Source organism: Typopeltis vanoorti, chromosome 13 (assembly GCF_054136105.1).
Source record: "Typopeltis vanoorti isolate ZY-2024b chromosome 13, IOZ_Tvanoo_1.0, whole genome shotgun sequence".
NCBI classification, from domain to species: domain Eukaryota; kingdom Metazoa; phylum Arthropoda; class Arachnida; order Uropygi; family Thelyphonidae; genus Typopeltis; species Typopeltis vanoorti.
In genome coordinates, this window is record NC_143561.1 from 58602526 (window position 1) to 59179241 (window position 576716).

The 576716-nt window shown below is 36.1% G+C and overlaps 3 protein-coding genes across 3 annotated transcripts; 2 read left to right on the top strand and 1 right to left on the bottom strand.

Moving 5' to 3' along the window:
- The first annotated feature begins 18833 nt into the window (after window positions 1-18833).
- On the top strand, window positions 18834-172971 carry LOC150100198 (glutamate receptor ionotropic, delta-2-like). Its single transcript, XM_090402608.1, has 5 exons — window positions 18834-18995; window positions 163777-163935; window positions 167056-167203; window positions 169883-170121; window positions 172690-172971. The coding sequence occupies exons 1-5, from the start codon at window positions 18834-18836 to the stop codon at window positions 172969-172971; spliced, it is 990 nt and encodes a 329-aa protein (XP_090258734.1).
- A 5740-nt stretch (window positions 172972-178711) lies between these two features.
- LOC150100199 (uncharacterized) lies at window positions 178712-184850 on the bottom strand. Its single transcript, XM_090403201.1, has 2 exons — window positions 184830-184850; window positions 178712-179540 (listed from the first exon to the last, which is right to left on the bottom strand). The coding sequence occupies exon 2, from the start codon at window positions 179502-179504 to the stop codon at window positions 178734-178736; it is 771 nt and encodes a 256-aa protein (XP_090259327.1). The 5' UTR covers window positions 179505-179540; window positions 184830-184850; the 3' UTR covers window positions 178712-178733.
- A 35277-nt stretch (window positions 184851-220127) lies between these two features.
- Window positions 220128-480732, top strand: LOC150100200 (uncharacterized). The gene is made up of 10 exons (XM_090403094.1): window positions 220128-220220; window positions 249924-250076; window positions 287248-287330; window positions 305987-306098; window positions 345155-345274; window positions 399788-399899; window positions 428946-429061; window positions 440307-440450; window positions 457518-457643; window positions 479972-480732. Exons 1-10 carry the CDS (start codon window positions 220199-220201, stop codon window positions 480730-480732), a joined length of 1749 nt encoding a protein of 582 aa, XP_090259220.1. The 5' UTR covers window positions 220128-220198.
- The last annotated feature ends 95984 nt before the right edge of the window (window positions 480733-576716 follow it).

Sequence of the window (576716 nt, forward strand, 5' to 3'; positions counted from 1 at the left end):
TATGGCAATCCTCCCCCCCCATTTTACTATTTCGATTAATATCTCATGTAAGAGTGTTATGTTATCTTCATGAAGCCTCATGTTTGAGGCTAAAATGGGTTCTAAAGTGAGTCTGATGACGTGGTTAATATATCGGTTAGATTATCGGTTAGAGAGAGTCGACCGAATCTTCCTTGTTGAAAATGTAAAATACTGGTTCTCCAAACCTATCGATTGAGGAGAGGAACCTTTCCATTGCAGATTGTTTCCTCCCTTGATTATACTCGGAACTGAAGAAAAGTTTCTTTCTTTTATTGTAATACAGGAGGTGGAAGGGTTTCGTAAGTTATCGTACTTTTCTTCGGTGGGCTATGTAACTGTGGCGGAAGGAGACAGTTCTTCAAAGTTGGTAGATACTGTGTTGGCTGGTTGCCTTTTTGATTTTGTATTTTCTTCCTCTGCGTGATCTATTTGTCGTTTAATTGTTACAGTTGTTATTACTTCCATTTCCTCTACAATCCCCTTCTCTTGGGCAGATGATGTTGATGTTGCCGGTTCTTCAACTTCTGTGTCAGTTTTTGTGGAGGGAAGTCTCGGATTCTGTTTTTTGCTTTTAGTTCTTGGTTTTTCTAAGCGACGTCTTTGTAAATTGTGCCCGTTTCTCTCCCCCCCCACCTCAGAATCATCTCCCGCTGTTAGTAGCGATGGAAATTCAGGAGCCCTGATGTGCCGTCTGACGTGTCCGTTTTATTTGAATTAGCCTATGGGGGAGTTGAGAGTACTTCAATAGTACCCCCCCCCCCCAGCCGTTCTGCTGTTGTTCGATACGGACACTTGCTGGTCTTGTTGCTGGCATTTTCTTCAAGGGCTATTGCGGTGCTCTAGAGTGAGTTCAGATTCGTTACAATTGCGACATTTGGCTCTTATACACTCCGCTCCTAGATGGTCATAGAAGGCACACCTAAAACACTGCCTCATGGCACCCGGATAACTAACAATAACCCTTGCAGAACCAATTAGCACGAAATTTGAAACAGGGCTCTTCATTTCCATAGGAAACCTAATCTCTTCAGATTTCCACTCCGGTTCATCATTGTCAGTACCTATCTTCATGTCATTAACAGTTCCCTATTTCGAGAAGATCTTATGAATAACGTCGCCACTGTTTTTCAATGTGTTCTAAAAGAAATCTGTCTATTTTAATTGTTCTAAGTAGGCTTCCAATCATGACTGGAGTTATTTTGGCCCCAGCGCATGCATATAAAACCTGGTAGCAACTTGTCTCTCGTTTCTATATTATATAATATAATAATATAAAAATAATATAAATAAATATATGCACTGTAATTAAAGACCGATAGTATATAATATAATATAATATAATATAATATAATATAATATAATATAATATAATATAATATAATATAATATAATATAATATAATATAATATAATATAATAGTAATACGCTACATGTAATGTAATGTAATTTTGACAGTTGACATCAATGGCTTTCGGGGTGAAGCAAGATGCTTTTCATATTCCCGCTATCTGTTACGGTTACAGTGAGAAAAAAATTTTATGAGCAGTTTGCTCGCCCTGATTGCGCATGGAGATTATGTATCGCTGCAGGAAGTTAAAATGGCTTTGGGTCTTTTATGTTTAATATATCCGTTGCCTTGTAGGCTTGCTGAACTAGATCGGTGGGGTGTATGGACGTTTTTAGGAAAAACTTTGTTGCTAAAGTTTTTCCTAAAAAAGAGAGGATATAAGGAATATTTGTACATCGATGAAGTTGATTGTTTCTGACGAACCATGGGGCGTTTAGAATCTTTCGCAAGCCCTTGTTTTGTACACGTTGCAGTTTGAGAATGTTAGTGCTGGAGGTATGGCTCCAGGCTGGAGAAGCGTAAGTGACTATTGGACGAATCGTCAGCTGGTATAAAAGCAACTTGATTCTGATGTTTAGCTGTTCCTGTTGATTAGGGGGTAGATCTGGGCGATGGCTTTAGATGCTTTTGCACACGTAGTCTTGATGTGCTGGTTAAAAGTTAATTTTTTGTCGAGCACGACACCAAGGTGTTTTGTTTCTGTCTGTCAGGGAATTTTAGTATTATATAGTAAGACGTCTCCTGCAGGAAATATCGATCTATTCGTGAAGAGAATGGCTGAACTCTTTTAGGGATTTACTTGTAATCTCCATTTGGAGAACCATTTCTCTAACTTTACAAGGTTTTCTTGAAGCTTTTTAGTAATGAGGTGTAGCCGAAGAGATCTGGCTAATAATTCTGTATCGTCCGCATATAGGCCATGATAGATGATAATGGGTTGTGCGTGCGGAATGTCTGACATGTATATAGAGAACAGCAATGGAGCCAGTAGGGATCGCTGTGGCACTCCATCCAAGATATGGCTCTGGGATGAGGTAGTACCATTGATCTTGAGTTGCATGCTTCTATTCTGTAGATATGATCTAACTAGGTGTACCATTTTCAGTGAGATACCCGCTGAGATAAGTTTATGTAGCAATCCGAAGTGCTATATTTTGTCAAATGCTTTAGATAGATCAAGAAAATCGGCTCCAGTGTATTGGCGCCAGTTGTAGATTTGTTGGGTAGTACTATGGTTTTGCTGAAAACCAAATTGTTCATTAGGAAGGATGTTTAGTTAATACTTGAAGTCGTGAAGGGGATGACCTTGTCTGCTAATTCACACAGGTTGGATATGAGACTGATTTGACGATAAGTTTGAGACAGGTGTGGATCCTTGTCTGGCTTATATATAGGGATTACATCAGTCAGTTTCTAAGGGATAGGCAAAGAGTGAAACCTTAAGATGCATTTATGATTATGGTCAGGTGCACTCAGCTTTTCGGGACAGCAGCTTGATCACTTTGTGATTCCATCTGAACTAGGAACTTTTTGTTCGTTAAATTTTTTATAATATTATATTTCAGCAAGTGATGTGGGTGCAATATGGTCAGCACCGGTATCAGGGAGTTTTAATGAGTGTCCGACGTGTGTGTGAATTTTATACAAGTGATCGAAGTCTAAGTTTTCATATGAAGGTTTGCACTGTTCTTCTAAATTTTTTGCTATGGCTTCTGCCTTTTCTACGTCTGTGTGAACAAGGGCCTGGTCAGAAAGTATAGGGGGAAGGGATCTGCCTTTGTTTCTGATATTTCTTAGTAGTCCCCAGATAGAGTGATCAGTAGGTGAGATAGAAGCTAACTTTTCTTCCCATAATTGATCTCTGTAATCTTTGAGTGCATCTCTCACTGAACCATTTAGTCTGTTAACAACTGTTCTGTCTTGTGGTGTGCATGTTGTGAAATCATTTTCTAGCTCTGTTTTTTCCTCTGACTAAGTTCATAATGTCTTCGAGCAGACGACCAGGCTTTGGGGAGAGATTTGTAGGAGGTGGTTGCCATTATAGCGGAGTTAATTTGTTTGGTGAGGCTTGTGACTGCGGTTTCAACATCTTCTTTTGCACTTATATGAGGAACAGGTCCAATGTAATCCCGGAGTACTTTTGACAATTTTTCCCACGATGTAAATGAGTGAGAGAGAGGAGACAGGTATTCTTGTTTTCCCAGCTGTAGCAGAATTGGGTTATGATCAGATGACAACTCGTTCAACGATTTTAGACTGTACTGAAGTTTAATATTTTGCAGGATAGCTATATCCAGGATGTCAGCAGTGCCAAACGTACTGAGATGAGTTGGTTCGGTGGGTCCTGCCACAACAGCATAGCTTGATCCTATGTAGTTGATAAGGATGCAGCCATTCTTGTTGGTGGTTCTACAATTCCAGGCAGGGTTCTTGGAGTTTAAGTCTCCGGCAATAATGATGGGCTCTCTAATGCCTAAGATGGCATTTAGATCAGAATGTAGTAGAGTTTTTAAGGGTGGGTTGTAAGCTGAGTAGATTTTCAGTTTGCCAGCCGAGCTAGTGAATACTTCCAAGCCTGTGCCCTCAAGGTTAGTGGTTGGAGGGTTGTTTATAGAATGGTGTTTAATATAATTTTTAATTAAAATGGCTGTGCCGCAGCCTCTGTAATTTAGCCTGTCGGTTCTATATTGGAGATAACCCCTTATTTTATGGCCGTCCGAGGGGCTTATGTGTCTCGCTCATTAGAATAATATCTGGCTGATATCTATGAGTAGAGTATGAATATCTTTCTCCTGTCAGAGCTCCTCGGAGCTCTAAAATTTTGTTTCTGAGGCCATCATTTGCATTCCATGCAACGATCTGAAGAGAGATTGGAATTAATTTGTTTCTATTGATCTATAAGTGCTGTGAGGATGGCTTGTGTTTCGTGTAGGAATCTTTTAGTGGAGGTTGCTGAAGGGTTTCAGAGGTTGAAGTCTGGTAGCATGTTTGCTAGTGAGGCAGTAATAATAGCTGTCAGATTTGTAGGTGCTGTTGACTGGTTCAGTTCTGGTGTTGACTTGTTTGAACAGGCCACATCTGAATAGCTTCTTGTTTGCCTTTGGTATTCTCTGTTTTTGAAGGTCGCTGATTGTGGCCGCTGAACCTCCGGCTGTGGTTCATGGGCCTCTGGTATTCGTGTATTAGAGGAAGAAGACTGTTTAGTTGTCTCCATCTGTCTGTTCTTATGGTGTTGAATACATCCCTTATAGTTGGCTGGATGAGGGCCACCGCAGTTGGCACATTTTGCCGGGATGGTTTTCGGCTTTGTACAGATATCGCAAAGGAGACATTGCTTGGGTGGCTCTCCCCACATTTTTGACATTTATACCCAGAAAATGTAGAATCTTATACATTTTCTGGACGTGGCCAAATTTTTGACATCTGTGGAACTGACCTGTTGAAGCCCTTTTCCTTAAGGGTTCTGGGCTGATTTTAAGTCCACAGATTGACGTCAGGTCATAAATTTGTTTGTATGCTTGATATATCTCAACTAATACTAGTGGCATCGGAGTCTTGTCTTTTTTTGGTCATTCTGCTGACCTTAATGGGTGGCAGGTCCTGATGGCGTAGATCAGCAGCCACTTCGTCTGCTGATCTACGTTCTAAACTTGTCCTTATAGTGATCCATAGCACCACCTTCAGATTTTTCTCTGAGTCGAACGAGAAGGTGTGATACTGAAAGCCTCTGGCATTCATTTCTCCTGCCAGTTTTCGGTAATCCATGACTTGTGGGCTGTATCTTGATACCGTCCGTGACATTTTTTGGCGGTGATGTAAGAGATCTTTAGATTGGACATGGTGTCCCTAATAGACATCCATCTTTGTTTTTCGCGGAATATGATCAAAGGTACCTTCTCTCTAGCGGAGGCAGAGGGGTCCGAAACTGGGCCATCTTCTTCCATTCCATCCTCTTTTGGTGTTTCAGAGGCCGTGGATTTTCGCGCTCGGACCTCTGTGAAGTCTGAGGGGGCCGAGATCAAGTCCAGCTTCTCTTCTGTTGGAACATTGACGTCACCCTCTTCGTCATCCCCCGACATCGAGTAAAAATTGATTTCAAATATTTTTAGAATCTTTTTAAGTATATTTATATCTAGCCGTCTGTTTAGTGACTCTACCAAGGCGTCAGCGTCAACTTCGCACATCTTAAGCTTAAACAGTGCTTTTACACTGAGGTGTAAAAGCACTATTTAAGCTTAAGTCCGCGTAAAAGTCCCGTAGACCCAATCAATGGAGAATCCTGAAGTCGCAAAGGAGACTGCTAGCAAAACCGAGCGTTGGCAAACTTGTCCTTATAGGAGGACAAGTTTGCCAACACTCGGTTTTGCTAGCAGTCTCCTTTGCGACTCAACTTGTCCTTATAGTCCTTATATAAGGACTGTATAAGGACTGGCTTAAAGGGGCGAAGTAATAATGCTTTTCATCTTCCCCGTTATCTGTAGAGGACAGTGTGGGGATAAGGTGTTATTGAGCAATTAAAGCTCTGATCATGGCAGGAGGGTAACAGCAATAGCAGAGCCTCAGTTAGAACTTCATTGGATACAGCATTGCCATCCATTACCCTCCAAGGGTATTAATCACCGCATCTCACGGTCGATTTTAGATCACTGTCCAACTAAACTTGTCACTTTTAACTTTTAACCTTTGTGGCTGGATGGATCTCAATCCCTTGGATTATAATCCCTTCATCTCTATGAAAAATGGCTTAAATTAATGAGAGTTTGTCGAGTACCGGGCTCACCCATTTTAGGGCAATGTGGGAGTCTGTACCGATGAGCAGAGCCACTTTCGGACGCTTGTGTTTGCACCTATCGTTTTCATCGTAGTTAGATGACTCTCGAATGAGTTGATTGGGATGATTAGCTGCTTGGGTGAAATATGTAATGGCAGTATCACGGAGAAACATGTGAATATCAGGAATGGCAGCGCCTCGGTGGAGGAGAGTATTCCTGACAAAACACGCAGCATTGAATATCATACAGAGACATTTGTTCTGGATCACCTGTAGCTTTTTGATGTTGCCAGGGGAGGTGTGACCCCAGTCGGTGATCCATAGGTCAATGTGGGTCTAATGATTGCTTTATAGATTCGTAGTTTGTTTTCAGTGCTGACACAGCTTCTTCGGTTGAGAAGAGAGTAAAGTTGCATAATTGCGGAGTTTGCCTTGCTGCAGGCATAATCGATGTGAGATCTAAAGTTGAGACGGTTATCTAGTTGAATACCTAAATATTTGGTGCTGGATTTTCATGGAATAGTTGTGTTGAAAAGTTTGACTTCTCCGTAGTGGGATGCCTTCCGTCTTGTGAAGAGAATGGCAGTACTTTTGTCGGCATTCACAGTTATTTTCCATTTGCTGAGCCATTTTTCTAGGTTTGTTGCTGCGGTTTGTAAGCGCTGCGTAGCTAAGTTCGGCCTGACAGATCTACTCAAAATTGCCATGTCATCCGCATAGCAAGCTGTGGTAGTTGATGTCGTGTTAGGGACGTCAGCAACGAAGATGTTTAAAAGCAGCGGAGACAGCAACGAGCCTTGAGGAACACCTGCAGTGATTCTATTCAAAGAGGATTTGAGTTCTCTCAACTTGACCTGAAATTTCCGTTTTTTTAGAAAGGAGTCGATAAGTTTGATAAGGTAGAGCGGAACGTTGGCCATAAATAATTTATAGATGAGGCCTTTGTGCCAAACCTTATCAAAGCCTTTTGCTACATCCAGAAAAACAGCTCCTGTATGTTATCGTCAATTGAATCCAGTAGTGATGAATTCGACCAGTCTGTGAACTTGTTGTGTAGTACTGTGCCCGGTTCGAAACCCAAACTGCTCTTTCGGTATTGTATCGTTTTTGTTCGCCACATCTTGAAGTCGATTGAGGATGATTTTTTCTGCAATTTTTTCCAAGCATGAAAGGAGACTGATGGGTCTGTAACTTTGCGGTAACTGAGGCGCTTTTCCCGGCTTATGAATGACGATTATATCTGCATGTTTCCATCGGGTTGGAAAATAGTTTAGTCTGAGTATTGCATTTATAATTGCTACGAAATGCATGATAGCTTTGTGCGGAAGGGTCTTGATTGTTTTGTTGTTAATTTCATCTAGCCCAGGGGCTTTTTTGTTGTTAAGCTTCCTAATGATTGAGTAGACCTCTTTAGGCGAGGTGGGACAGATATTTTCACGGTTGTTAGGCTGCCGGAGCACAGTATGGACTCGACGGTGAATTTTCTCTATGAAGACCAAATCCTCATGTGCATACTTAGGACTGCACTGAAGTTGAAGAGCTTCAGCGAGGGCTTCGGCATTTTTCATCGTCCCTATAAACTATACCTCTTTCTCCGTGAATGGACTGGATATTGGAACGGTCTGTACGGAGAGTTTTTGCCAATTTCCATAACGAGTTATCTTCAGTTTTCAGGGAACAAAGTTTTCTTTCCCATTGTTGATTTTTGTGATCTTTTAGTGCATAGCGAAGTAAGTTTGATGGTCTGTTCAGCTCTTGGCGACAGCATGTTATGAAAGTGACGTCGGATTTTATTTTTGTTTCTGATTAGAGCAAGGATTTCTTCTGGAAGTAGGTTTTCTTGAGCTGGAGTGTAAATAGAAGAGACTGCAGTTAAGCTAGTTTGAATTTTGCTTTCCATGTTGTTGACTGCGGCATCAATTTCTTCACAGGAGGAGATATTTGGCACTGAATCCATGATAGTTTTGATTGTAGCCTTGAATTTTGTGAAATTAGTAAATGACTGACTGGTAATAAGTTCCGGATCCTCTCCCAGTTTTAGAAGTACTGGGTTGTTGTCCAAACTGAGGTCGTTAACTACTTGCAGCTGGAATTGATGAGATGTGCTATTGAATATGGCTATATCTAATACATCGGGCCTGCCATGTGTTCAATGGTGTGTTGGTTGAATCGGACCTGCGATGATAATATTTCTCAGCTTAGCAAAATTGTGAAGGATTTTTCCGTTGTAATTGGCACACCTGCTATTCCATAAGGGATGTTTTGAGTTTAGATCTCCTGCTACTATTGTTGCTTCTGTAGTGTCAAGCAACTGAGAAAGATCAGAGGATAGCATTATAACTCCTGGAGGGTTATAAACGGAATATATTTTTAAGATGCTTGCATTAATGGTGTAAATTTATATGCCAGTTTTTTCCAGATTAGTTGTAGGAATCTTTTTTATCTCATTGTAATGGGTGTTTTTCTTGATAAAGATTGCAGTACCTCCACCTCTGGCATTAGCTCTATCATTTCTAATTAAAGAGTAATTTCTCAGCTTGGGATTATCATAGGGGCGCAGATGGGTCTCGTTAACTAACAGGATATGAAATTTGTAGTGAGTAGCAAATTCTTGGAGTTCTAGAATGCTGTTGCTGAGTCCATTAGCATTCCAGAATGCAACCCGCATGGAATTTATTGTGATGGCCAGATTATCCATTAATCAATGAGAATATGACTTGAGTATTTTTAAGAAATCTGTTTGTGTCAGCCTGGTTTGGATTTGATTTGCTAAAAGCTGATAGCATTTCTCCCAAAGTGGCAGCAGGCATCGCAGCAGAGTTTTGGCTGCTTGGTATGGTTTCTGCCGATTTGTTGCGTGAGGAAACTACAGAGGCATACGATTTATCAGGTGTAATAGCCCGCACTTTAATTTCCGATTCAGGTTGTGTGACTCGCTTCTGAGTGGACGGGGATACTGCCTCCCTAGTCCTTGTCAGGTTAGATGGGTGGAGAGAACAGCCCTTGTAGTTAGCTGGATGTGGGCCGCCACAGTTGGGACACTTAGCAGGAGTGGTTCTTGGCTTGGCACATGTATGCGAGGGATGATTATTTCTGCACTTTACACATTTGTATTCCGCCCTACAAAGCTTCTGCGCATGACCATACTTTTGACAGCGGTGGCATTGTCCGGCAGATGTCTTCCTTCAGTCCTGATAACCAAGTTACAGACAGTCTTAAGGTCATAAATCTCTCATTGGTCTTTACTGATCTCCACCAAGACCAGAGGCATGGGCCGCTTATCCGCTCTGTACATGCGTAATATTTTTATTGGTGTTAGTCCGTGCGATTTGAGATCAGTGGCTATTTCTTCAGCTGGTATGGTTTCTATCAAACCTCTGATGACCACCTTGAGGTTTTTTCTGACCTTAAGGTTTACTGACTACTTGAAAGTCGTCATTATCCTCTAGTGTGTGAATATCAGCTAATGTGGTATTTTCTTTGATCGAATCTTCTGAGGTGTTAGGAAGAGGGTTATGGGATTGGTAGTCCTCTGATTCAACCGCTTCTATTTGGTGGATTGCTACCTTTCTTGGCCTTTTCCTTTGCAGCAGGCCTCCTACATGTTTGAAGACTGCCAATAGCTGCTTGAAGTCGAGCTCATCATATGGAGAGTCCATAATTTGGCCTAAGAGAAAATAGCGGAGATATATAGCGGAGATAGTAGGTCTCGAACTGCGTTAGTTCCAGTGCAATGCGAGCTTCCCGAAAAACCTAATATATATATGCTCCGAGTATATATAATACTTTAAATTGTTTCCACGAGCATAATCATTAATTGCATTAATGAAGAATGCAGATAATAGTTGTTAATCACATTATCCTTTACTGGCGAGGATTTAACAAAAGAGGATTAATTTCTTTGCGTGTTTTTCCTTAAGATTCTGTTCAACAGATTTAATGGAAGCCGTTCGAATTTCTGCTGTTAATTAAGCCACAACAAAGACAACACATCGTGTAATAGTTAAAACGTTGCAGCTTATCTTGAATACAATATGCGCATGCGTGAGGGAAACTCACCAAGAAACACTTCCATTTTGTAGAGCCATATGAAATAAAGGATATTAAAACGGAGGATATTATGAATCCAGCCTTATTTTATTTCCAAATATAAAAAGAAAATGTTAAACATTTCTAAAATTTATCCTAAAGCTTATGTTAATAAACCTTCGGCATCTTTGTCTACATTAAAAGACGTTTGCCTTTTAATGTAGACGTTTTCATGGAGACAAATGTAAATGTAAGCTCTGTCCAGGAACCTGTATTTATGCTTTCTATTTGTGCTCTGTTGAAATTTTAACTTTGTAAATATTTATCTATAAAATATAGTTGAATCTATAATATTCTCTCTACTTATGTTATATTTATTAAATCAAATAAAATCTAGCTTAATATTTTAGTATCTATAAATCAAGGAACTTATTAAAATGTATATTATTAATATATAATATACATCCATCCTTTTTTTTTTTATTTTGTTTTCATTTTCACATTCATTTTTTCTATCGTGTTTTTATTATTATAAATATTATTTCCTATTATTAGTTTTTTATTGTTATATTATTAATTTATTATTATTATGAATCATATATTATTATTTTATTATATAATATTGCATTTTTTCTTTTCTCTTCTTTTTTTATTATCTTCTTGTATTATTATTAGTCTCTTATTTTTATTTTATTTTTTGGCTTATTAGGGTACAAAGCCCACATATTTCACCATAATACGGCCTTTCATGTCAAAGTATTTCTAGGAATCTAAACAAACTCCGTAATTGCCTGCTAAAAACGAAATTCGGAAAATGTTGAAGAACAGAGGCAATTTCATACGTCTTATGAAACGAAACTGCCAATATGTTGCAATACATCTTGTATTTTCAGTGTTTAGAAATTCTTTCTTTTCTTCCTGATAATTGATCTAAAACATTTGCCTGAAATTGTGAAACACACACACACACACACACACACACTGCTTTTTCTTTCACAACTATGACTTTGTAAACATGTAAAATTTTAAAGCAAACGAATCATTCTTATTGGCCATTACAAACACATGGCTGTTCTTTTATGTTTCTTAGAATATCTCTCGATAGTCTTAGGAATGCAGAGGTTAAAAACGCTCTGCTGAGTTTTATACACTAGTAATTAGCAAGAACTGTTGGCTCTATTGAATTAATAGGAAACGTTGTTTGTTTCCTATCAATTCCTATTTCGATATCCTCCTCACACAGTTTGACATTTTCGCATTAAAGAACAACATGTATATGCGTGTGTGTAAAAATACATGTCCATAATCGTAATTACAGTAAAGTCATTAAGTTTGAGGAAACGCGCATTACGATAAAGCACTGCCATCCGCATAAAAAAAAAAAAAAAAATGAGACTCCTCGTAATAGGCTGTAGTAACATCAGCCTTTGATGCATTACCTTTACGTATGCCTATTCCCCCCAAGAGAAGATGATGGTTATTACTTGGTCATATCGGAAAGCCGCCACCCAATGAGGTGTCTCTCATACTAATAGTAATATGTAGGCATTCTATTTGAATTTTTAGGAAACTTCTAGCTATGAAGTTACTTTTCGGAAAGGACCGAAATCCTGATGATATTTGTGCTTTGTATCATTCTATTAGTACAAGATCTATCTCATAATTTTCAACAGTTGTGTGCATTGATTCCTCTTGATGGAATCCCAAATAAGACAACTTAAATGTTGTCTTATTTGGGAAAAGATTTCATAACTCGATTTTTATACTTATTTGCCTATCGGACATGAAAAAAGAGTCTTTATGGAATTGTCTACACAGTTGTTATATTACGGTGAAAATTTTAATGGCAAACATACCAAAGGAAAATCCTGAAGTAAACCAATTAGAAGTATTAAACCAATTAAATATGCCAATGATTTTTAATAAGCAAAGCCCTTCTTCATATGTCATCATGAATACTGTATACTGCTGGTCCCCATTCATTAAATAACTATAAATAGTTCCAATGGTATCCATCTGTTTAATCTCCAGCTAATGTAATGAGATGCACATTGCTTCGGATTTGTTTATCTTACTACGTTTATTATTTAAATATTTGCTTAACAAATCAGCGGAATTGTGCGAGAAATATGACGAACTCATTTCTTCTCCCAAGATGCAAATTACAACTGATTAAAGGTTTAATAGGCTGCGTTTTTTTTTTAAAACCCATCAAGATAAAGAATAATATTTCTTAAGGAGTCCTAAATGTTATCTTAATATGCCTGCATCGGTACGTGATAAATGCTCATTAAGAGAATTATTTGATTTAAAAAATTACACATAGCTAATGAGTTCAAATTTATTATATGGATCAAGTGATAAAGTGAAAAAAAAAAAGAATTGCCATTCGACTTAAAAATGGTATTCGAGCCGTATTACATATTTGATCCAAGTAACTATGAATAACGCTTGGCAGCTACATAGGATATGCAATGTTCCTATTCATTTTTCATAGAACTGTAGTTAGATTTTTATTTAGAGCTATATTGAAACTCCAGCGAGGAAGACCACAGCAAAATTTGAATAAAAGTCTATTGATATACATGCACATTGGGTTCTCCCCCCCCCAAGGAAATCAAACACGATGCGTGCATTATCACATGAAAAAAACAACCATATGCGAGAAATGTAAGAGAGAATTGTACGTAAAATATTTCAATGTTTACCATATTCAGCAATATTTAAATATAATTTGTTTTGTTTTCATAAGGTATTTTCCTGGCTTCCTATGTACACGGTGCTTTGTATTTTCGTAAATCGAATTCTTTTGAATAAAACTGCATTTCATTTGTCATTAGATCTTAATTGGAAAATTTACAAACAATTCTGATTTTAGGTATATATGGGTTTACATCCGTCGCATAGTGAAATGATGCAGAAACAGTAACTAAAATAAACACAACAATAATCTATTCTAGTAAGCAATATTTTAATCGAACGAATTCCTTGAAATGGGGGCAGAGAATTGCAGCAGGACGACAACTGCTTTGCTCTTGAGTTAGAAAGGGAACAAAAATATTTCGTATTTTGATTTCTTTTACTTCTTTTACATCAGTGACTGACAAAAATCGTGATATGAATGTTGGCATATAACCATAATACGGAGAAGCTAATGCATACATCAACCTTTGAGGATAGGATTTCCATTGTAATTTCTCTCAACTCTCTTTTTTTAACCTTCTCCCCCCCCACCCTCTCAACGTCATAGTAACTTCACGCTTAATATATTTTTCAGTCAAAAATCGTTTTAAAAAAGTACAAAGAATTATAAAGGCTGGTTTTTTTTATTGCTAATAAAAAAAACGTATTCTGAAATTTATTAGGGATATTGATATAGGCGAATAAAAATAATAAATAAATAACACAAAAACAGTATTAATATCTATTATCAGTATTACCAATATATCTCATATACTGAATCTTAAATTGTGATATAACACAATAATCTAAAGTGAAAAAAAGCTAGATACTTTCACATATTTTTAATACTAAGAATAATATTCATTGGACTTCTAGAAATAGCTACGCATGCGCAATGAGAATTAATCCAAGTACTTGCTGACTACATCCTAGCTTTCATTAGTTCAAACACGTGAATACATAAACACGCAGAACGTTCTGAACAATTAGAAATATTTTAAAAAAATACAGTCTCTTCTATAACTACACAGTGATTGTCACGAACAACTTATTCCGGTGCTCTGCCTTATAAACTTTAGTCAAATATTCTTGAACCGGTAAAGTTTGCATACTTTATAATATAATAGGCGACTAGTAACAAAGCTATAGCTCTTTCTTCACGCGGTCTAGAGCGGAAAAAATCAATTAAAACAAATATATATATATATATATATATATATAAAATAACTCCCGTCTAAACGCAATTTACCCTATTAAGCACTCATTAAGTTCTTTACGTATTTAATTAAGCACAAGGAACAAATCTTTTTATAGTTCTTATAAGGACTGGCTTAACGGGACGAAGCAGGAATGCTTTTCATCTTCCCCGTTATCTGTAGAGGACAGTGTAGGGATAAGGTGTTATTGAGCTATTAAAGCTCTGATCACGGCAGGAGGATAACAGCAATAGCCGAGCCTCAGTTAGAACTTCATTAGCTACAGCATTGCCATCCATTACCCTCCAAGGTTATTAATCACCACATCTCCATACAAATCTTCTTAACGCATAACGTTACTGGCTTGATGGGTGAAGCCAAAATGCTTTTCTTGTTTCCCTTTATCTGTGTAAGTGATACACCGAATGAGGTATTATTGAGCTACCTGCTACCTGTATCAATTCTACTACGTACCGCACATAATTAGCCTCAGGCCCCAAGAGGGCCTGAGGCTAATTATGTGCGGTACGTAGTAGAATTGATTTTGGTCTTCTGTATTTGCAGTGTATTGCTTCACTGTAGTTGTTGGCTTGTTTGATCAGTGGATTTGAGTGCAGGTTTGCCTTGGAAAAGAAACTAACAGGAGTGAAGACATCCAGAGTAATTGCACAACTCTACCCCCTGATCAACCGCAAAAGCAAATTAGATCTAAGAAACAAACTATCTCTGTACAAAACTGTAATTCGCCCAGTTATCACCTACGCCTCTCCAGCATGGAGTCATACCTCAGAAACCAACATACAAAAACTACAAAGAATCCAGAATAAGTGCCTAAGAATGATCCTGGATGCTCCATGGTACATAAGAAAAATCTTTTACACAATATACATAACATCACTAGCCAGAAGGGTGAAGCAAAATGCTTTTTATTCCCCGTTGTCTGATAGGGAGGACGAATTGAAGGAAAGATTTATGAGCTGTAAGCTCGCCCTGGGGGGGGGGGGGGCACGGAGATTAATCGTTGTTGCTAATATTTAGGATGGCTTTTGGCCTCTTGTATTTGAAGAGGTCAGTTTCATCATAGTTTGCTGCCTGTTTAACTAGATCGTTGGGCTGTGTAGAGATCTTTGAGAAGAATTTTTCCGCTGTAGATTGTAAGAAGGAGAAGATGTAAGGGATGAGAAATCTTTATGAACCCAGTACACCAAGTCATTAAGTCCTTTATAAATAATAAAAAGGTGTCTATATACGTTATTATACATTTTCGATTTAGTTTAATCAAATAGCAAAATCTCTCAAAAATATTTGTTTTTAATTAAAATATTTTCTGTTATATAAATAAAATATATGAAGAATACTCAAATATTATGATATACACTATCCAAACAAGTCTTATTTTAACTTCGGGTGAAAGAAGATCTCATACGAAGGCTGTTGGATTTTCATCCCAGAAACTCAGGCTTTTATCCTGCAGAAAAAGAACAATGGCTAGAAGAACGCACATTTAGACATAATACGCGGACTTCATAGCTTGGGCCGCAATTTCAAATAACTCTACGTCATCGTGATTTTGAGAAGCCATTTTGGAAAAATGCCTCCACTTGCTCATGTATGGTATTTAAGCATTCCGAAGGTTCAAAGTTGGACCTTCGGAGGTCCAAAGAAATGAAAGTTCACAAGTCATGTTGAATTCAAGATAGGCTTAAAATATTAAACTGACAGGAATCGATGCTTCTTGAGGAGACTAGCTAGGAGAATTTTCTGAGAATAACAAATAAAGGTTTGATATTTTTTGCCCTTTTTCATATAAATAAATAGCAATCTTAGTTTCTTAGGGTAAACGTCAACGCTCGGTTTTCCACAACGCGGTGGGAAAAAAAAAACTTATTCATTTAATTGAGAGCTTTATTAATATTCTTTACCATCTCAAGAGAAATCTGATTTAATATTTTTCTTTAAAATCTAATTATTTAACAAAACTTTTAGTTACTTAAAATGTCGTAAATCCTCATTGATTTTAACCAGAACAAATGCAGCGTGATTATTTTTATTTTATAAGTTCATATCAGCGATTAATTTCATATAAATAAATGTCACAGTTTAGTTTTTTTTTTCTTCTTTCATTCCGTAATGTTAGTAAGTTTCTTCATTAGTTGAGACATGATTGGACTAAGAGAGAGAAAGAGAAAAAAAACAAAGAAGAGAACAGAACTGTAAAGCTAGTAAGGATTTTGTATGGATTTTAAGATTAGTCTGACAAAGAAATTTTTCAGCGTACGAGGTAAAGGCCACTGGATTAGAAGCGCGTGAAAAAGTGGCAAAAAAGAGGAGATGCTACAGGAGTTCACATTTTAAGTTCAGGATTGCTCATTTGCGATAATATATTCACACGTTATGGCGAGATTAGAATTAGTCAAGTCCTAATACGCTGCTTAACAATTTTGGCTCTTCGGAAGAAAGTAATTAATCATCCCTTTCTTACTGACTGTAAGCTCCTTCGGAGAAAGATAATCTCTTCTGTTTCTTTCCTTAATCTTAAGATATTTAGCTGGTGAGGAATGAAACTAAAAATGTGAAAACATACTACAATCGGTTAGCATGTCATCTCTTTTTTTTTGACACGAATCACCATTTCTTACGTGTTTTTCTTGAAATACATATAAGAGTTTGTTTTATTTTTTTTTTATATTATACCATAGTTCCCCCCCCCCCTTCCTTATCCGCGGTCAACCCCGGTACGAAAATATTAAATGGAAAATTCCAGAAATAAGCAATTTATAATTACATTGGAAAAGTGGCTGCAAACATTATTTCAAAGCCAAATGTTTGTAGAAACTATGATAGTTTCGTAAGTTGACCTGAGAGCTTACGAGAATACAATCTTAGGGATTCCCCCAGTTGAATTGCAGAGAGTCCTTATATCCTTATAAGGACTGGCTTAAAGGGGCGAAGCAAGAATGCTTTTCATCTTCCCCGTTATCTGTAGAGGACAGTGTAGGGATAAAGTGTTATTGAGCTATTAAAGCTCTGATCATGGCAGGAGGGTAACAGCAAAACTTCATTGGCTACAGCATTGCCATCCATTACCCTCCGAGGGAATCCTTCTCCGAATTGCAGAGAAACCTCTGAACTACCTTAAGTAGTACAAGTTAAGGCAACTCGGGGATGCCGAAGTTTGCATTTTCGTAAGCTCTTAGGTCATCTTACGAAACTCTCATAGTTTCTACAAACATTTGGCTTTGAAATAATGTTGGATCCAATATCCACTTTGCCGATGTAGTTTTACATCGCCGAAATGAAGCCGTATGGCTCTTTCTTTTAGCAATAGACAATTCATAAGTTTTTACAGTGAGCGCCGTTCTGAGAAACGCGATGAAATCTCGCCCCCGTACAGACCGGGACGCGAATCACCCCTTTGTCCAGTGTATTCACGCTGTACCGTATACCCTACCCACCCGTTAGTCACTTAGTAGCCGTCCGAAAATATTCCATCGAAAATTCCAGAAATAAACAATTCATATGTTTTAAATTGCGCGCCGTTCTGAGTGATTCTCGGTTATCAGATCGACTGTCGCGGTATCGCAGTGCTTGTGTTCAAGTAACCCTTATTTTCGTTAATAATGGTCCCAAAGCGCAGGAGTAGCTATGCTGGCAATGCAGATATTCCAGAGAGATGCCGTAAAGTGCTACCCTTTTAAGTAAAAGTTCTCGACTTCATAAAATAATAAATCCTAATCCTGTGGCCTCCTCTCTTTGAGAGGGTTGCGGCTAATTACTATGGAGATATGACGCAAGGTAGTTTCTCTGCTTTCCTTGCCATAAAGACTGTAGCCGTGTATGTGTTCTGGGGGACGAAACACCAAGAGTTTTTGGGTGAAAGAAAAAAAAAACCACCTCCTTATGAAATCGGCTAACTCACCTTTCGTCGAAAGACCAGATAAAGGTTTCTCACGTCACTGACGGGAAATCGAACCCAGGTCTTTCCGATCAAATGATTCGTCTATACTGACTGAGCTACGGAGGCTCGAAAATAATAAAGAAAACGTAAACCGAGTTGCAAGATTCCACTCACATTCAGATAACTTTTATTACAGTATGTTGTTCAGTATAATTGTATAAATGTATAACGGTGTAATTGTTATATTTTATTATTAGTTATTGTTGTTAATCTCTTACTGTGCCTAACTTAGAAATTGAACTTTATCATAGATACGTAAGTATAGGAAAAAACTTTGTATGTATAGGGTTCGGTACTATCGTCTGTTTCAGGTATCCGCTGGGAGTCTTCACAATTGTACACAATTGTACACACAACTGTGTACACAATTTCTCCTTCTACAATCCCACTGATGAATTTTTTGAAATAATTTTTATTAATCGATGTATTCATTTTATAAAAGTAAATCAGAATTCTTCTGAATGGTCAACTTGAATCTTATTTTAAAATATAAACATCAATTTAATAAATTTATATAAACTAAAGAATTCGACATGTGAAAGCGATTTGTATTCGAATTACTTTTATGTAAGAACCCCTTATGCTTTCAGAATAATCGAATGTGACGTGATAAGATAAATTATGGGATTATTTTTTTGTGGTACAAAAAATCAAACATGCTACTAGCGAATGTGCTCAATGCAAATCTCATTCATGGTAAAAAAAAAAAAACATAAACAGAAAATAATGAAGTATTTATAATTAATCAAGTTCAAGCAAATGCGACCTATTTTGCCAAAACAAACTTGCTTTTTTCTCGAAAATATAGCTAACAATAACAGTAACACGATGAATTTCGACACAGGAATGGACAACTATGTTGGTGAAGGAACAGGCAAAATAGCTGGATCTCTTCAACATTCAGGAAATTATTTACCTAGTAGAGTTGCATTTGGGTATCTCTGCGATACCAAATATGCCACTTATGGCCGAGATATACCAAATATTTCGGCAATAATAAACAAATAAAATAATGTTGAGAAACAGAGTTGAACCAAGATCAGCGCACGAGGCTGATAAAAGACTATATTGTCTGCCAAAATACATAAATCGAATATGCAGTAAAGACTTCTAATTCAACAGATGCACCTACTTAGGAGTGTATCCATGCTTCTACACATCACCATGAGAAGCTTACAAGCCGCGTACCACGGTATATTAGATACTCCCAACTTAAGTCATTAAGCATGTGATACTTCGGAGAGAATGTACTAGCTAACAATGTACTGATGAAGAAAGTTATGAGTCAAACAGTTTAAATGGTATGATGAACTACATTTTACAAACAACAAATAGCTTTAGTATAAAAACTTAATATCAGATTAGCTCTTTGTTGTTAATCGCCAGTTTTTTTTCAAAAATTGCATGCATACCTCAGTATACTTAAGTGTGTTTGGTTATAATAGGTTAGTCGAATACACACTAACCAACCTAGATGATTCACCTGATTTTTATGCTGCATCATTCCGATTTGAACGATGGATATGAGGATTGTTTTCTCCGGGTACTCCGATTTCAACACACAACTAACCTGTAGTACATAGGCCTATCTTTGGCTTATATACTTTAAACAGATATTTTTGCTTACGAATAGTCAACTGTAGCCATAATTGCACTGACTTAATAAATTTCAATAGCAATATTTTAATAACTTTCGTTGTATTCCAAATCCATATTGATTACTATTAGCTCGAACCCTGTTTTGCTAAATTATGCCAACAAAAATGATCCAATTGAGCCGTGTGCTACATCCTAAGTGATAAATTTTATTAAGTTTAGTCTGATTGCAACAAAAATTGAAGTGATTCAACAAATGTTGGTAAAAAATATTAAAATACCCAATTTCGATAAAATGTGTACATCCAGAGTGCAAGCCTAACATGCGTATGTATACACAGGGGAAAATGAATTTAATAGTTACTTATGCATAAAAAAAAGTAAATAACATTCGACTAATATCCTGGAGATATCTTCTCCTTTCGTCCAAGAAATCTGGCTCAGTAGACTAATCATCGAACTCAACCGAGGACATCGAACTTAAAGAGTACCGTTATAAGCACTGTGAAAACAAGGGAAAAGGACTGTTTGCTATCAGTACTTTCCGTTAAGTAAATAAATAAGTAATTTTATTGACTTACTTTGTTGATATAAGTACTTGCAAAATGTCTTCAACTGTCTACTGAATTGTTTTTATTTAAATATTATATCAATCGGTCTTCTTATGTTTGACAACAATTTGTAAATTTTTCTAACAGTCTGTTATATCAAGCGAGGCCAAAATGTTAATATGGTATTCCATCATCAAGCCGAAAAAAATTTCTGGCACTTTAGCAGATGCTCATAAACGAATCAGATTTCACCATATCATACTTGCAGAACAGATGAGTTATACAGAGAAAGTTGTTTTTTTTTTGAAGGGGAAATTCTAAAAATATCAGTGTTTACAATAGATTATTTTGAATAACAAGCCTTCGAAGCATTGCCATTAATTAAGTATAATTATTCCCCACACATACTATTTGTTGAGTTCAACAAAATTATAATGATCAGTTTCCTATTACTCGTAATATCAAAAATTTGTTCTAATTACGCTACAGAATAGAATAGCAACGAGGGGATTTATTCTATTCTTCACTTTCTTTTAGATTTTTGGACGATATTTTGTATACAGTGAACAGAGTAAGGAAAGAATGATGAACGGAATCTGGCTTAATTTCCAAATAATCGAATAATTAAAAAACGTGCCTTAGATTTCCCTGTTCATCTAATATTCCAGCATCACGGATCCCAAACTTCTACAACGAAATCAGAAACGCTTCGTTACTTCTGAGTAATTACAAAACACGTTCGGTTCGCGATCATCGTTGCAACACCTTTCCTTCCACTCGCGTAAGAGGGTAAAGAGATTTTATCAAAATAGTCTGTAATTAACAGAATTACAAATTACTTCCTTTCTCTACTGCTATGAGGAGGGGTAATCAGCATGTTGTACACCAGACGACATTAATATAATCCACTGCAGTCCTTATAAGGACTGGCTTAAAGGGGCGAAGCAAGAATGCTTTTCATCTTCCCCGTTATCTGTAGAGAACAGTGTAGGGATACGGTGTTATTGAGCTATTAAAGCTCTGATCATGGCAGGAGGGTAACAGCAATAGCCGAGCCTCAGTTAGAACTTCATTGGCTACAGCATTGCCATCCATTACCCTCCAAGGGTATTGGATTTTGGATTGAATGAATCAATCACCGCATCTCACGGTCGATTGATTCCTTCCAGAAACCCTCCTTAATAATCCACTGCAAGTCAAGCTAAAAGCATTTTCAAGGAAAGAAGCGTAGGGAAATGTTTAGTGTATTTAGAGATTTCACTCTAGTACAGTTTTAATCATTGAAAATAATTCAAAATATCAATAAAATAAAATTGGTTTTCTTTTACATTTATTTAATATATGAATTAAACCATTTTATTTATAAAATCGCACGTTGTAATAATATAACTTCGTACAGTTATTTAAATAATACAAATAAAATAAAAACAATATAATGCAGTTCCTTAAAATAAATAATAATGATCTTCCTTCAAAAATAAAATCTAAAATGTAATATAATTTAATTCATTATAAAAAACCCTCCTTTTAATAATAATATAATATAATACAATAATATATTACAATAATAACGTTATAATAATATATAATAATATAAAATAATAATATATTACAATGCTTTTATTGCATTAATAATTACTTTTCTATTTTAAAGGTTTGAGAATAAAATCTTTAAAGAGACAAGAGATATTTACATTTGAAACAGAAGTTTCATATGTTAGTTGATATCATCATGCGAAAATTTTCAACGAATTATTCTAGTATTGCACCTCTATGTATTCACATGTTTTAAAAGTGAATAGATGCTGAAAACCTTAATGTCACTAACTATAACTTTCTACATTAAGCAAATCTATAGGTAACTCATGAGATTAACTGGGATTATTTTTATAAATAGACTTTGCAAATACTTTTTGTTCGTTTGGTCTTATGCGTTAGAGAAATGAAGACTAAAAAAAAGAAAGATAAAAATAATACAAGTAATTGAAATTAAAGTTTTAAAGACTAGCAAAAAAGAGATGAGAAAAATGCAAGCTAAAAAATTAAAGGAATCAAGGCTGCTGAAATAATATAAAAAATTTAATGGATAAACATTTTAAATTATAAACCAGTTTTCCAATTGTTTTTCGATAAACCACGCTGTTTGGTGGCAGAGCTTATGAGGCGAATGTCTGTGTGTTATTCTGTGTGTTATGAGACATTATGTCACGTTGTTTAAGTTAGTGAATGCTTAGGTGGATGTGCGGAGTGACCAGAAAGGATTGTCTGAGAAATGACTATGTAAGGGGAATGGTGAAAGTTACGAACTTAGGAGCGAAGATACAGGAGGCAAGGTTGACATGGTTTGGTCATGTGACGAGGAGGGAGGACGAGTATGTTGAAAGAAAGATCGTGCAGATGGATGTGCAAAGTAGGAGGAAGCGCGGGAGGCCAAAAAAGAGATGGAGCTGGTGGAGAAAGACTTGAGGATGAAAAACTTGGATGTGGTTACAGCCTAAGATAGGAGGATGTGGAAGGGACTCATTTAAAACAGCAACCGTCCTTAAGTGGGATAAGCTGCAGAAGAAGAAGTGTGTTGGTATTATGAACTGAATTTTGTACTCCAAAAATTAGGAACCAGGCCAGAATACTATTTTGTATATATACGAGAGTACGGTAACCGAAACGCATGAATTAATGTAAACAGAATTTACTAATGAAGCAATTATTTTTACATCATTTTAATAGTTCTGACTTTGTATCTCAGGTCTCAGGAACCCTCAATGTGACATTTTCTTTGTTTCCTCAACTAAGAGAAATAAAGAATATTAATGATGCCAATTTAATTAAACAAAATAGATTCTCAGTAATTAACTATTTGCTAGACAAAATCAAATTATTGATCTGTTGTAGAAATAATTGCAATTGATAAAAAAACAACACCATTATCTTTCGAATAAAGCGTTGATTACCAATTGCTTTATTGCTGGAGGGTGGGAAAATAATAGAGAAGTATTTTTTTTAATTTGCTGTTGCAATTGGAAGTTACCAATTAGATTAACACTTCTATACGAACAGAACTTGATTTTATTTTGGATCTTCATCAAACGACTCAAAGAAGTTAATTTCATCACTATATTAATTTGATATTCGTTCAACCTGCTTGATGACACTCTTTAAGATTTCCTAGTTACGCCTGAAGCTCCTCAGCAGGGAAACGGACTGGAAATATATTTCTAAGTTTATTTCTTTTCTATGAGACTACACAGAAGCCATCAACATTACAAGCTGTTTGTAAAAATAACTCTTATTTCTCAGATTTGTTAGAAACGGATTAGTTCTGCAACCTACAACTCTATAAACAAATAAAAAAATAGAATTAAATAATGATCGACGAACATTTTCCTGCTGGGAAATAAATACTTTCTCGAAGTAGATCTGCTACTTAAATAACTTCCTTCTGCTGGGAAAAGAATTCTCATATGCGTCAATAAAAATATTTTTTTTATTGTTGTTCTTGAGACTGTTTGTCCTCCATATACGTCGTCTGCGTAATTGAGAAAGTAAGCGTGGATTTTGTATTTATTTCATCCTTTTACTGGCTACAAATGAATAACATTATGAACTACTAAGTAGGCAAATTTACCTTTATTATAATGGAGATAATTAAGTCAAAATGATTATAATCGAATATAATAACCACAGTGGAAAATCTCTCTTTCCATAGCATAACTGTTGTAAGAGTAATTAATCTGCTTAAAAAGATCCAGATTTCCGAAGATATTCGTTCAAGTGTTAAGAAGTGTTGAAATATGATTAGTAAAGCAAATCGAATAGCATTTAGAAGTTCATAGTCAATAATGAGAACATTTAATTTAATTTACTCTGTTGAGTACATTTTCCCCTGGCGGGCATTTACAGAAACTTCAATAATAAACGGTTTATTACAGCGCAGTCTCCAACAAAAATTCTGCATAACTGAACATCGAGCCTTGAGGTAGATTTAAAAATGAGTCTTCTTAAACTAGGGAATTGTCTCATAAAATGGTTGAATGACTAATCAAATTTTGTTAACATTCCAGTTGACCAATGAGAAGATATAAATGAGAAAAAAAAATGGAATGTTCCATTGTTATCTGAAATGTCATAACATTGACATTTAAGAAATTTAACATTTAGGATGATTTAAGAAAATTATCAAGTAAATATAAATTATACCTATAATATATTATTTAAAGTATAATTATATTCGTATATTTTTAATATTAAAAAATAAGAAAAATAAAAGTAAAATGAAACGTTAAAGTAAAATAATGTGCCGTTTTAATTTTCATATATATGAAATATCTTCGCCCCTTTAAGCCAGTCCTTATAAGGACTATAAGGACGAATAATGAGGATGAAGGGTTTGTTTCATTCAATCCAATACCCTTGGAGGGTAATGGATGGCAATGCTGTAGCTAATGAAGTTCTGACTGAGGCTCGCTATTGCTGTTACCCTCCTGCCATGATCAGAGCTTTAATAGCTTAATAACACTTTATCGAACCACAGTCCTCTACAGATAACGGGGAAGATGAAAAGCATTCTTGCTTCGCCCCTTTAAGCCAGTCCTTATAAGGACTAAGGACAAATAATGAGGAGAGAAAAAATTCCTTTTTATGACTTCAAGGGTAACAAATGGCAATGCTGTAGCCAATGAAGTTTTAACTGAGGCTCGGCTCTTGCCGTTACCCAGCCATGACTAGAGCTTTTTAGCTGAATAACATCTCATCCACACAGATTTTCTTCATTCAGATGACGGGATAAAGAGTCAAGGACTCAGTCCAACGCCCAGTTCTTTTAAGAACTTTAAGCACGAATAATGAGAGGCGGTATCTTCGAAAGGAGAGGAGAATAGTCCTTTTTAGGACTTCCAGGGTAACAAATGGCAATGCTGTAACCAATGAAGTTTTAACTGAGGCTCGGCTATTGCCGTTACCCAGCCATGACCAGAGCTTTTTAGCTCAATAACACCTCATCCACACAGATTTTCTTCATTCAGATGACGGGATAAAGAGTCAAGGACTCAGTCCATCTCACAGTTCTTTTAAGAACTTTAAGATGAATAATGAAGAGGGGAAGGTCGATTTATTCGAATAAATCCACCGTGAGATGCGTGATTAATACCCTTGGTGGGTAATGGATGGCAATGCTGTAGCCAATGATGTTCTAACTGAGACTCGGCTATTACTGTTACCCTCCTGCCGTGATCAGAGCTTTAATAGCTCAATAACACCTTATCCCTACTGTCCACTACAGATAACGGGGAAGATGAAAAGCATTCTTGCTTCGCCCCTTTAAGCCAGCCCTTATGAGGATAAGGATGAATAATGAAGGCAATGGGAGTCGGTGGAAGAATCGATTGTGAGATGCGGTGATTAATACCCTTGGAGGGTAATGTATGGCAATGCTGTAGCCAATGAAGTTCTAAGTGAGGCTAGGCAGTTGCTGTTACCCCCACGCAGAGATTCGAGAGTTTGAGTTCGCTCTCTTAAGGTTTTTGCCTTGAGGGAGTAATTTGAGTCTCCGGGGAAAGTGTTTTCCGGCACGGCCCGGTGAGGGGATTTATCAGTGAATGCTTTTCTTCGGAATATGATCAGTTCTGCTCATATTGGTGGTGGTGGGGGAGCCCGTCACTGAGTGGAACCAACGCTGAGATATGGACGGTCTTTCGGTACTATGGAGTGGTCTAGGGATCGTCCGAATTTTTAGAGTTCACCTTTACTTAAACATCGGTGATTAATACCCTTGGAGGGTAATGAATGGCAATGCTGTAGCCAATGAAGTTCTAACTGAGGCTCGGCTATTGCTGTTACCCTTCTGCCATGATCAGAGCTTTAATAGCTCAATAACACTTTATACCTACACTGTCCTGTACAGATAACGGGGAAGATGAAAAGCATTCTTGCTTTGTCCCTTTAAGGCAGTCCTTATAAAGAATAAGGATGAATATATGAAGGTTGGCGAAGTGATCTCCATCCTGCGAGGGTAATGGATGGCAATTCTGTAGCCAATGAAGTTTAAACTGAGGCTCGGCTATTGCTGCTACCCCTCCTGCCATGATCAGAGCTTTATATTTATATATTTATATATAATGTATATATATAGCTCAATAACACCTTATCCCTACACTGTTCTCTACAGATAACGGGGAATATGAAAAGCATTCTTGCTTCGCCCCTTTAAGCCAGTCCTTTTAAGGATGAATATATGGACTAACAGCTCAGCCCTACCCAATGATCAACCGTAAGAGCAAACTGAAATTACAAAATAAATTAATACTTTACCAGATGGTCATACGTCCAGTTATTACCTACGCCTCACCAACATGGAGTCACACGTCACGATCAAACATTTTAAAACTACAAAGAATCCAAAATAAATGCCTAAAGATGATTTTAGATGCCCCGTAGTTCATCAGAAATTCACAGATTCATCGAGAAACCGGCATTCTATACATTTCCTCCCTTCTTTGTGATCTCGCAGAAAAATTCTTCGTCAGGTCAAGTTCGCATTCAAACCCGCTGATCGTACAAGCTGTCAATTACAATGAAACAGACTACTACAAATACAAAAGACCGAAGACTCTTCTACTCCCAACTGTTCTTAGCTAACACAACGGCCCCCCATTGGGCGCTCTTAATTGCTCACAAAACTCCCTTTCCCAAACAACTTCCAGCACAGACAAAGGGGAATATAAAAAGCACATGTGCTTCACCCATCCTGACAGTAGCGTTATGCGTTATGAATATATGAATATATAAGAATACTGTATATGAATATGAATATATAAGAATATATGAATAAAAGCATCTAAAAAGTTAATATTCGTATTGTGCTTACTTATATTCTGATAACGTTCTTTATGGAGGTTTTTGGTGCGATATCCAGAAATGTAAAGACAGTATGCTAAGGTTGGGGTGGATTTGGAATTTATATAGTGTTGTAAGGTTAGAATTTCTAGTCAGTGAGAGATCATTCATGGATATAGGAGGAGAGAGAGAGAGAGTGGGTGAAAATGTGGGAAACAGCTGGATTAGTGGGGGAATCTGAACAATGGAAACTATCCGCCATAGTACGTAGTGAACTGTGAAAGAGGAAACTCGCGATCTATTTACAAAGATTTGACGAGAAGACTGTAGTTTGATGAGTCGAGCTCTGTGTCAGACCCGAAATGATGTTAAAGCCAGATGAACGGGTTATAGACAATTTAAATAAGCTTGCAAGTAAGTAAAAGTTGTCTAGGGACTTTTTTTTATTAGGGATTTTTTTTTTTTTTGTAAAAGACACATATGTTTATGATTACCTTGGGTCTTGTTCTTTTGTAAACTCCCACTCCGAATGGGGTTTTAATGAAGTTTAATACTTAATGGGTTTGCTAAAATTTTCCTGCTCATTTCAACTGAGTTTAAATGCAATTTCGAATATTGAAGTATTGGAAATGATATGGAATTATATGTCACAACATTAAGAGAACCCCTAAGGTGTTTAGCATGCATTTATTATAATAGTAAATTATTTCTTTTTTCCAAAATATGACGTCGATCATTATCGGAGTACGTTTATTGAGCCTAAGACACATTTGAATAGACTAGAAAACGAAGTCTCTTTCTATCGAAAAGACAAATAATGAGAATAAACACAATCAGAGTTAATTTACTCTGCAATATTATAAACAATTAGTTGTCATGGAAACGGTGATAGGTGCCAAAAGTTTTCCATTTACACAGAATACACAGTATACTTAGAATATGCAAAGATACTTTTTTTTTTTGTTAAAATGATTCCCAAGTATAATAATAACGTGTAAGGCAATTGCTGTTGGTTAGCAACATGCAGATATAATTCTATTTTCATAGCGCAGCTATCTGAAATAAAATTCTCATAGGCTAACATTCCTCTTCTGCCTCACTAGAATGCTGTATTAGACAACCAAAAACAAATTATCCAACAAAAATGAGGCAAAAAAGATACGAAACATGCGGCTAATAGACGCAGCTAGAGTCGATTAAATCTCCCTTCAAATAAGTATTTCAGTCATTAAATTTTCTGCATCACGTTAAAATATGGTTTAAAAGAGTTGAGATTTATTCTGGGAAAATCAAACACAATGTCTATGGTGCTGAAATTTAGAAATCGAAAAGCATTTGTTTTCATTTTATTCTGAAGTGTTTCAGGTTTTCAAAATTTGTTCGGTTAACAGGTCAAAAAACTGAAAACTGAGGAAAAAAATTCCGTTACGGTGTAATATTTTCTTTATTTATTCAAAATCTAATAATATAATATATAAAAGCAAATACAATTTTGGATGGGTTTTAATTTTATTTATTTAATTTATGCAACATTATTCAGATAATATTTACCAGTTATTATTTTAAAATTCAGTTTGTATTTATAGAAAATGTAAATTTATTATATTAAACTTAGATTATAAACTTAAAAAAAGATACCAATAAATTCAGCAAACAGATATTTTAGGAAAGTTTTAACTGTTTAGAAAAAGATGGATCAAAAAAACAATGCAAGCTTTGTGAGTAATAATATCACATGAATTTTTTTTCGATATCAATTTTAACAATGGAAATCTAATTAATACACATCTATCGCATGCTAACTCATTTTTGTCATTATTAAACTGCTTGAAGTATAATATTAATATTAATAAAATTAGATTATTATAATATACAATTAAATATATATAACAATAATTAATATATAACAATTAATTATTGTTATATATTAATGATATATAACAATAATTAATATATAACAATTAATTATTGTTATATATTAATGATATATTAATAAATTAAATTTTTAAAATAATAAATAAACATGATATATAAATTAAAAAGGTGTTTTAGATGAATAAAAAGTAAAATTTCTAAGTTTACTTCAATATTTTCCAATTATTCAAATATAACATTTTGAAAAATATAAAAATTTATAATCTTTAATTGTATATTTTTAAAAAAGTTGTTGAAAATGATATGAGAAAATAATCGATAACTCCTTTTATAGTAAATAGCTTTGAGGGCGGCTATCTCTCATGATTACTCTTCAATTTGCTAAAGCTAACTTGTACCACAAAAACTACGGCATCAGCTTTTCATTGGAGTTTATTAACAGAAGACTGTTATAATTGTCATATGTTTTTGCCAACTCAACATTTTTAACTCGCTTTGGTAAGGTATTAAAAGTTGCTTATAAATTTTTATAGCTTGAAATTTGCATGCTATTTGGTAGTGCATATTATTTTAAAAACAAGATTTTTCGAAAAAAAGATTACATGCTTCCAAACAAAATATATTTCAATATAAAAAAAGAATTTTTTACTTGCATTCGGCGACAGGTGGTTTAATGATATTCTTAAATAGACTCCGATCATAATTTACCAGATTATAGGTTTTTAGGTAATTATTTTGTCCTTTAACAGCCTCAATTTGATTGTAATTCCAAATAACGGCAGTTAGATTAGACACTGAGATAATTAGCGTAGTGTCAAATAACCCGAGCGATACCACTATTCTGTTTCAAATGAAAACATAGTTTCTTTGTTTGTATCAGGAATGTTTTCAATACATATGATACGGCAACTGTGGAGAAAATAACAAAAGAAAATGGAGATACAATTGCTATAATTTAGTTATTCTAAGCTCAACTTTTTTTTTCCTATACTGAAGTCAATTTCAAGTACTCTGCCTTCTTAAAAACATGCCATCTATGCTTAAAATAAATAAGATGAGCTGCTTGTAAAAGTTATTATAAGATAAATGATTAATGTAAATCAACTAGGGTAATATGAAATTCTCACTTAAGAAATTAGAATCTCGCGAGCAAAAATTCATATGCTTTTCTAGTAGACTTAGTCCTTTTTTTATTTTAGAAATATCGTGTGATTAAAATCCGAGTGTTATCTGCTGAAATCAGTATTCTTTCCGTATTCATGATGAAAATTGTAAAAATTAGAAACTAAAGCCGAGATGATTTACATTCGTTTCTGTAATCAAAATTCCCACATTGTTCTGTGGTATGGTTATTTTTAAATATAAATTCTTACAGTTCCTATTTTGCATGTTCTAGTTCCTTTTAAGCCTGCAGTTCTTTATTAAAATTTTTATTTCAATAATCACGCTTGATGTCCGTTTTATATCTTAGTCTGGCAGTGGATTGTTGTTTGGAATACCCGCATCAATACAGGAAAAACTCCAAAGTTAAACAGTATAATAATTCGGGAATTTTGATCCCACTTAGATAATATATATGTATATAGTTTTGGGATTGTGTTTAACTTTCTTAACCAGCTGTATCTCTTCTGGCCTGCTCCTTATCATTTTTCATAACTGACATCATCCTTATGCACACGCATTCCTTTCATATTATCTTTTCTTAAGAATCTCTTACTGAATAAGATTGCACATCCATTTCACCTCCATCGTATTTATTCTTCGAAATATAGGAACACGTTCCGATATTGCATTATTTAAGTTTTTTAAAATGCTTTCCATGCCCTGTGGATATCCTTCCTATTCGAACTGGTTGTCCGGAATTATTCCGGACAACCAGTTCGAATTCAGTAAAAACCATAGCACCGAACAACGAATACACCGGCTGGTCGAATATATTACAAAAGGTTTCAACTGGGACCTCCACACAGCTGTGGTCTTTATAGATGCTGCGAAGGCTTTTGATAAAGTGTGGCATCAGAGTCTTCTCTACAAATTCAATATACCAATTAATCTATTAAAACTAATTGACACTTACTTCGTGCAGGTCAAAATAAATGAAACCAATATGTACTTATCCTTATAAGGACTGGCTTAAAGGGGGCGAAGCAAGAATGCTTTTCATCTTCCCGTTATCTGTAGAGGACAGTGTAGGGATAAGGTGTTATTGAGCTATTAAAGCTCTGATCATGGCAGGAGGGTAACATCAATAGCCGAGCCTCAGTTAGAACTTCATTGACTATGAAGTCCTAACTAAGCGGTGATTAATATTAATTAATCACCGCCTTATCTAAAGGTAAAGCCGTCTCTAAAAATTCGGACGATCCCTAGGCCACTCAATCGTGGGCGAAAGACTGTCCATCTCAGCGTTGGCTCCACTCAGTGATGGCCTTCCACCTACCACCACCACCACCACCACCACCGAGCAGAACCGCTCAAATTCCGAAGAAAAGCATTCACCGACAAAGCCCCTCAGCGGGCCGTGCCGGAGAACACTTTCCGCGGAGACTCAAATTGCTCCCTTAAGGCAAAAACCTTAAGAGAGCGTACTCATATTAGCAATAGCCGAGCCTCAGTTAAACTTCATTGGCTACGGGCATTGCCTTCCTTACCAGCCAAGGGTATTAATCACCGCATCTCACGGTCGATCCTTACCTCCAATATAAATTTAGCTATGTTAATTAAACCTCTTAAATAACTCGATTTCTTTTATTTTTAATGTAAATATAATTTTATTTTATTTTATGTTATATGAAATATAATATAATATTGAGGAAAGATTTCACCTTTGAATTGAATCATCAGAATTCCATTGTTAATGTGTGTATAAGTAATATAAATACATCTGTAAATAATATACATTTTCCTCACATTTATTTAAACACTGCGAAAATACACATTTTCAAATACTATCGTTTATTATATTTTATAAAACTACAGATTTGATTTTGTTTACTGTAAAGTTTATTGACAGGTTACTGGATATTTCAGTGCACATTTTACCTTTTGGGATGATGAAACAATCGATAGAATTAAAATCCTCTCTAGGACTAGCTGGATTTTACACGGACTTTTTTCCCTTCTGTGGGTAAATTAATTTGTCTTACGCAACAGCCATAGTTTCTCCCCACCCCCCTTTTTTGTTGGAGTGATTTTTAGTGTTGAAAAACACCAGGTGACTGTTTGAAAGATTTTTTTTTGGTATCGAAAAAAAAAAAGAAATCCGCCTACAGCGTTTGTTATTCTTCCTAAAAACAAACGAAAGAACGAAATGAAGTCGAATAAAATAAAAAAAAAAATTAATTAAACTAATGAAAGAATAAAATAATATTTTTACTAGACTGGGTGAGTGTTTTCAAACTGTGCAAACTAATACGATTACTTTATTGAAATATTTGATTTGGAAATTATGCTGGGAATTATCACTTCGATGATACAGTATTCCACTGAGACCCATTATAAATAAGTGACAACCAATACCACAGATGGAGATTAATCAAGTGTAATGTGTTCAGTGGCCTTGCAAGATCATCTTACAGGTAGAGCTATGAATTATTATCCGAGACCAACTCGATGTATAATATATGTAATAGAAGTTTCTGTGAAAATAAGCAGGTCATTTGCTCACCTCATCATTTTCGTTGGAGAACTCTCAGATTATGTGCAGAAGCTAACCTTGTCCAAAAAATGACGTTTCTCCTTCATATTTGAATAGAATATGAAGATAAAGAAATACTGGTATCAATCAGATAATTAAAAAGTTAAATATCTGCATACCATATGTACCATTCTACCTCCAGTTAAACTTTTATAACAAATATTAAATAAATTAATTAAGATGTGTATGGAAAAATCTTAAATTTTGATGTAAATTTTTATTGGTTTCGTAATTTTTCAAGTTTTGTTAATGAAACAAAGCATCTGATTTGAAAATTGCAATTCAAACAGCGTCTAACATTTCCAACTTAAATTTTAAATATTTTTATTTTATTTTATTTTTATTGTTTTCTACGACAGATGTAATCCGACCTTTTTTTTGATCAGAATTTAAATTTAAATTTAAATTCTGATCAAATTTAAAAGGATTACATTTTTAATAAAGAAAATTCAAATTATTCCTTGACATCGGCTGACACCGGTTAGTGTAGTCACTCTCCAACCAATTAACTGCAGGTTCGAATCCCACCGTAGGCAGAGAAAGAAATTTGTGGTTGCTCTTAAGTAGAAAATAAATTTCAATCTCTGGTGTTAGATCAATATTATGGCTTGAAAACGTTCTATGTTGTTTAATGTCGAGAGAGTAGAGATGGATTTCTGTTAGTCTACCTACAATATATGAGGGTGGTCTGAAAAGTTATCGGCCTCAACCATAGATGGCAACACTATCGGCAAGAGATTTTTTTTCTACGTTGGTACATCTGTCATAAGCATCCACGTGAAATTGCATTGCAAGTCATTCTATCAAGTAGTTTGTTTTATACAGCTGTCTGAAGCAAAAGTGTTATCTGTATCTCTTGAAAATTGAGTATCGTGCGGTTATAAAATTCTGTAAAAGAGGTTCAATGACAAAAGAAATTCATCCGAAGTTCATAAAGGTTTATGGGCACTCTTCTCTTTCGTTTTCTACAATTAAGAAATGGGCTGCCGAGTTTAAACGTGGCCGTACCAGCTTTGAAGGTGATCCACGCGAAGGACGTCCAAAAAGTGTAACAACACCAGAAATCATCGATCAAGTGCACGATATGATATTGGATGACTGGCTAGTCAAAGTACGAGAAATTGCTGAGACTACAGGCATTTCAAAAGAAGGTGTAGGATATATTTTGCATGAAGAATTGCAAATGCAAAGCTTTGCGCAAGATGGGTGCTGCGCTTCTCACAGCAGATCAAAAACGCACTCGCATGAAAATCTGTGAACAGTGATTGGAGCGTTTTAACAAGAATAAAACTGATTTTGTGTGTCAATTTATTACTATGGATGAGACTTGGGTTCACCATTACACACCAGAATCCAAACACCAGTCAAAACAGTGGACAGAAGCCGGTTGTTCAGCCCCAAAGAAGATAAAGTCGGTTCCATCAGCAGGAAAGGTCATGACACCAGTGTTTTGGGATGCTAAAGGCATTCTGTTTATTAATTATCTTGAAAACAATAACTGGGGAATATTATTCCGAACTTTTAACAGAGTAGGCGAAAAATTCGTGATAAAAGACCAGGTTTGCAAAAGAAAAAAAAATCATCGTTCATCAGGACAATGCACCTGCCCACAAAGGTGTTTTGGAAATGGGAAAATTAAGGGATCTGCACTATGAATTGTTGGAACATCCACGCTATTCCACAGATTTATCTCCCTCTTACTTCTATCTCTTTCCAAAACTAAAACTCTCCCCGCTGGTCAGCGTTTTTTCTTCGAATCAAAAGGTGATTGCAGCTGTAGAGGGGTATTTTGCTGATCTTACTGAGAACAAGAACGGGATAATGGCGCTGGAATAAATGTATTAGTCTTAAGGGAGATTACGTTGAAAAATAAAATAATTTTTAAATTATAAATTCGTTTTTCCATTGTTAGACAGAAAACCTTTCAGACCACCCTCGTACTATATATATGTTAAAGATACCAAGAAATTATATACTTGGTTTTATATATATATGTAGAAAGTTTTTTACCTTGGTATAATATATGTTAAAGATACCAAGCTATTTTAAACCTGGTTTTACTCCATTTCCCAAGTAAGCAAACAGACAAAGAAGTCAAGTTTGCGCCTGCAAGTGATGCAAGTCTAGCTGACCCTGCACGTAGTGCAAGACCAAGGCAACTCGTGGTAAAATGGAATAAGGTTTGATCACTATTCTTAATATTTACCCTTAATGTAAAGCCTATCTCCTTGAGGAGATGTATGATGCTATGCATTAAAGGCAAGGGGCCACTACCCAGACCGGTTTCGACCTTTATTGAGGTGCCTGGCTCCCACTGATGAGACCTCAATAAAGGTCGAAACCGGTCTGGGTAGTGGCCCCTTGCCTTTAATGCATAGCATAATACATCTCCTCAAGGAGATAGGCTTTCCATTAAGGGTAAATATTAAGAATAGTGATCAAACCTTATTCCATTTTACCACGAGTTGCCTTGGTCTTGCACTACGTGCAGGGTCAGCTAGACTTGCATCACTTGCAGGCGCAAACTTGACTTCTTTGTCTGTTTGCTTACTTGGGAAATGGAGTAAAACCAGGTTTAAAATAGCTTGGTATCTTTAACATATATATATATATATATATATACAGTATATATGTTATATATATATATATATATATATATATATATACAGTATATATGTTATATATATATATATATATATATATATATAAACTTCTACATGTTTCGCTTTGTGTTAACAGCTTCGACAGGAAAATAAACGCGCTTATTTTCCTGATAATTAAGCGTGAAGCGTTCATTGTTACTCAAGGTCTGATAGTTATTGGCGTGATTTGATTACATAAAGTAATCATTACGTGTGAGACACTTCCAAATCTTATAAATTATGAGCAAGTGTTTAAGGTATCATGCAAATATATCATCCCTAGGATTCCTAAAATATCCTTGAAAGAAAATTGTTTTCAAGATAATGCACGAAGCAGAGAGTTTATTCACTTCATGATGTTCTAAGAAAATATGTGCTGTGAGGTAACATCTTTCCTTTTATATTCCATGTCGCCCAGGTGTTATTTTGTACCGATTTCAAAACTTCTTCCAGTTTGTCCGATGTAAACTATGCCTCAGGTTCATAGAAGCTTGTATGTTATTATTATTATTATTATTATTATTATTATTATTATTATTATTATTATTATTATTATTATTATTATTATTATTATTATTATTATTATTATATACACTTACATTATTATTATTATTATTATTATTATTATTATTATTATTATTATTATTATTATTATTATTATTATTATTATTATTAAAGAGAGACCTCCAGGGAGTCAGGGACTCATCGAGGGAGGCCACATACTACACGCACCAGCTATCATATTTATTCTTCAATTCGTTCAAACTGCTTGCACACACACACATCCAATGGCAATCCATTTCAATCACGCCCGGCATTCATTCTCACCTTTCAAGGATGTTCCTCCTGTCTTTCCCTCACCCTCCATAAAATGAAAAATTTCATCAACTGAATCCTGTGTGATCCTTTCAGAAGTTTGTACGTGCCAATCATATCACCCCTCTTTCCTCTGTTTGTTAGTGTCTGAAGTTTTACAATTTCTCAATCTGTCTTCATAATCAGGATTCCATAATTTTGATATCATATTTAACACTCTCCTTTCTACTCTCTCCAAAATATCAGAATCGCAACGGAAAACCAGGAGACCAGGCCTGCGCACAGTAGTCCAAGTGAATTCTTATTAAGGCCTTTTAAAGAGGCAAAATGACATCCTTATCTTTACATGTTAACGTTCATTTCAGCATTACAATTATCTTTTGAGTTGGATTTGCAATCTTTGCTACATGACCCCCTGAACTTCGACTTGCTATCTGCTAACACTCCAAGGTCCCTAGCCTGATCAGTTTCTTCTAGCATAATCCCGCCAATATAATACTACATTGGATATCTAATCACGCCAAAATACAGGGTGGCTATAAAATAACTTTCCCTCTTTGGAGGGGCATCTTTAGCTGAAACCAATAAACGGAATGAGACCAAATTTTATATTGAGACTTTTGAAAGCATGAGAAGATGAATTCCGCGAAAAAAAAGATTTAGTAACAAAAGTCGCCGATAGGGAAAATTTTGGCTCTGGCGGAGCCAAAACAAATATTTGCAGTAAAAGCAGGTAAAAAGGATTATGCAAATTTTACTGTGCGTACATGACAGCGCCTTTTACTCCAGCATTTCAGTAATGAGAGGGTTATCACTCAGTTCTTTCCGACGGCATGGCCGCCTCGATCCCCGAACATCACTCCATGTGACTTTTGGCTGTGGGGGTATTTGAAATCCGTTGTGTATGTTGGTGGCGTTTTCAACTTGCATGTCTTGAAAGAGAACATAAAACAGGCTGTTATGAACATCCAATCCGACTCCTTATGCTCAGCTGTAGAGCATGTCGCACACCGGATGCAATTTGTTCTACACAAGAAAGATCAGCACATTGAAAATCGTGCATGTGGTCCAGGGAGCCCTGATTCTGATGAATAAAACATTATTTCCTGTGAGTTTAATCACTGCATTAATTTCTGTGTCTCTCGCAAATTGTTGTTTTAGTTTAATTATTATTTTCTTATTATCATTGTAACGCACCACATATCCAGCTGGAATGAGTGACACGGCTGTCGCTTACACCGTCGAAATGTAATTCCATTTTATCTGCCTTTAATGTAATTATCCGCTTGTTTTCGACTCCGCCAGCGCCAAAATTTCCCCTATCGGCGACTTTTGGTACTAATTTTTGTTTCCGCGGAAATCATCTCCCCATGCCTTCAAAAGTCTCAATATAAAATACGGTCTCATTCCGTTTATTGGTTTTAGCTGCAGATGCCTCCGAAGAGGGAAAGTTATTTTATGGCACCCTGTGCATGATTTACATTTATTGACATCCATTTTCCCATGCCCATAATTCTAGCCTATTCAAATCATTTTGCAAGTATTTTATATCAGCAGCATTCCTGATTACCCTACCACCTATCTTTGCATCATCATCATCAGCAAATATGTTGCCTGTCAAATCCTTCCCAATATCATTAATCTACATATTGAATACCAGTGGACCAAAGACTGATCTTTGTGGTACACCACTAGTTAACTTAAATCTTGCAGACTCACATCCCCCAGTCTACCACTTTTTGATATCTGTCAGTCATCCACGCTGTATTTTATAATCCAAACCCATATTCTCCAATTTATTCAACAGTCTTTTATGCTATATTCTGTCAAAAGCCTTAGCAAAATCGAAAAGTATGATGGTGTATCCATTTCCCTTGACTAGTTCAATGGTAACATTGTCATAGAATGTGAGCAAGTTGCTAAAATATGACCTTCCCTTAGTAAACCCATGTTGTTCATTACAAAGTAGAGATTTACTGTCAACCCATTTCTGAATACGGGCTCTAACCAATTTTTCCAAAATCTTCACTACCACTCCTGAGATACTAATTGGTCGATAGTTGGATACATCTGTCTTTGTACCACCCTTATGCAATGTAATTACCATACATTCTTTCCATTCCTGCGAAATCTTCCTTGTTCTCAGACTCAAATTATATAGCTTGGTCAATGGAATAGTCAGTTCAGCTGAACACTCTTTTAGCACACGTGCTGATATCCCATCAGTCCCTATTGATGAATTGCTATTCGATTTGTGCAACAGCTCTAATACCTCTTCTTCACACACTTGAGTTTATTCATTCAGTAAAGAGGTAACAGTGAGCTCAATGTTGCGTTCACAGGTTGATAGCTTGTAACAAAATGGACACCAATTAGTTGAACAACCACTTCTGCATCTATCACCCTCACAGCATCTGCATTCTGAAGTTATTCTTTCATATTCATTCTTTCTTTTACTTACAGTGTATCGATAGAATTCTTGTGGGTTGTCCTTAGCTAGCAGAGCCAGTTTCTTTTCATACTCAGCTTTCCATCATGTGCTGCTTGAGGAAGATGTCCCGCAACAGCTCAATAAAAGCATTTTCATTCTTCTCAAGATTCTACTGCTACCCAATCAATATTTGGATAATTAAAGTCTCCCATTATGATTACTCTTTCTTTTGTATTTGGTGATGCATTTCTTCATCACTAGCAACCGATCCACCAGGTCTATAACAACATCCCCACTATGTAATTGATCTTATTGGATTCCACCTCACACCAAATGGCTTCAAACTCATTGCCACATGAAATATTGTTACTAGTACTAAAATCATAGGTCTCAACACTAACTGGCTTCAAGTCATCCCAAATCATTAGCAGCACGCCCCCACCCTTTCCTATCCTGTCTGTCCTTCTTAAAAATACTGTATCCTTTGCACTCGATACCAGTTAGTATATCTGATTCTGATAGCCAGATCTCACTAAAGCCTACAATCTGAGGTCCCAACATATTGACCAAGGTAACAAACTCTACCCCTTTGTTTCTGATACTCCTAGCATTCGTGTACAGACATAATAAACTACCTGCATGTTGTTTTGTATACTCTTGTCTGCAGTCTACATGACACAGTTGGATAACTTGCAGATCTCTATTCTTCTCTAGTGCCTTAACATGTAGACATCTTTGCATACGTTTGATGTGTCCGAACCGGACGAACACAAGGTAGAAATCGTTCACTCGTCGTAATCACTTCCATGATAATACCCATTCCCGTCATTAGCAGAATTATATAACATTGTCTCTCTTACACTCATATTCTCACCATTCCTCCATTATAATTTAGTTTCCTTGCTTCTTTCCTTTCATACCAGTTATTACTTTTTCAAGACTTCTGATACCAAATGCATTCAGGTGTAGGCCGTCCTTTTTTATCCAAATCCAATCTTCCTTCACACTCACTCCACACATCCAAAAACTCGCATTTATTCCTTCTGTACAGCCAAGCATTGAATCGTTTGCCATCATAGCCCTTCTTCGTAATTCGTTTTTATCATATCGAGGTAATATACTTACTACTTTTACTTTCTCACTCTCAATTGCATTTTCAAAACGAACGTGTTCTGGCGAATGCAGAAAATTCTGTCAGTAGGTTTAAAAGCAGTTCTAATATGGATTTGTTTTAGAATCCTCACTATATATTTTGAAACTCCACTATTGTAGAGTATGGAAATGGCGTCTTTATCTATTTTTAAATTATCTATTTCGAGTTGGTTTCTCAGAAAAGAGTAATTTGTAACTTTTTAAAGTATCAATTTGAAGAAATTGGTAGAATAGAAGATTCCATTCATTTTTTCACTTATACACTATTGGTTGGTTGCTTATAGTACCTTAGTATACTGTATGGAAAACGTTCGTCATTCGTTTCAATCTTTAATTATTTTAGCACAGTTCTTTAAGATTGTAATAATTCCAAATTTTGATGATGAAAAAGGAGTTGGTGAGGAGCTATCTTTCCTTATGAAATTCTCTTCGGAAACCAACAAAATTCTTTTACGTAAAGCTTTTAGAATATGTTTCCAAATAATAAAATCTCATCCACGCATCACCACCAGCATGCGTGTTGTTTTGAAATAACTTTTGACAGGACTTCTTAGAATTCCACCCCCATATATTCTGAAAATAAAATATTCCTTTCCAAGTGAAATAAAATGATTAAAGGCAAGGGTTGGAAAATATAAATGTGGTGTCAGGAATGAAAAATTCTTCAACGATACTGACGGATTCTTTGATAGGAACGTTTATGAATGATGATATCAAGTCTAGACTGGCTAAAAGACCAAACGGGTTGATTTGGATGTGTCCTAATTTTCCTCTACAAAATAAACAAATAAACTGATTTTTTAAGATTTTAAGAAAGAATGTAAGGATTACATTGCATATATGCAATGTAATCTCGTATATAATTATATAATAATATACGAGATTTTTTATAATATGTAAAAGATGAATTTCATTTTTTGGTGTAAGAATATTGCTCTATTTATTAATGCTTTAAAACATTTAAATGGATTGTATTTTTGGTTTCGAGAGTAAAATTTACAATTCATTTAAAGAGTAAACAAATTATATAAAATTAATAAAACTAAAACTCCTTCGCCTACTCAAAGTGTGAATGTGCTATAAGTTTACTAAACATTTTGTGGTTTGCAGCGAAAAAAAAATTCCTTGTCTGCTTTTAGAATGATTATAATCTTTTTTTTAACTAAAATTATTTTTTTACTAAAAATAATTATTACGCAGACTTTTAAGCGCTTCCTTTCCATTACAGTGATCTTGTTTCATGGAAAGACGAGCTTGCAATATGGAGGACGCGATAATTAGTGCAATGTTAAAAAACAACTAAACAGTATGAAATGTTGAACATAACAATCCATAAATTGGGGAAAGTAGGCAAGTTATCAAGCAGGAACTGACATCTTTTAATTTAAGTATATTTTTGATAATTAATGATATTTTTTTTTATTTTACTTGCATTTATTAGAATAAACTGATCGATAATCGGTGATTATGTATTTCGTCTGAGTTATGGCTTATGAATAGCGTTGTCTAGTCTCTCTCCCCCCCCCCCGCTACTGTCTTCTGTTTTCGTCATATAATTGATCACGACATAATTACATAGCTCTGTTATTCAACACGAACCACTGGAATAGCTATTAACGTTGAGTCGCTTATTCAAACTGTTCCCAAATACGATAATATCATCAATCATAAACCCGAATACTGCTAACACATTTATAATTTCTTATTGTCCGTGTATGTTCCAATTATTGCTTTCTTAAGTACGCAAAGAATATTTTAAAAAATATATATCGAAAAGGAGTGGCTAACATAAATTTACTATTTGAAGTATTAGCCACATAAAGTCAAAGAGAAATTTCAACATCCAAGACACGAAGTCGAACAATACATGATGACTTGTGTTACTAAGAGATAAAAACGTATTACTTGTACGCTGTAATTAATCCAGGATCGCGGCTTTGTGCACTACAAGGCAAACATGCAATAAAACCACGCAATAAAATAGCAGATTTTTGTTGAACTGGCAACAGTCGTCCAGTTGAGCAGGAAATGAAAACATGTTAGTTCGTGACGCTCTGGTAGGAAGAGTTCGTCGAATTTACTTAACGATTGTGGGATGGGCTATACACAGTAGCACCTCCAACTGCAGCAAATTCAAAGCTACATAAGTTTGGCTTCTTTATATCCGATTTAACATTAATTACGACAAATTGTCAAATATTATCAGTAATGTTTAGTAACGCGAGTTACAAAATATTTCAGTTTTTTTCCAGTGGAAGGGGATATTCAGATTCCGTTGTTGTTTTATATTTTATTGTAATTATTTTTAGAATAAATTCAGTAAAAACCAAATAAGTGTTCTAGGTAGTAACGATGTAAATAAACTGTCTGAAAAAAAATGGAGAAGGTTTTTATTTTGCTGCGATCTCATGTCTGAAGCTCTGTTAAGCTGCGGTGATTGCAAGGATGACGAGACGTATATGTCCATTTGAATGATCAGGGTTTGTATTCCATGAAGTCGATCCCATACGGAGGTGGAATTTCCCCCTCCCTCCCTCCCGGAAATTGCGGCTTCTCATTTTTCAGAACAGAGAATCATCCTTTGATGGAATGAAAGATGAAGATGAACGATGAATAAGTTCAAAGATAGACTGAGAATAGATGATGATTTTTTGCTGCTCCTATTTCACATTTTGAGGTACGATCATCACGTGAACGCAGATGTAAGAAAAATCATAAGGTCTTCGAAATCCATAACAGAAACAGAAGAATGTTACCATTTTATCGATTTAACAGTGTGTGTGTGTGGCATTGAGTAGATTGCATCAGGGCCATCCGATGAAGCGTTGACAAAAACTTATTAAAGCGAAGCTTTGGAATGACGAGTGGAAAAGAATGTATTGAATGTTCTGTTTGTAAGAAAGATTAAGGAAACCTTTGAAGCATTTAGTTCTATCTCAGGAGATAAACATCAGGAAATAAAAATGAAATCGCTAGCGAAGATGACAGCAACAACGAAATAAAAGTCATCTTTTCGTACTCCTTGCAGTGGATCACAAGTGATTGAAAAGACACAAACGCAGCTCTGATTACAATTGTCCAGAATATAGAAATAGTCAACTCCGGATTCAAAAAATAAACATCACGGCAGACGGTGTAGAAAATACACTTGCTTTCACTTTGTCTACAGAAGGAAGATCAATGCGACTCTTACAGAAACAGATATATTTATTCCAATATGTTTTATATTTCAACTGAATAGTTATGTTATATAAGAAGAAAAAATGGACGGTAATAGAGTAAAAGAGAATAAGTATTTTTGATTTCATTAAGTACTTCTGCTTTCTCTGATCACTTTCTTTCAGATATGCTTTGATCTCAAATAAATATTGATGTATCCTAAATGAGTTTCATCGTTGGATGTGAGCCTGTCACTCTACTTGGTCTGAAGTGGCTTGAAAAAAAATTCCATGTTTGTAGAGTACTGTCTGAATTATCTGGTCAGTCTACTGGTACCAACGTATAATAGGTTTACAACTTTTCTTGGGTAGAATTTTCATAAAAAAAGTAACGAATAATAATAAAAAAAAACAAATAAAGAGTAAAGCATTTTTTTTACATAAAGAATGATTCACATATGTACGTGTATTTACAATACGCAAGCAGTTCATTAAGGACCATCATGAGGGTGACTGTAAGTAAAGTACCGTAGCAAATCGCTGATTTGCAACCCCAATTTTAAGTTGAATGTTATCAGTCTATCACTTAATTCGAACAAAACCCATCAATACGACGCAATCTACACATTTTGAAATGTTAAACTCAAATTATCAGACTTTAAAAAGTAGTGCACACACACACACAGACCACTGAATTTGAAACTTTTATTTTACGTATAAGCATGCGCTCTCCCCCACCCCCACCCCAATACCGATCCTCTTTAATTCCCTACGCATAGTGCGGTGAGATATAGGTCGGGAACAGCCTTCATTAAATGCTTCGATCAATTTTGCTGCATGCAACAATTTGTCCGTACAAAACTTTTCAGATTGCCTTAGGATCACTGTTACGTCTCTTAGACAAGCAATGTGGGATATTTTTTCACTGTTTAAACACCTTTTATCTCATCTTTTGAGAAACCAGTCAGCATTGCTGTTTTCAAAATCATGGGCACCCACAATAAGAGCCGTTTATCGAACTCCTAAATGTTCCTTTGTTTTTCTGATCAATACTTGACGATTGCTGTATTTTCCATATACGCTGTTTAAGTGAAGTTTACGTTCATCTGCATAACGGTTTCTAATTCAATGATTGGTATGGTATGGTATGTGTATATATATTCCTTTTTAAGACAAAGCCCGCCCACGACGGTAATTAGTATCTGGCACACTAGTTTTAGCACAAACGGTGAAATAAGAATTATGTATTTTGAAACCCCTGCTCTAGACCCTCCATTTGAGCTACTCTGGTTCCAGGTTTCGTTGCCACTCTATGTTATATTCATTTTTGCTGTCTTTATCAAAAGTGGGGGGGGGGGGTCATCTTGTGGGCTTTAATATCGTCAAAACTGAGACGGACTTCCCTACTACGATTGTACTGTTCAAATAGGTAGCGATGTGTCTGCGTTAGCAATAGTCTAACACAAATAGCACATCTGCCCACTAGGATACTGAATAACACGCATGCCAAAGTAAATAACTTTTTATTACGTAAATATTTCATCTCATGTATCATAAGACATCATCAGTACAACTAACGAACAACAATAGGAATTAAATACGAAAGAAGCAGTGCGCATGCTTAAATTGGAATCCCTCTACGTGTATAGTACAGTCGCGTGTTCATAAATTAAAACTGTTAAAATTAATAATTAATTAATTATTTAATTAATATGTTTATTATTAATTAAATTAAATTTAAAAATAGCAGATAATTATTTAATATATTTGAGGATAACAATTTCCCGCACTTTTGGAATAGCGAGACAGTCGTTCCTATTAAACTTAGGTCTATGAAGTAAGACTTCACTGAAGATCATTCTGTATGGAAATTCTTAAGAGCAATCCGCACCAAAAAGCAACTCATACCCCCTATCCAAACCAAGAAAGGGACAGTTCACAAAGATGAAGAGAAAGCCGAAGCACTAGTAGATAACCTAGAATCTCAGTGCAACCCATCGTATACTAATTTAAATATCAACCTTATGTACAAGATTCATCGTCATGTTAGGTCAACCTTAAGACAGAGCATTGTCAACTCAGAACATATCACTCCTACAAATCCAACAGAAATGATAAATATCATCTCCCATCTAAACAATAGAAAAGCTCCAGGAACAGATGGCATAACTAACAGAATAGTAAAACTACTTCCAAGAAAGGCCATAGTCCATCTCGTCAACATTACAAATGCTATCTTTAGATTCCAGCATTTCCCTTCTACATGGAAAACAGCCACAATCATACCACTGAAGAAGCCAGGAAAAATGCTCACCTTCCTGAAAGCTACAGACCCATAAGCCTATTATCCAGCCTCGGAAAGGTAACAGAGAAAGTGATCCTCTCAAGATTCCAAGCAGAAACAGATAAGTTAGGAATTTTGCCTAACGAACAATTCGGCTTCCGTAGGGCCCATAGTACAGCCCAACAAGTGCACCGGCTGGTAGAAATCATTACTAAAGGTTTCAACTGGAAATTCAATACAGCTGCCATCTTCATAGACGCAGAGAAGGCGTTTAATAAAGTATGGCATCAAGGTCTTCTCTACAAACTGATAAAATTTAATTTCCCAGTGAGACTAATAAAGGTAATACATTCTTATCTGAATGACAGATACATGCAGGTCAGGGTAGGCGAAACGGTTTCGACCAGACGCAAGATCTCGGCAGGCGTACCTCAAGGATCTCTTCTGGCACCTCTACTGTTTTCAATCTATGTAGCAGACATCCCTCTGAACCCAAGAACAACATTCACTGCATTATATGCTGATGATACTGCACTGATGTCAAGTTCACTGAGCCCAAAACTGGCAACTAAAAGACTACAAAATAGCATACACACTTTAGAAAAGTGGATAGCAGACTGGAGGATCCAAGTTAACCCCCAGAAAAGCTCAGCCATACTGTTTACTAGAAAGAAAATCCATACCATGGAGGATATTTATTTATTGGGAGTAAAGATTCCATGGCAGACTGAAGTTAAATATCTTGGAGTGATTCTTGATAGTAAACTCCTATTCAGCAAACATATTAGTTACATTTCCTCAAAGACATCCAAAGTCTTAGCACAGCTCTACCCTATGATCAACAGACAAAGTAAACTGGACATGCAAACAAAATTAACAATTTACAAGATGGTAATTAGACCGGTTATCACTTACGCATCCCCAGCTTGGAGCCACACAGCAAATTCTAACATTCTAAAACTTCAGAGATTACAGAATAAGTGCCTGAGGATGATTCTGGATGCCCCCTGGTTCATAAGAAACACCCAGACCCATAGAGAAGTTAATATCCCTTATATCTCTTCCTTTCTCATAAATCTAGCTGAGAAGTTCTTTACCAAGACAAGTAACCATCCAAACCCGTTAATCAAGGAAGCCTCGGAATATAATGAAGATGAAATCTACAAATTTAAAAGACCAAAGTCTATTTTAAATTCAGCTGAACGCAACTAACTTCACTGCCCTCAATGGGCGAGCATATAACTCACAAACACTCCATTCAAAGTTCTTCCATTACAAGACAAAGGGGAATATGAAAAGCAATTTTGCTTCACCCATCTAGCCAGAAATGTTAATGTTAATGTGTTAATGTAAGACTTCAGCACTTGATATAATCGTTCATGTTTGTATGTGGATCTATGTAGTAACTTGGCGTTCTCTTGTGTTTGCATCCCGTATTTCATAATTGTGGCACGTCTATTGAAGATACTCACTGTTTTTCTTCTACCTTGCATATGGATCAGTTGTTTCAGTCCACACACACACCATTCTCCGTACACTCAAACGCTAATGCATGTGGCCATTCTTGCAGAAGGCAACGGTTTTTGAGATATCTTACCAATTAGTCTGATATTTATTTTCATTCCTCTTTTGAAATCGCAGTTCATGACCTTTCACCATCATCATCACCACACACACACACACCAGAAACAAATGTTACCCTAGAGACACTACACTCCGTTTATAATTGGCGCATGCGTGTTAATGGCGAATTCCATTTAGCACTGGGGCTGTCTCTAATATTTTGGCTTCTAAGTGTACATTAAACAGAATCAATGTAATCAGCGAGTGATGTTTCGCAATTATAAAATAAACGAAACCTTCTTTAGAGTTATTAAAAAACTTAACATTTTGTTTTGAACACAGACAAGTCTCTCACATGCATATGATACCGCAGAAGTGAAGATTAGTAATAGTGATAAATTAATTTTTTTTCTTCATTAACCCATCTTTTGGATTACTTGATTCGGGTACTCTTTAATGGTTAATCCGGATGCTATCGATGCAATCTAATGTCCTAAGAAAAGCTTATGTCATTAGTTACAATTTCGAAGGAACAAGTTAAGTTGATAGTCTGAATCGAGAAGTAACAATTAATAAAAGTTTGAATCTCATAAATAAAAAATACCTTGAAAAAATACATTGAAATTTGTGTATTTTTACATTTTTAATTTTATACAAAATTTTATTACATTTAATTTTATATATTTTATATATAAAATATATAAATATAAATATATTATTAATACAGTAAATATAATGTTTTAAAATTTCGCGAAGGTAAGTGGAAACTAAAAAAAAAAAAACTTGTAACAGGGGTGGATACATCAAGAATAATCACTTTCCTCACAAGATTATTCTAAAATAACAGAAATTCTGATTTTGCAATTTTATAACCAATAACAGACATCGTTCTCTCTCTCCTTCCATCCCTTTTCCAAATGAAGCCCAAATGAACCATTGTTTCATAACTGTTTTTTATGCGAAATTGTATTGGATTTACTAGACATGGTAACACTAACGAAAAAAAGTAAATAAATTGAATATTATCTAAAAAGATTGAGAAATTTCGAAAATTCTTGTATCATGTATGTATGTTATAAGGAATCAACACTAAACAGAACTTGCTAAACTCCATTAAGATAAAGAAACGACAGTAAACATAAAGGAGCGTCACGCAGGAAATGACTTCACTCAGAATCTAATTGTTCCTAGCGGAGTGTGCGCAAAGAAAAGTGATCGCGAGAAAGACGTAAAGGAACCTTAATTACGTTTGTGCAGGGGGGGAGGGGGGCACGTAGTGAGACATATGTAAAGCTATTACAGGTTGTAGCCAAAATGTATATAAATATATTATTAATACAGTAAAGAAATAAAATATATAAATATATAAATATAAATATACATTATTAATACAGTAAATATTATTTTATTAATACAGTAAAGAAATAAAATATAAAATATATACGGAAACTTTGAAAATTTACGGACTCATAAAAAATCATAAAAGTGAATAGATCTCAAGCACACATATGCATATGTATGTATGAAAGCTTTCAAACCTTTAAATTAAATAAATCTTTTATATTTAAAAGTGAAAGGTATATAAATATTGATTAAAATATGTTTAAATATTTTATTAAAGTGATCATAATAATTAAAATATTTTATATAAAATATCAAATTATATTTATAGTTGACATATTAATATTTTATAATAATAAAATATCGTTAGTACATTTTATTATAATACAAGGTACAATGAACGACGGAGTTATGGCTACTTTCTCAGAGATAACTCCGTATATGTGTTTGAGGCTATATAATGAATGTAATAATTAATAATGATTGCAGAATTCGGAATCATAATAACACAATAGTGTTAAATCTTTTAGTATTATAGTGTTAAGTCTTAAGTCAATTCATTACTTTTCCACAGATTGCATTATTAATGAAGTTGTTATAGTGAAAACGAGAATAAAACTAGAGAAACAATGACTTGCTTCTGAGGATGAGAATGCAGTTGAAATGCTATAGTCTGAGTGTGCGCTCAGTCGGACAAATCCGTCAATAATGTTAGGTGCAGTCTCCGGTTGTGAAGCAACTCGACCGAAATGAAGAGGGGGGGGGAGCACTGAACGCACGTTGAACTCTGCCCAAGAGAAAAGGAGAGATTGTAATGATTAATTGCCCAGCTCTTCATTTCTCGACTGTGTTGTTGCAAGAGTTATCTTACATGAAAAACATTATAATGACCGCCTCATCCTTTTCTTAATAACATTTACTATGAATATTTTTTTCGTCTTCAGTCGAATAATGACCGTCATTAGTGTGGTACTTGAAGAAACATATTCATTGGTTGTATTTCGGAAGACTTTATCGGTGATTAGATATTTGTTTTGGCTAAACAAATATTTATTCCCATCAGTAACTATTCAAACACAGAGATGTTTGATATAAATTAGGCTATAACAACAATTGTCTAATAATCTTTATATTTTAAAGTGTTAAGTGATAAACTAACATTAAATTTTTATGGAAAATTACAATAATTTAAAAAAGAATTAAATTTTTGCATAATATATTAATATACCTTTATTAGTATTTAATACATATTAAATAATAAATATTAAATGTGCTAGTGAAATGGTATCTCTAGGTGGAGATTGGAAGTCAACCCCCTGAAAAGCTCAGCGGTTCTTTTCTCAAAAAGGCCAATGTCTCCTGCAGGAGATGTGTTACTATTCAATACTAAAATTCCCTGGCAGACAGAAACAAATTACCTGGGTGTAATTCTCGACAAAAAGCTATCTTTCAACCAACATATCAAGTCTGCATGTGCAAAAGCATCTAAAGCCATAGCTCAGATTTACCCGCTAATTAATAGAAATAGCAAGCTCAGCAACAGAATCAAATTGCAACTTTACCAGATGACGATTCGTCCCATAATCACCTATGCCTCTCCAGCCTGGAGCCACACCTCTAACGCTAACATTATCAAGATTCAGCGTGTGCAGAACAAGTGCTTGAGAATGATTCTGAACGCCCCGTGGTATGTTAGAAACAGCCAGCTCCATAGAGACACAAATATTCCATATATTCTCTCTTATCTACAATCCTTAGCTTCCAAGTTTTTTCTAAAGACGTCCACACACCCCAATGATTTGATTCAACAAGCTGCAGCATATGAGCCAACGGACATATTCAAATATAGAAGACCAAAAACTATATTAGCCTCCTATAACGATGCATAATCTCCATGCCCATTCAGGGCGAGCAAACTGCTCGTAAATTTTACCCTCACTGTAACCACGACAGATAGCGGGGAATATGAAAAGCATCTTGCTTCACCCTTAAAGACATAAATGTCAATTGTCAATTGTCAATTGTGAAATGGTAGCTGAGTTGATCAATCGATCGTGAAATGCGGTGATTGATTCATTAATGCCCTTGGGGGTGATGGATAGCAACGCAAAGCTGTACCAATGAAGTTTAACTGAGGTTCGGCTGTTGCTGCTACCCCTTTGGGCGAGGAGTTTTTGAGTCCGCTCTCTTAAGGTTTTTACCTTAAGGGAGCACTTTGAGTCTCCGGGGAAAGTGTTCTCCGGCACGGCCCGCTGAGGGGCTTTGTCGGTGAATTATTTTCCTCGGAATTTGAGCGGTTCTGCTCGGTAATCGAGTTTCACTGAGTAGAACCAACGCTGAGATTTGGACGGTCTTTCGCCCACGAATGAGTGGCCTAGAGATCGTCCATATTTTTGAGATAGAACCTTTACTTACATAGTCGATTGGTTCATTAATGCCCTTGGGGGTGATGGATAGCAACGCAAAGCTGTACCAATGAAGTTTAACTGAGGTTCGGCTGTTGCTCTTACCCACTTGGGCGATGAGTTTTTGAGTTCGCTCTCTTAGGGTTTTTGCCTTAAGGGAGCACTTTGAGTATCCGGGGAAGGTGTTCTCCGGCACGGCCCGCTGAGGGGCTTTGTCGGTGAATTAAATTATTTTCCTCGGAATTTGAGCGGTTCTGCTCAGTGGTCGGGGAGCCCGTCACTGAGTGGAACCAACGCTGAGATTAGGACGGTCTTTCGCCCACCATGGAGTGGCCTAGAGATCGTCCGTATTTTTGAGATTTCACCTTTACTTACATAGTCGGTGATTGATTTTATTTTATATGAGATGCCCATACATATACATATATAGAGTAACGGATGGCAATGCTGAACCAATGAAGTTTAACTGAGGTCGGCTGTTGCTATTATCCTGGGTTAATGAGTTCGCTCTCTTAGGTTTTGCCCTAAGGGAGCACTTTGAGTCTCCGGGGAAAGTGTTCTCCGGCACGGCCCGCTGATGGGTACTTGCCGGTGAATTATTTTCCTCGGAATATGAGCGGTTCTGCTCAGTGGTCGGGGAGCCCGTCACTGAGTGGAACCAACGCTGAGATTAGGACGGTCTTTCGCCCACTATGGAGTGGCCTAGAGATCGTCCGTATTTTTGAGATTTCACCTTTACTTACATAGTCGGTGATTGATTCATTCAATCCAATACCCTTGGAGGGTAAGGGATGGCAATTCTGTAGCCAATGAAGTTCTAACTGAGGCTCGGCTATTGCTGTTACCCTCCTGCCATGATCAGAGCCTTAATTGCTCAATAACATTTTATCCCTACACTGTCCTCTACAGATAACGGGGAAGATGAAAAGCATTCTTGCTTCGCCCCTTTAAGCCAGTCCTTATAAGGACTAAGTGAAATGATGAGTCTTTTTTAGGACTTCCAGGGTAACAAATGGCAATGCTGTAGGCAATGAAGTTTTAACTGAGGCTCAGCTATTGCCGTTACCCAGCCATGACTAGAGCTTTTAGCTCAATAACACCCTATCCACACAGATTTTCTTCATTCAGATGACGGGATAAAGAGTCAAGGACTCAGTCCATCTCCCAGTTCTTTTAAGAACTTTTATGTGTAAGTGTGATGATTTATAGAATTCGCATAGAGGTAATTATGCGTTATGAAAATAATTTTTTTTACAAAAGCAGAAATACAAAAGGAAGAAATAAAAGTTTCTCTCAGAAAGAAAGAAAATAGGATTCTGGTATGGATGAATATAATCGAACTTCTAGGATGACACTTTCGGAAATGGGTTACAGTTTAATGATCAAGCTAAACATACAATAATAATAAATGCTACTTTTTTTCTATTTCAGCTACTGATCACAAATAAATGTATACACTGCTTGGAAAGAAGTTAACGGACTCCATAGTGTGAGGAACAAACAACCATGGCGCCCAATTTAATAACATGTAAGGCATCCTTTCGCTGCGATGACTGCAGCAATCCTACGAGGTATACTTTCCACAAGCTTACGGTAGCAATCAATGGGAATTTTGGACCATTCTTCTTGTAGGTACGTACTGTAAGGTCCTGGATGTTGTGGGGGGCAGCAGACGTCTCTTGACCTCACCCAATGCTCCAGTTCGTCCAACAGATGTTCAATAGTGTTCAGCTGAGGGCTCTGTGAAGGTCAGTGTATATACTCTGGTGTATATATATATATATATATATATATTTCTTGGAATATATATATTCCAAGGAGGAAATAATGTGTGATTTATGTTGTTTTGCTATCATGTTAACGGGTTGCTGGCAAGGCAAATAAAGAAAAAGGTAAACTTCAATAAATTGAAGGTAAGTGGATCTGTATTCTGAAAAAGAGTACATTTAAAGTAACCAAACGGAGAAACTTAATAGTGAAATGTGTTGCTTAAAAAAATTTAAGAAATCAATTTAATTTTAATATCAGTATTTAAAATTACATTATTTGAAACATTTCAAAAATTATTACTTTATTTTTTAATTTGACATTTTTATTATATTAATAGTACTAATATAGTTTCGTTTATATTACATAAATGTTATATTTATGAAGCTAAACGTATAGTGTTATTTATATTTATATAAATATGTAATTCATAGCGTCTCAGTAGTACACTTTTAATATTCGGAATGAAAATTAAATTCCATTGCATTTAATATTCCTAAGATTGAATAAATAAATAAACACTTGACCCTCATTCCGTGTTTTAATTTTATGCGATTTCTGTTTAAATTTTCCTCGATCAAGATTTTTTTGTATGAAAGACAATCTTCAGATATTGGGAGAGCGTTTCATGCTAAACATATCGTGGTTCTTTTTATATGCAAAGTAGATAGCTGTAATTCCTTTCAATTTTAAGTCATGACTGATTTCTTCTACACAAATGCTTCTTAACGAATCTTACTTACTGGCTACACACCGTGTATAATTTCCCAAGTAATGAGGTCTGATACGGAAAAACATCTGCGCCAAATTAAGATGTTTTCTTTATTCTCTGAGATTAAATGAACTCACACACACACACACACAAAACCAGAAAACACCGTTGGAATTACCCATGAGAAAGATATTGAAATTAGTTATATTTATTTAGGCTTTATACTGGACAAACGAGATAAATATTATGATCATAGATTTCAAAATTTTTGGTTCAGCGATCGTTAATTTAAAACTACACAGTAGAAGAACGGAAGTCACTCCATTCTAGATTCCATTAAAATGTTTAAAATTGATTAATGAGAGAATAGCGGGATTCAGACTCTCACTGTTAGATTTTTAACTAAACATTTTTCACATAAAAAAAGAAAACAAATTCATTGATAATATTCGATGAGTTGCTGTGGAAACATTCATAAAATGATATAATTTAAATACAGATAGTCGTCCAGCCACATTTTTTGTAAAAGTTGTTCGTTGCAGAACTCTAAGAGACATACTGAAGAAAATTTCAAACTGCAAAGACGGTACATAAAACCAGGAAATATTATTCGATAGGCTTGATGAACTTCATCGGTTTGCTAAGCCTTACGTATATTATCGCTACAAAGGCTTCTAATGTATCATCTACAGTTATAGATTAGATAAATATTAGCACGTAGTGCAAGAGAGGTTTTTTTGTGTGTGTGTGTGTGTGTGTGTGTGTGTGTGTGTGTGTGTGTGTGTGTGTGTGTGTGTGTGTGTGTGTGTGTGTGTGTAATTATTTCTTTGTTTACTTTTTATACACTTGTTAAGCTAATTTTTATGCGACTCTCACCCACGGAAGAAGGTAATAACCCATCCCAAACTAACTACACTTTTATATGTATATAAAGAGGAAAACTCAAAACTGACATTTTCGAAATCAAAATACCAATAAAAGTGACGAATAAATTACTATTTACTATTAAAAAAACTGCGGTGAATATTTTAGAAAAAAGTACCCACAGCTTGCTGATTACTGAAAACTGCAACACATTTTTAATAATAGAAATGATTCCACATTCTGTTACAGTGACTTATCAGTTTATCGCAGTTTAGTGCCAAACAATTTCCATTTATTTATATCTCTGTCACTGTCATACACGACGGACTGCAAAACCTTTGGCAAATCAATGTTGTGCGTGTGGGCAGAAGCAATGAGAAATCTCATTTGTTGATGTTCTTTATGAACAGGTGGAGGTTGATAATAATCTTTGTGGAAGGCTGTCTCACAGAAATTGATGAATGGGAGTAGAAGGTTCGTTAACTGAGTAATTCATCTTGTTGTTTACAAGGATAGATTTGAACGGAGTTAGTAGCTGGAAGGATGAAATGTAACGTCTTGAGTGAAAAATGATGTCAGGTTTTGCTATAGAAGTGTGTGTGATTTGGCAGAAAAGGCTAGAAGTGCCAGTCCAAGAAGAGAAATCTGGTCTTGACTGTTAAGTTGAGCATTATCAGAGGTAAGGGACAGTTTGGAATGTAGTTGATGTGTGGCAGTAATTTAGGGTTCTGTCAAAAACAAGAGATAGGGTTTGGATGTCTGTTGGTAATGGTACATATTACTGAAGTTGATGTTTATGCCAATGTTGGTGAAATTAAAGACATTTTTGAGGGTGTCTTGTTTCATGTTAGTGTTTAAGAGGTGAAGAGCAAGAAGAGAGTAGAAAAACATGCAGCGGGTGGAGAGAGAATCATAGACATGTTACCCATACAGCGAACATCCATTCTCAGTGCCATAACGTGGCGTCGACAGCGTTCCCGCATACTAGGATTCGGCCTACCATTCAGGCACATCTGGCAGCGAGACTGTCCTAAACTTCTCCCATCTTCCCTCGAAGACGAGAACGCTCTAGATCTCCATAGTATCTTTGGAATGCAATCTTGAATGATTTTACTCGCATTGTATGCTAGAATGGCGGGGAGAAAACCCCAAATCCTTGCTCTGAGAACGAAACATAATAGCAGGTCCCCTAGTAAGCAAAGTGGGTCATCTATCACTTAGTAAGTCCGGTTGCAATTTCCTCCAAATTAGGACGTAGTTGACTTGACGGAAGAGACTGCATATTGCGCATCACCGACTCATGACCTACGGTGCTTGACAAAATTAACCTGATCTTGTACCGTACTGATTCATTTTTAGCATTAATATAGCCTGATTAACCTTAATATCTTCAAAGTTAACAATCATAATAGAGGTGAACACATATTGATAGCTAGAGGGAAAAAAATCTGCAATCCACTACCTGGTCTCTGAAGAGAACCAACCAGTTCGAAATAGCTGCCAGGCCAGTGAAACCTTTATCAAATGCACTAATAAAAGGCGAATATATGGACGCTTGGGTAGCGCCCATGTCTTTTAAGTAGCTCAAGCTAAGGCAATTCTGGATGCCGAGGATTGTATTCTCGTAAGCTCTTAGGTGTTTAGAGGAATTTCCTCCAAAATATTGTCGAGAGATTACAGAAGTTCCTGAATGGAACATCACACGAGGTAGATTGGGAATTCATGTCTATGTACAGTCAGTCAACTCGTGCATCTGACTTAAACCCATTACATTTCTTACGTTGGGATTTATGTAAAGTCTGACTTTACTAGAATTGTAAGGCATAAGCACAAAAGTAGTTGATACATTACATTGAGAATAAAACAAATGAGGCCATTGTTAGAATCAGAAACGCACAGGAACACGTGCACTGCGAACTATGAATGGAGTGACATCAGAGTTGTGTATTCGTTTACTCTGTGCTCGCTTAACTCGGTTAACGGAGTCACATAGTCCCGTAGTTTATAGTTTATAGGACATTTTTAGCTTCAACGGGGTTCCCAGAACATGTTCCGGAAGTTTGTTCAATACGTCATCGAAGACCACGTAATGGTATAGCTCGAATCGCAATTTCTTTACCAAAAAGGCGTTCCTTATGGTTAATGGACTTGCGGAGAAAAAGCGTCTGTTCAAATACGATCTATAATGAGAACTAGTGATTTCCTTCCCGTCTGGATCAGCTTTTGTTTTCCTTGCCGTCCTCTGGAAGAAACCGAATCTATAAATCAATAGTAATAAGTGCATAACAGGAATGCACAGAAATGTATGCTGTGCAGAAAAGAAAATCCGAATATAGCTCTTTGTTTGGCAAAAAAATGATGAAGCATTGATCTTAATGGAATGCTATGTTGATAATGTCAAGGGTGGTATGATTAGTGACCGGATGTTAATTATTGAGGTTCCGTAGGGATAACAGTCATCTGAACAAAGTTACTTAGTTAAAAAATGACTCCATTTTAAGAGTTCCTATTAAATATTAATAAAATAAAGATAAACACACATTGTATACACTATACATTATTTAATTTTAAAAATTCGAAACTCATTTCATGTTAACAATCAAAAGTGAGTAGAATTTCATTAATATTTCACGCCTAACATCCCATTAATAATAAATAAATAAAAAATAATGAAACATTGAACACTGAGAACAATTCCATGTTCTGTTTCAGATGCAGAGCAGTTGTGAAATAAACATCCTAACAGCCAATGATTTCCTTTAAAAAAAGGATGAGTTTTGTTTCATTTCATCCGAAACATTATCTTTCAAAATTAAATTCAGACAACTCTTACCCTTATTTAAGATTGCATCATAAAATATAAATTAAAAATATATATAAATTTCTTGTTTACTGTGGGATATTATTAAAATAATAATTTTAAATTACTAATTTCAAATTTATTTAATTAATTTTACAATACACCTTTTTGTGATTTCTATAAAATAAATACTAAATAATAGTTTTTTTTTTAAATAATAGCTGGGATCTGGGATTCCTTGGGCTTGGAGGGTAATGGATGGCAATGCTTAGCTAATAAAGTTTTAACTGAGGCTCGGCTATATTGCTGTTACCCTCCGGTCATGATCAGAGCTTTAATAGCTCATTAACACCTTATACCTACACTGTCCTCTACAGATAACGGGGAAGATGAAAAGCATTCTTGCTTCGCCCCTTTAAGCCAGTCCTTATAAGGACTATAAATAATATCTGAATAATGGCTCTTCTTATTTTGTCTATGATATCGGCCTTATTGATCATATAAAAATGTATTAGTGGGCGGTAAACGCTAACGCTTTGTAGCATCAAATCTCGAATGCAAATATTTAATTCCCAGCTTCATCAAACGATAAATAAATTCATTATGAATAATAATAAAATTTTATAATTCCCCCCCCCCCCCACAATATTTGGTCGATAAAATAAGACTAAATATATTATTAGAAACTTTGAAAAACCAGTGGTTTCTTAAAACCCAAAGAAGGTTGAGTCAACATAGTCTCATTTAAAAAACATCGTGCTTCCCAGTAAGAGTGTTTGGCATCGAATGACTTTTCACCAAACGCCAGACATGTAATGAAATTTTAAGTGGAATTCCGTGTAATTTCACTAGTTCATTATTACGCAGCCGAGCACCCAGATTATTCAGCATCTTGGGAGACTTTTCATGGAAGAAGTGATAGAAATGCATTACAAGGAAGGCAGTCAATGTTTACCATAGCAGACGTTCTTATCTGCTGCAGTCCTTGACTTGCTTAAATACCTTTAGCGCTGTAGATGATCGTGTGTGCGCGTGTGTGTGTCTCTGTGGTGTCGTCAAGAAGTATTTGGGGGTTTCCTTTTTTTTTTGCGACTCACAGAGGATAGAAAAGATCGAGTGGAGGCTCTTTTGACAAGTTACAAATCATCTGGAATTCACTCTGTCGACCAAGCGTGTTGTTGAGATAAGAAAAAAAAGTTAGCGTTTCTGTTTGAAGTTTTAGATTAAGGGTTATAACGGTGAAGTATACTAGCGGTCATAGAAAATGTCACTTGACTAAAGATGAGCTTTACGTCATCCGGCACTGCTAATTCATCATGATGTTGGCCAACTTCCCAAATTCCTTCTTCCAATGGTGGGAGTCAACTTTTTGCTGGTATTACAAATGATTGCATTTTTAACGGTTAACTGATTACTGAATCAATTCACTTTCTTTTTCTTCTTGTTTTTCATGAAAAAAGGACCATATTTGATTTTTACCATGCAAAAAAAAAAGAAAAAAAGACAGCAGTGAATTAATTGTATAATTATATTTCCCATATATCAGAAGAACACAAACTATGACCAGAAGGACCAATCTGGCTTGTTTGAACTCATCCTTATAAAATGCTTAATGTCATTTTAAAAGATATATCTTGAATAACGAAAAAAAAATTAGAGAAAGAAAGAATTATAGGTTCGTATATATTATAAGAGCCTCCGTGGCTTAGTCGGTATAAACTTTTGGTTCTGAAAGACCTGGGTTCGATTCCCGCCCAAGACGTGAAAGAACCTTTATCTGGTCTCTTTCGACTAAAGGTGAGTTAGCCAGTCTCATACGGAGGTAGGGATTTTTTTCACTCGGAGCATGGGACCATGTGGAATTAAAGGCCACCCTCCGGAAACCCAAGCTTTTTCGTTCTCATGACAAACAGAATACATGCAAATGACAGATAGCATAAAGGCAAATAAGATTAACTGGCTTACATGAAGCGAAATTTCTTGGCTCTGATCCAGTAAAGCTATTAAATTTAATGTTAAGACAAAGGTGTAAACAAAATTCACATTTGACGTCCGTAGACGTCGTATCGTCATTCTCGTACCTCACCGGGTTTTAGGAGTGAAGTCTTCTGCTAGAAGAAGTGGTAGGATGTCCTTCCCACGCAGAGTTAGTAGAACAATCACAAACGTCTATGCCCATGTCGGGATTCGAACCGGCAGCCTCTTGTCTGGTGAGAGGATACGTTGGCCAACCAGGCCTACAAAAAAGTAACTTGTAAAGCCGGACGAGAGAAAGATGAGATAAGATATGGCTATATTCGATGTAATACGGCATCTACTGTTGTAATTCTCAATGTAATTATTTAAAAGCCGCAGTAGTATACTGAATAAAATGAGAGATAACAGCAGCTATCAAAACAAAATTTCATCGCTTATTAAGTTTTTTTTTCATTAAAACATATGTCTGCATTCGGTTTTTTTTTTTGTTAGGAAAACTACTAATATATTTACTTTGAATACATGCGTATTATTTTTTTTAGGGCATCCAGTGTTTTTTATGTGTTTCATTATTTTCTAGTTTTCATTTTCACCTATACGTACACAAAAGACTTCAATTAATGCTGCTAAATTATATTAATTTAAAATATAATAATCGAAATTTAGAAAAAATAAATATTTCATTATACACCTACTGAGCTACGAACAAAATCTTCTCGTAATGAAACACTCTTTCACCTCAACAAAATGAATTTATTTAAATAAGATAATTTGTTTAACCTGAATTTCATTTAAATCATTGGCTTACTGGGAATAACGAAGTTTGCGAATTTGTGATGAATAAGGCAAAAAGATTCCATCGATCGATTTCAACGCAATTAGTTTATTATGCAAATAGAAAACACATTCTGGATACTTAATTCTTTACTGATTTTCGATTCTTTCTTTGTAGAATTTTTTTATCCGATATAAAGCCTTGAATAATTGAATTTAACAGAGAAAGTCTTGTATTGCTTTGTAATTAAAAGAGGAAAATAGTTGTTCGTTCTCCGCGAACGACTCATCTTGGAATTATTAATCGCGAGTAACGGACAACCGTTTACGTAGAAATATTTAAAGAAAACAAAAACGGTTTTTTTCCCCCTTTTTCTTCTGCCTGCCTGATTTTCCCTTTCAGTCGTTTCCGACCGTAGGTGACTTTGCGGGCATTGCCCACAAAGTATTCCTGGTGAGAATTTTACAGGGTAGTTCATCATTGCTTCTCCCCCCCCCCCAATTTTATCGGACTCAAGACCGGCATATGGCTGGGACGTATTCATGACTGTAATCCATGTGTGTTCACGGGGTCGGTTTGTCTGTTCTGGGGAGAACGAAAAACCAAGTTTCCGGGTGGGAAAAAAAAACCCTTATCTCAGTATGAGATAAGGGGTTTTTTTCATTTTTTTTTTCTTTTTTAATTTTTTTTTTTTCATTTCTCACCTATCTCTCGTCCGGCTTTACAAGTTACTTTTTTTTTTGGCCTGGTTGGCCAACGTATCCTCTCACCAGACAAGAGGCTGCCGGTTCGAATCCCGACATGGGCATAGATGTTTGTGATTGTTCTACTAACTCTGCGTGAAAAAGGCATCCTACCAGCAGAAGACTTCACTCCTAAAACCCGGTGAGGTACGAGAATGACCATACGACGTCTACGGACGTCAAATTTTGTTTTCACCTTTGTCTTAACATTAAATTCAATAGCTTTACATTTTTTGATGGCGAGAGCCTGTGTAACTCAGTGGATGTGGCGTTTGCATACCACGGCGCTTGGCCGCACGAAGGAAGACTTGGTTTCGAGTCTAGTCAGCGACTAGAGGAAATTTTTCTAAGCCTTTTTTCGACCGGTTCCCGAGTTAGTCGATCTCTGGCATGGGCAAGCGGGTTTTTCCTCCCGGAAACTCGGGTTTTTTGTCCGTAAACTCAAGAAAATTGACCGTAGAACCCACATTATTTCAGACATTAAATATATTGTGTTAGGGTTAGGGACCACGAGATGGCGGCACATTTGAGCGGTCTCTCTTCACTGTGTATCGCTTAATTAGTGATAGCCTTGGGCCATCTATCTCTGATTGGTACCAGTGGAGATTGAACTGTCCACTCAGTCTCAAAAAGTTAGATAGGGCTAAATGGCCTCGCCTACTCCCCGTATACGGGAATAAAAAGGGGTTAGCTGATTTTTTTTTCTCAGTATGAGACCGTCTAACTCACCTTTAGTCGAAAGAGACCAGATAAAGGTTCCTCAAATCACTGACGGGAATCGAACCTAGGTCTTTCCGACCAAAGGGCTTCGTCTATACCGACTGAGCTACGGAGGCTCTCTTTTTCTACTTAAAAGCAGAAAAAAGGAATTTTAATTGTCGAAAGGCTCCGAAATTCTACAATCAAATAAGTTTAATACTCTGGTATAACCAGAATTTGTTAGGCTTCCATAACAAACATTTTCACCATTGCTGGGTGAAGATTTATCTACGAGTAGACCCCCCCTCCTATCTCAATAGGAGGGGGGGTCTACTCGTAGATAAATCCCACAAACACTTCAGAGGCCTCTCTCAGCATCTAGTTTCACAGAAAAAGTTATAAAGTAACTACTGAGACATATAACTTTAATCGCTATTGTATCACTCGAATAACCATACACGTTTCCATAGAAACGTGTATGGTATTCCATTCTCGTATAAGCACGTAGCAATTCAGAGTTTAAAAACAGACGAAGTCAGTTAGAATACGCCGTTAAAAGGCTGTGTTCATCGCTTTATAGAAAAAAAAACACTTCGTAATGTTCAAATTTTTCATTTTTGAGACAACATTTTGAAAAAATTACAAACTTAGTTGGTAAACAGACAATCATTAATTATTTTTCCGGAGCTTGAATTTTTCGATCATTCGCTAAACCGCTAAGTCGTTAACATTGTTGTCGTAAGGACCTTTATGGGGATAGGATACAAGCAAGGCTGTACCGCCAGTTAATTAACAGTGGTCTACACGTAAAAATAAGCTGTTGTTTACATGGCACAGAGAACCACAACGAGTTCTTTACGAAACACAAAAACCAGGGTTATGTGTTTACGTTTCGCATAACAATGCGAAACGTATTTCGGAGCAACCAATCCTTAGAGCGTCGCTATGGACTAGACTACACTGACATCTATAGCGTGTTGTCCTTATTTTAATTTAAGAATAACGAATATATGAGCAAAAGAAGTTCCCTAAAACTATTATTCTCTTTCACAAACATGTATCCCCAATACAATGCAAACTCAGGTTCATTCATTCATTTTCCCCCTCATCTTTATTCCATATTTGCAGAAAAACGTAAAGATGAATCCCTTTAAATCCATATTATCTCAACAATGTTACTAATCACGTTTTTTTTTTTTTTTGCATCAACAATGCATTTGTCAGATTTGAAACTGCTCTACTATTGGTGTTTCGCAAGCTGTATATGACATCACAAACCACGTGATTATGTAAGTTGTCATTGGTGTTTACAAAATAAGGCTGATTTATTCAGTATTATGTAATAAAAATATAAGCTTGAACCTTGAAAAAATTATAAATGGGGTGAGCATGTGTCAACGCCAGTGCACTGTCGAAAATTATTACATGGCAAACGAATACCTTCTAAGCGTAGCAGCTGAAAGAAACAAAGAAGAAGAAAAACTACCTACTACCCGACAATTTCCGGTGTGCATTTAGAGTGCTTCTTAGTCAGGACAGCATCATTTCCGTGCTGAACTCGCAAGTGTCGCTCGGGTTTCTTCCTTCCTTCCGCGCTGTTTACATCAAAGCTGCTGATGAAGTCGGGATGATTATGACACACGTGTCTTTGTTATTACTCATCACCGGAAATTTACAAATTTCCGTCAACTGGATGTGCGGCCACATACCCCCCCCCCCAGTGGCCTCTCAGATCACCGACAAAAGCAGTTCAGTGAGATGTTTCGGACGTATTTATATCTGATCACTTAAAAAGTGCTCGGATAGACTCAAGGATAGCAAGTTAAGGTCATTTCTGGCAGTTAGGTCAAATGTTTTTAGTATTAGCATTAAATGCTATACAAGGAAGCCAACCATATACAGCATCGACGTTAGAGTTGGTTGGCATAGCGACGGAAGCCAATATCTGTTAATTACATCTTCTGTTTTGTGGCATGAAAAACCAGATTTTTTTTTTTTTTTTTTGCGGTAGAAAAACCCTGTCACTTCTGTTGAAATCGACTAACATCTTCAGTTTTATATATACAGGGTGTTCGGGATAAATTTGACATATTTATAATTAATTATATTTTTCCGTAAGTTACATGTATTAACACACACTTCTCTTCATTTAAAAGTTTGGACCCTTCTTCATTCATATACAAGATGTCAGAAAGGATGGATAGCTGGAACCCACCTGAATCATGGAAGAGAATAACTTGTATCATGATGATTCGTGCCCGCCATCAAAATAAGGATATTACGACTGCTGCCCAATGCTCCCTGAATACAGTAAAAACAATCAGGCATGAACTAGAGACTTGCAATGGTGACTACGAGGATGTAGCAAGAAGAAAGATCCCTAGCAGACGATCTGATTGCATTCGTACAGCAGAATTCCTCGCAAATCTGCAGGAACAGGTGTTGAAGAACCCTGGCATTGGAATTCGGGCTTTGTTCGTGGAGTTGCTAACTGTAGTCAAGCCCTGGATAACAAGGGTACCCAATGGTAGGCCGTATGTATGGCAGCAGGATTCGGCCCCTTGCCACACCTCTGGGAAAAGTCAAAAATGGTTGTCTGAAAATTTCTACGACTTCACCAGTCCAAATGTTTGGCCTCCAAACTCCCCAGACCTTAACCCCATGGATTATTTTGTATGGGGCGCAGTTGAAAAAGACACCAATCGCACTTCCAGTAATACAAAAGCCCAGTTAATGGATAAAATTAAAACAGTTTTTGCGGCCCTTCCCAGGGAGACTGTAGCATCAGCTTGTTCGAGGTTCCGAAGCAGAATTGAAGCTGTGATCGATGCTAATGGTGGTTATTTTGAGTAAATCTTGTTGATAGTATTGTAATTAACTCTGCCTGTAATGTTTTTTTGTCAATTCATTAAATTTAATAGATACAAAGAAGATTTTCTTTTTCCTTACGAAACTGTCAAATTTATCCCGAACACCCTGTATATATATATATTCAATTATAATTCAATATATTCAATTATAAGTCCACAACAAGCAAGGTATTAGAAACTTTATTTTTTTTTAAACTTTGAATAAGTTGGTTAGTCTTATGTCTAATGAACATCTTTTCTGTAAATTGCTGTATTCTTCTGACCGGTTTGCCTGTTTTGAGGGTTGAAAAATCCCAAGATTCTGGGAGGAAAATCCTCAACTTCCTCGCTAACTCACCTTCAGTTGAAAAGTCCTTACATCTTAGACGTGATTTACAGAGCATGATTTTTTTTTTAATTTCTTTCTCTTATTATATATTCTTAATAAAAAAAAACTTCCCTTTATAGAACTGCACGTTTTAATGGACATCTCTACCATTAGACTTTCCTTCAAAAGATTTACGGCAATAAATAATATAAACGCATTGCAAAAACACAACTAAACAAAGACTCAATTTGACACTGCCATTCCTTCAATTCCGAAAAGCACCGTGAAAAGATAGATTTTAATAGATTTGGTGCGCTCATTGATCTTCTTGGGGTTAAAAAAAAAAAAAAAGCACGCAAAAGTAATTCCCAGCAGAACTTTCAAAGATTAATGCTACACTCAGACTTACAGCTACCTAACACGTATTTATTTGCTCCGCTTGTGAAATTAGTGCCACCGAAACTGCGGTTTCTTTTATTGATTGCACCCAGATTCTTTCGTGTCTTGGAAAGTGTTTTCCAGAATTAGCTAAAATAAATGCCAGCCTATCTTAAAATCTTCAGGACAACAACAATTGAAAAGACCTTAAAAACGAAATAAAGAATTTATTGCGTTAAATATTCGTAGCATTATCATATTAATAGCAAAGAAATTAACTTTTTTCATTAAAGAAATATTTTCAACGCCTAAAGTGGAAAATATTCTCTATAAAAGTCAACATAACTAATTTTAGCGGCATAAAGTAAGATGCGAACATAAATGCCAGCTTCAATGATGAGGACTTCGACCTCGATGCAATCAGTGCAGCTCCCTGTAGACGATGCACATCTCGGTATGAACGACAAACAACTCAATAAACATATTTCATTAATAAGAGCCAAGAGGTAGCTGCTATCATTGACCGGGTAAAGATTTCTGGGGTTTTCGTATATAAATTTCTGTTTAAACCTATTTGTTCTTCAATAAACACTCAAAAATTTAAGATTTTATTTCATTATTTTAAGTGAGTAAGCTGTACAAGATATACACCAACTAAAAATTATGAAAATTTTAATAGAAATGAATTTCGATCCAAATTAAAGTAAATGATATAATGAGATTATTATTGCATGACTTTCATGGACCGTTTAGATGAGATGATATATTTATGGAATGTTACTGATCTGGAGGTGATATCTGATATTTCTGTATCGTTTACGGTAGGGCTGTCCAAAGCACTGCCCGCGACCCGCCTGTGGGTTTTGATTTTCACGAGCGAAAAAATAAAATAATCTGAATCAAATGCGTATTAGATATTTTAATTCTATCACTAATCGATAATCTCGATGTGAGTAATTTTAATTGGTGTTTTTACATCATTATATACTCACGTGTTTTTCAAATATTAGATGTGTCAAAGAAGCGTTCTTACACTTTTTGTTCCAACTCGCATGCTCCGGGCATTCACGAGGAACGTGAGCGCGCGATTAGTGTTGTTCTTTTGTTCAGCTATCGAGGTTGTGTCGCTGCTGCTCACCAAATTACTAGGTAACCATAGTGATGCGGCCCTCGGATGAATATTTTTTTTTTTGTAATGCGGCCCACGGACTGTCTAAGGTTGGACAGCCCTGGTTTACGGAATACGTGACATTAAGTAGTGCCGAACCGAATATTCGCTACCTATTGTCATAAACATTTTTTTTTTTAATGATTAATCTAAATCAGCTTGCGGGTTGGACAAGTCGGATAGCGGAAAAGCTAAAAACTCAGACAACAAGGGAAAAAAATCCAAGAAATCAAATAACAAAAGCACAGCATTAACTGCAGACTGCTCACTTGTGATATAGGGGAGTAAGCTTGTCTCACGCGGAGGGGACGGATTTCCCTTCCGTGAACTTGGATTTTTCATCCCTCAAAGTAGGAAAACCGGCTAAAACACACACACACACACACACACACACACACACACACACACACACACACACACACACACACACACACACACACACACACACACACACACACACACACACACACACACACACACTTAACTGGCATAATGCACTGCCTCATAGCCATGCCATAGTTGTCCTTGATATGGCTCAAACTAAATCAACTTAATTCGCTTCTAACCCCCCACCACCACCCCGAAGCAATAACGCACAGCCTTTCTTGAAAAGCAATTAAGAAATTCCTAAGTATACTGCAAGTCATATTATAAGTGTTTGACAGTTTTAAAGGGCAATCTAAAAATACTGAAATAAATAAATAAAGTCAGCCTTCTGCTTCCAAGAAAACTAACGGCTTGTTGATTGTTATATTATAATAGTGTTTCGCAAAAAAAATTTCTTTAGGGGTCCCTCGTATCCTATCAACAAAGGCCATTATGGGTACCAGGCACTTTTAATTTTGATTGCTTTTTTTTTATTTTATCTTTTTGTCGCAGATAAGCGCAGGTCTATTCTATAATTGATTTTCAATAACTGAAAAATATATCGAAGGTTTTAAAGAAACCTGTCTCTCGCTTTGTATCGAATGTCGTCCGTCAGGACCACGTCTGGTTAACAACAAGACTGCGTGCCAACCGAGTGACTGAACTCTTTGAATCAAAAGTTTCAATTCAAATAACGAACCACGCGGTCAGGACTCCCCGCTAAATTTCAGACTCATTCGTATCTTAAATTCTAATAACCTTCAGCAATGGTTCGCCACCCGTGTATTCATCATTGTAACATGTTGAATAAACACTCAAAGATTTAAGATTTTATTTCACTATTTTAAGTGAATAAGCTATACAAGATATACACCAACTAAAAATTATGAAACTCTTAATAGAAATAAATTTCGATCCAAATTAAAAGTAAGTGTCTTGAAATGGAACTCCATTTATGGCTAAAAAAATAACAAATATAGAACTAGATTTCACCAGGCTAACTTCTTCGCAGCAGAAATTTTTCATTCGCGTCTCATTAAAGGTTTTCATGATCGAAATTTTAAATTTCATGATTTGTTTCTACTGTATATATATTGGACTCGTACAACTAAAAATGTATTTAATAAATTAAAAAATATATATTTCGTATGTTTGTAATTTATTACAACGCAAATGCTAATAAATAAAATATAATCGTGTTTGAAATATAACTTTCCCAAATTGCCTTCACCTCAGAGGGGTACCGGTGTTACTAAAATTTTAAAAGGGGTTCGCGTGTACTGAAAGTTTGGGAACACTGCATTATAACTTTAAGATAAAGTTTCAGAATTTCGCAGTGTTAAAATTTCATATACTATAAATTAGAATATTTGTTTGTTTTTCTATCCAGTATATGCGTTTGCACTGGTAGGTACTACTGTATTTATCAATCCCTTCATTTTGTCAATGGAAAACAAGAAGAGGCTATGGTTGCACCCAAAATCTTGATTCTCTAATCATCGCTTCTCCACATGGCATCAATGCTTTGAAGTGATTCACCCTTTTAGGTGAATTTCGTATTTTAAAATATACGGTTGGGTCTTAGGATATGAGAAGGTTTGATAAATATGGGTGATGTAGGCTATATCCGAAGCCAAATAACGCTGTCATCAATTAACACACTGACAGGATGAAAACATCTCGAGTCGTGGTTAGTAGCTATTGTGTTCTTAGTTGTTTGCAGCGCCATCTTTTGCGTTTTATTGGTGAGTAATACAATAAATTATATAACTAAAACAGTTATTCGTTTCGGTTTATTCTGAAGACAGTTAAAAAAATATCCTTAAGTCGTTTATTTATTTTTGCTAATATGACTAAATAGTTTCTAGTGTATTATACGCAGAAGACACTTATTAAATACAGAAGAATGTCGAATGAAGCAAAACATGATCAGATGATATCGCAGAACAACTCATTTAGTATCGTCACTTGAAAAGAGAATAAAATAAATCGAATATTTTCAGAGAGAGCGTGTGTCTTATTAAATGCAGTTGCTTCTCGAAATACATTTATTTGTTGTCGTTCAACTGATACATGTTAAAGCGATGCTGAAAACCTAGAAGCATTAGATTTCTCTAACACACATCTTCACTGTAAGCATTGCAAGTGATTTTAACCTCTCGTTCTGGTAACATTTCATTCTTTCATAACCATAACCAGCTTTCCCTGAGACAGCAAGCGCAAATATATACCAAACATGATACATCAGCTGAGCTTCAATAACATACTATATTTCACTCAAAAAAGAAGCCTTCTTTTACTATTTTGAAATTTAAATGGTGTATTTTTATTATATTAAAAATTAAATTTTTAAATTTAAAAAAGATGGAATTGTTTTCTTTATTTTATAGAAGATTATAATACTAAAATAATTTTATATTAATTATTTCAAATATTGAGATATAAAGAAATAAAATACTTTAGTAAGGTAAAATATCGTACGTGATTCTGTTAAATTTATGATTTTTGTTTATTTTTTTAAAATTTCAGCTTGCAATGCACATAGTTTGTTAATAATGCTATAAAGGAAACAAATTCTAAAAGCAATGTTTTATGCAGATGTTTAGTTTGTCTTTTATATTCTTCGGTAGACAGGATATCATTGCTGTTCAGGTTACACATCCTTTTTCAAATAATCTCTCTTATTTGCTTTTCATTTACAAGACTTTATGAGCTTTTCTGCCAGTTTGTTATTTTGATGCTGACAAATTTTGCGATAAAAAAAAAATAAAATAAACTGATAATGTGAGAGTTACGAAAAGTTTTGTCCATTTAAGAAATTGCCTAAAACGTTTTATTTTAAATAAACAAACAGAAAATAAAGTTCAATTAATATGTTCGCATGCAAAAATCGAAAATGCATTGAAAGGGAAATATCCTACCAGAGCGTCAGTAGCACACGTTTTCTCTGCACTACTTTAACCGTTTCTTATCCTCTCTGGTGAAGGTTTTCGTATGATTTTATCCGATGTTGTGGCTCGCACATAGTCCTTTCCGAATAAAAGCATTGTCTAAAAACATTGACTGAATCAACTGCATCCTCTGCTATCCTCACTTTGTGGAAGATCAAGACTCGGTTATCATGTGTTCCATATCTCACCGACAGACACTAGCTAATGCACTCGCACTGTCATGCAACTCCTAAGCAATGTCGAAAAGTGCGCCACCTATCGATCATCAGTTCTAGTATATGGAAGAAAGCGTTTTCCCCCCAAGAATTTTGTTTGTTTCGTTTTAGTACAGCTAGCACTAATTTGAAAGTTTAGTTTTCATTATTAATTTGATTTTTTTTTCAAAAATTTTATTTGTTTCAGTACAGCTAGTGCTAATTTGAAAGTTTAGTTTTCATCATTAATTTGATTTTTTTTCAAGAATTTTGTTTGTTTCGTTTCAGTACAGCTAGCGCTAATTTGAAAGTTTAGTTTTCATCATTAATTTGATTTTTTTTCAAGAATTTTGTTTGTTTCGTTTCAGTACAGCTAGCGCTAATTTGAAAGTTTAGTTTTCATTATTAATTTGATTTATCTGTTTATTTTATTGTAATTTTGGTCTTTCAGCTTCATTAGTTAAAGAAATGCGAAACTAAAATGTATAAAATGTATCGTACTGGATTCAAATTTCAAAACATACGATAACTGATAACTTCTGTGGCTTTATGGATATCAGTCCCGTGGGCTCTGATCCCTTCATCGCTATGAATAATTCCCCGTTTAATGGAAGAGATTTTTGAGCACTTGGCTCGCCCTAATTAGGGCTGTGTTGAGAGATTTCAATCTGTGATCAGGGCCGCCATCCTTTGGACGTTTATGTTTCCATCTGTCTTTTTCATCGTAATCTGATGACTCACGAATGAGTAGGTTGGGATGGAGTGATGCGTGAGCAAAGTACTTGGTTGCTATCTGGAGGAGAAATGTAGGTATGTCTTGCAGGTTTCTATCTTGGTGGAGAATAATGTTCCTTACAAACCATGGGGCATCAAAGATCATTCGGAGGCATTTGATTTGGATTAATTGTAATCGTTTGATGTTGCTAGGAGAGGTGTGGCTCCACGCTGGCGAACCATATGTCAGAATAGGTCTGATGATTGCTATGTATATTCTTAATTTGTTTTCTGGACTGACTTTGCTTCTACGGTTGAGTAGAGGGTAGAGCTGAGCTATTGCAGAGTTTGCTTTGTTGCAAGCATGAGAGATGTGAGAGTTGAAGCTTAGATGATTATCTAGTTTGATTCCAAGGTATTTTACTTCTTTTTGCCATGGGATAACAGTATTGAACATCGTGATTGCTCCATGATGATCTGCTTTCTTCCTTGTAAATAGAATAGCCGTGCTTTTATCTGCATTAACATCAATTCTCCATAACCGAAACCATTTTTCAAGATTATTTGCCTGCATTTTGTAATCTTTGTGTGGCTAGGTATGGTCTGAGCGATCTGGTCAGTATCGCCATGTCATCTGCATAAAATGCCATGGTGGTTGATGTTGTGCTTGGTACATCTGAGATAAAAATGTTAAAGAGTAACGGCGATAATAGGGAGCCTTGAGGGACACCTGCTGTGATACTTCTTGTAGTCGATCTGAGCCCACGGAGTTTCACTTGAAATTTTCGGTCTTTTAGGTAAGAGTCTATGATTTGGATGAGGTTTAGTGAGTATTTTGCAGTAATTAGTTTGTGGAAGAGGCCTTTGTGCCACACTTTATCGAAGGCCTTTGCCACATCTAGGAAGATTGCACCTGTATGCTGTCTCCAGTTAAATCCAATAGTTATCTATTCTATAAGTCTGTGGACCTGTTGGGTTGTGCAGTGGCCTTTGTGAAATCCGAATTGTTCTTTTGGGATTAGGTCGATCTTGTCCGTTTCATTTTGTAGGCGGTTCAGAATTATCTTTTCTGCGATATTTCCCAGATTTGATAGGAGGCTGATAGGTCTGTAGTTCTGGGGGAATTGAGGTGCTTTTCCTGGTTTGTGGATAAGGATTACATCTGCCTGTTTCCAGCGAGTGGGGAAGTAGTTGAGTCTTAGCATCACGTTGATGATCGCCACTAGATGCATAACTGTTTTATGGGGGAGTGCTTTTATAATTTTGTTTGAAATCTGATCAGGACCTGGTGCTTTTCTGTTATTGAGGTTCTTGATGATTTGGTATATTTCATTTGGCTTGGTATAGTTTGAGTTATCACGGGTGGTGGAACGATGAAGTGCATAGCGTACTTGCTTGTGGATTTTTTCAATAAAGCGTAAGTCCGCATGAGTGTAGTTTGGTTGAAATTGCAGCTCCAGAGAGTCTGCAAAAGCTTCTGCTTTTTCATCATCTCGGTAGACTATACCTTTTACTCCGTGTATTGGTTTTATGTTGGGGTAATCGCTGCGGAGGGCCTTAGTCATTTTCCATAGTGAGTTATCTTCAGTTTTTAAGGAGCTTAGTTTCCTCTCCCATTGCTGATTCGTATGGTCTTTAATTGCATATCGGACTAGGTTTGTTGCTCTGTTAAACTCTTGTTTATCCTGAAGTGACAGTGTTGTATGGTACCGACGTCTAATTCTGTTTTTGTTGCGGATAAGCTTTAGAATCTCTTCTAGGAGCAGGTTAGTTTGGGCTGGAACGGCAACGGTGGAGGCTGTTGCAAGGCCAGTTTGGATTGTGCTTTCTAGTTTATTGATCGCTATGTCTACTTCTATTGGTGAGGAGACAGTTGGGATAGGGCCTGTGATATTGCTGAGAGTTGAGTTGAGCTTCTTGAGATTTATGTAGGATTGTTCAGGGATGGTTTCTGCTTCTCCGCCTAGGCTAAGCAGAACTGGATTGTGGTTGGAGCTAAGATCATTAATAACCTGCAACTGGAATTGATGTGGGGTGTTCCTGAAAATGGCGATATCCAGCACGTCAGGTTTGCCCAGTGGTCCGTAGTGTGTTGGTTCAACAAGACCTGCTATGGTGATATTTCTTCTCATAGCAAATTTCTGTAGGCTCTTCCCATTATTATTGGTGTTTCTGCTGTTCTACGCAGGGTGTTTTGCGTTTAGATCTCCCGCCACTATTGTTGCTTCGTTTGTGTCAAGGAGCAGGGAGAGGTCTGAGGCTAGAAGTGATTTGCCTGGAGGGTTGTAGACTGAATATAATTTTAGCCTGCCTGTGTTTTTTGTATGTATTTCAATTCCAGTTTCTTCCAGGTTTGTGGTTGCTAATTTCTTTATCTCATTATAGCTAATGTTTTTTTTTAACAAATATAGCAGTTCCGCCCTCCTCTGGCGTTGAGTCTATCTGATCTTAGCAGTGTGTAGTGCCTTATTTTGGGATTGTCACAAGGCCGAAGATGCGTCTTGTTGACTAAAATGATGTCTATCTTATATCTCAGCAAATTCTTTTAGTTCTAGGAGGTTGCTGTTTAGCCAGTTAGCATTCCAATAAGCAATTTGTAATGAATTAGTTAAGTTGACCGTGTTATCCATTAATCACAGAGAAGATGACTTGTGTGTTTTTGAGAAATTTGTTGGTGTCAGCTTGATTAGGATTTGTTTTCATAAAGGCTGTTAACATTCTCTCCCAAAGTAGCAGCTAGGGTTGTTGCGGTGGTTTGGTTGCAAGATGCCGGTTTGCTATTATCGGTACACAATAAATAACGGAAAAAACTCACGTAGAAAGATTATTTATTAGTATAATTTTCGCCTGTGTGTCACAGGCATCCTCAGTACATTAAGCTCAAAATTAAACACTAACTGACAATTCCAAAAAGCGCCACCTAAGTAGCTGGTGTAAGATAACTAAAAAGGTCAATAACTTTCCTAAAAATAAAAAAATAAAAAAAAATAAAAAAAAATTAATACAATAAAAAGTTAGGAAAGATTAGTTGATTTATAAAGTACTATCTCCCATAAAGGGGACAGACGTAAGCCGTCGGATCTGTTTAAGTTAGGAGAATGAAGTAGAGTTTCACATGTTTCTTTATAAAGGCGTTCCATGAGAAACTGACTTTTGTGAATGCATATGCATCCGCAGATGCATATGACTTTTCAGGAGTAACGACCCGCATTTGGATTTCTGGTGTAATTCGCTTCTGATTGGGCAGGGGTAGTGCCTCTCTAGCCTTCTGCAGGTTGAATGGGTGGAGTGAGCATCCCTTATAATTTGCTGGGTGTGAGCTGCCACAGTTCGCACACTTAGCAGGTGAGGTTCGTGGTTTGACGCAGGTGTGTGATGGATGGTTGTTACCGCACTTCACACACTTGTATTCAGCTTTGCATAGCTTTTGCGCATGTCCATACTTTTGACAGCGATGGCATTGACCAGCTGAAGCCTTTCTTCTGAGAGGCTCAGTCTTTGATGACCAAACTGCAAACTATTTTAAGGTCGTAAATTTCTCTATGATCTTTACTGATTTCGACCAAGACCAGAGGCATAGGGCGCTTGTCAGCTCGATACACTCGTGAAATTTTGATCAGCTCCAGGCGCTGTGATCTAAGGTCAGTAGCTATTTCTTCCACTGGAATGGTCTCAGCCAGCCCTCTAATTACTACTTTTAAGTTTTTTTCGCTTTTGAGCTGAAATGTATGATAAGGAACTTTCAGTTCATCCATAAGTCTGGTGAGCTGGTGGTAGTCCGAAATTCATTCTGGTTGAATCCGGATTCCTTCTTCTGTACACTTGGCTGATGTAAATTTGATGTTTGCATTCTTCATCGTTGCTGTTATTGAAGACCATTTTTCTTTTGTTCTTAAAATTACAGGTGGAATCCTCTCTTTGGGTTGTGCCCTGGAGTCAGTCTCTATTCTTTCATCAGGTTGTGCTGTTAAGTTCATTAGAGTTGTTTATATCAACAATCTGTAGAGTTATCTGAGTCCACTAGGAGCTGGTCGTTAACAGGTGACATAATCTCTCTGGTGTTATCTTGAGAAGTGCTTGGGAGAGGGTCAGGGGATCGACAGTCCTCTGTTTCGACTTCTTCAATTTGGTGGATTGCCACCTTTCCTGGCCATTTCTTTTGTAGTAGGCCTCCTATATGCTTAAAGATAGCCAATAGCTGTTTGAAATCAAGCTCGTCGTATGGAGAGTCCATAGTTTGGCTTGAGAGAAATTATCAGTTTCGCGGGTAATCATGTAGACTGAGAGTATACTAGCAAATCCCGTAGACAGCTTAGAATAAGCGTCTACCAGCAAAAAGTTAGTCTGTTATAGGTGACTATCCTAAAAACGAGGAAAAAGGAGTTTCAGGGGCTTACTTGGACACAGTGCGGCAACAACCTACCTCCCTAAAAAACCATTCAACCACCACTGGTCCTCATTGCGGGTGGGGCCTGCCGGCCATTAGACCTCTGCATATTTCTTACAGAGGGGGAAATAGTAGGTCACGAACTGTGTTAGTTCCAGTGCAATGCAAGCTTCCCGAAAAACCTTATATAAAAATCAACTAGGCAGAGACTAAAGGAATACGTCCGATCACAATGACAGCAGAACAACTCGTCCAGAATGATTAATGATCAAATTTTTCACTCACTAAAACATACAAAGTTTGTTTTCTTGATCATAAATTAGTAAATAATAATATTTGGTTAACCGATCAAGTGTTGATCAATTTTATTAATTAACTGAACCAACTAGTTTCACCCCACTTATCTGTTGGCTTCTTCAGGGCACTTACATATAGGACAGCGTGTACAAGAACAGCTAGCTGTTCTTGTACACGCGATACGTGTTTCACTCACGTTCGATACTATTTTATTTGTAATTATTCTAGTCAGTTTTTATTCTTGTCATTTTTGCAGTTACGCATAATTGTGAGAGTGTTTAAACCTATATGTAAGTACCCTGAAAAAGCCAACAGATAAGTGTGGCGAAACTAGTTGGTTCAGTTAATTAATAAAATTGATCAACACTTGATCGGTTAACCAAACATACAACGCAAGACGCAAGAGTTTGTTTCGCCATAATTTGTTTTCTTTTATAATAAAATATTTATGGTGTATAAACATGCATAATTAATAATAAATTAATTCAGCTAAATTAAAATAGTATAGTAATATATTTAGTATATTATTATATTATATAATTACTATAATATATAAGAAATATAAAATATAACGCTCATAATTTTATATAATGAAGGTTTTTTATACGATAATGAAATCAAAGAATCGTTCTACTGCTACTACTATATATTTTCGAATTAAGAAATAGTTGTATTCCTGATGAACGCCATGGAGCGTAAAAATAAAATAAAATAAAATAAATAAATAAATAAATAGTAGATAAATTTTATCACCCGGTTCGAGGCTACCTCCCTGCGTATAGAAGGCCTGCAGTGGTTTAAAAACGTTTTGATAGAGAAAGGGTTTCCTGATCATGTAAAAATTGAATAGAAAATATAAAAAATCTTAAAAATTAATTTAAGAAATTCTTAGCCAAACCACGGTTCTAATTTCATGAATGTGAGTCACATAAGAAATACGTTTTATTTTTATAGTAATATATTATATATTATATTATATTATGATTATATTAAACTTATTTTACTTAGAAGGAAAAAACCAGAGGGTGTGAACAGGACCGATCCTACCATACAAGCGAACCAAGCATCGCTTGGGGTGGCAAAATATTGGGGGAATGGCACAGATTGATCTGCTAATATTTGGAAAATTCCGTTGTGTTGGCAGCTGAGGAAAATCAGCAAAGATATTCAGCTGGTAAGGGGGTGAAGACATTCGGATATGTCGTTTGGAGACATCGGTCTATAAAGGTAAAAGAAAACTAAATAATTTCTAACTAAATAGTTAAAAGGTAAAACGAAACGCTGCTTTTAATAGCTTCCAGATGTAGAGAACAATATAGGGAAGTGATACAAAGTGTGATGTTCGTGGAAATGTTTTCCAAGAATGTTTCCAAGCGTTTCATACAAAAGCGAAACATTTTTAGGAAATTAGTCTCATTCGGCCTGTCGTTCTCACAGCATCAGTAGTGAGAGTTCGTCCCTAGTTATTTGTGGTTGCATAATTCGTGTGTTAATTTCGAGATGAATCAAATCATCTGATAATTAAATTTTGTGATTTTACGTTAACGGAAAATTAACTTTTTAACAACGTTAACTAGTTGTTAAAAAGTTAATTTTCCAAAGCGGTCTGTTTTCAACGATGTCATCAAGGCTGTATTTGATAAGTACAGTTAATTATGTCATGGTGTGGAATTGTTCTGGTTGTATTCCGACCCTATTAGTAATGTTTTTCTGAACTACATAAGGCTCAGCGACCTCAAGTAATTTAAACTGATGGCATATAATTTATAATTGATTTATGTTTGCTTTTTAATAAATAAATTGCACAACTCATTAAAAATAAACTTAGAGGAATGCAATTAACGGAGATTAAAGTATTTGATCGTTACGATGACGATGATTGATATTTACAATTTTATTTTAAATATTACTGCCGTAAAAATATCTAATAATATTACGATAATATTCAGCTATACATTATATTTTCATTTAATTATCATAAAAAATTAAAATACTATTTCTACTTTACAGTTAAACAAAAGATGCTTTTGTGAAAATTATCGATTGCCCAATATCGCAAGAGAAAAGCTCAGATTCAATTAGAATTGAAAAAGCAATCGGGGCCTTTACAAAAATTCTTAAAAGAAGATCCAGCTTCGAGAGAATCCGTAATAAGTGAAAATGTGGTCTTCGAAGACAAGAAAAATGAGCCTTCTTTGCATATGTCTAGGGGAGAGGCGGATCAATTCTGTTCTTGGAGATGATGGAATCGTTGATAATATGTCGGATCCTGCAACCTGGCCATCGGTTATCACAGATTCATTTAGATTACAGGCAGTTTTAAACGGACCAACAAAGCCAAGAGCAGATATTAATCACCCTAAAGATAAAAATAACCGACGATTTACAGTTGCAAACGTCAAAAGGATGCTGAGGAATGGAGAGGAGATTAATAGAATATGGCTTGTTTATTCACCCATTAAAAACGCAGTATTTTGCTTTTTTTTTTTTTTTGTAAACTCTCTAGTTCGAAAAAAATTCAATTACTGAGGATGGTCATAATAACTGGAGAAATCTGAGTCAAACCCTTAAAGAATATGAAACCTTATCAATTCACACTGAATCACATAAAAAATGGATATAACTCAAGAAAAGGGTTTTTAGTAATAAAACATTTGATTCCTATTTGCAAACCAATTTGAATGCTGAAAGTCGTCATTGGCAAGGAGTGTTAGAAAGACTATTCGCTATAGTCGAATTTCTTGGCCATCCATATCTCCCATTTAGGGGGCTCATCGGACAGATTGCATGAACGCAACAATGGTAATTATCTACAATTAGTAGAGCTGCTGGCAAAATTTGATTCGGTCATGGCAGAGCATCTGCAAAGAATAAAATCAAATGAACTCCATAATCACTATTTAGGGAAAAGTGTTCAAAACGAACTAATACAGCTAATGTCTCTGGCAGTGCGAAATAAGATATTAGAAGATTTGAAGCAGGCAAAATATTATTCGATAATTGTTGACTGCACACCAGACGTAATCAATATTGAACAGAGGTCAATAATAATACGTTTTGTCAACATCAATCATGTGACAGAGATTTGTGAGCACTTCCTAAATTTCATTCCCGTAAAGAAAACAACTTCATCAGAACTTCTCGATGCAATTTTTATGGAACTTGAAAAGTCAGGTATTCTCATAAGTAATATGCGCGGTCAAGGTTACGACAATGCGTCATAAATGAAAAGCAGACATTCGGGTGTTCAAAAAAGGATACTTGGTGCAAATAATCGGGCTTTTATTTGTTCCTTGCTATGCTCACTCCTTGAATCTTGTCGTCAATGATGCTGCTAAATCATCTCATATTACTGTTTCATTTTTTAGATTAATACAAGGTATCTGTGATTTTATGAGTGGATCTACAAGACGCTGGTCTATTTTAATTGAAAATGTCGCTAACTTAACTTTAAAGCCATTGAGTGAAACTAGAATAGAGGCGATCAAACCTTTCAGGTTTCATTCCGGTGAAATTTATGATTCCCTTGATGAAATAAGTCAAGATTCATCCTTTGATCCCATTTCTCGACATGAAGCAGAAACATTGAAAATCAAATGAAAGATTTTTTGCTGTATCATTGTCTGGTATACTATTTTAAAGACCATTAACATAGCCAGTAAGTATTCACAAGAAACGAAAATATTCATTTCTCAAGTTGTTGATATATTAAAATCAACTAGAAATCCTAAAGCAATGTCCGTCGGACATTGCATTTGATGAATGTCTAGGACGCCAAAGAAATTGCCGTTGATCTAGAGGTCCATCCATTTTTCTCCGTAAAGAATCGTATTCGTGCCCGACGAAATTGATTTGAAGATGCAATTTAAAGTAGATTTTTATTTCTGTGTGTATGACGTAGTAATCATTTCCGTAGAAGAAAGAGTTATGCAATTACATAACCACAGTCATTTATTCAGTTTTCTATATGATGTAAATAAATTAAAAAACCTTTCTAAAGTTGAACTTTTAAAAAAAAAAAAAAAAAAAAAATGTTTGGATCTACAAGAAGCACTAACAAACTCAAATGACATCAATGAGACTGACTTGAATGGCTCGGAAATGTTAGAGGAAATAACAGCACTGGCCCTTTAATAAAATCAGATCGGACACCATTAGATATGTTGCAATTCATTTTGCCAAATGATTTTTCCTAATATGGCAGTTGTATTGAGAATCATGTTAATTCTCCCAATAACTGTAGCGTCGTATGAAAGAAGTTTCTCTAAATTAAAACTTATTAAAAATTATTTGAGATCAACTATGTCTCAAGAGGGACCGACAGGACTGGCAACTATCTCTATAGAACACGATGCTCTTTAAAAAATCAAATTTGAAGATCTACGACTTTGCATATGCAAAAGCCCGAAAACAGAAATTGTTGTAAATATATATGTGAATTTAAATTGAATTCCACGTAACTATATTCAATTTTTATTATTAGTGATATTTTAATCTTATTATTATGTATATTAATTTTTGATATCAAACCTTTAGATTATTAAATACATGAAAATTCAGAACAATCAAAATGTTAGGTTTTTCATTAGGGAAAGCATGAAAAACGCGTAGTAAAAATGTATATAAATTTAATATTAAATCTCTGGAACCTTTAAAAGGCGCTCCAAAGGCTCCGCGCTTGGGGAGCAAAAATACCTACGGCCGGGCCTGGGTGTGAACGTCTTTAGAATGTTTTTTTTTTGTTTAATTTTATCTTGGAAAAGGACTAGAATTTATCAATTATTATTATTTTTTAATTATTATTGTGCGATTTTAATTATCCGAACTTTTGTTTTTAAATAGAATGCAAAATAATGTTAGATGTTTGTTAACTTATCGTACTTTGAAACGCCTTTTTTTAAAAAGAAAATGAATTAATCTTCTATAATTTGAACAAAAACACTGCATCTATACATGAGAAAAACATAATAAGGTATGAAGTGACAGAAAACTCTTTTCAAACTCTTGTACGAACTTGAGTGCAGAAGTGTCAGTGGAGTTAAAAATTTTAATTTTACGTCTCGATGAACATCAAGAAAAAAGAGTGCACTAAGAAATTTCGTTGGCGAATTACTGCTGATAAAAGCTTCCTTAATTTAACCTGTCTACAAGGTGATTTAATTATCTCTTGAAGGTGTTATTCGCAACTAACTCAAGTTATTAACTACATCAACTGCACGAGAATGAATTCCACTAGTATGAATACATTCATTGGTAATAAACTGTACGACATCACCTCTTCTTCCATTTAGTGTAACAGTGACTTGGACATTAATTTTAATTCAGAGGCATTATTAATACTAAATTAAAATTACTCGTAAATAATTTAAAATTTAATTAACTAATTTTAAAGAGAGAATAAAGAATTTGTTAACTTCTTCTCTGCAGTGATTGTTATCCATGCACAATCTTTGCCTCTACTGTTATTATTATTATTAACTTTAATCAGCATTTTGTGAACTCAGTCCAAAAACTGGTCCCAACAAACGACCAGGTACAAACGTAATCAGACCAAAAGACATCAAAAGATCCTCAACTAACCTGTGTCTTTTTATATTAAAACTGTTAAACAAAGTCCTCGAAATGAGGTACATACCTGCAACACTAATGACTACATTAATCATCCCCATATATAAACACGGGAAAAAAAAAAACATTATAAGTAACTATAGGCCCATCGCCACATTGTTGGTAAACAACCAAATTATGGAGGGCATTCTGTATCGCAAACTCTCCACATACATAGAAAAATTCCACATAATCCCAAAAACTCAATATAGTTTTCAAAAGAATAAAGGAACAACGTTCCTGAAAGATTTCATAAACCTAATAAACGGGTCGTTAGATAAACACAGAATAGTATTAGTTGTTTTTAACCTAACAAAAGCGTTTGACACACACTAACACACAAAACCTTGTTGAATAAACTGACACATATCGGAATCGGAGGACGTCCACTCCACAGCAGCAAAGAGCTAACAGTAACCTGTGGAGTAACACAAGGGGCTGTTCTTTTAAGACACAGCCGTAAGTGCCCATTCACAATGACGTAAACACAGCTTACACAAAGATAACACGACATCAATCTGATCCGCGAAATATAAACCCCGAAAAAGCAATGCTAATGATATTTTTTAAAAAATCCAGAACCAACTCATAGAAACTAAATATTTCACCATCCGTGAGCACTGATTTTAAAACCACGACCATTACACAGGTGAAAACAATTTTTATCTTGGACTTCTCTTCGATGATGACCTAGCAATACAAATTATTTACAGAACAAACTCAGGATAATACCAGACAAACTCTACCAATTAAAAGATATTGTTCCCACATACGTAAAAATTCTAATCTATAAGGCATTATGTGAAAATATTTTAAAATATGAAATCATGTCATAGACATTTTGCGCAGACTTTAAACTTAACAGATTACAATTGTTGCAAAATAAATGGTAAAATTTATATTCCGAGAACAAAGAGAAAATCCCAAACTTATATGCACAGCAACGAAAGAACACAAAATATTAAAGGTATGCCATTTATGCCACTACACAGTCATGCTAAAACACTACTTCAGTCCAACCTACAGAATAACCAGAAAACATATCAGCAGGGGCGGCTCGTGCATAGGCACTGCGGAACTGCAGCACCTCCTATTTTTCTCGATATATAAATATATTTATTAATTTATTTATATTTGCTTGTACTATTTAATTTTATCATCAACAATCCCATACAATTCTCTTATTTTGTATGAAAAATAATAAAAGTCCATCTTGTAGCACTTGGGAGGGCGAAGGACGCTAGCAGCACCGTGTTTACCACAGTGCCATATTGCTACGCGCGCAAGCATATGCACGTCATAGCGAGATGCGCGTTATTAGCGTAATGCGGCACTGTCCGTCGCGCAGTTCCACTGTTGTTTATATGCAGTCTGCGCCAGTAGTAGAGTGTTCGTAGTGCTTATCGTGTTTACTCCGTCTCTTTAAATATTTGGACATTACAATTAAAGACATAACATTTGTTATAGTTTTTATTTTAGAACATTATTGGGGTTATTATAATGGATTTTATTTGTAAATAATTTTGAATTGTATTAAACTGTATAATTTTATCGATAATAAACAATATTTTTCGTGTTTAATTTATTATATTTTTATCATTATTCTGATATTTTATCCAAACACGTATACACTATACTTACAGTGTGTATGTATATTTCGAAAGTTGCAGCACCCCTACGATTTCAAGCCACGAGCTGCATAACAAGACCAAAGTCAGCAAGCTACATAACATATAATAATCACTACGGAAAAGCCATCCAGAGTTTCTACATACCTGACATTTTCAACAAACTGCCATTCAACGAAAGAAACCTGAGGTCCGACAAAGAGCTGAAACGACAGCTACAATATAGCGATATGAAAAATTTGAGGGGAATTACTCAAAAAAAATCAAACGAGTTCCTCTCAAGCACCAATACAAAGACACATGCCTGTCCACCCTTTCCTTTTCCTTCAAAAAAAAAGGTTAAAATGCGCACATGAAGTTATTGTTGTCCTTGGGCATGTATACATACATATAAAGAGTTAAATCGACGCCTGGCTCGCATTGGATACCGAAAGAAAACCCACAAAACCGCCGCCATCTAATATCTTCCTGAGATAAGATCAGAACAAGCTTCGAGGAAGACAGTACCCGAACAAACATGCCACCTGACGAACAAGCAAACAAACGAAACGTTTAGGGCAGCAGTAACAATTACACACAGAATTTTTGTAATGGTAAAAAACGTAATAATAATGTTTTAATTTTATATATATGAATATGCTGTATAATAATAAACTATGATATTGTTATTGAAAAATTTATTATTATTATTATTATTATTATTATTATTATTATTATTATTATTATTATTATTATATTGTTGAAAGATGTAAAATAAGTAATAACCCCTCACTCTATCTGCAAAATCACATTCTAGTATTACACTCAATGGAGTTATTCGTATTGTATATATTCACAGAACTCCCTCAGGTTTCACCACAAATAAACACATTTGACTCACTATATTTTAAATATTTATATTAAATTCAATATAAACTTTAATATACATTTAAACGGAAATGAAAACTTTAATCTACTTAAATATTTTCTATGTTATTAATAATAAGGAATAACGACCTTTTAAACATTTTGATATAAAATAATGAACTTACGTTCCATTTGGTAACGTTCAAATACGAGGTGAATGTCCTTTTTAGGACTTCCAGGGTAACAAATGGCAATGTTGTAGCCAATGAAGTTTTAACTGAGGCTCGGCTATTGCCGTTACCCAGCCATGACAACAGCTTTTTAGCTCAATAACACCCCATTCACACAGATTTTCATCATTCAGATGACGGGATAAAGAGTCAAGGACTCAGTCCATCGCCCAGTTCTTTTAAGAACTTTAAGAACGTTCAAATACGAGAAAAGGTATATTTTAGAAAAGTCCTTTTTAGGACTTCCAGGGTAACAAATGGCAATGTTGTAGCCAATGAAGTTTTAACTGAGGCTCGGCTATTGCCGTTACGCAGCCATGACTAGAGCCTTTTAGCTCAACAACACTCCATCCACACAGATTTTCTTCAATCAGATGACAGGATAAAGAGTCAAGGACTCAGTCCATCGCCCAGTTCTTTTAAGAACGTTCAAATACGTTTTTGGAGGAATGCAAATGGCGGCTCGTGTATTAGTGACGCGTTTTGATTAGTGTGATAGTTTTGAATGATATTTATAGAGGTAAGCGTTCTTCATTTTCTGAAATTTCATATGCTATTGCTTTGCGCATTTAGCTAATCGCTCGATATTGCTGACAATCCTTTTCATCTGCAATATCCTCTACAAAATTTCTGCTGGTAGGTCTCAAGACCTGCGGGATTTCTAATTGCGATCATAAGCAATTCCCCAATCTCCACCTACTAGATATAACAACGAATAAAACAGACATGGATAATATTACTGATCTTCTAGAGCATCTAAACAAAGAGCAAGCACTAAAACTGTTTAAATTATTGCTTAAAAAATTTGATACGGAATGGCCAGGTTTCCTAAACCTGTACACACAACCAGAAGAATCTGAAGATATAAAGGACGAAGTAGAAGAGTTCAACGACACGACCATCTCCCTACCCGAGAACCACAGTCAGACAGTTTTCACAGAAGAACAAACGAATAAAAGACGCAGAATCGAGGATGATCATATGGAAAACGAAACACCCTCACAAACAGTGCCGGAAAAAAGGGAAAAGGTCCCCCCCGGTAATTCTCCGTGAAAAGGAAAAATGGACCACAGTTGCAAGAAACCTGAGAGAACATCAAATTGGATACTCCTGGGCCAGAAACACCGACGAAGGAGTAAAAATTCAACCAACAACAGTCACAGACTACAGAGGGATAACAAAAATGATGGATAACAACAAACTGCAGTACCACACCTTCGCACTAAGCAGCGAAAGAAATCTAAAGGTTGTACTGCGAGGTGTCACCGAAGGCATTACCTCTGAGGAGATCGCGTCAGACCTTACCCTGCAGGGCCCTAACACCAATCAAAGTCAGCCGGATGTACAGATCCGATAAACAACCGATGCCATTAGTATTGGTTGATATCCAGAACACACAAAGACGAATTTGTGGACTTAAGATAACAACAGAACCACTCAGGAAAAGGGCATCAGCAGGGCAATGCCATCGTTGCCAAAAGTTTGGCCATGCCCAAAGACTGTGTAAAGCCAAGTTCAGATGCCGGAAGTGTGGCGAGAAACATCAAACCATTACATGCATAAAACCAAGAACCACACCAGCCAAATGTGCCAACTGTGGAGGTCCCCACCCAGCAAACTACAAAGGATGCAACCACCACCCCAGAAATCACGGAACTACAAGACCCGTCCAACCTCCCCAATCTGGACCACTCAAAGCATCTTTGCTGCACACTCATCAAATCAACAAAACCCTATCCATAAAAGTCAGGAAAGGGCTCAACCTCCCACCAAGACCTATGCAGAAGCAGCCCGCCCAAAGGACACTATACAACGCAATCAAATAGGCTCCAACATCACAGCAATACTGACTGCCTCGCTAGCCACTATGCTGCAGGAATTCAGCAGAAAAAACCCAACTCCATCCTCCACAAAGAGATTCCTGCAAGGAACCCATTCCATACTCACAGCACTCAATAATGAATAAAACAAAAGTAAAACCCAACTTGCTTCTAATTGCAGCGTGGAATGCCAATGGCCTCACCAACAAGACACTAGAACTACAGGAATTCGCACAAAGACACAACCCGGACATAATGCTGATCAACGAGACCCACCTAAGACCTGCCAACAACCCAAAAGTGAGAGGATACACAATATACCGAAGGGATAGACTCAGCACCAGAGGGGGAGGCACTGCCATCTACATCAAACCGTACCTCCACCACAATGCCATATCCAACCTATAGACTACCAACATGGAGACTACTGGAATACAAGTCCACACAAACAATGCTGGAAGCCTCAAGATATTTGCTGCCTACAACTCACCAAGCAACCCTCTACTGACAACAGACCTGGATGCAGTCCTTGGCACCACAGACCCTACCATCATAGCAGGAGACTTGAACGCCAAACACACAACATGGTTCAGAACCACCAACAACAGAAGTGGGCGCATACTACACAACTATTCAACACTTAACTCAGTTGTGGTAGTAGGACCCACTGAGCACACTCATTAAGCCCTCATGGCAAATCAGATGTACTTGACATAGCTATCCTTAGAAATATCAGTTATCAATACAAACTAGAGACGATCAATGAACTATCATCTGACCACAACCCAATCCTGATCAAAACTTGGCAAGCAAGACCAACTGGCCCATCAGCACACCTTCATATCATATGATAGGCTAGCTAAAATCCTACCAGAATACATTGGTCCTGTACCCATCATCCATAAAAGAGAAGAAATAGACGAAGCGGTAAGCAATCTAACAAGCCAAATTAAAAAAGCACTAGAAGCAGTCACCAAAACCACAACCAACCACCCAACTAGTCGGCTCCCAGAAAACATCAGAACAAAAAACAAAGCCAGGAAAAGATACCACAACACAAGAGCCCCACACGACAAGAAAATACTGAACAAGTTGAACAACCAAGTCAGAAAAGCACTTCAAATCCACAGGAATCAAGATTAGGACAATAAACTATCATCACTCAACCCAGAAGATCACACAATATGGAACTTTCTGAAGATTCTGCGCACCAAACCCAACCCCCTACCGCCCATGCAAACTGCTCATGGAACGGTGCACACTGATAAAGAAAAAGCAGGAACAATAGCAGAAAAACCTAGAAAAACAATGCAGCCCATCATATGACAATATAAACATCACCCACATATATAAAGTCCACCAGCAGGTCAAGCGTACCTTAAGACAGTCCGAAGACAAACCAGCCAGCATCACCCGCACTACTCCAGTTGAAATAACCAACGTCATAAAACATCTAAACAAAAAAAAAGCTCCAGGTCCAGATGGAATTACTAACAGAATCATCAAATTACTTCCTAGAAAGGCTATTATACACCTTGTTAACATAACCATTGCAATACTGAGGATACAACACTTTCCCACTGCATGGAAAACAGCCGACATCATAGCAATAAAAAAGCCAGGAAACAATCCAGAACTCCCGCAAAGCTACCGTCCGATAAGCCTGCTTTCCAACCCAGGAAAGATTGCTGAAAAAATCATCCTCTCAAGACTATAAGAAAAATCAGACCAATTAGGACTAATTCCAAACGAACAATTTGGCTTCCGCCGTATGCACAGCACAGTGCAACAAATACAACGACTAGTGGAGCATATTACTCAAGGATACAACTGGAATCTTCACACAGCTGCAGTTTTTCTGGATATTGCCAAGGCCTTTGATAAGGCATCAAGGATTACTCTACAAACTCATTCAGGCCAACATTCCAACAAACCTTACCCGTCTAATAAAATCATACCTCACTGACAGATCCATGCAGATAAAAATAAATGGCGCCATCTCAACTAGGCTCCAAATCCTGGCAGGAGTACCACAGGGATCTCTATTGGCTCCTTTACTTTTCACAATCTACGTGGCTGACATTCCTCAGAACCTGAGGACTACCATCACAGCCCTATATGCTGACGACACAGCCATAATGACAAGATCTCTCCGCCCACACCTGGCGATCAGTCGTCTCCAGGACACCATCACAAAGCTAGAGAAATGGTTCTCCGACTGGAGGATACAAGTAAACTCCGTTAAAAGCTCAGCTATAGTATTCACCAGACGCAAAGCCTTCATCCAAGATGACATTCAACTCCTCGGAAAAAAGATATCATGGCAGACAGAAACCAAATACCTTGGCGTACAGCTAGACAAAAAGCTGAATTTCAACAGCCACATCAAGCTCATAGGCACAAAGACATCCAGAACCATAGCCCAACTCTATCCCCTGATCAACCGCAACAGCAAATTGGATACACGCAACAAGTTGCTACTATGTCAGATGGTAATACGACCAGTAATCACATATGCATCCCCGGCATGGAGTCACACATCCAAATCTAACATCCGGAAGCTACAGAGGATACAAAACAAATGTCTGCGGATGATCTTGGACGCCCCATGGTTCGTCAGAAACACGCAGATCCACAGAGAAACTGGAACCCCTGACATCCGTTCTCTCCTTCATGACCATGCGGAAAAGTTCTTCAGCAAGGCACATTCTCATCCCAACCCACTAATCAGACAAGCGTCCAGTTATAGTGAACACGACTATCACAAACATAAAAGACCTAAGGCAATCCTGCTTTCAGCAGAACAGAGCTAACTCCATAGTTCACAAAGTGCGAGCATAAGACTCACAACCTCCCCCCATCAAGCTTCTCGACACAGATTAAGGGGAAAATAAAAAGCATTTTATGCTTCACCCAGCAAGTCAGTAACGTTGTTGTTGTTGTTGACGTGCAAATAACATTCAAACAATAAAGTAAACTTGCTTGGATTTTTTATGTCATGTTTTTGTAAATTGTGAGTTCCTTTCTACTGTTAATGTAGAAAGACTATTAGTTAACATTAACATGTTAAAATTTTGTATTTTTACAAATCTTTACTTTTTATAAATTTTTTTCAGGATCATTCGTTCAATGGTTTGATTGAAGAGAAAGTTAATTCTGTTCTCTGGCCAATATATACAGGGTGTTCGGGATAAATTTGACATATTTATAATTAATTATATTTTTCCGTAAGTTACATGTATTAACACACACTTCTCTTCATTTAAAAGTTTGGACCCTTCTTCATTCATATACAAGATGTCAGAAAGGATGGATAGCTGGAACCCACCTGAATCATGGAAGAGAATAACTTGTATCATGATGATTCGTGCCCGCCATCAAAATAAGGATATTACGACTGCTGCCCAATGCTCCCTGAATACAGTAAAAACAATCAGGCATGAACTAGAGACTTGCAATGGTGACTACGAGGATGTAGCAAGAAGAAAGATCCCTAGCAGACGATCTGATTGCGTTCGTACAGCAGAATTCCTCGCAAATCTGCAGGAACAGGTGTTGAAGAACCCTGGCATTGGAATTCGGGCTTTGTTCGTGGAGTTGCTAACTGTAGTCAAGCCCTGGATAACAAGGGTAGCCAATGGTAGGCCGTATGTATGGCAGCAGGATTCGGCCCCTTGCCACACCTCTGGGAAAAGTCAAAAATGGTTGTCTGAAAATTTCTACGACTTCACCAGTCCAAATGTTTGGCCTCCAAACTCCCCAGACCTTAACCCCATGGATTATTTTGTATGGGGCGCAGTTGAAAAAGACACCAATCGCACTTCCAGTAATACAAAAGCCCAGTTAATGGATAAAATTAAAACAGTTTTTGCGGCCCTTCCCAGGGAGACTGTAGCATCAGCTTGTTCGAGGTTCCGAAGCAGAATTGAAGCTGTGATCGATGCTAATGGTGGTTATTTTGAGTAAATCTTGTTGATAGTATTGTAATTAACTCTGCCTGTAATGTTTTTTTGTCAATTCATTAAATTTAATAGCTACAAAGAAGATTTTCTTTTTCCTTACGAAACTGTCAAATTTATCCCGAACACCCTGTATATATATATATGCAAATGCGTGATTTATTTTTATACATACTTTATATATATTTCCTCCATTTTACATTATTACGTTTTTTATTATTATCAGATTAATATTAAGCATGTCCCTTCTTTTTTTAAGTTTATCTTAATACGGTATTTTAATAGACGAACATCATCAATGTGTATCTTATCCGACAAACGGCTTCGCAACAGTGCGATTAACTCGTCTATTTTTACGATACCCTCCGTAAAATCCTTGCTCATTTTTAAATTTAATAACTTGTGGTGTATCGTGGTATTAAAAAAGTAGTTTATATATTTATTTGTTTTAATTTTTTTTTTCAGGATCATTCGTTCAATGGTTTGATTGAAGAGAAAGTTAATTCTGTGCTCTGGCCAACAGAATTTTTGTATATCTACAGTTAGATTTATTTCACATTATGGGAAATAGCACAGCATAGAAATTCAGTTTTGAACTGAAGAAATTTAAAAAGAATGGTTTAGATTAGAACACTGTGACTTCCGCAGCAGAAACTCTTACGTGAAACCAAATCAAATTACTAAAATGGCATCTTTGAAACTAGACACTCCAAAACAACGGTGAATAGAACTAGAATAAAACTTGCGGGCGAATCATGCTATAACTGAAATGTTTTCATGTAAACTGAAACTGGGGAATGTTTTCATGGAACTCTGAAACCTATTCACGCTTTATATCCTAAAATGAGGGTAGCACTCTTGAATCTTAATAGACAAAAGGATTTGTATTTCCGATAAAAGGTTTTTTATCCTAAATACAATGAAAATTGTTAAACTTTGAAAAGATGCAAGGAATTTATATGAATACCCTTTATTTTTATATTATTAAATATATACATGATATTTATGTAAGTTTATCTCGACTCTCCTGTTTTAGTTTGACATTTGACATTAATGGCTTTAGGGGTGAAGCAAGATGCTTTTCATATTCCCAGCTATCTGTTACGGTTACAGTGAGGGAAAAATTTTGTGAGCAGTTTGCTCGTCCTGAATGGGAATGGAGATTATGCATCGCTACAGGAAGTTAAAATGGCTTTTGGTCTTTTATGTTTAATATATCCGTTGCCTCGTAGGCTACAGCTTGCTGAACTAGATAGCTGGCGTGTATGGACGTTTTTAGGAAAAACTTTGTTGCTAAAGCCTTTAGGAAAGAGAGGATGTAAGGAATATTTGTACATCGATGAAGTTGATTGTTTCTGACGAACCATGGGGCGTTTAGAATCTTTCGCAAGTACTTGTTTTGTACACGTTGCAGTTTGAGAATGTTAGTGCTGGAGGTATGGCTCCAGGCTGGGGAAGCGTAAGTGACTATTGGACGAATCGTCAGCTGGTATAAAAGCAATTTGCTTCTGATGTTTAGCATGCTGTGCCTGTTGATTAAGGGGGGGTAGATCTGGGCGATGGCTTGAGATGCTTTTGCACACGTAGTCTTGATGTGCTGGTTAAAAGTTAATTTTTTGTCAAGCACGACACCAAGGTATTTTGTTTCTGTCTGGCAGGGAATTTTAGTATTGAATAGTAAGACGTCTTCTACAGGAGATATCGATCTTTTCGTGAAGAGAATGGCTAAGCTCTTTTGGGGATTTACTTGTAGTCTCCATTTGGAGAACCATTTTTCTAACTTTAGAAGGTTTTCTTGAAGCTTTTTAGCAATGGGTGTGGCCGAAGAGATCTGGCTAATAATGCTGTATCATCCGCATATAGGCCATGATGGATGACATTGGGTTGTGCGGAATGTCTGACACGTATATAGAGAACAGCAATGGAGCCAGTAGGGATCCCTGCGGTACTCCGGCTAAGATTTGCCGCGGGGATGAGGTAGTACCATTGATCTTGAGTTGCATGCTTCTATTCTGTAGATATGATCTAACTAGGTGTACCATTTTCAATGAGATACCGGCTGAGATAGGTTTATGTAGCAATCCGAAGTGCCATATTTTGTCAAATGCTTTGAATAGATCAAGAAAAACAGCTCCAGTGTATTGGCGCCAGTTGTAGCTGGTGGTAATATATTCAACTATTCTGAGGATTTGCTGGGCAGTACTATGGTATTACCGAAAACCAAATTGTCCTTTAGGAAGGATGTCTCGTTCATTGACTGAAGCTTGAAGTCGAGAGAGGATGACCTTCTCTGCAACCTTACCCCAGGTTGGAGATGAGACTGATTGGACGATAATTTTGAGGCAGGTGTGGGTCCTTGCCTGGCTTATGTATAGGGATCATCAGCCAATTTCCAAGCGATCGAAAAATAGCGAAACCTCAAGATTGCATTTATGATTATGGTCAGGTACACTACAGCTTTTCGGGGCTTGATCACTTTATTTGTGATGACATCCTGAACAGGAGCTTTTTTTTTCTTTAAATTCTTTATGATACCATATATTTCAGCAGATGATGTGGGTGCAATATGGTCAGCGACGGTATCGGAGGGGGGGGGTTAATGAGTGTCTGTCCTGTCTGTGAATTTTATGCAAGTGATTGTTATCTAAGTCTTCATATGAAGGTTTACACTGCTCTTCTATATTTTTTGCTATGGCCTCTGCCTTTTCTATGTCTGTGTGAACAAGGCCCTGTTCAGAAAGTATGGGATGCGTGGTACATATGAGTTTCGAAGATCTCGTCATTTTATGCTAGTGTTATCCTAAAATTCAGTTTTGCGAAAGTACCGGCCAAACTGCAACTACATGGTAAGCGTTTTTTTTTTTTTCTTTTTTTTTTTTTCAAGTTTCTGACACTTCACATTGAAAGACATGGACAAACAGATGATATGACATTTGAGGAAGTATATCGTGAATTCATCAGAATGGGGGATCTGCTTGATAACAAATAACCAGGAAAGGTGAAACTTTACGATACGTTTTCCCCCGCAAGCGTCGCAGGCGATGACGCCGATAAAATGCAGGAACAGTTGGACTCAGTGATCTCCACTTCCTCAGATTTCGAAGACGTCCGCGCACGCAAGAAGCGCAAAACAACCGTAGAACCACCCACAGATAAAGAAATGGAACAAGGTGGTTCAGTTTCGGACTCCGCTGTTTCTTCCAAAGAAAAGGTGCCTCCGATCATACTAAGAGAAAAACATCGATGGTCAGCTCTAAGATCTACTATGTCCAGTTTATAAATTGATTACACAAAGACCAAAAATGTGGATGAACTGATACATGCTCAAACTGATAGGCCGTTTCTTTTACTATTAATTTTTGTTTGATAAATATTAATATTCCACCCCTTCTTTTTGTGTGGCGGCATGATCTATGTTGTTGGAAGCCTGGAATTTGGAAAGCAGTCGCTTCATCATTAGTTATGGATACTTCTGTTAGAATCAATATATCAGTAATATCAGTGTAATTCCTCAGATAAGCCTGTAACAATAACCAATGTTTTCGGCTGCTTCTGATGTTAATATGCAAGATTGAAAGACCTCGCGCTTGTACTGTGTGTTCTTTTCCAATCTGATGGTTCACATTCATTTTTGTTGTGTTGAGATCTTCTTATTGAACTAAGTTAGAGTCTTTTGTTTCTCTTGCAACCTATCTATATCTTCCGAGATTTCTCTTTGTATAGATTTTGAAGTCTGTGACTTTCTCAAGAATATTTTGCCGTCTTTGATGTAGGGATAGGTTGTTATTGAGCTATTAAAGCTCTGATCATCGTGGCAGGAGGGTAACAGCAATAGCCAAGCCTCAGTTAGAACTTCATTTGCTACAGCATTGCCATATTTAAAGGTAAAGCCGTCTCTAAAAATTCGGACGATCCCTAGGCCACTCAATCGTGGGCAAAAGACCGTCCATCTCAGCGTTGGCCTTTCACCCACACGCCACCACCCAGCAGAACCTCTCAAATTCCGAAGAAAAGCATTCACCGACAAAGCCCCTCAGCGGGCCGTGCTGGAGAACACTTTCCCCGGAGACTCAAATTGCTCCCTTAAGAGAGCGAACTCATAACTCTCGAATCTCAGCGCCCCAGGGGGGGTAACAGCAACAGCCGAACTTCAGTTAAACTTCATTGGCTACAGCATTGCCATCCATTACCCTCCAAGGGTATATTTTTCTCCTTCATCCTACTGTTTTCATCCTTATAAGGACTGGCTTAAATGGGCGAATCAAGAATGCTTTTCATCTTCCCCGTTATCTGTAGAGGACAGTGTAGGGATAAGGTGTTATTGAGCTATTAAAGCTCTGATCATGGCAGGAGGGTAACAGCAATAGCGGAGCCTCAGTTAGAACTTCATTGGCTACAGCATTGCCATCCGTTACCCTCCAAGGGTATTGGATTGAATGAATCAATCACCGACTATGTAAGTAAAGGTGAAATCTCAAAAATACGGACGATCTCTAGGCCACTCCATAGTGGGCGAAAGACCGTCCTAATCTCAGCGTTGGTTCCACTCAGTGACGGGCTCCCCGACCACTGAGCAGAACCGCTCATATTCCGAGGAAAATAATTCACCGGCAAGTACCCCTCAGCGGGCCGTGCCGGAGAACACTTTCCCCGGAGACTCAAAGTGCTCCCTTAGGGCAAAACCTAAGAGAGCGAACTCATTTACCCAGGATAACAGCAACAGCCGAACCTCAGTTAAACTTCATTGGTTCAGCATTGCCATCCGTTACCCTATATAGGCATCTCATATTGAATCAATCACCGACTATGTAAGTAAAGGTGAAATCTCAAAAATACGGACGATCTCTAGGCCACTCCATAGTGGGCGAAAGACCGTCCTAATCTCAGCGTTGGTTCCACTTAGTGACGGGCTCCCCGACCACTGAGCAGAACCGCTCAAATTCCGAGGAAAATAATTCACCGACAAAGCCCCTCAGCGGGCCGTGCCGGAGAACACGTTCCCCGGAGACTTAAAGTGCTCTCTTAAGGCAAAACCTTAAGAGAGCGAACTCAAAAACTCATCGCCCAAGGGGGTAACAGTAACAGCCAAATCTCAGTTAAACTTCATTGGTACAGCATTGCATTGTTGCCATCCGTTACCCCCAAGGGCATTAATGAACCGACTATGTAAGTAAAGGTGAAATCTCAAAAATACCGACGATCTCTAGGCCACTCCATAGTGGGCGAAAGACCGTCCTAATCTCAGCGTTGGTTCCACTCAGTGACGGGCTCCCTGACCACTGAGCAGAACTGCTCAAATTCCGAGGAAAATAATTCACCGACAAAGCCCCTCAGCGGGCCGTGCCGGAGAACACGTTTCCCGGAGACTCAAAGTGCTCCCTTAAGGCAAAAACCTTGAGAGAGCGAACTCAAAAACTCGTCGCCCAAGGGGGTAACAGCAACAGCCGAACCTCAGTTAAACTTCATTGGTACAGCATTGCATTGTTGCCATCCGTTACCCCCAAGGGCATTAATGAACCGTATGTGTAAGTAAAGGTGATATCTCAAAAATATCGGACGATCTCTAGGCCACTCATTCGTGGGCGAAAGACCGTCCAAATCTCAGCGTTGGTTCTACTCAGTGAAACTCGAGTACCGAGCAGAACCGCTCATTCCGAAGAAAATAATTCACCGGCAAGTACCCCTCAGCGGGCCGTGCCGGAGAACACTTTCCCCGGTAACTCAATTGCTCCCTTAGGGCAAAACCTAAGAGAGCGAACTCATTAACCCAGGATAACAGCAACAGCCGAACCTCAGTTAAACTTCATTGGTTCAGCATTGCCATCCGTTACCCTATATATGGGCATCTCATATAAAATCGACCATGTAAGTAAAAGTTCAATCTCAAAAATATGGACGATCTCTAGGCCACTCATTCGTGGGCGAAAGACCGTCCAAATCTCAGCGTTGGTCCTACTCAGTGAAACTCGATTACCGAGCAGAACCGCTCAAATTCCGAGGAAAATAATTCACCAACAAAGCCCCTCAGCGGGCCGTACAGGAGAACACGTTTCCCGGAGACTCAAAGTGCTCCCTTAAGGCAAAAACCTTGAGAGAGCGAACTCAAAAACTCGTCGCCCAAGGGGGTAACAGCAACAGCCGAACCTCAGTTAAACTTCATTGGTACAGCTTTGCGTTGCTATCCATCACCCCGAAGGGCATTAATGAACCAATCGACTATGTAAGTAAAGGTTCAATCTCAAAAATATGGACGATCTCTAGGCCACTCATTCGTGGGCGAAAGACCGTCCAAATCTCAGCGTTGGTTCTACTCAGTGAAACTCGATTTCTCAGCGTTGGTTCTACTCAGTGAAACTCGATTACCGAGCAGAACCGCTCAAATTCCGAGGAAAATAATTCACCGACAAAGCCCCTCAGCGGGCCGTGCCGGAGAACACCTTCCCCGGAGACTCAAAGTGCTCCCTTAAGGCAAAAACCTTAAGAGAGCGAACTCAAAAACTCATCGCCCAAGTGGGTAAGAGCAACAGCCGAACCTCAGTTAAACTTCATTGGTACAGCTTTGCGTTGCTATCCATCACCCCCAAGGGCATTAATGAACCAATCGACTATGTAAGTAAAGGTTCAATCTCAAAAATATGGACGATCTCTAGGCCACTCATTCGTGGGCGAAAGACCGTCCAAATCTCAGCGTTGGTTCTACTCAGTGAAACTCGATTGCCGAGCAGAACCGCTCAAATTCCGAGGAAAATAATTCACCGACAAATCCCCTCAGCGGGCCGTGCCGGAGAACACCTTCCCCGGAGACTCAAAGTGCTCCCTTAAGGCAAAAACCTTCAGAGAGCGAACTCAAAAACTCATCGCCCAAGGGGGTAGCAGCAACAGCCGAACCTCAGCTAAACTTCATTGGGACAGCTTTGCGTTGCTATCCGTTACCCCCAAGGGCATTAATGAACCAATCGACTATGTAAGTAAAGGTTCAATCTCAAAAATATCGGACGATCTCTAGGCCACTCATTCGTGGGCGAAAGACCGTCCAAATCTCAGCGTTGGTTCTACTCAGTGAAACTCGATTACCGAGCAGAACCGCTCAAATTCCGAGGAAAATAATTCACCGACAAAGCCCCTCAGCGGGCCGTGCCGGAGAACACCTTCCCCGGAGACTCAAAGTGCTCCCTTAAGGCAAAAACCTTAAGAGAGCGAACTCAAAAAACTCATCGACCAAGGGGGTAGCAGCAACAGCCGAACCTCAGCTAAACTTCATTGGGACAGCTTTGCGTTGCTATCCGTTACCCCCAAGGGCATTAATGAACCAATTGACTATGTAAGTAAAGGTTCAATCTCAAAAATATCGGACGATCTCTAGGCCACTCATTCGTGGGCGAAAGACCGTCCAAATCTCAGCGTTGGTTCTACTCAGTGAAACTCGATTACCGAGCAGAACCGCTCAAATTCCGAGGAAAATAATTCACCGACAAAGCCTTTCAGCGGGCCGTGCGGGAGAACACCTTCCCCGGAGACTCAAAGTGCTCCCTTAAGGCAAAAACCTTAAGAGAGCGAACTCAAAAACTCGTCGCCCAAGTGGGTAAGAGCAACAGCCGAACCTCAGTTAAACTTCATTGGTACAGCTTTGCGTTGCTATCCATCACCCCCAAGGGCATTAATGAACCAATCGACTATGTAAGTAAAGGTTCAATCTCAAAAATATCGGACGATCTCTAGGCCACTCATTCGTGGGCGAAAGACCGTCCAAATCTCAGCGTTGGTTCTACTCAGTGAAACTCGATTACCGAGCAGAACCGCTCAAATTCCGAGGAAAATAATTCACCGACAAAGCCCCTCAGCAGGCCGTGCTGGAGAACACCTTCCCCGGAGACTCAAAGTGCTTCCTTAAGGCAAAAACCTTAAGAGAGCGAACTCAAAAACTCATCGCCCAAGTGGGTAAGAGCAACAGCCGAACCTCAGTTAAACTTCATTGGTACAGCTTTGCGTTGCTATCCATCACCCCCAAGGGCATTAATGAACCAATCGACTATGTAAGTAAAGGTTCAATCTCAAAAATATCGGACGATCTCTAGGCCACTCATTCGTGGGCGAAAGACCGTCCAAATCTCAGCGTTGGTTCTACTCAGTGAAACTCGATTACCGAGCAGAACCGCTCAAATTCCGAGGAAAATAATTCACCGACAAAGCCCCTCAGCGGGCCGTGCCGGAGAACACCTTCCCCGGAGACTCAAAGTGCTCCCTTAAGGCAAAAACCTTAAGAGAGCGAACTCAAAAACTCATCGCCCAAAGGGGTAGCAGCAACAGCCGAACCTCAGCTAAACTTCATTGGGACAGCTTTGCGTTGCTATCCGTTACCCCCAAGGGCATTAATGAACCAATCGACTATGTAAGTAAAGGTTCAATCTCAAAAATATCGGACGATCTCTAGGCCACTCATTCGTGGGCGAAAGACCGTCCAAATCTCAGCGTTGGTTCTACTCAGTGAAACTCGATTACCGAGCAGAACCGCTCAAATTCCGAGGAAAATAATTCACCGACAAAGCCCCTCAGCGGGCCGTGCCGGAGAACACCTTCCCCGGAGACTCAAAGTGCTCCCTTAAGGCAAAAACCCCAAGAGAGCGAACTCAAAAACTCGTCGCCCAAGGGGATAAGAGCAACAGCCGAACCTCAGTTAAACTTCATTGGTACAGCTTTGCGTTGCTATCCATCACCCCCAAGGGCATTAATGAACCAATCGACTATGTAAGTAAAGGTGAAATCTCAAAAATACGGACGATCTCTAGGCCACTCCATAGTGGGCGAAAGACCGTCCTAATCTCAGCGTTGGTTCCACTCAGTGACGGGCTCCCCGACCACTGAGCAGAACCGCTCAAATTCCGAGGAAAATAATTCACCGACAAAGCCCCTCAGCGGGCCGTGCCGGAGAACACCTTCCCCGGAGACTCAAAGTGCTCCCTTAAGGCAAAAACCTTAAGAGAGCGAACTCAAAAACTCATCGCCCAAGGGGGTAGCAGCAACAGCCGAACCTCAGCTAAACTTCATTGGGACAGCTTTGCGTTGCTATCCGTTACCCCCAAGGGCATTAATGAACCAATCGACTATGTAAGTAAAGGTTCAATCTCAAAAATATCGGACGATCTCTAGGCCACTCATTCGTGGGCGAAAGACCGTCCAAATCTCAGCGTTGGTTCTACTCAGTGAAACTCGATTACCGAGCAGAACCGCTCAAATTCCGAGGAAAATAATTCACCGACAAAGCCCCTCAGCGGGCCGTGCCAGAGAACACCTTCCCCGGAGACTCAAAGTGCTCCCTTAAGGCAAAAACCCCAAGAGAGCGAACTCAAAAACTCGTCACCCAAGGGGATAAGAGCAACAGCCGAACCTCAGTTAAACTTCATTGGTACAGCTTTGCGTTGCTATCCATCACCCCCAAGGGCATTAATGAACCAATCGACTATGTAAGTAAAGGTGAAATCTCAAAACTACGGACGATCTCTAGGCCACTCCATAGTGGGCGAAAGACCGTCCTAATCTCAGCGTTGGTTCCACTCAGTGACGGGCTCCCCGACCACTGAGCAGAACCGCTCAAATTCCGAGGAAAATAATTCACCGACAAAGCCCCTCAGCGGGCCGTGCCGGAGAACACCTTCCCCGGAGACTCAAAGTGCTCCCTTAAGGCAAAAACCTTAAGAGAGCGAACTCAAAAACTCATCGCCCAAGGGGGTAAGAACAACAGCCGAACCTCAGTTAAACTTCATTGGTACAGCTTTGCGTTGCTATCCATCACCCCCAAGGGCATTAATGAACCAATCGACTATGTAAGTAAAGGTTCTATCTCAAAAATATGGACGATCTCTAGGCCACTCATTCGTGGGCGAAAGACCGTCCAAATCTCAGCGTTGGTTCTACTCAGTGAAACTCGATTACCGAGCAGAACCGCTCAAATTCCGAGGAAAATAATTCACCGACAAAGCCCCTCAGCGGGCCGTGCCGGAGAACACCTTCCCCGGAGACTCAAAGTGCTCCCTTAAGGTAAAAACCTTAAGAGAGCGGACTCAAAAACTCCTCGCCCAAAGGGGTAGCAGCAACAGCCGAACCTCAGTTAAACTTCATTGGTACAGCTTTGCGTTGCTATCCATCACCCCCAAGGGCATTAATGAACCAATCGACTATGTAAGTAAAGGTTCAATCTCAAAAATATCGGACGATCTCTAGGCCACTCATTCGTGGGCGAAAGACCGTCCAAATCTCAGCGTTGGTTCTACTCAGTGAAACTCGATTACCGAGCAGAACCGCTCAAATTCCGAGGAAAATAATTCACCGACAAAGCCCCTCAGCGGGCCGTGCCGGAGAACACCTTCCCCGGAGACTCAAAGTGCTCCCTTAAGGCAAAAACCCTAAGAGAGCGAACTCAAAAACTCATCGCCCAAGTGGGCAAGAGCAACAGCCCAACCTCAGTTAAACTTCATTGGTACAGCTTTGCGTTGCTATCCATCACCCCCAAGGGCATTAATGAACCAATCGACTATGTAAGTAAAGGTTCGATCTCAAAAATATCGGACAATCTCTAGGCCACTCATTCGTGGGCGAAAGACCGTCCAAATCTCAGCGTTGGTTCTACTCAGTGAAACTCGATTACCGAGCAGAACCGCTCAAATTCCGAGGAAAATAATTCACCGACAAAGCCCCTCAGCGGGCCGTGCCGGAGAACACCTTCCCCGGAGACTCAAAGTGCTCCCTTAAGGCAAAAACCTTAAGAGAGCGAACTCAAAAACTCGTCGCCCAAGGGGATAAGAGCAACAGCCGAACCTCAGTTAAACTTCATTGGTACAGCTTTGCGTTGCTATCCATCACCCCCAAGGGCATTAATGAACCAATCGACTATGTAAGTAAAGGTTCGATCTCAAAAATATCGGACGATCTCTAGGCCACTCATTCGTGGGCGAAAGACCGTCCAAATCTCAGCGTTGGTTCTACTCAGTGAAACTCGATTACCGAGCAGAACCGCTCAAATTCCGAGGAAAATAATTCACCGACAAAGCCCCTCAACGGGCCGTGCCGGAGAACACCTTCCCCGGAGACTCAAAGTGCTCCCTTAAGGCAAAAACCCCAAGAGAGCGAACTCAAAAACTCGTCGCCCAAGGGGATAAGAGCAACAGCCGAACCTCAGTTAAACTTCATTGGTACAGCTTTGCGTTGCTATCCATCACCCCCAAGGGCATTAATGAACCAATCGACTATGTAAGTAAAGGTTCGATCTCAAAAATATCGGACGATCTCTAGGCCACTCATTCGTGGGCGAAAGACCGTCCAAATCTCAGCGTTGGTTCTACTCAGTGAAACTCGATTACCGAGCAGAACCGCTCAAATTCCGAGGAAAATAATTCACCGACAAAGCCCCTCAGCGGGCCGTGCCGGAGAACACCTTCCCCGGAGACTCAAAGTGCTCCCTTAAGGCAAAAACCTTAAGAGAGCGAACTCCAAAACTCATCGCCCAAGTGGGTAAGAGCAACAGCCGAACCTCAGTTAAACTTCATTGGTACAGCTTTGCGTTGCTATCCATCACCCCCAAGGGCATTAATGAACCAATCGACTATGTAAGTAAAGGTTCTATCTCAAAAATATGGACGATCTCTAGGCCACTCATTCGTGGGCGAAAGACCGTCCAAATCTCAGCGTTGGTTCTACTCAGTGAAACTCGATTACCGAGCAGAACCGCTCAAATTCCGAGGAAAATAATTCACCGACAAAGCCCCTCAGCGGGCCGTGCCGGAGAACACCTTCCCCGGAGACTCAAAGTGCTCCCTTAAGGTAAAAACCTTAAGAGAGCGGACTCAAAAACTCCTTGCCCAAAGGGGTAGCAGCAACAGCCGAACCTCAGTTAAACTTCATTGGTACAGCTTTGCGTTGCTATCCATCACCCCCAAGGGCATTAATGAACCAATCGACTATGTAAGTAAAGGTTCAATCTCAAAAATATCGGACGATCTCTAGGCCACTCATTCGTGGGCGAAAGACCGTCCAAATCTCAGCGTTGGTTCTACTCAGTGAAACTCGATTACCGAGCAGAACCGCTCAAATTCCGAGGAAAATAATTCACCGACAAAGCCCCTCAGCGGGCCGTGCCGGAGAACACCTTCCCCGGAGACTCAAAGTGCTCCGTTAAGGCAAAAACCCTAAGAGAGCGAACTCAAAAACTCATCGCCCAAGTGGGCAAGAGCAACAGCCGAACCTCAGTTAAACTTCATTGGTACAGCTTTGCGTTGCTATCCATCACCCCCAAGGGCATTAATGAACCAATCGACTATGTAAGTAAAGGTTCGATCTCAAAAATATCGGACGATCTCTAGGCCACTCATTCGTGGGCGAAAGACCGTCCAAATCTCAGCGTTGGTTCTACTCAGTGAAACTCGATTACCGAGCAGAACCGCTCAAATTCCGAGGAAAATAATTCACCGACAAAGCCCCTCAGCGGGCCGTGCCGGAGAACACCTTCCCCGGAGACTCAAAGTGCTCCCTTAAGGCAAAAACCCCAAGAGAGCGAACTCAAAAACTCGTCGCCCAAGGGGATAAGAGCAACAGCCGAACCTCAGTTAAACTTCATTGGTACAGCTTTGCGTTGCTATCCATCACCCCCAAGGGCATTAATGAACCAATCGACTATGTAAGTAAAGGTTCGATCTCAAAAATATCGGACGATCTCTAGGCCACTCATTCGTGGGCGAAAGACCGTCCAAATCTCAGCGTTGGTTCTACTCAGTGAAACTCGATTACCGAGCAGAACCGCTCAAATTCCGAGGAAAATAATTCACCGACAAAGCCCCTCAGCGGGCCGTGCCGGAGAACACCTTCCCCGGAGACTCAAAGTGCTCCCTTAAGGCAAAAACCCCAAGAGAGCGAACTCAAAAACTCGTCGCCCAAGGGGATAAGAGCAACAGCCGAACCTCAGTTAAACTTCATTGGTACAGCTTTGCGTTGCTATCCATCACCCCCAAGGGCATTAATGAACCAATCGACTATGTAAGTAAAGGTTCGATCTCAAAAATATCGGACGATCTCTAGGCCACTCATTCGTGGGCGAAAGACCGTCCAAATCTCAGCGTTGGTTCTACTCAGTGAAACTCGATTACCGAGCAGAACCGCTCAAATTCCGAGGAAAATAATTCACCGACAAAGCCCCTCAGCGGGCCGTGCCGGAGAACACCTTCCCCGGAGACTCAAAGTGCTCCCTTAAGGCAAAAACCTTAAGAGAGCGAACTCAAAAACTCATCGCCCAAGTGGGTAAGAGCAACAGCCGAACCTCAGTTAAACTTCATTGGTACAGCTTTGCGTTGCTATCCATCACCCCCAAGGGCATTAATGAACCAATCGACTATGTAAGTAAAGGTTCTATCTCAAAAATATGGACGATCTCTAGGCCACTCATTCGTGGGCGAAAGACCGTCCAAATCTCAGCGTTGGTTCTACTCAGTGAAACTCGATTACCGAGCAGAACCGCTCAAATTCCGAGGAAAATAATTCACCAACAAAGCCCCTCAGCGGGCCGTGCCGGAGAACACCTTCCCCGGAGACTCAAAGTGCTCCCTTAAGGTAAAAACCTTAAGAGAGCGGACTCAAAAACTCCTCGCCCAAAGGGGTAGCAGCAACAGCCGAACCTCAGTTAAACTTCATTGGTACAGCTTTGCGTTGCTATCCATCACCCCCAAGGGCATTAATGAACCAATCGACTATGTAAGTAAAGGTTCAATCTCAAAAATATCGGACGATCTCTAGGCCACTCATTCGTGGGCGAAAGACCGTCCAAATCTCAGCGTTGGTTCTACTCAGTGAAACTCGATTACCGAGCAGAACCGCTCAAATTCCGAGGAAAATAATTCACCGACAAAGCCCCTCAGCGGGCCGTGCTGGAGAACACCTTCCCCGGAGACTCAAAGTGCTCCCTTAAGGCAAAAACCCTAAGAGAGCGAACTCAAAAACTCATCGCCCAAGTGGGCAAGAGCCACAGCCCAACCTCAGTTAAACTTCATTGGTACAGCCTTGCGTTGCTATCCATCACCCCCAAGGGCATTAATGAACCAATCGACTATGTAAGTAAAGGTTCGATCTCAAAAATATCGGACGATCTCTAGGCCACTCATTCGTGGGCGAAAGACCGTCCAAATCTCAGCGTTGGTTCTACTCAGTGAAACTCGATTACCGAGCAGAACGGCTCAAATTCCGAGGAAAATAATTCACCGACAAAGCCCCTCAGCGGGCCGTGCCGGAGAACACCTTCCCCGGAGACTCAAAGTGCTCCCTTAAGGCAAAAACCCCAAGAGAGCGAACTCAAAAACTCGTCGCCCAAGGGGATAAGAGCAACAGCCGAACCTCAGTTAAACTTCATTGGTACAGCTTTGCGTTGCTATCCATCACCCCCAAGGGCATTAATGAACCAATCGACTATGTAAGTAAAGGTTCGATCTCAAAAATATCGGACGATCTCTAGGCCACTCATTCGTGGGCGAAAGACCGTCCAAATCTCAGCGTTGGTTCTACTCAGTGAAACTCGATTACCGAGCAGAACCGCTCAAATTCCGAGGAAAATAATTCACCGACAAAGCCCCTCAGCGGGCCGTGCCGGAGAACACCTTCCCCGGAGACTCAAAGTGCTCCCTTAAGGCAAAAACCCCAAGAGAGCGAACTCAAAAACTCATCGCCCAAGGGGATAAGAGCAACAGCCGAACCTCAGTTAAACTTCATTGGTACAGCTTTGCGTTGCTATCCATCACCCCCAAGGGCATTAATGAACCAATCGACTATGTAAGTAAAGGTTCGATCTCAAAAATATCGGACGATCTCTAGGCCACTCATTCGTGGGCGAAAGACCGTCCAAATCTCAGCGTTGGTTCTACTCAGTGAAACTCGATTACCGAGCAGAACCGCTCAAATTCCGAGGAAAATAATTCACCGACAAAGCCCCTCAGCGGGCCGTGCCGGAGAACACCTTCCCCGGAGACTCAAAGTGCTCCCTTAAGGCAAAAACCTTAAGAGAGCGAACTCAAAAACTCATCGCCCAAGTGGGTAAGAGCAACAGCCGAACCTCAGTTAAACTTCATTGGTACAGCTTTGCGTTGCTATCCATCACCCCCAAGGGCATTAATGAACCAATCGACTATGTAAGTAAAGGTTCAATCTCAAAAATATCGGACGATCTCTAGGCCACTCATTCGTGGGCGAAAGACCGTCCAAATCTCAGCGTTGGTTCTACTCAGTGAAACTCGATTACCGAGCAGAACCGCTCAAATTCCGAGGAAAATAATTCACCGACAAAGCCCCTCAGCGGGCCGTGCCGGAGAACACCTTCCCCGGAGACTCAAAGTGCTCCCTTAAGGCAAAAACCCCAAGAGAGCGAACTCAAAAACTCGTCGCCCAAGGGGATAAGAGCAACAGCCGAACCTCAGTTAAACTTCATTGGTACAGCTTTGCGTTGCTATCCATCACCCCCAAGGGCATTAATGAACCAATCGACTATGTAAGTAAAGGTTCGATCTCAAAAATATCGGACGATCTCTAGGCCACTCATTCGTGGGCGAAAGACCGTCCAAATCTCAGCGTTGGTTCTACTCAGTGAAACTCGATTACCGAGCAGAACCGCTCAAATTCCGAGGAAAATAATTCACCGACAAAGCCCCTCAGCGGGCCGTGCCGGAGAACACCTTCCCCGGAGACTCAAAGTGCTCCCTTAAGGCAAAAACCTTAAGAGAGCGAACTCAAAAACTCATCGCCCAAGTGGGTAAGAGCAACAGCCGAACCTCAGTTAAACTTCATTGGTACAGCTTTGCGTTGCTATCCATCACCCCCAAGGGCATTAATGAACCAATCGACCGCATCTCACGGTCGATTGATGCCCTCCATAAGGACTGGCGTTTGCAATTATAACTTGTATACTTTTATATTTTAAACCTTAAATGGTGTATAGTGACTAAATTTCAGGTTATTTTAAAAATTTTCTTTTATATTTAAACAAACTTCATTTTAACTCTCTCATAACGTATGTTTATGAAAATTATAAAATAATATAACCAAAATGTAATTTGAGAATAAGAGAAAAAAAAATATTGAACAGTAAAAATTTATACTGGCAACATTCCTACCTACTTAATAATAACATGTGATTATAATAAAATACGAAACCAAATATTTTTGTATTTTTTTTTGTGTTGTATGCAGGAAAAAAAACACATGATGTATTCGAATGTAAAACTAATTTTTAAATAAAGAAAATAAAAAAGAAAGAAAATGAAACTATTGCAGTTGACCATTTATAAGGCTCACTTTCTTTCTAGTTAGAGCCATTAATTTTACTTTTATTTCTCAATTTCACTAAGAGAAAGTTTTGATTAATTTTACGAGATCACCAATATTACTGATATATATATCTACATAATTATCCTACTGAAGTCATTCGTAAATATTTGTTAAATTTTCACAGAGACTTCAAGCATTATTTCATCATAATGCTTTTGCATTTACCTATTACGACTCTTGTAATATTTCATTTTCTGTCAAAACAACATTAAGGTTAATGAAAAATGCACAACCAGATGAGAACTAATTAGTTTCATGCTAATCACTAAATTTCAGCTCCAAATTAATTACGTTGACCTTTATTACTTTCCGGTATTGACGAATAAAATATATTTTCCTGTCACTGACAATTTTCTGAGTTGATTATAATTTTTATTATTTTTATTTTTAATGTTATAAAAGATCCTTTTTAATTAAAAAGGAATATTGATGACCAACTTACCATTAGCTGAATAAAAATTATTTTTCATTACTGAAAAACAAAGTTCGAATCGAAGTTAATCTGTCGTCTGTTTTAAAGATATACAATTTTTATATTTACAGAAATTTAAGAATTAATCAGCTGATTTTAACTTCAACACTGTGCTAGTAAATCTCTAGTTATTTAGTTATTGGGTTGATTTTTCTCCGGATGCTCCAGGTTCCCCCCACCCCAGAAACATGAAACTGACTTGGTATCATTGTTATATGCGCCGTAAGCTATTAAAGGTGTTGTAACACATAAGGGACAAATTTCAGTAACTCTTGGAGTTCGGATGCCACCGATAGAGTTAAATTTTCTCGTGGAATGACAATAATAATTACTATTTTAAAAATATCACAAGTATTTTATTGCTGTGCGACTCGCACGCATGCGCGTCAAATAACTTGAAATCGACAACACACTACCTCAATGATAATTTTCATTATCATTTCCACCCATGTATTCTCATTGTTTGATTTTATTATGACTTGTACCGTAAAATTATATTATAATAAAAGAATTTTGTTTTCTTTTATTTATGCTAACAAATCGATATCAAAATAAAGATCCGAAGTATATTTCAGATAACAATCGAATATACTTGGGTTTTCATGCGTTAATGGGCTTTTTTTTTTTCTGTTAGAAGTTCGATAATGTAAGAACAAATGTGGCTATCGAAGAAAAACGTTTTCTTCTTTAAAATATATGGAGCTTTGTCGGTCATTTCACAGGTTTGGAGAACAACAACGTTGGACTTGTCGTTAGCATCTGCCACCTAACCAGCTGCTACCGTTTCAGAAGAAAATCTCTTTACCTTTTTATTGTAGACAACCATTCCACCCCCCCCCCCCTTATTGCTAAAAGGAACAGATCGTTGCTCTTTTGACACTGATCGCCTTTCTGTCAACCTCGAATTCTCTATAAAGCGTTGCCGTTGTAGACTTTATAAGACATAAAAAAAAATTATAGGTGTATTTTCTAAATATAAAAAAAAACATTGTAAGTTAAAAATTATTTCGAGTTAATGAGAAAAGAAAGATTTATTTTTTATTTTCATTTATATTTATAAATGAAAATGAAAATAAAAGAAATAAATCTATATATAAAATATATAATATATAAAATATATAAAATATATAATATATAAAATATATAAAAAATAATATATATATATATATATATATATATATATATATATATATATATATATATATATATATATATTTTTTTTTTTTTTTTTTTAATATTTATTTCCCCATTGGGGCTTGCGACTTGCAGGCACGGGCATGGCTAACCCGGGGTCCCAGAGCTAAGTATGATCTATTTCAAAGCTTTTGGTCATACTTTTCTCTAACTCTTCCACTTCCTGCTTCTCTACCCTCATACTAACATTCTTCCTGATGATGATTCTTTACTTAAAACTTTCTGTCTGTCTCTTTTCTTGCTTACTAACCCCAGGAGGAAGTCCTCCATTCTCCCTGAAGCTATTAGAGTACTCGAGGGCTAGAGGTGTTTCCTTCTCTTTCAACTAACCACTAATAGTTATAGTAGTGGGCAGCAGCGCTACTTGTATTAACTTCCTGTAGCATACATGTTACAATACTGCGATGTAGAAGGCAAGGGGAAACCAACACATTACATTCCCAAGTAAAAGCAGCAATGGAAGTCAAAAAGGAAGTCAAGATCGGCGATGGAGCCTTCACTGAAGGAGTCATGTCCGGCAGGAGAAGTAATCAGGCTTCTCAGGTCGACAGCCAACGGAATCCTGGTACTTATTCAAAAATGAAGACAAGAAATAAGCTGAATATTGGAACATGGAATGCAAGAACACTGCTAGAACCAGGTAAAATAGAAAATGTGAAAAAAGAAATGGAAAGACTTGAAATAGATATTCTGGGCATTAGTGAGACGAGATGGGAGGGACGGGGTGATTTCTGGAGTGGAGAATTTCGGATAATATATTCAGGACAAAAGAAGGGCGAGTAAGGTGTTGCAATAATGCTTCATAAAAAAGTTGGAAAGTTAATCACTACAATAATTAACCATAGTGACAGAATCGTGGCGATAAACATTCAAAATGAACCAACAAACCTCAATATTATAATGGTCTACATGTCAACATCACAACATAGCGATGAAGAAATAGAAGAAATTTATGAACAAATAGAAGAAATCTGGAGCAGCTTTAAAGACAGAGGCAATACAATAATAATGGGAGATTGGAATGCTATAGTGGGAGAAGAGAGCAATGATAATGTTTCAGGAAGATTTGGTCTTGAACGTAGGAATGAAAGAGGAAAGCAATTAATAGAATTTTTTACACAAAAACAGTTAGTTATAGCAAATACACTATTTCAAGTTCCAAAAAGAAGAAGATACACCTGGAAAGTGCCTGGGGATTCAAATAATTATATATTGGTCAAGAAAAGATACAGAAACCAAGTAAAAAATTGCAAAAGCTATCCAGGTGCCGACATTAGTTGTGACCGTAACCTTGTCTTAATGAAAACAAAACTGAAACATAGGGAAAAAATACAAAGATACAAACCAATAAGATGGAACCTTGAAAAATTAAAAAGAAAAGAAGTAAAGAGAGGATACCAAGAGGCAACTGATCATAACATTCCAGAATAGTCAGAATAATATTGAAAACCAATGGAATATGATTAAAGAGTTAATTACAAATTCATCAAATCAATTATTGAAAAATGCATAGATGAAATACTTGGCCTTATGGAATGAAAGAAGAAAATATAAAAATGCTGTTAAAAGAAGAAGATGTGGCCAAATACAAATATCTTAAAAATCAAATTACAAGAAAATGTAGACAAGCCAAAAAAGAATACCTGGAAGAACAATGTAATAACATAGATGAATTATTTAAAAATGAAAACATAGAGAAAGCCTATAAAGAAATTAACAAACTGACTTTCAAATTTAGTAAGAGCAGCAAAAACGATGCCATCAAAGATGAAAAAAATGGAAAATTACTAATAGAATCTGAGGATATATTAATGGAATGGAAGAATTATCTTGAAAAACTCTATAATGGCGACGAACTTGATGTTGATATCAGCATAGAAAATCAAAATGAAGATAATCTAGGACCCCCAATAATGCGAGAAGAATTTGATAAAGCACTGTCCGAAATGAGTAAGGGAAAAAGTCCAGGTGTAGACAATATTCCTATAGAACTGCCACAAAATCTAGGTGATGAGACAAAAACCTTACTCTATCATTTAATAGCCGAAATCTATGATAGAGGAGAAATACCAAAGGAGTTTATGAAATCAACCATAATACCAATACCAAAAAAGAATAATGCAAACAAATGTAGCCAATTTAGAACAATAGCTTTAATCCCACATGTTAGCAAAATTCTGCTAAAAATTATTCAAAATAGAATTTATTCAAAAATAGATGGTCTATTGGATGAAGACCAATTTGGATTCAGAAAGAATAAAGGAACAAGAGAGGCAATAGTCTGTTTAAGAACAATAATAGAGAGAAGATTAGACTTTAGTCAAAATACTTACATTTGCTTCCTTGATTTAGAGAAAATCGTTTGATAAAGCAAACCAGCAAATACTCCTAAATTGTCTAACTAATATCGGCATAGATTTGAGGGATAGGAAAATAATTTATCAAATTTACAAAAATCAAAATGGACGGATTAAAATCAATGATAAGGAGAAAATAATCAATATAAGGAGTGGAATAAGATAATGATGTATACTTTCACCACTTTTATTTAATTTATATATTGAAAAGGCCATTCATGAAACTAAAGATAAAATAAATAGTGACATAAAGATAAATGGTGAACAAGTCATGTGTATAAGATTTGCTGATGACATAGCCCTTGTAGTAGAAAACAGAAGAACGTTAAAAACAATGCTAGAATTACTAAATAATAACCTTGAAAAATATAAAATGAAAATCAACACAGAAAAGACTAAAATCATTGTTGCAGGCAAAATCCCTATCATATATAGACATAGACATATAGGACATATCAGCAGGAAACAAATAAAACAAGTGAAAAGCTTTAAATATTTAGGAAGCCTAATAACAGAAGATGACAGAACAAGAGAAGACATAAGATCAAGAAAAAGCAATGCAAAAGCCCAATTCTCTAGGATGAAAAGCATTTCAACAGGAAACCTCAACCTACAATTGAAAAAAAAAAATAGTAAAGCCATTGATATGGAGCATTGCACTGTATGGATGTGAAACCTGGATTCTAGGCAGAGAAGATGTAAGAAGATTGGAGGCTTTAGAAATGTGGTGCTGGCGTCTCATGAACAAAATAAAATGGACAGAAAAAAAATCAAAACAACAAGTCCCGAGAGAGATAAACGAAACAAGAACTGTAATAAAACTGATCAAAATTAGAAGGGATAGGTGGTTTGGATATATACTTCGACATGATGGACTTGTGAAAAGAATAACTGAAGGCAAAATAGAGGGGGGAAGAAGAAGAGGCAGACCAAGGAAAAGCTTTCTTGACCAAGTCAAAGACAGCACGGGTTTGAGGAGTTACCAGGAGGTTAAGAAGAAAGCCAATGACAGAGCGGAATGGAGGAAATTGCTGCTGAGCTACCTGTCCTAAGACTGATGCAACTGATGATGATTTATATTTATATATTTTATCAATTTTAAAAATCATTTTGAGTTGCTATAGAAAAAAAAATATATTTTGAATTTTCATAAATAATTCTTAAAGATAATATCTATGGTTTATTAGTTAGTTTTAGAAAGTAATTCATCTTAGGACAGAGAATAGAACCCTATTTGTGTACTTCTAGACGGAAAATTTTATAACAAATAAAAATATTTTATTTAAAAAAATCAAAAAGTTTCCAGAACCAGTTATATTCATTTTTGTATGTTATTTATATAAATCGATCGATCTTTACAATTTTTTGGGGTATGGGATTGTTCAAACTATCAAAAAGTAATCATATAAAAGTTACAAATGTGTCGTGTAGATTTTCTAAAACAGCAAGTGAAAGTCAGTTTCTGGAATTCAGCCAAATGGGTGTCACGTGATCGGAATTTTACCGATCTTGTGACTTTCACGATTTTTAATAATGGTTTTGCGTTCAATTTTTATTTGAAAAAGTAATGAATAATTAATACTAATAATAATAAATAAAGTAAAATAAAACAAGTAAAGTAAAAATTAAAGTATATTCTATTTTCAATTGTAATTAAAAAAAAATAACCAACTACTTGAAATACCTCTTTTAATTAATTATGGCAAGTGCTGATTCCTCTGCAGATCTGCAGAATATTGCTATTCTTATATCACTCGTCTTTGAACCTCGGAAACCTTTTCAAGAATTTAAACAGTTTCTTTAGATTTTGTTCTTAATATTTCAAAAGATTTTTCGTCATCAAGCTTCGTCTTAAGCATTTTTTTCTTCACATGGGTATAAAAAAGAAAACCAGCTACAAGATAGAGCTTAGCAGATCATTTTCCTCCTCTAGCCATTCACTGCGTTTTTTATCTGCTAATGTTCCAGCCAATCCTTACAAACATTGGATTCGGTTTATTCATGCTTTATAAATAAAATAAAAATACACTGACAATATTTTCCTCCCTGCAAAAACTTTTTATGCTACTAAACAATTGTTTTCTTTATAAAAACCGATGCAACATTATGTAATACCCGATCTTCATGCATTGCAAAGAGCGACAGCCTACAAAAATAAAACGTTGACCAATGTATTCAAAAAGCTTCTATTTATATTATTAAAAACCAAAAAATGAGGTACAAAATATTTCTAATTGTTATTAATGGTTTTGGCATATTCTCGTTAATGTGTTAAGTTCATTAGCTAGACAGGGCTAAGCTACTTTGCAGTAACAGACTTTATAAAAACCTGATTAATGCGATTGGAAAGTTAATCCAATTTGCATAGATTGTGTGTCTGTCAACTGCATATGTTCTCTGACAGGTTTGTCTGTCTTGTGGGATGAAAACTTTGTCATTACTGTATGAGACAGTCTTACTCATCTTCGGGATTCGAACATGGGTTATTGTCATTATAACGAGGTCTTTACAGGAATAGTTTGATGGAGTGGTGTTGAAGAATTTCAGTGACCTACACAGAATCTTGACCTCTGCCCCATCGAACACCCGTGAGATAGATTAGAACGCCGATTGTTAGTCAGGACGAATCGACCGACATCGGTGACTGACCTCACTGCTCTCCAGGAAGAATCAGAAAGAATTTCCATAGCAACGTATCCAAGTCTAGTGGAAAATTTTCCCAGAAGATTATATCAGCAAAGGATGGGCTAACTCCATATTAATGCCTTTCATATTAGAATTAAAGTTAGGATGAGTAGGCATCAGGATATTTTTTTTTATCAAGATAGTGTATAATGAATTATCAACTTTGTAGCAGTTATCCTGCTGAATACAGAAAACTACAGCTAAGTGTTAAAAGGGATCCTTATCCTAAAAGGACATGGCTCTAAACGCTGATTTTTGTGACCCATACAGCTGTACTAAAGTATAAATAATTGTTTGTTTAATTGCAATTTAGCAAACGCAGTGTAACAAAGAACCAAATAAAATAACCAAGTATCATTTATCAACAATATATTCGTACAATATCAGAAACATGCGCTGATTATTGTATAAAAATCGAACCCGGTGTTGGCATGGCAACAGAATATCATCGTTTCAGTCGACGAACAAACGAATCCATTTTATTATATACAGAGATAGGCGTTTTCTTTATTCTCAATTCATTCAAAAGGGAATACTCGGAAATCAAATCGCAGCCTTTAGCGATATTGAAAATAAAAATAAAAAAATTAAAAAATCCATCGTCCGGAAGTTAGGCATTGAACATTCTTCCATCGCCAGTATAGCAATGTTTTTTCCAATGTATAGAAATTAAAAACTTAAGATATATATGAGTTGAGTTTTCTTCAGTGTTACAAAACTAATAATAATAAACAAATATTTCGATCTTAATCTAACAGATCATCTTGTCAAAGATAATTCGACAAGATGAAGAACAATAAGAATAGATTTCAAAACAATACCAGCCTCACGCTAATATAGTAAGGTACAGTAGTAGTAGTAGTTAACGAGATGTTATTTAAAAAAAAATACTGATGACTGATAAGGATTATACTTTTCCAAAGAATCTTAAAATATAATAATTAGCTTTAAATTTCCTTTAGAAATCTTACGAATACCGTGAAATTTATTTATCAATGAATAATCTCCGGAAAGAATAATCAGACACTTTCCCAGCACTGAGTTTAAAGAGAGGTGCAAGAATTTAAAAGCCGATAAGAGTTCTTTATCTACGACGAAACTGGACAAATTTTGCACGTAATTATAGAGCGGGCCAACTCAATGGCTATTTTACTTCTAACAGAAAGATGAATGCAACAAAAACATTACCAGAAACACCAATAGAATTAAATGAAAATTAAGAAACAGAAAAATGGTGCACCAGATTTTCACCCAAGAAATAACTATTTAATTCGGTATTTCAGGGAAATAAAGCGAAATTTTTCAAGAAAGGTAAAGCAAGAAAATAAACGATAAAATAAAAATGAAAATTTATTTAATGAAAGATAAAAAAAAAAGGTATCGTGCATGTATAAAATCTTTCATGATATGTGACTTCGTAACTTATCATGCTCGTTTTAACATGTCAGAATAATGTTAATTTTTTGACTTTTCTTTTCTGAAATAATCTTTTCTGTAATAATATCGTATTGAACCTTTTGGAACATAATGTGGTGCATGACGTCATCACATAAAGCTATTAAATAGCGTTAAGTGAGTAAGTCTAATGCTAAGATTAGTGAAGAATTCTGAGAACTGCTATAGATGAAAATTTCCAAAGGCCGCGAAAGACGACGTCATGTCCAAAAGCCAATACGTGAAAATTGTCATGGATAGAGAATTCCAAAGACGCGCGAAGAATAACCTCGGCATGTCCGAAAGTCAACCCCGACCATTTTCGAGAGACGCGCACATGCGCATAACGGAGTTCCAGGCATATATAAGGCAAGGCGTCATTGGAAGGAAATTTGTCTTTTAATTTAGATTGATTAAGAGATAAAATTAAGATTGATTAAAAGATTGGAGTGTATTCTTTAGACAGCAGCTTAAGGTTTGTTGAAGTACTGAGAGATTTCGAGGAAATCATGCTGGTTTTTGTGCACATACAGTGACAGTCATGTTCAATGTCTAGTGAACAGTGAACAAATATAAGCAGTGATTACTCCAGGCAGCAGTCCAAGGATCTCCAAAGAGCAGAGAACTCGAAGAAACATCGGATCAACCGTGTAACCGGAACAGCAATGGACCACCGTGATCAAGGATTAAAAGTGTAATGAAAGCACTTACCAAGGTTAGGCTTAATCAGTTTAGTTTAAGGTCTATAGAAATTACAGAAATATGCATCAACATCACAGAGACAAAAATATACACGTGCTAGAAATGGATAGCTTTAAAGACCTTCTACAGCATCTAAACGGAGATCAAGCACTCTTTGACTCCATGAGTTCTTGGGGTAATAATAATAACTATTTAAATTACTACTTGAAAAGTTTGACACGGAATGGCCGGGCTTCCTAAACCTATACACACAGGCAGATTAACCCGAAGGCATAGAAGGCGAAGATGAAGAGATTACAGAAAGAAACAACACGACCCTCCCCCCCATCCGAGAACCCCAGACAGACAGACCTCACAGAAGAACACACAACCAAAAGGCCCGGGACCGCGGACGACCACATGGAAGACGATGCACCCTCAAAAACACTCCCGGGAAAAAAGGAAAAGGACCCCCCGATAATCCTCCACGAAAAAGAAAAATGGACCACAGTTGTACGAAACCTGAGACAACACAACATCGAATACTCCTGGGCCAGAAATACCGACGAAGGGGTAATAATCTAACCAACAACAATCACAAACTACAGAGAAATAACAAAAATCATGGACAATTCCAAGCTACAATACCACACCTTCGCTCTAAGCAGCGAAAGAAATCTTAAGGTGGCACTCCGAGGAGTCACTGAAGGCATCACCTCCGAGAAGATCGCGGCAAACCTCACCCAGCAGGGCCTAACACCAATCAAGGTCAGCAGAATGACCAGATCCGACAAGCGACCAATGCCACTAGTGCTAGTGGAAATCCCCAACACGCAGAAATAGATCTACGAGATAGCCGCCGTCTGCGGTCTCAGAATAATCCCAGAACCACCCAGAAAGAGAGCATCAGCAGGGCAAGGCCACCGCTGCCAAAAGTTTGGCCATGGCCCAAAACTCTGCAAAGCCGAGTATAGATGCCTTAAATGTGCTGAAAAACAACAAAACGTCATCAACTGCACCAAACCTAGAACCATGCCAGCCAGATGTGCCAACTTTGGTGGACCCCATCCCGCTAACTACAAAGGATGCATCCATCATCCCCCGCCAGTCACCTGCTGCCATTGTTGATCAGGTTGAGATTGATCATCTCACAAATCAAAGATATCTAAACCAAACAAGTCAGGATAGATCTCAACCCTCCCCCCCCCACCAAAACCTATACTGCAGCAGCTCGCTCCAAGAAAGCAGTACATACCACCCAAACAAGCCCCAACATAACAGCAATTCTGACCGCCTCATTAGCCACTATGCTGCAAGAATTTAGTTTGTGACTTCCTGCAGGGGATCCACTCCATACTAGCAGCCCTCAACAATGAACAAAACTAAAATACAACCAAACTCCCTCCGGATAGCAGCCTGGAACGCCAACAGCCTCACCAACAAGACACTACAGCTACAAGAGTTCGCACTCAGATGAAACCCCGACATAATGCTGATCAACGAGACCCACCTGAGACTTGCTAATAACCCAAAAATAATGAGGGTATACCATGAACCAAACAGACAGACTCTGCGCCAGAAGGGAAGGCACAGCCATCTATATCTAACCCTACCTCAACCACAATACTATACCCAACCCACAAATCACCAACCTGGAGATTACAGGAGTAGAAATGCACACCAAGAATGCAGAAAGTCTGAAGATATACGCAGCTTACAAGTCACCCAGCAATCTCCTATTAATATCAGATCTGGACTCTATCCTCGGCTCTACAGAACCCCATAGTTTTGGCAGTGGATCTAAATGCTAAACATACTGCCTGGTACTGCACCACAGGGAATCCGAGCGGCTACATTCTACACAACTATGCAGCATCCAATATGGCCATAGTTGCTGGACCTGCCGAGCCTGCCCTATTGGCAGACCAGATGTACTAGACATCGTCATATTAAAAATAAAAAAAAAAACGTCAAATACCAGTACCAACTGGAAACAGTTAACGAATTATCTTCAGACCACAATCCTAATCCTGTAGTGCTCAAACTAAGCACACAGATCAATTCTCGCCCCTGCTCTCATTCATAACATGGGACAAATTAGCCAAAGTCCTCCCGGAGCACATCAGTCGAGTGCCTATCATCCCCAAAAAGGAGGAGTTAGACATTGTAATAAAAAGCTTAACAGACCAAATCGAGAAAGCAATTGCATCGATCACCAGAACTACACACATCCATTCAACTAGCCGAATCCCAGAGGAGATTATTAACTTAATCAGGACAAAAAATAAAGACAGAAAGAAGTACCATGATACTAGAGGCCCCGCAAGACAACTTACCCAGAAAAGTAAGAGACGCATTACGAAAACGTAGAAACCAGGAGTGGGAAAAGAAGCTGACATCCTTAAACCCAGCTAATCATACTGTACGGAAATTCTTGAAGATCCTCGGTAGAAAAAATCAGCCATACCCCCCTTCCCCATGAAGACCAAGCTTTGAATAACACACTCGGATGGAGACAAAACTGAGGCTATGGTTGACAGTCTCAAGGAGCAGTGCTGACCCCTCATATCTAAACCTCAATATTAGTCACATATACAATATTCATAGGCAAATTAGGCATACTTTAAGGCAAACACAGAACTGCTCAGACCACATCACCCCCACCACCCCCGACAGAAATATATAACATTATGAAGTACTTAAATTCAAAAAAAGCTCCACGACCAGACGGAATCGCAAGTAAAATCATAAAGATTCTCCTCAGAAAAGCCATAGCTCATATAGTTAACATAACAAATGTAATAATCAGACTACAACATTTTCCCATAGCTTGAAAAACTGCCTATATAACACCTATAGAAAAGCCTGAAAATAATCCGTAACTCCCCCAGAGTTACAGGCCCATCAGTCTACTATCCAGCCTTGGTAAGGTCGCAGAGAAGTAATCCTCTCTAGACTACAAGATGAAACAGAGAAACTTAGAATCATCCCTAATGAACAATTTGGCTTCCGAAAAGAGCACAGTCCCACACAACAAATACACCGCTTGGTAGAACACATCACACTCGACTTTAATTGGAACCAGCACACTGCAGCCATATTTTTAGATCTAGCAAGGGCATTCGACAAAGTCTGGCACCAGGACCTACTCTACAAGAAAGACAAGAAGGAGACTTACGTGTGAACAAAAGGTTAGTGTGAAAGACTGTGTGCTGAACAAGAATTGTAAGTAGATGTAATACTGAAGATGAATGTATGTCAAGTGTCTATGTTCATGAGATAATGTAGATTAATGTTGAATTAGGCTTAACCAAGGTATGCCTTATATTCAACTATATTGTGAATTAACTTAGAACTAAGGTTACATTAGCAGGAATTAAGACTAACAAGACATTGCAAAGACAACGTGTGTATATATGCGAATCATCCTGTAAATAATTGCTTTTGACTTAATTAAATGGTTTGTGAAAAACACATTGGGCTGATTCAGTCAATGCACTCTCCTAAAAAACCTAACCTGCATAAGATAGAAGTTTATGGGATTTATGATTAAGCCACGACAGTAGTAGGGCAGCCACTTCTGACAAGATCAAGATCAAGATAAGATAAGGAATCGTGACGTGATCGGCTGATGACGTCATTGTGTGTGATGTCATGGGTATGGAATGTTTGGAATTTCCTTGTGGGCATATGTGTCAATGGCTTCAGTTGTTGTGTTTTGGTTCGCGTATGGCATTATGGGTGATGGTAGAGATAAGGATTTGTGTTGTGATTGGTGGTGCAATTCTGAGAAGATCAAGATGAAGATAAGATAAGGAATGGTGACGTGGGTGGGTGTTGTTATGAGATGTAGATAAGTGACGTCATTTGTTAGTTGTAAATAAGTGACGTCATTTGTTAGCTGTAAATAAGTGACGTTATTGTTTTGAATGGAAAGGATGATATTAGTGGATAAGGAATCATGTCGTGATTGGTGGGACACTTCTGACAAGATCAAGATCAAGATAAGATAAGGAATCGTGACGTGAATGTTTGTTGTTGTCAGATGAATATAAGTGACGTCATTTGTTAGTTGTAAATAAGTGACGTTATTGTTTTGAATGGAAAGGGAAATATATTAGTGTATAAGTAATCGTGTTGTCATTGGTGGATACTTCTGACAAGATCAAGATCAAGATAAGATAAGGAATCGTGACGTGAATGTTTGTTGTTATAGAGTTTGGAATTTCTGGGGGCCCTCGTCTGTCGGAGACATCACGTGGTGTGATATTTAGAGACAAGAATCGTGACGTGATGGGTTTGGAAATTTCTGAGGAACATATGTCTCTCTGTGATATCACATGGTGTTTTGGTTTGGCTATGGAATTGTGGGTGATGTTTTTGAGATAAGATATCTTGGAATTTTCCCAGGGTGACACACATCCGTCATGTTTTGTTTGGTTGTCTAAGGATGGGTGTACTAATTTCCAATACATTAGGGGTATTTCTTTCTTTCCTGTTAAAGGTGGAAATTCTTAGAGTATGTTGTGATGGCGTCCGTGTTTAGGTTTTCTGAATAATTTAATTATATATATACTAATGTAACTCAAACACACTTTTTTTCCCATAGTTCATCCGTATTTTCTTCTATATTCATATTCTAATAAGTTCATATTTCTTCATAATTCATCCGAATATTTTGATTTGTCTAAAATTAAGATCTTAAAGTTCAATAAATAAATAAATAAATAAATCGTGTGTGAAATAAATATGTAAACTTAAAAGTACAAACAGTGATTTCAAAAGTGTTCTTACTTAAACATACATAACACTTCAAAGACACTGTTTGTATTTTTAAGTTTACATATTTATTTCACAGATATTATTTACAATGCAATATGCAGAAATAGGAATTTACGTATATCACCAATGCAAATGGTGTTTTTCTTGGCGTAACATTTCTTTGATGAGTCATGTTTGATTGCCTGATTTTGATACTGCTTCCCAGATGATTATGGCAATTTCAGCGGTCACTAATATCACCAGTACTGCTATAAAAGCAAGTATCTGGCACTTTTGCGATGGTTCTTGATTTTCACCGGCAAAGAAAAAAAATCATTGATAGCAATGGAAAAGTTAACAGATTACTATAATCCTAATACAGTAGTTAGTTTTGGAAGTATCAAAGCTTTACAGAAACATACAAATTTGCCACATGAAACCGTGAAAAGTTGGTCAGCAACAGAGCCTACTTATGTGAGACATAAACCCATTAGAAGAAAGTTTAAACGCAATCAAATCAAAGTCCCGACACTTTTACACACTTTTCAATGTGATTTGGCAGATATGTCATCCCTTGCAAAAGAGAATGGGGGGGGGGGTGTTTCCTTCTTGTATGCATTGATTGTTTTTCCCGATTTGCGTGGGATCGAACACTGAAGAAGAAATCAGCAGACGATGTTGTTAATGCTTTCGAGTCTATTTTTAAAGAAGAAGTGCCATGTTACATAAACACTGATCAAGGAAAAGAGTTTTGTAACAAGAAAGTTCGTGCAATGTTTAAAAACCATAATATTCATTTCTACACGACCAGGAGTGAAATGAAAGCACCCATTGCAGAAAGATTTATCAGAACATTGAAAACAAAGATCTACAAATGGATGACGTAAACTAAAAGTTATACGAAAGTTTTGCCGACCCTTGTACATACTTATAACCTCACACCACACCGCACTATCGGTATGGCTCCTTCGCAAGTTAACCTTCACAACGAGGATCGTGTTTGGAAATATTTGTACGGAACCCAAGAGGAGACTACCAAACCAAAATTTCAAGTAGGTGATAGTGTGGTTTTAAGTGATGATACCCCCAAATTTAGAAAAGGGTATTGGGGTAACTGGACACGAGAATTGTTCATTATTGATCAGGTCATTAATAGAAACCGTGTAGTATATAGAGTTCGCAGTCGGGACGGAGAGATAGTGGAGGGAACTTTCTATGAACCTCAACTGCAAAAGGCTAATATACCCAATGAACTTCCGGAAGACGTGTATCTAATCGAACAAGTATTTAAGCACCGCAAACAGAAAGGAAAACTTCAGTATTTTGTTAAGTGGCTCGGTTATCCCTCATCGTATAATTCTTGGGTTCGTAGCGAAGGTGTTTTACTTAACCCTTCCCAGTAATGCCAGTATGAAAATGTTTCCTACAAACACGCAAACGAAATTTCAAGTGGAATTACCACACGAGATCAGACTTAAAGGTAAATGGGAAGTTCCTCTTGCCGAAATTCATCTTCCGGGAGAATTTAATAACATCAATTCCCGTTACGATGAGTTTCATATGATGGAGTTGGAGGAGGAGGAGTAAACGATATCGACGACAACAACATCACAGGAAATAAAGTTTTCGAAAAGTCTAAAGAAGGATTTTACAAAGTGTACAAGATTCCCCAGGGAAGTTACAATTCACCCTCTGAACTTCTTCAAGCAATGTTTGATGTGAGTTCTGTGGAAAAAAGAACCCAAATAATACCATTTCTCTGACAGTCCCGAAAGATTACAACCTTTGTTTCCCAAGGAGGCCTCGGGTTTGGGTCTTCTACTCGGTTTTAATCAGATTGGTGTTAAACTGAAAGGTACAATCACAGGGAAATATCCAATTGATATAAAGAGGGGTGTAGCCGCATATTTTGTTTATTCTGATTTAATCCAAGAACAGATAGTTGGTGATACATGTGCACCATTGTTACGAGTTGTTCGGTGCAGCACTAAGTGTTCTTTCGTTTTTGCTCAACCTGATTATTATCCGTTACGAAAACAAACATTTCAGTCAATTAGCATTGAAATTCGTTCTGACAGCGGCGAGTTGTTCTACTTTCGTGGTGGCAAGACAATAGTTAAATTACAGTTCCGACAAGTGAAGGATGACTGATTATCGCAGATATTACACATTGCAGGCAGGTGGGGCACAAATGTTTACGGGCCCCCAATACAACGTGGGTACGGATTAGGTAGCATTTTCAGAAGTGCTTTCTCCTTTCTAAGTCCACTTTTAAAACCTGCAGCTCGATTTGTCGGTCGTCAAGCCTTAAACGCTGGTCAGCATATGATAGGAGATGTATTGGAAGGAGTACCTGTACGTCGAGCCTTTATAAACAGAGCATCAGAAGCTGGGAAAACCGTTGCTGAAAAGGCTCAGAGTCGATTACTTCAGAGAGGTCAAGGAAGCGAGAAGAAAAAAACGAATACTAAAAAACGCAAGCGAGATGACATCTTTTGCTGAGGATATGATGTCAGAGTTAGATCTTTTTTCCCACCCTCGTGTCAACATGTGTGTGGAAAGAAGTTCTTATGTTACCTACCAACCAATATCCAGTACTGGCAGTAGAGGTCCTGTGGAATTTTGCATACCAGGTACATCTGAAGAATACTTGGATTTGGGAAACTCATACCTATGTGTTCGTGTGCGCATCACTGACAATGATAATAAACCTATCGAAGATTCTTCAGTTGGTGCTGTGAATAATTTTTTCCATTCCCTGTTCAGTCAAATTGACTTTTTTCTCCAAGATAAACTAGTGAATGTGGCATCAGACACGTATCCTTATAGAGCTTATATTGAAAACCTACTAAATTATGACAGAGATGCTAAAAACAGTCAACTGACAAATGAACTATTTGTTAAAGATGAAGTGGCTAATGTTAGTGATATGTTTACCGAAAGTGAATGTGGGATGCGTAGACGACAAGCTCGAATTAACCAATCGAAAAGTGTCGAGATGTTTGGGCGAATACACGATGACATCATGCATCAAGACCGGTACTTGATCAATAATGTTACTGTTCGTATTCGTATGGTTCGTACTTCTTCAGAATTTTGTTTACTGACTGCAAATGCTGATTCGAAGGCTAAAGTGCAAATTGAAGAGGTTATACGTTTTGTCCTAAAAGTCAAAATAAATTCAAAGATTCAACTGGCTCACCTGTCTGTATTAGACAAGTCAAACATGGTACATCCCATCAATCGAGTGCAAGTGTCTTATTTTTCGATTCCAAGGGTATGTCAGATGCCACACGAGACAATCTGTATCTAGGTGAAATACCATCTAGATTAATTATTGGACTGGTCACTAGTGATGTATTTAATGGCATTTTCAACAGAAATCCATTTAATTTTCATCATTTCAATCTGAATTTTCTTGTAGTGACAGCTGACTGTATTCAGTATCCCTCACAACCTTTGACTCCGAACTTCAAAGAAAGGCATTACAGCAGATGTTACATGTCACTGTTCACATCACTAGGTAAATGGAACAGAGACTGTGGTAATAACATTTCTTATGAAGAATACGTAAAGGGAAACGTTCTCTATGGATTTGACTTATCGCCAGATCAAAATGCCGTTGCCCCCCATGTCAGCCTGTTAAGAAGAGGAAGTGTGCGACTGGGATGAAAACATCCCAGTGGTTCTTTATACAGAATTTGAGTTTACGTTATCCGTAACAAAGGATCCTTATGTGTTACTGGACTATGAACACTGAACAATTAGTAAGCATACTAGAGTTAGAACCCACCACAAGAAAAGTGGGTTTAGGAGTTTGTGCTCGTGAAGAATTGCCACAACATCCGATCAGAAAACAACAGTCGATGTTCGTCGTGAACACAGATCCGACCTGGTTGCCAGGACAACATTGGCAAGCTATCTATATTAAAGACAAAAACGGTGATTTTTTCGATAGCTTCGGTCGTCCACCTGAAAACGATATTATTAACTTTCTGAATATCCACACTAATAAATAGCATTATAATACTGTACCTGTACAAGCTAAGGAATCTGTCGCGTGTGGTTTGCACTGTGTATATTTTTTAATATTGAGATGTCGTGGTCTTTCTATGCAAAATATTATTAGCAAATGTTATTCTAAGGATTTGTGGTTAAATGATATTGTAGTAACTAATGCTGTTACAGATCATTTACTGAAAATAAAAAAATAATTTAAAAAAAAATTGTTTTTTCACTTACCATTTTTTTCAAACCAGTTTCTTATTCCCCGCGCAGCTTTCGGGAAGATAGAGAGATGAATTTGGTACTCCTTCTTCGAGCTCTCTTGCGGGGAGGGATTGGAGTGGAAGCATTTTCTTCACTGGGACTGGCTGACGTTGATGGTTGATGGAAATGGTTCTGGGTATTTGGTTTGTTCAGTAAAGGTTCTGGATGTGGCAGTCTATGTTCCTGTTGCGCTCCTTCTATGTGAGCCAATTGGTTTTTCAACCCTAAATACTTTTGCAGAACATTTTAATATGCTTTTACTTTTTCATCTGCATGTTTATTTCTTATTTTTAAAATGGCACTCATTTCGTCGTCGAGTGTGTAAAGTTCACGCTCCTCTGGTGATTGGAGAACAGTAAACTTTTTAAACATATTCATTTTCTAATAAGTGAAGTCAATAAAGGAACAATTATACTGCCTAATAATGGGAACAGTGCTCCCTCGTGCTGTAAAACCAGTTTTCTTCTGGTAATGAAGGGAAGCGATTTGTTACTTAGTGCTCTTATAATTTTTTTTTTCCTTCGTAGGCGTGACTTCTGATTATGTTTTAGTGGAATATTTCCACATAAAACATTTTTGCATATTTCACAGAGTGTGGTGATTTGGCTGGAGGTGCAATGTTTTAAAGTATCATTTGCTTGTTTGGGAGAGGAATGAGATAAGTACTTGATGAGATATTCATAGCGTTTGAGTCTATCAGCCATTCAGGGATAAATACTGTATTGGGTTCTTCTCCTGGCAAAATCCGTGACCTCAAGCGTAAAATATCAGGTGTTTCCTGTCTAAAGTCTAAAACTAAATATGAGTGGGGTTCGCGTGTAGCATCTTTATGAATCTGAACTAACACGTTCGATTGTCCTGGAAATACTTGGGAAGCTAAATGAGAAAACTGCAGAGTCTCAGGGATTTTTAAAAGCAATAACATAATGGCTATTGAGAGAAATTGTACGAAAATGTGTACCTTTACAGAATAAATTTTGTGTCAGTAGAATGACACTAAGGTTACGGTGATGTGAATCTTTTATGAAAACATCAGCTATTTCCGTGCTGTCCTTAGCCTGGTGAACCAAATCATCGAGTAAATTTCTCACATTAGAATCAAATTCAGGTAACTTCAAACCATTCACGAATTTTATATTAGTAATTTTTTAAATTTATCTTGATTTTCACTGTAACAGTAAACGATTCGTTCCGGTGGTGGTTTAATTAGTTGATTACAATGTTCTATGAGAGACAACAATGTTGTTTTTCCTGACTGAGTAGCTCCCGAAATTGTGCATGTAAATGGATGTATGAACATATCGAAAATGATAACATAATAAGACTGTGATCATTTTTATATAATCAGAGATCATGTAAAAACAAATAGATACTTGTTTTTAATATCAAAAAAATCTCCTTGTCAACATTTTTTTATTTTTATTTTTTTTTTATCAGTCACCATGTAATCATGCCAAGACGAAATTTTTCTTTTTTAATTGTAAGAAAACAAAAAAGCTATTGTGGAATAATAGTAACAATAACATTGATGTAAAAAATGTACAAGAGAAGGGCGACACTGCAAATCATCGTGTTGGGAAACAACCATGGATTTTTACCTGCCAGGTAGAATGTTGTTTAGTTTTCTGTCCCATAGATGGCATCTTTTGCTTATGGGGTATGAGAGTGTAAGGAATTATCCTTTAAAATACCCATAAGGAAAAGTGCATGTGTCTGTTGACACTATGCGCTTCGCAAAAGTGTATCCAAATCTTTTTGTTATGGAGGTCGTTTTGAGTTGACAGCTCCACTTGTCTCTATGGACAGAAAATGGTACAGGAATTTGGATGTTTTGTGGCTCACCCCTTACTGCTGCAATCATAGATTCCAGATTAATCTCAGTGACCGCGCGAGAATTTAAAGTAATGCCTTTGCATCTTAACCCCCCCCGGCGTTCTGTAGGAATAAGATTTGGGGCCTGTGGTAACAAACTCAAAAATAAAGTCACCGTCGAGTTCGTCACCTAGCTCCCCAAGGTAGTGGGGAGCTAGGTGACGAACCAATGGACGGTGAGTAATCGCCTGGTTTTTCAATGAAAATGACAGAATCAGTATCTGTGTATAAAAACCGTCTTTGCAAAGGTTCCATGACTTCGTATAACTTTATCCTACCGTAGGCAGCTACAAATGAGGAGATGACAGCATTCCCTTTCCTATTTTCAGGCTCAGTGCCTTCAATAGGAGAGTAGGCAACCATCATCTGCTCTTCTGAAACTAACCTGGCATCTTGGATAACTTTACTGTTATCTAAAAAAAGTTCTACGAGGTCTTCATAAGAGGAAATCACCTGGGTCTGAGTTCTTAACATTCTCATGCCAAGCCTTCCCCATAGAGAATTCAAACAAAGCTCAGCAAGTGAACGTTTACCAGGGTTTTTACTAATGTGTTAGCTATTTAACATAACACCTTCCCTTAGCAAAAACTCGTCCTGATAAGCCTGTCGGTTTTGACCTTCAGGCCATCCAGATGCTTCCTGTTTCAGCTTCAGAAAGGTATCAATATAGTGAGCAAAGAAGTTTTCTTCCCCTTCAAATTTTTGAGAAAAATGCCACACCTCATAAAATTCAATAACTTTATAACAGCGAGAACGTGCTAAATCTAATGCTGGACTGCACCAATAACCTGTAAATGATTGGTCCATATGAGAGCATAATGGGGCCATTTCGGAAGCACACTTTCCACACAGGGGGGAGATTAATTTTTCGTTAACTGTGATGGGAAAAACCGGTAAAAAGAGATCGTAGGTGCTTCCACTTTTGCATGGCAAATACCAAAGTATACCCCAGGAGAATAGTCGAAATTATCGATAATAACTTCGGGATGCCCCATAGGAAATACCTGGTATTTCATTACCAACGGATAAAGGCAATTGAAGTCCAAATAGTGAATAACTTCCCCTTTTGACTGAATTTTGTGATACATTTTGTAGCAGTCGGTTCTGCCACCATGCAGAGCACTAAGTGGTAATATGGGATCTGGAATATTAAGAGCAGCAATAAAGATTTTCAAGGCTGTGTTTTCAGAAATTTCTGCATTAAACTGACATTCCCAAATTGAGATAACATCGAATCCTTGGCTACGAAAGTAGTTTTCGCGATCCTTTGTTTGCTCAAAAAGGGTTATCATGTTTGTATTTCTGTATGGTTGGTAAGTATTTGCTCTATAGCAGTTTTGACAACCGTGGAAGAAGCAGCCATAGAAATCATATAAAATACTTCCACATTTCCCATCGACAAAATAAGGTCCGATGCGGACTCCCCCCCGCCACAGAACGTGCATGTTGTATGGTTATGTTGTTTTGTTGTTCTTGCCATTTGAGCCAACCCAAAGCCTTTCGACTTTGCACATTTGCCCCTATGTAACCCCGAGCAGGAAATATGGCCAATGTATTAGGTTTCAAAAAGTGTTGGAGATTTACTCTCAAACATACTCCTGCAATTGTAATGTCATAGAGAAAGGGATCAATCTGAGTGAGCTGTATGAAGAGAGTGCAAAAAGTGTTGCAACCGTCTCGCAAAACACGCACGTCATCTTTCGTATAAGCTAAAAGTTCCGCTTTCAGACAGTATTCAGTGTCTAGCCGATTTTCGTACCAAGTCTCGAACTCTGTACGAGTTTCTTTATTCATAAATTTTGGCTGGAAATATGATTTTTCGGGGATGACTCCACGATAATCCAGAGAATCGGATGTGTGAAACTTATGAGGAAGGAAACCCTTACGAACTTCTGGGAGATCGAACATGGCTGGCAGTTTCCTAAGAGCAACACAAATGTAAGAAAAACTATCAAGAAATATGATGTTTAAAGGGTCATAATAGATAGCAAGTATCTTTGATCCGTCAAACACTGCACGGGGTTGGAAATTTTTTGAAAAAAGATATTCCAAAATAAAATACCCGTCAAAACCACGAAAATTGTGTGCAATTACACGAATATTTTCGTATTTTGGTTTGACAGTCCGAATGATCTTACCATCTCGATCTCTTTTCATAATCTTGACAGAAAACAACTCATCTAGAAACTGAGCCACACAGTTTTCACCCCAGAACTCGCGTTCGTGACTACCAAAATCAGCTATAAATATTCTGGTACATGACAATGATTTTTAGCTATAGTTTCTGTGTCAAAAAAACCCATAGAAACTTGTTTATTTGAGACCTCCGATTTCTTCACAAAGCATTTCTGTTTTGGGTGAACTGATTTGCAGTGGGCGCAGAAATTTTCAGGTCGACAGACGTGGCTTTTATCTGTAGAGAAAGTAGCCAAACACTGTCCACAACGATGGAGTTTTGAACAAATATTATTTTGTATGTGCAAATTCAGACATTCGTTGCCGTAGAAAAATCTGTTGCATAAATTGCACAAAAGAAGGTCCCGCACACTATGACTGGCGTTTGTGCGACAGCGGATGCATATGTTTTTACATCTATGCATTTTCAAATTGATTGGTTTTTTGAATGATTTTATGCAACTGGGGCAATAATAGTTATTCCCAAACAGAGCTGGCACACTATGCACAAAATCATAATGAGAGTTGCGGTATAAAAGACAGACCTGTTTGTTTGCATTTGGTCCCTGAAACACCACAGAAAAATCAGCATCTGCTGAAAAAATTACGATTTGGTATTCCGGAGTCAAATGCTTTTGAAAGAGATCTGCTTCTGGAATACTGCAAGAAATGAGCGGAACCCATGCAATTTTGTGGAGAGTTAAAGCCCTCTTTGTTTGTAACTTTTTACAATCTAAACGCACTTGTCTGTATGTTGCAACATCATCAGTGTGTGAAGAAACACCCAGAACAAGTGCTCGGGCCATGCAAAGATTGTCTTTGTTGTTAATTTCCACAATAGCTTTTTTATTTTCACAAATTCATCCAGGCTAAGCAGCTTTCTTCTTTTAACATTGGTTCTGCCACCACCATTGTTACTGATATTGATAAGTACGACATCGATAATCAGATCATTTGCCAAAAGAAACTCATGTTTCGATTGGGCGACAGCATAAAAAACATCAACTATCCTTTGGATAGTTAGTTCAGAAAGTAACATGAACGGTAAGTTAATGTTACTTTCTAAACTGGATGCACTAACGCCCAACCGAACATGAGAAAAATTCCTGAACTCGATAAATGCTGAATGATCTCATTAAGCATATCTCTAAATATTTCAAAAAAAACACTCTGGTGAAAAGAGTTCCAGATCACGAAATCGAACTTGATACTCTAATTGTCGAGTTTGATACTTGATAGATTTACGTGATCGGGCCACCGAAACAGTATAAAACTCCCTGTAGAGTGAGGGTTCAATAGTAGTAGAAGTAGAGAGTTTAGTTTCACATCCAGTAACTGAATGTGAATTATATAAATTTTGGGGAGGGTTGCGACTTCCTCCAGCCACACCAGTGATTGTTATATTAGCATTAATACCACGTCCTGTAGTTTGTTCATTTTTGCAACCATTTTCTCCAGTCAAATCAACCTCTACAATGGTGGGTTGATGAATGAATATATTCCCATTACCATCAACAAACCGAATAACAGATGATCGCTATTAAAAAAAAAATTTAAAAAATTACTTTCTAGATTTCAGAAATATCGTTTAGAAATAAAAACTCAAGGTGATTTTAGCAATTTCAATACTACATAAGAGTTTCACTAACACACGTTTACTAAACATCACCCCTCAAAAATTTTCCCCAAAAAATCCTAATAACCAAAAAATAAATTAAATGTTACTCATCATAATTTATTAGCAATTTCGACACTGTGCGATGGTTTCACTAACACAATATTACTAAATAACCATACTCAATATCTTTTCCCAATCAAAAAAAAAAAAAAAAAAATATATATATATATATATATATATATATAATGACTTATGGGATTTCACTTAACACAAAACAGATTGAATATCATGAACATGATTTTTATTTTTCCATTGCAAAAACCACCTTATAACATTATAGACAAAAATCGCTAATATAGTCACTAAAATTCATATGACATTGCTATAAAATGACAAAATTAACGTATCTTTTCTCCAGGAAAACTCATTTTGAAACTATAATAATCTTCTGAATGCATACAAAATTTACCAATACTAGAAACTCAAACAAATGAAACGTGCGACCCTTTAGTCTCTTTATAAAAAATTAGAACCAATGGAAAACCAATAATCACATCATGTGACAATGAATAACTTGGTTCTCAACGATCACACAAGGTCAAATTACGAACCTTTGCTACCCATCAGTAGTGTATCACCTCGAAAACACTTAGTCACAACAGTAAGATTGAGTGCAATATATGTAGGAAAGGAAGTGATGCAACCAATTTAGGTCTCAAAGATCACGAGATCAGTGCAAACTTTGCTACCTAACACTAGTGTAAACATTAGTTGCATCAGAAAGATGACTAATACACATCCCTGAGAAAAATTTTACCTTTTGAAGAAACCGCTAAGGAAATAGGCTAAGAAAAGAATGATGAATCTCTGATGGGAAATGAATCACTCAGTTATCTACAAACAAGGTTAATGAAAATTAACAGTATGGGAAAATAATTCACATACAATTTATTTATTTATTTTACTCAGTTATTCTGATTATAATATGTAGTTAACTGAATTTTAAAAAGTAAAACCTATAATGAAAATGTCAAATGGATTTCAGAGTTGTGTTTGTGTTCTGTGCTGTGAATATATGTTAAAAATCAACAATTTGGAATATTCAGAAAATCTAGATAGTACCAAGATGTTCTCATTCTGGAAAGAAATGTAAGTGAATTTTTAACTTAAACATAACAATTGATACTTGTAATTTCAATAATCCTTGGTCGTATGTTTTTTTTTGGTAAGCGTAATTCTAATACTGAATAGTTTTTTTCATAAGAATAATCATAGGGTATATATTAGAGTATCAACATGGATACATTAGCGACTTTTCATGTCTAATGTGTGTGTTTAAGGGACACCAGTACATAATTAATTATTCAGAAAAACTCGAAACACGACAGCCATCACGACTTTCTCTAAGAATTCTCACACTTTAACAGGAAACAAATACCCAAAAATGTATTGGAAAATTAGTACAATCATCTATAGAAGAAAAAAAATTATTTATTGAACTTTAAGATCATACTTTAGAGAAATCAAAATATTCGGATGAATTATGAATAAAATATGAACTTGATTAGAATATGAATATAGAAGAAAATACAGATGAGGTATGGAAAAAAAAGCATGTGTGTTTGAGTTACATTAGTATATATATAATTAAATTATTCAGAAAACCTAAACACGGACGCCATCACGACATACTCTAAGAATTTCCACCTTTAACAGGAAAGAAAGAAATACCCCATAATGTATTGGAAATTAGTACACCCATCCTTAGACAACCAAACAAAACATGACAGATGTGTGTCACCATGGGAAAATTCCAAGATATCTTATCTCAAAAACATCACCCACAATTCCATAGCCAAACCAAAACACCATGTGATATCACAGAGAGACATATGTTCCTCAGAAATTTCCAAACACATAACGTCACGATTCTTGTTTCTAAATATCACACCATGTGATGTCTCCGACAGACGAGGGCCCCAGAAATTCCAAACTCTATAACAACAAACATTCACGTCACGATTCCTTATCTTATCTTGATCTTGATCTTGTCAGAAGTGTCCACCAATGACAATGCGATTACTTATACACTAATATATTTCCCTTTCCATTCAAAACAATAACGTCACTTATTTACAACTAACAAATGACGTCACTGATATTCATCTGACAACAACAAACATTCACGTCAGTATCTTGATCTTATCTTGATCTTGTCAGAAGTGTCCCACCAATCAAGACATGATTCCTTATCCACTAATATCATCCTTTCCATTCAAAACAATAACATCACTTATTTACAGCTAACAAATGACATCACTTATTTACAACTAACAAATGACATCACTTATCTACATCTCATAACAACACACACCCACATCACCATTCCTTATCTTATCTTCATCTTGATCTTGTCAGAATTGCACCACCAATCACAACACAAATCCTTATCTCTACCATCACCCATAATGTCATACGCGAACCAAAACACAACAACTGAAGCCATTGACACATATGCCCACAAGGAAATTCCAAACATTCCATACCCATGACATCACACACAATGACGTCATCAACCAATCACGTCATGATTCCTTATCTTATCTTGATCTTGATCTTGTCAGAAGTGGCTGCCCTACTACTCACGACTAGTTTAAAGTAAGCATATATATAGGTGGGGAATATAAACAATGTCTGCTTTGTCTTTGATTTAAAATCTTTTACTCTTGCACTCAAAAAAAATAGTCTAACTGGCGCAGTTTTTAAACAAATAAATTTTTCGACTCATTAGCCTTAAATGGGTTTGTTGTATTTACGAGAGTGAGAAATAAGATATGGTAGAAATGAATGGCTGAAAATCCGACAGAAAATATGTTGGTTAAGCCTTATTCTTTATAATGTCCTGTGCGTGGGGGGGTCAGTTTTCCTATTTTGAGGGATGAACACCCCTATATTAATATAACTATTAATGATAGTTATTATAATAATAACTATTATTAATATGTAGTCTGCTTTCACCAAAATATTCAAAATGCATTAAGCTTATCTGAGGATGATTTTCGATAGTGTGCATATTGAATCAAAAACACTCAACTGCAACTATCGAAAATCATCCTCAGATAAGCTTAATTCATTTTGAATATTTTGGTGAAAGCAGACTACATACTGTATTAATAATAGTTCAATAAGCTACAACTGAACAAACTTCAAAATGATTTATTAGGAAACAAATGAATGGTAGTATTTATTCCTTGACTGATTTAATATTCATAATAGGCGAGCAATATAAGGAAGCCTTTTTTGAGAGAAAGAGGGAACAATTGGAAATAAAAGAAAAAGGCTACCCATTTTGCACTTAGAGAAAGTTTTACACAAAAAAGCCCTTTCTACAAAATAAAGTCAATGAACAAAAATCTAACAGATATAAACCTTTAAGGAATGAAATTTGTAACCAGTTATTGAAAAAAAAAGAAAAGAAAAAAGAATTCTTGAATAACTATTCAAAACAACTCGAACGTGGTTTGCATGTTACTCCAACAATCGTAAATATTAATGAAACATGAAATAGGAAATAGAATATAAATATATCAATAGATCAATTTATACATATAATTAACACCAGTTTTGATTTATTACTACAGAAATGAAAACGCATGGGAAATAAATGATGAAGAGCATACGGGAAAGTATGAAAAACCTAAGAAGAATTCAAAAACATAAATTAATTAGAAAAATAGAAAATAAATAGGCAAAAATGAAAGCATGAAAATGGTAGAAAAAAAAATGGATTGCAATTGTCCTTTTGGCTGAACAGACTGGATAAAGCTTTGCTTCTTGAGTTGATTCTACATGGAATTTAAAGATTATTGTCTGACCAAAAGCAAAAGAATAAAAGTAGCAGAAATATTTTAGAGATATGTGATTTTTTTATTCCTTATCGTTAATTTTATTAACTTCGTCTTCTTAAGTTCTCTTTTCCAAGTCAGAAAATTTCTTCATCTTCCCTAATGAATTTAATTACGTATTGTGTTCTGCATAATTAAGCAAGCAATTTTATATTTCCAGTCGACTTAGTGTTCACAACGTATTTGTATGTTACTGTTTTTGATGTCTTGTTCTCTCCTTTCGAAAATAATTTAATACTTAATATGGTTTAACACTTGTAATTCACGGAATACTGCTTTGGGTTCTTCTATATTTCGTAATTAATCTTTTCCATTAACGCTAAAAATTTTCTGAACTTCTTTTGGGTCCATTAAGACGGCAACTGCCTGGAGAAGTTGTAAGTTATCTTCCCAACTCATTCTTCTAATGCTAACTAAGTTTCCAAACTCATTTAATTTTGTTTCCAATGTTTTGTCTTCTAGAACAGTTCGATACCTCTCAATCGTAGCTAACTTTCGTACTCGCCTCATTCCTTCCCTCAGCATTCCAACTAAATCCATTAATCTTTTCTTTTTCTAAGTCTGTAGCGTATATTGGAAACTTCCAAACAGGAAGTGGGATGAAAGCTCCTTAACTTGTCTACACTTATTAATCCGTCTAAAACATCAATATTTTTTTTTTCTTGTTGAATTTGTCACCTTGGAAATTTCTAATTTCCTAACGGATTTATCCGTAATACATTTTTCAGACAAAATAAGAAAGAAAAAATAATTCATGTAATATTAAGAAATAATAATGCAATAGGTTTTGTTGGCGACAGAGAGAAAGGTGGAAAAAAATACAATATTTCTTCCAGAAAACAGATTGAGAGAGAGAGAGAGAGAGAGAGAAAGAAAGAGAGAGAGAGAGAGAGAGAGAGAAAGAAAGAGAGAGAGAGAGAGATAGGAAAAGAAGTATGAAAACTTGAAGTATCATACCACAAAAAAAAAAAAATAGATTACTTATCGATAAACATGACTTGCAAAATTTTATCACCTGTTAAGTATTTTTACGCTTTATCTTCATTTAAAGCACACACGACCGTCGTCGTCTGTTTTAAACGGATTAGATTTTAATAATCTCTACCCGAGGAGGAGATTAGTCAAGAATTGAAATAGTCCAGCATAATCTAGAGTTCAACATAAGTCCACGTTGATGAAAATAAGCTAATAATAATTGTGATATCGACGAAACATCTAAGACAATGAAGCCAATTATTACTTCTGCTAATTACAGGTATTATTATTATTATTAACTTAAGTGTTCTCTGGCCAGGTTGATTGTGCGGACTAAAATCCTGTTTCCCTCTGGATAATCCGATTTTTCATCCAGGGACCGTTGAAAAGCTTAATCCATTTTAAGTTAAACCTTTCATCGCTTCCTAGACCGAACCAAAACTAATATTTTATAACGGCATCGTTGGGATAAACTTACATTTAGTAAACAATTAGCCAAAGCATGCCGTTAACCCTTCTTACTTTGAAGTCACTGTGAGCTTATACTCGAACTTATTAAAAAAGATGAATGAATTACGAAGACTAAAAAAAAAAAGGATCTACCAACATTTTTCTATATTTCATGATATGAACATTTCAAAATACACATATAAAAGATTACTACGATTTTCTTGGTTTTACTACAAGGTGGCGACACTGTACTTGCTGTTACAGCATCTCAAATTATGGCGTCTCTTGTCTATTTCTACGAGGACGAAACAATGAAGTTTTACGCTACGTTTGTGATTCCTAGTACGCATGCGTTGTGCTAGAGCTGCTGTACATGACCCGATGTTGTCAACGCAGCAAAAACATATGAGAGTGCAATGAATGCAGGTTCTGTTTGGTAGTGTACAAATGTTTCAATGTGTAACGATATAACTGGGCACAGACAGTGAAACCCCTGCAAGAAATCAATCAGTTCAGATTCCTTTACTGTAAGAAAAACACGTCAGTATCACCTGCAATCAAAGTTATTCAATGACCATACTTTTCCGTATCATCGACATGAATCCGTGCATATTGGAACGGCTCTCATAGAGAGGCTATTGTAGAAAAAAATGTCACTATAAATTATTAATTAATACTCTGAATAATAAAAAATCATCCAACAGCTTATTTTTACTGCAGAGAAACGGTTGAATTGAAATGTGAAAGAGTGTTGAATATTTGTTGCATTTATTTTAAAAAGGTTTAGAATTGCGTGGATTTTCATTGATGCTAATTGTGTGATTCTGATAACCTAAATCGGCCGAGTGGTTAAGCAAAATAAATAAAATTATTTTTTATGCTTAGTTGAGAGATTTCCAGGTGGCGTAAAAGTTGATGGTTTTTCTTATAGTTCTTATAAGAACTGGGCGATGGACTGAGTCCTTGACTCTTTATCCCGTCATCTGAATGAAGAAAATCTGTGTGGATGGAGTGTTATTGAGCTAAAAAGCTCTAGTCATGGCTGGGTAACGGCAATAGCCGAGCCTCAGTTAAAACTTCATTGGTTACAGCATTGCCATTTATTACCCTGGAAGTCCTAAAAAGGACGAGCTCCCATCTATCCATAATTACTTACCGTTGATGGTTTTCTTCGTCCCTTTAGTTATTTAAATTAAGATTAACTGGACGATAATTGGGTATTAGAGATTTGTCCTCCAATTTGGATAGCATTTCTTTTCAACTGTTTCTAACTGATAAATAATAAATAAATAAAATAATAATAATCATTATTATATAGTTAGATTATTGTCATCGATTATAGGATTTTTTTTTTGTCGGTTGGTTCGTGTGGGGAAATATGTTTGTGGTGGGAAGGGAAGATATTTGTAGAACAATATGATAAAATAATAAATCACAACATTGTCTCTTAATAAAAAACTGAAGTTTTTCTGTTAGAAATGCGGCATTTTAAAACATTGTAAGATTTTTAAAATGCGTTGTGAATATTACAAAAAAAATCCTTTGCAAAAAAATAGATCTTTTTAACAATAGGCAGAAGAAGGATTCAAAACTTTTATGATACTTGTGACGAAACTGGGTATTTCAAAGTCATCAAAGACAGTTCAAAATAGTTAAAGATTTTACTCTACGAATTACTTTCAATATTTAGAGCAGATAAAGGGGGTTTTCTCCCAGGAAAAACCAGTTTTAATCACGTAACTATGAAAAAACTTGTAGATTATATTTTTATTGCGAGAATTATTTGATGTAGAGATTTTCTCCCAGTTTCTTTCAGATCAATTTCTTTCGAGTTAAAGATCGTTTTGATAAAATATTTAGAATTAAATTTTTAAAAAATTAATAATAATTTATAAACTATAATGATCTACTTAAATTATTAATACTTTTTAAAAAATTCACAATATTTTCAATTAAAATTAAAGTTTACCATTAGACTTTTTTAATTTTTGTATATTAAAAGATGACATGTAATCCTCAGTATAAATTGTTCTCATGAATGACCGATTGATTCATTCAATCCAATACCCTTGGAGGGTAATGGATGGCAATGCTGTAGATAATGAAGTTCTAACTGAGGCTCGGCTATTGCTGTTACCCTCCTGCCATGATTAGAGCTTTAATAGCTCAATAACACCTTATCCCTACACTGCCCGCTACAGTTAACGGGGAAGATGAAAAGCATTCTTGCTTCGCCCCTTTAAGCCAGTCCTTATAAGGACTATATAATTGTTCTCATGGATTGATTCTTTCAATCCAATACTTTTGGTGAGTAATGGATGGCAATGCTGTAGCCAATGATCAGAGCTTTAATAGCGCAATAACACCTTATCCCTACACTGTCCTCTACTGATCCTCTACAGATAACGGGGAAGATGAAAAGCATTCTTGCTTCGCCCCTTTAAGCCAGTCCTTATAAGGACTATAAGGAATATACTAATGCGGAAGTGGGCTTTGGTTAAAAGAAAAACCCATCCTGGGAGGGTAATGAAGTTCTAACTGAGGCTCGGCTATTGCTGTTACCCTCCTTCCATGATCAGAGCTTTATTTATATTTATATATTTTTATATTTATATCCCAATATGCATTTATATTTATATAGCCAAATAACACCTTATCCCTACACTCTCCTCTACAGATATATATATATATATATATATATATATATATATATATATATATAACAGCCCTAACTATGGGACTGATTCCACAAGCGAACTCTATCCATATCTTGGGAATACTCTTGCATGATGCATAATATGCCACGTCTATCAACACTGATCTCATACAGAAAACAAAAACTTCCTTACTTAAAAGAATGAAGCAGAGGACAACTTTCGTTCGCTACAAGAACCACAATTATCAAAGCTGTCGCCTTGCATGCATTATTACACGTTATTCAGATTGATGGTATTACAGAAACCGATGAAAAAGCATTATATAAGCCACTGTTATCTTTCTTCTGGAGTATAAACATCAAAAAGCGAACCTGCAGTATCTTTATCATCCAGCAAATAAAGCGGGTGCTGGACTGCCAATATTACGGTATCATTATATGCCAAATACTATCAGAAGAATAATGAAAGTCTTGTCCTCTTGCCATTCATGTAAATATGTTATGCAATATCCGTTAGGTTTTTCACTGTCTCTTTTTGGTTCGCACAACTATAAAAGGCCTCGCGCTGAAACCTCGCCAGGTTATTACCAGAAAATCTGTCCAGTGATAAAACAAATCTCACGAAGAAGTATCAACATAATTACTGCCAAAGAAAAAGACAGATATTGGATAATTTTTGACCATCATGATCATTAACTACGTAATCTAGGAGTTAACACAGATCTTTTCTTCGAAAATATGGTTAGAGGACATTGCTATTCATCTAGATAAGACTTGTCTTAGAGAATCGGTTATGGGAATATATTAGTTCGATGGAACATATAAGAGCAAACAAACCAATCAGTTCTTCATTACAGAACTAAAGTATCGTATTTGGAAGACGGCAAATTGACATATCTGACCCTTCTGAAGTTGTATTGATGCGTTTTCACTATCTTTTTTTAGCCTTCCTCATCTTGGAAAATCTCTTTCAGGCATATCAGGCTTTGTACAACAGTAGTGCAACTCAGCCATCATCTTACCTTGATTGTAGATCAAGCTCAACATTCACTTTGTTCTTCTGTTTATTTGAGTATCAGCAGTATGTTTGTTCTTCTTTTCAATTCGTTTTCCTCTATCCCCTTAACGAAGTGGGAATTCTAAGCGAACCTGGGAGAGTCTTCCCGAAAGGGACGACTTTAATCAAATTTGTCTTCAAATATTTTGCTTTGACACCCTCGCCTTCTTAAAATATACAACCAAGTATGTCTTTTAAATTTCTCTTTAGTATTAATTAATATTTTAGAAATAGTCTTTTAACTTAGTGTCTGGTTGGAGATGTGGGGTAGATCCATTACTTACTAAGTTCTGCTATTTTTATATTATCTGACATTAGGAGCGATATGAAATCTTAGTTTAAGAGAATCTATGTACAAATACATTCGGGTTTTTTTCCAGTTTATAGGCCTATTTTATGTTTATTTCTTCAGTATTTCCACACGTTAATAACACGGTCTTGTAATTTCATGCATAAACGAGTATATACACGTCTATTCATGAAACGAATATGTTGTTTAAGCATCTGGAGATTGTAGCCTTTAGAGAAATATTAAGAAGGCTGTTTAAAAGAATAAGACAGATGAAATGAAGAGAAAGAGATGAGGTTGGTTACGTAAGTTTGAAACAGAACTGCGCTTGGAGTTTGACTGAAGGGTTCTGTTGTTTTTGCATGATTCACCTGAAAAAAACTGAGGCTTTGAGACAAGTATTTTATGTTTGCTAATGGCCTGCGTTCTAAGGCTGGTTGACCCTGTATTACTAGATGAAAACTAAGTTATTTGGGGAAAAAATTCTGTCACTCTCCCACCACCATATGAGACCATAGCTTCGCCATATCTTCTGCCTATAGAAGACAAGAATACATTTTCGCTATACCAAACGATACGCCAGTAACTCTATCTCTGAGTGTCTCTCTCTCTCTCTCTCTCTCTCTCTCTCTCTCTCTCACACACACACACACACACACACACACACACACACACACACACACACACACACACACACACACACACACACACACACACACACAGTGGAACTGCCACAAGAACGATTTTAATTGCTCCTTTTGGGATATATTAACCGCCTTCCACGCGAATGTAATTTTGCTAATCTTCTCCTATTTTGTTTATTAAGTATCGATCCTACTGGCTATATAGGTTAATATCGCGCAGATGCTACTGTATGTAACATTTTCTAACTTGTAATTAATGACATCGAACATGGCTTCAAAGTCTAATATTTAAATAATATTCAGTCAAACTTTGAGAGGACATTTTTATTGGTTTCAGAAATGACAATTAAAATTTAACACAATAATTCCACGACGTCCCAAACAATTACTTCAAATCTGCAAGAGAATTTTCTGGATGTAAACATTTTCGGTATTATGACTACATTATGATGTAAATAAAAAGTTTAATAAAAAAAAAATAAGCAATTAAAACTCGACAAGTTTCGTATATGAAATATACGAAATATGTTTCATATATTTCATACGAAATATATAAAAATGGAAATATAAATATGCAAAATACTACACGGAGATTTAGCAAAGACAGTGCTGCCCCCTGTTAGAAGCTTTATTAATCTCCAGTATGGATTTTTTTTAAGTTAATCAAAAGCGGCAGTTTATCGAATATTACTAAGTGGGAAACACTGGGAGGAGAGTGCCTACCTTAAATAACTTAATGGGAAAACAAAAACACCTCTCCTTGGAGAGCATTTTATGACAACTCTATTAAAAAAAAAGGTACGCCTGTGCGCTTGCGATAACATAATAAACAAAGATTAACTTGTCATGTTTAATGAAAGTATTAGAAAAGGCTTATTGAGAGTAAATTAAAAGAAAGAATTTCATTGGCTTACAAAAATGCTATTAATCTACAAAACCAAGAAACGCCGCGAATTATTCGTGAAATGCTGATTTTCCCATGGGCGATGATTCGTTCTATAATTTGTTTTCTTAATTTTGAAACGCAGATAGGTCTTGTAAATCTTTTGTTTTTCTTGTCAACCTTTGGGATCCCTTACAAAAGAGGTCTCCATTTTTATTAAAAATGCACAACCACACAAGCATATAGTGCACTGAAACGTTGTTAATGTATTTCCTTTATTTTAAACAATTGAAATGTAAGAATCTTCAAGAAGACACAGGAAAAAATTAGGACCAACGACTGCATGGAAAATCTCTATAACCAGATGTAGAAAAGAACCATCAGGATTTCCAAAAAAATCTACGGATTCATGCTAGGATACCACTTAAAAGGTACATAGCCTCTGTTTCAGCGGAAAGGCAAGATATAAGCCAAATATAATTCTTGTCGATTGATAGAGCAAGCTACAGTGGTAAAGAACATCGCGACTGGTTCATAAAACCTTGGAGCTGTGCAATTTGTCTGATTGGAAAAGAGTATGTATCATGAAACTTGGTTTATGAACGATCTTGGGAATGTCTTATATCCAAGTGTATTTTCCGTTGAAGTTTGATGGAGTATATGCAATGGTGTGGAGAGATTTCTCTTGATGTGGACTGGAACTTTGGATTGTAATACCTGGAAGAATAGATTTCCACCGATATCCAAATTACTCTGATCGGTTCTAAACTAGATGTAAGTTATCCAAACGTTGATTGAGGAACAGAGAAAACTCATGAGATGAACGAAGGAGAATTTATTGAGCTGTTGCGAGACAACACACTCAAGCAGTAAGTGAAAGAGAAAATTCGAGATCAAAGAGTGTTCGATTTTGATTGTAGCGTCAGAAGGGGTCTCAGTTAAGGGTGTGATCGTTTTTCCTCCGGTCGGTGATAATGATCAAACGGTACTGCCTTTGGAAGTAGCTAAGCATATGAATGCCCAGCTAGGAAAAATACATACTGAATTATAAACAGGAAATTATAAAACATGGAAAGAAATTCACTGTGCAGGCTAAAGGTAATCCAAAAGAATTTTATCGTTATGCTGCAAGAGAAAAGAATGAATGTAGAAGAATAACTTTACTGAATACAGGTGATATTCTTGCGTCAGAAGCAGACGCGATTGTTAAAATAATGAGCGTTCGCTTTGCTATGATCAATCTGGTGAATGGTGTATAGCTGACGATGCTACTGATTGCTACAATGGATGAAGAGACAGAGATACTCATGAAGGAGGTTCAAGAGCTGTTGCATAACTTGGATAAAAATTCGACAATAGGGACAAATGGGGGATGTCAGGACATATAATAAAAATGTTCAGCGAACTGGTAAGGCCCTTGACATGCTTACGTAATTTGAATCTTAGCTCAGGAAAAACTGTACCGAAGGGAAAAGATTGGATGATAGTCCTTTTATTGCACATCTGAAATACTGAAGATTTTAGAGAAGTTGGTAAAAATTTCGCATACAGAAATGGATCGACAGACATGCCATTTTTGCAAGAAACATCATGAGTTTACTTATATCTTTCCTATGGTGTTATTGCGCTTTTAAAGCTCTGATCATGGCAGGAGGATAACAGCAATAGCCGACCCTCAGTCAGAACTTCATTGGCTACAGCATTGCCATCAATTACCCTCCCAGGGTAATTTCTTCTCCACCCTACCGGTCTTCTTCCTTTTTAATTCTTAGAAGGTCCTTAAAAGGACTGGCTTAAAGGGGCGAAGCAAAAATGCTTTTCATCTTCCCCGTTATCTGTAGAGGACAGTGTTATTGAGCTATTAAAGCTCTGATCATGGCAAGAGGGTAACAGCAATAGCCAAGCCTCAATTAGAACTTCATTGGCTACAGCATTGCCATCCATTACCCTCCAAGGGTACAAGAGTATATACAAGGTATATATGATTATATATGATTATATGATTAATACATTACCCTCCAAGGGTACAAGAGTATATACAATACAAGGGTATATATGATTATATATGATTAATATATTAATCACCGCACGGCCGATTAATTTTTACCAGGTGTCCAATCGTATAATTATTTTATTCATTCTATCTCTATGTGTCTTTAGTATATTTAGAAGAACGATGGATATTCCCTCAGATGCTCACTATTTCAACGAGTTTGTGATTTTTAGTTATGAATCCCTATAAACTATATAAGAGATATCAGTGGTGGTTTTTTTTTTTTTGGGGGGGGGGGGTAAGTACGCGCACTCGTGTCTCTATGAGAATTCAAATGGTAAAATTTCTAGACTTCATTATTTCTGGGAGTACTTAAATATATTATCGGAAGGAAAAGTACTGACCCTTATGTCTTCAATAATAATGAGAACCTGTCCCATTCTTAATGAAATTCTTCTTGCAAAAATGTTCAAATTAAACAAAAACTTCAAATTACTTTTTATCAACAATTGGATAATTCCAAAAATGATACGGTTCTCTAAAATATGTTTAAAAATACACTTGGAATTTGAAATGTTATATATCAGAAAGTGTATTATAATAAATGTCATCAAACCTAATTTGTAATGCGAAAACAATAAATAAAGTGAATTGGACCCTACGTATTTAAGCTTCAGACCATAAGATTTACAATAAATACTTTTGCTTGTTTTCATGTTTTCCTTAATCCTGTAGTGTTCCTTAATGTCAATAGATGGCACCACAAATTAATGACGTTTCCTTAACAAAAACAAATAAAACATCGAAACATGTAATACGATTAAACAGATATTTATAAATAATCTCAATTTCCTTTATTTTTATGCAAAGCATCTCTTGGATTCGTTACGAGCATTGGTGCTTCCTCTTCTTTAAGTCGTAGTATCATAGCATTAAATAATTGGGACCGGAATATTATTGTATTTTTACGTACTTCTTCTGCTTCCTCCTATCATAAATTTTAGGTCAAGCGGCCTTTTCCTATCTCATGCCATCGCTTTCTTGGTCTTCCATTTCGTCTTTTCCATTTATTTAATATCCGTGCAGTATTTTTGGCAGTGACTATTGTCCATTCGATTTAGATGCTCTATCCTTTTTTTGTTTAAATTTACTTATATAATGGTTAATAGGTTTTATATTCAGAGATTGTAAATTTCTTCATTTATTATTTCTTTATTTTTTAAAATTATTTTATGCTGCTTATTTTCATAAAATTTGTAAAATTTGTCAATATCTTTTACTTCTTATTGCGTGTTTTTTTCCTTTGAAAGGCCTTTCAAAGAAAAAGTTTGTACAGACTGTTGTTCTATTTCTAGATTATTATATTAAAAAAAGTAGAGGTGTAGGGTACATCCTTTCCATACTCTTCTTGGTAGGTCTTTCCATTCTAATATTTGTTCTAATTCAACACTACTTGATTAAGAGGGCGATGTTAAATCCCGTTTTATTTTATAGCCGGGTAAGAAACTTGAGTCGAAATCCATCGACATCCATAGAGTTTCAATGCCGAAAAAACTATCGGCGGAACCAAGTGTAAATGATCACTTGGATAGTACAACACCAGGGCAACTCGATGCAAAGGTGGAGAAAGCTCCCTTACTAACTTTAGCCTTTCGGCTCATTATCTTTGTAGTCAACACTACTTAATTTGCTGTTTATATTTCTGATTAGACTGTAAGAACTAGTTTGGTATATTTAGATCGATTAATATTTTAAATAATTTTTATCTATTAATTTTATCAAATGTTTGTTTCTCATAATTAATAAAATCCACGTGTGTTTAGTTTTGAAACTCTCTTCTGTTTTCAATTAATAATTATCCATCAGCATCTGTAGAGTAATTGTAAAGATTTTAGAGACGTTGATAAGAATTCGCATACAAAAATAGATGGAAAAAGAAGATATAAAGTAATTGGGGTTTTAAACTATTGCTTGGATTTGTAGGTGGCTGACGGACAGATTTAATCTAGCAGATTTAAGTCATCACTAATTAAGTTATCATATCATTAATATCATCTTTCAATGAAAGTATTCTTTCGAATATTTTAGACGAAGGTTATTTAATATTTATTAAAAACTTCCTTCAGTATTTAAAATATTAAAGTTTGCGAAGTAGTGGGAGTCGTTTTTTTTTATTCAAAACAAACTTCTATTGGCAGCATTGGTGGTGGAGAATTGAGCAGTAGAGATGGAGGATTGTGTGGAGTGGATCCTCCCGCGATGGGCTCTTGGAAGTATCACGTAATAATAACATGTTTAGGTTTTTTGTTGCGGCCCAAAATAAACATTTTTATCTGCACCCCCCTTTCTACTTTTGTATTTTTTTTACTTCAAAATAATTTTTAATAAAAATTCGTGTTAGCTGAAAGTGGATTTCAGCATACGTGCACTCGGCTTGCTAGTACCGACATCTGTCGTCAAGATCGAATTCGATTTAATTATTTTAAATTAAAGTAACTATCAAAATTGTAGTCATTGAAGAAAAATAGATTGTTTCTGTGACGTATTCAGTTTAGTTATTTAGTTCTTGTATGATATAAGACATGCAGAAACCATTTTTTAAAAGTTAATGTTTATATTTACGCTATTAAGAATTTTCTCTACAAAATAATGAAATATCTTTATTTTAATAAACTCTGATTGAAATATTTTATTATTTTAAAATATTTTTGATATTAGAAAATAATATTTGATATTTAAAATGAAAATTTATTCTCTATCTTTTTCTAAATAAAATAGAAATTAAATAAATAATTTTTGAGGTTTAATTTAAACTACCTTTTTATAAATAAAATAGTTTAAAATAAATAATCTGTATCATAATAGGCTAATGCGTGTATATACGTATATGTATACAAAAGGAGACATTTTGATTCATTTTCTTTAGTATGTATTTGAAATTTGCCTCAAATAAAAATCAATTCATTTGTCTCAATAGGATATGACGCAAATAAGTAAATAAATAATGTGTCAAGCTGTATTTTTATGCTTCTATTAAATTTGTTTTGTACTGTATAAAACAAATATACATTCGTATAAAACCCATGTATAAAAAACCTTCATTAAAGCCTGATGGATTTTATTGAAATTTAATATTTAAGAACTAGACTAAATCGAGTCATAGAATTATCATCGTTTTTAAATGGAATGGAACCATTTTGGCAAAATTAAACCAAAATGTTAGAAAGTATATAAAATTATATGTCAAAAATTAATAAATTTCCTTTAATGTTTTCTCAAAACGTTTGCTAGTGACAATAAACAATCTACAGTTATATAAGCTGAAAATGGCTCCATGTTGTTTTCAAAATTCATAAAATAACGTTAATAGAATTTACACTCTGCTCTCAAAACTGATATTAAAAAGAAAAAGAAGACTGTTGCGAAAAATTACGTAGTTTAATTTAAAATAACTGAAATGAAATTTAAATGATTAAACAAAATTTAAAATTAAATTATATATTATGAAGGAAAATATTAAAATTTTAAAATACTTTAATAAAACCATTTTATTTTAAAGATATCTAAGTCTTACAAGTTTGGGTCTAAAACAAACCCCGTGTAGTGGCCGGGATAAGAATAGCTCCACTGTAGCCCATGCATGTCGTACGAGGTGACTAAAATGGGTACCCAGGGAGGGTAATGGATGTCAATGCTGTAGCCAATGAAGTTTTAACTGAGGCTCGGCTATTGCTGTTACCCTCCTGCCATGATCTAAGCTCAGCTCAATAACACCCTATCCACACAGATTTTCTTCAATCAGATGAAGGGATAAACAGTCAAGGACTCAGTCCATATATATATATATATATATTTATTTATTTATATTATATATATATATATTTTATATTTATATATATAAAACGACTGTGCAACCCCGTGTGATGGATGGGATAAGAATAGTCTCACTGTAGCCCATGCATGTCGTACGAGGCGACTAAAATGGGTACCCAGGGAGGGTAATGGATGGTAATGCTGTAGCCAATGAAGTTTTAACTGAGCCTCGACTATTGCTGTTACCCTCCTGCCATGATCAGAAGCATTGATCACGGATCAACAACACCCTATCCTTACATTGTCCTCTACAGATAACGGGGAATATGAAAAGCATTCTTGCTTCGCCCATCTAGCAAAAAAAAAAAAAAAAAAAAAACCGACTGTGCAAGTGTAGCAGCCTTAGTTAACTTAGCTTGGTTAAGTTAAGGCGACTTATTTGATTACATTAAATTGTTAAAAGAAATCCAAAAGTATTTTGACGAAACTTTTAGATACTACCAAATGGACATGAACAGCTTTCAACAACAGCCGAAACATATTGAACAAATAATTATTTTAATAATCATGTGGAAGTAATGGCTATACATATTAGTTTAAATAGTATTATTGAAACTTTTGATGTAGATATAAAACTACATGAATCTAATGAAAACGTGTTTTTTCTACAAGATTTCCTGTCCTTCATCAAATTCTCTCTTAAAACGCATTCCATAGTGATAGCCTCGCCAACACGAAAAGGTATTTGTTTAACGATATTATTGGGTATAATCTATTTTGTATGATCTTGATGGCTGTTGCGACTCATAAATATTGATACCATTGCTCCAGCGAGCAGAGAAACACTTCTCGCATTCATGCCATTCTTCCTTTAGTGTTCTGCATGGTAAGTTGATTTTTTCCTCCTTCTTTTTCTCATGAAGATCAACGATATTAAAGATAGTTCCAAATATTACCCGAGATAAGCCTTGTTCTGAAGATGTATTAATTTATGAAAGAATCATATCTCTTAATTTTGTTTGTTTGTATTGTGTTTCTTTAATTATTCGGTAATAATATTAATCATAACCTTAAATAATACTATTAATTTCAATTAAATTCTATATAATATAATAATATTATTTGTAGTATTAGTTGTTTTTTTAATTAAATACTTAATTTAAAAAGATTATTTAAATAATTGATTTTATTAGTATTAATTATTTTGATTGAATATTAGGTATTTATTATTTACTTTATAACATTATTATTTAATGTGTTAGTATTTATTAAATAAAACAATATTATTAGTTGATTTTTATTATATATTTAATTTAATACCGTATAGTGGAGAGGGAAACGTGGTTTCGTGTATGTTCTTATTTAAACCAACGAAATAAGAAAGCACACGAAACCACAGAAGATATTTTAATAAGATTATGCTGCAAAATACAGATATTTCGGTTTATGTATCACAAGCCGTCCTCAATGTATGTAGAATAAAAAATGAAAATGCTAAGTACAAGAAATTAAATCTCTGGTTATTTAGCAATTCTATGTCATAACTTTTTATAGGATCCTGAGAGTGCAATAATTTTCAATTCAAACATCCCTACACGCGCAGAGGTAACCTTATTGAATCGCACTAAGTTTTAACCTGTAACAGAAGATAATAATAATTTGTGAGTTCAACAAATCTTCATCATCGGCCTGTAGAGTAAGATAGGCTGAGAGTCAGCAGATAGTAGGAGAGGAAATAAAGATAGAGTGCATAGTGGTAGAGTAAGTTAAAGAGGCCTCAGTTGACCTGTTTTAGCTGTTTGCTCCCCAGGGACGTTTCTAAAACGGTCGTTGATTTTTCACTTTACAAAAAAGGAAAAATCCTAAAAAGGAAACATGTAACAAAACAAACAAAAAAAGTACACAGAAAAGCAAAAATTGAAAGTTAAACTTAGAGGTGGAGGAAGGATCTGGCCCGAGTGATGCAGCTCACAAGGAACTGCACCGCCTCACTGTAAGCCTTCGCCGCTCGGGTTCTCAGGTCCTCTCCCATCTGTGATAGCTGAAACCGGTGAAGCTGTGTACAGAAACCCCACAAGGTGGTTACTGTGTCTTTCTTTTGTTGTGGGCAGTTATTATTCTTTTGGCCACCTCACTTCCCTTGGTCATGTCTAGTTTGCAGAGAGCTATGAAGAACGCCGAAGCTGCCTCCTCGTCTAAATCCTGGGCTACCTCTACCTGCTCAGGGGTGACTTTGCTGATGTCATCAACGAAAATGTCACCCCATTTTGCGCTGACGATGTCAGATCCATGTTCCCCTGTGAGGAGGAGTTCAGGTTCTCCTATTTTTTTCATCGCTTCTTTGAATTTTTCCGCCGTCCCTGGGATACCTCTGATGAGATGGCTGAGAGTCTCCCCTGCTTTCGCGTGAGGGACTTCTGGGTGGGCGGTCTCAGATACTTTTGCTTTTTGGGCGTTACCAACTCTTCTTCCTGTGGGCTTAATGGCCGTTTGGAGGTGTTGGTGTTCACTTCCATCTTTCCTTCTTCCCTATCTATATCTGTATTAGTATCTATATTGGTATTGATGGTTTCAATAACGACTGTTTCTTCTTGTTGGATTTTACTGCTTGTGGAAGATTTTTTCCCCTTTCGGTTTTTCTTAGACGTGGAGGTATGGATTTCTGTTATATCAGGAGCAGCCTCGAAAGGAGGAGAAGCTTTCTGTGTTGTGTCATTTCCATTGCTTGGTGGAGTTGCTGGCGTGATTGCACCACCCATCCTCTCAGCAAGGGTTCTGGATGGGCATGTGTCCACTTTGTGGTCAATGACCCCACATTTCAGGCAAGCTGACTCACAGTTTTCTTGGTTGTGGCCTTCTTTGAGGCAGTTTTTACATTTCACTCTAGGACAGTCCGCCCCAAGGTGAGTGAAGGCACCACATCTAAACATTGTTTTTTTACACCAAGGTAGTTTATCATTACTCTGGCGGATCCAATAATAATGAAGTTGGGAACGGGCGTTTTCATCTCGAGGGAGATGTGGACTTCACCCGATTTCCATTTGGGGTTTTCTGCGTCATTTAGGACTTCCACCTTGTGTACAACGCCCCATTTCTCGAATATTTCGTGGATGATCTTTACATCGGTTTCAATATATTCTAAAGGGAATCTGGGGATTCTAAGTAGTTTGGTAATGCTCCCTACCAAAAATGGAACTATTGTTTTTCCATTACACTCGAATCCTGCAAGTAGTTTGTTCACTCCTTACTACTACTTGGAAGCGGCCACCACCAAAGGGAGTAAAACCAAAAATCTGCTCAGCGCCGACGTTTTCGATGAGGGCTTTGACCAAACATCGAGGTCGTAGGTCAGCTTCAACTTTGATTCCAAGGGTCCGCGTATGCGGCAAAGCCATGGCTGGTGAAGGGGCTAAGCTATTCCCACCACCGAGTGTGTTATTCTTGCCCCAGTCCGGGATTTATTCTTTATCTGCTGCTGTAGTTTATTATCAAGTGCCTCTATGAGACGCTTTGTCGATAATAACTGAGCTAACATATACTACAATTTGCGCTTAGCTAAACAATTTGCTAATCACCTATGAGAAAAGTTCACAAAAATGAACGCTAACCATACTACAGAAATGATCCTGTGAAGCATGATCTTCTCTTTTGGGGGATTCACTTGTAATCTCCATTTGATCTTAGCCAAAAGGCCCAGAGCGACATGTGATAGAATATATTGATTATAAAAATACACTAAAAAATGTTTTTATCGCATGTTTTTTATTAATTTTATTTATGAATTAAAATAAATGGTGTAAGAGGAAATTTTGCACTTTTTTCATACTTTTTAAAAATAATAAACAGCTTTTTAAAATTTAATTTATAGAAAGAATTAATATTTGATTACATATTAATAAATAAATAGTTTTACTTTTTTTCATAAAAATGAGATTAAAGTTAACAGCTTAACTGGCATTCGTAGAGCGACAATAATAGAATATACGAAAATTCTCTTACGAACTAACTAATTAAACACAATACTTAGGAAAACAGTAATCCGCAGTTTAAAGGAAGAAAAATACACAAAAAATTAGAAGATTTTCGCTACTCGACAAATGATAAGGTTTACTACTGTAACGAGACTGTAAACATGAAAATGTATTTTAATTTTTTCAAGATTTTCATATCAAAATAGATATAATTCAATTGCCGCTATTAAAATAATTTTTGAACTTTTATTTTAATTGTCGACAAATTGTGTAATTTCATGACTCCTGAAAACGTTCTCTGTTGGTTCCACTAATCTCTCTCCTGAGAAGTGCTGTCAACACTATATTGAAATACCATTAAAGTTCACTGCTGGCCAATATGGAGTTTGAATCTTTATCCAGCTCAAAGAAATTGAGTTGGAATGGGTCACTATGGGAGAAGTAAACCCAACATTTCGGCATTAGGAAGAAGCTCCTCCACCAGTGGGGATTCTACATGCTGAACATCCTCGTCAAATCAATCAGTGTTTATTAGGAATATTACTGTTTAGTTTTATTCAAATCAATTATTGATATATTTTATTTTATTAGTAGAATTGAGATATCCAACCTTTGAACACTAAATATGTTCAACATTCTAAAATTGATTATAAAATATTTGTATATTTAAAAAAAGATAAAATATTAATTGATCTTTTTTAAATTATTTTAAAAATGTCTCTCAAAAATTTAATTTTTGTTCATAACTCTTTTTTATTTGTAAAAAGACTTCCTATGAAAGAAAAGTGGTTTATTATATTACATAATGTTATAATGTTAATGATTAACCAACAATGATTAAGAAAGTTGGAAGAAAATGGAGAAGAAAGGCCCAAAACAGGAATAGCTGGACTCTTTACGACCTGCAGTCATGGAGAAATCTGGACTGAAACCACAGGTCCATCAAGGTAATCATTGGCGTAACGTTGTCATTTCATAGTAACGTAGTTTTTATAGAGGGTGGTTCAAAATTCTACGTACAAACCTTGAGGGGGGAGGTAGAGAACATCAAAATCAGGAAAGCATGACTGGAAACGCCACCCGAAAGTGATAGGTGGCGCTGTTCGCCAGCGGCTCCAGGTGAGCAATTGAGGCTTCCTCATTCAAGCTTTCGACGTCGTACGAAGAACATGCGTCGTTTTACGAACGCTGAGATGACAGACATGCACCTAGTTTACCATGTTATGTATCCAACTACTATTGAACTGTTCAGCTACGCCTAATAAAGTTTTTTACACTACTTAGTGTGTTGTGTTATTTCTGTATCGTTGTGTATCTGTTAGTAGTTTCCGGTCATGCTTTCCTATGTTAATATGGTTGATTTTGATGTTCTCTATCTCCCCTCAAAGTTTGTACGTGGAATTTTGAACCACCCTCTATATTTCAGACCTAATTGTACCTTGTACTCAATCGTATGGTTATTACTGAGCAAAACCACGTAATTAATATTACGCAAGAACTCAGTTACTAATTCACAGCTGAAGCCTACTTCCCGCTTCGTTTTGGGTATAAAGATCTTGATGATCAGCCATTTAGCAAAAACTCCAATGTGGGTGGGAAAGGAGATCTAGGGAATGACGAAGATGAGAATTAAATCTCAAACGGTATGTCCAAGACTATCCTGTTTGGAACGTGTATGACTTAGCTAACAAGCGCTGACAGCAACTGTAATTTTTTCTGGCAAGAAAGGTCTTCCAACCCCTGTCCTTCAATTCCAGATATCTGGACGATCTGAAGCAATTTCATCTGGAAATGTATTCTTATAATAACGAACTGAAACATTTATGATATTGCTTTCAGTAGCTAGAGTAAGCCCCTGATTATTAGGATCAGTTATTACTTTTTTGATTTCAAGTTTCGTGCGTCGTAAGAAGACTGCACGATGACTTGCTGAACGAAGATATAACTGACCTTACAGTTCTTGTCGTGGATTCATTTTAAGATGTTGTGGACACGGTTTTTATTCCATCAAAAACACTTTCGAAAATGTTGAGTGGAGATTGATTAGAACTAATATCGATTTATTGCCGACATTAATTGTCGTCAGTAGGATCGTAAAATGGATTGAATAAGATAATAAAACAAAATCTTGGGGTCTCCTGGTTAAATTGTTTTTGCTAACATCATCGTCTCCTTGTTTGGTAGAACTGCTAAAATTTAGAATTGTGTTTAAGGCCATCAGTAGCGACAATCTGTGGTATTGACATTCTATCTACCAGTCTTTCCCTCCTGGCGAGAATTCCCTTATGTTTTCAGTGATATTTGATAACCTTCATTTTCGTTAGTAGAAGGCTTTATATGAGATTGTAGCTGTGTTTTTCTATTTCTTTAGGAAAATGCGAATCTTCGTCTATAAACGTTATTGTCAATGTTGTAGAGCCTTCGCCAGAGAAGAGGGTTATCTTCTTAAAACTTCGATTTGTTTTTTTTTTAATTTCCTGTGACAACAAGCATTCCATACTGCCAAATCAAGATTTAAACCTCAAATTGAGACACTGTCGAAGATTTGGATCTTGATTTTCTAGCGTAGAATATTTATTGTTACTGGAAGTTTAATTACTAAGCTTTGTATTGAGATGGTATTTTATGGCATGTGCTCTCTTAGCCAAAATTCTCTGTGGAAAAATAATTATGTTGTACATAAATAAAATATAATAAAATCTTGCTCCGAAGACAATTTATTTATTTGGTGTGTGTGTGTGTGTGGTGGTGGGTTGAATAAAAATGAAGACCTGAACAAGCATTGCCATGTCTTTCTTCCTGATTTCTGACAGGGGAGAGCAGTTCTCCGCACTTAGAAATATCCAGTAATACGATGTACACCGACATCTCCATGACCTAGATGTGTCGTGACTGAAATCAGCGAGCAGTAAATCATTCTGTCAGGAAACCTGAGACATACCGCAATGACCCGAACACCGTCCCAGCATCCATTTACCTGCATATCTAGCTGTTACCCTCAAGAACAAGATATATCTTGGCTATGCGTCAGAGAAAAATATCTAAGACGACTTATAGAAACTACTAATGCTCAGCCACTATTGAATCGATCACGCCACCTGTGGAGATGTCAGCAGGAGAAGAAGGGAATACTTTTGAAAAATTAAATCTATACTCTATTAAATGCAGTTCAATAATTCATTGAACATAAATGAGGGGCGGTACATTATTATGTTATTATGTATTCGTAGAGCATGACTTTCATTAAGCGCTCTCTCACGAGAAAAGTCCATTATATTGCTTGGAGAGATACAAAGAACTATTAGACAAATATTAGGCACCTCCCCATCCACACATCATAAAATATGCATTTGTAAACATCAGAACGGCAAATGTTTTTCTTCGTACAGTGTAGAATTCACCACACACGTACCATAGAAAAGGAAACGGTAGTGTAAATACTGCAATCTACACTGGAGATAGAAATGCATTTGCCAAATACGCATTCCAGTTACTTGTTGTATCTTTTTTTTTTTTTTTTTTGCAAATACTGAAATTAATTTGATATATTCTAGTCTTTAAAAAATCTAAAACTGTTTCTGTGATAAAAATTCTCACTTTTTTGATTCATTTGTCTATTTTATACTTCTTTTTCTTGACAGCTGAGAGTATTTTCCTGTTCGATGGGATTAAGGGCATACTTTCTACGTAGTATGGATTATTCAATTCTCATTTTTATGTCGATAATCATAACCGATGTCCTTTCTTACAGTAAGTATTTTGTTCCATTTGGTTGATATAAATGAAATTCTAAATAAATAAAAATTCATTATCAATATTGGCAACCAAAAATCTTTCAACTTTATTGGCTTAAAGGGTGAAGCAAATGCTTTTCATATTCCCCTCTATTTGATGAGGAAAACTGTGAGAGGGAAAATATTAATGAGCCTGTTGCTCTCCTTGAGTGGGCCTGAGGATTAATCATTGAGATTGCAGTTTAAAATAGCTTTTGGTCTTTTGTACTTGGCGTAACCTGTTGCGTCGTAATTTGCAGCTAGTTGAATTAGATTATTAGGATGCACAGATACTATTGAAAAGAACTTAGTTGCTATAGTCTGCATGAAGGTATAAATATAGGGGACTTCTGTGTCCCGGTGAAGTTGCACAGTGCGAACGAACCATGGGGCGTTCAAGATTATTCTGAGACATTTATTCTGCACACGTTGTAGTTTGAGGATAATAGTATTAGCAGTATGACTCCAAACCGGAGAAACGTAGATGAGTATAGGACGAATCATCAATTTATATATAAGCAGCTTTCTGGTGCTCAATTTGCTGTTTCTGTTTATTACAGGATAGAACTGTGCAATGATTTTTGATGTCTTTAGACATTGAGACTTGATATAGGAGCTGAAAGTCAATTTTCTGTCCAACGATATGCCAAGATATTTGATCTCAGACTGCCAAGGGATTTCTGTGTTAAACAGGAGAACATCTCCAGTAGGAAGCATTGATCTTTTGGCGAACAGTACGGCTACGCTTTTCTGAGGATTTATTTTGAGTCGCCATTTGGTGAAATATTGTCCAATAATCAGTAGATTTTCCTGCAGTTTCTTGATTGCTAGGTGCAGTTTTAAAGATCTGGCTAATATTGCTGTATTATCTGCATATAAGGCTTTGATAGATGACAGTGGGTTGTGCGGAATATCACACACATAATGGAGAAAAGAGTCGGTGCCAGTAGTGATCCTTGTGGGACACCAGACAAGATGCGTTTTTGTATGGAGAGCGTGCCATTTAACTTAACTTGCATGCGCCTATCATAGAGGTATGATCTGATCAGATGAACCAGTTCCAATGGTATTCCAGATGTTATTATTTTATATAGCAAGCCATAGTGCCAGACTTTGTCGAATGCACTGGCTATGTCAAGCCCCATATGAAAACATATGGGGCTTGACATGAAAACATGAAAACACCCCCAGTGCATTGACGCCAGTTAAATCCCGTGGTGACATATTCTACTAATCTGTATACTTGTTTTGTAGTACTGTGAAATTATCGGAATCCAAATTGCTCCTCAGGAAGAATGTTTAGTTTGTACACTAGTTCTTGGAGTCTAGTGAAAATAACTTTCTCGGCAATTTTGCTTAGGTTGGAGATGAGGCTAATTGGTCAGTAGTTTTGAGGTGATCGCGGGTCTTTTCCAGGTTTATGGATTGGGATTATATCTGCTAGTTTCCAGTGGGTAGAAAAATATTTGTAGTGTAAGATGGAGTTTATAATGTTAGTCAGATGCAGAATAGCTGTGCAGGGTAGTAGTTTTATCACCCCTGTTTGTGATTCCATCAGGTCCAAGAGCCTTTTTGTGTTTTTAAGCTTCTTGATTATGTCGTATAATTCTACAGGTGATGTGGGTGCAATTTGACTAGGGCATGTGACAGAAAGTTTGAGCGAAGAACTGACATGTCGATGGACCTTGTATATGTGATTGAAGTTATGAGTATTTGCATTGCTTTTCTAGAGATGTTACTATTGCCTCGGCTTTGTCTGCGTCGGTATGGATAAGGTCAGTATCTGTTTGGAGAGGAGGAAGAGGTTTGTTTTTATTCTTGATGTTTTTGATAAGATTCCATATGGAGTGATTGTCAGGAGAGATTGAATTCAATTTTCCTTCCCAAATTTGATTTATGTGCGTTGTGAGGGCATCTCTAACTGCAGAGTTGAATCTGTTCAAGATTCTTTTATCTTGAGTTGCTCGCGTGTTGTAATATCTTTTTCTTGCTCTGTTGTTTTCTCTGATCAAGTTCATAATGTCTTCTGGCAAGTGGTTAGATCTGGGGATAGTTCTGAAAATAGATACCGCTGCAACGGCAGCGTTGATTTGTTTAGTTAGATCCTTTATAGCTGTTTCAATTTTCTCTGTGGATTTAATCAATGGTACAGGACCGATATATTTTGGGAATACCTTGAATAGCTTATCCCAAGGCATATATGAGCGGGCGGAGAGGAGACAGGTTATCCTGGTTTCCCAGCTTTAATAGAATGGGATTGTGGTCAGATGAAAGATCATTTAGTGTCACTACACTGTACTGGAATCTTACATTCTGTAGGAGTTATGTCTAGTACATGAGCCCGACCGCATGTGTTATGATGGGTAGGCGCTGTGGGGGCCTGCCACAACAATATTGTTGGATCCAGAGTAGTTAGTTAGAGAGGATGTGACCATTTGTATTTGTGGAACGGCTATTCCAGGTAGGATGCTTGACGTTTAAGTCGTCAGCCATGATAACAGGCTCCCTGTTGACAGCGTTCAGATCTGAAAACAGTAATGTTTTTTGCGGAGGATTATATGCTACAAAAATCTTTAGTTTGCCCACCGTGCACGTGGAAATTTCTATGCCTGTAATCTCAAGATTAATGGTGGATGGAATATTTATAGAGTGAAGATTGATGTACTTTTTAATGTAAATAGCAGTGCCGCCTCCTCTGCAGGATAATCTGTCTGTTCTGTACAGCTGGTATCTATTTATTTTGGGATTATCTGATGGTCGGAGATGGGTTTCACTTATCAAGAGTATATCCAGCTGACGCCTTTGGGCGAACTCCAGGAGCTCCAGGATTCTACCCCTTAATCCGTTCGCATTCCATACTATGATCTGTAAAGAATCTGGTTTTATTTTATTTCTGTTCATGAGTGAGCGCTGAGATAATGACTTGTGTGTCCTTTAGAAATCTATTTGTAAAGCATGGTGAGGGGGCTGGATCTGCTAAAATCCAACAGCATATTTTCCAAGGAAGAGGTAATGATAGCTGTCAGATTTGGATGTGATGTTGGCTGTTCCAGGGATGTCTGTTTAGGGCGAGTTACATCCGCATATGTCCTAGACTGTTGTTGCTGAGTTGTTCTTTTAGGGCCTCTGACTTCAACAGATGGGCTTCTGACCCTTTATATTGATCTTTAGGAGGCTCTGAAGTAGTCTTTGACGTTGGTGTGCTAAGAGAGGAAGAGTATATTCCTTCTTCTGATTTTCTATTTCTTGGATTGTGCGCGCATCCTCTGTAGTTGGCAGTGTGAGGACCGCCACAGTTGGCACATTTAGCTGGGGTGAATTTTGGCTTAGAGCATGTATTTGTTGGGTGGCTGACTCCACATTTTAAGCATTTAGCGTGATCAAACTTCTGACATTTGTGGCATTGCCCTGTTGAAGCCCTTTTCCTTAATGGTTCTATAGTAATTTTCATTCCACAGATGGACGTCAGATCATAAATGTGCTTGTGGGTTTGACTGATCTCTACTAATACCAGTGGCATTGGAGTCCTGTCTCTCCTGGTCATTCCGCTGACCTTTACGGGTGGTAAATCTTGCTGGTGTAGATCTGCAGTGATTTCTTCTGTGGAAACATCTTCAGATACACCTCTAATCACTATCTTGAGGTTTTTTTTCTGATCCTAGTGAAAAAGTGTGGTACTGAATACCTCTGGTATTCAATTCAGAGGTTAACCGTCGATAATCCATCACTGTCCTGGGTTGGATTTTAATACCGTCTGTGACATTCTTCGCTTGGCTGTATGAGATCTGTAAATTGTACATCGTAGTCCTTAGCGACATCCATTTATTCTTTTCACGCAGAATAATCGGGGGCATCTTTTACCTTGAGGAGGTAGGAGAGTCCGGGACAGGGCCATCTTCTTCCATTCCATCCGCATTGGGTGGTTCAGAAGCTGCAGTTTTGCGTTTTTTGCGAGCGCGAACCTCCTGATAATCGGTGTGGTCTGTAAGGGGATTAGCAGTTGTTGCTATTTCGCTGGCGCTGTCTTGAAGAAGTTCTAAGAGTTGAGGGTCATCTGTATCAACTTCTTTTATTTCGTGAACTACGACTTTTCCTGGCCGTTTTGTGTGAAGTAGATTGCCTACGTGTTTAAATATTGCCAGAAGCTGTTTAAAGTTAAGTTCTTCGTACGGTGCATCCATGGTTAGACACAAACCTTGTTCTGTAGAGCAGGACATGGCTTTCTCTTTCCACAATAATAAGTAGACAGTTTCTAATGAAGTGAATGAAGCAATGGCGATACTAACGGCAGTAGGCCTAGCGTATCGCCCTTGTTTTGAAATTTGTTGACTTACCTACGTTGCTGATTCTTTGGTGTATATGTATATAAATATAAATATAAATATAAATAAAAGACCTCTTTGAAAAATAAACCGATTGATTATAGTAGTAAAACTACTTATTATTATTAAATTAACTAGTCAAAATTCCTTAAATTACATTTTATATCGGATATAAAAACTTCATTACTCAGATCTTCATAATCTGATAATCAAAAATTCCTAGATTTCTAAAATATCTATAAGACATAGGGTAAAATATAAATGGTGTATTATTTATTTCATCATTTTTTTCTCTTTTTTTTTTAAAAAAATATTATAATTAAAAAAAATCAGAAAATAATTTTATATAATTATAATTTTATTATTTTATTTCATATTTATGAATTAAATAAATCTATTTTTTTCGATATTTGTTTTGGTTGAACTGTAGTTTTCAAAATATAGATCGAATTTATTGTAGAGGATATGTGAAAGCATTATGATATGTTATTTTTAAAAGATGTCCTTTATGTATTTTGCGCGACTATATTTTTCTTATTAATTTATTATAGATCGCAGTAAAATAAATGCTAATCAAATAAACACAGAAATTTCTCTCAAGATTGCATATGTAGAGGTGAGTCTATTTTAAGAAACGATAATAAAAAGTATGTAGATAATTTAATAATTAAAATTTTTAATATTTTAAATATTAAATGTATATTTATAATCATTTTAAAATGCCTAATTTTTGTTTTTAAACATACTGTAATAATGCCATTATAAAGACATATTAAATATTTTTGAAATCTAAATCTAAAAAATTAATCATTTAATTTCTATTTCCTTTGCTAACAATTGTTAAATATCGACATAATAATTGAATTTTATTTAAACATTTCTCTATTTTACAGATGATATTTTAGTACCATCAAAGATATTTGCTAGCAAAAAACTTATTTTAAAAAAGTCTACATCATTTTGCGAGAGAGAGAGAGAGAGAGAGAGAGAGAGAAACAAAGAGAGAGAGTATTTCCATTATTTGAGGTAAATCTCCGCATTTCATCTGAAATCGCATGACATGCAACTCGTCTTTTAGTAACGTTCTCTGATCTCCTTCCAGATGTTTAGATTCAATAAAGGGAAGATAAACTTGCCATACTCGACGATTGTATGGAGAGTTCCAAGTAGTGTTCTCTGCATGAAAAATTCTTTTATCTTACCTTAAATGTAAAATTGAATTTCGATTTTTGGTATCTAAGGGAACTGTTTTTTTCGGTCAGCCATTTTGTTATTTATAAATATAATAATTCCACGACAAAAATATTCAATAAAATTCGTTATTTACCACTCGTAGCGCGCGCGCGCACACACACACACACGCACACACAATCGTTAGTTGTCTGTCGTAAGCTCATCACCTTTCCTTCTATTAAATCGTATAAATAAATACACGATTAAATTGAGAAATTAATTAATGCGATAATAGTGAATTATCTGATTTGCAGGCTCTTATTGATTGTATATATATGTCTCTTCTTTATTTATTCATGTTTGTTTGTTTGCCGTTTACTACTATGGTGTTAGCAATAATAATTAAACTGTAAATGGTTTGCGGTTGTACAGGTATTAATGAGGGTTTCCTCCCCCCTCCCCCACTTCCTTTTTGTTTCAGTGGCCTCCCTGGGTGACCACTCAAAGAAAAAATAATGAAATCAGCATCGGTGGTATTATGGGGGAGATTCTGAAGAGTTTATCTCGTGATATAAACTTCAGGTAAGCATAATTATAGATTTATATCGGTATATTCTGTTGACCAAGAACAAAACTGAAACAAATAATTAGATTAGAATGATAATGTTATATTTCATGAGATGGTTTTCATTTTATGAACAAATTCATCCGCAGTATAGTGGAGTACAAAAGGCATAAAGTTTTATCGTCTCTATCAACTATCACATCAAGCTAAATATGCGAAAATTGTACGTCTGTTATAAAAACCAAATAGTTGGTAACAAAGGAGGTAAACCTTCTTAAAATCAGTGTCCAATTTGACTTATGTCACATTAGGTACGATTTTCGCTGCTTAGTTTTGCATATTACATGTACGCAAAAAGCTACAAAGACCTACATAAAAAATCATCAGAAAAATCAATGGTGCGGTTTATGATGCGTGGATAATATAATTTTAATTAACATATATGAACGTGATTAGCTGGAAATAATTCAACAAGCAGCTAAGGAAAATATGGGTACACTAAATATATTTTGTAAATAAATGGATTGTAGGTAATTTTACTTTGAATTTTAAACTTACTTTGAATTAACGCCTTTCCCTTAAAAGTGAATAAAAAGCGAAGCTCCTTTAGTCCTAACTTTGTGAAGACAGAGAGGAAGACAGACTCCATTCTTCAAGCCTTCACTGAGAGTGAGCCCAAGACTCTTCAGGAGAGAGAGAGAGAACGACGGACAACACACACACACACACACACACACACACACACACACACACACACACACACACACACACACACACACACACACACACACACACACACACACACACACACACACACACACACACACACACACACACACACACACACACAGGAAAGTTTATTTATAAAACATATCCAGAACAGACCATAATATTATCACAGTACAACTACCATGTAGGTTATTTAGGAATGCCTTCTGACGCCACCTATCGGAAAAGAAGGTGGTAACAACTCAAGAGTAAGTTGAGTTATGTGTCGCATTATGAAACGGATGTATTGGGAACACCGTCAGAGTATACCAAAGTTCTGCAATTTTCGCATTCACCGATGCATTACAGCAAGCATTCGGAGAACCAGCATTGAGTTCAACATTTGAGAGCTATTCGAATATATTCGAATATCACTCGAGTGATAAGAAACGTCAAGGCAATATTGATGACTTTTTTCCCTCTAGTTATCAGAAATTTCTTTCCGAATACCAAAAACATCAAACAGATCTTTTATCAAACTATTCTTAACGTTTGCAAGATGGCGCTCTTGATTTCTGCAGAATCCCACCACATTCTTCTGTGAGTTCTACCTTCTCAAAATCAAAAGTACATTGAAGACTACCAGAATAAACGATTGAAAAGTGAGTTCAAGAATCATAGATATACAACTGAATCCAATACAGATCAGAATGTATTTCTAAACATGTTTACAAAGAAGTGCCTTAAAAATGAATGGATTTCTAGAATCGTAGCCTACAAATCAGGAGAATTTCACTTTAAGGCAATAATTCAAAGAATAAACCATTATAAAAAGTAATAATAATAATTATTATTATTATGTAACACCTCCAGGGAGCCCAAGTACTCATCGAGGGAGGGCACCTACTCTACACCTCTCCATCTCAGCCCATCAACTAACAACGAACCGCATCATCTACACCAACACCATCTACTGCCGACCATCACCACTAGTAACTTCACCGACAAATCACAGACATCCATGCTTGTGATTGGCTGGAGAGCAGATACGCTAACCACTCGGCCAACCAGGCTATATAATAATAATAATAATAATAATAATAATAATGTACTGTATAGTTTTGATTAGCCTTGTATGCATTCTTATACATTAGATTACAAAGGTTCTAATGGTTTACTTTAATATTTTAAGTTACTCATTAGTCACACCTGCAGACCAAGAATGGGGAGTAAAGAAAAAAGATGGCACGTGGACCGGAATGCTTGGTATGCTCCATAAAAATGTAAGTAGCAGTTTAATCATAAATTTCAACATTATTCTCCTCGATTTTCTTTTTTAAAAAAAAAAAGAAAAAAAAATTGTACATGAAAGGCATGCTTCTTGTCTCTAGTCTCTGATCTTGTTTACGCACACACCAGTGGCGGCCGGTAATAATTTTAAGTGGGGGTGCTGCATATACAATATATATATATATATATATATATATATATATATATATATAATTATTTTTTTTCCTAATCAGTAACCAATTTATTAATAAATAAATTTACATATTAAAAAAATTGCTTTATTAAAAATATTTCACCCTCACCACGAACAAACACCAATAATAAAAGTTTCGTATCTCACAGAAATAACGCGCGCAAGCATACGATACACTGCCCAAACGAGCAGTGTCAGAATCACTTGTAACGTGCAATGAGAAGCGCAAACAAAAATCGGCGAGGCTAGCTGCGATTGGTCGAACGTGATAGTTCCGACACTGCGTTAGATTGCAGTGCATTTGTTTCGTAATCTAAACTGCATTTATATAAAGTTGTAAGCATTGTTCTTATTTATAAACACAAACAAAATTTATTTTTTTCATTTTTTCCATGGCGTGCTGCAGTGTCGCAGTGCTTATGTACGGGCCGCCACACACACACACACACACACACACACACACACACACACACACACACACACACACACACACACACACACACGTTGCTATTCAGGAAAAAAAAAGGTAGAATGTAGGTATTCTATGAAATATCCAAGTGTTCCAGAGAATACTTAGCAATATAATAATAATAATAAGAAGAAGAAGAATTCCTGAAGTATTTTATAGAATTATCGGCGATTTTAGCTGATTTGTGAAATATTTACGTTCGTTTTCTGATGAGATCATTGTGCACTGATAAATTAATACAAAGCGGAATTAATTTTAAATTAGGAGAATGTTCAATGCACTGCAGGATAAGAATAAGTCGGGTTACTGAATGTATCTCCAGTAATATAATATTCAACGTATTAGAGATGAGTTCGCTATATATTCCGATATATATATATATATATATATATATATATATATATATATATATATATATATATATATATATATATATATATATATATATATATATATATATATATATATATATATGTTAAAGATACCAAGTAATTTTAAACCTGGTTTTACTCCATTTCCCAAGTAAACAAACAGACTAAAAGTCAAGTTTGCGCCTGCAATTGATGCAAGTCTAACTGATCCCACAGGTAGTGCAGGACCAGGGCAACTCGTAGCCACGAGTTGCCCTGGTCCTGCATATATATATATATATATATATATATATATATATATAGTTGGACTAATCTTCCAAAGAATTCGTTTTACGTAGATGACCACATAGTCCGGTTGGCTGCATACTCAAATGATATTATCCTTTTCTTTATTAAGTGTCCTTTTTTTGGAAGAAATAATCGGATAAAGCATCTTTCTTTCGTTCATTCTTTCGTATGGAAAGCCCTCGTAAACAAGTCAGTATCAGTACTAACGATACCCTTTGGTTGGAGAGACCTGGATTCCAATTCAGTCTAGGACGCCAAGAACTTTTCAAATGTCACGTAAGGAGGTGGCGAGTTGTTTTCCCATTGGATTTTTCATCCTCAAAATAGACGAATAGCCAGAGAAGATATGCAGCTGACAGACAAAATTGCATTATGACCAACAGCAATACACTCATGAACCAAAGCAATATGATCACCTCTGCAACCGGACAACACTGTTGGCAGGAAACAGGCCGGTGGTGGCGGTATCCTGGTATGTGGATTGTTCTCGTGGACATTTGGGTCCCCTGATCCCTCACTCAACACCCCTTCACCTTAATTCTTACAGGGGATTGTTTCGGACCAGGCATTGCCCTATATGGTGGCAGTGTGGCCCGATGGATCTGGACTCTTCCAACAAGACAACGTCCAGTGGCACAAGGCTTGCATTGATCAAGTATGGTTTGAAGAGTATACCCAACCATTCTGGCAGAATAATTTTCCTGATTTGAATTCCATCGAACATTTGTGCGATGGAAGTCAGCATCCGCCGGTCGACGCCAGTGCCTCGCTTGGCCGCTAACCACCTGGACGTTATTCTTTCTAGTTGGTCCACAATAATTCATGACACCTATAACTCGTGTCAATGCTAAGAGGGGATGCAAGCTGTTATCTCAGCCAAAGGAGGTTCAGCACGCTACTAAATAGGTGTTTATAACGTTTTAGCTCATGAGTGTATATTGATTAATAAGATGATGCAGTGCTTTTCCCCTGTGGGCCTATGTCCTTTTCGCTAAATAATGATAACTGTTCACTACATCCGTAATTCGTTAAGAGTATAAGGTTAATTCCATCTAGATATTCTACGATGATGCAAAATGTCATTAGCAGAGTCATACTGCTTCCAATATTACTAATTCTCTAATCTTTAGCCTCAGAGATATACACCTATAAAATCGCAGTTTCCTCTGTAAATTAACCTCAAACCAAATTTGATTTTTCCATTCTTTCCAGAAGATAATCACGGATACTCATAAAACATAAAGTTTTACTTGAAGGTGCAACAACACTTCATTTTTCTCAATGAAGAAATATGTTCATATTTTTATGGCAATTTTAAGTTTCTAAAAGGGTACCCCAAAAAAGTAACAGTGAAAGTTGTAGATGATGCCTACACTATTGGACATGAAGACTAACCAAATGTGAAAAATAAAATTTCATCAAGAACGTATTTTTTAAACATAACATCGACCCGATCTACTTTCAGTCGTTACCGCGAATAATAAAGATCTACCAAGATCAGAAAAATAATCGCTCAAAAATAACCACAAATAAGAAAATCGCTGAAGGAGTTCCGTGTTTGTTCCCAAAGTCGATGATGGGGGTCTACTATTTTATTTTTTCTTTTGGTTTGTATTTCTAGTCGCTTCTGTATGAGCAATATTTTATTTGGTAATTTAAATCCAACTTTGCATTGTTCTGTATCAAGGGCAATTTTTGAATTTTGTATTTGCAGGAAGCAGATATCGCCATTGGGCCCTTTGCACAAACTGCAGAAAGATCCGAAGCTGCTATTTTCACCATCCCACTTGGAATCATGCAGACTTCCATCTTGGGTACTCTGGTTCCTACTGAAGAAGGACTGTTCTTATACCTACAAGTATTTTCTATGGAGGTAATGTAATATTTGGCAAGTAAAAGAGTATAATTCTGTATTATATAGTTGCAATATCGTTCATCAGGCATCAATACTACATGGATAAAATATACAACCTCTTAATTTCCTGGAAAAAGTGGCCTTGAGGATCTTACGTTTTCCTCTTTAAGAAACCACAAGATTTTCAAAAGCGATTAAAAAATAACCTAAAACGATACACGAGATATTTAATTATCTATAGTAGTTTTATGGGCAGTAGATTGTCATTTTGTGCAACGTACAGTACATAAGTATTTCCCATATTTAAGATATGGGAAATAATGTAAGTGGAGGAGAAAACGTGGTTTTGTCCTCCTTCAGTTTCTCTGATTCGACCAGCGGTGAATTCAAACTTTTATGTTATTTTATTTTATTTTGTATGGAGCAGATCGATAAATAACATTTCTTATAATCTACTTTAATTTTTAATTAACAATGGCTTTGATTTCAAATTTTGAGTTTGTATTTAGAGTTACAGAAATCTAAAAAGATAATTTTCATTTTTGTTACTCGTGAAATTTAAGTTCAGAAGTTAAAATGCAGAATTTATTTTGTTCAGATTACTACGTGATTGGCTGGTTGAGCGGGTGTTATATGAAAGTTAAGGTTCTGATGCACTCTCAGAACTAAAAAGCACCCTCAGAACTAAGGACGAACTACATTCAGGTACACTGGTAACCAAAAGATAAGGACGAACTACATTTTTACCTATATGAAAACAAATTCATGACTATAGCCAAATGGGAACATAAATTTATTGCTAGCATACTAATAAATTATATCACAAGAATGTGTTATAAATTTCATACAAATTAAATTGCAATACGTTTTGGGCAAAAGTTACAAATTTCCTAACGACGTAGTTAAGTTAAGCAATTAATGTACAGTGCTTACAGAAAACTATGCGGAGGGACATATCAGTGCGTAATATGTCCACCCCCGAACAGCAATGCAGCTCTCACAACCTCCTACCATGCTTAGCAATAAGTGATTCAGGAAGCCTACTTGAGTCAAACTACTGAACCCCGTATGGGCCAGTAGTTTACCTCAAGAACTGCTGAATCACTTGTTGCTAAGCATGAGAGCTGCATTGCAGTTCGGGGGTGAACTGCAATGCAACGCACTGAAGTGCCTCTCTCTGCATAGTTTTCTTTAAGCATTGTAAAATCTAAAAATTTCGAGCAGCAATGAATCTTCCTATTGAGTCCGAAACGTATTCCATGTGGTTGAGATCTGGGGAGTGGACTGGCCACTCAATTCGATTAATATCTTCGGTCTCCAGAAGTCTCTCCACGGAACAATCGAACATGACGAAGAACTTTGTTGCAATATCGTTCATCAGGCGTATTCCCTGTTTTCCAACACTTGTAGCTCGGTGCGTCCATTAAACATAACTTCTCCCCACCCCCCATGATTCCCAGCATCGACGTATCTATCCCTTTCAAGACCATTCTCGCGATGGTAAGCAGTACCATTTTCACGGCAGATCACGTGTCGTCCAGAATCGGAGAAAACACTGAAACGACTCTCATCTATAAAGAGTACATTAGCCCATTCGTGTCCTGTCGAATTTTTATGGATACAGCACCACTGAAAACGTGCTCTACGATGAGCTGCCGTGAAAATGGTACTGAAAATGGTCTTCATGCTGTGGTAGAGAAAGGACGACCTCTTAGCAAACGTCTGGAAGACATTTCATTGGTTTGAAAAGCTGGCCAGAGCCTGGATACAACGCTATGTGAGATTCCAAACGCTCTGAAAATGTCAGTAATTCTGCGGCTTTCTTCAAGCTTCCCAATAATTCTTACTCGCGTGAAATCACCTAGATGATGTTTTTGAGACATTAGAAGACATCCAAGTTTACAACTTCACGAAAAGAGCTTCGTTCAAACACAATTCGCTTAGCGCAGTCTTTTGTCTTTCATCCTGTTGAGTGCTACCACGTGATCCCTTTGCGTGAGATTCGAAAATTTGAATGGTTACCCGCTTTCTACTCCAAATTGTCAGTTATACAAATTTCTACAAGCTGCTTCGTCTGAATTTGCGGTTGAAATGTTCAGAAATGGTGTTTGTCCTTAGGTTCGTCCTTAAGCACGCCAGTATACTTCCCCCTAGTTCTATGTTCATTTACGAACGATCCACCTTTTTGTTTAAGATGACGATATTCGTGGCCTTTGAAATCCAGGTTTCCTAACTTTAGAGCCTATATCATGTTTCCGATATTTCTGAGCTTCCAAATCCAGATCTCAACACCTTAGACACCGCTTCCATAGATTTAGACCACCGTTCGATTCTTCAGACTATTCTTCTATTGTAGTCTAAAAAAAAGAACTGTCACTTCTAGAAACCAGATAACCTCCCATTCACTGATAAAGTTCTTTTATTTCAGAGAAATGTTCCTGACTTCAGCAACAAGTATGGAACTCAAGTATTGGATGTTGTGGAGATATTTGATCCAGATCCTTCCCCGTAGAAGATAACTTTTAAACCACTCTACTAGACTGGATCATTTCATACACTGATCGGTCCCAGCAGAATGAATATACATTCTGCTGGGACGGATTTTTCTGGGCGTAAAAGTTTATATAACTCTTATATTCTTAATAGACTGTAAACGGAAATCCTGCTTAAAAATAGTTGTTATGGTGAGACGGTTATAAAATATTTGAAATTTGCCAAACAGAACATTATCCCTTAGAAAGTAATGTTACTGATTTCTTTTTCTCTTCACTAAAAAACTGTATCATTTGTCCATAATAAAAAAAAAAAAAATTCATCCCCAAACCCTTCCTTATCCACAACTCTGCTTTTTCTCATTTTGATTTCTTCTTGAAAATGACCGAGATATTTTTGAACCTTACAACGTATTTTTAATCATCTCACTGACAATGAACTATTTGAATTTAATTGAAAACCGATGCATGCTCAATAAGCTAGCAGAATTATTATTTCTGGTCGTAACTAAATTTTTTTAAAAAATAATTTTTTGAAATTATTTTTGAAATTATATATATATTTTGAAAAAAAAAAAAAAAAAAAAAAATATATATATATATATATTTCTTTCTTTCTTTATTTATTTATTTATTTATCTTTAAGGTATGGATAGCCTTAATTGTGACCTTGATTTTCATGCCAACATTCTTGTTGATTGTGCAAAATGTCTATAGAAAGAGAAAGTCAGAAAAAACGTTCCTTGTATGGTTGAATCTCCTCTGGGAATTCTTTAGTTTATTGATGTTACAAGGTAAGTCAGTGGTCCTTTCGCAAGCAAGATATGATAAATAATCCAGAAATACAACAAAACATTCGAAATTACTTATGAATATATAGAAAATATATATGAAGACTTTCTGCGTTATAGTACGTCCACAGATTCGAGACCCTTCGACATTTCTGCGCATGTCAACAAAAGGAGAATCCATTCCGATAATAGGGTAATCAATCCGTATTGTGGGATGAGTTGTTTATTATTACAAGTCGGAAAATTAACTTCTCTTTTATGATCATTGTAGTTAACTATGTTGCTTGTATAACAGTTGGAAAATTTTATTTTCCAACAGTAATTTTATATGGAAAATTATAAAGCACGTGATTTTGCGTGTTGGCGACCAATTCGTACGTTCTTCATTTCTTTCTCCCCCTTCAGCATGAATCGACTATTCTTGGCAAGTCTCCAAGCGAAGATCTCTAAAGCGTGGGCATAATTTATATTGGACAATGTTTCTTGTATACCATAATGCCAGACCAAGGGGAAAAAAAAGCCCATAATTATAATATCAATCCTAGTCATTGACTAGGAACGTTTTATAGGCTTTTGGGGACAGATTATAAGCTGTTCGGTTTCTGGTACAGCTACTAGAGTTTATCTGCAGGAAACTAGGATTTTTAACTCTCATCTTAAAAAAAAAACGACCGTAGAACCGATAACATTTCAGACAGCAATTCGCCTGCCTAATTCTCTTTAAGATGTTTCTAAAATCATCTATATTCATGGAATCAGCTGTCAGTGATTGCTAGGGTGAAGACCAGCTGCCCTCTGATTTCCAAATTTTTAGAAATCTAATGGTTCCTCTCTTTAGATTAAAAAAAAAAAAATAACATTTAAGACAATCGATAAAGGAACATCGACACTGGTCATTTTAGGAGTGGAAAAACTATGCTTGATACGAAGGATTCCAATTTTAATTCAACGATGCTGACAATAGCGCAGGTTATGTTGGTAAAAACTGATGAGTTATTCTTTAAAGACCAGTTTAAAAAAAAAAAAAAAAAACACTGAGACTAAATAGTGTTTTAGGTCCGCATCCTGTACACTTTCGAGCCGGTAGTGTGGCAACCATACCTGACTAGATGCCTAATAAACTGGCCAAGGTACAGTATATACTCAGTTCATTTCTTGTTGACGAAATGAACTCCCAACTACAATCCGACCGACCTGGTTGGCCAAGTAGTTAGCGTGTCCACTCTCCAACAAACGGGCTATGGGTTCGAATCCCGCAGTGAATATGGCTATTTGTCATCATCATTATCGTGCATTTCAAGGATTTAGGCCTAGCGTGGCCTGTTCCGGCCTTAGTCATCGTTGAATCGTTTAAGAGGACGTCCTGGTTTTCTTTTCCTAGTGGCTTGTACTTTAAGGCTTGTTTTGGTAATCTTTCTGTTTTCATTCTTTGAACCATGTTCCATCCATTTATGTTTATATTTTTTACTTTTTTTCTATTACTTGTTCCAGTGGCGCACTCGGGATTTAATCTTGGAGGGGGGCTGAGCGCTCAGGATTTAACCTTTGGGGGAGGGGGGGCGAGTTGAGTAGACGTTTTGCGAATACACACTACATCGCATACGACCTATAACTGAGCATCTGCAGTGATCGCTAATTCATAAGTAGCACACAACATAAATAAAAAAAATGAATTTTAATTAGGAAAAGATTTTTGGAAATTTTTCTAGTGTTTTTTCCTTTTCTTTGGGGGATGCCCGAGCCCCTTTCCCGGTGTTTAGTTTCTTCGTTTCTTTTGTGATCAAATAGGGTATACTTTGCAGTTTTTCTCATAAACTTCATTTCTGCTGTTATTAATCTTTGTTTGCCTTTTTGTTTTATTCTCCAGATTTCGCTTCCATTCATTAAGAACGGTAGGACTAATGTATTGTATACTTTTAGCCTGGTTTGTTTTTGAACTAGGTTTGGTTTAAATATAGAGTTAATTACACCTGTCATTTTTTAATATTTTCCAATTTTTATTTATATCTTTTTCATTTTCATATGTAATCATAATACATCCTAGGTAGTTAAATGAATTCACCTGTTCTAAGATCTTGTTATCTATTACTATCTTAGTTCTTGCTTTAAATTCGTCCATTAAAGGCCATAGTTTTTGATTTTTCTGTTGATATTATGATACCGTAATCTTTGGCTATCTCATTTAGATCTAAAATAGCTTTCAGTAAGTTATTTTCAGAATTTGTAATTATTATTTGGTCGTCTGCAAAGAGGAGAGTGCTTAAGTTCACAGTAGGAGAAAGTTTAATACCGTGATGGAAATTTTTATTCCATTTTATTATTTCATTTAGGTAAATATTAAAAAGAGCTGCTGAGAGGGGTATTTGTGATTATCTTTAAGTGAGAGATGAATTTCATCACCGTTGCGAAATCACTACCAGCTTATTGGAGGAGTGAAGTGGCTTGAAAAGTTCCATGTTTGGTCTTTAGAGCAGGGTTTCTGGACTATGTAAAAAATAACTTAAAAATAAATTATATAAAATGATAAAAAAATAGAAAAAATCCTTAGTCTATCCACGGTACTAAATAACATAATTTGAACTACAAATGCCTACGTTGTCAATTCATAAGCTATGAAAATTGTTGTACAGATTTAAAAAATCATTTCTTGTTTGATTACAGAGAAATTTGATTTATGTTTAGGCTCAGGTAGTTCCGCAGCTGGACGACATTCGTCCTCCCGCACTCCTGTAAGACTCACGGTTATTGTTTGGCTCATGTTTCCAGTGCTCATTTTGTCTTGTCTCTTCAAGAGTCGTCTCACATCCTACCTGTCGACTTCCAAATCGGAACCTAATGTAAACAGTTTAGAGGATGTATGTAATAACGATGACCTCATACCTATCATACCTAAAGGAACCTTTGTGGAAATCTGCTTCAAGGTAAGTTACATTTTTAAGGAAATGTTCAGACATCAGTAATCTGATTTAATTCATAACATAATAAAATCACTTGTTTGAAATAAGGCCCCCAAGCAACTATCTATGAGTACGGTGTATTATATTACACTGTTAGTTGCGCATCTTCTTCTGGTATATTCGCCTGTTTTGCTGTACAAAAAAAAATCCAAATTCTGAGAAATAACCTTCCACCCCCGTACAAGAGATCCGATAACTTACAAGTAAAAAGAAAGTTTTGTAAGGGTTCTTCGAATCCTCTCTAAGAGCGTAGGATTAATTTAATAGGCATTTTTAAAATGCTGACTTTAAGGGTTTTATTGTCAATTAAGACTACGAGATGGCAGCACTATTTCACGCTAAAACCAACAATGAATCGTATATGAACGACTGACAGTTAATGATAAATTAGCTACATAACTCTCGAACCCAAAAGTCTCCCATGGAAAGTTTATTTTGTTTAATCTACTGAGATGCAGTTTACAATTAAACTGTCTGATAGCCACAGATAACTATTGTTGTTCCTCTTAGTATTAATCTTTTTATATTCGTTAAAGGGTTCAAACCATATACTTTTAAAATGCCGAGAATTTATCCGCTTCAACTTTTAAAAAAAAGTACTTTAAATATTAAATAAATGGATGCAGTCTAAGAACAATAATATTTGCAAGTATAAAAACTGGCTAAATTGATATTATTAGGCTTAGCAACTACAGCTATGGGAGTTCAGTGTATTATGTTTGGTAACTAGGTGTATTTTTCTGGTTTGTTGTGAAGGATTAAACCCTTTCACCAAATGTGAAGGGCTAACCCATTATAAGGGATTCGAATCTAGACCTTTTATTCCCATTGTCGTTGAGGATGTCCAATGGGGAGGAAATCCGCTATATAGTTTATTTGAAGCATCGATAGGTCTTCAAAAAAATCTCATGTAGTTTTATGCTATTGTTTCATCTCAAAATGATCTTAATAGCAATTACAATGCAGTTATTATTCCTAGAATGTGAGTAGTTTCACTTGCGAACCTTCGGTCTAATTTAAGAAAAATTACCAGTCATGTCAAATTATTAATGTTGGAGTTCCGTAAAAATTGAAAATATAAGATTAAGCAAAACATGCGCAGTGTCCATGTTAAGTAATGAGATTGATTTTTTACAGGACAGCTCTGTCAAAACTTTATAGTTTTGACCGCTAGAATGTGTTTTAATTACAAGTGCAACTTTCGAGTCGGGTGACGCAGCATTTTTCGTGTGGCAACCGTTGAAGTTACACTGTGTGAGTAGAGCTTGTCAGAAGTCGCGTAATGGAGCAGAGCTGTGATAAAATTTTACTGTAAATTAGGAAAAACTGCTACGGAAGTGTACCAAGATCTAAGGAGAAGTTTACGGCGATGACTGAGCCGTGCATAGGTGTTCAACTGGTTTTCAACGTCCATCTGCACGGACGTTAAAAATGGCCAGTTTCTGCACGCACAAATGAAATTGTTGCTCATGACAGACGAATAACCACTAGAATACTCGCTGTACACTTGGCGTAGGTAGAGAAACGGCCAGATTCATCTTGGAGATTTGCACAAGAGGATTTGTTCGAGATTTGTACCATACACATTGACACGAACAGGGAAAACACCTGGTTGCATGTTGTCAAAATTTCATCCATGCAGTGGATCAAGAATGTGTTTCTCACCCTTTTTTGATGTCGTGAACTCCCTGTAGCGAATGTTAATTCACCGCGGCCTCCATAAACTCCAAAATGGAAAGTTTTTATATTTTTTTACATATAAAGAAATAATAAATTACAATTTTACAATAATACATGTATCATTTATGACAATGCACTACTGTTATTAATGGAGATGTTTGGAAGAATATGAACATATCAATTAGGCCAAGTGTGAACAACATGATAAGATAGAGTTTAATGAAAATAAACTATCCCGAGGACCCCCTTTGAATTACTCACGGACTCTTGATCAGGGTTGAGAAGCCCTGATCTTGATCAGGGCTTCTCAACCCTGATCAAGAGTCCGTGTTGCATAGAACTGTCAGCGGTGATGCAAGTTCATGTTTTCAGTTTGATCCAGAAAGGAAACGCCAGAGCCTGGAAAGTCTTCTCCCTGGTAGAAAAAAGTCAAGTTGCCGCTGCTGCGATTATCACCACGAATATATATATTTTTTTATTTATATATAATATTTATATATATAATATAGATATATGAATATAAAAAATAGCTTCTCCCATCTTAGCCTAAATCGGGTAGCTAATAGAAAAATAAATTTAAATTTAAACAATTCCTTTCACCATAGTTTTAACCAGATGGTTTGTTGCCGTACATCCTACGTCACGATGTCCGATGTGAAGAATACTCATTTCTGAAGCACACATGTAAGTCCTCCTGGAATTCGCTCAAAAAGTCGTAAATGGAGAATCCCATCTTTTCAAAGACCGCGAAATATTTTGAGCGAAATACATCGGCTCGTAAGACCCATAAAAGCACTTAATATTTATGTTAAGTTACACTTAATTCTCACTAATTAATATTTTTAATTCCAGGAAAATCGAGAAAAACACCCCTCTTTATGGACTCGTCTTCAATCTCACACCCTGCCCATGGACGAAATAATAGAAATGGAAACCTTTCAGAAAGTTCAAGATGGCAGCCATGTTTTAATTGCAGACGTTTACCTCCTTATGACTATTTCCATGCAGATTTACAAAGCAACAGGAGAGTGCAATTTCTGGATTGCAGACGATCCAGTGTTTCAGAATCCCTACAGCATAGCTGTAAGAAGAGGATTGCCGGAGTATTTTGTAGAAACCATAAATCACGAGTAAGTTAACCTATTATTACTGACGATTTTAAATACTACTAATGCAGTAAAATTAGCGCACTGAAAATTATGACATACCAAGTATATATATATAAGGAAGGCGAGGGTTAATATTTATATATTATGTTGGCTACATTACGATAACTTATTTTATAGCATATTGCACTGCAATCCGGAATTATTCCTTTATAAATATATATATATTCAAGGAATGTATTTAGGAAGGCGAGAGTTAATATATAATAATAGCTTCCTTATTTGAAGATTTACCTGCTTTTCGGAGCGAAAAAGAGGTTTACACTTGTAAGATTTGTTACAAGTATCTTAACTTTTCGCCTTGTAATTGATATCGCGTTTCCTAGTAGGAAGCATCAACAGCTAATCTAAAAATTATTTCAGATATGCTGATCGGTCAGCAGTTCACCCTAAACTTCGTACATGAAGACTCACTGCGAAACTGAATACGCTACTAAATAGTTAAGTTGCTTGACTTTGGTGGAGGCATGTATTATATTAACAAGGTGTATACAGAGGATGGTTCAAAATTCCACGTACAAACTTTGAGGGGAAGGTAGGGAACATCAAAATCAACCCTATTCACATAGGAAAGCCTGACCACCAGTTTTAAACGGAAGCTACTAACAGGGACACGAAGATACAGAAATAACACGAGGCAGTAAGTAGTGTAAAAACTTTATCAGGCGTAACTGAACAGTTCAACTGTAGTTGGATACATATGGTAAACGAGGTGCATGTCTGCCATCTCGGAAGCTTGAATGAGGTCGAAAGCTTGAATGAGGAAGCCCCAATTGCTCATCTAGAACGCTCGCGAACAGCGCCACCTATCACTTTCGAGTGGTGTTTCCGGTCATGCTTTCCTATGTGAATAATGTTGATTTTCTCTACCTCCTCGCAAAGTTTGTACTTAAAAACCATCACAAATTGAGATCTCAATCACCCAATTGCTTGTAAAAACTTGCTAGTTAAAATATATAAAGCTCCAAAATTTGCACAAGACGGGTATTAAAACTGCGAAGTTGTTAGAAACATAAACAATGATTTTATTTTTGAAAGACTCATTTTAAGTGGTTGCTCTCATAACGTGCCTCATAAGATACTTCGTGGGCGAGCATCTAACACGATCTATTATTATTATTATTATTATTCCTGATACCTCCAAGGAGTCCGAAGACTCATCGTGGGAGGACATCTACAACTGTCTCTGCACCTAACCTCTACTACGAATCATCTCTATCAACGCCATCTGCCGCCCACCTCCAACACCACCACAACTAGTAATTTTTGTCTGTAAATTGCGTGTGTTCTGAATTAATATTAATATCTGATTTTAGAATTCTTAATTGCTCTACAATTATTTGATTGCTTTCAGGGTCCCTTTAGATTCCTTAAATTAATTCAACAGAACCGTTTTAGAAAGTACAAAATGGCAGTCATGTTTTAATTGCCGACTACAACTATTTCCATGCAGGTTTAGTAGCTAATAGTTGCTTGCGATCATTAGCTGTTCAAATGAGCTTCTCACTGAAAATAGTTTACGAATAAGATGTCAATGATTATATTATTAAAAAGTTAATGACTATGTTTGATCGCATCGCTTTATTTCCAGGATTTTACAGTGGGCAGAAACAATGCAGACGACCAGATGGCTAAGACCCATATTGGATAATTTCACCATCTGCCAGTCTTTGAATATTAAAGATGTCGAAGCTTTAGAACTAGTTGACGTTTATGGGATTATTTTCCTCTGGTTCTTGGGTATCATGACGTCAATTTTTGTCTTCATTGTGGAGTATTGTGTTGGCCACTGTTATGTACAATTCAAGAAAGTCAGGAAAAACGTGGCATTCTTACTAAAATCTTAAGTGCAGATCACTTTCGTTTCGTTATTTGTAACCTTATTGGTATAATGGAGTTTAAGTTATTAGTTTTGACAACACGTGGAAAATTATAGTGATGAGTACTGTACCGAGTTTGTGAATAAAGTAACAAAAACGCCTAGAAATTTCCTTTCCTTAAATTGAAGGGATGTCAATATTGTGCTATTTTCTTAATGCCGCCACTATACAAAAAGATCAAATCACTAATGAAAAATGAAATACAAAATTTTATTATAAAAACTTTACATACAAACATTGCTTAAAAGTGAATACTTTTAAAGGTTGTGAGCCTCAAGTCTAACATAAAAATTAAGATACGTTTGTTTATTTAGGCTGCCCAGGGTTTAGAGCCATCAGTTCACGTTGGCGTATGTGTGTTCAAAAGATGTTTCCGAGACGAAGCTTTCAGTAGCATTACTGTTGTCTTGGCTTTGTTCGTCACTGCCTCGCTCCAAAGTAACGAGTGAAGATTCAGTGTCGTTCTTAGCCTTCAGTATTCCTCGACAGCAAATAACTATGTAAATAATGTGACAAACAGCAACGACCCCAGCACTCGGTAGTATTGTGTTGAAAATTTTTTCTCTATATCCATTTACTATAAGTTCTAAAATTGGCGCCACTAAATAAATCGAGACGATCGCCACGTGAAAAATAACTGTCCCAGTGTCGCACTCATATGCAGGTTCAGTCGAATCAGCTCTGGACACGGTTTCTGCTATTTCCTCGTAGATATGTTCCTCCGGTGGTAGGATGTCATTAATTTCATAAACACCGCCATCTTCATTTGATTGTGAAGAGGTGGATAAGACTGCGTCATAATTCTGATTTCCTTCATCTTCTGCGGGTTCTCTTCTGGATGGTATGCCTTTTCCAGGATTGGGAAGGAGGTCAACAGGTAGTTGCACATCTGCATAGATTTCTTCTTCAATAGTTACGGGAGTAACATCGATTTCTTCATAGATATGTTCTTCCTCTGGCGTGATTTCTTCATAGATATTTTCGTCTGTCAGGATCTGATAATAGTGTACTTCATCGTTATGTTTTACCGCTTCATCGCTAGTGGAGTGCAAGTTGTGTTCGCCTCTTTTGGCTTCCATTTCGTTTATGGTGAGACTGACGCTAGTTTGTTGTAAAGCAACTACGTCACTTCCGGAGGGCAAGTTGTGTTCGCCTCTTTTGGCTTCCATCTCGTTTTTAATGGTGAGACTGACGCTAGTTTGTTGTAAAGCATCTACGTCACTTCCAGACATGTTACGAGAAGCAAGATTATTTTCTTCAACTTTATCTCCTGTAAAAGAAAAAAATTAATGTTCAAAAATATTCAATTGAAGAGCATCGACTCAATTTATTAATTTGAGCGAAGGAACCAAAGATGGGAGTTCAGATTTTGCTCTTTCTACAAACCCAACCTACAAATTTCCTTTTCAATTAGGTTCGCTTTACTGTGGAAGCAATTGTCAAGTCAATACTCAGGATCACGTTGATCCTTAAGTAACCAAGGTCGTTAACATAAGTTTCGTAATGATTTAAGTCTGGTAGTCATTTCAGTCACTTACAATATGAAGCGAGGGCCAAGATTTTCTGAAAGATAAGACAAATCATTGGAGTAGAGAAAGAGATGCAAAGACATTTATTGGAGTAATCGGTGCATAGGAAAGTTCAAGCGAAGCAATACTGCGTTCAAAATGTAGGTCTTTAACACAAGACCGATTTAGACATGACGCCAACTTTAACATCTAAATTTAAGGATTTAAAGTTTCCTTGGCAATCTCACAGTAGTACTTATGACACTGAATGATATTCAAATAGGAATATTTGATCAAGTAACTCCATAGAGCTTCTGAAACGAGGTCGTCTGGCTGCATAAGTCAGAGGCCGAAATTGGCACTTAAAGGTTTCAGACCGATTTTAGGACCAAATCCATTCTTGGATAATGCTTAAGACTTAACTCAACTTCTGAACTGATTACGATCATACAGCGTATTCGATACTCAACATAGCACTGGCTAATCTGTTTAAGTAGCATTTAATTTATTACTGATATTGAATTAGAAACCCGTTTCGAAATTTAACGAGTTTATGAACAAACCGATGCTTTCAAAATGATCGGTTATGAGCGTTAACAAAATTCACTTATGAATTCAAATGGAGGTGCGTAGTTTTAGGTTTCCGAAGTGTTCGGCAGTTCAAACTGAAAAGCCAGTTTGGTCAGATTTGAAACATTTTGCATCGAAGTTAACATTCATAAAGAATTTATGACGCTCAAATCAGTAAGAATGCCAGCTAGTTAAGTTCTTGAACATTCAGCGTTCACTGAGAAATTATCGCATCAGGATCTAGTCAAGTTTGAAGTGGTTGCACAGATGTCATGTTATTAGTTACAAACTCACTTGTAGTTCGTATACGAATGTTACGAACCACAGCTAAGATTATGCAACAAATATTTTACAATTAAACTTGCTTTTGAGGAAGGTACAGCTGGGTTGTTACATGAAATTAACCTTACTGTGATAATTAAAATCACATTATCTTAAATAATTCATTTCTTAGCTCGCGACAAAATTTTATTTTAATAGGCGATTCACTGAATGTTCGTTACTTTTATTCCATTCTGTTTGGAACGCTGAAGATAGTATTAGTATGAATTATCTTACCTTCTTTAATAATTAAAATTAATACTGTGGAATTTGGTGTTATTTATTATTATAATATGCTACAGGTACTTGTAAAAATAGAAACTAAGTAAGAAAAATTGTCAATAAGGAATAGTTTATGCCCAGTGGTTTCAGCATTTCTTCTTCCCTAAACTGTCCTCCTACACCTTTTCACAGGAGACTAGAAACTACGATTAACTTTTTTTGGAATTGTTCCAAACTTTACTTTATGTACCACATAAAGAGCCTCATAAGATACTTCGTGGGCGAGCATTTAACACTATCTATTAATGTCTGATCTTGGAGTTCTTAATTGCTTTACAATTTTGTCAGATAATATGATTGCCTTCAGGGTCTAATTCTTTAAATTAATTTAACAGAACTGGAACCTTTAGAAAGTACAAAAGGTTATTCCTGTTTTAATTAAACTATTTCAGTGCAGTTTTCATATTTAATAGTTGCTTGCGATCAGCTGTTCAAATAAACTTTTCAATGAAAATAGTTTGTGAATAAAATGAACATGTCCTAATGATATTCAAGTTTGACGATGTCAGATTGCATCACTTCATTTCCAGTGGGCAGAAACAATGCAGATGACTAGGTGGCTAAGACTTTATGGATCATTTCACCAACTGTCAGTCTTTGAATATTGAGATATTTAAGCTTTAGAACTAGTTAACATTTATGGGTTATTTTCCTCCGATTCTTGGGTATCATGACGTCAATTTGTCTTCGTTGTGGAGTATTGTGTTGGCCACTGTTATGTTCAATTCAAGAAAGTCAGAAAGAACGTGGCATTCTTAATAAAATCTTCAGCCATTAAGTGCAAATTACATTAATTTCGTTATTGGTATAATGGAGTTTAATACGTTATTGGTGTCGACAACATGTGGAAAATTTATTATAGCGATGAGTACTGTACCCAGTTTGTGAATAAAACAAAATTTAAGTTGAAGGGAACTTATTCCTGTACTGATGAACAAAGGCCTATAAAAATTCTATTTTCGTAAACTGAAGGTCAAGATTGTGCTATTTTCTTAATTCAAGCCACTATATAAAAGTTCTTAAGTCACTAATCAATAATGAAATACAAACTTTTATTATAAAAACTTTACAAACATTGCTTAAAAGTGAATACTTAAAAAAGGTTGAGCCTTAAGTCTAACATAAAAATTAATATACGTTTGTTTATTTAGGCTGCTCAGGGTTTAGAGTCAGTTTACGTTGGCATATGTGTGTTCAGGAGATGTTTCCGAGACGAAGCTTTCAGTAGCATTACTGTTGTCTTGGCTTTGTTCGTCACTGCCTCGCTCCAAAGTGACGTATGAAGATTCAGTGTCGTTCTTAGCCTTGATTATTCCTCGACAGCAAATAACTATATAAATAATGTGACAAACAGCAATGACACCAACGCTCGCCAGTATTGCGTTGAAAGTTTTTTCTCTATATCCATTTACTATAAGTTCTAAAATTGGCGTCAATAAATAAATTGAGACGATCGCCACGTGGTAAATGACTGTCGATATGTCACACTCATAAGATGATGCAGGTCCTGTCGAGTCAACTCTGGACACGGTTTCTGCTATTTCCTCGTAGATATGTTCCTCCGGTGGTAGGATGTCGTCATTAATTTCATAAACACTGCCATCTTCATTTGATTGTGATGAGGTGGATAAGACGGTGTCATAATTCTTACTTCTTTCATCTTCTTCAGGTTCTTCTCTTGTGGCTGGTATGTTTTTTCCAGGATTGGGAAGGAGGTCAACAGGTAGTTGCACATCTGCATAGAGTTCTTCTTCAATAGTTACGGGAGTAACATCGATTTCTTCATAGATATGTTCCTCCTCTCGCGTCAGGATCTGATAGTCTTCTTCACTGCTAGGGGAGGGCAAGGGGGGTAAGCTGCGTTCTTTTTGGGCTTCCATTTCGTTTATGGTGAAGCTGACGCTAGTTCGTTGTAAAGCATCGGCGTCACTTCCAGACATGTTACGAGAAGCAAGATTATTCTTCAACTTTATCTCCTATAAAAGAAAAAAATTAATGTCCAAAAATATTCAACTGAAGAGTATCGGGTCAAATTATTAATTTGAGCAAAGGAACCAGAATTGGAGTTCAGATTTTGCTCTTTCTAAGAAACCAATCTATAAATTTCCTTTTCAATTAGGTTCGCGTTACTATGGACGCAATTCGCAATTGTGAAGTCAATACTCAGGGTCAAGTTTTGATCCTGAAGTAACCAAGGTTGTTAAATCATCACCAAAGTTATGTTAAGTCTGGTAGTCATTTTAGTCACTTACAATATGAAGTGAGGGCCAAGATTTTCTGGAAGTTAAGACAAAAATCAATGGCATAGAGAAAGAGATGCGAAGACATTTATTGGAGTGATCGGTGCGTAGGAAAATTCAAGCGAAGCAATACTGCGTTCAAAATGTAGGTCTTGAATGCAAGACCGATTTAGACATGACGCCAACTTTAACATCTAAATTTAAGGATTTAAAGTATCCTTGGCAATCCCACAGTAGTACTTATGACACTGAATGATATTCAAATAGGAATATTTCATCAAGTAACTCGAAGGAGCTTCTGGAACGAGGTCATGGCTGCATAAATCATAGGCCCAAATTGGCACTTAAAGGTTTCAGACCGATTTTGGGTCCGAATCCATTCTTGGATAATGCTTAACTCAACTTCTGAACTGATTACGATCATACAGCGTATTCGATACTCAGCACAGCACTGGGTAATCTGTTTAAGTATCCTTTAATTAATCACCGAAATTGAAGAGATTTTAATATCCAAGCAATTGAATTCGAAACCCTTTCCAAAATTTAACGAGCTTATGAACGAACCGATGCTTTCAAAATGATCGGTTATGAGCGTTAACAAAATTCACTTACGAATACAGAGGTTCAACGGCTTCAGAAATGTTCGACAGTTGAAACTGGAGAGCCAGTTTGGTCAGATTTAGACATTTCGCATTGAAGTTAGCATTCATGAAGTATTTTCACGACGTTCAAATCAGTAAGAATGCCAGCTAGTAAGTTCTTGTATATTCAGCGTTCACTGAGAAATTATCGCATCAGGATCTAGTCAAGTTTGAAGTGATTGCACAGATGCCATCTTATTAGTTACAAACTCACCTGTAGTTCGTATTCAAGTTTTTAACCATACGAATGTTACGATGGACCACAACTAAGATTATGCAACAAATTTTACATTTAAACTTCCTTTTGAGGCAGGTACAGCTGGGTTGTTACATGAAATTAACATGACTGTAATGAAATAAGACTAAGTAACAAAAATTGTTAATAGGGAATAGGTTTATGCCCCGTGGTTTCAGCATTTCTTCTTTAACTCCACCTACACTTTTGTAGGAGACTAGGAACTATGATTAACTTTTTGGAAATTGAGTAGCCAATCTTCCTTATTGGCAACTGGTAGACAAATGCTGACATGACCCTTATGTCGTCAGTTCTGATGTCGATTAAGTTTCAGGATTGTGTTTATGGAAAAGCTACACATGTACCTAGAAACTCAGCAACCAGCTGAAATGCCAAGACTAGTTTCTCAGATTTTTAGTACCTAAACGCTGAAACCAGTTGACAATTTAGGTGTCATTTGGTTGATGTACAATTCAGAAGTTCTGTCTGATATTCGAATATCAATGTTCACTTGATAGAAGCTTCTCCAGCCGCAATACCAAGAACTTTTTGCATTGCAAGTACCATCAAGTAAGTGCTCAGTTGAATTATCAATTTATCGAAGGATACTGCATCACTTTTCACAGCAACTTATTCCGTGATAATTGCCGCAGAAAAAGTTTAAGTCAGGAATATCAAATTCAATTGGACTGTAGGCCAGTAGCTATAAAACTCAAGTGGGGCCCCAAAAAAAATCCTGCACTAAGTAGAATGGAAGGGAAAGAATGAGTATAAATCGGGAAATTAATAAATTTTATTTATTGTAAGTCATTACAAGACATAAAAGAGTAGTATGATTATGACAACTCAAATTTTTTTATATTAATATTTACAATAGATAGCATTTAAACGGAAAGTGAATTTTATTGCTGGTTTGCGTTAGTGGGTGCACTCACATCTAAAAAGTTTTTAGTTAGATACCGTGTTTGCTGGTGCAACATATGGTTTTACTCGAGTCTAAACAGCAAGGTTGATGTGGGAGGGAACATGTGATTCACTAGTTAGTGCGTTTTTATACCAGTTGCCTCTAATTGCATTAAAAATATTATTCATGTAGAGAAATATTACACAGGCAGCAGATGTCTCTGCACTTTATTCAGTGGAATAAAACTGTTTTTCTTTCATCTGCACAGGATGCGTTTATTATAAAAAGCAACCATCAAAAAAGTTGAAGTCTTTCCTTCAGGCGTCACGAGCTGTAAGAAATTGCTTTGTGGGTCACACGCAGCCCGTAAGTTTGACACCCCTGGTTCTGGTTTAAGTTATTAACCAACCTTTCAGCATCTATTCTCAGATTAAATGAAAGCACACCTCAGTTCATTTAACTGAAAAAACTTGTTCATTATTCAGTTAAGCGAATGGATGAGTTAACATTCTTTTAAAAAAGGTAGTGTCGAGTGTTCAAAAACAAAAAGCAAGATTTGATTAATTTTATGTATTGCAATAATGCTGAAAACAGTGGTGTAGCTAGAGCTTTTGCCGCCCAGGGTGGTCCATGAGCCTGCTGCCCTCTCAATACACAAAAAATACTACAAAAAGTCAAAACGACTTTTAGGGAAATAAATTAAAACACTATTTTTGAAGTAAAACTTCAACTTTCTAAAATGCTATATTTCTTGCTTTTCTGTTAGCGAAATCATCTGCGATATTGGCAAAGCCTATTTCATAATGTAGGTAATTCTTGATCTCTTATTTAGAAGAAACTCTTCTCACAACTAGCAACACAGCAATCGTGAGGAAAATTCGCAGTTAGTATTACAACAGTTGGAACTGAATTCTCGAGACTATTTTAGAATTAACTGTAAAAGTTTATAAAGGTTGAAAGTGCTGCTCCCTCAAGCTATGCCACTGGCTGAAAATAGACAATTCGGTTCGCTCTTTAAAACAAAACGACGGAGGTTAGTCATTTCTGACTAAGCGAGATCATTTAAGTGGACGCGTTACAATTAGGGATGGTTTCTTAATTCTTGAAATTAGTGGAAGTGGCGAATGAAAAAAGACCTTTAAAGATCTGAGGTCGAATCTAGTTTCTGTACTTATATAACTGAGAGCTCTGAGTAACTATTCAGCATGTTAACACGTTCAGGGAAATTAAAATGCATTATGAGATTAATGCTAGTCCTTAAGGACTAAAAGCAAGCTGGGGAAGAACTCGTTCGACTTGTGGTTTTGGTTGTTGGTATGAACGCTTAAATTTTTATTCGGTTTAGAATCCGAAACAATCATTTCCAAAATATTTTTCACTGGTAAAGAAAAAGTGAAATAAGTTGGATAGCCAGCTCCTAGAGGCGAAAGAATGGTAGCAAAAAATCTTATTCAACGACGTCGCTTTGAGTGTAGGTTGGAAAATATTATAATATTCCATCTCGCTTTTCTATGCGGCTCCCACCCACAAAAGGTTTATCTACACTACATTCATACCAGGAATGGGTTAAGTACCCCGAAAAATCCTGCAATACCAAACAGAATTTTTGCAAGCCACTTCAGGTCTCCAATAAGCAGGGCAATGGTCTCACCCAGCGATGAAGTTCATCTTCCACTTCAAGAATCGCAAACACGCATGTATGCTAAGGCAGGATTCGAACTCTGAGCTTAATTTGAAAGCTGATGGCACTACGGGTGCCATTTGATGGATTTAAAATTAAATTTGGTTTGGTTTTAATTAAAAAGTAGTTAAACTCACAAATATTGGTGACGTTAATACTGTGAAGTTAGTAATAAGATTAATAGTTGAAACTCGGCTCATTATACAAGTTACAGCTGCCGTGAATCTTCCAGAATACACGAAGTACTTTCCACCTCTTGCATTCTGAATTAGTTCATCGCGATAGTCAGAACAAGTATCGCGAACTTGTGTAAAATGCAGTTTAATATTATTGAGATGGCAGAGCATTGGAGTTTTCTGGTTTACACAAATGCAAGCATAAATACAAACTAAAAAAGGGAGGCAGCTTTCTTTAACTATCCGCTGAATTTTAAATGCTACTTCAAATGTTCTGACATTAACTGATAAAGCAAAGCTTTAAAATAACTGCTGACAAAAAATAAAACCCGCAGCGAAAGCGTGTAACGAATGACTTCTGCGGCAAGCAACCAATTTATTCTTCGTTTGAATAGCGTGTTATTGATCAGTCGAGTTAGTGGGTCAATCGATGAACATTTACCGAAGGTGAGCGTTTCTCCCGCTGTTAAGTGTATTAGAAAGTGACGTATTTCACAATTTGACACGTTTTAATGTCAGCGAGTTTATATACTTGCTGTTTTGAGCTAACTAGGGAGATTTTCTAACTACAGTGAAGTGCTAAATATTTTTTTTTAGATCTCGTCAGGTTGTCGGACTCTTTTTTTTTTTTTTTTTTTGCACGAGCATCTATTGAGTATTGATGCTTAATTGGTTCGGGAAGTTAAAGTAGTTATTTCAGCCTATGCCCGGATACTTTAAATATTGGTTACTTGAACATGGCTAAACTCATTCCTTCACCTCATTGATAGAATCATGTACGTCTCGTTCTTGGATATCATTGAAACAAATATTTTTACGGGACCCCCGATTGATTTACATTTATTGTTGAACAGCTTAAATGGCCATAATTATACGGCTGAAAATTCTTTGAAACTACAGAAAACGGAGGAATGTAAGTTAGAGTACTTGAAGTCACGGCATCGCACCATTTTTAACTTAAGCACGGCTTTCACTAACTTAGTTGTCTTCCTGTATGAAAATTCGTTCACTCAAGAACTTGCCATAATAGTATTTACTTTATTTTAAATTACCACATCCCCTTCTGTAAAAAAAAAAAGGGGGGGGGGTTAAGCGACAGTAAGCAGAAGTATTTACAAAAGGAATATTTGTGATAAGACAGGGATCTTCATTCTACCACCATCGAAAATGATATTAATCATTTGTCTTTCATTTTAACAGAGCTAATACACTTTAATTTCCAGATTGAAGTGGGGGGAGGCGTTAAATTCTGGGTTATGACATTAGGAAAATTGGAAACATGGCAGTAGTAATAATGAAATAAAATTACGTTATTTCATGAAGACAAGATTTCTTTGAACAACTCATTATCGGAAATAACTTTAAGGAGAATAAACTTTCATGCTTACCTCGGCTTATACCAACACGAGCTAATCCTCTGGTCACAGCAAACTTTATGCACCTAGGTAGGACTATTTAAACTACTCTACTCTCAACTAAAAAACGCCACCATAAAAATGGGAAAATGTGCAGAACCTTATTATTATTAAAATATTTTAAAGTGTTAATTACAATGGTATTGCGACCTGCAAATGATAAGTATTTGTTAGCAGAGTCATCTCAAGCTTTAAATTACTAAATGTCTCGTATTCGATGCTATTATTATTATTTTTTTTCTCAAACAGCAGTGAAGTAACTTCAGAGGATAAGAAATTTGCATAACGTATTTCCTTAGAAATATGGGATGTGAGGATAAAAAGTAAAATAACATAACGAAAAAATAAATTATGAGAAAAATGTGTGTAAAATAAAAAGGGAAAAAAAGTATACATGTTTGCTTTCAAATTAAAATCGCTGAATGATTCAAAACTGATACTGAAAGTCAAGAAAATACCTATAGGGGAGAGTTTTGTTAAAATTGTAGTTTGTCGGCGAGTTCTTTCGTGATTTCTTTTTTCTTTTTACCTAAGTTATTGTTTGGTAACTAAGGTTGTGAACTACTGTATTATGTCAGTCAACTGAATGTGTTATTTTGAATGATAAAAATGAAAAACCTGAGTTTCCAAGAGGAAAAATCTATCATCTTCGTATGAAGCTGGCCAACTTACCTTCAGCTGAAAAGTTCTTATAGAGTATTATGTAAGGTAATGTTGATTAGGTGTGTAAAATCCTCCACAAGATATGTTGTTTCTTTTCCTTTTTGAGAACATGCTGTGTTTTAGTTGCTTTGGAGATCGATCTACTCCATGTTATTATTCGTGATTGGTAGTGTAGCTATGGGTTCTGTACTGAATGAGTTTCTTGGATATATGTCTAGTTACAAAGATTTTATTTATTAAACTTAGTATGATAGGACCTAAGTTAATTGAATATCATATATATTTGGGTATGATGACATCGATACCTGGATGTGGGTTTGAGTTTATTTGATGAATGACAGAAAACAGTTCTGTTTTTGCAAGAAAACAGTTCTGTTTTTGCAAGAAAACAGTTCTGTTTATGTTTGAAAACCATGGTGTCTAAGTTATTGTTTGGTAACTAAGGTTGTGAACTACTGTATTATGTCAGTCAAATTATTACATAAGCTGATAAAGGAAATTCTACAGTTATCCTCAACTCTAAAGATTATTACGATAAGTTAAACGTATTACTATCAGACACCTCAACTTATAAAATCCTAGACAGAGACCCCACAATAAAAAATCATAATGAAACAAACCAACTAATCAGAAATTGTAACAATTGGCCAGAAGAAATGAAGAGAACATTAAAATCCTCACATCCTCTCACTCCAAGACTATATGGGACACCTAAAATACATAAATAGGATATACCTCTCCGTCCAATAGTTGATGGAAGATCACCACCCACCTACCTTTTGGCAAAGCATCTTGCAAACTTATTAAATAATAAAATAAGATCAACACAATCCTATATCAAAAATAGTCAACATTTTGTAAATAAACTCCAAGCCATTAAGATTGCACCAACAGACATGCTAGCCAGTCTAGATGTTGAATGGATTCTGATCGTATATGGAGATGGAGAGAGAGAGAAATAATTATCTGTATATCTATTTGATGGTACCTAGGTATACCTTAAGACCATCGACCTAAAAAGTATATTTGGCTTTCGTAAACATAATTATAGGACAGGGGAGTTTATTTTAGTATTATGCCTAAATATACATTTCTGTATGTAAACTGCACATGTTCCCCTGGATGGATGATTTGCTTGGTGAAAACGAGGAGAAAATCCTCCACTTTCCTTTGAAAAGCCCTCAATAAAGATTCTTCGTGTCAATCTATATAACAAGCTGTGACGATTTCCGATATTTGTTCCCATTTTATTAGTAAAGTTAAATTATACATGGACAATATATTTGAGTATTGTACAATACTACTCTAATTTAAAGCTGAAAGTTTTGTTTAAAACATTAAATGTTATTATCCATGAATCTTGGGTTTGCAAGCCAGCTATTTAATGCAAGTAAAAATGTTAACATGTTTAATTTCAGTGGTCTACAAACAGCATTCAATATTGAGTATGGCTGCTGATTAGAAGTATTAACTATTTCATTTATAATGTTTTGGTATGTCCAAATTTATAATTGACTTTGTTTTGCTATTAGTTTTTATTTAATAAATATTGATATCCATCAGCTTGTTTGATTTGTCGGCAGTATTGGGCTAGTTGGGTCGTCATTAGGTATACTTCATTTAGCACTCAATATGATTCTTCAGATAAGATTTAATATAAGAATTAATATAAAATAACATTAACTATTATTGCCTTGACCTTGATACCATACATTGAGAGAAAAAGCCAGGAATATGACTCTCTCTCTCTCTCTCTCTCTCTCTCTCTCTCTCTCTCTCTCTCTCTCTCTCTCTCTCTCTCTCTCTCTCTCTCTCTCTCTCTCTCTCAATCAATCAATCAATGAAATCTGTTGTCGTATTCTAATGTTATTAAGTCTGCTGGTGGTCAAAAGATCTCTATTTTCATAAAGATAATTTATGTCTTCTGAACTTTTGATTTATTGACTTTGAGTTTTGTTACTCTTTCAGGAATAATTTATTGCACCTCGAACTCTTCTCACAATTGAGCTAATGCACCAATGACTTTCCTAAAAATGTTTGAGACTATTCATAAGCGTGCGACCTTGTTAATTTTAATCGATGATCCGTTTCTACAGGGTGTCCCAAAATTCACGCAAGATTTAAATTTAGCGCCATTTGTGCGGTAAAGTGTTGCCAACGAGAAAAAAAAAGAGAGCGTGACAGCTGACAGTTCAGGGTTATTAAAAATGGAGCGCTACACGAAAGAACAACGCATTTTCATTGTTGAGCAATATTTTAAAAATAATGAAGGTTTGGCAGCTGCAGTTCGCAATTTTCGTACAAAATATAGTCGGAATAGTGATTTAACTTCATCAACTGTGAAAAGATTAATTAAAAAATTCAAGGAAACTGGATCAATTAGTGATCTTATACACTCTGGCCGCCTTCAACAAGTCGTTCAACAGAAAACATCGGAGAAGTTCGTGAGAGTGTTGCTGAGAGTCCAGGAACATCAATTCGGCACCGTGGTCTTGAATTGGGCGTTTCGAGAAGCTCTCCACAGCGTATTCTGACGAAAGATTTGCATCTTTATGCTTACAAAGTTCAACTGACTCAAGAACTGAAGCCTACTGGCCACACACAGCGAAGAGAGTTCGTTGAATGGATTATGGAACAACAACAAGTAGATGCTTATTTTTCGAACAAAATCATCTTCAGCGATGAGGCTCATTTTCATCTTGATGGCTTCGTTAATCGACAAAATTGTCGCATTTGGGGTTCAGGAAATCCACGAGTGATTGTTGAGAAACAAATGCATCCACAACGTGTCACTGTTTGGTGCGGATTTTGGGCTGGAGGCATCATCGGTCCATTCTTCTTCGAAAATGCGGCTGGTAAGGCAATAACAGTTAATGGTGCTCGCTATCGCGACATGATAACCCAGTTTTTTGTGCCTAAATTGCAAGATATGGATGTGGACGACATGTGGTTTGAACAAGACGGTGCCACATGCCATACAGCCCGAGAAACAATTCAATTACTGTATGAGTCATTTCCTGGTCGTGTAATTTCCCGTTTTGGTGATCAGAATTGGCCGCCCAGATCATGTGACTTAACGCCGTTGGACTTTTTTCTTTGGGGTTTTTTGAAGTCTAAAGTTTATGCCAACGAGCCCACGCCTTGAAGGAGGAAATTGAGCGTTGTATCAACGAAATTCAGCCACATTTATGCAAAACGGTCATGGAAAATTTCGAGAAAAGAGTGCGTATGTGCCCGCAAAGCCGTGAAGGCCATTTACCTGATATGCTATTCCATGCATAACCCTATACTGTATACTTTATGAATCAATAAGAAATTACAATTTTTAATTAAAAACCTGTGTTTTCTATCAAAATTACTTCTTGCGTGAATTTTGGGACACCCTGTATAACAGTCACACCATTCTCTTCCTCAAAAACGCTCTATTTACGATAACCACTTGCCCACCCATGATGCTGAAGTACATCTCGTGTGTAGGATTGCTATAAAAATAAAATAAAATTAAATTTCGATTTTTTTTTTCTGTTTTCACTTTTCATTGCTAGTACAGCACATCACTGAAGTTCTATAACATATAATTTTTTTTATAAAGATGGCCTTGTTTAATTATATCATTCATTATTTAACTTTTAGCTATTTCACCCTCATAACTTTGTAAATGCAGTCTGTACTGCTTTGTCAAACACTTAACTACGCTAAGGATTTGTTGACTGATTTTTTATTGATTGGTTCAATGATTTATTCATCATAAATTTACTGATCTGCCCTAATGAATTTATAGCCTTGCATTTTTCATATTGATTTATTTGTAGTTACTTTCTTTCCAGGAACCTCCGTAGTTCTCTTGGTGTCGATGACTCCCTTCTGTTGGAAACAACTCGGTTCGTTTCCTTTCAAGAAAGGCTAGAAATTTTTAATGTCTTACCAACTTAGGGCTATTTAACCAGTCTTATACTGTAGTAGTAGGAATATTGAAATGTTACCTTTCTTCCTGTCAGCGAAATAGATTAACGGAAAGCATTTTTGATGCGTTTTAAAAATTTAACATATTTTTTAAGTGTTTCATAATTTTCTGCTCTGTAGTTTGACATATTTTTCCATCTGACAGTATTAAGGATTCGTCTCCTGATGCGTTCGTTTCTCCATTGTTTGTCATTTATATTTTCCTTCCCCTTTACATTTTCGTAAATTTTTATACCAGTGAGCAAAACCCTAAATGAGCAGGGGAAAAGGTTAGGGCCGACCCCTTCAGCTAGTTTAGATTTGCGTACTGATTCCAGCCTTACACCAATTCCATGGCATTACTGGGTTGATTCATAATTAATGTTCATGAGAGTTCATAATTCTATCTTTTACTATTTCTCGAATACACTTTTCTGAAGCTAAATTAAAAAGAATGGGCTAAAGGGCATCTCCTTGCTTCAATCCTATCTTAATATCAAAAGGTTCAGATCTAATTCCATTAGCTAAACCCATATCAGTGGTGCAAATTTTGATTAAACGTATTATCTTATGATGTATTCCTAGTTCGTCTAATACTCCCCAAAGGCCTTCTCTCTGAATACTATCATATGCTTTTCTAAAATCTAAAAATAAAATAATAACCTATAGATTATATTCCTATTTTTTTCTAGTATTTGTCAAGCGTAAAAATTTCGTCAACTGTCGATCTATTTCTTCGGAATCCTGCTTTAAACTGCAGATAAAAAAAGAGGTTATGGAAGACGTGAAAGGGTGAGGGGAGAGCAGTTGTATAAGGAACATAAAACTCAGACCAGGTGACTAGAATGGTAAAGAAGACAAAACTTGAGAATATGAGAACCGATTAATCCGAAGATCTAAAGAAAATCTGCAGGAATTCTTATGTGGCCAGCAGAAGGAGAAATGATTGTGGAAGAATGACACTGCTACACAAAAATGGGAGTAGAGTATCTGATGCAGAAGATATAGCGGAGTTGTTTAATGATCACTTTATTTTGGTATTTCACTTTTGAAAAAAGTAGGTTTTATTACTAGAAGGATGGGAGGATTCAAGGTTTAGATGTACAGGAGGAGAGTGTATTTCAGATCCTAAGTACTCTGGGTATCAGTAAGGCAATGGAACATGACGGGGGTTTTGACATGTGTTTTAAGAGAATGTGCTGAGAAACTGACAGCTCATTGGCCTGGCTGAAATGCAGATGGTATCTGCTGAGTCTTAAAACAGTTTTCAATTTCTCTGTATTAGCAAAGGTGTTGCCCAGCCTGGTTGGTCGAGTGGTTAGCGTGTCCGCTCTCAATTTAAGAGGCTGCGGGTTCGAATCCCGCCTGGGGCATGGATGTTTTTGATTGTCTGTGGAAATACTAGTGGTTGCGGCCGACAGTATAGCGTTAGTATAGTTGCCGTCAATTGGTGGATTGTGAGTGGTGGAAGCAGAGCTGTAGAGTAGATACCCTCCCTCGATGAGTCTTTGGACTCCCTGGAGGTGACTAATAATAATAATAATAATATAAATCTTAAGAGTGTTTGGCGGGAGCTAAGGCAACCTTGGGAAAGAAAGTTTTGATTGGTTGGATTAAGAATGTGTTTTTTTATTGCTCTGCTAGCTTCGTGTTCCTTCACACATTTCTTTAGGAGGGGGAAAAATACAAAATTATAATATCAAAGAAAACAGAAAACATTCCAACTGTTGCAACAGAATATAATTGTTGGATAATTTAATACATATTTGCATGTAAGCTACATCATATATTTTTAAAGTTCCTCTTAGGTTTAAAGGTTCAAGAGAATGTAAAGTCCGCAGAAAACGAACATGCAAGTTAAGATTGTCAGAGTTACCAACATCGAGCCTTTATGTGCTGGATTGTTTGTAACTCTGATTGTTCGCAACTCTGATTGTTCGCAACTCTTGATTGTTTGACACAATTAATTTTTAAGTTAAGTAGTTTTACTGCTAAAAAAAATTTGAAAATCAGATTTGTCTGCTTGACGTATGAATAACTTACATTTTTCATAGCATATGAAAACTGTAGAATTCATACTGTTACAGACAATAGTACAAATGTTCTGATTTGGAGATGAGATGGATGCAATTGTCTGCCTCTCTCTCACTCTCTCTCTCTCTCTCTCTTGAAAATTCTTCATTTATTGATAACTTGGGCTCACTGTCAGTGAAGGCTTAAGGGTAGCGATTTGCTATGCGTCTTCCAAAAAAGTTAGTAGTTCCACATATTCCCTTTGGAAAAACAACATTATAGATATACAGAGGAGCGGAGAGCCATTAAATACTACAGTTTTCTGTAAGCAAGGCTTAATTTCCCCCACGTTTCATTTATGGATTAAAGCAAGAAATAACAGTTGTAGAATAGGAAATATTCAAGTAAGCTTTTTAGAATGACCTAAAAACGATCACATTAAGCCTTCGCTTGAAATTCTGGAATGAGTAGAATATCATTTTCATTATGTTATATTATATTATAATACACACGAACTGACACCCATTTTCCCATGCTCACAATTCCTGCCTATTCAAATCGTTCTGCAAGTACTACAAAGGAGCAGCATTCCTGATTACCCTGCCTATCTTTGCATCATCAGCAAATAGCTGATTGTCGCTTGTCGAATCCTTCTCAATATCATATAATGTACAGATTGAGTAACAATGGACCAACGACTGATCCTTGTGGTACACTACTGGTTACCTTAAATCTTGCAGACTCGCATCCCCCGTATACCACCTTTTTGATATCTGTCAGTCAGACTGATCCAAAACCATTATTCTCCAATTTATGCAACAGTCTTCCATGCCGTATTCTGTTGAAAGTTTTAGCAGAATCCGAAATCATCGTGTATCCGTTCCGCTTGTCTAGTTTTCAATAGTAATATTGTTATAGAATGTGAATAATCTTGATTGTGTAAAACATGACCTTCCCTTGGTAAATCCATGCTGTTTATTGCAAAGTAGAGAGTCACTGTCAACCAATTTCTGAATGCGAGTTTTAACCGATTTTTTCAAAATCTTCGAACTACCACTCCTGAGATACTGATTGGTCGATAGTTAGATACATCGGTCTTTGCACTACCCTTGTGCAATTGGATTGCCATACATTCTTTCCATTCCTGCGGAATCTTTCCTGTTCTGAGACTCAAATTATATAGCCTGGTCAAAGGAATAGCCAGTTCAGCTGAACACTCTTTTAGCACCCGTGCTTATAGTTAACTATTTACGAGTATATATTCCTATTAACAATTATATTTATAGTTAGAATAGTTATTAGAGAGAATAAAATATTTAAGAATAGTTAGAGAGAAAGCGCACCATATTTAAGAATATTGTTCTTCTAACCGTTCACTATTTTGCTGTGCATTGAGACACCCATCCAAATGTGATATTTTTTTTTTCATCTGAACTAATTCAGAAGATGAGATGTTTCAGTTATTGAATGCACTGGTATTTTGAAAATCACTGCACTTTTCCTGCATAGTAGAGACATTCGTACACTATAATATAGAAAATCGAATTAACCATGACATGTTGAAATTAAATCAATAGTTTAGCAATAATGGACTTGAAATTAATTCAGATAAAACTAAATACATATATTTCACCTTAACAGATACGCCACATCACGATATAACTATAAAATCTCATGAAACGAATTGTATTCGCACTCAAAATTGTAACTCAATTTAGTCAAAAAAAAATAAAAGAAAATTTTCATAAATCTTTTGGGTATTTAGCAACAAGCAGCTTCAATAAAATGCCCACTGAAATCAAGTCTGTAACTTCAGGATGCTCTTTTAGAAAAGGATTTAGAGATTAAATAATAATGACTTTTATTTAATAATAAAAATTTTATTCATTCATTCATTCATTTTCAGATATTTCAATTACATTTCCTATCTGAACCACAAAAGGAATTATAAATAATTTTCTTTTGTCTAATTTCCTATCGCTATAGGTTGATTATTCCGAAACTTTCTTTTCTTTCTTTGCTTGACAGCAGTGGTTTTAGCGGATAACAAAGAGTTGAAATTATTTTAATTTTTACAAAGAGATTTCTTATCTTTTCATATACAGGGTGTTCGGGATAAATTTGACATATTTATAATTAATTATATTTTTCCGTAAGTTATATGTATTAACACACACTTCTCTTCATTTAAAAGTTTGGACCCTTCTTCATTCATATACAAGATGTCAGAAAGGATGGATAGCTGGAACCCACCTGAATCATGGAAGAGAATAACTTGTATCATGCTGATTCGTGCCCGCCATCAAAATAAGGATATTACGACTGCTGCCCAATGCTCCCTGAATACAGTAAAAACAATCAGGCATGAACTAGAGACTTGCAATGGTGACTACGAGGATGTAGCAAGAAGAAAGATCCCTAGCAGACGATCTGATTGCATTCGTACAGCAGAATTCCTCGCAAATCTGCAGGAACAGGTGTTGAAGAACCCTGGCATTGGAATTCGGGCTTTGTTCGTGGAGTTGCTAACTGTAGTCAAGCCCTGGATAACAAGGGTAGCCAATGGTAGGCCGTATGTATGGCAGCAGGATTCGGCCCCTTGCCACACCTCTGGGAAAAGTCAAAAATGGTTATCTGAAAATTTCTACGACTTCACCAGTCCAAATGTTTGGCCTCCAAACTCCCCAGACCTTAACCCCATGGATTATTTTGTATGGGGCGCAGTTGAAAAAGACACCAATCGCACTTCCAGTAATACAAAAGCCCAGTTAATGGATAAAATTAAAACAGTTTTTGCGGCCCTTCCCAGGGAGACTGTAGCATCAGCTTGTTCGAGGTTCCGAAGCAGAATTGAAGCTGTGATCGATGCTAATGGTGGTTATTTTGAGTAAATCTTGTTGATAGTATTGTAATTAACTCTGCCTGTAATGTTTTTTTGTCAATTCATTAAATTTAATAGATACAAAGAAGATTTTCTTTTTCCTTACGAAACTGTCAAATTTATCCCGAACACCCTGTATAATATCGTTTACTGTGTTCTTCTAACCCTGAAAATAACTTTCGATTATTGCAATTGCTGATTGTGGCCATTTCTGAAATCCGAAATCTGTAATAATATATATAATAATCCTTTCTAGCTACTAGATAGTAATCCTTAGATATACGAGGCAATAATCCTAACAATCACTAGGCTGAAAGCTAGTGAGATTATTCACGACTGTTGTCTTTAAGAAGACACAATTCTCAGAGGTCACACTAAAGAGCAGCAAGCAATAACCTAGTTTAAGTCAGAAATTTTCAGTTTCGTTCTTTTCAATAATTCTGAACAAAAATACTGATCTTTCTTTTATAAGTGGATACAATAATTTGCAAATTAATTCCGCCTAATTTTCCAAAACCCATACAAAATTTCTGTTTCGTAATAATCATTTTTCTTATTATCGAAAAATTATAAAATATCTGGAGTGGTTACTGTGTACCTTTGATGTGATGAATCACCTTCTGGAAAGAAAAATAGAGCGCAGCTACATTGCACGGTTGTTCCAGTATTTTTATTTTATTTATTTTTTGCTTTTTGGAGGTGGGGAGGAGGGGGAGATATATTCTTTATGGCTACTACCGACGAAAGGTTGTACAGCTATAGTACTATAACTGTACAAAATGGGCTAGCTGGGAAATGTTTATCTTTTTGGTTATTTTATTTACTTTTCGCTAAATTTTCGAAAATCCTGCTCTAGAGACCAAACATGGAACTTTCTCAAGCTACTTCAGGCCTCCAATAAGCAGTGCTGCAGTCTCACATCACATAACGAAATTCGTCTCTCACCTAAAAACAATTACAAACATCCGTGCCCATTGCGAGTTTCCAATCCACAGCTCATTGGTGGGAGAGGGTATGCTATCCAGCCGGTTGTTAACGATATGATATTTCTGATTACAGTTTATTTTTGAACGGTTCACAAGAAAATTAATTAATTACGTGTTCCGCTTTGGAAGTATGAATTCTATACTTTTTTTTTTTTTTCAGTGAAGAAGACAAATATAAAATTTAAAAATTCTTAGTGTCGTAAAATACTAGTATTGGGGAATAGGTAAAGGCTAGTATTGCAACCACAGATGGTCATTTAGCTGATGCTGATTTACATCAGCATAATGATATATGCTGATGATAGGATTTATGTAATTTTATTATCATTTTCTTTAATATAATTACTCAAAAGTATATCTTAAACTAGCTCTGTAAACGATAACAGCATACAACATATCTTTTATGCAGAAAAAGTGGAATCATTTTCAAAATACGCGTGTATTCAATAACTGAAACTCCTCCAGAACTGGCAAAACCAGCCCCGTGAACACACACACACTCATAAAAATTATCTCTCCCACCCCAACGCCAGATTCTGCGACAAGCTGGTTGGGATTTCCCACAGTCGCATAATCATAGCGGACCATGCACATGAGCGAAGTAAAAGCCCTATAACTGAAACATCTCATCTGGATTAGTTCAGATAAAATACAGGCTGTAGTCCGCATGGTTAACTGAGTGGCTATGAGCTTCGCAACCATATGCCTGGGAAAGTAGTGTCCTAGGTTCGATTCACGTCGCCGACGTGAGAAGCTTAAGGATCTTTCTCAGACCTAACCAAGTTACCCGGTCTTGGGCGTGGACAACAGGGTTTTTTCTCCGTAGTTTATCTGCGGTTCTTCCTTCCGCAAGCAGGTAAACCTGCCCTGTGAACACACGCAGCTACAGACATAGGACACACTGGGAGGCATAGGCCTAGTCACCTTATCTTCGAGTTGGAGTACGACTTAGAAGGACTAAAGATAGCTCCCTCCGTAACAGGCAGTAGGCCTAATACTTGAAGGGAAGAAGAAAAATACAGGGTGTCCACATTGGACCTCCATAGTTTCAACGTGTTACTGCTACTTAAGGTATGGACCATGGTGTCGAAATTGTACAGATGAGAAGGAACACTCACCCGTTTTTGCAAAAAAAAAAAAAAATCTGAATAAAACTTGCAGATTCTCTGGAACGTTTGAACAACCCAATCCTCACATTCCCAATCCCTATATATATATATATATATATATATATATATATATATATATATATATATATATATAAATATATAAATATATAAATATATAAATAAATATATATATATATATATATATATATATATAATAAGAATAAATATATAATACATAATAAGAATAAATATTCTTAATATGGTGCCCTTTCTCGCTAAACCATCCTATTCCAGTTTTGTAAAAATTAATATTCCATCAACAGAACCTGTAGTATCTAAATAAGAAAGAATATTTATAACTTTCTAAGACGAAACAGAAATTAGAAAAAACTCACCGATCAATAAACCTCCCTCGATGAGTCCCTTGGACTCATCGAGGGAGGTTTATTGATCGGTGTTTATTGAGAGTTGTAGAGTAGGTGTCCTCCCTCGATGAGTCCCTTGGACTCATCGAGGGAGGACACCTACTCTACAACTCTCTGTTTCCACCATTCAATCCACCAACTACAACGAACCACAACTACCATAATAATCATCTACACCACCGACATCACCACTAGTATTTTCACAGGCAATCACGAACATCTATGCCCACGGGATTCGAACCCGCAGCCTTTTGGCTGAAGAGCGAATACGCTAACCACTCGGCCAACCAGGTAAAATGCTATGAAAATCTAAATAAATAATGCATGAATACATAAAAAAAATGAATTTTGTGAAATATATCTTGTACTGTATTTATATATTTTCATATATGGGTATCGATATAATATCATTTCAATTTTCTAGCGAAGAATATTTTCCACGATGAATTTTCCGTAAACCATACGAAGTACGAAGTACGAAGAAAAAACATGCAACCCTTCCAGAAGAACGCACTCAAATTAGTACACTCATCTCATAGCCTTAGTTTGCTTCAGCCGTAATGCCAGACAACAGTGGTTTGGAAGTAATCTTGTACAAACTTTATGAAAGTGAATTCTGCAGTGAATGACTTCGAACACCCGGATTTTGATTAATCTTTATTTCATTGCCATCTACGTTTCGATAGTTATAGTCCTGCAGTCTATGTAGCTTTACAAATTTTTCATTCTTCAAAGTCATTATTCACCAGTCACATTAGGGTTTTTTTTTTTTTTGGCAATTTTTGAACATGAAAATTGAATTGTGTGCATTTCACAAAGGCAAATTACTATAGCCATACCAAACTGTTAGTCTGCCATGAAACTGCTGCTTCAATTCACAAAAACGAAATCCCTGCACGCTGTTTTTATTTAACGCATGTGCTATCAGCAAAAACAGTTGAATTCACGCGGATCATTCGGCAAGACAAGTTATTAGTTATATTCGTATAATACCTTTCTTAACAACAGTCAAGTTAAACATTTACTGCACGTACATTCAGCATTAAAATTAGTTGGGAAAATAAATTAAAAAGAAACGCTGCAAATATTGTGTGATTGATTGTTGTGTTTCCACCCAACTAACAAGTCTCCATTCTTGGAAAGCACGTGGTTAGGTGCCACATACTCAAATATATCACTTTTTCTGTAGTTTAGCTGTATGTGCAAACAGAACAAATTATATAAAAATTCTGTTATCGAACAAACCAAATAGTCATCAATGGTGATTGAATGTATACAAAGGAACAGGTATGAAAGTTTACAGATTACACAATTTAATTAGCTTCATTTTCAGATAGTATGCCAGTTGTTTGGCTTCAAACTTAGGAACATTTTAGATAATAATAGCTAGTGCAGAATGGAAAGAATAAGAGAAATACAACAGTTATGAAATCATCCTGTTGGTAAAAAATCCTTGCCGGTCTGATTTGCTGAATAGTTAGTGTATTCGCATTCCAACTACAAACTTCAATTCTATCTGGGCCATTGATGTGTGTGACTGTCTTTAGGTCAGAAATGAATTTCATCGCGAGTACTACTACAATGACTTTGAAATCTGGAGCATGAATGCCGGATTATGTATAAAAACACTAAAAACACGATATGTGATATTTAATGTTGTTGTCTTGTCCTTTGAAGAGTCTTAGATATTTCTATGTGCTCCTTGAACTGCTTTGGCTATGTCGATGATTTTGTTCGTATAGAGTTGTTGTTCAGGATTAGGATCTATTGCTTGCAGGCTACTGTAATTGCTGGACAAGTAAAAATGTGAGTGGGTGTCAGTTCAGTATTAGGGCAGTTATTGCAGTTTCGATATGTTCTCGTATCATCCATATTGATCTTCATTCTTCTAAAATGTCCTGTTCGGAGTCTTGCTATCGTGGTGGAGGTCTTTCTGTCAACATTGATTTCGGAAATTTGGTGGTGTAAACCTGATTTTAGCGATATTAGTTTAGATTTTGCTAGTGCGTTAGCATCAACAAGAGTTATCATGTGAGTTTCTTGGTTGAGTTCTGTGGCCTCTTTTGCTAATTTATCAGCTGCCTCATTGTAATCAATGTCTACATGAGCAGGAATCCACTGTAAATTGCAACTTTTTCCCAAGCACTTTAGTTGGTTTAAGAGTTTATGGATATCTTGGGTGAGCTTGGTATTGCCATATTTCATTGCCTACATAGCTGATCTTGAGTCACTGTAAACTATAATTCGCTCTGGTTGTAGAGATCATGATGATAATTTTAAGTAGGCTTCGAGTGCTTTATTTACTGCATAGAGTTCGCTGGTAAAATTAGAAGCAATTCTCCTAGATCCTACTTTTATTGAAAGTTTTTCATCTTCCGGGAGTAGAAGGAGGGCACTAGCGCCTCCATTAATCATATTGGTGGGAAAAGGTATTTTTGCGCCGCAAGCGCGGAGCTCGGAGCTTTTGGAGTGCCTTTTAAAGGTTACATAAATTTAATATTAAATTTACATTCATTTTTAGAAGGCGTTTTTCATGCTTTCACTAATGAAAAACCTTACATTTCGATTGTTCTGAATTTTCATGTATTTAATAATCTAAAGGTTTGATATGAAAAATTAATATACATAAGAATAAGATTAAAATATCACTAATAATAAAAATAACAAAAATTGAATATAGTTACGTCGAATTCAATGTAAAATCACATATATATTTACAAGAATTTCTGTTTTCGGGCTTTTGCATATGCAAAGTCGTGAAGTAGATCTTCAAATTTGATTTTTTAAAGAACATCGTGCTCTATAGAGATAGTTGCCAGTCCTGTCAGTCGCTCTTGAGACATAGTTGATTTAAAATCATTTTTAATAAGTTTTAATTTAGAGAAACTTCTTTCACACGACGCTACAGTTATTGGGAGAATTAACATGATTCTCAATGCAACTGCCATATTAGGAGAAAATGAATTGCAACACATCTAATGGTGCCCAATATGATTTCATTAACGGGGACAGTGCTGTTATTTCCTCTTACATTCCGAGTCATCCAAGTCAGTCTCATTGATGTCATTTGAGTTTATTAGTGATGCTTGTAGATCCAAACATTTTTTTAAAAAGTTCAACTTTAGAAAAGTTTTTTAATTTCTAAAAACTGTTAATTTCTAACTTTTAATTTTTTAATAAAAAAAAAACACTGAATAAATGATTGTGGGTATGTAATTGCATAACTCTTTCTTCTACGGAAATGATTACTACGTCATAGACATAGAAATAAAAATCTTCTTTAAATTGCATCTTCAAATCAATTAGGGATTCATCAGGAGCAGAGTTAAAAGTTTTTGTCGGGGACAAATACGATTCTTTACGGAGAAAAATGGTTGGACCTCTAGATCAACGGCAATTGTTTTAACCTTTTCAAGACATTCATCAAATGCAATGTCCGACTGGCATTTCTTTAGGGTTTCCAGATTGATTTTAATATATGAACAACTTGAGAAATGCATATATTTTCTTCCTGTGAATACTTACTGGTTATGTTAATGGTCTTTAAAATAGTATACCAGACAATGATACAGCAAATGAAATCTTTCATTTGATTTGCCAATGTTTCTGCTTCATGTCGGGAAATGGGATCAAAGGATGAATCTTGACTTATTTCATCAAGGGAATCATAAATTTCACCGGAATGAAACCTGAAAGGTTTGATCGCCTCTATTCTAGTTTCACTCAATGGCTTTAAAGTTAAGTTAGCAACATTTTTAATTAAAATAAATCAGCGTCACGTAGATCAACTCATAAAAACATAGATACCTTGTATTAATATATTAATTAATCTCCTCTCCATTTCTCGTTTCCTTTTGACGTTTGCAAAAGGAAACGTAAATTCGGTTATTTTTATCTTTAGGGAAATTGATATCTGCTCTTGGCTTTGTTGGTCCTTTTAAAACTGCCTCTAATCTAAATGAATCTGTGATAACTGGTGGCCCGGTTGCAGGATCCGACATATTATCAACGATTCCATCATCTCCAAGAACAGAATTGATCCGCCTCTCCCCTAGACATATGCAAAGAAGGCTCATTTTTCTTGTCTTCGAGGACCACATTTTGATTTATTACGGATTCTCTTAAAGCTGGATCTTCTTTTAAGAATTTTTGTAAAGGCCCCGATTGCTTTTTCAATTCTAATTGAATCTGAGCTTTTCTCTTGCGATATTGGACAATCGATAATTTTTTACGACCAAAAGCATCTTTTGTTTAACTGTAAAGTAGAAATAGTATTTTAATTTTTTATAATAATTAAATCAAAATATAATGTAAAGCTGAATATTATCGTAATATTATTAGATATTTTTACGGCAGTAATATTTAAAATAAAATTGTAAATATCAATCATCGTCATCATAAGGATCAAATACTTTAATCTCCGTTAATTTCATTCCTCTAAGTTTATTTTTAACGAGTTGCAATTTATTTATTAAAAACAAACATAAATCAGTTATAAATTATATGCCATTAGTTTAAATTACTTGAGGTCGCTGAGCCTTATATAGTTCAGAAAAACATTGCTAATAGGGTCGGAATACAACCAGAACAATTCCACACCATGACATAATTAACTGTACTTACCAAATACAGCCTTGATGATATTGTTGAAACCGACCGCTTTGGAAAATTAACTTTTTAACAACTAGTTAGCGTAAAATCACAAAATTTAATTATCAGATGATTTGATTCCTCTTGAAATTAACACAAGAATTATGCAACCAAATAACTAGGGACGAACTCTCACTACTGATGCTGTGAGAACGACAGGCCGAATGAGACTAATTTCCTAAAAATGTTTCGCTTTTGTATGAAACGCTTGGAAACATTCTTGGAAAACATTTCCACGAACATCACACTTTGTATCACTTTCCTATATTATTATCTACAGCTGGAAGCTTTAAAAGCAGTGTTTTACCTCTTCTATAGTCACCGTTCGGTCACTTTGTTAAGAGATCAGTAAAAAAATCAGAGGTTGTGAGAGAAATTATTTCAAGAAAAGAATGAGAGAGAATGTTTTAGACACGGAAAAGGAAACGCTCAGGTTTTTTTTGGTTTTTTAGACCGATGTCTTCAAACGACATATCCGGATGTCTTCACCCCCTTACGAGCTGAATATTTTTGCTGATTTTTCTCAGCTGCCAACACATCGGAATTTTCCAAATATTTTCGAATCAATCAATCTGAGCCACTCAATATTTTGTCGCCCCAAGCAAAGTTTGGGTCGCTTGTATGGTAGGTCCGGCCCTGATCATACTGGTGTTTAACGATCCATCCGTATTACACATAACCTGTTTGGAGGATGAAAGAAGGTTGATAGTATCTAATATTTCATAAAAGTATGAAAAAAAAATTAAGGCCTCTATAGTCTTGTGGAAATGATGTTTAGATGTTTAGATGGGGATAAAACAGCTAAACATCCATAGCACTAGGCTGTTCAAAGAAAGATCTATTCTACTGATTCCGTGTTCATCGATCTCTGAGTTTTCCTTCCCCTCTAGAAACTTCGATTTTAAATCCTACAACTAAAGAAAATGGACATAAAAAAAGAAAAAAAGAAACTCACTATTTCAGTAGATTAGGTTAGGAAACCCTAGATGGTAGTTGTAAATGATTGGGTAAGCACTGAGTTTGGCTGCCTAACATCCATCAAAAGATTAGGCTTAAAATGGCCTTGCATGCTCTTCATTTAAATTTTTTTTTGTAATTTACAACCCTGTTAAAAATTTTTTTTATTTTCCCGACGTTTCGTTCTTCATATCAAGATCATCATCTGGAGCATACATAAATATACAAGATAAGCTGAGTTACGTTATTAACTGTAAGCTAGAGAAACAATGATTTGATCACATGTTATTCTACTGAGTGACCTCTAGTGAAAAAAAAATTATAAATTCCATCAAGCTAAATTCTATTTATGATGACAGGATTAAACATTCTTTCTTACATATGGTTTTCTTTGAGAAACAATGATGTCCTATTTTTAGTATTACAATTGTTATTTAAGATACTGGATTTTCTACAGTCCTGTTTATAGTTGTTGTTAGTGAGGAAGGTTCCGTGGGTCGAATATATGCCTTCCATATATTTGGGATTTTTAGACCATCGTTATTGTTCAGATTGGGGTGGTTGATAACGATCTCACAGGCTCCCTTAAATTTCCGTTTATACCATGTTTTAGTGCAATGTAGACAGCTAGTGCTTTTCCAGACAATTCTGTGTAAGGTATTCAGGGCATGATCCGAAAGCCAGCTTCACCATAATTATTATTTTTAAGGAATTGTGTGTCCTGTTTCTCCGGTATATGGTATGTTGCAAGTACAAATTTTGCTATAGCACCGAAATGAATAAACAAACTTGAATTTATTTGTAATATTGAAAGAGGCCTAAGATTCATCCCAAATAACATAGCAGACAAAATACGTTTAGAAACTGCCAACATTTTAAATCATAACAAAACAATAACAAGCAACATAACTAAACATGAATTAACAACGATAAAATCACTTAAAACAAATCCGAACTTAGTAATGACCATAGCCGATAAAAGAAATACCACCGTTATTTTAAATCATACCACTTATGTAGAAAAAATTAATCTTCTGGTCTCTGACAATAACACATAGCAATTAGTTAACCACAACCCAACCAACAGAATAAAACACAAAACAGAGAAACTACTTAAGTCAATTATCACATGGTCCGAAGATACGGTCAAAAAACTATTTCCGCACTACGCGCGTTCCCCAAGAATTTACGGGCTACCGAAAATTCACATAGAAAACACACCGCTAAGACCTATAGTTGAAGGAATTGATAGCCCGACGTATCACTTAGCCAAAAAATTAGCGGCAACACTCAAGGAGTTGGTAGGTCATTCCCCCTCCTATATCAAAAACACACCACACTTCATAAATATCATCAAAGACATTACATTAGAAAAAGATGATTTATTGGTCAGTTTTGACGTCTCTGCCCTCTTTATGAATGTCCCAATCAATGACACAATCCTTCTCCTACAGAACAAATTCCCTCAATATATCACGGCGCTCTTTTTGCATGTATTACATTCTGGTTATTTTGTATGGCAAAACGCTTTCTACCTACAAAAAGAAGGCACAGCCATGCGTTCGCCATTATCCCCCCCCTATTGCTAACTTTTACGTGGAACATTTTGAGCAACTTGCTTTAGGTTCCTCCCCTCTAAAACCCAAAGTCTGGCTTAGATACATTGACGATGTTTTCGCGATCTGGTCCCATGGCCGCCAGACATTAGACACATTCCTTAGCCACCTAAACAAACAACACAAACGTACACAGTTTACAATTGAGATTGATAAACATAACACACTTCCGTTTCTAGATACACTTGTCACACACGTCTTCCCTCTGGCAATCTTTCCTTCACTGTTTACCAGAAACCGACACATACGGACAATAAATACACATAACCTCCTACCACCACCTGACACAAAAACTAGGTGTCATCAACACTCTAAAAAACAGGGCTTAGACGATCTGTTCCAGTGAACAGGCACTGAGAAACGAATTTGAAATTATCAGCAATTCTTTAAAAAAAAAAACGGATACAGCCAAAACACTATTAACAAAATTCTCTACAAAACCTCAATAAAAAACAAAGCCAAAACAGACTACAGTAAAACTATAACCATTCCATACATTAAAGGAACATCAGACAAAATAAACAGAGTAAAACAAAAATAGAACCTCAAAGCCACCTTTAAACCTCCCGCAAAATTAAAAAGCTTACTCAATTCATCCAAAGACCCATTCCCCCCACTAGCCCACCCTGGAGTATACCGTATTTATTGTACTTGCAACATACCATATATAGGAGAAACAGGACGCACAATTCCTATCAGACAAAAAAAACATAAACAATATATTAAATATAATAATTATGGTGAAGCTGGCTTTCGGATCATGCCCTGAATACCTTACACAGAATTGTCTGGAAAAGCTAGCTGTCTACATTGCACTAAAACATGGTATGAACGGAAATTTAAGGGAGCCTGTGAGATCATTATCAACCACCCCAATCTGAACAATAACGATGGTCTAAAAATCCCAAATATATGGAAGGCATATATTCGACCCACGGAACCTTCCTCACTAACAACAACTATAAACAGGACTGTAGAAAATCCAGTATCTTAAATAACAATTGTAATACTAAAAATAGGACATCATTGTTTCTCAAAGAAAACCATATGTAAGAAAGAATGTTTAATCCTGTCATCATAAATAGAATTTAGCTTGATGGAATTTATAATTTTTTTTTCACTAGAGGTCACTCAGTAGAATAACATGTGATCAAATCATTGTTTCTCTAGCTTACAGTTAATAACGTAACTCAGCTTATCTTGTATATTTATGTATGCTCCAGATGATGATCTTGATATGAAGGACGAAACGTCGGGAAAATAAAAAAGTTTTTTAACACGGTTATAAATTCTATAAAATTTTTAAATGAATGCTGATCACCGTGTAACACTAAAAGAAAAGTCTTGCAAACTCTATTTAGGGATTAAGAGAAGTGAAAGGATTTTTTTAAGAAAAGATTTCACTAATGTATTACAGGTCTGCAACTTTTTGTGATGGAAGTCACATATCAAAAAAAAAAAAAAAAAATCTTTTAACGCATTTTTGTACCCGCATAGGCGAGGCAGTTTTAGCCCTATCTAACTTTTGGAGACTGAGTGGGCAGTTCCATCTCCACTGGTAGTGAATCAGAAATAGCTGGCCCAAGGCTATCACTAAATAATCGGTACACAGTGAAGAAGGGAGCTAGCAAGTGCCGCCATCTCGTGGTCCCTAACCCTAACACAATATTTTTAATGTCTTGAGTTTACGAACGAAAAACCATAGTTTCCGGGAGAAAAAAGCCGCTTGCCCGTTCCAGAGATCGACTAACTTGGGAACCGATCGAGAAAGGGCTTAGAAAATGTTCCTCTAGTCACCGACTAGATTCGAACCAAAGTCTTTTGTCATGCGGTCAAGCGTCGTAGAGTGCAAAAAATTTCCTAAAAATGAGAGATCACTTAAATCGTGATCTCTCAATTTTAGGAAACTTTACAATCAGCATACGCACACTTCTTAGCATAAGCACATATCTTAATGAGAACCACTACAGGGACAGGATATAGGCGCTGGAGCATCGCAGGAATAAATATATTATTCTTAAGGAAGATTATATTGAAAAATAAAAATAATTTTGAAATTATAAATTCGTTTTTTTCATTGTTAGACCTAGAACTTTTCAGACCACCCTCGTAGACTAATAGATACCACGATATCTAGTAGTCAGCTACTAGATATCGTGCACTACAACTTCTTTCTGAAAGATTTTTTTCGGCAGTTTGACATTCACTTGCCTGCAAACCAGTCTTCAGAAAGTTAGCTGGGGGATTAGTCCCTTGCCTATACCCTTCAGGGAATAAAACGCGTTAGCGGATTTATTTATATATTTTATATATAAATAAAATATATAATGGGTACTTAAGGGTCAAAGCTGATTAACTAAGAGGAGATGTCGACGTTACTTTTTAAGAAATGTGTACACTAACCTCTCAGATGAGACAGACCGACTTATTAGGTGGTTTTGAACCAACCTAATATCCATTCCTCATAGGCGCACTCGTTAATGAGTATCTGCCAAAATACTGTAGGAAGGAACAGCCGGCTCGAGCGTATGTGGCGCCCCTAGGCCATTTTATCAATGCATTATAAGACAAGACAGGCATAATAAAATTCTTTATTGTTAAAAGCAGATTATAGTTATTGTCAAAAAGTGCATATAGAGCATTTCGGAGGCACTGATCGTACCACTAACGCTTCGACTCTCTGGTCCTCTTTAACATGTTCATTGCCAATCACGCGATATCGCGCGATGCGAGCTCTCACCAAACGGCCGATCACGCGTTATCGCGTGGACGTCGCTAACTAAATAAAAAAATTTAAAAAATTTGGCCACCACACGAAATTCCAATTTTCAGCTTGGCAATGAAAGTGTTAATACTATTACTTTTTTTAACGTCCTCTTAAACGATTCAACGATGACTTCTAAGACCGGAACAGGCCATGCTAGGCCTGAATATATGCATGATGATGATGACTTTTTTTTTTACGATGTTGGCGCGCCAAAGCCATTGTGCCTGGCTGGTGCCCCTTGTGCCTAAGCCTAGAGCCAGGCTTAGGCACAGGCTTAGAATTTTATTCTTAGCCAGGCTGAGAATTTTATGCCAACTGGGGACGTCGCCAGAGACATCCATTGTTTTCGTCAGGGAATCAAGGCAAATAGCTAACAGCTACTATAACAAATCCCAACTCAACATCATCAGAGTTCAAGATTGGCACCATCAACATAAGAAGCATCAACGGAAAAGTGAAACCAGCAAAAGAATTGGATAAGTACCAAGACATGATAAGCATTACCAAAACACATAATACAAAAATAGGTGAGATTTTTGTGAGCAGCTGTAGATGATGGTATATTCAGGTAATACCAATCATGGCAATTTTCTTGACTGGCCGGCAATATGAAGGAGCGATGTTGGCAAATATCAGAATGGAGAATTAGACAACATGACTTGTTTGTGCCTATGGTCCCACAGAAAGTTCTACTAAGGAAGAAGTGAAGGAATTTTTCAAGGGATTAGAGAAGCCAGCTGACACACGAAAAATGAAAAGCTGGTTCTTCTTCGAGATGTTAAAAGCAGAGTAGAAATCATTACCAGATATATAGAAATGTTTTTGGAAAATTTGGAGGAAAGAACAACGCTAATAATTGTGGTAAGTACTTGTTGGATTTCTGTTTATGACATGTACTAGTTATTACTGACGTCATCTTCCAACATAAAGATGTGCACAAATTCACATGGAGGGAAGATGCAAGAAATAAGAAATCTCACTGACTGTAGCGATGTTTTTTCACTTGTTCAAGACACAACATCATAGAAATGATTTCAAATTGGAAGTGACCATCATTTAGCTTTTATCAGGATAATATTAAATATCATACTGAAAGTTTTAAAACAAATCAAATTGAGCAGCTGTCACAGGTGAACTGCAGACACAATTATACAGACATTATTCAGGAAAAAATGAAAGAGCTTGAAAATAAGAACCTCGTCATGGAAATTCAGTGACAAACCCTGAAGAAGATATGACTTAATTCAGCCTGCATTTGGTTGTCTGAAGTGTCGTCGCCAGTTTAGATCCCATCCTGAGCCAAATAATTAAATATCGTCCCTGATTGATTATAAGACAAAAATATAAGAAAATCTCCAATTGCTATTTTGTTTTTATTACAAGAGAAACATTAATGCAAAATAATTACATAATGATATTAATTAAATGTTTGCTCTACTGGGATATCGCAGAATAAAACTGTTTATAAGCTATTCTAAATTTAAATTATAAACCTGTGTAGCTCAGTGGATGTGGCGTTTGCCAACCACGGCGCTTGGCTGCACGAAGGAAGACTTGGTTTCGAGTCTAGTCGGCGACTAGAGGAAATTTTTCTAAGCCTTTTTTTCGACTTGTTCCCGAGTTAGTCGATCTCTGGCACGGGCAAGCGGGTTTTTCATCCCGTAAACTCAAGAAAATCGACCGTAGAACCCACATTATTTCAGACATTAAATATATTGTGTTAGGGTTAGGGACCACGAGATGGCGGCATGTTTGAGCCGTCTCTCTTCACTGAGTACCGCTTAATTAGTGATAGCCTTGGGCCATCTATCTCTGATTGGTACCAGTGGAGATTGAACTGCCCACTCAGTCTCCAAAAGTTAGATAGGGCTAAATGGCCTCGCCTACTCCCCGTATACGGGAATAAAAAGGCGTTAGCTGATTTTTTTTTTTTGACTATGTCCACCTCTATCGATATAGTTGCTAGTGTTAGTGCGTTTTTACCCCAATTGTCTCTAATTGCACTATTTGTTGAGAAATATATTACACAGCCTGCAAATGTCTCTGTACCTTATTCAGTGACATAATAAAAGTACTTGTTTTTCTTGCATCTGCAGTGTAGTAACTGTTGCAGAGGGCGTGCAATTTACTGCAGGGAGCGAGTTACTATCTCCCCGACATTCACTTCGGGGTGATAACAACACGCAATTTGAGTAGGAGTTTAAATTAATTAAAATAATTAACGTTTAAATTAAGTATTTTTTTTGAATAATGATTCCATGTGTTAATGATGTATAGTCAAAAATTGCAATGTACCCCCTGATGATCTTTCACGTATATCCCGTGGTTATGCATATCACACTTTAAGTCAGTTCTAAAATGTTTAGTTTTAGTATGTATGACTATAATTTTTTTTATTATTACAATATAATAAGCACATAAACTAAACTAAATTCCGTATATTTGTAAAATATCTTGTTAAGGTAATATGGAGCCTACAGCAATATGGCTGAATGAGCGCCCTTATTAAGCGGTGCTGTGAGGCAGGCTGCCTCTATGCTACACCCTGTCAATCATGCAGTCTGCAAGAATAGAAAATTTAGACCTCCATACTGGAATCAGGAAGTTGAAGAGTCAGTCAAGGATCGGAAAAAAGTGTATCAATTGCTGAATGAAACAAGCAGACAGCATGGTTGTATAAACAATTAAGTGGAATGCAGTCAGGATAATATATCAATAATTGAACTAGAAAAGTCGTCAAAACCCAAAAAAAGTGGAAACGTAGTTTTTCTGTGTATTCAAGACCTGTAGCTCAGTGGAAGTGGCACTTGCGTCCTCTACACTTGGTCGCTCGAAGTTTGACTTAAGTTCAAGTCTAGTCGTAGACTGGAGGAACTTTTTCTAAACCTTTCTTCGACCGGTTCCCGATTTAGTCGATCTCTGGCAAGGGTAAGTGGGTTTTTCCTCCCGAAAACTCGGGTTTTTCTTCCCGTAAACTCAAGAAATCGACCGTAGTACTCACATTATTTGAGACAGGGACATATCTTGTTAGGGTTAGGTACCAAGAGATGGCAGCACTTGTTTTCCAGCCTCTTCATCGGTGGCTGCTATAATTAGTGATAGACACGGGCCAGCTATCTCTGATTGGCTACCGGTGGAATTTGAACTTCCCACTCAGTCTCCAAAACCTAGATAGGGTATAAAGGCCTTGCCTACTCCCTATAAGGCAATAAAAGGCGTTAGTTGATTTATATTTATTTTATTCGAATTCTAATATGAAGGTATAAAAGTTTTACCGTGGCTATATACGTCATAATTCAGAAAGTCTGGTCAGAGAATCGAATCCCAAATGACTGGAGTAAAGTTCTTGTAGTGTTCACTACTAAAAAAATGTGAGAATTGCAAAGTAATTTCTCTACTGAGTGTTTCTGGTAAGATATATGCCAGCATACTTCACAGAACGTTCAGAGAAAGTGTGGTAGGGGAAACAAAGAGAAAAATAAATTGAGTTCAGGCCAAACAGAGGTTGACAGAATTATATTTCAGACAAATAGTTGAAGTGTGATGGGAATATAACGAAGATCTGTTGATAAGTTTTGTACTTCTGGAAAAAGAGTATGAAAAGGTGCCAAGAGAAAAGTTGTTCACAATACTACAGTTATATGGAGTAATTGGATCATTATATCAGACAATCCATAGTTTATATTTGAACTCTAAGTTCAGCAGTTAGAAATTATGGTAGTTACGAAGATGGTCTGACGTTAAATCAGGTTGAGGTAACTGCAATCATTATTCCCACAGTTATTCATCATCTATGTAGATCACGTTTTGAAGGAAAGTGGTATTAGACCTGATATCAAAATTCGGGATGTAAATCTTAGCACTTTATTTTAAGCAGATGACGTAATACTGCCAAATAAATCAAGTATACAAATCTACAGTAATCTGTCACTAAATTAAATGACTGCTGTAATAAATCTGGCATGATAATCATCCATAAAATGATAAAGCAATGAAATAGGCAGAACCACCTTAAAGCATCAACTGGATCCTGAATAAAGAATCTGCGGAACAAGTAAACCATTTCAGTTATTTAGGCACAATTTTTAGTCAAGGTGGCAAATTAAATAGGGAAATAGACAACTGAATTAGCAAAGTTGATAAACAAGCCTTAAAATACAAGCCATTAGGAAAAAGAAAACCAGGACGTCCTCTTAAACGATTCAACGATGACTTCTAAGGCCGGAACAGGCCATGCTAGTCCTAAATCCTTGATATGCATGATGATGATGATGATGATGATGATGATGATAAGGTAGGAAATCAAGTGAATATATGGAACAAGAGAGAAATTATTCAAAACGATAAACTACTAGTATACTAGGCAGTGCTGAAACCGATTATTGTGCTGTGCTAGTTCAATCTCCACTGGTAGCTAATCAGAGACAGCTGGCTCAAGATGATGACTAATTGTAAACGGCACCTGGCGAAATAAGGGACAGCAGTCCCTAACCTTAACGAGTACATTATTGTCTGAAATATCGAGAATTCTACCTTCGAATTTCTTGATTTCAAGAGGCCATAAACCCTAGTTTCCAGAAGGAAAAAATGGCTTGACTCAGGTCGACTATCTCCGGAATCGGTAGAAGAAAGTATTAGAAAAAGATACTCTATTCAGCAGCTGCACTATCTACTAATACTTGTCAGGATGCTTTAGCAATTTACAATTAATACTAGCAGGCGAAGCCTAATATTGGGTATATCTACCTTTGGCCTTGGTCAGCTCCTATACCCTTTCAGGAAGGCTTTCCACCAATGTGCGGCAGACATCAGGTGGAATTTGTCTCCATTCCTCCATAATAGCAGCACTGCATTCAGCGGCAGATCAAGGACGTGCTGCTCTGGACCTCATTCACCGCTCCAATTCTACTCAGAGGTATTTGATGGGGTTGAAGTCACGACTTTGCACAGGTCATGGCAGTCGTTTAACATTCAGCTCTTCATACCATTCCATAACAGCTGCAGTTTTGTGGCATGGGGCATTCTTGTCTTGATAGTAACATGGGCTGTTCGATAAAAATTCCACGGTGTAGCCAGCACCAGATTATCAAGAATATCAAGGTACTGAGCTGCCATCATGGAACCACGGATGACCAGTGGTCCAACTCCAAACCAGCTAAATGCACCCCCACATCATTACTCCTCCACCACGAAACCTTAGTCTGGGTACAACATGCTGTTATAACAAGCGTTCACTAGGATGCCTCCACAAGCACACTTGGCATCAGACTAGAAAGAGGTGAACCTTGATTCATCGCACCAGAGTACCGTTTCCACTGGTCAATTGTCCAGTTCACACGCTCTTTGCACATTACAACATTACAACACAACAACATTACAGCCAACATTACAACAACAAACAAGGCCAAGACGAGCTGCCTTGTTTGTTGTTGTAATGTTGGTTTGTGTGCCACTGCTCTTCCTTGGAAACCCAGTAAATTGAGTTCTTTTCGCACAATAGTAGAGTTTACCATGGTGTCACTGGCGCTCTGGAACTCATCACGGATGGTTCTTGGTGATTGTAGCCGGTTTTTGCGTGCCACCCGTTTTAACACCATCAAGTCCCTGCCAGTGATTTTCGGTGGCCGTCCTGGTTATTTTCATGCACTAATCATGCAGGAGTGTTATCTGTTGATGACATCGCCAATCATTGATTTTGGATGCTCCAGTTGAGTAACAATAGCCCGAATGGCCATGCCACCAATATGACTGCTCACGATGACACCTCTCTCGAAGTCACTGAGTTTACGTCATATTGCCATACCACCTATATTCAACTGCTATGATGAAATACTGCTTTCTACTGTCTGTACGCGGGTTTTTATGTTATTAACAAACCTGGAATCCTCCATAACTTTAAATAACAGGGGTGACCTAACGGTTATTGGTAAATAGTGTACATTCGAACTGTGATCGGCTTTCTTCTTGAAGTCTATCACTATGGATGCAAAATCCACTTTCTCAGGTCTAGACAGGCCTGTTTGTAATTTTTTTATAATTCAAACAGAACCCCTACGGGTGTGCAAGTTGTGCCCTGCACAAAGTCGCCTGATCAGGAAAGGCACCATTTCATTTAAAATTTCATTTTAATTTGCAAATTCTATTTTATGGGATCGCTGAAATATAACTTTGAATAAAGGTGCCTCTTACCCATGGGGCAGCACTGAATGCAAATGTGTGTGTGAATGAAATATTATAACTTTTCCAAAATTGCCTTGGCTCAAGAGAGGTTTGCCAGTGTTACTAAAGTTCTAAAAGGGAATAGGCAGGTATGGAAAGTTTCGGAAACAATGCTTTAATCTGCACAGCTAATTTCTTTTCATATTCAGACCGCATTCAGTATAATTCTTTTAACTTTTCTGTCCTGCGCATTTTATATTTCATAACTTCTCTCTCCCTCATTCTCAAAATATTTCCTCATATCGTCTTCTTATGGATTGCTTGCTGAATAAGGTTGCACATCCATTTTACTTGCATTCTATTTGTTTTTCGAACTCTAGGGACTCATTCGGATGACATTATTTAAGTATTTTACGATGCTTAACATGCACAGCTGATAACATTCTCATTCGGTAACTGATGGAACCGAACATAGTAACCGTGCTTTAGCTTGCACAGTTCATTTTTTCATATTCTGACTTAGTTACAAGAACTGTGCATTCAGTACAATTCTTGTAACTCTTCTGCCCTATGCTTTAAGAGAAGAGAAGTTATGAAATATAAAATGCTCAGGACAGAAAAGATAGAAGAATTATTTAAAAAAAAAAATCAGCTAATGCCTTTTTATTCTCGTATACGGGGAGTAGGCGAGGCCATTTAGCCCTATCTAACTTTTGGAGACTGAATGGGCACTTAAATCTCTACTGGTACCAATCAGAGATAGATGGCCCAAGGCTATCATTAATTAAGCGGTACACAGTGAAGAGAGACGGCTCAAATGTGCCGCCATCTCGTGGTCCCTAACCCTAACACAATATATTTAATGTCTGAAATAATGTGGGTTCTACGGTCGATTTTCTTGAGTTTACGGGATGAAAAACCCGAGTTTCCGGGAGGAAAAACCCGCTTGCCCGTGCCAGAGATCGACTAACTCGGGAACCGGTCGAAAAAAGGCTTAGAAAAATTTCCTCTAGTCGCCAACTAGAATCGAAACCAAATCTTCCTTCTTGCGACCAAGCGCCGTGGAATGCAAACGCCACATAAAATTTTATTATATTTTATTTATAATCTTTTATTATCATAAAAGAATAATAAAAGAAAAAAGTTAAAAAATTATATATATAGAGGAGCCCACCATGTGTGTGTGTGTGTATATATATATATATATGGTGGGGTGGTCCGAAAATACTGAATAAGGACTCGTGGACCAACAGTGCCATAAGGGGCAATCATCTTGATTGTAAGGGAAGCGGCACTCCCATGGACCCCTAGCTGGATCTATCCTCTCCTTCTTCTACTTTGAGGAAGACCCACTTACTTTAATCTTTCCTATAAGGCCTTATCAGCCAACTCTTCTTACTTTATGACCCTTGTGCTATTAGAGTACTCGATGGCCATGGGATCTTTTCATTTCTGGCCTTACAACTATGCCCTCTCTATAAACCTTACTATATTTCTTCTATAATCTACCCTTTCCCCTTCAATATACCCTATTCCTCCTAGGGGTTTAAATTCGGAAGAAGGCGAGTTCAGAAGCCTTAAGGTAGCAGCCTTACCACTGAACTATTCCATCGTCAGGCTAGTCCGCTGACATGGAGAACATAACCATACTTGTAAGCTGACAGAAAAAGAAAATCGGATTGAATCTATGGGAAACGACCCTGGAATGGAAAAGGGAAAACGAAAATGGAAACGACAAAATATAATACACATAGCAAACTGGAATGTAAGAGGAATAGCATATAAAGAAATAGAATTAGACCAGTTATTAAATGAAAGAAATTTTAAAATAGCAGTAATCACTGAAACAAAAAAGAAATTAAAAGGAACTATGAGAACTGAAAATTTTAATGTGATATACAGTGGAGTCGACAGAGATCAAAGAGCACAAACAGGAGTCATGATTGGATTCATAACTCCCTTTCAAAACAGTTAAAACATTATAAATTATGGAATGAAAGAATAATAGAAGCTAGAATAAAAATAGATAGAGGCTATTTAACAATAATTGGTTTATATGCCCCAGAAGAAGGAAGAGAACAGGATAATATCGATTTTTATAATCAGCTACAAAACATATATAATAAAATAAATAAAAATGATTACGTAATTTTAGCAGGAGACTTAAATGCAAGAATTGGAAACACAAAAATTAATAATAATATAGGAATACATGGAGAACACACTCTAAATAGAAATGGTAAAAAATTGATTGACTTTGTAGTTTATAATAACCTAAAAATAATGAATTCCTTCTATAAACATAAAGACATACATAAATATACTTGGGCAGCAAGAGGATGGAAATCGATATTAGATTACTTCATATTAAATGAAAAGACATCAAAATTTTCATGTTAGAGTTCACAGAGGATATGAAATAAGCAGTGACCACTTCCTTGTTAAAATAAAATTAAGATTACCACCTAAATGGCTACAAGTAACAAGAACAGAAAGAAAAATTGAAACATTTGTTTATAAAACTAGACTATTGAATGACACAAATGTACAATGGCTATATGAACAAAGAATTAACCAGTATCTAGATAAAATAAAACAAAATGAAGAAATAGAAATAGAATGGCTTAATATAAAAACGATACTAAATGCAGCAGCAAATGAAAGCTTAGAAAAGACCAAAAAATTTAATAAAAGAAAAAACTGAAGATCTGGGATGATGCAATCAAAGAAATAATCAAAAAGAAAAAAGAAGCCTATCACAAATGGTTAAGCAGTAAAAGATTAGAAGATGAAATAGAATATAAAAGAATAAGAGCCATAGCTAAAAGAGAAGTCAGAAAAAGACATAGAGAATCATGGAATAAATTTGTTTCTAATTTAGAACATGATTTATATAAAATAAGACCCAATGTATATAAGATTTTGAAACACCTAAATGCAGATACCAAAGAAAACATAAAATTAAACACTGAATTGAAATTAGAAGAATTTCTAAATTACTACACAGAACTGTGGACAGACAAATATTTTAAAAAAGACAACTGGCAAACAATTAACGAAAATGAGAAGGAAATAACTGAAGAAGAATTAGAAATCAGCCTGAAAGAAACAAGAAACGGAAAATCACCTGGAGAATATAAACTAGGTTCAGAACTATATAAATACTCAGGAACAAGATTCAAAGGAAGACTCCTATTATTTTTAAATAAAATTTACTCAACTGGTATCCTCCCAATAGAATGGAAAAAAGCAATTGTGATTCCTATCTTTAAGAAAGGTAATAGACATGACCCTAAAAACTATAGAGGTATGAGTATACTAAATTCATGTTACAAAATATATAGCAGAATCTTAAATAAAAAACTAATGAAATATTCCAAAACTTTATTCTAGAGGTACAAAATGGATTTAGAAAAGGACGATCATGTATAGACCCAGCCTTCTTCCTAAAATTAATAATAGAGAAAAGAAGAGAATATAATTTAGAAACACATATCGCATTTATTGACTTTGAAAAAACATTTGACGAAGTTAAAAGAAACATATTATTTAACATATTAAAAGAAAGACAAATACCAAATAATATCCTAAAAGCTGTCACAAGTATATATGAAAATAATCAAATACAAATAAGATTAAATCATGAGCTATCATATACAAAAGAGATAAACCAAGGGGTCCGACAGGGATGTCCCCTCTCAGCAACTCTTTTTAATATCTACTTAAATGAAATAATAATAAAATGGAGTAAAAATTTACATCAAGGAATTAAACTTTCACCTACAGTTAACTTAAACACTCTCCTCTTTGCAGACGACCAAATAATAATTACAAATTCTGAAGATAACTTACAGAAAGCTATTTTAAATCTAAATGAGATATCCAAAAATTATGGTATGATAATATCAACGGAAAAATCAAAATCTATGGCCTTTAAAGGACAAGATCCAGCAAGAACTAAAATAGTATTAGATAACAAGATCTTCTTGCTAGGTGAATTCATTTAACTACCTACGATGTATGATCACTTATGAAAATGAAAAAGATATAAACATAAAAATTGCAAAATATTTAAAAATAACAGGAGTAATTAACTCTATATTTAAGCCAAACCTAGTTCAAAAACAAACCAGGCTAAAAGTATACAATACATTAGCCCTACCGGTCTTAATGTATGGAAGCGAAATCTGGACAATAAAACAAAAAGACAAACAAAGATTAACAACAGCAGAAATGAAGTTTATGAGAAAAACTGCAAAGTATACCCTATTTGATCACAAAAGAAACGAAGATATTATGAAAGAATTAAACCAAGAACCAGTAATTGAAAAAATTAAACAATATAAACATAAATGGATGGAACACGTTCAAAGAATGAAAACAGAAAGATTACCAAAACAAGCCTTACAGTACAAGTTATTAGAAAAAAGAAAACCAGGACGTCCTCTTAAACGATTCAACGATGACTTCTAAGGCCGGAACAGGCCATACTAGACCTAAATCCTTGATACGTATGATGATGATGATGATGATGATGATATATATATATATATATATATATATATAAATTTATATATATATACACACACACATATATATATGTGTGTGTGTGTGTGTGTGTGTGTGTGTTAAATATACCAAGCTATTTTAAACCTGGTTTTACTCCATTTCCCAAGTAAGCAAACAGACAAATAAGTCAAGTTTGCGCCTGCACGTAATGCAAGTCTAGCTGACCCTGCAGGTAGTGCAAGACCAAGATAACTCATGGTAAAAGTAGAATAAGCTCTGATCACTAATCTTAATATTTACCCATAATACAAAGCACATCTCCTGGTGGAGATGTATGATGCTTTGTATTAAAGGCAAGGGGCCACTACCCAGACACTGGTTTCGATCTTTATTGAGGTCTCATCAGTGGGAGACAGGCTAGAAATATCAAGATTTTAGTAATACAGAGCTTATAAGTATTTTACCAGAACAAGTTACCATAAGGTGTTTTAACCTTATTAAATAAAAATCTCAGGAGGTGATATAAATGTAGAAAGTATTTTACCTTGGGTATATTAAATGTTAAAGATACCAAGCTATTTTAAACCTGGTTTTACTCCATTTCCCAAGTAAGCAAATAGACAAATAAGTCAAGTTTGCGCCTGCACGTAATGCAAGTGTAGCTGGCCCTGCAGGTAGTGCAAGACCAAGATAACTCATGGTAAAATAAGGTTATTTTAATAAGGTTAAAACACCATATGGTAACCTGTTCTGGTAAAATACTTATAAGCTCTGTATTACTAAAATCTTGATATTTCTAGCCTGGCTCCCACTGATGAGACCTCAATAAAGGTCGAAACCGGTCTGGGTAGTGGCCCCTTGTCTTTAATACAAAGCATCATACATCTCCTCCAGGAGATGTGCTTTGCATTATGGGTAAATATTAAGATTAGTGATCAAAGCTTATTCTACTTTTACCATGAGTTATCTTGGTCTTGCACTACCTACAGGGTCATCTAGACTTGCATTACGTGCAGGCGCAAACTTCACTTATTTGTCTGTTTGCTTACTTGAGAAATGGAGTAAAACCAGGTTTAAAATAGCTTGGTATCTTTAACATTTAATATATCCAAGGTAAAATACTTTCTATATATATATATATATATATTCCATAACTTCTCTCTCTCTCTCCCTTATTCTTGTGACATTTCTTCAAACCCTCTTCTTATGTAGCTCTCGCTTAATAAAGTAGTACATCATTTTACTTTCACCCCTTTTGTTTTTCGAACTCTAGGGAGACATTCTGATACATTTTGTAAGCACAGCTGATAACATTCCCATTCCTTGATACCATGGAACTGAACACAGTATTCTCCAGAGTTTGTCATACTTTTCATCTTTATAGTTCAGTTTGTAATCTGTCCTATTTGGAAAATCCATATGCTCAGCTACTTTTTGGATCACTGTGGTGGAAAACAATCGCATTCTTACATTCTTAAATGAGATCTCTTTTGACGCCATGATCAGATCTATCACTTTTAGGCCTCGAATTGCTTATTTCACATGCTGTTTGAGAAAGTTGTCTCGCAACAACTCCATAAATTCTCCTTCATTGTTAGCATGAGATTTTGTCTGCTACCCGATCAGTGTTCGGCCTATTTAAGTCAACAATAATGATTACTTGTTTAGTACCAGTCAGGGATTGGGAGATGAATTTCTTTATCCACAGCAACTGGACTTCCAAGTCTGCACAACACCCCCACCATATATTTCCTGTTAACCTCCATCCACACCAGATGCACTCAAACTCACTGTTTCATGAGTTATTAATACTATTATTACTTCCATTAGTTTCTGTTCCAACTGGACACAAATCATCCGATAGCATAAATAGTTCTCCTCCCTCCTTTCCTATTTCTTCTGTCCTTCCTAAAAATATTATACATTCACATATCTAACTCTGAGAACCAGGTTTCACTAATGCCAATAATCTTAGGTCACAACGTGTTCACCAAAGCAACGAACTCAACTCATTTGTTTCTAATCCTCCTGGTGTTTGTGCATAGATATAACAGGTTAATGCCTGTCATTTTCGTATACTTACGTCTGCAGTCTGCTTGGTCCTATTTTGAATGTTTCTTTTCCGTCCACAGACAAAGTCTGAACCCAAATCATGCAGATACACTCCTTCAGCAGATTCATGACCATACTCATTTACATTGATATAATTATCATATTTACGTATTAATACTTTAGCTGAACTTACACATTCTCACCATTTCTTCCCAGGTGATCTAGTTTCCCTGACTCGTTGCTTTAGATCTCACACCAATAAATAATTCCTCTGGTCTCTTAATCCCAAATCCATTCAAGTGCTGACCCTACCATTACACTCACTCCACACATCCAAAAACTATATCATTATTATTTATATATGGTTACCATTATATATGATTTATATATATATTAAATATTTTAAGTCACCAATTTATTTTTCTGTCTCAATGAACTCACATAAAATGAAGTGGAATGCAAACGGCTACGTTATTTTGTATATCGTTGATATCGTGTGCAATCAAGATTGCCGGCATCTCTCTCAGGCTTAAGACCCAGAACGTCGAAATCAGCTGGTTGATATCGCAAATAGAGTTGAGGCTGTATTCAAAATTTTAGAAGTTGGTTAACTATGAGCGAACCAAATTGTGAAGGTAAGTGGACTGAAAAGAAATCATAATTTATAGAACTGTTCTTATCCATGAGAGAGAGAGAGAGAGAAGTGTAGATTTATATAAGAAAGAAAAATTAAGCGTGTATCTTCTTTGGAAAACGAGGCTTATATAAGTAGTTGCAAAACTAGTGTTCCTTAATGTGTTTCTTAGTTCATTTAAAAAAATTAGGGAAACATTTAGAATGATCGAAAAGGAAATGGCGAGATAATTAAATATAATGGAAAATAATATATATCAGTCACTTTTGAAGCTACTACTTTATCAACCTGCGAAGAAGCTCATATTATTATTTTGGTAACCTCCATGGAATCATCATCACAGGATAATGTTTCTGTTAATAACAAATAACCCCATAATGAAAGTAGGGTAGTTAACACAATTTTCATGCAATCTATTTTGATGTGTGCAAAAATAAAATTGAATGTTGCGTTATTTATTTATGATGATCGTGTTTTCATTTTGAAGTTTGCTATGCATCATAAGTATTTAAAATCAACAAGCAATTTTTTAAAATTTATTTATTACTATTGTTTTTTTTTTTTTTGACATTCACATATACTTACAGATTTTACCTACATTTTCCAGTACACAGCCATAGTACTTATAAGCTTTCAGGACATTTACATAAATTTATTAATATGTGAAATTATCGATATGCTATGCTTTATTTGTGAATTTATATTTACTTTACCTTAAGCAGAGTATGAGATTAACTAAGAACACACACATTTTATAAGCGTATATATTCCCCACTGTTGGGTAATATATATGGTAGGTTTTTGGGTCTACTTCTCCCATGGTGACCAATTTCATCTTAGGAGAGTATTTAATGAGTGTATGAAGGTGGAAGACAATCACAAACATCCATGCTATAGCAGGATTCAAACCTGCAGCCTTTTGGCTGGAGAGCGAATATGCTTACCACTTGCCAACCAGGCCAGAAAGTGTATATATATATATATCAGGTACTAAGAATATATATATATAATATATATATATATATCTATCAGGTACTAAGAATATATATATATAATATATATATATCTATCAGGTACTAAGAATATATATATATATAATATATATATATCTATCAGGTACTAAGAATATATATATATATATATATATATATTCTTAGTACCTGATAGATAGATATATATATATTATATATATATTCTTAGTACCTGATAGATAGATATATATATTATATATATATTCTTAGTACCTGATAGATAGATAGATATATTATATATATATTCTTAGTACCTGATAGATAGATATATATATTATATATATATTCTTAGTACCTGATAGATAGATATATATATTATATATATATATATATATTCTTAGTACCTGATATATATATATTCTTAGTACCTGAGTTAGCCATAAACATCAATGTAAAGAGTTAGAAAGAAATAGCAGAAGTTTCACAATCATTAATTTAATATAGTTACAAAGGTGTTTTGTGGGAAGTTATTCTTTAAGCATGCTAAAAGTACATGAAGTAAGTGAAAGTATGTAACTTAAAACTTTATTTTTAAAACAGTTTTAACGGGAAGTTTTAAACATACATTTTATTATATTTGAGGTTTAATTAAAAATAGATACAAAAACAGTTTGGGATTTGGCTGATGATTAAGTTAAAGCAATGCTATTATTAGATATTCTTAGTTCCAATCTGAATTTATCAGAGATTAGACAACTTGGTTAGTAGAGGCATTTCACAATTGTAAGCATGTAAGGAATTCAGAAACCATTCTTGCCTGATTTCTAATTTGCACTTTTCTGTGGAGCACCTACTTACTAGCTATCACTGTTTGGATACTGAAGAAATGAGAATAGGATTGCAGTCAACCAAACTGTAGACCTAGAGAAATATTTCGGTAAAATTTGAAGAAAAAGATAGGTCTAATAATAAATGCCTGTTGGATTTCTACTCAGGTGGTTGAATATTCATCGCTAATACTGTATCTAGACATAAAGATATGAATACATTTGTAGAGAAAGAATGCAAAAGAACAAAATTCACATGGTATGTAAATAAAGCTTGGAAGTTTATTTTGCACTTGGTTAGACTATAATAAATTTAGTTTAATTCTTTATCCAAGTGTGAGCAAACAAAGTTTGCACCTGAAAATATCTTCAGGACTGAGGCAGGGTGGTGCATCAGTTGGCAACTCGTAGCAAAAGAACAAAATTCAGTTATTCAGTTATACCAAGCTCTCATCACTCCTTGTCTCAGCATTTCCCTGGGTCTGCCTCCCACTGACGAGACCTCAATAAAGGTCGAAACTGGTCTGGATAGTGGCCCTTCCCTTAATGCATAGCATTATACATGTCCACAAGGAGATGTGTTTTGCATGGTGGGAGATGCTGAGACAAGGAGTGATGAGAGCTTGGTCCACCTTTGCTACGAGTTGCTAACAAATGCACCACCTTGTCTCAGTCCTGAAGATATTTTCAGGTGCAAACTTTGTTTGCTCACACTTGGGTAAATGATTAAACTAAATTTATTATGTGAATAAATCCATAAGTAGATGGCAATCAGTTTTTATTTTAAAACTTGTACCCTGAATAACCCTGAAGATATTACAAATAGTGATATCATCATGCTCATCTGGGATATAAGTTTTAAAATAAGAAGTGATTACTATCTAGTTTTGAACAGGATAAAATTTAATAAAAAAGGCATCAATTTTTTTTTTTTAAAAGAAAGTTTGAACAATTTTCTGATTTGAACTGTGGATTCAGTTATACAAGTCTTATTAGAGAAAAATGCAAGAACTTGAAAACAAGAAGCATAGAGACTGTGTAACAAATTCTGAAGAAAACATTGATATTATTAATCAAGGAAGCATCTGAAGTTATTTGTAAAGATAATAAAATAAAAATTATTCTGTAGGTAAGAAGTAGTTTATGAAAAGAAGAAATCATATAAAATTGTTATTCAATTTCTTCTTAATCCTAAGTCAGGAAAAGCTAAGTTATGTGTAAAAGTAGGTAAACAAGTCATGTTTACCTACTTTTTCTTATTTTTACTACTGCACCAGAAATCGTACTGATGAAATAAAAAACTGTGTATGAGTATTCTAGATATCTGGAGTAATTACATTGAAAAATATTAATAGAACCTAGTACTGTAATAACCTACTAAAAGCAACTGAGGCATTGCCTAAAAGCAGCAAGTTTGAAGGGCGACAGAAACTGCTAAAATTGTATATCAACCATAAAAGCACATTTTTTTACATATTTTCTTGAATTTATGGGTAGCAAAACAGTGTTTTTCTAGAGGGTAGCATGTACAACAGTTTCTGAGAGAACCTCGAACAGAAAATTCTAGGAGGAATGCAGTTATGAAATTATTTCACTATTGGGGATAGAAAAGCATTCACAATCTGAAATGGAAAAGATAGTTGGAATAAATATTTGAATGAAATGCTTAATTATAATAGTGTAAAAATATTAGCTGCCATATAGAGTACTTGGAATATCAAACCAAGGATCTTCTCTGTTTTTATTTTGTTTATCTTGAAAGGTATAAATGATAAGGTGTACTGAGCAAAAAACTATTTAGAATAATAAACTGTATAGTGTAAATAGAACTTTTTATAAATAAGTTATACTTAAGTTACAGATTACTACATGACTGGAAAGAATGATATGTGCCTGTAGTTTGGAAAGATAGACTTGAATCCTGTCTGATGCAAGGTGAGTTAACAGTCTCATACAGAAAAGGCAGGGTTTTTCATCTCAAAAACACCTTTCTTTCTTCAAAATGATGTATATAATAATCATGTAATAAGGATGATACTAAATTTAACGGAAGACATTTATTTAGTTATTTCTAAACTTTATGCAGATGCTGTTATTTTTTTAAATAAATTCATTGCGAAACTCTTTAATCTGCTTAAATAATTGCTTTTGAAAGTAGAGTATGAAATTCAAAATATAAACATTATTATGACATCTCCAAGGACTCATAGCAGGAGGGAATTCCACACCACAACACACCATCCACTATATAATCCCCAATCTGCACTACTTAACCCTTTATCTATACACACGCTGTCATTCAGTATTTACATAATGTTGACATCTAGCCCACCAATATTTTTTTGGCTGTTAATTGCATATGTGTCTGGCTCTGATTTCCTTAAAATAAGCATAACGCAAAAAAGTGGTCAGTGTAGTGAATCAGTAAGCACAATTTTAAGATAATGCAAAATTGAATATGGAAATAAATAATAGAATAATCAATGCTGGTGATTTGGGTAAATTTATATGGAACAACATAAAAATCATTCACCAAGGTAACAGCATTTCAAATATTATTCAATTAATTTTAATAAATAATGAACCCCAAATGGGCTGAGCAATATCAAAAATTTATTACAAACCACATTTGTTGTTTTTTTTTTTTTAATTTTTCTCTTTACTATGTTAAGTACAATTAAAGTAAATAAATTTATTGATATTGTGCTATTAACAGCAGAAAATCACTGCCCATTCTACTGGTAGGTGCAAGTATAACCTATTCTTGTTGGGGACATTTTGATTAAATATGGAGCAAAATTAAATGGCATACAGAAATGAAATGCACTATTTCAAGAGAACTTAAGTTTTGGTATGCTCATGAAGTTCAATTAATTCATTTATTTTATTATCCTCCCCCCCCCCCCTTGCAGTGATCGAAGTTATCTGTTGGTTCTACGGGTAGAATTAGGTTGAACAGTAATAATTTCTCATTCAAGGCTTTTCCTTGCCATGTCTGTTATTTTCATTGCATGCATGCATGCATGCACACACCCATACACAATCTTCATCCCTGCTCATCAGTCTGGAATAAAAGGCTTAAGTCATTGTCCATGGGGGGGGGGGGGGAATGAAGTTCACTGAATGTGGCTAGTTTCTGAATTCAGTCATCTTCATGGATTCCACTGACTCATTGCAAGAGACCCACTCTCATTATTCATGCTGTACCTATGATACCTTTTCTTACTCTTTAATTGACTTTGTCAATAGCAACCCATTCTACTCATTCACTTCCCAGGCATATCTAGTCCTCATCCCTAGCTAACCACACTCCTGTACAAATTTCCAGAGTTGATCCCTGGCTCTCTTCCCTCTTCTCCCCTTGTCATATATTGTAAAATATCTGTCCTATACTTAAATATAAAGAGCCAACAGGCTTCATTTTGGCGATATAAACATTATTTAAATTAAGGGGATATTAGATGCCACATTGTTTTAAAACCGAATAAGAAACTCAAAGATTGGAATCAGAGTTTCATGCCGAATATAGTAAAAAAGTATCGGCGAATACTAGCATGAGCTAATGCAAGTAGTCCTAGAACATAGTACAAACATGGGCAACTCGTTGCAAAGGTGGGTAAAGTTCTGATTGCTATTCTTGGTATTTTCCATAATGTAAAAACACATTTCCTAGGAAATGTATGCTGTTATTACATTATGGCGGGAGGTCACTACCCAGACCGGTTTCAGCCTTTTTTGAGGCTTCATTAGTGAGTAGCTAGACCAAATTAATACGAAAGGGTATAGCGAAAAGAACTTATATACTCTGCTATATGAGTTGTCCAAAAGGTGCACCCATTAAGTTACTTAAATATAAAGAGCCAACAGGCTTCATTTCGGCGATATAAACATTATTTAAATTAAGGGGATATTAGATCCCACATTGTTTTAAAAGCATCTGTATATCTGTCCTATAGTTACTAAATAATATCTGTCCTATAGTTACTAAAAGAGTAACTAATATAAGTTACTCTTTTAGTAACTTATATTAGTTATTTTTATTTATTTATTTTTCATCAATCCTACACATAATGACAAAACCTATAACACAACAGTCCCGTGTATGGGCAAGTGATTAGGCAGAAAGACGGAATCTGGAAATAACTTTTGAGTTATTTCCTTTGCTTGATTATAGTTTTTCAGTCTTCTGATCCAAGCATTGCGCTAAATTTCACTGAAGCAATTTTTGTTGTTAGTAATGAAATATTTATAAAATAGAATGGGAATTCTATTTTAAATTCATATGCCAAGTCTGTATACAAGAGAAGAACTAGTTATATTGCATTTGACTTTCATTGGAGGTGTCACATAATAATAATAATAATAAAATCTCCACCTGCCTTTTCTTTTTAATACTCAAAATAACTGCAGTACACTATGAACAACCTGATACGTTGATTTTAAAAGGGCTAAAAGCAGAAAACTTACATGAAATGTTGAAATGGCAGACATGCTTTCTTGTATCTTGTTGAAGCTGTTGACCGCATTTTATCCAACTCTGCCTCCACCTCTTTTCTAAGCTTGAACTAGTCCCAGCGCACTATGAACGATCCCACAAAAATTTGAAAGGAGTTAAAAGAAGGAAATTGTATTATATCAAAATGGCAGGCTTACTTTCTGATATCTTGCCAAAGCCATTGACTATAATTTTTATTCAACCCTGGTTCTGCCTGTTTTTTCACTGTGAATAATGCAACTAATTTTGAAAGGGCTGAAAGCAGGTGACTTACATCCATTTGAAATGACAAGCATTCTTTCTGGTATTCATGCCATAATTGCTCTGGATGTAACTTATCTAGCCCTGCTTTCACCTATGCATTTAGATGGTTCTGTTGCATCATTGGTCCCACAGAAAAGACAGTCTCTACCAGTAGCACACTGAGGATTTAATCTTGGGAGGGGCCCAAGTTGAGTAGACGATTTGAGAATACACACTACGCATTACATACGCCCTATCACTGAGCATCTGCAATGATCACTAATTCATAAGTAGGAGTAGTAGTAGTGGGGAGGGGGCCCTTGGCCCTCTCTGGATGTGCCACTGGTCTCTACACTTCTTACCAAGTTCTTGCATAGATGATCTTGGCAAATGTCCTTCTACTGTTCCAGGCACACAGCATTTATCATTCCCCTTTTGATTTTTCACCAGAAAAAGATCGAAAGAATCTTGTACAAACTGGATACAAAAAATACTGATCCTGATTGATTTCTCCATTTGTTCTTCAGAGTTGACTCTTGTTCTCTGTTGCATTTTTATATTCTTCTGTTCTACTGTTATATATCTTGCAGTCCATGTGCAACCCCATTCCTAAGAAGGAGGGAACAAATCTTTACCATCTAATTACTGTACAGCAACATTTCACAAACTGTGGACCATAGGTTTTATTGAGGGGGGGGGTATTTAATTTTTATTATTTATTATTTCTTTTTTGTTATTTTTTATGTTTTAATGGAAAAAATCACACATTGGTGCGGGTTCACAAATTTTGCTTCCTGCCAGCGCTTAATGAATATTAGTAAATATATGCTTATTCATATGTTTCATTTCAAAGCAGAAATCTAAAAATTGCAGTTTCAAATATTTCACCTGATATTAACTTTTTGTGTAGCAGTATTGAAACACATCCATCACATTAAATTGTTATTAAACTTCTTTTATGTTTTTAATTCTTTCTTTATTACTAATCGTTTCACGTTTCATGTGCTTATACTACAAATATACAATTACAATATATCTATCTATATAAAAATATGAGATAATTTGCCATGTCAAATGTGTATGTAAGATGCTAAAAATGTAATATTTGCATTTGATTTTTGCAATATTCGCTGTGTATGTTTTGTATTGAATATAAATACAATAAATGTTATAATATGTCTATATTATGATTTTTTTTCGAGGGGGTGTGTGTGTGAAATATTTTAATTTTTCCAAAGGGGGCCCTGACATCCATAAGTTTGGGAATCACTGCTGTACAGCGTCATTCACTTTAGTTCTTTTCTTTCTAATGTGATGGAGAAAACTATTAACACCTCATCCTATGCTACTTCAAAGCCTCTCAACTAATCTCCAGCATGAATTCAACCATTGTCTATCAACAGGGATTGCTTGGTTTATGTCATCTGCTTTTGGATGTGATGGAAAACTTGGGAGAATCTCAAGTGATTGTTATTTATCTCTACTCACCATTTTACTAGGTTTAGAACAAAGGCTTAATAATAATAATAATAAGTAAGCTCTCATTATATGGTCTCTCTTCTGGAACTTGGCCAACTTTCTGTCTGGATGAATGTCCTGTGTGATGATAATACATGGATCTTTATCCTCAAACTTTGTGACTAATGCTGATGTTCCATGACGCTATGTTCTTTTACATACTCTTTTCCTTCTATATTTCAACAACTTTCTGCAGTTGGCTGCAAATCCAATACATTTTCAAAACATCCAATACGATCTGATCACGTTATACTGCATGCTTCTTTCTCATTGACAAACTTTGAACCACACACAATCATTAAAACTTCGAGAATATCAATTTTTACAACTCTAAACTTCAAAATCATTCTTCAGTATGTTTTGATAACCTTAATATCTATGCTAGTAAAATTTAATAATGTTTTATTTCTTACCAAAAGAATGATTTTTTTTTTTAACTCTTGTTTTTGATAACTCAAATCCCTTGACAAGATATTTCTTTTCTTTGGGATTAGTCCAGTCTCTCTTGGCATTAACATATTAAAAATATTGCATCCAAAAAATTAGGTTTTTCTCTTTCACTCAAGACATTGCTTTACTTCTGAAGCTGTTAACTCTATATAAATTGTAAATCCATTAAAACTATTTAATATTATTTTCACAATTTGGGGTGGTGTCCTTAGGAACTTCTTAAAAATTCATGACTCAGTAAAGAAGAGAGCAGTTTCTCCTACTTGCATTTTCTACAAATATTTCCATGGTTGGTGTTCATCAGAATTGGCATCAGTAATTTCCAGGAGGAAAAATACATTTATTAAACTCACTAATTTTGTTCGTTTTCTACCCATCATCATCAGAGCACAGTGATAACTGTGACAGGCACACAGCACTAAACTAAGTAATTATAAAACAATTTAAATTGTAACTGACACCTAAAGTCCTTACATGGCACCTGCTATACGTTGGATAACTACAAAGCTCATTTAAAGAAGCTATTGAGTCTTAAAATGATTAATCTCTCAGATCTTTGGTAAATTAATGCAACCATACTTGTTGAGGTTGGGAGAGTACTTCATAGTTCATGCTGATTCCAAGAATAGCCTTTCAAACCTGTAATGACCTCTATGTAACATATGTTTTTCTCCGTCTCATCCTGTGTGGAGTATCTAGAGCAGTGATGGTGAACCTATGACACGCGTGTCAGCACTGACACACCTTGGATGTTGAAAAATATTGGTATTCTGATGAAAAAACTGTGATAAATCGTGTAAGATCGCTCTCAGTTAAGGGGAAGGTAGGTTTGGGTTCTTTGAAAGAATTATATTTTATAGTTAGCCTATTTCTATTTTATTTTGTAACTAGCCTATAAACAACGAGTGTTTTAAGTTTAACGTTTTCTTTCTTAATCATTATAATTTCTGCATAGTCATATGATATTATAAAAACTTATAAAAATTATTATCAATATTATACGATATAAACTCATAAATACGTGCTTTATATATTGTAAACTTAAAGTTTTCATTTGACTTCTGTGTGAAATTCGTTGATGCATGCATTCCAAGTCTCTCGACTGAGTAATACAAGTTCTAAACATATTTAAACCCACTTTAACAGAAAATATAATTCGCAGCATTAAATATTGAATTTATCTGAGTAAATAATGAAAACATTTTTATAGTTGCAATAAATTCAGTAGATTTTGTTAAATAATGCAAATAGTAACAACTTATGATGACTTCACAACAAAACCAACTAAATAGCTGCTATTTAGTAGCATCATAGAGAGTGAAACGCAACAAGGTTTCTACGAACGTACTGGTAATAAATCTGGCAACCCTGCTGAAAGAAGTAGTGGTAGTCTTGCATGGTCTGCCACTTAAGTAATTTGAGTTGCTGGTGTATAATTCATTTCCAGTAATTGTTAGTTCTTATAAATTATTACTGCTTATATAATTGTGCTCTTTTTTAATTTGTGAACCTTTTACAATGGTAGCTAGACTAATAAAAAACTAAAATTATCACAGAAAGGAAGTGGAAGAAATTTCCAAGAGATGCCTGGACTGAACAATATGGTGTTATTGATAGAGGCGATGAAGTTCTCTGTAAATTGTGTGGCGATCTATCTCTGAGTAGAATTTGGAATGTAAGAAGACATTTTGAAACTAAGCACAAATGGCTCCTAGAAAAAACTTTTGAAGAAAGAATACATATCGCAACATCTAAAACTGGCAGAATCACAATCTTGTCATCCCTCAAAACAGGCAAACTGGTCAAGTAAAGTGAACACTGCTACCCCACCAACCATTTTAATTAATTTTGTTTCAGGACCTTCAAATTTAGTAGCCACAAGTTACAATATTTCACATACTATTGTTGAACATGGGAAACCACTTAGTGTTGGTGATTATATTAAAGAAGCTTTCGTAAAGTGTGCACCATTTTTATTTGAGGACATTCATAATAAGGAAGCTATTGTAAAGCGCATGAAAGAGTTACCATTAAGTAGGAATACTATTAAAGACAGAGTTATATCAATGAATGCTAGTATAGAAAATCAAATACAACAAGACTTGAACTTATGCTATTGTTTTTCCATTTGTCTCGACGAAACTACAGATATTACATCATCAGCTCGATTGGCTATTATTGCAAGGTATGTTCATGGTGATTCTATGCACGAGGAATTGATAAAGTTAGAAAATTTACCTCAAAACACGACAGGTAAAGACAGATGCGACTGTGTTGTTAAAGTGTTCCGTGAGAAACAGATAGATTTATCGAAAATATTTTCGATTGCGACTGATGGCACGCCTAATATGGTTGGCCATAATGTGGTTTTATCAAAGAATTTACAGAATATGTTGGTCATCCCCTGGTTTGTTTCCATTGTATTATACATCAGGAGATACTGTGTGCGAAATCAGGCTTAAAGGATTTGGATGATGTGATGAGAATTGTGACAAAGGTAACTAATTTTATTGCTGCCAGGGCTTTAAACAAATGAGAGTTTAATTCACTTTTAAGCGAAGTTGAATCAGTGTACAAGTCTATGAATATTAATGTACAATAATATTCATGGTTGAGTCGTGGTCAAGTATGTGAACGGTTTGTTGAATGTTTAAATGAAATTAAATTATATTTAAATACGAAGGGCATGGAGCACGAATTTTCTCAGTTGAACGATTCTGCTTGGCTCAGTAAGCTGATGTTTTTCACAGATTTTTCATTACATCTGAATGAATTTAATATACAATTGCAAGGTTTCGGAAAATCTGTCAGTGTTATGTTTGGCACCATCAAGAGCTTTGAGAATAAACTCAAAATATTTCAACGTGATTTAGAAAGTAACAATTTTAAGTATTTCAAGTATTTCCCAAAAGTGAAAAATTGTTTTAACGAAACCAGCCCCAAAAATCGTGAACAACATATCAACCAATTTATCGAAGTTCTAAAGTCAGTAACTGAGCAGTTTTCTTCTAGATTTAAGCAATTTCGAATGTTGGAACAAACAATCCAATTCATAAAGCATCCTGATGTAAAAATATTTATGTAACTATAACAAGTCTAAATATTTTTACATAAAGTTTACTAAGGTCGAGCCCAGTAAGACCTGCAACTTGTAAATAGTTGTATGTTATATGTAAATAATCCCAATAGGAATTTGTATGTGCTCTATGTCAAATAAGGGAATATTCTAGAAGGTATAGTATTAAGGCAATACCTTGCCAATACTAAAGCAGTATATTTTAAGAGCTTTGTAAAGATGTCAAATTTTGTGCGTGTTCTACATGGGAAGCTCAAGGTCAGTGCTAGGTAGACCGACAAAAGCTTCAAACGAATGTTTGCTGCCAGAACGAATAGGATTTAGTGAGCGTAGGAGAAAAACAAAGGAAGGGTCAGTCAAAGAAAAGGATCAAGGCATTTCGCCGAAATGTTCGGTATTCACATATCTCCGCACAAGGATTCAGAAGTGACCGAATAAAAGGCGTAGGCAAAAAGATCGCATCATCGGTTCGAGAAATTTTCGTCAAGGATCCAGAGGTTGTAATCGCAAAGTTACCAGCGATTGTCCGTCAGATGTATGCCATCGGAAATGCGACTTCAAGGGAAAGTATGCCAGAGATCTGAAAGAAAGATGACGAGGAGCCGATCCGCCAGGCAAAACTGATAGTCGATGACGAATTGACGAGTCTTCGCCGGGAGCTGTTGTCAGAGGGAAGAAATTGCTCCATTGATCCAACGCACATGCAAGCATTACACAAGCCGATAATCTTCACCCGAAGTGCGGCAGTACAGCGTCCCAAGGAAACATCAGTGACCCATCGCCGGCATAAAGAGGGATTGAAAAAGCTGACACGGAAGAAAAAGGGAAAAGGAGTCCAGCCAAGTACACAGTGGGTAGCAGCTAAAGTGAGTTGACCCATTTGTTAAATTTCCTTGAGCTTTTAAGAGAACACTTATTAATGGACTGTAAGTAGAAGCTGATCTAAATAGGCAAATCTAACAGTTAAAGATTATAAAGTAACTAAGTGTCAGGAATTTGTAGGTTGAAATAAGTCATAGTGTAACTGTTTGCTGAATTGGTGAAACTTGCCTATAGAATATTCTCAGCATAGAAAGAAAAGAGCAATTGTGTGTAAAAGATATTGTTTATGTGTTCGATGAGTAAGAGTTAACATTTAAGTAAATAAGTACCATTGCTCAGTATAAATGATTTATGTGATATTAAGAAAATTAGTTAAATATGTGATATGATTTGTGAGAAAATGCAGGAACTAGTCTATTTATGCAGATTTGAATTGTGATGTTTCCTTTTATTATCGAAAATGCAGCGTAAAAATGTGTCTTATGTGAATTAAATTTTTGTTGTTTAAACATTAATAGAGTGTTGCCTGATAATTTAATTCTTTGATGCACTGTTCTAAAAAACAACTGAGCTTGTGAGCGGGGAAGATAGATAATTAATACGAGATTTAGATAAAGGGATAGCCACGACTGTATATAAGAGTAAGGAATGATTTCTACCGAAAGTAGTAATATTTAATGCCATAAAAGGATTTTCCTGAGGTGCAGTCACTAATTCAAATAAATATCTAGAGATCCTTGGCATAATAAAAATAGGAATACTGGAGGTAGAAATAAGGAACAGGAGAATATAAGTTTAAAGTTAATAGAGTTGTATAAAGGAACAGAGACAAAGATTAAAGAAAGAGAATTAACATATAAGAATTGACGATAAGATATAAAGAGGATATTAAAGAGATATAATATAGATAAAATAAAGGAATAATAAAGATATAATAATAAGAATAAAAAAAAAGGATAAAGTAAAAATATAGAAAAACCCTAAGATATTACACTGATGAGACAGAATTCATGTATCTTAAATTAGATGACTTTGAGTGGTTGGATTTAAAAGATCTAGAAATGCTAGCCGACTTCCAGTGTAATCCTATCTGGAAAAGAAAGTTTATTGCTGTTAGAAATGAATTAGAAGAACTTGAGCGGTAACGTCTGCATGATACCACGTGTAAAAATTCAGACAGTGAAATTCTAAGCGTGTGGAATAGCCTTCCCGAAAACTTTCATGCTCTTAAAATCTTTGCTAAAGCTCTTCTAACAGTCTTCTCTTCTACATACTTTTGTGAAATTCTGTTTTCTGCCTTAAATAATATCAAATCGAAAGGGAGAAATAGATTGAGCAAGGTTTTAAGCGCTGCCTGTGTAGCATTAAAATGTACACACTATTGCCCTTCTATAAATGGACATAGGGTTGGTGAGATGGATAGGAGGGTGGTTGACGGAGAGATATCAGAGAGTGGTTTACTCAGGAGTAGAGTCCACTAGACGGCCTGTGACTAGTGGTGTACCACAAGGATCTGTTCTTGGACCACTGCTGTTTAATTTGTTCATAAATGATATAGGAAAGGATCTGAGAGGAACAGTTCATTTGTTTGCGGATGATGCGTAGGTCATGCCTCAGTAACTTGCTCACGTATTATAACACAGTGACGGCTGAACTGGATAAGGGTAATGGGTTTACAGTGATTCTGCTGGACCTTGCTAAGGCCTTTGACAGGATACCACATGGAATTCTAATCAGTAAATTGCAGCATATGGGAATGGACATAGGGTTGGTGAGATGGATAGGAGGGTGGTTGACGGAGAGATATCAGAGAGTGGTTTACTCAGGAGTAGAGTCCACTAGACGGCCTGTGACTAGTGGTGTACCACAAGGATCTGTTCTTGGACCACTGCTGTTTAATTTGTTCATAAATGATATAGGAAAGGATCTGAGAGGAACAGTTCATTTGTTTGCGGATGATGCGAAGTTGGGTAGGGCAATAGTGAATGCAGATGACGTCAAAATTTTGCAGGATGATTTGGATAGATTGGAGGTCTGGGCTAGGGAGAATGGATGTCAATTTAATGTGGCAAAATGTAAGGTTGTGCATTTTGGGGTGAAAAGATGGGAGGCAGTTTACTGCATTGGTGGAACCGTGCTCCAGGAAATTGATGAGGCACGAGATTTAGGAGTGTTGGTGGATAAGGAATTGAAATTTAGGGGACACATTGCAAAAGTGGCCAAATCAGCTCATCAAATCACTTGGTTGCTGAAGAATACGTTGACAAGCAGAGACAAGCAGGTTATTGTTCCTCTGTATCGAGCCTTGATAAGACCTCATCTCGACTACTGTGCTCAGATTTGGTCACCTAGGTTTCTTCTTGATGGGGAGGAGGTGGAGAGGATCCAGAGGCGAGTGACCAAGATGATAGCAGGTCTGTGGAATGAACCGTATGAGAACAGGTTGAGGATTTGTGGGTTGCAAAAATTGGTTGATAGGCGGAGGAGGGGAGATATGATTGAGACATTCAAATTACTGAAGGGTTTCTATAAAATTAATTCAGAAGATATTTTTGAGAACAGGGCTGGTTGTGGGAGGACTAGGGGACATCCATGGAAACTGGGCAAAAGTGTGGTTAGTAAAGGTGTTAGAGCTGGGTTCTTTACTTTTAGAGTAGTGGATGAGTGGAATGCGCTCCCTGAGTCTGTGGTGGATGCTGTGACAGTGAATGAGTTTAAGGCGAGGTATGATAGATACTGTATGAATGTCGAATAGTTGTGATGAAAATGTTTTGGGGCCTCCCTCGATGAGTCTAATGACTCCCTGGAGTTGCCCGTAATAATAATAATAATAATAATAATAAAGCAACCTTCTACCAGTACGCAGCAACAATTTGATATTGATATAAAATCTATGAATTCATATTATTTCAGTTTATTAAATTAATTGTATAATATGAATTCATAGATTTTATATCAATGTCCTATTAAATAAATAGCCTAATATGATATGTATAAGTCACCGTCTATGATTATGTAGCTTAATTTATAATGCATGTATGCAAGTGGCACATCAACAACGTCAATATTTAAAAAAAAATGATGTTTGACACACCTGGGTAAAAAGGTTCGCCATCACTGATCTAGAGCATAATCTGCCAATTCCAACTTGCCATACAGATGATCTCGGATGTAATTTTTGTGTTCTTTAAGGTGGATGTTAACTGATCTGCCAGTCTGTCCAAAGTAGGCTAAACTGCAGACACAAGGAACTTTATTGCTTCAACCCATATAAAATAGATAAAATACCAAATACAGCCCATCCCTCCTGCAACCATCATGCAGAATCACAGCAAAACTATGTTCATTCCATATTCCCTCTAATTTTTCTGGCTCATGTGCACATGAAAAGCATTTTCTGTGCAGGTTTCCAGTCTCAGACTCAATGTGTGCAATAGCCTGTGGTCACAATAGCAAGTCACAAACCCTAAATTAATTCACTTAAATCTGTGTAGCTACAAAAATTCATTACTATTTGCACTAGTTCAAGTGGCTGTACCATCAAGATAGTAGATACTTAACAATATGTCTCTGCAGTTTGCTGACACTAGCATCAGTTTACCTGCATGACATAGGATAAAACTAACTAAATTACAATGTATTATTATTATTATCCTAAGACCCCATGGAGTCAAAGACTCATTTAGGAGGTCCCTTTTTCATACACACAGCTCATCATACCATGCCTTAAACACATTCAAATTCTCTGCAGACACCACAGTCTCAGCATTCCATTCCACAACTCTGCATGCAAAAAAACCTGCTTCTCACTCCCTTGTTCACACCCTCCTTATACAGCATCCAGAGGTGACCTTGTTCTCCCCTGATCTCCCACCATTTTCATACACACAGCTCATCATAGCGTGCCTTAAACACATTCAAATTCTCTGCAGACACCACAGTCTCAGCATTCCATTCAACAATTCCAGCATTCCACAACTCTGCATGCAAAAAAACCTGCTTCTCACTCCCATGTTCACATCCTCCTTATACAGCATCCAGAGGTGACCTTGTTCTCCCCTGATCTCCCACCATTTTATAAAAAAACCTCTTCAACATTGATCCTATACAACTTACCTTACCAACCCTTACCAACTTGTATGTCTCTATCATCCACTAGACTCTGTATATTGCATCCTCTCAAACTTTCCTCATATTCAACATTCCAGAGATCAGAAACCATCTTGGTCAGTTACCTCTGGACCCTTTCCAACATCTCTTCATCCTTTTGTAAACCAGGTGACCAAATCTAAGCACAGTAGTCCGTATCTGGCCTGCCTTATACAAATAACAAGAATCTCCTTATTTCTTCAGTGTCCTCTGCATCATTCCCAGAATTCATTGTGTTGTTCTCACAATTTTGGAAATGTGTCCTCTAAATTTCATATCCTTATCCACCACTACCACCCCAAGATCTGTTATTTCCTCCACCTCCAACAATATATCCCCACCAAGCATAAGACATACCACTAGTGACTTTCCTCTTCTGGGATATTGCTCCATCATACTCAACTTGCCCAAGGTATTTGTCACCTTGTTATATTGCATAAGTAAGTTAGTGAAACATGATCTCCTCTTAACAAACCTATACTGATAACCACAGAGAATACTGCTGTTATCAACCCATTTCTGTATCCTATTTCTCACCAATCTCTCCAGGACCTTCACCACAACTCCAGATATACAGACCAGCCTATAATTTGAAGCTACAGCTTTATCACCATCTTTATTCAGTGGAACAATTTTACCCTCCTTCCACTCCCTTGGAACCTGTGCTGTTGCAAAACTCTTATTAAACAGGCATGCCAATGCTACTGCCAGTTCCCTGGAACATTCCCTTAAGATGTGTGGTGATATGTCATCAAATCCTGTCGCCTTATTAACATCAAGGTTATTTATTTCCTCAAATACCTGCTCACTCACAATTAAGCTATCCTCTCCTATGTCCTCTACACTTAAGTTCCTCATGATTCCACCCTGATCAGGATGTGAAACACCCTTATAAATTGATAAGCTTCTTCAATAGAATGGTAGAATGGTAACTTCTGCAGCAGTTACCATTCTACCACTTTCTTCCATCATTTTTCCATGATCATTCTTTCTTCTACTTGTCACATATCTAAAAAAAAAAACTCTCTAGGGTTTTTCTTAGCCTGATTTGCTAATTTCTGTTCATGCTCTACTTTTCTTTTCCTTACTAACTGAGTCACTCTCCTGGCTTGTTCTTTATATTCTTCATGTGACTGATTACCATTATTCATCTTGTACTTCCTCCAAAGTACTTTCTTTTTCCAGATTTCATGCTTAAGCTTCACATTCATCCATTTTACACCTATCTTATTCAGCCTTTTGGCCTTTGGGATACATTCGTACATTGATGCTGTTATGTATTTCTTTGTAAGTTTCCATGCAGTATTTATTTCCTTACCACTCGACTCCTCGTTCCATGTTATAGTTCGAAGTTGTCTCCTAAGCTTGTCATAATCACCACCCTTATATTCTTATATACACCCTTATATTCTTTCCTCGCAAAAGTCTACATATGAATTTTGCAAGGTGATTACACAACACAGGTGATTAATCCTTCATGATCACTTTCACCAACTGGAGGAAAATGTGAAACTCCTCTAACAATTACATCCTGTGATGAATTGATGAGATCTAGAACTCTTGATCCTCGCATGCCTTTCTTTACATGCTGCCTGAGATAGTTATCTTGAGTTCTTGAGAGATTCATTTTCCTTATTCCCAAATGTTCTCTTCATTCCAATCTATACCACCATAATAATTACCCTTCCTTTGTTCACTAATCCAAGTTGTTTATACATTTCTTCATCACCACATTCCCAGGACTATAGCAACATCCAACTAAATATGGTATTGGATGACTGACGAGTCAATGTGTGTGAAATTGTTGAGACTATAGGCATCTTAAAAGAACGTGTAGTATATATTTTGCACGAAGAATTGCAAATGAAAAAACTTTGTGCAAGATGGGTGTTGCGTTTGCTCACGGCAGATCAAAAACTCACACGCATGAAAATCTCGGATCACTTGGAGCATTTTAACAAGAATAAAACTGATTTTGTGCATCAATTTATTACTAAGGATGAGACTTGGATTCACCATTACATACCAGAATCCAAACAGCAGTCAAAACAGTGGACAGAAGCCAGTCGGTTCCATCAGCAGGAAAGGTCATGGCATCGGTGTTTTGGATGCTAAAGGCATTTTGTTTATTAATTATCTTGAAAAGGATAAAACAATAACCGTGGAATATTATTCCGATCTTTTAACCATACTGGATGAAAAAATTCGTGAAAAGACCTGCTTTGCAGAAGAAAAAAAATCATCTTTTATCAGGACAATGCACCTGTCCACAAAGGTATTTTGGCAATGGGAAAATTACAGGATCTGCACTATGAATTGTTGGAACATCCATCCTATTCCCCACATTTGGCTCCTTCTGATTTCTATCTCTTCCCAAAATTAAAACACTTCCTTGCTGGTCAGCATTTTTCTTCAAATCAGGAGGTGATTGCAGCTGTAGAGTGGTATTTTGCAGATCTTACTGAGAACCACTACAGGGTCGGGGTAATGGTACTGGAGCATCGCCGGAATTAATGTATTAGTGTTAAGGGAGATTATGTTGAAAAATAAAAATAAGTTTGAAATTATAAATTCATTTTTTCATTGTTAGGCCAAGAACTTTTCAGACCGCCCTCGTATGTAAGACATGCTGAATAAGTCATCCTGGGAATACATGTGAGTTTGTGTATATGATTACATGCATATGAGAGAGAGAGAGAGAGAAATTGTTTCTGTAGGTATTTCAGATTTATGTTACAAATAAACGTTGGGTTATTGGTGGGAGTTCCAAGTCGCTGTTTCCAAAAATTTAGAAATTTTTGGGCCATCATTCCAATTAGATTAGGTTGAATCAACCTAAGTTTAGGTTGATTGCAAAGAGCTTCATAATATTTGTTGACAAGGCTCTCATATTTGAAAGAACTTTTGTGAAGAATTTTTGTGTTGTTCAATAGGATCCTGTGGCTAATAGAAACTCCATTTTGTAAGACCATTTTATAAGCCTGGGAAAAACAGATGTAATCCATATGTTCTGATCGTTGATCAGTCTTGCCAAAATAGGAGAGATTGCAAGAACAAGGAATGTGGCGCACTCCTTGGTGAGCCAGGTGAGGAAGTTTTGTCTTTAGTGGAAAACAGGATCAAGAAAATCTTGTCAATTCAAATTTTTTACAAACTTTTGAAATGTATTCAGAAATGTTTTTCCATTTCTTTTATGTAAGGAATGGAAAACGTTCTCGGTATCAGGATGTGCTATTAGTAGGAGAATAATTGTCTAAGATGTGTATTGTAATATGAATGAAAAATATCTATTTGGAAACGGGTTTTATAGATTTTAATCATAATAGATTGTAACACATCGCAATGAATGGCCTCCTTAGCTTCCAAGAAACCAGGCATTCTCTTCATTCAAGAGGCTATTTGACCCAACCAACTCAACCATATACAAATCCCAAATCTGCTATGCTTGGAATGCTACTCATATATTTGGCATGGTGCACCTAAAACTTCCCTTGAAATCCTTGATGCTGTCCAAAGGTGAGCACTTAGGCTCATTGATGATCCCTTCCCTTACAGATACACTTCCACCTCTATCTCACAGACAGGTTTCTGCATTGTGTCTATTCTGCTGGTACTTCCATGGTCAGTGCTCTAGTTAATTGGCAACCATCATTCCTCCACTTTCTGTTGCACCTGTTTATTCAAGAGCAGCAGCAGCTGCTCAGCATCCCTTTACTGTGCAATTGCGAACACACAGACCACTTCTATTCTTCCTCTTTTATTGTGAAAACAATTACAACCTGAGACTCTTAAAAAAAAAAAAAAAAAAAAAAAAAAAAAAACTTTAATTTAGAAATTATTGACTTTTGAATTTGAATTGACAAGATTTTCTTGATCCTGTTTTCCACTAAAGACAAAACTTCCTCGCCTGGCTCACCAAGGAGTGCACCACATTCCTTGTTCCTGCAGTCTCCTATTTTGGCCAGACTGATCAACGATCAGAACATATGGATTACATCCGTTTTTCTGAAGCTTATAAAATGGTCTAACAAAATGGAGTTTCTATTAGCCACAGGATCCTGTGTTATAAATAACTATTTTAATTTTCCGACGTTTCGACCTTCATATTAAGGTCATCATTTATAACACAGTTGTAAAGTCCATAATTTCTAAAATGAATGTTGGTGACCGTGTTACACTAAAAGAAAGGAAACAATAAACTTCTATCTCAGTCTTCATTTGCACTCCACAGACGACAGTAATATGCTTGTATCTCTCGTGTATGGGATAAAAAATAAATAAATAAATAAAATTTAAAAAATCCTAGTCTGAGTGTTTCCTTAGAAAAAGATGACTGTCCCATGGGGAGGAGTATTGACAATTCAAAGTTTTTGGGAAGGGTAGTGAATATTTTTCTATTTTTATAAATGGAAAAGAACCATCCACTTCCCTGTATTAGTGAATCCAAGAAAGGAAAGTCTCCATTATTTCTTTTTCTACTGAATTTTATTCTAGGGGAAAAGGCTGTTAATTTTATCTAAGAAAGTAATTCTCCATTTGTGTAGGGTCAAATGGCAAACATATCATCAACGTAATGAAACCAAATGGAGGGATAAGGGACATTAGTAGTGAAGAGATGTTCTTCCAAATGTTCTGCAATAATTTGATAAAAGTGGTGCCAAGGGGGAGCCCATGGTGTAATCTTTGACTTGCTTAAAGAAGATTACCTTGTCATGAAAAAAATCTGGAGCATACTTCATTGCTGGAATGAGAGCTAGATTTTTCTCTCCTAGAGCAGTGTGTAATTGGCTTTCCTTTGGAGGTGGTGAGTATAGGTAGTGTGAATGAAGTCGAGAAAAATATTACGACAACTGGTGTTTGTGATATGTTTCTTCCTTCAGTGAGTCTCTGAAGATCTTTGGTAATAAGAATAACAGTAATCTCACAAGAAAGATCTCATGGTATACTTTACTTTTGATAATGTCCATATGCACTGTATAAATCCCAAATCTGCCCAATCTCAAATATTGCTCACACATTTGGGGTGATGCACCCAAAGACTCTAAGATTGTGACTCTAAGTTAATTGATGACTACTCTCTCCACAGAATTGCTCCATTTCTGCTCTCAAAGATGTTCAGTTTCTGCCTTATGCTTCTTTTACAGGTATTTTCATGGACAGTGTTCTGTCATACTAGCCACTGTCATTCCTCTACTTTCTTCTGCAACTAAGAACAAGGAGGAGGCAGATATTCACTTAACTAGTGAACATTCACCTCCCAATTTAGTGAACCAAATTTTTTCTTCCTCCTTTATTCCATTTACCTCTTTTGAATAGCCTTCCTCACTGTCTTTTGCAAAGACTACAACCTTCAGTATTTAAACACATGGACAGATTTCTCCTTACCTTCTTGTCCACACATAGCACTGATGTACTTATTTTGCAATCTTTAGTTTGTGGATCATATATTCCCTATACTATTAATGTATAAATTAAACAACAACCAAAGTACAGTCTTGTGCACACCATTGGTCATCTGCTTTCCCTTAGATTCTTCTCTTCCATATAGTATTCTTTGACTCTTCTTTTATCCATGTTGCAAGCTTTGTGCGTTTCATCCCCATTTGCTTCAGTTCATGTAATAGGTTTCTATGCAGTATTTGTCAAATGCCATTGCAAAGTTCATCAGCATCATAGTGTACTTTGTTGTAATAGATTTCACGGTATGATATGAACACAGATTGATAAAAAAAATAACTATTTATTAACTTAAAAGCTAATATTTCGCTGGTATTATATCCAGCATCTTCAGAGCACACAACACAAAGTTTATTACAAATGCAAGACAACCACAATCCGGTGTAATAGTGGGGCTAGTAAAAGTAATTGCAGCGTGCAACACAAGACAAAGTCCTAATATGGCGCCATCTAGGTTATGTATATATTAAAAAAAAAAAAAAAGTTCAAAGTTTTGAAATAGTAGTCCAAATGATAGTCTTAGAAAGTTTGAAAAAATAAAATAAAATAAAAGTAATAAATATTAATTTGGTCTTAGGATGACTGTCCCAAATCTTTAGTAGATTTATACAGCCATACTTGTTAAGGGTTGGAGTATGTTTTAAGGCTTCTGTTGATTCCGGTAACAACCTCTCTGACTTGTAGAAGCTTCTGTGTATTACTTTTGCTTCTTTCCAATTGATCCTGTGTGTAGGGGTATCCAAAGCATGGTCTGCCAGACCCGACTTGCCATAGCGAAAGTGTCGGATATATTTTTTGTGTTCACTGAGGTGGATGTCCACAGTTCTTCCTGTTCTTGCCATCAAGCCTACTACGGACAGACAGGAAGAACTGTGGACATCCGCCTCAGTGAACACAAAAAATGTATCCAACACTTTCGCTATGGCAAGTCGGGTCTGGCAGACCATGCTTTGGATACCTCTACACACAGGATCAATTGGAAAGAAACAAAAGTAATACACAGAAGCTTCTACAAGTCAGAGAGGTTGTTCCTGGAATCAACAGAAGCCTTAAAACCTACTCCAACCTTTAACAAGTATGGCTGTATAAATCTACTAAAGATTTGGGAGACAGTCATCCTAAGACCAAATTAATATTTATTACTTTTATTTTATTTTTTATTTTATTTTATTTTTTCAAACTTTCTAAGACTATCATTTGGACTACTATTTCAAAACTTTGAACCTTTTTTTTTTTTTTTATAACCTAGATAGTGCCATATTAGGACTTTAGTCTTGTGTTGCACGCTGCAATTACTTTTCTAGCCCCCACTGTTAAACCGGATTGTGGTTGTCTTGCATTTGTAACAAACTTTGTATTGTGTGCTCTGAAGATGCTGGATATAATACCAGCGAAATATTAGCTTTTAAGTTAATAAATAGTTATTTTCTTATCCATCTGTATTCATATCATACTGTGAAATCTATTACAACATGTCTGACGAACACATAAACCTATCCACGTGCATAGTGTACTTTATTTTATTTTATTTTTTTTTGTATGGTTCTCATCCACAAAAAGCAGTAAACCTGCTCTAGACTAAACATGAGAAACTTTTTCAGCTACTACTTCAGGATTCCAATAAGCAGGTGTGTTTGTGTTCCTACCAGACATTAAAATTAGTTTTCCACCTAAAGAAAATCACTGTATATGGCAAAATTCTAACCCACAGCCTGTTAACTCCACTTTATTGTACACATACTGGCCACTGAATTAGAAACCTTTATGCAGATAAAACATCACTTACGTAGCGTATATATGCAAAATACTTGATCATGTGCATCACTACATGTTCTTGGCAACTATTTAAGACTTCTGCTGGTCAGTAATCTTCAATAATGTTCATCACAATAGGAAAAACAAAGGATCTTTCAGAGTTGAATAAAGGGCTTATTGTGGATACCCATCTGGCTGGAGCCACAATTTTGAAAACAGTAGAGTTGACTGGTTTCTCAAAAGGTGAGCTATCCTAGATGTTTAATCAGTGGAAAAATAATTTACGTTGCTTGTCTAAGAGGTATGACTGTGGTCCTAAGAGTCTGTCAGGAATGAGATTGCTGTCATCTTAGTAGGATTGTACAGACAAGCAGAACTGCCTGTGTGCAGCAATTAACTTCAGCATTTAATGAAGGCTTTCCCTGACCCATATCTCAGAGAATTGAAAAGGATCAGTATTGGCAGTTGCACATATATAATTGCACACATATATACAGTTGCACATATATGATATGCATGCAACTGTCAATACCTCCCAATCGGAAACCACTGATTTCTGTGAAGTTTCTAATTAAGCGCAGGTATGTGTGGTAGAAAGGCAGTAAATTACTGAAGTAAACCATGCCCTTCATGAAGATGCCCTATTTAAGTATCATATTCCTGAATTCTGACCTCAACCTACTTTTCCAATACCTAACTATCATTCCTGAGATAGTGACCAATCTATAATTTTATACCTCCTTCTTGCAGGTATAAAAGCCTCCTTTCAGCTGTTTTTTCACTTTGAATTGTCTTTTTTTTCCCCATTACATTGGGACTCTTCCAATATTGAAAATTTTCTTTCTAATTTTTTTTGCACTTTCTCATACTGCATAAGCTTGCATCTAATCCCATATCCTGTCCTGTCCTGAACACCAAGATATCTCTATGTCACATTGTTCACTCTATTATCTTCACATGGATGATACCTTTTCAAAGTAATCACTTAGTAATTCAGCTTCTTCCTTTGCTTCTGTCATCTGTTTTCATGTGAGCTATTTTTCTATAATCATCTTGCAAGTAGTGGAAGAAGTCTTTGGGATTTACTCTGGCCAACTTGGCTAATTTCCTCTCATAATTTGATGTTGCTTTTCTTACCATGCTATTGATCACTTTTCTTTGTTTCCTCTGCAGCATTTTTTTTTTGTGACTTCTTAATGAAACAGGGAAGTAGTATACGATCATTTCCTCATCTAGGAAATCTAAAGGAAGGATGCTAGGTGCTTTGTTATTCTCAACAGCATGCAAACTGCAAATTCATGTACAAGGTTAACTATGGAGAATTATTCAGTTTCTTTTGCAATAGCACTGCTAAAATCTGTTTTCTGTGTTTGTCATAATCATTGGCTGTGTAGTTTCACATAGCCTTCTTAACAGAAAACTCCATATACTTAGCCAATTCTGAATTCATGACTATATGATCACTCCTCACTAATCAGAAGCAAAAGTAGCTACTTGCTTATCAATAAATTCTCTGTTATGAGATCCATCACTGTCTAGTTCTGAATCTCCTATTATCACATACTGTTTTAGGTAATTACTTATCTCATAGTAGATGTATAATTCTATCCACTATCGACAATTCCTTGTCTATTCCTCTTTTCTATCTGTATCAATACATTTGAAGCCTCTCTACTACCCCCAATAATTACCTATCTTGTGCCCATTGAGATAATTTGTACATGCATGTTATTTGCATCCTTTGGCTTATTGCAACACCTGAACTATGTATCTTGTTGTGCTCTTTCTCATACTAGGTTGCCTGAAATTCACTCTGCGCCTGCTTTCCTGCTACACTTCTCTTCCTACTTCTTCTCTTCCTACATCTTCTCTTCCTGCTACACTTACTAGAAAATTCCATTTTCTAGTAAGTTTTTACTACAAGATTACTACCAGAAAAGAAATAATAAGTAATTAGTAAGTTAGCAGTTTGCAGGATATAATGATCTCCTTATAAGCATTGGAAAAAAAGGTGACTAATGATAAAAGTACAGATATTATACAATTTTACGACAATCTTAACTTTGATTTTAATTTAAATATCATATTAATTAGCAGTGCTTCTGTAATCAGCAAAGTTAAATAGTTTTATAAAAGTGTATGTATAAAATTTTAACTATAAACAGGTAAATAGAAAGTTATTTAATGCTTTTTCGATATGATCTAGAGGTTCAGAAAATAATGCAGCATTATCCCAGGTTTTTTTTTTTTAGTGTGTTGGAAAATTAGGATAATTTTAAGAGAACTTTCAGTTTGATTGTTGATAACAGTGGCGTTGCATGATCATTTTGGTTGGGTGTGCTGTCATGTTTTCCAGGGGGGGGGGGGTTTGGAGACAAATAATTACATCGATAAATTTTTATAATTATTGATTTAATTAAATAATTACATCAATAAACGTCTTTTAGCTTTATTTTATGTAATTATTTGTCGATGTTAACTAGAAATACATTATTTTCATTTTGCGTCGATTTTAATAATCTTTAATTCTTGGGGGGGAAAAAAGGTATTCGGAATTAATAGTTTTTAGCACAATTCTAAACATGAATAAGTGAATTTATGACGGCATAATTAAAAAAAAAAAAAACTTATGAGAGAGAGAGAGAGAAAAGTATTGCAAGAATAAATATGGTTTGATGGAGCAGCAGATCATCTCGTAAAATTTGTTGCACATATTATGTGTATTTCTCTGGTTTGTGTGTATTTTGCTCCGTTTTCCAAGAAATTTATTTTGTTTACTGAGACTCAGTATACATAACATCCAATCATTATCGGAATTATCCACACTTTCGGTAATCCTAAATTCATTAGTGTTTTTTAGTATCAGCGGTTCTTTTGTCTTATCAATCTTACATATACTGGTATTTTGCTGTAGATCAACAACATCTTATAATACACAGAATATTCATTTTTATTCAGGAATAGATATTTTTTACTGTCTGTTGTTTCCGAAGACTAGAATAAAAATGTCTCTATACAGTTAAAAAAACTTTGCAACCTCAACAGATGCTATACTGCACAAGCAAAAGAAAAAAGAATTAGCATTTTTCTCCTAACATTCACTTTTAAATTTTCAGTTCCAGAAAACATGTGTAACAGCTGTTTGTAATAACGCTATCGGATATAGTAATCTCTCAACTCAAACATTCAATTGGATTGATTGACACAATAACCAATCACGGCCGCTAGATGCTTTCAAACTCAAAATTTAACTCACCTAGTCATGCCTTCTCAGTGGTTTAAAAATAATACATCACTAAGAATTTGACACGCTGCGCCCTCTTTACATCTTTTAGAATGGCTCAAAGGTGCATGCATTTTGAAAGCACACACCCGGGCTATTAATGCGAATGTGGCGCAATGTTTACGCGGCGAAAGCGCCTTCTTCATGAAGCACTAATACTTTATTATCCTCGTGAAGAGGACAATGAAGCATTAGTACAGTATAATATTGTGTTCAATTTTAGGAATCGCGTGTGAAGTCTGCAAACAATTGGGTGAGTCTTTAACGGGAATAAATCCAAAAATATAATATCGGTGATACTGATATTTCGTGGATGAGCATCGCACACCTAGCACACCCAGAATATTCGTCCCTCGTTGATAGGTAAAGTTTACATTTGTACACACTAAACTTTTGTTTAATAGGTAATAGCATTGAGCCAAAATTCACGTGGAGTAAGTGTCCACTTAGTGTGATTAATTGGAACCAGAAAACGTTATGATAAAAGAATTCCATGATTGGTGAGCATTGGGGACCAGTTTTTCTAAATATAATTATCTAAATTTCCCTTTAATTAAACAATCATAGGTGTGCCACAATAGAAAATTATATTTATTTTATAAATATTTTACAAATTTGTAAAATTTTAATAAACTTCGTAGATCTCTCTCTATATACAATAAATGGCCCTTTATTTTGATATATGACACAATATAAGGAGTGTGGATGTTGGAAGTAGTGAATGCATGTGGATGGTCAGTATGATAATGGATGGTCTGGGATGTACGTGATGTAGTTGAGTCTGAAGAGATAGATAGGGTAATTGGTGATAAAAGCATTTGGGAATGGTTAAGTGTGGGTCAATCACAACCTACAAGTGGCATAGGCAGGACTGGTTATAGACCTAAAAATGAATTGCTATGTTTATTTACAAATGACAGGAGCATCAGAAATAAGGGAGATGAAATGGTTTCATTGATCGAGTTTATTTGCCCAAAAATTGTTGGAATAAATGAAACATGGTTGGATAAGAATGATATCCTGATTGGAATAGAAATGGAAGGATATAATGTTTTCTATGAGGATAGAAAGGAAAAGAAGGGAGGGATGGTGCTGTCGACAGCAGCAGCACCTCCTAAATGACCAGGAGTGTACAAAATCTTCTGTTCTTGTGGCATATGTTGGATATATGAATCAATCTGGAGAAATCTTTCAAAAAGAATATTTCAAGAATGTGGAGAAAATGTGGCACATAAATTAGGACTGGCAACTCACTAAACTGCCATACATGGAATTCAGCAGTTGCATACCAGAAAATGGTATGCAAAATTAGTAATTAAATACTGATTTCATGTTGCATGTGGTATTTGCAGACACAAAAGCATTGAAACTACAAGCCACAGAAACCTTAAACTTAAGAATATAATTTCTTGTCAAGTATAATTTATTTATACTCTGCAACCATTTGACGGAGATTGTTGTGCACAACACGTTTCATTGTACTACTCTCTGACTACTTGGTAACTAAACACAAATCTCTCATACATAAATATACAGAAAAGGTGTGAAACTTCAGTGGGTGTTTAAAAAAAAAAAAAACATTGAGTGCACGTTTCTGTTTCATGGCACAACATCTTGTGGGTTTAGAGCTTTACTTTATTCCCAAGCATATATGAGAGTGGTTCCATAAGTTTCCAGTCTAACTTTTAGAGTTGAAACTGGTACACTAACCTCCCCATAGATGGTGTTATCTGTCATGCATGGAGTCTTAAAATTGGTGCAAATTTTGTACATCAGTCTGGAAACTTTTCCACTTTGAACCTCAAAAAATCGTTTTTTTTTAATGTGTTCCAAACAAAAAATGACAGTAATGTAGATAATGTCACAGTAAGTGGACACAATATTTAACAATTTAATAACATTTTATTAACTTGTATATAATATAACAATTTAATAACTTGTATATACAGAGCATTTCCCGAGATTCCGTAATAATTAATAAACAAATATTATGAAAAGGTTTTCAGAGTTTAGAGGGAGTATCAATCTTACAGGACATTGAAAAGGAATCAGGGAACAAGCCTGCATGATGCAGAAAGCTGTAATATTAAACTAGGCCAGATCAGTTATACAGTTCCAACAACTGAAATATAACCACATTCATGAAGTGCAATACACTCGGTTGAGAAGAAAAAGTGGACTAGTTCAGATAACTTGTCCTTAGCAAATCAATTTATATTGTTTTCAGAGTTAGATATCTCATTCCTTGTACGTCCTGAAGGTGCTATGAATCTCAGCAAAAAACAATTGGCATAGCTTCTATATATAATTAAATTTAAGTGATATGAGCTTTGTCCCTGATACCACTACATGCTATATACTATTAGAACATCTCACAATTATCATCGAACACCAGAATTTTTAATGAGACAAAAATTATATATGTTATTAAACGGTTTTTAGCTGGAACTCTTAAGAGATTTATTTTCATTATCCAAGAAATTTTAGAAATAGTAACAAGTTTCATATGTTTGAAACAGTATTGAAAACATAGTTTAATTCTGATAAGTTTTAATGAAGAAAAAACTTATGACAAGACTGTTATTTATATATGTTATATAGCAGAAGCAGGAGTTAAAGAAAGCTTTTTTTATGTAGTCTTTTTGTTTATCTATCCAGAGCACATAGTAATGACCCCTACCAAGAAAGGACAGGGACATACAACTATCCGAATGGAGAGATTGAAGCAAGCAGATGTAGATAGTAGCAGCATAATTCACATTGCAGGAGGTGATCATAAAGGTATCATCATAAATAAAGGAGCAGCTTCAGGTTGGTATGTTTAAGTAGAATGGAGTTATCTCTAATCATCTGTAACTGTTTTAAATAGTTAATCAAGTTTTATCACAAATAATTATTGAAATCAAAATTTAATAATTATTTATTTTACTCATTGTAAATTTAGGATTTGGTATTTTTTGGAAGTGTCATTAATTATTAGGAGTTCGCCTTAATCCTCACGTAACTTTGTAACATCCATTAAGTTAGATACAGCAGAAACAACTAATTGCTGCACTCTCGGCAAGGTGTTTTTTTACATGAATATTCATCAAGTCTTGAAATAAAATCTGGACCTCAAGAAGATGCTCTCTTTCTCTAATCCTGTGTTTCCTAGCATAGGAAAAAGTCATTAGAGAATGACTTTTTCCTTTTTCTTATGCCACATTTATTAACAATTTATTAACTTGTATATAATATAACAATTAACTTTAATATAACAACTTGTATATACAGAGCATTTCATAGGAGAATGGAGTTCAACAGATGGAACATCCTATTGGCTTTTGCTGATGATTTCATTAACCTTGAAGACTCATTGTAATGTTATACAAATTATGTCTAATTTAATTAAGGCAAATGAGCATGATCTTGTCATAAACCAGAAAAAACTAAATATGTGCATTTCACAAACCCATTTTGATTGATTCATCTTAGCCATTGTTAATTATATCTTGGAGCAGGAGCAAATGGATAATTTTAAATATGTAGAAGTCAACATTAACAACTATAGACATGCATTGTGATATCGTGGAAAAAGTTGGGAATGCCAGTTATGGATACTTTGAAATCTTACTAAAATCCAGAATTTTATCAAGAAAATTAGAAGAAAATTATGTTTGTTATTTACTTCTGATTATAAACTAACAGTTGTGAGACATAGGTAAAAATAAATGGAGATAATAGAAAACTTGTTTCATTTGAAAGAAAAGTATTGAAAGATTTTTAGACTATCTTACAATCAAAATACTGGATTGGATGAACAGGGACATGAGAATTAAGAAACCTGCTGAAACACCCAATGTTCTACCATTCTCAAAAAAATAAGAGAATTGAATAGTTTGGCTATGCCTAGAGGGCTGATGAGCAATCGATCATATGAGTACTTACATATAGAATTGCCAAAAGACCTGCAGGAAGACCCCTAAGTAAGATGGATGTGGCAATAAAGACCTAAGGCAACTGGATGAACACCTTGCCACAAATGCAGTCTATGACAGAGAAATCTGATGGTGCCAACATTAAGTCTAAATGGTCCATTTAGTTCAGGGGTCTTCACTGCATGGCCCACGGAGCTCTTTGCTGTGACCCGCTGGCCATTTTGAAAAAATAACTACTTAACGTTAAAACGTGATTAAATAAAAAAATAATTTCAATGAAGCCCACAGGCCACTAAGCTATACTGAGGTATTTAGAATTGCAAGATGCTTTCCAAATTCACAAGGAACGCTGTGCATTTGATACTTTACATAAAATCCTATAAAAATAAATATTAAATAGACATGCTTCTTCAGCCATCTACCAGTGCCAAGCAGTACTTAAGTACTAGTACTAACATTGCAGGTAATGGCTGAAGCAGTAGTTCGTTCAAGTGCACTGTTTAGTGCCTTCGAGAACCATCTCGAAGGTTCTCGATACTTTGTTATTTTCATATAAATACAAGAGGATCTCATCCACAGGCAGTCATGAACAGTTTGATCACATCAAAGCTTTTGTGGCCAAGCTCAAACTTTGTGAGGCACAACCCACAAAAAAAGACTTAACTCATTTTCAGCTTCTTGCTGAGTTCCACTGTTCATCTCTTGATATTCGTGTATAAGTGTATGCAGGTTCACCGTGTCAGCCATAGCCTATTGTGGTTTTATATTGCCAGACTTTTTTCATTAGTGTGAGACATATTCAGTGGATAATAACCGTTACATGGCCATTTTGGATAATTTTTTGGGTTCAACTTCCATCACTATGGCATCTAAGAGTAAAAAGCGTAAAGCAAGTGATTCTTGTCAGGTTTTTAATGAAAAGTGAACCAATTTGCATTTTTTTGTGCTGATTGATGATAAGCCAGTGTATTTAATTTGTCGTGAGTCACTGTCAGTATCAAAAGAATACAATATAAAATGACACTATGAGACAAAGCATGCATCCAATTTCGATCACCTTCAAGGGTGGCTTCGTGTGGACAAAGTGAACCGTCTCCAAATTGATTTAAAATGCCAGTAGGGTACGGTTAAAAGGCAGAGGGAAGAGAGTGAAGCATTCGTCAAAGTAAGTTATGTAATAGCTAAAAAAAATTGCTAAAAAATCAAAAGCCTTCTTGGACAGCGAGTTTATGAAAGAGTGTCTCATTGCTGCTGGGGATATTCTGTGCCCAAATAATAAGGAAGTGTTTAAAAAAACGTGTTTGTTTGGGGAAACTGTAGCATGATGTGTTGAAGAACTTGCCAATGACATTGAAGGAACTTTTAAAAAAAACAGTTGTCCAAATTTACATCATTTTCACTTGCTTTAGATGACAGCAGATGTGAAGGATGCAGCACAACTGCTATCTTTGTCCGTGGCATTGATTAACAATGCAGTGTGATAGAAGAACTGCTAGCGCTCATACCTATGAAGGGAACAATGAAAGGCACTGATATTCTTGAAGTCGCCAAGAACATGCTCCAGCATTTCGACCTCAGCTTAACTAAAATGGAGGGTGTGGTAACTGATCGTGCCCCTTCTATGGTGGGAAAGAACGAAGGGTTTGTTGTGCTGCTACGGAAAGAACCAGAACTAGAAGGAAAAGATTTCGTCCATTACCACTATTTAATTCACTAGGAGATTTTGTGTGTGAAAACTATTGGATTTGAGAATGTCATGAAAGTTATTGAGACTGTCGTCAACATTATTAGGGCAAGAGGATTGAATCATTGTCAATTCCAAGAGTTTTTGACCCAAGATTGTGAAGCAGATCATGGTGATGTGGTTTATAGTGATGTGCATTGGTTGAGCAGAGGGAAGGTTCTTAAAAGAGTCTTTGACTTAAGGAGCAAAATAAAACAGATTCCACCGATTGTGGAATTTAACAATCCGAAGGGGGTGACAGATTTTGTTTTTGTGACCGACATCTCGTTGCATATGAATCGCCTAAATACGCGGCTACAATCCAAAGATCAACTGGTGCACACTCTTTTAATCACAACAAAACTTTTGTGGCCAAGCTCAAACTTTGGGAGGCACAACTCGTAGAAAAATACTTAATTCATTTTCAGCTTCTTGCTGAGTCCAACTGTTCATCTCTTGATGAATATGCTACAAAATTAGCCATGTTGCGAAGTGAGTTAGAAGAGAGATTTAGTGATTTTTATAACCAACAGATTTATTTTCAATGCCAGAGAAAAATTATTCAATATGCCTTGCTTACATTTTACAAAGACTACATTTCTGAGGATGCATTCCCTAATCTTCACTGGCATGCTTTGAAGATGTGCACTTTGTTAGGAAGCACATACTTATGTGATGAGCAGTTCTTCTCCAGAATGAAGCATGTGGGTCCAAGACAAGAACTCAGATTATGGACCAACATCTCGAGAATACTCTGCGCATAGCGACTTCCAACATCCATGCCAACATCGATAAGCTGGTCAAGGAAAAACATCACCAAGTTGCCCATTGACATTGTAAAAAATGAACGTTTTCTTCATTTTTTACAATTCTTCATTAAATTATCTTTTTTCAAGTATTGATTGTATTTACTTATCATGAACCCGACTCCTACCTATGCTCTTAAAGCTGAGTTTGTTTATTTTTATAGGATTTTATGTCAAGTATCAAATGCACAGTGTTCCTCATGAATATGGAAAGCATCTTACAATTCTAAATACTGCAGTATAGCTTAGTGGCCCACGAGCTTCATTGAAATTTTTAATGCGGCCCACACTGTCTGAAAGGTTGAAGACCCCTGATTTAGCCATTGAAGATGAAGTGAGCTATGCATGCAAGAAATTATGCAAGCAGTGTGTGAGATAAACTGTTTATAAAAACAAAGTGGAATAAGTTATTGTTTATCCTTGCCATTCCAAATTATTATAAATGAAATTGTGGAAACAGTTATGAATCTAATTAGATTAGGTAAGACTTCTAATTTGAAGATGATATAACAGATTAGAAAAAAATTAAGAGAATGTACAAAGCATATTAAGTAGAATCAAATTTGAAGAAATAAGAAATGTGATTAAATCAGGAGATAAACAGCTTGTAATTATACATGTTTTTAACTTTCTTTCTACCTGCATAGAAAGAAAGTGAAACAACTAAAAAGGAAAGATGTATCTTTCCAGATTTATACTATAAGCCATTTTCAGCATATAAAAGATTATATTGATGTTTTACCTTGTCTTTCTTCTTCTTCTTATTATTATTACGGGCAACATTTAAGGATATTCTAAGAGGCCAATGTTTCTGACTCCAGTGTTGGTTTCTAGCAACTATCCCAGAAGCATAGAAAACATGGAAACTTTGCATATCCTGTTTGAAAGCCAAGTAAAAAGTTCACCATTTTAAGATCAACACAGATGATCCAGTTATGGTCTGTATATTTTAATAACTTCAGAACCTTTTTAATGTCGTCATATGTTTCCTTTAAGTGGACTGAATAGCCAATAGGAATTGAGCCATATACATTCCCATTGTGTAGTAAGACACACTTGAGACTTGCTTGAACTGTCGATAAATAAATGCCACTCATTTGGATGATATTGTACAACACTCATTTCAGTTAGTAAACCTGACACATTGTTACAGTAAACAAACCCACACTTGTGTTTAAAATATTGTACAAGATTACTTTCCCTGCTACGATAAAAAGTTATCTTCGTATCTTGCTCCAGTAAGTTTTTTCATTTCATCTTGAAGCTAACAATTCCGATGATTCCTTTGATAGGCCGAAATCTATTACTAAGTCATTCAATTCCGCTTGAGTAAAACGTTGCGGTCCAGAACTAGAAATTAAATTTTCATTGTCTAAATCAACATCCGGGTCTTGCTCCTCAAGAACATCTGGCATATCCCGATCATGCTCGTTCTGAAGTAAAGGAAGTCCTTTATAAATTGGCATGGCTGTTTCATTGGAATGAGCAACTGGCCGAATTGCTGAGTCGAGATTTGGATACACAATTTTTTTCTTATTCTTCTTATTATAACCAGAAGTCTGAACTAAACAAAAATAGCAATCATCTACGTGATTTTTCGGTTCATGCCAAATCACTGGAATGCCAAAAGCTAATTTTTGGCGTTTTCCCTTGCTCCACTGTCATAAATTTTCTACACATGACTTACACACTTTATTTGGAGCCCATGATTTGTCCTGATCTGCAATTTTTACATCCAAGTATGCAAAGTACACTTTCTTAATGAAATCAGTGATATTTGTCCTTTGACTGGGAACAGTAAAGCTGACACAAATGTAGCAGAAGGAATCTATACTATTGACACAATTTCGAGTAGTAGACATGATGCATTTTCTTCACTGCCGGCTAACATGCAATTAACAAGACAAAAAAAACCACACTTTATTGAAACGTTATAAGTGCTCATCATACTTTCACGATCGATTAACGATTGACTGATTTCGATCGTTCTTTGTCTGCTAGGACGCATATAGCATTCATTTGTTTTAGGCAGTTGTCATCGCCTACGTTTCATCACCTAAATGTATTAGGTCGGTTATCGGCCTCTCGCATTGAAAGCGCTAGTACGTGCCATTGCAGGTTCTTACGCATTTATTCGTTTACTAACAAGCGAGAGCGGTGAGCGCTCCGATTCTGATCTGCGCACCGCTTTGAATAATCGGCTATATCTTCGGGAATTTTTCAAATGTCTTGATAAAAAGTTAGGAACAGATTTTTAAAAGTACATACTTTTAGAAAATAATATTAAAAAATCGATTTTTTTGATCCTCTAAATAGTACTGCCTCCTAAAAACTAACAAAAACTTACAAATTAGCAAAAAGAAAATGCCATAGAGGAAAAACCTGATGTGATAGAGAAAAATGGGTTTGATACTTGAAATCAGCACACCCAAATTAGTAAAAAACAAGTGTCAGATCATAATCAGCAGAAAAATTTTTTTTTTTGTTGGCCAGTGTTATTTTCATATATACTTGTGATAGCTTTTAGGATATTATTTGGTATTTGTCTGTCTTTTAATATGTTAAATAATATGTTTCTTTTAACTTTGTCAAATGCTTTTTCCAAGTCAATAAATGCAATATGTGTTTCAAAATTGTATTCTCTTCTTTTCTCTATTATTAATTTTAGGCAAAAGGCCAGGTCTATACATGATCGTCCTTTTCTAAATCCATTCTGTACTTGTAAAATAAAGTTTTCGGAATATTTCATTAGTTTGCTATTTAAGATTCTGCTATATATTTTGTAACACGAATTTACTATACTGATACCTCTATAGTTTTTAGGGTCATATATTACCTTTTTTTAAAGATAGGAATCACAATTGCTTTTTTTCCATTCTATTGGGGGGGATACCAGTTGAGTAAATTTTATTTAAAAATAATAAGAGTCTTTCTTTGAATCTTGTTCCATTATATAGTACTGAACCTAGTTTATCTTCTCCCGGTAATTTTCTGTTTCTTTCTTTCGGGCTGATTTCTAAAATTCTTCTTTAATTATTTCATTTTCGTTAATTGTTTGCCAGTTGTCTTTTTTAAAATATTTGTCTGTCCACAGTTCTGTGTAGTAATTTAGAAATTCTTCTAATTTAAAATCAGTGTTTAATTTTATGTTTTCTTTGGTATCTGCATTTAAGTGTTTCAAAATCTTATATACATTGGGTCTTATTTTATATAATCATGTTATAAATTAGAAACCAATTTGTTCCATGATTTTCTGTATTTTTCTGACTTCTCTTTTAGCTATGGCTCTTATTCTTTTATATTCTATTTCATCTTCTAATCTTTTACTGCTTAACCATTTGTGATAGGCTTCTTTTTTCTTTTTGATTATTTCTTTAATTGTATCATCCCAGATCTTCAGTTTTTTCCTTTCATTGAATTTTTTGGTCTTTCCTAAGCTTTCATTTGCTGCTGCATTTAGTATTGTTTTTATATTAAGCCATTCTATTTCTATTTCTTCACTTTGTTTTATTTTATCTAGATATTGGTTAATTCTTTGTTCATATAGCCATTGTACATTTGTGTCATTCAATAGTCTAGTTTTATAAACAAATGTTTCAATTTTTCTTTCTGTTCTTGTTACTTGTAGCCATTTAGGTGGTAATCTTAATTTTATTTTAACAAGGAAGTGGTCACTTATTTCATATCCTCTGTGAACTCTAACATCTAGTGAAAATTTTGATGTCTTTTCATTTAATATGAAGTAATCTAATATTGATTTCCATCCTCTTGCTGCCCACGTATATTTATGTATGTCTTTATGTTTATAGAAGGAATTCATTATTTTTAGGTTATTATAAACTACAAAGTCAATCAATTTTTTACCATTTCTATTTAGAGTGTGTTCTCCATGTATTCCTATATTATTATTAATTTTTGTGTTTCCAATTCTTGCATTTAAGTCTCCTGCTAAAATTACGTAATCATTTTTATTTATTTTATTATATATGTTTTGTAGCTGATTATAAAAATCGATATTATCCTGTTCTCTTCCTTCTTCTGGGGCATATAAACCAATTATTGTTAAATAGCCTCTATCTATTTTTATTCTAGCTTCTGTTATTCTTTCATTCCATAATTTATAATGTTTTAACTGTTTTGAAAGGGAGTTATGAATCCAATCATGACTCCTGCTTGTGCTCTTTGGTCTCTGTCGACTCCACTGTATATCACATTAATTTCGGTTCTCATAGTTCCTTTTAATTTCTTTTTTGTTTCAGTAATTACTGCTATTTTAAAATTTCTTTCATTTAATAATTGGTATAATTATATTTCTTTATATGCTATTCCTCTTACATTCCAGTTTGCTATGTGTATTATATTTTGTCGTTTCCATTTTCGTTTTCCCTTTTCCATTCCAGGGTCGTTTCCCATAGATTCAATCTGATTATCTTTTTCTGTCAGCTTACAATTAGGATTATGTTCTCTATGTCAGGGGACTAGGCTGACAATGGAATAGTTCAGCGGTAGGGCTGCTACCTTAAAAGGCTTCTGAACTAGCCTTCTTCTGAATTTAAACCCATAGGAGGAATAGGGTATATTGAAGGGGAAAGAGTAGATTATAGAAGAATTATAGTAAGGTTTATAGTTGTAAGGCCAGAAATGAAAAGACTCAATGGCCCTCGAGTACTCTAATAGCATAAGGGTCATAAAATAAGAAGAGTTGGCTGATAAGGCCTTATAGGAAAGATTAAAGTAAGTGGATCTTCCTCAAAGTAGAAGGAGAGGACTGATACAGCTAGTGGTCCATGGGAGTGCCGCTTCCCTTACAATCAAGATGATGGCCCTGTTGGTCCACGAGTCCTTATTCAGTATATTCGGACCACCCCACCACACACACACACACACACACACATAGTGAGCTCCCCTATCCACCACCCAGGGGATGCACTCTCTAGGGGTTACAGGGTCCCCCCCCGAGAGAGATCATCTAACATTCTTAAAATAAATTTCCTTTATTCAATATTTTGAAGTGAGTTGTTGGGATGCTGTACTATACTTAGTGCTGCAAATCTTTGCTTTTAGTGTATCAGGAGGAGGATTCTATTTAGATCACAGTTTCATTTCCATCTTTTCAACACTATGGATATGTTAAACAAAAAGAAATTATATGTTACTATGGAAAAGTGCATGCTGATCATAAGTTATTCATAAAATAAATAAATAAATGTGCATGGCAAACAAAAAATTGTGTACAAGTTGATTTGCTCATTTATGTGCTCAGCACACACACACATACATGTAATTCATGCCATGTCCTGACTAATCATGTGATCATATCATTTGAATTTTGATTCTCTCTATAGACATTTACCAATCTGACAATGTTTAAAAACACTATTATTGGTTAGTTATATTGAACAAAAAATCTTTCTCTGTTTTCCCCAAATCAAGTAAATCATAAATGTCATATATATATATACACACACATATACACCCTCTGTTCAAAAAGAAACGAACTTTTCAAAAATAGAAACTAGCAGTGCCATCTGTTGTATCTTTTTGTTGTCGAAAGTGGTAACCTTCATTAGTGTTGTCAACTGTTTATGACATTTGTTTCATTAGAAGCCGAGTTATAGTGACAGTGTGTTTTGACGAAAGGTCGGAAAATGAGTTTCAGAGAGCTGCGATTGACTTTTGTGTTAAGCTTGGTAAAAGTTTTACCGAAATGCATCAAATGCTTCAAAAAGCATACGGTGATGAATGCTTATCTCGTACTCAAGTTTACGAGTGGTTTAAGCGATTTCAAAGTGGTCGTGAGACACTTGAGGACGGTGAAAAGCCGGGCCATCCAAAACTGGACTGAGCGAAGTTAACATCCAAAAAGTGTGCGATTTCACCAAAGAAAACCTGAAATCATCCATGAGATTGATTGAAGATGAATTGGGGATTCCAAAATCAACTGTGCACAACATTTTGAATGAGAGTTTGGGTCTTCGTAAATTGAATTCACAATTTGTTCCCCACAAGTTGACTGACGACCAAAAAAATGTATCGAATTGAACACTGCCAGGACCTCATTAAAACTGCTCGTAAGGATTCAAACTTCCTGAAACGATCGTTACTGGTGACAAAATGTGGTGTTTTGAGTAGTCCAAAACAAAGCACCAGAGTGCTGAGTGGAGACCACCAGAAGAGGGGCATCCGAAAAAAAAAAATTATTTGGAAGTCAAAAGTAAAGACGGTGCTGATTTGTTTCTATGATTCCAAGGGCATTATCCAAAAGAATTCGTTCTGCCTGGCCAAACGATCAATGGTGAGTTTTATCTTGAAGTTTTGAAGCGATTAATAGCAAGAATTTGTCGCACATGGCATGAATATCGTGATTCAGTCAGCTGGTCACTTTTGCATGATAATGCACCATCTCATTGTTCAAACATTGTGAGACAATTTTTTGAGCAAAAACCAAGTTTTTGTGTTGGACCACTTGTATTCATCTGATTTAGCACCCTGTGACTTCTTTCTCTTCCCCCGACCGATGAAAGGAAAGTGATACGACACCATTGAAAATGTTCAAGTGACAGTAACTACGACCCTCAACAGTATCCCAAAAACCGATATAAAAAACTCATTTAACGAATTAATTCACTATGCCAAACCCTGTATCGAAGCTGAGGGAGAGTATATTGATTGAAATAAATGATTTGAATGATTATAATTGGCCTGTGTTTTATTTTCTATCAAAAGTTCGGTTTCTTTTTCGACAGAGGGTGTGTGTGTGTGTGTGTGTGTGTGTGTGTGTGTGTGTGTGTGTGTGCGTGCGTGCGTGCGTGCGTCCGTGCGCGCGTAAGGCAAGAGGTTACAGCATGGCGTGATTCATTCTGTGTTATAGTAATTTACTGCACTACACACGATACCACATCCTTCCTTTTGTGTTAGGCTTAATGGCCTGTCATGGCCCCATAATACCATGACTGTAAATCATTGGATATTTGCTTGCAACAATTTGGCTTGTATTCATGCCTGCTGTTTTCTTGCTTAAACATGCCAATTGTACAAAAATGGTTCATGTCTTATCAAGGTATTTTAAGGTTTTATTAAGATTGAACTATAATCCACTACACTTCAAGCAATTTAAATATACTACCCAAATATAGAGTTTCTCTTTATTATCGGTTAGTTATATATCCAGAAATCAGCAGATTATTTTTTTCTTCTAGGTGACTTTGGTTTCCCTGGCAAGCACAATGATTTATTATTTGTCATGTATTGTACCATTACTAAGTACATCAAATACAATATGTCCACTACCCTGTGTGAACATGTTAATATCCGTTTTAATACCACTTTTCTTCATAAAGCAATCCATTAAAAGATGAATAACAGGAGATAGTGTGCACTTTCTTACATGATTTTACATTAAACATTGAATTCATCATTCAGTTTTAACAGCTGACTTACAACTTAAGTATAAGTCTATTTGTGGTATATGGTATAATTACATCATATAATTATAGTGTTTAATGCTTTTGCCTTGTCACTTTTCTTATATGTGCCTCTTTGAGATCTACAAATCTTAAAAAATACAGATCCTCTTATTGGCCCACAGTTTCTTGATTATTTGTCATTAAGTAAAAAATCTGTCTGATAGACCCAGATTTGGCTTCAACACATAGCTTTTTCATCTCCTGAGGTTCTCTTCCAGAATTTTTCATAGCCTCTACTTAGTCATTCTTGCATAAACCTTGCCACACTGTTTTTTAATATCTACTCCACACTCAAGAAACTGCAAAACCTATAACACATCAGTCATGTGTGAGCAGGTAGTCAAGAAAAAAGAAGAAACCCATTTATGCTTTTTTGAGCAGCTGGCATTGTAATCTTTGAGAAGACTGTTCTAATGCAGTAGATGGAATGAAAGAGAAGAAATACATTTTGAGCTGGACAGCAAATGAATGTTGACCAGCAATTGCATGTGTTTTATAGTAACCAATTCAGTAGAACAGTGCATGAAACATCTGTAGAATAGGCATAACCTGGAAACATAATGCCTATGAGAAAGTGAAGAAAGTCTGTAAGAGAGGGGATCAACCATTTAATTGGATCACTCTTTTCTGAATAACATAAATCATTTTTTAAAATATTTTTGGTATAACATTCTGTATGTGAGAAACAGTATTTTAAGGGAGAGTTTTATGAGATGATTTATTATTATCATGATGGGCTACTCCAAGGAGTCTTTAGACTCATCGAGGGAGGTCCTAAACATTCAAGAACTATCCAATATTTGTGCAGTATCTATCATACTTTGCTTTGAACTCATTCACAGTTATAGCACCCACAACAGACTCTAGCAACCTATTCTAGTCATTCACTACTCTCCAAGCAAAAAACCTAGTTCTGACACCCTTGCTAACTACACTCTTGTCCTGTCCTAAAAATACTTCAGGTGCAAACTGAAGATATAATTTCAGATACCAAGAATATAATTTCTTGGCATCTTTAATTTACACTCTTACTCAGTTTCCATGGATGGTCCTAGTTCTCCCACCACTAGACCTGTCTGAAAAATTTCCTCTGAATTAATCTTGTAAAAACCTCTTGATAATTTGTATGTCTGAATCGTATCACCCCTTTTCCATCTATTAATCAGTTTCTATGACCCACAAATCTTCAACCTGTTCTCATAAGGTTCATTCCATAGATCTGCTACCATCTTGGTCATCATCACCAAGAAACCCTGGCACCCAGATTTGTGTGCAGTAGTCAAGATGAGGTCTTATCAATACGATAAAGAGGAACGATAACCTGCTTGTCTCTGCTTGTCAAAGTATTCTTCGGTTACCAAGTAATCCGATGAGCTGCTTTAGCCATTTTTGCTGTGCCTCCTAAACTTTAACTCCCTATCCACCAACACTCCCAAATCACTGGCTTTGTCAGTTTCCTGGAGTACAGTTCCACCAATGTGGTATATAGCTAGTAACGTTTTCATCCCGAAATCATTCACTTTGCAACATTAAACTTGCATCTGTTCTCCTTTGCCCAGTCTATACAAAATTAATAACGGAAAAAACTCGCATACAAAGATTATTTAATAGTATAATTTTTGCCTGTGTATCACAGGCATCTTCAGTACATTAAACTCAAATTAAACAATAACTGACAATTCCAAAAAGCGCCACCTAAGTAGCTGGTGTAAGATAACTAAAAAGGTCAATAACTTTCCTAAAAATAAAAATAAAAATATAAAAAAAAATAAAAATAATAATAATAAAAAAATCAATACATAAAAAGTTAGGAAAGATTAGCTGATTTGTAAAGTACTATCTCCCATAAAGAGGATAGACGTAAACCGTCAGATCTGTTTAAGTTAGGAGAAGGAAGTAGAGTTTCACATGTTTCTTTTTAAAGGCATTCCATGAGAAACTGACTTTTGTCAAGAACTCTGTGTCTAGTGAAGATGGCATGTTCTGCAAGTCCAGACTTTTCAGGTTTAAAGTATTCGATATAAGATTGGTGTTCTTCTAGCAATAGAGGCAGATCTTCCCGTTTGTCTGAAATAAGATAATCCACAAGAGCACGGAATCTGGTAGACACCTGGATGATTAAGATGTGGAAGCTTGTCCTTAGGAGAAGTGAGAAAGGTGGAGATTTTTCTAAACGGTCGAAAGGCAACAAAAATATTCAGTGGTTTTAAAACTTTTGCTATACGTTCACTGATGCCTTGTACATAAGGGATAGTAATGCGCATTATTTCTTCTGTGTTTGAAGAGGAAGACATATTAAAACTACTCAAAGTTCTTTTAATGAAGCAATTCTTATAACCATTAGATAGAAAGGAAGAAGTTATATATTGTAGTTCTTTCTGTAAAAGATCGTCTGAAGAACAAAAGGAGTGGGCCCGATGAACCAGTGTTTTAATAGTTCCTGCCTTTTGACTGGGATGGTGATGAGATTCTACATGGATATAATGGCCTGTATGAGTCTTCTTTCTATAAACTGAGAAATGTAGGTTAGTTACCATCTGGTTGGCAAAGAATTAGAAGATCTAAAAAGGCTAACTGCTTATTTGATTCTACTTCTAGGGTAAACTTGATATTAGGATGAAATGCATTTAACTTAGTGAGAAATTGTTGAAGTTCATCCGAAGAGCCATTCCATACAGCAAAAATGTCATTGTCATATCTGAACCAATGAGTAGGTCTGGGAGATATGTCGGTGACATTTTTGCTGTATGGAATGGCTCTTCGGATGAACTTCAACAATTTCTCACTAAGTTAAACGCATTTCATCCGAATATCAAGTTTACCCTAGAAGTAGAATCAAATAAGCAGTTAGCTTTTTAGATCTTCTAATTCTTCGCCAACCAGATGGTAACTAACCTACATTTCTCAGTTTATAGAAAGAAGACTCATACAGGCCATTATATCCATGCGGAATCTCATCACCATCCCAGTCAAAAGGCAGGAACTAATAAAACACTGGTTCATCGGGCCCACTCCTTTTGTTCTTCAGACGATCTTTTACAGAAAGAACTACAATATATAACTTCTTCCTTTCTATCTAATGGTTATAAGAATTGCTTCATTAAAAGAACTTTGAGTAGTTTTAATATGTCTTCCTCTTCAAACACAGAAGAAATAACGCGCATTACTATCCCTTATGTACAAGGAACGTATAGCAAAAGTTTTAAAACACTGAATATTTTTGATGCCTTTCGACCATTTAGAAAAATCTCCACCTTTCTCACTTCTCCTAAGGACAAGCTTCCACATCTTAATCATCCAGGTGTCTACCAGATTCCGTGCTTTTGTGGATTATCTTATTTCGGACAAACGGGAAGATCTGCCTCTATTCAGCTAGAAGAACACCAATCTTATATTGAATACTTTAAACCTGAAAAGTCTGGACTTGCAGAACATGCCATCTTCACTAGACACAGAGTTCATTGGAGAAAGGCAAGAGTTCTTCACAAAAGTCAGTTTCTCATGGAACACCTTTATAAAGAAACATGTGAAACTGTACTTCATTCTCCTAACTTAAACAGATCCGACAGCTTATGTCTATCCCCTTTATGGGAGATAGTACTTTACAAATCAGCTAATCTTTCCTAACTTTTTATTGTATTGATTTTTTATTATTATTATTATTATTTTGTATTTTTTTTAATTTTATTTTTTTATTTTTAGGAAAGTTATTGACCTTTTTAGTTATCTTACACCAGCTACTTAGGTGGCGCTTTTTGGAATTGTCAGTTATTGTTTAATTTGAGCTTAATGTACTGAAGATGCCTGTGACGCATAGGTGAAAATTATACTATTAAATAATCTTTGTACGTGAGTTTTTTCCGTTATTAATTTTGTATCGATATGTCTACTCATGGTATACCTCTTTTAAAACTTTTTGCCCAGTCTGCCAATCTATCCAAATCATCCTGCAAAATTTTAACATCATCTGAATTAACTGTTTCTCTCAGATTCTTTCCTATATCATTAATGTACAAATTAAAGAGTAGTGGTTCTAGAACAGAACCCTGTGGCACACCACTAGTCACAGGCTTTCTTTTGGACTCTACTCCTGAATAAACTACTCTTTGATATCTCTCCATCAACCACCCTCCTATCTATCTCACCAACCCTATATCCATCCCCATGTGCTACAATTTACTGATTAGAATTCCATATGGTATCTTGTCGAAGTCCAGCAGTGTCGCTATAAATCCATTACCTTTATCCAACTCAGCTGTCACTGGATTATAAAATGTACCCAGACCGGTTTCAACCTTTATGAGATATATATGACTTCTGCATTACTTCAACCTTGGTATCTCCCCCGGGTCTTGCTCCCACTGATGAGACCTGAATAAAGATTGAAACCAGTCTGGGTGGCCCTTCCCATTATGCATAGCATTATACATGCCCATAATGTGTGTGTGTGGGGGGGGTGCTTTGCATTATGGGATACATACTAAGGCAAGTGAGATGAAGTCATTAGCATCTGCATACAAGTAGTTCAGACGTGTATATTGCAAACGATGTGTACACAAGCAAAACATTATTTGGCTTCCTTGGGAAAAGGATTAAAACCAAGTACAGTCATACCCCGAAGTTACGTGGTAGGTGGCACCAACAAAAAGCGGGCAAGTTGAATTTGCGTACGGGGTATAATTTTGCATTTTATTTATATATACAAATATACAATTGGGACCAAAGGTTTACAGAAACACCTAGTTTTTAAGAAATATAATCATAATTGCAGATTTTCATACATAAAAAAAAAGAAAGTTATTTTGATGTCGATGGATTCATAAAATCTAATAGATTCGTCTGACAGCATAATGTCTTTTTCTTGTCACGCAAAATTTCTTCATAGCAAGCTAATGATTTTTTTATTCCTTGCTTTGTGGCTACAATTCATTCCTAGTTAGAATGTATGTCCTCCAAAATCTGTAAACCTTTCTTTTATGATTGTTCTTTCTGTGGATTCCTATAGATCAAACTTCTTTACTAGCTCTCAAATTTTCATTCCACCTTCAAAATCCTTAATAATGTTGAGTTTTGCTTCCAAAGTCAGTGTTTTTCTTTTCTTGCTAGCTGTAGAAGAATCTGACTTGATCTTTTGCACCACTTTATTATTTTTTATGTGATAAAATTTTTACCAAGAACATAACATTAAACAATCGCAAGTTTTGTAGACTATAAAAATCGTGTATGAATGGAGACCGCGCAAAACATGTCAGTGCTTGTTCACAGCATGTGCGACACTGGCAAATGCAGCCGGCGCCGGAAAGATACAACTAGTGGTGAGGCATGAAATGGACGGGAATATCTACATATAAGAAACCACATAACTCCGGATTCGCGGGTATGACTGTATATAATTTCTTGGTATCCTTAACATATATTTATCGTATTTTTCTGTATAAGACACCCCCATGTATAAGAAGAACCCTACTTTTTCGAACCCAAAATTAAGAAATCAATATTTTAAACATCTCCACTGTCTAATCATATACTAGTGGGAGGAGGTCCAAACTGTCTCTTCTGAAGCTTTATTTCTATGTTCTTTTGCATAATTGATGACATTTAACTTGAATTTTGAAGAATATGAAAATCGTTTTTTATTTTCAGACATTTTTATGGGCTAGTGCTCAAAATATTGTTAATGCATTAACTTACCCCGTCAACAAGTTGCAGATGTACGAATGCTTTTAGAGTTCTGATTCGTTTATTCAGAATCAGCCGTTAATGACATCAATCGACAGTGATTGCCGGAAGCCTGTTCATGGAGACAAGGTACCAGCAGTTTCGCCATGGCAACCACGGGTCTCTCAACATGGTTACCCCCATGTATAAGACGACCCCCAATTTTTGGTCTAAAAATTTTAGAAAAAAGTATCGTCTTATACACGGAAAAATACAGCGTGTATGTGTATGTATGTATATATATATATATATATATATATATATATATATATACACGCACACACACAGAACTGCCGCTAGGGTCTTTGCCATCCGTATGCAATTTCTATCTAAGCGCCCCTGTAACAATCTGGGCGTGTGTGGTTCTTTTACGATAAACAAAATTTAAATTATTTGAAATTTCTTAAATAAATTTTGACAGAACTCCCACACATTGGTTCGCTAAATGTAATGAACCGGGGGTGATGACTAGGCAGGATAATCATTAAAAACCCGAATATTCAAAAAAATATTCTCAAAAGTTAAAGCAAATTTTGATAAAGTCACTTCACTTTAATGTTGAATATAATGATACAGGGATTATAGCCGTCTCACTGACCTGAATCGCTAACAAAATTAAAATGAATTTTAATCAAAGTTAGAATTTATTTGAACTAAAGTTGAAAAAATTCTTGCATTTTACAAGTTACTAAATTCTTAGTAACTTGTAAAAATTTTTTAATAATTTTTATAAGTGGAACTATCTTTTAGGAAAATAAAAGAAACTCAAGATAGATGAGAAAATAAGAAAAGAATTCAGAAATAACTAGAACATTTAATGTATTCAAAAAATAACATCTTTACAGAATAACAGAAAATAAATTAAATTACATAAATATACTTGAAAATTTTTTAATTAAAATTTTAGGGTTTTTGATTTCATATTCACAAAATTGGAAATAATGGTCTTACCATCTAATTCCGCACATGTATCATTTTCAATAGCTATTAACGCTAAACTAACAAGCCTTTTTTTGTGACATACTTATTCTTAAGTAGGTTTTAATCAATTTCAACTGGAAAAAGAATGTTCACTGCTCACTACACTAACAGGTAAGGTTAATAGTATTCTTAAAGCAATTGAAAAGTTAGGGAAAGGTAAATTATTGGACACAATAAAATTAAGAATATCGAAAGGGTTTTGAATATTTAAATTATCCTTCTGGAAAATATCCCTGAAAGCACATAACTCGTCATATAGTTCTATTGCATTTACATCTTTATTGTCACCGTCCTTCAAGAGAATCTCTAAATTGTCACAATTTTTTCGTAAATCTTCGTTATTAATTTGTAGTAATCTATACAAGAAATTGAAATTATCAATATGTTTTTAGTTGTTCAAAGCATTCTATTAACTAACACATTGCAACATCTAGAAGTGTATAAAACACATTCACTCTAAATTTATCTTCTGGCGATTGTGGCATTTCATCCTGATGCTTGTAGTCAATTATCACGTCTTCTGTTGTCGTCGAACTTCCGTACCAGTTTTAAATTCTTGTTCTGCATCCACCTCTTCACTCAGTTCTTTTGCCATCTTTAGAACTTCTTTAAAATTTGTATCTGATCGATACTCTTGTAAGAATATTTTGAAGTTTTCGGTAGATTCTAAAGCAAGTGTAATGTTCATATGTTTGTCTTGAAGCATTTTACTCACAGGGTTTATTCTGTTAAGTAAATCATGCCAAGTTATAAGAGAGCAAATAAATTTATGGTCCTTTATTTTCGCACATAATGTTTGTGCTTCATGCTGAGTTTCTTTATTAAAATTTTCATTATTTATAATTTCAAAAAGTGCATCGTAAATTTCTCCTAACTGATATTGTAGAGGGCGGGTTGCATTAATTTTACTTTCCCATTGCGTTTCTGATGGCTGTTTCAATGTTAAATTTTTTACGAACTTTAAAAGGATTGCCCAGCGTTTGTAAGAGAATGAAAAGAAATTGTATATTTCTTGAATAATTGCAAAGAAACTAATTGTATCTGCATCATTAATTATTAAATTTAGAGTATGAGCAGCACAGGGCACGTAAAAAGTTCGAGGATTTTTTTTTAAAGCAAATTTTGGAGCCCATATTTTTTCCCTTTCATATTTGCCCCATTGTCATACCCTTGACCTCGCATGTCTTCAATGGGAATGTTCCATTTTTCCAGTTGTTCCATTATTGTTGCACATAAACCACGTCCTGTGGAATCTGATATATGATATATCTGCAAAACCTAAAAAGTTTTCCCTGATCTTGACAATTCCATTGTCACAGGAAACAAAGCGAATAATAATGGTCATTTGTTCTGTTTTACTTGCATCATTTGTGCAGTCTAAAATTATGGAATAATATTTAGATTTTCGAATTGATAATAAAATTTTTTCCCTGATTGCGTTACTTAAAGTTTCCAATATTTCATATTGACTGTCTTTACTCAAATAGTAAACTTTGACTTGTTTCAAATAGTAAACTTTGTTTACAATTTGAAACAATGTAGTCTACTGTTTCGTTGTAGGGCCCTTTCAACATGATTTTCCATAACGGGATCAAACTTTGCAAACAGTTCGATTAATTTTAAAAAATTGCCATTATTCCTTTCATATAATTTAGCAGATGATCTGCGAAAAGCTAAATTTTGGCTACCAAGGAATTTTATAATTTCAATGAAGCGTTCTAAAACACTCGTCCAATGTTTCTTTTCCATTTCATACATGCTTTGAGTGTGGCAATCGATAGTAGTTTTGTTTTTAAATTTTTATCAAGTTCCTTTCATTTTAAGAAATTTTTCATGCGAGTTAAACTACTCTCATGTCTATGCAAAGTTGTACTTACCTTTCTCCAATCGTTATAACTTTCTACAAGACTACTTGATTCAGTAGGTGTGAAAAGTTTGCAACAAAAGCAAAAAACAGAATTTAAAGTTTCGGAATAAATGAGCCATGTTCTTGGCACGGGCTCCCCGTTTTCCATTTTTCTATTATAATACGTGCCGGCAAATTTACGACCATATGTATCTCTGGGGTATATTTTATTTTTCTTTTGAACAGGCCCCTTTCAATTAAAACAACTCGTAATTTTTCATCAATATTTCCCCATTCACCTGGATCTTCTAAATTTACAGACTAACAGTGTGTTAGTTTCATGGTCAACTACAACTAAATCTTCTCCTAACTGTTTTTCACTTAAATCATGCGTCTTGTTATCTTGTTCAATAGTTGCAATAGTACTTTCATGCAAACTGGATGATGTGCACGGTTCTTCAACTCTGATTTCTGATGTATCGAGTTGGTTACAATCTGCATCAGAATATTTTAATATTTTAACAAATTTATTAAGAGCCCTAGTTTGTTTCTTAATATCTGCTTCTTTCGCAGCATGACGCTTACGATTTTGTGCACCAGATATCTTATTTTTAATTTTTGAATCCGTTTCTATTTTATACCCACAAGAAATTATTACACGACACAGAGACAAAATAATAGTCTGCACTGTGCTACTGTCAGTAGCCTACTGAGATGCGTACCATATGACTGGTTAACTCACAACAAATGTTTTGTACGAAAATTCGTTTCTGTGCATAAAAACCATTCACTGTTTCACTTTAGATAGACTGCAGTAGACACAACATCTGCAGGCAAGCATTTAGCCTGCTCTCGCTGCAAAATTGTAAACAGCCGGGTGATCAAAGAGGCGGCAATATATAATTTTTTTAAATTTTTATTCGGTGTATCCAGCCTTATTTATTTTAATATTGATCATTCTAAGAATTTTTTGTTTTTATGATAAAAATTTTGTTTCTTAAAAATGAACTTAGGAACCGTGTCCCAGCGGCAGTGCCCTCCCCCCTTCGTAGCAGCACCCGCATGCTCTGCATACCTGCTTCTGCCGGCCCTGTATATATATATACTGCCTTTTTGATTTTACAAAGGCATTTGACAGGGTGACACATTATAAACTGATATTTAAATTGCAACATATGGATTTAAATATAAAGTTAGTGAACTGGATTGGAGATTAGTTTTGATAGTTATCAGAGAGTTGTGTATGAAGTAGTAGTATCGAGGAAGAATGTCACAAGTGGGATTCCATGGGTCTGAGTACTTTACCTCTATTGTTTGATTTATGGCAGGGAGATTGTCACCAGATTACAGGATATTCAGTTGAAAGTTTTGAAAGTTTATTTTTCACTTGGTTAGACTATAATAAATTTAGTTTAATCCTTTATCCAATAGTGAGCAAACAAAGTTTGCTCACACTTGGATAAAGGATTAAACTAAATTTATTATAGGATATTCAGTTATTTGCAATGTGTTGGCTGTACAGTTGGGAAGACTTATTAATGATAGTGCTGATGTTGTGGCCTTTCAGGAGTATTTGAATAGGCTGAACAGATGAGAAAATGAATGGAATATCAATTTAATTGAAAAAAATATATATCAGGTCTTGAAATTTGTGGATTCATTAATGGAAAGAGGAGGCAGGGGATCTTAGGATGATATTGGTAAAAGATTTATGAGTTACAGAAATTTGAAGTTTAGCAGACATATTATGAAGATAATCCAGAGGATTACTGCAATACTGAGAAGAATGCTGACCAGCAGAGATAATGCCCACGTCTGCATTATTGTGTATCTGGTCATGGATTTGAAGGGGATAAATTAACCATGGAGGGAGTACAGACGTGGATAACAAAAATATCAAGATTGTACGATGTTAGTTATGAGGAGAGACTGAGAGCATACCAACTGCCAAGTTTGGTGGATATAAGATAGAGGTGGTATAACTGAGACATTTAAATGTCTTGAAATTGTTGATAATTACAGTATTAATGTGAGGGAATTCTTTCATATGGTAGAATAGAACAAGGACTAGGGGACCATCCGTGAAAGTTGCAAATGGAAGTGATTGAACTGGAATGCATTATCTTGAAAGCCTTAATAGTGAATGAGTTTATGAATGGTATGATAGACTTTGTGTTGGTTAAGATGGCTTCTCATAATAAGTCTGTGACTACAGATGTCCTAAATAATAATGATAAAATGTTAATGCCAATGTGGGAAGCATGCTGGTGGCTTTAAAGTATTCATAATATATTCAGAATCCCATGGATTTGGGAATGTTGTTGGATAGAGTGTTAAAGTTCAGAGGACATATTGCAAAAGAGGCTAAAACAACTCATAAGATTACCTGGTTATTGAATAATAACCTGACAAGATGAGATACGTAGGTTATTAATTATTATACCTCTTTGATAAGGCTTGGTTAAGGCCCCATTATACTGTGCATACATCTGGGCCTGGATTTCTCTTGGGATGAGAAAGAAGTGGAGAGGATCCAGAGGCAAGTAATGAAGATGGTGACAGGTTTATGGAATGCTCTTTATGAGGATAGGACGAAGATTTATGATTTACAGAAATTGATTGACAGGCAGAAAGAGGCAATGTGATACAGACATACAAATTATTGAACAGTTTTTTATAGAATTTATACAGAAAAAATTTTTCAGTACAGGTGGGGTTGTTGTGAGATGGAACTAGAGTCATCCTTTGAAATTGAGTAAGTATATGGTTAGCAATGATGTGAGGAATAGATTTTTTGCTTGGAGAATGGTGAATGAGTGGAATGGGTTACCAGTTTGTTGCATGTAAATGTCAATGAATGAGTTCAAAGCATATTATTATTATTATTCAGGCCTCCATGGAGTCAAAAGACTCATCGTGGGAGGTCCTTCCTAAGAACATGAAGTCTGTCAAGACTCATCGAGGAGAGGTCCCCCTTAAGAAACACAAAGTCTATCATACCACTCCTTAAACTCATTGACCGTTCTCGCTCTCACCACTCCATCAGGCAATGCATTCAACGGTTCAACCACACTCCATGCAAAGAAACCACTCCTCACCCTCTTGCTCACAGTTTCCTTTTGTAACTTCCAGGGATGGCCTCTTGTCATCACTCCTTCCCGGTGTTCAACCAAGTGAAAGAACTCCCCAGTGTCAACCCTGTAACCACCTCTCAACAGTTTAAAAGTCTAAATCAGATCACCTCTCCTTCTTCTATCCACCAAACTCTGCAGTCCACATTCCCTCAGCTGATCCTCATAACCAAAATTGTACAGTCCTGAAACTATCTTTGTCATCCGTCTCTGTACCCTTTCCACAGTTAATTTATCCCCTTCAAATCCTGGGGACCAAATCTGAGAACAATAGTCTTAAGTGTGGTCTGATCAGAGACTTATACAATGGAATGATAACCCTTTTATCTCTGCAGGTCAGTGTCCTTCTCATAATTGCAGCAATCCTCTGTGTTACCTTCACCACCTTTGTAATATGTCCCCTAAATTTCAGGTTTCTATCAATCATCAACCCCAGATCTCGTCTCCCCTACTTCCTCCAGTATAATTCCTCCCATAGAGTATGCAGCGTCCCATCGATGTTTCCCAAACCTCAAGATCTTACATTTTGCTGCATTTAACCGACACCTCATTCATTTGCCCATCTATCTAGCTTATTCAAATCCTCTTGCAGGGCTACCACACCTGCACTATTACTAATAATCCTTCCCAGCTTCGCATCATCCGCAAACAACTGGATATCCCGTTGCAATCCAGTGACAATGTCATTGATATAAATGTTAAACAATACAGTTCCTAGTACTGAGCCCTGTGGGACCCCACTTATAACCCTCTGCCTCCTTGAAACTGCACCACCATACACAACTCTCTGATAATCAGACAGCCAATCCTGAATCCAGTTGATCATCTGACATCCAGACCCATGTGCTGCAACTTAAATATCAGCTTATCATGTGGCACCCTGTCAAATGCCTTCACTAAGTCTAAGAAAATTGCAGTATATGCCTTTCCCTCATCTAATGTTCTTGTAACTTTATTATGAAAGGCTAGCATATTGCTAAAACAAGAGCGCCTCTTCACAAATCCATGCCGACTCTCACAGACAACAATATCCTCATCAGCCCAATGCTGTATACGGTCCCTCACTACTTTCCCCAAGATCTTAACAACTACTGATGATACACAAACTGGCCCACAACCAGACACTTCCAGTCTGCTACCATCCTTATGCAATGGCACTATCTTATCTTCCTTCCATTCCCTGGGAACATTTCCTGCAGCCAGATCCCCATTGAAAAGCCAGGTTAAAGGCACTGTCAGTTCCCCAGCACATTCTCTCAAAACTCGTGGTGAAATACCATCCACTCCCAAAGTTTTACCGACATCCAGAGCACTCAGCATCCGAAACACACTCTCCTCCTGTACCTTTAAACCCCTAACCTGCCCCATCACTCTAGCATTAAAACTGACTCCTCTAGGATGAAATACTCCAATAAAGTGTTCATTGAACAATTCCACTATGTCTTCTGCATCAGTCACTCTGTTCCCATTTCTATCCCACCAAAAAACTCCCTAGGATTTTCCCTGGATCCCAGGGCCAATCTCCCCTCACATTCCAGTTTCACCTTCCCCACTACACCAGTCACTCTTCCGGCGTGTGTCCCATACTCCCCATGCATCCTCTTTTCACCTGTCTCCTTATATCTCCTCCACAGCCTCTTTTTCGCATGCAATTCCTGTTTAACATTGTCCATCATCCACTCTACTCCAAACCGTGTCCTCTTCCTCACTTGTGGTATACAACCCACCATTGCTGCCAACAAATATTCCCTCACAATTTACCACACACTAATGACATCCCGGCCTTCCAACCCCCCCCCCCCATGAAAACCCCCGAAGTTGACATCCAAGACCATTATAATCACCTGCCCTACAATTCCACATAAGTTCCCGTCTCCCTGACACTCCCGCATGTCCATTCATTTTCCAAGTCAAAACCACATGGTCACTTTCACCAACCGGTGGGAGAGATGTCATCTCAGTTATTATGAACTCTTCTGATGCCATAACCAAATCCAAAACTCTTGAACCTCCTGTTCCCTCTGTTACATGTTGCCCAAGACATTTGTCCCCCAAGAATTCTAGAAATTCCATTCCCCTATTGCTACATGCATCTTCCTCTCTCCAATTTATACTACTGTAGTTAAAATCTCCCATAACAATCATTCTTCTTGCACCTGCCAAACTCAACTGTCCAAACATCTCCTGGTCCCCATCTTCTGTGCTCCTGGGTCTGTAGCAACACCCCACTAAATATCCTGTCCCGCCCACCTCTACCTCACACCATATGCTCTCAAAATCATTTGATTCACTGCCTTCCAAAGCCTCCACTCCCAGAGGACATAGGTCGTCACTTATCACAAGCAGTACCCCACCACCACGCCCTCCCCTCCTATCCTACCGAAAAATGCCGCACCCAGCGACTTCTATTCCTGTTATTATATCCTCTTCTGTCAACCACGTCTCAGTGATCCCAATCATTTTTGGCCAGGCCGATGCCATCTCTGCCACCAATTCCTCTCCCCCATTCCGGATACTCTTGGCACCAGTATAAAACATATAAATGTCATTGTTTCTATACCCAGCATTATCCCCTCTAGACTCCACTGGGCTCAGTGTTACCTGATGTCGTCTCCCTTCTCCCAAGTATCCATTCCCACAAGAGGCCACCCCTGCTATCATACTCCCTGGGACACACTGACTCGTTCAGAACAGCAATCTCTCCAGATGCCTACGTCCTTCTTCATTCAGATGTAAACGGTCTCTCGCATACAATTCCTCTCTTTCCTCAAATGCACTCCAAGCATCCACATATACCAGTCCTCTCTTGTCACACATTCTAGCTATTATGTCATTCAATATTACTGCTCTTCTGCTCAGCTCGTCATTATCATACCTAGGCAACACGCACACTATTTTTCCTCTCTCTGTCTTCTTCTGTACAGCCTAAAAACAAAGAACTTTCATACGCTAGAAGTGATTCGAACACGCAACCTTCTGATCTGGAGTCAGACGCCTTACCATTGCACCACCAGCCCGCTACAAGCTGTAGTATGACAGATATTGTGCAAACGTTCAGAATCTGCCTTGATGGGTCTGTGGACTCCATGGAGTAGCCACATAATAATAATAATGTGTATCCTGATTGGCTGAGTGGTTAGTGTATCTGCTCTTAACCAACAGGCTATAGTTTTAAATCCTGCCTTGCTCATGGATGTTTGTGATTGTCTTTAGATGAGGATTTTCTTCATCCAAGTGTGAGATCACACCCTGCTTATTTGTAAGCTTTGAAGTGGCTTCCAATAAGTTGGGTGGTCTCTCTCTTTACTGTTAAGTTGAAACAGCATCTTCAGAGCAAAATAACTTATTACAAGAACACAAGGCAGTGCAATGAAGTAATTCTGCAGTTTCAACTTGTAACCAAAACAGAGAACTAATGTTCTTTTATAGTATCCTCTAGAATTGGATTTGAAGTCATTTTCATCCATGGACTGAAAGTAGTCTTAAAACAAGTCTCCCAATTTTGAGTAAATTGGGAGAGTTGTTTTAAGAGACACCATATTTGAAATGAGGGGGAGGGGGAATGAATCATATTCAAGCTAACTCCAAAAATAATCTTTCAAATTTGTAATGGCTTCTGTTTAGTATCACTGTTTTCTTCTATTTAATTCTGTTTAATTCTGGGCATCTAGCTTGTGGTTTAAAGACCACCTGCTGGACAACCCTTCTGTTTTTTTGAGACTATTTTTGGAGTCAATATCAGCAGTAAAGCATTCTCCTAATCTCAGAGTATGGCTGCATCAGTACTGGTAGTTCCTGACTTTGTGAGTTAATTCATTCATAGTATGAGTTAATAAAGTAAAAACTTGTAAAGCAGGAATATAATTTCCATAGGCTGTTAAACACAGGGATTGTGTTCCTAACAATGAAATTTGACCATAATAATGTTAAATAAAGGTAAAAAAACGATAATTTACTCGTATGCTTAAACAATGATTGATTTATCCACCTTCACAGCTTGTAACTCTATACAAAGCCCAAATCTGCCCAGCCAGAATATTGCTCCCATATTTGGGGTGGAGCACCAAAATCCTTTCTAAGATTGTCTGATTCTATCCAGAAGAGAAAACTGAACGTCTGGCTAATTAATGATACCTCTCTCACATACTCACTCCAATCCCATTCTCATAGACGTTCAGTTTTTGCCTTGTGCCTCTTCTGCAGATACTTTCATGGACAGTGCTCTGCTGAATTGGCCACTATTATTCTTCCACTCTCCTCCAAAATCATTAAAACAAGAGCCACTGCTAACAACACCCCTTTACAGTCCATCTTGAAACTCACTGCCTCCTCCTTCATCCCATCTACTTCTGTCCTTTGGAAAGTTTCTCCCACTGTGCCTTCCCCAAAGATTACAACCCTCAGTTTTTAAAGCAAATTATGAACAGGTTCCTTCTTTCTTTTATTCCGTTTGCCCACACATGGCATTAATGTGCTGTAGGTCTTGTGGCCTTTCGTGTGTGGATCAGATATTTAAAAAAAATAAATAAATAATCCAAAGAAATGAAAATATAGTCTTCAAAATCAAGCAAATTATAATGATAAAGAAATTATGCCATACAAATGTTAAAGGATATTTTTTATTCTTGATCATCAACTGCACAACTCATTGATGTTTTATCTTCACTGTTTCTTTTTATTAACATCATAATATTAATTCATTTTGGATTACTGCACGGTATTAATGAGATGGATAAAGGTGAAATAAGACAGCAAAAATGAAAAACACAACCACTTTTTGTAATGTCATGGTACCTGCTTTATGTTATGGGACAGTGAGATGCTCTCACAAGCCTGAATTCTTGTAGATTAGTATGTATAGCTATGCACATGGTTTGAAATTCCATATTTATGAATGCTTAGCATTTATTGATATATACAGAGTGTCCCATAAGTCCCCAAATATTTCAATAATTCATAAAAATTAGAAAAATTAGTATATTAGAGTGCGGTTTGCATGAAAGTGAATTGCAAGGAGGGGTTGGGAGAAAAAATTTAGTTCAAATTTTCACCAATAGAGGGAAAAAGCAGCGATGATAGTCTGAATAGCATTCAAAACTTATTTAATCGTATGCAGGAAACCCATTACATATTACTACAGTAATTGTTCAATGTATCTGCCAGCACAAGCAATTACATTCTGCAAGTGGGTGAGAACACCATTTACAGAAGTATGGAGCATATCCGGGTGGATGCAAGCAACTTCATCGTGAATGGCATCTTTTAAATCTGCTAAGGAAGATAGGCTGTTCAGGTACACTCAGGACTCACAGCCCCACAACCAAAAATCTACTGGCATCAAGTCCAGGGACCAAGGAGGCTATGCGGAGTTGCAGTTATGGCTAATGAGTCATTCTTCACCAAATGTGCTGATGAGAAACTGCTTCACATGAGAAGTGATAAGGGGTGACACCACATCCTGCATGAACGTGACTGTTTGAAGAACATTTTTTTCCCACAAGCATGGTACCACGTTTTTGCATAGCAGTTGCAAGTAGCGCTGTGCATTTATTGAACACATCTTCCATCCCCTTGTTGCACATGGCTCTTCAAAGAAAAAGGGACTAACCATGATGGATACAGTGAACTGCACCAAACGGTGAGTTACGGTGAAATCGTCTCCTCTGTGTAGTCATGTGAATTGTCCTTTGCCCAAATTCGACAGCTATGCATATTAACTGCCCCATGTAATGCTCTTCATCTGTCTAGAAGATGTACAGTCATTGTGGATATGCAGCTTTTGTCAAAGCCCACATTGTGAATTCCTCCCTCTTAGTGGTATCACTTGGTAACATCTGGTAAAGAGATTGCAGCTTGTATAGATACAAGCCGAACACACCATGAAAGATGCGGAACACGGACGTTTTTGCTAAGCCTGTGATTCTTGTAGCTTCCTATGCACTGCTTTCACTGCTCGTTCATTATGCCACTCTAGGGCATTCATTTATACCATAATGCTGGTACAGGCTTCGGATTAACACTGGTCTGTTGGTGCAATGGCTATCTGACAAATTTCCAGTTTCCTTGAAACATAGTGATAGAGACTGTAGTCTGGCAGGAGTGATAGAGCCTCAGCCTTTCTTCATTCTTTTCTGTGTTTGAAACTTTCGTAAAGCTTCCGCTAACGATTTCCCCACTTACATAAAACAGCTTCATTAACAATGCCTTATCCACCAATGTAAGCATCACGGCAACAAATTTTTCTTTTCACAAAAATAATTCTGTTTGTCCCGATGACTGGGAATTTGCACACATTCATTACAAGCTGCCAGCACTACACCCTACAATTTATAGAACTCTCATTTGCACATATTTACAAATGAAATGTATTGTTCAGTGCCTTCCTATTGGTAAAAATTTGAACTAGATTTTTTCTCCCTGCCAAAAAAAAAAATCCCCCTCCTTGCGATTCACTTTCATGCAAACAGCACTTTAATATACCAATTTTTCTGAATTATTGAAATATTTCAGGACTTATGGGATGTTTCATATATATACAACTCTTAGTGGTTGGGACACACTAGGACTTTTTTTTTTTTTTTCAATTATGATTATTTCCATTAGTCACTTGATTGTACTGTCTTTAATAAGTACTTTTCTACACTGAAGTTGCTGGTTTAATAGGTTCATGTATACCTTGCTATATGATAACGTTAATTATATTTTTTGCTGCTAACCTAGATCTAAATTTTCATTTTAGTCTAAATATGAATTGTGTAGACAAATAACACTTTGCAACCTGAAACTTTACCTCAAGACATAATGTTATATATATTGGCACCTCCAGACACTCATTGATGGAGAGTTGTTTTGCAGGTCACAAAATACCTGACTGCAGACAACAGTCACTGAAGACTCACAGTGCCCATTGCATTCGTTTGGCACATGTAAGAAAAACCTTGATCTCATGTCATTCTTCCTGACTCACCCTCACTCAACTTCAGGTCATTTCTGGAAGAGAACACTGACTCTTCTATTATTACTTCCCTTTTCCTTATTCTCAAACTTTGCAAATTTCATTCCTTCATCACCTTAGTCACCTGCCACTGTATCTTTATTTTGATCGTTTCCTTATCTCCATGAAACCTAGGCAACCATAGAGCACAAAGAAGAGAGTCAGTGTTCTCTTCAACTTTGCAGTTATCTGATATGATGACTTAAGTCATCATATATATATATACTACCTTAGCAATCTTTGTAATATGGCCTTTAAACTAGCTCACTGTTATCACCGCTTGGTTTCTAATTTCATCAGTCTTTGAATCAAATTCGCATTAAATGCCTGCAGTATCTTCAGTCCGAAATGCATAACTTTGCATCGAGCAAGATTATAAAAGTGACACTCATTAATATTTGCCCATAGAATTAGTCTGTTCAAGTCAGCCTGGGGGTTCCATATCAAATATCTCCCTTATCATCCCACCCAACTTTGTATCCAATATGTAACTGGATATTCCTCTCCAGACTACTGGATGTGGTCTGGAGACGTATATCCAATACAAGTTAAGGAGACGTAGTCCAAGCATAAACTCCTGTAGTATCGCATTAGTCACTCTCCCATTCTTAGACTCAATGCCTCTATACATCACTCACCTATACTCAGTCAGCCATTTTGATCCATGTGACAAGTTTACTTTGCCTACCCATTACCTCAAGTTTTTATAATAACTTCTCGTATGAAATCTTTTCAAATGCCTTCACAGTGTCCACCAATATCCTGATATGTCCATTCTGCTTTGTCATTCAATTGTTAAAAAAAAAAAAAAAAAAAAGTGAGCAGATTGGTCTATAATTTTACCATGAGAGGCTGTAAAGTCTATAGAACATATGCTATGTGTGGGCAGGGATCAAGAGAAAAGTAATCGGTTGATATTCCTTTTGAAGAGCTGGAGAAATTCTCCAGAGCTGAGGTAGATCGAATGAAGGAAGAATGGGAGTAGCAGGTTCAGTTTATAAGTTTAACAGAAATGGGGAAGCATGATGAATGCCTGTTCTGTGGAATAGTGCTTGTGAAAATAAGTGTAGAAGTACACATTGTGGAAACAGTCTGTGAGAGAGGGATTGTCAGTTAGCAAACTATCTTCTGGGTAGGAACAAGAATTTTTAAGAGAGGTTTTTTGGTACACTCATACACATACTGGCTACTAAATTAGAAACTTTTATTTAATACTGTGTAGGCAGACCTCCTTTAGCTATTGCCAATACCGATCCTCTTGAATTCCCTGTGCATAGTTCGGTGAGATATGGATCATGAACAGCCTTCATTAAATGCTTCGGTCAATTGCTGCACATAAGAAATTCTGTTTGTTTGTACATGTCTTCTCAGATGAAGCTGATCTAATTCCTGAGAGACTGTCTTAGGACCACAGTTACACCTCTGAGACAAGCAACGTGGGTTATTTTTCCACTGATTAAACACCCAAGATATCTCACTTTTTGAGAAATCAATTAGCTCTTCTGTTTTTAAAATCATGGCTCCAGCAAGATGGGCTCCACAATAAGCATAGAACTCCAAAAGATTCTTTCCCATTGTGATCAACACTGTTGACAATTACTGACCCAACAACATTCTTAAATAGTTACTAGAACATGTAATGATGCATGTGACCAAGTATTCTGCATATATGCTACATGAATGACATCTGCATAAAGGTTTATTCAGTGGCCAGAATACATGTACATGTTAACCCATATATAGGTTGCAAAATCCAATAAACTGACATCTCATCTACCAACTACATGAAATATCATTAACAAATAAGTTGAAGAGTAGTGGTTCAATAATGGAAACTTGTGGTACAGTACACGACTGTTTAATCGTTTTTTGGAACATTGCTTCTCTACACAATTTTTCTTCAGCCAATGTGATTTTTATAGCAACTCTTTTATAGCTGTTCTCTACTTATGTTATTCTCCTGTATATATGCATAGATTATATTCATAATTCTTCCTGTTAATATTGTATATATGTAGTTTGATGAACGTATAGACTTTGGATTGTTTTAACAGTGCTTTTTTTTTTTTTTTGGCTATCCATGTATATGATGATTGATTGAGTTCAATATTCATTCAAGTTTCCTAAATAATTTGATGTCATTAGAAGTTTGACTAGCAGTCACAGATGTATATTAACTTTTTATACCAGAAGTTCTAGAGCTGACTACATCATATGGTATGAGAGAGAGAGAGAGAGCATGAAAGAGTTACTGAAAGTAGCTAAAGAGAAGAATAAGATAATCTGTTACCAAAGTATGCCAGAGGTCAGTTGAGGAGGGCCACAACAGTGAATGAGTCAGTGTGTAGGTTATGCTAGAGGAATGATATGGAGTTTATGGATGTGCACCGTGAGTGTGATGGATGAAAGGATTTACAAAAAGTGAACATCTTGCACCTGAACGGATTTGTTTAGAGTCTGGAAAAAGTGTTGTTGAATAAAGTGAAACTAGAGATGCAAAATCAGGGAAACTAGAACTGTCGGGGGGGGGGGGGGGCTGTTGTATATGATGATTGATTGAGTTCAATATTCATTCAAGTTTCCTAAATAATTTGATGTCATTAGAAGTTTGACTAGCAGTCACAGATGTATATTAATTTTTTATACCAGAAGTTCTAGAGCTGACTACATCATGTGGTATGAGAGAGAGAGAGAGCATGAAAGAGTTACTGAAAGTAGCTAAAGAGAAGAATAAGATAATCTGTTACCAAAGTATGCCAGAGGTCAGTTGAGGAGGGCCACAACAGTGAATGAGTCAGTGTGTAGGTTATGCTAGAGGAATGATATGGAGTTTATGGATGTGCACCGTGAGTTTGATGGATGAAAGGATTTACAAAAAGTGAACATCTTGCACCTGAACGGATATGTTTAGAGTCTGGAAAAAGTGTTGTTGAATAAAGTGAAACTAGAGATGCAAAATCAGGGAAACTAGAACTGTCGGGGGGGGGCTGTTGAATGAGCACCTCTAATCTCAAAGGTTATTGGCATTAGTTCAGACAACTGACAGATGACATAGTTAGTGGGACAGAATGTGAAGGGTATAGTATTTTCACAGAAGATAGATGAAAAAGAATAGGGGAGAAGGGATAAGAGTTCATGATACTGATGAACTGCTACCAAAATTGAGTAATCGTTCATCTGGAGGTCAGTGAAAATAGCGCATTCGAGGCCATCTATTGTGAGAGAGGCCAAGGACAAAATATATTCAGTTGATTGCTGCTATTGACCATGGGATGCAAAGGATGATGCAGATAGTATGCATCAGCAAATCAGCTCAATGAACAAAGGGGAGAAGTGATTATTATAGAGGGCTCCAACTATGGGAACATACACTGCTTTGAAAGACATCAATGGACACCATAGTGTGAGGAACAAATGCCATGGTGCCAGTGGCGTTGCTAGAGCTTTTGCCGCCCGCCTTAGTCCCTGAATTTGCTGCCCCTTTCAATACACACCAAAAATGCGCTACAAAGAGTCAAAACGACATATAGAGTAAGGTTCAAAATGCCGCTCAGGGAAGACTTCCCCCTCTGCACTCCTCCCCCCTCCCCCCAGCTACGCCACTGCATGGTGCCTATCTTAATAAGATGTAGGACCTCCTTTTGCCATGATGACTGCAGCAATCATATGGGGGGGTATACTTACCACAAAGGCATGATAGCAATCAGTGGGAAATTTGAACCATTCTTCCAGTAGGCATTATGAGGTCCTGGACTGTTGTGAGGTGGACGTCCCTTGATCTCATCCAAGGTTCTGGTTCATCCTACAGATGTTCAATAGGGTGGAAATCAGAGCTTTGTGGAGACCAGCCAAATCTGATGTTGGATGTTGATTCATTGATGTTGATTTCCACAAATTCCATAGTTACTACACCAGCAGCTTTATGACACAGTGCATTGTCTTGCTGAAAGAGACAGTGATCAGTTCTGTAGAAATGCCACAGAGTAGGAAGCATTGCATTGTTCAGAATGTTCAGATACCTCTCAGAGTTCAATGTTCGTGGCTACACAAACAAAGGTCCGAGGTGACGGTGTGTCCTGGAAAAACAGGACACACCGCTACCTCCAAATTTCATAGTTGAGGTTATGTACTCTGGAAAGAGACTTTCACCAGGCATCTGCCACGCCCATGCCTGTCCATGAGCTTGGTAGAAGATGTGTGATTCATTGCTTTTTCAACAGATAGGCCTGCATCATGACATTCTATCACAATGCCTGTTTCAAACTACATCAGTTCCCTTCTTGCAGCTGTTTCACCCAGTTGCACTGACTTGGGAGCATCATATACTGGCTACAAACATGTGACTTGTTACATGGCATGATGCAACTTGCCCTTAGGTGTGTCCATTCTTTCCAAGTAATGTAGATTGGAATGAGGAAAGGACAAAGAAAAGGAAGGAAAAGGAATTTATGTAGTTACCAAGGAATAAATACCTCAGGCTACATGTGATAGAAGGTACCATAGGTTTGAGAGTGAGCTAGTAACTGCATCAGAGGATTTATCTGTAACCAAGATGACTCTGTTGTTACCAATTGGTGAGTGATCATGCGGTCTTGACGAGGAATTTTCATATAAAATAGGATATATATATATATATATATAGAGAGAGAGACCTCATCTTGACTCTTATGCACAGATCTAGTTATCTGCATATCTTGTGGTTAAGGAGGAGGTGTAGAGGCGAGCAAGCAGTCCTCTGGAGTACACATTTATGAGGATTGTTTAAAGATTTGTGGGTTACAGAAATTGGTTAATAGGCAGAAAGGGATTATATGATTGAAACATACAAATTACTGAAAGGTTTTAATAAGATTGATACAGAGGAAATTGTTAGGTATGGAGGTTGTGAGAATTAGCAACCATTCCTGGAAATTGAGTGAATGTATACAGTGGATGAGTTTAAGGAAATATTATCAGAGACCTCGAAGATATCTTGGACTCATTGAGGGAGATGCAGTCCTTGTTGTGGAGGTTCAGGTGCATTCATATCCAGTCCTTGTAAAGAAGCAAAAAATTTCCTTATCCTTGCATAACAATGTTTATTTCAACATTGCAGTTATCCTCTGAGTTGTATTTTGTATGTGACCTTTGAACTTTAAATTCCTATCCACCAATAATTCAAAGATCCCTACCCTCATCAGTTTCTTGTAGCATAATCCCACCAATATAGTATGCCATTGAAAATCTAATCATGTCCAAAGGGCATAACTTTACACTTACTAAGTTCATGAAATGACAACCATACCATTTGTCTTGCTGTCTATCAGTATTTGCATCCCCCCTTGTACAATGGGATGATCATACATTCTTTCCATTCTTATGGAATTTTTCCTGATCTGAGATTCACATTATACAAACATATCAAGGGCTTAGCTAGTTCAGCTGAACACTCCTTTAGCATATGTGCTGATATCCCATCTGTCCTTATTGCTGAATTCTTATCCAGGTTATGCAGCAGTATCCAATGTTGTGGTAGCTGTGTGCTGTGATATACCAGGTTGATAGATCCTAGGAGATTGAGCATTCATTATTTGAACAATTGCATCTGCTTCTGACACAAGGATAGGTACCTCTTCATTCATTAAAGTTATTCTTTTGAGTCATCTTTAGCCTGCATTGCCAATTTCTTTTCATTCTCTGATTTAGCTTTCCATACAATACTTGTAAGTTTTCTGTCCTGCACTTTATATATTTCATGCCTCCTCTCACCCTTACTCTCACAATATTTCTTCCACATTATCCTCTTCTTATGGGTCTCTTGCTTAATAAGGTTTCATGTTCATTTCATTCCCACCCTATTTGTACTTCAAACTCTAGGGACACATTTAAATAATGCATTATTTAAGAATCCTTTCAGAGCTACTCATGCAATTGCTGATTATCCTTACTATTCAGTAGCTCAGTGTGCTTCAAACTTTATTAACTGCGACTCCAATAAAAAATACAGTTTATATCACAACCGAGTATGCTTGCAATATGTTAAACTGAAACAAAAGTATCAGGAGCTAAAATGTGCCCTTACTATATATAGAATGAAAATGTAACCAAGTTAATATGAAATATGATTTTTTTAAAGTTAAATACGGGGAGGGGGGGACGACACAGACAATCATCAGACAGCTAAATGAATTTTTTTATACTACTTATGAAAACAAATGCTGTGAGAGGTCTCACTAGTGAAGGCAAATGTCACAAATTCCCTCCCAGCCTATTTGAACACTTGTAGAAAATCAAAGTGTTTTAAAGCTACAAAATATGTGAGATCCACTCTAATATTTTCTGTTCTATTTCATTAAATAAGGTAGTCATGACCCACTAAATTCATTTCAGGACTCACAAATGGTCATGACTTGCAGTTTGAAAAACACTGCGGCTGCTGATACCATAGGACTGAACATGTTGAGTTTTCATACTTTCCAATTTCTTTGTAGTTCGGAATACATGTTTGTTCCTAATTGGAACAAACATCCATATACTTAGCTACTCCCTAGGTCAGTACACTGCGATCACTTACCAACTGGTGGCAAAACAGTCATCTTCTTAATTGATGCTATAATGAAATCTAATGCTCTTTGGCCTTGAAATGCTTCTTTCGAGTGTTACTCTGTGCACAGCTGAAGAATTCAAGTCATCTTGAAGAAGAATCTTGCCATCTCTTTATGAGGTTGGTTATATGGTTATATTTTTGGATATTTTTGATAATGCATGTTTTTCAGTCTCATCACCAATCTTGTTGTTTTTTTGCTGTGTTCATTTTTATTCAAATGAATACACACACACACATCTTTATCATAATAAAGATAACTCCATTTATTAAGTTAAGTAATCAAGCAGGTGGTTGCTTGATTACTTTACTTAATAGTCAGCAATAGTTTTATCTCAGACTAAAACTATTACTGACTATTTGGTGGGAATGCTGAAGTTCCATAGTATTTCTCACCAAATATTTGGTTTCAAGATTGTTGGAAATTATTAGTTTGTATATGAGATGCTGAAATATTTCATTGCAGGATTTGTCTAATTTTCCTTTTGTTTTAATAGCAGTATTTTATGTGAAAGATGAATCAAAATTAGTCAAATCTACCATTCATCCTTCCAGCTACCATAACCACTATGAAAATATTTATACTGAGAGAGTGAGGGATTTATAAAAGATTTTTATATCTATCACTCTCTCTTTTATAAATATTTATAAAAGAGAGAGTGAGAGATTATCACTGTATTTAATAGCTAGCTAGTTTGCATTTTTATAATTTCAGTTAAATTATTTTGTGATGAATATGTTCCTTTAATGCTTTTTTGGCTTATAATAAAGTTTGGATACTAAAAGCTTTCTAATATATAAATATATTTTTTTTTAGATAAGGAAGATACAACACCACCACAATTGCTGCTTGAATTCAAGGTGTTTCTCAAAAATGCTATTAATGATCTCCATACACAGGTAGGAAAAGCTAATTTGGGGTAGGGGAAAAAATTCATTATTTTCAAAGAATAAACATTTTATTTACACACACAGATAGATAGCTTTTATTATTATTATTATTTTTTTTTATAGATCCTAAAAGAAAGTTATTAAAATTAAGTAATTTGTGCTTCCTCAATTAATGAATACTAAAAGGTGTCCTAACTAAAACAGTATACTTCTACTATGATATATGCATACACTATTGGAACATTGGAGATTCAAAAATTCATTAGAACAATAGGCATTTATTAACAAATGATATGAAAATTCCGTTCCTGAAATTGTTCATATGCTTAATGCATGATATTTGTTATTTAAAATAATCTGGCTACCACAATAGTCATTTTGGAAAGAGACAGAATGCTTTTTTTGTGACAGACACAAAAGAGGATTGCCAGATGTGAATTCTTGGCAAGCAAGCAAATAACAGATACATAGCAAGGTTTAATTGGCTTTGGGGGGGGGGGGGGGATGAGTTCTGTGTAACATTCATGATTGGCTGCTGAAAGCAGATCAAGATATTTAATAAATATCTTTGATCTGTCAGGCCATTGAATGTATTCATCTAATCATTGAATACATTCAGTTGTCTGATTTAAGTCTACAAAAGCATCAAGTTTGTTACTTGGCAGTGGGGGGGGGAGGTACTTTTATGCTACTATACTTTTTAGAGGAGGAAATAATTAAAATTTCTCCCTGTCACTAAATATCACAGAACTTTATGCTTTCCTTTCTCTCCTCTATGCCATTGATTTTGATTTGATGAAAAATTTGATTTGGTTATGGGCTAGTTTTTCTATATGTAAATGCCAGGAGTATCAGAAATAGAAGATATGAGTTTGTGTCATTGATGGACTCAGCTTGCCTGAAGATTATCAGTATCGGCAAAATGCGGTAACAAAAGGTAATGTCCTGATATGAAGAGAGAAGGAACATAGCATATTTTGGAAGGATAAGAAGGTAAATGGAATAGTAGAGTAATACTTATATGTTGAGTTGTGCACTCTGAGTAGAGAATTAGGAAGAAAAAGCAAATGGCAGTGATGGTTTTGAGCGTGTATGGTCTGAGTGAAGATGGGCAGGACAGAATATTTAATGGGATGTTACTCTAGGCTAGGGAGCAAGAAATTTTAGACCAAATGGTGGTTTGGTAAATGTACAAAGAGTGATCATTATGTGGGATTTTTAACTATATCGATATAAATTGTATAGAGGAAACAGCATACAGTAGTAAGGCAACTAAATTTCTGCAGTTCTTGAGGAACAAATGTCTTAGGCAGCATGTGGTAGAGGGAACAGTAGGATCAAGAGTTTTGGGTATTTTCATAGTGGCAGAGGATTGCAATAGCATCCCTGCTCCAGGTTTATGAGAGAGATTATGTAATCTTGATTGGAGTATGAATAGGTATATGGATGTATGAAGGGGAACGAATTTACTTGGACTTATAAGGCAGTTGATTGTAGTAGACTTAGTAACCAGCTTGGGATAGTAGCATCATTAGTAATATTATCATTGTCATCATCATCATTTCTCCATAGAGTCCAAAGACTCGTTGACTCAAAGACACGCACGCACGCACAGCTCATCATACTTTGAAATAAATGCATTCAGTTTCCACACGCTTGTCACTCTCTCAGGCAATGCATTCCAGTTATGCACCACACTCCATGTAGAAAACCAACTCCTCACCCTTCTCTTGTTCACACTCCCTTCTTATTCAGCTTCCAGGAGGGACCTTTTATCTCCCCCCCCCCCAAAAAAAAAAAAAATACAGCCATACCCAGATAAATGGGTGAGGGTTGAGCCGAATGTCTAGGAACCCATCCTCATAAAATAAAAAAAGGAAAGTGCTTTGTTATGGAAACCAAAATCACAGAAAAATCTGACCAACCCTAAATGAAGACAAACTGTTGAGAAGGGCATCCCCTAGTAAAAGCTCTTATGGAAAAGTAGGGAATTGAGGAATACAACAGAAAATTCGGACAAGACTCAAAAACTAAAAGAGATGTACAAATTATTTGGAGGTAAACAACAATATGAATTGAATGTTGGAATGTGATTACTGTATGAAACATCAAAAGAAGCCAATATAGCCAAAGAAATGAAAGACTACAAAATTGAAATATTGAGAATAAGTGAGACAAAATGTAATGGACTTTGATCTGGTTGAGTTCAGAAGAAACAATAATATACTCTGGAAACAGACGAGGATAATGAACATGCTAAAGGAATGGTAATAATGATGTCCAGTAAAGCAAGAGCAGCAAGATAGAATGGGAATCAATTACAGAAAGACGCATAAGAGCAAGATTTAACTCAAGATTCTATAAAGTGGCAATTATAAATGTATATGTAAATGAATATAAAACAATAGATGGTACAAATCCTAGAGATATAGTAATGGGTGATCTACATGCTAAAATAGGAAGTAATCATACAAGTAGATAAATGATAATGGGAAAAGAAGGTATAAATAATATAAATGAGAATGGAGAGATGTTACTGGATTTCTGCATTAGTAATAGGAGGCTCTATCTTTAAGCATAAAAATATACATAATGTGGAGAGCAACCAGATGTAAAAATTTATAATCGATCAGTCTGATGATCATTATCAAATGAGTCGAACTGAAAACAGACAAAAAAAAACAAGAGGTCTGAAGCTAAAAAAGAAAATTTTAAGAATAATCAAGAGAATGAGCATAAGCCAATAATTATTTATGCCGATTCTATGATAAGGGGAGTTCTTCATGAATGTGCTACATGATCCCTGATGCAAAAATTAATAATATTAGTAATGCTGTGAGAATGCAGAAAGGGAAGGTGAAACAATGGATTGTTTTGGCTGGAACCAATGACCTTCAGAGGTGAGAAGTATTGTATGAGGGAGAATGTGAAAGAGTTGTTGGAAGAAGAAAGAAAGAAGAGCGAGAGGGTGAAGTTTGCGAGTCTGCTGCCAAGTTGTGATAGAGGTGAACTGAAAAGGAAAACGATCATAGCTAATGAATCAATATGCAGGTTGTGCAGAAGGAATAATGGCCTGAGTTTAATATACTGCACTTAAATGGGTTCGGAGTTAGGTTTCTGGAGAGAGAGCCTTGTTTATTGAGAGTGGGGAAGTTCGAAGTCTGGAAAACTAAAGGAATTAGGGCAAGCATAGACAAGTGTATGTAATATTAAAGCAACTCTTCTTATATATGAAGGGCTAGAAGTTGATAGTGCATGGGAGGCAGTTAAGAAGTGTTTGCATGAAGCAATGGCTGACTGTATACCTAGAGTCTGAATAATAAATCAAGTAGGGGTTAAATAGATGAATAACACCATTAAGCTTGAGCTGCAAAAAAAGAAACAACTATGGAGGGAATTTAAGGAGAAAGGTGACCGGCAGGCACATGAATGGTATAAAGCGCAGGCCAGAAGGGTAACGAGTGTGGTAAGAAAAGCAAAAAAGGATTACGAAAGAACATTGGCCATGCAGGCTAAAGAGAATCCTAAACAGTTTTTTCGATATGTTGCAAGTAAAAGAAAAAATGTATATGGCAGAATGATTTTTAAGAATGCTGATGGTAGGGAGGTAGCCGAATCAGTTGATATAGTTGAATTGTTGAGCGAGCACTTTGCAAGAATATATCTTCCAGGTGGTGACATTGCAGAAATGAATGAACTAATAGATTATACAGGAATTGTGGTGAATGAAGTGGAGGTGAGTAGTCTATTGCAAAACCTCAATGTCAATACATCTGTGGGATTGGATGGTATACCAGCTCATGTCGTATGTGAAGCGGCTAAAGAATTATCAGTACCCTTGACCATTTTGTTTAATTTGAGTCTCAGGTCTGGGTTAGTCCCAAGGGGGGTGGAAAGAGGGGAATATAGTTCCACTGCATAAAGCAACTCTTCTTATATATGAAGTAACATATATAAGAAGAGTTGCTTTCCAAAACTGCTGTTGTAAATTACCGACCGATTAGCATATCAGGAATCGTTGTCAAGGTTTTGGAGAAATTAGTCAAGAGAAGAATACAGGATTGGATAGATGAAAATGTGATACTTTATGGGGGACAACATGGTTTTGTGAAGGGTAGATCATGCCTCAGTAACTTGCTCACGCTTTATAACACAGTGACGGCTGAACTGGATAAGGGTAATGGGTTTACAGTGATTCTACTGGACCTTGCCAAGGCTTCTGACAGGATTCCACATGGAACTCTAATCAGTAAACTGGAGAAGATGGGGATGGATATAGGGTTGGTAAGATGGATAGGAAGGTGGTTGATGGAGAGATACCAGAGAGTGGTTTATTTAGGAGTGGAGTCCAAAAGACGGCTTATGACTAGTGATGTGCAGCAAGGTTCTGTTCTTGGACCACTACTTTTCAATTTGTTCATTAACGATATAGGAAAGGATCTGAGAGGAAGTGTTCACTTGTTTGCTGATGATGCAAAGTTGGGTAGAGCAATTGTGAGTGCACAGGATGTCAAAATTTTGCAGGATGATTTGGATAGTTTGGAGGACTGGGCTAGGGAAAATGGATGTCAATTTAATGTGGCAAAGTGTAAGGTTATGCATTTTGGAGTGAAAAGATTAGCAACAGTATATCACATTGGTGGAACCGTACTCCAGGAGATTGATGAGGCCAGGGATTTGGGAGTGTTGGTGGATAGGGAGTTGAAGTTTAGGGGGCACATTGCAAGTGGCTAAATCAGCTCATCAAATCACTTGGTTGCTGAAAAATACTTTAACAAGCAGAGACAAACAAGTTATTGTTCCACTATATTGAGCATTGATAAGACCCCCATCCAGACTACTGTGCCCAGATATGGGTGCCAGGGTTTTTTCTTGATGGGGGAGACCAGTGACCAAGATAGCAGGTCTGTGGAATGAACCTTATGAGAACAGGTTGAAGATTTGTGTGTTGCAGACATTGGGTGATATGATTGAGACATTGAAATTACTGAAGAGTTTCTATAAGATTAATCCAGAAGATATTTTTGAGAATAGGACTGGTGGTGGGAGGACTAAGGGCCATACATGGAAGCTGGGCAAGAATGTGGTTAGCAGGGGTGTTAGAGCTAGGTTTTTTACTTGGAGAGTGGTGAATGAGTGGAATAAGCTGCCAGAGTCTGTTGTGGGTGCTATGACCGTGAATGAGTTCAAGGCGAGGTATGATAGATACTGTGTGAATATCGAATAGTTGTTCTTGACATGATGTTAGGGCCTTGAAGTTGCCCGAAATAATAATAATAATAATAATATCCTAAAAGATAAAGATCAAATTATTATAATTTGATGAAATGTGGAGGTTAAAGAGTTTAAGATATATTCTTTCTTGTGGTTATATCATTTTTGTTCTACGTGTTTATCAGAACTTTTCAGCCACACCTCGTATTCTCTCAGGCAGCAGTATTGAATGGCATAATCATTTCAGGATGTAAAGGTGGTCGGGGGCCTTAGAGGATGCTATGGTTTCTATATACTAATTCTAGAGGTATCAGAAATAAGAGGGAAGAGTTTTTGGCATTGGTTAGTGCAACCAATTTGCCAAAAGTTACAGGCATTAGTGAGACTTGGCTAGTAGCAGATGACATGGTTACAATAATAGAATGTGATGGATTTAGTATTTTCAGGGAGAATAGAGTAGATAGGACGGGGGGGGGGGGATACAGCTGATGATAGCAGATGAATTGCAGCCAACAAAATTAGTAGTCATTGGGGTAGGTGGCAGTTCTTTTGAGTCAATCTAGTGTGAGATTGAGGCCAATAAGACTAAATAAAATTGGTTTCTGCTATAGGCCAGAAGTGCCAGGGAGATGATGATGTAGAAGAAATGCATCACAGATCAGTACAATGAGTGCAAGTCGAGTAATTATTATAGGGGACTTCAACTTTGGAGACGTATATTGGAAAGAAGAAATTTCACATGGCACAAAGGAAAGGGAATTTATACACTTACTTAGAGATAATTACATGAAGCAGAATATGATAGAGGGGACTTGGGGATTGCAAAGTTAGGAAGGGTGATAAATTATTATCCCAAGACCCCATGGAGTCAAAGACTCAACAAGATTCTGACCCTATAACAAGATTCAACACTGGTTGAATCTTGTTATAGTTTAGAAGACCTCTCCATAACTAAGGTACATTGCCTTCAATTGGGGAAAGTGATCATGTGGTCTTGACTTGGGAGGTAGCAAAACATTGGAAATTCAGTTAAGAAAAAATAGTGGAACTATAAGGCAGGTGATTATTATAGACTTAGGAGGCAGCTTGAAGCAGTAACATGGCATAAAATTCTGCAAGGGAAGGATGTTTGCAGTGCATAAGGAATAGGCAAGGGATATCTGGAGGAAGCAATATCACACTATATATTCAAGGTGAGGAGAGTAAATTAGGTAGGACTTAGATGGATGAGTAATGTCATTAAGCATGAGCTGCCAAATAAGAAAATGCCACAGAGGATATAAAGAGAAAGATGACCAGCAAACTAATGAACAATACAACAGTCAGGCAAGAAAGTTGACCGGTATAGTAAGGAAAGCAAAATCAGATTACAAGAAGAAACCAACCAAGCAGGCCAAAGGAAATCCCAAAGAGTTATTCCATTACACAGCAAGTAGGAGGAAGAATGACTATGTTTAATGAGTGCAGATGGTAGAGAGGTAGCAGAGACAGATGAAATTGTTGAGCTACTGAGTGATCATTTTGCAAGAGTATATCATCTAAGTGAAAGTTTTGTTATGACTGATGTGAGAACAGAGGTTGATGAACTGGAGGTACTTAGGATAATGCAGAATCTGAATGCAAATACAGCTGTAGGATTGGATGGGATATCAACTCATATTTTTTTTTGAGAATGTGCAGAACTGCTGATGCCTTTGACAAGGCTGTTTAATTAAATCTTAGCTCTGGCAAAGTCTTAAGAGTGGAATGAGGGCAAAATAATTCCTTTTGCATAAAGGAGGATCTAAGTCTGTGGTAGCAAATTATAGAGCAATCAGTATCTCAGGAGTAGTAGTAAAAATACTAGAAAAGTTGGTCAAAAAGAGAATTCAAGAATGGGTAGATAAGAATATGATACTGTATGAGAGACAGCATGGCTTTGTAAAGGGCTTGTCAGGCCTTACTTAGTAATTTGCTAACTTTTTATAATAGAGTGACAGCTGAGTTGGATAAAGGAAATAGCTACACAATGTTACTGCCGGATTTTACAGAAGCGTTTGACAGGATACCACAAGGAACGTTATGCAAACTGCAACAAATGGGGATGGATATAAGGAGCAGAATTCAGGAGAAGGCAGGTGACTAGTGGTGTGCTTGACCACTGCTAATTTGTATATGAATGATATAGGAAATAATTTGAATTGAGATATTCAGTTGTTTGCTGCTGATGGATGTGTAGGATAATGGTTAATCAAAGTGATGTTAGAGGCTTGCAGGATGATTTGAATAGACTGACAGTATGGGCAAAACATAATGGATGTCAATTTAATATGGAAAAGTGATAAGTTTTGCATTTTGGGATACAAAGATTACAAGCTATGTACCACATTGAGGGAACTGTACTCCATGAAATTAATGAAGACAGGGATTTGGGAGGGTAGTAGTAGTAGTAGGTAGAGAGTTAAAACTTAGTGAGAATATTTGCAAGTAGTCAGGATTACTTGCACAATTATTTGATTATTAAAGAACACACTAACAAGCAGAGATAAGGGAGTTATCATTCCTTCCTTTTTATAAAGCCTTAATGCAATCACATCTGGATTATTGTCTCAGGTCTGGTTGCCTGAGTTTCTTGGGATGAGAAAGAGGTGGAAAGGATCCAGATTTGATTGACCAAGTTTGTCATTGGTCTGTGGAATGCTCTGTATGCAGAAAGATAAGATTGGATGTTTGTGGAGTTCAAAAGTTGGTTGATAAGCAAAAAAAAAAAAAAGGGGGAATATGTTAGAAGCATTTAAATTACTTAAAGGATTTTATAGGATTGATGCAGGGGAAATGTTTCAGCACTTCGCTAGATTTTTTGCTCAGAGAGTGCTGAATGAATGGAAAGTTGCCTGAGTCAGTTGTAAGTGCTTCCTGTTAATGGTTTCAAGGAGAGGTACGATAGACATTGTGTTGATAATTTGAATCTCCCACGATGAGTTTTAGGACTCCATGAGGTGCCCATGCAACAATAATAATAATGATGATACAAAGAAAATGGAGAGAATTTCTTTTGGATGTGAGATCAGTGGGAGGAGCAAATGTTTTTGCAGACCATTTTTTAGTAATAGGAAAAATTAAAATAAGATTAATGACCATAAAGAAAGAGTAGTGGGAAAAATATAATGTATAACATAAACAATTAAAAATATTGAAAGTAAAAGAAGATATGCAGTGCACTGCAGAAAAATACTAGGAGTGCATAGAAGAAAAGACAAAGAATGGATATCTTCACACACACACACACACACACACACACACACACACACACACACACACACACACACACAAAACTCAAAATTGAAGAAAGAAAAAATAAATAAAGAGAAAAATAATATCAGATTACCAAGAGAAATATGAAGAAATTAAGAAAAATGCAAAAAAAGATGAGAAAGTTTATAGATAAATCTACAAAAAGAGGCAGAAATTGCAGCTAATAGAGGCAGTGCTAAAACATTATATATTACGAGAACAATGAGAGGAAAGAAAAAAAGAAGAGATATTAATTCAACACAAAAAATGAAAATAAACAATAATAAAAAAAGAAAATAGAAAGATATCAAAGAGATAATGAATAGAGAATAACTTGAAAAAGGAATTCAAATACCAGAAAGAAAATAATTATTGTTGCATGGGCACCTCATGGAGTCCTAATACTCATCGTGGGAGTTTTCTTTAATAAAAAATATTAAAAATAGATGCTAAAGAAATAAAAGAAAAATTGACATACAAAAAGTACTAAAAGAAAGTAAAAATGGTAAAACATCTGATATATACGATATACATCATCATCATCATCAAATTCCTGCCATGTACCCTCAAGGGGTGTACAGGATATGACAGTACTACATGAAAAATTTACATCATTACTAACTTCCTATCTACAATTTTCCTCCAAATCAGTCTGTTACTTGTCAAGACTCCAACATTATCAGATCTTATATTTCTATCATCTAAGGCACTTTGTGCCGTATCAATCCACCTATATCTTGGTCTTCCTCTGGATCGTTTTCCTGCCAACCTGGCAGAGAACACTTGTTTTGCTAATCTTTCCTCTCCCATTCTATTTAAGTGACCATACCACCTGAGATTAGCTCTGCTAATGCATTCCTGGATGCTGACAATGTCAAGTTCTTTCCTAATATCCTCATTTTTAATATGATATTACCATTGATGCCATCTGTTCACGCCTATAATCTTTCTCAGGACTCTCATATCTGCGGTCTCTAGTCTTTGGTCAAGTGTTTTACTTCTGACCCAGCTCTCAGATCCAAAAGTTAAAACTGGTTTGAACACTGTCTTGTATACAGCTAATTTAGTGTTCCGACTAATTTCTCTCTTATTCCATATGAATTTATTCAGTTGACTTCCCACCATACCAGCTTTGCTGATTCTGTTGTCTATTTCTATATTTAATTTACCATCTTCAGTAAAAATCCTGCCTAAGTAACTGAAATGTTTTACTTGTTCCACTTGTTCACAAATTCCATTCACAACACAGTTGACATTTTCAATGATTCTGCCTATTTTCATTGTCTTTGTCTTTTTATTGCTGACCTTCATACCATATCTATTACAACAGCTATTCAATTTAGTCAGAGAATCTTGCAGACTTGTAGCGGATTTATTTAGAAGCATAACATCATCCGCATAAAGCAAAGAGCTGACATTAACATCTCCAATTTTGATATGATATACCAAATAAACTAATTAAAAGCATATATAGATTTAATGGTGAGTATACTTTACCCATTTCTTAATCAAATATGGATGCAGGAAAAATGCCAGATGAATGGAATATTGGATTAGTGATCAAAATATTAAAAGAAAAAAGATTTAACTTTTTGTTTTATTATGTTTATCTCACACATAGCAGTATAGGAATCTATATTGAGAAAGAGAAAGCTATTGATATTCTGAGGTTGAAATTGTTGGGAAAGGGGAAGGCTGTTCCAGAGGAGAAAGGAAGGTAGATGGAATAAATGAGGAAGAGTTCTCATATACAGTGAGTTGGCAGTGGTGCTGTAAAGGGATGTTGGACAGCCAGCTGCTGCTCTTGTTTAAATAGGCCTAGCAGCAAGTGGAGGAATGATGTGTGCCAATTCACTGGAGCAGTGGTCATGGGAGTACCTGTAGAAGAGACATACTTGAGAGCTACTAATTCTCAGGTGCAATAAATACCGTATTTATTGCACCTGTAATCTACCATATATAGGGGAAACAGGATGCACAATTCCTGTCAGACAAAAGGAACATAAACGACACATTAAATATAATAACTATGGTGAAGCTGGCCTTTCTGATCATGCCCTGAACACTTTACATAGAATTGACTGGAAAAGCACCAGTTGTTTACATCACATACAATATGAATGCAAATTTAAGGAAGCCTATGAGATTCTTATCAACCACCCCAATCTGAACAATAATGATGGTCTTAAAATCCCAAGCATATGGAAGGCACATATTCTACCCACCCACGGAACCTTTCTTCCTAAGAGTTAACTATAAACTGTAGATAATCCAGAATCCTAAATCTAATATAACAATTGTAATGTTAAAAATAGGACATCATTGTTACTGTAAGAAATCTATAAGAAAGAATGTTTCTCTCATGTTATCTTAAATAGAATTTAGCTTTGATGTAGTTTCTAAATGTAGTTTTTTGTTTATTTTATTTCATTTATTTATTTAATTTTTTTTTTTCACTAGAGGGCAGGCTAAGAAAAAAGATTAGTTAACAACGTAGATGTAATTTACTTGTATAGAGTGCAACAGCATGTAGCTTGTTCTTATACACATGTATCCTTCTGAAGATGACCTCAATACAGGGGTCGAAACGTAAAGTTATTATTTTATTATTAATCAGTAAAATAATCTTTTCAACACGTGTGTTTTTTGTCCCTAAATTCATAAATATGAATACTGATCACCGTGTAACCTTAAAAGAAAGAGTTATTAATGTTTGTTTCAGCATTGCTATTATCCATCTAGTTCAGTGATGGCAAACCTATGACACACGTGTCAGCACTGACACTCTTGACAGTTTCAGGTGACACACCTTGGATGTTGAAAAATAATGGTATTCTCATGGAAAAACTGCGATAAATCATGTAAGATCGCTCTCAGTTAAGGCGAAAGTAGGTTTGTTCATTGAAAGAACTTTCTACCAATACTCAGCAACAGAAAAGTCATTAAATGTAATGTAAGTTTGCAATTTTAGTTTATTAAATTAATTGTATAATATGAATTCATAGATTTTATATCAATGTTCTATTAAATAAATAGCTTAATACGATATGTATAAGTCACCATCTATGATTATGATTTTATTACATTTATAATGCATATATGCAGGTGGCACATCAACAACGTCAATATTTAAAAAAAAAAAAAAAAAGTTTGACACACCTGGGTAAAAAGGTTCGCCATCACTGATCTAGTTCTATTTGCAATTTTTGCTATATAGCTCCTGAACTTCAACTTCCTATCTACTACAACTCCAAGATCCCTAGCGTAGTCAGTTTTTCTGGCATAATTCTGCCAATATATTATTATTATTAAGAGAGACCTCCAGGGAGTCAGGGACTCATCAAAGGAGGCCACATACCACACACACACACACACACACCAGCTATCTTATTCTTGAATTCATTCACACTGCTTGCACTCATAGCATCCAATGGCAATCCATTCCAATCACACACTACCCTATGAGAAAAAAATTGAGCCCCCCCCCCCTTCTTATCGGCATTCGTTCTCGGCTTCCAAGGATGCTGTCTTGTCCTTTCCCCATGCTCCATAAATTGAAAAATTCTATCAACCGAAATCCTGTATAACCCTTTCAAAAGTTTGTAAGTTTCAATCATATCACCCCTCTTTCTTCTCTTTTCTAGTTTTTGCAGTCTACAAATTCTCAGTCTTCATAATCAATATTCCACAATCCTGATATTATTTGTAACACTCCCCTTTGCACTCTCTCCAGTATATCAGAATTACAACAGAAACCAGGAGACCAGACCTGCGCACAATAGTCCAAGTGAGGTCTTATCAAGGCCAGGTGTGCCTCGGGGAGGGGGGGTCTGTTTTATGGCCATTGTTGTTTTCCAATATCATTGCTAACTGGGTGTTAATGATATTGAGGAAGATTTGAATGGGGATATTCTGTTGTTTGCAGATGATGCAAATTTGGGATGAACTATGAAAAGTAGAGCAGATGTTGTGACAAGAAGACTTGAATAGACATAGACTTGAGTGCATGAGAGTGGGAAACTAGTTCACTGTTGCAAAATGTAAGGTTTTAAAATTTGGAAAACAAAGATAGGATGTAGAATTGTTGGAGGTGGAGTAAATAAAGGATCTTGAGATGATGGAGGCTAAGTATATAAAATTTAGAGGACGTATTGCTACAATTGTGAGGACAACACAATGAATTCCATTGTGTTGTACAAAATGCAATGATGTGGAAGACACTGACTTGTAGAAGTAAGATCCATTGTTTAAGGATCTGATTAGGCCACATATGGACTACTGTTCACAGATTTGGTCACCAGGTTTTCAAAAAGGATGAAGAGATGTTGGAGAGGGTCCAGAGGTGATTCACTAAAAGTTTCTGATCTCTGGAATGCTGAATATGAAGAAAGGTTGAGACAATGCAATTTTCAGAGTCTAATGGAAACGAGGAAGAGGAGTGATATGGTAGTGATGTATAAATTGGTAAGGTGTTGTTATAGGATTAACGTTGAAGAGGTTTTTCATAAAATGGTGGAAGATTGGTGGAGAATAAGAGGTCATCCCTGGAAGCTGTATAAGGAGGGTGTGAGAAGCAGGTTTTTTGAACGGAGAGCTGTGAACGATTGTAATATATTGCTTGAGAGCATAATGTGTGCAGGGAATTTTAATGTGTTTAAGGCACAGTATGATAAGCTGTGTACATGACAAAAGGGACCTCTTAGATAAGTCTGTGACTCCATGTGGGTCACAACTGAGCTCACAGTATGAAAATATCCTAAATTGTGCCCCAACCATCAACTGGACAAAATTAACAATCGCTCTATGGAAAATCTGTTTTCCTAGTTCCACCATTAACTTAAAAGGAAAAATCAATGATGTGATTTTGATCAGTGTGATGGCAGATAATAACAGCCACCATAAATACGTCACTCATGAACTGTGACTGACTTAAAAATATCTGTGAAAAGAATGGAGCCAGACACCAATACCACAGAATGCTGTCCCCGGAACATTGAGAAGCACTCAATAAGGCTACAAAGCAAGTTAGACATGTACTTAAAAACTATCAAAATCAACATTGGGAGACAAAACTTCAGTCCTTAAACACAGAGAACCAGATGCTCTGGAAAAATGAACAAAACGCTACATACAGACCATAAATACTTTCCACTAATTCATGGTGAATGTAGTCTGGTTAACCATGAAGTAGACAAAGCTGAAGCTTTTAGAGAAGCAGTGTAATCCAAACTGCATCCATGCAGATCTAGACTTCATCAGTAAAATGCACATCTAGGTATGTTGTAAGCTAAAATGCACAGAGTATGTAAAATCCATCCAACCAACATCCCCTACTAAGGTCCATGAAATCATCACCAGACGTAAGAATAGGAAACACCAGCCCCACATGGAATTTCTTATGAAAATCATTAATATCTGTCACATAAAGCTGTAATACACATTGTTGCTATTATTAACGCAATAGTAAGTTATCACTACTTCCCAGCACGATGGAAAGGCCGATATAATCTTAACCCTAAAACCAGGAAAAGCAGTACATCTTCCCCCAAACTAGCCAAGAGGGTAATACTAGAAAGACTGCAGAAAGTCACTAAAGAATTAACTCTCATTCCCAATAGGCAATTTTGATTGATTCCAGGAAAACCATAGTTGAACAACTTTGTTTTTCGTTTTTTTTGGGGATGGGGGAGAAAGGGTATCCATGGAAGTGGAGAATGAATGCAGTAAAGAAGGTGCGAGCTAGATTTTTCTCACATAGAGCATGGTGTAACTGGAATGGCTTGCCATTGGAAGTTGTTAGTGCGGGTGTTATTAGTGCAGATGGTGTGAATGATATGTGGCCTCCCTCGATGGTGTGTGAGTCTGCAAGATTTAATGTGACTTGGGGCACTCCATTGTTATTCAATAGACCAAGGGGCATCAGAGATTTGGATACTTGATGAGTCCATGACTCCCTAAAGATCATGCAATAATAACACTAGTGTCTTTCCTTCCATCAAATTGACCACACTACTCCTCCTACACAACCTGTGCCCTAACTCATTTGCAACCATAACTCTTTTTCTCTGCTTACCTCTATCATACCATGGCAGCACACTTGCAGTTTTTACTTTGTTGCTCTTTGCATTCACTTGTACAAGTAACTGTTTCATATCCCCTTACATACTGCACTTGTCAATGCTAGATCACTTGTACCAGCCTAAATAATCATTTCTTTCGCCTTCCTTATCTGCATCTTTACAACATCACTAACATTCTTAATCTTGGCTCCAGGAAAACATGATTTTGTTACTCTTCCCAGCCACTTTTTGATTGTTATTCTTCCCCTTTCGCTCTTTAATGCACTACTACTTTCTCTTCTTGCATCTCTCCCTTTTGCTTCTGTGTCATTATGGCAAAAATTTCATGACATCTGTTATTCAGAGAACTCTCTAATTATGGTAGTTCTTGAAATCTGTCATAAACTAAATTCAAACTGCAAGCAGTTTCAAATGGTATTTTATATAAACAGTTATAAGAGCTTGCTAAATCTAATATTTATTTAAAGGTTCGGCGTAGTGGTTGAGACAGTTGTAGGTGTCCTCCCGCGATGAGTCTTTGGACTCCTTGGAGGTGTCAGGAATAATAATAATACAATAATAACTTCCAATTCCATCTTTATATTCTTTCAGTGTATTTCCTGGTCTGCAACAGTTACCCATCTCCAGTGTTATGTAGCTTCTTCCTAATAGCTGAATGTCAATCCTTTCTTCAACAAACTTAATAGAGTAGTTTGACAAACACAGTTTGTTATGACTTAGATACATCTGTGCAATTTATACACCAGTGAGATATTTAGTAGTGTAGTAAAAGGTAAAAAAAAAATGAATTAGGCATTCCTCATTATATTTCATATCTGTGATTGTGTGTACTGGTGCACACGGAGCCGTTACTGAGATTTCATAAAGAAATCCCAATCAATAAGAAAGTTCACACGATCTTTTATCAATATAGCTACTCTGAATTTAGCTTCGATTGCCCATGCGTTCCGAAATGTATTAAAAGAAGAACAAAATGGCGTCCCTCCTTCCCATTTTTTGAGCTAAAAAAAAACACGTTGATGGAAAGGAATTTTATACTTCAGTTTTCGCTGTTTATTATTTTATATCATTTTGTAATTTATGTAAAGTAAACATTTAAAACAGAGTGGATATTCCAGACCCACCCCCAACTAGCACGTGTTGTGGGTTGGCCCACACCTAGTTCGACAAAACTTGTCTTATATTTTATATATAAAAAACGCTCACTTTCCATCGACATATACTTATCATATTACTTCCAGTGATTTATTGCATCTATTCGCGTGGAAAACCCATTTAATTTTCGAATTACGCTAACTAGCAGAGGAGGTAGGAAATAGCATAAAAATAAAAAAAAAAATATTTAAATCTCAGAATTAAATAACATGCAGTAACAGTTATATATTTGCTACTGAACATATCTACAACACAAAATAGGGTGGAGTTCAAACAATAACGATTACATGGTACACATACTATAACATGTAATATAACCGCACCAATTGGATTAAAACCACCAGTTGTATGACATATAGATGGCAGCACATGGCTGAAGAATATAAAAAACAAGATGTGGTTAGAGGGTCAAACAATTCAAAGGCAGAAGTCAACTCTATGATTTGGTCTCATTTTCTATTAGAATCAATGGTGTCTAACTTTTTTTTTTTTTTTTTTTTACATTCGTCACAGAAAATACTGGCCTAAAAGGTATCCACACATTTTGAATGCCTTCAGGTGGACATTCAAAATAATACAGCGCATGACCGGCTGCAGTAGTAGAGCTACGTATGCACGAGTTGTTTCTGCTCAGTATATATTTATATATATTTTTCAAACGAATATAATATATGCGATACCAAAATTACCAGTTCCTTACAAAAGATTTGCCTTTTCGGCACATGTGACTACTAATGGTGCGGTTGGACACGAGGATATTAAATAACGGGTACTATTTTTTATTTTTTTTAATATGAGAATCCTATTTCGCATATCGTTTTTACATATAAATGTAAAATGTGGGAGTAATGGAAAACACTTGAAAGACAGCAGCGGATAATTATTTTATCCATTTCAATCCTAGCTTGTGTAGCTCGGTGGATGTGGCATTTGCATACCACGGCGCTTGGCTGCACGAAGGAAGACTTGGTTTCGAGTCTAGACTAGAGGAAATTTTTCTAAGCCTTTTTTTCGACCGGTTCCCGAGTTAGTTGATCTCTGGCACGGGCAAGCGGGTTTTTCGTCCCAGAAACTCAAAAAAATCGACTGTAGAATCCACATTATTTCAGACATTAAATATATTGTGTTAGGGACCACGAGATGGCTGTACATTTGAGCCGTCTCTCTTCACTGTGTACCACTTAATTAGTGATAGCCTTGGGCCATCTATCTCTGATTGGTACCAGTGGAGATTGAACTGCCCACTCAGTCTCCAAAAGTTAGATATGGCTAAAAGGCCTCACCTACTCCCTGTATATGGGAATAAAAAGGCGTTAGCTGATTTTTTTTTTTTTTTATATAATTATCGGAAATATAGGAATCGAACCCAGGTCTTTCTGACCAAAAGGCTTCGTCTATACCGACTGAGCTACAGAGGCTCCAGTTAGTACCAAGATTCAGAATTGGGCTGACAACCAAAAAAAACTCTGATGGTCAGCATGGGTTTGTTAAAGAAGGATTGTGTTTTAGCAATCTGCTTACTTATTATAATAAGGTGACAAATGCATTGGATAAGGGTGTTGCATACACAGTGATATAATTTGATTTTGCAAAGGCCTTTGATACATTGCCACATGACAAACTCGTAATTAAATTGAAACAGATGGGGCTAAACAGTAGATTAGTGCACTGGATTGGATTGGATTGGCTTTCTGATGGATATCAGCAAGTTGTCTATGGAGGAAAGATATCCCAGAAGAGGAAAGTTAATAGTGGTGTACCCCAAGGGGTCTGTTTTGGGTCGATTGCTGTTTATTTTGTACGTAAATGATATTGGGAGAAGTCTGAATGGTGATATGCAGTTGTTTGCAGATGATGCAAAGTTGGGGGAGAGCTATCAGGAGTACAGCAGATGCTGTAGCTTTGCAAGAGGACTTGAATATGCTGGCTGAATGGATAAATTAGTTGGGATATGAATTCAATGTTGCGAAGTGCATTTTTGAAATGTGAAGTTTTGAAATTTGGGGAGCAGAGTTGGGATGTAGAGGACACAATCGGTGGAAATATCTTGGAAGAGGCAGAGGAGATGACAGATCTGGGACTGATTGTGAACAAGAATCTGAAATTTCGGGAATATATTACTAACACTGTGAGGAGAGCACAGCGGATAATGGGAATGATGTGGAGGGCACCGAATTGTAAAAGTAAGGATGTTGGTGAGCGCAGGAGACAGGGAACATATTTAGCGCGTGGTATGATAAACTGCATGTGTAACAGTGGGACCTACCACAATGAGTCTTCATGGTTGTTTAATAATAATAATAATGCTTCATTGATTAAACTAGTCCTTGGTTCAAGACTGCTTGGGAAAAGAAAAATTTTGTTTTGTGATTGAATTGTTGTTGTTGGTACAATGATTTTGAAATAATTCTCTTTTGACTTAATGGAAGGGATTTAATGAAATTTAGTGTTTAGGATCACTATTAAATTTCAGCTGTACTATTTTAATTACAAAATAAGGCAAAACGAAATTATATCTATAGGACACATGCAAAAAACTGCTCTAGTGTTCAGTAATGAATGCTGTTATGAAATGCACCATTTGTATGCTTTATTTCATTTTTTTTTTTTTTTTTCATTTTAACTATCAGTTTAGGAGGAAAAACAAATTAAAAGTTAAACAAAGTGGATGTTTGTTCCAAATGAGTTTGAAACTGCAATGGTTTCATAAGGTCATTAACTGGTAGTTGTCTCCTTTGAAATATTTACAATGTTCTCTCTCTCTCTCTCGCACACAAACATACATGCATGCATATTCTGTGCTTTTTTTATTTATTACGTCATTAGTTAGAAGTGCAAATTTTAGTTAAAAGAAGAAATATTTTCAACTTATTAAAAAACACGCAACTATATCTTTCTTCAATGCAGAATGTAATTTATTATTAAATTAATTAAATCAAATAGGAAAGTCGGCAAATCAGATTTTGGTTCAAAAATCAGTCATCTGATACTGAGCAGATGCAGAGTGCTCAAGAATTTTTTAAAGAACTGGTCAGTCCTTATGAATTTCCACGAGGTAAGTATGGAGATTTTTTAACATTTTAATATGATAAATTTTAATATAATATTAATTCATCATCATCATCATGCGTATCAAGGATTTAGGCCTAGCATGGCCTTAGAAGTCATCGTTGAATCGTTTAAGAGGACGTCCTGGTTTTCGTTTTCCTAATATTAATTTAATATGGAATTTAATATTATAAATTTCTTTAGTATTATATTTTGTTTATTTCTTCACAAAATCCTAAATAAAACATACCAGACTTAATAATCATCATATATAATACTGTATTTTCCTAATGTGTTAATAAAGTAAGTTGATAGAATAAGTCAACGTTAGCTGACTTTTGTGTACCTCTACACACTGCCACCAAGCAGTGTGTTGAGTTAGGATAAACTGTCTTTGTTTTCTTCAAAATGTCACTGCATTTTAAAGTCAAAGTTTATAGTAAATAGGAGGAAAATGAGGAATATCCAAATTTTGAAAGTAGTTCAAATGTAACATATCTTTTTATAAGGGGTGGAAACTAGTTATTTTGCAATTTTTTCTCTATTGAATCCATTTAAATCATCGTCATCATAAAATTCCTGATATATGTACCCTCAGGCTTGGGGCATGGGTCCCATGCTACCAAGTTCGTCCCCGGGTTGCGGATAGGGGAATGGCCTCTGGATACAGAGGTTAGCAGCGAATAAACAGGCAAACCTGTGAATAAGCAGTCATGGACAATGGGACGGCATCTATCAACAGGAAGTGGTGAGAGAGACAGTGGCATGGTTATCTCTATATAAAGCCACACATTTTCACTGACGGGGATGTGACATGGCGAGATGTAACCGCCATTAAATAAGTTACAGCCTGCTGGAAGTTGGGGCAGCAACAACTTTCATCCTGATCAGTGGAAGATCACCATAAGTGACAACGGTGTAAAGGATACTATGGTAGGCGGATAATCATGAGGAATGAGAAATGGCTAGCACGTTTCTCAATGTGCTAGCCGTTTCTCATTCCTCATGATTACAATAGAAAGGCTATTGCTGGACAAGGAAGGCAACAGGATACCACCTTGTTCTATTTTTCCCTAGTAAGATAGCAGTATGAATGGACATTCTAAAAGATAGTAAAGCGCACAATGGCTCAATAGTTGTGCATAGCAGGGAAGAAGCAAGGCTTCCCAGGTCGTAAACCAGCGAAATCCTTGTACATTCATTGGGACGTTGAATGTGAGAACCCTCCTACAAATTGGAAAATTGGAAAATTTGAAGAGAGAAATGGATAGATTAAAAATAGCCATATTGGGAATTAGTGAAATGAGATGGACTGGAACTGGAGACTTTTGGAGTGGTGATTACAGAATCATTTATTCAAGTGATGAGACAGCAAAAAATGGAGTTGCAGTGGTTCTCAATAAGGAATGGGGAAGAAGAGTAATCAACTCGGTAAAATGTAGTAGCAGATTGATAATGGTAAAACTAGAAGCAAAACCAACAAATATTATAATAATACAAGCTTACAAGCCTACTAGCGACCACAGTGATGATGAAGTTGAGAGAGTATATGTAGATATTGAGAATCTAATCAAACTGACCAAGAAGGAAGATAATCTTATTGTCATGGGGGATTGGAATGCAGTCATTGGTGAAGGCAAAGATGGTAGAGAGGTGGAAAAGTATGGACTTGGATGCCGAAATGAAAGAGGAGATAGACTTTTTGAGTTCTGCCACCAATTCAATCTGATCATTACTAATACCTGGTATCAGGTACCAAAAAGAAGAAGGTATACTTGGAAAATGCCAGGGGATATAGGAAGGTACCAAATAGATTATATTATGACAAGAAATAGATTTAAAAATCAAGTAAAATCATGCAAAAGTTACCGGGACTGATGTTGATAGTGACCACAATTTGGTTTTATCATCATCATCATCATCAAATTCCTGCCATGTACCCTCAAGGGGTGTACAGGATATGACAGTACTACATGAAAAATTTACATCATTACTAACTTCCTATCTACAATTTTCCTCCAAATCAATCTGTTACTTGTCAAGACTCCAACATTATCAGATCTTATATTTCTATCGTCTAAGGCACTTTGTACCGTATCAATCCACCTATATCTTGGTCTTCCTCTGGGTCATTTTCCTGCCAACCTGGCAGAGAACACTTGTTTTGCTAATCTTTCCTCTCCCATTCTATTTAAGTGACCATACCATCTGAGATTAGCTCTGCTAACGCATTCCTGGATGCTGACAATGTCAAGTTCTTTCCTAATATCCTCATTTTTAATATGATATTGATGCCATCTGTTCACACCTATAATCTTTCTCAGGACTCTCATATCTGCGGTCTCTAGTCTTTGGTCAATTGTTTTACTTCTGACCCAGCTCTCAGATCCATAGGTTAAAACTGGTTTGAACACTGTCTTGTATACAGCTAATTTAGTGTTCTGACTAATTTCTCTCTTATTCCATATGAATTTATTCAATTGATTTCCCACCATACCAGCTTTGCCAATTCTGTTGTCTATTTCTATAGTTAATTTACCATCTTCAGTAAAAATCGTGCCTAAGTAGCTGAAATGTTTTACTTGTTCCACAGGTTCTCCATTCACAACACAGTTGACATTTTCAATGATTCTGCCTATTTTCATTGTCTTTGTCTTTTTATTGCTGACCTTCATACCATATCTATTACAACAGCTATTCAATTTAGTCAGAGAATCTTGCAGACTTGTAGCGGATTTATTTAGAAGTATAACATCATCCGCATAAAGCAAAGAGCTGACATTAACATCTCCAATTTTGATATCAGGTTTAATACCACATTCCTTCATAATGTGATCCATATAGATAATGAATAACAGAGGGGATAATGTACATCCTTGTCTCACACCAGATTTAACATTAAACCATCTTCCTGTACTTCCTTCAATTCTAACTGCTGACTCACAACTCAAATAAAGACTAAGTATTGCTTGATATAATGCCCCATTGACACCATATAACTGCAGCGTATTGAATAGCTTCTCTCTTGGCGCCTTGTCATATGCCTTTTCCAAATCGACAAAACTTAAATACAGATCTTTGTTATATTCCCATGCTTTCTCGACTATTTGTCGTAAAGTGAAAATCTGATTCTGACAGCCTCTATTTGCCCCGAATTCAGCTTGTTCTTCACCAAGCTTTTCTTCCACAATTCTTCTCAACTGTTTCTCAAGTATACTTGTATAGATCTTGCCAGGAACACTCAGTAGGGAAATACCTCTGTAATTCTCACATTCAGTTTTATTTCCCTTTTTATATATGGGTACTCTGAGAGCTCTACTCCAATCATCGGGAATTCGTCCCTCTGTCCAGGCTTTCTGAACTATGCAGTGCAGCCACTGTAAGACTTTTATACCACCATACTTCAGCATTTCTGGTCGAATATCATCTACTCCTGCTGCCTTTCCACATTTCAAGCCTTTGATGGCTTTTTCTACTTCAAGTATGGATATGTATTCCTGACTGCATGCCTGGTCAGTGTTTTTTATCACTGTGCTGTCATCACTGCTTGTTTCATTTAGCAGTTTTTCAAAGTAATTACTCCATACTTCAAGGATATCTTTTTCTCCTGTTTTCAGGAGAAAAAGATATCCTTGAATATTTTGCCTCCTTCTTGATATTTATTTTCTACATTCTTGCCAAAGTCCTCCCATGACTTTTGTTTAGCTAGTTTTACACACTGTTTAGCTTTTTTACATTTGTCTCTGTATTCTGTAAGAGTAAAAGCTGACTTATTTGCCAGGAACTTTTGATATGCTTACTTCTTTTCCTTCACTGCCTCTTTAACTTCCTGTGTCCACCAGGGAGTTCTGATTTTTTTTTATTCTTGCACACAACCTCACCACATGCCTCTCTGGCAGAATCAATCAATGTTTTCTTCAGAGTTTGCCACTGAATCTCCAAGGTTTGATTCCTGTTCTCAAACTCTTTCATTTTCTTTTCAATAATCTTTCTGTATTTTAGTCTACAGTTCACATCTGAGAGCTGCTCAACTTTTATCCGCTTTAAAACTTTCTTACATGTTATTCTTTTCAATATGAAATTCAATTTTATCCTGCTGAAGACTAAATAGTGATCACTTCCAATTTCAAATCCTCTGTACACTCTGGTGTCCTGCACCAGGGAGAAAACATCACTATCAAGAATAACATAGTCAATGAGACTTTTCTTATTCCTTTCCTCTTCTCTCCATGTGAATTTGTGCACATTTTTATGTTGGAACATGGTGTTAGTAATAACCAGGCCATGTCCTGAGCAGAAATCCACAGATATTTGCCATTATTATTAGCTTTGCTCTTTTCTCCAAATTTTCCCAAAATATTTTTGTATGTCTCGCAATCATTTCCTACTCTGCTATTTAGAGCCCCAACAAGGACCAACTTTTCCTTTTTCATTGTGTCAGTTGCTTTTTCTAAAGCTTCAAAAAAATTCCTCGACTTCTAGTAGAACCTTCTGTGGGTCCATAAGCACAAATAAGTCTATTTGTCCAGTTCCCCATCCTCATATTTGCCCACATTACTCTACTTGAGACTGACTGCCATTCAAGAAGATTAACCTCGTATTTTGTGTTGAATACTATGGCTACTCCTTCTTTTCCTTGACTGTCATTGCCTGAATATAACATTTTGTATTTATTGCTCAGAAAGATCTCGCCAGTTTTGGTCTTTTTTGTTTCAGTCGCCCCTATTATGTCGATCTGGTACTTATCTAATTCCTCAGCTAGCTCCATTTCTTTGCCATTCAGTCTTCTTACATTGATAGTACCGATCTTTAACTCTGGTGATGTTGAGTTGGGGTTTATTTTCAGATTTGTTCCAGTAGCTGACTTTTTGCTGTTCGCCCTGGTTCCCTGGTGAAAACAACAGGGGCCTTGTTTAACCGGGCGACGCCCCAGCCAGCATGAAATTTTGTCATGTTGTACCATCATTTTTTATTTTGGTTTAACCAATAAGAATACAATTTGGTCGGCTAAATCCCAAATTGCCAGCCCATCCTCGTTCGTTCAGTATCAAAGTAGATACCCAACAGGGTGCACCACGAGAAGGTGAGGATTGGACATTAGGTCAGAAGCCCTGGTCGGTTCTCTGCATTCCTTTAAAGGCTATGTGGAGGTCTCCTCTCAGTTATACAGCTTTGACCCTTAAGTACCCCAATTTGGTTTTATTGAAATTTAAAAAGTTGTCACAACCAAGGAAAAGGGCCAAATGGAACATAAGTAACCTGAAAACAGAGGAAAACCATAGAAACTATAAACAGCAAACTGATGAAAGTATTAAAACGGGAGAGAGGGAAAAGAAAAACATAGAGGAAAAATGGACTCATTTGAAGGATACAATCATCAAGGCTGCCAGTGACTGCATAGGATTAAGCAAGAAGCAAATAAAAAAAACCATGGATCACCCAGGACATTCTAGATCTAATAGATGAAAGAAGAAAATACAAAACTTCCTAAAGGAAGAAACCAAAGACAAATATAAACATATAAAAAATATGATAAATAGAAAAGTGTAAAGAAGCAAAAGAACAATGGTATACAGAGAAATGTAAAGAAATAGATCTAACAAAGACTGGAAGAATCGATAAAGCTTATAACAACATAAAAGGAATAAGCCAGCAAAACAAGACAAGAAGTACAATTATCAAAAATAAACAGCGGAACATACTTATAGATAAGGAAGAAATTTCGGAAATATGGAAGGAGTACTTACAAGATCTATATGGAAAATATCTAGATGCCAAGACTATAGAAGATGAAACAAGACTTGATATGGAAGAAATTGGTCCAACTATATTAAAAGATGAATTTAAATGGGCCCTGAATGAATTGTCAGCCAACAAGGCACCAGGCACTGATAACATCCCTTCAGAATTAATAAAATACTCAGGAAACATAACTAAGTCATACCTTTTCAAGATCATAAAGAATATTTATGAAACAGGGATCATCCCCAAAGATTTTACACAATGCTCTATGATACCCATTCCTTAAGTAAATAATGCAAACAAGTGTGAAAATCATCGAACAATAAGCTTAATATCACATGCTTCGAAAATACTACTCAAAATTATACAAAAAAGACTAACAAAGAAGGTTGAAGAATATGTTGGCAATGACCAGTTTGGATTCAGGAAACAGCAGGAGACAAGAGAAGCAATACTAGCTCTAAGAACAGTTATTGAAAGAAGATTGGAGAAGAATCAAAATACTCTGATAGTCTTTCTTGACTTGGAGAAAGCCTTCGATAGTATTGACTGGAAACAAATGTTTCACCTCCTAAAAACAAAGGTAGATTGGAGAGATAGAACGCTCATATTTAATCTTTACAAGCATCAAGAAGTCCTTATAGAAGCAGCCAGCAATACAACAAAAACCGCAATAGCAAAAATATGAAGAAGTGTAAGACAGGGGTGCTCTCTTTCACCCATATTGTTTAATCTGTACATTGAAGATGCAATAAATAAACTGAAAGAACTAATAGAAACTGGAATTAAGATAAATGGAATTGATATTAACTGGCTACGGTTTGCAGATGATATAGCAGTTTTAGCTGATAACGAAAATAAACTGAAAGCCACCCTAACAAAGATGGAAGAAATCTTCACACAGTACAGCCTAAAAGTTAATTATAAGAAAACAAAATTATTAATTACAAGTAAAGCAAATCCAATGAAAATAAACCTAGAAATAAATAATAACCTACTACAACAGGTGTCCTCTTTTAAATATCTTGGAAGTCTTATCACAGAAGATGGAAGAAACCAATCAGATATTAAAGCACGGATAATCCTAGCCAAAAAAGCATTCTATAACAGAAGAAACATTTTTACCAGTAAAGGACTTAGCATCCAGCTCAAAAAAAGAGTGAAAACATGCATATGGAGCATTGCATTATATGGTTGTGAGGCCTGGACTCTAATATATGAATTAACAAAACAAGACATGAAAAAGTTGGAGGCATTTGAACTTTGGTGCTGGAGAAAGGTGATGAAAATTAGTTGGACAGAAAAGAAAAGTAATGAAGAAGTTCTGAATATAGTTCATGAAGAGCGGTCATTAATGAAACACATCAATATGAGAAGAAAAAGCCTAATTGGACACCATTTGAGGCATGGGGGACTGATTACAGAAATAATGGAGGGGACTGTAGAAGGAAAGCGGCCACGAGGCAGACCAAGAATTTCATATATAAATAACATAATGATGCTAACTGCCTCTAAGAGTTATGAAGAGATAAAAAGGAAGTCACAAGACAGGATGTTGTGATGGGCTGCTATATTTACCAATTTTTGGATTGATGCACCAAAGAAGAAGAAGTACCCTCAGGGAGTATATAGGATAATTACAATAGTAATTTAAACTTAAATCAATCATTAACAAATAACATTAATTTTGAATTTAAAAAAGAGAAATTAGAAAAATCAATTATATAAAACATTTTGATATAATAGGAATCCATTATGAATCAGATCTAATCATGATTCATCAGATGACCATTGCTGTAATAAATCATCATCTGTGTTTCAATTAAGAAAGTTAACATTATGAAAGAAACAAAAATCCTAATTACTTGTATAAAATTGCTCTTTATATTTCTTTCACTGTAGGACTATTCAAACACTGCATGGAAAACACTTTTTTCATATTTCAAGACAAATATTTGGAACAAAAAGAAGGACTTGTCATGGGTTCCTAACTTTCTCCAGCCTTAGCCAACCTGTTCATTGAAAGTTTTGAAACTAATGCATTAAAAACTTGTCAGAAGAAACCAAAAGTTTGGTTACGTTACGTCAATGATATTTTTGTCATTTGGTCGGTGGATGAGCTGATTGCTTTCAAAGATTATCTGAACAACTTGCATCCCAATATAAAAGTTGCTCTTGAACTAGAACAGCACAAAAAAATGACCTTTCCTTGATATTCTTGTCAGAGTAAATGAAGAGGAAAAAAAAGGTTATTCTTCTCTATACAGAAAACCTACCACAACGGGAAAATTTTTAAATGCCACTTCATATTACCACCATCTGTTGCAAAAGATAGACATAATTAAAACCTTACGAGACAGGGCATACAATATTATTATTATTATCTGAGACCTCCAGAGAGCCAAGGACTCATCGAGGGAGGCTGTAAACCCAACCCAGCTATCATACCTTCCCTTAAATTCATTTACACTAGATGCACTCACTACCCATAAGGGCAAATTAACTTCCATGAATACCCCCCGTGTTCTCTTCCCGCTTTCCATATAACGAAAAATTTCATAATTTGAAATGCTATAACACCCATTCAAAAGTTTATAGACCTCTATCATATTACCCCTCTTTCTCCTGTTAACCAGAGTCTGTAATCCACATATTCGCAATCTGTCCTTGTCATCTAAATCCCATAATCCGGATATAGTCTTTGTAACTCTTCTTTGCACCCTTTCCACAGCTTCTTTATCCCCTTGGAACCCGGGAGACCAAATTTGCACACAATAATCCAAGTGTGGTCTCTTATCAAAGCCTTATAAAAAGGCAAAATTATTTCCTTATCCTTACATGTCAAGGTTCACTTCAACATAGAAATTATCCTCTGAGTTGTATTTGCAACTTTTGCTATGTGACCTTTGAACTTTAAATTCTTGTTCACCAATACACCAAGATCCCTTGCCTCTTCGGTTTCTTGTAGCATAACCCCGCTAATATAATATGCCACTGGAACTGTAATCAAGCCAAAGTGCATAACTTTACACTTACTAACATTAAACTGATAGCCATTTTCGTTTGCCCAGATTTCCAGTCTATTCAAATCATTTTATAATTGCTGAATATCAGTAGCATTCCCTGATTGCCCTGTCTATCTTCACATCATCGGCAAACAATTGCACATCTGATGATAGACCCTGCTTGATGTCATTAATGTATAGATTGAACAATAATGGACTGAACCCTGAGGTGCACCACTGGTTACCTTAAATCTGGCAGATTCACACCCACTGTATACCACTTTTTGATATCTGTCTGTCAACCATCCCCTGATCCAAGTCAATAGATTTTGTTCCAATCCCATATTCTCCAGTTTATGCAACAGCCTTTCGTGTAGTATCCTATCAAATGCCTTAGAAAAATCCAACATATTAATATATCAAGCACATCAGTTAAAAGGAATAAAGAACTGCACTACCTGAAACAGAACCTCGCACTTAATGGCATTGAGCCCAAGATGATCAGAAAATACATCTCCTGCAACTCCCTTACTTAAACAAGATTTCAAGAATGTCACAGACAATGTGGCTGTGTTGCTCTGTGAGTACAACATAAAAGTGACTTTTTTTTTACCTTGACAAAAAATATCAAGATTCCTACATCCACCAAAATCTCCACATCACCCCCATTTAAAAATCAGGCATCTATGAGATTCATTGCTCTTGTCGCATTTGTTATGTAGGTCAGACAGGAAGGTCAGGAGAGATCTGCATGTCTGAACACATAAAATATCTTGAAAAAAGAAGAAAGCATAAATCTGGCCTGGCATTCCACACAGCCACTACTGGCCATCAAGTACTTTGGCAACAAATAAAAATGTCATATATTGATAATAACCGTTCTACAAGAAAATTTAAAGAAGCCTCACAAATGCTTAGGATCCCTACACAATGCAATAAAAATCAAAGCTTAATTTTACATCAAGTACTGTTTGCTTTCATCAAAAATTTAACTGCACGGACCTAGGATATAGCACACATGATACCACAGAACGTGATAGCAACAATTATCAATGTTCCAACACACATACAGTAACGAATTTATCATTTGTATTCTGGGTTCAGTAATTATATTTAACAGTTATCAAATTTGTGAAGTTATCAAAAACATCTAATATGTGTAATTAATTGTTAATAGGCTTTTGTTGTGCAAAACTTTCATGTAAAACTGATGATGTAAGTCCTACGATGTGCATAGCTTGTCAGGTTTTAATTGCTTATTTTTAATAAACTCCTTATTTATGTTATAATGGCATCTCAATACCGAAAAGTTCTCACAGAAGTATTCTTTATTTATGGAAGTCAATTCAGCATATCTTCAGTATGATTTGAAAGGTGTTTGAAGGTGGAGCAGTAGTAAAAATAAATATGTTTAATATTGCTGATATGGAATTGAGAATCATCAGATATTTCGTACTGAAACTAACAGTAGGATCATCGATGAGTGAAAATAACAAGAAATTCAAAGAACAGAAATACAAGGTAAATACAACAGTTGATTTATCAGTTAAAAACGATTGCTATTTGCTGGAGAATAATATACATATATATATAAAAAAAAATTATATGTATATAAAATAAGAATCTCTTAAACTTTTGGGGGAGAGAGAGAGAAAGAGAGAATCATTCTGATTCAGGTTAGGCCAGTGTAAAAGGTCTTTACAACTTTCTTTGAAGAGATGTTCATATTTTAATTCCATTAAAACTTTGATAGTAACTTCTTGTTGTAAGCCTGAGGGAGAGAAACAAACATGTGTTCTATTAATTAATGACTTGACAATACCAATGTTTTGGTAGGTGTGGTGAGCAGACTGATGTACAGGTATTCCTTGCTTAATGCGGGATTTGATTAATGTGCGAAATTAATTGCGTCAATTCCTTGATATACGTGTCGAGAGTTTTGATTAACGCGCCTTTAAATTTACCAAAATTCCATCAAATACAACATCATTTCTGTAAACCATTGACATGGACATCATTTCAACCTTCAAAGCCTATTTTAAAAGACATTCTCAAAGGCAGTAGAAACAATAACGGGAGAAAATGCAGTTAGGCTCCAAGAAGTTTGTAAAAATTTTAACATTAACATGCAATTGAAAACATTCATGATTCGTCAGAGCAAATGGAATATTTCGCATTTTAGAATCTCTTAAGAAGCAAGTAATAGATATGGATCCAGATGTTAATCGAAGATTACTTGTCTGAATTCACTATATTCAGAGGGGGAAAGAGAAAACAGAATAGAGAAGGTATTACTGATTATAGCATATGAACTGCAGCCAAAAAGAGTAGGAAATCAGAGAAGTGGTGCTTTAGAGGCCATCTGATATAAGATAGAGTAGCAAAGCATGGAAAACCACCTAATGACATAGGTGGTTTCAAAATCCTGTGAACAACGTGGTTGAAGAAATCGTTGCAATTGGTGAAGACCTTGTTTTGATAAGTTGATGCAGAAGATGTTAAAGAATTACTGGATTCAAATTCAAAAGATTTCAGTGACAACGATCTTCTTGAAATTGAACAACAACGTGCATATGAAGACAACGAACAAATGGAATGTGAAGATGAAGTTCCAAAGGAGATAATAATCAAATAACTGGATGGAATATTTTGCATTTTAGAATCTCTTAAGAAGCAAGTAATGGATATGGATCCAGATGTTAATTGAAGAATGCTTGTTTGCCAAGGTCTAGAGAGTCATTTTGCGTGTTATCGTAGAATTTATGCTTATAAGTAAAAAACTAAAGCTGTTCAAACGAATCTTTAACTTTTTTGATAAAAAATTGCAGTAAATAATGTAGGTATAAGAATTTATGAAACTTACTTTGCATTCATTTTTTATCTTTCCTAAAAGAGTACCATAAAAAACGAATCATTAATACAGTAATCGATCATTGACGAATTTCAATTTTTACCATTGATTTGATTAACACAATTTTAATATGTGCGGTAACATCGAGGGGTTAATTAATCGCATTAATCAAGGGATACCTATATATATATCTGCCAGTAAAGGTAGATTTCAGATAAACATTGGTTGACAAAGTACTGGAGGCTCTGTGAATAAGAAGTTAGACGTTAGTAAGAAAATGCTGTACTACCAGCATTTCTTTTTCCATGATAAATTGAGGCCAAACAGCAAAAACATCATAGCAAAAACCAGAGAGAAGGTTAGGAATGAATGGATGAAAACGAGGTATCTTCCAGATGGTCCAAAAAATAGTTTACTAAAGGTGGAGATTGAGGGCTTCCAATGGCTGTGCCTTCAATCTGTTTATAGATCTTGTTTTTCCAGCTGAAATAACCTGATTGTATAACAAATTCAAAAATCTCTTAAAATAAATAAGTAAATAACTGTTTTCACTATATTTAGAAGGGGAAAGAGAAAACATAATAGGGAAGGTATTACTGATTATAGCATATGAACTGCAGCCAAAAAGAGTAGGAGATCAGAGAAGTGGTGCTTTAGAGCAGCGCTTCCCAAACTGTGGGCCGCAGCCCCCTTGGGAGCTGTAGGCTTTGTTGAGGGGGCCGTGAAATAATGAAAGCAAATTTAAAATGTTTTAAGACTAAGTAGATTTTTTTTATTTTAAAAGAAAGGTATTTAACTTTTTATTATTTATCATTTCTTTTTTGTTATTTTTTATATTTTAATGGAAAAATTTACACATTGGCATTGGTTCACAAACTTTGCTTCCTGCGTATTTTGGCACTTCATGAATATTAGTAAATATTGCTTATTTGTATGTTTCATTTCAAAGCAGTGGTTAATTGTATTTACTTCGAATGCTCTCCAGGGAAGCTCCAAATCTTCCTGTCCCTTTCATCACGCGTTCGTAATCAGGGACTGTTGATATTGACTTTATATACATATCAAAACTCGTTTTATATTATCACTGTCATCCGAGCTGGTTTTCTGTTACCAATAAAAGTTTCACATATACTTCACACATGAAAAAAAGCTTAAACAAGTTCATGTGGGGAGATAGTAACTCGCTTGCAGTGGTAAACAACACACCCTCTCTAACAGCCACTATACTGCAGAGGCAATAAAAACAAGTACTTTTATTATGCCAGTGAATATGGTATGAGGAGTCTGTGTAATATATTTCTCAACAAATAGTGCAATTAGAGACAACTGGGATAAAAACACACTAATTAATGAATCACATGTCCCCTCATACAGAAACTATGCTGTATAGACTGAAACAAAACCATATGTTGCATGGACAAACACAGTATCTAACTAAAAACGATTGTTATTAATTAGATGTGTGTGAGTTCGATTTCCCAAGGCAGCAATAAAATTCAACCAAACGTGTTAAAATTCGTAAAAGTGTTAAAACTAAGTAATATATATATATATATATATATAATGAATGTTATGGCAGTTTCACATATGGAATTCGGTTGAAGAGAGTTAGCATTTCAACTCAATTGTCAACTATGCTTTTATCTTTCGGTTGCGCGATCTTTTGTTAATACCGCACCAATCATATGCACGTTTTAATAACCTGCCTTTGCTGTCTGTTTCGCGTTAGGCTTAATTACCTTAAAGGGAGAAAAGTCACAAAAGAGAAAAATGTTCCTGGTCTGGGGATTTCCTTATTCAGGTAATATTCACTAATTTCATGTTATCAGTCTGTGGTGTGCCAGTATCGGTAAGTGGTGATATTATTTGGTCTATTCTACGTTAAAAAATTTAGCCCTGAGATGGATAAGTGGCTAATAAAAAATAAAAAAAAAAAAATCCCGCGAACAATCAGAAGAAGCAGAAACAGACTCAAAAAAAAAAAAAAGGACAGTATTTTATATTTTACCAGAACAGCCCACATCGTCTTCAGAACCAAACAGTAAGAAACAAAAAAATGTAATATATGCATTTGATTTTTGCAATATTCGCTGTGTATGTTTTGTATTGAATATCTTCTTCTTCCTAACATGGAAATTTAGGCCATGTGGCCTGTTCCGGTCTCATGCCATCTCTTTCTTGGTCTTCCGATTCTTCTTTTTCCACTTAATTTGTATCTGTATAATATTTTTGGTAGTCTGCTGTTGTTTATTCGATTTAAATGTTCTAGCCATTTTTGTTTATACTGTCTTATGTAGTAATTAATTGGTTTTATTTTCAGGGATTGTAAGATTTCTTCATTTGTTTTGTGGTCCCACTTAGTATATCCAGCTGTTTTTCTGAGGAACTTCATTTCTGCTGTTTGGATTTGTTTTTCATCTTTCCTTTTCCTGGTCCATGTTTCGCTTCCGTATAGTAGAGTTGGTTTTGACAAGACATTATATAGTCTGATTCTAGTGTGTTTTTGTACCAGGGATGGCTTAAATGTTAGATATATGAAGAGCCAAAGGCTTCAATTTGGCGACATTGAAGCCTTTGGCTCTTCATATATCTAATAATTTATTAGGACACCTCTTGGCAATACTCATAGAAGGGTTGTAAGTTCTGTTTGCTACAAACTTGATATTAACTAGGTCTACCTACTCACTGATAAGACCTCAATAAAGAGTCTTGGTAGTGACCTTCTCTCATAATGTAGAACAGAAATGCAGCTCCTAGGAGCTAAGTTTACATTATGGGTAAATATCAAGAATAGTGATCGGAGCTTGCTCCACCTTAGACATGAGTTGCCTCAGCTTGCACTACCTTTAGGGTCTGTTCCTGCAGTATCCAGGTTTGCTTACGCTTGGAATCACCGAACTTTATATAGTTTCTACTATATTCGGCATGAAACTCTTTGAGTTTCTTATTCGGCTAAGAAACGATATGGGGTGTAATATCCCTTAACTTAAACAAATGGCTTAAATGTATTATTTATTATGCCATTTACTTTGACAAAGTTTGATATTTTAGTGTCAATGTCTTTTTCTTCTTCGTATGATAGATCACATTCCAAGTATCTGAAAGTGTTTACTTGTTCTAGTATTTTATTATCTATCACTATTTTACTTCTTATTGGGTTTTCTCCTTTGGATGCCATTATTTTTGTTTTTTTCTTTGGATATTGTCATATTATATTGCTTTGAGATATCATTTAATGATTTTAATGATCTTTGTAAGTCATCTTCTAATGTAGCTAATACTTGCAGGCGTAAACTTCTGTGGCTAATTGGTTCAAAAGATATATTTCGGTGATTACACCACATTTTTTTATTATTCAGTTTTATAAAACACTGAAATAATAGTTCCCGACAAGTTTCGTAAATCGTACGATTTACATCTTCAGGGGTAAATAGTATAACTTAAAGTTTAAATAAGAGAATTAATAAATACAAATCATAACTGTCTGGCTATTCATGAAACTCAAATAACAGAATGCAGATATATAACGTTATTGACGTTGAACAATACTGGACCATGTCACGTGTGCTTGTTCTCGTTCATACAGTCCGAGCTCAGATTGAGGTAGATTTTTTAGAGCTGACCACACTTGATGGAGAATTAAACTTGTGTGCTGGAGATATTGTATGCTCTGTCTCGAAGAGTTTTAATTAAGCTTATTTTTTGTGAAGGATGGTGGTGTGAGGTTGCATTTAGAAATCTTCCAGTGTTTGTAGGCTTCCTATATACTGAGAAGGAGAGTTTACTTTCTTCATTAACTTCTAATAGAATATCCAGAAAAGGAAGTTTTTATTTTTTTTCTTGTTCTAAAGTGAATTTTATGGTGTTGTGCAAATTGTTGAGATAATCTTTGAAATTGATAAGTTCATCTGTTGTTCCACTGAATATGATGAAAATATCGTGCACATAGCGTAGCCATATTTTTTTTGAACTCTTCGAGACAGAGCATACAATATCTCCAACACACAAGAAAGATGTAATGAAGAACTAAAATACTTAACACAAATCCTCCAACAGAATGGATATGAAACAAAACCCATCAAGAGAATCCTTAAAATACCTCCAGCTAACAACGCAATCTCACTTCCTTATATCAAAAATGTTACAGACAAGCTAGCCAAATTAATGAACAAACACAACATAAAAGTAGCCTTCCTTCCTATGGAGAAAATCTCAAGATTCCTACATCCACCAAAACCACCTCATCATCCTCTTAAAAAACCAGGAGTCTACAAAATCCATTGCTCTTGCGGGATTTTGTTTGTTTTATCTATGGCATTCTGTAATTCTTTATAAAATATATTACTGTCTTCTTCTTTTCCCTCTTCTGGTGCATATGCACCAATTATTGTTATGTGGCCTCTTAATGTCTTGAGTCTAATTTCTATTAGTCTTTCATTGAAATAGTTGTAATATACAATATTGTTCTTTAGGGATTTATGTACCATAATCATTATACCTGCTTTTGCTCTTTCTTCTTTTTTTACCCCACTGTAGATTTGTATATAGTTGTTTGTTTCTTTTGTACCTTTTTGTTTTTTCTTTGTTTCTGTTACTATACATATCTTTATATTAGCTTGGTTTAGTTGTTTATCAAGTTCTTCTTCTTTGTGTGCAATGCTTCTCACATTCCATGTTGCAATCTTCATTATGTGTTCCTTTTTCCAATTTCGTTTACCGTTTCCTGGGTTGTGGTCTTTTCCCTGACAGTCCGTCTGGCTTTTCATGCAAAGAAAAGTCTGTCTGGTATTTTGAATTTCCCCAGGACAGGTTACTAACCTGTCGCTGGGTAATTCCAGTGGTAGGGCTGCTACCTAACGCCTCTGGACAGGCAGATCTAACAGCATTTACTCTGTTTGGGTGTTAAGGTTATACCGCCCATACTGAATATGTATTGAATATAAATACAATAAATATTATAATAATATATCTCTCTATTACGATTTTTTTTCGAGGGGGGCCGTGAAATATTTTAATTTTTGCAAAGGGGGCCCTGACATCCAGAAGTTTGGGAAGCACTGCTTTAGAGCCCCAAAGCATATAATGAAAACGATATATGGATGGTATCCATCACCAATATAAGCTTGATGAAAGAGATGAGTAATTATTGTGTGGGGTATTCAACTGTGGGGCATAGATTGGAAGGAGAGAAGGACATATGTGGAAAGAGAATTTATGGAGTTACTAAGGAATAATAAACAGAGACAGCATATAATGGAAGGTATCAGGACTTTGAAAATGCTGCATCCAGTGATTGTCAGGTGGCTACATTGCCACTATTTGGTTAGTGATGTGGTCTTGACCTGAAGTGACTAAATGTGTAGTATTTTCAGTGCAGAAGAATGTTAAATTACAGAAACCAGACAGAAGAGAACTGGCAATTATGACACTCAGGAGATTGTTTGTAGCATTACAATGCCATCAGAAACTGCAAGGAAGCATGTTAGCAGTGCATGAAAATTGGGTAAGAGATGCTTGTGGTGGACTGTATACCTAGAGTCGGGAGGATAAATTGAGTGGGAATTAAATGAATGAATAACATCATTAAGCAGAAATTGCAAAAGAAAAAAGTTTGTGGAAGGTAATCAACATGCTCATGAGCACTACAAAGCACAGGTTAGAATGGTGATCAGCATGGTAAGGAAAGCAAAATCAGAATACAAGAGGGAATTAGCCGAGTGAGCCAAAGATAGTCCCAAAGAGTAATTTTAGTACTAGCAAGTTTTACAAAGCTCTATCAGCTAGGTAGATAATATTCAATAGCAGAGGAGACAAGGGCTGATGTAGAAATATAGGTAGTTGAAGTAGAAGCAAACAAGATATTACTTGATGTTAATACAGCTGTGGGATTAGATGGGATATCTGCTCACATATTATGAGAATGCATTCTCATAAAACTGAGGCACTGACAATTCCTTAGAATTGTCAGTGCCTTTGACTGTGTTTAAGTCTAGACTCTGGTTGGATCCAAAAGGATGGAAAGGGGAAAATAATTTTGTTGCATAAAGGAAGCTCCTAAGCTTCCTCATTCTCTTAGGATGAAAGGAAGCTCCAAGACTAGCAAATCATATACGAATCCATGTCTCAGGGATGTGGTCAAGATATTGGCAAATCTGATTATGGACAAAATTCAAGAATGGGTGAATAGGATACTGTATGGGGGGGGGGGGAGTGCAGCATAGACCTCTGCATAAGAAATGCATCACCAATTTAGCCTTATGGGTACCAAGCAAATGATCATTATGGATCACTTTAATTTTCCAAACATTGATTGGGTAGAAGAGAATTCTCATAAGAAAGAAGGGGAATTTATTGAATTGTTGCAAGACAACTTTCTCAAGCAGAATGTGAAAGAAGTAACTCGAGGTCAAAGATTGTTGGATTTGCTTATAGCGTCAGAAGGGGTATCTGTCCACAATATGGCTATTTTACCACCAATTGGTGACAGTGATCATGCTGTACTTTCTTGGAAGTATCTACTTGTATTGAAGCTTCGATTAAAACAGGTTACATGCTGAACTATAAAGCTGAAAATTATGATCAACTTAGAAGAATATCTTTGGTCCCAAGGTATCAGTTACTGAATGGGAAAAATGTCAGCTGCATGGGAATCTTTGAAAAAGTGTTTGAATGAGGCAGTATCTCAGTGTATCCCTAGTGTTGGAAGAATAAATAGGTTGGGAGTGAAATAAATGTGTAACCTTATTAAGCAAGAGATCCACAAGAAGATGATGTGGAAAGAATATCGTGAGAATAAGAGTGAGAGAAGTTATGAAATATATAAAGCTAAGGCCAGAAAAGTAATGAGTATTGTGAGGAAAGCTAAAACGGCCATGCAAAAGAAATTGGCCATGCAAGCTAAAGGCAATCCAAAAGAATTTCATCGTTATGCTGCAAGCAAAAGAAAGATGCATGTGGAAGAATACCTTTCCTGAATGCAGATGGTACTCGAGTGTCGGAAGCTAATGAGATTGTTCAGTTAATGAGTGCTTGGCTTTGCTAAGATATATCAACCAGGTTTATATAATATGGTGCACAGTGCTACTGCTATGTTGGATGAAGAGTTAGAGGTTCATGAAAATGAGGTTGAAGAGCTGTTGCATAACCTGGATAAGAATTTGTCAATAGGGACAGATGGAATATCAGCCCGTTTGCTAAAGGAATGTTCAGCTGAATTGGCTAGGCCTTTCACATATTTGTATAACTTGAGTCTCAGCTCAGGAATGGAAGGAATGTATGATAGTTCCATTGTACAAGGGTGGTGCAAAACTGATGTGTCTAACTACTGACCTATCAGTATTTCTGGTGGTAGTGAAGATTTTAGAGAAGTTGATAAGAACTGCATACAGAAATGGGTAGACAAATATGCTATACTCTGCAAGGAACAGCATGAGTTTACTAAGATCATATATTATAACAATGTTACGGCCGAGTTGGATAAAGGGAATGGATACACTATGATAATGTTGGATTTTTCTAAGGCATTTGATAGGATACCACACGAAAGGCTGTTGCATAAACTGGAGAATATGGGATTGGAATATAATCTCTTGACTTGGATCAGGGGATTGTTGACAGACAGATATTAAAAAGTGGTATAGAATGGGTATGAATCTGCCAGATTTAAGGTAAACCTGTGGTGTACCTCAGGGTTCAGTACTTGGGCCATTATTGTTCAATCTATACATTAATGACATCAAGCATGGTCTATCATCAGATGTGCAATTGTTTGCCAATGATGCGAAGATAGGCAGGGGCAATCAGGGATGCTACTGATATTCAGCAATTACAAAATGATTTGAATAGACTGGAAATTTGAGCAAACAAAAATGGCTATCAGTTTAATGTTAATACGCATAAAGTTATCACTTTGGCATGATTAGAGTTCCAGTGGCATATTATATTAGCAGGGTTATGCTACAAGAAAAAACTGAAGAGGCAAGGGATCTTGGTGTATTGGTGAATAAGAATTTAAAGTTCAAAGGTCACATAGCAAAAGTTGCAAATACAACTCAGCTCAGAGGATAATTGCGATGTTGAAGCAAATTTTGACACATAAGAATAAGGAAGTCATTTTGCCTCTTTATAAGGCTTTGATAAGACCACACCTGGATTATTTTGTGCAAATTTGGTCTCCCGGGTTCCAAGGGGATGAAGAAGCTGTGGAAAGGGTGCAAAGAAGAGTTACAAAGATTATATCTGGATTATGAGATTTAGATTATGATGACAGATTGCAAGTATATGGATTGCAGACTAGTTAACAGGAAAAAGAGGGGGTGATATGATAGAGGTCTATAAATATTTGAATGAGTGTTATAGGATTTCATCTGATGAAATTTTTCGTTATATGGAAGGTTGGGAGAGACACAGGGGCATCCATAGAAGTTAAGTTTGTTCACAGTCCAGGAAGGGGTAGGAGCTAGGTTTTTCTTCCAGAGAGAAGTGAGTGAGTGGAATAATTTGCCGTTAGGGGTATTGAGTGCATCTAGTGTGAATGAATTGAAGGAAAGGTATGATAGGTGGTTTGGGTGATTTATAGCCTCCTCGATGAGTCCTTGACTCCCTGGAGGTCTCAGATAATAATAATAATTATAAATTGGAGCAAGTATGGATAGGAAACTTGTGATGAATAAGAGGGTGACTGATGGATAGATATCAGGGAGTTTATGAAGGATTAGAGTCTAGGAGAGGGCACATGACTAACTGTATATCTCAGAATCTGTAATTGGGCCACAGCTGTTTAATTTGTACACTTTCAAGTTACAAATTACAAGTGGTTTCAAGTTCAGTAGTATCATTGTATAGCTATATCCTTTATCCAATTCAGCTGTCACTTTATTTTAAAAAATGAGTAAATTATAGCCAGCAAAGGTTGGTCAATTGGTAGAGCCTCTGCTACTAATGGCTCATGGAAAACGTTAAGCAACTTTGAGCGCAGTTAGTAGTTGGAAGGAGATCAGTTGTTCGATGCTGTTGGCATACTCTCCCTCTATGAGTCTTTGGACTCCCTGGAGGTGTCACATAATCATAATAATAATAATGAAGCATGATTTATCCTTCCCAAAATTCTGTCCACCATGCAGTATCATATTTCCTATTAATGATGTAGAAAATAATCTGAGGAGAAATGTTCAGTTGTTTGCTTATGACAAAACTTGGAAAGCAATAGTTAATGAAGATATGTACAGATCTTGGAGTAGGATTGAAATAAACTGACAGTATTGGCAGAGGAGAATGGCCATCAGTTTAATATGGTAGAATGTAAAGTTATGCATTTTGGATTGAAAAGATTACCAACCATGTGCTCCATTGATGTAACATGGCTGTCGGAAATTAATGAGGGGTAAGGATTTGGTTGCGTTAGCAGACTCTGAATTTAAGTTTAGAGGACATTGCAAAAGAGCTTAAAAAAAGTAGCTAATATAGTTCATAGGATTACCTAATTATTGAAGAACACACTGACAAGCAGAGATAGGCAGGGTATTATTAAGCATAGATCTGTTCACTTGTGTTTCTTGCAGATGAGGAAGAGGTGGAGAGGATTCAGAATACATGACCAAGATGGTGGCAGGTTTATGGTGTGCTCCATATGAGGATAGATTAAAGATTTGTGGTTTAGAGAAATTAGGTTGGATGGGGGGGGATGCACAGTATACAAGTTATTTAAAGAGTTTTATATAGTTTATACAGAGGGGAATTTGTGTGACTAGTTGTGCAAATTCGGGAAGAATGTTGGGGAAGAACTAGCGATTATTCCTGGAAATTGAGTAAAAGTGCACTACTGAGGACTTTTTTTTTGCTTGGGGAGTGGTGAATGAGTGAGTGGAATGCATTTTTGTTTAGTTGTGAATCATACTGCAAAAGTCAGTGTTAGTGAATGTGAGTTCAAAATGAATTATAACATGCATTATGTGAATGATGTTTAGCGCTTGGTGAAATGTTCAATGGATATCATGTGGTGAGTCTACTGACTTCATGCAGATGTCTGTGTAATAATAATAATAATAAATGCTAGTCTGGTGACCCAAAGTTAAGTTATCTGCTTTTTTAGCCAACAGGCTGTATAACTTTTTCCACCACAAGAGTGGTATTTGTGCAATCCTGTGTTCCTTGCCGGAGTGTGTAATCTTGAACTCCTCCTTTTGACCTTTTGTGGCTTAAGATTTTCATCCCTCATATGTCATTCATCTACTGTCTCTCTTTTCATTTCCTCCAATCCTGATATTCATTCTGACCTCTTATTTCTTCTTCTCGAAGCATGATTTGTTGCAATCCAAATTTGCTAACAGTTAAGTCATCTTCGCTGTGACTTTAATGTTCACAACTCTAATTGGCTCCCTTTTTTTCAATTCTGCTAATGCTCCAAGTAGCTGGTAGAATGCACCAGTGGCCACACCCGGGGACCGTGCCTCGACTGGCATGCAAAACTAAGTGAGGGCTGTAGTGAAGGAGAGTGTCTCCTCCTTGTTGCACTTGAAGACTGGAATGGCAGAGTTAACAGATGACCAAAATTTAATTTGACAATGGTAATGAAGGCATGACAGCAAACTATGTGACATAGTCCGGGCACACTCTGGGACAAAAACAGATGTGGCCAGTCACTGTGGAAGAGACAGGAAACCTCACCACATAACATTCCATAGTAAACAGATGTGGGACAAAAACAGATGTGGCCAGTCACTGTGGAAGAGACAGGAACCTCACCACGTAACATTCCATAGTAAACCATGAAACAGAGAACCATGTCGGATTTAAGCAATAGAGACAAGGTTGGACCCTCTGCAACTTTTGTCTCTTGGAATCATTACAGGGAAGAAGAGAAAGAAACTGGGGAATGCAAGACAGATACTATGAAAACAGCATATGAAGAAGATACCTTAAACCCTTCAGGGAGGGTATTCTCCTGATCCTTTATGTCTGAAAACCAAGAATCTTCTCTTAAGGCTTGCAACTTGGAATGTAAGGGCCTTATATGAAGCTGGGAAGTTAGATAACCTTATACAAGAACTTGAAGCAATGAAAATTGGCATTGCTGGTATCAGTGAAGTCAAATGGACTAATAATGGAAAAATAAACAGAAAGACTCATTCAGTTATATACTCATGTGGAGACAGTCATAGGAATGGAGTAGCATTTTTACTTAAAAATGAGATTGCCCAATCCTTACTTGGATTTTGGCCCATAACTGACAGAGTAATTGCATTAAAAATTGCAGCTCAACCTTTTAATATTTTTATTGTTCAAATATATGCATCCAACTTCTGATTACCCAGATGAAGATGTAGAATGTTTCTATGAAGGCATTCAAAATGCACTTAACAATGCTAAATCGATGACATAACTATTGTTATGGGAGATCTACATGCTAAAGTAGGCTCAGAAAAGATCTCTTCCTGCATGGGGAAACCAGGGCCTGGGACATAGAAATCCAAAAAGTGAAAGATTAATACAGTTCTGTGAAGAAAACAATCGGGTAATAACAAATACTTTATTTAGCCAGCCTCCTAGAAGACTTTACACATGGAAAAGTCCCAGAGACAGCTGTAGGAACCAGATTGACTATGTAATGATTAAAAAAAAAGATTCCAGAATAACATATTACAAGCCAAAACATACCTGGGGGCTGATATTGGATCAGACCACAACCCTGTGGTCATTAAAGCAGCAATAAAATTAAAGAAAACAATGAAACCTATAAACATAGAAAAATATGATCTTGGCTCCCTTAAAAATCAAGAAATACAAGATAAATTTTTAAAGGAACTGGCACAATTCACTGCTGTTAACATTCCTGATTCCACCCAAGTATCCTTACCCTAAAGAGGATAGATAGATGAGATTGAGGATAGATGGCAGAAATTTAAAGAAGGCTTAAAAAAAGGTAGTAAAACAAGATGAGTAAATCCTGGATGAATGACAAGATACTGAAAATGATAGAGGAAAGAAAGAAACACAAAAATCGTCCTGAATACAAGAACTTAAACAAGGAGATCAGGAAAGAATGTAGGATTGCAAAAGAACTATGGCTCAACAACAAGTGCAAGAAATTGAACTTTTGGACAAAAAGCACAAAATCAGAGAACTTCATGAAAAAGTTAGGGAGCTAACTAGCAAATCTTGAAAAAGGGTAGGCTCTCATTGCATTGAAGATGCCAAGGGAAACATCCTAATGGAGAAAGACAAAATAAGGGATAGATGGGTAGAGTATTCACAGGAACTCTACAATCATGTTAGAATAGATAAGCCGTTGCAAGAAGATTTGGAAGGGCCTACTATTCTTACCTGGGAAGTAACAAATGCCATTAGGAAATTGAAACCAGGAAAAGCTCCAGGAATGGATGGAATTATGGCAGAATATCTAAAGGCTTTAAATGATAAGGCTATAAGATCACTAACTGACATGTGTAATAAAATATACGAAACTGGACACCTGCCAAAAAATTTTAAGCACTCGATATTCCTACCAATATCTAAAAAATCGAAGATAGTTAAATGTGAAGAGTACAGAACAATCAATCTAATCAGTCAGATAGCAAAAGTTATGTTATATATCATTCTTGAAAGAAATAAACATAAAATCAAACTGGAAATTAATGAAACACAATCTGGTTTTCAGGAAAATAAAGGAACTAGAGAAGGACTCTTCAACATTAGAACTATTATAGAATGATATCTGGAGAAGCAGAAAGAAGTCTATTTATGCTTTATTGACTACACAAAGGCCTTGGCAATACACAACATGAACAACTAATCGAATCCCTCAGAAAATTAGGAGTAGATGGTAAAGATACCAGATTATCGATAAATCTATATTGGAAGCAAACTGCCTCAATAAAAATATCAGGAGAAACCTCTGAGAAATTTCCAGTAAAGAAGAGTGTCAGACAAGGCTGTGTTCTTTCTCCTATATTGTTTAACCTCTATACTGAAAATATCTTCTAGCAATTAAAGAATTTAAAAGAGTCAGCATAGGAGGCAGAAATATAAACAACTTAAGATATGCAGAGGATACAGTACTGCTGTAAAATCTCGCGAGAAATTAAGTTTTCAAGAGAATTTTCGCTAAAGATTTTCCAGTTTTTTTTGTTTGAATTTATAAAGAAAAAATGTGCTTAATAAAATGCTAAAATATAAAAATAAATTTGCTGTCAGAATACACCTGCACTTTAGACTTGGTAAATGCTTAGTAGGAGTTAAGCCGGATTTGCACTGAATTCCATCCAAATGGTAAGGTTAAGCGGCCAGCAATGACATCAATTTTTTTCCTTGCTTTTGGCTAATCCTGGGATACTCTCAATTAAGAACAAAGGACTGAAAATGGAATAAAAGGGTATGCAGTGCTTGGTTCAAGGTCTTGGCTCTTCACCTTCGACTTCTGTAGGGGCTCCTTCCCTTAGTCCAGGAGGATTGTTCTTCCCGCTGCCAGCTCTCTCTCTAGGCTCTGGGTAGCTAATGCAGAACCCCAGCGAGTCTGATGAAGGAAAACTCTCGAGGACTGACCAGACGGAAGACACTCCAGTCTTGATGTATGTTGCAGAATGTAAACCGGACTTTCCACTCGTGATTGTTAGCAAGTAAGCCATTATTTCATTGTAATATGTTATGAGAATGTAACTCAAAATCATAAGTGATTGCGAGAGGTTATTTGTTAACTGGCGGTTAAAATTGAATTTGAATTAAGGGAAGATTATGTATTGTTAAGTGTGTTTAATTCACAGGTTGCTTGTGATAGCATCAGAATTAGTGCTGATTAAGTATTGCATGTGGCAGAAGAAAGTTGTTACAACCCCTCTTGGAATATATATGCATGCTTGTAAGTTAAGTTGTATCATAGGAGACACTTTTATGTCAAAGTAAATTTAAGTAAGTTCACTATTAGAAACAATAAGGTTTCTGATAGTGAACGCACTATAAGTTCTGTTGCTTAGATAGAAATTTGTTTTGTGAGTTAAAGAGCTTTTGATTGAATTAATCTTTTAGCAACTTTTATATGCTCTGTACCATTTCCTTTAGATCAAAATAAATATATTTTTGTTTTGTAATTACCTGGTTCATATTCCTTAGCCAATTCACTATCCCGAATAATTTAGCGAACCTGCAGGAATAGTAGAAAATAACTAGCCATGACTTGCATGTAAAGAAATTGTACAAACGTGTTAATTTAATTTTGTTATCTTCTCGCCCTAACTTTCAAGCAATAGAAGGTCAATTAAGTGGTGCAGTCGTTATGAAAATATAAATTTCTTAATTGATATTGCACGAATGTTTAGGAACTGCTACGTTAGATAGGCTTACTACACGAGGTCTAACTAACAGTAGAAAAAAAGGTGGGACTAAAGATTAAATTTAAGTAAAGACATAGATAGATAAAAAAAAGAATAACTAACAAATATTTTACACTGCTAGCTGAAACTAAGTGAAAAATATGGACTTAATTTCAACTTCAAAAAAAACCAAAATCATGCTGGTAACAAGAGAAAAGGGGAAAATACCCGATATAAATATTAAGATCAGAGGAAATACCTTAGATCAAATAGAGAGTTATATATATTTGGGTCAACTAATTACAGAGAATGGAAAGTGTGATAAGGAAATATTAAGAAGAATAGAAATTGCTAGATCAACTTTCATTAGCATGACAAACATTCTGACCTTAAGGGAAATTCACACAAAAACAAGAATTAAGCTATCCAAATGCTACGTGTGGTCAGCACTGCTATATGGAGCAGAAATGTGGACAATATCAAAATATTGTGAAAATAAACTAAAAGCCCTTGAGATGTGGATCCTCAGAAGAATTCTTAAGAGTTCCATGCACTGCCAAAAACTAATTTAGAAATATTAAAGATGATTGGAGAAGATAGGACTCTGTTGAAAACCATTAAGAAAAGAAAACCCACCTACCTTGGTCACATACTAAGGCATGAATCTCTACAAAAAACACTTCTAGAAGGAATGATGCAAGGAAAAAAGAAGAAAAGGAAGACAGAGAACAGATTGGATGGGAAATATTAAAGACTGGACCTTTTTGTCCTATGAAGAATGTAAAAGAGAAGCACAAAACCGTACATGGTGGAAACTCATGGTAGTCAACCTCCTGGAAGGAGATGACATCTGACAAGACAAGTGACCTAAAGCAAATTGTTTCTCTCCTGATCAGAATTCCTAACAATCCTCTCCATTCACCAGCTCTCTGGATCTCTTCTTAACCATTTCTTCTTCCAGGTAACGGTGTTTCTTGGTAGTCCAGATTATGATCTCATCCTAGTTTCATTTTCCTTCAACCATACACAACCTCGCATACTTTTTGGCATTACAACACCAAATAGAATGATCTCTGAGCCTACTCCTCCTTTCCATGGACAGACTATTGTTTACATTCTCCAGATCCAGATACTTGTAATCTTGTTACAGAAATTATACATGTTGGAATGAAGGCCTTCAATCCCCACCATGTTCAAAATTCTCACCCTATATCCAAGCTATGATTTTCCAAAAAAGTAAGACAAGGCAGTCCAAAAAAGAAAATGGTATACTGTAAATGGCTTTGAGAAAAAAAACTTCAACTTCATTCATAACTTACACTGAAGTCCACAACTTTTGTTCATCTGTGCTTCCACCTCTGTCTCACCCAAATGGTAGTATTACAACATTACCTAAAGAAAAAACTGACCTCCTGACATTATTCTTCTCATCCAACTCCTGCATAAATGACCAAGAAAATCATCTCCTCCCCGACATGGAGCATTGCACTATATGCTTCTTGTGGCCCTCTGCCAGAAAGATATCAAAAGAATCTTAAACAACTTGCATAACAAAAAAAAAACTTTTTGTCCTAATGTAATTCCACTAGTTGTGCTCAAGAGATATACTTCTGAACTAACACCTGTTCTTTATTTATATACGATATTATACTTAGCTGGCATTCACCCCACAGCATGAAGTGAGCACATATACACACGCTCTCCCTCTCTCTCTCTCTACTAATAATTGTCAGGACACTTTAGCAATTTACAATTGATACCAGCAAGTGAACCCTAATATCAGGTATGTCCACATTTGGCTTTAATCACCTCCTGCACCCTTTGACAGGGAGGCTTTGCACCAGTGTGCAGCAGACATCAGGTGGAATTTGTCTCCATTCCTCCATAAAAGCAGCACTGAGTTCAGCGACAGATCAAGGACATGCTGCTCTGGACCTCAATTGCCACTCCAATTGTACCCACAGGTGTTCGATGGGGGTTGAGGTGAGGACTCTGCATGAGCCAGGGCAGTCATATAACATCCATCTCTTCATACCATTCCATAACAGCTGCAGCTTTATGGCATGGGGCATTGTCATCTTGATAGTAACACAGGTCTGTTCCATAAAAACTCCACAGTGTAGACAGCACATGATTATCCAGAATATCAAGGTACTGAACGGACAACAACCAGTGGTCCCACTCCAAACCAGCTGAATACACCCCACACCATTATCCTTCCACCACCACCAAACTTTACTATGGGTACAACACACTGTGGCAACAACTGTTCACCAGGCTGCCTCCACACCCTGCCATCAGACTGGAAACAGGTGAACCTTGATGCATCGCTCCAGAATACCATTTTCTACTGGTCAATTGTCTAGTTCACACGCACGCTCTTTGAACCAGGCCAGATGAGCCACCTTGTTTGTTGTTGTGATGTTCATCTTGTGTGTCGCTTCTCCTCCATGAAAACTCAGTAAATGGAATTTTTTTCGTCAGTATTAGTGGTCACCATGGTGTTACTGGCACTCTGGACCTCATCATGGATAGTCTGTGCTGATTGTATGGTTTTTGTGTGCCTGTCATTTTCTGCAGCCACCCTGGGTGTTTCCCTGCACTAGTGATGCCAGAACATCTCCATTTGTTGATCACATTGCCAACTGTTGATTTTGGATGCTCCAGTTGAGCAGAAATGGCACATATGGACAGTCACCAGTGTGACAGTCCACGATGACACCTCTCTCTCAAAGTCACTGAGTTCGTGTCATGTCATGATGAAATATTTCTTCCTACTATCTGTACACTGGTTTTTATGTTATTAACAAACCTTGAATGGTCTATAACTTCAAATAACAGGGGATGTACAGACAATTATTTGTAGATAGTGTATTAAAAAAAAAAGTGTTTGCCATCAAGCTATTGACCTGTTGCTCTCACCTCAACAGCCAATTTCAACACCTGGAAAATTATCAACTAATCAGTGACCACCAGTATGGATTTCACCAATTAAGATTCACAGTAGATCTCCTCACCTACCTTACTCACCTCTGGACATGTGCCATGGAATGTGTTGGATGGAATTGGCATCAAGGGGCCTCTCAGCAACTTGTGATCATATGGTCTGCCTGTCTCCTTTGTAATTGGATTGCGAGTTTTCTTTTAGGTCATTCATCATGCATGATGGTTGAAGATGTTCTCTCTTCAGATTTTCTTATTAATGAAGATGTTCCTTACAGCTCTGTTATTTCACTCACCTCAAGGAGTTGGTAGATCGTTCCCCATTCTATATAAAGAAAACGCAACACTTCATAAACAAAATTAAAATCATTAAAGCTTGTCAAAGATGATTTATTAGTCAGTTTTGATGTTTCTGCCTTTCACAAATGTCCCAATCAGCGACACAATTCTTCTCTTACACAGCAAATTTCTGCCTGATATTACAGCTCTCTTTGTCCATGTACGATGTTCCAGTTACTTTGTATGCCAAAATTTTTTACCATAAAAAAAAAAAAAAAAAAAATACAGCTATGAGCTCACCACTATCCCCCCCCCCCCTCACCAATTACTAACTTTTATATGGAAGCCTTTGAGCAATGTGCTCTAGATTCCTTTACTTCTAAACCTACTTTAGGCTTAGATATGTTGACTGTACTTTTGTTATCTGGTCACAACTGCCAAACTTTAAACACCTACCTCAGCCACCCAAACAAACAACATGAGTGCATTCAATTTACCGTTGAAATGAAAATCAAAACTTACTTCCTTTCCTGGACACACTGGTCAGACATCTTCCCTCTGGCAGTCTATCCTTCACTGTCTACCTCAAGCTTACAGATGATGGCCAATATATACAGGGGTTGGACAAAATAATGGAAACACTTGTTATACATACACATTTCTTTATTAATATGGTGTTGGACCATCTTTTGCCTTCAGTACAGCCTGAATTAGAATGGACTGAAATAAGTTTTGAATAGTTTCTGAATTGTGTAACACTATTCTCGAAGAACATTTTCAGGTTGCTTTAAAGATATTGGGAGTTTCTTATTCCATTCTCTAAAATTGACCAGAGTAGTTCAATAATGCTCAAATCTAGTGATTGTGCTGGCCAGAGAAGATGTTGAATTTCACCTTCGTGCTCTTCAGACCACAACTATACAGTTCAAACTATGTGAATGGGGACATTGTTGTCTTGGAATCTGCATTGTTGTTTGGGTCGTGTGCTGTACTTGATTACCCAAAATGTCCAGATAATCACTTGCAGTAATTCTCTCATGAAGAGTAATAATGGGACCAACAGAATACCCCAATGTTGCTGCCCAGACTATCACAGAATTCCCCCCCCCCCCCCATGTTTTACTGTTGGAACCATGTATTCCTGATTTTAGGTTTTTCTTGGGTGTTTTCCAAATGTGAACTCATCCTGATGTGGAAAACAGCATGAAGTTTGCTAATATCCAGGTTTGACATTGTGGCATTTATGCATCTGAGCATTCTTTTCAGTAATTGGAGGTTCAGTAATCAGAGCAATTGCAATTCAAACCATGAATATTGGATTTATGAAGCTTGCATTAAACAGTTTTTGTTGCAACAGGTTCTGCAAGATGAATATTCAGTTCTGCTGTTACCTGTGCCACAGTAGTGTGATTTTTAAAAATGATCCTTCTCAATGTCCGACAATCTTTGTCATTTTTTATTTTTGTCCACTGTCTCTCTTCAATGATGCACTTCAAGACAACATGTCTTGCATGATCTGTGACCGCCAACATAACTTTAGAAACTCTCAATCTCTATACACCTAATAATGTGGACGTTTTTGTCACTGATGCTCCAGCTAAACACTCATCATCAATTTATCCTCTTTCAAAGTTGGACAAGTCTCCCATTTTTCCAATTTTTTTTAGCACTAATTATCACTCAGTACAATCACTAATGCACTTGCATGAGAACTATAGAGTGTAAATAAAACAAAACAAGAACATTCAGGGTTGCCACCACAAGTTTATTTCAATGTAACCAACACAGATAAATTCTGTTCCTAAATATCTTAGTGTTTCCATCGAAAAACTTGTGCTAATTCTCACCACCACCACTCTTCACAAAAACTTGGAATCATTAACACCCTCAGAAACAAAGCTCTAACAATTCCTGTAATGAGCAAACTCTTAAGCAAGAATTACAAATTATTAGCAATACATTTATAAACAATGACTATAGCAAAAATACCATTTATGAAATTTGTCATAAGACTTTACCAAAAAATGCAAATAATATAGTTACAATAAAACCATATCCATCACATATATTAAAGAGTTATCAGATAAAATAAACAGAATTCTACACCATTACAACCTTATTGCTACTTTTAAATCACCTATAAAATTAAAAAAAAAACATATTCAACTCCTCTAAGGATCCTTCTATATTGTAGTCAGTAAACGTTACTTCAATGGAATACGGAACTCAAAGGTGATGCCAAGTGCTGACTATGGATCTGATCATAGACTGATCTTAACGAAGATGAATATTCGCCTGAAAACAATAAAATTTAAAAGAAGTCAACCCCTAAAATGGGATCTGCAAATGGTACAAAATCCAATGAAAATATTTCAGAACTGCTGTCTGCACAGTTGCAAAACGAAAATGAACCCTCTCAGTGGAATAGACTACAAGCAGCTATCATAACATCTGCTAAAAACCACATCAATAAACAAGAAGAAAGAAAGAAAAAACCATGGATAACTCAAGAGGTAATCAACCTTATTGATGAAAGAAGAACATGGAAAAGAGGAGCAAATGAAGAAGAAAGGTTAAGATATAAAATTTTGTATAAAAGAATCAAACAGTTATGTAAAAGATTGAAAGAAAACTGGATAAATAGGCAGTGCACTGAGATAGAAGAATTACAAAATAGGAACAAATTAAATAAAACCAGAGAAGCATTCCTGAAAGTGAAAGAACTTAATGGAAAAGCAAAACGTATGCAGTCTAATAACATCAAGGACAAAGATGGAAACATACTCATTGATAAGGGAAAAGATAAATGGAAGATGGGTGGAGTACTTATCAGACCTCTATGATGATGATAATAGTAATACGTTACATGATTCACGACACCTTAAGTTAAACGTAACAACAGATACGTTGTTATGTTTAACAACATAACAACGTGCTCTACCTCCTTTCTTGTTGGTAGAGTGTACCAACAAGAAAGAAGGTAGAGCACACAATCAAGAATCTTCCTAATAATAAATCCCCTGGGTGTGATAATATTCCGGCTGAGCTGTTAAAACCTTTGGCTGGCAATAATAACTATTTAGTGGAATCCTTTCAGGACATCTATAAAACAATACAATTACTGTATTGTTAATATTCTGGCTGAGCTGTTAAAAGCTTTGACTGGCAATAATAACTATTTAGTGGGATCCATTCAGGACATCTATAAAACAATACAATTACCTGAAGTTTTTACTACATCTATCTGCATACCAATTCCAAAGAAAAATAATGCACAAAATTGCAAGGATTACAGAACTGTGAGCCTAATTTCCCATGCATCTAAAATTATTTTAACCATTGTTAACAAACAAATTGAAAGAGCCATAAGTAGTGAATTGAGTGAACAACAGAAAATCTTCAGAAGAGGAATGGGAACCATTAATGCTATCCTGGAACTAAAAATACTAATAGAAAGATTACTTGAAAGAAATAGGAATATTTACATATGCTTCATAGACTTTCAGAAGGCTTTTGACCAGGTAAAACATAATAAAATGTTCAATATATTAGATAAATTAGACATAGAAGATCATGAACTCAAGATTATAAAAATGATTTACACCAAACAGAAAATGCAGCTGTTTAATGATGAGACTTCTGTAGTGAAAATAAAAATAGGAGTTAGACAAGGTTGTATTCTTTCACCAAATCTATTTAATATCTATAGTGAGACAGTGATGAAAAAGATTGAAAAACAAAAAAAGAAATTAGTATCAATGGTATAAAATACAACAATCTTAGATATGCTGATGATACCATTCTAATAGCAGAAAACAGAAACAAATTAATCAAATTACTGCAGCTACTAATTGAAGAAGGTAAAGAATTTGGATTAGATATAAATGCAAAAAAGACCAAATTTATGAAAATCTCAAAAGAAAGCAGATCCGAGCCAGAAATATTCATCAACAATATGAAAATTGAACATACAACAGAATACAAATATTTAGGCACCTACTTTACTGCAGATGGAAAGCAAGATAAAGAAATAAAAATAAGAACAGCCATAGCTAAAGATGCATTCTGGAAAAATAAAGATCTGCTCAGAAGTTCTGTGAGTATCGAGACAAAGAAAAGAATGATAAGGAGATTAGTGTGGCCAATTTTCACATATGGACGTGAGACCTGGATATTCAAGAAGAGAGTAAGGCAACAGATAATGGCCTTTGAAATGTGGTGCTATAGGAGAGCTCTGAAAATCCCATGGACAGAACATGTGATAAATACAGATGTCCTACAGAGAATGAGAACGCAGAGATCTTTATTACAGGAAATGATCCAGAGAAAGATGAGATTGGCAGGACATGTACTGAGAGATTCAGCAGGATAGTGGTTACTAACAGTTTTAGAAGGTAAAATTATGGGAAAAGGATCAAGAAGCAAAAAAACGAAGGACATGGCTTGAAGATACAAAATCATGGACAGGATCACATGGCTATGCAGAAACAAAATGGAAAGCCACTAACAGAGAGAACTGGAAGGACATGGTACTGCACCCTCTCACTGAGGAAGCTACATGAAGAAAAAGAAGGATCCTTCATGCACACACACACACACCTTGGCCCATCCTGGAGTATACCAAATCCATTACATGATATTGGTGAAACTGGATGCATAATTCCAGTCTGTAAAAAAAAAAAATTTAACAGTTTTGGTAAAGCTTCTTGAATCACACTCTTAACATCCTACACCAAATTGACTGGAAAGGTACTTGTTCCTCACATCAACAACTGTGAAATTTTAATCAACTATCCTAATCTAAACAATAATGGTGGCATAAAAATCCCAAGAATTTGGATGGCACGCATTCAATTCACATAAGTTCTTTCTCTAAGTAATAATTTCAGTCCTTATTGGCCACCATCTATACTGTTTCTGTTCTAATTTATCTGTGAGTAATTATGTGAGAGCATGTTGCTTTCTTTTAAACCTCATTTGAAGCTGGCATCCCTTCTCCACTCTTCTAAAGATTCATTTCCTCTCTGTATTCCAGGTGTTTACAAGGTCCCTTATTCTTGCAACTTATTATATTATGGTCAGAATGAGAGATCTGCTAACATTTATCTTGATGATCACTAAAAATACATCTGCCCCACAAGTATGGTCAGTCACAGAGCAAGATAGTTTTCTTCTATCTGCTTCATCACAGTGAATACAAACTTAAGACTCTTTTTAGAATCAGTAGCAGATTAAAAAAAAACAGCCTAATCTTAATAAATATGGTTGTATTAAACTTCCCAAGATTTGGGAAGCTTTAATTCTTAGGCCTCCCGCCCAACATCTAAGGCTAGCCAACAGTACCCACAGAGGATGCCCCTCATAAGACTTTAGTCTTCATTCATTTCTTCCACTTATTGTTTCTTGTATGTTATTACAATTTTAACATTTCATTCCTGAACATGTCTCTGTGACAGAGATGAAATATTGAAATGATTAAACCTACTGTTTAATTATTTCTCTTTGTGCTGTAATTATTCCATTAAATTGTGTCATACCACACCTAAGCCTAAATATCACTCACTAGCTTAATATATTTATTAATGATTTGTAACCAGATAAATAACAGGACTCTGGCTTTGTAGTAAGTGATTTTGTTTTTCACTAGAGGTCAGGCCAATAGTGTTAATGGTTGATGACATTAATGTGACTTCAGCATACTATGCAGATTGTAATATAACTAGTTTGTATATATATGTGTAGGCACAGGGCTGTACTTACACTTTTCCCTAGGCGGGCGGGTAGGGCCTGAAGCGCTAGAGTGCTCTAGGGCCCCCCCCCCCTTCCTTACAAAATGAATAAAGGCAAATAAAAACACTCAATATATAAACACAATACATTCATTACATTTATTAAAAAAAACTTATGCTAAGTAAAGACAATACAGAAGGCTGGGAAGGGTTATTAGTAATAGTGCAGATGTGGTAGCCCTGCAAGAGGATTTGAATAAGCTAGATAGATGGGCAAATGAAGGGGGATGTCAGTTTAATGCAGCAAAATGTAAGGTCTTGAGGTTTAGGACACATCGATGGGATGCTGCATACTCTATGATAGGAGTTAAATTGGAGGAAGTAGGAGAGACAAGAGATCTGGGTTTGATGATTGATAGAAACCTGAAATTTAGATGACATATTGCAAAGGTAGTGAAGGTAACACAGAGGATTGCTGCAATAATGAGAAAGACACTGACCTGCAGAGATAAAATGGTTATCATTCCATTGTATAAGACTCTGATCAGACCACACTTAGACTATTGTTCTCAGATCTGGTCCCCAAGATTTGAAGGGGATAAATTAACTGTGGAAAGGGTATAAAGCGGATAACAAAGACAGTTTCAGGACTGTACAATGTTAGTTATGAGGATCGGCTGAGGGAGTGTGAACTGCAGAGTTTGGTGTATAGAAGAAGGAAGGGTGATATGATTGAGACTTTTAAACTGTTGAGAGGTGGTTACAGGGTTGACACTGGGGGAGTTCTTTCACATGGTTGACCAGCGGGAAGGAGTCATGACAAGGGGCCATCACTGGAAGTTACAAAAGGAAACTGTGAGAAAGAGGGTGAGGAGTGGTTTCTTTGCATGGAGGGTGGTTGAACCATGGAATGCATTGCCTGATGGAGTGGTGAGAGTGAGAATGGTCAATGCATTTAAGGAGTGGTATGATAGACTTTGTGTTTCCTAGGAGGGACCTCCCTCGATGAGTCTTGATAGACTTGTGTTTCTTAGAAAGGACCTCCCACGATGAGTCTTTTGATTCCATGGAGGCCTGAATAATAATAATAATAATAATATCAGAAGTTTTTCCACTTGGTTATACTATAAATTAAAGATAATTAATATACTTGGATAAGAAATTATATACTTGGTTTAATCCTTTATCCAAGTGTAAGCAAAACAAAGTTTGCATCCACCTGAAGTATTTTCAAGACTGGGGAGCTCATATATAGAGGCTAATGACTTCCCATCAGTTACCTTAGTATCCCATAATGCAAAGCACATATCCTTTGTGGACATGTATAATGCTATGCATTATGGGAAAGGTCACTACCGAGACCGGTTTCAACCTTTATTGAGGTCTCATCAGTTAGAGCCAGACCCAGAAGTGATACTAAGGTTGAAGTAATGCAGTAGTCATATTTTCATATACAAGTAGCCAAAAGGTGTCGCACCTTATTATTAAAATACTTGGGATTTGAGATAGTTGTTGGAAGTTTTTCCATTTGATTATACTATAAATTAAAGATACCAAGAATACTTTTTTTTTTTATAATCCTTTATCCAAGTGTAAGCAAAACAAAGTTCACACCTGAAGTATTTTCAGGACTGGGGCAACTCGTATATAGAGGCTAAGTCATTGCTTACACTTGGATAAAGGATTAAGCCAAGTATATAATTTCTTGGTGTATGTATCTTTAATTTACAATACAGATCAAACACAAAGGTTAAACTAACACTAAGTAAAGACACTACAAATGTTTTTTTTCTAGACTTTTCTTTTGTAAATGTATTAATAATATCATCATAATTCAAATTATTCACATAATTTTCAATAAATAATAGTGATATTAGATTTTCCCAATGCAAAGAGTTTTATAAATAATTTTTCACCCTTTTAAGAACAAAAAATGAACATTACCTGTTTGTGGCATGACTGCAAAAGGCCATTAATGCAAAAAAAATATGAAAATAAATATTATTTACATTCTTGTTTTTTTTTTTCAAAAAGGGCTTATGATCTATTTAAATATTGACTTGTAGCAACGACACCCTTTTTCTGAGCTATATATATATATATATATATATATATATATATATCATAGTGACATAAGCAATTTAACTGAAAACAATCATAATTTGTTATATTCGATTTTAATTACTTATACTTTTAATTCTTCAGTTTCAAATCTCATTGTTTGGGGGTCCTTAAATTGGCCCTAATTTTTCAGCCCCCCCCCCCCCCCCCCCCCCCCCCCCCCAGCAAGAGCCTCATGCATATCTGCATATAGTCCAGATGATGACTTTCATATGAAGGTTGAAATGTCAGGTGATTATTTTGGTTTAAATTAAACTGAAGTTTTACCATAACTCAGTAGCTGTTTCCATAATTTTTTAAAAATGAATGCTGATCACCATGTAACTATGAAAGAAAGAATACAGAGATAACGTGAAATGTGATGTGGATTTTTTGAGAAATGATACAGTACTGTGAGTATTGTAATGTGTATGCCTGGAGAGATATTGAGAGTGGTTATGTGGAGAGGTTGAATAAGAAAAGTGAGTGAGTGTAGATATGCAGGAAATGTGAAATGGTGATTAGCTACAAGTATGAGGCTTCTTTAAATCAGAGTAGGGAACATGAAGTGGTAAGAAAGCTTGCAGGTTTTTTTTTTAACAAAGTAAACTATTCATGACAGAAATTCTTGTTTAATCTTTTATCCAAGTATTAACAGTTTCCATGTGAAGTATCTTCACAAATAGGCTACTGGTATGTATTGGCTGTTGACATCACAACAACTGCCTTAGTATCCCATAATGTAAAGTTCACTTCCTTTCAGACATGTATATTGTATGCATTACAGAAAGGTTCACTATGTAGACTGGTTTCAACCTTTATTGAGGTCTCATCAGTGAGAGCCAAACCTAGGAAAATATCAAAGTTGAATTAATAGAAAGTTATATATTTCCCATATATAAGTAGTAAAAAGTGATAATTATTTTTACCAGAATATTTTAATAATAAAGTGATACACCTTTTTACTACGTGGATATGGGAAATACATGATTTTGCAATCTTGTTATATTCTTGAGTTTGGCTCTAACTCCAGACCTCAATAAAGGTAGAAACTGATCTAGGTAGCGACCCTTCCTGTAATGCATAGCAATATACTCTCAAAAGGAAGTGTGCTTTGCATTATGGAATACTAAGACAGTTGATGTTGAAGTCAATAACTTCTATATACAAGTAGACTAATCATGAAGATACTTCCCATTCAAACTTTGTTTGCTTACATTTGGACTGCAAAAAAGAATGCAGCTGATGAAAGATAGTGAGAAAGTGATTCAAGATTTGAAAGCAGAATTGGCAAAGATGATGTGAGAGATGAAGTGTATGCAGAAAAGAAATTAATAGAATTGTAGATATTATTATTATAAGGGCACCTCCACAGAGCCTGAAGACTAATCGCGAGAGACCCAATCTATCAACACAATCTATCATACCTCTCCTTGAAACCATTAACAGACAAAGCAAAACTGACTCTGGCAACCCATTCTACTCTTTCACCACTCTCCAAGCAAAAAATCTAGTCCTCACACCCTTACTGACCACATCTTTATTCAACTTCCAGGGATAACCCCTTGTTCTGGTCCCTCTAGCCAAGGGAAACATTTCCCCTGCATCTATCCAATAAAATCCTTGAAGCAACTTAAATGTTACTATCATATTCCCTCTTTTTCTCCTATTTTATTTATTTTGCTGTTATATAGTGTGACTTCAAAATTTAAAAAAAAAAAAAATACATATTACCCTTCTTTTTGAGTTTAAAAAAAAATTCTGAAATTTACTTTATTAATGAATAATAGCTAAACTCTCGAGTTTTACCATACATTGATATAAAAGTATTAATGAAACAGTAAATATTAAATAATTTAGGAATTCAATTTTGTTATTAACTGTGTTTTTGTATTATTATTAAATAGCAATAAAATTCATTTTTTAAATTGTGCGATGATGTTATGAAGGTTTCAGTTGTCTCATGTCCTGCTACAAAATCACATTAAAGCTGCCAATGGAATGTGATAGAAATTGTTTCATTTAAATATTATCTGAATACAGAAATTGATAATAAGTGTATTTATGAGTTTAATTTTTATGTGATAATAAAATTCTTTCAACATTTTTAGACTATGTTGGATTCATCAAGAAAATAATGAAATTAATGCAGTTACATTATCCAGACATAAGAAAAGTGGAGGTAGAAATGAAACAGTATGAAGATTTATGTGATCCTCCTAATAGTCAGGGTATGTTTTCTCAATTCCTGGAGATATGTTAACTTGAAACTTTCAAGTTAACATCATTAATGTCTTTCATGATTAAAAATTATTGTTTTACTTTTAAAAGTTTGTTATAGCTAGAGTGGACTGTATTTTCATTACTAAGTCTGCTATTCTGCAGTTCTTACTATAGAGAACTTGTAGTTCCTTGTTCAAATATCCACAGCTGTTGCTATCATTCATGTTGAAATTTCTGGAAGAGAAAATTACTAAAACTACTTAGACACTGGAATGCAAATAAATAATTTACTGGTAAAAATTTATTATTTACAAGCCAACATTTTGTTAGCTGGCTCATTATCTGATGCACTATAAGAATATACACTCAGTGAAGACACAGAATGAAATTATCTGGATAACAAGGATAGTCACATACATAGAAGGCAACAGTAGCATGCTTTGTGAAGATTTCTGTAATGAATGATGATGGTTGGATAGGACAGTGTGCCAAAATCTGTTCAAGATCTTACTGTCAATTCTGTTACAGTTGCCGAGATTCTGTAGAACTTGTACCACTTCCAGGAGCAGTCTCTCTGATTTAAACTGGAATTTGTGAAGTAGCCTGGCTTCCTTCCATCTGATGAACTGGTCTTTATCTATGGCATGCTGTGAGAGTCTGATGTTTGGTTTTCTGTTCCATATATATTTTTTTTTGTTCTTTTTTCCTGAACAAGGTAGGAAAATCCTGTCTGTCCAAAATATTGAGTTCCACGCTAACAGGGGATGCTGTAGAAATTTAGACACTTGGAAATGAGAGGGTCCTGGTGATCCTTGAATTGTCTTAGGAAGGTAGATTTTGTTCAGTGGTTTGTATGCCATTCTGATTCTATCTTATTTCAGGAGGGTTTATTTCCCATTTTATCTGTTGTACCTTTGATGTAAGGCAAAGATATGGTGTGTGTGTGGGGGGGGTCTCGTTTTGAGGGGTATGCAGGATTTGTTCTTTTTAAGGAGTTTGGCTTTTTTTTTATTTTTTTTTATCCATTTTGTTGGATATTTATTATCCATTGTGTTGGTCAGAAAAAAAAGAAGAAAAAATATATCTGGAACAGACAACCAAAAAGCAGGCTCTCACACCATGCCTTAGACAAAGACCACTTCATCAAATTGAAGAAAGTGCCAGTCTACCTCACAAGCACTAGTTCTGCTGAATCCCGATAACTGTAACAGAACCAGCGGTATGATCTTGACTAGATTTTGGCACACTGCCCTATCTACCTATCATTAATAACAGGAATCACCACAAAGACCACCATTATTGCCCTCCATACATGTGACTCTCCCTGTTATCCAGGTCATTTTATTTTGTGTCTTTACTGGGTTTATTATATAGTGCCTCAGATAATGATAGCTTGAGCTAGTGAAATATCACCTTGTAAATAATTAATTTTTGCCAGTAAATGATTGATTTGCATTCCAGTTTCTATGTAGTTTTCTCTTCCAGAAACTTCGACTTGAATCAGCTATTGCTGTGCATTACTGAAGTTAGCATTATTTATTGATAAAAAGTTCTTGAATGAGGAACAGTGTGTAACCTTATTCTCACTTCTAGGTCTTACAGGTTACAAAAAAAATTGCAGGAAACAGGTTGCACAAAAAATTATAGCCTTTGGTAACTTTAATTTTTCAAATAACTGTATGTAGAAACTGTACTTTAAAGAGAGATTAAATTAATTTTTTTATTTTCATAGTAGAAAAGTTCAACACTTTAGTTAATTTTAAGATTTATAGTAAACTGTCAGCATAACAAACATGTGGTACACTCACTCGTTATAGCAATCACAGTGCTATAATAAACTACTATAGTGAAAAGTTCCATGGCATAAATATCATAGTAAAGAAAATTCACTTTAGCATTTATATTATAACAAACTTGTAAAATCAAATCATGTTGGAGGCTTAATGGATTGTATATATACAGCACTCAGGAAGGAATAAAACAGAATTTAATACTTCCTATATTTCGTCTCAGTCACTGAGAAATCTTTAGGGATTACAAAAAAAACTAATGTTACACATACACAAATACCACACAATACTAAGCCAACCACATGGGTGACTCTAGAGTCCTCTCTAGGTGGAGCACCCTCTATGGCCAGTTGTAGGTGGGCTGGAATGTAAGGTGGAATCTCTGATGATTAGTGTTTCCCAAATCTTATGAAACTTAATGCAACCATATTTATTTAGATTTGGTTGATTTCTGAGAGCTGCTGTGGATTCTAAAAATATTCTCTTTTTTGAATTTACTGTGGCAGAGCATGGTGGTTTTTTTCCCAAGAGATCCTATGGGGTTGTATCCAAGACATGGTCAGCCAGGCCTGGCTGACCACAGTTGTGGTTGCAGATGTATGACTTGTGTTCCTCTAGGCCAGTGGTTCAACCCCCCCCCCCCCCCCGACTCCATAAACTCGTCATCAGTGTCCCTCTTCCTTACCTGATCCTGCCTTACATTCAGGAAAGCAATTCACGCAACCCACAAGAAGGAACGGTAATAACATTTTTAAAACAAATGATTAATTTACATTTATTTTAAATCCAAAAAAAACATTTAACTTTAATAGCAACTTGACATTAAAATCTAATCAAATATTGTATTATAATGCTATTCAGTAGCAGCTATTGACTTGAATGTTCAGAAATCCTTAATGTGATGGATGGGCTTCATGGAGTGATACCAGTTTTCCTATGTCTGATTTAATATCACTTAGCAGGAGTCTTAAATCTTCACGTTGAGTTATCCGGAGTCTATTTCTTTGTTTAGAAAGAAGTTGCATGACCACACTAAAACCACATTCCACCAAATATGATGTTTGCAATGCAACGAGGAGCTTCTTAACCACTCCCCACAGTGAAGGATAGCGAGCAGAGATCTCTTTCTGCAACCAAAACTCTTGATAAGATTTCTTAAATTTTGGCTTCAGCTCAGTAATTTTGTAGCTCAATTAGTTCTTCCTCCATGGCTCCCACTACCTTAGTATTGGGAAATGGATTTATTACCCAATCTGGAACTTCCAACGAAAGTAGATCCTTAAATCGCCCAGTCATATCTTCATGCAGCATATTCAAATTGTCACAGTGAACTTGCAGATCATCAGTTTGCACCCTATGCTTTCCATCTAACTCGGACAGGCTAGGAAATTGGTAGAGCTCATGACAGCCTAGGTTTTGCTTCAACAGATTTAACTTTGAAATAAATGTTGAGATAGAAGATTTGGCCTTAATTAGATTGATATCATTGCCTTGCAGCTGCAAATTAATTTCATTAAATTTTGCAAATATATCTGATAAATAAGCAACATCATGCCTGATAGCTTTGAGTTCATCACTGAGCAAAGCCTTTTTGTCTTCAAAAAAACTCGACATCGGTATCAAAAAGATCATAAAACTGTCTCAAACAGTTGCCTCTTGACAGCCAACGAACTTCAGTTATGGAAGTTCATTGGCTGCCCCCTTGCCTCTTAGTGTAATCTCATCGCCCACTTTGGGAACCCTACTCTAGACGGATGATTGCTGATCTGCCTGGCTGTTCAAAGTACACCAGCTTACAGGAACAGAGTACTTTATAAACTCCAGGCACTGAGATGGAGGGAGCTGATCTTTTGTAGAACGGATAAGGGTAGCAAGTTTGTGGTGAGGCTTAAATGCGGTGTGTAGGTTGTACTTGTTTAAAATATTGGCTATTTTTTCCCGATGTGCCATGGATACAGGGTATGGTGATGGCATTTCTAAACTCTTTCTGGAGAGATGGCCGGGGAATGGGGGAGGAACTGATTATTTTTTTAATTCTATGATCGCCGTAGCCACTGGAGAGGAAGGTGTTGTGTATGTGGTCAAGCTCAGTTACAAAGGTGGTTCCACTGGAACAAAGATTGTCGGCTCTCTTAGAGTTTTAATAATGCCATGTTGTTGAACACAGTGGTGGTCGGAGAGCTTGTGAATGTATCTGCCTGTGTGTGCATAGGTTTTCTGTATACAGTGAAGGAAAGTGTACCATTAGAAGGCGTGTAACTAAGGTATTCTTTTCTTTTTCCATCGTAAACTGGATTCTTGGATGTAGGCTGTTGAGGTGACTGAGGAAGGAGTCTAATGTGTCTGGGCCATGAGGCCAAATAGAGAACACGGCAGCTGCATATCTTAGCCATATAGAAGGTTTGAGAGGGGCTGAGTCTATGGCTCGTTTTTCAAAATTTTCCATATAAAAATTGGTGTGTGTGTGGGGGGGGACCCATGGCGGTTCCCTCTATCTGCTTATAGATTTTATTCTTCCAAGAAAAATAACCAGAATTGATGGCAAAAGAAAAGAGATCTAAGATGTCAGAAGGAAAAATGTTTACTAAGAGTGTTAAGATATGAATTAAGGGAATATTGGTAAACAGTGAGGAGATGTCAAAACTTACCAATATGTCTGTGTTATTTAAGGTTAGATTTTCTATTGGGGTTTTAAAATGGGTAGAGTTTTTTTATATAGGATGTGGAAAGTCCAATGAGCGGAGTCAGAGAGTTAGCCAGCTGTTTTGATAGTTTATAGCAAGGTGCTTTAGTGGCATCTACAATAGGTCTTAGTGGGGAATTAGTTTTGTGGATTTTTGGTAAACCTTATATTCGGGAAGGGGGGGGGAACAGAAAGGTTTGAGTTTTTTCGTAATGTCTGGAGGCCAGGAAGATATTTTTTAAAGTAAGTTTTTTAATTTTTTAACTTGTGTTTTTGTAGGATCGTGTTCTAGCGGGATGTAGGTAGAACGATCTCGGAGGATAATCTCCATTTTTTTATTGTATTCCATGGCATTAAGGACAGCCTTGGCATTACCCTTATTTGCTCTGGTGTTGACGATACTTTTTTGTCTTTCCGTAATTTCCTGAGAGCAGTGCAATGGCCGGACGATAAATTACTTTTGAAGGCAAAGATTGGGCGAAGATGTTGGCGACATCAAGTCTGATGTCATTTGCTATCTACAGTGCTAAGCAACAGATCTCGCATTTGATATTATACATTACATCTAACACGTGCATTTCTTTCAGTGCAACCAAGAAATTTTGGCTTTGCTCTACTGTGGGAACAAATCGCCGCTACTCGTGCCACCCTCTCTGAGACGAATGCCAGCATTGGCTCTTTACAATCAGAGCTCTCCACAGTACTTAACCCTGAACTTTGGTCCATTCTCTCTGGCATCAGAAACTTTCGCACAGAAAGAATTCCAAAAAAATAAACATATCAAAAAGTATAACAGCCTGTGTAAATCAAACCCCAACCGCAAATTCAACTGCTGCAGACAGTAGTTAATCTATCTTCCAAAAGGCTCAACAATGATGCCGTTAGTGCTCTAAGCCTCGGCCACAATTTTTGTGGTCGCACTGAAAGAAGTGCCGGTGCTAGATGTAATGTATAATATCGAATGTGGGATCTGTCGCTTAGTGCCGGAGATAGCAAATAACATCAGACTTGACGTTGCCAGCATCCTCACCCAGCCTTCACCTCCAAAAAGTAATTTATCGTCCAGCCAACGAACTGCTCTCAGGAAATTACGGAAAGACAAAAGTATTGTCATCACCAGAGCGGATAAAGGTAATGCCACAGCCGTCCTTAATGCCACGGAATACAATTGATAAATGGAGATTATCCTCCGAGATCGCTCTACCTGCATCCCACAAAAACACAAGTTAAAAAAATTAAAAAACTTGCTTAAAAAAGTATCTTCCTGGCCTCCAGACATTACGAAAAAACTCGAACCTTTCTGTTACCATGGCTAGTGTTTTTGATTCCCTGTTGTTCCAGGCCAGATTTATGAGATTAGATAAGCTGGATATGATCTTGATGTTCAGAAATGTTTTTTTGTCTGATCTTCCTGTTTGTTCATAAAGACATGTTGCAGAAACATGGAACTTTAAACACTGAGTAGCATCAGTGGTGAAAGTCTGTCCTTGAGAGAGGGTAAGAGATTGTAAATTTTGTTAATTTCCTCATAATCTTTGCCTACACATTCAGAAATGTCCTCAATACGAGGGTGGTCTGAAAAGGTTCTTGGCCTAACAATGAAAAAACGAATTTATAATTTCAGAATTATTTTTAGGCGTACTTAAGGGTCAAAACTGTATAACTGAGAGGAGACCTCCACATAGCCTTTAAAGGAATGCAGAGAACCGACCAGGGCTTCTGACCTAATTTCCAATCCTCACCTTCTCGTGCTGCACCCTGTTGGGTATCTACCTGGATACTGAACAAATGACGATGGGCTGGCAATTTGGGATTTAGCCAACCAAATTGTATTCTTATTGGTTAAACCAAAAGATAGAATGATGGTACAACATGACAAAATTTCATGCCAGCTGGGGCGTCGCCCGGTTAAACTAGGCCCCTGTTGTTTTCGCCAGGGAACCAGGGCGAACAGCGAAAAGTCAGCTACTGAAACAAATCTGAAAATAAACCCCAACTCAACATCACCAAAGTTAAAGATCGGTACTATCAATGTAAGAAGACTGAATGGCAAAGAAATGGAGCTAGCTGAGGAATTAGATAAGTACCAGATCGACATAATAGGGGTGACTGAAACAAAAAAGACAAAAACTGGCGAGATCTTTCTGAGCAATAAATACAAAATGTTATATTCAGGCAATGACAATCAAGGAAAAGAAGGAGTAGCCATAGTATTCAACACAAAATACGAGGCTAATCTTCTTGAATGGCAGTCAGTCTCAAGTAGAGTAATGTGGGCAAATATGAGGATGGGGAACTGGACAATGAGACTTATTTGTGCTTATGGTCCCACAGAAGGTTCTACTAAGGTAGAAGTGGAGGAATTTTTTTAGGCTTTAGAAAAAGTAACTGACACAATGAAAAATGAAAAGTTGGTCCTTGTTGGGGATCTAAATAGCAGAAATGATTGTGAGACATACAAAAATATTTTGGGAAAATTTGGAGAAAAGAGCAAAGCTAATAATAATGGCAAATATCTGTTGGATTTCTGCTCAGGACATGGACTGGTTATAACTAACACAATGTTCCAACATAGAAATGTGCACAAATTCACATGGAGAGAAGAGGCTAGGAATAAGAAAAGTCTCATTGACTATGTTATTGTTGATAGTGATGTTTTCTCCCTGGTGCAGGACACCAGAGTGTACAGAGGATTTGAAATTGGAAGTGATCACTATTTAGTCTTGAGCAGGATAAAATTGAATTTCATATTGAAAAGAATAACATGTAAGAAAGTTTTAAAGCAAATAAAAGTTGAACAGCTCTCAGATGTAAACTGTAGACTAAAATCCACAAAGATTATTGAAGAAAAAATGAAAGAGTTTGAGAACAGGAATCAAACTTTGGAGATTCAGTGGCAAACTCTGAAGAAAACATTGATTGATTCTGCCAGAGAGGCATGTGGTGAGGTTGTCTCTAAGGATAAAAAAATCAGAACTCCCTGGTGGACACAGGAAGATAAAGAGGCAGTGAAGGAAAACAAGAAAGCATACCAAAAGTTCCTTTCAAATAACTCAGCTTGTGCTCTTAGAGAATATAGAGACAAATGCAAGAATGCTAAACACTGTGTAAAACTAGCTAAACAAAAGTCATGGGAGGACTTTGGCAAGAATATAGAAAATAAATATCAAGAAGGTGGCAAAATATTCTGGAGGCTGTTGAAGAAGCTTAGGAATGGAGGAAAGAGTGCTGTAAAAAGAATTAGAGATGATAAAGGTGACATGAAAACAGGAAAAAAAGATATCCTTGAAGTATGGAGTAATTACTTTGAAAAACTGCTAAATGAAACAAGCAGTGATGACAGCGCAGTGGTAAAAAACACTGACCAGGCATGCAGTCAGGAATACATATCCATACTTGAAGTAGAAAAAGCCATCAAAGGCTTGAAATGTGGAAAGGCAGCAGGAGTAGATGATATTCGACCAGAAATGCTGAAGTATGGTGGTATAAGAGTCTTACAGTGGCTGCACTGCATAGTTCAGAAAGCCTGGACAGAGGAACGAATTCCTGATGATTGGAGTAGAGCTCTCATAGTACCCATATATAAAAAGGGAAATAAAACTGCATGTGAGAATTACAGAGGTATTTCCCTGCTGAGTGTTCCTGGCAAGATCTATGCAAGTATACTTGAGAAACGGTTGAGTAGAATTGTGGATGAAAAGCTTGGTGAAGAACAAGCTGGATTCAGGCCAAATAGAGGCTGTCAGGATCAGATCTTCACTTTACGACAAATAGTCGAGAAAGCATGGGAATATAACAAAGATCTGTATTTAAGTTTTGTCGATCTGGAAAAGACATATGACAAGGTGCCAAGAGAGAAGCTATTCAATACGCTGCAGTTATATTTTGTCAATGGGGCATTATATCAAGCAATACTTAGTCTTTATTTGAGTTGTAAGTCAGCAGTTAGAATTGAAGGACATACAGGAAGATGGTTTAATGTTAAATCTGGTGTGAGACAAGGATGTACATTATCCCCTCTGTTATTCATTATCTATATGGATCACATTATGAAGGAAAGTGGTATTAAACATGATATCAAAATTGGAGATGTTAATGTCAGCTCTTTGCTTTATGCGGATGATTATACTTCTAAATAAATCTGCTACAAGTCTGCAAGATTTTGTGACTAAATTGAATAGCTGTTGTAATAGATATGGTATGAAGGTCAGCAATAAAAAGACAAAGACAATGAAAATAGGCAGAATCATTGAAAATGTCAACTGTGTTGTGAATGGAGAACCTGTGGAACAAGTAAAACATTTCAGCTCTTTAGGCACAATTTTTACTGAAGATGGTAAATTATATATAGAAATAGACAACAGAATCCGCAAAGCTGGTATGGTGGAAAGTCAATTGAATAAATTCATATGGAATAAGAGAGAAATTAGTCGGAACACTAAATTAGCTGTATACAAGACAGTGTTCAAACCTGTTTTAAATTATGGATCTGAGAGCTTGGTCAGAAGTAAAACACTTGACCAAAGACTAGAGACCACAGATATGAGAGTCCTGAGAAAGATTATAGGCATGAACAGATGGCATCAATGGCAGTATCATATTAAAAACGAGGATATTAGGAAAGAACTTGACATTGTCAGCATCCAGGAATGCGTTAGCAGAGCTAATCTCAGGTGGTATGGTTACTTAAACAGAATAGGCGAGGAAAGATTAGCAAAACAAGTGTTCTCTGCCAGGTTGGCAGCAAAACGACCCAGAGGAAGACCAAGATATAGGTGGATTGATACGGTACAAAGTGCTTTAGACGATAGAAATATAAGATCTGATAATGTTGGAGTCTTGACAAGTAACAGACTGATTTGGAAAAAAATTGTAGATAGGAGGTTAATAATGATGTAATTTTTTTCATGTAGTGCTATCATATCCTGTACACCCCTTGAGGGTACATGGCAGAAATTTGATGATGATGATGATGAATTATTTTTATTTTTCAGCATAATCTCCCTTAAGACTAGTACATTTATTCCAGTGCCATTATCCCATCCCTGTAGTGGTTCTCAGTAAGATCTGCAAAATACCCCTCTACAGCTGAAATCTCCTCTTGATTTGAAGAAAACTGACCAGCAAGGAAGAGTTTTAGTTTTGGAAAGAGATAGAAGTCAGAGGGAGCCAAATATGGGGAATAGGGTGGATGGTCCAACAATTCATAGTACAGATTCCTTAATTTTCCCATTGCCAAAACACCTTTGTGGGCTGGTGCATTGTCCTGATGAAAGGTGATTTTTTTCTGCTGCAAACCAGGTCTTTTTTCGTGAATTTTTTCGTTTAGTCTGGTTAAAAGATTGGAATAATATTTCCCAATCATTGTTTTACCCTTTTCTAGATAATTAATAAACAAAATGCCTTTAGCATCCCAAAACATTGATGCCATGACCTTTCCTGCTGACGGAACCGACTTTGTCTTCTTTGGTGCTGACCACTTCTGTCCATTGTTTTGACTGCTGTTTGGATTCTGGTGTGTAATGGTGAATCCAAGTCTCATCCATAGTAATAAATTGACACACAAAATCAGTTTTATTCTTATTAAAACGCCCCGAGCACTGTTCAGAGATTTTCATGCGAGTGCGTTTTTGATCTGCTGTGAGCAATCATGGCATCCATCTTGCGCAATGCTTTTTCATTTGCAATTTTTCATGCAAAATATAGCCTACCCATTCTTTTGAAATGCCGATAGTCTCAGCAATTTCACACACTTTGACTCCCCAGTCATCCAATACCATATCGTGCAGTTGATCAATGATTTCTGGTGTTATTACTTTTTGGATGTCCTTCACATGGATCATCTTCAAGGCTGGTATGGCCACATTTAAACTTGGTAGCTCATTTCTTAATTGTTTAAAACGAAGGAGAAAAGTGCTCATAAACTTTTATGAACTTCAAATGAATTTCTTTTGGCATTAAACCTTCTTTTACGAAGAATTTTATAACTACATGATACTCAATTTTATCCATTTCAAGAGATACAGACAACACTTTTGCTTCAGACAGCTGTATAAAACAAACTACTGGATAGAATGACTTGCAATTTCACATGGATGCTTATGACAGATGTACCAACTTAGAAAAAAAAAAATCGTGCCGATAGTGTTGCCATCTATGGTCGAGGCCGAGAACTTTTCAGACCACCCTTGTATATGGCACAGGAGTCTTATGGCCTTCATCTTCTCTTTGACTGCATAGGAAAGCTGTCAGTTATTTTTTGCATTATTCTTAATGTTGTAGCCATTTAGTAAAGTTGTTCGTTTGATACCTTACCTTTTAGTTCTTGTTTGAGTGATCCTTCATAGGAAGAAATTTTTTGTACTGTAGCTAATAAGGATTTTACAATATTGTACTTTTGAGATGGATGGTGAGCAAGTGCATTATGAATATAACAATCTGTAAAAGTTGATTTCTGGTAGATAAGTTGAAAATGATCCATCTGGTTCCTGTTTGATATGAACATCTAGAAAGGAAATTCTTTTTCCAAATGTAAATTTAATTTGAGAATATAAATTGCTGATTTTTCATAGATAGGAATAGTTCTGGCTCTGTGATTCCAAATTGCAAAAACATAAATCTGTGTAGTGTAGCCAAATGGTCAGTTTCAGGTTGAGAGCAAAGATTCTTTCTTGTAATCATTCTAGATAAAATTTAGCTAGGTTAGGTAATAGTGGTAAATCCATCACAGTTCCTTCAGCTTGTTTGTTCGGTTTATTATTTCACATGAAGTAACCTGATGTGATTGTAAATTTGAAGAAGTTCACAGTGTCTGACGGAAATTCTTGGTTTAAAACTTCTGTTTTCTAAGTATCAGGAATATTTGTGAAGAGGGAGACAGTGTCAAAACTCACCATGTCTGAAGCTTTCAACTTTGTCTTATTTTTTTGAGAAATTCTGTGGATTTTTTTTATCAAAGTAGCTGAGTGGCAATGAGAGGATGAAGAAGGTTAGGCAAAAAATCTTGAGTATTTTATAAGTGGGACTTCCTATGAAATCTGCAGTAGGTATAAATGGAGAGTTATTTTTATGTAATTTTGGTTCACCATATATTTTAGGAGGTCTTGCATAGGTTCTGATTTTTGAATAGATCAATGGATGTCATTTTATCCAGCAACTTTGGTTTATTTAGTTGACTTTTGGTAGGATCCCTACTAATTAATGGGGATGTATTCCAATCCCAAAGGAGAAATTTCATTTACAATCAAGAGATTTGAAATCCAAGACTGCAGTGATGTTTCTTTGCCAGCTTTTGTAATAACTTATTTTGTGTTTTAAAGAATTCAGTGCTTTCACTTCAGGAGGTGGAATATTCAGTTCTTATTACATATTTCCATTACATTTATGTAATGGAAACACAGTATATTAAAGCTCCATCATTATTTCAAAGCCAAATGTTTGTAGGAACCATTTTGTACAGCCAGTTTGTAAAAATCAGTTCTGATGGTTGGGCATCATAAATAACTTTGTTAGCCTCAAAAGTTTTAGTTACATTACAAGAAAGATGATATTCTTTTCAATGTACTTAAAGTTTAGATAGGGAATTTGTTTGGGAGAGATAGCAGATTTATGGTCCCATTGTAGAACATTCAGTTCATCTTCTGTTAGGGGATGACCTGATAAATTAGCAACTCATTTGTTAATGAGTAATTTGGATGTATTTTTATCCAATTATTTTAGTAGAGTTGAATATTTCTGATTAAAATTTATATAGAACTTTTTTTTTTTTCCAAGGAACTAAAGCCTGCAGTTTTGGTAACAACATTTAGTAAGTCAAGATTTAATGTAGCTAATTCCTTTTTTGAAACTTATGATTGGTTAAACAGCAGAGAGGCATTAAAATAAATTTCATGAGCACCTGGCACATAGCTTACCCAGTTTCTGTAGATATTCTAGTGAATTGCTTTTAAGTGCTGTAGGAAGGAATAAGGAATTTTTTTATATTTATTTTTTAAAATTTATTTATATATTTATTTTGTGCGGTAGTGTTTTTATCCTGACAAACATGATTGCATGTATAGAGGAACTCTAAGGTAGCATATGCACTCTACTGTTTCTTTTGTCCAAATCCCTCACTGTCCTTCTTCATTTACTTTGATGCCTTATGATAAGTAAGGTGAAATATTTGTGCAGTAAATAATTTTTAATGTGGTACACATGTGATTTTATAATTATGGAAATGCCACAGATCTCATTATACAAGAAAATTATAACAAGTTCACTATATCAAGAGAATGACTGTAGCATTAAACCCTTATAAATATGGAAAACTGCAAAATTTTAGCTTATCTATTGAATCTTGAAAAAAAAAAAATTACAAACTTAGAATGCATAAATGCTCTTGATTTTTCTTCTAAACTACCAATTTTTGTTGCTGTTGTTTCTTCTTTCTGCATGTGCTAAAGTTCACAATAATTACATAAATTATTAACATGTTTGAAACTAATTTGCAAAAGGCCAAAAATGGAAAACTTGCATTACATGCCCAGATGCATAGTATTTGCCCATACATAGCACTGATATACTATAGGTTTTGCAACCTTTCATGTGTGGGTGAGATATTAAAAAATACATAAGGCAGCTGTACTCTCTCAAACTGATTTTTTACTTCTCAACCTCTGATAGGCTGTCTAAATAAATCTTCTGATATTCTGTTCATGTTACATCCAAAGATCCATTTGATTTTTTGCAAAAGAGTAGAAGAATCATAAAATAATCTGGCTATTAAATACATAATAATCTGGATTATCAAAAACTACCATTAGGAAAAAATACTATACCAGATGTTTCACTGGTGTGTAATTTTGAAATTAGCCCATATTTCACTTTTCCCAAAGAATCTGTACTCTGAAATTACCATTCTATTACTCTCACTTTGATAATTTCTTTGATCTTCTGCATTACAAGATGGAAAAGGGTATGGCAAGGTTCTGAAAGAAATTCACTATTGTAAACATTCATAACAAGCATTTTTTTTGTCTTTGTGAGTTTGCTAAGTGATTCAATTGAAGAATTCCACCCTCCCTTATATACTTTTCAGAATACTAGTTAGCATAAGTTTAGTAACCTGCTTTTCAAAACAGAACAAAAAAGAAAAATACATCATTCTGATTTATGAGAACTGCAAACTTGGAGAAGTATCATCAGATCCTCTTGTATCTCTGAATCTGTTACTTCAACTATTATTTTTTTATACTGAACATTTGAAATCTTAAGAAGCATATTTAGTAATATAATACAGGATTATATATGCAATTTTTATACACTAATTTTGAAACACAAGCTGATGATATCATCTCATTTCCCTTCTCAATCAACAACAAAATATTAAAATGTTCAACCCTAATTATTATTATATATCTCCATGGAGTCCAAATACTTATTGCAGAAGGCCCACACTAACTATTATTTATACCAATGTTGAAAGTTTTTTTGTTTATTTTTCACTTGGTTAGACTATAATAAATTTAGTTTAATCCTTTATTCAAGTGTGAGCAAACAAAGTTTGCGCTTGAAAGTATCTTCAGGACTAGGGTAAGGTGGTACAACACCGGGCAACTCGTTGCAAAGGTGGAGCAAGCTAACATCACTCCTATCTCAGTATCTTCCATAATGCAAAACACATCTCCTTGCGGATATGTATAATGTTATGCATTAAGAGAAGGGCCACTACCCAGACTAGTTTCGACCTTTATTGAGGTCTCTTCAGTGGGAGCTAGGCCCAAGTGGAGATACCAGGCAGAAGCATTAGCAAGGTCATCTCCACCTGCCTTACCCCATTCCTGAAGATACTTTCAGGTGCAAATTTTGTTGGCTCACACTTGGATAATGGATTAAACTAAATTTATTATTATTTATACCAATTCATACTTTTCTTTGAAATCAGTAATCAACATAGGACTCACAGATGCTGGCATCCCATCCACTCATTCGCTACTCTCCAAACAAAAAATGAGGTCCTCACATCCTTACCAACCACACTTTTACACACCCTCCAGGATGATCCCCATTCCTTATCTCCTTTCTTGTCACAAATTGAAAAATTTCTTTTGCATCAGTCATATAAAATCTCTTTAGTAATTTATGAGCTTCTGTTATGTTCCTTTTTTATGCCTATCAACTAAACTTTGCAACCTATGCACTTACATCTATCATCACCGTAGTCACTTGCTTCTAGATCCTCTCCACCACCTTTAACATCTTTATCGAAGAGTAAACAAACATAGTTTGCATGCGAAGTCACTTGACAACTGGGCTACCTGTATATAGAGGCTAATAACTTCACATCAATTGTCTTAGTATTCCATAATGCAATGCATATATCCTTATGGACATGTGTGATGCTATGCATTGTGGGAAGATTGGTTTCATGCACAGACTTTGTTTGCTTACATTTAGATAAAGGATGAAACCAAGAATATAACTTCTTGGCATCTTTAATCAAAGCAATAACAATCAAGGAAAAGAAGGAGTAGCCATAGTATTCAACACAAAATACGAGGCTAATCTTCTTGAATGGCAGTCAGTCTCAAGTAGAGTAATGTGGGCAAATATGAGAATGGGGAACTGGACAATGAGACTTATTTGTGCCTATGGTCCCACAGAAGGTTCTACTAAGGTAGAAGTGGAGGAATTTTTTGAGGCTTTAGAAAAAGCAACTGACACAATGAAAAAGGAAAAGTTGGTCCTTGTTGGGGATCTAAATAGTAGAGTAGGAAATGATTGTGAGACATACAAAAATATTTTGGGAAAATTTGGAGAAAAGAGCAAAGCTAATAATAATGGCAAATATCTGTTGGATTTCTGCTCAGGACATGGACTGGTTATTACTAACACCATGTTCCAACATAAAAATGTGCACAAATTCACATGGAGAGAAGAGGCTAGGAATAAGAAAAGTCTCATTGACTATGTTATTGTTGATAGTGATGTTTTCTCCCTGGTGCAGGACACCAGAGTGTACAGAGGATTTGAAATTGGAAGTGATCACTATTTAGTCTTGAGCAGGATAAAATTGAATTTCATATTGAAAAGAATAACATGTAAGACAGTTTTAAAGCGAATAAAAGTTGAGCAGCTCTCAGATGTAAACTGTAGACTAAAATACAGAAATATTATTGAAAAGAAAATGAAAGAGTTTGAAAACAGGAATCAAACCTTGGAGATTCAGTGGCAAACTCTGAAGGAAACATTGATTGATTCTGCCAGAGAGGCATGTGGTGAGGTTGTGTGCAAAGATAAAAAAAATCAGAACTCCCTGGTGGACACAGGAAGTTAAAGAGGCAGTGAAGGAAAAGAAGAAAGCATATCAAAAGTTCCTGGCAAATAAGTCAGCTTTTACTCTTACAGAATACAGAGACAAATGTAAGAAAGCTAAACAGTGTGTAAAACTAGCTAAACAAAAGTCATGGGAGGACTTTGGCAAGAATATAGAAAATAAATATCAAGAAGGTGGCAAAATATTCTGGAGGTTGTTGAAGAAGCTTAGGAATGGAGGAAAGAGTGCTGTAAAAGGAATTAGAGATGATAAAGGTGAAATGAAAACAGGAGAAAAAGATATCCTTGAAGTATGGAGTAATTACTTTGAAAAACTGCTAAATGAAACAAGCAGTGATGACAGCACAGTGATAAAAAACACTGACCAGGCATGCAGTCAGGAATACATATCCATACTTGAAGTAGAAAAAGCCATCAAAGGCTTGAAATGTGGAAAGGCAACAGGAGTAGATGATATTCGACCAGAAATGCTGAAATATGGTGGTATAAGAGTCTTACAGTGGCTGCACTGCATAGTTCAGAAAGCCTGGACAGAGGGACGAATTCCCGATGATTGGAGTAGAGCTCTCATAGTACCCATATATAAAAAGGGAAATAAAACTGAATATGAGAATTACAGAGGTATTTCCCTGCTGAGTGTTCCTGGCAAGATCTATGCAAGTATACTTGAGAAACGGTTGAGAAGAATTGTGGAAGAAAAGCTTGGTGAAGAACAAGCTGGATTCAGGCCAAATAGAGGCTGTCAGGATCAGATCTTCACTTTACGACAAATAGTCGAGAAAGCATGGGAATATAACAAAGATCTGTATTTAAGTTTTGTCGATTTGGAAAAGGCATATGACAAGGTGCCAAGAGAGAAGCTATTCAATACGCTGCAGTTATATGGTGTCAATGGGGCATTATATCAAGCAATACTTAGTCTTTATTTGAGTTGTGAGTCAGCAGTTAGAATTGAAGGAAGTACAGGAAGATGGTTTAATGTTAAATCTGGTGTGAGACAAGGATGTACATTATCCCCTCTGTTATTCATTATCTATATGGATCACATTATGAAGGAATGTGGTATTAAACATGATATCAAAATTGGAGATGTTAATGTCAGCTCTTTGCTTTATGCGGATGATGTTATACTTCTAAATAAATCCGCTACAAGTCTGCAAGATTCTCTGACTAAATTGAATAGCTGTTGTAATAGATATGGTATGAAGGTCAGCAATAAAAAGACAAAGACAATGAAAATAGGCAGAATCATTGAAAATGTCAACTGTGTTGTGAATGGAGAACCTGTGGAACAAGTAAAACATTTCAGCTACTTAGGCACAATTTTTACTGAAGATGGTAAACTAAATATAGAAATAGACAACAGAATCAGCAAAGCTGGTATCGTGGGAAGTCAATTGAATAAATTCATATGGAATAAGAAAGAAATTAGTCGGAACACTAAATTAGCTGTATACAAGACTGTGTTCAAACCAATTTTAACTTATGGATCTGAGAGCTGGGTCAGAAGTAAAACACTTGACCAAAGACTAGAAACGGCAGATATGAGAGTCCTGAGAAAGATTAGAGGCGTGAACAGATGGCATCAATGGCAATATCATATTAAAAATGAGGATATTAGGAAAGAACTTGACATTGTCAGCATCCAGGAATGCGTTAGCAGAGCTAATCTCAGATGGCATGGTCACTTAAATAGAATGGGAGAGGAAAGATTAGCAAAACAAGTGTTCTCTGCCAGGTTGGCAGGAAAACGACCCAGAGGAAGACCAAGATATAGGTGGATTGATACGGTACAAAGTGCCTTAGACGATAGAAATATAAGATCTGATAATGTTGGAGTCTTGACAAGTGACAGACTGAATTGGAGGAAAATTGTAGATAGGAAGTTAGTAATGATGTAATTTTTTCATGTAGTACTGTCATATCCTGTACACCCCTTGAGGGTACATGGCAGGAATTTGATGATGATGATGGCATCTTTAATTTATAATATAACCAAGTGGAAAAACTTTCAACCTCCTTATGCCCAAGAAACCCAGGCAACTCAACTTATGCATGGTAGTCAAGATATGGCTGTATCAAAACCTTATGAAGAGGGATAATGACCTCCCTGTCTTTACTTATCAGTATATTATTCAACATTCAAATAATCCTTTAAGCTGTTTTGCTCATTTTTGCAATATACCCTCTGAACTTCAACTCCTTGTCCATTCTTACCCCCGAATCCCTAGCCTCATCAATTTTTTTGCAGTCCAGCCATCAGTGTAATGCATAATATGTAATTTTTTCAACCCAAAATGCATAACTTTATACTGTCACCTTAGCTGATAACTGGCAATTTATTTAAATCATCCTTCAGGATCCCTACATAATTTTTATTAACTGCTGCCTTCCTGGTTTTGCATCACTAGCAAACAACTGAATATCCCTTCTTAAATAGCTGCTTAAGAAGTGGAGTTAATTTTAGTTCTCCCATAATTCTTTCCCTGTATCATTTATGTACAGTTAATCAGGACTTGATCTATACAGAGCTCTATGATTCTCAATAGAGCTCTGGATTATATTTCTCTTGGAGCTACTCTACCTTATACTATTCTCTAGCATCTGTCTGCTGTCTCCCCTTCCTATCCATACCATCAGCTCTTCATATCCATTCCATTTGTTTCAACTTATATAATTTCCATGCAGTATTCTATCAGATGCCTCTGCAAAGTCCAGCACTATCATAATGGAGCCCATTTCATTTATCCACTCAGCTGTCATTTTACTCTGTTTTAAAAGGTAAATACTATTATTTGTAGATTTAGGGACTCAAAAACACACGTGTTGAACAGATTATTTTATTAATTACAAATAAAATAAAACTTGACGTTTCGACCTCTATATCGAGGTCATCATCAGAAGAATACAACTGTATGCAGAACCAAGCTACATGCTCATGCTTTCTATACCAGTAAACTAAATCTACGTAGTTAATAAATCTTTTTTCTAGCCTGACCTCTAGTGATAGAAACACATGAAAAAAAAAAAAAAAAAATATATATATATATATATATATATATATATATATATATATTCATTTTTTAAATTAACTGACTTAAACCCGAGAATTATAACACAATGACATTTATTTGAAAAAAACGCAACATGTTTCGTCAAAAATGACTTCTTCAGGCGATAAGAACATAGAAAGATAATAAAAGATACTTAAATTAACATTGACACACTCTAAAGCTATACAACTATAAAGCCATAATATTCGACTGTAAATTACAGTTATGAGCTTGAACTACAGTCCAAGTTAAAGTTCTATTGTTGTACACCTGTGCGTGTGTGGAATCACGCGATCTCCAGTATCTCATAGTAGAGTTGAAAGAGTCTGCCAAATTATAGCTAAGATTATTATTCAAATGAAAAGGGTCTAAGGTGATTTCCCTTGACTCGACAATGCGGTGCTCTATTTCATCATGGCTGATGTGTAGGTTTGAAGTCAATGTCCAATCTATTTCATGTTGGTGGCCTTCGTTGTTCGTGTTTATTGAAAGCAGGACATGGCCCGACAGAGCAGTAGCTCTGGTTCTCTTATAAGCAATGTCTCTCTGATGCTCTTCAAGACGTAGTAAGATAGATTTTTCTGTCTGCCCATAGTAAGGCTTTCCGCATTCACGAGTGACCTTGTATACACCTGGGAATTGTAGAAGGTTGTGAGGTTGTTTATAGTTGTTGAAGCGTGATCTTATTTTTGGCAGAGTCGAGAAGCACGTTTTTATGTTAAACTTCTTTAGAATTCTGCTCAGCTTTTTGGATAGTGTGCTGATATATGGCAAGACGATATGACCTTTGGAGTCGTCCTGTGTCTCTACGTTGTTACGTTGGTGGCGGGATAATTGGTTGTTAATACTTTTTAGAGAGTAGGCATTGTTTTTAAAGGTCCATTTAAGATGTTGTAGTTCCTTTTTCAGTTCTTCTTCATCTGACAGTACAGATCTTGCACGATTCGCTAGAGTTGATATAATACCCAACTTTTGCACTGGATGGTAATGGGAGGACGCATGCAAATATCTGTCTGTGGACAGACAGAAAAATCTATCTTACTACGTCTCGAAGAGCATCAGAGAGACATTGCTTATAAGAGAACCAGAGCTACTGCTCTGTCGGGCCATGTCCTGCTTTCAATAAACACGAACAACGAAGGCCACCAACATGAAATAGATTGGACATTGACTTCAAACCTACACATCAGCCATGATGAAATAGAGCGCCGCATTGTCGAGTCAAGGGAAATCACCTTAGACCCTTTTCATTTGAATAATAATCTTAGCTATAATTTGGCAGACTCTTTCAACTCTACTATTAGATACTGGAGATCGCGTGATTCCACACACGCACAGGTGTACAACAATAGAACTTTAACTCGGACTGTAGTTCAAGCTCATAACTGTAATTTACAGTCGAATATTATGGCTTTATAGTTGTATAGCTTTAGAGTGTGTCAATGTTAATTTAAGTGTCTTTTATTATCTTTCTATGTTCTTATCGTCTGAAGAAGTCATTTTTGACGAAACATGTTGCGTTTTTTTCAAATAAATGTCATTGTGTTATAATTCTCGAGTTTAAGTCAGTTAATTTAAAAAATGAACATATCCCAACCCCGAGTTAATAGTACGTTTCATATATATATATATATATATATATACATATATTATAAATAGATAAATGCAACTACAATAAACTGTTAGAGTCCTCATGTATTAATATTCTGGATAGTTACAAAATGATTTCTTTCAGTTGCCATTGAATGTTCTAAACACTTCACCAAGTCACCAGGTTGTCTTCTTGTAGTGGGAATTTTTCTAATGCTAGTTTAGGATGTTATACAGGTTGTAGATGGGTCCTCCACATTCTTGAAATGGTGAGGCCATCATTTTTGTTGAGATTTGGGTTGTGTTTGAGCATTTCACAAGACTCTTTAAATTTGGTGGTGTAGGGACCGCACCAAACCAGGTTTTGGTGCGGTGTAGGGACTTGGTATTTTTCCAGTCAATTCTATGGTATGTTTGGAGTGCATGGTCAGAAAGGCCTGTTTTACCGAAGTGGAGGTATTTAATGTGTCGTTTGTGTTTGTCTTGTCTGATTGGGATAGTTCGCCCTGTTTCCCCTATGTATGGTATGTTACATGTGCAGTGTATTTTGTATACCCCTGGGTGTGCTAGGTGTGGAAGAGGATCTTTAGAGGAACTGAGTAGGTGTCTTAGCTTATTTGGGGGTTTAAAGGTGGTTTTAATGTTGTATTTGCGAAGTGTTCTGTCTATTTTTTCAGAAATGCCTCTAACATAAGGAATGGCAATAGCATTCTTGAAATCTTTTTTGTTCTTACTGGTGTCTTTATGGAGGATCTTGTGAATAGTTTTTTTATTGTATCCATTTTTGATAAATGTTTGGTTGATGATTTTGTATTCTTGGTTTAGAGCCTGTTCATTTGAACAGATAGTTAGGGCTCTGTGTTTAAGGGTGCTTATGACACCTAATTTTTGTGTTGGGTGGTGGTAAGAATTTTTGTGTATGTATTGGCCTGTGTGTGTAGGTTTGCGGTAAACTGAGAAGGAGAGACAGCCAGAGGGAAGACGTGTGACAAGTGTGTCTAGGAAAGGAAGAGAGTCGTTTTTTTCCATTTCAATGGTGAATTGGATACGTTTGTGTTGTTTGTTTAGGTGGCTAAGGAATGTATTTAGAGCTTCGCGGCCGTGGGGCCAAATGGCGAAAATATCGTCGACGTATCTGAGCCAGATTTTGGGCTTTAGACATGCTGTCTCTAGAGCCCATTGCTCAAAGTCTTCCATATAAAAGTTAGCTATTGGGGGAGAAAGTGGTGAGCCCATGGCTGTACCTTCTTTTTGATGGTAAAAATTGTTTTGCCATACTTAATATCCGGAGCGGAGTACGTGGGCAAAAAGGGCCATGATGTCATGTGGAAATATGTTCTGTAGGAGCAAGATCGTGTCATTGATTGGGACATTGGTGAAAAGGGAAGTTATGTCAAAGCTGACTAATAAATCTTGGTCGGTGAGTGTAATGTTTTTGATTTTACTGATGAAATGTTGTGTATTTTTTATGTAGGAAGGGGACTGACCTACCAATTCCTTGAGTATGGCAGCTAATTTTTTTGCTAAGTGATAATTTGGGCTGTCAATTCCTTCAACGATTGGGCGAAGTGGTGTGCCAGATTTGTGTATTTTTGGCAGGCCATAAATTCTGGGCGCACGGGCATACTGAGGTATTAATTTTTTTGTCGTTTCTTCGGGCCATGTGTGGACGGATTTGATTAATTCAGTTGTTTTCTTTTTGTTACGTTTTGTTGGGTTGTAGTTAACCTTTTGGTAGGTGTTATGGTCCGATATTAACTGGTTCATTTTTTCTATGTATGTCGTACGGTCTAACAGGATGGTGGAATTGCCTTTATCGACTTTCATTATTATGATATCCTGGTTATTTTTTAAGGATTTAAGGGCTAGATTTTCGGTTTTGTTTATGTTGGTGTTTAGTTTTTTGTTAGAATTTAGTATACACGATGTTTCCATTCGTATTTTATCAGCCAGAATGGTGGGGAGGGATCGTAAACCTCTCTCGATATGATACACAATATCAAGTTTGTTCACTGACCTCGGAGCAATGGCATAGTTCAAACCTTTCTTTAACAGCGAGAGTTCACCTTCGGTGAGAACGTGGTTTGATAGGTTGATAACTGAGCATTGATCCGATGGTGGTTGGTGGCTCCTAACGTTGTTTGCGGGCGATTGGTTGCTCCTTATGACGTCGGTTTGTGGTTGGCTGTTCCTTTCGTAATGGCGTCTTGGTGATCTTGTGCTTTTCTGTTGTTATAGGGCTTGAAATTTCATTATTAGTTTTTCTTTATTTTTCAGTAGTGAGTGCTTGGCCGAGTCATCGGTGATCCTATCTAGAATCTCCCAAATTTCTGGAATAACGTAGTCAGATAATTCAAATTTAAGTTGCAGAACTTTGGTTTGGGTGGATGCTAGATTTTTACGTGCCTCGTGGATTTGTTCTCGTAATAAGGCTTTTTCCAACCGGGCATAAATACGGAGCGCTTTGGTTGATTTAAACTTCTTCTTTAGTTTAATGCAGTTTGGAATTATGTTGCTGTCTCTACATCGTTTCAAAAAGGCTAGTCGATTCGTTAATAAAGAAACACGTATCTTCAGCTTACCGTAGAGGCTGCACTGCTTGTGGGTCACATCTCCATGGATTATGATAATTCTTTCTTTTAGGGTTACACGGTGATCAGCACTCATATTTGTAGATTTAGGGACTCAAAAACACATGGAAAATAAAACTTGACGTTTCGACTTCCGTTTGTTTTTGAGTCCCTAAATCTACAAATATGAGTGCTGATCACCGTGTAACCCTAAAAGAAAGAATTAAAAGGTAAATATATTACTCAGGCAGAATCTACCTTTCAAAAAGCTGTGCTGTTCTTATAGCATATATCTTTGGTACCATGATAGCATTTACTAAATGGGAAAGATATTATTATTATTATTATTACGGGTATCTCCATGGAGTCAGTAGACTCATCGCGGGAGATCCAAACTAGCAAAACAATATCTATCATATCTCTTCTTGAATTCATTTACAGACGAAGAACTCACAGCTGAGTCTGACAATGAATTCCACTCATTCACAATCCTCCAGGTGAAAAATCTCGTTCTCACACCCTTGTTGACTACACTTTTCTTTAATTTCCAGTAACGACCTCTTGTTCTTCCATCACTATCACACAGCTGAAACATTTCCCCTGCATCAATCTTATAAAATCCTTTTAATAATTTAAATGTTTCTATCATATCCCCTCTTCTCCACCTATCAACCAACATCTGCAATCCACAAGCTCTCAATCTATCACTGTAGGGAGAATTTTTTACATTGCTCACCAACCTAGTCACTCTCCTCTGAACCCTCTCCACAACCTCCTCATCTCCAAGGAATCCAGGTGACCAGACCTGAGCACAGTAATCCAAATGTGGAAGTATCAACGCTTTATAAAGGGGAATAATAACCTCTTTATCTCTGGATGTTTATGTTCCTCAATAACCACATAATCCTATGTGTAATCTTGGACACCTTAGCAATGTCCCTGAACTTCATCTCCCTATCCACCAACACCCCTAAGTTCCTAGCCTCATCAATCTCTTGAAGTACCATTCCATCAATGTAGTACACAGCTGGTAATCTTTTAATCCCAAAATGCATATCCTTACACTTTTCCACGTTGAACTGACATCCATTATCCTTTGCCCATTTTGCCAGCTTATTTAAATCATCTTGCAAACTCTCAACATCAGCTTGATTTTTTATTGCGCCACCCAACTTTGCATCATCAGCAGACAACTGAATATCTCCCCTCAGGCCATTTCCTATATCATTTATGTACAAATTAAATAACAGGGCCCTGAGGCACAACCACTGGTCACCTGCCTCATCCTGGACTCTGCTCCTTCATACACCACCTTCTGGTATCTCTCCCTGAGCCATTCTCCTATCCATATCACCAGTTTAGTACCCATTCCTATCTGCTCCATGCATAACAGTGTTCCATGGGAACACAGAGGTACCACTGTGTAGCCATTTCCTTTGTCCAACTCAGATGTCATTCTATTATAAAAAGTTAATGAATTGCTAAGGCAGGATCGACCTTTAACAAAACCATGTTGGCCCCTATAGAGTATCATATCCTGATCCACCCATTCTTGAATTTTGTCTATAACCAACTTTTCCAATACTTTTACCACCACTCCCGAGACGGTGATTGGTCTGTAATTAACTACCACAGTTTTAGAGCCACCTTTATGCAAAAGAACTACTTTGCCTTCCTTCCACTCACTAGGGACCATACCAGAGTTCAAACGTAAGTTAAATATCCAAGTAAGAGGGGTTGACAATTCCTTTGCACATTCACACAACACCCGATCTGATATTCCATGTAAACCTACAGCAGTGTTTGCATTTAAATTTTGCAATATATTAAATACCTCTGATTTCTTAACTTCAATTCTCACATTAGTTGTTGCTATAGGTACAGAGATATCCTCACTTGGGTGATAGACTTTTGAAAAGTGATCACTCAGTAACTTGACTATTACATCTGATTTTGTCACCTCAATACCATCAACACTCACTAAAGTTATCCTTCCGAAGTCATTCTTCCTTTTACTTGCCACATAGTGGAAGAACTCTTTGGGATTACCCTTGATCTCATTGGCTAAGGTCTTCTCATAATCTGATTTAGCTTTTCTTACTATGCTGGTAACCTTCCTAGCTTGAGCCTTCTACTGCTCATGGGTGTACTGATCGCCTTTCTCCTTGTACATTCTCCATAACATTTTCCTTTTTTGCAGATCAAGCTTGATACTACTTCTCATCCATCTAACACCTACCTTGTTTGTCTTCCTGACCATAGGGACACAATCTGATATTGCTTTCTTCAGATACCTGCTGATTTTATCCCATGCACTGCTAACATCTTTCCCCCGCAATATGTTCTGCCATGAGATGGCTGCAAGCTCACTCCATAGCTTGTTATAATTGCCTAACCTGTAGTTCCATATATACCCCTTCTTAACAGAAAAATCCACAGATTTTGGAACCTCCCAAGTCAATACCACATGATCGCTCTCACCAATTGGAGGTAACGAGGACACCTTACTTATGCATATATCCTCTGAACCAATGACCAGGTCCAATACTCTCACACCACGTGTCCCTTCAGTTATGTGCTGTTTCAAGTAATTATCTCGCAGAAGATGTATGAACTCCATTTCCTTTTTGCCACGTGATATTTCCTCCTTCCAATTGATATCACCATAATTAAAATCCCCCATAATAATTACTAAACCTGCACTAATTTACTGATGCATGAATTCAATACCCCCCCCCTGTACCCCCTGGCCTATAGCAGCAACTAACTGTATATTTGGTTGCAGTGGTCACTAATTCACACCAGACTGCCTCAAATGAACTCTTATTCACATGTCTATCATCTTGATATACTACTTTCTTTGGCTGCAAATACATCAGCTATCATCAACTATACTCCTCCCCCTGTTCTATCTTCTCTATTCTCGCTGAAAATACTGTACCCATCACATTCAATTCCAGTGACCACATCTTCTGCTGACAGCCAAGTTTCACTAATGCCTACAACTTTTGGTGGGATTGCATTGACTAATGCCAAAAATTCTTCTCTCTTGTTTCGAATGCTTCTTGCATTGGTATACAAAAATTGCAATTCCCTTTAGTTCTTGCACCTGCTTTAGAACTGATTTACATATCACTAATTTCAGTAGTCCCATGCCGATTTTTATCCCCTCTATTCTGCAATTTATTCTGCAAATAAGGATCAACAAATTCAAGATCTCTTTTTTTTGCACATTCTTGCAATCATATCATTCATTATCATCGTTAATGAATACTTAACTCATAATTTTAAAAATGAAGCAGCACACACACACACACACACACACATACACACACACACACACACACACACACACACACACACACTATCCTCCCATTGACACTTTTCTGCTTCACAATATCTAAAAATGTTCTTAAATCTTTTGCTACTTGATTTATACTACTACTCAGGTCATTTGTACCCCCCCCCCCCATAACTATCATCTTATCTGCATCATGCCCTCTCTTTATTGCTAAAGCCACTCTCTCTATTGTTCCACCAGCTGTGCTGGTGGGAATTTTTCAAAAATTGCTTATTGAGGCAGTATCTGATTGTATCCCTAGAATTCAAAGAATAAATAGGGTGGAAGTGAAATGGATATGCAACCTTATTAAGCAAGAGAACCATAAGAATATCATGAGAATAAGAGAAAGAGGAGTTATGAAATATATAAAGCCAGGCCAGTAAAACAATGAATTGTTTTACTGGCCTGGCTTCCGTACAATGGAGTATGAAAAGAAATTGGCTAGCAGACTAAAGGCAATCCAGAATTTTATCATTATGCCGCAAGTAAAAGAAAGAATGAACATGGAAGAATAACTTTACTGAATGCAAATGGTACTCTAGTGTCAGTAGCTAATGAGATTGTTCAGTTAATAAGTTCTCACTTTTTTAAGATATATCAACCAGGTGTATGTGACATGGTACACAGTGCTACTACCACATTGAATGAAGAGTTAGCGGTCCATGAGAATGAGGTTGAAGTGCTGTTGCATACTTGGCTAGAAATTTGGCAATAGGGATAGATGGATATCAGCACATATGCTAAAGCTTGTTCAGCTGAATCAGCGACAAGTTTGTATAACTTGAGTCTCAGCTCAGGAAAGATATTACAGGAATGGAAAGAATGTATGATAGTTCTGTTATACAAGGGTAGTTCAAAAACTGATGCATCTAACTATCGACCTATCAGTATTTCTGGTATGGTGGTGAAGATTTTAGAGAAGTTGATCACAACTTGCATACAGAAATGGGAAGAAAGAGAAGCTATACTATACAAGGAACTGGATGAGTTTACCAAAGAGAGGTCATGTTTTAGCAATTCACTCATATTTTATACGAATGTTACAGCCAAAAAATATTTCTTTTGTTATTTTCTGTTTTTTATTTTTATTTTCTATTACTGTAATATTATGTCTGTGTTGCTCTTTGAAGAGGATTGAAATCATACAGTGAGAGAAAAGAAAATATGCCATAACTTTAAATAGAACAAAAATAAGAATTTTTTTTTTAATGTGATTCCCACTCATGAAAGATTGTAAGCCTAAAGTACATTAGTACCGTGAATGGGCTATGGATTTATTTTTATTACTTTTTATAATTTTTTGTATTATTATGTATTTTTGCATAGTCCAGAAACCCTGCTCTAGAGACAAAAAAAAAAAAAAAGAATCTTTTTCAAGTTGCTTCAGGTCTCCAGTAAGCAGGGCAGTGATCTCACACTGGATGATATGTTCCTTTGAACCAGCTCAAAATGTCCTTAAAATTCCACCACATGACCTGGTTCTTGAATCAAAATGCTACTTCACTCAGATTGATCTGTTAATTTTGTGTGTTCACATTATTGTAGTACACTTGATTTTCATTGAAGGTAAAATTTGTTTCATAAAATGTTCATCCTAAAAATTAGCAGACAATTTTTTACCTGATTCAGTGTAATACTGACTTGTTCTGTTGTCATTTCATGCAGAACATGTTACAGTTGAGTTTTCCAAGCTGGTGAAGATAATATTGCATAGTTTGTCCCTTTCAGGTACAAAGTTCAGATAACAAGCTGAGTACTTTGGTCAGATTGACTTTAGTTGCTTGATACAGCATTATCTGTCTTTTGAAACATTTGGAAGAGTGTTCATATGGAATGAGGTTGGTTTTTGAGAATGATGTACTGTCCTTGAACTTTCTGAGAACTTCACAAGTATTCTTCTGCTTTTGATCAAGTGATAACCAAAAACGTATCTTCAAGCTGTGCAAATATAATCTACAAGGGGAATGCTAACAGGAAACGTTGTTACCATTATCAAAGAAAGAGCCATACATCTTCATTTTAGCAAAGTTAATTATATAGAAATATTAAAGATCTAACCTTATTTCAAAGCCGAACATATGTAGAAACTGAAACTGTCAAAATTTTGACTAGAGAGTTTACGAAAATACAATCTTCAGCATTGAACTGCCTTAACTGGTGCTACTTAAGACATGAGTGCTGCCCGGACATCTGTATAAAAGTTCTCGAATTCGACAATGTGGACCACTTATTCTAAAAAAAAAAACCCATCAAATGAATGATTCATATATCATTTATCTTATAAGAATCTTTTTTTTTCTATATAGAAGAGATATGATATAAAAATGAAAACAACAATATAAAACCTTCAGATCACTCTAGTACAGTACAGTTGACTCTCTGTAGCAAAGACATACAAAACCCACTCGCTATAACAAACACCATTATAGCAAACTTGCTCACTATGACAAACTAGTAAAAAAATCCCAATGAAGTTCCTTAGGCACAATGCTGTCTAAAGAAAATTCACTATAAAAAAAATTATCCACCATTCATCTCTTTTTCATGATATTACAGCTCAAAAAACAATCATGTAAAGATATTAACTGGCTTATGTTTCATTGGGTTTCAAACCAGCATCTCCACTGCAGAACTAGTTGCAGTACAAATGCTATAATGAATAAATGAAACAGTTCAAAATATAATGTACAAAAGACCTAAAGTTCTAATTTGTCATCCTCAAATACTTCATAGAAGAAGTTTTTACAGTTGTTAGGCTAAAGTTGATCTTATGATAGTTGTCGCCCATATTTTTTTGGCAGATTAATGTAGCCATTGCTAACTCTAAAATAGCACATTGATTTTCTTCCATTTAATCCTGTATGAAACTACAGCATGTCTGTCAATCCTGACTTGCCATAGTGATAGTAGCAAATGTACATTTTGTGTTTTCTGAGGTGGATGTTAACAGATTTTCCAGTCTCTTCATAGTAGGCTATATGACAACAACATGGCACTTCATACACTGGACCAGGGTTGTTAATTTGAAGTATGCAAATATAGTGTGAAGGTTATATTTCTTTAGTACTTCAGCTATCTGTTAAGGTATATCTTGGATACATGGATAGGAATAGTGGTGCTTTGTTCAGTTTGTTTGGGAGGGAATATAGTATTTATGTTTTATAGGAGCCATAGCCATTAGCCGAAAATAGTGTAGTGATGGTAGTTGAGTTCTATGGCAAGAGCTGAATCACTAGAACCCTGACTCTATGAGTTAGCATAATAATCAAATTATAATGTAACAGAATGACACTTATGGGTAAAAATTGAACTCTAGATAACTCTATCTACAACTACCAGAATTCAAATAAATAAATTTCAATAATTTAAACAATTTATTATTTAAATTTATTTCTTTGAATTCTATAGTTATAGGTGGAGTTATCCTCCTGCAGTTGATAGCATATATTGTCAGCTTGCAATTTAAGTATTGTTCTTATTGTATTTATCTCTTTTCAGCTGTAGATGAACAATGGCTAGGAAACCTAGCCAAATTCTAGAAATATTAAATAATTTTATTGTTACGTCGTCTGCTTATGTGTTAATATTTAAATCTTTTCTGTAAGTTAGTGTTTTGAGAATTCTATACTGTTGGGATGGATGATGATGATATGATTATTTATATAGGTATCTTCCACTGTGTGTGTTCGGCTTTCTGCAAATAGAAAAAGATAGTGAAGTTGAAAAACCAGTGACTAGTGTGTGTGTCAAGAAGGAGCAGATAGTTATTTTATTCTTTTCTAATGTCAAGTATATTTTAGATCTGTTAAGGCAAGTTACAATAGAATCCAAAGTGCTCTGTCTATGGGGGACAAATGGCAAATACATCATATGTAGCAAACCAGATTAAAAGTTTGAAAGCAGTTGTGTTCTTAAAATGCCCCATGTAAAAATTGGCCAGAGAAGAGGAACCTATTGCAGTACCATTAATTTGTTTGTAGTTTTTTCCTTGCCAAATAAAGTAACCTACATGCAGGCATGGTAAATTTGAATAATTCAAAAATATTGGGAGAAATTTGACTTTATCAGATCAAGAGTGTCTGTTCATGGTACATTATAAAATAAGGATAAAATCAAAACTAACCATTATATATTAATTTTTAAGGAGGTGATTTTAAAATAGAGATATGAAATGAACAGAATTTTTTTTATAAAAGTAGAGGAGTTACCTATGAGAGGAACAAGTTACTTGCTGACTGTTGGGCAAGTTTGTAAGTAGGACTGTGTATATTAATTATAGATGTAGAGGGGTATGGGACTTATGAATTTGTCCCCATAAACATGGGATGGTTTAACATGAACTGGTTTTAATTTGATAATGATTTCTTTCAGCCAAGAAGCAACTTTTTCCAGTAATTTATGAACTTTTTTCTTTTGAGATCAAGTGCAAGCTTGATATATGATTCTTATCTAGATTCTTTTTGTTTTGTTTTTGTTGTTGTATTCTTGTTTGTAAATGATGACAGTTACATAACCCATATCAGTTTTAATCATTACATTTTGTTTTAAATTCTTGTATACCCTTTTTTTTTTTTTTTTTTTTAAGGCAACTCTTTCTTTCTGTGGTGTGTTGCTTTTTAGTGGTTTAGATTTGGTCAGGATGTGTGTTATATCTAAGTGAAAATTACTGGCTATTGCAGGTGAAAGAACATAGATCCCATGTTCTATATTTATCTTAATTTTTAGTTTACGTACTTATTTTGATGTAATAGCAAAGTTATGACCTTGATTGAAAATGCTAGCAGCCTTATTCCATGAGTGTTTCTATGATAAATTTATAACTGCATGATCTCAACAAAGTTGTGGTAGGAGCCTAGATTTTTGTTGGTTTTCAAATGTTTTTGAATGCCTGCTTTTTTGAATTTTTATTCCCCCCCACCCACCCACTTGTTGCGATTTCAGAGATGTGATATAGGATGGACCACAATTCAAATATAAGCCAGTTAATAAATATCTTTATATGATTTATTGTTTTTTGTGTTGTAATACTGTTAAAAAGAGATACTGTCCATCACCTAAGCCTGTCTCCAAAGGTAAACTATCTCCCATAACAAACTATTCCTGCATCCCTAATGATTGACTGTACTACTACAATGGTGCCTCGCAATTCGACACTAATCCGTCGCGGAACTGATGTCGAATTGCGGGACAATATTTTCCATATAAGCCTATGGAAAATAGATTAATTCATTGTTGGACCCCATCCCATTCCCCCATTAGGAGGAGTGGGAGAGAAATACACCATATTATTTATTTTACTTTGCGTATTTTACTATTGTATAACATACTAAATTACAAAATACACTATTGTATACACAATACATACATAGATTGTATGCATGTATTATGCATTGTATACACAATACATACAATCTATTGAGCCTTAGATGTTGGAAAGAAGTGTTCTTTATCCTGTTCTACCTCTTCTCGTCTCCTCTTTGCTTGAACAGTGATGAGGAGCTGATCGAGGGTGGACTGTCTCTCCCTCTTTTTCAAAATGGTTTTGAAGTGATGCATGATGGTATTGTTGAGCAAGTCTGTCATTCTACTCACATCAGCAGTGTTGGGGGCATCATTCCAAACAGACTGCACCTTCTCCCAATGGAATAAAACTTCTTTAATGGCAGCTGTTGGCATCAGCCCTTTTTCCCTTCCATTCTCTTCTTCAAGTGAAATTCCTCTTTCTCTCTCCTTTGTTTGCTGTTTGCTGAGTGCTCTGAGTTCTTCCATGGTCAGTTTGTCATCATGATCCTCCACAAGCTCTTCTACATCAGCCTCATCAACCTCTTCTATGTTGAGATTCTCCTCCATTGAAATGATCTCTTGCATGGCTGCAACTGCTTCTGATTCTCCAGCTGCTTGGTCTACACTGTTGTCATCCTGAGAAAAATTAGGAACAAGTTTCTTCCACAATGCAGGAAAGGTTCTCTGTGTCACTCCATCCCAGGCAGTTTTAATAAAGGAAATGGCATGGAGAATGCTGAACTCGGTCTTCCAGAAGTCGTTCAGTGTCTTGTCAGAAGAGTGAGTCACGTCAAAAAGCCATGAGAACAAAGCCTTGGTGTAAAGTTTTTTAAAACACTCGATCACTTCTTGATCCATGGATTGGATCAGTGACATGTTTGGAGGCAAGAACTGGACTTTGATGAAGTCAAAGTCAATTTCAAGAATATCTTCTAAGTCTTGAGGGTGGGCACTAGCATTGTCAAGGATCAGCAGTGCTTTCAAAGACAAATTGTTGTCAGTGAGGAACTGATTCATGCTTGGGACAAACACCTCAAAAATCCAATCTTTGAGAACTTGCTGGTCTACCCAGGCTTTTGCATTGGATTTCCACATCACTGGCAGTTTGGACTTAATGATTTTCTTCCCAAAGCACCGAGGATTTTCTGAGTGGTAGACCAGAAGGGGCATTAGTTTAAAGTCTCCACCTGCATTTGCTGCCAATAACAAGGTAAGCCTATATTTCATAGGCTTATGTCCTGGGAGCTTCATTTCTTCTTGCATAATGTAAGTTCGATTTGGCAAGCATTTCCAAAATAACCCAGTTTCATCCCCTTTAAAAATTTGCTGTAGCAGGTAGCCTTCCTTTCTGATTAAATCTTCAAATTTTTTCACAAACTTTTCTGCAGCCTCTTTATCTGTACTAGCAGCTTCCCCTGTCTGAGAACACTATGGATGCCTGTTCTACCTTGGAATCTGTGAAACCAGCCTCGACTTGCTTTGAATTCCTCAGTTTGATCTGAGGTACATCCTGTTTTTTTCTGCACTTCTTCAAAAATTAACCTAGCCTTTTCACAGATCATTGCCTGAGTTGCTGGATCTCCCTTCATCTGTCTTTCTCTAATCCAGATGATAAGCAGCTTTTCCATCCCTTCATTGATTGAAGATCTATACCCTCTGTCCAAAAAGAAACCAAACATTTCGAAAATAGAAGAAACTAGTGATGCCACCTGTTGTATCTTTTTGTTGTCGAAAGTGGCAACCTTCATTAGTGTTGTGTCAACTGTTTATAACATTTGTTTCATTAGAAACCGAGTTATAGTGCTTAGAGTGACAGTGTGTTTTGACGGGTGGTCGGAAAATGTGTTTCAAACAGACAGCTGCGATTGACTTTTGTGTTAAACTTGTAAAAGTTTTACCGAAATGCTTCAAAAAGCATACAGTAATGAATGCTTATCCCATACGCAAGTTTACAAGTGGTTTAAGCGATTTCAAAGTGGTCGTGAGACACTTGAGGACGACAAAAAGCCGGGATGTCCAAAAACTGGACTGAGCGAAGTTAACATCCAAAAAGTGCATGATTTCATCAAAGAAAACCTGAAATCGTCTGTAAGATTGATTGAAGATGAATTGGAGATTCCCAAATCAACTGTACACAACATTTTGACTGAGAGTTTGGGCCTTCGTAAATTGAATTCGCAATTTATTCCCCACAAGTTGACCAATTACCAAAAAATGTATCGAATTGAACACTGTAAGGACTTTATTAAAACCACTCGTAAGGACTCAAACTTCCTTGAAATGGTCGTTACTGGTGATGAAACGTGGTGTTTTGAGTATGAGCTTGAAACAAAGTGCCCGAGTGGAGACCATCAGAAGAGAGGCATCCGAAAAAAAGTCGCTTGGAGAAGTCAAAAGTAAAGACAATGCTGATTTGTTTCTACGATTCCAAGGGCATTATCTACAAAGAATTTGTTCTGCTTGGCCAAACGATCAATGGTGAGTTTTATCTCGAAGTTTTGAAGCGATTGATAGCGAGAATTCGTTGACCGAGAGTTTGGGCCTTCATAAATTGAATTCGCGATTTGTTCCCCACAAGTTGACCCACAAGAATATTGTGACGACCGACTGTTTGTCAAAATACACTGTCACTCTTGGCACTATAATTCGGCTTCTAATGAAACAAATGTTATAAACAGTTGACACAACACTAATGAAGCTTGCCGCTTTTGACAACAAAAAGATACAACAGGTGGCTCCACTAGTTTCTTCTATTTTTGAAAACTTCGGTTTGTTTTTTGGACAGAAGGTGTATTCTTGTCAGAAATCTTCATTGCATCAGCAGAGACACCCTAGCACTCATAATCTTCTCTCTCTTGCCAAAAGGTTGCCACAGTTGACCTAGGAATGCCATACTCTTGAGCTATGTCTGTAATTATTCTACCTTTCTGCACTTTATCTACAATTTCTTTCTTCTTCTCTATGCTTAACAAAGTGTGCTTCTTTCCTGAATTTTTCCTCTGTTTTCACTTCTCTTTGGACCCATTCTTAAATTTCACTCAAAAAATTAATAACTGCAGATGCACAAAATTTTTACTTTCTGAAAAATGCAAAATTGAAAATTAGCACAAACAACACAAGCAAACACCAACGCAACCCAACAAGAAATGACAAATGACATCGCACAATTCCGTGCAAGCACATGCGCCAGCCCGCAAAATTCAACTGTCTAATTATGAGGCACCACTGTATTTTATATACTCCTCCTTTTATTTGAAGTGCAAAACATATGTAACAATGCTATACTAATATGTCCACTATCTCACCACTCAGATCACAACTTTTACTCCAACATCTGCAGATAACTTAATATCCCCTTTGAAACTTAGACCATGTCATCAACATAAATCTCAGTGGATCATGCACAGATGCATGTATTTCTATTTGTCCCCTTTTCTCTGTGATAGTACTTCCACTTTTTTGATAACCTATCACTCAGCCATTTCCTTATTCAAACTACCATTCTGTTTATTTCTTATAGCAAGTGTTTTGCATATGTGTTTCCCACCAATAAAAGGTTTTTTTAAACTTAGTACGTTTGTACTGCAGGTAGTGAAAGGCTTTTTATTTTTTACATACTCTGAAAACCCTATTCCTAGAGACCAAACATGGAACTTTTTCAAGCCACTTCAGGCCTCATGCTGAGTGATGAAATTCATTTCCCTCTTAAAGACAATCACAAACATCCATGACCATGGTGGGATTCAAATTCATAGCCTGTTGGTTGGAGAGGGCAGATATTCTAACTACTAGTAAACCATACCAGACTTGAATTTGGAGACTGCTGACTTCACATGAAATTACCTCAGTATATCATAATAAATCCAGTGCCAAGTTTCCAGGGTTTTTAAACTAAATTGAATTACAGCTATAACAAATTTTGCATGAAAATCAGCAAAACTATGAAAATAAACAGGAACACTTCAGCTGTGTTCTCTATGGAGAACCTATCGAACAAGTAAAATATTTCAGCTGCTTAGGCACAGTTTTTAGTGAAGATGGCAAATGGAAATAGACAACAGAGTGAGCAAAGCTGGTATGATGGGGAGCCAGTTGAATAAATTTTATGGAATAAGAGAGAGATAGCCAAAATGCTAAACTAGCAATCTATAAGACAACATTCAAGCCAGTTTTAAGTTCTGGATCTGATAGTTGGATTTGAAATAAAGTATTTAATCAAACACTAGCAAAAAACGAGTAATATTCAAGACACGTTCAAACCATTTTTAAGTTCTGGATCTGAGAATTGGGTTAGGAATAAAGCACTTGATCAAAGACTAGAGACCACAGATATGAGAGTTCTGAGGGAAAATTAGAGGAGTAAACAGATGGCATCGATGGCAAATCATATTAAAAATGAAAATATTGCTATTCAAGACTTCCTAGGAGTCAAGGATTCGTTGAGGGAGGCCATAGATCACCCACACCAACTACCATACTTTCTCTTAAACTCATTCAAACTAGATGCACTACTTCAGCAGGCAAACTGCTCCATTCACTCCCTTCTCTCTCTCTCTAAGAGAAAAATCTGTCTTGCTCATTTCTTAACTGCACACCTTAAATTCTACAGATGCTTCCTTGTCCTCTCCCTGCTTTCCATATAATAAAAAAGTTCATCAGTTGATAACCTATAAAATGCTTTCAGAAGTTTATAGACCTCTATTGTATCATTTTATCTACATTCCCTAATCTTGATCTCATTTTAGTAGTCTTCTTTCTGCAAATTCTTTATCCCCTCTGAACACACAGTAGTGTAATTGCATCAAGATCTTGTAAAGAAGCAAAATGACTTATCCTTGCATGTTGATGTTCATTTAAACATTGCAGTAATTTTCTTAGCTGTATTCGCAATTTTTACTCTTGAACAAATTCCTATCAACCATAACGCCAAGATCCCAAGCATCAGTTCCTCGTAATATAATCCCACCAACATGACTTCCATTTAATAAAATCCATGCTGCTCTGTGCATGGGTTTTGTTATGTGACTGCTTACCAATTTCTCTCCAGAGATACTGATAGTTCAATAGTTAGACACATTGGTTTTTGCCCTGCCCTTATGCAGTGGAACTATAAATTCTTTTCATTCCTGAGCTGAGACTCTTGTTATACAAATATGTTAAGGGCCAAGCCAATTTGGATGAACATTCATGTAGCATATGTGCTGATATCCCATCTGTCCTATTGCTGAATTCATATCCAGATTATGTAACAGCCCGTCTCAGAACCATTCTCTGCTAACAAATTCTTGTAAGAGTTTGGTGAAGAGAGGTAGATTTTTTTTTTTTTCTGGTGTGATAAATATGTTGTCAGTTGAATGTGAACCTCCTATGATGAGTCTGCTGACTCCATGGAGGGGTACAGTAATGCTAAATGATATCTCTTTATCCAATGTAGTGGTAGCACTGTGCATCTTGTTACATACATACACCTGATTGATAGATCTTGGTGACCAGTCATTATTTGAACAATCTCATCTGCTTCTGATGCAAGGATACAATTTGCATTTACTAAAGTTATTCTTTCATGTTGATTTTTTTCTTTCACTTGCAGCATAACAATAAAATTCTTTTGAGTTACCTTTAGCCTGCACAGCTAATTTCTTTTCATACTCAAATTTAGTTGTCCATACAGTTCTCATATGAGTATTGTCTTACAATACTTTTAACATTTTTGGTCTGCGCTCTGTATATTTCATAATGTCGATCACTCTTATTCTCACTATATCCCTTCCACATCATCTTTTTATGGATCTCTTTCTTAATAATGTTAAACATCCATGTTGCTCCCACCCTGTTTGTTCTTCAAACTGTAAGGATACATTCAGATATTGCCTCATTTAAGCACATTTTCAAAGCTTCTGATGCATTGCAGATATCCTCCCCATTCAGTAACTGATACCATGGGAACAAAAATAGTATTCTTCTCGGTTTGTCTTAATATCCAGCTTTGTAGTTCAGCATGTAACCTGTCCTAATTCGAACATCCATATAGCTAGCTATTTCCCAGAACAGTATGGCATGATCACTGTCACCAGCTGGCAGCATTCGCATTCTTATGATCAAATCTTTTTTATGTATGGTTCCTACCCATGAAAGGTTATTATAAACCTATGGTACATTTTGTACCATGGGTGAGCTAAGGATTTTTTGGCCATTTTGATTTTTTTTTTTTTCTAATTTTTCATTTATTTTTACATAGTCCAGAAACCCTGCTCTAGAGACTAAAGATAGAACTTTTTTAAGCTACTTCAATCCTCCAATAAATGGAGTGGTGGTCTCACACCAGGTGATAAAATTCATCTCTCACCTAAAGACAAACCCCAAGCATCCATGCCCATGGCGATATTCGAACTTGCGACCTGTTGGTTGGAGATTGGGTATGTTAACCGCTTGGCCAACCAGGCCAGCAAATCTAACACTGCATGGCTTTCAGTTTCTCCTTTCGTGTGCTACTTGAGAATGTTGTATTGCAGCAGCTCAGTAAATTCTCCTTCATTCTTATGAGATTTCTCTTCTAAGCAATCAATGTTTGGATAATTTTAGTCACCCATAATGATCATTTGCTTAGTACCCATCAAGGCAAATTGGCAATGCATTTCATTGTTCCCAGCAACTGAACCACCAGGTCTGTAGCAATACTCCACTGTATATTTCATCCTGCTAGTCTCCCTAAAAATACTATGCCATTTACACTCAATTCCAGTTACTACATTCTGACTCTGAAAGCCATGTTTCACTAATGCCAATAATCTTAAGCCAAAACATCTTTACTGCAGTAAAGAACTCTGCCCCTTTGTTCCTAATGCCTGTTTACCATTTAAGAGTGGCAGAGCTAATAATTTAAGGTGATATTGTCATAATGCGAGAGAAAAAGTTAGCAAAAGAGGTGTGTGATGATAGGATGACAGACAAAACAGACCTGGAGGAAGACCAAGACATAGGTGAATTGATTCAGTCAGATATTATTATTATTATGTGACACCTCCAGAAGTCCAAGACTCATCAAGGGAGAGTGTGCCAACAGCATTGAACAATTGAACCCCTTCCAACTACTAACTGCACTCAAACTTGCTTAACTTTTTGTGTGAGCCATTAGTAGCAGAGGCTCTATCACTCGACCAACCTTTGCTGGCAAAGGTTGGCAGATATGCCCTAGAAGACTGAACTACTAGGTATTGACAATATTGGAGTGCTGAATAGCCTCTAGAATATTTTGCCACATTTATGATGTTATTTTTTTTTAAATAACGAAACCTGTGGTGCGATCATAATTAAAAGAAACACACGTATTAACCACAGTGAAAATTATTGTAAATAGTCTTTTTAAACCGCAGAAATCTGGCCTCTCTCAACACGGAATTGAAAATCCAAACCATAGGATCCATTGGGAAAAGTCTAAACTTTTACATAGATCTTTATATAAACATGAACGTTTATACAAAGAAAGTTCTGAAGCCCTATTACACAGACCAAACTTAAACCGCAATGACGTTCTTACTATTCCTGAAGTATAGGAAATTGTCATACAAAATTGTGTTACATTTTTTTTTTTTTTTACTTCTGTAGCACGTTATGCACGTTTAATGAGATTCTATTGTAATCATGCACCTTAACTGTATATTATTCCTATTATTGTTTAAAACTACTGTACTGATGATGTCCTAAGATACTTAGGATGAAATATTTCTGCTCTGCATCTAACCAGCTGTGAATTCCACTATGTTATGGATGTTTCTAAAAGTCTTTAGATGGTAAATGGTTTTCATTGAATGAGAGATCATCCTTGCTTATTGGAGGATGGATTCCAGAGTAAGATATTCAGATTTAATGATTTTTACTTTAAAAAAAAAAAAAACTTCTGAACAAGTAGCAAGGATTCTCTACATATACAATCTTTATACTACTTTCAAACCAACATGAAAGTTTTCTTTCTTATCATCTACTAAAGATAAATTGCCTCCATTATCCTTGTTTGCTGTCTCTATCAAGTACTCTGTTCAGCTTTGTTATTTTGGACAGACTGGCCGTTCTGTTATAGATCAGAATCAAAGAACATCAAGATTACATAAGATTTCTGGAATTGGAGGATTCAGGCCTTTGCTTCTCATGCCATTGACACTAGGTGTAGAGTTCATCAGAATCAGTCAAAGATCTTACGCTAAGTAGATTTAAATTCAATTGTCCTAATCTTAATCAAACAGATTGTATGTCTATCTCCAAGTTTTGGGAAGTAATAACCATTAACTATTCATAGTATTTATTAATTATATATTTTTTAATAATAATTTTATTATTTTTAATTAGTACACTCTATCCGCCCTGATTCCTTGGAACTTTAATAATGTTATCTCCTGCTCACGCAGCTGCAACCGAGACATTTTAAAGTATGACTCATGCTGTTTAACTTTTTCAAGTTTTTTAGATATAACTTTTCAAGCCACTTCAGATCTCCAATAATGCAGGGTGGTGGTCTCACATGGATAAGGAACAATTAGTAAAACAGATTTTTGATTACGTATGCAGGAAAAAGACCCAGAGGAAGACCAAGATCCAGATGAATTGATTCAGTCAGAAGCACCTTAGAAGATTGAAATGTTAGATATAACAATATTGATTGAAGTGCTGACAAGTAACAGACTAATTTGAAGGAAAGTTGTTGATAAGAGATTAGTAGTACTGTCATAGTAGCCTTTACACTCCTTGAGGGTACAGTGCACTTTGAGGGTTTCAGGAATTTACATACAATGAATCTTAATGATATCCTCCTTCATGAACCAAGGCTTGCTAATAATGCCTCTAATTTTAGCCCAAATTAAACTAATTAATGCTATCCCTTTTCAACTTTCAAATCATTCATACCTGCCAAAACAGTCAACTTTTTTGCTTTCCCTCATTGCATCTTGAAACCATCATTAGCATGTTTAGTCTTCACTCTGGTAAAATACTATTTCATCTTGTTTGTTATCAAACATACTCAAGAATATATAATATAACACACTCATATAATACACTCTCCTGCTGTATCCTCACACCTTTTTGTTTCTTCTCTCTGCTGCATCTTGGCAGACATTTCTCTGGTAATAACTCAAGCTCATGCTTTGTCCTGTGAAGGCATGCTATTTATTTCTTTATGGCCTCGTTACCATTATTTTATCCCCCCCCCCATACACACACACTACTTTTGTGTTATCTTTCTTTTACTAACTCTCCTTTCATCTGTATTTTGTTCACTTTCACTTACAGGTGCATTACTGTCTATATTCTGAAATGATAAAATCCAAAACTTTTAAGCATCACAAAGCTTTAATTCCTCTCCAAATCTTGGAGTGTGTCTCTATTTAAAAAAAAAAAAAGCTTCAGAAACTTACTTACTAATTTGAACAAAAGTGACACTTTTAAATCATGTGCTATAATTATTTGACTCCAACACACTTATTTGTTTCCCTTCACTGGTTCAGTAAAATGTGATCGAGTAGTAGTTTTACCTCAAAAGATGTGCCCTCTCTGTTCTTTTTACCATCCTCTTTTATCTTTTTTAATGGTTTGTACAAAATACTTGTATGATCAAATTAACATTTATTTCATTTTCTTTTGATGTATTGAATATAATGTGCCTATCATAAACATTCACTTATGTGCTTGTTTGATAATTTTAGTTGCAAATAGTGTTTTTACAATACAGTCCTCTGCATTTGCTTTCTACTTTTAGAATATTTACATTAATTTCCCTTTGTTTGCATCATATATATTCCTTGCTGACTGTCACTGTTTTACCCTCTCAGCAAACTTATGTTCCTCTCTTTCAAGTTGGAAGCCTGCACTTTTGATATTAAGTCTCTCCTGAATGAATGCAAATTTGATGTGTAAGTACCTTTTTATTCTTTTATTTTGTATTATTTATTTTTATTTATTTCCTTTATGCTTATTTTTTTTATTTTTATATATTTTTTATTTCGTTATCATGTTTTTTATTTTTCCTATCTTTTCTCCCTTTTTTTACTTTAACTCTTTCTCACATCTGAAATGCCAAAACCTTTGCTTAGGGAGTTTTGCCTTTAAGAGTAGGCTCTGTCATTACTATGAACATATTGGTAAGACATATAAAGTTAGAGTAACTTAGGTGGTCTGTATGGTGTGTGTGTGTGTGTGTGTGTGTGTGTGTGTGTGTGTGTGTGTCATGGTAGTTGTATATTTTCCGAGCACTGTATGTTGATAATCCATAGCTCATTTGATATTGACATTGCCCTTTAGTTGAAGAAAAGATCTAGGTTCAAGTCCAATCTAAAGTATTAAGAACCTTTAAAAGGGCTTTTCAGTTGAAAATAAGTTAGCTGATTTCACATGTAAGGATTTTCTCTCCTGGAAACTCAAATTTTTCATCCTACATAACAGGCAAACCATCCAGAAGAACACATGCAATTCATAGACATATGGGGGGGGGGGGATCTGGAAAGTTCTGATAAACACCTAGAACAAAAATGATATTAAAGCAACTGATATAACCACAAGAAAGAACATATGAGGATATTAGAACACATAAATTACCTTCATAACTCTGCTACTAGTATGCTCTTTCTTGTGGTTATATTAATTGCTTTAATATCATTTTTGTTCTAGGTGTTTATCAGAACTTACCAGATTTCCCCCCCCCCTGTAATGCACTGGCCTCATAGCCTTAGTTACTTTGGCTGTAAATCCACAATAACCACAATCACTTTGATAATATTGTGCCTGCCAAATTGTAAATTGTTATTGTTGGAAATGTTCAATGTTATTAAATATTGGCATAAGGGAGAGAGGTGTAAATAGTAAGTTGTAAGTTTGGTTTCAGATTTAGTTGTTTTTTTTTGTAGAATTTAACTTAGTTTTTAATTTAAATTATTATATCAATTATGGATGTGAAGTAGAAAGGTGAAAATACAGGAGGGTTGTTCCAAAGAGTAGAAGTTTAAGCAAGAAGAAATAATAATGCAGAGCCTACATAGCTCAGTTGGTATAGACAAAGCCGTTTGGTTGGAAAAACCTGGGTTTGATTCCTGTCTGTGATGTGAGGAACCTTTATCTTGTCTTTGACTAAAGGTGAGTTAGCTGACCTCATATGGAGGTGGAGGATTTTTTCTCATGGAAACTAGAGTTTTTCGTCCCTCAGAACAGGCAAAACTGGCCCCGTGAACACACACTTCTACAGACAAAAAATTCCTCCCCCGCCCAACATCAGGCTCTGCAACAAGTTGGTTTGGATCGTGCACATAAGGTCCCATCATGTAAAAAGGCTGATCCCAAATAGATGGGATAAGGCAAAAGAAGAAGAAGAATGTATGGCATTTCTGTATGACAAGGGTGTTGGATCATATATGGTCTGATGAAAGAAATGGAGAGGAAAATGATGCTGATGTGTAGGCTATATATGGAAACTGAAACAAACAGTAACTATAAGGACTAGGATTGCATAATGTTATATAGGTAAGCTTTGGGGGAGGGAAGTTACTGAAGATAAGTCAGTTATTGGATTAGTTGATAGCAAATAACAAATTATATAAATTGTTTTGATAAAGGGAAATTGTTAGAGGAAGAAACTAATGTAACTGAATTAGAGTGCAACTGTTAGTGAAAGGTGACTTAAAGAAAAATTATATGTAGAGAGAAGATGGCAATTTGAAAAGACTAAATTCTTTTGAGTTTGAAGAAGTTAATTCTCCTATCATTTGGGTAATATAAGGAGTAGACTTTTGGATGGTAGTGGTGGAAAGGACTATATAAGGGAAAGGCATTCTAATTAGAAGATTGATAATCCATTATATGCTGCATCTAGTAGGGATGCTTAGATATTGGATATTGATTATCACATATGTTGATGTTTAGTGGAGAAAACACATCTTGAGATAATAATTACTATCAAAATTTATTTAGCTAATAAATTATTAAGATTTTAACTATTAATAAATCAAAAATTTGGTTTTCTCATTTTTCCAAAAATTTGGGAGACCATTAATTTGAGACCTTCAGCAAGATGCCATCACTGCACCCATAGAGAGTGTCAGTTACAACTGTAGGATCCCACCATTCATCTTAGTCTGTGTTTGCCTTCCAGTTAGAGTGCAGAGGCACATACTTAGTTATATTCCATCAAGATGCCTTGGTGACCAAGGCAAAATATTGGCTTATTGGCTAAAGAAATTTAGTTAAATAATTATCTCTAGATGTGTTTTCTCCGCTAAACATTAACATGAGTTATATATACTGCAGTAAGCAGTAACATTAGATTTGATGACACAGGAAATTAGTAATATATTAAGTAAAATTGACCAAAGGAATCTTTCTTGAGCAATTACCACTACCTGGACAAAGAACCAAGTGTTTAGGACAACACTTCTATTACTGATTGGTAAAATTCATATGGTTCAACTTTGTGATTATAATGTCAAAATATTATTTTTAGTATATATATGTATATATATATATATGGGGTGCTTAAGGGTCATAGCTGTATAACTGAGAGGAGACCTCCACATAGCCTTTAAACGAATGCGGAGAACCGACCAGGGCTTCTGACTTGATGTCCATTCCTCACCTTCTCGTGGTGCACCCTGTTGGGTATCTACCTGGATACTGAACAAATGACGATGGGCTGGCAATTTGGGATTTAGCCGACCAAATTGTATTCTTATTGGCTTAAACCAATATACAAAATGATGGTACAACATGACAAAATTTCATGCCAGCTGGGGCATTGCCCGGTTAAACAAGGCCCCTGTTGTTTTCGCCAGGGAACCAGGGCGAACAGCGAAAAGTCAGCTACTGGTTCCCCAACTCAATATCAACAGAGTTAAAGATCGGTGCTATCAACATAAGTAGCCTAAATGGCAAAGAAATGGAGCTAGCTGAGGAATTAGATAAGTACCAGATCAATATAATAGGGGTGACTGAAACAAAAAAGACAAAAACTGGTGAGATCTTTCTGAACAATAAATACAAAATGTTATATTCAGGAAATGACAATCAAGGAAAAGCAGGAGTAACCATAGTATTCAACACAAAATATGAGGCTAATCTTCTTGAATGGCAGGCAGTCTCAAGTAGAGTGATGTGGGCTAAAATCAGAATGGGGAATTGGACAATGAGACTTATTTGTGTCTATGGTCCCACAGAAGGTTCTACTAAGGTAGAAGTGGAGGAATTTTTTGATGCTTTAGAGAAAGCAACTGACACATTGAAAAAGGAAAAGTTGGTCCTTGTTGGGGATCTAAATAGCAGAGTAGGAAATGATTGTCAGGCATACAAAAATGTTTTGGGAAAATTTGGAGAAAAGAGCAAAGCCAATAATAATGGCAAATACCTGTTGGATTTCTGCTCAGGACATGGCCTGGTTATTACTAACACCATGTTCCAACATAAAAATGTGCACAAATTCACATGAAGAGAAGAAGCAAGGAATAAGAAAAGTCTCATTGACTATGTTATTGTTGATAGTGATGTTTTCTCCCTTGTGCACTACACCAGAGTGTACAGAGGATTTGAAATTGGAAGCGATCACTATTTAGTCTTGAGTAGGATAAAATTGAATTTCATACTGAAAAGAATAACATGTAAGAAAGTTTTAAAGCGAATAAAAGTTGAGCAGCTCTCAGATGTGAACTGTAGACTAAAATACACAAAGATTATTGAAGAAAAAATGAAAGAGTTTGAAAACAGGAACCAAACCTTGGAGATTCAGTGGCAAGCCTGGAAGAAAACCCTGATTGATTCAGCTAGAGAGGCATGTGGTAAGGTTGTCTGCAAGGATAGAAAAATCAGAATTCCATGGTGGACAGAGGAAGTTAAAGAGGCAGTGAAGGAAAAGAAGAAAGCATAATCAAAGTTCCTGTCAAATAAGTCAGCTTGTGCTGTTAGAGATTTCAGAGACAAATGTAAGAAAGCTAAACACTGTGTAAAACTAGCTAAACAAAAGTCATGGGAGGACTTTGGCAAGAACATAGAAAATAAATATCAAGAAGGTGTTAAGCTATTTGGGAGGTTGTTGAAGAAACTTAGAAATTAGAGAAAGAGTGCTGTAAAAGGAATTAGACATGATAAAGTTTACATGAAAATATGAGAAAAAGATATCCTTGAAGTATGGAGTAATTACTTTGAAAAATTGCTAAATGAACAGTGATAGCACAGTGGTAAAAAACACTCAACAGGCATACAGTCAGGAATACATATCCATACTTGAAGGTAGAAAAAGCCTTCAAAGGCTTGAAATGTGGAAAGGCAGCAGAAGTAGATGATATTCGACCAGAAATGCTGAAATATGGTGGTATAAAAGTCTTACAGTGGCTGCACTGCATAGTTCAGAAAGCCTGGACAGAGGGACGAATTCCCAATGATTGGAGTAGAGCTCTAATAGTAGCCATATATAAAAAATGGAAATAAAACCGAATGTGAGAATTACAGAGGTATTTCCCTACTGAGTGTTCCTGGCAAGATCTATGCAAGTATACGTGATAAACGGTTGAGAAAAATTGTGGAAGAAAAGCTTGGTGAAGAACAAGCTGGATTCAGGCCAAATAGAGGCTGTCAGGATCAGAGCTTCACTTTACGACAAATAGTTGAGAAAGCACGGGAATATAACAAAGATCTGTATTTAAGTTTCGTCGATCTGGAAAAGGCATATGACAAGGTGCCAAGAGAGAAGCTATTCAATACGCTACAGTTATATGGTGTCAATGGGGCATTATATCAAGTAATACTTAGTCTGTATTTGAGTTGTAAGTCGGCAGTTAGAATTGAAGGAAGTACAGAAAGATGGTTTAATGTTAAATCTGGTGTGAGGCAAGGATGTACATTATCCATATGGATCACATTATGAAGGAAAGGGGTATTAAACATGATATCAGAATTGTAGATGTTAATATCAGCTCTTTGCTTTATGCAGATGATGTTATACTTCTAAATAAATCTACTACAATTTAGTTATGAAATCTGCAGGATTCACTGACTAAATTGAATAACTGTTGTAATAGTTATTGTGTGAAGGTCAGCAATAACAAGACAAAGATAATGAAAAAAGCCAGAATCATTGAAAATATCAACTGCATTGTGAATTTAGAACCTATAGAACAAGTAAAACATTTCAGCTACTTAGGCACGATTTTTAGTGAAGATGGTAAATTAAATATGGAAATAGACAACAGAATCAACAAAGCTGGTATGGTAGGAAGTCAACTTAATAAATTTATATGAAATAAGAGAAATTTGTCAAAACACTAAATTAGCTGTATATAGCAGGCAACAAGACAGTGTTCAAACCAATTTTAACTTATGGATCTGAGAGCTGGATTAGAAGTAATACACTTGACCAAAGACTAGAGACCACAGATATGAGAGTCCTGAGAAAGATTAGGGGCATGAACAGATGGCATCAATGGCAATATCATATTAAATACGAGGATATTAGGAAAGAACCTGACATTGTTAGCAGAGCTAATCTCAGCTAGAAAGATTTAACAAAACAAGTGTTCTTTGCCAGTTTGGCAGGAAGAAGACCAAGACAAGTAGATTGATAGGGTAAAAAGTGCTTTAAAAGATAGACATATAAGATCTGACAGTGTTGGAGGTCTTGACAGGTAACAGATTGATTTGGAGGTAAGTTAGTAATGATATAAATGTTTCATGTAGTACTATCATAACCTGTACACCCTTTGATCTACATGTCAGGAATTTGATGATGATGATGATAAAAATTGGTTTAATGGACATATGACGAGTAATTGTAAGGGATAAGAAACAAATGAAATTGACAACTAATGAACGATGATTCCCTTAGCATGTTAATAGAGAGAGGACATAAGAGTAGTCTAGTCTGTAACCTTGTGATGCTGTCTCCTTTAGTGATCGCAGTTAGGAGAATAAACGAGAGTGACCATCAGGTTTTCTGACCAGAAAAATACGCTGTGTGGCATCTGTAATTATTGGATATGTGGATCTGTAGAGCAGTAAATTAGGGCAAACTTAGAAGGAACATGAAGCAATACCATGATATCAGAAACAATAAGGTAAAAAAACTTCAACAGTTGGTGAAAAGCAGTTCAAGGTACCTGAAAGACATATGTGATTGCATTCTGAGAGTTAGTACAGTAAACCAGGTGATAAATAAATGGATGCAAATCCTTAACTTAAGACTGCATAGAAACAATGTTGAATGCAATTTTGGGAGAGGAAAGATGAACATGTACATGTGGAGTTGTATAAAGTGCAGGCTAGAAAAGCTTGCACTTTATATGTGGAAATGAAAGAAAAATCACACTATGAAAAAGTATGAGCAGGCAAAAGAAAATCTTAGTGCTTTCACTACATCTTGAAAACAAAAAGTGTTGTGAAAGAAAACTACAGTCATACCCCGACTTACGCTACCCTGGCTTATGCGAATCCGGAGTTATGCGGTTTCTTATATGTATGTATTCCCGTCCCACTTCACGCCTCACCACTAGTCGTATCTTTCTGGCGCCGGCTGCATTCGCCAGTGTCACACATGCTGTGAACAAGCACTGGCATGTTTCGCGCGGTCTCCATTCATGCACGATTTTGATAGTCTACAAACCTTGTGATTGTTTAATGTTATGTTCTTGATAAAAATTTTATCACATAAAAAATAATAATGTCGTCCAAAAGAATCAAGTCTGATTCTTCTTCAGCTAGCAAAAAAAGAAAAACATTGACTTTGGAAACAAAACTCAACATTATTAAGGATTTTGAAGGCGGAATGAAAATTTGTGAGCTAGCAAAGAAGTTCGATCTACAGGAATCCACAGTAAGAACAATCATAAAAGAAAGATTTACAGATTTTGGAGGACATAGATTCTAACGAGGAATGAATTGTAGCCACAAGGCAAGGAATAAAAAAAAAATCATTAGCTTGCTATGAAGAAATTTTGCGTGACAAGAAAAACGCATTATGCCGTCAGACGAATCTATTAGATGTTATGAAACCATCAACATCGAAATAATGTACGAAAAACTACAATTATGATTATATTTCTTAAAAAATATAGCTGTTTTTGTAAACCTTTGGTCCCAATTATATGTTTGTATATATAAAATCATGCAAAATTATACCCCGAGTTACGCGAATTCGACTTATGCTCTTTTTGTTGGTCCCACCTACCACGTAATTTCGGCGTATGACTGTATATATTGATAGCAAGATGATGGATGCAGAATAATTTGTTGAATTATTAAGCAAACATTTTGTTATTCTGGACAAATACAATGATAGCTGATATGTGGAATAAATAAGATAATAGAGGGAGAGATGAGCTGATGGTGCTCAAGCTATTGAAGAATCTTAATATTGTTTGTACATAAATGATATAGGAAATAACCTGAAGGGTGATATTCAGTTGTTTTCTGATGATGCAAAATTAGGTAAAGTAATGTTTAATGAAGGCGATGTGGAGAGCTTTCAGGATGATTTAAATCAGGCATAGGCAACCTTTCCTAGTTCGGGGGCCAATTTATCATTCTGTCTCCGAGTCAAGGGCCAGACCAAATTATTAAATAAAATAAATTAATATTAAATGAATTAAAACAAGTTGCTACTTCATATTTCATTTATTTATAATATTATGCTTTGGTATAAAGCTCTACATAAATTTTATAATATAATGAACAACATAGCAATTTAATGTGAAGATTGGCCTTGTACTTCAACTACGAGACTATCAATGTTGACGTTAATATTACTTAAGGATAATCGCATAAAATTTTCGAGGTTTTCGTCCGTTATTCTTGTTAGAATTTTTGATTTATTGTATTTCATCCTCGAAAAATGTGTGCTGCCAAAAAAATAAATGATTTTTCTTGAAAAGGCACGTAAATTTGTATAATTTTCTTCCACCAAATAAAAATTATAAAAATCCGTCAAAGCAATGTTAAATTGTGATTTTAGCACTAAATCCATCTGAAGCTTAATAAGTTCCATTAATAAGTTTTCTGGTGCATTATTTACATCAGCATTCATTAGAAGCAAATATAGCGAATGTGGAATCTTTGTTTTTGAAGTCGACAAATCTTGTATCAAATTGCTCTATTAGTGCCTTCAGTTCATCTCTATAACAATTATAAGGGATATTTTTGAGTTGCTAGAGTAGGAAAATTATAACTTTTTTTAGTGTCTGACTTTCCAACAATCTTAGTTTATTACAAAAATCTTTGACATGTCCATGCAGTTCATGAACCAATTGACCTTGATTTTGCAGTCTAAGATTCAGTTTGTTTAGGTATCCGGTGACATCTACAAGGAATGCTAAATCACACACACCCACTCATCATCTTTTACTTGGTTAATTGTGTTTCCTTTTATGTCCATAAAATCTGCAGTGTCTTGTCTCAGATCATAAAATCATTTTAACATTTTACCTTTACTCAACCACCTCACTTCAAAATAATAAGACACATCTTCATAATCCGAAAATATTTCTGCCAAATACTCCTTAATTGGCGGTGATTAAGTGCATGTGGCTTAATAAAGTTATACTGGCTACTACAAATTCCATAACATTTGTGAATTTAATCGATTTTGCATACAGATTTTGTTGGTGGATAATGCAGTGAAAATTTGTTAAATTTTCCAGATGGATCTGTAGTTCTATTGCTCTTTCATGAACTATTCCAATAAATCCCTTCTGTGCACCAACCATTGCAGGGGCTCCATCAGTGCATATGCAAGATAGTGAATACCATTTAAGCCCAAATCTCTCGAAGACTGTGTTGACTGTTTTAAATATATCTTCACCGGTGGTTATTCCTTTTAACAGGCGAAGCACTAATAATTCTTCTGTGATGTTGAAATCCGCATAAAACTCCTCGAATAAATATTGCTAGTTGTGCTGTAATGGAGGCATTGGTGCTGTCATCCAAAGCAATTGAAAATGCTTCCAATCTAGCAATCTTCTCTTTTAAACTTTTTTTGATATCATCAGCCATAATTTCTATCCATCGGGCAACAGTATGTCTCGACAAACGAATATTCTCGAAGTCGTTTTCTTTTCAGGACATATTATACTTGCAACATCCAACAGACATTCTTTGATAATTTCTCCTTCACCAAATGATTTAGAATGCTTAGCGATTTTTTTGCTTACCACAAAGCTGACTTTGACAATGCTGTGGTGCTGTGTTTTTTTCTTGTTGAACATTTGCTGCTGGGTATCCAAGTTCTTCAACTTCTGTATTTTCATCTTTTCGTAGTTGTCCATCAATTTTTGGCTGCTCCGCATGTCTCGAAGTTGTATTCTTTGTTGATGGATACGGATTCGTTGCACAGCAAACATACAGGCAAACCTTTATTCAGAATAAAATAATAATCCTCAGTCCAGTTGTCTTGAAATTGACGATTCTCTGCATCTACTTTTCTTTTTTTTTTTGCAATAACTCCTGACATTGTCCCAGATTTATAAGCGATATTCAGAACTGTCAAACAAAACTTTCTTCTACACTGCAGGCACTGAACAGAACACAACATCAACGCAGGCACCAAACAGAACATAACATCAATGCAGGCACTGAACAAAGCACAACACCAACGCAAATACCGAACTGACACGTTGTAACACATTCACACACGCCGCTAGTCAAAGTGAGAAAGAGACCTTGGTTGGAGAAAACATAGTGTGTTTTGCACAAGTCATGACGTCAGCTTAATGTGAGTTAGTAGAACACACCATGTTTTCTCCCACCACGAATCAGACAAACTTTGCTGAAATAGATTACGGCCAGATAAAAAGAAGTAGAGGGCCGGATCCAGCCCGTGGGTTGGGGGTTGCCCATATGTGATTTAAATAGTCTGTTAGTATGGCAAAAGTTAATGGGTGTCAGTTTAATGTCGAGAAATGTAAAGTTATGCATTTCATGATAAATAGATTACAAGCTGTGTATCACATTGGTGGAACTGTACTTCAGGAAATAGATGAAGCTAGAGATTTAGGGATGATGGATGGTAGAGAGTTAAAGTTTAGAAGACATATTGCTAAGGTTGCTAAAGTAACTCATAAGTTTACTTGGCTATTGAAGAACACATTAACAAGTAGATATAAGGAAGTTGTAATACCTCTTTATAAAGCCTTGATATGCATACATCTGGATTACTGTATCAAGTCTAGTCCCCAGGGTTTCTTGGGGATGAGGAACCAGTGGAAAGAAGTTGGCTGTTGACCTTCTTCATTTTTTTTATTTTTCTCTTTGAGAGGATGGCTAAATTTGATCTCTAATTTTATTTTGGACTTTTTTTGGTACACCTATTAGAACCAGGGCTCGATAATGATCAGAGAGTTTTGTGTGAATATGGGAGAATGGAGGCCCTCATTCCAGCAATGATTATTTCAGTTATTTAATCAGAGCAAGTATTTGGATCAGGCAAATGGAAGCAATAATCAGACCATGAAAGAGAAAAACAATAATCAAACTCTGAAAAACAGAAAAATACTAATCAGATCTTCACCCAGACAATCTAACCCTTCTTTCCTTTGGCACCAAAGGAAAGAAGGCTGAGATTGTCTGGGTGAAGGGTGATCTATAGAAAAAAATGTTGATGAAGATATGATAGACGTTATCAACAAGAGATGTGACATCTACAGTGTATTTGGAAAGATAGCTAATATGAAAAAGTCTTGTCAAATGGTATTGTCAAGTATGCTGGTTGGTAGATGGGCAATTTGCATTAGATCATTACTAACAGCAAATATTTAGCATCTTTTCTGGGCTTAATCTATGAAGTTTGAATAATCAGACCAGGAGAGTGGTTATTGGAATTAAGAGGAGACTAAAGACAGCAGAAGGAAGCAAAAACATTTGGCAAGGAGATTTTGAGTCAGAACAGGTTATAAAAGGGGAATTATAAGTTTTTATTAGTGAGAAATGACAGATACAAGTAATTTAGCATATTAATTAAGTTTAAATCGAGGCAAGGTTACTGAAGTAGAATTCAGTGTTTTTGTTGTTCATTTTTACTGCTTTTAAGATTTTTTTTTTTTTCGCTTTTATATTATTTCTTTTGTTGTGAGAATTTTTTATACTGTTTGATACTAATGATGATATAATTTAAGATTGCACTAGCATCTGAATTTTCTCAATAAACAGCCGAAACAAAATTATACTATTGATAAAGAATTCTGTAACTACAAAAAATACTTAATTTACTGAATGAATAATAAAGGTGTTCCAGAAGCTAGGACAATCAGGGGATCCACATTTAAGCAGAAACATTTTATTCTTCTTCCAATGACTGCAGTCCAAATCAAGCCCTTGGTGTCCTAGATTTGTTGCCTACAACCCTGTCTATTCAAACCTAACTTTTCCAGCTTGCACAACATGTTATTGCTATCATAGTATGTATCCATCTTGTTCTTGGTTTTCCTCTTGGTCTTTTACCAAGTATTATTTATAGTCTTCTTAAGAATACTGTCATTTTTCCATATGAAAAGCATGTCCTGCCCATTGCAACTTTTTGAACTTGATTAAACTAGATATTGTAGTCTTTATAGAGTTGATATAACTCATGGTTGTTGTTGTATTTGAAACATTTTATTAGCAGAACATCATTTATATGCAATGTATGTGCAGAACATATCAATTAATAACATCAAACAAAAATCGGTTAATAATAAAAAAAAAGTTATAAGTGATAAGCTTATTAAGGACAGAAGTCAGCATTGGGTGGATAGAAATGTAGTACCCTGAGAGGACAGCATGGCTTTGTGACTCCACACACAGTAACTGGTGTGTTGAGTGCTCCCTGTGAGGATAGATCAAAGATTTGTGAGAGTTTGGTTGAATGGTGAAAAAAAGAGGGAGTATGAAAGAAACATAATTTACTAAAGAAGAAATTTTTTAATGTGTAATAGAAGAGAACAAGGAGTCGTCCATTAGCAAGGGCATGATGACTAGATAGATACTCTGACAAGCAGAGAAAAGCAAGTTATTGTACTTCTGTACCGAGCCTTGATAAGACCTCATCTCGACTACTGTGCCCAGATTTGGTCACCTCGGTTCCTTCTTGATGGGAAGGAGGTGGAGAGGATCCAGAGGCGAGTGACTAAGATGATAGCAGGTCTATGGAATGAACCATATGAGAACAGGTTGAAGATTTGTGGGTTGCAGAAACTAGTTGATAGGCGGAAAAGGGGAGATATGATTGAGACATTCAAATTGCTAAAGGGATTCTAGGATTAATTCAGAGGATATTTTTGAGATCAGGACTGGTGGTGGGAGAACTAGGGGACACCTATGGAAGCTGGGCAAGAGTGTGGTTAGCAGGGTGTTAGAGCTGGGTTCTACTTTTAGAGTGGTAAATGAGTAGAATAAGCTGCCAGAGTCTGTTGTGGGTGCTATGACAGTGAGCGAGTTCAAGGCAAGGTATGATAGATACTGTGAGAATGTCGTATAGTTGTGTGGACATGATGTTTAGGGCCTCCCTCGATGAGTCTAAGGACTCCCTGGAGTCGCCCGAAATAATAATAATATTTTGCTTTGAGAGTGGTGAATGAGTGGTGGGTTGCCAGAGGCACTCATGAGTGCTTTGCTATCAGTAAATGGGAATGGGGAGAGATGTAATAGGTGCATGTTTGGATTCCACAGCGATGCTTACGTAAATAATAATAATAATAATATTCCACTTGTTGCAGGAAAATACTGTGATAGGGATAACAACAAAGGCTTACAAATGCTGAGAATTCCAATAATATATTCTTATATAATCAGAAGAAGCACTGTTCAATAATTTGGAAACGTTTTGGGAAGAAGATTCAATAGTATTTTAGATGTACATGTTTAATATTAACAAATAAGAATTTATTTGTATATGTTTTTCTTTTTAATTAGTTCCAATGGATAATGGCTTTGTTGGATTGAAATCGGAGCTAGATCTGGAAAAGGTTCTTGAAGTAATTGAATCTGCCTACCCTAATCCACTCTCAGTTGCTGACATAGCTAAGTAAATAGTTTATATCTAGAATATTGAAAATTGATTGTTTCTCACAACATACATTACATTAAAATTTAATGTAATGTATGTTGCATTTTGTTCTCTTAACCTGGGAAGAGACTTATCCACATGTAAACTTTAAATGTTTATAACAGTACAGAAGTTGACAGAAAGGTCTAAAAAAAACCAGGATTAAGGTTGCTGCTAGGAATATTATCATTAGAAAAGAGCTGTTACTTCTTTTCTATACTTTGATGGCTGAATTTGTACACTAGTGCAGCATTGAAGATATAGAACCTGAGTTAATATCAGGTTCTTACTAGACTTTTAATGAGCATACTAGCTGTTTGGCTATTGATGCTTTCAAATTATACTGAAAACTAGAATAAACATACCTCTTTTCTCCACATGCCTTCCTTACATCTTAAGTCAGAAAGTGTTTATTAAAGCAGAAAAAGTGCTGCTGGCAATAGAATATCTAGCACTGAGTTTGAAAAGTGTATTCAGGTCTGCAGGCTTCTATTATTTTATTAATTTTTTTTAAATTATCATTCCTAATGCTTGGTGCTATCCCAGCAAACTTGAATAGTAAAAAAGTGTGTCAATTTTTCAAAGATTATTTGTTTTTCAGTTAACGCAATTTATCAGCTTATCAAAATAGCATATATTCTACATTCAAATTGTATTGTTCTCAAAAATTATTTTTATTTATATGTAATCACTTTTATGAGGTAGATTATACATTCAAACAACCCCAGAAGTGATTACAGACAAAAAAAAACCATACATGGTATATTCCGGTAATTGGACCACATTTTTTTAATAAGCTGTATAAAACACAATGAATTAATAAAAGACCCGACAAGTTTCGTAAGTCGTTTGACATATCTTCAGGGGTAAAAGGTAACTTAAAGTTTAAAACACAAAGAAAAGAGAAATTATTAGTAATTTTATAAATAGCCGTCTGACTATTTATAAAATTAAAAATCAGAATGCAGATTCAAAGCAGTGCTGAATTTAAACAATGCTGGATGATGCGACGTTCTGTTGTTCACGTTCATAATGTCCGAGGTCTGACTGAGGTATATTTTTTTATTAAAGCTGACCAAACTTGGTGGAGAATTAATCCTTGATTTTTATTGCATTGTGTTGGTATTTTAAGCATGTTTGCAGCTTCTTTAAATTTCCTTATGTAACTGTTTTTTTCTATGTATGACATGTTTGTTTTCTGCCAGAGTACATTGTGGCTGGTGGAAGTGGCATGGAAAGCTAGCTAGACCTGATTTGTGTTCTCTTCTGTTTTGCACATCCTTTTGGTGTTCGTTCTTGCGAATTTCCCCAGATCTTCCTGTCTGTCCTATGTAGCAGATGCCGCAAGAACAATAAATTTTGTAAACACCTGGTTTTTTTAAAGGATGATGAGGAGGTTTTGGGGGGATGTAGAAATCTTGAAATTTTTTCCAGCGGCAGAAAGGCTACTTTGATGTTATATTTGTTAAGTAATTTAGCCATCTTGTCTGTAACATTTTTGATATATGGAAGCGTGATGGCATTTTTGAAATCTTGTTTCTGAGAGATGCTTGTAGGAGGTGTGTGGAGGATTTTTTTGATAGTCTTGGTTTCATAACCATTCTTTTGAAAGATCTGTGTTAGATATTCTAACACAATTTTTTCTTTTCCAGATCGACAAAACTTAAATACAGATCTTTGTTATAATCCCATGCTTTCTCAACTATTTGTCGTAAAGTGAAGATCTGATCCTGACAGCCTCTATTTGGCCTGAATCCAGCTTGTTCTTCACCAAGCTTTTCTTCCACAATTCTTCTCAACCGTTTCTCAAGTATACTTGCATAGATCTTGCCAGGAACACTCAATAGGGAACTACCTCTGTAATTCTCACATTCAGTTTTATTTCCCTTTTTATATATGGGTACTATGAGAGCTCTACTCCAATCATTGGGAATTCGTCCCTCTGTCCAGGCTTTCTGAACTATGCAGTGCAGCCACTGTAAGACTTTTATACCACCATATTTCAGCATTTCTGGTAGAATATCATCTACTCCTTTCCACATTTCAAGCTTTGATGGCTTTTACTACTTCAAGTATGGATATGTATTCCTGATTGTATGCCTGTTGAGTGTTTTTCACCACTGTGCTATCACTGTTCATTTAGCAATTTTTCAAAGTAATTACTCCATACTTCAAGGATATCTTTTTCTCCTGTTTTCATGTCACCTTTATCATGTTTAACTCCTTTTACAGCACTCTTTCCTCCATTTCTAAGCTTCTTCAACAGCCTCCAGAATATCTTAGCAGTTTCTTGATATTTATTTTCTATGTTCTTGCCAAAGTCCTCCCATGACTTTTGTTTAGCTAGTTTTACACAGTGTTTCAGTTTCTTACATTTGTCTCTGTATTCTCTAAGAGCAAAAGCTGACTTATTTGCCAGGAACTTTTGATATGCTTTCTTCTTTTCCTTCACTGCCTCTTTAACTTCCTGTGTCCACCATAAAGTTCTGATTTTTCTATCCTTGCAGATTACCTCACTACATGCCTCTCTTGCTGAATCAATCAGGGTTTTCTTCAAGGCTTGCCAAAGAATCTCCAAGCTTTGGTTCCTGTTCTCAAACTCTTTCATTTTTTCTTCAATAATCTTTGTGTATTTTAGTTTACAGTTCACATCTGAGAGCTGCTCAACTTTTATTCGCTTTAAAACTTTCTTACATGTTATTCTTTTCAATATGAAATTCAATTTTATCCTGCTCAAGACTAAGTAGTGATCACTTCCAATTTCAAATCCTCTGTACACTCTGGTGTAGTGCACCAGGGAGAAAACATCACTATCAACAATAACATAGTCAATGAGACTTTTCTTATTCCTAGCCTCTTCTCTCCATGTGAATTTGTGCACATTTTTATGTTTGAACATGGTGTTAGTAATAACCAGGCCATGTCCTGAGCAGAAATCCAACAGATATTTGCCATTATTATTGGCTTTGCTTTTTTCTCCAAATTTTCCCAAAATATTTTTGTATGTCTGACAATCACATCCTACTCTGCTATTTAGATCCCCAACAAGGACCAACTTTTCCTTTTTCAATGTGTCAGTTGCTTTCTCTAAAGCATCAAAAAATTCCTCCACTTCTACCTTAGTAGAACCTTCTGTGGGACCATAGACACAAATAAGTCTCATTGTCCAATTCCCCATTCTGATTTTAGCCCACATCACTCTACTTGAGACTGCCTGCCATTCAAGAAGATTAGCCTCATATTTTGTGTTGAATACTATGGCTACTCCTGCTTTTCCTTGATTGTCATTGCCTGAATATAACATTTTGTATTTATTGCTCAGAAAGATCTCACCAGTTTTTGTCTTTTTTGTTTCAGTCACCCCTATTATGTCGATCTGGTACTTATCTAATTCCTCAGCTAGCTCCATTTCTTTGCCATTCAGGCTTCTTATGTTGATAGTACCGATCTTTAACTCTGGTGATGTTGAGTTTGGATGTGCTTTCAGATTTGTTCCAGTAGCTGACTTTTCATTGTTCGCCCTGGTTCTCTGGCGAAAACAATGGGGGCGGGGCCTTGTTTAACCGGGCGATGCTCCAGCTGGCATGAAATTTTGTCATGTTGTACCATCATTTTGTATATTGGTTTAAGCCAATAAGAATACAATTTGGTTGGCTAAATCCCAAATTGCCAGCCCATCTTCGTTCGTTCAGTATCCAGGTAGATACCCAACAGGGTGCATCACGTGAAGCTGAGGATTGGACATTAGGTCACAAGCCCTGGTCGGTTCTCCGCATTCCCTTGAAGGCTATGTGGAGGTCTCCTCTCAGTTATACAGATTTGACCCTTAAGCACCCCATACATATGTGTATATATATGTATACACACACATGTAACGTACATATTCTTGATCATTATTATTTCTTTTTCTTCTCCTACAAGGGTGGTGTGATAAAAAGTTGTGATAATTTTGAATTTCTTCAAAACCTCTGACATGTCTTCTTATATATCCAAAATGAAAAAGAACGAATTAGTAGAATTTGAAACATGGGGGTTAAAGGATTTTAAGATATGTTCTTTCTTCAGGTTATATCAGTTGCTTTAATATCATTTTTGTTCTAGGTATTTATCAGAACTCCCCCATCCCCCTGTATGCCTATCTTCTCCAAATTTTCTCAGACTTTTCTCCATCGAATCCAGTAAAAATTCTTTTTCCAAATTCCCAGTATCTCCCCATCATTTCCATTACATCAAAAATCAAATCAACAGTTCACTCATCTAAAACCAAACTGCTCCTGACTTAGACCTTTCCCTGTTTTATCCCTTATTCCTGTTTACCATTATTTTTTCATAAATCTTTGCATAGTGACTCAGTTTTATTCTTCTGTAGTTGCTACACTCCCCTTCTTGAGTCTCCTTTATGTAAGAGGGTGGTCTGAAAAGTTCTCTGCCTAACGATGAAAAAATGAGTTTATAATTTCAAAAATTTTTTTTTTTTTTTCAACATAATCTCCCTTAAGACTAATACATTTATTCCACTACCATTATCCTGTCCCTGTAGTGGTTCTCAGTAATATCTGCAAAATACCCCTCTACAGCTGCAATCACCTCTTGATTCAAAGAAAAATGCTGACCAGCAAGGAAGAGTTTTAGTTTTGGGAAGAGATAGAAGTTCGAGGGAGCCAAATATGGGGAATAGGGTGGATGGTCCAACAATTCATAGTGCAGATCCCTTAATTTTCCCATTGCCAAAATGCCTTTGTGGGCAGGTGCATTGTCTTGATGAAAGATGATTTTTTTCTTCTTCAAACCAGGTCTTTTCTTGTGAATTTTTTTGTCTAGTCTGGTTAAAAGATTAGAATAATATTTCCCGGTCATTGTTTTACCCTTTTCAAGATAATTAATAAACAAAATTCCTTTAGCATCCCAAAATACTGATGTCATGGCATTTCCTGCTGATGGAACCGACTTTGTCTTCTTTGGCGCTGAACAACCGGCTTCTGTCCACCATTTTGACTGCTGTTTGGATTCTGGTGTGTAATGGTGTCTCATCCATAGTAATAAATCGATGCACAAAATCAGTTTTATTCTTGTTAAAACGCTCCAAGCGCTGTTCAGAGATTTTCATGCGAGTGTGTTTTTGATCTGCTGTGAGCAAGCACTGCACCTGTCTTGTGCAAAGCTTTTTCATTTGCAATCCTTCATGCAAAAGATATCCTTTGCAATCCTTCATGCAAAAGATATCTACACATTCTTTTGAAATGCCTATAGTCTCAGCAATTTCACGCACTTTGACTCACCGGTCATCCAGTACCATATCGTGCACTTGATCAACGATTTCTGGTGTCGTTACACTTTTTGGACGTCCGTCACGTGGATCATCTTCAAGGCTGGTATGGCCACATTTAAACTAGGCAGCCCATTTCTTAATTGTCAAAAATGAAGGAGAAGAGTGCCCATTAACTTTTATGAACTTCGAATGAATTGCTTTTGGTGTTAAACCTTCTTTTAAAGAATTTTTAACTACACGATACTCAATTTTATCCACTTCAAGGGATACAGACAACACCTTTGCTTCAGACAGCTGTATAAAACCAACTACTTGATAGAATGACTTGCAATTTCATATGGATGCTTGTGACAGATGTACCAATTTAGAAAAAAAAAAAATCTTGCCGATAGTTTTGCTCTCTGTGGTCGAGGCCAAGAACTTTTCAGACCACCCATGTACATTGGAATAGTAATCCTCTTGGTCCAATCATCAGTTATCTTCTCTAGATCAGTCTAAAGATGTCACACAACCATTTCGCTCCCTGAACTACCAGAATTGCTGATTCAACAAGCAAATCTGTTCCAGGAGATTTTCCATTCTTCATCTTCCTTAATGCTTTTTCTACCTCAGCCAGAAACCATCTCCCTTTGTTTCTTATCTCTGTATTCATTCCAGCTTATTTCACTATGTCTTTCATCTTCAACAGATCTCTAAAATAATGATGCCATATCATCCTAATCTATCTTCCAGTGGTCACATGATTTCCATCTCCATGTATTAAAAACTAGTTCCTCAGTATTGCTTCTTCTATTTTTCATTAATCCATATAACTTTTTGTATCCATTAATATCTTCCTCCAACTTATGTGTAAATTCAATCCAGTTTTTTGTCTTGTCCTTTTTAATTATTTAAAGCTAAAGGAAGATCATGTTTTAATAATCTGCTTACTTAGTATAATAAAGTGACAGGTGCCTTGGACAGGGAGATGATTAAACAGTAGTATACTTAGATTTTACAAAGGCTTTTGATAGATTGACACATGATAAGTTGATAGTTAAAATAGAACAGATTGGGTTGGATATTACATTCGTGTATTGGATTGGAGATTGACTCTAATAAGTATCAGTAAGTTATGTATGAGAGAGCAATATCCCAGAAGAGGAAAGTCACTGGTGGTGTGTTCAAGGATCTGTTTTAGGGCAATTGCTGTTTTATGTGAATGATATTGGAGAAGATTGGAACTGTTCATTTGTTTGCAGATAATGAAAAGTTGGGAAGGACTATGAGAAGTAGAGCAGATGTGGCTTTATAAGAGGACTTGATTAAACTGGCTAAATGGGCATAGGAGTGATGTTGATGTTCAATATTGCAAGGTTTTAAAATTTGGAAAACAAAAATAGGATGTAGAGTATACACTTAGTGGGAATATATTGGAGGAAGTGGAGGAAATAAGAGATATTAGTGTGGTCATAGATAGGGATCTAAAATTCAGAGGACACATTTCTAAAATTGTGAGGACAGCACAACTAATTCTAGCAATGATGCAGAAAGGACATTGGCTTGTAGAAGTAAGGAGATTCTGGTCCCATTGTATTAAGGCCTTGAGTGCTCAATAGCTACTACAACAGATTTAGAGAAGAGAGGAGGAATTGTGTGTGAGATGTATAAATCAGAAATTTGATGCCTGTATGCAAGAGTGGGATGAAAATTTGTAAGACATAGGTTGTTAATCATCCTAATTGCACTTTTCTGTACTGAGTCGTCTTTTTGAGAGGTCTTAGGGGGTTCCATCCAAATGTTAAGAAAACTACTCAGTGATTTGTTAGATTTTTGATTTATATGAAATCAGCAGCTGTTCAGCAGTAAAGAAATGCCTTGAGTGAAAGTGAACCTAATTTCTTGCATGCTGAAAAGGAAATATTTGTAATATGTTTATACTAAGAAATATAAGTTCTCTTTCACTCAAGGAATTTCTTTACTGCTGAACAGCTGCTGATTCCATATAAATCACAAATCTAGCCAAAACAGAGTGATGTGTTGTTATTAGTGCTGCTGAAAGATGTCATTGTTTAATGTTTTAGTTAATAATATTAACTCATTGCAGTTTTTATTTTATACGGGTTTGTGATTGACTGAGTTATTTAGTTTGTAAGTAAACCTTGTATTTTTTGGGTTAAATATGATATTGTCAGTATGGTGCCAATGTGTGGTAGAACAGTGGTGGAAAAGACATGATTATTTGGAGATTTTGTACAGTGCAGTGTGTGTGAGATGTATTTATTGTGAAAATTAAAGGATATATGGAAGGAGAGTGAAACCGAATGTGTAATTGTTTTGACAGTGGGTACTAGTTAGGTGGCAAGAATGAAGTGAATGTTAGTAGAGTAGATAGTATCAATGGTAGAATGGAAAATGTTAATGTTGGAATTAATACTGAACTTGCAATGGTTGAAATACAGGAGAATGAAATAGATGCAAATAAGGAAATAGTATGATTGCATGTTATCTTTCACAGGACAAGTGCGAAATCGAAAATTGCAGGAGTGACAAGAGATTAGCAGGGCTGAGATAGAAGCAGGTGGTCTGAGGTAAAAATAGAGATCATGTGAACAAATGAGAAAAACAAACTAAAGAGAAAATTATATATCTAGGCTCCATGATCAGAGGAGTACTTAATGAAAGTATAACAAAATCACATTTCCCTGTTGCAAAAATTAATGATATTAGTCATGCCATCTGGATGCAGAAAGGTAAGGCAAAAGAACTAATTGTCTTGGTTGGCACTAATGATCTGAGAAGTGAGAAGTATTCTATGAGGGAGGATGTTGAAGGAGTTGTTGGATGAAGCAAAAATGAGAAGGTGAAGATTGTAAGTCTCCTGCAACGCCCCCCCCTCCATGTGGGGCACCTGTTCGTGGTGGAGGGGACCTTCCAGTGATGGTACTGGCCCTTTTCATTCTTCCTCTTTTTCTTTGCTTTACTTCTCCTGAGTCTTTTTTACTATCCTTTTTTCAGACCACCATCACTGGGATCCAACCCCCTGCCACCGTGTTTGCCATGCAGTGCGACCCATGGACATCCGGAAAGGGGGGATCCTGGTAGTCTTGCACCACTTTGGCCCCTGCTTCAGCAAGACGGGTGGTCCTGGATGGCCCAGCCAGGATCAGTTGGCTAGTGGGCTTGCCTGTAAGGGTCAACGGTATTGCAGTAAGTCTCTCACCCCCATGCTCCGGGGTCGGGATCCTAGACCTGCTACAGTGCTGGTATAGCGTCCAGGGTAGCCCTGGTGTTCCACTCCTGAGTGCAGTCTTTGCTTGCCAGGTAGTGGGCATCCATGTGTGGCTCCGTGGTGGGTGGGGAGCTCTGGCACCGAATTAAAAATTCCTTAAATATGAATTCTTCATCCTCAAATGTTTCAGGGACCCTAACAAAGTCCCAACCAAGTACTGATAATATAGACACAGCATATGGAAACAGAAGTAAGAAACAAAAGATATCGGATACTAACAAAAATGCCAACCTTTTTAATCATTCATGCAACAGGTGAAAAACCAATTGGGAAAATGTCACTCTTCTTTATCCAAAAAGGTTTAGAAGGACTGGCAGGACCTCCCAAAACTGTCAAAAAATTGCGTTCTGGTGATATCCTCATGGAAACAATGTGCAAACAGCATTCCAAGAAACTACTGAGAGCAACGACAATGGGTGGAATACAAATTCCAGTAGAGGAGTGATATTAGAATGGGATCTCCTTGAGGTTCCTGATGAGGAGATATGTTCAGAGCTTAAAGATCAAGGAGTGACAGGTGTGATGTGCATCCTGATACGCAGGGATGGTCGCCTGGTCTCAACCAAGAACATTATCCTTACTTTTGATACACCTAGGCCTCCGACATCTGTAAAAGCAGGGTATCTCAGCTGTCCTGTACATCCCTAACCCGCTGAGATGCTTTAAATGTCAAAGATATGGACATGCCCAAACTGCCTGTCGTGGTTCTGCTACCTGTGCTCGATGTGGTAGTAAAGAATGTGAAAATAAATCTTGCTGTGGAAAAAAAGCTAAATGTGTCAACTGTCAGGGAGATCATCCAGCATACTCTCATGCATGTCAGAAATGGAAAGATAAAAAAGAGATACAAAATATAAAAACAGAACAAAACATAACATATCAGGATGCAGAAAGAAAGCTAGCCACCATTACACCTGTTCTACGATCCTCTTATGCTGAAAAAGTAACAATTAAAAAAGTGCCAACAGCAACTCAAACATGTATATCTATTCCATCATTTGATAATTTCACCATATCTGAAGTTTACGATCGCAAGTGCTTCTCTGTTGAGCGCATTAATCACAAGACCTATGGCCTTACTCCAGAGACAACTTCAAAAATGGTCCCATTTAATGAAAACTCATCTGCTAAAAAAATTATGGTGGAGACTTCACTCAAAGATAAACCACCAAGCACTCACACAGAAAAAATGGATACCTCGATACCCACTGAAAGCAAACTAAGCATACCAACTGACCCTAACACATTTGATGTTTTGAACAATCTACCAGAGGAAGAGATGGACACTGGCCATCCATACTTTCCTAAAACAGTGGATGAATATAAATCTGACAAAGGTAAGCCCTCAACCTCTCGAAAACCAGACAAGTCAATAAAATCAAAACAATAGGAAAATTTTTACAATGAAACTGTCGTGGGATCCGCCAGAATATTGACGATATAAAGATGTTGTTGCGGAAATACAAACCTTTCTGTTTCTCTCTACAGGAAACTTACTTAAGACCCAATGAGGACCGTACCTTTAGGAATTTCACTGTTGTACATAAAGATAGAACTGGAGATGGTCCTGCTCATGGAGGAGTAGCTATCCTAGTGAGCAGTCATACTCCTTTCCATCAGGTCCAACTTAATACTTCTCTGGAAGCGGTAGCGATTCTCTTTTCTGTGGGAATACTTATTACAGTATGTTCAATTTATTTACCACCAAATGCTGAGTTAAATGAACTTGATAACCTTATCTCGCAACTGCCTGAACCCATACTTTTGATGGGTGACTTTAACAGTCACAATAGTCTATGGGGCAGTGCCAACACTAATAGACGAGGTCGAATCATTGAAAAAATTCTTGATAATAATAACCTTTCCCTTCTAAATAATAAACTCGATACTTTCTTCCATATGCCTACCCACTCATATTCTGCAATTAATCTTACAATCTGTGCCCCTTCCATTCTTCCACTGCTCATGTGGGACGTTGAAGAGAACATATATGGAAGTGATCACTTTCCTGTTCTTTGTACAATGTCTTCACAGGAACCATGTTCACCCACACGGATACCTATATGGAAAATGGACCAGGCTGACTGGAACACTTTCTCTCATCTTGCAAAATTTATGCTGATGCCATCAGTCAAACACCTATCAATGAAGCTGTAAAATATATAACAGAATGCATTATCCAGGCAGCAACAACCTCCATCCAAAACATCATCTCGATTTCCAGTCTATCCAAAGCTTGGTGGAACGCAGAATGTCAGGCAGCCAAAAAAGATCAACACAGAGCATGGAGCATATTTCATAGATACCCCACCACATCAAATTTAATAACTTTCAAGCGTTCTCCAGCCAAAGCACGTTTTGTAAGACGTCAGAGTCAAAAACAATCAGGGATCCAATTTACTACATCAATTAATCAAATGACCAGTCCAAAAATTGTATGGGATAAAATCTGGAAAATGAAAGGCAGATATAGTACACATTGTTTGTCCACCTTAGACTATAATGGAAGTGTTCTTGCTGATCGCAAAGCTATTGCAGATTGGGAGATACTTTTGCTAAAATCTCAGCAACAGCTTCATATTCTCCGGAATTTTTAATACTGAAAGAGCAGCAAGAGAAACAAAGGCTTAATTTTTCTACCAACATTCTTCAGACATTTGTCAATGAGGAACTAAAAAGAGCTCTCCTACAATCTCACCCTAGTGCAGTAGGACCCGATGACATCTATTATGAAATGATAAAACATCTACCAGCATCTTCTATGGATCTTCTTCTCTTATTATACAATAGAATCCTTGCAGAGGAAGAGTTTCCAAATTCTTGGCATAAGTCAATTGTCATTGTTATCCCAAAACCAGGCACAAGCAAATAATTATCGACCCATTGCTCTGACCAGCTGTCTTTGTAAGATACTAGAGAAAATGGTTAATGCCAGACTTCTCTGGTATTTAGAAAGCAACAGTCTTCTTTCCAATATACAATGTGGTTTCCGTAGACATCGATCAACTTTAGACCATTTAGTTCGGTTAGAAACTTGTATAAGAGATGCATTTCTGAAGCGAGAACAAGATGTTCTCGCTACAGAAATTTTACGTTTTTTTTTTTGTTTTTTTACATGTTTTACATGCTTTTTACATGTTTTTTTTGACATGTAAAAAAGCTTATCACACAACCTGGAGATATGGCATATTAAAAGACCTCTATAACCTAGGTCTCAAAGGACACCTCCCTATATTTATTAAAAAAATTTTCTGTCCAGGCAAACTTTCCAAGTCAGAGTGGGAAGTACGCTATCTCGACCATATCTTCAAGAACAAGGTGTTCCCCAAGGCGCTGTCTTAAGTGTAACCCTTTTTGCTATTAAAATCAATTCAATCATCGAACAGCTTCCTCCCACTGTAGACAATGCTCTATATGTTGATGACTTCACAATCTACTGTCACTCACGTAACATGAGGGTAATTGAAAGAAAACTTCAGCAAGCAATTGATTATGTCTCTCTCTCTGTGGGCTCTTAATAATGGATTTAAGTTTTCAACAGAAAAAAAGTGTCTGTGTACACTTCTGTCGAAAACGCACTGATCACCCAGATCCTGAACTAAGAATGGGACCTGCTGTTATTCCAGTAACTACAGAAACTAAATTTCCTGGGAGGACTCATTTTTGACAGAAAACTCACATTTCTAGCACACATTTGTCAACTAAAAGAAAAGTGCAAAAGAACTTTGTTGAACCTACTTCGCACTCTATCCTTTACTTGGTGGGGTGCTGATCGAGCTTCATTTCTCCATCTTTATTGTGCACTTATACATTCAAAGCTGGATTATGGATCCCAAGTCTATGGTTTGGCAAGACAGAGTAACCTACGATGGTTGGATTCCATCCATCATCAGGGTATACTGATAGCTACTGGTGCCTTTCACACCTCACCTGCTCCAAGTCTCTATGTAGAAGCAATTGAACCGGCTCTATCACTTCGACGGAAACAGTTGTCTCTTAATTACGCCCTAAAAATAAAATCTCTCCCAGGTCACCCTGCATGGAATAGTATCTTTTCTCTGCATTGGGAAGCTCAATATCACACACACATCAAACTGCTATACATCCTTTTGGTATGCGTATTAAAGAAACTGCGCAAGCTGTTAGTATAAATGTTGACAACATTAGCTACACTAAACAAAACAGCATTCCTACAGAAATCTTATACCCCATCATCCATTTACCTGCAATTGTTTAATGCACACAGAGCAACACACACTGATTTCTTACCCATCTATACTGATGGTTCAAGAATTAACACCTCTGTTGGCTGTGCTGCTGTGTTTCCTGACATTATTATCTCAAATCAGATCCCACCTGACTGCAGTAATTATACAGCAGAGTTACATGCCATTCAGCTTGCACTTCTGCATATAAAAGAAAACTGCTACCAAAAGTGTATAATTTATCCAGACTCATTGAGCACTTTACAGGCCATCTCCTCTCCTATGTATAATCCTCATCCAGTACTTTATGAAGTGCTACACCTGCTTCACATAATGAAAATCCGTAATTTCGATGTTCAGTTTTGCTGGATTCCCAGCCACATCGGAATCAAAGGAAATGAGGCTGCAGATACAGCTGCTAAATCAGCCCATACCTTCTCCACATACTATTTGACAGTTCCATATACAGACTACAGACAACTTATAAGATCAAAGCTAATTGCTCAGTGTGAGTTAACATGGCAAGAAACATCAACAAACAAATTATATAACATTAAACCTGAAATTAAACACTGGCATTCTAGTCAACGTACAAAGAGAAGGGAGGAGGTTGTCCTTGCTAGGCTCCGCATAAGTCACAGTCACCTTACGCATTCTCATTTACTGAGAGTTGATGACCCTCCCATATGTGAAAAATGCAACACACACACATCTCACTATTCATCATATTCTGGTAGATTGTCAAAAATTTACACAAGAGGGGTATGAAATTTTCACCTATCTAACCAAGCCCATATACACTCAGGGAAATGCTAGTAGACTCAGGCAAATTGCATGAGGTTTTTAATTTTTTAGAAAGAATTAATTTGTACAAACACATTTGACTATAAATTTGTTTATATGTAAATACTTTTTTTTTTTTTTTTGCTTAACTTAACTTTTATACCTATGCATTATTCATGAGGTTAAATCTGACCAATTATGTATTACCATGGGCCTTGATCTTGTATATTTGTATCACCCTGCTGTAATATTGTTAATATGTAAATACCATAATACTAAACTTAAATTTTATACATCAATGCTGTATAATAATTCCTTTCCGACTCTTTAAGTATTAGTATAATAATGTTTGTTGTAATATTACTAGATGTAGACACTACTTTCCTTGACTTGTTTTGTATATACATATGAAGGGTACAGGGGAAAAACAACTTCAGTCCAATTTTTGTGAATTCAACCTAATGCTGCCATCTGTTGGGGGATTAAAGGAAGGTTTCATCTCATAAATACGACTTTCTGCATAAACAAACTCAGTCCAGACAAATGAACAGAGAATATTTCTTAAACTTGGGAAGAACACCCTCAGTCCGAGCGGCTGTATGGAAAAACAATTTCGGTCCAATCACATCAACTATTATCACTATTGCATCAGCCATTATTTTGTTATCAGTGGTTTGTTGAATCACTACTAGTTTTGATTATAGTTTTACTGTTTTGGTTTTACGAGTACAGTGCTATCTCGCTAATCCGAACCTCTTTAGTCCGAACCCTCCAGTAATCCGAACTGCGGTTTGAAAGAAAAAAAGTTTTATTTATTACGTATTATTATTTTGTGTACTATTATTTTTAATTAATAATTATTATTTTAACTATTATTATTTATTTTATTATTATTACGGTACAGTATTTTTTTCATACTGTCGATTGTACGGTTATACTGGAGGACTATTTTGATTTATTATGTATTCACGTTTGCTTTTTTATACTCTACAGTACGTACTGTATTTTCGGCATGAATCACAAATATACACAAAAAGAGGAAATTCAAAACATGCATAATTTGGTTAAAAATATAAATCCAGATGTTGAAATTTCATAAACAGATGTTACAGAATGCATTACAGATAGAACCGAAAGTAAATTCGAAATCAAATCAGATGATGAAATTATAAATATGACGCTATAGAATGAATTAGAAGATGATGATGACGATGAAGAACTCAAAGGAAAAAAAGTAAAACATGAAGAGGCAGCTGAAAGTTTTAATATGTGTATAGAATGGACTAAGCAGAATGATAAGCCATTGCACAAAATTTTGTTGCTAATGCAGCTCCGAGAAGAAGCATTCGAAAACGTTTAGCTTCAAAGAAGCAAAAGAAAATCGGGGACTTTTTTTTTACAAAGAAATAAAAAAAAAAACTTTTTTTCTGCTATTTTGCGAAACTTTTTTGTGTTGTGTACAAAAAAGTGATATTTTTTACGCAAATTACATTATGTACTGAACTATGCAATTTTATTAAATCAGAATCCTCAACAATATAGGTACATACAAATTAAATGTTTTACTAAAATAAACTTGTGTACATAAATTTATTTATTTATGTATATTATTTATGTACATAAATAAAAAACAAAATAATAATATTATTATTATTTTGTTTTATATTACAGTACAGTAGCTTTTTTCTATCAGTTAATTTATTTACAGAATTAAATTGATATACCATTAGTATCTGATTATTTTTGTCTTAAACGCTAGTTGTTGTTGTCTCTTGGGGAGAAATTCGCTAATCCGAACGAGCACGGTTTTTATCAGTTCGGATTAGCGAGATATGACTGTATTTTAATTATTTTTTAATAATAAAAAGTAGTGTGAAAATGATAAGTGATTATTCTAATAGTTCTAATGAAAGTGAAGCTGATACTAAAGAAAAATTCACAAAGAAATGAAAAAAGACAGGTAGGACTAGAGATGTAATGAAAATTCTTCACACAACAATGCACGAAGTTGGTCCTGACTGTTTATGCAAAAGGTATCGTTGTTTCAGAACTATTCCTGATGCCAAACGAAAAAGAATTATTCTTGATTTTAACTTATTAGGGAACTATAATGACCAAAATTCTTATTTAAGTGGACTAATTACAATCCTTCCCGTAATGAGAAAGCATCCTAGAAAAGGAGTTGATGCGAGGGTGAACACGGCTTCATTTGCTTTTCTTGTCAGATTACTGCAAGGCGGCGATGAGGGGAATAGCGAAGATGTCAGAATTTTCCGTAAAGCATTTATTTCTTTGCATGGTATATCTGAAGAACGAGAGAAAAGGATTAAAAACTGTTTGATAAATACTGGTCAGTCACCTAAAGATGGGCGTGGTAAACACCTAAACAGACCCCACAAAATTTCAGAAGAGACTGAGAACAAAGTTAAAAGTTTTATTAAAAGCGATGACGACAACGTTGATGACTATCCAATAGATGATTGAAATAAATGATTATTTTAAAACTACAATATTTTAACTACTTAAATTTTTATTACTTTTTACCATATTTCATTTTTTGTGTATTATTGCTTACTTAATAAAGCAGCACTTACCAACCTTTGTTAGTATAATAATTCCCTTAGTATTTATTATCTTTAAAACAAGGGATGGATCTGATCATTATTTATAAATTAAATAATTAATTAATTAAAAAATCAGATATTACCAATCCGATTAATAAAAAATGTGCATAACAACCATTTTTTTTATATAGGATTTACAGGGAAAAACCACTTCCGTCTAACCATTTCGACAAAAAGGCCATTATTTGCTATTTGTTTTTTAATTTTTAAGTACTATTTAAATTAATTATGCTTAATATACATGAATGTACCATATCTATTATTTTTTTATTTTGTTATGCTATGTTTACTTGCATTTTGACAACAAGGAAAATTTAATTACGTTTTTTTAGGATCAATATCGTGGACTGAAGTTGTTTTTCCCCTGCACCCTTCATATGTTAACCTATAGTTATCTATTTATGTACTGCTGAAACCTCTGTAGTAATTTGTTTATATGTAGATACTGCATCACTTAACATACATTTTGTGTATGGATCTTATTTACTACTTTATTTTTCGAATAATCATGTAGTGCGGTAGGACATCTTACCCATTTGTGTACTTTCAAGTAATTCTGTTTATATGTATCCTAAATTCTGTTTCTACTGCATTGCTAAATTTAATTTTCATCCATGTATATTGTATAATAATCCCTTTTTGCCTATTTTTGTGCTGTTATGTAGATATAGCATTCCTTGGCTTAGTGTTTCATATATTATGTATTAACTTATATTGTTAACTATTTTTGCACTACTGTAATAACCTTGTGTGTTGCTGTGCCCTCTGCAACAGTTCTGTTTACCTAGAGATGCTGCTTTATGACACTAGATTCTTGTACAGACATATTGTTAACAATTTTCTGTAAATGCTAATGTTGTAACCTTTAGTATGGCACAGTATGACCTTTGTAGTTTTTGTGCCAAATAAACAATAAACCAATCAACCAATCCTGCAACGCTATGATAGAGGTGAATTGAGGAGGACGACATTGATAGTGAATAAGTACACAGTTTTTCTCTGCTGAAAACCTGAACCCATTACTTAGAGCTCATGAAGAGACATGATGGATTGCTTGTTGAAGATGTCTTTCAATCACTGTCATGTTACGAGAGTGACAATAAATTGTGAAGTCATCAACATATAAAGCATTGTTTGGGAGGAAGCTTTAGTGATTGAAAAAGTGTAACAACCTCTGTTCCTTGGGGAACACTCTGGTCTTGATAATATGATGAAGATAGCATGCTTCCCACTCTGACATGGAAAACTTGACTAGACAGAAAGTTTTTTAATAAATACAGGAAGGTGTCCTCTGAGACCTAGGTTATAGAGGTCTTTTAATATACCATATCTTCAGGGCATGTCATAAGGTTTTTTCCATGAAAAGAATACTGAAACTAGATGTTCTTGATTCAGGAATGCTTTTCTTATATAAATTACTAAACTGACCAAAGGATCCAAAGTCAAGTGATGTCTACGAAAGCCACATTGTGTATTGGTGAGAAGATTGTTGCTTTCTAAATACCAGAGAAGTCTGGCAATGACCATTTTCCTTAATATCTTACAAAGGCAGCTTGTCAGAGCAATAGGTCAATAATTGTGTGCTTGTGTTCGATCCTTTCTTGGTTTTGGGATAGTGATGACAACTGACTTATGCCAAGAATCTGGAAGGCTGCATTTTTGGAAATTATGGAGACAACTACCGTGTTTGAATAAAAACTTTAGTTTAATATTACTAAAATTTTACAATTCGACGTTTCGACCTTTATGTCAAGGTCATCTTCTGGAGCGTACAAATATACACAGGAAACAAGCTATACTACAATCATACTGGTTCGTTAAAGACACTGACTAACCGCTACCACAATTGTTGTCCTGACCTCTGGTGAAAAAAAAAATAAAATAAAATAAATTATACATCAATGCTAGAGTCCTATTATTTGTGTTGTCTACTATATACATATATTAACATCATTCCATCCAGTTGGAGTGGAATGGTTTCTAATACTAGCAGATTGGCTAGGGTCCTGACTTATGTTGAATCTTTCATATTAGGTTGGCTGAATGTGTGCCATCCAGATCCTTGGAATTTTCATACCATCTTTATTGTTGATATTTGGGTGGTTTATCAGGATTTCGCAGGATTCTTTAACTTTTCTTTCGTACCATGTTTTTGTGCGGTGTAAGGAGCAGGTGCTTTTCCAGTTGATTTGGTGTAAGGTGTTAAGTGCATGGTCTGAGAGGCCTGCTTCACCATAATGGTTATATTGAATGTGTCTAATGTGTTCTTTCTTGCGTATAGGGATTGTCCGTCCTGTTTCACCAATGTACGGTAAGTTACAGGTGCAGCGGATGCAATAGACTCCAGGATGTGCTAATGGGAGGAGAGGATCCTTAGAGAAGCTGAATATGGTTTTAAGTTTAGTGGGTGGTTTAAATGTGGCATTGAGGTTATAATGTTGTAGGATTCTGTTGATTTTTTCTGATAACCCTTTAATGTATGGGATGGCTATGGTGTAATCTAGATTCATTTTTTTGTGGTTTTATAGAGTATTTTATTGACAGTATTTTTGTTATAGCCATTGTTTATGAATGTGTCACTAATGATTTTTAGTTCTTGTTTCAGGGCTTGCTGGTTAGAGCAAATAGTTGTGGCTCTGTTTTTAAGGGTGTTTATGACTCCATATTTTTGTGCTGGGTGGTGGTATGAATTCGCATGTATGTATTGGCCCGTGTGTGTCGGTTTTCAGTAGACCGTGAAGGATAGACTGCCTGAAGGAAGATGTGTAACTAGTGTGTCTAGGAACGGGAGCGAATTTTGGTTTTCAATTTTGATGGTAAATTGTATACGTTCGTGTTGTTTGTTTAGGTGGCTGAGGAATGTGTTTAGCGTTTGTCGCCCGTGCGGCCAGATCGCGAACACGTCGTCAACGTATCTGAGCCAGATTGTCGGTCGAAGCGTGGCGGAATCAAGAGCCCTTTGCTCAAAGGTTTCCATGTAGAAGTTCGCAATTGGGGGGGATAATGGTGAGCCCATGGCTGTATCTTCCTTTTGTAGGTAGAATTTGTTTTGCCACACGAAGTAACCGGACTTTAGTGCGTGGGCAAAGAGGGCCGTAATGTCGGGCGGAAATTTGTTCTGTAGTAGGAGAATTGTGTCATTGATGGGGACATTAATGAAAAGGGCAGAAACGTCAAAACTGACTAATAAGTCGTCTTTGTTGAGTGTTATGTTTTTGATTTTGTTTATAAAGTGTTGTGTGTTTTTTATGTAGGAGGGGCCAAGAAATTAGCGGCAACACTCAAGGAGTTGGTAGGTCATTGGGACTGTCTATTCCTTCCACTATTGGTCGAAGGGGCACATTTTGTTTGTGTATTTTCGGAACCCCATATATTCTGGGGGGGGGGGGCGTAGTGGGGTTTGAGTTTTTTAACCGTGTCTGGTGGCCAAGAAGTGACGGACTTTAGTAGTTTTTCTGTTTTGTCCTTTATCCTTTTTGTTGGGTTATAATTTACCATTTTATATATGTTGTTATCGGCTACTAGTTGGTTCATTTGCAGTATGTATGTTGACCTGTCAAGGACAACACCTAGCTACAACACAAAATCTAGTTTCAAAATTACAATCAGAACTATCGAACTATGTTAATCCAGACATTCTACAAACACTTGAAAGAATTACTGACAATTCGGCCAAGCATACCCTGGAAAAGAATAAAGAAAAACTCAAGAAAAAATTCCAAAGGTTGAAACAACGGCAAAATATGGCGGCCAATCAGAGGACTTCCTCCCCGAGAAACAACAATGAACAACAAACAAGGGAGACAAGGAGCGACCAACCACCGACAAGCAAGAACCATGTGATCAACATATCAAGCCATACCCTGAACACCGGCGAACTCACACTGCTGAATAAAGGACTGAACTACGCAATAGCGCCTAAAAAGGTAAACAAACTGGATTTTATCTACCACATTGAAAGAGGCATCAGATCCCTACCTAACAACAACATAGCAGACAAAATACGACTAGAAACCAGTAATGTCCTAAATACCAAGAAAACCATACAGAACAACCTGACTAAAACAGAATTAGCAGCAATTAAATCATTAAAAGCCAAACAAAACATAATAATAACGAAAGCTGATAAAGGCAGTGCCACTGTTGTCCTTGACAGGTCAACATACATACTGCAAATGAACCAACTAGCAGCTGATAACAACACATATAAAATGGTAAATTATAACCCAACAAAAAGGATAAAGGACAAAACAGAAAAACTACTAAAGTCCGTCACTTCTTGGCCACCAGACACAGTTAAAAAACTCAAACCCCACTACGCCCCCCCCCCAGAATATACGGGGTTCCGAAAATACACAAACAAAATGTGCCCCTTCGACCAATAGTGGAAGGAATAGACAGTCCCAATTACCACCTGGCCAAGAAATTAGCGGCAACACTCAAGGAGTTGGTAGGTCATTCCCCCTCCTACATAAAAAACACACAACACTTTATAAACAAAATCAAAAACATAACACTCGACAAAGACGACTTATTAGTCAGTTTTGACGTTTCTGCCCTTTTCACTAATGTCCCCATCAATGACACAAATTTCCGCCCGACATTACGGCCCTCTTTGCCCACGCACTAAAGTCCGGTTACTTCGTGTGGCAAAACAAATTCTGCCTACAAAAGGAAGGTACAGCCATGGGCTCACCATTATCCCCCCCAATTGCGAACTTCTACATGGAAACCTTTGAGCAAAGGGCTCTTGATTCCGCCACGCTTCGACCGACAATCTGGCTCAGATACGTTGACGACGTGTTCGCGATCTGGCCGCACGGGCGACAAACGCTAAACACATTCCTCAGCCACCTAAACAAACAACACGAACGCATACAATTTACCATCGAAATCGAAAACCAAAATTCGCTCCCGTTTCTAGACACACTAGTTACACATCTTCCTTCAGGCAGTCTATCCTTCACGGTCTACCAAAAACCGACACACACGGGCCAATACATACATGCGAATTCATACCACCACCCAGCACAAAAATATGGAGTCATAAACACCCTTAAAAACAGAGCCACAACTATTTGCTCTAACCAGCAAGCCCTGAAACAAGAACTAAAAATCATTAGTGACACATTCATAAACAATGGCTATAACAAAAATACTGTCAATAAAATACTCTATAAAACCACAAAAAAACGAATCTAGGTTACAGTAAAACCATAGCCATCCCATACATTAAAGGGTTATCAGAAAAAATCAACAGAATCCTACAACATTATAACCTCAATGCCACATTTAAACCACCCACTAAACTTAAAACCATATTCAGCTTCTCTAAGGATCCTCTCCTCCCATTAGCACATCCTGGAGTCTATTGCATCCGCTGCACCTGTAACTTACCGTACATTGGTGAAACAGGACGGACAATCCCTATACGCAAGAAAGAACACATTAGACACATTCAATATAACCATTATGGTGAAGCAGGCCTCTCAGACCATGCACTTAACACCTTACACCAAATCAACTGGAAAAGCACCTGCTCCTTACACCGCACAAAAACATGGTACGAAAGAAAATTTAAAGAATCCTGCGAAATCCTGATAAACCACCCAAATATCAACAATAAAGATGGTATGAAAATTCCAAGGATCTGGATGGCACACATTCAGCCAACCTAATATGAAAGATTCAACATAAGTCAGGACCCTAGTCAATCCGCTAGTATTAGAAACCATTCCACTCCAACTGGATGGAATGATGTTAATATATATATATAGTAGACAACACAAATAATAGGACTCTAGCGTTGATGTATAATTTTTTTTTTTTTTCACCCAGATTTCAGGCCAACAATTGTGGTAGCAGTTAGTCAGTGTCTTTAACGAACCAGTATGATTGTAGTATAGCTTGTTTCCTGTGTATATTTGTACGCTCCAGAAGATGACCTTGACATAAAGGTCGAAACGTCGAATTGTAAAATTTTAGTAATATTAAACTAAAGTTTTTATTCAAACACGGTAGTTGTCTCCATAATTTCCAAAAATGCATTCGGATCACCGTGCAAGCCTAAAAGAAAGAATCTGGAAGGCTCTTCCAGATACTTACAGAGGAAGACTCTTACTCTGACATAAATTAAGAGAAAGAGGTCCATAGAAGATAATGGAAGATGTTTTATCATTTCATAATGGATGGCATCAGGGCCTTCTGCATTGGGGTTGCCCTTCCATATTTAGTTTTTCCATAACAAGTGGCTGATTGTACAGCTCAAGCCCATTGGTATAAAAATTTAGCTGCCGTTTCTCTTGTTCTCTTTCAATATTAAAAACTTAGGAGGATATCGAAGCTGTTGCTGAGATTCTGGCAAAATTTTCTTCCAAATTGTCTGCGATGGCTTTGAAATCAGAAGCAACACATCCCTTATAGTCTAAGGTAGACAAACAGTGGGTTCTCTATCTACCTTTCATTTTCTGAATTTTATCCCTTACAGTTTTTGCACTGATTGAGTAATCAATGAGGTAAAATGGATCCAAGATTGTTTTGACTCTAATGTCTCACATAATGTGCTTTGGTTCAAGCATGTTTAAAAGCTATTAGGTTTTACATAGTGGGACATCTACAAAATATATCCCATGTTCTATCTGGATCTTTTTCAGCTGTCTGGCAATCTGGATTCCACGAAGGCTTTGGATAGAGTGAGAATCAAGATAATATTTTTGGAACTGGGGCTGTTGCTGTTTAAATAATACAGTCTATTACACACTTTACTGCTTCGTTGATAAGTGTTTGGCTGCATCAGCATTAAATTTGGCAAGCATTTCAGTAAAAAGCATTTCCGTTAGCCTGGTCCATTTTCCACATGGAGATATGTATAGGAAAACATGTATCCTGTGAAGATGTTGTGCAACAAACAGGTAAATGATCACTTCCATGTATGTCTTCTTCTACATCCCATGGGAGCAGTGGAAAAATGGCAGTGGTCCAAATTGTAAGATTGATTGCAGAATATGAGTGGGTGGGCATATGGAAGAAGATAGCGAATCCATTTTTCAAAAGGGAGAGGTCATGATTGTCAAGGATGCATTCAATGATATGACCTCGTCCATTTGTATTGGCACTACCCCACAGAGTCTTGTTGCCCATTCAAGTCATCCATAAGAAGTACAGGCTCAGTCAAATTCCATCTCATTTATCTCATAACCTGGTGATAAATAAATTAAACTTACTGTAATAAGAAATCTCATAGATAAGCTGGACATGATGGAAAGGAGTATGACTCCTAGGACTGCTACTCCACCATGAGCAGGACCATCTCCAGTTCTGTCCTTGCATACAACAGTGAAATTCCTTAAGATAAGATCCTCATTAGGTTTTAAATGTTTCCTGCAGACGCTGTGTTTTTGCTGTAGAAATACAGAAAGCCTTGTGTTTCTGCAGCAAAATCTTAATTTTTCAGTATTTTGGCAAAACACGCAACAGTTCCATTGTAAAAATTTTCTTGTGGTTTTCACTTTGTAGACTAGTCTGATTTCTGGAAGGAGTTACTTATTGGCTTACCTTTATTAGGTTTATATCAATTGATTTTGGGAAGTATGAATGGCCAGTGTTCATCTCTTCCTCTGGAAAAAAAAATTAAATGCATCATGTAATGTGTCAGGAACAGTTGGTAAGTTTAATTTACTTTCAGTGGATACCGAAGTATCCATTTTTTTTGTGGGAGTATCTAGTGGTTTATTTATAAGTGATATCTTTGTCATAATTTTTTTGACAAATTGATTCTCATCGAATAGAACCATTTTTTGGAGTTCTTTCTGGAGTAAGACTGTAGGTCATGCAATTGATGCGCTCAACAGAGAAGCACTCATGATTATAAAGTTCAGGTATGGGGAAATTATCAGGTGATGGAATTGACATAAGATTTTGAGTTTCTGTTAATGTTTCCTTAACTACGACCTTCTCAGCATAAGAGGATCTCATGACAAGTGTGGTGGTGACTAACTTCCTTTTTTGCATCCTGATATGATATATTTTGTTTGTTTTAATCTTTTATATATTTTTTTCATCTTTTCACTCCTGACATGCATTAGAGTAACCCAGATAATCTCCTTAACAGTTGACACATTTAACTTTCTTTGTGGAGCAAGATATGTTATCATGCTTTTTACTACCCCATCAGCACTGGTGATAGAACCATTACACATTTTTTGCAGGCCCAAATTTCTGACATTTAAAGCATCTTAGTGGACTAGGGATGTACAGTCTAACAGGACAGTTGAGATACCCTGCTTTTGCAGATGGTGGAGGCTAACGAGTATCAAAAATAAGGATGATGTTTCTGGTTGGAGCCAAATGACCATCCCTGTAGATCAGGATGCACCTCATACCTGTCACTCCCTGATCTTTAAGCTTGAAATATCTCTTTATCAGGAACATTGATGAGATTTCATTCTGAGATCACCCCTCTAGAAGAGTTGAGTATTTTATGGTGTGTTACTATAATTGGTATTCCACCCATTTATGTTGCTCTGAGTAGTTTTTTCAGAATATTATTGACATAATGCTTCTATAAGGATATCACCAGAACATATTTCTTAACTTTTTTCAGAGAACCTGCCAGTCCTTCTAAACCCTTCTGAATAAAGAAGGGTGACACATTTTCCCTGTTGGTTTTCCAATTGTTGCATGGATGATCAGAAAAACTGGTACATTTATACTGGTATCACATGTCTCTTGTTTCTGGCTTCTGTTATCAAATGATGCATCTTTGGTATCAGTACCTGGTTAGGGACCTTGTAGGTGCCCTCTGAAACATTTGAGGATGAAGAATTCATGTTCAAGGGGTTTTTTGTTTAATGCTAGAAGGTCCCCACCCACCTCACGGATGCCCACTGACCAAAGCAATGACTGTGCTTGGGAGTGGAATGCCAGGGCTTCCCTGGATGCTATACCAGCACCACAGCAAACCTTGGTTCTGACCCTGTACCATGGGGTGAGAGACTTACTGCAACACCATTGACCCTTGCAGGCAAGCCCACTAGCCGATTAATCATGGCCGTGCCATCTAGGACCACCCCATCATGCCAAAGTAATGCAAGACTACCAGGATCCCCCCTTTCCGGATGTCCACAGGTTGCACTGCATGGCAAACACAGTGGCAGGGCATTGGATCCCAGTGATGTTGGCCTGGAAGAAAGGTAGTAAAAAAAAACCTCCAGGAGAAGTAGAATGCAGAATATGGGAAGAAAAACAAAGAAAAAGAGGAAGAATGAAATCACTGGGAGGCCCCCCCCCCCCCACCATGAACAGGTGCCTCATGGGGAGTGGACATAATCAGGATATTTCAACCTCAAAAGTTTGACCTCGTGCAGAGGTTGATACATAGGGAATGGTGGGGGGGGGGGGACAGGTGGCGAGTGAGCAAAGTGTGCATTAAGTAAACTTGATATTAAATTAAGTAAATTAAATAACTTGACAATAGGACTCATTGACTTGTCACCATGTTTTAAGGTAATGTTCTGGTGAGTTAATGGCATTGCATCTTTGAAACATGCTTGCTTAACGTGTGCAATAAGGGCAAGTTGCAAAGGAATGAAAAAAGGATAAAATTTATTCCATTTCACAAAAAGGGTATCAACCCAATTCTAGATCCTAGTCATCACTAATCTTTCTATCATTGGGTTTATATCCACTGTTCTAGAGCAAAGCTTCTCTGTGTGTGAATATGGGTTCTTATATGGGTTTACTGTATATTCAGATTTTACAAAATATGAATCTGTTTGGTAGCATATTTAGATTTTGTAAGGGTCTTTGATAGATTGCCACATAATAAATTAGTAATTAAATTGGAACAAGTAGATTGGAACAAGCAGATTGGAACAAGCAGATTAGTGCACTGGATAGGAGATTCGCTGTGTGGTGAGTATCAGAAAGTTGTGTATCAGGGACCACTATCACAAAAAGTGGGGGGAGGAGAGTGTCACCAATGGTATGCAGCAATAGCCTGTTATACTCTCTGATACACAACTTGCTGATACCCCATCATAGCCAATCTCCTATTCAATGCGCTAATCTGCTATCTAATTGCTGAGGATATCTTTAAAGAGATGGGAGAAATAAGAGATCTAAAGATGGTAGACAGGTACCTGAAATTTATTTGACACATTACTAGAAACGTAAGAATCATAATGAATGATAGCATGATGAGAATATTGACATGTAAAAGTGGAGAGATTATGGTTTCATCATATAAAACCTTGATCAGGATGCATATAATTACTGGGTACAGATTTTGTCACTTGGGTTTTAAGAAAATATACTGGAATACACACACACAGATATACTGGAAAGAGTCCAGAAAGGGGTGACCAAGGTGGTATTAGATCTTTAGAATGGAATATGATGACTGATTGAGGAAATGTCATTTGCAAAGCCTGGTGAATAGGTGGAAGAGGGGGGGGGGTGATAATGATTGAGGCATAGAAACATGAAATTTTTTTCATATACTGAAGGAAAACAGGTAGAACAAGACTATCCCTAAAAGCTCTATAAGGAAGGCCTCAGCAGAGGAATGAGTAGCAGGTTTTTTTGTGTTGAGAGATTGGGTGGTGAGTGAAATATATTGTATGAGTATTGCCATTGTCTGAGTGCAGAAACAGTGAATGAGTTCTTCTTCTTCCTTTCCAGGCTCATAGGCCAAGTGGCCTGTTCCGGACTCAATTCCATCTTTTTAAGGGTCTTCCTCTGCATCAAGTACCTTTTAGGTGGTAATTTAGAATTTGTTTAGGTATTCTGCTTCTATTCATTCTTAGTATGTGTTCTTTCCATTTTTTTTTTATAGCAAATCACTGTTTCATTTAGGGAGGTTGTAATTCCAAGTTTTTTTCTGATTTCGCTGCTTTTCATTTTGTCCATTATTGTGACTCCTTCAATTCTGTGCAGAAATTTCATTTTGGATGATTCAATTCTTTTTTCATCTGCTTTTTTTATTGTCCATATCTGTGAATGAGTTTAAGGCATGATTCAATGAAAATTGTGGGACTGTGAGTACCTCGTGGGGAACTGACTCCATGGAGGTATAATGATGATTACTATTAGTCATAAATTATGCTAACTGAAATAATACAATCTATATTACTATTAGTTAGCATAATATCTATAGTACTATTAGTTAACATAATTAATTAATAGTAATACAGATGAGCTCTCCTTATGCTTTGTAGCATTCACACTTTATTTAGTGGCTATCTGAATTGTTATTCTTTTTTTAAACATAAACATGAAAGTTAATTGAAAATTTTGCAGTAAACGGTAAATATGTAAGAAATTGTTCTTTCATTTTAAATACTGTATTCCTGGACTTAGCTCTACTTATTTCCTTCAAAATATTATATAATTCTTTTAGTCCATGAGTTATCATCGAATTCATCTTTGTAGAGAGAGAGAAAAATAAAGCTTAACTTTTGTTTATACTAGTTTTTCAGTAGAACACAGTGATAATCAATTCAGTGAAAATAAATTTGTTCTCATAATGGAATGTGTGTATTAAATCTGATAAATTATGCAAAAGAGCATGATCCTAAGACAGGCAAAAGGCATTTTGGTTCAATCCCCAAACCATGAAAATATGTGAAAAGCAAGAAGGGTTACAGAAGTCAGAAGAATAAACACTCTTTTCACACTCATTGTACAATGGCTTGCTTTAGAAATAGCAATGAAGATCTGGATAGCAGATGACCCAACTAGCAAATTATGTTGATAAAAATGATTATTTTTTAAATGAGAAGATGAGTGATTGCACATAGCATTTCTGATTTTGCCTGGACAACTTGTTACAGATTTATGAAGAGGCATGGGTGAAATATATTGTTTTCACCCATGCTTCTTCAAATGAATACTTGAGCTGGAATAGCACAAAAGATGCTAGCCAAGTTGAAACAAAGATTTTTACTATTTTAGAAATAGTAATGATGCATATTGATAGTAGTAATGAAGATTTTAGAGGATTTTATGACTATTAAACTTCAAGTACCACACTCGTTTTTTGAGAGTAAGCATGTGTGAATTTGAACTTTTAAACGTGAAAAACATTTGATATATATATACTGTATATATATGCTCTCTGGCATTTCTGTAGTATGGATGAAAGAATAATAGGACAATACATCTTTCAGTTGAAAAAGACATTTTCGGTTCTTGTCATGATGAGAAAAAAATTTTATGTGGGCTTTTTCAATTGAAGGTCAGTTAGTTGATCTCATACAGAGGTAGTATGAATTTTTTCATCCTTGAAACTCATTTTTCATTCTGCATACAAGCAAGTTGGCCATAGAATTCATAAGCATTTAACCACCTCACCGTCCATTATGGATCAAATACACATCGTCATACGCTTCGTATCCATCATATATTTCAATGTAATATCAATCGTATTACAATTTTAATATGCACTTCGCATCCATGGTAAACTTGACGTCTATAGACGTCTTGGCCGGTAGCGTGGTTAACAGACAAATACTATTAATAGGCAGTAGATGGTGAATAGTGATATAGTATGTAGATGGAAGATTAAGAAGTGAATGTAAATATTCTTGCACATTTCTGAATATTATTGTCTATAATATATCCTTATTATGAGATTCTCAATGTTTTGTAAATGTTCTAAAAAATTAAATGAAAGTTATTATTAAAAAAAAGTTAACATTGTTGAGGATGATATGCAAGGAAGGAAGAGAGCCTTAGTTGTGGCTGTATAATAAGACTAAATGTAAACCAACATGTTCTGAATAAATGTTTCTTTTGATATGTGGCATATAGATTAAGTAATTTTTTTTAGCTATACATAATATTTTTAAGATATAAAATATTTTGTAAATCTAGATCATCACTATCAACAGAAGAGGAAGTTGTTCTTCAGCTAAAGGAACTATTGTCAAAAGGTCTTATTAAGTGTCTAGAAAGTGGAAATTACACACGTGTTACTCAGAATGATACAGGTAACTAATTATTTCTTTAGAAAATAACTTCATTTTCTGATATCTTATCCCCAAAGAGGTTGGAAGTTTCCCCCCCCCCCCACTTGGTTAGACTATAATAAATTTAGTTTAATCCTTTATCCAAGTGTAAGCAAACAAAATTTATGCCTGAAGTATCTTCAGGACCAAGGCAACTCGTGGTAAAGGTGGACCAAGCTCTCATCACTACTCGTCTTAGTGTCTCCCATGATGCAAAGCACATCTCCTTGCGGACATGTATAATGCTATGCATTAAGGGAAGGGCCACTACCCAGACTGGTTTCAACCTTTATTGAATGTTCGAGTACAGGTCAAACTCCAGAAACTCGCGTTGTTCCCATCAGTAACAGGCTCACCCCCACCACCGAGCAGAGCCGCTGATTTACTCATATGTCATCTGAGGGATAACAGCAACAGCCATTCCTCAGTTAACTTCATGGGCTACAGCATTGCCATTCATCACCCAAGCTTCCAACCGGTTTTGACCTTTATCGAGGTCTCGTCAGTGGGAGCCAGACCCAGAGGTGGTGGAAGTAATGGAGAAGTCATATTTATCTATACAAGTTGCCAAAAGGTGTCTCACCTTATTATTAAATTACTCTGGATTTAGAGAAAGATGTTGGAAGTTTTTTTTTCCACTTGGTTAGACTATAATAAATTTAGTTTAATCCTTTATCCAAGTGTAAGCAAACAAAGTTTGCGCCTGAAGTATCTTCAGGGCTAAGGCAACTCGTGGTAACTAGACAACTAGTGATGAGAGGGTCTACCTTTACCATGCATTGCCTCAGTCCTGAAGATACTTCAGGCACAAACTTTGTTTGCTTACACTTGGATAAAGGATTAAACTAAATTTATTATAGTCTAACCAAGTGGGGGGAAAAAACTTCCAACATCTTTCTCTAAATCCAGAGTAATTTAATAATAAGGTGAGACTCCTTTTGGCGACTTATATAGATAAATATGACTTCTCCATTACTTCCACCTCAATATCACCACCTCTGGGTCTGGCTCCCACTGACAAGACCTCAATAAAGGTCGAAACCGGTTGGAAGCTTGGGTGATGAATGGCAATGCTGTAGCCCATGAAGTTTTAACTGAGGCTCGGCTGTTACTGCCACCCAGGTCCAGGGGGAAGGGTAATGAATGGCAGTGCTGTAGCCCATGAAGTTAACTGAGGCATGGCTGTTGCTGTTACCCCTCAGATGACATATGAGCAAATGAGCGGCTTTGCACGGTGGTGAGCTTGTTACTGGGGGGGAACAATGCTGAGTTTTTGGAGTTTGACCTATACTTGAACATTCAATAAAGGTTGAAACTGGTACAGAAAATGTGTAGTGGCCTGGTAGTGGCCCTTCCCTTAATGCATAGCATTATACATGTCTGCAAGGAGATGTGCTTTGCATCATGGGAGATACTAAGACAAGTAGTGATGAGAGCTTGGTCCACCTTTACCTTGAGTTGCCTCAGTTTTGAAGATACTTCGGGTGCAAACTTTGTTTGCTTACACTTGGATAAAGGATTAAACTAAATTTATTATATCCCCAAAAAGGTTTACTGTAAACAGTCTAACATAATTAAGATTTGATGACTTGTTACAAACAACTTTCTTTCAAGTTAGGCGATTATTGGTTTTAGTCTTGAATTTGATCAGCATATAAGTTTGATCTTCTAAAGCAGGGGTTCCCAACCTTTTTGTTTCCTAGAGCACATTCAAAATACCGGTAGGTTGGTGGGCGCCTTCTATTTTTTCAAGCAAATTTTTTGAATTTTTTTGTTAAATGAATACATACAAAGTTTACATTATAATCAAATGTTTTATTACTTAAAAGTTTACATTATATAAAAATTTAAATATATATATGTAAGTTAGTGTGATCTTTGGCAATGCATTTCATTGGCTAGTGCTTCATAATTAGGAGAATATGATGATATTCCAGTTCTTAAACTGGACTGAACAACTTCGAATGCGCGTCTGCTTTACATTGTTATGCGCTTAATACTTGTCATGTGTCATTAACGCATGCGTCATATAGCATGCCATGAATTGTTGCGTGATTATTTCAAACTATACGGCACACGGTTGAACAGCGGAAGGCACACACAAATTGGGCGATGGGTGCCATGGTGCCCGCGGGCATAGGGTTGGGAACCCCTGTTCTAGAGCATTGGTTTCCAACTGGTGGTTGGGAACTGATGCTCTAGAAACAAAATTGCATTTTGTTTACGTTTGTAAAGTAAACAAAATGCAGAACGTTAGTTATGGAATAATAAATGATAGTATTTAAAAACAGCTATTTTAAAAATAAGGGGTACACAAGTGGAAAAAGATTGAGAACCACTGTTCTAGAGCAAAGCTTCTTAAACTTTGGGTTGCAACCCCATATGGGGTCACGTAACTGAATGTGGGGGTCGTGAAAAATTTGCAACAGTAAAAGGTTTCTGAACGCAATGACCAAAAATTAATTCAAAATCAAATTCATAATGAATCCGAGGTGTTTCTGGCAGCGCTCGCCCATGTTGCATCATGCAACTTCACTGCAGCCTTGGTTCTGAACCCACTTTACACTGCACATGCTGTCATGCCACGCAATGCCAATGAATGCTGCCAGAAACACCTCGGCTCAGATTTGAGACTATTGTATTATGAATTGCAATGTTTTTACTGTACATACAAAGTGTTCTTAGAGAAACATAATAATTTAATTATGGAAAATAAACACTTTTAATATTTTTCTACCGTTATAACTGAAAAAAATTTTTTCAGTTATGGATAAGTGGCTAAATTTAGACAGAAGAGGCAAAAATACTGATGACAATGTGGCAGTCTTCGCTACCAGGTTGTAGTACACCTAAATTGACAAGAAAAAGAAAATATGTCGAATCATTTTTGCAATATGGATTTACTTCTAATAATCATGATGGTGTGGAAAAACCTCTTTGCTTAATTTGTAATGAAGTTTTGGCTACGGAGAGCATGAAACTAGCAAAATTAAAATGACATCTTAATACCAAGCTTGCAGCATACTGCAATAAACCAAAGGAATATTTTGAACTACTTTTAAAATCTTCAAATAAATAAAACAATGTTTTCAGAAATTTGTTACTGTCAACAAAAAGTATTTACTTACATCTTACGAAACTTCTTATTTAATTGCAAAAACTAAAAAGCCTACATGATAGGAGAAGATCTTGTGTTACCTACTGCTATTAAAATGTCTGAAATAGTTCATAGGAAAAAGTATGGGGATGAAATTCATAAAATTCCTTTATCGAATGATACTGTTTCCAAAAGAATTTCTGAAATTAGTAATGACCAATTCCAGCAACTTATTACCAGGCTTAAGGGCAGGCAGCCCAAAGTTTGCAATTCAGTTGGATGAAACAACTGATATTTCTAACATGGTACAGTTGTTACTTTATGTAAGATATGTTTATGAAGGGAAGCATACATGAGGAATTATTGTTTTGTCGTCCTTTGGAAGAGCACACAAGAAGGGAAGATATATATCTTAAAGTCAATGAATTTTTCACAAATGAAGGTTTACAGCGGAAAAATTGTGCTGGAGCAATGATGGGCGAGAATGTTCGATCTGTAGCAAAAGTTAAAGCTGGTGGAAATGAACATATCACTTTTACTCACTGCATGATCCATCGGGAGGCACTCATAGCCAAAAAATATTACCAGAGTTAGATATTGTGCTTTGCGATACTATCAAAATCATTAACTTCATTAAAAGCCATGCACATAACAGTCATTTGTTTTCAAACCTTTGCAAAGACATGTACTCTGATTACAAAAACTTATTACTACATGCAGAGATAAGGTGATTCTCAAGAGGGCGAAGTTTAAACAGATTATTGAAATTGAAAGATGAAGTTGTTATATTTTTGACTGAGCAGAAATCCGATTTTCTTAATTTTTTTCATAATGACTTGTGGTTTTCAAAACTGTTATTTCTCAGATATTTTCAAAAAACTCAATAATTTAAACGTGTCGCTTCAAGGAAAAACTTTTAACATATTTATGTTAAAAGATTATTATTATTATTATTATTATTATTATAATATATTATTACGTGACACCTCCAGGGAGTCCAAAGACTCATCGAGGGAGGGGCATTTACTCTGCAACTCTGTCTCCACCAACTACAACGAACTGCAACTACCATCATCTACACCAATACCATCTACCGCCCACCATCACTAGTATTGTCACAGACATCCATGTCCATGGCATTATTCAAACCCACAGCCTTTTGGTTGGAGAGCGCATATGCTAACCACATGGCCAAGTGGTTAGCAGATAAAATTGAAAGTTTTACTCAAAAGTGAACATATGGAAGAATAGGGTAGAAAATGGTTCTTTAGAAATGTTTACAGCTACAAATGATTTTATAATTGAAAATAACCTTCCTAAAGATTTTATTGTAAGAGTTATAATTGATCATCTGAAATGCCTGGAGACACAGTTTCCGAAATACTTCTCTTCAAATTTTGATTCTAAAAAATTAAGTTGGGTTCATAAGTCATACTCAATTGAAATCAGAAACGTCAGTCATCTGCCATTAGAAGTTCAAGAAGAATTTGCCGAGTTATCAAGCGACACAGGTTTAAAACTTGAGTTTCCTAAAAAAAAAAAAAAAAAAAAATCGTTAAATGAATTTTGGTTTGGGATTAGGATAGAATTGGCAACAATTTCTGAAATCCTAAACAAGTAGGGGTAAAATGGGTGAATAACACCATTAAGCTTGAGCTAAAAAAAAAAGAAAGAACTGTGGAGGGAATTTAAGGAGAAAGTTACCTGTAGGCACACAGACAGTATAAAGCACAGACTAGAAGGGTAACGAATGTGGTAAGAAAAGCAAAAGCGGATTATGAAAGGAAATTAGCCATGCAAGCTAAAGAGAATCCCAAACAGTTTTTTGATATGCTGCAAGTAAAAGAAAAAATGTATACGGCAGAATGATTTTAAGGAATGTCGATAGTAGGGAGGTAACTAAATCAGTTGATATAGTTGAATTACTGAGCGAGCACTTTGCAAGAATTTATCTTCCAGGTGGTGACATTGCAGAAATGAATGAACCAATAGATGCAAAGTTGGGTAGAGCAATTGTGAGTGCACAGGATGTCAAAATTTTGCAGGATGATTTGGATAGTTTGGAGGACTAGGCTAAGGAAAATGGATGTCAATTTAATGTGGCAAAGTGTAAGGTTATGCATTTCGGAGTGAAAAGATTAGCAGCAGTACAGGGTGTTCGGGATAAATTTGACAGTTTCGTAAGGAAAAAGAAAATCTTCTTTGTATCTATTAAATTTAATGAATTGACAAAAAAACATTACAGGCAGAGTTAATTACAATACTATCAACAAGATTTACTCAAAATAACCACCATTAGCATCGATCACAGCTTCAATTCTGCTTCGGAACCTCGAACAAGCTGATGCTACAGTCTCCCTGGGAAGGGCCGCAAAAACTGTTTTAATTTTATCCATTAACTGGGCTTTTGTATTACTGGAAGTGCGATTGGTGTCTTTTTCAGCTGCGCCCCATACAAAATAATCCATGGGGTTAAGGTCTGGGGAGTTTGGAGGCCAAACATTTGGACTGGTGAAGTCGTAGAAATTTTCAGACAACCATTTTTGACTTTTCCCAGAGGTGTGGCAAGGGGCCGAATCCTGCTGCCATACATACGGCCTACCATTGGCTACCCTTGTTATCCAGGGCTTGACTACAGTTAGCAACTCCACGAACAAAGCCCGAATTCCAATGCCAGGGTTCTTCAACACCTGTTCCTGCAGATTTGCGAGGAATTCTGCTGTACGAACGCAATCAGATCGTCTGCTAGGGATCTTTCTTCTTGCTACATCCTCGTAGTCACCATTGCAAGTCTCTAGTTCATGCCTGATTGTTTTTACTGTATTCAGGGAGCATTGGGCAGCAGTCGTAATATCCTTATTTTGATGGCGGGCACGAATCATCATGATACAAGTTATTCTCTTCCATGATTCAGGTGGGTTCCAGCTATCCATCCTTTCTGACATCTTGTATATGAATGAAGAAGGGTCCAAACTTTTAAATGAAGAGAAGTGTTTGTTAATACATGTAACTTACGGAAAAATATAATTAATTATAAATATGTCAAATTTATCCCGAACACCCTGTATATCACATTGGTGGAACCGTACTCCAGGAGATTGATGAGGCCAGGGACTTGGGAGTGTTGGTGGATATGGAGTACATCGCAAAAGTGGCTAAATCAGCTCATCAAATCACTTGGTTACTGAAGAATACTTTGACGAGCAGAGACAAGTAAGTTATTGTTCCTCTGTATCTGCTCGTCATCTATAAGACCCCATCTTGACTACTGTGCCCAGCCCAGATCTGCGGGACCAGGGTTTCTTCTTGATGGGGAGGAGGTGGAGTGGATCCAGAGGCGAGTGACCAAGATGATAGCAGGTCTATGGAATGAACCTTATGAGAACAGGTTGAAGATTTGTGGGTTGCAGAAATTGGTTGATAGGTGGAAAAGGGGTGATATGATTGAGACATTTCTATAAGATTTCTGAAGGATTTCTATAAGATTAATTCAGAGGATATTTTTGAGAACAGGACGGGTGGTGGGAGGACTAGGTGCCATCCATGGAAACTGGGCAAGGGTGTTAGAACTAGGTTTTTTACTTGGAGAGTGGTGAATGAGTGGAATAAGCTGCCAGAGTCTGTTATGGGTGCTATGACTGTGAATGAGTTCAAGGCAAAGTGTGATAGATACTGTGTGGATGTTGATTAGTTGTTCTTGACATGATGTTAGGGCCTCCCTCGATGAGTCTAAGCACTCCTTGGAGTTGCCCATAATAATAATAATAAACATACTTCTGCCATTTTATATTACGTATTTATGCGAAGCACCGTTCTCAGCATTGACGATTATAAAATCAAAATATCAATCGACTCTGAAAAACATTGAAGATGTTCTACGTCCTGCAGTATCAAATATCCAGCCAAGATTTAATTCTTTATGAAAAAATAAAGAAGCACATCCATCTCAAGTTGTATGCAAATTTGCTTTCGTCTTTAATAAATGGTAAAATTATATGTATACCAATGAATTGTTTTAAAATAAATTTCTTGATGATTTATTATCAGTGAATGTTTGATTTGTATACCTATTTTATATACCTATATACCCGGGGTTGCGTAAAAATTTCTTGGGCATAAAGGGGTCACTAGTGGAAAAAGTTTAAGAAGCGCTGTTCTAGAGTAGCATTTCTGAAACTGTTCTGGCTTAATGTGGCTCACTAGCTCTGGCACCCCCATCCTTTACTGATTATCTCAGCAATTTCATGCACTTTGACTTGCTGGTCATCCAATACCATATCCTGCACTTGATCAATAATTTCTGGTGTTACACTTTTTGGACATTCTTCATGTGGATCATCTTCAAGGCTGGTATGGCGACGTCTAAACTCAGCAGCCCATTTCTTAATTGTCAAAAATGAAGGAGAAGATCTTTAACACCAAAAGAAGATGAATTTCTTTTGGTGTTAAACCTTCTTTTACAACAAATTTTATAACCGCACGATACTCAATTTTATCCATTTCAAGGGATACAGACAACACTTTTGCTTTAGACAGCTGCATGGATGCATATGACAAATGTATCAACTTAGAAAAAAAAAAAATCTTGCCGATAGTGTTGCCATCTATGGTCGAGGCCAAGACCTTTTCAGACCACCCTTGTATATACTCTGTAGGTTAATTTATATATATATATATATATATGTGTGTGTGTTAAAGATACCAAGCTATTTTAAACCTGGTTTTACTCCATTTCCCAAGTAAGCAAACAGTCAAGTTTGCGCCTGCAAGTATTGCAAGTCAAGGTGATCCCACACGTAGTGCAAGACCAAGGCAACTCATGGTAAAAGGTGGATAAGCTCTGATCGCTATTCTTAATATTTACCCTTAATGCAAAGCACATCTCCTAGAGGAGATGTATGATGCTATGTATTAAAGGCAATAGAAACACATGGTGGATATGGGAGGTAGCACAAGTCAACTGCTATCCAGCATTGTTTGCAAATGGTTTGCTTAAAAGTTGAAATTTATCATTTTTTTCAAAATTTTCCAGGTCAGCACATGATGGAGACAAAAGACCATCGCAAGGCCGAAAAGCTCTTTGAAAATTTTCCCATTCCATTCAAATTAATTTGAGTCAGGACAATGTTTGAATAGCTTAGTGACATCAGAAGGGAAGAGATTGTCAATGAGCTCTAGAACTTAGTCTACAGGGATGTTAGTGAACAATGAAACTATGTTGTCTAGACCGGCAAGGATGTGTATTGAGGTAATGGAAATGTCAGATAGTTTCTGGACAAAATTGAAAGAGTTCTTGATGGAGTCCAAATGTTAGATATGGGTCTTTAACAAAGTAGGAAGGTTTCCTAGATAAAAGATAGGTATGCAACTTTATTCCATTATTGGTCATGAGAGTATACTAACCCTGTCAATGTTTGGAATTCTGTATAGCTTGGGATTAAAGGATGCATGGATTTTAGCTTTTTCTTTAAATCTGTTGACCAGGTGAGCATTTTTTGCAGGAGTTCATTGGTCTCTTCATTATTCAACCAAGTAGGATCATAGTCAGGGATGAGGGGGGGATATAAGTGGAGAGATCTGAAAGATGTCATGATATCTTTAACTTGTAGTTGGCTGTATCCATGATAACTGTAGTGCTGCCCTTGTCTGTCTTGAGGAGGATAATGTCCTTGTTCTTTCTCAAATTCGAAAGTGCTCACCTTTCTGAGTTTGCTATATTGCTATTTGGAGGGGAAAGATGAGTAGCAGGGATAGCAATCCTTCAGTGTGTTAACTGTATTCTAATATACCTCCGTGTAATTGTACCTTCAGTTGTCCAACCTTTCATTTATTCAACTATCAGATTGTCTCCTACTGTGGTTGGATAGTTGAGGGATTACTGTACTTTTCTTCAGTTATTCTCATAGGTTAGACAACTTTCGTTTTATTGAAAAACATAGATTCGTCTTTTTCATCTGCTATATTTATTATGAACATTTGTTGTTTTAACTTGTTCACACAGTTTATATTACATGTAGTTCAAGAACGTTTTTAAGCAATCATTTCATTCTTCCATCAGGCTAGTGTTAAATTATTTGGTTTTTTGTCTTTAAAATTTTGTAGTTTTTCAAATTTTGATTCATGGCAAATCTTCTCTCTTTGCCTTCTTCTCGATCCCTGTTTGGAGTTAACATGTTAATGCTTTGGCCTCTATTAATTCTGTCCACATGGCCTCGCCATGGATATTATGGGAGAGGGAACATTTTGCCTGTTTTGTGATGTAAAATCGAAATCTGTGAGAGGGAAAAAAAATCCTGCCTTTCATATGAGACCATATAATTGCATCTTCTCTTAAAAAACTTATATGTGTTCCTCATGTACTGTGATGTGATATTGAACCTGAGGCTCTCCAACTTGAAGGACAAACATGATATCTGATCATTAAGCTGCAGAGACTCTAATCATAGCATATTATAACACAGAAATACCCTACAATTTTATTATCAAATGTAATAAATTCCTATGGGATGAAAAAAAAAAGCCTAACAGCTTTGGCATTAAAAACTATTTTAAAAAAAAAAAGATAATAAATATCCATCATATAGTCAAGCAGCAGAACAATGTCATTGAAACTTAAGTTTTGAAAGTATCTGAGAGTTTCTTAGAGGACAATCTTCAGCATGAGTTGCCTTGATATTGTTCTACTTCAAAAGACAACTCTGTTTAAGTGCCTGTATATTGGCCTTTTATTAGATCTTTTGATCAAGGAATTCACTGGCCTCACAGCTATTTTAAACCATGGTAATGAGAAGATTTCTGAAGGCAGAAACCTTTTCACTACCAGAGAATTTCTTCCAAAAAGTAGTATTTTTGTGTGTACTACTTCTCACTTGGTATATAAATCATAGAAAGAGCCAGGAATTGTTAATTTGAGCTTTTTCAATTGAAGGTGAGTTAGCCAATCTCATAGGGAGATGGTAGGGTTTTTTTTTTTTTTTTTTTTCTCTCCCAGAAATTCAGGTTTTTCATTCTGCATGCAGGCAAATCAGCCATGAGATAGTTGCGGGCAATAGATGGCATTGTTTACTGATATTAGTAATGAGTTATGTAATGGAGTAGTGTGCCCTTCCATAAGTGGATTCCTGAGAGGTGTCACATAATAATAATTTGGCAACTATTAAAAGTAAGCATAATAAATATGTTATTGTTTTATTGGCCAAATAGCAAAACATTTATGTTTCACAAGTACTTATTTAGTTTCACAAGCACTTACTAGAATGCGTTTGGCATGAGAGTTGTTTTGGCAAGTCATGCCAAACGTATTCTAGTAAGTTCATGCCAAGAACCAAAACACAGGTTCACTCTATAAAATATAATGCAGCTTTCAGCATGAAATTCCATGGAGAAGGTTTATGTCCTCTGACAAAACCAAACTTTCCAAAATAGTTGTCAGGTTAGTAAATTTACTAAAATCAAAAGTACTGGACACAGTCCATCTTTTAAGTGTAATTCAAAGCAGCTCTCATGCTGAAGGTTGTATACTAGTAAGCTCTTAATTACTTCTGAAATTTTGTTTCACTAAGAAATACTGCTTTGCTACTTGGCTATAAATAAACCATAATGGATGCTTATTATCTTCTTTTAATAGTAATAATTTCTCCTGCACCCCCAACAATCCATTAGCTCCTCTATATTATTAGTATGGATTCTTTAACATGGCCACACCAACTTGTTTGAATATCAATTTTAAATATTTTATTTACATGGACACACTTTTAATTAACGTTTTTATTATTATTATTAGGCTGTGGACTCAAATTCAATTCTCTACCAAAAATACAACTAAGCTCTAGGGCTCTGTTTTTGCTTAGTTGGAGTTACTGGTGGTGGTGGTGCTGGTGGTAGTAGTAGTAAACTGAAAGATTAAAACTTCAAAAGTTTTTTTGCAACATGTTTTATGATGCCATATACTGTGCAATCCTAAAAAGACTGTTTAACCATGTGATTTGCACTGTTTTGATATTTGACTATGTGACTTGCTCTGTTTTGATATTTGACTATGTGACTTACCTGTAATTTCTGTCAGTGTTGATGAGTATACTTCTAGGACTAGTGGCAATAAATTTTCAATATTTTTCTTTCCTTTTACAGAAGTGAAATTAGTACGCCAAATGCCAACTGTTTTAAACTCTCAGCAGCCAACTATTGCTATAATCACTGCTCAATATGCTGAGAAGTTAGCAGTTGATTCTATGATTGAAAATAAAGATACTTATGTCAAGTTCAAGACAGAAGGTATGGATGACTTTATATTGAAATTATTCAATGCTTTATAAATAGTTATTACTTTTTATTATCATTTATGAGTTTTATTTATTATTATTATTATTTTTTTTTTTTTTGGCATCTCAACATTAGAGGTAGCCAAGTATGTAGCCATGTTTAGTTTTGTCATCGAGCATAAAAGTCCTTGGACCCTTGAGAATTTAGAGATTTAGAGAACTACTGGATGCAGATTCATGTTGAACTAGAAATTTGATAAGTAATATAAATTATATGCAGCAAATTTACTAATAAAAATAATTATCCATGTCACTGGTTTACTGTACTGGGATTAAAGATCAAAGTAACAACCATCATCCTCATACCCAACATTCTAGCCAGATCTTACAATGCCTTAGTTGCTCTTTTCTGGATCCTTTCCATAATCTCTTCTTTTCCTTGAATACTGGGTAACTATATTTGCTAACAATAATCTGTATATAGTCTGATGGAAATCTTGTATGGTGGAACTATAACCTATTTATTTTTAAATGCACTGTCTTCATTATTATCGTAATTCATGGTATTGTGCAATATCCAGAGACACTAATACATTGTATACTGTGTATGTTGCCCAATGGCTACTCAAGTTGCTTGGGTAGGATTGATTATAGATCCAGAAGTGAACTGCTGTGCCAGGAGTATCAGAAATAAGAGAGATAAAATTGTTTCACTGATTGAGTTTATTCACCCAAAAATCATTGAAATAAGTGTGCGACATAACTGAATGAAGATGATATCCTAATAGAAATGGAAAGATACAATGCTTTTTATGAGAATAGAAAAGACAAGATTTTCCTCTTTCATGTCCACATAAGGTAGACATGAAAGAGGAAAATAGTGACACTGGTTTTGAGGCAGTATTGTATGAAGTGGAAATTGATCATCATCAATTTTCTGATATGTACCCTCAAGAGGTGTCCAGGCTACTATACAGCACTACATGATTAAGTTGATATTATCATTAATCTCCTATCAACAATTTTCCTCCAAAGTAGTCTATGGATATTATTTCTTGTTATTTGATATTTGTACTTTGCTTATTACTTGTCAGCACTCAAATTTCATTATATCTAACATTTCATTCCTCTGGGGCACTTGACTGAATCAATTCACCTAGATCTTGATCTTCTGAGTCGTTTTCTTGCCATTGAACACTAGTTTTGTTAACCTTTCCTCTTGTTGCAAACAATGTCATGTTCTTTCCTAATGTCTTCATGTTTAATATGATTCTGCCATCTGTTGAGGTCCTGATTCTTCTAAGAACTCTCATGTCTTTGATCATGTCCTCTATTTCTAATCCAACTCTCCAATGCATAACTTAAAACTGGTTTGAACACTGTCTTGTATACTGCTAGTTTAGTGTTATGGCTAATTTCTCTTTTATTCCATATACATTTCTTCATTTGGCTCCCCACTATACCAGCTTTGGTTACTCTGTTGTCTGTTTCTAAATTTAATTTACCATCTTCACTAAAAACCATGCCTAAATAGCTGAAATATTTTACTTGCTCTATAGGTTCTCCATTGAGAATGCAGCTGAAGTTTTCTATGATCCTTCCTATTTTCATAGTTTTAGTCTCTTTGTTGTTGATTTTGATACCAGGTTTGTTACAGCTGTTATGCAATTTAGTTAGAGAATCCTTGAGACTTGCACTGCATGTGTTTAGGGGTACAACATCATCTGCATAAAGCTAAGTTTGATATCTCTGATTTTAATATCAGGTTTAATGCCACTTTCTTTCATAATGCAATCCATATTGATGATGATGAATAAGAGAAAGAGATAATGTGCATCCTTGTCTTACTCCTCATTTTACATCAAACCATCTTCCTGTATTTTCTGCAATTCTAACTGCTAACTTACAACTTAAATACAGACTATGTATTTCCCTGTATAACTGTGGTGTCTTGAAAAGCTTTTCCCTGGGCACCTTGTCATATGCCTTTTCAAGATCTACAAAACTTAAGTACAAATTCTTGTCATACTCCCATGATTTCTCAACTGTTTGTTGTAAAATGAAAATCTTCTCCTTACAACCTCTATTTGGCCAGAATCCAGCTTGTTCTTCTTCCAGTTTCTTTTCCACAGTTTTTCTTCAACCTATTTCAAAGAATGTTTGCATAAACCTTATTAGAACCCTTAGTAGAGAAAATCCTCTAATTCTCACATTCAGCTTTATTCCTTTTTTATAATTGGGAATTATGAAAGCTCTACTCTAGTCGTCTGGAGTTCAACCCTCTGATCAGGCCCTCTGAAGTTTAGCCACTGCAAAACTTTTATATCTCCATATTTGAGCATTTCTGGTCAAATTTCATCTACTCCAGCTGCCTTTTCACATTTCAAGTTTTTGACAGCTTTTTCTACCTCAAGTATTGATAAGTACTTTTGTTTGCATTCTTTTTTTGAAAATTTTTTAATGTTTGTTCTGTCACTTGTTTCATTTAACAGCCTTTCATGTCCCCTTTATCATCTCTAATTCCTTTTACAGTACACTTTTCTCCATTTCTAAGCTTTTTCAATAGCCTCCAGAATATTTTACCGCCTTCCTGATATTTTATTCCATGTTCTTACCAGTCTTCCCATGACTTTTTGTTTAGCTACTTCCACACACACACACACAGCTTAGCACTCTTACATTTTTCTCTGTGCTTTTAAGATATCGTCTGACTTATTTGCTAGCAACTTTTTGTATGCTTCCTTCTTTTCTGGAACTGCTTCTTTAATTTTTTGCACCCACCATGGCATTCTTATTTTTCTATCCTTGCAGACTTTACCACATACCTCCATATCTGAATCATTCAATGTTTCTTCTGAGTATGTCATTGAGACTTTTATGCCTGTTTTTGAACTGTTTCATTCTTTCTTTAATAATTTTTGTATAGTTGGTTACAGTGTACCTGTAAAAGCTGCTCAACTTTAATTCTTTTTAAAACCTTTTTGCATGCTGTTCTTTTCAATGTGCTATTCAGTTTTATCATACTTAAAACTAAGTGAATGGTCACTGCCAATTTCAAATCCTCTCTGCAGTCTTGTATCCTGAACCAGCATGAGGATATCATTAATAACAATAGGGCTTTTCTTACTTCTTGTCTTCTTTGCACATGAATTTGTGCACATCTTTATGTTGGGACATGGTGTTATTAATGACTAGTCCATATGCTGAGTAGAAATTCGGTAGATACTTACCATTATTATTAGCTTTGACCTTTTCTTCAAATTTTTCAAAAATGTAACTATATGCCTGGTGAGATTCACTTCCTACTCTACTGTTAGATTTCCAACAAGTATCATTTTGTTCATCTTCTTTATGTCAGCTACCTAGTGACACCCCCCAGCTGGCATGAAATCTCATGTTGCACCATCATATCATTTGTAGTTTCACCCCAGTAGAGAGTACAGTTTGGTCTGCTAAGCCCCAAATTGCCAGTCCATCCTCGTTTTTTCAGTATCCAATGGATACTTACTAATAGGGCACACCATGTGAAGGTGAGTGGATATTAGATCAGAAGCCCTAGTTGGTTCTCTGCATTCCATAAAGGCAAGCTAGAGGTCTCCTCCCAGTTATTTGGCTTTGACTCTTAAGCAATCCCATAGAGGTTGACAGGAAGAGATATTTAGTTGGATGTTGCTATAGGCCAGGGAACGTGGAGGAAGGTAATGAAGAAATGTATAAGCAACTTGGGCTAGTGAACATGGGAAGGATGATTTTAATTATGGCAGGATAGGTTTGAATGAAGAGACAGAATCTGGAAATAAGGAAAATGAATTACTCGAGTTCTTGACAGTCAGCTGTCTGAGGCAGTATGTAAAGGAGGGCACATGAGAATCAAGAGTTTTAGATCTGATGATTTCATCAGAAGATTTAATTGTGAATGGGATTTTGCACTTCCCTCCAGTTGGTGAGGGTGATCATGAAGTGATCACCTGGGTTGTAAATAGCCACAACATGTGGAAGTTCAAGACTTATGACAAGCTTAGGAGACAACTTGGAGCTATAGTATGGAATGAGGTGGTGAGTGGAAAGGAAATAAATGCAGATTGGGAACTGACAATGAAATACTTAACAGCATCAATGTGTGAATGTATTCCAAAGGTCAAAAAGCTGAATTAAATTGGTAAAATGGATGAATGAGAGGATTAAGCATGAAATCTGGAAGAAGAAGAAGGTTCTTTTGAGGCAGCACAAGATGAATAATTGTAATAATCAGTTGCATAAAGAGTATAAAGAACAGGCCAGGAGAGTGACTCAGTTGGTAAGGACAACAAAACTGCATTATGAGCATAAATTACTAAATTAAGCCAAGAAAATCCTTGGGAGTTTTTTTTTTCAGTATATGGTAAGTAGAAAGAAGAATTATTATGGTAAGATTATTCAATGGATGAAAAGGAGAAATTAGTAACTGCTGCAGAAGACATAGTCAAGGTATTCAGTGAGCAGTTCATCAGCGTGTTTTATCCTGAGTGTGAAATCAGAAGCCCATTGTAAAGAATGAAATGAAAGAAAACTTAATGGTAAGTGAACAAGAGGGCATATGAGGAGTTAAGTAAGCTAGGTGTCAATAAGGCAATAGGACTTGATGACATATCACTACATGTCTTAAGGGATGTTCCAAGGAATTAGCATCAGCTTTGGATTATTTAACAAGAGTCTTGCAACTGCACAAGTCCCAAAGGAGTGAAAAGAAAGTAAAATTGTTCCGCTTCACAAAGGTAATGATAAAGCTGAGGCTACAAATTATAGATTGATCTGTATATCTGGAGTTGTTAAGTTATTTGTTTAAGGGAGGTTGTGTTTTACCAACTTTTGTACTATAACACACAAACTGACAAAACTTGACTGCAATATTCACATTAATCTTCATATCATATCACATTACTCAGATTAAACCTTCTTAATACTTTCAAAAACATACACATTAGTTTAACCGTATAGGAGTTACCTCACTATGCGTTCTAATATTAAGGTGCTACAGTCCTGTCTTAATTATATAAAAGTCCTCAATTTCCCTTAATCTCATTTATAACATCTTAATTTTCTTATACACATTATATAGACAAAGAATTTTCAAAGAAGTTACCATACACACTGGTTCTTCATACTTGTTCCTTCAACTTCTGACTGCCATTCTCTGATCGATCTCCCTTCCGATTCATTTAGTCGGTGCTATGGCATGGATTTCTGCGGTCAAAGACAAGTCCACACGATCCCAGCATAACTAGCCCACTCCAGATATAACGATGCCATAAGGCGATTCTGCTTACGTGAGGCCTGTTGCCTAGATGCTGAGCCCTTTCCATGGATTGCCCGTCAGTCGAACGGAGATGTGTTCTTTCATCGTACGATTAGGAGTGTGCGATCCTTCCAGCTCATAAGCGGCATATCCTATTACTGCTCTCGGGATTCCTGGCAGAACTCTTCGCTGATCCTTCGTCCGAGCACTCCTGGACAGAGACACTCCTCCATGCAACCGTCTACCCACCAGAATATATACGAGACTCCCAGCCAAGAGAGAAGAGAAAAAAAGGCGTTCGGGGGGGGGGGGGTCCTAACCCTTTTATATCATCTCCCCTATCGGAATCACTGTAACTCATGTAGCTCACCCAACGTGTATAATTTCTCCCACGTGGGTCTCGTTTTGAATCGTTTGTTTTTTCTGACCACTCGCTTCTGCACTTGCCATGTGCGTGCAACTGCCTGGGGGCAACCTTTCTTTCCGTCGCCGTGCCCACGCACTTTGAACTTTTGTTCACAGCAGCTTAATGCAAGTCATACTACAAAACATTGTATTATCAATTCTAACAAAATATTATTAATTTATAACGTATCACTGGCATTATACAATCAAGCAAGTATTCCTTCCTTGAAATATTCACAATCTTTTTTCTTTATAATAATGTAATCTATATTTTACCAGTTGCATACAGCACATACTTAGAAGCAAGCATATTCCCTACACAGTTTTTCCTGTTAAACGATGATAAAATTGGAATTCTTAGGAATCACAATTTATCAAAGTTTAACATGAGCATATTGTGACATTTATATAAGATATTATTCATAATGTTGGAAATGCACCATTTTGTAAATTTATCACATGAAAGGTCATAAAAAAATTATCGAGTCATAGTTCAAATTGTGAAATAGCTGGCTGCAATTGTGCAATGTACATAGGCACTAATGCATTTATGCTGTGTATGTTGCCCATTGGCTACTCAAGTGAAGAAAGCAAGATTTCTATGGTTTCTGAAACCATCATTAGCAGTGCTCCAGAAATCCACATGCCAACTTGCCACAAATGAATAAACAGAGGCAAATGGCAAGTGAATTTTCAGCGTCATTCTAAGTGCATTTCAAAAAAAAAAAATTTTTTTTTTTGCATAATTTGCCTTTTTTAAATTTAAAACATCTTATTCACTCTCAAGTTATTTGATCATGGTGGCTGCCAGCAAATTCGTTAAAGAAATCTTATTTCCAGAGAGCTGGAAATAAAATGGATCTAAAATCCTTAATTCAAACACTAAGTGTTCTTTTTTAAAAAATCACCAAAATAGTTGCAATTTTAGTTGTTGCTACTTTTCTCTAAAAGTCAAAATGTAAGTTAATTATCTTCTTCCCTCCTTTTATTTCCTTTAAGGTTCCGAAGTTTATTTTTCTTTCTATATGAAAGACTTAATTTTTTCATAGTAATTAAAAACTCAACCTGCTATATCTTCCCGACCCCTCAACAGTTTTGTCATCATTGTCATAACAATTGATAATTTTTAAGTGTTTTTCTCGTTATATGAAAGACTTCATAAATATCTGCTTTCAAGCTCCAAAAATATCCTCATTTCTATCACAGCAATATTATAGGTTTCTTTTCATTCCAAGCAAGCTGCACCATGCAGCATACTTTTGGTTTTTGTTTCAGTTGTGAAACAATAGAAATGAACCACCATTATGTGTGTGGTTATGGTGCTTTACTTGAAAATAGTCAATCTCGCACACTTTGAGTGTGTAAAAAAAAAAATATGTAAATTTTTCATATCACATGTGCATTTAAATTAAATTGCAGTTATCATTTCCAACAAATAACCTTTTAATCAAATCAATGCATTCACTTAGTTCAATATTAAACTTAACACGTATATATAACAATCACAACATATGTATTAGACAATCTATTCTCTTTTTTAAAAAAATGTACTTTTCTTACAATATAATTTCATCAAAATACAAATTAAAATTGGCAAAATCTAATTAAATACTGTAGTATATCTATACATCTTATTCTTCCAACACCTTAAGCAGGTGCACAATTGTAATATACGAGGTAGGTTCCAAAAGTTTCTGGCCTGACATACAAAATTCGCACCAATTTTAAAACGCCATCTGTAACAGATAGCAGCATCTTAGTGTACCAGTTTCAACTCTCTACTGCATCATTCAGTTGTAAACACTTGTTTGACTAACACATGGCACGTTAGGTGGCTGTAATGTTAAAAATTGAGTAATGTGCTGCAATAAAGTTTTTCATCAAACAAGGGCTTTCTCCAAGTGCTATCAAACAGCAATTGGATGGTATATTTTGGAAAGTTTCTTCTTCATATTCCACTGTGAAGGAATGGGCTTAACAGTTTTGCCTAGAAAGTAAAGAGCATTGAAGATGATCCTCATGATTTTGACACATTGAATAAAGTGATTCATTGGCTTAAATACTGTCTTGATATTTGCTGATACCTAAATACATTGCAAACTCAAAGTATATTGTATCTTTGTTATGTGTACTTTCACCCATTTTTAAATACTTTGTAGTATTTCTGCAATAAAATTGAGCAGTAGTATTCAGAATTTTGAATAATCCTCTAAATATATGATCTTGGAAACTTGTTTTTATTAGATATGCTAGTAATTTGCATTATACAGTGATTTCATCTTCTAAAAACTCTTCACTAGATAAAGTCGAACAAAATCTGATGAAATCAAAACTTTACCATACAAATATGGATTCAAGAGCCAGGGCTATTTGTAGTTATCCTTAACACTGAACATCGTAATCTGGACAAAAATGATTACTAGATAGTGGCCTATAATGGGTATTAACAGGGCTGTGTTGTAGTAAGGCAACATTATTAAAAAAAAATCGGTAAATTTGTATTAAAAACTTTCTTTATTAAAAAAAAAAAAAAAAAAAAGTTCTATTTATACACCAGTTTAATCCTTTGTTTCTGAGATGTAAATGCTATGCAGTGGCGGCCCTTACATAAGCACTGTGACACTGCAGCACCCTCAAGGTAAAAATGAAAAAAAATTAAATTTTGTTTGTATTTATAAATAATAACAATGCTTACAACATTATATAAATGCAGTACAACATGTTAAAGGTTACAGCTTAGCATTGATTGAATAGTTAATAATTGGAATTGTTCGATAACGCTTTAGATTACGAAACAAAGGCACTGCGATCTAACACCGATATTCGTTTGCTTTTGTCATTGCACGTTACATCATTCCCAACTGTAACTGCTCAAACGCATTTACAGTTGGGATTTTTAGTAAGCTTACACACCTTATTTCTGTGAGATATGAAACGTTTATTATTGGTGAGTGTGCCTGGTGAACTATTTTTTGTAAATCTTATTTTATTTTGTTAAAATAACATATAATTATTTATTTATTATAGATACAAGGCTGAATTATGACGAGTGTCACTGTTGAAAATATGAAAAGAATAATATTTTTTCAATTATCGTTGCACAAAATAAATGCACTGCGATCTAACGCTGATATTCGTTTGCTGTTATTGCAAGTTACATCATTACATACACTGCCGCTTGGGCAGTGTATCTTATGCCTGCGGTCGTTATTTCTGTGAGATATGAAATATTTATTATTGGCGCGTGTTCGTGTTGAACTATTTTTTTGTAAATCTTATTTTATTTTGTTAAAATAACATATAATTATTTATTTATTATAGATACAAGGCTGAATTATGATGAGTGTCACTGTTGAAAATATGAAAAGAATTATATTTTTTCAATTATCACTACACAAAACAAATGCACTGCGATCTAACACCAATATTCGTTTGCACTTGTCATTGTTATTGATACAAAACTTTTATTATTGGTGTTTGTTCATGGTGAGGATGAAATATTTTTAATAAAGCAATTTTTAATGTGTAAATTTATTTATTAATAAATTTGTTACTGATTAGGGGAAAAAAAAGTTTTTTGTATATGCAGCACCCCCGCTTAAAATTTTCACCGGCCGCCACTGATGCTATGTAAATTTCGAAGAGGCAGATGTGGTTCACTATCTTTAACAATTTTTAATTTGACTTCATACTCTTGGATTGAGAAAGGTATGCACAAAATATCTTCAACACTGTTTCCCATTCTTAAGAAGTATAAAAATAAATGTCAGTTAAAAAAAATAGTTATCTAAACCACAAAGAATAACTACCTGCACTTCACTTCTTAGCTGCCATTCACATATTATTCTTAATCATCTTAATCTACTGAGCAGAATAATCTACTTGTGCTGTTGAGAGCATGTGTATGTGTGTCTTGCTTTGCCTCTGCAAGATGCTATTGTTCTACTCATAGTGCCAGTCTCCAGTGACCAAGGCAGACAAAAGGAACACTCACTAGACAGGTAGATCAGGAATCCGTCATGAAAACATGACTTTTCAGCACATGGAAACAATAATGTTGCTTTTATTTAAGATGTCCATGCAATATGAATAAAATATTTAATTAAACTTAATCATCATTATAAGCCTACTAGTATTATCTTCTTTCTTATCACCAACATATCATTCCGAATTGTTGTGCATAATCCATATTACAGCATGATATGAAATCAAAATCATTAGATGATCACACTAACTTCGTTTTAATTAATTTTTCAGTTGGTGTCACAAGGCTGATGGTTAAATAGATAGTGGTTTGTACTAATAAAAGCATGAAAATTTATATTAGAAATTTTGGGGAGTTAGTGTGGAAGTTTTTATAATGGCCACATCATAATTTCTCCCACTTCTCTTTGAATGCTACTGAAGGATATGTAATTTTACTGCATGACAAATCAAAATTTATGTGATGTGCTACTTTGTCAGTAATTTTAGCAATTTTTTTGTATTGAATTTTATTAATAGCAGAGGAGTACATAATAGTACAATGAAGTGAGACCTTCCCTTAGACAACCGAGATGATCATATTAATTCTCATTATAAAAATTCTGCATATTCTGAAAATTCTGAACTGGGTTAGATGAAGAGATATGTGGGTTTTTCAGACTATTGTAATATGGAATTAGGCGAAATGCAGAAAGTGATGGGTAGGAATAGAGGAAATGAGTTCTGTAGGATAGTAGAATAATAACTTATCAATAAGATAAGGATAAGTAATAGCAGAAGGAGAAGACATAATCAGGATGTTGGAATTTACTTTGGAGAAGTCCCTTATGTCTGCTGACTGTACATATATCATGTAGAATCCCCCATTCCAAAGGATAATTGAAAACATTCTTTTTTTTAATAAAGTAATTTCACCTTACCTCGTGTTTAACTACCTCTTAATGTAATGGTAGTTCCATCATACATAATTGATTACATTATGCCCAATGTGCATAATGATTTGGGAAAATTTTGAAAAAAGGGCAAAGCTAATAACTACTACAAGTACCTGCTGGAGATGTGCACAAGTTCACGAGGAGAGAAGACATATAAAATAAGAAAAGCCTCATTGATTATGTCTTTGTTGATAATGATATCTTCATGTTGGTTCAGGTACAAGATTGTAGAGAGGATTTGAAATTGGAAGTGACCATCACTTAGTTTTAGGTAGGATAAAACAGAATAGCACATAAAGAACAGTATGGAAAAAGTTTTTAAAAGAATTCAAGTTGAGAAGTTTTTACAAGTAAACTGTAGACCATCCTTTCTCAAACTGTGGTACGTGTACCACTAATGGTACATTTCGTTATTGTTGGTGGTACAATTTTTACACAAAATATTTAAATAAATGTTCAGAAAAATGTATTTTAATATTGTAACAAGTAGACTGTTCCAAGAATTTAGCTTGGCGAATCGAATAAAACAAACAAATAAATTTTATTGCAGTTTTATGTGAATTTTCGGATGCAAAGTCTCATTAGCATGTCATAAGGGTTTTCATATTTAATATTTATTTTGAAACAGTATTTTATGGTGGTACATATATTTTTTGATTCTTATTTAAGTGGTACAAAATTTTAAATGTTTGAGAACCCCTGCTGTTGACTCTACTATACAAAAGTTATGAAACAGTTTGAAAACAGGCACCAAAGTCTCAGTGGCAAACTCTAAAGAAACATTGAATGATTCAAATAGGGAGGTATATGGTGAAGTTGTCTGCAAGGATAGAAATATAAGAATGCCATGGCGGACACAAGATATTAAAGAAGCAGTTCTGGAAAAGAAGGAAGCATACTGCAAGTTTCTAGCAAATAAGTCGGCACGTCTCCTAAAGGCATACATTTGAAGTTATCCACAAGGAGAGAAAAATAAGAACGCCATGTTGGACACAAGAAATTAAAGAAGCAGTTCTGGAAAAAGAAGGAAGCATAGTGAAAGAATGGAACAATTCAAAAACAGGCACCAAAGTCTCAGTGACAAACTTGAAAAAAACACATTGAATGATTCAGCTAGGGTGGTATGTGATGAATGTCTGCAAGGACAGAAAAATGAGAACCATGGTGGACACAAGAAATTAAAGAAGCAGTTCTGGAAAAGAAGGATGCATACCAAAAGTTCTTAGCAAATAAGTCGGCAAATGTCTTAAAAGCATACATAAAAATGTATTACTAAATCACTTAAGGAATTGACAATGTAGATACGAATATAAATTAAATTACACTTTAATAAATATTTCCGATATTTCGGCAACGTCACATTGCCATCTTCAAAAGGAACTTATAAAAAAAGGCACATGCACGTAGGCACTACAACACAGTAACTGAGAATGAAGTGATGAAGCTATTGTTCTCCTAAAAGTCCTGATGGTGCCCTCTAGTGGACTAAGTAGGTGTTCTTGGCCGTTGAGGTTGAAGGTCTGCTGATGTAAGCCTCCCAAATTTGGGGCAGTCTCATACAACCAAATTTGTTGAGGTTTGGAGAGTTTCTTAGGGCTGAGGCTGATTCCATAAATAGTCTTTCGAATTTGTATTTGCTACGGTGTATTACTGTAGCTTTCTTCCACCGTATTCTGTGGCATGTATCCAGAGCATGGTCTGCAAGACCAGAATGGCTGTACTTGTGAAAACAGATGTAGTCCTTGTGTTCCAAAATTCTGATATTTGCTGTCCTGCCTGGTTGGCCAAAGTAGGACAGTTTACAGCTGCAAGGGACCTGGTATACACCAGGTAGGGCTAGATTCTGATATTCTGAATATCAGAATTTCAGAACAAATTTTCGGAAAAGAGATAGGCATATAAGTACTGTATGGTCTTTTTATCTTCTTCCTTTTTCAGCTCGTTTATATTTTTTATATCCTCCCTTAAGTAAGGTATATAGGCTATACTTATGTTATGCTCACTTTCAAAATTAACCTGTTCTGAATTTCTAATTAAAGGGGGGGGGGGGGAGCTCATGCTTTTCTTTGCTTCTTCTCCTGAACCAGCCACTCAAATAAAGAAACCATGGAATGAATAGCTTTTCCTTTTCACAACCAGGTAAGTGCATATGTTAAAAAAAAAAAAATTCTTTCTATTTCTATTCATTGAGAGTAATTAGCAGTCCACTTTGTAATAATCAGCCTTAGTGTTTCTTCTAATTCACAGTTTAGAAACCATATGTGTATAAATATATATAAATCATAGTTTGCATTAAAAAAAATTAAATCGATGTCATTTCTTATGTTAAGAAATATATATATATACATATAGCTAATTCTCTTTTTCACTGCATTTTTTTAATGATTTCAAAATAACATGGCTTAGGAAAACAAAAGCAATTCTATTTTTACACAGTATATTTTGATTTAACACTGTTCAAATGGCACTTATTTTTAAAATTTGAGTTTGAATTCAGTTCTGTTAAAAAGGGTATTTCCATTATAATTATCATTTCCAAGAACAGTGCATATGTACTTAAACTTGAATTTTGGTGAACCCCCCCCCTCGATGTTTTAAATATTGGGGATTACTCTAAACTACAGAATGTAGACAATTATGGCAACAACAAAAAAATCAATTATCATTCCCTGAAGTTAAGCCAACAGATGATCCATTATATTCACTTGCTGTTGGTTCTGGAAGCAGAAGGGTGCTATGCTGATTCCTTGAAGTTAAGTTGGTCCATTATGAGAGGCTAAAACAGAATCATTTCTTGTTTACAATTCGAAATGTTTACGTCTTGTGTTTTGTTCAGGAAAGTTTGTTCATGCAATAAAGTTATACAGGTATGTATTAAATTTTGAAGTTTTGTATGTGTAATATCAAATTAGTAAAATTAATTATTGATTCTTTTCAGATATTTTTACAACATTACATCATTAATCATGATGTCAGATAATTAAGTTAGACAGAAGAAGAAGAAAAGAAAAGCTATTTCTTTAGAAATTAAGATCCAAATTTTAGGTTGTTTAGCAGCTGGAGAAGGTGCAATGTTTTTAGGGAAATATTTTGGATTGAATGAAGCTACTGTGAGAACGATTAAGAAAAATGAGGAGACCATTCGAAAATATGTTCTTTATGGAACAAAATTAGGTGCCAAGTCGTCATTGTATATGAGAGACATTATAAAAGTGAAGATGGAAAAGGCCCTAGATAAAAGATATGGATAAAAAATTGCTCACAAAAAGGAATACCTTTAGACAGAAATGTCATCAAACAGAAAACATTACGGTCGTGCAAACAGAAAAGGAGCCAATGACATCAAACAATTGTGATTTTTCTGCAAGCATGGGTTGGCTTATAAAATTTCTCAAAAGATACCACTTCATAATGTAAAAATAAAGGGAGAAGCTGTATCTGCAGATGAGCCAGCAGCTAGGGAATTTCTTTCAAAACTGTCCAGAATGTGTGAAAAAGAAAAACCCTGTACCTCTGCATACAACTGAATATCCCAATATCATCAGATTAGCACATGCAGTTGGTGGAGAAGGATTTGATGATTTTTCATCTGCACATATTGAAGAATTGATGGGTGACAAGGCTCTTAGTGATGAAGAAATAATAGAAGCTGTCATTGAGAATCTCAATGAAAAAGAAAAAAGCGATGATGATGAAGAGATTCCACTCACTGCAGGATTATTAAAGAAGGGCTTCAAATGGCTAGTAAATTGCAAAGTCATTTTCTTACGCATGATCAAAATACTAAATGAGCTGAACAGTTTAAACGTGAACTGAAGTCTTGTATGGTGTGATATGAAAAATTATACAAAGATCTAGTCAAAACAGGATCTCAGCTATTAATTACAGAGTTTGTGGTAAAAAAAAACATTCAGAATTATTAGAAATTAGTGCTAATTTAGTTCCTTTTACTGAAGAAAATGTTTTGCCATTGCAGTATGAACAGGATGGCCAGAGTGTGTTTCAAATGATTTAATTCCAGTCTCACACAAAAGAATGCAGTTACTGTCAGAAAATGATGGCAAATAAAATTTAACTAATAACCATATGCACGGGTGTATTTGGGCCTTTTCTAATTTCTATTTTATTAGTAACACACTACAAGTATCCCTTGATTAACACGATTAATTAATCCCTTGATGTTATCACGTTAATCAAATATAACAATCAATTGTAAAAATTACAATTCGTCCATGATCGATTACTGTATTAATAATTCATTTTATGTGGTACTTCTTTAGAAAAGATAAAAAATGGATGCAAAGTAAATGTTTAATAAATGCTACCTACATTAGTTATTGCAATATTTTATCAAAAAAAAAGTTATCAAGAGTCGTTTGAACAATTTTAGTTTTTCTTATCAGCATAAATTCTATGATAACAAGCAAAATGACTCTAGACCTCGGCAAACAAGCTTTCTTCGATTAACATCTGGATCCATCTCCGTTACTTGCTGTTTAAGCGATTCTAAACTGCAGAATATTCCATTTGGTTCTTTGATTGTTATCTCCTTTGGAACTTCATCTTCACATTCCATTTGTTCGTTGTCTTCATATGCGAGTTGTTCAATTTCAAGAAGATCATTGTCATTGAAATCTTTTGAGTTTGAATCCAATAATTCTTTAACATCTGAATTAACACCATAAAAACCAAAGTCTTCACCAATTGTAATGATTTCTTCAACCACGTTGTTCACAGGATTTTGAAAACCACCTAAGTCATTAGTGCATTCTGGTAAAAGGTTTTTCCAAACAGCTCTCATGCAGCTAAAAGACACTTGCTCTCACGAGTCATGAATGTTTTCAATTGCATGTTTAATGTTAAAATTTTTCGAAAATTCTTGTAGCGTAATCGCATTTTCTCCCGTTGTTGTTTCTACTGCTTTTGAGAATGTCTTTATAAGAAAATAGACTTTGAAAGTTGCAATGAATCCCATGTCCATGGGTTTGAGCAATGATGTCATATTTGGTAGAAAAAATAAAATTTTCACATCACACAGATCATTAAGAGAATTTGGATGACCAGGTGCATTATCTAAACGCAAAGTTCTGCTGTATTTTTTAAATACACCAGAAAAATTGGAGCTTGTAATATACCCACTCTTAATGCTTAATGGGAGGAATGACGTCATCTGCTTACGACTTCTTTCTCTTGGCCAGGAAACACTCCTCGAGGCTTGCATGTTTTTGCGTGGTAAATTTAAAGGTACTTTAATCAAAACTCTTGCCACGTATATCAAGGAATTGTCGCAATTAATTTCACTGCGTTAATCAAATCCCATGTTAAGCAAGGGATACCTGTATTTTCTTTAAGAAAGATACATATGTATATACTTTAAATAAGTATTTAAAATAAAAAATATTCTATTAAAATTAAATAGTTTTATTCAATGATTTTCATATGTTTAGTTTGAAAATAACTTATTGTTCGTGTCAGGTTTTCACATCTAGAACGATTCTTCTATTTTTTCATATGCACTGTATTCTTTTTTTACATGGTTTTTTCTAGAACCAATCTATCATGTAAATGGAGAATTGGGTGTATTTAAAAAAAAGAGTAAATCTTTTTTTTTTCTTCTTTTTTTTATCTGACAAGATTTCCAGGTTGGATGAAGGGAAAACTAGAAAAGTCAAATGTAAAAATTATATATTCTTACTGAAAATTAGTTTTTTAACCAGTACCAAATTCAGAGATAAGAGTGTCTCTGCCACCAGACATCACAGCTGGAATAACACATTCCACATAAGCCACCTTACGCTGGTCTGTATGATGAGAAAAGGGTATAGTGATTCATCACTTCATAGCATGGACTTCCAATGCTCTATAAACCGATCATGACAGTATTCTTTATACCAGATTTCCATGCTTGATGTGTTTTGCTACTAACCCAAATCCTTGTACTCTCCACTATCCTGGCTAATCGTACCTGCATCACACTGCCAAGATTTCAGTATTGCTCTTTACTTTCCATGCACCCTTTCTTTCTTTGGATTTCCTGGATTTCTAGGCTAAGGTGGCACTCTGGCATTTTCATTGGTTGATAACACCACTTACAGTTGATTGAGTAATGCAGTCTTTTACCATTGTCATGAAGAAGAGATGATCCACTGATAGGGAATTCTTGATGACACTTCTTTTTATGCTCAACTTCTTCGCATGCCATTTGCAGTATGCAGTTGATTCTAGCGACCCTATCTGTTTGCCTTATTTAGTAGTAATGTGTGATGATAGGAACATGCACATTTCATTCTAAAATAGGATGTTACAGTACTACTTATTTTAATATAGTAAATTTCATTTGATTTTAAAGTGGAGAGATGTTGCATTATTTGCATTATTCTTAATTTTGAAGTAATGATACCACATAATTAAGAATTAAAACTGTTTCTTTAAAAAAGAAATTGAGAAACGAGAGTTTATTTTCTCATACTTTAATCAACAGGAGAATCAAATGTATATACACTAGGAAATATGGGTGCCCATCGTGTGGTATGTACAAAATTGCCAGCTGTAGGCCATTCGAGAGGAGCTATGATTGCTGCAGGAAATACAACTACTCGCTTATTAGGTAAATATCAGCTGTCCTTGTAATTGAAAGCTTTTTATCTTTTGGAGTACACTTACCTTTAGAGTACTGAATATTTTTGAATCACTTAGTTCATGTTAACTTTTTATAGTTACAGACCACAAGAACAAAACTCATCACATAAGCAAAAGTAGATATTAGATGCAGCATTATTTCAAAGCCAAATGTAGAAACTATGAAAGTTTCGTAAGGTAAGTTGACCAGAGAGCTTAGTTTCATAGTTTCTACATTCAGCTTTGAAATAATGCTGGATCTAATATCCACTTTGCTTATGTAATTTTGCATCGCTGAACTGAACTTTGGCTCTTTATTTTAGTAATTACAGAACTCATAGTTTATTCTGCCTGCTGATACTTTTCAATTTTAAACTAGCATTCCTAGAGTATTAAAAAAAAATTGCTATAGTGCATAAGGTAACTAACTACAATCAAATAATTGTGAAAATAATTCAAATTGTAACAGGCCTTCTCTTTTCACTCCTGTCACTCTCATAGATTTTCTTTCTGCATTATGTCTCTTCCTTACTATCATTCATCAACTTTAAGACTGTAAGAACATGAACAGCTGGTTGTAAAACATCTGTTTACTGTCCAGCATGAAGCCTAGCCAAATCAACTTCTCTTCCTCTTTCATGCCGTCTATTTCTGTTCTTTGCAACAGATTCCCTTGCACTGTTCTCCCTAAAGACTATGTAAAGTTATAGGTTTTCAAGAACACATCAACTGATTCTATGTTTCCCCTTGAATTCTTGCTGACACATGGTGCTGATTGGTTATAGGTTTTGTTTTCTTTTCTCTGTGATTAATACATAAAAAGGTGCAGAACTAATGGTGTATTCTAGAATTGGAATGATGGTACCATGTGCATTTAGTTTTTCAAGACTGGTGGTTTCCATATATCCTGTTTATCCTTAGGACAAGTTTATCCCTAGAACACTTTGTATGTTCTTGGATTATGCAGAATTTTGGCTATATTTTCAGACATACTTGGGATTAAAAAAGTGGGATACAGATAATACTTTGTTGGTTTCTCTGATAATAATTATGTAATCAGTTTTTTACATGCTTTATAGACAGTGGTTACAACCTCCTTAAAACAGATACCATACATGTTGAATTTTTTCTTGACAATTATTCATAAGACTATTACACTTTTTTATAAAATCTTTATCAAGTAGCTTTATTTTTATCCTCCTACATGTTTCGCCAATCTGTTTCTATTGGCATCCTCAGGAAATACAAATCAGTAAGCACAAAATGAAGGTTACAGACTAGGTTATAACCGATGGTTCTAAATCATACAAAAAATTGGTATTGTGCGTGACAATGTGCGTGTCTCATTAACGTGATTTATTCGTGATGACTCATGACGTAATTGTTATGAAAGTTCATTTCTTTGATATTTAATGATCTGATAAAAGTTTTCCAAATTTCTGGTAAAATTAGACCTTGATTCTTGTTTAGGTTTTCAGTTTTACGGACGACTGTAGCTGCTTCTTTAAAGGTTCTTGAATGGTAGTTATCTTCTATGTATGGCATAAGGCTCTTATCCCACTCAATGTGATGGTTAGTAGAGGCAAAGTGGCATGAAAGGCCTGAAATGTCTTGTCTGTTATTTCTGACATATCCTATGTGTTCTTTCTTTCTCGTTTCGAAGCTTCTAGATGTCTGACCTACGTAACTAATACCACATGAGCAAGGAATATTATATACTCCAGAGTATTTGTAGAATGGGTGAGGATCTTTCGGTGATCTTAAAAATTTCCGAATAGTATTGATTGGTTTGAATGCCACTCTGATCTTGTATGGTTTTAAAAGGTTAGCTAATTTTTTGGAAAGGTTGTTGACAAAAGGAATTGTAATTGTACTGATGTATTGGACGTCATCACGTTGTCGATGTAGCATATCAGTAAATAGAATCTTGTTATAGAGTCTTTTAGGGTAACCATTTAAAGAAAGTTCTCTGGATATTGTAGTTAATTCCGTTAGTAGGTCATCCTTGTCTGTCATATACTGTATAGCTCTTTTCTTGAGACTATGGATAATGCTAAGTTTCTGAGCTATGTGATGAGCTGAGTTGAAATGGAGGTAACGTCCAGTATTTGTAGGTTTTCTGTATACAGATAGGTTGATACTATTATTGGATTGTTTCTTTATTAAAATGTCAAGGAATGGCAGTTTTTTATCTTTTTCCATTTCTAATGTGAATTTGATGGTAATGTGGAAACTATTGATTTGGTTGAGGTAATTCATTAGTTCTTCTTTTGTATGATCCCAAATGATAAAGATGTCATCTGTAACCTTCATTTTGTGCTTACTGATTTGTATTCCCTGAGGATGCCAATAGAAACAGAGCGAAACATGTAGGAGGATAAAAATAAAGCTACTTGATAAAGATTTTATAAAAAAGTGTAATAGTCTTAAGATACCATACATTTTCCCCTCCATCCTTCATTACCAATATGTAGGGGATGAACAACTGAAATGATATATAAAGTGCTAAATAAATGTATTCTACTTTTCAACCATACATCAAACTAGCAATCGTTATTTATAAAAATCAAGTGGATATTAAATCCAGCATTATTTCAAAGCCGAATACAGAAACTATGAAAATTTCGTATGAAATTTGACCAGATATCTTACTCAGAATATGCTCGTCGGCATTTATGAGTTGCCCTAGCCGGACCTTATAGGTAGAAATTATCGCTAGTCCAAGCGTCGATATATTTGCCTCCTATTGGTTCATTTTGATAAGGTTTCGCTGACCTGACAGCTGTTTTTCAAACTGGTTGGTTTTCGTCAGAGACCAGACATAAACCTTAAGAGAGCAAAAACTCTCGTTCAATACTAAGGAACTTGAAACATCAGAGAGGTATATTTTTTGTAAGCGAACTCTCAGTCGGTGCATAAAAGTATTTACTAAAATAAAGAGCCAAAAGGCTTCAGTTGAGCGATGCAAAATTTATAAAAATCAAGTGGATATTAAATCCAACATTATTTCAAAGCCGAATACAGAAACTATGAAAGTTTTGTATGAAATTTGACCAGAGAGCTTATGGGAATACACTCGCCGGCATTTACGAGATGCTCTAGCCGGACCTTATAGGTGGATTTAATAACCGCTTGATTTTTATAAATTTTGCATCACTGAAATTTTGATAAGTGAAACCTTATCAAAATGGACCAATAGGAGGTGAATATATGGACACTTGGGCTAGCAATCCTTGTGCTTTCTAAGAACAAACTATTCTTTGGCAAATCCAGGAGTGCATAAAGTGCCTTATGTCTGCAAGTTATCCTAACTATTGACTGGACAGATAACCTAAGATTTACCACAAAGAACATAAATATATAGATATATGCTACCATCATTATGAGAAATCAGGACTAACAGATCACAGCGTTGGACCCTGCCTCTCACATAGGAAGAAGTGGAAGAAAACTACAGTGCAACATAGATGTTACAAGTCTTAAAGACTTATTGAAATTGGCAATAGAGCTTCCCTCCCCCAAACCTCAACAAATATTGCTGCATTAATTTACTCAAAATTTGGGATGTGGTTATTTTAAAACCACTATCAGCCCATTGGCTGCAAGTTACCTTAAATTCAACCCTACAGGTAATGGTGTTCATTCTTTTGGCCATTAATTTCAGATTAGTTCCTTGCATGTTCTGTGACAAGTGTTTTTTTGCTCTGAAGAAGCCAATTTGAAATATCAGAAGCTTAATACATATGATTTTATTATTATTACCAGACACTTCTATGGAGTCAACAATTCATCTTAGGAGGTTCTCCATCACACACTGCTCATCATACCATCTTGAATGCACAATGTCTCCACACTTCCAGGTAGTGCATTCCAACCACTCACCACTCTTCATGCAAAAAAACCTGCTCCTCATCCCCCTTCTCACACCCACTTTATACAGCTTCTAGGGAAGACCTCTTGTTCCCCCCAATCTCAACCCATTCAATTTATGTCTCAATCATGTTCCCCATCATTCTATTCACTAGACTTTCCAATTTTCATTCCCTCAATCTGTCTTCATACTTAATATTCCAGAGACCAGAAACTACTTTAATCAATGGTCAATGAAGCCTTTCCGACACCTCTTCATCCTTTTGAAAACCCGGTGACCAAATCTGTGCTCCATATGTGGTCTGATCAAAGCCATATACAATGGAATCATAACATCCTTAATTCTACATGTCATTGTTCTCCACATCATTGCCATAATGCACTGTGTTGTCCTCACAATTTTAGCAGAATGTCCCAGAAATTTCAGGTCCTTATCCACCAACACCCTAGATCCCTCATCTCCTCCACCTCCTCTAAGATATCCCCACCAATCTTATACTCTGCATTCAGAAAGTCTGTGCAAGACTGCCACACAGTGTGTTCCTCATAGTTCTAACCAACTTTGCATCTGCAAACAGCTGTACATTACCATTCGAGCCCTTCCCAATATCATTTACATGCAAATTAAACATCAGTGGCCCCAAAATAGAGCCTTTGGGCACACCATTAACAACTTTCCTATTCATAGATATTGCTCCTCCCATACACAGCTTGCTCATATCTATAAGATAGCCATCATGTTGGAGGCTTAATGGATTTTTTTACAACACTCAAAAAGAATTAAAATAGAATTTAATACTTCCTATATTTCGTCCTAGTCACTAGGACATCTACGAGGATTACAAAAACAATTAATGTAACATGCACACTCAAATCTTACAATACTAAGCCCAACCACGTGGGTGACACTAAAGTCCTATCTAGGTGGAGCGCCCTCTAAGGGCAGTAGTAGGTGGCCTGGAATGTAAGGTGGGACCTCTGGTGATGAGTCTTTCCCAAATCTTCAGAAGCTTAATGCAACCGTATTTATTAAGATTTGGTTGGTTTCTGAGAGCTGCTGCTGCTTCTAAGAAAAGTCTCTCTTTCTTGAATTTGCTGTGATGGAGCATTGTGGTTTCTTCCATGATACTCTGTGGGTGGTGTCCAAAACATGGTCAGCCAAGCCTGAATGGCCATAGTTGTGTTTACAGATGTAAGACTTGTGTTCCTCCAGGCAGATGGATGCTGATCTGCCTGTCTGTCCAAAGTACGCCAGCTTACAGGAACAGGGTACTTTGTAAACTCCAGGCAGTGAGAGAGGAGGGAGCTGATCTTTTGTAGAACGGATAAGGGTAGCAAGTTTGCGCTAGGGCTTATATGCTGTGTGTAGGTTGTACTTTTTTAGTATCTTGGCTATTTTTTCAGATGTGCCACAGATGTAGGGTATGGTGATGGCATTTTTAAAATCTTGTTGACGAGAGGGACGGGGAATGGGGGAGGAACTGATTATTTTTTTGATACTGTGTTCGCTGTAACCATTGGAGAGGAAAGTGTTGTGTATGTGGTTAAGCTCAGTAGTAAGGGTGGTTCCACTGGAACAAAGATTGTGGGCTCTCTTGGTAAGAGTTTTGATGATGCCATTGTTGTGAGGGGTGGTGGTGGGAAAGTTTGCGAATGTATCTGCCTGTGTGTGTGTGGGTTTTCTGTATACAGTGAAGGCAAGTGTATCATTAGGCAGGCATGTGACTAAGGCGTCTAGGAAGGGTAAACAATTGTTCTTTTCCTTTTCCATAGTAAACTGGATTCTTGGATGTAGGCTATTGAGATGACTGAGGAAGGAGTCTAACGTGTCTGGGCCATGAGGCCAAATAGAGAACACATCATCTACATATCTTAGCCAGATAGAAGGTTTGAGTGGGGCTGAGTCTATGGCGCTCATTTTTCGAAATCTTCCATATGGAAATTGGCAGGGGGGGTGAGAGGGGGGGAACCCATGGTGGTTCCCTCTATCTGCTTGTAGATTTTGTTCTTCCAAGAGAAATACCCAGAGTTAATGGCAAAGGAAAAGAGATCTAAGATGTCAGAGGGAAAAACGTTTTTAAGAGAGATAAGGTGTCAGTTAAGGGAATATTGGTAAACAAAGAGGAAATATCAAAGCTTACCAATATGTCTGCATTATTCAAGGTTAAATTTTCTGTGAGGGCTTTAAAGTGGGTCGAGTTTTTTATATAGGAAGTGGACCTTCCAGTGAGGGGGGTCAGAGAGTTGGCCAGCTGTTTAGACAGTCTGTAGCAAGGTGCATTGGTGGCATCTACTATAGGCCTGAGTGGGGAATTGGGTTTGTGGATTTTTGGTAAACCGTATATACGGGGAGGAATGGGAGTGGAAAGGTTTAACAAAAACACAAGTTAAGATTTTTAATTTCTTAACTTGTGTTTTTGTGGGGTCGTGTTCTAGCGGGATGTAGGTAATGCGATCGCGGAGGATAATGTTCTAGGACTTATATCGTGCTCGCGCTACCTACATCCCGCTAGTCACACGCCTGCCTAATGATACACTTGCCTTTACTGTATACAGAAAACCCACACACACACAGGCAGATACATTCGCAAACTTTCCCACCACCACCCCTCACAACAATGGCATCATCAAAACTCTTACCAAGAGAGCCCACAATCTTTGTTCCAGTGGAACCACCCTTACTACTGAGCTTAACCACATACACAACACTTTCCTCCCCAATGGCTACAGCGAACACAGTATCAAAAAAATAATAATTTCCTCCCTCATTCCCCGTCCTTCTCGTCAACAAGATTTTAAAAATGCCATCACCATACCCTACATCCATGGCACATCTGAAAAAATAGCCAAGATACTAAAAAAGTACAACCTACACACAGCATATAAGCCCTAGTGCAAACTTGCTACCCTTATCCGTTCTACAAAAGATCAGCTCCCTCCTCCCTCACTGCCTGGAGTTTACAAAGTACCCTGTTCCTGTAAGCTGGCGTACTTTGGACAGACAGGCAGATCAGCATCCATCTGCCTGGAGGAACACAAGTCCTACATCTGTAAACACAACTATGGCCATTCAGGCTTGGCTGACCATGTTTTGGACACCACCCACAGAGTATCATGGAAGAAAACCACCATGCTCCATCACAGCAAATTCAAGAAAGAGAGACTTTTCTTAGAAGCAGCAGCAGCTCTCAGAAACCAACCAAATCTTAATAAATACGGTTGCATTAAGTTTCCAAAGATTTGGGAAACACTCATCACCAGAGGTCCCACCTTACATTCCAGGCCACCTACTACTGCCCTTAGAGGGCGCTCCACCTAGATAGGACTTTAGTGTCACCCACGTGGTTGGGCTTAGTATTGTAAGATTTGAGTGTGCATGTTACATTAATTGTTTTTGTAATCCCCATAGATGTCCTAGTGACTAGGACGAAATATAGGAAGTATTAAATTCTATTTTAATTCTTTTCGAGTGTGTTGTAAAAAATCCATTAAGCCTCCAACATGATGTCCTCACAGCACTTAAGCCTCTACACACGAATTATAAGATAGCCAATCTCTAATCCAGTGCACAATCTACTATCCAATCCCAGCTTTCAGTTTAATTATCAGCTTGTCATGTGGCAATCTATCAAAGGCTTTAGCAAAATCTAAATATACCACTGTGTATGCATCTCCTTTGTCTGATGCACCTGTCACCTTGTTATAGTAACAATTTTGTCTTCTTTCCACTCTTTTGGAACTTGCTCTAATCTAAGACTTGTGTTAAAAAGGTAAGTAAAGGCTATTGTTAACTTCCCCATAATATTCCCACAATACATGCTGTAATATACCATCAAGTCCTACAGCCTTAATTGACATAAAGTTTAGTCAATTCCTCATATACCTCCTCCTCCCTGCTGCTCTCAAGTTCTCATGATGTTACTTTCACAAGGATGAAGTACCTTTTATGAATTGCTCATTTACCATCTCTACTATATCCTTCTCATTGGTTATCATTCTACCATTCTCTCAAACCAGTATCCTTCTTCCCTTTACTAGCCACATATCAAAAAAAATTAGGATTTTTTTTGGCCTCATTAGCTAACTGCTGATCATACTGCACTATTGCTGCCCTTACTGAGTGAGTTACCTCTCTTGCACTTTGTATTCCTTGTGCAACTGACTATTGCTACCACTCATCTTATGCTACCTCCATAATGCCTTTTTCTTCCAAATTGCATGCTTCCTATCTTCATTCATCCATTTCATACCCACCTTATTTGACCTTTGGAATGCATTCAGGCATTGCCTCTGCCAGTCAGTTTCTGAACAGGTCCCAAGCACCATTGATCTCCTTTCCTTTCAATTCCTCATTCCATGATATAGCTGAAAGCTGTCTCCTAAGCTTGTCATAATCACCACCCTTATAGTTCCACATGTATCCCTTTGTTACAGAATGCTGGCCATTTTCCCAAGGAATCACTTCATGGTTACTTTTACCAACTTGAGTGAGATTTAACACCTCATTTACAATAATGTCCTCTGATGAGATAATCAAATCCAAGACCTTCATTCCTTTGTACCCTCTGTTACAACTACCTAATTTCCCTAAAAAAATTCAAGAAATTCATTCTCTTTGCTCCCAATTGCTGTCTCTTCATTCCAGTCTATATTACCATAATTGAAATCATTCATAATGATCATCCTTGTCTTATTAGCTAGACTGATTTGCCTATACATTTCCTTCTCATTGTCCTCCATATTACGAGGTCTATAGCAACACCCAACTAGATATTTCATTCTGTTCATCTCCACCTCACACCATACTGCTTCAAAACTGCCACTGTTTGCGCCTTTTATCTCCACCTTAGATGGGGATAAATCCTCCTGTGCTATCATCAAGCACAGGAGGATTTATCCCCATCTAAGGTGAAGATAAAAGGAGGATCTGACCTGCTTATCCTCACAAAAAACATATCTGTCTATCTCTATGCCTGTCAAAACGTCATCCTCATCTAACCATGTTTCACTTATAATAATTTTTGGAGCAAATATAATCTATAAATGCTATGATTTAATTTCCTTTATTTCTAATACTGCTGGCATTTGTAAGCATACAACAAACAAACTAGCTTATTTGTGTGTCTATAACAAGGCTAATCAATCCCACTCTGATATAACATCTCCATCCCCTTTGGTCACTCTTCTCTGTCTTCCCTGATTTTACACCTCTCCTCAGACCTGTTTGTTTTCCCTACATCCCTGCTAATTCCAATCCTTTCTTGTGCACACACACACACACATGCTCCTGTATCCATCATCCATTCTTCTCACACAATGTCTCCCTGTTTCCTACTCTACTCTTCCATGTCACCTATACTACCTCTTGCTTCCTCAGGTCTTCCATTCACTTCATTCATTACTCTCTCTCTCTCTCTCCCCCTCCTGCAACTCAGGCTGACTCACACCAAATCCATTTAAATGTAGCCCATCTCTTTTACACAGTTCCATCTATCCCTTAAATTCGTCCCACACATCCAATTCCTTTCTCTTCACATAGCTTGGCTGGCATCTCATTTATAATTCTTGCTCAGCATCAACTTATGCTGACTACCTTTCTTTACCACAGAAAGGTAGTCAGCATAAGTTGATGCTGAGCAAGAATTATAAATGAGATGCCAGCCAAGCTATGTGAAGTGAAAGAAATTGAATGTGTAGCAACCTACTGATATCAGTCCTTGTTGCAATCCAAATCATTTGTACAAACTACCAATTCTTTTGTTTGCTTCTTTCTCTTATCTGGTGCTTCAATCACTCTGCTCAATCTATCCCTGGAAAGCAAACCTTATGCACCTTTTCGTTAACCATGCCTCTAATAATTGAATCTCCATACATGACCACTCTTGAATCATTAAACATCTCTTTCACACTGCTATCTTGTACTCAGCCTTCCTGTCTCTTCCATACATGCCTGTTATTCTCATTTCATTCTGCTCGTGCTTCATCTCTCGTCTCTCATCTTCACCAACTCTATTTTCACATCCCAAATTACTTTCTCACTTCTCTTTGCTATCTCTACTAGGTCAGTCGCATATTCATCCTCGCTCTCTTACAGTACATTGGTTTGACTTTTGCATTTGCTATCTTACTGCTACATTTAATCAGTCACCTCGTTTATACTTTTTCACATTTCTTTCACTATCATTTAAACTCAAAATGTCATTCGCTGCAACACTTTCACAGTTTTTCAATATCAACTTCTGTTACTTCATTTACCCACTTCTGATGAGTCTTCCATTTCTGTCTCATGAAGCATTTACAACCCACTCTCATACCACAAAACATTTTCTATCTGTCACAAGTATATAGCATATGTGCATGTGCACACACACACACACTACTACATTTTACAAAATCCCCCATGTCAAATCCCTGAACGATGATTTCTTGGTTGCCATTGTTCTCATTCTCATCAGCTCTATGAATAACACTATTTATATATATAAATAGTGTTATTTTATATATTTATGTATATACTGCAATATATACAGGGTGATTCAGAACTCTTGGGCCAAACTTTAAGGGGTGATAGAACACACCTAAACAAGCACTAGGAGTTAGCAACTACTGTTTCAGGAAATGAATAAACACAAGAATGACAGAGGAGATTTGAAACAATTGCAGAAATTACAGAACATAAATTAAAGAATTTTATTGAACAAAAGAAACTGCTCAAAAGAGCGACCAACATTAATGTAGCCTTCACACTTTCGACGTAGTGATTGGCGTACATTGGTGAAAACACCAGACATTTCTCGTACAGTAGCAACGGCAATAGAAATCCTGGCAATAAGGTCCTCATTCGAATCGATGGGGCTATCGTAGATCAGGCTTTTCATATGGCCCATAGGAAAAAGTCCAGACATGAGAGATCGGGTGGTCGTGGCAGCCAAACGATGGGACCACCACGACCAATCCATCATCCTGGAAGTGTTGCATCCAAGGCATTCTGCACATCCACACTGAAATGGGGTGGCGCTTCGTCGTGTTGGAACCACATACGTGTTTGGATGTTTGCTGGAACAGGGTTCAGTAATTCTGACAAGACCTCTTGTAAAAATACGAGGTACGTTCTCCCATTCAGTCGTGCTAGCAGAAAGTATGGGCCAATCAAATGGTCATGTAGGATTCCAGCCCAAACATTTATGGCGAAACGTCACTGGTACGAATGTGGACGTGTGGCATGCAGATTTCTGCTTGCCCACACATGATAATTGTGGGTATTAAAAAATGCAAAGATGCATTTGTCAGTGAATAAGACGTGCATCAAAGTCCAACTGCACTGCAGTCTGCTGCAGGAACCACTGTGCAAAATCCACACAAGGCCAGTAATCTGCAGGTGTCAAGGCGTGCACCCTCTGTACATGGTAGGAGTGTAATCGTTCATCTCGTAGAACTTGCCACACCGTCAATTGGGGCACGCATTCAGCATATGAAATTGCTCGCGTGCTACATTCGGGATGATCTGCAACCCTAGGTAGAATTTCCTCTGTAACACGTGGCATCCTCACACTCCTTGCATGCCCTGTATCCTGCATACCGCTGACAAAGGAGCCCATTTTGCACCGTAAATAAAACGCATGCCTTCTCCTGATTTGTGAAAGAATCCATCCTTTTTGCACTCCACATTAGAAATAAAGATGACCGCAAAAACCAGCACTTATAAGTGTTCACTGGACAGCGCCCTCTAGCACTTTACCGCTTGAGTTTGGACCATGCATTGTATGACGAAAAGTGCTTATTTAGCTGTGTTCTATCACCCCTTAAAGTTTGGCCCAAGAGTTCTGAATCACCCTGTATATATATATTGCAGTAAAAAAAATTATATATATACAGGGTGTTTGGGATAAATTTGACATATTTATAATTAATTATATTTTTCCGTAAGTTACATGTATTAACACACACTTCTCTTCATTTAAAAGTTTGGACCCTTCTTCGTTCATATACAAGATGTCAGAAAGGATGGATAGCTGGAACCCACCTGAATCATGGAAGAGAATAACTTGTATCATGATGATTCGTGCCTGCCATCAAAATAAGGATATTACGACTGCTGCCCAATGCTCCCTGAATACAGTAAAAACAATCAGGCATGAACTAGAGACTTGCAATGGTGACTACGAGGATGTAGCAAGAAGAAAGATCCCTAGCAGACGATCTGATTGCGTTCGTACAGCAGAATTCCTCGCAAATCTGCAGGAACAGGTGTTGAAGAACCCTGGCATTGGAATTCGGGCTTTGTTCGTGGAGTTGCTAACTGTAGTCAAGCCCTGGATAACAAGGGTAGCCAATGGTAGGCCGTATGTATGGCAGCAGGATTCGGCCCCTTGCCACACCTCTGGGAAAAGTCAAAAATGGTTGTCTGAAAATTTCTACGACTTCACCAGTCCAAATGTTTGGCCTCCAAACTCCCCAGACCTTAACCCCATGGATTATTTTGTATGGGGCGCAGTTGAAAAAGACACCAATCGCACTTCCAGTAATACAAAAGCCCAGTTAATGGATAAAATTAAAACAGTTTTTGCGGCCCTTCCCAGGGAGACTGTAGCATCAGCTTGTTCGAGGTTCCGAAGCAGAATTGAAGCTGTGATCGATGCTAATGGTGGTTATTTTGAGTAAATCTTGTTGATAGTATTGTAATTAACTCTGCCTGTAATGTTTTTTTGTCAATTCATTAAATTTAATAGATACAAAGAAGATTTTCTTTTTCCTTACGAAACTGTCAAATTTATCCCGAACACCCTGTATGTGTGTGTGTATAATTTTTTTTTTTTTTTAAGTGTTGCACCCACCCATGAAAGGTAAACCTATAGTACATTTTGTGCCATGGGCTAGGGAAATTTTTTTTCTATTTTTATCAGTTTTATATATATACATACACACATACACATGGTGGTTCAAAATTCCACATACAAACTTTGAGGGGGTGGGGGAACATCAAAATCAACCATATTGACATAGGAAAGCATGACTGGAAATGCCACCCGAAAGTGATAGGTGGTGCTGTTTGCAAGCGCGCCAGGTGAGCAATTGAGGCTTCTTCATTCAAGCTTTCAACGTCGTACGAAGAACATGCGTCATTTTACGAACGCTGAGATGGCAGCCATGCACCTTGTTTACGGGTTAGCTGACAGTAATGGACAGGCCACTGTAGGAATGTATTGCGAAAGGTACCCAAACAGACGTGTACTGCATCACCAAAATGTTTGTGCATTTGCATCAGAATTTGTGTTTTGTTCACAGATGAAGCTTCATTTACCCACGAAGGGATCTTCAATCACCACAAAGCTCATGTATGGGACCATGAGAACCCACACACTGCACAACAATGCTTCGCCATTAATGTATGGGCAGGTATCGTCGCTGAGTGTTTAGTTGGCTCATACCTGTCACCACCCCGACTGGACTCCCAGAAGTATCTGACCTTTCTGAAAAAGTTCTGCTGGATTTACTGAATAATGCTCCAATGACTGTGCTATCGGCAGATGTGGTTCCAACACGACAGGGTTCCATCCCATTTTGGCATTTCTGTGCCTTCAGTATTTGGACAGGTCCTTTGGGGCTTGATGGATTGGACGTGGTGGAACCGTCGCATGGCCCCATGCTCACCTGATTTATCGAGCATTGATTTCTTTCTATGGGGGGGGGGGACCCTTAAAGCCATGATGTATGAAACGCCTGTTGCCTCTGACATGGACCTTGGGTCAAGAATCGGCATCGCTGCTCCTAATATCCAGGAAATTCCAGTTATTTTTGAAAATGTACGGCAATCAATGCATCGTCGGTGTCAGGTTTGCATCACTGCTAATGGTCATAACTTTGAGCACGTGATGTGAAACCATATTATGTATCCAGCTACTATTGAACTGTTCAGTTATGCCTAATAAAGTTTTTTACACTACTTACTGCCTTGTATCTTTCTGTATCTTTGTGTCCCTGTTAGTACCTTCCGGTGGCAGCGTTTCTGGTCATGTTTTCCGATGTGAATATGGTTGATTTTGATGTTCTCTACCTCCCTTCAAAGTTTGTACATGGAATTTTGAACCACCCTGTGTGTGTGTGTATATATATACACACACACACACACACACACACACACACACTAGGGGGCTCTGGCACCTACGGCGCCCAACCCCCTGAGTTCCGGACTGTTAGGCCGGTTCTTTACAAACCTCACTTTAATTATTCAACATCACAAACTGAAAATAAAATATTTACTATATAATCAGTCATGACATGCGCATTATGTTATAGACAAATTGTTGTCTCATGAAGGCAAACACATTGTTGGACGTTTCAAAACAAAAAACATGACATAAAAACATTTCAAATTTCGGCTTAGCTTTTCATATATATAGAATGGATATATATATATATACACACACACACACACACATACAGATAGTTCCCTCCTTTATGAATTAATTTCAGTAATAAATACTAACACGTACTATTCTAATGGTTGACAATCAGTACCGGATTTACGTATAAGCTAAATAGCTACAGCTTAGGGCCTCGCAATCTGCCGGGACCTCAAATAAAAAAACAAAAAGACCAACTGATGTAATTTAAAACAGTAGGGGCCCTCTGGGTTTTTGTATAGTTTAAGGCCTCAGCAAGTCTAAATCCGGCCCTGTCGACAATGAGTTTGATTGTTGTAATCCTGAAACGATAAAATTGTTGTCTCATGAAGACATTGTTGGACGTTTCAAAACAATAAGGACGTGACATAAACATGACAAATTTCTTTTCAAATTTCGGCTTATCTTTAAGCCTTAGGCTTAACAAATTGTTGTCTCATGAAGGCAAACACGTTGTTGGATGTTTCAAAGCAAAAAACATGACATAAAAACATTTCAAATTTTGGCTTAGCTTTTTATATATATAGAATGGATACACACACACACACACACACACACATACACACACATACAGATAGTTCTCTCCTTTATGAATTAACTGGTTCCTGGTGACCATTTGTAAAGCGGGAGTTTATTTGCCTATAAGCGAGGGTTATGTTCATAAGAAGGAATATATAAAATGAATATTAAATGATAAGAAAATAGTTTACTAGTCAAAGATTTACTTATTTAAAAAAAACAAAAATTTTAAATTAAAAAAGATTCTTTGAAAAAAAAATTAGCTCATTTCTATATCACCGGGTGAATCAGCAGCCGTCGAGGTAGTAGGAGATATATTAGGAGGCTCCGATGTATCTTTTTTTTTCAAAGAAAAGCCTCAAGTGTCATCTGCTTTGTTTTGCTTCTTTCTGTTTAAAATAGCTCAATAGCAAGCAGAAACATTATTCATTTCGCAGGAAAATTTACTAAATCATTCAAAGTCTGAATCTTGTGATTGAAAGATTGCTTGAATTTTTTTGAGAAGTTTAAATGCTTCTTCTAGGCCTTTTAAAGTGAAAAACCGAGTTGGATCTTCATATTCGTTATCTTCTTTGTCTTTTTTTTCTTTGTTTCTTTCTTGTTCCTCTAATTCAAGGAGCTCATGATGAGAGTTCCATAGTGTGAGATTGAAGATTATCATTAGCATCACCTTCTGAAATTTCCATTTGCAACTGGTTAGCCATACCTAAGATCGCTTGAGCTTCAGAATTCACAATCTTTGTTGGGTCTTCAAAGCCTTGAAAATTATCATTAAACTGAGGACAAAGTTTATGTCATACTCCTTTGATGGTTTTTTCCAGAACTTTTTTTTTCTCTAATGTGATTGCTTTTCTTTGTTTCTTTTGCTCATTTTCTCTCATTTTGCTCATTCGGGTTTAGCACTGTTGCTTCTTTTTGACATTGTTGGAAAGGTGAAAGAGTTATAGTTAAAAAGAAAACAAAATAAAAAATCAGGTGTAATTGAAGAAAACTAGGAATAAAACACTCGTTCACCAAGGCTTGTTCTAACTGATCATTACGTCATTACATACTGCGTGATTCCCTGTACACACCCCTAATCGTCTTCACTGTGCATAATTTAAAATAAAAATTCTGATCCAGAAAAATCCGTAAAGTGAGAATTACCTGTGTGTGTGTAGTCTGGAAACTATTCCAGAGATCAAACATGGAATTTTTTTCAAGCCACTTCAGGCCTCCAATAAGTGGAGTGGTGGTCTCACACTGGGCAATGACATTCATCTCCCACCTAAAAGAGTTATATAGTGCACGTGGTATAAATATATCCAAAAAAAAAAACATGCTCAATCTCACGGTCATACAAGGATACTGCAACCAGTAATTATCAAAAATATCATTAATTATATGTCAAAATTATACATTACTACAGTAGTCACTATCATGCCACGGTTTGTTCTTGAGAGTCAGTACCACAAAAAGTTAACTTGAATAATTGCTTGTCTGAGCTTTTTTTTTTTAATTTTAATTTCTCAAGAAAAAAAAAAAAAAAAACGTTAATGTAACATGGGCTATTTTTTCTTTTCTAGATTTTATCTTAGCTGTTAATGTAAGTGCATGCATAAAAAACAGGTGCTAATAGTTACCTCTTTTTCACCCATGTTTTGGATCTAAGTCAGCTTATTCAGTCATTTTTAAGCCTTTTAACTGTTGTTGGTGATGAGTTGGTTGACAGCCAGCCATTTGTCAAGTATCTGATGCTCATCATTCAGATATGCCACATGTTATGTTTTAATAATTAATTTTCAAAAATAAAATTATTTTTCCATCCCATCTTCTCTTTTCTTGTTAGGCTCAAAGCTCTTTCATAGCCAAGTAATTTGGCAACTGGAAACCAGAAACAGGGCGATTAATTCTATCTGCATGATGTGCTACATCTGTAAAATTGCATGTGTTCATTTGGTTGGTTTGCTTGTTTTTTGTGTGATAAAAAACCTGAGTTTCCAGGAGAAAAAAACACTGCAACTTCTTTGAGACCACCTAACTCATCTTCAGATGAAAAGCCCTGGTAAACGTTCTTCACATCCTAGATGGGATTAGAACCTAAGTCTTTCTAACCAAATCACTTCATCTATACTGACAGCTACAGAGGCTCTTCTAAATATTTTAACTCAGTTTCTCATTTGGAAGAATGAAAAGTACTTTATCATTGAAAAGACTTGAGTTCAAATGCTTAAATTAAATTATTGTAGTTCACATAAAATTTGAAAAATTGATTTTAAGATGTAATTGGATACATTATTTCCCCCTCATATCGAGTAATATAATAATAATACATTAATAATAAATTCACTCGCTTTCATCTCCACTAAATGAATGGTTAAATATTTGTTAACAAGATCATTTTGTAAGATTTAAAGTTGTTTAAAGTTATAAGACTATATTTATACAGAAAACAGATTACCTTTAATCGTCATCATTTACATGGTCTTTTTCGAAGTAACTACTGTGAGACGCGATGCATTTGTCCTAACGTTGCGTCCACTTCTTAAACACATGTGAAAGTCCGTTTTTTGAGAGTTCTTTCAAAACCGCCTCCGTAGCTTTTACACATGCTTTTGCTTTCGAAATGGCGGCCTCTTAGTGGTTTCTTGAGCTGAGGAAACAGCCAGAAATTGCACGGTGCGAGATCAGGACTGTATGGAGGGTGTGGTAGGATATCTATGTTGTTCTTCTGCAAAACTTCCGCTACACAACCAGCAATATGTGGCCTTGCATTATCGTGGTGCAATAAGAAGCCATTCTTCAGCAATGGACGCTTCCTTTTGATGTGCTGTACCATTGTTCGTAAAACATCTGCATAGTATGAGCCATTTACAGTATTCCCGGGTTCCAGCCGATTTTACAGTTTTTGCTTTCTTGGGGGTAGACGAAGATGGATGCTTCCATTCACTGCTTTGTTGTTTCATTGTAGGGTCATAATGATACAACCAAGCTTCATCTGCTGTAATGATGCGTTTTAAGAAGTTGTCGCCTTCTTGTTCCAGTCTTTCTTTCCATTCTGTGCACACATCCACTCGATGCTGCATTTGCTCTGGTGTCAAGAGTTTGGGAATCCATCGGGCACAAACACGTTTCAGTCCCAAATGTTCAACCATGATTGAGTGAACACTCCCCACAGAAATATTCAGGACAACATGCAGCTGGCGTACTATAATTCTGCGATCCTCCTTGATGATAATCGCTGCTGTGTTGATCATTGTCTCTGTAATGGACGTTGAAGGTCTTCCCTCACGTTCAAGATCTTCCACATTTTGCCTTCCTTCCTTAAAAGTTTTATGCCAGCGAAAAACACTTGCCCTCGACATTGCTTCATCGTGGAAATCTTCGCGTATCATGTTAAAAGTGTCCGATGCCGATTTTTGCAAACGCACACAAAATTTAATCGCATAATGCTGTTCCAAGGACGCTTCCATTTCGACGACTGGTCACGGCTCGTAGGTGCACCGAAACAAGCTTGCGTTTAATCACGTGACACTCTGGCACATCAGCCCGTATACGCCATCTATCAACCTCTTTTTTAATAGAGACAGCAACATTTCTTTATTCCACAGAAATTAATATTGTGATGAGTGGTTTTGCGACAGCAAAATTAGTCTTATTACTTGTATGTCTGTGTGTGTGTATTTTTATTTTTTGAGAAAGTTTATTTCTTATTGCTGTTCATACTGGAGATGTCCTAGCAACAAAATTTGAATTCGAGACAGAATGTAATGTTATGATTGTGTTAAGGGAGAAATTATATTTTCTGATTAGGATGTGATGTTTTGCATGTTACAAGACAAAGTGCAATTGCATTTACTAGAGACAAGAAAGAAATAGTACTCTGGAGAGAGAGAGAAATTAGAAACAATTGATCAGTTGGAATTGTTTTAAACAAACCGTCAAATCAGAGCTCATGCCAACGATGATGGGATGACCATCCCATTCTCTGGCAGAGTGGTAGGCCTTTGCACGTTTGTTTGCTACTGAGGAGAGCTACCTGTCACATAGTAGATTTTTGCCTGCTACTGTATAGAGTTGAAGCTTGGTGTGGCAGCAGACTTGCCTATGTCTGCATAGAGCAGAGGTTCTGCTCAGTGTTTTGGGAAGAGCTAAGAGATTTTTGATTTTTAAATTTTTGATATTTTTGAGAGGTTTTGGAGTTATGTGAGAGAGTGACCTTTTAGGTCACTTATCAGTTTTTAGAATCTTGAGGATATTGAACCAATGAAATTCTCAATGAAGGTCAAAACTGGCCTGGATAGTTACTCTTCCCATAATGCATAGCATTATACTCTTCTGAAAGGATGTATGCTATGCATTATGGGATCCTAAGACAATTAATGTGAAGCCATCTGCCTCTATATACAAGTAAATAGTTGTGAGTTTACTTCACATGCAAACTTTGTTTTTACTTGGATAAAGGATTAAAGAAGAATATAATTTCTTAGCAAGTTTAATTTAATTTCTACATATTGTGCCATACCTTATTACAAATTCTTGAATAAACTTTACTATTTGTGTTTTTATTTTTCTTTTCATTATTATATTTAAAATATTATACTGTTGAATGCTTTATGCAGATCTGTGAAACACATAAAAACGTTTTAATTCTATTGATTTTTCTGTTATTTGCTTCACTGCAGATATTGCAGTGCAGGATATTCCAGATCTAAAACTATCTCTAATCTTGTTGTTCATCATTTATACTAGAGATTCATTTATAATTTCTTGGGTAAGTTTTGCACAGATTTTCAAGTGGTAATAGATCGTTTCCTCTGTAATTATCTGTTTTATCTCCTTTTTTTAAAAAAATTGGCACTGTAGTATTTTTTCTCCATTCATCTGGTAGTTATTTTTTTTTAGAAAAAAAAAAACGCTTTTTTTAATAGTTTAGTTAACAAAATTCCTATTTCTCTTCCTCCATATTTTAATAACTCATTTTGTATTTTGCCTGTTCTGGCTGTTTTTCTTTGTCTTCTATTTGTTGTGATATTATTTCTTGGTCTTCGTCATCTTTCAGGTAATGTTATTTTTTCTTCATTTTCATACAATTTAGTAAAGTGTTCTTCACATCATTTTTGTTCAATTAAGGGTATGTTTATATATTCACATAATTCAGTTCTTTGGTTTTTAATTAATTTTATTTGTTTCTGTGTGGGATAAAACTCATATTCCAAGCTATTTTGAATAGTTATCCCAGAATTCTTTTTATTTTCAAGATTTTGTTACTAGTTTCATTTCTTTAGTTTTGTGTCCATTATACTTTTTTCCATTAGATTTATCTTGTAATTTTTCTTTATTTAGCTCCCACCCACAAAAAGGATTATTTGTAAACCTATGATACATTAATGCCATGGGTGGGCTTTTTTTTCACATTTTTATTGATTATATATATATATATATATATATTTTTTTTTTTGTATTTTTATTCCTTTTTTTAGCTAGTCCAGAAACCCTCCTCTAGAGACCAAACATGGAACTTTTTCAAGACACTTCAGGCCTCCAATAAGCAGGGTGATGATGGTTGCACACCAAGCAATGAAATTCATCTCTTTAAAGTCAATCACAAGCATCTATGCTCACATGATTTTAACCTGTAGCTTGTTAGTTATTTTGTGCCAACAGTTTAGTCTCTTCTCAGTACCAAGAGTCCATCTCTTCCTTTTATTTCCAACTGTTTTCCCTCTCTCTAAGGCTTCATATACTGTTTATTAAATATTAAAGATTGCTCAGCTTTCTTTCAGTTCTGTTTTCTTGTTTTTTAATAAACTGCTCTTCTATTCTTTGATGATATAGTGTTTTAATATTTTTTTCCTGTAACAGTTTTATCTAAAACTTTTTTTTCTTTAGTCTTATTAATCTGTATTACTTTTTTTTTTTTTTTTTTTTTTTTTTTTTTAATACAGAATCTTAATTTTCCAGTAAGTAATGCAGAGTTAGTTCCTATATTAGCTGATACTAGAACTTGGATATCAAATATTTCTTCAGGTCTAATGTTTCTATTTGTTATTATATAGTTTATTGTGAATAAGTTTCCTAAGATATTTCTCTGTGTTATTGTATGATTTTCTTCATGTTGGTATAATATGCTATTTATTCTCAATTCATCAACTGTAGCGATTTAATTCCATTTTTATTTTGCACTGATTCATTAAATCTTTGGCATATTCCTGGTACTATCTAGTTCCCAGTTTGTTCATTTAAATATCCATCTATAATGAGAATTTCTGTTGGTTTTATTTAGAGTTTCTTGTAATTCTTTGTGGAATGTATTTTGGGTTTCTCCTCTTAAGGACTACATATACCTATGAAATTTATTATATGTCCTTTTATATTTAACTGATATAATTTCTTTGTTACATAATTTTGTGTTTTATACATTCTTTTTTTCCTTTCTTCTTAGTTTCAGATAATGCTTCTATTTTAACATATCTTTCTTTAATTAGCTCATCTTTCTGATTTAATTATCTTCTGTTCCAAATTTTCAATTTCCTTGCGATGCCCTCCCCCTTCATTGGCTAGGCATAGTGATGTGGCCTTCATGCTGAGGGTGACCCTTCTAGTAATATACCTATTTGACACATATTGCTTTGCCCATATTCACCCTCTTACCACACTGATGTGCAGGAAGGATTAAAGGGGATTTTTTCAAGGGCTTTTCTTCCCAAAAACTCAGTTTTAGTCCTGCAAGACAAGCCAGAGAGAACACATGCAATTGACAATCATAGAGACTTTGCATATAGGATTAACTACTCTATTAGGTTTCTCTGAAATCATATTACTTGGCTCTGACAGACTCCTAAGCCTGATATGAAAGGGAAGGTGAGATAATTAGCAGAAAACCACTAATCTGGAAATCTGCTCTAGAGAGCAAACATAACTTTTTTCAAGCTACTTCAGGCCTCCAGTAAGTGAGATAGTGGTCTTGCATGTGATGAAATGGTTGTTGGAGAGTGAATAGCTGACTATCCACTCAGTCATCCAAGCTAACAGAACTTAAAGCAGTGTGTAAAAAGTTAATGCTTTATAGCAGTGAAGTGTATCATAATAAGAGAAGAAGGCTGAAATCAAAAAACAAGATTCCATATGCTATGAAACATATATAAATATTGGAAATTATTCCTTTTGTAATAGATGCCTACGTGGTAGAGTCCAAAGAATGACACCAAACATTTTGATTGCAAAAAGAACTTGGAGTTCAGATCCTAATTCAAGATGTAAGGAACATTTTCGTGGCCTTTTCAACTGAAGAATAAGCACACTTTTATCATTCTTGATATGTTTTACAACAGTTTAACACATCTCTCTCTCTCTCTTTTTTTTTTTTTTTTGTTGCACGTGTGTGTGTGTGTGTGTGTGTGTGTGTGTGTGTGTGTGTGTGTGTGTGTGTGTGTGTGTGTGTGTGTGTGTGCATGCATGCATGCATGTATTATTTTTAAATAAAATATTTTTTTTATCAACTTGATTATTATACATAATAAAAAATTTTTAATTGCATCTTTAGGAACATTCCAGCGTGTGGAGTATATATTCCTTATAGGGGTTGGAGGTGGAGTGCCACATTACACAGATTATTCCAAGCATGTGAGACCTGGGGATGTTGTGGTTTCATCACCCCCTGATGCACAAAAAAATTATATTTATATTTATTGTGATAAAGTACAAAATTCTCCAGATGTAAATGAAGTTCATTCAGTGTCACCTAATAAATACAACATTAGAACCTGGTGTCCCCCTAGATTTGAGTTACAGCGCATAGCTCAACAATTGTGGGAACAAGGTGTATTGAATCCTAATGAGCGACCATGGGAAAGTTATATTCAGCGTGGCCTGGAGGCTTTGAATGGTCAAGAAACGGACTTTTCTCGGCCTCCTCCAGATACAGATAAACTATACATGTCTATTGGTGGTAAGGATCTTATTGAAGTTGGACATCCCCAACCTCCTGAAGGTTCATTTGATCCAAGAAGTCCTGATATGCCAGTCATTCATTTTGGTGCCATAGGAGCAGGACGAATACTTATGAATGATGATACAGCTAGACTTGAATTTTCTGAACAGTATGGAGTATTAGCATTTGACACAGAGTTTGATGCAGTTGTAGAATCTGTATTTGGAAACAGAAAAGAAAATTATGTATTTATCCGTGGAATTGCTGATTATAAAGATGGTACCAAGAAGAAGGAATGGCAAGCATGTGCTGCTTTGGCAGCAGCAAGTGTTATGAAAGCAATAATATGTGCATTAGATCCATGTGAAGATTAAATCAAAAATAAAATAATCACTGTTGTTATTCTGTGGTCAGATTTGCATACTTAAAATTTAAAGTTAAATTTTTATATATATATATATATTATATATATATTTATTGTTTGTTCAAAAATACTGGTATATTTTGTTATGTTATTGAAAAAATATTTTGGAGAATTCTCTAAAACTAAGTGTGTTTGCATGACCAGATGTTACAATAGCAACATGATGGTTTGTCACTAATTTTTTTTCTTGTGTTTCTTTCAGTACTACCTGAAGTAATTAACATTACATTTTTAAACTGCTATATGCTTATTTATTTTATTTTTTTTGTAACATAGAAATTAGTCATCAGCTAGAATCAGTAGATTGCAACTAATAAATATAATTGCAAAGATTTTTTCTGAATAATATCAATATACTCTTCATGATATTTTTAGAATATGAATACCATAATTTTTTTTAATAGAAGCATTGTATGCATAAGGATTATTTTTAATATAAAAATCTAAATGTTTTATAACTCCGTGTTTAGACATAATAGAGAAATAAGTGCTCAAACATTTTAATCTAAACAAAATATCCAGAATTTCAAAAATTTATATTTGATAAAGCAGACATTAATTCATCTCATAATTATATATATGATTTAGGAGGGGAGGGAACACTAATATAAAATAACATTGTGGTGGTTGTTTCATTGGTGGCTATTCTAGTTTTCTTCTAGAAGTAAATTTTATGAATTATTTTTTTAAGTAAATGCTTAACAGGTATTAAATAAATGCTTATAGAGATAGCTATTAACACATAGAGAGAAAAAAAAAAAAAGTTATATTTTGTGATTGTTATTATTTCAGTGAATTATTAGATAATCATGTTACTTTTTTGCAACTAATTTAGAATGATGAAAATATTTTTTATCTGTAGATAAAATATTTTTTTAAAAATTGCAAGCAGCTCATTATATTAAATTATTAAAAGCTATAATTGTGTTTACATAACTAATACAACCAGCTATAAGCAAAAAAAAAAATCTTAACAACAAAGAACTCTTTTATTCCTAAACTGATCTCCAAAATTTGCATTAAATAATGACTTTTTTTAACTTTTAAAATATATAATTACTTTAATGTAAAGTGTTTATAACAATCTCTTCTTAAAACAAAATATATATGTCAGTAAATAAACTGTATATTTAATTAAGATATTTTGCATTCACCTTATGTTTTGCTTTTATATATGTGATAAAGCATTTTAAATTTATCTTCAATTTAATAGCACAGAACATGGCAGGGAATTCTCTTAGAATTTATAGTTTTGACCAGAACATAGGTATAGACATTTGAGACTGAAAATTTTACAATACTGTTTTGCTCAATACTAAAACCTAGATTGTATCATATTGCCTCAGGATGCAAAAAATAGAAATAATAATAAATAAATAATATCATCAGTGGCATAATTACAATACTGAGCATATATGGAAGTACTAGAGGAATGGGAATTATGATTGCATCATTTGTTAATATGAGCTAGAACTTTCATTCCTTGCATCAAGACCACAAAGTTTGTAGTAGTATCTGAACAAATTACAGTTGCCTGTTAGATGAAATTTTTACAAAGATTGTTAATTCATCCCTTTCAGAAACAATGAAAATAGTATAAAGTAGTGTTGTAAGCAATAAACGTAGTGAAAAACCTGAAAAGCAATAACATGCAATTTCACAGAGAAGAAAAAGTAATTTACCTTCCCTTTAAACTCCTATGGACACAATGGTAACATAATCCTTGCTTCTAGAAGCATTACATTATTATTATATCTTTGCACCTCCATAGTCAGGGACTCATTGAGACAGGTCATACAATGCCTAAAATCTTATCATACCTCTCCTTGAAAACATTCACTGAAGATACTCAGAATGTCCATTGGTAGCTTTCCATTCACCTATCACATGCACCTTATTCACCTTCCAGGATAACACCAAGTTCTTCCTTTTCCGCACCTGCCATTAGCTGCAAAACTTCCCTTATATTGAGATTCTCTCACAAGTGACATGTTTCTATTCTCGTTTAATCTGTAATCTGTCTTCTTGTGGAAAGTTCCATATGCCAGATATCACCTTTGTTACCTGCTGCTGGATATTTTTGGCTATTTCTTCATCATGGAATCCAGCAACTGTATCTAAAAATAGCAGTTATCCAGATATGGTCTTATTAAAACCTTCTAAAGTGAGAGGATAACTTATTAATTTTCTACGAGTTAATGTTCTCTTCATAATTATGATTATCCAATGCAATCGCTTATCTACCTACCTTTCAATGTGGCTTCTAAGCTTTAATTCACTGTCTATTATCTATCATGCTAAGTCTCTAGCTTCATCAAGCACTTACAGCACTTCCTGTTATTATGATACTAAGCCTACAGTATCTTCACTCCAAAAGTTCTTTTCCAATTGCACTATGCAGTACCTTTGTAGTGTAGTACATTTGGAAGATTGACAGGACTGCACCCTTCAACTGGAAAAGACTGTTTGATTTTTATTGTGACAAGAGGAAGCATTTATCAAATGAAAGTAAGTTTGCTGATTCTCAAAGATGTAGCAGGTTTTTTCCCTTCTAGAAACTTGGGTCTTGCATACAGGCAAATCAGCCAGAGAACACACAATTAACAGAAAAAAATACCATATAGTAGGTGGTACATAATATAGTGATGAAGATGGTGGGATTATGTAGGGTACAGTGGACTGTATAGTGCAGATGATGGTAGGCAGGTATAGTGTAGTGTAATGTAGAGTAGCCATCCATGATGAGTCTTTGAACTCCATGGCAGTGTCATAATAATAAAGCAACACTGTTTGATGTTTGCCCATAGAATCAGTCTGCCAGGTCAGCCTTCAAGAATTCTGTTAGATATGCCCCTTATCACCTGACCCAACTTTGCATCATCAGCAGCAGCATATAATTTAATATTCTTGATATCATTAATATACAGGTTAAATAAATGTGTATCTCACTGGCTTATTTTTTTTTATTTTCTGACTATGATGAGGATTGCATGAGAAGTTATGGATGTGTGTCCTAGAAAATATTCATGAATGACTTTGCATATGGAAGCAATATGATTTCCCAGCACACACCTAGGAATGGATGTTACTATGATTGATCCTGCTTATTTACTAAGAAAACTGCTTTCATTATCATCAGTTCATTTTGATCAAATTTGTTAAATTCTTGCCACTACAAAAATACCTCCTATCTCTCTTTATTAATTTACTCAAACTCCTGTTTTGTACAGACTCCAAACCTTTCTGTTAGTTTTGATTTCACATCCATTACTTATTGTATCTGTAATGGCAGTGCAGTAAGTGGTGTATGTAGTGCAGATGATGGTTGGATGGTGTAATGTAGAATAGCCTCCCATGATGAGTCTTTGAACTCCACAGAGGTGTCAAAATATCGCAATAATAATAAACTGGTATTTGTTAAACTTTGCCCATAGAATCAGTCTGCCAAATCCATCTGAAAGAATTCTCTATCAGATATATCTGTTATCACCTGACCCAACTTTGCATCATTAGCATATAATTAGTTATTCTCCTCTCATTATTGTTAATATACAAGTATATGTGTATATCACTATTATTTATTATTTTTGTTGTTTGTGTGTGGAGAGAGAGAGAAATGTATTCTTTTTTTTTAAATTGTGAAGTGACTTAGCTGGTTTTGTATCAGCCATTTTTTTCCCCCTCACACAGAAATTCATGTTTTCCATCCCATAAAAACAGACTAATAAATCAAAGAACACACAATCAGGTATAGTAGACTATGCAGATGATATTAATCACTCTGTATGGTGTTAATTAGATTTATATCAAGCCATGCTTGAAGTAATTTTTTTTGATGAGATAATTAACAGATCATGAGACTGCCATACTGTTATTTGAATAAACACCTGTGTGTTTCATTGCCTTTTTTTTTCTCTCATAGCAACTAAGGGCAGTTAATGTGTAATCTATGTATTGTATGCATGTATGTTAATATGTAATCTAATCTAAGTTAATGTGTGATCTATCAGTCGCAAATGCAGTTGTTGTGTAGCCAAACAATGAGTATGTGGGGGCAGCATTTAAGGTATTCTCTTCAAAGGCCTCCATGTTCTCCAGGCCTTCAATTAGCCAGTGGGGAAGAAAGCAGAGAGTCTATGGCTGTCCCTATAATTGTTTGTAGAATTTTCCTTGTTAAGTGAAAGAACCAGAGTTCATAGTGAACTTCAACAGGGCTGAGATTCAGCTTGAATAAGGTCTCAAGTGTCTTTAAGTGGAACATTGGTGAACGGAGAGGAGACATCGAATGGCTAAATTGACACATTCTGCTTGTGAATTTTAGGTAGTCCACATATCCTGGGAGGGTATTTTATTGGTAATTTTAATAGGTCAGGAGTTGACCTTTTTAAGGAGTCTGTGAAGTGATCTGATCTGTGTATTGGTAAAATCATTGTCTAAGGAACGATAGGTTGAGCAATCTTTAAGCAAAGAGGCAAGTTTTAATGTGTATTCAATGGTATAGAACATTATACCATTATCTTTATCAGAATTAGTAACCTATCAGAATTAGGAACAATAATAGAATAATTATTCTATTATTGTGCTTCATATTCCTTATGGGGGAGGTTACCTTTTGTTGGTTTTGTTTGTGTCAGTACATTGATAACATGCCATCTGATATTGTTAGCAATATTGGTAGATGGGCTAATTAGGCCCATGTTCAATCTGAATCATAATTTCTTCAGTAGGAATTTTTTTTTTAGGTGCAAGTTCATCTTTATGGTCAAGAGTGAGTGTACATTTTGTTCTGGTGCTGTGGTGAAGGCAGATAAGTTTATTATGGTGTTTACTTGATGTTGAGTATTGAGAGCAAAATTTTTAGAAGATTAGTAGATTTGATGTGCTGAGTTAGCAGTTAATATTAGTCTACATTGTAATTTCCTTAAAAAAAATGCAGTTATGAATAGTTAATGTATAAGCCTTACCATCAGACTTGTTATTCAGAAAACATGCACTGTTTTCACTGAGTTTAGATATGTTTGCATTTGTACTTTCTAGTTTTTGCTGTGTCTGTCCACCTTGAAGATGCTATTAGGAAAAAAGCAATGAAATGCATTTTTTCAAATAAATAATAAATTCCCATGCTCATGATTTTATAAAGCCAAGTTACTTAGCTCTGACAGACTTTACATGCCTAATACATTAAGAGAAGGATGAGATGAGATTTTTTCATTGAAAATGAACAAATTAACTAAATTTATTGTACATTAAAATTAATAATAAAACTCCAGAGAATAATTTTGCTTCACCAGTAATTAAATTAACTGAAATCTTCACAGTAAAAATGTTGGTTCTATGTAATTAGTTTGATCTGTTAGTTGATTTCAATAAATATTAAACTTCATTCTGCTGTTTAATTCTTGTGAAGGTTAATATCAGCCTTTACAGAACTTCTCTTTGGAAGTTTTAATTCCATTAAATGATGATCAGATATGAAAAATTAATGAAAAATAACCATCATTAAAGATAAAATGTAAAAATAATATAAAAATAGAAGTGGTGCACACAGTTGGAGTAATAAATTTTTTAAAAAATGGGAATGATGTTTGGATTAATTTAATGATTAGGGAAGAAAGCAGTTATTTCCATGATATAAAGAGAAAGACAAAGGCAGAGAGTAATTGCATACAACTTGCATGAGATTACCAAACAAAAGGAAATGTCTTATGGGGCTTTTTTTTTTTTTATGTAAACCATTAGATGACTGAATGACTTGGATGGCAATGGTGAAAGTGTTCAATTGTTTTTGTCCATACTGTATGAGCTTCAATATGCATTTATAAGATGTTAGTAAAGAATAAGCTGTGTGGTGATCACCAGGATATGTAATAAGAAAAAACTAGTTTTATTTCTGAGTGGAAGGCATGGAGTTTGAATAATTAGAAAGGAATGACCAAGAATATTAACAATATCCTTGGCAAGAGAGTTTTTGCCAAGAAAAGAGCCCCCAAAGGGATTACAAAGAGGGTGAGATGGTGCATAATGTAATAGTATCATAATAAACATGAAATTACAGATTGTTTTACATTTATACACTGATAGTTAAAATTCTGGACACATTAGCATAGATTTCAAAACACTTGTGTTTATAAATCCAGTTACAGAATGAAGGAATAATAGTAGTTGATAAAGGAAATGCACATTTGATAATTATTACAAAGAAACTTGATGTTTAAATTGTCACAAATGAGTAGCTTGTTAACTAGATTACAGACTATATCTGAAAGATATAGTCTATAATATGAATTGCACGTGTATAAAAAATCTATTGTGGATAATAGCATTTCCACATGTGGAAACACTATTATCAACTCTGCCTTTTAGTTGCCAAAAATAAACATTTTGCTGATGATATTGTGAATAACTGGAGGAAAAGATATTCTGTTGTCTGCAGATTTATTATTATTATCTGAGACCTCCAGAGAGTCAAGGACTCATTGAGAGGCTATAAATCATCCATACTAGCTGTCTGTCATGCCTTCCCTTAAATTCATTTACACTAGATATACTCACTACTCCTAAAGGCAAATTATTCCACTCATTCACTGCTTTGTGAGAGAAAAACCTAACTCTTATCCCTTTCTTGACTATGAACGTACTTAACTTCCATGGATGGCCCCATGTTCTCTCTCCACCTTCCATATAACAAAAAATTTTTAAGACTATCATCTGATGTGATCCATAGTCTGTAATTCACATACTCACAATCAGTCCTCATAATATAAATCAATATAATTTTTGTAACTCTTCTTTGCACCCTTTCCAATCATCTTTATCTTCACACAATCCAGTTGTGGTCTTATCAAGGCGTTATAAAGAGACAAAATGACTTCCTAATCCTTATATGTCAAGGTTTGCTTCAACATTGCAATTATCCTCCAAGTTGTATTTGCAAATTTTGCTATGCAACCCTTGAACTTCAAATTCATATCCACCATTATGCCAAGATCCCTAGCTTTATCAGTTTCTTGTAGCATAATCCCACTAATATAATATGCTGCTGGAAATCTCATCATGCCAAAGTGCATAACTTTACAATGATTAAGTAACTTGTAGTGATAGTTATCATTAACAACTAAGATATTCAGTAACAGCTAATGACTAAATAAAGCTTGCATTGATTACAATTTTTCTTATTAATTACATTTAACAGTTTACAATGGAACTAAGTTGCTGAAAGCAGAATAATATATAAAACTTCAAATGTTTACAGTTTTTCTTATTAATTAAATTTAACAGTTTGCGATAGAACTAAGTTGCTGAAACCAGAATAATATATAAAACTTTGATTGTCTGAAGAATTTCAATAACTAAAGTTGTTTTCATGGTATCCAATTTTATTATCTGTAATCGTACAGTAACATTTATTAACTTCAGTATCATTAATAATAGTTGTTTAACTCATTAAATAAACTTTGAATTAATGTCTGAATATTGGAGGGTTTTAAATTCACATATCTTTCGAAATTTATTGATGCTATATATGTGAATTCAGTTATGCATACAATCACGGTATACCTTTATTGCACAAATTTAAATCATGTGGTACTTATATCTGTGCTATTAAGTTTCTGCTGGTTTAAATAAACAAATAAAATGTTGTCATGCAGTCAGACTTGGTTGTTTCTGTTTAGTCAGAAGCAGAAAAATTAATTTCCTTTAATATTTTTGTCTTAGATTTTAATTGATCTGATTTTTGACAGGCTGTCATTATTTCATTATCTAGTAAATAATCTGGATGTTATATTTGATTACAAACAGTGACAAAATTGTAGAATCAGGAACAGTAAATATAAAGTTACATTTTCGAGAGAATTTTTGATATCCTTCTACTTTAATTATATACGGTTCAAACTTAATATTTTTCAGATCATATAATACACTTGATACTTAAACTCACAATAATGAAGAAAGAAAAGAAATTACTAAATAATCAAATAACTATTGATTCTAGTGGCATTTACAAAAAATAATGGCTATATATATAATGGTACATCAAAGTGAGTGGCTGTTCTCCCTATTCTTTACCATTGGACATCAGTGGCGAGTCCCTAATCCTGTAACTTTGTCCAAACATGATACAGTCATACTCTATATTAATATATACATGTATATATAATGTGATATATGATGTTAAATTTTGCATTCCATCACACTTTCACTGTTTGTTTTTTGAAAGTGAGATAACTTGCTATAGTTATTCTATTAAGAAAATATGCTAAATAGTTAATATTTTTAATTCTGAATTTTTTTTGTATTAATAGTATAAATTCATGATTTTAAATACTTATCGAGAACTATTTCACAACAAAACCCATTTTGGATATTTAGGATAGTTTCTGTAGTAGCTTCAGAAACTTTTACTTATATATATATATTTATATATATAAGCAACACTTTACATCAATCTGTATGTATGCTATTATACATATGGATTGATATAAAATGTTGTAAATATTTATGCCTATCCAATAAAATAATCAGTGTACTTATGTGAATAAGTATACAGTACTAATAATATTTTACCTAGTAATACTAGGTTTAAGAATGAAATAGAAAATTTTATGCTAAAAGGATATCATTAAATAAAACTTTTTTTGTCCTTTTCCATTCCAACCTCCATATTTTTTTTCCTGCGCCTTCCCCCCTCCTTACAAAGAAAAATTTTCATAATTATTCAGAGTACTATAAGTTAGAAATAATAAGTTTGCCTTTATCAAAGAGATTTTTATGAGAACATGAATATTAAAAATAATACTTGGATATATAACATGTAATAATCATAATATATTATAATTTGTTACACTTATAAATGATGTGTAAATAGCAAATACTGTGAAAGTTTATCAGATAAATCAGTTTTTTTTTTCTCTTTTTCTGTGCAATATTTTTAAATCTGTAAAATATTTCTGAGTTCTTTGATTTTATACACAGAAAAGAATTTTGGATATTATTGTTACAAAAATTCCTTTGTTTAATCAGACTAATTTTTATAAAAATTTTTGTGACCATCGCACAGAAGTTATTACTCTGCCTTTCTTACAGAGGTATGCAACCAGTAGTTGATATCTGCTATATCAGCTAGAGGCTGTCTGGTATATCTGGTATCTATTGTCTCCCCAAATAAATAATACAAGATATTTTAAATGTTTTTTAAACTAAAACAGTATTTTAGAATATGAATTGCATTATATTTTTTGTGATAATATACTTTCATATTATATTAGAAGAAAATATAGTAACATTTACCATGTACTTAAGTCAGATCACCAAGTAAGATGGAAAATAACTAATTTTAAAGGAACATATATAGTAGACATATTGTCAATATCACTTGACTCATGTACAGAAAAGTAGAATTTATTAACTCTTACATATTTCTTCTTTGCTACAAGAACACTATCATGAAGAGAAGATTGGTTAGCATCATTCAAAACATGAGTTGTGAGATGCAAAGTATGTCACATGTGTTTACTTATTTACCAATGGGTTTACCATTCTTCTTTTTTCTCTGTCTCTCCCTGGTGATGTTCTTATAACAAAGCAGTTCTGTTTTTCCATGCGTCAACCATTATTAATATTGAGATCAAAAATAGTCTCTATACTTCTGTCGGCATGCAGTATAATAACAAAATTTTGCATGTGATCAACTATCAACATCTTCAAGTGCTTCAAAACTATATAAGTTTGCAACATTACTGGCAAAGTATTCAAACCATTCCATATGCCAAGTATTGATATTCAACACTTCTTTAAATATTCTGTTTCCTATCACTTAAGCTGGGCAGAGTAATAAGGGAACTTCAAATATTGATTTTCAAAAGTAAAAATAATTTCAAAAATAAGAAAAGTGAGAACTTTTCTACACAGTTGTTCAAATCAGTGTGATAGTAATAAGAGCTCTAGTTATCCTTGGAGAGAAAGAGAAATAGGTAAATAATTACTAACATTGTTCATACTTAATTACATATGATTACATGAGCTCATATTTCATTACTAGTTAGCTTTGGTGACTCACTCATAAACCTCTTAGTGAAAAGGTGCCAAAAGATTTTGCAATAGACTCACAATTTCTTGGAAATAATGCCATTCACCAGATCTCACCAATGTATTCAGCAATTTGACTTATGACAAAACGAAGAAAAGTGAGCCCTAGTGAAAGAGAAGCATATTGTCAAAAACCAAGTTTGTGGTATAACTGACTTAGATTTGGAATGCAGCACTGAAATTTTTTATTTGTTATTATGGTAACATTTAAAAAAAAAAATGATATTCCCAATCAGGAATATTGATATTTTTGTTTGTTTTTTTCCTTGTCAGAATATAAGCTTTACATAACCCAAATTTTACTATGCAAGTCAGAAATGACCTTGGTTTAGCCATGATAATACATGTCAAATACACATGTATTTATAAATGAAAACATTTTTTCTGGTGAATAGTCATCTTGAGATATCTCTAAGAATAATGTTAAATAACTACAACATATGCTTGAAATATACAATATAACAGATAATTGCATAGAGAAAGAGAATAATAATGTTAATGAGTTTTTGGAATGCACTACAACAAAATTGGGGGGGGGGCTAATAATGTTAACAGATAATTAACTATTTTACCAAAATAAAAAGTAATAATGGCAGATGATAAATATGGTTGCTTAATACAATCCTCTGCACTATTCCTCCATGTAGGAAATCACTGATTTCTCCCATGGAAAATGTAATAGATTTAGTTTAATCCTTTATCCCAGTGAGAGCAAACAAAGTTTGCGCCTGAAAATATCTTCAGGACTAAATATAGTGTTGTACTATCTTATCCAGTAAGTAGTGCAACACCAAGGCAACTCGTGGCAAAGGTGGAGCAAGCTACCAGGCACTTCTAACCCAGTATCTCCCATAATGCAAAACACATTTCCTATGTGGATATGTATACTGTTATGCATTAAAGGGATTGGCCATCTACCCAGACTAGTTTCGACCTTTATTGAGGTCTCTTCAGTGGGAGCCAGGCCCAGAGCTGGAGATACCAGGCAGAAGCAGTAGCAAGTCATCTGTGCCTATGGGAGTTGCCAAAAGGTTTATCACCTTTTTTTAAAAATTACTCTGGATTTAGAGAAAGATGTTGAAAATTTATTTATCACTAGGTTAGACTATAATAGATTTAGTTTAATCCTTGATCCCAGTGAGAGCAAACAAAGTTTGCGCCTGAAAATATCTTCAGGACTAAATATAGTGTTGTACTATCTTATCCAGTAAGTAGTGCAACACCAAGGCAACTCGTGGCAAAGGTGGAGCAAGCTACCAGGCACTTCTAACCCAGTATCTCCCATAATGCAAAACACATTTTGGTAACTCCCATAGGCACAGATGACTTGCTACTGCTTCTGCCTGGTATCTCCAGCTCTGGGCCTGGCTCCCACTGAAGAGACCTCAATAAAGGTCGAAACTAGTCTGGGTAGATGGCCAATCCCTTTAATGCATAACAGTATACATATCCACATAGGAAATGTGTTTTGCATTATGGGAGATACTGGGTTAGAAGTGCCTGGTAGCTTGCTCCACCTTTGCCACGAGTTGCCTTGGTGTTGCACTACTTACTGGATAAGATAGTACAACACTATATTTAGTCCTGAAGATATTTTCAGGCGCAAACTTTGTTTGCTCTCACTGGGATAAAGGATTAAACTAAATCTATTATAGTCTAACCTAGTGATAAATAAATTTTCAACATGGAAAATGTGCTTAATGTATCTTAATTCATTATATACATAATATGTGGAAGATTTCACATAATATTTTGATATCAATTTAAATTGATATCCATTTAAGGTTTAATAATAATATGTGTAGATATTACTGAAAAGAACTATGTTTCTGTGATGTATTTTTCATTGTGATATAGTTATGACCATTCACAAAATGTGTTAATTATATATACAGTATGATTATTATTGCTATAAATCTGAACAAAATATAAAAGAAACATTACAAACAGGCTATATTGGTGCTTTCAGTTGCTACAAATACTTAAATCCTGTCATGGACAGTTAATATTTAATCAGCACATTTTTTATAATTTTTTATTTTAATATTTCCATTAATAAGAATAATCTAGTTCTTAATAAAATAATGAAGTGATGGTTTGGCACATATGGGACATATTACTTTAAGAATTTAAGAAGAGTACTTTCTTAAATAAGATGTGTAATGAAATGATATGCATATAATAACTGTGTGTATTGTGTTCATATATTGTGTGTTGTGTCTACATATTTATTTTATGACATTAAAATTATGGCGTCTTCATAAGTATTAAATGTACCTCTAATAATCTTAATGACGCACAAAACTAGTGTTCATCAATATTTGTTGGCAAACTTTGCTTTACCGCTTTAAAATATAAGTTGAGTAGTAAAGATTTCTTTGTAAAAGAATGCATTTTTATATACTTCATTTAAATAAGATTGTATCATATAAAGGATAGCATTTTTGGTTAACAAAATATGTACATTCAAGGTATTCAAGATAGATTGAAAAATCATTGCATTCAATTTTCATTGTAATATTTTGTCATAATAACTGGACATTCCTTAAATATGTATTTTATCAGTGTCTCTTTAATCATGATCTGATTTATGCACTAGAGTATTGTATAATAATTTTCTAAGCAACTATAATTCTCTTCTAATGAAGGTCAGAAGCATTTTCATATTTTCTTGTTATTATTATTACTAACACCAGATCTCCATGGAGTCAAAAAAACTCGGGAGGCAAACAATATTCTATTGTTATATACTGAAAGCAAAGCTTGATTTAACTACAAGTTTATAGTCAAAGAGCATGGGTAAATTTTTCTCTGTTGTATATAGGATTTATGTAGATCATGGAAGGTAAGCAGTTTGTGATAAATAGCATATGCAGTAAAAGAGAAAACCCCAAGCTTTTTGGATGTTAAGATAGCTATGTCTGTGATGTTTATGCCAAGAGAAGCTTAGGGTTGGTGTTATTTGAAGAAGAGAAATCTCTTCTTGATTAAGAACTGAGGTGATATCAAACATAAAATCATTGATGTGGTTATTTTTGGTGAGACCAAAAGTTGAATAGGTTATCTTTTTCCCATTGAGAATGTTAGAAAAATTCAGCATTTAATGAAATCTGTAGATTTTTTGAAATGACAAGTGGAGGTTACTGACATCAGTGAAGTACATAAATTCCAGTGGCCTTTTCTAAAAAGTTATTAATTATGAATTGTGATTATTGTATAATTATTGTACATATGCATATATAATTGAAAATAAAAATTGACAATTATCAAAATTAAGATGAGAAATACAATTAGGTGTGGTATCAAGATTAAGAAACTTATTGTTCGTCAAGAGTAAAAATTACTTTAAATCTTTGAAGCAGCAAAAGATTATATCAATTTGAATTAATATTCAAATAAATTATTAACAAAAAGAAAAAAACTGTCATGAAAATGCAACAGAAATTTTGTTAGAATTAGTATAATAAGTCAGGTTTCAGTATTGCTCCTCCCCAACCTTTTCTGTTGCATTTTCATTTGACAGTTTTTTTGTTTTTTTTTTCTTTTTGTTGCAACTTTTCACAGATCAGGCTTTCTTCATCAGTTTCATCCATATTTAACATTAATACTAAAATATTAAGACAAATATTTGAGCTTGTAATATTTGCTGAAAAAAAAATTTTTTAAAGGACTAGAATCCTTTCTCCCTTCCTCCTCATTTCTTCCTTATTTCAATTTTGGTTTGTAGGATTTGCAAATTGGCCATATGCTATAATATTTTCCATATTACTGCAAACTACCTACACTAAATTGGATGGAGAGTATCAGTGCTGTGGGTGCATGTTGGTTTCTGTGGTTAAGCAGTTCTGTGAGAAGTTTACGGTATTGAGACCACAGGAGAGTATCACTGTTGGTGGAAAGAAAGGTGTGGAGGAGTGTTACTTATAGTAAGTAATGAGTATGAGTTGTGTCCTCTCAAGGTGTAGAATCAGGAGGGAAGTGTTACTGATGGTTTCGAGAGTGTATGATATGAGGTCTTGAGATGGTAGCAGTTGTCTGCAGGATTCTATCTCTCCCCCTGAAATACCTTGTTGTTAATAGTTTGGGCTCACTAGCAGTGAAGGCTTGAAGGACAGCAACTAGCTTCCCACCTCTCTTCAAAAGGTCGGTCAGGGCTAAAAGAGTTCTATCTACTCCCTTTGTGTGTGGGGTGGGGGGTGAATAAAAGGCAGAGGATTTATTCATTTTGGCGTGAGGTAGAAGTGGACAGGATATTTAGTGGGATGTTGCTATAGATAAAGTAAAGATGGAATAGGCAAATTAGTTGACAGGTGCAAAATGATTTATCATTATTAAGGACTTTAACTACAGCAATATAAATTGAGCAGAGGAAAGAACATTCAGTAATAAGGCAAATGAATGTCAGGAGTTATTGAGGGACAAATGTCTTGAGCAGCATGTGGTGGAGAGAACATGAGGATTAGGTGTTTTGGATTTGGTTATAGAATCAGAGGATTTCATTGTGACTGAGATGTCATTCTTGACCCTTTCTGGTGAGAGTAACTCTAGTCCTGACTTGGAGGATGGATAAGTATGCAGAATTATCAAGAAGGAATTTACAGGAAATATAAAACAGGTAATTATAATAGAAACAAAATTGGGAAAGTAACGTGTGGAAGAATTTGAAGAAAGTGAAGTTAGTAGTACATGGGAGCTAGATAAATATTTCTTAGTAGCAATGGCAAATTGCATATCTTGAGTGAAAAAGATAAAGCAATTTGGAATAAAATGGATGACTAGGGAAATTAAACAGGAATTGTAGTAAATAATAACAATGTTATGGAAGACAGATGGGGGAGTGGAGACTAGTTGCATGAGAAATGTAAGGCGACTAGTGTAGTAAGGAGGAAAACATTAGAATACAAATGCACTGCAATCTATGGAGAATCCCATGGAGTTCTTTAACTTTGTGGAGGACAAATGATTATGGACTTAATGACCTTGCTGGATGGGATATAGTCAGGTGACCAATGCAGATGATGTAGTAGAACTTTTTGCTGATTACTTTGAGGCTGTTTTATCTTATTTACCAAGATGGGGGAAGGTTTGAAGGATTAGAAGTAAATTAAGAGGAATTATTCCAAATATTAATGAGCAGTCCAGATGTTAGTAGGGCAGTGAGACTAGATGGGATTTTGCCATGTGTTTTAAGAGAATGTGCTAAGAAACAGACTGTGCTGTTGACCTGGCTATTTAATCAGTCTTATAACAGGATAAGTTATAAGACTGATATCTTAACCTCCTTCCACCTGATGAGTGGAAGGAGGTTAAGATAGTACCAATGCATAAAAGTAGTTGTAGGATGTGGATATCAAATTATAGACCAGTTTGTATTTCTTCTATAGTTTTTGAAGAAATTGGTCAGAACTCATATAGAGAATTGGCAAGTGAGGTTAATATTATTTATGAAGATTCTTGTGGATTTGTTAAGGGTTGCTCTTGTTTCAATAATCTTGTTGCCTTTTATAATAAAGTAACAAGAGCAGTGGATGAGGGAAAGGTGTTTGAAATTTTCAAAGCTATTTGATAGGGTGCTACATGATAAGTTGATATTTAAGTTGCAGGCATATGGGTTTAGATGTTGGGTTAGAGGAATGGACTGTAGATTGGCTTTCTGATAGCTGGGGATGTCAGTTTAATATACAACAAATGGGGATCCACAAATGGGAGACTGTGTACACCACATAGCTCTTGATGGAACTATACTAGAGGAAGGAAGAAGAGGTAGATAGAAATTTGAAGATCAAAGGACAAATTGTGAAGACAACCTAGAGGATTGCTGCAGTACTGAGGATCTTGATTGGGCCACATCTGGATTACTGTGTTTGGATCACTGGAATTTAAAGGGAATGAAGTACACTGTAGAAAGGTGCAAAGAAGGATAACAAAAATGATATCAGGAGTGCAGAATATTGGTTATGAAGAGGCTGAGGGTATGTAACTTGCAGAATCTGGTGGAAGGAGACAAAGGAGTGATATGATTGAGGTATTTACTGGATTGACACTGCAGAGATTTTTCATATGGTAGAATGAAGGGAATTAGTAAATTTTATGCATGTAAAGTAGTACGAGCATGGAGCATGGAATTCATTGTCTGAGAGGGCACATGCATATTTTTTCTCCAAATATATATATATATATAACTGCATATATAATACTTTTCTCTATAAGTGGCACATCCTATCACTAGTTTAGGCCTCTGCAAGAGGTCTGAACTAGTGATAACCCAAAATACTAGCAGGTGGAAATGTGATCACTAAACAGTTACTGAGAAACCATTTCTGATAATTTCATATTTTTAAGACAATGAAACTTCAATCAAAATTTGAATTTGACATGTAACACAGTTCAGTACTTCCAAAAAAATCCTTTGTCTTTTATTCCTCAAAGGGAATAGTCCTAATTATTTTGAAGACAGGTGAGCAGCCAGGCTCTATCTTTCAGTCTTCACTGATAGTTGGTGTCCAAGCTATCAATCAAATTATAGACCAGTTTGTATTTCTTCTATAGTTTTGAAGAAATTGGTCAGAACTCATATAGAGAGAGTACCGTAGACAACTGCTGCCATCTCATCGCCCTAAACCCCATAACTCACATTGCCTGTAATAGTGAGGTCTAAGGTTGCTTTTTTGATGTCAGATTAATACCAGAGTTTTCAATAGAAAATCTTGCTTGTCCAAGTCAGTTCTACTAACTCAGGAATTACCCAAAGAAAAGTTTGAAAGAAGTTCCTCTAGTCAGTGACTAGAATTGAACCTGCAGTGGTCTTTCTTCAGGTGACGTAGTACTTTGAAAGCAAACACAATTTCCACAAAGTTTGAGTTCATTTATTAGTATGGGGGGTACATACTGTTCCCCAACTTTAATCAGATTATCATATTCACTTTTACTGTGTGAATTCTGATAATCGGTGGGGGGGGGGGAACCTTCAAGGAACTAACCTGATGCAGTTGAGGAAACAATTATTATTATTATTACCCAAGACCTCATGGAGTCAAAGACTCATCTGGGAGGTCCTTTTATCACACACACATCTCATCATACCGTGTCTTAAACACACTCAAACTCCTTGCAGACACCACAATCTCAGGCAAGGCATTCCAATCATTCACAACTCTGCACGAAGAAAACCTGCCTCTCACACCCTCTTTATACAGTTTCCAGGGATGACCTCTGGTTCTCTCCTGATCTCCCACTATTCTCTGTAGAACTTCTCCACCATTGATCTTATAACAACCCCTTACCAATGTGTAGGTCTCTATCATATCTCCCCTCTTCCTTCTCTCCACCAGACTCTGCAAATTACATCTTCTCAATCTTTCCTCATACTTAACATTCCAGAAGTCAGAAACTACCTTAGTCAGTCGCCTTTGGACCCTTTCCAACATCTCTTCATCCTTCTGAAAACTCGGTGACCAAATCTGACTAAATTATTGAAAGTAGTGCAGGTTCTTAAATGAAAGCTATTATCTGCATCAGTGTTGTCTCAATGGCTTGTATGTAGTTGTCTTATAGAAGAGGAAAATCATTTCAGATTTTGAAGTGCCAATTTGAGTGCTGTACTCATGTGATATAGTCTTGCAATTGAATTCACTGCCATATTTCAGTAAATCAACCTCATTTGTGCATTTTTAGAAAACATAAAGGGGAGTCACTAAATTTAGAAATTGCATAAATAATATCAGTGGTATTTCTGTGATAGTTGCAAAATATATTTTTCCTGTTCTGAGATTCTGCTAATATGTGTGTATGCACCATGCTGCAAATAAGATTTTATTTTTAAAACAAAACATAATGAAATAAGTTAATCTTTCTAAAGTTGTCTTTAGATTAATTGTTAAGAAAATGCATACAACATTATGATTTGTGTTAATGTATATGTATTTATTGTCTATATATATATATATATGTGCTTGTTATTATGTACATACTGTTTTGTTTTAATTTTATAAAACTTGAATAAGAGTTTGTGTGTGTGTGTATATATATATATATATATATATATATATATATATATTTCCCCTATAGAATATTCAGCTGTTGCTATTCTTATCTTTCTAATAGTAAAATGTTAACAAATAATGCAACATAATTACATGTTACTCATATATATATATATATATTATCACGTTCTCCTTAAACAGCACATGTACAGTGTTCTTCAGTTTAATAGCTTTGATAATAGATTTGCAACAAATATTTTGTGTTGAGTTTCTATGTTATATTAATTCTGTTTTGTTGTGACTACAGAAAATAATCTAATTTTCTATATCTGTAAAGATTTAATTCAGATTTCATGAGTATGTTGAACAACTTGACTTCAGAATATGAAAACCGATCTTGATAATTATTGCAAAATCTCTTGTGATTATACAGCATAAATAATAATAATAATAACGATGATGATGATTAGACCTCCAGGGAGAGAGGACTCATCAAAACAAGTTTCATTTTCTCTTTTCATATTTTAAAATCATTCATCTTAAAAATTAAAAACTTTTAGTTCATCCAATAACTGTAATTTACTAAATTTTTAACTAAAAATTTCAAATATCTGTAAATTTTTCTTATAGTAGTGTTACCATATATGACACTCAGTCTGAATGGAAAGTAATATCCCAAAAAATTAAGATATTACTTTCCATTTGAATTACAGCAGACCAAGGAAATAAGTTTGTGACAAGTAAGGCACTTACCTCAGGTCCAGAGTTTGATAAGAAGGCCAAAATAGAAATGCAAAGATTTATTTCTTTTTTTTAATTAATTTATGAAAAAACTAAAGGAAATCTTCAGAGATTGCGATTTTTTTTTTATATCATGTATTCACTAATATGAATCCAACTAAGTAACAGAGCAGCTTGGAGAGTCTTGAAATATCCTAAAAAGTTAAATGGAGTCAGATGTTTCAAGAAATTGTTTCAAACACAAAGCACTATCAGTTTTGTCAAATGTTAAATCACCTATGTCCACAGATTTTCAAGTAATTTGTGAGTATAATCTTATGGAATTGTATTTGTACTGAAGTAGGCTTTCAAGATTTTTTTTCTTTCCATGACAGTTACTGTAGTTGCAAACAAGAGTTCAGTAAACTTTAATTGATAAAAACATATCTTAGTTTGACATATGAACCAGGAAATGGGTATAGCATTATTATAAGATTACAATAAATAAATAATAATAATATCATAAAATATAAAAAAGAAAAAGGAGGAAAAAAAAACAGTTTCACTCTAGTGAAATTAAAAAAAAAAAAATATATATATATATATGTTAAAGATACCAAGCAATTTTAAACCTGGTTATACTCCATTTCCCAAGTAAGCAAACAGACTAAAAGTCAAGTTTGCGCCTGCAATTGATGCAAGTCTAAACTGATCCCACAGGTAGTGCAGGACCAGGGCAACTCGTGGCAAAGGTGGAACAAGCTCCGATTACTAATCTTAATATTTACCCTTAATGCCAAAACACATCTCCAAGAAGGGGATGTATGATGTTTTGTATTAAAGGCAAGGGGCCACTACCCAGACCTGACGAGACCTCAATAAAGGTCGAAACCGGTCTGGGTAGTGGCCCCTTGCCTTTAATACAAAACATCATACATCCCCTTCTTGGAGATGTGTTTTGGCATTAAGGGTAAATATTAAGATTAGTGGTCGGAGCTTGTTCCACCTTTGCCACGAGTTGCCCTGGTCCTGCACTACCTGTGGGATCAGTTAGACTTGCATCAATTGCAGGTGCAAACTTGACTTTTAGTCTGTTTGCTTACTTGGGAAATGGAGTAAAACCAGGTTTAAAATTGCTTGGTATCTTTAACATATTTATACCCAAGGTAAAAATACTTTCTACATATATATATATATATATATATATTGTTAATAAGTCATGTTTGTTAACCTTGTATCTGATAAATATGTATTTAATAGTTTATCTATCTCTGACTAATATGTAAATTTAAATATAACTTATAGCTTAACTTAAAGCTAGTTCAACTTCAGTATTTGCCAGAATCCTATAGGCAAGCAATGTGAGAAATAACTTGATCAGGCACTAATTCAAAGTGAACCTCACAGTAATACTATATACCAGTCTGGGAACATACTATGAATAGTTGATGAAAGATTTCTGGGAAGTATTAAGAGTAATGGAAGTTAGATTGTGTGAATTCATTAAATGTTAGTGGCCTTTTTAGATTATTGTGAAAAGGTTCAAGAACTGAACTGAAAATAACACTTTCAGTTTAAAACTAAAAGGATATTCCAAAATAAAAATAAAAAATGGGGGGGGGGGTTCAGTGACTTCCAATAAAAGACCATTGTGACTTGCAGAATGCCTAAAGTAAGATTGTTATTTAATTTTTAAAATGTACACACCATAAAGACATGCATCTTTTCACTTAATTACTACTCTAAAATATTAAACCAAATATCATAAGCATTATGATTTGATAGTATTCTTTAAGCCGGTGGTTTTTCCAACTGTGAAGTATAACCAGTAAAGGAAAATACATCTACCAGTTTGTCAGAGAAAAGCAAGACAAGCTAAATCTTTATTCCAAAGATTTTGATTTGAGAAATATTAACTATTACTATAGTTGGAAAATGGCAGTTCAAAAATCCATTGCCCATTTATATCTAGTTATCTCCCTCCCACACACACACATTAAAGCCATAGTTCATTTTAACATAAGTTGCTTTGGAGGTGTTGCTTGATGAGTTGTGAACAGTTGAGTCAAGTGGTGCTGATTCTGCTCTGTCCACTTGACTTCCAGATTATCCAATCCTTAGCTCATCCAAAGTACTAAATGTACAATAAGTTAAACTATTGTGAGTAGGGCTCACATGAATTTTAAAAAAAATGTTCCAAACTCTAGATTTCTTCCTCACCATTGATAAGTTTATAATGGCTGTTGTCTTCTAGACAACTTGATCAAAATCTAGTGTCAATTTCTTCAACTGTGAAGAAACATTCACACAGGCACTGTGGACCTCGTGTTGTGTGGTATTGTATTATTATTATTATTATTCAGGCCTCCATTGAGTCAAAAGACTCGTGGGAGGTCCTTTCAAACACAAGTCTATCAAGACTCATCGAGGGAGGACCCCTCCTAGGAAACACAAAGTCTATCATACTACTCCTTAAACGTTGACATTTCTCACTCTCACCACTCTATCAGGCAATGCATTCCATGGTTCAACCACCCTCCATGCAAAGAAACCACTCCTCACCCTCTTTCTCACAGTTTAATTACGTAACTTCGAGGGATGGCCCCTTGTCATGACTCCTTCCCGTTGTTCAACCAAGCAAAAGGAAACCCCCCCCCCCCAGTGTCAACCCTGTAACCACCTCTCAACAGTTTAAAAGTCTCAATCATATCACCTCTCCTTCTATCCACCAAACTCTGCAGTCCACACTCCCTCAGCTGATTCTCATAACTAACATTGTACAATCCTGACACCATCTTTGTTATCTGTCTTTCTACCCTTTCCACAGTTAATTTATCCCCTTCAAATCCTGGGAACCAGATCTGAGAACATTAGTCCAAGTGTGGTCTGATCAAAGTCTTATACAATGGAATGATAACCATTTTATCTCTGCAGGGCAGTGTCTTTCTCATTATTGCAGCAATCTTCTGTGTTACCTTCACTACCTTTGCAATATGTCCCCTAAATTTCAGGTTTCTCTCAATCATCAACCCCATATCTCTTGTCTTCCCTACTTCCTCCAGTTTAACTCCTCTCATAGAGTATGCAGCATCCCATCGATATTTTCCAAACCTCAAGACCTTACATTTTGCTGCATTTAACCAACACCCCATTCATTTGCTCATCTAACTTATTCAAATCCTCTTGCAGGGCTACTACATCTGCACTAATTCTAATAATCCTTCCCAGCTTCGCATCCACAAACAACTGAATATCCCTTGCAATCCATGGACAATATCATTGATATAAAGGTTAAACAATATAGGTCCCAGTACTGCACCCTGTGGGACCCCACTTGAAACCCTCTGCTTCCTTGAAACTACCCCACCATACACAACTCTCTGATACCTATCGGACAGCCAATCCCGAATCCATTTGACCAATCTGATATCCAGACCTATGTGCTGCAACTTGAATATCAGCTTATCATGTGGCACCCTGTCAAATGTTATCGCTAAATCTAAGAAAATGGCAGTATATGCCTTTCCCTCATCTAATGCTCTTGTAACTTTATTATAAAAGGCTAGCATATTGCTAAAACAAGAGCGCCCCTTCAGAAATCCATGCTGACTCTCACAGATAACATTACCCTCATCTACCCAATGCTGTATACGGCATCTTACTAACCTACTGATGATACACAAACTGGCCTATAATTAGACACTTCCAATCTGCTACCGCCCTTATGCAATGGCACTATCTTACCTTCATTGAAAGTCTGGCAGCGGGAAAGGTGCCCATGGAATGGAAGGAAGGTAAGATAGTGCCATTGCATAATCCCAGTCCTACAGCTTTACTAACATCCAGAGTACTCAGTGTGTGGAATACACTCTCCTCCTGCACCTCTAAACTTCGAACCTGCCCTATCCCTCTAGTATTCAAATTGATTCCTCCAGGATGAAATACTCCAATAAAGTATTCATTGAACAATTCCACTATGTCCTCTGAATCATTCACTCTATTCCCATTTTTATCCCACAGTGTTTCTTCCAGAGTCATTTCTCATCCTATTGGCCACATAGCTAAAAAATTCCCTAGGATTTTCCTTGGATCTAAGGGCCAATCTTTTCTCATATTCCAGTTTTGCTTTCCTTACCATACTAGTCACTCTCCTAACCTGTTTCTTAAATTCTTCATGCATCTTCTCTTCACCTGTCTCCTTGTATCTCTTCCATAGCCTCTTTTTTGCATGCAGTTCCTGTTTAATATTGTCTGTCATCTACTTTACTCCAAATTGTGTCCTCTTCTTCACTAGTGGAATACAGCTTACCATTGCTGCTAACAAATATTCCTTCACAATTTCCCAAGCACTAATGATATCCCGGACTTCCAATTTCTCCCTCCACAAAACTTCTCCAAGTTGACATCTAAGACTAATAGTGTTAGCTATTAATTCCACATATGTTCCCATCTCTTTGATACTCCTGCATGTCTATTCATCTTCCAAGTCAAAACCACATGTCACTCTCTCCAACTGGTGGGAGAGATGTCATCTCAGTTATTATCAGTTCTTCGGATGCTATAACCAAATCCAAAACTCTTGAACCTCTTGTTCCCTCTGTTACATGTTGCCTAAGACATTTGTCCCTCAAGAATTCTAGAAATTCCATTCCCTATCTTCCTGTCCCCAATTTATACTGCTGTAGTTAAAATCTCCCATAACAATCATTCTTCTTGCACTTGCCATGCTCAACTGTCTCAACATCTGGTCCCCACCCTCTGTGCTCCTTGGTCTGTAGCAACACCCCACTAAATATCCTGTCTTGCCCACCTCCACCTCACACCATATGCTTTCAAAATCATTAGTGTCACAGCCTTCCAAAGCCTCCACTGTTAGAGAACATAGGTCGCCACTTATCATAAGCAGTACTCCACCACCACCACACTTTCCCTTCCTATCCTGCCAAAAAAATGCTGTACTCAGCAACTTCTATTCCTGTTATTATATATTCTTCTGTGAACCACATCTCAGTGATCCCAGTAATCTTTGGCCAGGCTGATGCTATCAGTGCCACCAATTCCTCTCCCTTATTCCAAATACTCCTGGCATTAGTATAAAGCATAAAAATGCCATTGTTTCTATACCCAGCATTATCCCCCTCTAGACTCCACTGGGCTCATTGTTACCTGATGTCGACCCCATTCGCCCAAGTACCCATTCCCACAAGAGGCCACTCCCCCTGCTACCATCCACACTTGGACACACTGACTCGTTCAGAACAGCAATCTCTCTCCAGATGCCTACGTTCTTCCTCATTCATATGCAAGCGGTGTCTTGCATACAATTCCTGTCTGCTCTCAAGTGCACTCCAAGCATCCACATATTCCAATCCTCTCTTTTGACACATTCTCGCTATTATGCCATTCAATATCACTGCTCTTCTGCTCAGTTCGTCACCCTCATACCTGGGCAACACATACACTATCTTTCCTCTCTGTGGCTTCTTTCATACAGCCTCAAGCAAGAATCTCATATCTCTCGCTGCCCTATTTACACCCACTCAAGTCATTTGTTCCTGCCATCATAATCATCTCATCTACCCTTTACTTCTCTTAACTGCCATAGCCACACTTTCTATCGTTCTTCCTGGCAAACACTCCTCATGCATCCTATCTTGAACACCACGGATCATTGACAATCTATCTCTCTCTGTAAGTTAGCCGTTTTTTTTTTTTGCCATTCAACCTCCCAATTGAGACTATCTCCTAAAACTTCAGAATCATTCAACCTTTCCATACTCCCCACTCTTATTATTTTATTCATACTTCTCTCGCCTTCTATCATACCATTGTATGAATGCCAAGCTGGAAGAACCTTATTATTATTTTTTTTATTATTTTGTGACGCCTCTAAGAAGTCCAAAGACTCATTGAGGGAGGGTACCTACTCTACAAATCCCTGTCGCCATCACTGAATTCACCAACTACACTAACTGCTACTATCATCATCTACACCAATGCCATCTACTGCCCACTATGACTAGTATTTTTTGTCTGTAAATTACATGTGTTCTGAAGGCTAATTTGTCTGTATGTGGGATGAAAAACCTGAGTTTCTGGGAGAAAAAACTCAGCTATCTCTGTGTGAGATAGGCTAATTCGCCTTCAATTAAAAAAAAAAAAAAAAGCATATAAAGATTTTCCAATTGCTCTACTGAGACGCTATTCTTCATCACTTTGGTTGGATTATTGTTTCCAGTGTCCTGAACCAAATATTGGCACTGAATGAATCATTGAAGTAATTCTCACATGCATAGAAACATTTATTACCCATTCCAGTTCTTGTCCCTTATCTAAGACTTCATTCTCTAAAAAGTATGAAGTTTTAATGAAGACAGGAATCAGGTTGGTGGGATTCACGTTAAAAAAATAATAGAAAAATAAAAAATCTAAAAGGATTGTAATAAATAATAAAATGCATAATATGGTATAATGTAAAAAGTAAGCAGGAACAGATTTTGTCAGAGAAGCACAGAACTTTGCAATGTTTGAAGACATCAATGTATAAAGTTTGAAAGCTATGGTTTTGTTAAAGAGGCCCCAACACTCTTATTCTCAAAAATTGAGAAAATAGGTTACAAGAAGAGTCTGTTTGTATATTTTTTAATAAACTAATCAGGAGATAGTCAGTGGTGTCATTGCAATTCATTATAAATATTCTTTATTGGAAAGAATAACTGTTGCCCATCTAGAATAACGCGTATACTGATGTTTTTGGTTTTTTATATAGCTTTATTTTTAGACAATATGAGAGAAAATTAAAATTGGTTATTATGTAACTACAATTTTAAAGTTTAAAAAAAAGTTTTCTTCACTGTAAAGAAGAACAGATAATTAGACATGCAAGCTGTTATACTTTGGTCTTCAGACAACTATTTTGCTTACTTTATATGTAATAATAATCAGACATCATTCTACAGAGTAATTTAAGTTTTTTTTTTTTTTATAAAGTTTCTGCAGTTAGGTTTGTTTAGAAATAATGAATTGTGGGGCATTAAAAAATGAATGGCAAATAAAACCCTTTAATTGCAGCATTTTAGTGGTGATAATGAAAACACTGCTTAACACATCATATATAGAGAGTTTTATTACTAAGTAAGTTTTTAACATTTTTGAAAACTTTTCTCTTGTGTGAGTTTACAATAAGGATTGAAATGATCAGGGATACACCACTTATAGTATTTGGAGTCTAAATACTATAAGAGAAAGCATTATATTCTCCTGATAGGAAGAAATTATTTCTTCCTATATTTGGAAAACAAAGCACTATTACTGTAAAGAAATCAGCTGCCTTTAATATATATATTGACATATATATAATTATATGAAATAGTTTGATTTTTTTACATAACCTCCTGTTTGCAATTAGCGTAATTTGAATTAATAAGAACTATTTGCAGCATTACAGCTAATCTTCATATGTAAATAATTTAAGTGGTGCCTAATACACAGGGGTTTTACAAAACAGTGCTGACATTTTAAATGTACATACTTATTAAAAAAAATAAAATACAGTAAGTTTTTTTTATTATTATTTACGATAAGAACGTTCAATGTGAACCAGGTGTAACTTGGCATGTACTCCCTCCCCCCCAAAAAAAAATCCACAATAGGTGTAGATATTGCATCTGGTTTTTGTCAGTTGTGATGTGTACACTTTGACATTTACATGACTCCACTGGAGGGAATTAAGAGTGTGAGATCTGAATTACAAGATTATCCAAAAACTAATGGTAGAATAGATACAAAAGTTGGTAGGAATGATCAGGAAACTAGCCATTTTCTACCAACTAGAAGCAGTCATCTTGAGTTTGCAAAATGTGGAAATGCCCCAATGTTATTATAGCTATAATAATAACTGGAAATCTCAAGATGTAGGAGGATGCAATTCCTAATATATACAAAAAATTAATAAATACTGTATTTTCTCTGCAAAGAAAATAAGACTGTTTCTACGGTCCTAAATCCATACACCACACCCACTTTAGCATCTCTTTCATATTCTAGATATTCAGTGGGTAATCAAAAACCTCAAATTTAACAATTTTGCCTGTATACATTTCACTGAAATGTAAAATGTTGCATTGTATGAAAATATGTTTTAGATGAAGAAATTATCCTCTTCCTCCATATTTTATACATGCTTATCTATCATTTTCAGTAATATGCTGAATGATTTGCAATTGACATGCTTATTCTGCTCTTTCTTGAAGCATTTTTTGTGAACACTATACTGAGAAATGCCTGACTCCAAATTTGAATGGGTAATTGACTTCTTCACTTCATAAAATTGACTCAGAACAGTGTTCGGTGGTTTCTTGTGAAGTTTTTAGACATCCTTTCATCAGGTGGATTTATTCTCATTGTACATGAGCTGCTAACTCAAAATTTGAATACCAGAAAACACTGGACTTTCTGTTGATCTATCACCAACTTGATATTTGCTGATTATTAAAATTGAGTGCATGCGAACTAATAAGTTCACCTAGTCAATTCTTGACTAGGTGAACTTATTAGCTTAGGTAGCCTTGAACACATTTGAAAAATATTCATGCTTAAAATATTATTTTATGAAAAACCTATATTTGAATTAATTAATGATCGCATACATGAATGTTTTGTGTGTGTTTTTATATAATTATTAAATGAGCTTAAATTCTGCTATTTTCGAATATCACACACATTTTGATTACTGTGGTTCATTCATTTTTGAATTGATATATTCTCATGCATTAAAATCACTTCATTGTTTCAGATAGGCATTAATTTAATAGACAATATATGTTCAGTAATATATTTATACTGAAATAATAATTTATTGCATTCTTATTTGAATAGTTCTTTATGGATTACAAGATTATAGTTACATTCCTTTTATAAACAGGTAGATGTAAATAGTTAATGTATATTTGTACATTATTATTATTATATATGTATATATATATATGTAGATATATATATTGTAAATAAAAATATATATGGACAGTTCTTACCTAAGAGATTTATTTAAAAAAAATGTAGCATCCATATTTGTGCCTGAGGATTCATTTCTATCTAAATAGATGCTTTCAGTTATTGCATTGTGTTATACTAATGTGGTTCTGCAGGCCTATCGCGATAGTACACTGGGCCGAACCTGATGGTAGCACATCAGGAGGCTTCATCCTGTGTTAACTGAGAAGCAACTAACCACGCTACTTACTTAAACTTCTTGTCAGTCTTTTTCACTGCAGCATTTTAGGACTATTTCAAAATTTGGATATTTCTAACAAATTCAAATCTTCAACATTATTTATAGGCAATGAAGTTTTAAGATGCAGTAGTTTTATCAGTAACTGGACTACATCAGGAATTTTTCCAACTAAAATTCTATAACTGTCATAATATCCTGCAAGCTAATAAACTTTCAAGTCAAGAAATATGATATGTATGTGGTCTTAAGAAAAATTCTTGATTGGCAGGTGGAATGTTATCAAAAGTAAGAAAGAAAGTGAAACCTTTTGTGCAATAAGAGAGAATTGTGTTTTGGTAGCATTAAAGTTTAGTACATTATCTTCACTCTACTTCAGAATGGTAAGATCAGTTTTTAAAAAGGCGCTGGTTATAGATTTTGATGCTTGAGTTATTTGAACACTATGAAATTTTGTAAATGAGGTAAAGGAATGGAGTGTGCTGTCATCAGCAAAATTAGAAATAGGATTGGATGTTAGAAAGAGGGGATCACTGATGATAAAGAGGAAGCATGATGAAAGCAGAGCCTGGGGGGGGGGGGGGGGTACTCCAGCATTGATTAAAAAAAAAAAAAGAACCATGCATCATGACATACAATGAATGATCAGAGGTGAAGCTGGCAATCCATGTGCAAAGGGGCAGGACACCATAAGACGATAGTCTGATAAAGAAAGCTGCAATGCCAGACTTGGTCACATGGCCTAGAAATACTGGGATTGACCACATGAATTCTCCTTAAATCTCTCCATGACCTGTGTGCAAAGGTGGGCAAGGCCAGTAAGATTGCTGTAGAATGACTATGACAGAATCCATATTGGTGATTACTAATTGAGCGTATTGAGGTGAAGGCAATAGTTTGATGGTTGACTTTTTCCTTTTTAGGAATAGGCTGGATAAAAGCTTTCTTCCATGCTGTTGGATAGCTGTTAGACGAGCAGGACAGCTCGTGAAGGTGATGCAGGATGAGATATTAGTACTAGAGTACAAACTTTTAGTATAACTGGGGGGGGGGGTACCATCTAGGCCTGAGAACTTAATATCATCAGGGCTATTGAGCATTTTTCCGATGTCCTTCTGGCAAAAGATTAGAGAAGGCATACTATGGGTAGTTTGTGGAATAATGGGAGAAGATTTGCTTTCATCATCTGAACTGATGCCATGAGGTCTGCTTTATCTTTAGCTGTTATCATTGTGCCATCAGGATGTGAGAGAGGTGGAAACACAGAAGTGCAAAAGTTAGCAACAAAGGTCCAGAAGGCTCAACTGCAATTTAAACAAGAAGCAAGAATTACTTCATTAGGCACTTAGAAAGTCTGCTTGTGGATTTGCTGATTCTTTCTGCAGTTGTTAAAGGCTTTATACATGCTTTAGTGTAAGCTAATTGAGAAGCTCAATTTTTAACTTGATAACGATAAAGTTTGCTGCATTTTTAGCTTTGACTGCTTCTACATTTGTTGGAAAACAAAGGATTGGATAAGAGTTGGGGGGGGGTTAAAGACACTTATCCTAGCAAGAATAATTTTGGTTATTAGATTGGAGCGAGTGATTGGATCAGCAGAGTGGAAGCAATAATCAGACCTTCCATAGAAAAGGGGCATAGAAATCTAAAGGTCATTTGAGTAGGCACCATTGTAGTGTTATAGGATACAAGGCTGATATTGGCTGGAAGAAGGACAATCTGCAAGGGGGGGGGATATAGAAACAGGCTATAGTCAAAGTTGCCAAGAGGAGAGGACAACAGTGTATTTGGAGGTAGAGCTGGTTAAGAAAGGGTCCCAGGTTATTGGGAGAATGGTGAGGGTTATTTTCTGTTCTGGTAGGTAGATAAACAATTTGTGTTATTACGTTTATTGCTGAATTGTTTGCTGTCATTATTGACAGCAAACAATTCAGCTTCTCTTCCAGCTTAGCTTGGTCTGTGAAATTAGAGAGGGGAAGCCAGTAGGAATTAAAATGTTGAAATCTCCATAGAAGATTATCTCACTGTTTGGATAATTAGACTGTATGTGATCCATCTTTAGAGAAAGTAATCAAAAAGGTCAGTATCGTTATCAGAATTAGAAGAGTAGTAAAGAGATAGCAAATGAAGGCAACAAAATGAGTTGAAGAAATCTTGAGTTCAAGCAGATCCCAGGTGTTGATAACCTTGCGCATGGGGTATGACATGGAAGGATTTAAGTTTTAAAAGTGGTATACCGTGAGTAGACATATCGATACAAAATTAATAACGGAAAAAACTCGCATACAAAGATTATTTAATAGTGTAATTTTCGCCTGTGTGTCACAGGCATCTTCAGTACATTAAGCTCAAATTAAACAATAACTGACAATTCCAAAAAAGTGCCACCTAAGTAGCTTTTGTAAGATAATTAAAAAGGTCAATAACTTTCCTAAAAAAATAAATACAATAAATACAATAAAAAGTTAGGAAAGATTAGCTGATTTGTAAAGTACTATCTCCCATAAAGGGGATAGACATAAGCCGTTCGATCTGTTTAAGTTAGGAGAATGAAGTAGAGTGTCACGTGTTTCTTTATAAAGGCATTCCATGAGAAACTAACTTTTGTGAAGAACTCTTGTCTTTCTCCAGTGAACTCTGTCTAGTGAAGATGGCATGTTCTGCAAGTCCAGACTTTTCAGGTTTAAAGTATTCAATATAAGATCGGTGTTCTTCTAGCCGAATAGAGGCAGATCTTCCCGTTTGTCCGAAATAAGATAATCCACAAGAGCACGGAATCTGGTAGACACCTGGATGATTAAGATGTGGAAGCTTGTCCTTAGGAGAAGTGAGAAAGGTGGAGATTTTTCTAACTGGTCGAAAGGTTATTGACCTTTTTTAGTTATCTTACAACGGCTACTTAGGTGGCGCTTTTTGGAATTGTCAGTTATTGCTTAATTTGAGCTTAATGCACTGAAGATGCCTGTGACATGCAGGCAAAAATTATACTATTAAATAATCTTTGTACGTGAGTTTTTTCTGTTATTAATTTTGTATCGATGGAAGGATTTCACAGACGATATGCATCAACAACAGTTATTGTTGTTGATGCAAAGGTTGGCAGAGTAATCAGGAATGCAACTGATATGCAGTACTTGCAGAATAATTTGAATAGACTGGAATTGTGAGCATATGAAAAAATGGTTGTCAGTTTTATATTAGTAAATGTAAAGTCATGCACTTTGGTGTGATGAGATATCCAATGTCATATTATATTGGTGGGATTATTCTTGAAGAAACCGATCAGGCTAGGTATCTTGGAGTTTAAGGTTTAGTAGATGGGAAGTTGAAGTTCAAAAGCTATAGAGCAAAGATTGCAAATACAACTAAGAGAATAATTGACATGTAAAGATAGAGAACTCATTTTGCCTCTTTACGACCTTGATAAGACCTCACTTGAACTATTGTATTACATGTAGGTCTGTTTTCTGTGGTGATTGTGATACAGTGGAGAGTTCAAAGGAGAGTATCAAAAATATCAGAAGCATGGAATACTGATTATAAAGACAGATTGAGACGTTGAAGACTGCAGACAGCAAACAGGAGAAAGAGAGGTGATGTGATTGATACTTGGAAACTTCTGAAAGAGTCATACAGGATCAGGAAATGAAATTTTTCATTTTTTTTCGAAGGGGAAAGGACAAGAGGATGTTCTTGGAAGTTGAAAATGAATGCTGTCAAGGAATGAGTGCTAGATTTTTTCCTTATAGAGTGGTACATGGTTGGAATGGGTTGCCATTGGATCCTGTGCATGCAAGTAGTGTGAATGAATTTAAGAACAGATATGACAGTTGGTGTGGGTAGTACGTGGCCTCCCTCAATGAGTCTCTGACTCCCTGGAGTTTTCTTAAAAATAATAATATCACACCTGACAAAAAAGTGCATTCCACTCTTCTTGTGGAAAGGCATCATGCATGATGTAATGTGGAGAGTTTAGGTGAGCTGTTGTCATAGAGGATGCCATTTGAGGTTCAGTAATGAAAACAAATTCCATGCCACCAATTTCATATTCATTCCTATTTGCCCAAACTTATGTAATAGTTTTCAATGTGGTATTCTGTCAAATGCCTTAAAAATCCAGCAGTATCTGGTATAACCATATCCTTTATCCAGCTCTACTGTCACTTTATTATAAAATGTGACTAAATTACTATGGCAGGACTTAATTTTTACAAAGCCACGCTATCCCCACATAGAGTATCATATTCCTATCCATACATTCCTGAATTTTACCACTCGTAAGATATTAATTTTGATGTAATTTGCTATTTTAGTCTTGGAGCCACCCTCTTTCCACTCCCTTGGAACCTTGCCAGAGTAGAGATTTAGATTAATCAGATTTAGTCTTCCTTACTATACTACTCACTATTCTTGCCTGCACTTTGTATTGTTCATGAGCATGCCAGTCATCTTTTTTGTGTATATTCTTTCCACAATACTTTTTTTTTTTTTTATGCAACTCCTGCTTTATATTGCTACTTATCCATGTAATCCCTACTCAGTTTATCCTCCTTAGCCTGAGTAACACCCTGATACTGCTTCTTGAAAACAATCCCTGACAACTTCCCATGCACTACTGACATTCTTTCCTTGTAGCTTCTTATACCATGGCACTGCTCCAAGCCACCACTAAGTTTGTCATAATCACCATGTGTGTAATTCCACATAAATCCTTTCTTGAATGATAATTCCACATGTTTGTTCAGCACCCTCCCAGAACAAGACTTGCATGGTCATTTTCCCCAGAGGTAGAGCTGCTAGTGTAGTTATGGATAGATCTTCTGATGCAATACTTTCAAATCTCTGGTCCCCTTCATCACATGCTGTTTCAGATAATTATCCCTTAGTAAGTGCATAAATTCCATTCTATCTTGCTATGTTTCCTTTTCTCGTTCCAATCTGTATCCCTTAGTTGAAATCCCCCCCCCCATGATAATTGCTTTGCCTCCACTCATTGCGCTAATCTGCCAATGCATGGCATTCACATCTTCTTCTTGACCCCCCCCCCAGGTCTATAGCAGCAGCAAACGATATATGTTGTATTGGCATCTATCTCACACTAGATAGCCTCGAAATGAGCCATCTTACTCAGATCCCAAATCCTTAACTTTTGTTTTTGTCGAAGTTCTTCAGCTATCATTGATTACCATAATATTTACCATTGTCATAAATTTCTGTAATTTGTTTAAGAATGTTGGAGTTAACCATTATATCATACTGCTTTCTTTGAAACGCTGTTATTTATTTATTTATTTTTACTGAATACTGTCTCCTCCTGCAATATTAGCTTTGTCTGAAAGTACAAGATAAAAAAAAAATGCTTTTTAATGAATTAAATTTATCAAGGCACAAATATTGATGCTGTTGTTGACTATTATAGTTGTTGCAGTTATATCTAAGTAAAACTATCAAAAAGAATTACTTATCATAAAATGAATAAAACCTGGAAAGCTTTTGCTCAGAGGACCAAAATACTGTGCAAGTAAATATACAGAATGGCAGAACCACAAGAATAGTTTTAGTAAATTATAAAAAGCAAAATGACAAAAATTACATTTGTTTTATTTATGAAAATTTCTTCTGCCAAAATTTTTTAATGAATTATATTTTTCGAATAAGTAGAGAACTGTGCCTTTTAGAAACATTCAGCTGCATTTTTTACACAACATAAAATATGATATAAAATCTGTCACCAGCAGTTTTCTTGCACATAACACAACATTAATACAGTCATCTCTCATTACATTGAATAAACTCATGTTGACAAACTACCAAAAAGTCCTAGGCAAATTATACCGTCAATGTTATTCTGAAGGAAATAACAAATTGTTCCTTTGGGTTGGCTACATTGAATGCTGACTGACTGATAAAATATGAAGCTTTTGGTTGCGAAATATTTGAATCAAGCAATAAGAAAAAGAAATTAATAAAATACAATATTTTAATTTTTATTTAGTAATAAAACTGACAATGCTATGCAATCTATGCTTTTGCTGAACATTTAGTTCATGGTTTAATATTTTGTTTTGTTTTTAATAAATAAGTTTGTCTTTAGTTTATTTAATATTAAAAATAAGGCTGTAATTCATTGAATGTTTATCTTATTTTATTATTATTATTATTATTATTCAGGCCTCCAAGGAGTCAAAAGACTCATCGAGGGAGGTCCTTCCTAAGACATAAAGTCTGTCAACACTCATCGAGGGGAGGTCCCCCCCTGAGAAACACAAAGTCTATCATACCACTCTTTAAACTCACTGACCGTTCTTGCTCCCACCACTCCATCAGGCAATGCATTCCACGGCTCAACCACCCTCCACACAAAGAAACCACTCCTTACCCTCTTGCTCACAGTTTCCTTTCGTAACTTCCAGGGATGGCCTCTTGTCATCACTCCTTCGTGCTGTTCAACTAAGCGAAAGAACTCCCCAGTGTCAACCCTGTAACCACCTCTCAACAGTTTAAAAGTCTCGATCATATCGCCTCTCCTTCTATCCACCAAACTCTGCAGTCCACATTCTCTCAGCCGATCCTCATAACTATCCTTGTACAGTCCTGAAACCATCTTTGTCATCCGTCTTTGTATCCTTTCCACAGTTAATTTATCCCCTTCAAATTCTGGGGACCAAATCTGAGAACAATAGTCCAAGTGTGGTCTGATCACGCTCATACAACGGAATGATAACTGTTTTATCTCTGCAGGTCAGTGTCCTTCTCATAATAGCAGCAATCCTCTGTATTACCTTCACCACCTTTGCAATATGTCCCCTAAACTTCAGGTTTCTATCAATCATCAACCCCAGATCTCTTGTCTCCCCAACTTCCTCCAGTATAACTCCTCCCATAGAGTATGCAGCATCCCATCGATGTTTCCCAAACCTCAAGACCTTACATTTTGCTGCATTAAACTGACATCCCCATTCATTTGCCCATCTATCTAGCTTATTCAAATCCTCTTGCAGGGCTACCACATCTGCAATATTACTAATAATCCTTCCCAGCTTTGCATCATCTGCAAACAACTGAATATCCCCTTGCAATCCACTGGCAATGTCATTGATATAAAGGTTAAACAATATAGGTCTTAGTACTGAGCCCTGTGGGACCCCACTTGTAACCTTCTGTCTTCTTATTTTCATTTAAAATTTATCTGTTTTTAATTGTGACACTATTTTATTGATTTGACTGGTGATGAAACAAAAAAATTAGCAAATGGCAGAATGAAAAAATAAGAAAAAAAAAGCAAACAAACAAAAAAAACATTTAAACAATAAAGGGAATAAATAACTTACTAAATATTTTGTTGATTCATGTATAGCAACCCTCAGATAAAGCATGAAATGGATGAATCAAAGATCCCATAAATATTTTATTTCCTTCACCTTTTAAGTTGTGTTTATTTTGTCAGTTTTTCATTTATTAATTAAATAATCCTTGTTTAGAGTCTCCTTTGACATGTTTACACTGGATAGGAATTATATTGTCCTTCTCATTGATTAGGCATGCTATTAATCATGTTGTAAATTGTGGCATATAGTTTCTACTTAAATTATAGAGAGGGAATAGAATGCATTGGTTTCAAAATGTTATTAGTAACTTATAATTAAGAGTTGCTATATTTGGGGGTAAATTAAATTACTGAACAGTTGAAGAGAATTGTACTTGAACCTGTAATCTAGAGACATGAATCATGTGCATATGAGTTGTGCATTTAAATAAGCAAAAATGTTATAAAGTAAATTAAAGAGAAATATGGTATATAAAAACACATTATTATTATTTAGGCCTCCAAGGAGTCAAAAGACTTATCATGGGAGGTCTTTCCTAGTCTCTCCTCTCCTAAGATAGGAAACACAAAGTCTATCATACCACTCCTTAAACTCATTGACCATTCTCGCTCTCACCACTCTATCAGGCAATGCATTTCCAATACATACAGTGTATTATGTGTATGTATGTATTATACAATGTATATGTCCCAATACATACAATATATATAGATACAATACATACATTCCCAATACAGGCAATACATACACAATAATTTAGAGGATTTCTGTATATGGGTACTGTAATGCAATTGTACATGGCTTACAGAAGCTCTAGCCAAGAATCCTGTGAATTTAAGACAGAATGATGAACTTAAGATAGAAAATTAATAAGTGCAACAAGTATAGGGGTGATCTTTCTGTTCAAGAATATTCGATTATGTTTTTCAGTCAATATTCTTTTTAATAACAGATTTAATCAGTAAAGTTAATATTTAATTTGAGCCTTACAGGCAGGTCAAGGGTTCAGCTCCTTGTCCATAAAACATGGCCCTTTTCTCTTAGTGTGTGTATATATACACACACACACACACACACACATATACACATATAACCATTTGACAGTCTATTCAATGAAATGATTGATCTACACATTTTATGAATCACATATGCACTGGTAGATTGTTCAGCATGTAGAACGATCTACATTTGATTATACTGTTTTTATGCTGCTAATAATCGAAATAAACTAAATGACACTTTTTGTTTGTCATTATTATTATTACCCAAGACCCCATGGAGTCAAAGACTTATCTGGGAGGTCCTTTTATCATACACACAGCTTATCATACTGTGCTTTAAACACACTCAAATTCCCTGCAGGCACCAAACTCTCAGGCAAGGCATTCCAATCATTTACAACTCTAATGCCTTTTTATTTTTTATTTATACAGAACTTCTTTTTGCACCAAGAAAAAAGAAGGAAGGACTTCCTGTAGATTTTGGAATTTATTTCCATTAAAACCAATGCTAATCCTTTTCTTTTGGTCGTTGGGAACAATGATTCAAGATAAAAAGGTAGAATAGGTAATCATGAAGTCTTATGCAAGAGGAATTGTCAGTTATTGTTTAACTGACAATTCCTCTTGCATAATTCTATATTTTAAAATCTGGTGATCTTAGACACCAGATACAGTTTGCAATATCAAATGTTCATATTAAAGCATTTTGAATTTTTTTTGGTAAATGAAAGCAAAAAAAAAAAAAAAACTAATTAAGAAATATAAAGTAAGAATTTCAACATCAGCATTAAATAGCTTACAGATATCTTTGATGTTGCATTTGAAGATTATGAAATATGCTATAAATCCAAAAATTGTAGTCTTGCCTATGCATGTATAAATATCTTATATAGAAACCTGTAAAAGGCCTTTGTAGCTCAGAGGATGCAAGCAACAGAAGTGTTGCTTGCATCCTCTGCTCTAGGCTACCCAAAGATCTTTCTGATGATCTTTGGGCAGCTTTCTGATGACTTAACTAACTAGTTCCCAATTGGGGGAACTTTTTCTAAGCATATCTTTGACTGATTCCTGAGTTAGTCGACCTCTGGTACGGGCAAGTGGGGTTTTTTCTCCTGTAAACTTGTTTTTTTTTGTCCCATAAACTCAAGAGAATCAACCATAGAACCCATTATTTCAAATAGTAACATATCCTGTGAGGTACCAAAAGATGGCAGCACTTCTTTGCTTATCTCTTCATCAATTACTATTTATAATTAGTGATAGTCATGGGCCAGCTATCCCTAATTGGCTACTGGTGAAGATTGAACTGCCCACTAGGTCTCCTAAAGTTAGATAGGGTTAAAAGGCCTTGCCTACTCCCTATTAGGGAATAAAAGGTGTTAGCTGATTATTTAGAAACCTGTGATACATTATTGTTATTATTACCACCCCAAGACCTCATGGAGTCAAAGACTCATCTGGGAGGTCCTTTTATCACACACACACAGCTCATCATACCGTGTTTTAAACACATTCAAACTCTTTGCAGACACCACATTCTCAGGCAAGGCATTCCAATCATTCACAACTCTGCACAAATCTGCCTCTCACTCCCCTACTCTCACCCTCTTTATACAGTTTCCACGGATGACCTCTGGTTCTCCCCTGATCTCCCGCTATTCTCTGTGAAACTTCTCCAGCATTGATCCTATAACAACCCCTTACCAACTTGTAGGTCTCTATCATATCTCCTCTCTTCCACCTTTCCACCAGACTCTGCAAATTACATCTTCTCAATCTTTCCTCATACTCAACATTCCAGAGGTCAGAAACTACCTTACTCAATCTCCTTTGGACCCTTTCCAACATCTCTTCATCCTTCTGAAAAGCCGGTGACCAAATCTGGGCACAATAGTCCATGTGTGGCCTAATCAAAGCCTTATACAATGGAACAAGAATCTCCCTACTTCTATATGTCAGTGTCCTCTGCATCATTCCCAGAAGCCTTTGTGTTGTCTTCACAATTTTGGCAATGTGTCCCCTAAATTTTAGATCCTTATCCACTATCACCCCCAGATCTCTTATTTCCTCTACCTCCAACAATATATTCTCACCAAGCATAAATTCTGCATCAATTCTTTGTTTTCCAAATTTTAAAACCTTACATTTTGCAACATTGAACTCACAACCCCATTTCCGTGCCCAACCACTCAATCTATTGAAGTCTTCCTGTAAGGCCACAACATCTTCACTACACTTCATGGTTCGTCCCAACTTTGCATCATCTGCAAACAACTGAATATCTCCATCATCACCATAACATCCAAAGATACATGCTGTTTTTAAAATGAAATATTCAGTTGTTTTTAATTATTTGAAATAAGAAACATTAATTTTGCAAACTTTTTTCCTAGAATAGAGCATTGACAGTTCAAAATTCCTCATTTTTAATTAAAATTCTGCCATAAAAAAAAATTGGGACTAACATCCAACAGATATTGACATGTGTTAAAAACGAGCACACTTGAGAGAAAAAAACTATGTGACTTGGTCAAACAAGCTCCTGCCCAGTGTAAAACATGTAATGTACCCCTCCCCTGCTATGAATTTGTTAACAATTTTGCTTAATTATAAATAGTATGTTTTATTTGTATATTTGTTACATGCAGATTTGTATAAGTTTTTAAGAAACTTGATATATTATACCAGTTACTATGCTAAGTTGGTTGGGAGGATACACAGCATTAAAATTGCTAATTACATGCATCCATAATCTATTCGTAATGTAATATAGGGTGTCCATTACCAAATACTTATGAAAGTCTACAACTCTGAATCTTACTAGGTGCTACAAAAGAGAATATTGCAGTTGCATTTGGTAGTCTTAATCTGGAATAATTCTTTTGTGCTTTGCAGAGTACCATATTTTGTGAAAGCATCAACTCATTTTAAGCTACTGCTTGCTATTAATCTTGGTATTTTGTATGTACTGTGTGATGTAAAAATAAATAAATTTGATTTACACTGAAATATGCAAAACATAATATTTGTATAGTATACTTAATAAGATATAATATTATTGTTACTAATAATTATGATACTGCAGTAGTATAATATAATTATATACATGATAAAATTATAAATTTGATATATCTTGTTTATTCATACTCAAAACATTTCATATGAATATATTTGGTTAAATGAGTATTGAGTACACTTAGCAACACTATAGTTTCATATGATATAAATAACTACCAAATGGAATACTGTATTTAAGTAAATACCCAAAGATATAATTATGGTGTTTACTACTATCTTAGCCTAATTGTTTTTAATTTTTTTAAATATAATAAATTAGGTAGTTCCATTAGATTATATAACTGATTAAGGATCATCGCTTGTTTCTCATGGTTGCATGACTTAATTATGGAAACGTAAGCTAATTTTCAAACAAAACATCTCATCATTAGTATGAAACTATAAATCAGATATTTCTATAGATGCAGTTAACTTCATCTTTCTTTATTTTATATTTATTACCAAAGTGAATGTTTGTACTTAAGGTGTAAACATCTTAAAAATATAAACATACTTGTTATATCTTTGCACACTGTGAATGATATTTGTTATAATAGTTAGCAAACATATCCCATATATATATATATATATATAAATTGTAACTTAAATTATATAAATTTAAGTTACATATTAGAAAAGTTAATAAGTTAAAGAATTTGGCCACATGGCTAATGAGTACATCTAGTTTTGTATAAAAAAGTATTTTCAACAAATTACATATCCTTAATCCTGACCATAAAACTTCAAAAAATGTTTGACTTAAGTGACAGATAACTTGATTTTTCATCCAACTATATATATTAAATTCACAAATTCAATCTTAATTTAGGAATGCATTGATGTGTAAGTTATTGACATTGTAGAACTTAAAATGTATTTAAAATTTTTTCTACAGAATTTTATTACCTTATTATAACATTTATAGAATAATCTGAACTAAGCTTAGAAGGTATTTGTTTGGATTTATAAAATTTATATTTGACAAAGTTGATTTAGCATGGCTAAAGTACATTTATTTATACATGATTAGCTTTGTTTCCTTTGGAAGTATGTTTATATGCATATTCACTGAATTATATACTTTGAATACTGTGCATTTGTTGATCTTGTTTTTTGTTTCTGTATTCATTCCTAAAATTTTTCTTGCATTTCTGAAAAATAATAAATTGCCATTTTGGCATAAATTCCTGATGTTCTTAAATTAAGTAGAGAAACTCATAAAGTAACACTTATTTCTACATTCACATTCTTTGGAGAGAATGTACCTTCACTGATTCCAAGTAATGAATGCACTAAGATTACTCAAGTCAAGAAATTCATTACAGGGGTCAAGAGTAATTATTCACAGAAATTTTGTTTTAGAGTAGAGGAAGTCTACTCTAAACAAAATAAGAAAATAGGTCAATACAAATGCACAATTTAATTTGCTGCTGAAAATCATCTCTTTGCTATTTTGCATACATTTCCGATTAGCTCATAAGTAAAAAGGAGAAATTTTGCAAAAGTAAAATGCAGTTTGTATCAAATTTTCATAGAATTAGAATAATCCAAGGATGCTTTTTTATGGTTATCAAGTGCATATCGAACTTCTTTTTGAGCAGAAAGAAATTGTGATATACTGTCTTAAAAAAAAAGGAAGCAGTGAATCATAAAATACCTAACTATCTGGAATTTATACTTACATTCCTTAAATGTTTTATATATATAGAATACTGATTAAGAGTTATTGATAAACTGTTTTTATGTAGAATCATCCAAATCACATGATCTTCTGGTAAAAAAGATGCAATTGCACTTCATATACAGAAACCTGCTTTAACCTCCCTACCGGCGAGGTGGATAAAATAGTGAGGCTAAATTGTACTTCTTATCCATGTTATTCAATAGGTGTTACAGAATTGTATCCAGATTTAGCTGGACATTTATAGACATCATGGCCAATTGAGGGTGTTAAGTTTCTGATCAATATTTGAAGCAAAAAAAAAAAATTACCATGTACTTTGTAAGTTAGTCTGATAAATGTCTTGAATAAAACAATCCATTATTCCATTTCTTTTTTTATTTCACAAGTAGCCATTAAAAAAAGAAAGGTCGAGCTTATGAATATACATGAAACTTGTTTGCTTGTTTTGTTTTTTTTTATAAGAATAATGCAAATATAAATATATATTTTTATGAAGTAGAAATGTCTGACAGTAACAATTGTCAGTGCATTCTGTTTATTTTTAGCTAATTTGATTGAAGTCTAAATACAGAAGAGGGTATACAATACTGAAAAACAGACTGAATTGTTGAGTTCAGGCATTTATAATTTATTTAATTGTTCATATCAACAGCAGCACAAATGAACTAATGCTTTAGTTCATTTTCATCAGTGTTATTTTGTTTCATTGAAAATATATATGTCTATATATGTGTGTGCTTTGTATTGAGATTTTACTAAAAATGTTTAGTTACTGGTAAGTGAAATCTACTTTATCAGTTGTTTTTTTACATTGTCATTCTAAAAACTTTCTGCAATGAGAACATTTATTTTGGTGTTAAGAGCAAAAGACACGTTATGGTATGGTAATTTCATTGATAAGGTAAATATTTTCACTATAAAATAGATTCTCCTCAAGTAGTCTGCACAATATTGTTTTTGTTTTGAAATTCATGTTATATAAGCGTGTTTTGAAAGTCATTACTCCTGCTTTATTCAATACACTCAAGTATTAAAGTGACTCAATTTTTGGTTGTGAAAGTTTCTGTGTTAAATTATTCATTCCTCTGTATACAAGATATGAATAAAACTTAAACTCAAATTGGTTTTATTTTTTCTGATAGTGACATTTATTCATTCAGTTTTATGTCAGTATGATCACTGTTAATTTTTCAATTATGATAAATATATAAATTAAAAAAAAAATTTTTTTTCAGTATTATATAATTATATGGTCATACAAAAACCTGTTTAAAAAACAGTAAATACATAAAAATGTGAAAGATAATTTCTTCGCCCATTTGATTTGATTTACACTTGACTCTCACTATGCAAACACCATTATAACAACCTCACTTGCTATAACAAATTACAAAAAAGTTCCAATCAGATCCTCATAAGCACAATGCTGTTCTAAAGGAAATTCACTATAACAGTGTGCCTGTAGTCCCCGTGAATTTGTCATAGTGAGTGTCAGTATTTTGTATTTACTAAAAATGCAGTATTATTTTCATATACAGCACCTCTTTAGAGCTTCAGGACTCATTACAAGAGGCTACTGCCCACTGTATCAATTTAACTCGTGTGGACAGCTGCTGTATGCTCTGCTTTGCAAATGCACTTGCCTGTTAACATATTCTTTGGTTAGTTTGCCTGTTGTGTGGGAAGAAAACCCAAGTCTCAAGGAGAATAAAAAACTCTTGTGTTCTCCATAATAGATCAGCTTAACTTCAGTTGAAAAGCTGTTATAAAGATTCTTCATGTCCCAGATGGGATTGGATTCAAGTTTTTCTGATTTATTATTATTATTAGTGTAAGGATACAATGGCTATGAGGCCCTTTTTACAGGGAAATGCGGCACCATCTCAATCCCCCCTAATTTTATCCAGGCTCGGAACCAGCACAGCTGACGAATTAGTTTTTCTGATCAAAGGGCATTGTCCTTACTGAGTTACAGAAGATCATCATATAGACCAACGGTATGTTAACCTTTAACATGCCTCTTTTCTCCTTCTGGTCTACATAGTTAGTCTCCAGTAATAATTATCCACTTTGTACTCATTTGAGTTTTACCATTCTTTCTAAAATTATACACAAATAACAGATACTTTTTTTGTTGTTTGCAGTGGCGGCTCGTGGCTTAAAATCATGGGGGTGTTGCATCTTTCGAAATATACATACTTTAAGTACAGTGTATACGTGTTTGGATAAAATATCAAAATTATGGTAAAATTTTTTTAAAAAAATTAAACACGAAAAAATATTGTTTATTATTGATAAAATTATACAGTTTGGTATAATTCAAAATTACTTAAAAATAAAATATATTCTTCTTGTTTTATTTCATGAAAAAATATTGTTTATTATTGATAAAATTATATTTTAGTATAATTTTAAAAAATAATTAGTAATATATAATTAGTACAAAAATAAGAGAATTGTATAGGATTGTTGATGATAAAATTAAATATTACAAGCAAATATAAATAAATTAATAAATATATTTATATATCGAGAAAATTTGGGGGTGCTGCAGTTCCGCAGTGCCTATGCACGAGCCCCCCTGGTTGTTTGTGTTATTTGTCCTATTAATTTAATATTGAGAATGCAGTTTTCTGTTTATCTGCATATTCCATAGTTTCATCTTTTTCATTGCTAATTTTCATACTGACTTGGTTATAGTTTTTGTTCAGTTTAGTTAAAAATTTTGAAGACCTGCAACGAATTTACAAGTACAAGACCAACTACATAGATTAAGGAATTGATTAATATCTCAAATTCTAATATCAGTTTTGATATCACTTTCATTTATAATGTGATCCAGATATAGAACCAGATAATGTGATATAGAACATTGCATTACATCTAATTTAACAAACCATCTCCTCTACATCCTTCAGTTATAACTGTTAAATTACATATTGCCTTTGGATTTATTATTTCTCCAAGACACTTCCAAGTTTAGTGTTGGGAATGAGAATGGTCAGAGTGGAGGAGGTAGTGTACTATAGCAGCTGGGATGAGTAGGGATGTGTTGGTGGGATAGCCTCAAAGACAGCAGATCTGTTCTGTTTTTTATGCCAAAGAAAGGAGTGTAGAAATAAGGGAGCTAATTTTTGTTTAGGAATGCCTCTTTTTATAATGTCATTGGCTTTTTACTCAAATTTTAGGGCATTACTGATGTTTTATATAGAGAGATATGTGAAGAATATATAGGAGGAATAATTCGGACATACCTTTGTAGGATGTTGCTGGCTGTCTTCTTATTCGGTGACATCCTGGCTTATGGCGATATACATTCATCTCTACTGTTAAAGGAAGGAAGTATGATTGAAAGGAGGTTGGAAAAGTGGGGGTAGAGAGATGTGGGAGAATTATTGGTGAGGCAAGAGGTATGTGAACTTTTTGAAAAACCCAGGTTTTTATATTATCAAAGGTGGGCAGACAGTGGCATAGCTAGAGCAGTTGCTGCCCGGGGCAGTCCCTGAGTTTGTCGTCCCTCTCAATACACACCAAAAATACTACAAAAAGTCAAAACGACGTATAGGGAAATAAATTAAAATGCTGTTTATTTTTGAAGTAAAACTTTAATTTCAACTTTCTAAAATGTTATTTTTCTTGCTTTTCTATTAGCAAAATCATCGATGACATTGGCAGAGTTATTTCATAGTAATGTAAGTAATTCTTAATCAAATTTTATTTAAAAAACTCTGCTCACAACTAGCAACACTTACAGCAATTGTGAGGAAAATTCGTAATAGTATTACAATATTTGGAACTGAGTTCTCGCGACTGTATTTTAGAATTAACTGCAAAAGTTCAAAAAAGTTCAAAGTGCTGCCTGGGGAAGACCACCCCCCCACCCCCCAGCTACACCACTGTGGGAGAGAATACTTGAAGAGGGGAGGTGAAGAATAGAAATTTTTGGGGAAGGAGAAGGATATGATGGAATGAGATCAGCAGTGGGAGTAACAGGGTGTGAGCCATTTCGACAGTTTGTCATCTTCAGAGCTCATGGGGGAAGTGGAGGCTATGTCATGCCAGCTTGGTGTTTCTGTGTTGTTTCCTATTGGTTGGAGTCATGACCTAATTTTTATGTTATGGAGCTTCCAACTCTCAGAGATTATGTAGAACTGGTGACGTCCTATATAATATATAAAATAATATATTTTATACATTTTATATAAAATAATATTTACTTAGAAGAGTGACATGGGAATTTTCCCAGAAACAATAACTATAAGAGAGCTGAATTTGTGACATTTATTCAGTATGTCCAAAAGTAACGGATATAAGTTAAAGTTGGTTGTCTGAGGATGATATACTGTCAGCAATAGAAATGGGGGATATAAAATTTTCTAGCAAGGTGAAAAGAGGAGGGGAGGTGCTATTAATGATCAATATCTTTCCTGTACTGTTACATGAAGATTTTAAAGCTGTTTGGCATGAGAGTGGAATTAACAGAATGGCTATTTAATACATATATTAAGAATGTTGTCATAGACTCAAGAATATAGAGAGCACATTGTTGAAATGTTTAGCCAAATTAGTTGGGCATATAAAAAGGTGATCCTAATGGAAGAGTTCAATTATAGGAATGCTAATTGGAACAGACAACTTGGAAATAAGGAGAGTTAATTTAAGTTTCTGAGGATAATTATTTTGACATGTTCACTGCCACTCATTTATGATAATGTCTCCAGGCCATTCAGAATGACCTTTCTGCAGTGCCTACACATTCACATGATTCAACTTCTCAGAACTAGACTGAGTTATACATCATAGAAACATTTGAGTCTTAATGCTTAGAAGCATCATTGGACATATGTAAATACTGGTTTGATGCTTTAAAGCATCAATGGCACTGAGTGTGTTAAGCAGCATGTAATGTAAGTAACACAAAGTTTTAGGGTGTTGGATTTGATGATATTGTCATAGGAAGAGGTTGTGAATGAGGCATCAACACTGCCATCAGTTGATGAGTGATCATGAGGTACTTGTTGGGGAGGTGGTCAAATAGGAAAAGAGTGCTTATCAAGAAGGAATATGTGTAGAATTATAAGGTAGGTTAACTCCAAATTGCGATCACCATTTTCACTCCATACTGCTAAGGGATTCTGAACATTCAATAAGTCTTCCGTAACTCCCCCAGCAATATATGATATAACCTAAGATGGTGATTCTGAAACATAAGCAACCAGAGGTTCCTTGACTTTATCAGCACCTCTCCTCTTTCTGTATTTTTATGAACATAAAATTCACTTATTATATTTGAATCAGTGGCCACCTCAAAGCCTGATTGGTTATTTTTGTGTTACCGAGAAGGCGAGGTCATAGTCGGCAACATTTGCGGTGGAAGAGAAGATAAGTTTTCTCTATCTAGTATAGTTGAATATAGCGTTATATTATTTTATATATATATATATATGTGTGTGTGTGTGTGTGTGTGTGTTTATATTTAGCATTTATTTACAGGGTGTTCGGGATAAATTTGACATATTTATAATTAATTATATTTTTCCGTAAGTTACATGTATTAACACACACTTCTCTTCATTTAAAAGTTTGGACCCTTCTTCATTCATATACAAGATGTCAGAAAGGATGGATAGCTGGAACCCACCTGAATCATGGAAGAGAATAACTTGTATCATGATGATTCGTGCCCGCCATCAAAATAAGGATATTACGACTGCTGCCCAATGCTCCCTGAATACAGTAAAAACAATCAGGCATGAACTAGAGACATGCAATGGTGACTACGAGGATGTAGCAAGAAGAAAGATCCCTAGCAGACGATCTGATTGCGTTCGTACAGCAGAATTCCTCGCAAATCTGCAGGAACAGGTGTTGAAGAACCCTGGCATTGGAATTCGGGCTTTGTTCGTGGAGTTGCTAACTGTAGTCAAGCCCTGGATAACAAGGGTAGCCAATGGTAGGCCGTATGTATGGCAGCAGGATTCGGCCCCTTGCCACACCTCTGGGAAAAGTCAAAAATGGTTGTCTGAAAATTTCTACGACTTCACCAGTCCAAATGTTTGGCCTCCAAACTCCCCAGACCTTAACCCCATGGATTGTTTTGTATGGGGCGCAGTTGAAAAAGACACCAATCGCACTTCCAGTAATACAAAAGCCCAGTTAATGGATAAAATTAAAACAGTTTTTGCGGCCCTTCCCAGGGAGACTGTAGCATCAGCTTGTTCGAGGTTCCGAAGCAGAATTGAAGCTGTGATCGATGCTAATGGTGGTTATTTTGAGTAAATCTTGTTGATAGTATTGTAATTAACTCTGCCTGTAATGTTTTTTTGTCAATTCATTAAATTTAATAGATACAAAGAAGATTTTCTTTTTCCTTACGAAACTGTCAAATTTATCCCGAACACCCTGTATATATATATATCTGTGATACAGTGTTCACATATATATTTTTTTTTAGCGATTAGTTTAGTAGTTACTTACTTGGCAGTAAGGAATGATGGTGGACGCAATCACAAATGGCATTTCACCAAGTCCTCTGCCATTTAAGAACTCTATTATACGTAACATAATAAAGGACTTTGTGGCATGTATGCTTCCCAGGAGTTGGATATGTAGTGGAAGAGAGAAGGGGGAGTGCGTATATGCACAAAATGCAGACAGTGGGAGGAAATCAATGAATTAGATATTTCAATAACTGACCTAGTTGCTTCAGGAACGGGAAATGAATGTCGGGAGATGAGTAGTGTGATAGGAGAGAATGATGAGCAAAGTATGAATGAGAAAATAAGAGTTGGGAGTGTGGAGGGCTTGAATAACTGTGAAGTTTACAGAAATGGTTTTGATTGGTTAAATGAATGGTGAATAAGAGTGACTAACTTGCAGAGAGAGATAGATGAGCTGAAAGAGGAGGTGGAATGTCTTGTGAACGAGATGAGAAGTATGAAAGATGAAATTAGGAGAATGGAAGAGATGTATGCAAGGAGAATCAGAGTAGGAGTGAGAGAAAGGTTTGGGAATGATAAAAGAGGAGAGAATAGAAGCAGTAGGAGAGAGGGAATGAGAGAGAGGTTTGGGAATGATAAAGAGGGGAGGATAGAAGCAGTAGGAGAGAGGAATGATAGAAGAGGAGAGTATAGAAACAGTAGAAGAGAGGGAATGATAGAAGAGGAGAGAGAATGGGAACGGTAGACGAGAGGGAATGAGAGAGTTATGCGAACAATAGAAGAGGAGAAAATCGGAACAGTAGAAGAGAGAGGGAATGAGAGAGTTATGTGAACGATAGAAGAGGAGAGAATAGGATAAGTGGAAGAGAGGGAATGAGAGAGAGGTATGAGAATGATGGAAGAGAGGGAATGAGAGAGAGGTATGAGAATGATAGAAGAGGAGAGAATGGAAACAGTAGGGGAGAGAGAGAATGATAAGAGGTGTAATGTATATGGTGACTCAATGATCCGTGGTGTGCAAGATAGGATGCTTGAAGAGTGTTTACCTGGAGGACGATAGAAAGTGTGGCTATGGCAATTAGGAGGGGCGAAAGGGTGGATGAGATGATTGTGATGGTAGGAACAAATGACTTCAGGGGTAATGTAAATTGGGCAGCAAGAGATATGAGATTCTTACTTGAGGTAGTACGTAAGAAGACTCAGAGAGGAAAGATAGTGTGCATGTTACCTAGGTATGATAGTGACGAGCTGAGCAGAAGAGCAGTAATATTGAATAACATAATAGCTAGAATGTGTCAGAAGAAAGGATTGGAATATGTGGATGCTTGGAGGGTGTTTGAGGACAGAGAGGAATTGTATGTGAGAGACCGCTTGTATTTGAATGAGAAAGGACATAGGCATCTGGAGATATTGCTGTTCTGAACGAGTCATTGTGTCAATGCAGGGAAACTAGAATGCACAAGGTGGATGGTAGCAGGGGTGGCCTTTGTGGGAAAGGCTACTTGGGAGAAGGGGGAACAACAACAGTTAACGCTGATCCCAGTCGAGTCTAGAGGGAATAATGCTGGCGCTAATAGCATCAGCCTGGCCAAAGATTATTGGGATCACTGAGACGTGGTTTACAGAAGAGGATATAATAACAGGAATAGAAGTAGTGGGGTACAGCATATTTCGGCAGGATAGGAAGGGAAAGTGTGGTGGTGGAGTACTGCTTATGATAAGTGACGACCTATGTCCTCTAAGAGTGGAGGCTTTGGAAGGCTTTGACATTAATGATTTTGAAAGCATATGGTGTGAGGTGGAGGTGGGCAAGACAGGATATTTAGTGGGGTGTTGCTACAGACCAAGGAGCACAGAGGGTGGGGACCAGAAGATGTTTAGACAGTTGAGCTTGGCAAGTGCAAGAAGAATGATTATTATGGGAGATTTTAACTACAGTAGTATAAATTGGGGAGAGGAACATGCATGTAGCAATAATGGAATGGAATTTCTAGAATTCTTGAGGGACAAATGTCTTAGGCAACACGTAATACAGGGAACAAGGGGGTTCAAGAGTTTTGGATTATAGCATCAGAAGAGCTGATAATAACTGAGATAACATTTCTCCCACCAGATGGAGAGAGTGACCATGTGGTTTTGACTTGGAAGATGAGTAGCCATGCAGGAGTATCAAACAGATGGGAACATATGTGGAATTATAAGGTAGGTAATTATAATAGTCTTAGACATCAACTTGGGGAAGTTTCATGGTGGGAGGAATTGGAAGGCCAGGATATCATTAGTGCTTGGGAAATTGTGAAGGAATATTTGTTAGCAGCAATGGTAAGCTGTATTCCACTAGTGAAGAAGAGGACACAATTTGGAGTAAAGTAGATGACAAACAATATTAAACAGGAATTGTATGCAAAAAAGAGGATATGGAAGAGATATAAGGAGACAGGTGAAGAGAAGATGCATGAAGAATATAAGACAGGCCAGGAGAGTGACTAGTATGGTAAGGAAGGCGAAACTGGAATATGAGAAAAGATTGGCCCTAAGATCCAAAGAAAATCCTAGGGAATTTTTTAGCTATGTGGCCAGTAGGAGGAGAAATGATTGTGGAAGAATGACATTGTGGGATAAAAATGGGAATAGAGTGACTGATGCAGAGAACATAGTGGAATTGTTCAATGAACACTTTATTGATGTATTTCATCCTGGAGGAGTAAATTTTAATACTAGAGGGATAGGGCAGGTTCGAGGTGCAGGAGGAGAGCATGCTCCAAATACTGAGCACTCTGGATATCAGTAAAGCTGTGGGATGGATGGTATTTTACCACATGTTTTGAGAAAATGTGCTATGGAACTGACAGCTCCTTTGACCTGGCTTTTCATTGAAAGTCTGGCTACAGGAAAGGTGCCCAGGGAATGGAAGGAAGGTAAGATAGTGCCATTGCATAAGGGCAGTAGCAGACTGGAAGCGTCTAATTATAGGCCAGTTTGTGTGTCATCGGTAGTTGTTAAGATCTTGGAGAAATTAGTTAGGGACCGTATACATCATTGTGCAGATGAGGGTAATGTTATCTGGGAGAGTCAACATGGATTTGTTAGGGGTGCTTTTGTTTTAGTAATATGCTAGCCTTTTATAATAAAGTTACAAGTGCGGTAGATGAGGGAAAGGCATGTACTGCCATTTTCTTGGATGTAGCGAAGGCATTTGACAGGATGCCACATGATAAGCTGATATTAAAGTTGCAGCAATGGGTTTGGATGTCAGGTTGGTCAACTGAATTCAGAATCGGCTGTCCGATAAGTATCAGATAGTTGTGTACGGTGGAACAATATCAAAGAGGCAGAAGGTTACAAGTGGGGTTCCACAGAGCTCAGTTCTGGCACCTATATTGTTTAACCTTTATATCAATTGTTATATCATAGTATGTCGTGTCTTATTGTCCTTTATAAATCTTATCTATAGTTCTTAAGTCTTTTGATTAATCGTTCTGCTACTCCGGTTGCTAATTTACAATGCATAGTCTTAATTAGAGCCGATTTTCATCAGGTACCTTTCTTTCTGATGGATCATGTGTGCTATTCTTGCAAACGAAGAGAATGCCCTTGGCGAGAGCCAAATTTTCTATTGTTGTGGTTCTGGTCTTAGCTCCTTTTCAGAATCAAGAAAAATTTATTTGTTAGTACAGCTGCGCCATCTTGATTCCTATACAAAAATTTATTTCTGTCAGAGAGTTAACACGCAGATGATCAGATGGCATTAGAATCTATTATTTTATACACTCTATTAGTTTATTCCTTAGACAGCAGCCGTAACTAAAATCCCCCCCCACACACACACTTGAATTTACGCAGGTTCTAATTTTAGCAAGCGGTACATTGGCGTGAGAAATGAGGCAAGTTTCTTAGGTATAGAAAACAAAACATTTATTTTACACTAAGGTATTGTACACAGATATCAAAATTTTGCTTTAGACATATAATGACTTGTTCATAAAAGAATATCTCAAAATTTCTCAGAGATTCTATCTAATTATAACTAAATAGTCACTTAAAATATTTCCAACAGATCAATTAATCTAATTCTCATTAACTTATCACAGTTATATAAATGAACAATCTTTCAATTTCCCAGATTAGACTACAATATACCAAAATTCTATCATGTGCATAATTCAGTAACAATGAACTTCTGGAAATATAACATCTAGCCACAAAGTAAAACACTATAGTCCAGACAGTCATAAAAAAGGTCCTATTACATACACGGTTAGCACTTTCACTCTGGTCCTGCTCTCAGTACAAAAGATAAAAGTTTCTACGTTACCGACCACGTGGGCATAACATTAATCTTTGCTGATTCCCTTTGGTTAGGTTCCTAGGTCTGCTATCTGTAATTTCCTCTGACCTCCTACCACCAGTGATTACGATCACGAACCACCGCTGTTCCTATAACTTTAGCGACACCGCTTCGACGGGTAGGCACGTAGGACTCTGCATAAAGCTGCGGTCTCCGCTGGCTGCATGATTGTGCCGCTGCTATGCTTGAAAAGATCGCTATCTGACTTTTCAGCCATCGTTGACCATCCTTCTAGTCATCGCCACGAACTGTTTCCATTGGAACCCACACCTGAATGAGAGAGACACTACAAAGAACAGAGGACTAAGAGAGAGCTATTTTCACTGCCAAATCCTTATATATCCCTTGTCTGCTCTCCCAACTATGTCACTGATTGCTCACGACACCTAACTTTTTTTTTTTGCACACTCCCCGATATGCTCCCCATCATGTGGGTGCCGTAAACGTGTTTATTTTAGTTGTACGTATAGTTGTTGAAAACTAATTATTAATTAAGCAATAAAATTACTAAGTTAACATAAATAGAAGAATCGTCGAAAAATAGTGTCTCACGTGAAAAGTGCCACCCAGGGAGGACTGTCCCCCTCCGCACTCCCCTAGCTATGCCACTGGTTAAGGGTCATCTAGAGGAAGCAATATTAAATTGTATACCTAAGGTAAGAAAGGTTAATCAAGTAGGAGTTAGATGGGTGAGTAATATCATTAAGAACAAGCTGCAGAAGAAGAATGTTGTGGAGGGTATATAAAGAGAAAGGTGACCAACATGGCAAGGAAGGCGAAAATCAGATTATGAGAAGACTCTAGCCAAGCAGACCAAAGGAAATCACAGAGTTCTGTCATTATGTTGCAAGTAAGAGGAAGGATGACTATGGAAGATTAACCTTAATGAGTGATAATGGTCACAAGGTTTACAGAAGCAGATAAACAGTTGAGTTACCGAGTGACCATTTTACAAGGGTATATCATTGTAGTGAGGTTACTGCTTTAACATATGTGACAGACACTAATGTGGGAACAGAGGTCGATGAATTGGTTCTTAGGATACTGCAGAATCTCAATGTAAATACAGCTATGGGATATTATTATTATTATTATTATTATTATTATTATTATTACGTGGCACCTCCAGGGAGTCCAAGGACTCATCGTGGGAGGGCACACTACTCCACTTCCTAAATACATCTCATTCTCTCCACTACTACTTAATTCTCCAACTACGATACTACTACCACCATCAATACCATCTATTGCCCATCAGCTCTGGTTTTGTGAGTGTGCAAGGGAACTGGCAATACCACTAACTAGGTTCAGTTCTGGTAGAGTTCCAAGGGAGTGGAAAGAGAGTAAAATAATTCCCTTGATAATGTAAGTTTTAGACTGTAGTAGCAAATTATAAACCAACCAGTATTTCAGCCATTGATAAGTGTTGGAAAAATTGATCAAAAAGTGAATTGAAGAATGGATGGATAAAAAGATGATACTGTATAAGGGGCAACAGAGCTTTGTGAAAGATTGGTTATGCTTTAGTAATTTACTATCTTTTCATAAAAGAGTAACACAGAGTTGGATAAAGGAAATGGCTACATAATGATTCTGCTGGATTTGCAGAGGCATTTGACAGAATACCACATGGAACTCTGTTATGCATATTAGAACAAATGCCGATGGATGTGACACTAGTTAAGTAGATAAAATGGATGCTGCTGGACAGATATCAAAAAGTGGTATATGGAGGGGAAGAATAGACAAAAACAGGTGACTAGTGGTGTACCACAGGGTTCAGTGCAGGGACCATTGCTGTTTAATTTGTACATAAATGATATAGGAAATATTCAGTTTGCTGATGATGCAAAATTAGGTAGAGTGATAATTAATCAAAGTGATGTGGAGAGCTTGCAAGATGATTTAAATAGGCTGTCAGTATAGGCAAAAGATAATGGGTGTCAGTTTAATGTGGAGAAATGTAAAAGCATGCATTTTGGGATAAATAGATTGCAAGCTGTGTATCATATTGATGGCACTGTACTCCAGGAAATAGACGAAGCTGGAAATTTAGGGGTGGTGGTAGACAGAGAACTGAAGTTTAGCGGGCATATTCCTAAGGTAGCCCATAAGATTACTTAGCTATTGAAGAACACATTAACAAGTAGATATAAGGAAGTTATTTCTCTTTATAAGGTTTTGATACATCCACATCTGGATTAATGTGGTCAAGTCTATTTTTAGGAAAGATAGGAGAGTAGGGGGCATGCTGGTAATGATTATCAGATGACTTGAATCCAGTTAGAGTTGAGACCTATGATTGTAGTACTGCTACTAACAGTATTTCATGTGGAAGTGAGTTTGAAGTCTGGTGTGAGGTGGAATCCAACAAGTTCAATTACATAGCGGGGTGTTGTTACAGACCTGGTGGATCAGTTGCTAGTGATGAAGAAGTGCATCACCAAAGAGAAAAGATGAGTACAAAAAGAGTAATCATAATGGAAGACTTTAATTATCCAAATATTGATTGGGTAGCAGAAGAATCTTGAGAATAATGAAAATGCATTTATTGAACTGTTGCAGGATAACTTCCTCAAGCAGCATGTGATAGGAGGAACTCTAGGTCAAAGAGTGTTAGATTTGATTATAATGTCAGAGGGCATTTCAGTTAAAGATGTAACTATTCTGCCTCCAGTTGGTGACAGGGATTGTGCAGTACCCACTTGGGAAGTGACTAAGTTGGTGAATGTTCCATTCTGAAAAGGTTACATGTTGAACTACAAAGCATGAAATTATGACCAGCTGAGAAGTATACTGAGTTCATTGGAATGGGGTCGGTTGATAGATGGGAAGAATATCGACAGTGCATGGGAAGCAGTTAAACAATACTTAAATGATGAGAGTTTATTTTTCACTTGGTTAGACTATAATAAGTTTAGTTTAATCCTTTATGCAAGTGCAAGCAAACAAAGTTTGCACCTGAAAGTATCTTCAGGACTGGGGGTAAGGAAGTGCAACTCATTGCAAAGGTGGAGAAAGCTCTCATCACTCCTATCTCAGTATCTCCCATAAAGCAAAGTACATCTCCTTGCGGATATGTGTAATGCTATGCATTAAGGCAAGGGCCACTACCCATACTGGTTTCGACCTTTATTGAGGTCTCGTCAGTGGGAGCCAGGCCCAGTAGCAGAGACACCAAGGCAGAAGCAATGAGAGGTCATCACAACCTATAGGAGTTCTGAAGATACTTTCAAGCGCAAACTTTGTTTGCTTGCACTTGGGAGACTTCATTAAAGGTCGAAACCGGTATGGGTAGTGGCCATTGCCTTAATGCATAACATTACACATATCCACAAGGAGATGTTAAATTAGGGACACAAAACACACGTGTTGAAAAGATTATTTCACTGATTAATAATAAAATAATAACTTTACGTTTCGACCCCTGTATCGAGGTCATCTTCAGAAGGATACATTCAGAAGTATAAGAACAAGCTACATGCTGTTGCACTCTATACAAGTAAATTACATCTACGTTGTTAACTAATCTTTTTTCTTAGCCTGCCCTCTAGTGGAAAAAAAAAATAAATAAATAAAATAAAATAAATAAATAAATAAATAAAATAAAATAAACGAAAATAAAATAAAAACTACAATAAACTCTGCTAAAGTCCTCATGTACTAGGATTCTTCTGGAATTATACAGTTATATTACGATTATCTTCTGGATTTGTACAGTACAGGTTGCTATTGAATGTTCAAGGAAAAAAAAAAAACACTTCACTAGGTCTTGTATTGAGATTTTTCTTCGTAGTTGCTATGAAGGTTGTAGATGGGTCCTCCACATTCTTAGAATTGTTAGACCATCATTTTTATTCAGATTCGGATCATGTTTGAGCATTTCACATTCTTCCTTGAATTTCCGCTCGAACCAGGTTTTGGTGTGGTGTAGGGAGGGACTTGGTACCTTTCCAGTCAATTCTGTGGTATGTTTGGAGTGCGTGGTCAGAAAGGCCAGTTGTTCCAAAATGGAGGTACTTTATGTGACGTTTGTGTTCATCCTTTCTGATTGGGATGGTTTGTCCTGTTTTCCCTATGTATGGTATGTTACATGTGCAATCTATTTTGTAAACCCTTGGGTGGGCTAAGTGTGGCAGGGGATCCTTGGAAGAACTGAGTAGGTGTCTTAATTTTGTCAGGGGTTTAAAGGTGGTTTTGATGTTGTATTTGTTTAGTGTTCTGTCTATATTTTCTGAAATGCCTCTAACATATGGTATGGCAATAGCATTCTTGAAATCTTTTTTGTTATTAGTGGTATCTTTTTTTTTCCACAGAGGGCAGACTAAGAAAAAAGATTAGTTAACAATGTAGATGTAATTTACTTGTATAGAGTGCAACAGCATGTAGCTTGTTTTCTTATACTTCTGAATGTATCCTTCTGAAGATGACCTCAATACAGGGGTCGAAACGTAAAGTTATTATTTTATTATTAATCAGTAAAATAATCTTTTCAACACGTGTGTTTTGTGCCCCTAATTTAACAAATATGAATGCTGATCACCGTGTAACCTTAAAAGAAAGAGACACAAGGAGATGTGTTTTGCATTATGGGAGATACTGAGATAAGAGTGATGAGATCTTTCTCCACCTTTGCAACGAGTTGCCTGGTGTTGTACTTCCTTACCCCCAGTCCTGAAGATACTTTCAGGCACAAACTTTGTTTGCTCACACTTGGATAAAGGATTAAACTAAACTTATTATAATACTTAAATGATGTGATATCAGAGTGTGTCCTGAGAATTCAAAGAATGAATAGCGTAGGAATCAAATGAATGTGTAATCTTATTAACCAAGAGATTATTCGTAAGAGTAGTTATAATTGTTGTATGGAAAGCAAAGTATGAGTATGAAAAGAAACTGGCTCTGCATACTAAAGACAACCCATGAGAATTGTATTGATATGCTGCAAGTAAAAGAAAGAATGAATATAAAACAATAAGTCTTCTAAATGCAGATGCCATGAGGGTTACAGATGCAGAAGAGGTTGTTCAACTAATGAGTGTCCATTTTGTTAAAATCTATCAACCTGGTGTACGCAACATTAAGCTCTCACTGCTACCTCTTCACTGGATGAAGAAACTCGTGTGTGTGAGGATGAGGTATTAGAGATGTTGCACAAACTGAATAAGACTTTAGCAGTAGGGACTGATGGGATATCAGCACGTGTGCTAAAAGAGTGTTCAGCTGAACTGGCTATTCCTTTGACCAGGGCTGTTTAATATGAGTCACAGGAATGGAAAGAATGTATGGTAATTCCATTGCACAAGAGTGTTGCAAAGACTGATGTATCCAACTATCGACCAGTTAATATCTCAGGAGTGGTGGTGAAGATTTTGAAAAAATTGGTTATAGCTCGCATTCAGAAATGGGTTGACAGTGAATCTCTACTTTGCAATGAGTACCATGGGTTTACTAAGGGGAAGATCATGCTTTAGCGACTTGCTCACATTCTATAACAATGTTACCATTGAACTAGACAAGGAGAATGGATACACCGTGATACTCTTAGATTTTGATAAGGCTTTTAACAATACAGCATGGTAGACTGTTGCATAAATTGCAGAATATGGGTTTGGATTATAGAATATTAGTGTGGATAAGAGGATGGCTGACTGACAGATATCAAAAAGTGATATATAGGGGATGTGAGTTTGCAAGACTTGAAGTATTAAAGAGATGGTGATGTTTTGGTAGTTGATGCCCAGGTGGTGGGAACAGGGCATCCACTAGCCTATAGCCATAATAATAAAGTAAATTATTATAAAAATAACCAAGATCTAGTTAGTAAGATACGGGAGGAGCATGAGGCAACTCCGAGGTTTACCAGCACCACCATCTCTTTACATGGTGTATGGAGTGCAGATAGTTATAAGGACTTAAAACAGCTTGGGCTTACACAGAAGGATATAAAAGTTCTTTCTTCGAGGGCCCTACAGGGCACACTGGTGGCATGGCGTTGCCACCAGAGAATGACTACAATGATAACTAGAAGGCATAGGGTAAAACACTGTAAAGGCTTAAGCCTATATCAAGCTGGACGAGATGTCTGGATGTGATGTAAGGGTAGATTTCCCATAACCAGTACAAAGATTATTAAAAAAAAAAAAAAAAAAAAAAACACAGTGGTGTACCACAAGGTGCTTGGTCCACTGTTATTCAATCTATACATTAATGATATTGGGAAGGATTTGATAAGTGACATACAACTATTTGCTGATGATGCAAAGCTAGGTAAGGTAATCAGGAATGATGCTGATGTGCAGTACTTGCAGAATGATTTGAATCAGCTGGAATTGTTGGCATGGGAAAATGGAAATGTCAGTTCAGTGTCAGTAAATGTAAAGCCATTCACTTTGATGTGATTAGATATCCAATGTCATATTATATTGGTGCGATTATGCTAGAAGAATCTGATGAGGTTATGGATCTTGGAGTATTAGTAGATAGGAAGTTGAAGTTCAGAGGCTATGTAGCGAAGATTGCAAATTCAACTCAAAAGATAATTGCAATGCTGAAACAACGTCACAAAGAAAGATAAGAATGTCATTTTGTATCTTCACAAGGCATTGATAAGACCTCTTTTTTTCTTGTACATAAAGGAGGACAACCCGATTACACACCAACCTGATGGATCCCTGGCTTTCTCTGTTTTTACAGAAAACGAGGACAACCCGATTACATGCAACCTGAAGGATCCTTGGCATTCTCTGTTTACATAAAAACCAACCCATACAGGTAGATATATTCACCAGCGATCAGATCCCCCCTCCCTCTCAACAATATGGGATTATAAAAGTAACAATGCCCTAACTACTGAACTTAACCATATCTTTAACTTCTTCCAAAAAAATAAAACCAGTTAATTAACCACAACCCCCCTTTCATAACAGAGATTATGCTAAATCTATCACCATTCCTAATATATCCGACATATGTCTGAAAAGCTAACAAAAATCCTAAAAAAATATGACCTGACTACCTGTTACAAACCATATAAGAATTTGGCATTCCTTAGCCGCTCCAACAAAGATCAGCCACTTTCCCTAGACCTATCTGGAGTACACCAGGTCCCTTGCAGTTGTAAATTGTCTTATTACGGCCAAACAGGCAGGACAGCTAATATATCAGGATATCCGAATATAAAGACTACGTCCGGTTTCACCAATACAGCTACTCAGGACTTGCAGACCATTCACTAGATACCAACCACAGAATACGCTGAAAGAAAGCCACTTTACTACACCGCAGCAAATATAAGTATGAGAGAGATTATTCCTGGAATCAGCCTCAGCTCTAAAAAAACTTTCCAAACCTCAACAAATTTAGGTACATGAGACTGCCCCAAATTTGGGAAGCATGCATTCTAAGAACATCAACCCAATAACCAAGACAGCCCAATTTAGCCCACTAGGGGGCACCTTTAGGACTCTAGGACTGACTTCAGTTGCCTTCTTCAGCCTCATTTGCTCAGTGTTAGTGCCTGCGTGCACATATCATAGTTTTTGTGATCTCAAAAGATGCAATGTAACATTGCCGAAATATAGGAAAGTATTGATTAAAGTTTTTTAATTAATATTCTAGTATAAGTTTTCATTTCCTTAAAAATTTAAAGCCATGATAAGACCTCACTTGGACTATTGTGCACAGGTCTAGTCTCCTGGGTTCCATTGTGATTCTGATATATTGGAGAGAGTGTAAAGGAGTGTTAAAAATGATATCGGGATTATGGAATACTGAAGAGAGATCAAGAATTTGTAGACTGCAGATACTAGCAAACAGGAGAAAAGAGGGGGTGATATGATTAAGACTTACAAACTTCTGAAAGGGTCATACAGGATTTCAGTTGATGGAATTTTTCAATTTATTGAAGGTGGGGAAAGGAAAAGAGGGCATCTTTGGAAGCTGAGAATGAATGCCGCTAAGAAGGGGGGGGGGGTGAGGACTAGATTTTTCTCTCATAGGGTGGTGTGTGATTGGAATGGATTGCCATTGGATGTTGAGTGCAAGCAGTGTGAATGAATTCAAAGAATAAATATGATATTGAAAGTTTATTTTTCACTTGGTCAGACTATAATAAATTTAGTTTCATCCTTTATCCAAGTGTGTGCAAACAAAGTTTGCGCCTGAAAGTATCTTCAGGACTGAGACAAAGTAGTACAATACCGGGCGACTCCTTGCAAAGGTGGAGCGAGCTACCAACACCCCTATCTCAGTATCTCCCACAATGCAAAACACATCTCCTTGCGAATATGTATAATGTTATGCATTAAGGGAAGGGCCACTACCCAGACTAGTTTCGACCTTTATTGAGGTCTCTTCAGTGGGAGCCAGGCCCAAGTGGAGATACCAAGGCAGAGGCATTAGCAAGGTCATCTCCTCCTATAGGAGTTGCCAAAGGAGTCGCCCGGTGTTGTACCACTTTGCCCCAGTCCTGAAGATACTTTCAGGTGCACACTTTGTTTGCACACACTTGGATAAAGGATGAATCTAAATTTATTATAGTCTGACCAAGTGAAAAATAAACTTTCAACATCTTTCTCTAAATCCAGAGTAATTTAATAAAAAGGCGGCACACTATTTGGCAACTCCTATAGGAGGAGATGACCTTGCTAATGCCTCTGCCTTGGTATCTCCACTTGGGCCTGGCTCCCACTGAAGAGACCTCAATAAAGGTCGAAACTAGTCTGGGTAGTGGCCCTTCCCTTAATGCATAACATTATACATATCCGCAAGGAAATGTTTTGCATTGTTGGGGATACTGAGATAGGAATGTTGGTAGCTTGCTCCACTTTTGCAAGGAGTCGCCCGGTGTTGTACCACTTTGCCCCAGTCCTGAAGATACTTTCAGGCGTAAACTTTGTTTGCACACACTTGGATAAAGGATGAAACTAAATTTATTATAATAAATATGATAGCTGGTGCATGTAGTATGTGGTATCCCCTCAATGAGTCCCTGACTCCCTGGAAGTCTGTCTTAATAATAATAGTCTGATCTGCTGGGTTTCTTGGGGATGAGGAAGTGTGTGGAGAAGATTCAAAGGCAAGTGACCAAGATGATAAGTCGTCTGTGGAATGTTCACTATGAAGATAAATTGAGGGTGTGTGGATTGCAGAAGTTGGTTGAAAGTCGGTTGGGAGTGCTTTATCTGTTAATGGGTTCTAGGAGAGGTATGAGTATGATAGATTGTGTGAATAGTTTGGTGTTCTCCTGTGATAGGGCTTCAGACTTCATGGAGGTGCCTGTACAATAATAATAATATACAAAAGACGATCCTTCATGGATGAAATTCACATAAAAATTTTACAGTGGATGTAGCACATGTGAGAATTATAGAGGAATTTCTCTGTTAACTATTTAAAAATACTCAGAAAAAATTGTCAAAGAGAAACCTAGTGAACAAAGTTAGATTCCAGCTATATAAAGCTTGTTAGCACCAGGTTTTTACTTTATGACAAATATTTTTTGCGTGGGTAACTCCACGGAAGCACCCAATTTTTGGCGAAGTTTCATAGCCATCTTCCATACGATTATAGGAAAACACAAAGATATTTTTGATATCCACTCTTAATTATATCGACAATGGCTATGAAAGTTAGCTGAAAACTTTATAAATGAAGACATTTATATTAAATGTAAATGTTTGTTGTAATAATATTTTATGATGATAATGTTTAGATTACTGAGGGGATTTTACTGAATTAACATAGGGGATTAAAAAAATTGTGAAACATGAGAGGAGGAAGAACAATATGCCATTCTTGGAAGTTGTGTAAAGGTGTAGTGAAGAAGGGTGTGAGGGGTAGATTTTTAAATGGAGTGAAATATGTTGTGAATGTGAGGAGTGTGAGCAAGCTCATGGTTCAATATATGTTGCTGGTTAAGTGCCTATCACAGTGAGTGCTGAACTCTATGAAGGTTACTGTAATATTTAATGTTCCGTTTACATCATATTTTAGGATTTTGAGTTGCTTTTTCAGATCCCTTCTTGGCATCTTTAATTTATAATATAATCAAGTGAAAAAACTTTCAATATCATGCCTTTTCCAGATCTAAAACTGAATATTTGTCCAAAAGTAAAAATCTGGTCCTAAGAAGCTATATTTGGTTAGAATCTTTCTTCACTAGGTTTCTTGTTGACAGTTTTTTCTGAGTATTTTCAAATATGTTTATATAAATGTTATCTCAACAGTCATCACAGAAATTCCTCTATAATTCTCACATGTGCTGCATCCACTGTAAAATTTTTATATGAATTTCATCCATGAAGGATTGCCTTTTGTATATTATTTTTATTGTATGGCATCCACACAGTTAGCCAAGTGGCTTTGCACTTTGCAACCATATGTCTGGGGAAGGAGTGTCCTAGGTTCGATTCCTGTCGATGACATGAGGAGCTTAAGGATCTTCCTCAGCCATAGCCAAGTTAGCCAGTCTTGGGCATGGACAGCAAGGTTTTTCCACCAGTTTATTTGGGGTTTTTCATCTTGTGAGCAGGCAAACCGGCCTCATGAACACATGAATCTACAGTCATAAATACTTAACCCCCAATGTGGGGGCTCAACTTGCCCCAATAGGGATGAGGGAGAAAAGGGAAGAAACTCCATACGAATAAATAAATAAAATAAATAATTTGTACGGACACTTCATGGAGTCCGAAGAGTCATCACGGGAGATCCAAACTATTCACACAATCTATCATACCTCTCCTTGAGCCCATTAACAGATAAAGTACTCACAACTGACTCTGGCAACTCATTCCACTCATTCACAACTTTCCAAGTTGAACAGTCTATCAATGTGATACACAGCTTGTACTCTATTTATCCTAAAATGCATTACTTTATATTTCTCCACATTAAACTGATACCCATAATTCTACTGACAGCCTATTTAAATTGTCCTGCATGCTCTCCACATTGCCTTGATTAACTATTACTCTAACTAATTTTGCATCATCAGCAAACTGAATATTTCCTTTCGGGTTATTTCCTATATCATTTATGTACAAATTAAACAACAATGGTCCCAGCACTGAACATTGCAGTACACCACTAGTCACCTGTTTTTGCCTCAATTCTTACCCTTCATATACCACTTATTGATATCTGTCCTGCAGCCACCTTTTTATCTAAGTAACTAGTGTCATGTCTATCGGCATTTCTTCTAATTTGCATAACAGATTTCCATGTGTTATTCTGTCAAATGCCTTTGCAAAATTCAGCGGAATCATCGCATAATAATTTCCTTTATCCGACTAGGCTGTTTTACTCTATCATAATTATTATTATTATTCAGGCCTGTATGGAGTCAAAAGACTCATCGCAGGAGTCCTTCCTAAGAAATACAAAGTCTATCAAGACTCATCGAGGGGAGGTCTCCCCCCACCTAAGAAACAAAGTCTATCATACCACTCCTTAAACTCATTGACTGTTCTCGCTCTCACCACCCATTCAGGCAAGGCATTCCATGGTTCAACCACCCTCCATACATAGAAATCTCTCCTCACCCTCTTGCTCACAGTTTCCTTTCGTAATTTCCAGGGATGGCATTTCGTAATTTCCCTTGTCATGACTCCTTCCCACTGTTCAACCAAGCGAAAGAAATCCCCATTGTCAACCCTGTAACCATCTCTCAACAGTTTAAAAGTCTCAATCATATCACCTCTCCTTTCATCTATCCACCAAATTCTGCAGTCCACATTCCCTCAGCCAATCCTCATAACTCACATTGTACAGTCCTGAAACTATCTTTGTTATCAGCCTTTTTACCTTTTCCACAGTTAATTTATCCCCTTCAAATCCTGGGGACCAAATCTGATATGAATAAAATATGAATAAAATGATTATCATTCCAAACAATGGAATGATAACCATTTTATCTCTGCAGGTCAGTGTCCTTTTCATTATTGCAGCAATTCTCTGTGTTACCTTCACTACCTTTGCGATATGTCCCCTAAATTTCAGGTTTCTATCAATCATCAATCCCAAATCTCTTGTCTCCCTTACTTCCTCCAGTTTAACTCCTCCCATAGAGTATGCAGTGGCCCATCGATGTTTCCCAAACCTCAAGACCTTACATTTTGCTGCATTAAACTCCCATTCATTTGCCCGCCTATCTAGCTAAAGGTTAAACAATATCGGTCCCAGTACTGAGCCCTGTGGGACCCCACTTGTAACCCTCTGCCTCTTTGATATTGTTCCATCGTACACAACTATCTGATACCTATCGGACAGCCGATCCTGAATTCAGTTGACCAACCTGACATCCAAATCCATGTGCTGCAACTTTAATATCAGCTTATCATGTGGCACCCTGTCAAATGCCTTCGCTAAATCCAAGAAAATGGCAGTACATGCCTTTCCCTCATCTACCGCTCTTGTAACTTTATTATAAAAGGCTAGCATATTACTAAAACAAAAGCACCCCTAACAAATCCATGTTGACTCTCCCAGATAACATTACCTTCATCTGCCCAATGCTGTATACGGTCCTTCACTACTTTCTCCAAGATCTTACTAACTACTGATGACACACAAACTTGCCTATAATTAGACACTTCTAGTCTGCTACCGTCCTTATGCAATGGCACTATCTTGCCTTCCTTCCATTCCATGGGCACCTTTCCCACAGCCAGACTTTCATTGAAAAGCCAGGTCAAAGGCACTGTCAGTTCCCTAGCACATTCTCTCAAAACTCGTGGTGAAATACCATCCAGTCCCACAGCTTTACTGACATCCAGATTACTCAGTATTTGAAACACACTCTCCTCCTTTACCTCTAAACCTCGAACCTGCCCAATCCCTCTAGCATTAAAACACTCCTCCAGAATGAAATACTCCAATAAAGTGTTCAGTGAACAATTCCACTATGTCCTCTGCATCAGTCACTCTATTCCCATTTTTATCCCATAATATCATTCTTTCACAGTCATTTCTCCTCCTACTGGCCACATATCTAAAAAAATTCCCTATAATTTTCTTTGGATCTTAGGGCCAATCTCCTCTCATATACCAGTTTCGTCTTCCTTACCATACTAGTCACTCTTCTAGCCTGTGTCTTATACCCTTCATGCATCTTCTCTTCACCTGTCTACTTATATCTCTTCCATAGCCTCTTTTTTGCATGCAATTCCTGTTTAATATTGTTTGTCATCCACTTTACTCCAAATTGTGTCCTCTTGTTCACTTGGTATACAACTTACCATTGCTGCTAACAAATATTCTTTCATAATTTCCCATTCACTAATGATATCCTGGCCTTCCAATTCCTACCTCCACGAAACTTCCCCAAGTTGACGTCTTAGACTATTATAATCACCTGCCTTATAATTCCACATGCGTTCCCATCTCTTTGATACTCCTGCATGTCTATTCATTTTACAAGTCAAAACCATATGGTCACTCTCTCCAACTAGTGGGAGAGATGTCATCTCAGTTATTATCAGCTCTTCTGATGCTATAATCCAAAACTCTTGAACCCCCTTGTTCCCTGTATTATGTGTTGCCTAAGAAATTTGTCCCTCAAGAATTCTAGAAATTCCATTCCATTATTGCTACATGCATCTTCCTCTCCCCAATTTATACTACTGTAGTTAAAATCTCCCATAACAATCATTCTTCTTGCACTTGCCAAACTCAACTGTCTAAACATTTCCTGGTCTCCACCCTCTGTGCTCCTGGGTCTGTAGCAACACCCCACTAAATATCCCACCTCTACCTCACACCATATGCTTTCAAAATCATTAGTGCCACTGCCTTCCAAAGTCTCCACTCTTAGAGGACATAGGTCGTCACTTATCATAAGCACTCCACCACCACACTTTCCCTTCCTATCCTGCCAAAAAATGCTGTATCCAGCGACTTCTATTCTGTTATTATATCCTCTTCTGTCAACCATGTCTCAGTGATCCCAATAATTTTTGGCCAGGCTGATGCTATCTGCACCACCAATTCCTCTCCCTTATTCCGGATACTCCTGGCATTAATATAAAGCATATAAATGCTGTTAATGATAGGTAAATTACTAAGGCATGACTAACTCTGCACAAAGCCTTATTGCCTTGGGAGGTTGCACAACCTGAGGAACATTCTGTGAGGAAGGGATATATGTGGAACTACAAGGCAGGTGATTATGACAAGCTTAGAAGGAAACTAGAATCTATGCTATGAAGGCTCATGTCCACTCATTTTTCAGTTCGCTTTTTGACCAATTTTTCCAGTACTTTTAACACTATGCCTGAGATTCTGATTGGTCTATAATTTACTATTGTAATCTTAGAACCTCCCTTATACATATATTAGTACCATGGATGAACATGAATAATCTGAAAATCTTATTCTATAGACCAAACCTAAGAACTTATCCAAGTCACTTCAGGCCTCCAGTTAAAGGATTTGGTCTCACTCTGGTTGTGAATGCCATTCAACTGCCATATTTAAATATTTCTTTTTGAATATCATTACTGCAATACAGAATTGTGTATCTGACTGCATTTGTCATATAGAGGATTTCCTCTGTTCCAGGTAAGATTTATACAACAATTCTACAGAAGAAGCCAATAAAATGAGACGGGTAACTTATGTCATTGGCTGAATCCAGAACAAACATGTATTGTAGGATCAGTTTTTCACTTTAAGACAAATAGATCATAGGAATATAGGAAAGGTCAAAGTAAAGATCATAGGAATATAGGAAAGGTCAAAGTAAAGATCATAGGAATATAGGAAAGGTCAAAGTAAAGATCATAGGAATATAGGACAAATAGAAAAGATCATAGGAAAATTGGTCAAAAAGCCAACAAGAATCTGTATTTATGTTATCTAAATCCAGAAGGAAGCCATAAAGAGGATGAAGAATGGAAAATCAGTGGGCCCTGACGGGATCCCAGTGGAGGCATGGAAGGCACTGGTGGAAGAGGGAATTGACCTGCTGTGGGACCTGTTAATAAAAGTTTGTCAACAGGAAAATATACTTGAGGAATGGAGGGAAAGCACTCTTGATCCCATCTACAAGAGTAAAGGGGGATGCCCAAGACTGTAAGAATTGCAGAGGAATAAAGTTGATGAAACTTTATTCCTCTGCAATTCCCACACAATGAAAATTCTAGAAAGGATTCTTGATGGAAGACTGAGGAAGGAGGCGGAGATTGCAAAGGAGCAATTTGGCTTCATGCCTGGTCAATCGACGACAGATGCTATCTTTGGGTTACGACAGATGATGGAAAAGTTTCGAGAGAAGGAACGGGAGCTACATCTGGTATTTATTGATCTGGAGAAAGCATATGATAGAGTGCCAAGGCAAGAAGTCTGGAGGTGTCTGAGGGAGAAGAAGGTACCAGAGAGAGAGTAATATGTCAGGCTGGTGCAGGACATGTACAGAAATGTGAAGACAGGAGTTTGAACCTGCCTGGGAGAGACAGAAAGTTTTCCAGTGACAGTTGGCTTGCATTAAGTCCGTTCCTGTTTAATATTGTGATGGAGGTGGTGACGGAGGAGGTGAGAGAAGACGTGCCTTGGACTATGTTGTGTGCAGAATCAAGAGAAGAAGTGGCAGCTAAACTGGAAAGTACTGGAAGAGAGAGGTATGAGACTGAGCAGAAGTAAGACAGAGTATATGTGTTGCAAAGTGGATGGCAGCCAGGAGACAGATCTGGAGCTGGAAGGAAATGTCATCAGGAAGGTCAGTGACTTTAGATACTTAGGTTCAACAATGAAAGAAGGATGATGAGGCTGAGAAGGAAGTGGGATGCAGGATGGAGGAACTGGAGAGAGAAATGGCTGGAGTGCTATGCGATAAAAGGGTGCCGATCAATCTAAAAAGCAAATTCTACAGGGCAGTAGTGAGACCAGCTATGACATATGCTATGGAAACTGGCCCTGAGGGAAAATAACATCAGCAGGATGTAGGTAGTGGAGATGAGAACACTTAGGTGGATGTCCGGTGTGACCAGAAAGGATCGTCTGAGAAATTACTATGTAAGGGGAAATGGTGAAAGTTACGAACTTAGGAGCAAAAGATACAGGAGGCAAGGTTGAGATGGTTTGGTCATGTGATAAGAGGAAGGAAGAGTATGTGGGAAGAAAGGTCATGCAGATGGATGTGCAGGGGAGGAGGAAGGCAGACAGCCAAAGAAGAGATGGAGGGAGATGGTGGAAGAGGACTTGAGGATGAAGAACTTGGATGTGGCTACAGCCCAAGACAGGAGGTTGTGGAGGAGACTCACCACAAATAGTGACCCTACTTAAGTGGGAAAAGCTGCAGAAGAAGAAATCCAGAAAAGTATGTGATATGGTACAGAAAGAAAAGCTGTGCAAAACTGTAAAATTATATGGTGTAAACAGGACATTATTATTATATCACCTGTCCTGTCATCAAAGGCTCATTGAGAGAGAGAGAGGTCTATATCATTAACAAATACATACACTGCTTGGAAAGAAGTCAACAGACGCCCCTAAAAAATAAAATAAAATTCCAACTTCCAAAAACCCTATAGGCAAGGTGCAGTGAGTCATGTAATGAGTTACGTGAGACCGCCTGAGGGAAGACGTGTGATGTCTTCCCTCAGGAACGGAATGGAAGAGAATTGTTGTCTAGGAACGGATGAGAGTTGTTTTCTATTTCAATGGTGAATTGGATGCATTTGTGTTGTTTGTTCAGGTGGCTAAAGAATGTATTTAGTGCTTCACAGCCGTGGGGCCAAATGGCGAAAATATCATCGAAGTATCTGAGCCAAATTTTGGGCTTTAGGCACACCGACTCTAGAGCTCATTGCTCAAAGTCTTCCATATAAAAGTTAGCTATTGGGAAGGGGGGAGGAGTGGTGAGCCCATGGCTGTACCCTCTTTTTGAAGGTAAAAATTGTTTTGTCACACGAAATACCTGGAGTGGAGTATGTTGAGCAAAGAGGGCCATGATGTCGTGTGGAAATATGTTCTGTAAGAGCAAGATAGTATAGACAGAACACTACACAAATATAACATCAAAACCACCTTTAAACCCCTGACAAAATTAAGACACCTACTCAGTTCTTCCAAGGATCCTCTGCCACATCTAGCCCACCCAGGGGTTTACAAAATACAATGCACATGTAACATACCATACATAGGGGGAACAGGGCGGACCATCCCAATCAGGAAGGATGAACACAAGCGACATATTAAATACCTCCATTTTGGAAAAACCGGCCTTTCTGGCCACACACTCCAAACACCACAGAATTGATTGGAAAGGTACCAAGTCCTTACATCGCACCAAAACCTGGTTCAAGAGGAAATTCAAAGAGGCATGTGAAATGTTCGAACATAATCCAAATCTGAATAAAAATGGGGGTCTTACCATTCCAAGAATGTGGAGGACCCATCTGCAACCTTCATAGTAACCACAAAGAAAAATCTCATTACAAGAAGACTTGTGAAGTGTTTTTGGAACATTCAATGGCAACCTGAACTGCACAAATCCAGACGAAAATCTTAGTATAACAATATGAACTGTACAATTCCAGAAGAATCTTAGTATGTGAGCACTTTAGCAGTTTAATTTTTTTTTTTTTATATATTTTTTAAATTTATATATATATATATTTTTTTTATCACTAGAGGTCAGGGTAAGAAAAAGATTAGTTAACAACGTAGTTTTAATTTACCTTTATTAGAGTGCAACAGCATGTAGCGTGGTTCCTATACACATCAGAAGGATTTCTGATGATGACCTCGATACAGGAGTTGAAACGTGAATTGTTATTTGATTAATAATTAGTAAAATAATCATTTCAACACGTGTGTTTTGTGTCCCTAAATTCTTAAATATGAAAATCCATCCTTATAGCTAACATTCCACAGTCTCCTGAAATCCTTTTTGTCAACTACCTCTACAAAGTATCTTCATCCCTTCTAAATCCCCCAGTGACCAGATCTGAGCACAGTAGTCCAGATGTATCCTGATCAGGGCTTTAAATGGAATCACTACCATTTTATCCCTGCTGATTAATGTTCATCTTAATATTGCAGAAATCCTTTGAGTTGTGTTAATCACCTTTGCAATATGCCCCTTATATTTCGATCCACCATAACCCCAAGATCCCATGCTTCCACATATAGAGTATGCTGTATCTCATCTGCAAATCCCAAAATTCAAAACTTTACATTTAGTAACATTAAACTGGTACCTCCATTCATCTGTCCACGTTTCCAGCAGATCCTCCTGAAGAGCCACTACATTAGAACTTTCAATAACCTTCTCCAGCTTCACGTCATCCTCAAACAATTGAATATCTCCTTGAATTTCAGTGAAAATTGATATAAAGGTTGAAAAGCAGTGGTCCCAACAAAGAGCCCTGTTGAACTCCACTGGTAATTTTCCTTATCCCCAATATTGCCCCTTCATACACAACCCTTCAATCTATCTGATAACCAGTTGCCAGTGCACTCCACTAACTTAATATCCAAACCCCTATGCTGTAGTTTAAATATCAGTTTATCATGTGGTACTCTATCAAATGCCTTTGCAAAATATAAAAAAAAAAATAGTTTATGCTTTCCTTCATTAACCACTCTTTTACTTTATCATAAAAGTTAACAATATTACTGAAACGAGAATGCGCATTAACAAATCCATGTTGACCTTCACAGATGATATTATTTTCATCTGGCCTGTTTTGTATATGAGCTCTTACCAATTTTCTAATACCTTAACAACCACAGAAGTAACACAAATTGGTCTGTAATTTGATGTCTCCATTTTCCCACCATCCTTATGCAGTTGCATTATCTTATCTTCCTTCCACTCCCCAGGGAGTTTACTAATTGCAAGGCTTTCGTTAAATAGCTAAGTCAACCGAGCTGCAAGTTCTTTAGTGCATCCCCCCTTAAGACTCTTGACAAAATTTTATCCACAGCAAGAGCTAACATCCAGAGTGCTTGTTATTGTAAATACATCTACTTCACTTACTTCTAATCCATCAACCTTCTCCATCCTCTTTGGCATAAGACTCACTTCCACAGGATGAAAAACTCTAATAAAGTAATCATTAAACAACTCTAAAATATCATTGGCCTTGGTCATTAGACCACCTTGCCCATCCAGCAAGACCATTTGTCCACAATTATTCCTTCTTTTGCTAGCCACATAATAAAAATTCCTTATGGTTGTCCCTTGAATGTAGTGCTAGCCTCTTCTCATATTCTAATTTCCACTTCCTAACTATACCTAGTCACCTTTCTTGCTTGAACTTTGTATTACTCATGCAACTGTTCACTACCTCTCATTCTATACTTTTTTTTTTCTGTAACCTCTTTTTTTTTATATCTGCAGTTCTTTCTTAATCTCATTGGTCATCCATTTTACCCCAAAATAGTTACATTTTTTTACTTGTGGTATACACTTTGCTACTGCTGTTAAAAAATGGTCCTTAATTGGCTTCCATGTACCACTGACCTCTTTCCCCTCTAATTCTTCAATCCATGGCACTGCCCCAAGTTGGTTTCTAAGACTATTAAATCACCTTCCTTATAATTCCACATTGTTTCTTTTCTCTTCAAAACAAAGCAATATCTCATACAAAAGTAATTATTAGCACCAGACCTCCATGGAGTCAAGGCCATTGTTGGAAACTGTATAAGGAGGGTGTGAGAAGCAGGTTCTTTGCATGGAGTGTGGTTGGTGAGTGGAATGCATTACCTGAGTGTGTTGTGGATGTGGACACATTGAATCAGTTTAAGATGCAGTTGGATGAGCATTATATGCAATAGTGAGTATCTTCCACGATGAGTCTGACTTCATGGAGGTCAAATGTTGATAATAATGATAATAATATATTTCAAAGGTCAAAAGACTAAATAAGTTAGGTATAAAATGGATGAATAAAGAGATTAAGCACACAGTGATGAAGAAGACACTATGGAGGCAATAGAATATAATGGTAATAATTAGTTGCACAAAGAGCAAGCTAGGAAGTTAAGGAAATCAACCAATCATTATAATTATTATTATGATTCAGGCCTCCATGGAGTCACAAGGCTCATTGTGGGAGTCCTGCCCTAGAAAACACAGTCTATCATACCACTTCTTGAACTCATTGACCCGTTCGTGCTCTCACCACTCTCTCAGACAACGTATTCAATGGTTCAATCCACCTTCCACATAAAGAAACCACTCCTGACCCTGTTGCTCAGTTTCCTTTCATAACTTCCAGGGATGGACCCCTTGTCCCCCCCCCCCATTCCACCAAACAAAAGAATTCCCCAATGTAACCCTGTTACTACCTCTCAACAGTTTAAAAGTCTCTATCATTCTTCTATCTACCAAACTCTGCAGTTCACATTCCTTCAGCCTATCTTCATAACTAACATTGTACAGTCCCAATACCATCTTTGTCATCCACCTCTGCACTCTTTCCACGGTTAATTTATCTCCATCAAATCCTGGGGACCAAATACAAGCACAGCAATCCAGGCGTGGTCTGATCAGGGCTTTATACAATAGAATGACAACACTTTGCAGGTCAGAGTTCTTCTCAGTATTGCAGCAATCCTCTGGGTTACCTTCACCACCTTTGCAATATGTTCCTTGAATTAAAGGTTTCTGTCAATCATCACGCCCAGATTCCTTGCCTTCCCCACTTCGTCCAACGGAGTATGCAGCCTCCCATTGATGTATCCCAAACTTCAAGACTTAACATTTAGCTGAATTACACTGACCTTAAATTATTATTATTTATTTATTTATTGTATGGCTTGTACACAATGTTAAAAGACAATAAGGCATAATACACATGAGTATAGATAAGATACACATATATGATTAAAAAAAAAAATTATTATTATTATTTGACACCTCCAGGGAGTCCAAGACTCCAGCTTATCATGTGGTACCCAGTTTATTCAAATTCTCTTGCAGGCCTACCACATCTGCACTATTACTAATAACCCTTCCCAGCTTCACATAATCTGCAAACAACTGAATATCTGCCTGCAATCCACTGACAGAGTCATTGATATAAAGGTTAAACAATATAGGTCCCAGTTCTGAGCCCTATGGGACCCCACTTGAAACCTTCTGCTCCTTGATACTGCTCTCACATACACAACTCTCTGATACCTATGAGATAGTCAATCCCGAATCCAGTTCACTAACCTGTCATCTAAATCCATGTGTGGCAACTTAAATATCAGCTTATCATCATGTGGTACCCTGTCAAATGCTTTTGTAAAATCTAAAAAAATGGTAGAACATGCCTTTCCCCTTATCAGCCGCTCTTGTCACTTTATTATAAAAGGCGATCATATTACTAAAACAAAGCACCTCTTAACAAATCCATGCTAGACTCTCACAGATAACATTATTCTCAATGTGCCCAATGCTGTAAATGATCCCTCACTAATTCACTAATTTCTCCAAGATCTTAACAACGACTGATGAAATACAAACTGGTCTATGGTCTGACATTTCCAGTCTGTTACCACCCTTATGCAATGCCACTATCTTACCCTCCTTCCACTCCTTGTGTACCTTCTCATGGCCAGATTTTCATTGAAAAGCCAGGTCAATGGAACCATCAGTTCTTCAGCATATTCTCTCAAAATCTGTGGCAAAATTCCATCCAGTCCCATTGCTTTATTGACATTTAAAGTATTCAGTATTTGACACACACTATTCTAACACTATTTCTTTGTTCCTCCTACTTACCTGTTGTCCTGTCATCTTTCCATCCCTGGTTCCAGCACTCTCACATTTTTCTCGTTTCCTCTCTTTTACTAGTTCTCCTATTCTCTCTCCTTCCATCATTCCCATAACTCTCTCTCTTTTTCTCACTCCTACTGATTCACTTTGCATTCATTGATTCCAGTCACCTAATCTTGTCCTTCATGCTTCTCAGCTCATTTCCGAGACATTCCACTTCTTTCAGGGCATCTATCTATCTCTCTCTCTCTCTCTGCAAGATACCTACCCTTTCTTGCCATTCATTCACCCAATTAACACCATCTTCGAAAACTTCATAATGTTTCAAACTTACTATATTCTCTACTTTTATTTTTTCATTCACATTCTGCTCGTTATCCTCACCTTCGTTCACATTACTCGTCTCTCTCAGTCGGTATTCACCCATTTCTGATGTAACACAGCCGAGGTCCATTATACTAATGTAATAAATCACAAACTTCTTCCCATTTTTTGCATACATGCATTCTCCAATCTCTCACCTGTCACATATCTAACTGCAGGGATGTATACATGCCACATCATGCCAAAAAAATCCTATAGTTCTTTCAATACATAGCAACTAGAAGAAACAATTATGATAATATGTTTATGGATGAAAATAGATTAGTAACTGCTGCAAACGATATAGATGAAGTATTCAGTAGGCAATTCATCAGGGTATTTTATCCTTATAAGTGTGCTGTCCTGAGAAGCTTAAGTGTAGAGAGAATGGGAGAGGCTCAAGTGAGCAAGAGGTATATGAGGAATTAAGTAAACTTGATGTCAGTGAATTAGTAGGACTTGTTGACAAACCCCTGCATGTTAAGGGAATATTCCAGAAATATTGGCAGCCTTAGCACACCTGTTTAATAAGTCTTGCAACAGTACATTTCCAAAGAGTGGAAAGAGTAAAATTGTTGTACTTCAAAAAAAAGTCATGAGAAGGCTAAAACTACAAATTATAGGCTAATTTGTTGCATGTAATGTGTTGGAGAGGTTGGTGAGAACTAGGATATATAATTGGGTTAATAATAGTAGTGTCCTCTGCAATGAACAACATGGATTTGTTAAAGAAGGTCACATTTTACCAATTTCCTTATGTAAATTACATACTACACCAAGGCGATGAATGTACCGGTCAAGGGAAATGCATATACAATGGAATAATTCTGAAGGAGATGAGAAATCTCTGAGTAGTGGTGGTGACAGGGACCTGAAGTTTAAGAGTCACAATGCTGAAGTTGTGAAATCACATCAGATTATGGCAGTGTCCTCAATGCCAGAAGTAAAGAGGTTATTGTTCCATTTTGTAAGGCTTTAATCATTCCTTTATTGATTGTACACAATCAATTGGTCACCTAGTTTTCACAAGGATGAAATGGATTAGAAAGGGGTCCAGAGAGAGAAGATTGATTAACCACCTTACCGGCCATTATGGATCAAATATGCATCGTCATACACTTTGTATCCATCACATATTTCAATGTAATATCAATGGTATTACAATTTTAATATGCACTTCGCATCCGTGATAACCATGACGTCTATAGACGTCTTGGCCGGTAGCATGGTTAAAGTAGTTTCTGGTCTGTGGGATATAAGAACAGTTTGAGAAAGTTTTTTTAATTTGAGCTCATACGAGAGGCTGGTTAATCAATCTAGGGTACGTTAGTACCATGTACGGATAGTGGTTGGGAAAGGAAAAACTTGTTTGAAGGCCTGCATATTATATTCCTTGGGAAAAACATAAGGGAAGACTGTTCTACAATAGAGCAGTAGTAGCAGGGATGAAGGAGTAAGGGAAAAAAAACTTGTTCGCGTTTCGAGTTGTACTGTGAAAGGATTTTGAGGAAAGCTGCATATGTTCCAGTGAATTTAGTACAGAGTGGAGGAATTATTGATGTTTCATGTGAACATTTGCTGTGGAAATATTTATAGAATAAATATAAATATATTTATACATATTGCAGAAACCAAATGCCTGTTTGAAAGTGGGTGGAGTGAGATGATAAGAGATCGATTATTAATTAATCTGGTTGAATCAAGTATTTTTAGGGGATTCCCCATCAATTGTGAGGATAGTATGATTAGAAGAGGGAGCCGAAAAGATGATCGGGTCATATGAGTTGGTAAAGTTTATTGCCAGGTTAATATGGTAGAGATTTTTCATAGAATGGAGGGAGTGGGTAGAACAAGAGGCCATATCTGGAAATTGTATAAGGAGGGTGTGAACACGTTCTTTACATGGAGAACGTTTTGTGAGTGGACTGCATTGTCTGGTAAGCGCATTGATGACTTTGGGATCTCCTATGATAAGTCTTGACTCCATGGAGGTCTGGTGCTAATAATTACTTTTGTATGAGCTATTTCTTTGTCTTGAAGAGAAAAGAAACAATGTGGAATTACAAGGAAGGTGATTTTAATGATTTTAATAGTCTTAGAAACCAACTTGGGGCAGTGTCATGGATTGAAGAATTAGAGGGTAAAGAGGTCAGTAGTACATGGAAGCCAATTAAGGACCATTTTTTAACAGCAGTAGCAAAATGTATACCACAAGTAAAAAAATTTAAAAATTTTGCAGTAAAATGGATGACCAATGAGATTAAGAAAGATTGCAGATGAAAAAACAAAAAGAAGTTATGGAGAAAAAAAGTATAGACTGAGAGGTAGTGAACAGTTGCATGAGTAATACAAAGTTCAAGCAAGAAAGGTGACTAAGTATAGTTAGGAAGTAGAAATTAGAATATGAGAGGAGGCTAGCACTACATTCAAGGGACAACCATAAGGAATTTTTTTATATGGCAAACAAAAGAAGGAATATTCTCGTAGACAGGCTTATACGTTGGTTATGCATATCTAAATCACTTAGGGAATTGAAACAACGTAGATCCGAATATAAATTAAATTATACTTTAATAAATATTTCCGATATTTCGGCAATGTCACATTGCCATTTTCAAAAGGAACTTACAAAAAGGCAGGTGCACACAGGCTCTAACAATACAGTAACTGAGAATGAAGATATGAAGCTATCGTTCTCCTAGAAGTCCTGATGGTGCCTTCTGGCGGGCTAAGTAGGCGTTCTTGGCCGTTGGGCTGAAGGTCTGCTGATGTATGCCTTTCAAATTTGGGGCAGTCGCATACAACCAAATTTGTTGAGGTTTGGAGAGTTTCTTAGGGCAGAGGCTGATTCCATAAATAATCTTTCGAATTTATATTTGCTCCGGTGTATTACTGTTGCTTTCTTCCACCGTATTCTGTGGCGAGTATCCAGAGCATGGTCTGCAAGACCAGAATGGCTATACTTGTAAAACCAGATGTAGTCCTTGTGTTCAGAAATTCTGATATTCGCTGTCCTGCCTGTTTGGCCAAAGTACAACAGTTTACAACTGCAAGGGACCTGGTATACACCAGGTAGGTCTAGGGGAAGTGGTTGGTCTTTGGTAGAGCGGATAAGGGATGCCAATTTTCTGTAAGGCCTGTAACAGGAGGTGAGGTCATGTTTTTTTAGAATTTTGGTAATTTTTTCTGAGGTGCCTCGGATGTAGGGAATGGTGATGGATTTAGAGTAATCTTTTTTGTGGAGGGGGGGGGCTGTGGTTTGTAGGTTTTAATATTTGGGGGGGGGGGTAGCCATTGGCTGAGAAAGTGTTGAGGATGTGCTGTTAGAGCTTGTGTGCACCTGCCTTTTTGTAAGTTCCTTTTGAAAATGGCAATGTGACATTGCTGAAATAAGAAGGAATAATTGTGGACAAATGGTCTTGCTGGATGGGAAAGGTGGTCTAATGACCAAGGCCAATGATATTTTAGAGCTGTTTAATGATTACTTTATTAAAGTTTTTCATCCTGTGGAAGTGAGTCTTATGCCAAAGAGGATGGAGAAGGCTGATGGATTAGAAGTAAGTGAAGTAGATGTATTACAATAACAAGCACTCTGGATGTTAGCTCTTGCTGTGGATAAAATTTTGTCAAGAGTCTTGAGGGGGGATGCACTAAAGAACTTGCAGCTCTGTTGACTTAGCTATTTAATGACAGCCTTGCAATTAGTAAACTCCCTGGGGAGTGGAAGGAGGATAAGATAATGCAACTGCATAAGGATGGTGGGAAAATGGAGTCATCAAATTATAGACCAATTTGTGTTACTTCTGTGGTTGTTAAGGTATTAGAAAATTGGTAAGAGCTCATATACAAAACAGGCCAGATGAAAATAATATCATCTGTGAAGGTCAACATGGATTTGTTAATGGGCGTTCTTGTTTCAGTAATCTTGTTAACTTTTATGATAAAGTAATAGTGTGGTTAATGAGGGAAAGCATAAACTAATTTTTTTTATATTTTGCAAAGGCATTTCATAGGGTACCACATGATAAACTGATATTTGAACTACAGCATAGGGGTTTGGATATCAAGGGTTGTCTATCCCTCTATCTCTCCACTCACATTGCAATATACTCCATCTTCATACACATATTCACTGCCACTTTCAACATTCACTCTCTCTATGCCATGTCTCCCTGTTCACCCAAGCCCCCCCCCCGTTTCCCTGTTCCTCTTGTATTCCCGTTCTCTCTCCCTTTCTCACACTACTACTACTGTTCCCACTGCCAAGCACTGCCATCTCTTCACTACCATTCTCCTGATTTTTCTCTTCATTTCTTCCTTCTGATCTCTGGCAAGCATCACACACTATACTTTCTCCAGCACACTCACTCCAAAACCATTTAAATTCAACCCATCACACCTGTATAATTTCATTCTTCCCTCAAACACATGCCATACATCCACAAACTCCACTCCCTTCTCCTCACACACCTCTGCCAACATACCATTCATGATTTTGGCTCTCCATCGCAACTCATCATACCTAGGTAACACACTGACAACCTTTCCTACTACACTGTTATCTTTCACTCTTCTCAATAGCCTCCTGATATTTGTCCTCACATCCTTCTTATATCCAGTTAGATCATTCGTCCCTACAATCACAACTAAATCTCTCGCTTGTTTCTTCCTGTCCAATGCCTTCATTATCATTCTCATTCTCCCACCCGGATAGCAGACCTTATGGACTCTGTCAGTAACTAGCCCTCTAATTATGGAGTCTATATACTGCTATCCTGGAATCACTCGTCACTTCCTTTTACTCTCTGTTCTTTCATTCTGATTTCTTGCATACTTTCATTAATTTCCACTAGATGTCTAACATCGCTCGACATATTCTTCATTTCATTTTTCATTTCCAATATCTGTTTCATTAAATCTTGCATTCCGACAACTTCACTCTCTATCTTGCTACCTCTCATTTGGCCGCACTTGACTTCCTTTTCCTCATTCATACTTTCTTTCACCCCTTATCACTAACTTTCGCTTGTACATCTTTGCATTCTTTCACTCCTTTAGTTTCTCCAACTTTCGTTTCACTTCCGTTTTTTTTCTCAACTTCTTCCATAACTTTTACTTCTACATCTTTGCATTCTTTTACTCACATTATATGCACATATTAATACTGTTAAATAGCTCTTGGTCAGAGCAAAAGTTATCTCTTTCTTGCTAAACTCTTCATTCTACACTATAGATGCAAGCTTTCTAAGCCTTTTGGAATCACTAGCCTTGCAGTTCTACATATATCCTTTTCTCACAGATGTAACTTTATATAGCTGGCCACCATCTAGATAATCACCTCGTGATCACTTTCACTAAATGGAGAGAGAGAGATGTGCACCCCATTAATCATATTCCTCTGATGATATGATTACATCTAAGACTCGTTCCTCTCTCTCTCTTTTAGCAAACAAGAGAATGCTGATCATAATAATCAGTCTTCCCTTCTTCATTAAACTAAGTTACTTAGTTTAATGAAGAAGGGAATATATCAACTATCTAATACTTTGCAATAAGGGAATGGAATTTCTAGAATTCTTGAGGAACAAATGTCTTAGGCAACATGTAATAGAGGAAACAAGAGAGTCAAGAGTTTTGGATTTGGTTATAGCATCAGAAGAGTTGATAATAACTGAGGTGACATCTCTCCCACCAGTTGGAGAGAGTGACCATATGGTTTTGACTTGGAAAATGAATAGACATGCAGGAGTCTCAAAGAGACAGGAACGTATGTGGAATTATAAGGCAGGTGATTATAATAGTCTAAGATGTCAACTTAGGGAAGTTTCATGGTGGGAGGAATTGGAAGGCTGGGATATCATTAGTGCGTGGGGAAATTATGAAAGAATATTTGTTAGCAGCAATGGTAAGTTGTATACCACGAGTAAACAAGAGGACACAATTTAGAGTAAAGTGGATGACAAACAATATTAAACAGGAATTGCATGTGAAAAAGAGGCTGTGGAAGAGATATAAGGAGACAGGAGAAGAGAAGATGCATGAAGAGTATAAGACACAGGCCAGAAGAGTGACTAGTATGGTAAGGAAGACCAAACTGGAATATGAGAGAAGTTTAGCCCTAAGATCCAAAGAAAATCCTAGGGAATTTTTTTAGATATGTGGCCAGTAGGAGGAGAAATGACTGTGGAAGAATGATATTGTGGGATGAAAATGGGAACAGAGTGACTGATGCAGAGGACATAGTAGAATTGTTCAATGACCACTTTATTTGAGTTTCATCCTGGAGGAGTCAGTTTTAATGCTAGAGGGATAGGGCTGGTTCGAGGTTTAGAGGTACAGTAGGAGAGTGTGTTTCAAATAGTGAGCACTCTGGATGTCAGTAAATCTGAGGGACTGGATGGTATTTGAGAGAATGTGCTAGGGAACTGACAGTGCCTTTAACCTGGATTTTCAATGAAAGTCTGGCTACTGGAAAGGTTCCCATAGAATGGAAGGAAGGTAAGATAGTGCCATTGCATAAGGGCAGTAGCAGACTGGAAGTGTCTAATTATAGACCAGTTTGTGTGTCATCAGTAGTTAGTAAGATCTTGGAGAAAGTAGTGAAGGACCGTATACAGCATTGGGCAGATGGAGGTAATGTTATCTGTGAGAGTCAACATGGATTTGTGAAGGGGCGCTCTTGTTTTAGAAATATACTAGCCTTTTATGATAAAGTTACAAGAGCATCAGATGAGGGATAGGCATATACTGCCATTTTCTTAGACTTAGCAAAGGCATTTGACAGGGTGCCACATGATAAGCTGATATTTAAGTTGCAGCACATGGATCTGGATGTCAGATTGGATTCAGGATTGGCTGTCCGATAGGTATCAGAGAGTTCTGTATGGTAGGGCAGTTTCAAGGAAGCAGAGGGTTACAAGTGGGGTCCCACAGGGCTCAGTGCTGGGACCTATATTGTTTAACCTTTATATCAATGACATTGTCAGTGGATTGCAGGGGGATGTTCAGTTGTTTGCGGATGATGCAAAGCTGGGAAGGATTATTAGTAATAGTGTAGATGCGGCAGCCCTGCAAGAGGATTTGAATAAGCTAAATAGATGGGCAAATGAATGGGGTGTCGGTTAAATGCAGCAAAATGTAAGGTCTTGAGGTTTGGGAAACATCGATGGGACACTGCATACTCTATGGGAGCAGTTATACTGGAGGAAGTAGGGGAGACAAGAGATTTGGGATTGATGATTGATAGAAACCTGAAATTTAGGGGGACATATTGCAAAGGTGGTGAAGGTAACACAGAGGATTGCTGCAATAATGAGGACACTGACCTGCAGAGATAAAACGGTTATCATTCCGTTGTATGAGTGTGATCAGACCACACTTAGACTATTTTTCTCAGATTTGGTCTCCAGGATTTGAAGGGGATAAATTAACTGTGGAAAGGGTACAAAGGTGGATAACAAAGATGGTTTCAGGACTGTACAATGATAGTTATGAGGATTGGCTAAGGGAATGTGGACTGCAGAGTTTGGTGGATAGAAGAAGGAGAGGTGATATGATTGAGACTTTTAAACTGTTGAGAGGTGGTTACAGGGTTGACACTGGGGGGGGGGGTCTTTCGCTAGGTTGAACAACGGGAAGGAGTGATGACAAGAGGCCATCCCTGGAAGTTACGAAAGGAAACTGTGAGCAAGAGGGTGAGGAGTGGTTTCTTTGCATGGAGGGTGGTTGAACCATGGAATGCCTGATGGAGTGGTGAGAGCGAGAACGGTCAAGGAGTGGTATGATAGACTTTGTGTTTCTTAGGGGGGGGACTCCCCTGGATGAGTCTTGATAGACTTTGTGTTTCGTAGGAAGGACCTCCCACAATGAGTCTTTTGACTCCATGGAGGCCTGAATAATAATAATAATTTGTGTCGATATTATTTCACTGGCACACTTCCCATCTCCATATATTGCATGACGGTTAATCATGTCTCAGGTTTACTATATCAGTGATCAGATGAAAAATGATGCTTTCAAACTAATCTGGCCACACTATTTTACTAGCCTCTTCTTTCCACATTATTTAACTAACTATAAAACTTTAGATTAGCTCTGCTCACACACTCTCGGATGCCAGATATAAAGTTCTTATCTGATATCTTTATTTTTAATATAATTCTGCCAATGATGGCATCTCTTTCCCCCCCCCCCCCCCCCAATTCATCTCAGGGCTCTCAATCTCCCTTGTCCCTGCTTTGATCAACTGTTTTTTACAAATTGTGTGTAAACATCATGTTGGAGGCTTAATGGATTTTTTTACAACACTCAAAAAGAATTAAAATAGAATTTAATACTTCCTATATTTCGTCCTAGTCACTAGGACATCTACGGGGATTACAAAAACAATAAATAGGAATTTAGTGTCACCCACGTGGTTGGGCTTAGTATTGTTTGTTATTTGTGCATATGTTACATTAATTGTTTTTGTAATCCCCGTAGATGTCCTAGTGACTAGGACGAAATATAGGAAGTATTAAATTCTGTTTTATTCTTTTTGAGTGTTGTAAAAAAATCCATTAAGCCTCCAACATGATGTCCTCACAGCACTTAATCCTCTACACATGTGTGTAAACAGCTGAAACATTTTACTTGTTCTGCAAGTTCTCCATTGAGAAAAGAGTTTATGTTCTCCATGTTACTGTCTATTTTCATTTTTTTCCCTCTCACTTTTTTATTGCCAATTTTCATACCGAATTTGTTAATAGTTACTCGATTTAGTTCGTCCTGAAGAAATTTACTGGACTGATTTAAGAGCATAAAGATATTTGCATAAATTAAAGAGCGGAGATTAACATCCCACAAATTTTGTTGTCACATTTAACCACCATACTGGCCCAGTTATTACTTGGAAAGGTACACTAGTAAAGCTCTAGTTACACCTGGGCAGTGTAGCTAGAGCTTTGCCTCTCCTCTCAATACACAAAAAAAATACTACAAAAAGTCAAAACGACGTATAGCGAAATAAATTAAAACACTATGTTTATTTTTGAAGTAAAACTTTAATCTCAACATTCTAAAATGCTATTTTTCTTGATTTACTGTTAGCAGAATCGTCGATGACATTGGCGAAGTTTATTTCATAGTAATGTAGGTAATTCTTAATCAGTTTTATTTAGAAAAACTCCTCTCACAACTAGCGACACTTGCAGCAATTGTGACGAAAATTCGTAGTAGTATTACAATAGTTGGAACTGAGTTCTCGAGACTGTATTTTAGAATTAACTGCAAAAGATCAAAAAGTTTCAAAGTGCCGCCTGGGGAGGACCCCCCCCCCCTAGCTACGCCTCTGCACCTGGGTATAGACTAAGCTCTGCCTTATGGTCTTTTTTTTTTTTACTTATGACCAATGCCAATTTATACAAGGGTTTAAGTGACATGATACTCCTGTTAATTACCGTATTTGACGGCGTATAAGACACACTTTTTTTTCTTTGAAAATAGATCTGAAAAATAGGGTGGTCTTATACGCCGATACCTCAGTTTTTTATTATTTTCATTTCTGGAAATTTTCTCTGTTCCGAGTTACGCGATTTCTTCCATGCGGTGTGTGAGCATTCCAGTTACGTAGATTTCAGTGGATGCGCATGTGCTGTCACCGACGTCATAGCTGTGGTCGTTTAAACTTTCCAATTGTTGTTGGGAACGGTGATAAATTTCTGCCCGTTAAATTTTCTCTAAATTTCTTCAAATTATGGCTGAAAAACGTCGGCATTGTTACAATATTGGATACAAGCTACGTGTGATTGCGTATGCTAAAGAACATGGAAACATGGCTGCAGAGAGGCATTTCGGGCCACCCCCAACTGAGAAAATGATAAGAACTTGGCGGAATCAGGAAGAGGATCTGAAAAAAGCAACTCACAGTAAACATAACATACGCAGTGTAACTGCAAAATGTCCAGAACTTGAAGCAGAACTGAATACTTGTATTTTAGACCACAGAAAAGCGAGACTTTCAGTATCTACAGAAATGATTATTCAACAAGCGATGGCCACTAACAGAGGGCTCGCCAACTTTACTGGATAAACATCATGGTGTTCAAGATTCATGAAGAGAAACCAGCTATGTATGCGGACTAAAACAAAAATATCACAAAAGATGCCAGCTGAATATGAAGAAAAAATTATTGAGTTTCATCGATTCGTCATGAACGCAAGGAAACGAGAAAATTTTGAACTTGCGCAAATAGGAAACACGGACGAGGTTCTGCTGACTTTTGATGTGCCCTCAAAAAAAAAAACTGTATTTTCCAAGGGCACAAAGAGTGTTAGTGTTAAAACTTCGGGGCACGAAAAAACTCACTACACGGTTGTTTTATCCTGCTGTGCTGATGGGACAAAATTGCCGCCACTATTGATTTTTAAAAGGAAGACGCTACCCAAAGAAAAACTGCTTAAAGGAGTGTTTGTACATGTTCACGCAAAAGGCTGGATAGATGGAGGAGGAATGAGGTTATGGATAGATAACATTTGGTCTAGGCGCCCTGGCGGACTGTTGAGGAAGCCTGCCCTGCCAGTATGGGATCAGTTTCGTTCTCACAGAACACAAGGTGTTAAAAATAAACTCAAGGAATTGGAAACTCAGTTAGCTGTAATTCCAGGAGGTCTAACTAATCAGCTTCAACCTTTAGATGTCTGTATTAATAAACCATTTAAGATATTTGTGAAGGAGAAGTGGAACAGCTGGTGTAACTCAAAATCTTCAGATTTTGAGTTACACCATCAGGAAGAAGGAAGAGGCCTAGCATTTTGCAAGTTTGAGAGTGGGTCAAAGTTTCATGGGATGCTGTGAAAACTGAGACAGTGGTTAAATCATTTAAGAAGTGTGGCATTAGTAATGCACTAGATGGTACAGAGGACAGTTTGTTGTATGAGGATTCAGATTCTGATTTAGAAAAGGTTTCAAGTGTCTCTTCATTTAGCTCTGGAAATGAATTTCTGGGTTTTGAAGAAGAAAATTAAAAGGCAGGTACTCTTTCCTAGTTAAATTAGGTATTTGTTGAAAGTAGACCTACTTATTACTTTATATTTTAAATACTATAAATTTATTATTATATTCAGTGATAAAGTTTTTTTCCTAAAAAAAAATGTGTACAAAAAAGCGGGTGTGGACTCTGTTTACAACTTAATTGCTTACTGTATCTTTCTGTATTTTGCCTGAATGATAAATTGTTTATAACTGTTTTATTTTATTGTTATTAATAATAGCATATAAAAATCAAACTAAGGACACTGTTGCTTCCAGTGAAAAGAAGCAACTTGTAAACTTTAGTGATAATGATGTATTGAACACTGAGATGCTGCAAATTAAACTTACCTCATGCTACTGTTGTTACAGTTGTTAAAAACAAAGATAAAGTGCTACCGCAGTTATCAGTAAACACGACAGTCTTATTGCCAAAATAGAAAAACTTTAAATGGTGTGGATAAATGAGCAAACTAGTTGGTGTTGTTCCCTTAAGCTGACTAGTAAATTTTTGATTTGTGTAATTGACATAAATAAATGCTTTATTTATGCTAGTTGTGTACATACAGTATATAATTGCTTACGAATGTTATTAAACAATTACATAGGAAGCTATGGGATGATCCTAATCATCCCATAGGTTCCTATGCCATCCTTAGCAATTGTACATCCCATGTATGGGATGTACAGTTACAAGATATTTTACAATTATTGAAATGTGTGTACAGGATCTTATGATAGTGCTACGTGAAAAGTTACATCCTTAAACTTCCTATCAATAATTTTCTTCCATACATTCCAGTATTATCAGATATTATATTTGCCTTCTAAAGCACTTCTTACTGTACCAGTCCACCTACATCTTGGTCTTCTTCTGGGTCTTTTATCTGCCATCCTGGCAAAGAACACTTGTGTGGCTAATCTTTCCTCTCTCATTCTGTTTGAGTTGCCATACCACCTGAGATTAGCTCTGCTAACACATTCCTGAATGCTTACAGTGAAGTTCTTTTGTAATATCCTTGTTTTTAATATGATACTGCCATTGGTGCCATCTGTTCAGTTCCCCCTAATCTTTCTCAGGAATCTCATATCTGATCAAGAGTTTTATTTCTAACCTAGCTCTCAGATCCATAAGTTAAAATTGGTTTGAACACATCTTGTATACAGCTAGTTTAGTGTTTTCACTAATTTATTCTCTTATTCCATATAAATTTATTCAGTTGACATCCTCCCATACCGGCTTTGCTAATTCTGCTATCTATTTCCAGATTTAATTTGCCGTCTTCACTAAGAAGTGTGCGTAAATAGCCAAAATGTTTTACTTGTTCTGTAGATTCTCTCTTCATTCAGGATGCAGTTGATGTTTTCAATGTTTCTGTATATTTTCATTGTCTTTTAATCCTGATTTTCATACCAAATTTATTACAGCAATTATTCAATTTGGTCAGGGAATCCTGCAGACTTGTTCTGGATTTATTTAGGAGTATAACATCATCTGCATAAAGTAAAGAGATAAGATTAACATCTCCAATTTTTACATCAGGTTTAATACTGCTTTCCTTCATAATGTGATCCATATAGATGATGAATAATAGTGGAGATAATGTACACCCTTGTCGCATCTACCTTGTAGATGCGAGAAGGGTGTACATTGACTGACTTAACATCTAACCATCTTCCTGTACCTCCTTCAGTTCTAATTGCTGACTAACAACTCAACTAAGGACTATGTATTGCTTTATATAATGTCCCATTATACCTTATACCTGGAGCAATTTGAAGAGCACCTTGGCACCTTGTCGTATGCCTTTTTCCAGATCTACAAAACTTAAATACAAATCCTTGTTATATTCCCATGATTTCTCAACTATCTGTCTTAAAGTGAAAATCAGATCTTGACAACCTCTGTTTGGCCTGAACCCAGTTTGTTCTTCTCCACTTCAATTTTTCTTAGCCATTTCTTAAGAATACTTGCATAAATCTTACCAGGAACACTTAGTTGAGCAATTCCTCTGTAATTCTCATATTCAACTTTATTCTCTTTTTTGTAGATGGTACTATGAGTGCTCTACTCCATTCATCTGGAATTCACCCCTCTGACTAGGCCTTCTGAATTATGCAATGTAGCCACTGTAAAACTTTTGTACCTCCATATATTAGTATTTCTGCTTAAATATCATCTAATCCAGCTGCCTTTCCACATTGCAGGCTTGTGATAGCTTTTTTTACTTCAAGTACAGATATATATTCCAGATGGCATTCCTGTTGAGTGTTTTCTACCACCGCTTGTTTCATTTAGCAATATTTCAAAGTAATTACTCTGCATGTCTTTATCCTCAGTTTTCATGTTCCCCTTTATCATCCCTAAATTTTACAGTATTCTTTCCTCCATTTGTAAGCTTTTCAATAGCCTCCAGAATATTTTACCACCTTCCTGATATTTGTATTCCATGTTCTTGCTGAAGTCTTCCCATGATTTTTGTTTAGCTAATTTTACACATGCTTTGCTTTGTTATATTTTTCTCTGTATTCCCTAAGAACATAAGCTGACTTATTTGCCAGGAAATTTCGATATGCTTTCTTCTTTACTTAACTGTCTCTTAGCTTCCTGAATCCACCATGTAGCTCTCATTTTTCTATCCTTGCAGATTACTTCACATGCCTCTCTGACTGAATCAAAGTTTTCTTTAGAGTTTGCCACTGAATCTCCAAGGTTTGGTTCTTGTTTTCAAACTCTCATTTTTTTCTTGAATAATGTTTGTGTATTTTAGTCTACAGTTCACATGTTCTTCTTTTCAGTCCATTTTATCCTGCTCAAGATTAAATGGTCTTGAGCAGGATAAAATTTATGCACATTTTTATGTTGCAACATTGGGTTAGTAATAACCAGTCCATGTCCTGAGCAGAAATCCAACAGCTATTTACTCTTATTATTAGCTTTGCTCTTTTCTCCAAATTTTCCCAAAATATTTCTGTGACAATCATTTCCTACTCTGTTATTTAGATCTCCAACAAGGGCCAACTTTTCCGTTTTCAGTGTGTCAGTTGCTTTTTCTAAAACCTCAAAAAATTCCTCCACTTCTACCTTAGTAGAACTTTCTGTGGGACCAAGGCACAAATAAGTCTCATTGTCCGGTTCCCCATTCTAATATTTGCCCACATCGCTCTACTTGATATTGCCTTGATTAGCCTCATATTTATTGTTAAATACTATAGCTATTCCTTCTTTTCCCTCATTGTTATTGCCCTGAATATAACATTTTGTATTTATTGCTTAGAAAGATTTCACCAGTTTTTGTCTTATTTGTTTCAGTCACTCCTATTATGTCGATCTGGTACTTATCCAATTCTTCTTCTAGTTCCATTTGTTTTCCATTGATGGTGCCAACCTTGGTCTCTGCTGATGTTCAGTTGGGATTTGTCCAGTAGCTGACTTTTTACTGTTTGCCCTGGTTCCCTGATAAAAACAATGAGGGGCCCTTGTTTAACCAAGTGACACCCCAGCTGGAATGAAATTCCATCATGTTGTATCATTTTGAGTTATGGTTTAAGCCAATAAGAATACAGTTTGATAAGCTAAATCCCAATTTGCCAGCCCATCCTTATTTGTTCAGTATTCAGTTGGATACCCAATAGGGTGCACCACGAGTTGGTGAGGATTAGATATCAGGTCAGAAGCCCTGGTTGGTTCTCTGCATTCCCCAAAAGACCATGTGGAGGTCTCCTCCTAGTTATCCAGCCTTGATCCTTAAGCATCATGAGAAAGAGAGAGGGATCATCTATGATTGCATCAAGGTTTTTAAAAGAAGTTTTAGATACACCATTCAAAACACATGAGCAGTATTCTAAACATGAGTGGATTTGGGATTTGTATATATATTGAAGAGTTGGTTGGGTGTAAAATAGGTTTTTGGATGATGAGAAGGTTATTGATGTGATGTATCAGCAAAGACTGGAGGTAAAAATCAGTCAAAGCAAAAAGATCTGATTTTGTCTGGTCATTTGTGTATTATTGAGGGTTGGGTGAGCTGGGATCTGTTTTGCACAAGAAAAGGGAAGACTTTTGTGGCATTGAACATAACAAGGTGGTCCTCACCCTACTGGACAATAGTATGTAGATTAATGTTTAAGGCACTAGTTGTAGATGATCTTGTAGCCTGGGATGTCAGAGTACTGCATGGTTTGTCAAATGAGTAGGATGAGTGGAGAGTATTATCATCTGCAAAGCTGTGTGTTATTGTGAGTATGTCATTTATGTACAGGAGAATGACAGCTGATGATAGGACAGAGCCTTGAGGCACTCCGGCAGTGGTGAAGCTCAAAGAAATGGAGCCATCTACCATGACTTGCAGAGAACAACCAAAGAGAAAGCTGGTTACCCAATTACAGAGGATTGCAGGGAGACCAAAGGATTGCAATTTGTTTAGCATGCCTCAATGCCACCACACATAGTTGAAAGCTTTGGAAATGTCAAGGGTGACAACATAAGTTTCTCTGAACTTTTCCATCACTGGTATGTGGTCCAGTGATGGGCAGTGTAAGCTAATAAAGTCAGCTATGGATCTTGAATGGTAGAATTCATACTGGTGGTCCTGATGATTAATTTATAGGCCTCTAAGTAGTGGAGGAGTTGGCTGTTGATGATTTTCTTCATTATTTTAGTGAGGACAGAGGTTGATGGCAATTGGTCAGTAGTTTGACAGTAGACTTCTATCATCCTTTTTTTGGAATAGGATTGATATGAGATTGCTTCCATGCATTGGGATAAGTAACAGTTATGTATAGGATGGCCATAATTAAACATCCCTTATTCAGAGACTTATGTAGCTCAATTTAATAACCAAAATGTCACCAAATTTAGTACAGAGACTAATCAAGATATGAGAAAAAGGTTTCTGCAAAAATAAATAAAATAAAGTTCAAAAAACCAGCATTAGTGGAAATATGGCACCGTTGTAGCCCAGGAAGCCAAAATTTGCATAAAACAAAGTTGAATACCTGTTTTACTGGCATTGTAAGAGCTATAAAGTAAAGGGAAAACTTCACAAACTCATTCCTATTGATAGTAGTGTTCAACATGCAACTCACTCTACCTTATAGCACATTACTTGTAAAGTTATTTTACCTTAGTGAATGCAATACATCAGCTGCTCTTTGTGAGTTTACAACCCTCCAGAACTTACATAAAGGTCTTCTGTCAGCTAATGCAGTTAGATCGATGTCTCAGAAGTTTTGAAGAAACAGGATCTTTGGAAGTTCAGCATGGTGGAGGACAGAAACCAATACCACTGCAATTGTCAACAGATCGCACGAAAATGCCGTTGGTAGTAGTGGCACCCATGGAGTAGTACAACAATTATTGGATTTGTCTTATTCCACGGTAGTCTTGTGCAAAATTATTATATTTTATCCATACAAGATCAGCCAGTACAGCAGCTGCTACACAATGATTATGATAAGTGATTGACATTTCTGGTCAGATTGAAAGTCAACAATGCTTGGCCTTGGAAAATTCTGTGCAGAGATTAGGTGCATTTTTATCTGGATGGGACTGTAAACATCCAAAATTTGGCTCCCATTTTGGCTTTACATTTACCCAAAATTACCATTTGGTGTGGCTTTGTGGCAGGTTTCATAATAGGGCCATTCTTTTTTGAGAACATCCCTCAAACAGGACCAGTAACTTGTTCCGTTACCGATGGAACAAGTTACTGGTTCCATTATCATGGCAGTGTCTCGAACTTGGCAGCCTTAAAGGACGGTGTATCACAGATTGTGAAGAACATTCCTTCAGACGTGTTACATTCTGTTATTGAGGATACTGGGTATGTACAGGATGCAATTTCTCGTCCATGATAACGGTGGCTACATTGAGCCAGGTCCTTTTTTGCTTGGGTGAACTCAATGTACTTGAGTTGTGCAACAGGTTTGTGACAATATCTACACTTCATAGTAATACTGTAATTACTGTGCTAAATTAAATGTTTTATTGCAGTATTATCATAAGTGAAAACATAAAGGTACTTTCATTTCAGTTTAGTCTTTGTTATTCATTTGTATGTCCATTTTAATGGTTTTTTTACATTGCACAGCACCATATTCTCCCCTATCGGTGACTTTTTTGAACTTTTTTTTTCCCACAAAATCCTTCTTTCCATGTCTTGATTAGTCTCCTTTAGTTGTGTCCAAATTAGGTGGCATGGTTTTTAGATCAAACTGCATAAGGCTTTGAATAGGGGAAGTTTAATTATGGCCACCCTGTATAATAAATTATAGAGACAATGCAATACAGCTGCTAGCTCTGGGGCACAATGTTTGATAACAACTGGGGAGATGACATCAGGACCAGAAAACTTTTTAGTGTCCAAGTTTTTTAATAGTTTCCTGATTTCTTTTTGTTCAAAAACTAAAGGAGGTATACAGGCTTGGATTCCAGTAGGAGGTGATTTCCCTTGGTTATCAATGCAGGAGTTTGAGGAAAAGAGTGATGCTAGGAGATCAGCTTTATATTTGGGTGAAGTAATAGTGGTACCATCAGGATGAGACATGGGGGAGGGGGAGTGCAGGAGAGTAGAAGTTGTGTCCATTGGCCTTATCAAGTAACCAGAAGGCACGACTTCCATTTGGACAGGAGTTGAGTTTTCTGTTGGTGACCTTTATGAAATTGGATTTGGATCTACTGATGACTGATTTGCATATGTTGTATGCTTTGGTATAGGCAGAATATGAAGTTGGAGTTCTTGATGCAAGCCAAATATGGTAAGCTGAATTTTTTCTTTGACACATTTTCGGTTGAACAAAGACTTGGAGAGTGAATGTGGATTATGGGTTAAATGGGTGATGACGGCCTTCATACCAGGGAGAATAATTTCTGTGACTCATTCACAGCAGGTATTACGGTGAGGTGAGTGGAAGCTATAGTTAGACCAAGGAAAGGAGGAGTAGAAATTCCAGAGGTCATCCCATTTCACTCCTTTGTAGTGCCAGAAGATGCAAGGTCAGGAGTGGTTGGAGGATGGGCATTCTGTGAGAGAGGAGACTTGTACAAGATTGTAGTTTCAGTTATTGAGAGGAAGGTGACCTCTACAGTATATCTGGATGGAAGGAGAACTGCTCAAAAAGAGATCCAGAGTATTTGGAAAGTGAAGAGGGCTATCAGGAATTTGAGCGGATAGATGCACAATTTGTATTAGGTTATTACTTTATAAAGACCTGCTTCTCATCCTGCTTGGTTGGTGGTATTAGTTTGGTGAGCCAGTTGGAACTGTGGACATTGAGGTTGCCATTCTCTGGCAGGCTATGTCAGATTTCACAAAGGCACAGGTGCTGCCTTTGTGGTGAAAAGAATTATGAAGTGTGTAATTTGGGCACTGGAGGTGGACAGTAGTAGATGTAGCTGCAATTTGGTTTCCATCAGAAATAAGAAGTCTGTTTGAAAGACTGCAAGTGATGGAGGATGTCATTCATGTTTGTGTTAATTTGTGTCGAGTGGATGTAAGTGAGTTTTTAGTGAAGAGATTCTTGTATGTTGTGGCTGGTTGTCATGTGACTTTTTTGATGAGATTGGTAGCCTCAGCCTGTTCAAAATTATTGGAATCAGCAAAATGTGGACCTTACAGGAAGAGAAGCAGAAGATTGTAGCATATTTTGGCAGGATGGCAAGGGTAGTTCAGGGTCAAAGGAGATATTGCAGTTCGTCAGTGACTTCATTAATGCAGATGCGACAGGAATAAGGATGAGAAGATTTTGATATCAGCTAGTTTGACTTTATTGTGGCTTACAGGCATTAGTGAGACTTCATTTATGGATGAGGTGGTAAAGTGTGCTTATGATAAATGATTAGTTGTGTCCTCTCATCTTTCTACACCTTTGGGACTTAATAAGACCATAGTTAGGGGCATACCATTTAGCTTACATTTTCTCATAACATATGGACCAGCATCCCATCCAATCCCTAGGTTAAGAAATACTTTTTCTTAGTCTATTGCTGCTACTGAGGGTAAGAAAAACCCTCAGACTTTTGGAAGGAATATATCCTGCATTGCACAAAGAATGTAGAAGCATGGAATGAAGTGACAGGAGAATGTATGAATGGAGTTTGGAAGATACTCTGAAAATATATGTTCATACATTCACAAGATTCAACAAGACATTGGTAACAAGATAATGTTGTCGCCAATGTCTTGTGAGGCTTTGTCTTGTTGAATCTCGTGAATGTATGAACATATATTTTCAGCAGCAAATGCCTTTGCAGTTGGTAGGTGTGGAAGAAGAGGTTGACATTCTCTGGCAGGCTACAGAGCAATTTATGCAGAAAATAAAAAGGAAGCCTTTGTAGACTAAGTTGGACATAATGTATGCACATTTTTAGGGAATTCCACTCCTATTGTTATCTGATCCTCTGAATATGAGCCTAGATTTTACACAAGTCATGCATCTGGTGTGAACCATCCTCAATACTTTGTTGCAATTCCTGAATTTGAAGAATTTGTTGATTACCTAGCCTCCTTTTCTGATGAATTTTCTAATAAATACAGCATCAGCTTTGAAGAATCATTCTTGTTCCACCTGATTTTAGCTAACATTTATTTAGCTAATTATTTTAGCTAACATTTGTCTACAATATAATACTGGATACAGAAATTTTATTATAATATTTGTATATTGTATAATTTCACCATAAACAAAAAATAAAATTAGCTAAAAATATAAGGAAACCTATACATTTTACTATTCAGGCATGTTCGTTGTTAATGTATCCTTATAGTTCATATTCATATTGCAACCTTTTTGACTTATAACAGGATCGTCAGAACTGTCATAAGTTGAGGACTGACTGTATTTTCATGAGTTTGGGACCTGAGTCACTACATTATCTCCAGCAGCATTATATGCATTTTACAATCAAAATGCCCACTTAGTAATTCAAATATTTCTTGTTTTTCACTGCCTACATCCATCCAAATTCATTATTTTTCCATTTACTCACTACATAGCAAAAGAATTCTTTGGGATTTTCTTTGGCCTGCTTGTTTAATTTCCCCTCATAATCTGATTTTGCCATTATTACCATTCTTGCCTGTGGTTTGTGCTGCTCATCACTTTTTTTTTTTTTTAATCTTCTCTCCACATTTTTGCTCCACCTACATGATGATGCTATTTATCTGTTAAATTCCCAACTAATTTATCTTTGTGACCCTGGGTATGCAGGATCAACATTTCATATGCACAGCTGAATTTTTCATAATCACAAGCTGTGAAGTTCCCCACGTATCCCTTCTTAACTGAATATTTAACACCTTAACTACCTCCCTGGTCAATGCTACATGTCACTTTTTCCATTTGGAGGTAAAGTAATAATCTTGGTTATTGAAAATTCCTACAGATACAGCCTTTCAAACTCCAAGTCCTTTCCATCACATACTATTTTAGGTAATATCTCTTGCACCGAATTATACTAATTTGCCAATTTATGATAACTGCATCTTCCTTTTAACACCCACACCACCCCTAGCATCAATGGATTAAATATTTTGTCTGGATGGCTCACACCAGACATAGCATGCATTGTCTTTCTCAATCTTACCTCCCATATGAACATCTACTCTTCTTAGTTGCAGTTCTTTGGTTCTCATCAGCGATATCCCACACATCTTGCTTCATCCATCTTTAAAGAAATTTAAATATCCCATACATTTCTATAACTATGTTCTCCTCGATAATTCTCACTAATGCCTGTAAACCATGATAAAGTCAAACTAGCCGATGTCAAAATCTTCTCATCCTTATTCCTATTGCATCTTCATTAATGAAGTCACTGATGAACTGCAGTATCTCCTTTGACCCTGAAATACCCTTGGAGCTTATATTGACAATTCAAGACCTGAGAAATTCTACTAAGCATTCATATTTCCCATCACTCAAGGGTGCCTGCACCAATGCTCACCTACATCCCACCCCAATAGCCATAGCTTTCCTGATTTTGCATTTTCATCCCATTCTCTCATTGAACAGAACTTTCTCCAGACTTATTCCGAATCCATTCAAATGCAATCCATTGGTGACATACAAGGCCTTTTGTCCGTCAGTGACTTGCATAATAGTGAGGTCATCTTCCTTGGATACCTCAGTGTTCAAAAAAAACTTTCAGCATCTACCTCTGATCCAAAGTATTTTAATAATAAGGTGATATACATTTTACTCTTATTATTTTTAAATAAAATTTACTCAACTGGTATCCCCCCAATAGAATGGAAAAAAGCAATTGTGATTCCTATCTTTAAGAAAGGTAATAGAGATGACCCTAAAAACTATAGAGGTATCAGTATGCTAAATTCCTGTTACAAAATATATAGCAGAATCTTAAATAACAAACTAATGAAACATTCCGAAAACTTTATTCTAGAAGTACAGAATGGATTTAGAAAAGGACGATCATGTATAGACCCGGCCTTTTGTCTAAAATTAATAATAGAGAAAATAAGAGAATATAATTTAGAAACATATATTGCATTTATTGACTTTGAAAGAGCATTTGACAAAGTTAAAAGAAACATGTTATTTAACATATTAAAAGAAAGACAAATACCAAATAATATCCTAAAAGCTATCACAAGTATATATGAAAATAATCAAATACAAATAAGATTAAATCACGAGCTATCATATACAAGAGAGATAAACCAAGGGGTCCGACAGGGATGTCCCCTCTCAGCAACTCTTTTTAATATCTACTTAAATGAAATAATAATAAAATGGAATAAAAATTTACATCAAAGAATTAAACTTTCTCCTACAGTTAACTTAAACACTCTCCTCTTTGCTGACGACCAAATAATAATTTCAAATTCTGAAGATAACTTACAGAAAGCTATTTTAGATCTAAATGAGATATCCAAAGATTATGGTATAATAATATCAACAGAAAAATCAAAAACTATGGCCTTTAAAGGACAAGATCCAGCAAGAAC

Excerpts from the sequence above, each read along its gene's own strand:
- LOC150100198 (XM_090402608.1), top strand. The coding sequence starts at position 18,834 with ATGAATTTCGACACAGGAATGGACAACTATGTTGGTGAAGGAACAGGC. Across the intron at positions 163,936-167,055 it reads TACAAGTATTTTCTATGGAG|GTATGGATAGCCTTAATTGT; the intron begins GTAATGTAATAT and ends TTTATCTTTAAG. Across the intron at positions 170,122-172,689 it reads TTGTGGAAATCTGCTTCAAG|GAAAATCGAGAAAAACACCC; the intron begins GTAAGTTACATT and ends TTTTAATTCCAG.
- LOC150100199 (XM_090403201.1), bottom strand. The coding sequence starts at position 179,504 with ATGTCTGGAAGTGACGCCGATGCTTTACAACGAACTAGCGTCAGCTTC.
- LOC150100200 (XM_090403094.1), top strand. The coding sequence starts at position 220,199 with ATGAGCGAACCAAATTGTGAAG. Across the intron at positions 220,221-249,923 it reads GAGCGAACCAAATTGTGAAG|AGCACATAGTAATGACCCCT; the intron begins GTAAGTGGACTG and ends TTATCTATCCAG. Across the intron at positions 429,062-440,306 it reads TGTTACTCAGAATGATACAG|AAGTGAAATTAGTACGCCAA; the intron begins GTAACTAATTAT and ends TTCCTTTTACAG.